The 491,824-nt window shown below is 43.9% G+C and overlaps 8 protein-coding genes and 2 pseudogenes across 15 annotated transcripts; 4 read left to right on the forward strand and 6 right to left on the reverse strand.

The window, feature by feature from the left end:
* Positions 1-48,014: 48,014 nt before the first annotated feature.
* BUD13 (BUD13 homolog) lies at positions 48,015-70,638 on the reverse strand. 2 transcript variants are annotated; one of them, XM_066245285.1, is made up of 10 exons: positions 70,471-70,638; positions 68,246-68,339; positions 66,922-67,006; positions 61,629-62,507; positions 58,903-59,198; positions 56,908-57,013; positions 56,411-56,549; positions 55,918-56,102; positions 55,634-55,715; positions 48,015-48,638 (listed from the first exon to the last, which is right to left on the reverse strand). In XM_066245285.1, the coding sequence occupies exons 1-10, from the start codon at positions 70,611-70,613 to the stop codon at positions 48,545-48,547; spliced, it is 2,103 nt and encodes a 700-aa protein (XP_066101382.1). In that variant the 5' UTR covers positions 70,614-70,638; the 3' UTR covers positions 48,015-48,544. The 2 variants fall into 2 exon arrangements, with proteins under 2 accessions (XP_066101382.1, XP_066101373.1); XM_066245276.1 differs by lacking the exon at positions 70,471-70,638 and having other exon boundaries at positions 66,922-67,077.
* A 7,982-nt stretch (positions 70,639-78,620) lies between these two features.
* ZPR1 (ZPR1 zinc finger) lies at positions 78,621-88,188 on the reverse strand. The gene is made up of 14 exons (XM_066245300.1): positions 87,952-88,188; positions 87,647-87,808; positions 87,157-87,247; positions 86,715-86,785; positions 86,014-86,100; positions 85,744-85,866; positions 85,369-85,416; positions 85,105-85,171; positions 84,637-84,707; positions 83,411-83,500; positions 82,821-82,931; positions 82,079-82,165; positions 79,936-80,001; positions 78,621-79,228 (listed from the first exon to the last, which is right to left on the reverse strand). The coding sequence occupies exons 1-14, from the start codon at positions 88,129-88,131 to the stop codon at positions 79,094-79,096; spliced, it is 1,389 nt and encodes a 462-aa protein (XP_066101397.1). The 5' UTR covers positions 88,132-88,188; the 3' UTR covers positions 78,621-79,093.
* Positions 88,189-89,888: 1,700 nt separating this feature from the next.
* Positions 89,889-92,416, reverse strand: APOA5 (apolipoprotein A5). Its single transcript, XM_066245314.1, has 3 exons — positions 92,336-92,416; positions 92,113-92,224; positions 89,889-91,606 (listed from the first exon to the last, which is right to left on the reverse strand). Exons 1-3 carry the CDS (start codon positions 92,382-92,384, stop codon positions 90,655-90,657), a joined length of 1,113 nt encoding a protein of 370 aa, XP_066101411.1. The 5' UTR covers positions 92,385-92,416; the 3' UTR covers positions 89,889-90,654.
* A 25,221-nt stretch (positions 92,417-117,637) lies between these two features.
* APOA4 (apolipoprotein A4) lies at positions 117,638-120,169 on the reverse strand. Its single transcript, XM_066245327.1, has 3 exons — positions 120,003-120,169; positions 119,546-119,672; positions 117,638-118,767 (listed from the first exon to the last, which is right to left on the reverse strand). Exons 1-3 carry the CDS (start codon positions 120,049-120,051, stop codon positions 117,795-117,797), a joined length of 1,149 nt encoding a protein of 382 aa, XP_066101424.1. The 5' UTR covers positions 120,052-120,169; the 3' UTR covers positions 117,638-117,794.
* A 6,408-nt stretch (positions 120,170-126,577) lies between these two features.
* On the forward strand, positions 126,578-128,980 carry APOC3 (apolipoprotein C3). Of its 2 annotated transcripts, XM_066245339.1 has the most exons (5): positions 126,578-126,704; positions 127,295-127,362; positions 127,518-127,641; positions 127,943-128,002; positions 128,667-128,980. In XM_066245339.1, the coding sequence occupies exons 2-5, from the start codon at positions 127,308-127,310 to the stop codon at positions 128,788-128,790; spliced, it is 363 nt and encodes a 120-aa protein (XP_066101436.1). In that variant the 5' UTR covers positions 126,578-126,704; positions 127,295-127,307; the 3' UTR covers positions 128,791-128,980. The 2 variants fall into 2 exon arrangements, with proteins under 2 accessions (XP_066101436.1, XP_066101445.1); XM_066245348.1 differs by lacking the exon at positions 127,943-128,002 and having other exon boundaries at positions 126,610-126,704.
* Positions 128,981-131,272: 2,292 nt separating this feature from the next.
* Positions 131,273-133,202, reverse strand: APOA1 (apolipoprotein A1). The gene is made up of 4 exons (XM_066245362.1): positions 133,112-133,202; positions 132,856-132,908; positions 132,508-132,661; positions 131,273-131,964 (listed from the first exon to the last, which is right to left on the reverse strand). The coding sequence occupies exons 2-4, from the start codon at positions 132,896-132,898 to the stop codon at positions 131,367-131,369; spliced, it is 795 nt and encodes a 264-aa protein (XP_066101459.1). The 5' UTR covers positions 132,899-132,908; positions 133,112-133,202; the 3' UTR covers positions 131,273-131,366.
* A 4,829-nt stretch (positions 133,203-138,031) lies between these two features.
* Positions 138,032-376,400, reverse strand: SIK3 (SIK family kinase 3). 6 transcript variants are annotated; one of them, XM_066245399.1, is made up of 25 exons: positions 376,103-376,400; positions 263,137-263,253; positions 257,598-257,661; positions 226,395-226,556; positions 197,648-197,772; positions 197,022-197,145; positions 171,081-171,199; positions 170,439-170,549; positions 169,780-169,923; positions 169,303-169,380; positions 169,083-169,192; positions 167,607-167,760; positions 167,188-167,343; positions 165,900-165,970; positions 163,598-163,741; positions 159,615-159,765; positions 158,130-158,255; positions 157,800-157,885; positions 157,235-157,344; positions 155,674-156,013; positions 154,160-154,881; positions 143,565-143,728; positions 142,510-142,642; positions 141,471-141,640; positions 138,032-140,243 (listed from the first exon to the last, which is right to left on the reverse strand). In XM_066245399.1, the coding sequence occupies exons 1-24, from the start codon at positions 376,373-376,375 to the stop codon at positions 141,483-141,485; spliced, it is 3,942 nt and encodes a 1,313-aa protein (XP_066101496.1). In that variant the 5' UTR covers positions 376,376-376,400; the 3' UTR covers positions 138,032-140,243; positions 141,471-141,482. The 6 variants fall into 6 exon arrangements, with proteins under 6 accessions (XP_066101496.1, XP_066101469.1, XP_066101502.1 ...); XM_066245372.1 differs by having other exon boundaries at positions 154,160-155,061; XM_066245405.1 differs by lacking the exon at positions 169,780-169,923.
* On the forward strand, positions 324,202-324,693 carry LOC136320457 (histone deacetylase complex subunit SAP18 pseudogene; annotated as a pseudogene).
* Positions 376,401-382,924: 6,524 nt separating the features above from the next.
* Positions 382,925-419,497, forward strand: LOC136319535 (eukaryotic peptide chain release factor subunit 1-like; annotated as a pseudogene).
* A 36,352-nt stretch (positions 419,498-455,849) lies between these two features.
* PAFAH1B2 (platelet activating factor acetylhydrolase 1b catalytic subunit 2) lies at positions 455,850-482,242 on the forward strand. Its single transcript, XM_066245431.1, has 6 exons — positions 455,850-455,999; positions 461,820-461,907; positions 471,000-471,089; positions 472,780-472,896; positions 475,441-475,563; positions 481,545-482,242. Exons 2-6 carry the CDS (start codon positions 461,827-461,829, stop codon positions 481,821-481,823), a joined length of 690 nt encoding a protein of 229 aa, XP_066101528.1. The 5' UTR covers positions 455,850-455,999; positions 461,820-461,826; the 3' UTR covers positions 481,824-482,242.
* The last annotated feature ends 9,582 nt before the right edge of the window (positions 482,243-491,824 follow it).

A 491,824-nucleotide genomic window follows, 5' to 3' on the forward strand; every position in this document is an offset into this window, starting at 1 on the left:
ACCTGGCAAGCACTCACACCTGAGGAAATGTGACACAGAAATTAAGGTGCAAGCTGGTGCTCACACAATCTGCATGAAGGCCTAGAAAGTGTCAGAGTTGAGGGAAGTTTTCCCTGTTCTTTTTACTTTATTATAGGGGAATATGGTCTTTAAAATACAGGGTAGGGGCAAACGTAGGTTTACAGTTGTTCAGATGAAAAATCATACAATGATTAATAAGTAATAACACAAGAATAAACTGTTTTTGCGTACTCACAACTGTGAACCTACCTTTGCCCCATCCTGTACTAACAGGAGGAAAAAAATTGTGTCTTTGCTTTACATTGGGGCCTTTACTCTTCCGGCTTAATCAGATGTAACTGCCGATCATGAAGATGGAAGAGCTGCCCTGGAGTGTGTATTGTCTGCTGGGCCCAGGCTGAGCGACCCTTCAGTGTTTATTCTTACAATAACCCTAGCAGGTAGTTATTATTATCCTCATTTTATGGAGAGGGAAACTGAGGCCTGGAGCTGTTATTTAACCTGCTCAAGTTCACCCAGTAATTAGATGGTGGGGCTAAGATTCCAACCAAGCATTCTGGTACCAAGGCCTGGTGACACTGGCCCCCAGCGGTGTGGTCTTCTACATAGCTTTTGAATGTTCACAATGCTTTGTTGTAAAAGGCACTAAATTAAGTATTGTGCATGTTAAATGTTTAAACAAGATGCCTTTTCCCCCATGGCTTCAAAAATTGTCAGAGATTTTTCTTCCTTACCTTGGGATTGAAGAGTTCAGGCACAGGGAGGCCCTCACTCAGAGAGGGTTTAGGATTGGCTCCTCATTCCCAGCCTGGACACCTGCGGGGCCAGGCCTCACCTGCTCTGCCCATGCCTGCTTGGAACCACTGCTTTCAGGATCGAAATGTGGGCTAGGGCTTCCCTCTAGTGGCTATGTTGATAACTGCAACCAATATATCCACACCCACCCAGGCCAGACGCAGAGCCGTTAGCCCAGGTCAGGCAAGAAACGGCCCCTGATGGGCACACCTACCGTCACAGCACCAGACCCCTGAACTTCGGAGACTTCACCCAGGTACAGGAGCTAAAAGTCCTGGATGCTACAGCCCCAAAAGTCCAAACCACACCAGACTCCCACTCGCCCTCTTCACTTGACCTGCCTCCCACCCTCCCCTGCTGATGGGGGCACTAGCACCAGCAGAAAGGCTCCCTGGCAGGCAGGTTTCTGGGCCCACGACCAGACCCTGGGTGATGTCCACAGCACTCCCAAACATGGCCTGAGCCCCACCTTCAAGGCTCTCACCCACCCCTGTGCTCGGGCAGACTCAGCTGCTCACTGAAGTGCTGCCCGTCCAAGAGCTGACAGGCTCCCTGCCCTCGCCTCCTGCAGTGAGCGCCATGAGGACCACTCTGCAGGCCCCGACGGCTCTCAGGACCACTAGTCTTCCCTCCTCCCCAGCTGTCCCACTGCCGACCGGGAGCCCCCGAGGGCAGCCGTGGAGTCATGTATATCTTCGGCACCCACCCGGGCCTGGGCAGAGGTGCCCACTCTGCCGGCTCATGGAGTTTGCCCGAGGACCCGGCTCAGGCACACACAGGAGGCCAGCGTGGCGGGCTTCCTCGGCTCCTCTCCACCCGCTCCATGACACACGCCGTGAGGGGCCCGCCAGGGGTGGGAGAGGAAGGTTCCGGGAACACGCAGGGGGAAGCTGGAGGAGTGAGGTGACACATAAACTCCTGAGAGGAAGGGCTGGCTCTCCGGTGACAGCAGCCTCGGGCGCTACCGACTTTCTCTCTGTACTGAGATGGGGGCAGCTGCACCTCAGAGGGGGCTGGCCCCTCACAGTTCCCCTCAGGTCAGGGGCAGGTGGGGGAGAAACCAGTGCCAGCCAGCCCTGCCCAGCCCGGCCGCAGGGACCTCCCGACCTCTGAGTCGGGCTGACCCCTGACTGGCCAGCGGGCCCCTCAGACACAACCAGTACCCCCCCACACCCCTCCCCAGGCCCGAATGCATAAGCAGCCTTCCGGAGTGAGGAGCGATTCCAAAGGCCCCGTCTAAATCCCCAAGGAGAGGACCTGTTGACAGGAGCCTGCTCTGGGGCAGGGGCGCTGCTGGGTGGGAGAGAGCCTCAGCCCAGCGCCAGGCTGAGACACCGCTCACTCACAGCCCAGTTGCCAGGGCCACCCTCCCAGCCGCCAGGCCTCAGCCGGTGCTGGACCACGGTGGCCTGAGTGCCCTTCTGGCTCCGAGAAGCTCTGGGGTAACGGGAGGTGGCAGAACAGTCAGTCCTGCCAGCAGCCCAGGGAGGGCCCAGCAAGAAAGGCGAAGGGGGCGCCCACCCCTGGCCCCACAGAGTAGACATGGGTGGTTAAACCCAAACATTTCCTTGGAACAGAACTCCTACCTCTGGTTCCGGTGAAAGAACCAAAGACCCGGAAGGCCACCAGGTTCACCTTGGGCTGCACCCAGGCTCTGCTTAAGGAAAGATGTCCAGTTGGGCCATTGGGCCGGCGGGGCCAAAGACAGCTCCTGCTCAGGTTCTGGCCTGGAGGGTGGGCGCTGTGCACAGGCCCACACACTCACACAGGGCACAGGCACATGTCACCAGCAGGGCTCAGCCAGCCGGGCGGGGGCTGCAGAGCGGTGGGCTTGGTGCCTGGGCCCAGGCAGCGTGGGTGTGCGGTTTGAGTAATGGCGGGCGTGGGATGCACCCGAATCCTGATAAGGGAGAATAATAACTTGTCAAAGATATATATGATATCTGTTTGCTTTCCCGACGGAATATCTATGGGGCTAATTCATCAAGCCAGCAGGCTGGCTGGAGACCCACGGAGGGAAGAGATGATCACATGACAGGGCAGCCCCAAAACTGTCCCAGTGGGGAGAGGAGTGTGGCCAGACTCGCTCCAGGGCCCTGGAAAGCTCTGAAACTGGGGGTCCCCCGGGGCTTCCAGGTCCCTGGTGCCAATGTGCACTTTGGGGTCTGTAATCCCCAGGTGTCGCTCCTACTTGGCAAGTCTCCTGTTCCCCCTGTGCACCTCTCCTGCTCTCCTCCTTCCTGCTGGGCAGGCTGGGTAAAGCCTCCAGTTTGAGAAGCTGAAAGACGGTCAGAAAATGTCTCCTTTTTAAAGAGAAGAAGATAAGAAGGAGAAGAGCAAACTAAAGGTGGGGGTTATACTTGGATCTCTGTGCTTTTCTCTTCCCCATCCCTCCCCCCTCACATGTGCTTCCACATTCCCTCCGACCTGCCTAAGCTCCAGGAGGAGGGTGGGAGAGGGAGAAAGAAGGAAAGAGGGCCTCTTCCCCGTACCCAGGTCATTTCAAGGAGTCTGAGGCAGGAAACGCACCTGGACACACGTGGCACCTCCCCCCCCCCCCCGAAGAAGCTCCACCTGCCACAGGTGCTCAGGGGCCCTCCTCACAGGATAACACTCTTCTACCTGTCAGTGCCTTCATGATCACCGGGAATCAGAGCTCCCTTTCCAGTCGGGGCCCTTCCTTCCTCCTCTCTTTGTCAGAGTGAGAAAAAAAGACTGAGTTGGTACATGTCATCCCCAGCCTCCCCAGAGCCTCCCTGGGGGTCTGCCTGTCCCTTGGTACCCACATCCTGAGCCCTACCAGCAGCCCGGGTGCAGCCAGAGTCCAACCTCCAGAAGGGGAACCCCAAAATCGAAGCTATTGAAAAACAGGTCCCCAATGTGGCCTCCCCAGGACCTTCATTCAGACCGTGCCTTCAGGTGTGCCCTGGGGGGGAATCTTCTGGCTCCCTCTCCGCTGTCACGGGGCACCGAACTCACCATCACTGTCTGCCACTGCCCACCGAACTCACCTCTCTCACCTGGGAGCTCCAGGCCGACATTCAGTCCTACCTGTATCCATTTATGCAACAAAGACTCGAGTCCCTACCATGCCCCCGGCCACTTCCTGGCACTTGGGACACGTCTGTGAGCGGAACAGACGAGGGGCCCTGGCACTGAGGAGCTCACATTGTTAAAATACTGAAATACTGCAGTCCAGCTGGCGAACGTTTCTCACCACCCACCGTCTCTCCCCATCTCCCCAGAACCCCGTAACCAAAGGGTCAACTTCTGGCACAGCCCAGGGGCTTCCAGAACCCTGCCTAGCCCCTGCCTGGCATCTATCCTGGTTAGGAAGGGCCAGCACTGCACCGTTGCTAAATGCTATGACTATCACCCTGTTAGGGCATCTGTAGCCACCTTGTGGGTTAAATGAGAGTGTCACCACTGCCTCCCTCCTGCCCGCCTCCTTCATTCGTTCCTTCCCTCCTTCCTTCCTCTTTTCCTCTCTCCTCTTCCTTCCTTCTTACCTGTTTGAGCCTTAAGGTCTCCCTCCCAGCACCACTACCCTCTCCTGGCCCTCAGCTGCAGGCACAGACCTAAGAGGCCGCCCACCAGGGCTCACAGCCTCCCACTCCAGGCCGTCCTGAAGAGGCGGGCATCTCCAGGAAACATCCCTGGGGAACTCATATCCCATCCCCTCTTTGCTCCTCTGCCCTCTCTCTGACACCCACACTGCGCTGTCCGCGGAGGGCAGGCGCGGGTCTGGAGACCGTGGCCTGGTCCTTCCCAGGGCTTGTGGAAGGGGAGAAGGAAAGGACCCATGCCCCTGCCAGGGCAACCTGCAACTGGAAAGCAATTAACGTGGAGTTCCCAAACAAGGGCAGAGGAAGCAGGAGACACAGCCTGAGTCAGCACATCAGAGAGCTGAGTGCGGAGCGGCTGGCTCAGCTCATTAGCAGGACAGGGCTGAGCCAATGAAAAACAAGGTCAGAGAGGAGGAGACAGGGACCCCTAAACAAAGATGGGAGGGCCCAGTCAGAAAGATAGTGACAGATCCTCCACCCCCACCCAGCCCCAGCCCCTGCTCTGGAGCCAGCTGGGCTCCTGTCCTGGCTGCTGAGGCCCTGAGACCAGCCCTCAGGCTCCCCGCTCCCCGAGACAGCCCCACCTACCACCACTGATCAGCAAACCTCCACCCACAGGGCCTCCTAGGCCAGTGGTCGGCACACTCATTAGTCAACAGAGCCAAATATCAACAGTACAATGACTGAAATTTCTTTTGAGAGCCACATTTTTTAAACTTAAACTATATAGGTAGGTACATTGTTATTAACTTAATTAGGGTACTCCTAAGCTGGCCACACTCAAGGGGCCAAAGGGCCGCATGTGGCTCACAAGCCGCGGTTCACTGACCACTGTCCTAGGCAGACATGGCCACACACCCGAGGCCTAGGAAGCAACATGGGACTGGAGAGGACAGAAGAGGAAGAAGGTTCTGGTGGTCTGGGAGACTTCTTGGAGGAGGCAGACTTTTAGTAGCTACCTTTAAAATGAGGTCTGCATACCATGTCTTTCCCAAAACGGAAACAAAGCCACTGAATCCACCCATCTGCTGAGTTCTTTGCCAGGGGCACAGGCACCACCGTGGAGTCTTCATAGCAGCCACCCAGGTTCCTCTCACCCAGGAAGAAGCCAGGGCCTGGGGTTATGTGAAAAGGGCAGAGCTGAGACTTACACTTGCTCCCTGACTTCAGAGCCTGGGTCCTTTCCATCTCAAGGGTTTCTGCAGGCAGGACCCAGCTAAGCTAACAGGGCCAGGCATTGTAGCAAAGGCCCAAATGAGAGAATGAATAACGTGAGTACTAGCTACCAGGCAGCCAGCCAGGCTGGAAGTGCGCTGGGCATGTGCAATGGTTAACTTCCCGTGTCCACTCACTGGGGGCTAACGGGTGTCCAGCTGGTAATCCCTTTCTGGGTGTGTCCGTGAGGGTATCTCCCAGAGAGATTCTCATCTGAATCAGCAGACTGAGCAAAAAAGACCACCCTCACCAGGGTGGGTGGGCATCACCCAACCCGTTGAGGTGTGATTAGAACAAGTACTTGGAGGAAGGGCGGGTTTGGATTTGTCTCTGCTAGAGCTGGGACATCCGCTTCTCCAGCCCTCAGACATTGGCTCCCAAGGTTCTCTCCCTACTGACAGGCTGAATTACACCACCGACTTTTGGGTGTCTGGCAGAGCACAGGAGTTCTTGGCCTCTATAACTGGCTGAGCCAATTCCTGTAATAAATCTATCTCCAACTGGTAGTTTCTCCAGGGAACACTGACTCAGACAGCAAGCCTCCACCACCCCAAAGACAGGGCTCTGCACTCAGGGTTGCTGACTTTGCCCTGTGGCTTTGTCACAGCTGGGAGGATCTCCTAAACCACCCAGTTAAGCATCCTTGCAGCTAGAAACCAAGAATTGACCAGCACACCATACTGGATCATATCATCATGACTGCCATTCTACTGGCCTTAATAGAAAGGGGCTAATTTCTAAGATACCCTCATAGTAGTCCCCTCTGGTCCAGGTGCTATTGCTCTTTACTGAGCAAGGAAGATTTAGGAGTAAAGTTTAGGGGCCACAGGCTGGGTGGGAAGGCTGGGGACAGACAAAAACTGGACAAAATCTGGAGCCAGCCAAGCCCCAGCCATGTTGGCCATGAGATGCAGGCGCCAGATGGACGAAAGGACAGGAGCAGGGAGAAAGGGAATCTATTGCTCGCTGAATTCCGGCTGCTGGAGTTCCCTTTCAGCACTGACCTGAGAAGCCCCCTCCTTCCAGGCCTTCCAGCCAGGTGTGGCTGCCCCTGCTAATGCCGCTGCCTCTTGTCTCATGATGCAACCTGCCCCACACCCTCATCTCTCCTGATCTAACTGTGGATGGATTTTGTTTCTTCGTAGTCTGCTGCTGTGAGGTTAGGATATTCTGAAAAGGACTTTTATTAGAAAGCACAGGAAAGATGACTACAAAAATTGTAAAATGGACAAGAGCTGCAAGCACGTTTGTTGAATGATAAAAGGATCCCCCTGGGTCCCACCAGAGGAAATTTCTTGAAGACAGTGGCTTTGACTTTTCGGATCCTGCCGTATCGCTGGTGCATAGGGCAGTGCTCCACATGCAATGGAAGCTTAGTACACATTTGTGTTGAGTGAGTAAGTGGATGAAGGAATCAATAGGTCAGCTGAATGTCCCGCTTGATGCAAAACATGGCATTCCCTTTACCAGAGATTATCTTTCTCCCCCTCGGCTGAACACATCACTGACCTGATGACCCTCACTGCCGCTCACCTGCCTGAGGAACTAGCCTCACCATGAACCCAGCTGCCTTCCTGCCTTCCCCTCCTCCACTCCAAATTGCACCCCTCCACTGCAATGACCACCATTGGCCATCTGCTGTTGTACTGAGCAACAGCTGGGCTACGCTCTAGGCCAGCGGTTCTCAACCTGTGGGTCATGACCCCGGCAGGGGTCGAACGACCAAAACACAGGGGTCGCCTACAGCCATCGGAAATACATATTTTATTTAAAAATGTATTGTATAATAAATATGTATTTTCTGATGGCTTTAGGCGACCCCTGTGTTTTGGTCATTCGACCCCCGCTGGGGTCGCAACCCACAGGTTGAGAACTGCTGCTCTAGGCGCAGTGCTAAACCCGCTTGTGTAAGCCTCATGTGCTGGACCTGGTGCTCAGTTTAGAGATAAAAATACTGCGGGTTAGAGAGGCTCAAGGTTACACAACTGGTGAACACGAGGAAAGCTAGGACACCGACGCTTAACTGTTTCCAAAACACATGTTCTCTGCTACTAAAAGTAGTGACGGTGGACCTCTGATGCCACTAGGCTACCTCCTACGACCCTCGCCAATCATCAAATTCAAGAATATCAATGACATTGGATGTCCCAAAGGCATTTATTCAACACTGGTGAGTGTTCTATGTGTTCAGTGGAAACGTGAATGACGGGCGCTAGACTCTTGGCCCAGACCATCATGGTCTTTGGGGTGAGCACCACCTTGCCCAGGTGACGTCCCTGACTGGGGCTCTTCCTTCTCCGACACCAGGTTCTGATCATCAGATAGTGTGGGTAAGCCCCCTCTTGTGGTCCTCCCAGCCCCACCAAAGACAGCCTTCAGTTCCCAGCTTGCTCACAGAGCTCGTCTGCCCAAGGGTTCCTGTGCTCCAACAACAACCAAGCACAGATGACCTTGCTTCCCAGGGGCTCTCCAGTGAGTCCTCACTCAAGCACCCTTCAGGAGCCCTGACACAATACTCTTGCAACATTAAAAACACTTTGTAGTGCGGTGTGTAGAGGGTGTTATATTGAGTGGTCACTTGAAGCCATGGCAACACAATAAATTAAAAATAAAACGTTTAGCCTGACCAGGTGGTGGGGCAGTGGATAGAGCATCAACCTGGGATGCTGAGGACCCAGGTTCAAAACCCCGAGGTGGCTAGCTTGAGTGCAGCACATCCAACTTGAGTGCAGGCTGGTTAGCTTGAGCATGGGGTCACTGGCTTGAGTGTGGGATCATAGACATGACCTCATGGTCGCTGGCTTGAGCCCAAGGTCGCTGTCTTGAGCAAGGGGTCACTGGCTTGGCTGGAGACCCCCAGGTCAAGGCACATGTGAGAAAGTAATCAATGAACAATTTAAAATGCCACAACTTCAAGGTGATTATTCTTCTCTCTCTCTCTCCCTTCCTATCTCTCTCTCTCCCTTCCTATCTGACAGCCCCATCTGTCTATCTCTCTCATGAGTGCACTAAAAATATATATATATTAATTATATATTTTTATATATTAATTAAATATATAAAATAATAATAAAAATTGTGAGTTAAAGAAAAAACACTTCACACACCACTGGTGAAAGACACCATCTCTACCAGACAAAGCAGTGAGTGTGGCCTCCTGAGAAAAGTGCCCAGCCAGCACAGGCCAGAGACAACAGGCATTCCCCCTGGGAGGGGCACGCATTCTACTTACACAGCTCCTTTGTGATTCTAGTCCATGGTCTTCCCTGAGCCCCATCAGAGGAGGCAGGACTTGTCCTACCTCTGAGGGAGGATGTGGACCCAGCTTCTCTGGTCCAAAATACACGCCTCTTTCCCTTGCTACCAAGTGTCCAAAGCTACAGGGAAAGATCAGCATGGGTGCTAGGGGCAGGGTGGCCAGCCAAAACATCCTGGCCAGTGTTGTCCTAGCCCCACAGATGTTCTCAGAGACTGTAGCTTCCACACACACCCGTCTGGCAGCTGGCTGGCATGGGTCTCGTACATGTGGCGGCAGAGGGTGGGGGCCTCATGCACACAGGGGCCTCAGGGATTCCATCTGAAGGAAGGGTCCTTTCCCACAACCTGGCCAACCTAGAGACCAGGGCGAGAACACCCAGACTGTCTCCTGGGGGACCACATGGTCACCTGCACCGAGGACAAGGGGGCTGGGCAACAGTATCTGCTGCCGTCCCCCTCCCTCTCCCCTAGCCCCACCTCCAACCGGCCTGCCAGCCCAGGTCTGGAGAGCTTCTCCTTTTAGTCCTGACAGGAGCTGCCTGATAACTAAGCCATGCCTGTCCTTCAAGTCCTCTGTCCCCAGACTGCATGGCCTCTGTGCTCTTCCCTAATTACCCTCTCACCCTTTGACAGCACTGAGACTTTACTTCCATCACTTCCTCTTTCCCTTCTCAACCACTTGAAATATGGCCCATCTTTTATGACCCAATTCAAAACTTGCCCCCTGCACTACGCCTGTGGATGTCTCTGGCCAGCTCTGACCTCCCCAGTGCCTCGGCCTGCCCATGCCCCTCCCAGCGTCCTCACAATGTTCTGTCACATGCCGCAGAAGCATTTGTACAGGACAGCTTTCCTAGCGCAGTGCCAAGCACACAAAGAAAGCTCAACACTAATTCCAAATTGAATCAATAGGCCCAGTGCACTCATCATGTTACAGGCAAAGAACCCGCAGCCGCTTTCGTAAGCTCACCAGGCTGGTCAGTACTGGAGTTAGCTCCAGACCTGTAAGAATGTGGTCCCCACCCCATTCTTTTTCCCTGACCCCATACCTCCTCTTATCATCCAAATCCAGTCAGGGGCCACAAGCTTAGGATGGGTGACTTTGTTACTGCCAAATGTGCCATACACACCACAGAGTACAGATACGCATGTGCAGTGAAAGGGGTGACAACACTGGAGTCGCCACCGCAGGGCTAAGACAAACTACATTATTAGTGCCTTACAAGCCCCAGAGCTCCCACCCTGACCCTCCCCTGTTAACCACTGGAGTTAACCACTATCCTAAGTTTTGTATGAGTCACCCCCTTGCTTTGCTTCCAGGCTGTGCCACATTTGGGCACCTCCCTAGCAACACACTGCCCTTTGCTCGTCCAGCTAGGTTTGTGCTTGCTACTCAGTTTTTCTAAACAAAAGAGGATCTGTGGTCTCTGCCAGGCTTAACACTGTTGTGTTCAAGTTATCCCTAGTGCGGGAGCTCAGAACAGACGCCCATTAAAAACCCAGGCCAGAAAGCAGGTCCAGAAATCTCCCACCAGATAGTACCAGCTCTCTCCTAAAAGCCACTTGCTTCTAGGCACTGGATTCAATGGCATGCACAGTAATGTGGAATTAGTATATGTCTTGGATTATTTTTTTATTGTTTGTTTGTTTGTTCGGGAGAGGATTTTTTATGTGTGTGGAAAAGCCAGCCACTCAGGCACTGTTTTGGTCCCAGCTGTCTGACAGTGAGGAGCCGCCCTGTGTTGAGAGGCAGAGAAGAGGCCCCAGGAGGGTCTGAGGAGAAGCAGGCGTGGCTGGTCCCTCAGGTTCCTCCTGTCCTCTCTCTGGCCAGCCCTCAGTACCATGGCTCTGGCCCACAGCTGCTCTAGCCCAGGGAGCGGTGGCAGACAGAGACGGACCTACTTTGGTTTCCGTAGCAACTGCAGGCATCAGAAGGCTGCGAGTGAGCCTCAGCCAATGAGGCAGCTGGTTTGAAGGGTGTTGGTCTCTCTATGGACCAGCAAGGCAGAACCACCAGGGACCAGCAGCAGCAACCAAGCCAAAAGGAGTCCTAGGAGCTGAGCAGACGACGTGTGCAGGGACCTCTCGCAGAGCTCGTGCATTTGCAGATGCACACACAGACGTGCACACTTACCCAGGACATTCTCCCACACATCCCCACCCAGGCAGAGACCCAGGCAGGGAAATGCACACTCATGCTCCCCTTTAAACTCACAGAGACCCATGTTCACAAACTCAAACATTTGTTCACACTAAATACAACCTGGTTTTACACCTTGCCCCATTTTCACACTCAAAAATATAGACATCTCTATATAAATGCAATTCATACATAATATAAGATGTACACCTAGAAAGACCCACATTCACCCCAATGTCTGCATTCTCTATACACATACCCACGTGCACAGACACTGCACGTGCAGAGAGGGTGTACACACCACATTAACCTTAGACACCACAGACCTACGTGTACAGGGAGAAATGCACACCCATACTCACCTGTTCACTCACAGGGACACTCACAGACAAATATAGAACAGACTAGAACATCTGAAAGCTGAAACTCAGAAGCTGAAGAGCCCGATCTTTCTGAAACAACTCAGAAAACAGGTTGTGGTTCCATTCAGTGCCGTGGCAGCATCAAAAACCCCAGAAATGATCCTCCTGACCTGTTTCATTAACGGTGCCCACCATATAGGTAGGTATGCCTTTAATCTTTTCTGTTTATTTACTCAGAGCAGGTGTGTGTGTGTGTGTGTGTGTGTCCTCCATAAATGCAAAAGGACAGGGATCCAACAATCTTTGTGTTGTTCAAACTTGAAATAAAAATGTTGATGATAGACTCACAGAGATGCACACTCCTCCTTAATACACCTGTGTGTGCCCCACTCCACAACAAGGCTGGACCTCCCTGGGAATGCTTAGGTAAGCTCACTGCTTGCTGCTCCTACAGGTCAAGAGGAGGCCTGCCGGTTCAGCATGTACGAAGGACGGACAAGTTCAGAAAACATGGAGTATCGTGCTGGGCCAGGGTTTATCTCCTGACCTGGCAAGGACACCTGCCAACCATGCATTCTACCCACCTGGGCCCTTGAGAACCTGTGGTCAGGAGTGAAGTACAGGGGATCATTTTGTTGAGAAATTCTTGAAGCACATTTAAGATTTGCAACATTATCTCAACATTGTCCTAAAGATCATTCATTAATGTGCAGAAACTGAAAGATGTGTGCACATGGGTCTATCCCTATTGTAACAATAATAACAGCTAATGCTTCCTAGGGACAAAACAGTAAGGTTGATAAATAGTAAGCTACTGTTAGTATTATGATTTTAGATGAATAATAAAATAATCTAGAATTTAAAAATAGGGGGTTATTGAGATGAACCTTCTTAATCCATAGAATTTTAACTCAATAAGCACTTTTCAATGTTAGCAGCAGCATTGTGTGAACTTTATAAAATAGTTTCACATACGCCATCTCATTTGTAACCCTGAGCAATCTCCTGGGTGCCCAGCACCATGCTGGGGGAATGAGGTGGCTCAGAAATTAGTGAGGCCAGACCTAGGCCTTAAAGAGCCCACAGTCAGGAAGTAAGGGTAGAGGAGCAGCATGGGAACTATACAACTCGCGGCCTCTTGTTATTGCAAAGGGCATTAAGCACAGGGAAGGGAATCATTCCCTGATGGGGAAGAATCAGGAATGAGTGAATATCAAAAAACAGCCACAGGGAGGAGTCACGCTGTGCTGGACCTGAAGCCACGTCTGCGGGCTGGAAAGGGACAGTGAAGTCCGGGCAGGCAGCGGAACTCTGAACGGCCAGCCTGTGTAGTGGACTGAGGATTGGCCAGGCATAGGGAAGAGAGAAGCTGCAAAGGTAGACTGAAGCCAGACTCACAAAGGCCCTGCACAAGCCCAGGAGCTTGGCACCAGTGAACCATGAGGTGTGTGAACAGGTCAAACCTGTGCTCAAGTAAAACACCTCGGGTAGCTGGGGTGGTCGACACTGCCATGGGGTACGACCAGTAGCCTTGGTGCCAAACAAATGTCAGCGTTAAAACAGCGACATTTCAGTGAGCAGAGCTGGGAGCCCGGTTGGCACCGGCACCAAGCCGGTGCCTGACCTCGGAAGGTCCTGCAAAAATGTTTGCTGGACTGCGCACCCCACAGGGGAATGCAAGGAAAATGGAATTAAGAGATCGGTGACCCAGGGGACCAGTTCAGGTCCACTATTGACTGGCTCCGGGACCCAGGGCCAGAGATTTAACCTCGCTGGTTCTCAATCTGCACGCTGGTAAACCGAATCCAATAGGCTCTGACCTTCCTGGCTTGGCTGTTCTGAGGCTCACCCGAGGAAACAGGCGAAAGGAGCAGGAAAGGAGCAGGGCGTTGGCTGGGGCCGGGACCACGTGGGCCGCTGCCGCAGGCTCCCGGGCCAGGTGCGGGAGAGCTGGCTCAGCGGTCAGCAGTTACCCGCGCCCCAAGCCGGACACCTGCGCTGCATTTCCGCACCTGCAGATGGTGAGACCTGGCTGCGCACCAGTGCATCTGCCCATCCGCCCTCCCCGGGACACTCACATGGTGCCCCTGCTGCCCACCGCGGTTGCAGGATAGACGCGAAGGGGAGGAGACCTGGGCCGCCCATGCGGATGGACACCGGCAGACGATGCAAAACGATCTCATTGGTGCCCAGACCGGCCAGACCGTGGAGGTGCCCAGGGCGCCCCTTCCCTTCCAAGAATAGCATCCCCCTCCCAAGACCATGGGAGCACAAGGTCAGCTTCTCTCCAAACCTCATACCCCTCTGACAGGTGAGCTGGGAAAGTATGGCTCTCTGCCTCCCACAGGGAGAACCTGCCGCTCAGGAACATTAGGTAACTTTCAGCTACACACAGATACTAAGAGACGGGGCCAGATGGAAACCTAAGTCTTCTCACGTCCAAGTCCGCCGTTCTTCCGTTGACTGGTGATGCTCTGATCCCACAGGTCACTCTGGCCAATATTGGCTAGGACAGGAATTCTTCCTTCACCCAAGACTAGCTGTGCCTCCTTCCAGCTTAAGCGCCTTACCACCCTGTGCCACCCTGCCCACTCCTGAACCCCCATGCCACCCCACAGACCCTAAGATTAGTGGAGATCTGAGCCAAGTATAAACCAGTAGAATTAAGTCATGAAATTCGCACAAAGAATGCCTTTTTGAAATAGATGTGTATATAAATGATTTGTTCCCAGTAAACTATGCAACTGGTCTTGTCCTCTGTGACTGAGAAGGACTGGGAGCAGGCCCTACTATCATTTTAGTCTCTGCTGCTTGGCAAGAACCTTGAACGAAATCTAATCTAAATGCCGACCCCCACCTCTGGCCAGCCATGTCCATAGGTACAACATCCTCACCGAGTGCTCATCCAAGCGCTTTAACTTGCGTATCTCCCAAAAACCGGAGCTCATGACTTTCTCTTTGCCCGACACCAAATGATTCGAAAGTTCTTGCTTCTCTTTAGCAGAATATGTCAGTCTCCTTAAGGATCCAATTGTCCCTGTTGGAGCCACACAGAGCAAACCAAATCCCCTTTCACAATCCAGCCTGTTAGGAGGCAGCCCTCTCTGCACCTGACTCAGCAGCCCAGGCTCCTGCAGCTAGTCCTCACATGTCATGCTTGTGAGTTCTTTCTCAGCCTCTGACACATTCCTGTCTGGTCCTCTCCTTCAGAGCTCAGCACAGATGCGCATCCTCACCATGTGTCAGACACTGTGCTGTGTCGCCTCATTTACTCAGGACAGCAACCCCAGAGGGTGGTTCGTAACCCCATTTTGCAGATGAGGAACCTAGGAACCTAACTTGATGAGGAACCCATCAAGTGGCAGAGCAGTCTCCGCTCCTGTCTGCTGTTCCTGTGGCCCCCAGAGGGGAAGAGGACTCGTATCTAGCAGGTCCAGCAGGGAGACAGCAGCACCAGCCTTGGGCTCAGGGCATCTGGCTTTACATCCCACTTCCCATTTCCTGTGTGGCCCAGGCAGGCCTCCTGCCTGGCTCTCCTGGTCTGTAAAATGGGGATCATTGCAGAGATGACAGCAAGGGAGAGGACATGCCACACCCTATGGCCCTGGGACCCTCTCCAGGAGGGAGCCAGGTTCAAGCTCCAGGTCCCCCACCCAGCCTGGAGTTTCTCTCTAAAATGATTTGTCAAGTGACAAGCAAAAATATATTACCAATTTAAGAGTGTGATTTGCCTGCAACTTTTTAATCCTCGGGCTGTTGTTGAATAGATTAAAGTGTCTGCTTTGATCCATGCATTTAGATGGAAACATAAATATAGCCATCACTTATTCTCTCAGCTGCCAGGATGGGTGTCACGCACATCATGCCGCTTCCGACCCAGCCAGAGTAATGCATGAGAATGACCTTTTTACCATTCAAATCTCTCTTGACTTTTCTGCAGCAGACAATGCCCAGTGCCCACTGGGGCTGCCGCCTAACCTGACTACAGTTCATGCTGGGAAGTAGTCACTGGAGACAGGGTGGGGCAGCAGCTGCCCAGTCCCGGTGCAGGTGCAGGAACCCCCCCCCCCCCCCCGGCTCGGCAGAGCCCTGCAAGAATACATCTCCAGAGAAATAGATTTTGAAGAGGAATTTGGTACATAGATCTTCTGTCAGCAGAGCAGACTCCAGCTCAGCCGTTTTTCAGGCTCGCTGCTTATCCAGAAATACATCTATTTTTACATAGATCTCCAGCAAGATTTCCTCTTCCCTCATGGGGTGGGAGACTGGGGAGGGAGCCAGAAGGGAGAGGAAGGGGAGGCGCTGGGAGGAGAGAGGGGGACAGGGCAGGCCCTGGGTGAACACAGCAGGTGGGCTTGGCAGCGGGTGCTGGAGCCCTGGGCCTCCAGGCCTTCCTGCCCCAGCCCTCCTCTGAGAATGGGCCCGGCCTCCCCAGTCTCTGTTACTGCACCGGCCCCTCTCTGCCTCATCTGCCCACCCAAAGCCCCAGCCTCCTCCTTGACCCCCAACCCTGAAGTCCCCAGAGGGCTGAGCTGAGGACACCCTTGTGCCCACAGCCTGCACAGACACTATGGATACACATGCATCAGGGGCTAGCATGGAGTGCCCAGTGGATTCTGGGCATGGATTGCCCGCAACACTCAGCTCCAGTGGATTCTGGGCATGGAGTGCCCGCAACACTCAGCTCCAGTGGATTCTGGGCATGGAGTGCCCGCAACACTCAGCTCCAGTGGATTCTGGGCATGGAGTGCCCGCAACACTCAGCTCCAGTGGATTCTGGGCCTGCCTGAGGCACCGGGTCATGGGGAACAGTGGGAGTGGCCTCTGAGCAGCCCCCTGAAGGCAAGTGAGAGGGCTGCTGGGGGCTCAAGCAGCTCGGTGCTGTAGGTAGTTAGGCCTGAACAATGGCTCTGGCAGAAAGGTCAAAGGTAGCAGAGAAGCTGGGTTCCAGGGCTCTGGGCATGTGGAGGGCCCTGGGGTTGACCACGTGCCAGTGGGGCCGGAGCCCGGAGACAGTGTTCACCTGCTGCCATAGGACCTTTAGGAAGGTGAGATGCTCCTATGCCTCCTTCCCTCAAACCCCTTGAATAAATTAACTCCTTTCACTCCAGGAGTTTTTGTGCTACTGAGACCCCGGCCCCCAAAATAATCAGGGGAGAGAAGATGGTCCGAGAATAGGAAGAACCCCACGTGGCTCCATGTGCTGGCCTGCCTGGCCCTGTCCTCTGTCCCTTCCCCAAAGGCTTGGGTTCTAAGAGGCCCTGTGGCCCATGCCCAGCCCCCCCCCCAGCCCCCCCACCCTACTGAGCAGCCAGGCCCTGGCTCAGGACCTCCAGCCCAGAAGCAGCACTGGCCTGGACTGTGAGTCTCCACCACATGGCAAGGTAGATGGCCCTTTGCGAGCTCAGCCCTGCCCACAAATGTTTGTGGATTCACCCTTGGTCTCTGCCCCTAAAACTTTTGATTCCATTCTCTGCCTCATCAGCCCCTGGCACTTTGAGAACCTTGTTCCCAAATCCTACCCTCCCCTTCCAGCAGTGCCCATCTCTTCCTCTGCTCCACCTTCATCTGCCGCTGGCCTTGCCCTGTCCTCTCCACACGCGGGCACACAGTGCCACAGGCAGGCTGACTGGGGGGCATTCTCATGCCCCCCCGCCCTCACCCCACTCAGTCTCTCCTCAGTTCCCATCACCACAGCAATCCATCAATGACCCATGGCCTTTGTCCCACTCTCCTGCCAGACCTCTATCCTTCCTAACCCTGCCACCAGCCCTGCCCAGCCTCATAGCTGGGACCCCTCCTTACAGTCTAGCTGCCCGGCTGCCCCTGGTCTCTCTCTCTCTCTCTCTCTAGTTCTTCCTCCTTCTCTCTCTTTTTAGTCATCCCAAGGATCTAGCCCAGGGGTCGGGAACCTATGGCTCACGAGCCAGATGTGGCTCTTTTGATGGCTGCATCTGGCTCACAGATAAGTCTTTAATAAAAAATAATAATAACGTTAAAAATATAAAACATTCTCGGTCCTGGCAGGTTGGCTCAGTGGTAGAGCGTCGGCCTGGCGTGCAGAAGTCCCGGGTTCGATTCCCGGCCAGGGCACACCGGAGGAGCGCCCATCTGCTTCTCCAGCCCTCCCCCTCTCCTTCCTCTCTGTCTCTCTCTTCCCCTCCCGCAGCTGAGGCTCCATTGGAGCAAAGATGGCCCAGGCGCTGGGGATGGCTCTTTGGCCTCTGCCCCAGGTGCTAGAGTGGCTCTGGTCGCAACAGAGCGACGCCCCGGAGGGGCAGAGCATCGCCCCCTGGTGGGCAGAGCGTCGCCCCCTGGTGGGCGTGCTGGGTGGATCCTGGTCGGGCGCATGCGGGTGTCTGTCTGTCTCTCCCCGTTTCCAGCTTCAGAAAAATACAAAAAACAAACAAACAAAAAATATATATATATAAAACATTCTCATGTATTACAATCCATTCATTTCCTACCACTCCTGTTCATGGTTGTAGGTGGCTGGAGCCAATCACAGCTGTCCTCTGGGACAACACCAAATTTTTATTGGATAATGCATAACACAGGTTGTTGTATGGCTCTCATGGAATTACATTTTTTTTTTTAATTTTTATTTATTTATTTTTTACAGAGACAGTGAGTCAGAGAGAGGGATAGACAGGGACAGACAGACAGGAACAGAGAGAGATGAGAAGCATCAATCATTAGTTTTTCGTTGCGCGTTGCAACACCTTAGTTGTTCATTGATTGCTTTCTCATATGTGCCTTGACTGCGGGCCTTCAGCAGACGGAGTGACCCCTTGCTGGAACCAGTGACCTTGGGTTCAAGCTGGTGGGCTTTTTGCTCAAACCATATGAGCCTGCGCTCAAGCTGGCAAGCTTGGGGTCTCGAACTTGGGTCCTCTGTATCCCAGTCCGACACTCTATCCACTGCGCCACCACCTGGTCAGGCTCATGGAATTACATTTTAAAATATATGGCGTTCATGGCTCTCTCAGCCAAAAAGGTTCCCGACCTGATCTAGCCCATCTCCTTACCCTGTCTCCCTTGGACACGATGACCCAGTGCCCTCCCAAGCCTTCAGCTAGTGCTTTCATGTGAATAGCTCACAGATTAGTATCACCAGTCTGACAGTTCTGCTGGGTGTTCCCAACTGCCCATAAGACAGTCCCAGGTTGGTAGGGTTGCTGCCAGAGGTCACCCCTAGGTCCTCCTGATTGAAACAAATGCATCATCTGCCTCCAGAAGTGGTGCCTACTTCTAGAGCAACCAATGAGTGACCAGCTTTCTCTCGTCTCCTAATCTGGATCCAAGGTGAAGTCCTTTCTCTTTAACCCTCCCTGCCCACCCACACACACATATGCAACCAATTATCAAGCACCCTCTAGTTTCCTTTGAAATGACTGGACACCTGCCCAGCAGGTCCATTCTCATTACACCCAGTCTCTAGCCCTCATTTCCATTCACCAGGACCTGGCAAGAACCACGTAATCTGTTTTGCCCCCTGTGGTAAGCAAATAATGCCTTTCCCCAAAAATGTCGAAACCTAATCCTTAGAACCTGGGACTACATTATATTATATGGCAAAATGGACTTTGTAGATGTTTAAAATAAAGTTTACAAACAAAATAGATTATCCTGGATTATCCAGATGGGTCCAATCTAATATGAGCCCTTAAAAGCAGAGACCTTTTGCCTGACCAGTGGTGGCACAGTGGATGAAGCATCCACCTGGGACGCTGAGGTCGCAGGCTTGAGCAAGCACAAGTTCACTAGCTTGAGCACAGGGTCGCTGGCTTGAGTGAGATCATAGACATGACCCCATAGTCGCTGTCTTGAGCCTTAAGGTTGCTGGCTTGAGCAAGGGGTCACTGGCTCAGCTTGAGCTCCCAGTCAAGGCACATATGAGAAACAATCAATAAACGACTAAGTGCCACAACTATGATTTTTGCTTTTCATCTCTTTCTCTTCCTGCCTGACTCTCTCTCTCTCTCTCTCTTTCTCTTCCTCTCTCTCTCTTTCAAAAAAAAAAAAAAGCAGAGAACTTTCTCCAGCTGAAGTCAGAGAAAGGCAGCAGCAGGGGATGTCAGGACATGAGAATAATTCTGTATCCTCTTGCTGGTTCTCAGATGTAGGGATCCACATGAGAGTATTAGAGAGGGCCCTGGTATACAGCCAGCAAGGGAATAGGAGCCTCAGTCCCACATCCACAAGCAACAGGATTCTGCCAACAACCTGAATGAGGCTGGAGGTAGATTCTTCCCATAACTTACCATAGGAGCTCAGTGCTAACATCTTGGTTTCAGTCTTATATAAACCAGACCAGAGAAACTGGTCAAGCCAACCTGGACATCTGGCCTGCAGAACTGTGAGGTAATAAATTTGTATTGTTTTAAGCCACTAATTTTGTGGTTCTTTGTTACAGTGGCAATGGAAAACTAATACACCCCATGTTATCCATTTAGCAAACCACTGCTATGAGATCACCTTATACCCTAATATCTTTCAGGATTCCTGACTGCATATGCTGTATGTCCCAAATCCTCAGCCTGACATCCAAGAGGGTTGGCCTCCAGTTTTCCTCTGTAACTCATCTCCCACAGAAACTCCCACTTAAGATATAGCAGCCTTGACTGACTGGGCAATGGCACAGTGGATAGAGCATCAGCCTGGGACGCTGAGGACCCAGTTTGAAACCCCAGGGTCACCAGCTTGAGAGCAGGCTCATCTAGCTTGAGTTTGGGCTCACCAGCTTGAGCACAGGGTTGCCAGCATGAGTGTAGGTTCATAGACATGATCCTATGGTTACTGGCTTGAGCCCAAGGTCACTGGCTTTAGCAAGGAGTCATTGGCTCAGCTGAAGCCCCCTAGTCAAGGCACATATGAGAAAACAATCAATGAACAACTAAGGTGCCAAAACTATTGGTTAATGCTTCTCATCTCTCTCTCCCTTCCTGTCTGTCTGTCTCTGTCCCTCTCATTCTCTCTCTCTCTAAAAAAAAAATATATATATGTATATATATGTGTGTGTGTGTGTGTGTATGTATGTGTGTGTGTGTGTGTGTGTGTGTGTGTGTGTGTGTATATATATATATATATATATATATATATATATATATATATATATATATATGGCGGCCACCTTCACGCCTCCAGAATCACCCCAAGTACTACCACCTCTGGGTTTCTGTTCACTTCACCCCTCAGCTGGAATTCCCTCTTCTGTCCGGAGCCCTTCCTCTAGCCTGAACCTCTAGCATGGAGACACCACCCTGCTCTCTCTGCCTCAGTTCCTGGACTCTCAGTGCACACTGCCTCCTGTTAGAGTCTGTCCTTCCTTCCCAGCTTGAGGGCAACACCCACACCTGCGCTTTGCCCTCTGTCCTGCACTAAGCCTGGTGCAGTTCTGGATACAGAGAAGGAATCAACATAAACCTGTTGAGTTACAAATGAAATGAAAATGTTTCTTGGATGGAGGCTCTAAGGAACCTTTCAGCCCAGACCTAGCTGCCAGGGACTAGAAGAGAGGAGCAGAAGCCCTTGGGCCAAGAGGCCCCTTGGCATATGGTAAGGTGGGAAGGGGGCAAGAACAATCCCAGAGCACGGAGCGGCTGAGAAGGCCTGGAGGAGGCTCTCGTCCAGGCCAGAAATGATCTGTCAGGAGAGGGTGAGCTAAAACCGGGGGGGGGGGGGGGGGGGCAAGGCACATCAGCCAGGACCAGTTGTCACCAAGTGCCATTCAGACACCCATGAGGACTCTGGAGAGGCTGAGGGAGAGGGAAAAGAGAAAAGAAGAAATTTAGAAGGCAGGGTGAAGGAGGGCTGGAGGGGTAGATGCATTGCGGGGAGAAGATGGAGAAAGGGTGTGAAGAGGAGAGAGAGAAGGGACGTGGAGGAGAGGCGGGGACTCACCCTCGCTGGCCACTGTCCCCAGCCCACCGGGGTCAAGGTGAGGCAAGGGGATGGCAACACCCACCCTTGGCCACCACAGCTAAGAACTGATGTAGAGTAATTAATCAAATGCTAATGAGAAATGTGTTTTCTCTCCCAGCCTAGCCCCACATCATATTCTTATTAGCCGAGGTTATTACAATAGTAATCATGCGTGCTCCAGACACAAATTGGGTTTTTTGCTCCACTGCCACCAATTTAGGAAACCATTAATGGCAAGATAAAGCCCATGGCTCACTCCAGGCCAAGTGGAGGCACCGGCTGCTGGTTCCCTGCTCCACCACCTCACCCCTGCCATCCAGAGACGGTGGTTTCCAGAGAAGCTCAGGGATTCGGACGCCCAGAAGGAGCCAACTATTGGTAGATTGGAAGGGGTGCTGGGACTAGGTGGGAGACCTTGGAGTTTACACACACACACACCCTCCAGTGTAATTGCAAGGGCAGGGACAGTCCTTATAAAATGCATCATAAAGCTGAGTTTGCCTCTGGGATCCAAGTCTTCTCACTTTCCTCTTGAGCCCTTCACCCCTGAGATCCTGTTCTCTTGTAAAGGTTGACTATGATTCTCAAACACAGGTAAGAAATCAGGTGCCAATTCTTGATGAACTTTCCTCTAGTAAAAAGAAGGATTGGGGGCCCTGGCTGGTTGGCTCAGTGGTAGAGCGTCGGCCTGGCGTGCAGAAGTCCCAGGTTCGATTCCCAGCCAGGGCACACAGGAGAAGCACCCATCTGCTTCTCCACCCCTCCCCCTCTCCTTCCTCTCTGTCTCTCTCTTCCCCTCCCGCAGCGAGGCTCCATTGGAGCAAAGATGGCCCAGGCGCTGGGGATGGCTCCTTGGCCTCTGCCCCAGGCGCTAGAGTGGCTCTGGTTGCAACACAGCGAAGCCCTGGAGGGGCAGAGCATCACCCCCTGGTGGGCAGAGCGTCGCCCCCTGGTGTGCGTGCCAGGTGGATCCGGTCGGGCGCATGCGGGAGTCTGTCTGACTGTCTCTCCCGTTTCTAGCTTCAGAAAAATACAAAAAAAAAAAAAAAAGAAGGATTGGGGGTAATGTAGTGAGCTTTCATAAAGCTACATATACTCAATTTTAAAGATGTTTTAGCCCTGGCCAGTTGGTTCAGTGAATAGAGCATCCAGCCCGGCATGCAGGCATCCCAGGTTTGATCCCTTGTCAGGACACACAGGAGAAGCGACCATCTGTTTCTCTCCCCCTCCCTCTCTCCCTTCTCTCTCTCTTCCCCCTTCATAGCCAGTGACTCAATCATCAGCCTCGGGAGCTAAAAATAGCTCAGTTGATTTGAGCATCAGCCCCAGAACAGGGTTGTTGGGTGGATCCGGTTTGGAGCACGTACAGGAGTCTGTCTTACTATCTTCCCTCCTATCACTTAAAAAGAAAAATAAATATCCCATATTTCTCCATGTATAAGACGATCCTATGTATAAAACACATCTTAGTTTTGGGGTCCAAAATTTGAAAAGAAATGTATTACATAAAGTTATTGAACTCAAGTTTTATTCATCATACAATTCATATCACTGTCAAAACTCCCATCCATTAGCTTGTCCTCATCTGTGTCTGATGACGAATCACTGTCTTCAGCAATGAGAGCAAAAACAAGTGCGAAAAAGTGGGAAATGCAAGTAAAAAAAAAAATCTATAACCACTGTATAAGTCACACCCAGTTTTTAGACTCCAAAATTTTTTTTAAAAGGTGTATCTTATACATGGGGAAATACAGTAAATACATAAATAAATAAAAAGATGCTTTAAATTCTGAAATTATCCTTTTTATTCCATCTGTGGTCTTACATACATATGTATGAGTGCGTCATGTATATAACCTACTTGTTGATAATTACTCAGGATCTTTCAGTTGCAAGGGGTAGACTTAAATGGGTACCACTGCACTGGAGGCATGTGGGTGATATAACTAGGAAGGACAGGGGTGCAAACAGAATGTCAGGTGGCACGGTCAGGTCTTGCTCCCTTCCACTATCTTTCTTGGCATTGCCCTGTTCTCTCTCACTAAATGTGAGCTTCCTTCTTGGGTTAGGGCCATGAGAAAAATGACCTCTATGTTGGCAAAGTCAAAGGCACTGTCTCTCAGCACCCCATGTGAGACCAGGCAGGGCTCTGATTGTCCCACCTTGGTTCATAGATTTATTTTAAGCCCAAGCTCTGTGGTCAGGGACTCCGTGCTGACCAGGCCTGAGAACCAGGGACCAGTACTATCCTGCAGCCACACTGGAACAGGGAACAGCCAGTGCCCCAGGGAACTAGGGGTGTGGTAACCAGAAAAGGGCAGCGGCTGCCACAAAGCCAAGGAAAGCAGACGTCACTACACCTGAAGTAAAAAATTATCTCAAAAGATGTGGCTTCCGCCTGACCAGATGGTGGCGCAGTGGATAGAGAGTCGGACTGGGATGCAGAGGACCCAGGTTTGAGACCCTGAGGTCACCAGCTTGAGCGCAGGTTCATCTGGTTTGAGCACAAAGCTCACCAGCTTGAACCCAAGGTCACTGGCTTAAGCAAGGAATCACTCAGTCTGCTATAGCCTCACGGTCAAGGCACAGATGAGAAAGCAATAAATGAACAACTTAAGTGTAGCAACAAAAAACTAATGATTGATGCTTCTCATCTCTTCGTTCCTGTCTGTCTGTCCCTATCTATCCCTGACTCTGACTGTCTGTCTCTGTTAAAAGAAAAAAAAATGTGTCTTCCACCCTCACCCAAAAATTCCTTTCTGAAAATCTTGGGAACTACTGAGTCAAACACTAAGCCACCAAAAAATGTCAACCACCCAGGAGTTTCTAACCACAGCAGTGAGGTGAAACTGGTGTGGGTTCTTAGCAAGCTCCCTGGTAAGGAGAGCCATTTCAGAAATATCAGAGAGCCTGCCTGTGACACCAGAGCATACTGTGGCATCCTCCACCCCATTCCAGGTATTCTGCCCTGTAAACCAAGCTGTAAGTCTAGACAGCGCTCACAGCCGCAGTGCTATGAGAGCAAAGTCAGCAGGCAGCAATTTCTCTTCAGAAGGACCTCCCCAGGGGCTCAAAGACCCATGGGAACCCAGTCAAGTCAGCTCAAACACATTTCCAGAACGCCAGGCCCCTGGGCACAACGGCCTCCCCTTCGCCCCACGGGCTTGCCCAGTTAATGGATCAGAACTCTGACCAGGATATATTTCCTTTAAGGCAGGGGTCCCCAAACTATGGCCCGTGGGCCGCATGCGGCCCCCTGAGGCCATTTATCCGGCCCCCGCTGCACTTCCGGAAGGGGCACCTCTTTCATTGGTGGTCAGTGAGAGGAGCATAGTTCCCATTGAAATACTGGTCAGTTTGTTGATTTAAATTTACTCGTTCTTTATTTTAAATATTGTATTTGTTCCCGTTTTGTTTTTTTACTTTAAAATAAGATATGTGCAATGTGCACAGGGATTTGTTCATATTTTTTTTATACTCTGGCCTTCCAACAGTCTGAGGGACAGTGAACTGGCCTCCTGTGTAAAAAGTTTGGGGACCCCTGCTTTAAGGGGTACTGGTTTGGTTTTTTCTTTCCCACTGATTTGAAAGAGAGTAGAGGGAGTGGGTAGGGAGGAGAGAGAGAGAAAGAAGCATCAATTCATTGTTTCATTTAGATGTTCCATTTAGTTGTGTACTCATTGATTGCTTCTCACCCGTGCCTGACCAGAGGTCAAACCTGCCACCTTGGTGTACCAGGATGATGCTTTCTCCACTGAGCCAGTCAGCCAGGGCCTGGTTATTTTCATTATTTATTATTTAGCTGTTGGAACCCACAGTCCATAGAAGTCTCCCAAAACAATAAACTGTCCCCAAACAGACCTGACTTTGAAGTCTGTCTCTATTTCCTACTGGCCATTTGGCTTTGAGCAAAACTCTTTGGCTTCTCTGATCCCGAGTTTCTTCCTCTATAAAGGGCGCCTTCAGAAATGGTCTGGGAGCACCTACCCGGCTCAGAGACATTCTCACATCTTTTGGTCAACTGTACTGAGTGCTTATTAACTGTCAGGCCCTGTGAAGTGCTGTGGATGAAGAAAGGGTTCACATGGAGGTCTCCCTGATAATGCCAGAGAGAGGAGACATGTACCTAACACGTGTGAGTCCAGAGGAACGGGACCCGTCGTTAGAGAGACGTGAAGCAAGTGCTCTGGGCATTTCGGAGGAAGAGGTACTGCTTCCAGCTGAGGGGAGGGCAGATTGAGTGGAGAAGAAGATAACTTCTCCGGTCTGAAAAGACAAAGAAATGTGGTGCTGAGGAAGGTAGGGCATCCCTGCAGAGGGGATGGCCCAACTGAGGTCTGGAGACAAGAACACCAAGAGCGGGTAGGCTCCCAGCCCTGAATCTGGAAAAGGCTGCAGGTGGAAGGGTCCTCACGTCCAGACCAGCTGCTTCCTCTTCTACCGCAGCTCCACCCTCTCCACTGAGCATTTGTGGTGATATTGGCTGGACCCAGCCAGGGATGGCATGAAAGAGGGGCTACTCAGGACCTGTCCCTGGGAATCTGACACCCTCAGCAGGACCATTCAAACATTGCCCCCTCCACCTCCCTGCATCTTCCTCCCCAACCTGGCCAAGGTTCAGTGTTGCTAATTAGCAGCAATCAGCTCGGTTCTGCCCAACACCTGCCAGGGCCCGGATGGGACCTCCTTCCCTCCTGCAGGGAAGAGACAGCAAGCCTCAGCACCGGGCAGGAGGGAGAGGAGAGGGGCTGGTGGAGGCGGGTAAGGCAGGTAAGAAGGAATAACGGAGGGTCTGGGAGACTAAACACTGACTCATGGGCTCAGTGAGCCAAAGGCTTCTCGGGCTCCAGCCTGAACAGAGCCCCTGTGACAGCAAGAATTTGCTTTAAAGCCTCAAGCCCTTTCCCACAGTGCCTCGCAGACTAGTGAGACTAGACTGAGTCTCCAAACAACCATGGGAAACGGGTATTATTTTTTCAATGTATTTTACCTTGGTCCATGCTAAGATCCACAGGGGAAGGGACCGTGTAAGCCTGTCACTGCCGTGTAACCTCAGTGCAGCACTCAGCACCCAGCACAGAGCGGGCACCCAGTAAATAGTAGCTGGGAGGGAGGCAGAGAGGGAGGAAGGGAGGGAGAGAGGGAGGGAGGGAAGGAAGAAGGAAGGGAGAGAGGGAGGGAGGGAAGGAGGAAGGAAGGGAGGGAGGGAGAGAGGGAAGGAGAGAGGGAGAGAGGGAGAGAGGGAGGGAGGGAGAGAGGGAGGGAGGGAAGGAGGAAGGAAGGGAGGGAGGGAGAGAGGGAAGGAGAGAGGAAAGGAGAGAGGGAGAGAGGGAGGGAGGAAGGAAGGAAGGAAGGGAGGGAGGGAGAGAGGGAAGGAGAGAGGGAGAGAGGGAGGGAGAGAGGGAGGGAGGGAGGGAGGGAGGAAGGAAGGAAGGAAGGAAGGAAGGAAGGAAGGAAGGAAGGAAGGAAGGAAGGAAGGAAGACAAGGCAGACCAATGGATGATGAATTGTCCCCTTCTACAGACTAAGAAACTGAGGCCTAGAGAGAAAAAGTGATTTACCCAAACCAATCAGACAGCTAGCAGCAAATCTGCATCAAGCCCCAGTTCACCAAGCCCCCATCTGGCATGCTTTCCAACACCAAAAATTGTCTTCTTTGGTTTCTTGAACATGCTCAGCTAAGAAAGGCCACTCTCCGTAAGCTCTGATTCCAGTCTTTCCCCTGGCAGTTAGAAACCAAGCTATTGCCAACTCCAATTCCACAAAAACAGCAAGGTCCCAAAGTCTAGTGACCATGGACTAAGATGGGGTGGGGACCTCTCTGACTGTCATTCTGGAAAAACCTGACTGTGGACTGGTGGGAGAAAGGTAGATGCTGCCTTCCAGAGCATAAACACCTGGGACTTGGAACCACATAGAACCACTCAGCTGCTTCCTCCACCAGCATCTGTTCATGTCTCCCCACCAGGCAGTGCCCCCGCCGTGGGCAACGCAGTCCCTCCTCTCCATCTCAGTGAAGCTGTCTCCTACCTCTCCCAGTCTGTCTCCCTATAAATGCCTATCACATGTTTTTCTGATGGTTAAATCAATGATGAGATGAAGTCCAGGCCTTATCTCAGTTCCCCGGCTTTGCCTAGGCCCCCTGCCCAGAGCCTGGAAGCCACGGCGTCAGGCCTTCCACATCTAGTCTGGAGGTCTTCCCACTGCAGCCTCACCCACCATCATGAGGGCCAGGCATTCTTCTGTCACACCTGACTCCATCCCCACCTCTGCCCACACCAGGCAGGGCCCTGTCACCTTCCGCTCCCATGTCTCAAGGTGGGACCGGAGTGCAAGCTTCTGAGCCCACTTGCACTTGGTCCCAGGGTCACTTCTTAGACTCCAGATAAAACCTCTCCTCAAGGTGAGTTCTGTCCCTTCCCAAAAGGACATGCAGACCCTGAGCTGACTCTCTGGCTACCACTGTACCTGGTCTCCCATCTTCCCCTCTGGTTTTCTAGAAACCCCAGACCAGGGGTTCTTTTCCTGAAGTCCAGGATCCCTCAAAAGGCCCTCAATATACTTTAGGGTTTATGGAAACACTTGCACGTTTCCTAGGCAAAGGATTCACGGCCCTGGCCGGTTGGTTCAGTGGTAGAGTGTTGGCCTGGCGTGCAGAAGTCCCAGGTTCGATTCCCGGCCAGGGCACACAGGAGAAGCACCCATCTGCTTCCCCACCCCTCCCCCTCTCCTTCCTCTCTGTCTCTCTCTTCCCCTCCTGCAGCCAGGGCTCCACTGGAGCAAAGTTGGCCCCGGCACTGAGGATGGCTCCATGGCCTCTGCCTCAGGCGCTAGAATGGCTCTGATTACAGCAGAGCGACGCCCCAGAGGGGCAGAGCATCGCCCCCTGGTGGGCATGCCGGGTGGATCCCAGTCGGGCGCATGCGGGAGTCTGTCTGACTGCCTCCCTGTTTACAACTTCAGAAAAATACAAAAAAAGAAAAAAGAAAAGGATTCACAACTAGAGGGTCCCCTGACACCAGAAAGCTTGAGATTCACTACCTGGGGGCCCCATCCTACCTTTCATCCTCTCAACAACAGACAGCTCAAGTTCAGTGCTTTGTGACTGACTCAGTGTGAACGTTACCCTTTCAAAGCCCACTTGGCAAGATTCCTTCAGGCCACTCCCCCCACACCTACATGAATTTCAGAGACACAGGGCTTTGCCACTGAAATCACCCCAATGTCACACACTTTTGGTCTCCTGCAGCCCTGGCCCCAGCACAAGGTATGGCCTCCTCGTTCTACCCGGGACTTACAGAGCAAACCACCAGCAGCCGCCATCCTGCCTGCCATTCCTTCCCAAACAGAGCCTCTGGTGTGTGGCCTGAAGGCTCTGGGGGTCTCCCTGATGAGGACAGGATTCTGTGCACAGGAGGTGCCACACTGACAGAGGTCAGAGGAGGGCCCTTGGTCACAGCAGCCGGAACTGGGAGCCCTGCTAAAAGTGGGGATGCCCTAGAATCCTGGCGCTAACACCTTAAAGAGACCCCAGGAGACTATTGGATATAGCCAATTATTCAAAAAACTACTTGAGTAGCACCTTCACTGTGTCTGACACTGGAGCTAGACAGACAGACATGGCCCACTGGGATGGCATGTGTGTCATCCTTACTCTACAGAAGAGGCAGCTCACACCAGAGTGGTTAAGGGCTTGTCTGAGGTCAAACAGTTGGTGACTCAAAGAGAAGAACCAGGTAAGACCCAAACACCCTTTCCTCTCAGGTTGGTTTAAGCACTCATGACACATGCCCGCGTCCAGTGGCCCCAAAAGAAACTCTGTGGCCAGCCTCTGCCTCCCGCTCTAGAGGTGGCGAGTGACCAGGAGGGCCGCCTGAGGGTGGGAAGACACTAGAGCTGGGAGGTCTCTGTCCTGCCCGAGGCACATGGAGGACTCTTGGCAGAGGAGGGTGGGAGAGAAGTTAGGAAGCCACAGCCTGTGCATGCAAATAAGGCAGCTGCATAATTAATCAACATCAAACAGTTTCATTAAGAGATGGAGCTTTGCGCTGTTTGTCTTGGGGAAAAAAAAAACCAACGAAACAGCAGGAAGGGGACAAGAGAAGGAAGGTTCAGACCGCTCAGGTCCACGCAGAAGCTGGTGATTCTGCCTGCTGGACCGGCAGGGGGTTGGGGGTGGGAGGCCGAGGGTCTGCAGATGAGGACAAGATCTGCAGGGACAGCAGGCTGATGCTATTAGACTTGGGCTCCCTAGAGGTCACCTTATCTCTCATGGATGTGGACGGTGCCTCTCAGCTGTCACCTCAGTAAGAGCCAGACCAGCCACCTCCACTTCCTGCCAGGAGCCAGTTTGGGGAAGGAAGGCGGGTATCGCCAGGCTGAGAGGAGGGACCACCCAGAGCACCAGGGTGTAGTGCTCCCTGGGAACGGCCCCATGGCTCCTGAGCAGGGGCTCCCCGGGGAACCGGCAAACACCTGCACACAGCCAGGAACTCGGCGCTCAGTCTCCAAAATGGTCTCCAAGCCTGGGGCATAAAGAGAGGCCACCTGGAGAAACCAAACCAGGGTTCCCTTACCCCAAAATCTCTACCCCTAGAGCCCCGCACCCTGTGCCCCCGCGTCTTTTCATTTACTCTAAAATAGAAAGAGGAGGGCGAGGAGGGCAGGGGGGAGCTCCCTACTGAGACTCCTGGGGCTAACACCACAGGGTCGGAGCCTCTCGAGGTACCTCGCCATGGGGCATGGCGCTAGATGCCCTGGCTAAGTTCCTGGGGGCCAGGGAGGTCACCTCTCAGATGGAATCCCACCAGCTCTTCACAACCTGGCTCTGCCTCTCTCTCCAGCTGCCTTCCTGTCCCTGTGTTCACCCCATGCTCCCTCAGATCACAGTGTGTCCCAGCCCCACAGCACCGCCACGCCGGTCCTCCACTGGAGTGGCCCTTGTCCCCTCTGTGTCACCTGCCTGGCGAGCTCCGCCTCATCAGTCAATGCCCAGTTTGCATATCCTGTCCTGGGAAAGCCTTCCCTGACTCCCACGTCCAATAAAGTCAGGTATGTTCTTCACTGAACTCAGCATAATGTGAACTGTAATTATTTATTTCCTTGACAGACTCTGGCCATGAAACAATGAGCTCCTGAGGGACCAAATCTTTCATCTTTGTATCACTAAGACCTGGGCTACATTTTAAAAGTTTGTCAGTCGAATAAATCTTTTGAACTAAAATAGATCGTGGATATTTACCTCATTCAGATGCCTGACTCTTGAAAAATGTCTAAGCCATCCAGAATGAGAAGCTTACTCTCTTCCCGAATAGATCTCAAACCCATCAGACTAGAACAGCGGTTCTCAACCTGTGGGTCGCGACCCCGGCGGGGGTCGAACGACCAAAACACAGGGGTTGCCTAAAGCCATCGGAAAATACAATACATTTTTAAGTAAAATATATATTTCCGATGGCTTTAAGCGACCCCTGTGTTTTGGTCGTTCGACCCCCGCCGGGGTCGCGACCCACAGGTTGAGAACCGCTGGACTAGAAGGACTGGAAGAAATGACCACTGTTCATCATCACTCAGGAGGCTGGGTTTCCAGGACAATGAGCCCCAGGACAAGCGACAGTCCCTAACAGGGAGGTGCCTTAGGCTGAGTGCCAGACCACAAGCAAGGCCAGTGTGCTGGGCCCGAGCCAAGCTCTCCCTTCCAAGCCAAGGGACTCCGTGTGACGCAGGGTGTTGCCTGGCAATGTGGTGGGGCTGACAGGACTCCAGCGCCTCCGCCCCTGCAGGGCCATGGGACACATCCCCGGCCAGGAGTTTCTTCTCAGGCCTGCAGCTCTGCCATCCCCCCAGGTCCTCTTAACCTCTCTGCTGCGCAGTCCCTGCCCCAACCTATTGTTCCTGTAGCTTAAGTCTTTCCTGAGATGGCCAGAAGGAAGAGGACTCACTTTAAATTAACAAAGATATTAGCAGTTCATCGCTGTACTTGAAAAGAAGACGAGAGAAGAGGCTCGTGAACATTCCCAGCCCTGCTCTCTCCACCACTGGGGAGGCCAGTGCTGCGGCCCTGCTCGTGGCCTGCTTCCACACACGCCTCCCATTCTCATGGGAAACCGAAAAGAGGAAGCTTCCTGCCCCTCAGACACTTCAAAGTTACCGAGAAACACTTAATGGAAGCCAGAAAGATGCGAGAAGGTCTGTTTCCCATTGAGGGGTGTGCAGGAAGGAGGAGAAAACCTGAGGCCCCAAGTCGATATTTTCAGTGATTTTATATCAGATTGTTTGTCTTCAGCTATTCTACAACTGCGGCGTATGTCGGCATTATTGATTTTCACTCCCAAAGTCACTGCCATCAGAGATACCACCGTGGTCTCTCTTCCCCTCCCCAGCCCCTGCCAGGGCTGAGGACTGCGGGCGAGGCAGGGGCCTAGGGAGGACCCAGGAGAAGCCTCTCCCTCACGCTAGCCGCCAACATCAGCACCCACCGATGAGAACCTAAGGCAAAGATACCGTACCCCACAGGTTCTAGGGAGAGGCTGCGTCTGCAGAAAACCCCTCAGAGGCCGTCCGTCCCCTGACACCTCACAGACAAGATGCAGCAGTACTCACAGCCTCCAAGAAGTGGGCCGCCCTAAGGTCAGCCACCTTTACAACAGGCTCCAATTCTCACCAAACTGTTCCCTGTTTAGAATAAACCGGTAGGAGGGGCAATAACCTGAGATAGCTAAAAATCCAAACATCACTCTTCTAGGGAGGGGAGCAAGCAGCAGAGGCAAACGAGGCCCAGCCTGGCCGCCAGCACAGCGAGCAGGTACCGGCGCTCGCGGGATGGCTGGCTGAGCCCAAGAGGGAGGGCAGTCCCTCAGCTGCTGCAAGCACCTGCTGCCCCGGGACACCGGGACTCCTCCACCCCAGCCAGCCTCCTGTCCCCCTTCCTTTCCTTCAGCAAGGCTCTGGCTCCCCCACCCCGGGCAAAGCCTGCTCTCCCCTGCACCTGGCTCTCCAGATCAGCACGCAGTCCCGCAGTAGCAGGAGAGGTCGGGAGCAGACCCTCACCTCCCACCCAGCCTTCCGAATGTGACAACAGCAAAGAGCAAAGGGGGGTGGGGGGCAGGCAGAGCACAAAGCCCACACAGAACCGCATGTGTGCACAGGATGATTGTATACAGTACAGTGCACACATAGAAAAGTGCATCTATCATTGGGGTTTTAAATTGAGCATTTACTATATGACATGTAAGTAACATTACCAGGCACATTGTATGAATGGAGAAATTAGGGTTCAGAGACCCTAAGTAATGTGTCTGAGGTCACACAGCTAGCACGTGATGGTGAGGAATAGGGACCTAGACAGTATGTCTCTAGACTGCCTAAACCCTAACCCCTCCATTCCAGGCCTGTCAATGATGTCTGCCATGGTTAGAGTGGGGTAGGAAGGAGACGGCTGGAGAGCCATGCTGCCCAACACAGGGCCAGAGTCCTCCTCTCCCCCCAACCCCAGGCAGAAGCAGGAGGTCAGTCCCTCGGCAGGGGCAAAGACTCTCCCCACCCAGTGCCCTCAATTGCTCTGCCACTCTCCCAAGGGCAAAGGGACCCCGCTGTGCCAGGGAGGGAACAGCCCAGCCCAGTCCCTGCTCCCTCACACATGCACCCCCCCCCTGCAGTGCTTCTTCCCTCCTGTACTGTCTGCACTGTCCTGATCACCTTTCCTTCAGTTGTAACACTGTTAGCAAATCGAGGATCCTTAAGGAAAAGATAAAGGCCTGCATAACCCTACTCCCCACTCCGATCTGCTTTTCCGAGCCTCGGGCCCTGGCCCTTCCCAGAAGCCTTCCCCAGTTCCAGCACCCGGCTCCTCGGAGTGGCAAGAGCTCCAGCAGGCCCTCACCTCCAGCGCCCCCCGGGGTCTTCTCTAGCTGTGGAGGGCCATCTCCTAAGACCCGGGGTGACTGCGCGAGAGCGGAGGGATGAGCCTGCCCCTCCCCTCAGACCTGCCCAGCCCTGTCTGTGCCCCAGCAGGCCCTCACCTCCAGCGCCCCCGGGGTCTTCTCTAGCTGTGGAGGGCCATCTCCTAAGACCCGGGGTGACTGCGCGAGAGCGGAGGGATGAGCCTGCCCCTCCCCTCAGACCTGCCCAGCCCTGTCTGTGCCCCAGCAGGTCTCCAGGGACTGGGGAGGCAGCTGTGCTCTAGCAGTGGGGATGTTTTGTAAGGAAAGTGCGTCAGCTGCTGCCCTACTTCGCAGATGGAGCTAGGATGGCGGCGTGCCCTGAAAAGCTCCCATGGTGCTGCCGGGCCAGAGGAGCTCGGCCACCTCTGCCCCAGCCTTCAGTAACCAAGTCAACTCAAGCAAAAGCAGTTCCTGCGCGTTCCCTCTCCAGGGGAGGCCAGGACTCAGGCTGGACATGGAGAGGTCAAGTCACTCGGCTCAGGACACTCACTTCGTTCCTTTGCATCACCCCCCACACACCCTGAACCAGGGAAACGTGGGCCCTTGTTAACCACAGGCCAACAACTTTTTTCTGCTTTTCCAAGTGATAGGAGAGGAGATAGACTCCCACATGCACCCTTACCAGGATCCATCCACCTGGCAACCCCCATCTGGGGCTAATGCTCTGCCCCCCTAGAGCCATCCTCAGCGCCCGGGGCTGGTGCACTTGAACCAATCCAGCCACAGCTGTGGAAGGGGAAAAGAGAGAGAGAGGGAGAGGGAGAAGGGGGAGGGATGAAGAAGCAGATGGTTGCTTCTTTGTGCCCTGACCAGGAATCGAACCTGGGACATCCACACGCTGGGCCGACGCTCTACCACTGAGCCAGCCAGAACAGGCCAACAACTTACAACTGTCCACCCTCACTGTGAACATCCAGCACGGCAGTGTGCTCCATGTGTCCCTTCACGAGACCCAAGGAATGAGTGGCTGAACGAGGGTGTGCCCACCCCTCCCCCCACCCAGAAGCCTCCTCCTCACCGCCCGTGGCCCAGACCTGAAGTAGCAGCTGGGATGAGCCAGTGGGAGGCAGCCCAGAAGCTCTGCACATCACCAGTCCCTTTGTGGGGCTGGCCTGCCCCCTCCACCCCCGCTCCCATCCTGCCCAGCCAGCCCCAGCCTGGCTACCCTCTCTACCCCTGCAGCACTGAGTCCTGTCCTCAGGTGCTAATTAAATCCCCCTAATGAGGAAGTAAGGATGCAGGAGCTGGCTGCACCATGGCCTCCCCGGCCCACCGCCCTCGCCTCTCCGTTGGACTTATCACTCGTCACAGGATGTTTACAATAATTTTTAATTTGTGCACTTATTAATCACTTTTCTATCTGCCTCATTTGCATAATAATTAGTCATCTCACTGTTTGGCATGCCTGTGAATGACAGTGTTTTAAATTAAATTAAGATTTTAATATTCTATTTTCCTGCTTTCTTCCCCCTCCACATGCTAATCAAAGTCAGATTTGGCAGCCAGAGGGAGGGTGTGGGGTGGGGGGATGGCAGGTGCCGGACATGGAACAGCTACAACACCCCTCACCCCACTCCTGGCTCCTGAGGGGTTAACCCAGCCTGGCGTAGAGTAGAGGTGAGGAGTGAGGAGGGGCAAAGAACTGGAGGGAGGTTACCACACTGGCTCAGTGGGCCAGAGATCAAGAAAAGCACTTCTGTTTTCTTTTCCAAGCAGCCTGCTTTTTGCCAGGGGAAGTTGCGAGGCACGTTACATACAAGCCAGCAACAGATCCCCGTTTACCAGTCTAGGTTAACTTGGATGGCTCAGTGTCCACCAGGTAAAGAACCAGGCTGACATAGTCAAAAGCCAGTGGCCACCATAGATGGACCAAGAAAACAAATCCGCCCCCTCCAAAGTCACACCTCCCCCGCCCACCAGCAGACCCTCTGCCCAGGCTGGGCTCCTGCAGACCAGGCCGGGAGTGTCTGATTTCTGCTGACAAGGAGTGACAAGGCGGGGCAGGCTGCCCTCCACCAGGACTGCAGCGGCTTTCTGTATCCCTCCTCTACCCTCAAGCGCCTCTCTGACCAGTGCAAGAATCAGCTCTAGCCTAGAAGAGGAGCTGCTCCAGCCCTGCCTCTCCACCACTCCTGCTTGCCTGTGTTGCCATGGTAACCCCAGTGGCTGCCTGGATACCCACAACTACTCCAGAATTCTCAGCTTAGGCAGGGTAGCTCCTCCCCGGTCCTCCCCCCCACCCCCTGCAGCCTACTGAGAACACCTCACCTGTTACCATCACTGGGGACAACAGGCATGATCATCAACACGTGGTCAGCAGAGTCAGATGCTGGCCTCGCCCTTCAGGTGGGTAGAGAGAGGAGTTGTGGAGGGAAGACAGGTGCGAGCCAGCAGCCCTGGGCCTGGCCATCACCGCTGGGGGTGAGGAGCCCAATGCCACTCAGCAACCCAGGGTCTCCCCAGGAAAGGACCCCGTCCTTCCAAGGAAATCCCTTCCTCCCACAGACAACAAGGCCTCCTCACTGTGCCTTAGGCATCCAGGAGGGAAGTCTCCTGGGCGGGGAATGGAGGATGTGGTCTTGCTGCCAGTTAGAGCTGGATGACAGGAAGCAGGGACGTTTCCCGGAGAGCCCTTCCTTCGCAGGACTCCATGGCTGCTCCTCATTCCCCATCTGCAGTCAGTCAGCAGGGTCAGGCACAGAAGGTTCCAAGATTCTGGTGTCCACTCTGGCCACAGGGTGTCCCTGGGCTGACCCATTAGCCCTACAGCCAAGTGCTAATCCAGCTAGGAAGGGACTGGCCTTGGGAGCTGGTGGGACCAGGAGTCCACATGCCAGCCTTTGCCTGAAGGGGCAGGACAAAGATTTCCAGGATTCAGGAAGGGCACCATCCAATCCAGGAATTACAGGAGCACTTGGAACACTGGGCCCCAGGGCCATGTCCCCAACCTCGTGGAGCCCACAGCCTTCTTCTCAGCTATAAACCAAGCCCAGAGGAGCCTAGACTTCACTGTCTGCTCCCCCTCATTCAGGGACCCCAGCCCTTACACACCTGCTTCAGCACAACCCCCAGCTCTTTGCTCCCAGCCGGGAACAGCAAAGGAGCCCTTCAGACCATGAGACCCACACACATAGCTAGTGTCACAGCAGCCTCTGCTGGCCACCTGAGCCTCCCACTCCTCACCTAGGGGTGAAAAGAGGGCCAGCAGATCCTCAGAACTAGGATCCCCAGGAGTCCTAGCAACTGACCTGGGCAGGCCTGGCTTACACCTGTGTCTCAGCATAGTTATAACAGCAAAGACACGTGGTGCACGCACCACTGTTCATTCTCAGAAGCATCCTGGTTTGAGATCGCAGAGAGACTAGGGAAAAGATGGAGAAACTTCCAACATGGAAACGAGTAACCTTCTCTCAAACCCCTAACGAGAGGTGCAGTTACTCCTTTTTAGTCCGCACAGGAGGAACTTCAGAGTCCTTGCCCTGAGCCAGAACAGAGGCATTTTGATGGTCCTGCTTGGGCAGAGAGGGAAAGTGGGTTTTCCCAGGGGGAGCATTTGACAGAGGAACAATTAGAAGATAGAGCCCACCCAGCAAAAGCGTGGGAAGCCTCAAGGGTTTAAGTAAAGCGCTATCTCTGCATATGTCCAGCAGATGGCAACACAGAGCACTCTGTATGGGTCATGCCTATTATGGGAAGGCAGCCCAGTCCCACAGGTTTACCTTGTATGGCTCTGGGGTGTGGTCTCTGTCCTTCTGCAAAGCCCACCTGGGCTGCAAAGCCTCACCCTCCCCTTTACTCCACCCTTCATCCATTTTCTTCCAGCTGTCTTCCTAGCACGAATTGCAAAATCAATACATTAAGACATTTCAAAAGCTCTCCCTTCCTCCCCATCTCCCACCCCACCTCGAGGCAGGGAAGAGAGGTCGGAACAATCGAACCCAGGGCAGTGGGGCTCCTGCATCCCTTCCTCTCACGCTGCTGCCTGGTTGATGCAAGGCTCTCAGGGAACCCCTTTATCCCCACCCCCCTGGGTTGGGATCCCTGAGTACAAAGGTATAGATAGGGACCACTATGTTTCTTTGTGCAGCGGAAATGAAGTCAGAGAAATCAGGGAACTTCTATATAGTCCGTCATTCGGAGAAGTTAATGCAAATCAGCTGCAACGTAATATACACATGCACACTGTCTACAGCAGATACCAACAACTGCGGCGTTTCGGGGAGGTGGACAGCAGCCACAGTCCAGCTCCACAGAGCCTAGTCAGATGAGCGGAGAGGAGAAATGGAGGGGATGCCTGCAGGCTTCCCCACATCCCTTCCTGCTCCCAAGCACCCCTCGCAGGTGAAGCGTGTGGCCAGGTCCTGCTGGAGTCAGAGGGGTCACACCCCACACTGAAGCAGCTGGGTGGGCGGGGCAGTCTAGCGGGTTGGCCCTTGGGCCTCATCCAATGTCTCCACCATGTTCCCTCCAGCCTAAAGCCGAGACTTCCCAGTGTGTGGTGGGGGCCAATCTGGGATCTGTATGCCCCTTTTTGCCCATGCAGGAGAGGATTCTTGAGAAAAGGAAAAAATAAGGACCACAAATGCTTAAGAAATTTCAAAGATGCCCTCCCTACATTTGCACGTCCCTTGCTGAATTCTGGAAATTCACACTTGCCTGGGTCTTACCCACAGTGGGATCTCAATTCGCATAGCATTTAGGTGAACTTGATAAATATTTGTCAAGTATCTCCCATAGGCCAGGCTTTGTGTTAGATGCTGGACACTGCGGTCTCTGCCTCTATTAAGCTCAGAGTTGGCCAGGGGTGCCTACACACCACAACTGACTGACTGTGATATAAAGAGACTTATAGTAGCCCTGGCCGGTTGGCTCAGCGGTAGAGCGTTGGCCTGGCGTGCAGGGGACCCGGGTTCGATTCCCGGCCAGGGCACATAGGAGAAGCGCCCATTTGCTTCTCCACCCCCACCCCCCTCCTTCCTCTCTGTCTCTCTCTTCCCCTCCCGCAGCAAAGGTTCCATTGGAGTAAAGATGGCCCAGGCGCTGGGGATGGCTCCTTGGCCTCTGCCCCAGGCGCTAGAGTGGCTCTGGTCTCGGCAGAGCGACCCCCCGGAGGGGCAGAGCATCGCCCCCTGGTGGGCAGAGCTTCGCCCCTGGTGGGCGTGCCGGGTGGATCCCGGTCGGGCGCATGCGGGAGTCTGTCTGACTGTCTCTCCTCGTTTCCAGCTTCAGAAAAATAAAAAAAAATAAAAAAGACTTATAGTAGGTCAGGTGTGTACGAGTATTATGGGAGCAAGCTCAAAGAGGAAGCATTTAATTCTACCGGCAGGGAGGGAGCCAGGGGAAACTCCACAAAGGGAACATTTGAGCTGGGCTGCGGAAGATGAATACAGTTCTTCCAGGAAGAGGAAGAACAGAGCAGAAGCAGTGTTTGGAAAGCACAGAAACCTGAACAAGTGGCATCTGACCAAGGGAAGTGAGAGGTCCTGAGAGCGCAGAAAAGGGGCACATTGGCCAGGTGGAAAGGGACCTGGAAAGAATGCTGAGGACACCTGACAACCTGCAGACAGGGCTTCTTCCTCCGTCTGCCTCCCACACGACCCTGGAGGGCATTCCTGTTCTCAGACTCTGTCACAGCCTTCCTGGGGACACCCAAGAGGTGGTCCATGTGCTCATTAAGCGTTCACTTCATTGCAGCCACTACAATCAGCTCAGCTGATTAGAGACTTACATCCAGCTGCTTTGGGGGACTCCTGAAGGCACTGTGTCCATGTGAGACTCCTCTCACCCAGAGTAACCCCCTCAAACATCATTCATCCGTTCATTTGGACAAAAAGCATAGGCATTGGTAGCTCAGTGGTCTTTAGCTGCAGTTTCCCCATCTGCAAAATGTAAGTACTAGCATCAGATTTGTTGGGGTTTTATGAGATTGATGTACAGAGAGTATGTGACCCATAGCAGCTCTCAGTAAATGACAGCTGCTAGTTCTGCTGTGTAAGGCCTTGGGTGAGAATCTGGGGGCTCGAAACTGAACGGGAGACCTGAATAAGAAAACTAGAGTCGGCCCTCGCTTTTGGCTCAGTGGTAGCACATCAGCCCGGTTTGTGAATGTCCGAGGTTCGATTCCCAGTCAGGGCACACAGAAGCACCCATCTGCTTCTCCACCCCTCCCTCTCTCACTTCTCTCTTTCTCTCTCTCTCTATTCCTCTCCTGCAGCAATGGCTCAATTGGAGCAAGTTGGCCCCAGGCACTGAGGATGGCTCTATAGCTTCAGCCTCAGGCACTGAGAAGAGCTCGGTTGCTGAGCAATGAAGCAACACCCCAGATGGGCAGAGCATCATCCCCTAGTGGACTTGCCAGGTGGATCGAGTCAAGGCAAGAGTCTGTCTCTGTCTCCCCTCCTCTCACTGAATGAAAAAAAGAAAAAGAAAAAAAAATAGAAAACGAGTCCTGGTCACAGGACCTCACAATCCACAAAAGAGCAGAATGCACGCTGGGTATAAAGCATCACGAAACACAGAGCAGGGCCACGCTGTGAACAGACTGGCACAGGGAGCAGCCGCACAGGTCTGCATTCTGAGTTCCCGAGTAGACCTGGGCAGATAGTGCCCTTCTAGCCCTGGCCACACACTGGGGGTCTCCCTGCACCTCTGGTGGCTGCTTGAGCTTGTCAACACTTGCTCTTTATTCCATATGAAAAGATTTTCCAAACTGTGACTCAGAACTGAGTCCTCTCTAGCATGAGACCTCTAATATGAAGTCCTAGAAGTGCCTGCTGGAAGTGTCAGTTTGGAACTTGGCTTTCAAGGCCCAGAGCATGCTAGAGGAGTACTTACCCTTGACTCTTTTTACCAGGGGTTTTAGAGGAGGCAGATAACACATCTGGCAAGAGAGGAATGCATGTCTGGGGGAAATAATACTGATCTTTAATTGCTATTTTTGTTATGTACTTACCATGTGTCAAAATACATTAAGTGTTTAGGCACCTCACCTCTGTGATCAGGGAAACATCAGTCTGCAAGTGGCTGCAGGTTCAGGAAAGCCAAACGTCTGGATTTCCCAAGAAAAGTGGGGTAGGGATGTCCTGGCATCCTGGCAGGGTAAACTCTTTCTCTTGGTCCTGCCTCCACCATTTGGGTTGAGGGAGTAACTAGGACCTTCATACTGATTAGTTCTTAACAGAGAGCTTGGGCACTTGATCCTGGTTACTGAGTCTCCATCAAACTTGGTGGTACTCCTCCTATCCCAGGATGGTCATCTGCTCCAGCCAGCTCCCACAGTGGGAGCTGGATTTCAACATCTGAATTTTGAAGGGGTACAACATTCAGTCCATAACTGCCTCTTAAAGTGAGTTGCTCCTAAAAAACAGTGTGGGGCCCACAAACATAAAGTTTAAACCTGCACCCATATGGTACAAAAGGTGTGACAAGAGGTATGACAACAGGCAGGAGTTGAACATGCTCACTGCCGCCTCTGGCCAAGGAAGAGGCTAGCTGACAATATATGCTTACAAAGCTATAAACTCAAAAGTCATAACTTAGAATAGGCCAGACAAGGCGGGGGCACAGTGGATAGAACATCAGCCTGGGATGCTGAAGAGCCAGGTTTTAAACCCCAAGGTTGCCAGCTTGAGCGTTGGCTCACCAGCTTGAGTGTGGGATCATAGACATGATCCCGTGGTCGCGGGCTTGAGCCCAAAGGTCACTGGCTTGAGCCCAAAGTCGCTAGCTTGAGCAAGGAGTCACTGGCTCACCTAGAGTTCCTTATCAAAGCACATATGAGAAAACAATCAATGAACAACTAAGGTGCCGCAACAAACTGATGTTTTCCACCTCTATTCCTTCCTGTTTGTCTGTCCTTGTCTGTCTCACTTAAAAGAAAAAGAAAAAAAAAAAAACTTTAGAGTAGGACCCAGTGTCCAGAGCCTATATTCCCTGGAGATACTTGTTTTAAACAAGCATTTTATTTTGGAAAAATTTTAGATCTACAGAAAGTCATGAAGACAATACAGGGAGTCTTGTTACTTTTCACCCGAACTCCCTGTTAACGTCTTACATAACTATGGTACATTTGTCAAAACTGAGGCATTAACATTAGCATATGTCTATAAACCAAACTCCACACTTTGTTCAAATTTCACCAGCTCGCCACTAGTGTTCTAACCTTGGGCCATTTTTAAAGTTTCCAGCGAGGAGCCAGAGGATGAGACAAGCAGCGTGGAACCCAGTAGCACACTAGGGTCAGTCCCAACTCTGCAACACGCTGCCGTAGCATCTGAGAATTTCTGTTCCGAGCTTGTTTCCTCCCAAGTACCTCCACCTCATGAACGCTGACTCTAGACATGATCCCAGTGTACCCATCATCTCTCCACCTGGGCTCCTCTCTGACAGCCACAGCGACAGTGACTCCAGCTCAGAATCTTCAGTTAGAGAATGGAGTATCTTTGGGAGTTTCAGATCTCAAAACTATTTCAAAATCCATGGCTCTCTAATGGCTGGGGGATGGGCAGCCTTTCTTTTGGAATCTAAGTGCATTCTGCAGCAGAGAGGTTAGTTGTCCAACCATGACCATTTCCCCCCTCTTCCTGGGTGTGCATTACATTTCGCAGGCTCCCCTGAATTAAGGGGCAGCCGTGCAACCAAGTTCTAGCCAACAGAGAGTAGAAGTGCCTCTTTTTAGAGCTGGCCCATAACATCTGCCAAGCAATCCTTCAAGCACTGCTCAACTCACTGAAATGGCAATGCCCAAAGCAACCTTGGAGGCCATGTTAACATTGACATCATCCTGGTCCCTACATGAGTGCATGGAGTAGTATCCCCCGCACCCTGCTGCTGCTCCAACATGAAACCACCCTGGACATGACATGTGTGAAGGAGATAAAAACCTGCTGTGATAACCAGTCCATTCGGAGGCTGTCATAGCAGCCTAGCCCACCCCAACTAATACAGGGACTAACTGTTAATTCCATGAGCATAAGACCCTGCTTCTGGAGCTATGCTGAGGCCTCCAGTGCTGAGAGCTGAGTCATCACATGCCTGAGTTCAGAACACACTATCGTGTTCATCCACGCAAGGTCACTCGCTTCCCTTCGTCCTTCACTCCTCATTCTAGTCCTATTCTGTTCCCTCCCACAGACCCGGAGTCTGGTGCATTAGAGAGATATATATATAATATATATACATACATATATTATTATGTATGTGTATTATGTATGCTCTCATTATTTACAATAGCCAAGATACAGAAACAACCAAAGTGCCCATCAATAGACAAGTGGCTTAAAAAGGCTATTATGCAGCCATAAAAAAGAATGAATGCTTACCATCTATGACAGCATGGATGGACCTGGAAGTATTATGCCAAGTGAAGTAAGTCAGTCAGAGAAAATACAAATACCGTATAATTTCACTTATATGTGGAACCTAATGAGCAAATAAATAAAATAGAAAGAGACCCATAAATACAGACCAGAATGACGGTTACCAGAGAGGAGAGGGGTTAGGGGGCTGGGTGAAGAAAAGTTGAAGGGATTAAGAACCATGAATTGGTAGTTGTAGAATAGTCATGGGGTTGTAAAGTACAGCACAGGGAATACAGTCAATAACATTGTAAGAACTATGTATGGTGCCAGGTGGGTACTAGAAATATCAGGGGGGACACTTTGCAGAGTTATATGATTGTCTAACCACTGTGCTGTACACCTGAAACTAATACAAAATAATATTGAATGTAAACTGTAATTGAGAAATAAAATTTAAAAAAAAAATGCTGCTATGTGCTCACTTGGCTGATTTTTGCTATAAATGTCATTGTTTCCTATCTTTCTCACCTGGAATCAACCCTGTTACTAAATCCCTAACTGCCTGCACCTGCCTGCTTTTTATAACATTCCACCATAGGCATGTATCACATTTTATTCATCATCTCCTGTAGGGACAGACAGCTAAGGTGCTTGCAATACCTTGCTGCCCAAACTCTACATAGATAAGGATCCTTGTATGTAACTCCTGTGGATTTGTGCAGACTCTCTTAAGGATCTTGCCGGCATGGAACTGCACTGAGGTGAGAAATCATGCCTGATAGGAGACTTGTAACTTAGAATGTAAAAAGAACTCAATGTAAGTGTATGTGTGTGTGTGTGTCTACATGTGTATATATACATATGCATGTGCATGTATGTGTACAACAACCCATTAAAAAAATGGGCAAGGAATTTGAATATTTCTCTAAAGAAAATACATAAAGATAGTGACCATCATTAGTCATCAGGAAAATGCAAATCCAAACACAATGAGACACCACTTCATACCCACTAGGATGGTAACAATCAATAAGAGATGAGAGCAAGTGTTAGCGGGGATGTGAAGAAACTGGTACTCACACACTGGTGTGGGAGTCTGGCAGTTCCTCACAGAGTCAAACACGGAGTCACCCTGTGACTCAGCGCCAATGCTACTCCAAGAAAAATGAAAACATATGTCCATACAAAAAACATGTGCATACAAGGGAAATAAAGGACAGGATAAACAAATGGGACTATACAAACTAAAAAGCTTTTGCACAGCTAAAGACAGTATCAACAAAATAAAAAGGCAAACCACACAATGGGAGAACATATTCAACAATACATCTGATAAGGAGTTAATAACCAAAATTTATAAAGAACTTGTAAAACTCAACACCAGGAAGACAAACAGACCAATCCAAAAACGGGCAAAAGAGATGAATAGACACTTCTCCAAAGAGGACATACAGATGGCCAATAGGCATATGAAAAAATGCTCAACATCACTAATCATTAGAGAAATGCAAATTAAAACCACAATGAGATATCACCTCACACCAGCCAGAATGGCGCTCATCAACAAAACAACACAGAATAAGTGCTGGCGAGGATGTGGAGAAAAGAGAACCCTCCTGCACTGCTGGTGGGAATGCAGACTGGTGCAGCCACTGTGGAAAACAGTATGGAGATTCCTCAAAAAATTAGAAATCGAACTGCCTTTTGACCCAGCCATCCCACTTTTAGGAATATACCACAGCACAGTTTGAAAAGGAGAAATGCACCCCCCATGTTTATGGCAGCATTGTTTACAATAGCCAAGATCTGGAAACAGCCCAGGTGTCCATCAGAGGATGAGTGGATTAAAAAGCTTTGGTACATATATACTATGGAATACTATGGGGCCATGAAAAAGAAGGAAATATATATTATTTTTTGGGACAACATGAACGGAACTGGAAACTATTATGTTAAGTGAAATAAGCCAGGCAGAGAGAGAAAAGTATCATATGACCTCACTCATATGAGGAATCCAACGAACAATATGAACTGAGGAGCAGAATAGAGACAGAGACGGGATCAAAGGATCCAGAAGGAAAGTGGACAGAGGGAAAGGAGATGATAGGGTGACAGGATGGGACAAGAGCAGAAAAGCAAATCCTGGAGGGGGGGGCGTTACGGGGAGGGAGGCAGGGGGGATATACTGGGGAACATGGGTGACATTAGAATATATGTAAACACAATAATTAAAAAAATAAAAATAAAAAAACATGCGCATAAATGTTCATAGCAGCATTATTGACAAGAACCAAAAGTGGAAACAACTCAAACACGCGTCAATGCATAAATAAAATGCGATGTATCCATCAAGGGAATATTATGCAGCCATAAAAAGGAAAAATGTACTGATACAACATGGATAAACCTAGAAGACATTAAGTAAAAGGAGTCAGACACAAAAGACCACATATTATATGAAATGTCTACAATACGTAAATCTATATAGCAGAAAGTAAATTAGTGGTTGCCAAGGACTGGGGGAATTGAGGATGGCTGGAGAGTGACCGCTAATGGATACAAAGTTTCTTGTATCCACAGGGTTACCAAAATGTCTTAAACTGTGATGGCTGCACAACTCTGTGATACCTCAAAACCACCAAATTGTACACTTTAAATGGGTAAACTATATATACTGATAGTATATGAATTATATCTCAATAAAGCTGCTTTTTTCCCCTACTTTTCCATTGATTTGAGAAAGAAAAAGGGGAAGAGAGGGAGAGAGAGAAGGGGAGAGGGGAGGAGGGAGGAGAAAGAGATGTATCAACTCATTCCTCTTAGCTGTTGCATTTATTGTTCTGAACTCATTGCTTCTCATATGTGCCCTGACCAGGGACTGAACCCACCACCTTGACATGCAAGGACCACGCTCTATCCACTGAACCATCTGGCCAGGATCTCAATAAAGATGTCAACAGGTTCTCAATAAAGATGTTAACAAGCCTGACCAGGTGGTGGTGCAGTGGATACAGCGTCAGACTGGGATGCGGAAGACCCAGGTTCAAGACCCCGAGGTCGCCAGCTTGAGCACAGGCTCATCTGGTTTGAGCAAAGCTCACCAGCTTGAGCGCAAGGTGGCTGGCTCGAGCAAGGGGGTCACTCGGTCTGCTGTAGCAACCCCCCTCCACACCATCAAGGCACATATGATAAAGCAATTAATGAACAATTAAGATGCCACAACGAAGAATTGATGCTTCTCATCTTTCTCCCTTTCTGTCTGTCCCTAACTGTCCCTTTCTCTGACTCTGTCACACACAAAAAAAGATGTTAACAGAAAAAAGAAACACCTATAATCTGTTTCTTTGGGTAAAGAACTTGGAGCTGAGTGTTTCTGGCGCAGAGCTTCCATGAGGCTGTGGTCACAGCGTTGATCAGAGCCACCGCATCTTAAGGCTGAATAGAGGTAGAAGATCCACTTCCAAGCGAGTTCTCTTACAGGCTGGTGACTTGGTGCTCCACTGCTGAGGCCTCCGTTCTGCTCCACATTGGCCTCTCCAGATTTGTGCAAGGGTCCTCAAGGTAGATGCTTTACCGTCTTTTATTATATAGACTCAGAAGTCACGCATGTCTCATACACCCTATCAGATGCACACCCTGTAGTGGAAGGGGACTACACAGCTTGAACATCAAGAGTTTGGGATCACTGGGGCTCACCTTGGAAACTGGGTATAGACACTTGATATGGAAGACAATGATAAAAACAATTAACGATTCTGTGACACATACTGTCTGCCAGCCACTGTTCTAAGCTCACAATAAACCTGAGTTAAATCTCCATTTCACAGAGGACAAAACTAAGGAACAGAGCGATTACGTGGCTTATCAATGTCACACATTTAGTAAAAGACAGAGCTGGGATTCAAACTCAGGCAGTATAGTGCCAAAGCACTCTTAGAAACGCTGCAAGACTACATCCCAGATGTTACTTATTTCAATTGTTGCCCATTTGTTCTGCAGAACGGATGAACCAGTTGAAACCACCATGAGTTTTTACTCTGTGAGAGTTCAATTTCTTGTTTATTTTTGGCAAACTAATGAAACTCATTAATGTTTTCACTTCCATTTCCCTAATTACTGATAAGATAACATACTTATTAGCCATTCTGGTTTTCCCTTTAGATTTTACCTATTCATATTCTTGCACATTTTTATTTTGTTTTTCTTCCCAATTTGCAGTAGTTATTTCTATATTTAATCCCTATGCAATGCAAACCCTTGTCAGTTTTAGACACTGCAAATGTTTTCTTCTGAACTACTCCCACCTATAACCTTGACTACAGGATTCTTTGACTAGAAATCTTTCACTATGAAGTAGTCAAAACTATCAAATTTTATGGATTATGCTTTGGGGATCCTAATAAATCTATCCTTACCCCAAGACCACAAACACATTCTCTTGTTTTTTCTTAATGGCTTTAGCATTTTAACTTTTAGTTAGGTCTTTAATCACTTTAGAATTTGTCTGTTTTAGCCCTGGCAGGTTGGCTCAGCGGTAGAGCGTCGGCCTGGCGTGCGGGGGACCCGGGTTCGATTCCCGGCCAGGGCACATAGGAGAAGCGCCCATTTGCTTCTCCACCCTCCCCCTCCTTCCTCTCTGTCTCTCTCTTCCCCTCCCGCAGCCAAGGCTCCATTGGAGCAAAGATGGCCCGGGCGCTGGGGATGGCTCCTTGGCCTCTGCCCCAGGCGCTAGAGAGGCTCTGGTTGCGGCAGAGCGACGCCCTGGAGGGGCAGAGCATCGCCCCTGGTGGGCATGCTGGGTGGATCCCGGTTGGGCGCATGCGGGAGTCTGTCTGACTGTCTCTCCCCATTTCCAGCTTCAGAAAAATACAAAAAAAAAAAGAAAAAGAATTTGTCTGTTTTATATGGTTTGAGGTAGGGAGCCAACTTTATTTTTGTCCATATAAGCCCATTTTCTGAGCACCATTATCCATCTCTTGCCCACTAATCTGTGTTATTACCTTTATTAGGTTTCTAAACAGCCATGCGTATTCCTAAATCCAGTCTAACACTAAGTCCTGTTTTCTGAGAGGACAGCTCTATCTCTGCGGGAGTTCTTACTGACAGTAGCCCCTCACCTGCAGGGGTGCATGCCAACGCCAGCAGATGCCTTAAGTCCTGGACAGGACTGAACCCTAGATGTATGTTTTCCCCACACACACACCTTTCCACTTAAAGGAAGTACTTTACAGCTTCTCTTGGGCATACCCAAACTACCAGCGTCACTACTCCTGTGCTTTGGGGCCATTAGTGAGTAAAATAAAGGTGACCTGAACACAGCTCTGCGACACTGTGAGAGCCAATCTGATGCTAAGTGACTAACAGGCAAGACATACACAGCACGGAGACGCCGGACAGAGGGGTGAGTCACATCCCGAGCAGGATGGAGCAGGACAGGGCAAGGTCTCATCACGTTACTCAAAACAAGTGGCAATTTTAAACATTATTTCTGCAATTCTCCATTTAATATTTTTGATTCTCCATTTAATATTTACGGTTGACCAAGCATAACTGAAACCACAGAAAGTAAACCCCAGCTAAGTGGGGGGACAGCTCTATGCTCTCTATATTAATAAAAACTCTGACCATTTCCCTCCATGATCCCTACGGGCTTCAATATTATTAGCTTATATTCTTCCAAAAACAGAATTCCCAGTTAAGAAAGTGACTTTAAAAAAATAAATGTATATTTATTAAAAAAAAACCTAACCAAGAACAAACCCTGGGACACTGAGAAATCAATGTTTCTTCTAAGAGCCAGCAGCAACCGCAGGGTTGGCACACCTGGGAAGTTTCAGATGCCTCAGTCCAAACATCAGGTCTCAGTATTCTTCTTTTCAAATGCTAGTGGACAAAACTAGCATTCAACAAGATGCTGGTCTGGGTGCGCCTTGGCTATTAGCATCAACAACTGTTACCGCTGGCTACTGGCTGCCCTGTGTCCACAACCACAGCCCACAGCCAGCCCACAGCCTCAGGAAAGTTACATGTCCTCAACACTCCACTTGTAGGCAAGTTCCTCCACCGCCTTCTTGCTGGCAAGCCTGGCAAAGCGCTTCTGTTCAAATCCATTGGATCTGCAATCAAGAGATAGTGATCAACCAGAATCCTGAACTGGGCATTTATTTTTGAACAAAGAGTTCACAATCTAATGAATAAGGGAGAATATATGGCAGGCAGTGAAAACAGTTAAGGTATATATATACAACAGAAACAAAAGGACCAAATATATCCTATTAGTTCTTGTCAGACCCTTTTCCCAGTCTTTGACAATCGTTTCAGTTACCAGTCTTTAAAAGCCCAACTCACTTTCCACTGATGTCTACATCTTATACCTTACCCATTCATTACATAAACATTTAGTGAATTCTCTCCATACGAGTCAACGTGCCACAAAAATGAGTATGACTCAGCATCTGTCCTGATGAGCTCACAGACTAGTGGAGGATACCAATTATTTAAACAAATAATTAAAATCAAAAGCATAAACTATGGTAGACATATACTGGGTATCACGAACACAGAATGGAGATCTCACCCAGCTTGGGAGGGAGGTGGACAAAAACAGTCAGAAAAGGCTTCTTGGAGGTGGCCCTTATGCTACATCTAGAAGACAGAATTAGCCAGAGGGCTGAAGGTGGGGAGAGCCAGAAGTGCTGGGAGGCCGTTTCCAGATGGAGCACAGCATGAGCCACAAGAACAAAGGCACGGAAATAAGAACAAGCCCGCTGCACACAAGGAAACAAAGCAAACTGGTGAGGCTAGAGTCTGAGGTACAACAGAGGGAGCAGCACAAGACAAAGTCAGAAATTATGCAAAGTCATAATGAGCTTTGTAGGCCACAGTAAAAAGCTGAGATTTCACCCAGTAAGGACAGATTTAAAGTGGAAGCATACCCTGCATTTCAAAGATTACACTGGAGACCAGAGGCAGGAAAGACACTGCAGTCAGTGGTAGAGACCAACAGATGACGGAAGCACTGATAAAGAAGGGGGAGAGAGAGGACATACTAGGACTAAGTGACTGACGTGGTATATAAAAGCAGAGGAGATAAAGGTACGTTTGATGCCCAGGTTAATAGTTTTAGTAACAAGATGAATGAGGCTACAAACCAGGACAGAATAGAAGAGCAGGTGCAGATCTAGAGTAGGGGAAGCTGAGGAGTTGTTCTGAACACATTGTATTTAAGGTGCCTTGAGTACATATCAATAGCAAAACATAATATAAAGCTAGATACACCAGAATAAGCTACAAATACAAACTGGGGAATCATGTATGTAATGAAGGTGTGATTAGAGAAGACTGACCAGAGAGAGACACGGGGAAGGAGACCAGCTAAGGGTAGGGATGGAGCCCCGAGAAACATTTAACCCTTTGAGTAGCACGAACGTTCATGTACGTCCTCATGCCTCCTGACCAGAGTACGATCATACATGTGTAAGGCAACATTAAAAAAGGCAAATGTATGTTCTTCTTGTTTCCATAGATTGGTTATCAAACAAACATGATTTTAAATGAATAAAACTGTAACTGGAATTAATTTCATTTTTTGAAAAGAAACTCACTCCCGGGGTCAGTGAGCATGAAAAAAACTCACTACTCAAAGGGTTAACGGAGGCACAGAGGAAAAGAAGCTCTTAAAGGCAGCCAATAAGAAATGATAAGAGGAAAGGAGGAGGAGTAAGGTGTCATAAAGACAATAAAGGAGTTTCAAGGAGTGGGCATCACTCCCTTTTAACACTACGCATCTGTCTCCTATGTAAACTTCTTAAAAGAGCCTGTCTCACCGTCTGTGCTCCCCCACTTTTCGTCCACTCCTGAATCATCGGAGCCTGGCTTTTGTTTCACTATGCCAAGAGCTAGCTCTCTCTCCAGTCATCCCCTAAACACTCCTCCACAACCTCCTCGTCTCCACTCTTAGTATCACCGTCACAGCACAGGCCTCATCCTACAGCCTAACCTACTGCAACAGCCTTCTGTCTCATGTCTCTGCTCTAGATTGTGCCTTTCAGATGTTTCAGATTACTGCCCTAATGAGTCATCTGCCTGAAAAGGAGAAATGTTGTGAATCCTTCCAACATTTGTCTCAAATGTGAGGCCCAAGCTCCTCAAAAATGTTCCCAAGGCCTTCAGTACCAGGCCCTGCTTACCTCTTGGTACATCTCATAAAACTACACTTCAGGCCTGACCAGATGGTGGTGCAGTGGATAGAACATCACACTGGGATGCGGAGGACCCAGGTTCGAGACTCCGAGGTCACCAGCTTGAGTGCGGGCTCATCTGGTTTGAGCAAAGCTCACCAGCTTGGACCCAAGGTCGCTGGCTTGAGCAAGGGGTTACTCGGTCTGCTGAAGGCCCACGGTCAAGGCACATATGAGAAAGCAATCAATGAATAACTAAGGTGTCACAACAAAAAACTGATGATTGATGCTTCTCATCTTTCTCCATTCCTGTCTGTTCCTATCTATCGCTCTCTCTGACTCTCTCTTTGTCTCTGAAAAAAAAAACAAAAAACAAAAAAACTCCACTTCACACTTAATGCTATCCCCCCATAACACTATGACATCCACAACCTTATGACTCTGTGTATCTATCATCCTCTTCCTTAACACCCTTCCTCTCCCTCGTATCTTGGCTGGTAACTGGCATCCCTGAAGACTCAGCTCATGTGTCACATCCTCCAGGAAGTATTCACTGGCCACACTCTCACAAGGCTGAATTTACTCTTCCTTTGTACTCCCAAAGCACCTTAACACTTACCAAGTAGCACTGAAATTATTTACTGTTTGTCTTCTCCTCTAGACAGAAAGTGAAGTCCTGGGCTCAGGGACTCTCTTTCACTAATTGTGAGACCCTGGCACCTAGAACGCAGCTACTTCAAGTTATAACATGTATGCTAAGTGTCAGTGAACAAATGAGATAACAGGCTTCCTCCCCCTTCCTACTGCCTTCCTGGAATGAGTAGAATGAGTACTGTAAGGCTTTTTTTTTTTTTTTTTTTTTACAGAGACAGAGAGAGAGTCAGAGAGAGGGATAGACAGGGACAGATAGACAGGAACAGAGAGAGATGAGAAGTAGCGACAGTTTAGTTGTTCAGTTTTTCGTAGCGACACCTTAGTCGTTCATTGATTGCTTTCTCATATATGCCTTGACCGCGAGTCTTCAGCAGACCAAGTAACCCCTTGCTCAAGCCAGCGACCTTGGGTCCAAGCTGGTGAGCTTTAGCTTCAAACCAGATGAGCCTGCACGCAAGCTGGCGATCTCGGGATCTCGAACCTGGGTCCTCCGCATCCCAGTCCGATGCTCTATCAACTGCACCACCACCTGATCAGGCTGTAAGGCTTTAGGAAGAAGGGAAGCTTACTATGAATGGCACCATCTCCATTCTTAGCTAGAGCACCAAGAAAACTACTGTTTTTGGTCTGGGGGGATAAGTACTTAAGAGAATCAACACCAATATGATCATACAGACAAGGGCCATACAAATAATAAACCGAACCCTAAACAAAATTAAAAAAAAAACAAAAAACAAATTACTGAGAACTCACAGTAAAAAAGAGCTTTAGACTAGAGAATTAGGAGCCCACGGTTCTAATTCCACTTATCAGCTAAGCTGTTAAATCATCTGGGTGTCAGTCTCTCTTTTAAATACTGGGAGTTAGGTTAATTAACCTTATAGATTTTTCTAACTGTAACATACTATAGATCTGTTCTTGTAATACTCATTTTCAGTGGGCCAAAAACAAAACTATAGTAGAAAAGATGGAAGAATAAATAATCAGAAAGATGAGAAAAGGAATTAAAAGGAAAACTCTAGAAGAAAAGAATGAGAAGTGGAGAAAAATGACTGGGAGAGATGGAGACAAATTTGACACCAGTAAAAAACTAGGTTCAGAAAGAGTTCTAAGTTCTGGGTCCAGAAATTTAAAAAAAAGAAAACAAAGAATAAACTCAGAATAGCAGGGAGCATCTTTAGGGTTGTGGCTATAAAATTTCTACTTATAGCTATATGGCAAATTAGCATTCTGGAAAATCCTCCTGCTATCAAACAAAAAGCCCACACTCAGTGAGCTTCAAATCAAAGCAGTAAGCTGGCCTGCAACCACAGCCACCCTGAGGACACCTATCAATCTGAGGAACCAGAGCCTTGAATGTTGATGGCAACTTCAGGGACAGAAGACGCCTTACGCCCATGTGAGGTATAGTGGCAGACTCCAGTCATAGCAGAGAAACTTGGGCAGACTAACCTACCCTCAGGTGGCAATTACAAAATGTACACAAAATATAAAAATACAAGTATTTGAAGGCATGGAAGAGTAACCAAAAACAGGCAGAATCAAGATGGGAGTCTATGTGTGAAAAGAGATTTGTGAGGCTTTTTCCCAGAGGGCACTTCCCAATCTGTATGGCTCCTGGAGGCAGAAAGCAACAGGCTTAGTGGTTTGAGGTGTCAGTACAAAGTGGACAGGGCATCTCAAAATCTAGAGGGAGGAGTTGCCAAAGGGAGGAAATGTAAAATCTGCATGCAAGCTGCCCCCAAATACTTGGCTAGCTGCTAAACTGTGCTTATGCAGAGGAAGCCCCACCTGACCCCATGCAGCAGCTAGAAATGAAAAGAGCTGAGCAGAAACTGTAGCTGCTGCCCACTGCAAAGGACACAGTGTTCAGAGTTCAAAAACTGCCCAGTTTACTGTCTGTTAGAATAAAACCCAACACACTTCAGGGGAATATAATAGAATTTCAAGTCTCTACAATGTACCATTCATAACATCCAGTGTATGTTAAAGAAAATGACCAAACATTCAAAAAAAACCCAGAAAATGTGATCAATCTCAAGAAAAAGCTATTAATAGAAACCAATTTTGAGGTGACTCAAATTTGCAATTAGCAGACAGGACTTCAAAACACTAATTATAAATATTAAGATGGGAAATCTTAGCAGAGAAATATAAACTATCAAATGGAAATTATAGAGTTGAAACTACAATGAACTAGCTTAAAGAAAAAATTCATTGTATAGGTCTAATAGATTATAGAGATAGCAGATGAAAAAGTCAATGAACTTGAAAATGGATCTACATCACCTGACCTGTGGTGGCACAGTGGGTCAAGCATTTTACCTGGAACGCTGAGGTCACCAGTTCAAAACCCTGGTCTTGCCCAGTCAAAGCACATATGGGAAGCAACTCCAAGTTGATGCTTCCCATTCCTCCCCATCTCCCTTTCTCTCTCTCCTCTCTCTAAAAACCAATAAATAAAATCTTAAACAGACAGAAAACAATGGATCAACAGAAATTGCCCGACCTGACCAGATGGTGGCACAGTGGATAGAGCATCAACCTGGGCAGCTGAGAAACCAGGTTCAAGACATCGAGGTGGCCAGCTTGAGCGCAGGCTCACCAGCTTGAGCATGGGGTTGCTGGCTTGAGCATGAGATCACTGACATGATCCCATGGTCACTGGCTTGAAGCTCAAGGTCACCAGCTTAAGCCCAAGGTCACTGGCTTGAACCCACAAGTGCTGGTTTGAGCAAGGGGTCACTGGCTCAGCTAGAGCCCAAGCGGGTCAAGGAACATAGGAGAAGCAATCAATGAACAAATGAGGTGCCGCAACTACAAGTGGATGCTTCTCATCTCTCTCCCTTCCTCTCTCTCTCTCTCTCTCACTAAAAAAAGAGAGAGAAACTGGAGTTTTTGTGTAGTATCAAAAAATATACTTTCCTTTTCTAATTACCTATGTATAAAGCTGAACTTTCCTCCTATTATTCAACTAAATATATTGCAACAGACTAAATGCAGAATCCTGTCTACTATTAAGCTAAACAATAATGAGACTTCCAAAAATGTAATCCAATTCTATTCTTCTATTTTTTGTTTGAAAAATATAATTATTTTTCTTTAAAAACATGGTAACTAGCCCTGGCCGGTTGGCTCAGCGGTAGAGCGTCGGCCTGGCATGTAGGAGTCCCAGGTTCGATTCCCGGCCAGGGCACACAGGAGAAGCGCCCATCTGCTTCTCCACCCCTCCTTCCTCTCTGTCTCTCTCTTCCCCTCCCGCAGCCGAGGCTCCACTGGAGCAAAGATGGCCCAGGCGCTGGGGATGGCTCCTTGGCCTCTGCCCCAGGCGCTAGAGTGGCTCTGGTCGCAACAGAGCGATGCCCCAGAGGGGCAGAGCATCGCCCCCTGGTGGGCGTGCCGGGTGGATCCCGGTCGGGCGCATGCGGGAGTCTGTCTGACTGTCTCTCCCCGTTTTCAGCTTCGGAAAAATACAAAAACAAAACAAACAAACAAACAAAAAAACATGGTAACTATACTAATCTAATAATGGCTTTATTATTTTTTAATAAATTAATAAATGATTTTTAAACTTATATAATTTCAAATATTAGAAATATTAATAGATATAACCAACACAAACAAAAGATTTTTGGGGTCCTCAAATAATTTTTAAGAGTGTAAAGGGGTCTTGAGATCAAAAAGTTTGAGCTCATTGTGTTAAATGCTAGAACAATGTCTTTCAGTGAGCAGGAGAGGGAATCTAGCACGTAAGCAGAGGGCCTGACCTGATAAGAGCACCCGGCTCATCCATGGTAGCAGACAGGAAGGGAGAGCGTGTGGGCACAGATGCAGGCAGGTGAAAAAATAAGGTGGTAGGGATCAGTAGGGTATTACAAGTACTCACTCCTAAAGCGGCGAAGAGATGGCTCAAGGGCTACCCTTTAGACACAACATACACAAGGCTCCAGGCTACCAGTCATCACTCATCCCCTACACCTTAGAAAATATCATACAAAGTGACCAAGGTCAAAAACAAAGGGTGTCCTACCTGGACCACCTGAGTTGTTTGTTCAAAGCTTTTTAAGCTTTGAAAAGGAAAAAAGGAGGAGTGTTCTAAGCATAGGAAATGGGATTTGAAGACCTCAGAAACAGAAGCAAGCAAACTGCAAATTATTAACTTCATCGTTAGAGCACAGAAAGAGACAGAATGAGGCGGAATATGGAGTGATTTACAGTTAGGGAAGGCCAGGGTCAGATGGAAGAAAAACAAAACTGTAGGAAATCCTCAGGCTTACCTGTCCACTCCATCCCAGCGATATCCAGGCCAGATATTGAACCTGTTGGGGGGAGGCGCTGGGCCACTGTAGCGAGGCCTTGCTAATGAGCAAAGGAAGAACAAACCAGTCAGTCAACTATACAATTAGTTCAATTCAGAGCTAGGTGGCAGGGAGTAATATTTTATATAGAAAGCTCTATTACACTGAACCTAAACTCTCAAACAGAAGTAATCTAAGACTGTATGAGACAGTCTTCTTTGCACACAGCTATGTACCATCACCCTAACGATGAGAAGATTCACCTTTCTTATTCTTGTTCTCCTTGGCCTTATTCTTCTTGATGAAGTTGGCCATGGGGTCCCCCTCTCTTTCCTGTTCTCGCAGCATCCGATCCAGATCTTCGTCATCAATATAGCGAGCCAGCGGTTTCTGCATCTCCTTTATCGCATCCTCCACATTCTGCTGCTGCTGCCGGCTCTGGACGAGCCTGGGAAAGAACCAAGAGCGTCTGCTGTGTACTGTTCAACATTTCTACCTCTACACTGACGGGGACCACACCGCTACATCTGGAGAACCTCCTCTTTCCAGCAGCCCAGGCCAGATACTGAACGCGGTAAAAGTCCTAGAACACCCCCTGAAGTGAGAACTGACCAGTATTCAGGAGGGAGACTGAACACAACAAATTTCCCATTCCCGAAAAGAGCTTTAGGGCAGAGCAGAAACTAGCTGGTGAGGAGAACAGACATCAGTCCCGCCAGTCACTGCAGGCTTGCTTACCAGTCAGTGTTCCCTTACCCTTTTCCCCACTGGGCGTACAGCTCGTTTCTCTTTGAGTCTTTCTCTGCTTTTCTCCTTTGCTCTAAACGTTCCAGTTTCAAATTCCTCTTACGACCAGACTTATCTCGAAATACAGTTTCAGCATATTGGAATTCAGCTGCAAAGAAAAATTATGCTTTTAAAGATAAACATCAAATATCAAAACCAGAAAGAATATTTTAATAGCTAAAATCAACCACTTGGGGTTATGATGCTAAATAAGAACTTTTGCCGCTAGACTACAAGTAGTTCCTATTAACACCTAAGTGCATATTGGTGATGATCCTGAAAACCATTACTTTTCAAGGAGGCAAAGAACCACTAAGATCAACTGAGAAGTTAAAATAATGTGTAAGACCAGAGCTGAAATTTGAAAGTGATTAAAAGCTTAAAATATCAGGTATAATAGTCCAGATTAGAAAAATTTTAAAAAGCAACATGAGCCTCAATTGATGTCTTCACTTCGATATCTTTACCTTCAAATGCCAAGGCCTCTTGGTCCCGTGTCTTGAGCTCCTGCTGCTCTCGCTGTATGCCAGTTAACACCAACCCAGCTCTAGCCCCAGAATACATGTGTGCAGCCTATGCAATGGAAAAGGAGCATCCACATTAATAAGACAATGCGGCGGAAGGCACTATGGGCATACAGCTCAGTGCATTTTCATCTGAGGGTCAGCAATAACCAAATCAAAAACTCTAACTTTATATCCTTAGTATCAGCCACAGGAGTCACAAATGAGAAAAGAAGAAATAAAACTGAATTTCATGGAAAATTAATAAAACTATCAAGTTAAAAGCAAATAAAAAACACAAACCAAGAAGATATTAAAGGGAAGGCTAAGCACCTATGTTTCTGATTTCTCAGCATATAACCTGCACACATGGAGACTCACTCTCCAGCCACCTGACCAGAAACCTGTGTCAAGCTCTAGTCTAAGCCCTCCCTATACAGACTCACATTGATGAAATTTGTACCATTTAAAATACAAACTCAAACCTAAGATCCTGATGTTGCAGCTATAGTTCAGGATAATGAAAAGATATGACCAAGTCAAAACTTCTTACTAAACTTCAACTTGTGTCAAGATAACAAACCAACAATCGGAACATACAGTATATACCGATATCCTTAACCACGTGCTAGGTTGAATCAATGTTAAATTGTTCATGGACTATACAGATACATAAAATGTCAAGAGGTTCAGCTGAAATATAGCCCTCACTTTGTGACCCAAAATAGTAGAATCCCACTTCCTGGGTTACAGATAGGCTAGTCTGCCCTCCCAGGAACACATGGGCTACAGAGGAAACTCATCTGAAGTCTGTGTTGGGGAGATGTGCCATTCTGTTTCTTACCAACTCAATGGAATAAGATTCCTTTACTAGTGCTGGTGTTCTTTACAACATAATTACTAAAAGTTCATGTGGACTTTTTTTTTTTTTTTTTGGCTAACTCAGGCTTCATCATAGATTTCAAATAAAACAAAACACTAACTTTCCAGGTGAAATGATTTCTAAAAGTAGTTTTATATTTCAAGTGCCTCTCTTTAAGCTCTGGGTACAGAGCACTACAATTTACAATAATAAATTGTTTACACTAAATGCTTACTTTGTCCCAGGCACTGTGCTAAAAGTTTTACTTACCTGAACTTATTTAATTTTCACAATAGCCTTATGAAGTACATTATCACATTTTACCAATGAAAAAGCTGAAGCTTGGGCCTGACCAGGCGGTGACACAGTGCATAGAGTGTCGGACTGGGATGCGGAAGGACCCAGGTTTGAGACCCCGAGGTCACCAGCTTGAGCGCAGGCTCATCTGGTTTGAGCAAAAGCTCACCAGCTTGGACCCAAGGTCGCTGGCTCCAGCAAGGGGTTACTCGGTCTGCTGAAGGCCCGCAGTCAAGGCACATATGAGAAAGCAATCAATGAACAACTAAGGTGTTGCAAAGCACAACGAAAAACTAATGATTGATGCTTATCTCTCCGTTCCTGTCTGTCTGTCCCTGTCTATCCCTTTCTCTGTCTCTGTTAAAAAAAAAAAAAAAAAGCTGAAGCTTGGAGATATTATTTATCTTGCTCAATTTTCACAAAAAGTGGAAAAAGTAGGTTCAAATATGCAATATGTTTGACACAAGGTTTGTGCTCTAACTCTACTCTGTAAACTATAGTTCTCAGTTTATTCCTAAGAAAATAAGAAGTTTCTCCAGACCTATTAAAAGAGATTTGTAGAATTAGAATATCAAGGCAGAAGCTACTTAGGAACTCAGGTGTTTGCAAGTTCATCTAGGCTGGGTTAGAGGCAGTCCTGCCTTCAAAGAGAAGGAAAAAGCTCTAGAGGCCTTTGAACTAGATTTACTATACCACCAAGATCTCCCTCCCCCTCCTCTGGCTTGGACCTCTGGGACTTGTATAAAACTAGAAGACAGAAGTCACTCTAAGAGAAAGACTCAGCTCCTGACAATTCCTACCTTCTTTCCCAGAGGCTGTCTTCGAGGTGGAGACAGGTCGGAATCAGAAGACTGGGCCCTCTGTTTCCTCCGTGGTGGAGAGAGGTCAGAGTCAGAGCTTCGGTGTCTACGTCTAGTTCGTGGAGGCGACAGATCTGAATCAGCATCCTGGTGCCCTGAACTTTGTTTATTCCGTGGAGGGGAAAGATCTGAATCAGAAGCTTTCCGACTACTGCTCGGGTAAGAAGAGTCCAATGTGTGCCTCTGTCTTCTAGGTGAAGAGCTTGTATGAAATTTCCTATGGCTGGGTGAAGAGCCTAGAAATTAAAGAATAAAAGTCTTTGATCCCACTGTCAGAATCTTAAAAATAGAACTTACCAGGTTAATGTTCTTTACTCATGGAGTCCTCCTGCATCACTAACCTAAACACCAGTACAGATGACTTCGGGGAAGAGCAAAGTCAGAGACAATTTTTAAAACCAAAATGTGGGCCCTGGCCGGTTGGCTCAGTGGTAGAGTGTCGGCCTGGCATGCAGGAGTCCCGGGTTCGATTCCCAGCCAGGGCACACAGGAGAAGCGCCCATCTGCTTCTCCACCCCTCCCCCTCTCCTTCCTCTCTGTCTCTCTCTTCCCCTCCCGCAGCCAAGGCTCCATTGGAGCAAAGTTGGCCCGGGCGCTGAAAATGGCTCTGTGGCCTCTGCCTCAGGTGCTAGAATGACTCTCAGGTGCTAGAATGCAACAGAGTGACGCCCCAGATGGGCAGAGCATCACCCCCTGGTGGGCATGCCGGGTGGATCCCAGTCGGGCGCATGTGGGAGTCTGTCTGTCTCCCCGTTTCCAACTTCAGAAAAATACAAAAAAATTAAAAAAAAAACACCCAAAAGGCGGGATGTAGGGTACCATTCCCAAATTCCTAGTGACAGTGATTAGTATGTGAGATCTCAACATACTCATCCATGTCACATTAATCCACACATAGAATGGGCAAAGTAAACTGCGCTCAGATCTCAGTGGTGTAGTAAAAGTTAAAACTACCGAGAATATATTCTGAAGTTCTCAGACTAACGGACAACAATGTACCATATTTGAATTTAAAAACTGAAATAGTAAGTAGGGACAATGATAGAATAAAAGAATTTTAGGCCCTGGCCGGTTGGCTCAGTGGTAGAGCGTCGGCCTGGCGTGCAGGAGTCCCGGGTTTGATTCCCGGCCAGGGCACACAGGAGAAGCGCCTATCTGCTTCTCCACCCCACCCCCTCTCCTTCCTCTCTGTCTCTCTCTTCCCCTCCCGCAGCCAAGGCTCCATTGGAGCAAAGATGGCCCGGGCGCTGGGGATGGCTCTGTGGCCTCTCCTCAGGCACTAGAATGGCTCTGGATGTAACAGAGCAACGCCCCAGAGGGGCAGAACATCGCCCCCTGGTGGGAATGCCGGGTGGATCCCAGTCGGGCGCATGCGGGAGTCTGTCTGACTGCCTCCCTGTTTCCAGCTTCGGAAAAATGAAAAAAAAAAAAAAAAAAAAGAAAAAAAATAAATAAATAAAAAGAATTTCAACACACAAGCCTGAATTGTAGACATAAGCATCATAAATTACCTACCAAAAAGGCAATCAGCAGGCAATATGTATCAATGACTTTTTTTTTTTTTTTTTTTGTATTTTTCTGAAGCTGGAAACGGGTAGAGACAGACAGACTCCCGCATGCGCCCAACCGGGATCCACCCGGCACGCCCACCAGGGGCGACGCTCTGCCCACGAGGGGGCAATTGGCTCTGCCCCTCTGGGGCGTTGCTCTGTTGCAACCAGAGCCACTCTAGCGCCTGGGGCAGAGGCCAACGAGCCATCCCCAGCGCCCGGGCCATCTTTGCTCCAATGGAGCCTTGGCTGCGGGAGGGGAAGAGAGAGACAGAGAGGAAGGAGAGGGGGAGGGGTGGAGAAGCAAATGGGCACTTCTCCTGTGTGCCCTGGCCGGGAATTGAACCCGGGACTCCTGCACGCCAGGCCAACGCTCTACCACTGAGTCAACCGGCCAGGGCCTATATCAATGACTTTTAAAACACACAATCCTCTAACCTTCTAAATAAATTTCTACTTAGCTTCCTAGGAAACATATCTAGAAGAACTTAATTTCCAGGAAATCTGTCTAGAAATAGAGAAGGGAATAATCCAGAATGGGCAAGTCATGTACATGGATGTTCATTATAGAATTATAAAAGCAAAATTTAGAAATAACCTAAAATATGCAGTATTAGGGAAATGGTTAAGTAAATTTATCTACCAACACCAATAAAAATTACATTAACAAAGAAATGATTTTTTATGACATGGGGAAGATAACAAGTGAAAAAAAATGGCAAGATAATACATGCAATATGTAGCGTAAGTAGAGAAAAGACTGACAGAACATTGGCTACAACACTAACAGTAACTGCCTCTGAATGACAGAAATTCGTATGACATTTTTTCTTCTTCTTTATGTATTTCTAGACATCTGAAGCTTCTACAATGAACAAAAATTACTTCACGTGGGGTGAGGAGAATATACGAGAGGATATATAAAAACTTCTTCCCTCCCACTGTAGATATTTAGTTCTCTACAGCCCAACCTCTCACCATTTCCCTAGTTTTTAAAATTTCTCCAAAAAAGCTCTATTCTCATTTCTAAAGACATAACTACCTACCAAAGCAAGTAACAGATTCAAAATAAAGCGCGTCAGGACAAAGTCTCTCTCATAAACAATCAGTGCTCACCTTTAGAATCATGCTGTTTATTTCCGAAATGAGATTTTGTTTGCTTTTTCCGTGGAGGAGAGAGGTCTGAGTCATACTCGTATTTGCTGCTCTTCGAGACTGTGGGCTGAGGGTGTCCTGGCTCTTTCCCAAGTGAAGAAGTTTTGCTAGAGGATCTTTCTAGGGCTTTACTACTTTTGGTTCTGGGTAGTGAATGAGGAACATTAGGAGCCAAATCCAGGGAGTCATGATGGGCCCTCCTGCGCTGCGATGTGTCCAAGGAGTCAACTGTCCTTCTAGATTGAGATGTGTCAGGGGAGGTGCTATGGGCCCTTCTACGGGGAGAGATATCTGAGGAACTGTGACAGGCCCTCCTAGGAGGAGATGGATCTGGTGTGTCATGACGGGCCCTCCTAGGAGATACACCTGAAGGACAATAATGCTTCCTGAGAGGAGAGGAATCCAGTGAATCATGACGGGCCCTCCTAGGGAGAGATGGATGCAGGGTGTCATGGCAGGCCCTCCTACGAGGTGGGTCCAGGGTGTCCTGACGGGCCCTCCTAGGCGGAGAAGGATCTGGGGTGTCATGGCGGGTCCTCCTAGGGGGAGATGGATGCAGGGTGTCATGGCGGGCCTTCCTACGGGGAGATGGATCTGGGGTATCATGACGGGCCCTCCTAGGGGGAGATGAATCCGGGGTGTCGTGGCGGACCCTTCTAGGGGGAGATGGATCTGGAGTGTCATGGCGAACCCTTCTGGGGGGAGATGGATCCGGGGTGTCGTGGTGACGGGCCCTCCTAGAGGGAGAAGGTTCCAGGGTGTCGTGGCGGACCCTCCTAGGAGATGAATCCAGGGAATTGTGATGGAAATGTCTATGTGAAGGTAGATCCTCACTGTGACCTAATCACAAATAGCAAAGAGTCAGATTTCCACAAATGCTATGTTCACCACCAGTACCTAAAGTTTACCCACAGCATACATCTCAAAACTACTCAGAAGAACCAAAACTATTCTGTACATCTCCTTTGCATAGGGGCAGCAAACCAGAATTCATGAACATCTTAAAAATAATCTTTTATTTGCCTGACCAGTCATAAATTTGCAAAGCATTTTAAATACATGTTTCACATTCTACCTTGTAAGGCAAGTCGAGCAAGGCATCTTGTTTTACAATCATGAAAACAGAGGCTCCAATGAGCTGAATAGATTCTTACCTAAGATCACAGCTCCAAGAAGAAGAGTCAGACTAGATAGAACCCAGTCCTCTAACTCCTAACCCAGTGCTCTACTCAAACCTTATTTGTGCCGAGTTCCCAGTCAGGGATCCCACTGAAACTCAGCCTAGATCATTTAGTTTGCACTCACTCTTCTTTCAAAAGGCAAGCTGACTAAACCTGTGCCGTGTCAAAATGAATGTGGTCAACTGTTTAATCCAAGCTCCTGTGCCCCTTACTAGAGGGGAGAGATCACCTACTACATGCCAATGTTTCACACAGATGAATTCATCTAATTCTTACAGCTCAGGATATAATCAGCATCCCTACTTTATAGATAAGAAAGTAGATACTCAGAAAGATGCAGTAATTTGCCAAAGTCATACTGCTAATAAGTGGTGGAGTGAACATGCAAACCCAGACCTATCAAACTGCAAAGTCCACGGGCAATCTTTAAGAATAGGTAGCTGGACATTCTAAGCACAGAGGCCGGGTGGCAAAAGCAGAGCATGACAGGGAGAAGGACAAAATGAGGTCACACTAGCAGGATTAGCAGGATGCCAAATCATATAGGACTTGGGGCATTGTGAGGACTTAGTGAGAGGGGAAGCCATTGTAGGTTTTGAGCGAAAAAGTAAGATGACTTGACTTCTATTTTTAAAGAGTCACTTTAGCTTCTTCTGTTTTGAGAATAGACTGTAGGGGGCAAGGGGGGGCAGCTGCAGTCTTCCAAGAGAGACAATGGTGGGTGGCTTGTCCAAGGTACCAGCAGCAGGTGAGGTAGCTACATGTATCAGGCAAGACGTACACAGCATTTGATGAATTAATTATTACAGGATGTGAGAAAAGGCGAAGAGTTCGGGGAACTCCAAGGTTTGGGTCTGAGCTATTTACAGAACAGAGTTGCCCTCTACCGAAATGAGAAAAACTGGAAAGAATGGGAGAAATAAATTTAATTTTGGAGATGTTGTTTAAAATGTCTATCACATTAACACATGGAAATATCAAGAAGGCAGATTTATGATCTGGAAGCAGGACAAAGGCCCGGGCTAGATATGTAAATTTGGGTCACATCAGCATGTACAGGGTATTTAAACCCATGAGGTCACCTAGATATTCAATGTAGACAGACATTTTAAAGTTATCTAAGGACCTCTGGAGCACTGAAGTATTTAGGGATAAAGGGGGTAGTGAAACCTGAGACAGAAAGAGCAGCCACTGTAATAAGAAGGAATCAGGAAGAACAACCAAGACAACTGCCAAGGGGCAACAACTGACCATTGGCTATAACACAGGAGCATGACGATGAAGCCTTTTCGGGATGGGTTTAAAAAGAATGGTGGGAACAGAACTGGAGAGGGGAAGAGAGGCAGTATGAAGTAATTAGGTTTTAAGAGTAGGTGGCATTAAAATGGGGTGATACTTCAAGGTCAAGAGAATAACTTAAATTACTTCATCCATAAATATAGTATTTCTAAAAGTAAAAATTCTTTTTTATAACTATAACCTCAATACACTATCTCATCTAAAAAATTAACAATAATTCTAAAACTCAAACAATAAATCATTATCTATCCCAGTGTTTTTCAACCACCGGGCCATGGACTGGTTTGCAAATTTTGTGCCAGTCCACAAAAGAGTTAACCACCCTGATAACGGATTAAGATTACACACCCAATGATCTTAGCTGAATTCACTTGTGCCCAGGGTGATTTCTGCCTTGGCAGTACCTGAAATAATTCTATTTTCACTGGTCCCCAAGTGTAAAAAGGTTCAAAAACACTGATATCCTGTCAATCTTCAGATTTTTTAAGCTACCTCATTTATTTTTGCTATTGGATTTATTGAGATATAATTCAAATACCATACTTCTTACTCAATAAATTTCTAGTATCATCAAAAAAATGAAGTTGAGCAAAGAGTTTGAAACTTTCCATTTTCAAAGGCACAATAGAAAGAAATGTTTATAGCAACTCAGAACATTTCCAAAATCCTTTTTCTCTTCTCCCTCTGTTTCTTATCATTGAGCTCCATGGCCCAAATACAAACAAAACCTGGCTAGGACCCAATGAATACTTGTTAAATGGATGAATTAATCAAATTCAACTCCTGTAGTTGGAGAATAGGCCTAATTGATTAGAACCTACCCCTCAGAGAAAAGTACTGATATCTGTGGAAGATCTGACAATAAATCTAACCCATGAGGTTGATAAATTCCATGATATTTATTAAAAAGAAAGTAAGGGTCAGAGATCAGTGAGGATATTTCTAACAAAGGAGAATGGAGCAGTGAGAATGAGGCAAAACAAAAAGCACTATTCGTGTGTTTGTGTGGGGGGGGGGAGAAAGAGGGAGAGAGAGAGAGATAGATCACTTCCTAGACTTACAGATAGGGAAACCAAGAGATGTCTCTGAATAAAAGGATCATAGACAAGATTGATACCCTACTACAGGAGAAGGCAGAAAAGAATGATTAAAACAGTCTAACCACTATGTTATACACCTGAAACTAATATAATACTGAATGTCAATTGTATTAAAAATCATTTCTTAATGTAAAGTATAAAATAGGGTCCTGATTTTAAAAATTACTAATAATAAAATTTTCATTCATAAAATATAAAAATGGCCTGACCAGGCAGTGGCACAGTGGATAGAGCGTTGGACTGGGATGTGGAAGGCCCCAGGTTCAAGACCCTGAGGTCGCTCAGCTTGAGCGCGGGCTCATCTGGTTTGAGCAAAAGCTCACCAGCTTGGACCCAAGGTCACTGGCTCGAGCAAGGGGTTACTCGGTCTGCTGAAGGCTCGTGGTCAAGGCACATATGAGAAAGCAATCAATGAACAACTAAGAAGTCGCAACACGCAACAAAAAACCAATGATTGATGCTTCTCATCTGTCTCCATTCCTGTCTGTCTGTCCCTGTCTATCCCTCTAACTCTCTCTCTGTCTCTGTAAAAAAATTAAAAATTAAAAAAATTTAAAAAAAATGCACTGAAAATTAACTGAGAAAATGGTAATCACTAACCTATAGCCAACTGTCACTTTTGCTATGCATTTTTTTTCTACTCAGAACTTCAGGATAATTAACCTATAGACACAGAGTATAACACAGGAAGAACAGATCCTGTGCAGGAGCTAACTCTTCAATCTTCCACGTAGCAAAAAAGCACAAGCATCAGGGGAAACTGGAGTTAAACAACTACCAAGCAGTAAGGTCCTCATTCATGAAGAAATGAACACAAGAAATGAAAAGCCAGCACATTTCCACTGGCCACAAGGAGCCCAAATGACGCTGGGGCCAGGACTAAGTATTTCTTAGTCTGTGTCCCTTAGTGAGCAGACCTACCTACCAAATTGCTGGAAAAGGGGAAATGGTTTCTAAGACTCAAGTGATGATTTACAAAGAGTAGTAGGCAACAAGAATCAAATTTTAACAATTCAACAAATATTTATTAATGACATCTCCTCATGCAAGGCTCAGGGAATAACAAAGTAAGTAAGACTCGGTCTCATCTCTGTTCAGACATGACAGACACATGCCCTTTGTCCAACTCCAAAATGCCAACATTTATGAAAAGAAAAATTACTATAGAGATAGGGTGAAGGCGGGCACTTCGAGGGTAATTCACTGTAAAATACCAATGTTCAAGAGAAAACAAGTAAGATTTACTAACACAAAAAAAGACAAGGTATTGGTCCTTGACCCACACATGAAGTGCATCATTCTGAGAGAGGACAGGAGTTGTTCCAGTCTCAACATTCTGTTCCTTAGATGCTTATAAACTTCTCCACGGTCCTGCCTGTGTACTACATGCTCACCTATTCTGGGCCAGAGAAGAATGCGTACTGAAAGGCCCCCAAATGAGTCACTTCCTGACCTCAGTAATCCTAATACCAAAATATAAGAAAAAGTGGGATGCCTGGTTTCTCATTTCCCATGTCTTACTACCCCTAAAGTTCTGACTTCTATTTCATATTGTATTTTTTAGGATCAATGATAAACTAAAACAAACTATGCATTCCTATAAAAAAAAAGTGTAGAAAAGAAAAAAAGTCTTTCCCTATAAATAGGAAACTTAAGTCTACTGTTGGAACTCACCTCCCAGAAGCTTCCATTTGGCACTGGAACGAAAGGTTTCCATCTGCTTTACCTCTTCTGGTCGTTCATCCACAAATTCAGCCACCTGCGGCAGTGAGGACACCATGCTGAGGAAATCCACAGGATCCAGCCAGGGAGCACTGTGGTCTCAAGAACCTGAAGTTATAACCATTCCCATTTCTAATACGCATGACACACAGAGACCCCAGACAGCCATGGAGAAACATGAAGCGGTCCTCAGCCATGTTGGCTCCCTCTCTCTCTGTCTCTGTCTCTGTCCCTTCTTCTCTCTCTAAAAAAATAAATAAATAAAAGTCTTTTTAAAAAATAAAGAAAACTTAATAAGAGGACCACATAAAAATTATACTTAAATGTCAAAACTATTATAAATGAAAAGGCAGACGATAAACTATACCTACGACATATAAAACAGATATATTCTTATTATATAAATATCAAATAAATCAATAAAAAATTAAAATCTCAATTTTCTAAAAATATGTACAGAATACCAAGAAATTCATTAAACAAAAATGTCTAACAAACATGAAAAATTATTCATTTCACTATTTTTTTTTTAAACTGGATACCACTGCTCACCTGCCAAATTGGCATAGGCTTGGCATGGGTTTTATTGTTACTAAAAATAATCAAGTACCACCGGACGTGTGGTGGCGCAGTGGGTAAAGTGTCAACCTGGAATGCTGAGGTTGGCCAGTTCAAAACCCTGGGCTTTCCTGATTAAGGCACATATGGGAGTTGATGCTTCCTGCTCCTCCCCTCTTCTCTCTATCTCTCCCTCTCTCTCCTCTAAAATGAATAAACAAAATCTTTTAAAATAAATAAATAAAAATAATCAAGCACTGAAGAAGAAATGGAAAATGGCATTCTCATAAACTTCTAGTGGGAATGTAAATTGGTACACTATGTTCTATTAATCCATATATCTCCAGTACTTACACAAGAGTATACAAATTTCAAAGATTCCTTGAATCAATGAATACAAGAAACAAAAAGAAAGTTTCCTAAAATTGAAACTGAACATTGTTTTTAAGGTAGCTTCCAACAAAGTGAACCTGGCTAATTCTAATCAAAGCTCTATCACTAATGAGAAGTCCTGCCTCTCTCTGTGATTAGTTCCCATTTCTAGCTTGATGGTCCCCTCCATAAACAAAGAAGGTAGTGTAGGAGCATCCTAACGATTATTTTAAAAGAGCTCTTTGGAAGTATCTCTGCCCTCAACTTTCCTCTCACAAATCTACCCTGTGGGAGTCAAGACTGAAAGGCTTGAATTTCAAAGTCCTCACAGCCTCAAGATACATACCACAGGCAAATCTCCATCATCTTCCTCTTCCTCCTTTTCTGGTTTAGTGGTAGAGATAGATGTCCAGCTCACATCATCATCCACAATCCGCATTCTTAATGGGGGAGGGGGGGAAAATGATCAAAAAGGAGAAACATTCTTGAATAACAGCCTATGAACAATTAATTATCTATTGGTTTCAGGATAAAGCTCAAAATCCTACAAGATCCTGCATAGTCAACCACATCAGTGTTCACATACCCAGTTCCTTCCCTCTGCCTAACCTACTCTCCTACTCTTCTCATTCTTTATTGGGAAACTCTTACTCATTCTTAAGTTCCTAGAATATATATATATATAAAGTTCCTAGAAGTTTATTTATATATATATATATATATATATATATATATAACTTCCTTGAGCATACCTTCTTAACTACTCTTCCTTAACTCCCCCATCTAAGAACCCTGTTACACATTATTGGGATATTTTCACTGCACTTATTACAAAGGAGATAAATCAATTAGCTGCATGATTAGTTGTTTAAAGCCTATAACCCCATTAAACTATAAGCTCCATCAGAACAGGGACTCCAACTTTCTCTGAGTGGTATCCTCAACACCAGGGGTCCTCAAACTATGGCCCGCGGGCCACATGAGGCCCCCTGAGGCCATTTATCCGGCCCCCGCCGCACTTCTGGAAGGGGCACCTCTTTCATTGGTGGTCAGTGAGAGGAGCACTGTATGTGGCGGCACCGCAAAGCGCAGCGTCGCTCACGTACAGCACTACTTCCAGTGACGCGGGATGGATGCCTCACGGCTCCAGAAGTGTGTCATATCACTTGTTACAGCTAGCAGTGACAAATATGGAATTGGACATTGACCATCTCATTAGCCGAAAACAGAACCATAGTTCCCATTGAAATACTGGTCAGTTTGTTGATTTAAATTTACTTGTTCTTTATTTTAAATATTGTATTTGTTCCCGTTTTGTTTTTTTACTTTAAAATATGTGCAGTGTGCATAGGGATTTGTTCATAGTTTTTTTTAATAGTCCGGCCCTCCAACAGTCTGAGGGACAGTGAACTGGCCCCCTGTGTAAAAAGATTGGGGACCCCTGCTCAACACCCGGCAGTTACTGGCATAAGAAGTAGTCATAAATGTTTGCTATACAGATAAACTATGAATGCCAAAATAACAATGATGTGAACAGTCATTATCTGAAAAGCCAAGATAACTTTATACATCTCTACTCACAACCACCATTTAATATAAGTGTTATCATTCAGGATTGCTCTCACTTTAAAAATAAAGAAACTGAGTCTTAGATGAAATATCTTGCCCAAAGCCACACAGCCCATAGGTGGAAGAGCTGGGACTCAAACTCTAATCAGTGTTGCTCCAAAGTGCAAGCTCCTTTCACTACAGGCACTGCTTCCAAAGAATCCACACAAGTCAATGAAGCAGGAAGACAGAAGGCAAAGGTAAATCAAGAACCAAGCCAGGGCAGAAAATGGAGCAGTTCTTTGGAATTATTTGACATTACTGGATATATTTAGTCTCCTAAGGCAAACTGGGTGGCTTAAAACAACAGGAATGTCTTCTGTCACAGTTTTGGGGGCTTGAAGTCTGCAATCCCGACCTATCTGCAAGGCAATGCCACTGAGAATCTTTCCTAGACTTCTCCGACTTCTGGTGGCCGCAGGCACACCTTGGCTCATGGCAGCCAGTCATCTCAGCCTCCGTCTCCACGGGGTCGTTTCCCTCCATACCTGCTTCTGTATCCAACTTCCTCTCTTCTTAGAGGATTTAGCACCCAGTCACATCGGATTTAGCGCCCGCCCTACTCTATGACCTCATCTGCTTACTTCACCGTAGTAAAGCTTAAAGAACTCATGCATGTCTAAAATACCCAGGACAGTGCCTGGCCCGTGACCAGACCTGTCTAAACATTAGTTGTTACTGTTCGCAGCAGTAGTAGTCTGAGTAACCGGAAGTGAGTACAGGTCTGTGACTCCAGACCGGAGTCCCTGGGATCGGAGAACCCCCCGGCAGGTTCCGGGCTCCAAAGCACCGAGGCTCTGCATTAGCTCCCCCATTGTTCTTGGGCACAGCACTCAGTGACTACGGGAGAGGACTAAAGGCCACAAAGGCGGGGAGAGAGTGTCGGAAGTCACAACGCACTGTCCCCAGGGGACCGAGCCGCACCAGCGAGGGCCGGAGAAGGCGCCGCCACGGCCAACTCACCCCTTGCCGCCGGCACCGCCAGGCTTGGGCCGCTTTTTGCGACGCTTGAGCGTGGACTCTGAGCCCCCGTGGACGCTGGCATCGGTCCCGGACAAATAACGCTTCAAGTACTCGGCCTTGGAGAGTGGCGGAGCTGCCGCCATGGCAGCGGCGAGGGCGGGGACGACGGCTCGGCGCTGGGAACAAAATTCCCGAACGCAAAACGGCGGCAGCAGCGGCGGAAAGGTGGGGCCAAAACCGGAAGTGGCGGGTGCGTTTGGCACTGCGAGGGCCAGGTAACGGGGCCCGTGAGGGCTGGGGAGGTCTTCTCTACGTCTGATGACGGAACAGTCACGTTACTTCCATCCATACATCAGACCACGCGCTGTCGTAGTCGTGAGGCTGCAGCCACGGCGGACAAGCGCTCTGTCCCGGCACCTTTGGGAGGATCGCGGTGTCGTGATTCAAAACAGAGGCTCTGGGGTTTCAGTGTCGCTGAGCTGACGTTCTGGTTCCATTACGTCCAACCTCTTCAACCTTAGCCAAGTTATTTAACAAATTGGGAATAAAAATGGCACCGAACTCAGTGATTGAGAGAACAGAGATAATGTGACTATGTAAAGTCTCTGGCGCGTAATTTTGTTATTTTTATTAGTGTAAGTATGTTTAAGAGGGGAGGAATGTGCCTTAATAGGCTCCCAGGTACCATTCAAGAGAAGAAATCAAGAATTCCAAACCACATGTAATAAAAGCAGAGGCTCCTAACCTGTGTAGACTTACCCCATTTGATATGGTAGACCCTAGCTTTTTTTGTTCCTCCAGAGAGGGGCAGACAAGGACAGACGGGAAGGGAGTGATGAGAAGCACCAACTGGTAGTTTCTGCACTTCGGTTGTTCATTCACTGATTGCTTTCTCCATATGTGCCATGGGGGGGTTCCAGCTGAGCCAGTGACCCCTGGCTCAAGCCAGCGACCTTTGGACTCAAAGCAACAACAATAGGGGCACTCAGGCTGGCAACCTTGGGGATTTGAACCTGGGTCTTCAGTGTCCCAGGTCCACACCCTATCCACCGTGCTACCACCTGGTCAGGCACCCAGCTATCTCTTATATGGAATATTTCCAATGAAAAGGACCTGAATCTATTTTCCACATAGCAGAAGAGGGTAAGCTAGAGATTGAACTCTAATACCTGTACTTGAGTTTGGGAGAAAAAGATTTCTCTTCTTGTGGGCATTAAAAGCTTTACTTGAATTATATCACTTAACCCTCACAAGCCTCGGATAGCTTTATTTATTAGCCTTATTTTACAGGTGAGGAAACTGAAGCTTGGAGAGGTTAAGGATGTTTACCAGAACATGACCAACCCTTGGGAACAAAAATTAGCAAAGTGGAATGCAACAGTAATCCAATATTTATGAAATAAAATATTAGATATCTTCGCCTGACCAGGTGGTGGCACAGTGGATAGAGTGTTGGACTGGGACACAGAGGACCCAGGTTTGAAACCCTGAGGTCGTTGGCTTGAGCACAGGCTCACCAGCTTTAGCATGGGGTCACTGGCTTGAGCATGGGATCATAGACAAGAGCCCATGGTCGCTGGTCTGAGCCCAAAGGTCGCTGGCTTGAGCCAGTGGTCACTCACTCTGCTTTAGCCCCCCAGTCAAGACACCTATGAGAAACCAATCAATGAACAACTAAGGAGCTGCAACAAAGAATTGATGTTTCTCATCTCTCTCCCTTCCTGTCTGTCCCTATCTCTCTCCCTCTCTCTCTCTCTCTCTCTCTCTCTCTCTCTCTCTCTCTCTTTTTCTTCCATCTTCAGTTCCAATGCTGCCCAGTACCCAGCCTTAGCTAGCCAAGACCCAAGCTGAAGTCCCAACCCTGTCTACCATACAGGGCAGTTCAAAAAGGATCAAATGAATTTATGTGCAGTGGCATGACATGGCCTTTGCCCTCTCTTCGCAGTTGCACCTAATAAAGCAAATACAGTAATTATAAACTTGACCTTCAAGTGCTCAGAGTTCAGGTTTCTGACTAGCATGGGTTTGAAGCCTCCATCTTAAAAGCTTTACTGCTTTCTACAAGTTACCTAACCTCTCTGAGGCTGTTTCTTCACCTGTAAAATGGGGATAATTTTATTTAGAGCCACTTTTTTCCCAGAAAGGGTTTAAAGCGGAAACAGATGCTTCAAAGTTTATGAGATATGAGAGGAAATACATCCAAAAGCACTTCACCATTACTAACTCACTAATCCTCACAAAGACCCTGCAAAGTATATGCTTTTATTATCCCCATTTTACAGACCAGGATACAAGCTTTAAAGGGCAAAGCACTAAAGGGTTTCCTAATTACTGTGAATATGCAGAACCAGCACTGGCTCTTTTCACATTTTCCTGTAAAGAGAAGGGTGCAATAATTTTTAAAATATGGAGAAAGCCAAGTGTGTTAAACACCACTGCCCTGAATTTGTTTTGTTTTTGTTTTTGGTGACAGAGACAGAGAGAAAGGGACAGATAGGAAGGGAGAAAGATGAGAAGCATCCGTTCTTCATTGCGGCACCTTGGTTGTTCATTGATTGCTTCCTCATATGTGCCTTGACCAGGGGGCTACAGCAGAGCAAGTGACCCGTTGCTCAAGCCAGTGACTTTGGGCTCAAGCCAGCGACCTTTGCATTCAACCTAGCAACCATGGGGTCATGTCTATGATCCCACACTCAAGCCAGTGACCCTGCACTCAAGGCAGTGAGCCTGCACTCAAGCCAGTGACCCCACACTCAAGCCAGATGAGCCCAGCTCAAGTGCAGCTCATTTGTAACATAGAGTTTCTAACCTGGGTCCTCTGCCTCCCAGTCTGATGCTGTATCCACTGCGCCACTGCCTGATCAGGCACTACTGCCCTGAATTCAGAGAGGAACCGTTCCCTGCAATGTGCTACAGGCAGCTGACATGCTGCAGGTGTAACAAAGGAACATCCTGACAGCATTAGAACAAGTCTTACTGAATCCTCCACTAACACTTCCAGATAGCAGTCAACTGCCCTTCACACTTACACCCAGTGTTCACCTCTTACAACACAGATGTACTCAAGACCTGTGTCCATAGCTCTCATGGCTAAATATGGCATATTGAGTATGCTTGACATGATGTAGTTCACAAATGAACTGTTTGCCCTTTTAATAAAATCAAAAACTTAAATTTTATTTTCATGGTTATTAAATAATCTACATGTTCTTGGGCTGGAGCTTTGACTGTTTTACCTCCCCTGGCCTTAGAGCAGGGGTCGGGAACCTTTTTGGCTGAGAGCCATGAACATCACATATTTTAAAATGTAACTCTGTGAGAGCCATACAATATGTTTAACACTAAATACAAGTAAATGTGTGCATTTTATGTAAGACCAACACTTTTAAAGTACAATAAGAATTCTTTTTAATAACGTTGTTATGCTGTTGCTAAACGTTGATGAATAAAGTACTTCTTCCCATTAATGCGACTTCTGGTGCTGCATGGTTTTGCTGATGGTTTTGTAGTCTGGTTGATATGTGGTGAGGTTAAGCTTCATGCAAGCGTTGAGACTTCCATCCGTTAAACGTGATCGTAGGTTGGTCTTAACGTTCTTTATTTATTTATTTTATTTATTTATTCATTTTAGAAAGGAGAGAGAGAGGGAGAGAAGAGAGAGACAGAGAGAGAGAAGGGGGAGGAGCAGGAAGCATCAACTCCCATATGTGCCTTGACCAGGCAAGCCCAGGGTTTTGAACCGGCGACCTCAGCATTTCCAGGTCGAGGCTTTATCCACTGCGCCACCACAGGTCAGGCTCTTAACGTTCTTTAGATGTAAGACTGCGCACATGCATATGTAGAGCCAAACATTGTCAGTACAGCAATACTCACACGCTGCAGTGTGTGGTATGTGACGGGAAGCGTGTTCCAAGTTTTGACAATCAGCTGGTCCTCAGGTTGAAGTTTTTTCATTTCTCCCCACTTGTGTTTGCTTGCCAACTCTGCTTGCTGTCGTGCAAGTCTTTCCAAATCTTCATTCAGTGACTTGAACTTATTCACCCACATGTCTGAGGCCTGTTCAGGTCAGAACTTGTTGCTCAAAATCTCTGACGGAAACACCAGGGATGTAACAGGTCAGCGCTGTCCACTGCACACTGGTGTGGATGGGTGATGAACTTAAAAAGACGAATGCACTCACGAAATTCTCCAAAGCATGCTTTGAATGACTGCAAATTAGATGTGAAGCCCGCTAGCTGCTGGAGATCAAGATGTTGAGCAGGGTTACTTGCTGTACATGCATCTTTAAACTCTCCCAGTTTTTCAAAGTGTAGTTAACGACCTGTTTCAATGTCAGCAATGAAGAGTTCCAGCTTGTTTTCAAATGCAAACACTGCTTGTTGAAGGGATAAGACTGTATTTCCAATGCCTTGCATTTTCACATTGAGCTGCTTCAGATGTTCAGTCATGTCCACGAGATAGTAGAACTTCAGTAGCCACTGTGTTAGCTAACGTTTTTCATTTCAAGAAAAGTCCGGATTTCACTGACAAGCCGCGAAACGGCTGAGCACCTTCCCTCTTGACAACCAGCACATTGCTGCGCAGAAGCAGACCAGGATAATCACTCCCAACTTCATCCAGCAGTGTTTTAAACTGGCGATCATTTAAAGCTCGGGCAACAAAAAAGTTGACCACCTGAATGACCAGCGACATCACCTCTCCAAGTTGCTCGCCACACATCTGAGCACAAAGCGCCTACTGATGTAGAATGCAGTGAAAGCTTAAGATGGGTCTCTTTTCATGTTCACGAAGAAGCGCTACGAATCCTCTGTTTTTCCCCACCATGCACGGAGCACCATCAGTACACACCGAAATAAGTTTAACCATTGGTAGATTTTTTTCTTTAGCAAACTCAATGAAAGACTTAAATAAATCCTCCCCTCTTGTTGTCTCTTTCATAGGCAAAACAGCAAGACTTTCCTCACGTAGTGTGTCACCGACAGCATACCTTGCAATCATTCTGAACTGGGATAAATGGCTTATGTCTGTTGACTCATCCAAAGCGAGAGAAAAGAATGGTGCTGCATTTATGTCCTTCACTTGTGTTGCCTCAATTTGATTTGCCATCATGATGGTACGATTGTGACAAGTTCTTGCCTACAGAAACATGTCTTTTATTCGTTTGATTATCTTGTCTTTATCCGAAAAGTCGTCAAAAAGTTCATTGGCAACATCAAGCATGAATGTTTTGGCATACTGCCCATCTGTGAATGGCTTTCTGTTTCTCACAATTGCTAAAGCAGCAGCAAAGCTAGCCGAATTCCAGTCACCTTGCTGGGTCCAAACACAGTTGCTGCTGACTAGCTTGCACTCTGCACAGAAGCTCTTGACATGCTCTCTTCCTGCTGTCCCCTGCTGGATATTTCAATGCAAATGTAGTATGGCGTGTGTCGTGTGCCGCTTTATATTTGACCGTTTCATTGATGCAATTTTATCATTGCATATTAGACATACTGCAGAACCTATTTTCTCCACAAAGGTGAATTCCCCTGTCCCATTCCTGCTGAAAAATATACTTTTTTTTTTTTAGCCATCTTCTTCATCAAAAGGGTTTCTGCAATTAGCTAGCTACTTGATTACTAGGAGGGAAGTTTACTTCCTGACCTCACGACCCGTGTACATTACACATTATCCAATAAAAATTTGGTGTTGTCCCAGAGTACAGCTGTGATTGGCTCCAGCCACCCAAAACCATGAACATGAATGAGCAGTAGGAAATGAAAGGATTGTAATACATGAGAATGTTTTATATTTTTAATGTTATTCTTTTTAATTAAAGATTTGTCTGTGAGCCAGATGCAGCCATCAAAAGAGCCACATCTGGCTTGCAAGCCATAGGTTCCTGACCCCTTAGAGCAAGACTCTTCCCATTCCTGTTACCTCCACTCTACCTCCAGTACCTTAACAAGGCTCAGTCCAGGATCATGTAACAGGTCTTATTAACTATATGCCATAGCTGGAGGCTGTGGAGTAGGACACTGATAGATGCCAGCACACAGCCCCATCCAGCTGCAGGAAGTGAAATTGGAGTTGAATACTGAAGGCTGCGAGGCACTGGCCCTGTTCAAGCAGAAAGTACTGTAGTTGGGGTATCGTAGTCTAGCGCCACCTCCTCAACCAGTCTTTGCGAGTTCAGAAATTCAGGTCATTTCCCAATAACTGGGTGGAATCTGGAAATCACCTCACCCGACTCACAAGACTGTTACAAACTGTGAAGTGCCTTTTTTTTTTTTCCCTTCACAATAGGAAACAAACCTGACATCGGGGCCCATGTTCCAAGCACAACCACCCCACAGGTCTGGTAAACTCATCCCCAAGTCAGTCGGAAATACAACTATGAGCAATCTATTAGGGAAAGGCACTTGCTTAGCTGTCTGTTCAAAGTGTTATACCTTTATATATAGTTTGTGAGTCATTGCAAACTTTAGTGTCCAAATTTTTTTTATTATTCATTTTAGGAGAGAAAGGGGGAAGAAGCAAGAAGTATAAACTCCCATATGTGCCTTGACTAAGCAAGCCCAGGGTTTTGAAACAGCAACCTCAGCATTCCAGGTCGACACTTTATCCACTGTGCCACCAAAGGTCAGGTTAGTCTTCAAATTCTTAATAATTAACACCTTATTCTTGCCCTCACAGAAATTAGAGATACAGGTGTAGGAGTTAATCCCACATGAAAGTAGTAAGATGCCAAATAATTCAATATAGACATATGTCTAAAACCAAAATCTCTGGAAACAAATACAAGACTTAAGAGGGAGGAGGCCTGACTATGCAATGGCGCAATCGATAGAGCATCAGCTTGGGATGCTGAGGACCCAGGTTTGAAGCCCCAAGGTCACCGGCTTGAGCACAGGATCAGACATGACCCCACGGTCACTGGCTCAGCTGGAGCCCCCTGATCAAGGCACATATGAGAAAGCAATCAATGAACAGCTAAGGTGTCACAACTAAGAGTTGATGTTTCTCATCCCTCTCCCTTCCTGTGTGTATCTCGCTCTCTAAAAAGAAAGAAAAAGAGGAATGATGCAGATTGCACATACAGAATGTTCAAAATAAAGGACAAGCACAGGTGGAGTTATCACAAGAGCCAAGAGAAGGGTTGAGAAAAGAAATGGTCCACTGTCAAATGAGCCAGAAATAAAATAGAAAATGAGGACTTTTTCCATGAGGAAAATCCCACTTGTGACTTTTGAGACTAATTTAAAAGAGCAGTTAGAGTAGATGTGTGATTACTAGGTCATCTCTAGACAATTCTTCAGTTTGCAGCATAATACACTAATGTTGGCTATAGTATCTAAATCAACAGGTCTTCATTGCAACAAATACCCTGCAGCCAACACTGCAGGAGTCATCATGGTTATTGTAGTGCAAAGAGCACTAGCTGGGGATTTCCAATTATGACCCTCTTTTTAAGATTTTCTCTGGCCCTGGCCAGTTAGCTCAGTGGATAGTGTCAGCCCAGTGTACATGTCACGGGTTTGATCCCCAGTCAGGGCACATTAGAAGCAACCACCTGCTTCTCTTCCCCCCCCTCCCTTCTCTCTTCCCCTCCTGCAGCCAGTGGCTCAACTGGTTCAAGCATCAGCTCCAGATGCTGAGGACTAGCTAGCTTGGTTGGTCCCAGTGCCAGCCTCAGACACTAAAAATAGCTTGGTTGATTCAAGCATCAGCCTAAGATAGGGGTTGCCGGGTAGATCCCAGTCAGGGTGCATGCAGGAGTCTATCTCCCCTCCTCTCACTTAAAAAAATAATGAAAATAAAAACTTTCCCGGAGCCCTCTATCTGAAGCACCCGCCTCCACCTTCCCTGGCACTATCTATACCCCTTCCCTGCTTTTACATCCCTAAGTAACACTACTCTCCACTTGACACACTGCTTTAATTACTGGCTGATTACCAATCCCACCCCGTCAATTTTCCCCACTAGACGTTAAGCTTCATGAAAGCAGGGCTCTGTTTGTTCACTGTTCAGTCATGTTCCTAACACAGAGTAAGCACTCAAACATCTGTGAGGACTGAATGAAACACCAGCTCCCATCTCCAAATTACAGGGGCCACAATGGAGAATTTTCTTCAGAAGGCTGAATTAGCATATCAAACAAGGACAGTGAATTCAAAGGCTGGTGCTGTTTGGAAGCCATCACTTTAATGAGAACTTCTTCACCTGTGCTGGACTGACTCCCTCCGTGTTGAAAGTCAGTATTTTATATACCCAAAACCAACACCTAAACTCCACCTGAGGCTGTCTTCCATCTTCCTCAAGTTCAGAGTTCCAACTCAGGAGCAGAGGGCATAGCGTGGACGGAGGATAAAGATTTGTTGGAAAAAAGTGATATTCCTCATTGGTTCACTTCCGGGTCTCTTCCCAAGCTGACTCAACCTCCAAAATAAGGTCAAATAGCCCAAATGGTTTGTATTTGCATCACAAACTGTTTAAAAAGTGTGCCAAGATCTCTGATTCAGGCCAGATGCCCTCCGAACATGGGCGAGGCCTGGGGGGGAGGACACTCCCAGCCTTCCCCAACAGTAATAAATAACCCTGCGGTCTGAGCAGTGTAGGAGGTTGGCCAGGAAACCATCTACTGCTACCGCTGTGGGGCCAGGCCTGTCTCAAAGCCCTCCGTCCTCATGTCATTGAGCCCTAGCTCCTCATTTTGGTCAAATGTGCGTTTATAACGTTCCACCTTCATCTCGGGATCATCTTCAGGTGCATACACATTCTGCAAGGACAAGTACAGATAATCAGTGCCTGTTCCATCCTACTATCCTCGCTGCCCCAGGAAGCTTCCAACTTCCATTTTCTCAAGAACTCAGTGAGTTTTTTACTCTCTAAGCACCACCAATGCCCCATGACTCAACTAGTGAAAGCAACAGAGCCCAGATGGGCTGGGCCCAAGACCAACCAGCCCCAGACTGAATTAGGGAACAGTCCACCTAAAACACTTTCTATGTGGACCTTTTTATGAAGAGTATGGCAGTGGTCTGAGTCATGGAAAGAACTTAGAACAGTTTTGCCTGACCCATAACTGCTCAATAAATGTTAATATTATTACCAATCACCAGAATATCTCCCAAGTAAACTTAAAACCTTTCAGTTTTCCTATCTTGGCTTTTGGACAAGTCCCCATTTCTCCTCACACCACAATCAGATTTACAGAATGAAAAATCCATTGCTAGACTTACAGCTGGGGACAAGCACTTGGCTATAGGAAGAAGGACCCTAGGAGTATCCTTTTCCCCTCTTACACACTCTTATAATCCTCCAATCGTCCCCTCTTTCTCCCTTATGTTCTCACTTCTGCTAAGAGGCTCCCCAATAAAGAGCAGTTCATTTAGAACTAAGTGTTAAGTTTCTGGAGAAATGATACATATTCAAAAAAGGTCAGAAAATCTATCCTCATGAAATATCCGGGAAGGTCTGCTGTACCTGCAAGTAGCTGTTTCCTGCTGGATCATCCATAATAAAGTGAGCTTTCATTTTACCCTCGATGATCTAAAGGAGAGAGAATATAGTATGTAAATTTTATACAGTAGAGAGAAGCTTTACCTGCCAGATGAGAGTCAAGCCCATTTACACTGTGGTATACCCAAGTTTCATGAACTGGTGAAGTGAGGTACCTCTAGAAGTAAAGTAGAGAAGGTCTAAAATAAGAAGTGTTTGAAATTATTTAAGAAACAACTTTACACCCCCAATTTCATCTCCCACTCCTCTATCCTAGCAGAAGACTGAAGTTGTCCATGAAGTTACCACAATACACTATGGGCTGGGACCAGTTAAGGATAAAGGAGAAAGGATTAAGACTGGAGTTAAATGAATGTAACCTTATTAGAAACAGACATATACACACGCCAGCCCCCTTCCCACATTCAGCTCTGACACCACCAGCTGGGCCTCCCAACTCGGGCCAGGGAATGGAATGCCCACTGACCAGCCTAAGAAGAAAGGCCTAACGACCCTGGCATTGGGGCTACTTCAACAAGATGGCCAGCTAAATCCTCCTACAATGAGCTCAATGACAAGACTCACCCCTACTCAGGGTTTTTAGTCTTCTACTTTTATTTATTTATTTTGGGGGGGAGGGCAGACAGACAGAGAAAGAGATGAGAAGCATCAATTCGTTGTTGTGGCATTTTAGTGCTTTATTGATTGCCTTCTCATATGTGCCTTGACCGGAGTGCTCCGGCTGAGTCAGTGACCCCTTGCTTAAGCCAGGGACGTTGGGGTTTTGACCCTGGGTCCTCAGTGTCCCAGGTCAATGCTCTATCCACTGTGCCACCACCAGGTCAAGCTAGTCTTCTACTTTTAAACAGACAAGGATTACCAGACATCTAAACAAAGTCCCTAACACTGAAAGACAGAAAATTACTTGGAATAAACAAAGAACAACTTAGAGGAAATGGAAACAATTCAAGATAAAAAGAAGTGCTGAAAAGACCCCAATATTAGTATCCTCAAGAAAAAAATGTATGACATCCTTCTAACAACAGGATGCTATTTTTTAAGAGAGGTAGAGGGAGAGTATTAAAAAAAAAAGGTCTTGGCAAATAAAAATGTTAGTGGAAATGAAAACCTCAGTTGAAGGGCTGGAAAATAAAGTTGAGGTAATCACCTAGAGTAGAGCAAACACAAGAAACTGAAAACTGGACAAAAGATAAGTAAGTCACACAAGAGCAGAAAGCCAGTCTAATATTTCAAAACACAGAGGTTTCAGAAAGAGAACAGAAAGGAAGCAATTCTCAACAGAATCATTTTAAAAAGCTTCCTACACCTGAGCCATGTGAGTTTCCAGATTCAAAGGACCCACCAAGTGCTTACTTAGCACAGTGGTTCAAAACTGACCCCACACCAAAGCACATCCTGAAATTTCACATCACAAGGGACAAAGAAACATCACCAGAATAAGTCACATACAAAAGGTCAGGAATCAGCCTTGGCCAGTTGGCTCAGTGGATAGAGCATCGCAATCTCCAGTCAGGGCACACAAGAGAAGCAACCTTCTGCTTCTCTTTTCCTCCCTCTCCCCCTTCTCTCTCTTTCCCCCTCCCATAGCCAGTGGTTCAAGCATTGTTCCTGGGCACTGAGGATAGCTCAGTTTGTCCAAGCATCAGCCCCAGACTGGGTTGCCAGGTAAATCCCAGTCAGGGCACATGAGGGTGTCTGTCTGTCTCCCCTCCTCTCACTTATAAAAAAGTCAGGTATCAAAATGGCTCAAGACTTCTTTCTCAATAACCAAACTGGAATGTGGAAGACATTATTGCAATGTCTTTGAAATTCTGATGAAAAATGTCCATCATAAAATTCTATTCCTAGCCTGAGGATAGAATAAAGAAACTCTGAGACATGGTAAGGTCCCAGAAATTTACTCCCCATGCACTTTCTCAGAAAGCTGGAGAAGATGCTCCAACAATGTGAGGGAGGAAACCAAGATGATGATGTGGGACATTGGAAACCATGAGAATCCCCGATGTGTCGGTTAAGTGTTTAAAAGGTGGCAAGAAAGCGTATGTAGCCTCTTGTTCACTAAAACCCCCAGGACCATTCAAGTACTGGCTAGCCAGATTCCTCTCACCTGGTCCAACTTCTGGCTAAACTCCTGCAGTTTGTCCATCTGCCCAGGACTGGAACTGTCACCCAGTGTGAAAGGGTTCTTGATCACCTGCAATCAATGTCATCCAAACTGCTAGTATACTGGCTCCATGTTTGATAGGTTTGACCATAAACCTGGCAAGGGTGGAAGTTAAGCCAACTTCTGGCTGAATTCCTGCGGTTGGTCTAGTCAGAGAAGCTCATCTTCATTTACCCCACCCACCTGTGACCTAGGCAGCCACTCCTGAGAGTACACAGATTAATCTGCCAACACAACAGCTGGTAATGTGAAACAATAGAAGTGTTCTTACAATAGGAACTCTAGATCTAATTTGAAGAAGAAATGCCAAGTATAGTTTACAAAGAAAAAATGCTTAACAAAAAAGAATTATGTGAAATGATGCATCAGGGATATACATACACATATATACATAGGAGCTAAGTGAGCACATATGTATGTATGCTGGGGAGTTTTCAGTGCTGAAAAGACACTCATCCCTCATTGTACAATGAAAATGAAAACCACAGAATCTCTACATTGTCTCAGCTGACACTGGGGAATTTCTACTCAGAATTTCCTATAAACTTATCTTCACAATCCAAAATAATATTTAAGTCTTTTAAGTCAAAGAAACTCCATTATCAGCTCCAAAATCTAGAACAGGTGAGGCTGTCTAACCCCTCCCCACAGCTGCACTGCTGAAGCAACAGTGCATGACACTCACCAGCTCTCGGATGTCTTTCAGCAGCCCCTCCAGTGTTGTGAACTTGCCCCCGAGGACAGCCATTCCCAGTTCAAATTCCAGTTCTGGGATTTCCACACTACACGTCTCAGACTGTGAGATGAGAGGTCAACTTAGGCTTTATATCAGGAGCTGCTAGAGAAAGCCAATCAGAGTCCTCCCACCAAATGAATACCACCAGTGACAGTTTGGGGACAAAGTCAACTATCTCAGTTTTCTGACCTTCCAGTTAAAGCTACATTCACACCTATCCATGTGAACCACAGGAACGGAACCAAACTAATAAAGGGACACTGAGTCGTGGCTCCAAGCTATCAGGTACCCTGTCATCGGAGGCCAGAGACAAGAGCCCATACAGACAGTGCAGGAAAAAGCTGCCATGTCATAAAGAGCTTATGGGTCGCCTTCAGAATCTGCACTTCCTACCATGGATTAACTAACTCTGCTCTGGGGTCCTCAAACCCACGGAAATAAAGGAGATACCACACAGTCCCAGTACATAATTTAAAGACAATTTCCCATAGAGGCAAGTCATGTGAGGATGACAGTCACCTTCCCAAGCAAGCTGTTACCTTGAGCAGGTCTCTGGTCATATCTGAGGGATCTGTGATATGGAGACTGATCCTGGTGCCCAAGGGCTCTACTGCTCCTCCAGACTTCACCTACAGACAACAGTAGCCACCATGAGCAGCAGAGACAACCTCAATCCTCCCCTAGTGCCCAGCAGACCTGAGGGTAGGCCTGGACCTCCAATCAGGCCCACTCATGGCTACCAAGCACAGAGCCTTCTAGTCAATAGTAGCAGCAGTCACCCAAACCTAAAACACCAAGAGCTGTCCAGGAGCAAAGTGCCCGGCACTGGAAGCCTGGCAAAACTTAGCCCAATCTGCCAAGAAACTCCAAATTTACCTTTTGTCTTTTTTAGATTTTACTGATTTTGAGAGAGGGAGAGAGAAGGGGGGGGGGCAGGAAGCATGAACTTGTAGCAGTTGCTTCCTGTATGTGCCTTGACCAGGCAAGCCCAGGGTTTTGAACCAGCAACCTCAGCACTCGAGGTCAATACTTTATCCTCTGTGCCACCACAGATCAGGCTAATTAACCTTTTAAAAAAATGATTATTGGGATTGAAAGAGACTTTCAACTACAACCAACATGTGGATCCCCTTTATAATATTCTTGTTTAAGAATTTAATAGCTTTTGCTTGAATACACTCAGAAAAGGGGAAATTTACAGTCCTCCAAGGCAACCCATTCTTTTTTTTTTTAAAGTGAGAGATTGACAGGAAAGAAGATGAGAAGCATCAACTCATAGTTACAGCACTTTAGTTAGTTGTTCATTGATTGCCTTCTCATATGTGCCTTGACCAGGAAGCTCCAGCTGGGCCAGTGACCCCTTGCTCAAGCCAGCAACCTTTGGGCTCAAGGCAGTGACCTCGGAGTTTCAAACCTGGGACCTCAGCGTCCCAGGTTGACACCCTATCCACTGTGCTACCACCAGTCAGGTATACCCATTCTATTTTGATGGACCTAAAAAATATTATTGAATCAAAACTTGCCTCCCACACTTCCAACCTTCTGAGGGGTAGGTAAAAAGTGGGTCTCTTTGTGCCTTAAAACCAAACTTTAAAATGTCTTTGAGTTATATTTTTAACTTTGCTTCTCTAAGCCAATTCCCAGTTCCTACAATGACTCCTCACCCTACACTAAGCCAAAAAGAAAGATCCAGCCCTCATCCCAAAGCAGATTCAGACGGAGGTCACCCTCAAGCTAGTCTTCCCAAACAAGGAAGCCCACTAACCTCATTGGTCCGGTGGCCGCAGTACTCACAGTTGGTAGCCATGATGATAACCTCCTTAAAGTGGGGGATTTCTGAAAGATGGAGCTAAGGGAATCTGCTTCCACAAAAGCAAGACCACCCTTTGGGAAGTACAAATCTAAACCCCAAACACAATTGCTGGTCCCAGGATTACAGGAAATAGATCACAAGCAGCAGCCTAACTTAGTCCTCCAGAAGAGGGCAAGGTCACAACCCCACAGTGATCCCTGTTCACAAATGTTGACAAGCATGGCTCAGGCCACACCCCACACCCCAGAGACAACAGCCCAATTCTCTCTGTAAACCCAAAAGCCAAGGTGCAGTCTCATCAAAGGCAACATCCTCTTATCACTCAATAAAGCACATATTTCCATGAAGAACTCTCCAGCCTAAAGATAACCTGCATGCCCGAGTCAGATGAGGTGTAGCCAAGAGCCTAACAAAAGATACGAACTAGCTTCATGTTGGTCTGAGCCGGAGCATTGCATTCTGGGCAGTTCGTGTTAAACTGTAGCACCTAGAACACAACAAAGGGGTTGCAGGGGTGAGCCCTACCAGGCAGGTGAGCTCTGTCAGGCAAAAGACATTCACTTGGCATGCTGTGGTCGCCTGTGTTGGTGGCGAGGAAGAGAGCCAATGAATAGCACCTGTGCCACAGTGCTGTCTAGGCCACAAATCTCTGCTCCTTCCTCCACAGTACCCAATGTGACTCACTTCATTTCTGAGATCTTCCTCTTCCGGCTTCTCTTCTGGCGCCTCTGCCTAAATAAAGGAGCAGAGATACAAATCATATGTTGGCAACATATATCTCAGCCTCCCAACACCCTGCCCAGGAGTGAGGGAAAATACTGTGGCTTGCTTTTGTCAGCTGCCAGCTCATGAGTTTAACAGAGAAGCTAGAAAGCAAAGCCCCAATCAAGGGAAGAACAGACCTTAAGATAACATCACAGCCACTGCCATCCTTTGCTGTCAGGTTTATCCTAAGTCGTTGACATGAGCATGACGAATATGCTAATATAGAGTACATAGGGCAGCAGCAGCAAAAGAAGTTTCTACTTCCTCCTCTCCTGGCTTCTTCAGCCCACTGACCTGGAGCCCCAGCATCTCCTCCTGCTGTAGAGTCCGGTTATAATGCGTGACCACCAGGGCATCATCTTTCCGGGGAGCGTGTGGGTTTTCAACAAAGCTGTTCCCTGAGGGATCATCAATGATCTAAAACAGATGGGTAAAGAGTACTTACAAATCATGTACAATCCTCCACCTACCATGAGACCAGTCAGGCACCACAGCAGAATAATCCTAGTCTTAATGGTTTCTCCTTCCCTAAGTCTAGGGCAACTAGACTCCCTCAATACTCACCAGAGTGAAAGGAGAGGCCATGCGCTTTAACTCTTTCAGTTTGACAATGAACTCATCGATTCTTTCAGCTATGGCTTCTTCATTTGCCTGACATGAACAGAGAGTAAAAGCATCAGGCCTGGTGACTGACCTTATGCCCCCACTCCCTATCATGCCTGAGTCACTTACATTAGGAAATCATCACCTTAGCATGAGTAGGAGCAGAGAGACTCAGACCTCACAATAAGATGTAGCATACAGTTTGAAGTTAATGGGTGAAGCTCATTTTCTCAATCAACCATTTAGCCCAGGCACTCATGCCAGGTTAAATATGGGTCCCTTCACAGGGCTCCCTGGCCAATTAGGAAGACAGATGACTATGCAATTAATTATATTACTTCTGTCATAATAAATGTAATAGATAATGAAATACTCAGAAGGCATAGATAAACCCAAGGGGATTAGGAAAGGATCTTCAGAGGTAATGTTACACTGTCTGTTGGAGATGAGGCCTGAACATACAGTAGAAAAAAGGAAGTGGCAAAGTCAGTGAGTGCTCTGTATGTAACGTCCTAGAAGCTAAAGCATCATCATACGCTTCCCCTAAAAGTCCTCCAACATCCAGTAAGGGACAGTTCAGTTACATGGAAAGCTAAACAGTCTATTCAGACGCATATAAGTAATTACTCCCTGAGCTGCAGCAATCAGAAATCATAGCTCACCCTTCGTGTGGGCTGATCCTGCTCCAGGCCAGAGATAGCACGGCTGATCAATCCTTCAACAGTGGTCAGAGCTGGTGAACGAGAACAAAAGACAGGTTAAGTCTTGGCTCTTCAATCAAGTGCCTGTATGACCCTGGGCAATTCACTTCAACTCTCTAGGCCTTGAATTCATCTGTAAAATGAGGCTGAAACAAGGTTCCATTCAGCTCTAATAACAGCAATGATCAAACTCCATAAATAAGCACACCACAATCTTATTCACACTATCCACTACCTCCAGCTGTTTTATCTAAGTTTTCTGCTTAGGTTAAACCAATGAAGATCACAATAATTCCATGGCCAAACCCACACACAGCCACTAGACACTGGCCCCAAGAGTTTCACAAGAAAGTAAGATTCCAGCTAGGCCTGAACAGCCAAAATACCCTGATCTTAAACGTACCTCCCTTCTGACTGAAGGCAGGAATTTCAAAATCTAACTCCGGGATCCTTGTGGTGGCAGAGTCAGTCTTCACGACTTCTCTGTTCATATCCTGGGCAGAAAGAAAAATACGCTGTCCAGAGAGGCTAACAGTACCACTTCCCATCAAGAAATACCAGCCTGTCCCCTCCATCAGACCCCAGCCCAGCTGTTTCTTCCCCTGTTCTCTTAGGGGGTTCCACCCGTGCAGAATAGTTTATGTGGTTTGAGCCAAGCTGCCCAATGGTGAGAGGACTCTTCCCACCAACTACTGCTCGTTGGATACCCTCTCACAAAATTTACAAAGCACTTTCACAGTCCCACCTCGGCAGCCGACAAAAACGCCACCATTTTATAAAGGGGAAATCAAATGAGGACTTTATCTCAAGTCCAACCGCCTGGACCAGAGCTCGGGCTCAGGTCCCCAGCCCTTCTCTAGGGCAGTAAGGTGCGCGCCGTGAGCTCCTCTCACCTCCGGGGCTCTGACAGTCAAGGTGTAGCACACTCCCTGGTCCTGGATCCTGCCTGCCGACTGGATCTCCGTGTTGTTCCAGCCACAGTGCTCGCAGGAGAAGGAACTGACGATGACTTCTCTGAAGAAGGGGATCTTGGTGAGCAAGAGGCGCGTCACACCCTGGGGAAGCAGAAATCAAAGTTTAAGAACCCATGAAACCCCGCTTCCTCGTCCAATGACCCCCGCCCAGGGGTCCTTCAACTCCGATCCCCAACCAGGCCCACTTAGAGGGTCGCTGCCCGCCGCACCCCGCCCCGCCTCACGTTGCGGTAACAGTTCATGCATAGCGACTCGATCTCGGTGGGCTGCTGCTCTTCGTCCTCAGCGCTGATCGGCCGGAACAAGCGTCCTGGAACCGGAGCTGGGGCCGGCGCGGGTGAGGGGGCGGCAGCAACCCCCGGGGGCCCCGGTTCCACAGCCCCGCTAGCCGACATAACCACCATGCGTAGTTCAGCCCGTGACTTCCGGCTTCCTCTCCTACTGTGGCCCCACCCCTTCCTCAGGCACTTCCGCCTGCTGCCGCCCCGCCCTTTTTTAAAGAGGCCGCAAAGTCTAGCGGCTTAAAGAACAGTACGTATAAGGTTTTCCTGTTGCCCGGATTGTATGAGCCAAATTTCCATGGTCGGATTCAGGCTTTGCCTCCACCTCAATTCAGGCGTCTCTTCCCCCAGGAAGTCCTCCCAGACTGGGGCAGTACTTTGTTCCTTCGCAATAGCTCCAAAGCACAGGGTTCTAACTAACTATTGGCCATAAGTCTGACTACAAGAGGCTTAAGAGCAAGAAGTCTGGCTTGTCCATCAGTGTCCCTGAGGAGGTGCGCTCTCACCTGGGCTTCCTTAGATCTACTGTTGGACCAGATGCTGCTTCGGCTCTAATTCCTCGGTCACTCACTCAATCACTCTCCCTTTATGTCTTTCTCACTCTCTATTTCTAGCCTCATAAACACCTGCCCAAATTATAGCCTCAAGTACACCACCTGCAGTTTGACTTCCACCGCTGAATCCCCAACACATCTAACCCCAGCTGACCCACCCTTCTCATTCTCCTAACAATAAAAACACCTTTTCGGAGTGGTGGTGTGTGTGTGGGGGGGGGGGGGGGCACAAGCTTTCCTTTCCAGCATCTCTTCTCCCTCAGTACCCTTTCCCAATTCTGTTGCTAAATCTAGGGTGTCAGGATAGACATCAGCCTGTGGGCATGAGGAAGCCAGGTTCATGTGGGACCTGTGTTAAGAGTGAGCATGGAGGTGCTGAAAACACTTCATGGTGGCCTGAGTTGGGAGGAAAGGGTGCTGGACAAGACATTCGCAAGGTGCTGGCAAGGGTGCACTTACTCTTCCCACTCCCACCTCACATCACTCACCCCCAATTTCAGAGTTCAGTGAGGAACTTTATTGCCCCCAAGTGAATCTGTATGTGGCGACTTGGGGGTTTAAGAATTTGGGGGTCCTGCCTGACCAGGCAGTGGCGCAGTGGATAGAGCATCAGCCTGGGATGCAGAGGACCCAGGTTCGAAACCTCAAGGTTGCCAGCTTGAGTGCGGGCTCATCAGGTTGAATGCAGGGTCTCTGGGTTGATCGTGTGATCGTAGACATTGACTCCATGGTCGCTGGCTTGAGCCCAAAGGCCACTGGCTGGAAGTCCAAGGTTGCTGGCTTGAGCAAGGGGTCACTGGCTCAGCTGGAGACCCTCAGTCAAGGCACATATGAGAAAGCAGCCAATGAACTACTAAGGTGCCACAATAAGGAATTGATGCTTCTCATCTCTCTCCCTTTCTGTCTGTTTGTCCCTATCTGTCCCTCGCTCTGTCTCTGTCTCGCTCACTAAGAAAACTTTGGGGGTACTAAGAACAGGGTCAATGTTATAAAAGGGGGCCATTCAAAATCTGGAACAGCAAGAACAAAGGGTAAAGGCCACCTCAGGAACCTGTACTTCATGCACACCATCCTGCGGTGAGCAAACCCATGAACCATGCAGACGCAGAGGAAGGGTCTCTAACCCATACCCACCCACAGGCAAGCATATGGCTCTCATCTAGAGCAGAACACAGCCAGAGCTATACCCCTCTGACAGACTTGGACTGGGAGGGAGACAATGAGAAGGTACCGCGAGAGACTGGAGTGGCTAATGGGCATGATTTGGGGATAGTGGTGAAGGCACTGCTTTCAGACATTATCCAAATGAGAGTCACACCAAGCAAATATGCTTCCACACAAGTATCTATTTCATTTGAATCAGAAGTCTAGACTTTAGCCTGAGAGTCAAGAGGGAGGGACTAGAGATAGGAGGACACATAGTATACTCCCCAGAGTGTTTAAAAAGCCCCCACAATTTGGAGGGCTCGGTCGGTTGTTTAGATGTAGAGCTACGTTAGAAAATACAGTACAGGCTCCCTCCCATTACAACTCCCACACCATTTGTACCCACCAGCATCAGAACCAACAGGGATACACACACACACACACACACACACACACACACACTCACTCATATTTTTCTCCTTTCTCCCTTCTCTTCCCCAACAGAAGCTGTCATGGCAGCCCTGGGGGAAAAAGCTCCTCTCTGAAAACCAGCTGTAGTAGTGGCCACCAGGGGGCCAGAAGTGATCACAGTCAAACCCCACCGCCTGAAGAGCGGCAGGCTTCCAGCACCATGGCAACAGGCTTGCACATAATTGCCCACTCAGAGTGCTTTCTCCCTTCCCACTCCCGCCATCACTGAATGGAGCAACTCATGAGGATTCCCAAAAGAGCACGGAAAGCCAGGTTTGCAAATCCTGGTGAGTGTAATGCATCCGGATTGGGGAATCGCAGGGGCCAACAGCCCCTTCTATGGCCTCACCTATCCTATGCAGAGCCCTCCACCCTCTGCCCAATAGGCCATAGTCAAGCACTGAACCACGTTTGGGTCTCAGGTCCTGGGCTCCGCAAAGAAGGATCTGGGAAATGGGCCTGGGCAAATAGACCCTCAGGGCTTTCCTAGATGGCCGAGATCATGGTCACGAAGGCTGTAGTTTATGTCTTCCCACAAGTCATCCAGACGGGCCTGCAGCTTGCTGCGGGCCTTACCGCTGTCCCCTTGAAAGAACTCTGGGGCGAAGGTGCTGTGGCTAGGTGGGGGCGGTGCCAGCTGCTGCTGGATCTCCTCGGTCTCCTGATCAATGGCACGGGTGAAGGCAGCGATCTGCTGGAAGGTGTCCTGGCGGAAAGCCTGGAGTCGCTGGCGCACCTCCTGGGACAGCACCTGGGGGTCCGGGACGGCCCCTTCCTCCGCACTGTCGGCGCCGGCTTGGGCAAAGAAACTGAGCTCTTCGCGCAGCTGGTCCAAGTTCTGCTGGATGCGCGTGTGCAGGGCCTCGGCCTTGAGCGTGAGCTTGCTCGAAAGCACCTGTACGCAGCGGCTCAGGCGCGCGGGGCTGACGACGGCATGTGGCGCCACGCTGCGGTGAAGCTCCCGCATGTGATGCCCGATGCCGCTCACGAGACGCTCGGCGTACGGATGGAATAATGCCTTCACGCGGCCAGTTTGGTGCACTACGCGGTCCTGCAGATCCTGCAGTAGCCCCCGCGCCTCGTCCACGCCCCCGATCAGCTGGGTCTTGGTGTCCTCTCCGACCACGCGTAACTGCTCCTGCAGCTCCTGTACGCGAAGGGCCACCTGCTCCATCAGGTCCGTGGTGTAGGGCTTCAGCTGCTGCCGCAGCCCCTCCAGAGTCCAGCCCACGCGCTGGTGCGCCTCTGCCATGTAAGGCTCCAAGCGCGCCCTCACCTGCTCCAGCTCTTCCTGCAGCTGCTGCCGCATGCTCTCCGGGTCCGGTGGGAGCCTGGAAGTCTCCCTCCCCTGCCCACTCAGAGGGCTCAGCTTTTCCAGGAATTTGTCCATATTGTTGAGGTCTTGCTCAAGGCTGTCTTTCAGGCTCCTGAGGAAGGGGTCAGACAGCCAGGCCGTGAGACTGCTAGCCCCATTGTCTGCTTTGCCACAAGAGACATTGCTCACTGATTTGGGGAAATCAAGGCTGTAGGGCAATGGTCCTAGACCTGGGGCTCTAGGCCTAGCCTCGGACCAACCGCACCCCCTTACACAAAAACCTGGTACAAGCAAATCCAGACCAACACCGCCCACAGAATAATAGATGCACCTGGACTCTCACACAATCTTTTTATTCTGGGGGACACAGTAGGGGTCCTCTCCACTGCTCCCAGATTCCACACCTCAGTAGGCAAGGGGGCAACAGCTGGGGGAGGGGTGTTGCTGCCACCAGAGGGCACAGAACAGCTGGGAAGACCAGGATAGTGGGCAAAAGTAGCCCCACTTGGACCCTCTGTCCAGTGCAGACCACGGAGATGGAGGGATCAGAGGCAGCTCATCATCCCATGACCTAGCGGTCTCCTCCCTTCTCCCGCACCCCTTGCCCCGGCCACTCACGCGGGCTCCCATGCCAGCTTCTGCTGCTGGGTCTGCTCCACCCTGCCTTTGTCCCTACTGCTCTGGCTGAGGTCATCCCAGAAGGCTTTCCGTGCCTGGGCAGTTGAAAACACTGTGGAAAGGGACAGGGTGATTACGCTCTGGGTTTCTCCCTCAGGGTGGGTAGCCGCTCAGTCTAGCCCCCACCCTCACCTCCACACTGAAGTCAGGTCTGGAGACCCACCTGAGAGGAGGACCAGAGCCCAGGTCAGCACTGCAGCCATGCTTGCCATCACCTGCTCAGAGAAGTAAGGCGAACGGAGGCCTGGTTCGGGTGAAGAAGCAAAGGAAAGGACATCATACAGTGGACTTGCCCCAGAGAACCCTGCTCCAGAAACAATCTGCCCAAATCAGTGCACACTTCCTGGGGCGTAGGGAGCTGACCTCGGTGACTGTGGCTGCGAAAAAAAAGGGGTATCCTCCTAGGGGCAGAGAGTGGGGGAGGAAGGGATTCCTTTTTCACCTCAATCACATAACACGGAGTATGGAGCTCAAACTGCTTTGTAAAGGTTCCCTCAACCACCACCCTTCCCAGACGGTGGAAGAGCTCCCTGGGCCACGTCTGCCCTCACTCCCTCATTCCCCTATCTTCCTGCCTCCCATTTCATGGCTGGGAAAACTGAGGTATGGCAAAAGGAAAGAAGCAACTCCCTGCCAACGTGCTCCATGAGGGTGTTCTGATGCGACCCCTGCAGACCCCTTCCCTCAGAACTCTGACCAAAATTCCTTTGTCCCAGTGGCTCACCTGCTCAGTTCTGGGCACAGAGAGCAGACATTCCGCTTTATACTCCAAGGGCCTGGGCCGCTGGCAACACTTGCTTTGAGTAAACACCACGTGGAGGTTCAAAGAAAGATGACCTCAGCTGCCTCCCAGAGCTCACCTCCTGCCTTTTGCTGGCACCCACAGGGTTAATGAGTGCCCTCATACCAGGGAGCTGCCCCAGTAGAAAAGGGATTCCTGGAAAGTTTTACAAGGAGAGGGGCTGATCTCCTCACCCAGTTCACCCCAAACCCCATGTCCTTCAACCATCCCACTCACTCATTTGCTGGCTGGCCCACCAGCAGCTATGAGCCTATTTGTCTGCTTGAAGGCCCCACTCTTACTCAACTGCCCAGAGGCACTGTGCCCAACCAGACAGGGCCTGTGGCCAGTGTGGCCAGCCTGACCCTGAGCAGCTGTTGACAGCCCCACTACAGGCTGCTCAGGCAGCATGAGAGAGCCAGCATTTACAGGGTTAAAGACCCTCCCACACCCCCTTCTTGAAACCATCCTGGGACCACCAAGAAGCTAGATGGCGGGAAGATGAGATGCTGAGAGACAGAATCTGGGTCAGGGTCTCCAGGCCCAAAGAATTGGGATAAGAATAGGAGTCTCCTCTCGGAGAAAGGCTAAAATTCACCTGCAGGGCCTCTGAGGAGAGAAAAACAAAAAGTCTGACCTTTCGCTGATGACATCTCTGCTCCATAGACTTAAACACACATTTAATGAACTCCTGACTTTTGCTCCTAAATGTAAATATTTTGCATCAATCCCCTTTTCGTATTTCCAGCACTGGTCACATCACAGGCCCATGTATCTCTCACCTTTTTCAGATTTAGTTTGTATTAGTTATGATTAGGCTCAGTTACAAGTGACCAAAAAAGAAAAAAAAAGCGGGCGCTGGGGGAGAAGAATAGCCAAAACAAAATGGAATATTACATCTCATGTAAACAGAAGCCAACCAGGGTTCCTTTGTCTTTTTTGCACTACCATCTTTAACAAGAGGCTCGTGTCCAGATTTCAGCTGTTCTGGCTCCAGCCATCAGGTCTACCTCCCAGCCAGCGGGGTGGGGGGGAGAAGGGCATGTTCACTCCAGTGGTGGGATTCAGCTGGTTCGCACCTGTTCAGCAGAACCAATACCTAATTTTTTGTTGAGTTCGGGGAACCGGTTGTTAAAATGGCACTTGTAATCAGGGTTCTCTCTAAGGTGAGGTTTTTAAAAAATGAACACACTATATTCAGAGAAGAGAAGTTGCCTGTTTCTAATATATCAAACACAGTGACTATTAGTCTAACCTGCCTACTTCTAAAGGAATGGAATCCTACTCCTACAGTGAAAAGATGGTTAAGGATAAGTCACACAGCTGATGATGCTCAGATAAAATGGAAGAAAATTGCAAGTGAGGACATCAATCAAGAAGCAATATGGAAATATCTTAAATAACAGTTTTATTGTTTTTTGTCAGGTATTATTTAATATTTTTTATTAATATTTTTAAACTGTTATAATCTAGTTTTGTATACCTCTTTTATTCTTATTTAAGAATTAAATGCATGAAATAATAAACTACCTTTTGGTATATTATTTTTTTATACTTAAAACGATCATTAGGGCAGAGAACTGGTTGTTAAATTATTTTAATCCCACCACTGGTTCACTCGCTTTAAAGGCACATCCCAGAAATTTTTCTTACTACTTTTACTGACATCCCTTTGGTCATATGGCTGCACTTAGCAGGAAAGGAGGCTGGAAAATGTAGTCTTTATACTGAATGAGTCTATTCCCAGCCTGAAAAGAGCCACGTTATTCCAGGAGAAGAGAAGAGAAGAACGGAAATGGGGAGGCAAATAGTGGGCTTTGCTGCACAGCTCCAGCATAACCTTACTGCCCTCTATTGCCTTCACCCTTCTCTGCTCTAAACACAGCCTGATTCCTTATTCATCACAGTCTTCTTTACAATTAGGTTTGGGGTCACATGGCTACAACAGTTATGGGAGCTTATTTGTATCCACTTACAGGTGAGCTTTTGAGACTCACTCCTTCCAGTACAAGCTGAGATGTCACTGCTCCAGCCCTTCCAACACTTTTATAAACCTTTCATTTTCTACATGAAAGCCTCTATATTTTATACTTGAAATGTGTAGAGAGGCTGCCGTGTTTCTGATCAAACCTAGATTAATACAATAGGTAGATGCAAGACACACTCATGCTTCCCTAGCTGATGACATTTTAAAATAGATTTTCAATTTCTCGCTCTTTCTCTCTTCTCCTTCTGGCACCTCCAAGATGTGAGTGTTGGTACACTTGAAGTTTGCCAGAGTTTCCTCACACTATCTTCTTTTTTGGATTCTTATTTTCTTTTTGCTGTTCTAACTGGGGTATTTTTGCATCCTTCTATTCCAAATTGCTGTTTTGAGTCTCAGCTTCATCACCTTTACCGTAGATTCCCTGTAAATCAGTGGTCCTCAACCTCTGGGCCACAGACTGGTACCAGTCCATGGGCCATTTGGTACCGGTCTGCAGAGAAAGAATAAATAACTTACATTATTTCCATTTTATTTATATTTAAGTCTGAACAATGTTTTATTTTTATAAAATGACCAGATTCCCTCTGTTACATCCGTCTAAGACTCACTCTTGACGCTTGTCTAGGTCACGTGATACATTTATCCGTCCCACCCTAAAGGCCGGTCCGTGAAAATATTTTTTGACATTAAACCGGTCCGTGGCCCAAAAAAGGTTGGAGACCACTGCTGTAAATTACTCATTTTAGTTAATGTATCCTTCATTTCTGACTGATTCTTGTTTATGATTTTCATATCCTTTTTCATGCCATTGAAGTTCTCTCCAAGTTCATCTACTCTTATCCTAAATTCACGCTACATCCTTATAACCAGCATTTTGAACTCTGTATCTAGTAGATTGATGGTCTTCATTTTGGTTAGTTTTTTTCTGGAGTTTTGTTCTGGTTTTTCATTTGGGACATCTTTCTTTGTCTCCTCATTTTGGCAGCTTCCCTGTGTTTGTTTCTATGTATTAGGTAGAGCTACTACATTTCCCATGCTTGGTAGAGTGGCCTAATGTAGTAAGTGTTCTGTAGGGTCCATTGGCTCAGCCTCCCCAGTCAACCAAGCTGGGCATTCCGGATGCACCCTGCTGTATGGGCTATATGCACCCTCCTGTTGTAATAGAGCTTTGATTGCGTAGGCATATCAGTGGAAGGGATTTACCCAAAGCCCATCAACTGTAAGGTCTATGATCCCACACTCAAGCCTGCGACACTACACTCAAGCTGGTGACCCTGCGCTCAAACTGGATGAGCCAGCACTCAAGCAAGCAACCTCAGGGTCTCAAACCTGGAACCTCAGTGTCCTAGGTTGATGATCTATCCACTGCACCAGCACTGGTCAGGCAATGTTCTTACTTTTTTTTTTTTTTTTTTCATTTTTCTGAAGCTGGAAACAGGGAGAGACAGTCAGACAGACTCCCGCATGCGCCCCACCGGGATCCACCCGGCACGCTCACCAGGGGCTACGCTCTGCCCACCAGGGGGCGATGCTCTGCCCATCCTGGGCGTCACCATGTTGCGACCAGAGCCACTCTAGCGCCTGGGGCAGAGGCCACGGAGCCATCCCCAGCGCCCGGGTCATCTTTGCTCCAATGGAGCCTTGGCTGCGGGAGGGGAAGAGAGAGACAGAGAGGGAAAGCGTGGCGGAGGGGTGGAGAAGCAAATGGGCGCTTCTCCTGTGTGCCCTGGCCGGGAATCGAACCTGGGTCCTCCGCACGCTAGGCCGACGCTCTACCGCTGAGCCAACCGGCCAGGGCTACTTTTTTTTAACGACATTAACTTTTTAAAAAAATTTTTATTTATTTCAGTGAGGAGAGAGAGAGAAGGAGGGAAAGAGTAGGAAGTGTCAACTCACATACGTGCCTTAACCAGGCAAGCCCAGGGTTTCAAACCGGTGACCTCAACATTCCAGGTCAAGGCTTTATCCACTGCACCACCACAGGTCAGGCAACATTAACTTTTTAAAAAGACCAAACCAGTTGTCTTGCACAATGTTCCAGAATTTGTCTGACTGTTTCTTTATAATTGTATTTCCCTTGTTTTGCTTGTCTTCTATGTTTCCCATAAACTAGAATCTAGATTTAAAGGCTCAATTATGTTCAGCTTATGTTTAAAGTATTTCTGGCAAAAATAAAGGTAAAGTAGGAATTTCATGTTATACCACATCAGGAGATGTGCAATGTCCAGTTTTCCCCTCTGAGTGAGTCTAAATGCCATCACTTTGCAAGATGGTAACCCACCAGATCTCTTCATTGTAAAGATATGTTATTTCCCTTTGTAAATAAACAAATTCCAAAAACCATAACCAAAAATGCATTTTCAGATACTACCATCTTTCTTAGTAAAATTAACCTAATCTTCCAGCATTGAGACTTTCCCTATGGAGAAGGGGTGCTGGACCTCGTAACACAAAAGCATGTCTCCCAGACTTCCCTTCTCCCTCACCACCCGAAGTTATACCAGCCTGGCAGTTATATTCCCAAGAGGTATTGATGAATGGAAACGGTGGGGGGAGGATTGTAAGGCGGCGAGCTGGCCAGATTTTACAAAGAGGACGGCAGGGGAAACAAGGGAGCCTCGTGCTGAGCAATGGCACGGTCCCAGTGACACTTAGGAGAAGAGGGAGTGCTCTAGGCAAGGCCGAAGACAGAGAACTTGGTTCCAAAGAGCAGAGGGAAAATTGTGAGGAAATAGAATTTTTAAGTGCTGAATAGGGAGAAAAATCAAAGAACGATACAGGAAAGTGGGAGAGTTCACTTTGGCAGAGAGCATCGCATTTTGGGCTGTGACCAGGAATGACAGCAATATGAGGAAGAGTGGGTTTAGAAGAGAAGTTAGCACTGCATCAAAAAATATCCAAAGCCTTACAGAGAACTGAGACTCGGAAAGATTCAGTAACTTGCTCAAAGTATTGCTCTGTGCCAGTCCTGAGTCAATCTGATAGGAGAGCCCTGCTTCTGGGACTGGAACCAACACAGCCTCTACACTCCTTACTGAGAGAAGCCAGGGGCCCAAAGTGCTCCGTAGAAAACAAATCCCATTACCCTCACCCCAAGGGGTTTATGATTTGGGAGAAAGAGGGCTGTTAAAGTGCAGGAAATCCAGCCTGACCTATGGTGGTACAGTGGAGAGAATATTGACCTGGTATGCTGTGATTGCCAGTTCGAGACCCTGGGCGTGCTCAGTTAAGGCACGTACAAGAAGCAACAACTACGAGTTGATGCTTCCAGTTCTTCCCCCCACTTTCTCTCTTTCACTCTCTAAAATCAATAAATAAAATCTTGATAAATTAAAAAGAAAAAACGAAAGGCAGGCAAGCCAGGGTTCATCTGGGCACAGAAACAGTAGCTCAGGGCCAGCCAGGGAAAGGACAGCCAAACCCAGGGACAGCTGCCAAAGTCATCATGGGGAATAGAGCCCACCTCTGCCTCCTTGTCCCCCACTTAGTTGTGAACCCCTCTGTTCTCCTCTCCTGTCCCCTACAGAGGTAGAACCAACTAAAACTATGACCAGCACACCAGGCCCTAAGGGCTTTAACCTTGCCATGATGGCTTGTTTGCCCTGCACAGACCATGATCCATCATGTCTGAGAAATGCCCCATAGCTAGATGTTTGTGTCAGCAACACCTGCTGTGGTGCAACAGCATGGTGGGACGTCACAGAGGCTCCAATACCACGAATGGACTAAGCACATTCTGAGTCAACACAGTGATGTTGTGCCAGCAAAGATAAGGATGTTAATTGTTTATTTGTTTGGATTTTCTTTACATAAACCAGTCACCATTGCCAAAGATTTGAGGCTACTGACAGTGAAAACTGAAAACTGAAATAATGATGTGATTGATGATGATGATGACAATGATGATAAGGAGAGAGAAAGAGGAGACCCTCAGGACCAACGAAAATAAAAAGAATAGCAGGAAATCATGACCTGTCAAAGAGCAAGACCTGAAGGACAAAAATCACAGAGGCCATAAGGGAAAACAAATTTGCAATAATTGACTCTCATGTTGGCTTTGGGTTTCCTGGAAGCCCATGAACAAGGAAATTCGGTCAGTTACATAATTGTCATAATCAGAAACAGAAAGCACGCCAGACTCACAGGGAAAATAAAGCTTTTCCAAACACTAAATTGCAAAATAAATATCTCTAGGAGTCTTTATATATAGGGGCCTTTGAATTGTATTAAAAGTCACTGAGGGACCAAAGGGAGGTAGCCCAAATATCTCAGTTTCTGGTGACCTGACAAGATCTATGGATAGAATTAAGAGTGCCTGACATTTTTGAGAAGAAAGTCCTGTCTATTAAAATATTAACTAACATTAGTAAATAGTTTTTATTTTGTTAATATTTAAAACAGTACAATGCACAAAAAGTATGAAATACAGGTAAACAAAAATTTATATATTTTTCCACCATCAGCATTTGTATATTCTTTCATATTTTTAAAATCTAAACATATATTTACATATTTCATGTGTTTTTTACAAACTTATTTTTATGTAATCAAGCTGTTTGTTTAACAACCTGATTTATCATTTAAAGAATGCATCTATGTATACATCTATGTCAATAAATGTGCATTTACTATAGTAGAAGGAAGGAAATAATAAAGATCAGAGCAGAAATAAATGACATAGAGGCTAAAGAAACAATACAGAGGATCAATGAAACTAGGAGCTGGTTCTTTGAAAAGGTAAACAAGATCGATGAACCTTTAACTAACTCACCAAGAAAAAGAGAGAGAGGACTCAAATAAATAAAATTAGAAATGAGAGTGGAGAAATAACAACTGACACAACAGAAATACAAAATATTGTAAGAAAATACTATGAAGAACTGTATGCCAAAAAGCTAGACAACCTAGATGAAATGGACAAATTTCTTGAAACATACAATCTTCCAAAAATCAATCTGGAAGAATCAGAAAACCTAAACAGACCGATTACACCAAATGAGATTGAAACAGATATCAAAAAACTCCCAACAAAGAAAAGTCCAGGGCCTGAAGGCTTCACAAGTGAATTCTACCAAATATTCAAAGAAGAACTAACTCCTATCCTACTCAAGCTATTTCAAAAAATTCAAGAGGAAGGAAGACTTCCAAGTCCTTTTATGAAGCGAGCATAATTCTGATTCCAAAACCAGGCAAAGACAACACAAAGAAAGAAAATTATAGGCCAATATCCCTGATAAATATAGAGCTAAAATCCTCAACAAAATATTAGCAAACCAGATCCAACAATATATGCAAAAAATCATACACCATGATCAAGTGGGATTTATTCTGGGGAGGCAAGGCTGGTACAATATTCACAAATCAATCAATGTGATTCATCACATAAAAAAAAGGAAGGAGAAAAACCACATGATAATTTCAATAGATGCAGAAAAAGCATTTGATAAAATCCAGCACCCATTCATGATCAAAACTCTCAGCAAAGTGGGAATACAGGGAACATACCTCAACATGATAAAGGCCATCTATGACAAACCCACAGCCAACATCATACTCAATGGGCAAAATTAAAAGCAATCCCCTTAAGATCAGGAACAAGGCAGGGGTGCCCCCTTTTACCACTCTTATTCAACATAGTCCTGGAAGTCCTAACCACAGCAGTCAGACAAGAAGAAGAAATAAAAGGCATTCAAGTTGGAAAAGAAGAAGTAAAACTATCATTATTTGCAGATGATATGATATTGTATATAGAAAACCCTAAAGTCTCAATCAAAAAACTACTGAACCTGATAAATGAATTCAGCAAAGTGGTAGGATATAAAATTAATACTCAGAAATCAGAGGCATTTTTATACGCTAACAATGACCAGTCAGAAAGAGAAATTAAGGAAACAATCCCCTTCACTATTACAACCAAAAAAATAAAGTACCTAGGAGTACATTTAACCAAGGAGAATAAAGACTTGTACTCGGAAAATTAGAAAACATTGATAAAAGAAATCAAGGAAGATACAAACAAGTGGAAGCATATACCATGCTCATGGTTAGGAAGAATAAACACCATTAAAATGTCTATATTACCCAAAGCAATCTATAAATTCAATGCAATACCAATTAAAATACCAATGACATACTTCAAAAATATAGATCACATATTCCAAAAATTTATATAGAACCAAAAGAGAACACAAATAGCCTCAGCAATTTTAAAAAAGAAGAATAAGGCCCTGGCCGGTTGGCTCAGTGGTAGAGCGTCGGCCTGGCGTGAAGGAGTCCTGGGCACACAGGAGAAGCACCCATCTGCTTCTCCATCCCTCCCCCTCTTCTTCCTCTCTGTCTTTCTCTTCCCCTCCCACAGCCAAGGCTCCATTGGAGCAAAGTTGGCCCAGGCGCTGAGGATGGCTCCATGGCCTCTGCCTCAGGTGCTAGAATGGCTCTGGTTACAGCAGAGCAACGCCTCAGATGGGCAGAGCATCGCCCCCTGGTGGGCATACCAGGTGGATCCTGGTTGGGTGCATGCGGGAGTCTGTCTGACTGCCTCCTCGTTTCCAGCTCTGGAAAAATACAAAAAAAAAAAAAGAAGAAGAAGAAGAAGAAAGTGGGAGGTATCACATTTCCTGATATCAAGTTATACTACAAGGCCATTGTACTCAAAACAGCCTGGTAATGGCATAAGAACAGGCATATAGATCAATGGAATAGAACAGAGAACCCAGAAATAAACCCACAGCTCTATGGACAACTGATATTTGACAAAGGAGGTAAGGAAATACAATGGAGTAAAGACAGCCTCTTTAATAAATGGTGTTGGGAAAATTGGACAACTACCTGCAAAAAAAATGAAACTAGACCACCAACTTACACCACTCACAAAAATAAACTCAAAATGGATAAAAGACTTAAATGTAAGTCGTGAAACCATAAGCATCTTAGAAGAAAACATAGGCAGTAAGCTCTCCGACCTCTCTCGCAGCGATATATTTGCTGATTTATCTCCAAGGGGAAGTGAAATAAAAGACAGGATAAACAAATGGCACTATATCAAACTAAAAAGCTTTTGCACAGCTAAAGACAATAAGAACAGAATAAAAAGACAAACTACACAATGGGAGAACATATTTAACAATAAATCTGATAAGGGGTTAATAACAAAAATTTATAAAGAACTTGTAAATCTCAACACCAGGAAGACAAACAATCCAATCAAAAAATGGGAAAAAGAAATGAATAGACACTTCTCCAAAGAGGACATACAGATGGCCAATAGGCATATGAAAAAGTGCTCAACATCACTAATCATTAGAGAAATGCAAATTAAAACCACAATGAGATACCACCTCACACCAGTCAGAATGGCACTCATCAACAAAACAACACAGAATAAGGGCTGGCGAGGATGTGGAGAAAAGGGAACCCTCCTGCACTGCTGGTGGGAATGCAGACTGGTGCAGCCTCTGTGGAAAACAGTATGGAGATCCCTCAAGAAATTAAAAATCGAACTGCCTTTTGACCCAGCTATCCCACTTTTAGGAGTATAACCCAAGAACACCATAGAACTGCTCCAAAAGGAGAAATGCACCCCATGTTTGTGGCAGCATTGTTCACAATAGCAAAGATCGGGAAACAACCCAAGTGTCCGTCAGAGGACAAGTGGATTAAAAAGCTTTGGTACATATATACCAGTGATTTTCAACCTTTTTTGAGCTGCGGCACATTTTTTACATTTACAAAATCTTGGGGCATACCACCTACCGAAATGACACAAAATGACACTCTAACACAGTACATATTATACATATAGTTAATAATATAGTTTCTAAGTGTATTTATACTCACTTAGTGTGAAACCTGGGCCTGTTTCGATGAACACAAAAGGGATATCCTGGCAGGAATGGTAGTAAGATACACACGAAGCTCTTCCTCAACAGTTCTCAGTCTCTCTCTGTTTTTAGTTTTTATCACAGTCAAGCTTGAGAAGCTCAGCTCACATAGATATCAAAATAGCTTTGTTGGCCAAAATGGGGAACTCCTTGGCAACAGATAACCAAAAACTGTCCAAAGGAAGATCAGCAAACTTTAGCTTTAAACCACGATCTTGTTTCAGTTCAATGAGTTCCTCTTGCTCTTTTAAAGTCATGTCCTTTCCAGCAACAGATACTGAGCTGTATGGGCCCCTAACCCAGTCAAGGCATTCTGTGAAGGCTGAAGAGAAATAAAATGACAACGCCTTCTTGCCTTCTCGAGAGTTTTCAAATGTCTGCCAATCACCTCGCACTTTGCAGCAGTGTTGCTATCATGCTGTTTCTCGGTGAGCGGGAACATCTCAAGGTTGCCACACTGCATATGTTGTTGTCAGAGCTGCACCTTTAAACGAAATCCGTTCATTTTATCAGTGCTTGTAAGCAGGTTTTCATTTCGGCCTTGCATCTGTGTGTTCATTTCATTCAGATAATGAAATATATCAGCCAGGTATGCCAGCTCTGCACACCACTCATCACTTGCAAGCAGCTTTGAGTAATCGGACCTCTCATTTGTCAGAAATACTTTAAGTTCCTCTCGCAACTCACACACACGGTCCAGCACTTTGCCGCGCGACAGCCACCGGACCTCCGTGTGGAGCAATAAGATTTTATGTTCCACTCCCATTTCTTTACACAAAGACGCAAATAAGCAACATCTCAAAGGTCATGTCTTCACAAAGTTCACTATGCTCACAACATCATCCAACACAGGAGCTAGATCTGCTGGTGAGGTCTTTGCAATGAGGGCCTCACGGTGCAAAAAACAGTGCATAACAATAACATCTGGGTTTCTTTCTTTGACCCTACTTAAGAAGCCTTTGATGCACCCGACCATGGCTGCGGCTCCATCAGTGCAGACACCTGTGCAGTTTTCCCATGTAAGCCCGCTTTTATCAAGATATTCTGACGTGACACGAAATATTTCCTCTCCTGTTGATTTTTCTGGCAGTGCCTTGCAAAATAGGAAGTTTTCTCTAATGGCTTCTCCATCCACAAAATGCACGCTGGCCAAGAGCTGACAATGTCCATTAATATCCATCAACTCATCAAGTTGCAAGGCAAATTTCTTACTGATGTGCACCTTTTCCAAAACAACAGTTTCAATGTCCGCAGACGTGTCATCAATAGGTCTGGCAATTGTGTTATCTGAGAGAGGCACTTTAGCTATCTCTTTGGCCGCGGTAGGGCCAAGCATCTCATTTACAATGGCTTTCCAAGCTGGCAGTATTAATGTTTCTGTCACAGTATGGGACTTTTTTGATTTGGCCTATGAGTTCAGCAACAAGGCAGCTAGCTTTGAGGGCTCTCTTGTTTACCTTTGTGGTTTTTCTCAAAAAAGTTGCCCGTTTCTCATTGTTTGTACATAAGCGTACAAAATAGTCCATTGGCTTATTTGGAATGGAAAGGTGTTTTGTTTGGAGAAGGCGTTTAAGCTTGCTTGGCACCATGGTGCTATTAAGCTTCTCACCACACACCAAGCACAGCAGAGACGGTGCTGTCTCATCCCCAGTGAAAGTAAATCCAAATGAAAGATAGCTTTCTCTGTATTGCCTCAAGCTCACTGTCTTGTCTTTTTTCTTTTGTCAACCACTCATACTAGGGCCTTCATCTGGGTCAGAATTTTGTCCAGGGCCCTGTTCGGCATTTGCATTTTCCCTTCTCAAAACTTCTCCATCACTGTCACTTGCTCATCTTGCTGAGATCCCAAACAGTCACAAGAGTGAAACATGCCTGGCAGAGGTCCTTTAAATAAATTACATTTATTAAAAAAAAGTTAAATAAAAAAGGATAACCCCCTCATATATACAGTCCCACGTAACATCCCCTCATATACAGTCCCACGTAACATCCCCTCATATACAGTCCCATGTAACCTCATATATACAGTCCCATGTAACCCCTCATATATACAGTCCCATGTATCCCCTCATATATACAGTCCTGCTAATAGATACTGGAGCTTTCATCAGGGTTGTGGGTTCAAATCAATTTGGCAAATACTCTATATAGAGACTGGACAAAATCAATTTTAGAAAATGTTGGGTACTTGTGTAACATCATAAGTCCTCAGAGCATCTCTACTGTCAGATTGAGAAGTTTGCTTTCTAGGTAAGGATTCTGATAAATACTAGAGTTCTCTCTGAGGTTGTGGGTTCAAATCCCATGGTCAGCTGGGTGCAGGGACCTTGGTTCTGTCTGTTTTTGAGCTCTTTAAGAAGATAACCCTTCAGGAGGCCATATACAATATAGATAACATTGTGATGCATTGTATATCACCCTCTGCGGGGCCTCTTTTAAAAAGAAAAAGGTCAAATATCTATATACACCATCAGGATAGACATAACCAGCTGAGGCTGAGGCTTCATCTAGTGGTGGCAACATTTATCTCCAGTCCTGACCAGGATTAGAAATCAGGACCATGGGGAGGAGTAGCAGCTTCAACTACTTGCCAGGGCCAAACAATGACAAGTGCGCGGCAGCCCCAGCGGGGACCTTCCTGGGTGTGGATGAGAGGTGGCCTACTATTGGTTCATCGCTAGTGGTCGGAATAAATCCTAGAAGGTGATTGGTCAGTGAGCCGTCCCTGTGCCTCCACTCTTCCTGTTGCTGATAGCTGGAGGGATTGTGAGGGAAGTGTTTATGTTCGGATGGAGGCAGCTGGCGGCGGACCGGATAAATAGCCTCCGCGGGCCGTATCCGGAATACGGGCTGTAGTTTGGGGACCCATGTTTAATTTCCCCACGGCACACATGACCATGTCTCACAGCACACTAGTGTGCCGTGGCACACTCTGGCTGAAAAACACTGATATATACTATGGAATACTACTCAGCCATATGAAGTGATGACATCGGATCATTTACAATAACATGGATGGACCTTGATAACATTATACGGAATGAAATAAATAAATCAGAAAAAACTAAGAACTATATGAATCCATACATAGATGGGACATAAAAATGAGACTCAGAGACACGGACAAGAATGTGATGGTAACAGGGGGTGGGGTGGGAGGGATGGGGTGAGGAAGGAGAGAGAGGGGGTGGGAGGGAGGGAGGGAGGGAGGGGCACAAAGAAAACCAGATAGAAGTTGGCAGAAGACAATTTGACTTTGGGTGAGGGGTATCCAGCATAATCAAATGTCAAAATAATCTGGAGATGTTTTCTCTCAACATATGTACCCTGATTTATCAATGTCACTGCATTAAGTTTAATAATAATAATTTTAAAATAAATAAATAAATGTGCATTTACAATATGACTTTTAATGGAGATTAATATACACATAACATAATTTAATAGTCTTTTCTTGTAAATTGGTCTTTTTATTTATTTATTTATTTTTATTTATTCATTTTAGAGAGGAGAGGGAGAGAGAAAGAGAGAGGAGAGACAAAGAGAGAGAAGAGGGGGAGGAGCTGGAAACATCAACTCCCATATGTGCCTTGACCAGGCAAGCCCAGGGTTTTTGAACCGGCGACCTCAGCATTTCCAGGTTGACACTTTATCCACTACACCACCACAGGTCAGGCCCACATTGGTCTTTTTAATTTTTAAAATTATAAACAGCACTGCAGCGAACATTTCTATAACTACATGTATGTATTCTATTGTAATTTCCTTAATAGAATTTTTTTTTTTTGCAAGAGAGAGGTGAGAAGCATCAATTCACAGTTGTAGCACTTTAGTTGTTCATTGTTTGTTTTCTCATATGAGCCTTGACCAGGGGGCTCCAGGTGAGGCAGTGACCCCTTGCTCAAGGCAGTGACCTTGGGCTTTAAGCCAGTGACCATGGGATCATGTCTATGATTCCACACTCAAGCCCAAGACCTCGGGGCCTTGAATATGAGTCCTCAGTGTCCCAGGCCGACATTCTATCCACTGCACCACCATCTACCTGGTCAGGTTACAACAGAAAATTTTAAATTAAAAAATATTTGTTAGACAGGTTCATTACTATTCACAAACCCCTTACAATAATACTGAAGACCTCCTGGGCCGGTCAGAACCGGTGGCCTAGGCTCTAGAGAAATGAGCGCACTACCAAGGCTTCAATCTGTGCTACTTTTGCAAACCTCCAGATACACATGGCAAATTGAGTGCATATATCTAATTTCTGAACTCTCTCAAACTGTAGTGAAGAGAGCTTTTTAGAAAAGATGTAGCCATATATGGACAAGAAGAATGGAAGAAAGACCACAGCAAAATTTTGAAAGCTAGAAAGCAGACAGACCAGTTGCAATGAATTCAGCAGGCCTGAGAAAGCTAGTCCTAAATTGGTAGTGGGGGAAAGATGAGCCCCAAGCTGATTTGTTGCACTGAAATTGTAAATGGCTAAGGACCTGTAGTACATCTGGGGCTAATTCACACTTCCCCCAGATGTGAGAAATAGCTTCCCCTTTCTCAAAACTCAACACCAGGAATTTGTTGTATATAACAGACAGTTCCATAGCACGCACAGTGTGAGAAAGGGGCCCTCAGAACTGTGCAGAGCGTGGCCTGTGCAGCCACAGTGCGGCAGCCCTGAACTGGAAGCGCCAGGGACTACGGAGAGTAGAGGTGAGTGAGGAGGCTGTTGTCTAATAGGAAGATTGGTTGAAACTATTTAAAAAGCCAGTAAAGCCTGACCAGGCAGTGGCGCAGTGGATAGAGCGTTGGACTGGGATGCGAGGACCCAGGTTCGAGACCCCGAGGTTGCCAGCTTGAACGCGGGCTCATCTTGCTTGAGCAAAATAAAAAATGCTCACCAGGCCCTGGCCGGTTGGCTCAGCGGTAGAGCATCGGCCTGGCGTGCAGGGGACCCGGGTTCAATTCCCGGCCAGGGCACATAGGAGAAGCGCCCATTTGCTTCTCCACCCCCCCCCCCCTTCCTCTCTGTCTCTCTCTTCCCCTCCCGCAGCCAAGGCTCCATTGGAGCAAAGATGGCCCGGGCACTGGGGATGGCTCCTTGGCCTCTGCCCCAGGCGCTAGAGTGGCTCTGGTTGCGGCAGAGCGACGCCCCGGAGGGGCAGAGCATCGCCCCCTGGTGGGCAGAGCTTCGCCCCTGGTGGGCGTGCCAGGTGGATCCCGGTCGGGCGCATGCGGGAGTCTGTCTGACTGTCTCTCCCCGTTTCTAGCTTCAGAAAAATACAAAAAAAAAAAAATGCTCACCAGCTTAGACCCAAGGTCACTGGCTCAAGCAAGGGGTTACTCGGTCTGCTGAAGGCCCATGGTCAAGGCACATATGAGAAAACAATCAATGAACAACTAAGGTGTCACAACGAAAAACTGATATTTGATGCTTCTCATCTCTCTTCGCTCCTCTCTGTCCCTATCTATCCCTCTCTCTGACTCTCTCTCTCTGTCCCTGTAAAGAAAAAATAAATAAAAAAGAACATATATGGGATGTATTTCTTTTAAAAAAAAAGCCAATAAAGCTTGAGCTCCTCTTCCTCACCATGGTGGAAAACTGAAAGTTTATTCTCTGAAAAGGGAAAGACCGAAGATCTGTGGAAGAAGGATGCCAAGCATGTTGAGGACAGAGATTCTGTCCTAGAGACAGAGAAATTAAATCAGAGTGCGCCCTCTGAATGCTGAGCTGAGCCCCACCCTGCTTCTCTACCCCACCCGAACACTGGTTTCCAGGCAGAAGAGGGAGGGAGAACTTCCTAGAGAAACATGACCGGCTGAAAATGAAAGGCCTAAATATTTTTTTCAGTAGGTGTACCCCAACTAAACATTCCAGTGGGTCACCCAGCAGTAAAGCTCATAATACTTGGAGCTTTAAATAGGCTTTAATGTCCACAGTCTTTAATTTAAGCAGACAAGCATAGATTACCAGTCATTTGAGGAAAGATCCTAACATGAAAGGGAGACCAAAACAAGCAAACACATTTTTAAAAGGAACTTGAAGAAAACTGAGACGATACAGGACGAACACTTAAAAACGTCATACTATCATCAGAGAGTTGAAAGAATATATAACACTGATGAAATAAGAACAGGATATGGTAAAGGAACGTTCACAGAATATTTTTTAAAAGCTCTTGCAAATTAAAAACATATTTTCAAAAGTTAAAACCTGAATAGCGGGTACAAAAAAATCTTCCAGAAAGGAAAGCAGAGATCGGAGAAATGAGAGAAAAGACCAGAAAAGTAGAAAACCTGCTCAGGAAGTTCCTATTCTTGAAAGAGATAAAGAAGAAACAATGAGATCACCTTGGAAAACAATTCAGCATTGCCTGGTAACGATGAACATACATATATTGTACAACTGGAAAAAAAAAAGGGAATGTCAAATTCATTCATTTTTTAAACAAATGCTTATTGAGCACCTACTAAGTTCTAGTCATTGTGCTAGGCACTGACTATACAAGAATAAACAAGATATGCAAGACCTTTGCATTCTCAGAAAGCACCAAGGTTCTACATCCCAAGGCTGCTGTGAAGTGAGGCACCCCCCGGCTCAATTTTGTCCATAAAGTTTGGGGTTCCATGCAAGGAGTCTCTGGGTAGGTTTCCTTTAGGTGGAAGGTATACGAAATGAATTATAGTTATTGTCTTGTTCAAAAGAGGAGTAAAACTAAGACCAAAGCTTTATGGAGAACCAGTATAATTAATTGTAATCTTTTTTTTTTTTTTTTTTTTTTTTTTTTTGTATTTTTTCGAAGCTGGAAATGGGAGAGACAGTCAGACAGACTCCCGCATGCACCCGACCAGGATCCACCCGGCACGCCCACCAGGGGCGGGACACTCTGCCTACCAGGGGGCGATGCTCTACCCCTCCGGGGGCGTCGCTCTGTTGCGACCAGAGCCACTCCAGCACCTGGGACAGAGGCCAAGGAGCCATCCCCAGCGCCCGGGCCATCTTTGCTCCAATGGAGCCTTGGCTGCGGGATGGGAAGAGAGAGACAGAGAGGAAGGAGAGGGGGAGGGAGAAGCAGATGGGCGCTTCTCCTGTGTGCCCTGGCCGGGAATCGAACCGGGACTTCTGCACGCCAGGCCGACACTCTACCACTGAGCCAACCGGCCAGGGCCTATAATTGTAATCTTTAACAGAATTATCTAAGGATAAAAGTCAGTTAATTGGAGAGATGGTAAATTATCTGTCAGTGGAGTGTTCAACACTAAGGATGATTCATTCAGTCAGCAATTGAGTGGTGATCATTTGCCAGGCACTGTTAGCTTTTGCTGCATAACAAACCACCCCCAAATTTAGTGTCATGTGAACTCTCACAATTTCTGTGGATTACTGGTTTGGCTACTTGGTTCTGAGTCTGTTGTGGGGTTGCAGACAGAATGTTGGCTGGGGGCTATAGTCATCTGAACACTTGACCAAAGCTGGAGAATCTGTTTCCAAAGTGGCTCACTGCTATGGCTGGCAAGTTGGTGCTGCAGTTTCTTTCTATGTAGACCCCTCCACAGGGCTGCTTGAGTGTCCTCAAAACATGGTGCTTGTCTTTCCTCAGCATCAGTGATCCAAGAGAAAGCAAGGTGGAAGCCTCAGTGTCCTAAAGATCTATCCGTGGAAGTCACATATTATGACTTCCAAAATAGCCTACAGATTACATAAGTCAGCCCTCTTACAAGAGGGATACAAGAAGGACCACACAAGGGTGTGAATACTAAAGATGAGGATCAGTCCTGGAGGCATCTTGGAGGCTGTTTACCACACTCTGTAAATACAGTGATGAATAAAAAAGTAGGGTGCCTGACCTCAAGGCTGTTAGTGTAGATTTATACTCATTTATTAGAGATGATGGCAAAGGAATTGGACTGAGACACGACAGTTCCTTCCAATCCCAATGTCCTGTGATTTTGTTTCTAGGCCCAGAATCACCTATTTCTTTAGGCACAGAATCACCAATCTACCATCTCAGAACGAGCAGCACAAATCCTCACTTCTCTGACATGGTCTCTAACTGTGTACCTCCATTATTAGCTGCCTGTCGTCACAGCAAGATAACCATGGTCCCGCCCTTCGGGCTCTCAGACACAGAAGTACTCAGAACACTCCACCTTTGTTTTTCTCTCCAGAGCCTTCGCTGCCTGTGCTCCCCCTCCTGGAAGCACAGGGTGTCCTAAGATAACACCAGAAGGACACAGCGTCCCAAAACACAGAGCTGTTTTGACCCAGCTGGGACCAAAGCTCAACAGCAGTGAGTCCCTGTGGGTACAAGAGAAGGGTGAGCCCCAGACCCCTCCTTTGGCCCTGTTGTGCTTTCTCTCCTCTCGCTAATCAGGCCATTCCTCAGAGGTAAATGACCCCTCTGACGTTCTCAGAGGACTCTGACCTTGAACCTTGGGGATGGGTGCCAGGGTGTGGTTAGTGGTTCAGCCTGGCCCACACTGGTGCTCGCTGAGACTCTCTTTGGGACACTAACCCAGCGGAGTTCATTATCGCCGGGTTACCTAGAAGCTAGAAGTAACTGGAGGAGCTTCAGACTTGAAATTGTGCTGAGCTCTGGAGGAACAGTTGGGAGGTATTGGTGTGGGCTGACCTGGAGTCCAGAAAATACCCTTCCCTGACAGCAAGGTGGACTCCAAGTGTGTGTTTTTCCTGCATGCGAGTACTCCAGTCTTGCCAGGTGGTAATGACTGGAGCTTGGAGAAACTCTGGTGAATGCTTATTTATTTATTTATTTATTTACTCATTTATTCATTCATTCATTCATTCATTTCTATGTGTTTTTGTTTTTTTACCAAGAGAGGAGGGGGGAAAGTGAGAAGTATTGACTCATAGTTGGTTCACTTTAGCTGTTCATTGTTTCTTTGTTGTATATGCCTTGACCAGGCAAGCCCAGGGTCCACCCACTGCGCCGCCATAGGCCAGTCTTATTTCTAGTAACACTATTAGAATGGCTATTATTAAAAGATAAAACAAAAACAAAAACAGAAAATAATAAGTATTGGAGAGGACAGGGAGAAATGAAACCTTGTGTACTGTTGGTGGGAATATAAACTTATGCATCTGAATATGGAGGTTCCTCACAAAATTAAAAGCTCTACCATGCAACCCAGTAATTCCACTTCTGAGTATATACACAGAAGAACTGAAAACAGGGACCTGAAGAGAGATCGCTACACCAACATGCATAGCGGCATTATTCAAGATAGCCAAAAGATGGAAGCAACCCCCCTCCCCAAGCATCCATGGACAGATGAATGGACAACCAAGAAGGAAGGGCATTCTGACACATGCTGCAACATGGCTAAACCTTAAAGACATGCTAAGTGAAAGAAACCAGACACAAAAAGACAAACCTTGTACGATTCCACTTACCTGAACCTTCTAGAAGAGGCAAATGCGTAGAGACGGAAAGTAGATTCGAGATGAACAGGGGCTGCAGTCAGTGGAGGAGTGGTAATGGAGAATCACTTAATGGGTATAGGGGGTCCTTGGGTTACAATAGTTGCAACCTATGAGGTTTCTAGTTTATGACAATCACTTCCATAAAAACTTAAAAGAAATTGAGATGTGAGTGTTTCAGCTTATGCTGTTAGTGTCATACTTACAGACTATGTGGGCAAAATTGGTTGTGCGTGATAAACGACCTCAGTAATGTGGCATATGAGTGAAGGAGTTGGTGTCCCCAGTAGCTTATCTACGCCATTTTGGACTGTTAAAAGTGCAAGTGTTCCATTTGTGTTAGGCTAGGGTGTGTTTCAACTTATGTTCACCAAAATTCGGGCTACATCACTGTCATAGGAACAGAACTGTGTCATACATAATCCAAGGAACCCCTGTATCATAGTTTTTTTGTTTTTGTTTTTGTTTTAAGTAAGAGGAGAGGAGATAGTGAGACAGACTCCCACATGCGCCCAGACTGAATCCACTCAGCAATTCCCATCTGGGGCTGATGCTTTGCCCATCTGGGGCCATGCTTGCAACCAAGCTACAGTGTGTCCGTAAAGTCATGGTGCACTTTTGACCGGTCACAGGAAAGCAACAAAAGATGATAGAAATGTGAAATCTGCACCAAATAAAAGGAAAACCCTCCCAGTTTCTGTAGGATGATGTGGCAGCATGTGTGCATGAGCAGATGATGACGTAACACCATGTATACAGCGGAGCAGCCCATTGCCATGCCAGTCGAGATGTGGACGGTACAGAGGAAAGTTCAGTGTGTTCTGTGGCTCACTAAATTCGAATCCGTGACCAAAGTGCAATGTGAATATCGGTGCATTTATAATGAAGTGCCACCACATAGAAACAACATTACTCGGTGGGATAAGCAGTTGAAGGAAACCGGCAGTTTGATGGAGAAACCCCGTTCTGGTAGGCCATCAGTCAGTGATGAGTCTGTAGAGGCTATACGGGATAGCTACCTAAGGAGCTCTAAAAAATTTGTGCATGAACCCACATCGAACTGCACTGAATAGGTATGAAACTGGGAGAGTTTTCCTTTTATTTGTGCAGATTTCACATTCCTATTGTCTTTTGTTGCTTTCCTGTGACCGGTCAAAAGTGCACCATGACTTTACAGACACACTGTATTTTTAGTGCCTGAGGCAGAGGCTCCATGGAGCCATCTTCAGTGCCCAGGACCAATGTACTTGAACCAATTGAGCCATGGCTGTGGGAGGAGAAGAGAGAAAAGGGGGAGAGCAGGAGGGGAGGAGCAGACGGTAGCTTTTCCTGTGTGCCTTGACCAGGAATTGAACCCAAGACTTTCACACGCTGGCCAATGCTCTACCGCTGAGCTATCTGGCCAGGGCTTACCATAGTTTTTTAAAGCACTTAGCACAAAGTGTCAGCTTTATTGCCTGCCGTGCATTTAAAAGTTCTACAACCTTCTACCACTAGACGTTTTTCATCGGCCATCATTTGGGAGGGGGTACTTTACCCTCCTATTTTATTTCTTGTTTTCCCTTCTGTGACCTCCCGTCATTTCCCACTCACTATTCACTACCACTCAGGGACAGTACAGAACAGTTAAAACCATCTCTGTTTCATGGACTCCTTCCAGATAGTCCTCTCAGGGTTCCCACTTCAGCAGCCAGCACGGACTGCCAAATACAACTCTCTCTCTAAGCGAAATTCTAGGTCTAGCTATTGAATTAACTGATTTTTTCATCCTTACACATTCACATACAAATATGCATGTGTGTTTCTTTTCTTTTCTTTTTTTAAGTGAAAGGTGGGGAGGCAGAGAGACAGACTCCTGCATGCACCCCTACTGAGATCCACCCAGCAAGCCCTCTTCAGGGATGATGCTCTGCCCATCTGGGGCCTCTGCTCCATTGCTCAGCAACCAAGTTATTTTAGTGCCTGAAGTGAGGCCATGGAACCATCCTCAGTGCCTGGAGCCAACTTTTGCTCAAACCATTCAAGCCATAGCTGCAGGACAGGGAGAGAGAAAGAGTGAGAAAGAGAGAAGGAGGAGGGGTGGAGAAGCAGATGGTCACTTCTCCTGTGTGCCCCGCCTGGGAATTGAACCCAGGACTTCCATATGCCGGGCTGACACTCTACCATTGAGCCAACCAGCCAGGGCCACATGCGTGTTTCTTAATGGGGTTCTATGGTGAATAATATTCAGGACCTGGCTTTTTTTTTTTTCTTAAAACATCTCAGATATTTCATAAATAAACAAATTCCCTGAACCAAATCAGGGTATTTTTCTTGAACTCAGGTCTTCAGGGGAGGCCTGGACACAGTGTCAAGCATGTCTGAGAAGGGTGACTAGAGCCAGCTGACCAAGCTGAGCACAACACAGCCATTTCCTGGCTTCAGCTGTCTGATTACCTTAGGTGCTAGAGATGTCCTTCCGCTGACTGAGGCTCAGGAGACACAGCCAAAAGACGAGCTTTGGGAAAAAAAAGGAAGACGGACTTCCCTGAAGGTAGAACCAGCCCTAATGAGGACTAGTAAGTGTATCTCAGACAAATCAATAGGACTGACTTCGGACAGGTCAGGGATGGGGTACAGCTTCCAAGGGCCCCAGCAGGAGAAGCCACCTCAAGAGAGAAAAGGCAAGTCAGGGTCTGAACTGCTAGCCACAGAAACTTATTCTGGAATGTAAAAGCAAAAATTAGTTTACTCGCCTGACCTGTGGTGGCGCAGTGGATAAAGTGTCCACCTGGAAATGCTGAGGTCGCCGGTTCGAAACCCTGGGCTTGCCTGGTCAGGGCACATGTGGGAGTTGATGCTTCCAGCTCCTCCCCACATTCTCTCTCTGTCTCTCTCTCCTCTCTCTCTCTTCCTTTCTCTCTCTCCTCTCTAAAATGAATAAATAAAATAAAATTTAAAAAAAATTAGTTTACTCAAACATTTCTGGAAATTATGAGGAAAGCTGCAGCAGTTGGTTTGAAAAATAGACAAGAATAAGGGAAAGGAAGGGAAAAGCATGGCCATGATCACTCCACAAAACCAGCCCTGCGGGGACAACACTGCTGCCACATTGAGCCAGGAGAACCCAGCATGCCTGGCAGCCACAGCAGTGCCACCCTGGCTGGGCCTCCTGCTTGCTGCAAACTGGCTGCTGCTGCCCCACTGCCCTGCCCATCCCGGAAAGAGTCCCCTATGCTCTCAGTTCCTGTACACCAGCTCCTCATTCAGAGACTGGGGTTTCTGAGCCCAGGCCCTATGCCACATCCTAGAGGTAGAGAGGCCAGGAGGCAAGAGGCTGGCATTGTTAGTGTCTCTCATGGGAGGCAGACTTTGACACTCAGCAAGACTCCTAAGTGGGAAATTCCCCACATAAACCAAGGGGGGTTCAGAGGCTGGGCAGCCAGGAGTGATGCCACTGCCAGCAAACATCGGCCAGGTCAGAGACCCAGGAGACTGAAGGCCACGTGAGGAATGTTGGTGTAGGAAAGAGAAGGTAGTCTCATCCAGTGGGACCAGGGCCATGGCAGGACCCTCAGAGACCAGCAAGAGGGCTCTGGGTGGGCAGTGGGGGAAACTATCAATGACTCACACTAAGGACCAGGCTCTGGGAGGCCCGGAGGCCTCAGAGATCCTGGAAGCAGTGCTCAACTGGGTGGTCCTCAGGTGAGAAGCTTTCAGACCCACTCAGAAATCTGCTCATCTTCTGTCCTACTTCCTTTTAGTGACTTATTCTCTTTGGCCCTTTCCTAAAACTAGCCAGTAAACCTCCAAGTGCCTGGTGGGTTGTCAAGGTGTTTTCACAGGTAGGTTCCTGCCCTGCAAGTGGGCCAGGTGTGCAGGTGGTGGCAGCAGTCTTACTAACCTGAAGTGTGGGAGTGATAGCCAGAGCTAGGAAGGTCTAGGGGTCTGCCTTGGCCAGTTCTGGTGGCCTCATGTTATAATAGAGCATGTGACTTGCCATCAGGGGGGGAGGGGGGGATAAGGGTGAGCGAGAAGAGGAAATCACATTGATTGGGCATCTGCTGGCTACAGTAGTGGCAGCATCAACATGGACATAGTTAGTGCATATTTATTCTGCCCAACACTGTGTTGAGTGACCACTGTGCACCATTTCACCAAACCCCCACAGCAACTCTGTGAGCTCAGCATTATCATTCCTATCTTCCAAAAGAGGTCAGATAATCTTCCCCAAAACCCAATAGTCAGCAGAAAGCCAGGATTCAAAGTCAGGTTTGCCTGGTTCCCAAATAGAATGCTTCCCAGCTGGCATCAGGTGCTCAGGCGGCACCCGGGCCAGAGCAGGGCAGGCTTGGACCAGACTGTGCCCATGGGGCCACTGTCCTGAGAGCAGGGAGAGATGGAGAGAGGAGACCTCAGAACACTCTCCCCAGGGCCCCCAGGGCATGTTCTCAGTGTCTATACGCAAAGCCCTGAAAGGCCTGAACCCACTCTGGGAAGGAAAGAGGTGTTAAGCTGGACTTGTAGACCTGGGGTCAGGGGTAACAGCCAGGATATAAGTCATTTAGGACAAAGCTTGGACTGATTCTTCTCCGAAGTTCAAGGCTCCCTCCTCAGGGAGTCTCTGCATCTCCAAGGACAGACAGAAAACCCGCTCCAGAGGCTGCTACTGCCTGGGCCCCAGCTCCTCCTCCCCTGCTCTCTACCCTAGTGGGCCACCCCGCCCCAGAGAGGAAGGGGAAGGCCGCTTTGCAGAAGGCACCTGGGCTGAGCATACAGCATGTGAGGGCGACTGCCCAGGATTCATCTGTGTCTCTAGGCCTCATTCCTCAGCTCTGGAGACCATGCTTTATCATTCAAGAGATTTCTGAAGTAAGCATGAGTCAATTTTGTCATGGGAGTGACAGTGGAGTGGACTAAAGCAAAACTTACATAAGTCAAGTTAAAGGCACAGAACTAATGCAAGGAGGGACAGTCTCCCCACACTGTACCATGAACTCTACAAAGTCAGGGACCATGTCTTGCTTACCTCAGTGGACCCCTCTGAGTGAAGCACGTTGTCAGACTCATGCTCCACAAAAGTTTTTTCTCATTGTCGGGTGCCTAGAACAGTGGCTGGCACAATGTGGGCCCTAAATCAATATTTGTTGGCTAAGTGAACATACGTGGATCGCCTATTTCATCTTTAGATAATGTGTGTCACCATTTTCTACTTTCCCCTCAGCACACTCCCACACCCGTCTCCGCACCCTGCCCTCAGCACACCCCATCCTCAGCCTCACCTCCCAGCCCTGGTGTCTCCTAAAGTGTCCCCTACTGCCGCCTGCTAAGCTTTGCCAAGCAGTGGTCTCCTTCCCACCTCAAGCCCAGCAACACCAAGAAGTCACTCAGCAACCAGACTGGGCTAGTTTCTTAGAAATTTTACTGAGTAGCGAGAGGTAGTATCACTTTCTACAGGACATGTGTCCTCAGGCACGTACCAGAGTTGCTTTGGGACAGACAAACAAACTGGTGGCAGGGCAGGGCAGGTGTCAGGGGTGGGGCGTGAGCACCAGGGGCAGCTCAGCTCTCCAGAGGGGCCTGTGTGGGCTCCTGCTCGGGGAGGGCCAGGGGCTGGTTCTGTTTCTCCTTCTCCTGGAGGGTTTTGAAGAAGGAGCTGACCTTGTCCCTCAGATCCTTCTCCAGGAAGCTCAAGTGGCCTTGCACGTCCCCCGAGTGGGGGCCCAGGGTTTGCTTGAGTTGCTCCACTTGCTGCACCAGGACTTTGTTGAAGGTCTCCCCATAGGGCTCCACGTTGCGGCGGAACTCCTCCACCTGACGGTCCAAGCGGCTGCTCAACTCCGACAGCGACTGCTGCAGTTCCTCCGCGTTTCCCTTCAGCTTGCCCCGCACATCCTCGGCCACAGGCGCCAGCCTCTGCCGCAGCTCCTCGGCGTTGGCTGAGAGCTTGGCCTTCAGCTCGTCGGCTCTCTTCTTCATCTGGAAGGCCAGCCCCTCCAGCTGGTGGTTGAGCTTCTCCTGCGCGTCCTGTGCATAGGGAGCCAGGCTGCGGCGCAGCTCCTCCACGTTCTGGTCGATCTTGACCTTGAGCTCGTCGGCATAGGGCGTAAGCCGGTCCTTGAGCTCCTCCACATTCTGGTCGATCTTGGCTTTGAGTTCGTCTGCGAAGGGTGTCAGCGAGTCCTGCAGGTTGTCCACATTCTCGCGCAGCACCTTCTCCATGCGCTGCGCGTACGGGGTCAGCTGGCTCCGCAGCTGCTCGGCCTGCGTGTTGACCTGGGTACGTAGCTCATCCGCGTAGGGCCCCAGGCGCTGCTGCAGCTCGCGCACGTTGTCCCCGATCTTCTGGCTCACTTCCTGGGCGTGGGGCAGCAGCCGGGCCCGCACCTCCTCCAGCTCCTTACGGATCTCCTCCTTCAGCTTCTCAGAGTCCTTGGTCAGGCGTTCATGAAGCTCTGTGGCAAAGGGCACCAGTTTCTTCTGCAGGTCACCCGCGTAGGTATTGACTTCCCCAAGTTTGTCCTGAAAGAGGGAGCTGCCAGGAAAGAGCACAAGGGGCCCGATGGTTACATTTGGCATCACACACCAGGACCTTGTTTCCCGATATAGCACTCACTTTCCACACACCTGCCTAGGACAGGCGAGTGTTCACAGTGCTGATTTACCCGTTTTTTTTTCCCCTGTGGCTTTCCCTACGATGGATCATGATTTGAGAGAAGGAGTGTAATAGACCAAGTTACTACACTGAATTTATATCTCTGGATCTCCTCCTGAGACTGAGTCTCAGAATCATGTGACCTCGAGCAGCCTGCTCTCCTCTCTCTGACTGTGAAGAGTAGACTCTGAGTCCTCCCCGGCGGATATAGACCACACTCTCTAATACAGTCTTATGTTCTGGACTTCTTCCAGTGTCTCCTAGTAACGCAAAGTGCTCCTTTCCCTGTCTGTACCCACGCTCACAGCTTCCCAAATATTCCACCTCCCTTTCTGTGACTTCCCAGGGGTCTGCCCTCTGGAATGTGTTAGAACCCAGCTCACACAACATTTCCCTCCCTCTCTTTCTTCCATGAGCCTCAGTGCCAAGATGTAGCCATTTGTCGCCCTCTGAAAGTGTAAGCAGGAAGACATCTTAGGGATTATTCAGTCCAACCTTCCCGTTTGCATGCGTGGACTCCAGCTCAGGAGACCTCAGGGTCACCTGGAGAGTCAGTGGCTATGCAGTGGGCATCAAGTCTTCTGCCTCCTAGCTCAGCATGACCAGTGTATTGCATGGCCTTTAAGTAGCCCTGCCCTGAAAGCTGTGGCCCTCTTACTTGATCTTCTGGGTAAGCTCAGACTTCTGGAGATGTTCCACAGCTTCCTTGGCATTGTTGCTCAGTTGACTGAAGTAGTCCCACACCACAGTGGCCACCTCTTCGGCTTTGACCTCAGCCTGAGCACCTGAGCAGGAGGGAAGCAGAGCAAGTCATAAGGGCCAATCTCCTTCCTCGTTCCTCAGCACCATCCCTGTGCTGCAGACCGGATTGGGGGGTGTGAGTTCCCTCCCAGCAGGGGCATGTGAAATTGACGTATCATCAATGCCAGTGGGCCTACAGCTGTGAATGGGCCAGCTCTCCTGTGAGCCAGGTAGCAACTGGGCTGCCCTGTGTCCAGCTAGGAATAGGCCCTCAGATTGTCCACCCCTCTTGGCCTCAGACTCTTCACCCTGCCCACTCAATGTAACAAATGGGTCCTGCCAGGGAGCCCCATTCAGTGGCAGCTCCTACTCACCAGTGACAGCCACCAGGGCCAGGGTCAGGACCACAGCCTTCAGGAACATCCTGGGCTCCTCACTGGGCAGGAGTCTCACACCACACTGGATCCTTCCTGGAATCAGAGCCAGAAGAGAGTTTCTCAGGTAGCTCACCTGTGCTGCTCTTCAAACTGACTGGAGCTTGGAGCCAGCCAGACATTTAAACCCCTGCCAGGCTGCCCTCCCCATGTCCCCTCCCAGAGTGGCTCCACGCTGGAAGGTGACACATTCCCAGGGAGGCCACTTGGACTTTTGTGACCCTAAGACAACGTGGAAGCTGACAGCAGACTGGGCTTGGGAGCGGTCAGAAGCACTTGTTCTCTGCGTGTGCCCCACCCAGTGCCAAAGAGAGGGTGAGGGAACTCTGAGCTATAGGAGAAATGAGGCCCAGGGAGCCCCTGAGCCCAGGACTGATGCCCCAGAGGCCTTGCTGGCAGCTCTGGGTCTGCGCCAGGCTTGGGGGGGACAAAGTTCACACCTCCTGTCTCTACCCCAGAGGAGAGAGCACTCCACCCGAACCCCCACCCCAATTCTCACTCCATCTCAGAGCACCAGCACTGGGCCGGGGCACTCAGGGCCACTGGAGCAGTGAGCTAAGATCCAGGGTTCTGGTTAAAGTACACCCAGGACGAAGGGCCCTTGAGAGCCTTTGGGCAGGACCCTAAATTGAAGGGACTAACTGTAAGTTTGCTTTATGTCCCACTATTGCCACGCTGTGTCACTTTGGTCTAGTAATTCAACTTGGCCTAACTCTGAGCCTGTTTCTCCTTTGAAAAATGGGATTGTTGGGTATATTAAATAAGTTATTTTTTGTGAAGTGAGTAGTACAGTGCATGGCACAGTATAAGCACTAAAAAATTGTTGTTGCTATTATTGTTATTAAAAACATTGTTGGCCCTGGTCAGTTGGCTCAGTGGTAGAGTGTTGGCCTGGCATGTGGATGTCCTCAGTTTAATTCCCAGTCAGGGCACACAGGAGAAGCGACCATCTGCTTCTCCACCAATCCCCCCTATCTCTCTCACTCTCTTTCCCCCTCCCACAGCCATGGCTTGAATGGTTCCAGCAAAGTTGGCCCCAGGCACTGAGGATGGCTCCATGGCCTCAGCCTCAGGTGCTAAAATAGCTTGGTTACAAAGCAACGAAGCTGCAGCCCAGCCAGGCAGAGCACCACCTAGTAGGGGCTTGCTAGGTGGATCCTGGTTAGGGCACATGCAAAAGTCTATCACTGCCTCCCAGCCTCTCACATAAAAAATAAAATAAATAAATAATAAACATAATTTTCCTGTTTTGGACCAAAGAAAGGAGTACAATAGAATGCTCACCCTTCCAGTTAGTGTGGCAGAGTTGGACTCAGCCCCCTACAGATTGCCAAGGGATTGTGATGCACAGTGATGGGTGGGGCAGCCCAAGGCCTGGACGGGGGTGGGGGGTGGGGGGGGGTGTCAGCTTGTGGGGAATCTCAGGACCTGAGGCTCTCAGTGGGGTGGTGGGATGGTATAAGTATCCAAGAGGTCTTCTACTTGGACTTCTAATGTTCTCTCCACATGGGGCCACATATACAATCACAAAAAGACATCCACCTTCTGCTGGACCATGCTGCCATGAGTGACTGTGAGAAAAAATCCATTGTATTACACTGTTGGCTTCCCTCTGTGAGCATAGTGCCGGATATGTAGGTGGCCCCAGGTTACCTGCCATTAGAATAGACCACACTGTGCTCACCATGATTAACCATGTCTCCATTTTTCGTATACTGGGAAGTGGCTTGATGTCTCCTAGGATGAAGACAGCTAAAAGGCCTCTGTTGCTTATACCCCTTCGACAGGGACCCCACAAAGTCAACTCCAGCATCGGGAGGCTTCTCCTCCCTGGAGCAGTCCATGCTATCTTACAGTAGTTGTTAAGGGTTCAGATTCTGGAGTCAGACTCCCTGGTTATATGTCTGGGCTCCCTGCTTACTGTCTATGTGACCTTGAGAAAGTCTCTGAGTCTCAGCTGCCCCTTGGGCTGTGAGGATGCCATGAGATAATCTGTGTGATGCTGGGAACAGTGCCTGTTGCATAATTAGTGCCCATTGAGCATCTACCACATGCCACCCCTGAAAGGCTGACTCCCTGCTACACTGACCCATCAGCCCTGGCCCTGCTCCCAAGTCAGGCACAGTGCAACTTGGGGTGGGCACGAAGGTCGGTGCTCAGTGCTTCCATGCCATCCCACCAACTCCCCCACAAGCCAGAGATGAGGAAAGCAGTGAGTCATAAGACACCTCAGTTGCAGTTTGACCTCCTGGACTTAACAGTCCAAGTAGCAGGTACTGCCAGCGTGTGACAGGTTCAGAGTTTGTTCTCCTTGCTCCCCTGGGTGCACACATGGGAGTGTCTGCACCGGTGTGGGCACGTCTGTGGGTGTCTTTCAGGACGTATGCAGACCCACCCAGTATGCAGATAGACCGGCTGCCTGTGGGCACACAGCTGAAGCCTGAGCAGGGGGGCTGGTGCAGACTAGCACGTGCTCCCCCCAACAGACGGGGGAGGCTGTGTGGCAGTGGGGGGCACCACTGATGCATGCTTCTCATAGTCTGCAGGCACATTTTATCTGTCTGTGAATGGAGTAGTGCTGGGGTAGTGCACAGTGAAAGCTCCATGCCCAATTTTATTTTATTTATTTTTATTTTTTTATTTTTTTTTTATTTTTCTGAAGCTGGAAACGGGGAGGCAGTCAGACAGACTCCCGCATGCGCCCGACCAGGATCCACCCGGCACGCCCACCAGGGGGCAATACTCTGCCCCTCCGGGGCGTCGCTCTGTCATGACCAGAGCCACTCTAGCGCCTGGGGCAGAGGCCAAGAAGCCATCCCCAGCGCCCGGGCCATCTTTTGCTCCAATGGAGCCTCGGCTGGGGGAGGGGAAGAGAGAGACAGAGAGGAAGGAGAGGGGGAGGGGTGGAGAAGCAGATGGGCGCTTCTCCTGTGTGCCCTGGCCGGAAATCGAACCCGGGACTTCTGCACGCCAGGCCGATGCTCTACCACTGAGCCAACCGGCCAGGGCCTCCATGCCCAATTTTAGAGGGTGCAAGTGCTGATGGAAGAGGCAGAGTCTGCCTGTGCCGAGCCTCTGGTTCTCTTTGGGCCTGGCCCTATGAGTCAGGGGACGGCCACCTTGGTGGGTACAAAGGGCCTATGTGATTTTGGGAGAGTCTCGTTCCTCTCTAAGCTTCACCCTTCTTGTCTATACAACAGACAAACCTAAAAGTTGGTGAGGTGATCAGGGTGATAGACTAGCCTTCCCTATAGCCACTTTCCTATCCACCCACTGGCGTCAAACCACGGGTCAGCCCAGAGATAGGAGTCAGAAGGGGATGGCTCAGGCCCAGCCAGGGATGGGCCCAGTTGAGAACAGGCATATCACAAGGACATGTGTCCCCATATATGCTCCACATTAGCCCTTGTCTCAGGGCAGAACCGAAGTGGGGTAGCTCCTGTTGTAATAGAAAGGATCTGGGTGAGATACTAGGAGGAACTTCCAGCATGGGGAGGTATAGTGAGCCAGGGCCTCTGGCTGGCAGATCAGATGAGGGAAGCCTGGTCCAGTCTAGTGGCAGGGGCAAGGGTCCCAGAGGCTCACCTACTAAGACTCACTCAGACACAAGTAGAAACAGCTAGCCCAGCACCAGAGGCCATGTAGCCCCAGGTGGTCAAGCCTCCTCCTCATCTTCCTCCCCACACAGTGGCTACTCCCCAGAGTTGGTCTGTGGGCAGGGGAGGAGGGAGAGGAAAAAGGAGAAAGAGAGGCAGCTTAAAAGGCTGGGCGCTGAGAGGGCCCCTAACGGGATAGCCCAGCCCCTACAGAGACCCAGGCTAGGAGGGGCACAGGCACTCACAGGCACCAAGCCCTCTGGCAGAGACAGGTCTCGGGCTTCAGGGCACGCTGTGCCGAGCTGTGTGCGCCCACACACCCCTCCTCTCTGCTCAGCTCAGTGCCACACCACTGGGTCTCTCTGCCTGCGTCTTCCCCCTGCCTGGGCTCGGTGGTCCCACTGCCACACAGGAAGGAGAAAGGTTTCTCCAGACCCCTCCACAGAGAGGAGTTGGCAGAACCAGGACTAAGGGGCCCCAGGCAACAGTTCTAGCATACCCAGGGGTGAATCTGTGCTCCAGCCCAGCCTGGACTCTGCATTCCCACTGTGCCCTTCACCTCTTGGGTTGAGGAAGAGGCCAGAACAGAAGAGAGAGGTGGGTAAAGTTGCCCTCTACATTCCCCAATGCCCAAATCCTTTAATGACCTAATCATCCTTCTTCTCTCCCTACTCCTACACCAAAGCCTGTGCTCAGAAAGAGATCTGAATGAACTTACTCTGAGGTTTGAGTGACGGATACATCTCAAGGGCCTCATCTCTCCAAGCTGGTTGGTACCAGGGTGGGTGTTTGAAACCCAGGATTCTGTTTCTCAGGTCTGTCACTCGTGGGCTGTGTGCACTTGGACATCTCTGCCGCTTTGAGCCCATACAATGGAGTTAGTGCTGTCTTCTTCATGGGAATCTGAATAATTGCAATTTAACAGAATATAAGGTCTAAGCCAAAAGAATGAGCCTCTAAGAGAGGAATTTCAAGCTTCTTCCATGGATAAAGAATTCTGAGGATAGGGCCAGGCTTCACATTTCACACTGTGGGGTTAGTTACTTCTTCCTGTGAGGATGGCTTTCTCTCAAAAGCCCATTTCTCTACTGGAAGCAGCCCTGCTTCTAGACTGTGCTGTCAGGGGAAGGGCGAAGTGTTTGGGAGGAAGGGCCACCTTCCTGGGCCAGCTGCTTTGTACGTGTTTCCTGTACTTCACTATAGCTCCGGCATATCAGCATTCTGTCCTCCTTTTACAGAAGGAACAATGGAGGCCCTGTGATGCTAGATCTCTGGCCCTGGGTCATCTGAGTAAATGTCAAAGGCATCATTTATTTATTTATTTAAAGATTTTATTTACTCATTTTTGGAGAGGAAGAAGGAGAGAAAGAGAGAAGCATCAATTCATAGTTGCTTCACTTTAGTTGTTCATTGATTATTTCTCGCATGTGCCTTGACTGGGTATATGCTGGGTTTTGAACCATGACTTCAGTGTCCCAGGTTGACACTCTATCCACTGTGCCACCAGTGGTCAGGCCAAAGGCATCATTTAAACCTAAGATTTCTTTTTTTTTTTTTTTTTTTTCCTGAAGCTGGAAACAGGGAGAGACAGTCAGACAGACTCCCGCATGCGCCCGACCGGGATCCACCCGGCACGCCCACCAGGGGCGATGCTCTGCCCACCAGGGGGCGATGCTCTGCCCATCCTGGGCGTCGCCATGTTGCAACCAGAGCCACTCTAGCGCCTGAGGCAGAGGCCACAGAGCCATCCCCAGCGCCCGGGCCATCTTTGCTCCAATGGAGCCTTGGCTGCGGGAGGGGAAGAGAGAGACAGAGAGGAAAGCGCGGCGGAGGGGTGGAGAAGCAAATGGGCGCTTCTCCTGTGTGCCCTGGCCGGGAATCGAACCCGGGTCCTCCGCACACTAGGCCGACGCTCTAAACCCAAGATTTCTTGGCTCCGAAATCTTAACATCCAGAACTCAAAGTCCCCTGATGTTGCCATCCAGGCCACAGCCCCCGCTGTGGGCGCAAGGGACACTCCCCCAAATAAGGGCCTGAGGTCTCCCTGGACAACCCACTGCCCCGCAGGGCTTCTCTGTGCCTCTTGCAACCTTGGTTTCCCCAGCCCACCAGCCAGTGCTGCTGTTTCCAAGCTGAGGAGCCCGTGGTGAGAGGAGCTCAGCCTGGGGATTGACCCCAGCTGCACAGTGTGGGGAGAACCCAGCCATGAGCCCAGCTCCAGTGTTATCAGTGGGTCTAGAGGGCAAGGTGAGGAGAAGGGAGGAGGGGTGGGACAAAGGCCTTGGGTTCAGAGTGGCCTTGGCTCTTCTCCCACCAACCTCTGCCCTGGGCCAGCTCAGGGAGGCTTCTGGGTAAGCAGCCCTGGAGCTTACTAGACAGCCAGAGATGGAGATTCTGAGGAGGGGTCTCTGTAAACTCGACTGTATCTTTTCTCCCCACATATGCCTCTGCCCATAAGTTTTCTGTGACTTCCTCTTGGCACCTCCATCCCAAGGCCTTGGACTGTTCCCAAGTCTAAAGAAGCCCATTACCCTCTCACCCCCACCCCACCCACTCATATGACCCAGGGCCAGAGATCTAGCGTCACAGAGCTCCATTGTTTCTTCTGTAAAGGAGGACAGGATGTTTTCCAGGCCTGGGAGTGGGGGAGGAAGGTACCATGTGTGAAGGGCTCAGGTGGGCCCAGAGGCCCAGCATATTCCCTTATCCCCTCTCCCACCTCACCAGCGCCCCTGGGGAGCCAGGCTGCTGGGAAGGAATGGGGTCTTTCCAGGTTCCGTACACCCTCAGTTCCTGAACCCATCTTGCCTATGGGGTGACAGGAGAGTGGCATGGGCACCCACAGCCTTCTAGAGATTTCCCAACTCTCCCAGCAGGCCTGGCTGCACCTGGCCACCCTGCCTTGAGCCCTGGTCTAGACTGATCAGCAGGTGACCTTTGCCCAGCTCACTGGATCCTCGGTGCCCGTAGCCCTGGGGACCATATAAAACAGGTCAGAACCTTCTTGTCCGCCTACTCAATTCCTCCCAAGAAGCAGCTGCTCCAGGTAATTCCCCTGGGGATGGGGGTGGGCAGGAGAGCAGGATGGAGAGGGACAGAGGAGGGCCCCTGCCGACCCAGCCTGCAAAGCCCGGAGAGGAGTTTGCTAGAGCCAAGGAAGGCTTAGGGCTTGATGAGCAGCCCCAGCTCTGACTGCACACTGGGGAAACGGAGGCCCCCAGAGTAGAAGTCACTTGCCCAAAGCTACAGAGAGTGTAGTGGCAGAGCTGAGACTGGAACTGGCCCCAGATCTATACACTCTCCCTCATTCTGCATGTTTAGGACTGGAAGAAGCCTCAAACACTCCAGTCCTATCCCAGACAGAAAAACCGAGGCCTAAAGAGGGGCAGAAATCCTCCCAATGTTTGTTAGTGACAGAAACCAGACCAGAGCCCAGGTGTCCAGGTTCCTAGTCTGGTGGTTTTCTGCTGCACCCCGCGCCTCCTCCCTCCGGGCCGCATCTCCCCAAGCCCCAGTCTCCCATAGTAACGCAGAAGCAGGCCCTCTCCACCTGGCCTGACCCAGCTCAGGTTCTGCCTTGGGGGCCACACCACTTCCCTATGGACGTGGACGACCCTCACAGACACTTCCCTGCAGGGACAGAGCTGCCATGCAGCCCCGGCTCGTCCTCATTGCTGCCCTCCTGGCGCTCCTGGCCTCTGCCCGTAAGCAGCTTGTGGGACTGGGCTGGGGACGTGTGGGGGCAGGTTTCGGCCCAGAGGACCTTTGGGAGGTGGCTTGGTGATCCTGGGTGCTGATGGGTGGCTGGCCAGGGCTCCCAGAGACTGACCCACCCCCCTCAACCCTGCTGTCCTCACAGGAGCGCAGGAGGCCGAGGACACCTCCCTTATGGACTTCATGCACGGCTATGTGCAGCACGCCAGCCAGACAGCCCAGGATGCCCTGACCAGTGTGAAGGAGTTCCCGGTGGCCCAACATGCCAGGTACACCCTCGATCCCCCTCCCTGGTGCCAGCACCCTCAGCCCCCACCTGCCCCGACTTAGCTACAGCCCTGGTGGAAGCCCTCCCGCCCCACCCAGGACCTGCACTTCTCTGAGCCTCCATGCCCTGGTCAACAAAACAGAGCTCCCTCACAGGGCTGTTTCAGGCCGCTGTGGAGAGACGAGGGAGACACCTATCTCCTCCTGGCTGCTCCCTTTGCTGTCCCTCTTTCTCTCTCAGGTGCCCTGCAGGGCTCTAAGGAGGCCGTGTGAGCCCTCACTTCCATTTCCCTTTTCTGATAGTCTGGCTAACGGTTTGGCTGGGAGCTTCCACCCAGACCAATTCCAGGCCCAGGCGTTTATGTATGTGTTTCTCTCTTGACCCACACCCCAGGCCCGATGTGAGCAGAAGTCTGCCCTCCCCACTACCGTACCCTGCCCACCAGCCCTCTCCTCCCCTACCTCCTCTCTGCAGGCATTGGCCGGCATATGTAGCAGAGGCATTCACAAACATTCTCACTCCTCTGAACAGGTTGTGGAGTATTATTCTCTCCATTTTGCAGATGAGACATTCGAGGCTCAGAGAGGTTAAGTGACCTGCCCTAGATCACATAGCTAAGAAATCCTATGATGACTTTCCAAATGAGAGACTGTTTCCATCTGCCCCATCCCACTCAGAGCCACCAGGTTAACTCTGGGGCGATGTCATTTACCTAGAACAGAGGGACAGACACGACCTGACACATCTTCCTGCCCAGTCAGTCCTCTCCAGCTCTCCTCAGAACAGTGGGGCACAAATATCTGCCCCAACTTGAAGAAACAAGCATTGGACTTGAGCTAGAGTCCCCATCTGTTCTTCCTGGGTGGAGCTGTAAGGGACCCTGTCTGAGGTCTCAGGGGTGTCACTGGGTGAGGTCGAGAGAGTGCATGGGAGTCAGTGGGATATGCGGAGCCCCATGGTGGCCGCTGCCTGCAGAGGAGGTCTCACCCTCACCTCATGGCTTCCCCTCACTGATTTACCCCCCAGGGACTGGATGACAGGTGGCTTCAATTCCCTGCAAGACTATTGGAGCACCTTTGCCGTCAAGCTCTCCGGGTTCTGGGGTCCAGTCCCTGAGGTCACACCAGCTCCACCCACTGAGGCTGACTGAGAACTCAACACCCCAAGTCTGCCGGCCTATCCATCTTGCCGGCATTTTGGGTGCTGCAGCTTCCAGGGCTGCCCCCGAAGTTTGCTTGAAAGGGACAGGATTCTCAGTATCCTCCCATCCCATCCCCCAGACCTGGCCCACCCCTAGATGTGCTGTCCTCCCAATAAAGCTGGACAAGAAGTTGCTGTGAGTGGGATGTCCCACACGTGCCATGTATGTTTGGGCTTGGGCATCGGTGGGCTGCTCTGTAGATGGGCACTGGACTTGTTCCAACTGGGGCAGGTCTGGGGCTGTGCTCTTCCCACCTCTTAGTGTCTGGCCCTGAGTTTCTTCATCTGTAAGGTAGAAATACTCTACTTACCCTGCCTGCCTTGGCAGATTCGTGTGGAGGTGCAAATGGGACAATTTGATAATACTTGGATAAACTGAAATGCTGTACAACCTGATTTGAATGTGTACTCTGTGCCAGCCATTGTGTCTGGCATTTTTTTTGTCATCATCAGAGTTGAGACTGTATGTGTTCTCCAAAATTATGGATCTGACTTGCATGACCTGGGCCACCTAGTCCTCTCAACCACACTCGAGGGAAGTGGGCCCCTGGGGTAGTGGCTGGACTAAAACGCAGCTAGGCTCTAATCTTGGCTCCATCAAGTTGTATCAGCCTTATTTTATTATCTGTAAAATGGGCAAAGTAATAGCCCCTCCACTGTAAGTGTGTTGAATGAATGAATGAACAAAATGAGATAGTGCTCATCACCTGGCACGTCGAAGGTACCTGGTAGATGGTTGTCATTGTTGCCATGGGCTGAGCTAATGGACCAGGATTAGAACGGGAGGGTCAATGTCCTGGGAACTGAGGAGGAACTCACGGTCACCCACAGAGGGTGCTTTGCTTGTGTCCCCACCACCCAACAGATGTTCACATCAGAGAGTTTCAGAACTACATTCTACTTGAGCAGTTTCCTGACTCTTCCAGTAAAAAAACTGAGGCAGAAGAAAGTGAAGGCACTTGCCCCATGTCACAATCAGCAAATGGCAGAGCCAGACCTCAAGCCCAGGTCAGCTGCCCATGTTCTGTTGAGCTGACACAGAAACAAAGCTCAGTTATTCCTATGCCAGGTGTTGGAGGGCTCCCTGACAAGTCTGAGTGGCATATGTCTATACATCCCGCTCCACTTGGAGACATCTGTCTCTTTGGAAATCTACCTGGGCTTCTCTTCTGGCCAAGCTGAGCCAGAGACCCTAGCACCCAGTAGCTGGGGAATGTTCTCACACAAACCTGGGCTTGATACCTGTTGTAGGTGGTTAGGAACCTTGTATCCAAGAGTTGTTAAGATATACTGGAGATGGAGGTGGGGTGATTATCCTAGTAGTGGGGGTGAGAAGGAATGGCACTGAGGGGAGAAAGTGGAAAAGGTTCCATGAAGGCACTGCCCAGATATCTGAAGATCTATGAATCCATGCGCATGCACACAGGGAGGGCTAAACGCACCTGAGTGTGAAGAGCGGCTAGCTGTGAAAGGGACGTACATGTGAGACTGCACACATGTGTGCCACACATTTACTTGTAGTTTTAAATAACCATGGCTTCCCGGGAGCAGATAGATGGCTCTAAAAAGGGCAACCTCACCCATCATGCGCTTCAACCTTGACACGTGACTTCCCATCTCCTAGCTTCAGCTCCCTCAGCTGTATGTACCATGAATTTAATGGCTGTCCACAAAGAACTTTGGGAAGGGTGCAGTGAGATAGTGAATATGAAAACATGTTAAAAATAAAAATGTGCTGATTCCCTGCAGAACGTGGTGACTCTTTTCCTGCCTCAGGCCAGGGCTGGCGGAAAGTAGGGGTGGCAGGGCTTGAAGCCCCGTTGGTGGGCTGGCTGGCTTGCATGGCTTTCCCCATAGGCTGGGAGTGTGAGGAGTGGCAGGCTGTCCTTGTGAAAAAATAAAAGGAAAGCGTTTGTTTAAATGTTTAATTAATGAGGGAGGCAGGAACAAGGGCCAGGCTCTTCATATGAACCTGCCCAAACCCTTCAAGTGCTCCTTGAGGCCCAGAGTCAGAGGGCTGGGAGAGGCTCCCAACCTCTGTCCAGGGGGACACTTCTGGGGACAGGGAAGCTCCTGTTACTGTTTGAGGCTCTTTCGGGGCCCTGAACATTGGGTTATCTGTGGCTTTGCGTGGTCCTCTCTTTCCTTTCTGCTTGACTCTCCCTAGAACAGGGACTCACAACCATCTCACTCCTAAGCAGCAAGTGCCCAGCAGCTCTTCCGACATGAAGGCCCCAGAGGCCAAGGTTCCGGGGTTGATGAACTCCACTGACCCTGACCGAGGGCTCCTGCCGGGGTTCCCCCGACATCCCTTCCAGGGACCCGCGCATCTTGTCTCCATTCTCCCAAGAGAGAATTTTTTTTGAGACTTTTTTTATTATTTAAAAACCATGATCAAAGCTTCAAAGACCATGACACCCAACACGCGCATCTCGCTTTATAAACGTTTATTCTAAGAAACCAAACGATGGGAAGGGGAGCCTGAACAGGGGACCAGGACGAGTCCAGGCAGCGACGGGCGTCTCACTAGGCTGTCAGCTTCTTGGTGGCCTCATCGATGGCGGCCAGCACGCTGACCTTCAAGTTCTCCCACACGGGCATCAGGCCCTGGCGGAGGTCCTCCAGCGCGGGCGTAGCCTTCTCGCCCAGCGCCCGCAGCTGCGCGCTGGCCTTGTTGTGGTACTCGGACAGGCTGGCGCCACTGTCCTTGAGCGCCTGCAGCCGGGTGGCCAGGCGCTGGCGCAGCTCGTCGCTGTAGGGTGTCAGCTTCTGGCGCAGCTCGTCCACGTGCGTGCGAGCGCGGTCGCGCAGCTCCTCGCCCAGCGGGCTCAGCTTCTCTTGCAGCTGTTGCAGCTTCTGGCGCGCGCCCTCTCGGATCTCCTCGCCCAGCGGCGCCACCTTCTGGCGGTAGATCTCTGCCTCCTCCTGCCACTTCTTCTGGAAGTCGTCCAGGTAGGGTTGCACCTTCTGTTTCATGTCCTGCAGGTCCTTGTTCATCTCCTGCGTCAGCACCTCCGTCTCCTTTTCCAGGACATTCCAGAACTCCTGGGTAACCGGACCGAGCTGTTCGCGCAGCTTGTTGGCTGTGGAGCTCAAGGAGTCCCAGTTGTCCAGGAGTTTCAGACTGGACAGGAGGAGAGGGAAGGTCTCAGAGGGAGACCTCCTAGTCCCCGGACACCCTCCATGGCCCAGCAGCAGGCCCAGCGCTCCAGCTTATCTGTGGTGAGACCTGGGCAACACCTGCCCCTGAACATACAGTAGCTCAGACCTGGGCCTGGCTTTTCCCACATAGTGTCTCACCTGTGCACCCCCTACCACCACCACCACATTTCATAGACAGAAGAGCTAGTGCGGGACGGAGCTGGGTTTGGTGTTCAGTCTTGTCTGTCCCCAAAGCTGGTTCATTTAAGAACCTCATCTCTACACTTGCAGACCGTTCTTCTCTCTGAAGGCAACCACCCCTGTTTCCCGGCAGAGCAGAAGAGGGACTTAAAAATAGCAAGGGGCTTGTGACCCTGTTTGGGGATCCCATTCCTGTTTCTCCATCCAGGTATGGAGCCCAGACATGAAATAGCTAGCAGGTGGAGACTGAGCCAGCCTGGCTACATCTTCCCACGGGCCTGGCACCTGCCCCTGCCCGACCCCAGACCTCAGACTGGGTCCTTACTTGAGCTGCTTTCCCAAGGCGGAGGCTTCAATCTGGGACACGTATTCTCTGCCGCCATCTTTGAGTGAGTCCACATACACGGTAGCCAAGTCCCTCACTCGGTCCCACTCTGACTGGGGTTCATCTTGCTGCCAGAAGTGCCGAGCCTGGCTCCCTGGGGGTGGCAGAGGGGGCTCACTCAGTCCAAGCCCACTCAGGGCTGGGGTCCGAGCTGAAAGGCCAGGCTTGGGGGCAGGAGAGAGGGGTCTTGTGAGAAATTCTTCTCCCTGTGCCCAGGATGGTGGACCATAGAGGTTTAGGGAGAAAAGCTACCCTGATAGTGGGCTTTTTAGATTGGGGGGCACTTACCAGTGAGGAAGAGCACGGCCAAGGTCAGTACCACTGCCTTCATCCTGGGTGATCTGGAGGAGAAGAGGGCCTGGCTGAGGGGGTGGGCCTGTGGCATAGAGGGGCTCTGTGCTCCTCCGCTCATTCCAGGCGGAGGAGGAGAGGAAGGCTCATGAGTGGGAGAAGGTCTCAGGGATCCAGAGCCCCAGTATGGGGCAGAGCCTAAGCCTCAGAGCTGGGGAGGCCCAGAGAACCTGGAGCAGGCCATGGTACTTACCTGAGCGAGCTCCTCAGCAGTCTCTGGGCAGCACCTTGCCCTAGGCCTATTTATGCCTCCAGCAGGGGCTGGACAGGGAGGCTGATAAGCCCAGCCCAGGCTTTGCTACTGCTCACTGGTCCCAGCTGCGATGTGGAACTTAGAGTTCAAGGATCAGCTCTGTCCCTGGGGCTGGGCAAATAGAGTGGGCAAACAGGAAGCTGGGGGGGGGGGGGCTGCAGGGCCAGAGATCAAGGGTTCAGGAGGGGGTGAGAGGGGGCAGTTGCAGGCTCACAGGTCCCCAGGGTCGGGGTCAGCTGTACCCATCCCCTTCTCATTGGTGGGAAATGTGTGTCCACCACAGTTGTCCATTGAGCCAGCACAGCAGGGGAGAGGAGGGAAGGATGAAAAATCCACAGTTGCTCAGGAGCAGCAGGCAGTCCCCTGGAATTCCGGAGAGATGACATCACCCCACCCCTCTCCCTCCCCGCGAGGGTGAGGCAGCCCTCCCACCAGCACTCCCACCCCAGCGGCTTCTGGCATGCCTCTCTCCAGGCCCTTGGAGACCTCCCAAATCCTTACCAAGGAGCCTGTGGTGCAGGGAGATGCCTGCGGAGCGGGCAGGAAGTGTTCTGCCTGCTCACCGACTGACATTTTAGAGACCTCCGATATTTCCAAACAAATTCCAGAGACCAACAATAGAGTTGCCGACTTTTAACTTTGTCATGTAAAAATCCTACCTACTGCCCCCCAAGCCAAACCCTACCATCTACCATGACCAGCACTTCGAAAAAGACTTTTGACACCAAAATCTCAGATTAAAGGACAGTCCCTTAAATTGAAAACATCTATCTTCGCATGCTTCATATCTATATTTGATCACTCGGAGGTGAGAACAGACGCTGGCCCCTGGGATCACTGGTGTGGGGGAGAGACCTCTGGTCCAGGTCGCAGAACTGCTTCTTTTCTTTCTTAAGATTTTATTTATTCATTTTAGAGAGGAGAGAGATAGAGATAGAGATAGAGATAGATAGAGAGAGAGAGAGAGAGAGAGAGAGAGAGAGAGAAAAGAAAGAGGGTGGGTGAGGAGGAAGCATCAACTCCCATATGTGCCTTGACCAGGGAAGCCAGCGTTTCAAACCTGTGCCCTCAGTGTTCCAGGTTGACACTTGATCCACTGCGCCACCACAGGCCAGCCAGAACTGCTTTCTCATTTCATTTTGCCTCTAATTTGCAATCCCCTGGAGAATGGCGAACTAGTTATGCAATCTCTGTGAGCCTGTCTCCAGCAGTAAAATGGAGACAAGATCGGTAGGGTTTGTTGGAGGCCCCTGGGAACCCTGAAAGTGTGAAGTGCTGTGTTCATTTGTAGCACCATTTTGTAAGGTTTCTCTTGGAAGGCCCCGACCTCCAACACCAGGTCACTGACAGGACCTGAGTCACAGAACCTCTGAATATCCAAGCTGAAGGGAACTTTGAGATCAACTACTCCGGTTTCCCCCTCCACCTCCCTCCCCTACCATCTTATAGACCAAGAACACTAAAGACAGTGGAAAGGTTTGCCCAATGACTCTGGTCTCCCAGGGAGTTGAAGGAAGGACTGGACTTAGAACCCACGTCTCCAGAATTGAAACTCCAGGCAAAAATGTGCCCTGCACCATCTGCCTAAGAAACTCCCTCATACCCTAGATACCAGCCTGGTGCTGCTCTGGGCCAGGTCCTGGAGGGGTGGGCTCTGGGCCTTTCCTACTGTAGCCAGTCTCATGCCTTTCACTGCAGGGAGGAAAGCCTTGGAGCAGGCAAACTTAGGTTTGAATCCCAGCTCTGCCACTTAGTATCTGTGTGATCCTGAGCAAATTACAGAACCTTTCCACAGATCAGTTTCTTATAGTAAGGGCGATACATTTGGCAGGCAAACCAATGGTCCCCCAAAGATGTCCATGTCCTGCTCCTTGAAACCTGTGACTGTTTCATGACAAAAGGAGCTCTGCAGAGGTAATGATAAGGACCTTGAGATGGTGTAGTGATCCAGGATTACCCAGGCGTGCCCAGTCATCACAAGCATCCTTAAGTATACAAAAGGGAGGCAGAAGAAGTGGAGTCAGTGAAGGAGACTGGAGGATGGAAGCAGAGGTTAGAGTGATGATTGCCAGAAGGGGCCATAAGCCAAGGAACAGGGGCAAAGAAACAGATGTCCCCCTAGAGTCTCCAGAAGAAATACAGTTCTGCTGACACTGTGATTTTAGCCTTATGTGACCCATTTTGGACCTTTGACCTGTAGAACTGTACTGTAAGATAATACATTTGTGTTGTTTAAGCACTAAATTTGAACATAAAACTGAAGGGTACCTGGCACTTAGTAAATAGTAACTCTTGTGTGTCCCAACTTCAGGCATTTTATCCCCTTGCTTACCACCCACCAGTCACACTTGCATGATCAGACCAGAGCTAAGACCTTGGCTTTAATGCAGCAGAAATGGAGGAAGAGAAGGAATCTCATTTTCTCTGCATGGTCCTGACTTGCAGGTGCTGAGATGAGGGGCCTCTGTTCCAGGACTGACCCCACCCACAGGCCTGTGGAAGCGCAGCCAATAGTCTCCATGGGCTGCCCGTGCCAGCCAGCTTTCTGCCTGTTTGGGATGGGGGAGAGTGCAGTCCCCTGCTGGGTCAGCTCACAGATAGGTGATTCAGGCTGAGAGGTTACTTTCTTTCTGGGGGTAGAGTTTGTCACAGCCAGCATTGGGGGGGGGGCTCTCAGAAGCTTACAGGTTGGACTCCAAGCTACCTTCCTTTTTGGTTTATTACTGAAACAATTATGGCTAAGCCCAGTACTTGACATTTGCACAGTTCTTCGGTGGCAAAGCACTTTCATGATAAACTTATCACATCCCTTTAAGGCTGGCAGGCCAGATGCCTTTCCTCGTTAGTCTGTGAGAAGGCCGCAGCTCAGGGCTGCCAGAACTGCCCTGCACCCTTCAGCCATTAGTCCTGATGTTGGCAGGACTGGGAGTGGAGGGGCCGGCTTCTAGTTCTTTGATGGGTGCCAGCTGGCCACTGGCACTGGGCTCCGGATTGCCACAGCCCTGTGCTCTGCTCAGGAATGTCAAGGCACTGGACTGGAGAGTGCTGTCTGACAGCATCTTCCCAAGCAGGGAGATTCCTTTATTAATTAATATATTCACTAGTGTGTCTACTCCATTTCACTGTAAGATATTTGGCTTAAACTAACCCAAACCTCTCATTACTTTTTGGAGAGGAAGGAAACTTGCTGGATAGAGAGGCCAATGGGAAACACCACCAAAAACAAAGGGGACCCATCTCAGATTCAGACTTGGGGTCCAGCCAGGCATTGCTAGAGACGCCAAGTGGGTTAGGCCAGCTGTGTATGGGGTACAGGGCCCACTGCACTGCCACTCCTACCTGGTCTTAGGAGCCTCCAGAGTGACCTTTTATGAAGCGGGTCACAGTGCTTGGCCCTGGGTCCTGACACAGGCGGGAGGGCTCCTAGCTGACTACAGGAGTGGATTTTGCTCCTCATTTCACAATTTGCGTCCCAGTGTCATTTGGGTCAGTCTACATTGGGAGGACTCTGTCCCCGGCTAGGCCTGGCACATAACAGACACTCAACAAATATTTGTTCAATGAATGTCACTGGCACATTAAAGGAAGGGTCACCAGGATGATGAAGCGTCATCTGAAGGTACAGGCCTTGGAAGGAGACTCAGGAGACTCTTGGGCACTCAGCCCCATATCATGGACCCTGTTTAGAACATTTACTCTGAGAGCACGTGGTGCATTGGTATGCGGATTGGAAGGTCTGGGCTGAGCAGGGGAAAGGGGCGTCCCTGCCAGCACTTCCTACTTGGCAATTTTGTTGCCTCTCTTGGTGATAGAGCCCAATTTAGACCCTAGGGCCAGGCACTATAACCAACCAAATGCAAGATTCTCAGGCCCTGCTGCTCAAGGGATAAGGGGATGACAGAATTCATCTGTGACCAGCGTGAGTGGGGGTCCCGCTCCTTGGGAGGCACACCAGCCTTCCCAATTTTTGATCTTTGCAGGTAGCGCAGGGCAGAGACTGCTGCCAGGACAGAAAGGTCAGTAAGGATTTGCCTGAGTGGCTTCTGCCTTCTAGAACTCAGACCTCGAGTCTACATCCAAGAGGCAATGCCCTGACTCCTGTGTTCATCCCAAAGGTACCCTGGTTGACTTCAGGAGGGAGTAGCACCTATTTCAAAAGGTTGTGACAGATTGTTGGAAAGCACTGTGTAAATCACTGGTCTGAGACTCTTGCCTAGCTTTCCTCGGCAGTGTGTATAGACTCGGTGGTTTCTGGAAGACCTTTATTGAGAAGGCTCTTTTCTCTTCTAAACAGTCCCATGGCGACTTGCCAGCCACCAGGGACTCAGGAGTTTCTCTAAGTTCCCTCCTTGCACCCCCTTCTGTAAACTCAGTAACTCCAGCACCAGGAACCTTCCTTCACAGGTGACCTTTAGTCAGCCGTCTCTTAGCCAGGCCTGGCACCTTGCTGGAGATGCTATCCTGTCCTAGGGAGTCCAGGTGTGGAAAGGGAACATTACAGGAAAAGCCCCCTTACCATCCTAACACTGGGCTGAGTGGGGTCACCTCGCAGAGGCCCAGCCTGAGCCCCCAGGGTTTTGAGGGCCTCCTTCTATTCCTTCAAAAGTACCCTCTCAAGGAGTCAGTTTTCCACCTGATTCAGCAAATTCAAATGTCCCCCTGTGAGGGAGCAGAGTCCAAACAGGGCACAGGGCCACAGTGCAGAGCTGAGTTTAGGCTTCTAGGGAATGCTAGGTTCACAGGCGGGGTGACATAAAGCATTGCTCCAAGCTCCACCTATACCCAGGAGACTCCTGCCTCCACCGGCCTGATGCTTCCCACAGTTAGACTCTGAACCACAAGGCAAATCATGTATCAACATAAGGTGGTAATCAGTTATTTTATTTCCACAATCCCCTACTGTCCAATTAAGTTACTAAGTTGTAAGTGCCCACAAAAAAGGGGCCAAAGGTCTTACTGCATGTTGGGTCTGGAGATTTTTTTAAATCCTTTTTTAGTTCAACAAAAATGAGAAAGAAAAAAAATACTTCTGACATTTTCAAAGAACAGAAATAAGAAAGTACATTAATATACATTCAACATATACTGCGCATATAGGTTACTACAATACAAAGCAATGATTTTTTAAAAGTGTAGGTCGCAAGATGGCACGGTTAGTAGGCTCACTGGCTTCCATCTGGGTGGTCACTGGACGGTGGCGGTCTGCTCTCCGGCCAGTTCAGTTCCATGTAAACAGAACAGGCTGGGGTGGGGAGGGCAGTCGGGGCACTGCGGCTGGAATGAGCCCAGAGAAGTCAGACAGTAGCTGTTTGGGCTTTCACGGTAGCTTCCTTCTGGTGAGTAGTTGGTCGCCCCATCAAGTTTTGAAGAGGTGGTTGGGGACCAGGAAACACGGGATGTATCCCGGGAAGGGTTCTTGCACTGCAGGAATCCATCAAGGGACACGGGGTCTGGGAGCTGAGCTGCCAGGATCAGTGAGAGGGACAAGCTGCACGGGGATCCTGTCAGCAACCCCAGGATGGCCATGCTGGGCACCTGCTTTCTTCTGTGCAAATTCAGGATGAAAGACTAATAGGGCACTAGGGACATTTACTCTCCTTTTCCAGAATATCTAGCCTCTTTTTTGTTTTGAACCTCAAAGGAGGACACCCCCCCAGACCCTTTGTCAGCCCTCAGCCAGCATAAAAGACTTTGGTTTCTAACAGTGAAGGAAAATAATGATAATGACACAAACAATAGCGGCTGCATATGCACTGCTTCAGAGGAGGGCGGCTGTCACTGGCACAGGGAAGAACTGTTCACAATAACAAGGTCTAAATAAGATACTTTGAACAAAAGGTGCAAGTCACAATTCAAATAGAACAGAAACTGGTTAAACATTTCTCTTTCAAACAAAAATTCCTTTTGTTTTTATTTATTAATAATAATAACAATAATATCAACATTTACCAAAACAATTACTACATGATCAAGAATTAAAATAGGGAATGAAGATACCCAGGGAGAAAGAGGTTAGGAGAGAGTCAGGGCCCAGGAGAGCCTCCTAGTCTTCTTGCCTGAGACAGAGGCTGAAAGGGAAAAGTGTGTGTGTGTGTGTGTGTGTGTGTACACACACACACATATACACATATATATACATATACATATATATATGGAATATGGAGAAACCATCCTTCTTAGAACACAATATAAAATGAGAATGTAAGCCAACACAAAAGCATAGGTACCACTGTAGAGTGTTTAGTCCATGGGTAGAACCAGCAGGATGGTAAAGGGAACCGACTTTCCAGGTTACAAGAAAGGAACTGAGTTACATAGCAAAGAAAAGGCTCACTCTGAGACATTCTAACCTGTATGTCATCAACACCAGGTCACTTCCAGCCTCCATGCTAATATTCTGATAGGATCTCGGCTGGGCCAGAGTGTTTTTCAGTGGATCCCAGCAGTAAAGATCTTCTCAGGTTCCAGGCTTAGGATTTCTCCTTCTGTTCTCCAAGTGCCAAAGGCCATCACACCTTCCTCTCTCCCTTTCCCCAGCCACTAAGTTTCCAGAAGATGCTACTCTTTAGCTTTTGCTCCTATGGAAAGCATCGCAGAGCACTGTAGATGCTCTGAGGATGGAGGCTGGGGAGGGGAGTGGCCCTGGGTTGCCTGGCCTCTGTACTCGGACTGCTTTGCTCTTCTGTCTCAAAAAAGAAAAAAGAAAGAGAAGCAAAGTGGAAAAAAAAAAGGAAAAAAAAAACGAAAAGAAAGGAAAAGAAAATCACTTCCAAAAGAAAATATGCCAAAAAACCAAAACCAAAACCAAACCAAACCACCAACTGAAATGCACCAAATACACTTTCACAAAAGGCTGCGAACATGGACTTCCTGTTTATTTCCTTGGTGACTTGCTCGTACAAGCGACCATGGCAACCCCCTCAGAACCTAGAAGAACAGCACACTGATGGACCAGAGGTGAGGAAAGGAGCCATGACATTTCTGGGTGGAGAGAAACAATGGAATTTGGCGCGATGCTGATAGATACTGTTGGCTTAAAGTCGATCTCTTCATTCTTGAGCTGTACACAAAGCTGCAATGGAGCAAACGGGAGAACTATTTTGAAAAGAGAAAGACTCAGATTTTCAGTAGAGAACTTTCTTTAAAAAATGCAGCTGTGTAGTGTGAGCAGGATTGTTTTTTTTCTTTTTGTAGTGAAAGTTCCTGACTTAAGCTTTGACTGCTGAGGCATCCGTTTCAAGGAGGCACCCAGGGCAAAGCCTATCTTGAATACCACCACTGCAGCCCCAGGCTAGCTAAGGAGCCAGGCCCCTCCCTGCACAGAGCCTTGTTTTTGAACTTGGTTGATTTAATTAACTGACCATTCAGGCTCCTTGTTTTTTTTCTTTTCCTGTACTTTAAATTCTTGCTCTTACAGGTCTTAAATTCATCAATGAAGAGTGTGCCCACAACACCCCAGGCCCCCACCCTGGACCCCAGTAAAAGCCAAGCACTAGGCCTGTTTCTTTCTCCCCCCTCAGCCCCCACAATTTCACTGTGTGGCCCCAGGTGTGCTGTGTAATTTCCAGGTCTTGTATGTAGTAAATAATAAACCTGCATCCTTGAAAGTTTCCTGATGGTTATTGCTGAAGGGTGTCTTGTAATAGTAATAATAGTAAGAACACAAGGACTATAGGCTGAGACCAGTAAAAAGACTGGCTCACTTTACCTCAGGCTTTTAAAGAGGTCTGCCATGTTGACGGCTCAACTCTCATCAAGTCTTTCCTGAGTTTTCATAGAACCAATACTACCTCCGATGTTTGGTTAGGCATTATTCCAGCCAGGCCAACGTATCCCTCCCTCCTCTACCACTGGCCTCTGATCATCTATTTCCCCCGTCTAGAATATTCTGCCACTTGTAGCACAGCCTTAAGAATTATGGCCAGATGTGTTTTCTTGCTGGGCTTCATCTTTCAGGACTGAGTTCAACGCCTACTTCCTTTCCTTACGGCCCTGGCGACAGGCGCTGCACCCTCCAAAGCTGCTGTTCTCTCCGTCCCTGTTTAGGCTGTTACAGCACCAATCACTACGATGCACGTGTCTCCTCCCCATAATTAAACCAAGGGACTGCCGCAGCCTTTCTGCTGTCTGCACCTGTTCACACCCCAAAGTAGCTAGCACAGTACTTGGTGACAGAGCTGAAAGAAGTGAAGACCATGAGGGAAGAGTGACATTGTGGGGTTCACGGGGAAGGACTCTCCTGATGGCATCAGGAGCTGGCTCTGGGCCAAAGAGCTAGTTGGGCCCGGGAGACACTCACTCTTGGTTCCTGTTACACTCCCGCCTGTTCCATGCTGAAGGAGACCTCGGGGTGCTTATAGCTGAGCAGTATGTCTGTTATACATGTTGATGGGTAGCAAGAAGAGTTCAAATGCTGGCTGCCATCAGTCAGGTCTAGGTGCTCGTGACCTCCTAGCCTCTCCCCGCATTCTAAAGACCAGAAAGAACAGGTGAGAGTTGCAGGGAGCTGGAGGGAAGGAGGGGCCAAGCGGGAGTGAGGAGGAAGAGAAGTCTGACTCCCAGCCCTGGACTCGAGCTCACTGCAGGCCCTCAGAGTGTTTAGTGACTGGGCTAGGGGCCAGGATTCTTCTAAGTGCTCTGTCTGTCCCCTTTCCTTTCGGTCTCCCTCCCTCCTGTCACAGCTGTAGTGTGGGAGGAGATGGAACGCTGCTCCTCTGAAAGACCTCCCTCTTTAAGGGAGAAGACAACTTGACTGCAAGCCGACACGTTACTTTACTGGGACCTCTCTATGCTCTAGGAATACTTCTAAGCACTCTATGCTCACTAGGACACTTGACACTCACAGGACAATCTAGGATACAGGCGGCTATAATGTTTCTACCACTTTACAGAGGAAGATGTTGGGGTCAGAAAGGCTAAATGCCCTGTCCGTGCAGCCTGTAAAGGGCAGAGTCAGGATTTACTGCAAACCTGTCCACTCCACAGCCTGTGCTTTACCTCTATTATGACACCCTCCTTGTACTGGTTCTAAGCATAGGCAGACCTATTCCATTTGGCACAGTGCCCTCAAATCAGAACCAGAAAAGTGTTATTAAAGGAGTTTCTTAAGAAAGTATTATAAACAAAAATGTGGTACCCCTCACTCAACCAGAAGGCATGCTCCTTTATATGCTCATGCTCGGTGAAGGGAAGAATGGGAGAGTTTTGTGTCCAGAACCCCTTTGGGGTGCTGTGGCATCCCATGAACTCTATACAGAAGAGGGAAGCGGTCACTGGTGAAAAGGGAAGGGGGAGCTCTCGGAACCTCTCTGGGACACCCCATGGGTAAGTCACCTTACCTTCGTTTTCCCCATCCTGGAACTGCTGGCTCCCCATGAGCGAGGACTGACTGAGGACGGCATCTGACATCCGGGCAGAACTAAGTACTTTCCCAGCCACAAGACTCATTCCTGGCAAGTTATCCAGCTGCACCTGCAGAAAATGATGAGGAAAAGGAGGATACCAGATTGCACACCACACGGGAGACCCTTAGAGAGGGTTGTTCCCTCTCAAAGATCTCAGGCAAGGGCAGCCTCAGGCGCCACTCCCGAGCAGTCACTCCTAGACTCCCCTCCTCTGCAGCGCCATCCAAGGGGGTGCCCCAACAGCACCACTAGGATGCCATGCAGGACTGCTGCAGCTGCACCCTCAGAGTGGGGGTGGGGGGCGTGGTGGCTCTCAGCTGATGGACAGATGCCCCTGACACCTACGTGGCCTTCCAAAACCAGGTTTCTGACCTATCCCCATCACCATGAGCAGTCTATCTCAGGACAGACTGTCCAGCAGACTCTCTGTGAGGGCAGAAATGCCCTGCTGTGCTGCCCAGGATGGAGCCACAGCCACAGTGACTTGAAATGTGACCAGAGTGACTCAGAAACGGAATTTTAAATTTCATTTTGTTTTAATTACAACTAAATTTGAATAACTACTTGTGGCTAGTTGCTATTAAACCTTGCTGCCCTAGGAGTCTGCCCCAGGAAGACAAAGCCTTGCTGAGCAAGGTTAGCTGCCTCCAAGTTCACTGGAGCCACCAGAAAGCCAACCAAGAGCCTAAGGGTTCATTTACTGGGACTTGAGTGTAGACTATCTGGGGAGAAGGCGAATAACTAAGACTAGAGGGAACAGATAGCAACTACTCTTGATTCCTCCATGAAAATCTGGAGCACAGATACTATGAGATCCTCCAGGAGGGCAGGGCTGGTCTGTTACGGCAATTTAGACACGCCTCCTCAGCGCACGGAGGTGCTGGGCTCTGGGTCGGAAGACTGGATGAGGAGATGCTACCCTACGCTACTCTGTTTTCAGAGTTGGGGTGGAAGGGTCCCCCTTCTGAGAGCACAAGGGGACAACATACATAAGCATCATCGCTGTTCTGGATTGTGTGGTGTCTCTGGAGGGTCCTGGGCCTGTGGTGCTCACTGACTGAGGGGCGTGCTGGGTACCCAAGTCCATTGTGATCTGACAGCTCCATTCCTTGTCCTGGAGAACTCCTATCCATGCAGTTCCCTATGACAGATTCTGGGGAGACAGAGCAAAATAGGGTCAGCAGACCTAGAGTTTCTCCCAACATGTCAAAGCCTAGCAGAGCAATGTCTTGCAAGGGACAATGAACAATGATGAGGACCACATGTGCACTATCTACTAATCCTCAGAGGCTGGTGATGGTGCTTAAAGGAGCCTGGACCAGCCTTCCAACCCCAAGTCCTACGGCAAACATGAGCCTCTTTATGGAGGCTCACACCCTTAGGAGAAAAAGCCCACATACTGGTGTTTGTCACAGTGAACTTTTTCTGTTTTCTCATTACTCTGTAGACTTGGCAGTGCTGTGTTCTCAAACCCAGATGCACATGAGAATCATTGCTGGAGTGCTCAGGAGCCTCAGAGAGGACGCCTCCGTGCCGTGGATGCCCTCTCTCTCTCTTCTTTCTGCACTCCCGCTCAGCGCACTCCTCATCCTCTCCTTCTCACACTGTTCCCGACTCTGCCTGCAGCAACTCCACTCCCTACATTTCCACCCTGGACCTTCTCTTTTTCCCCACTTATTTGGCAATATCATCCATCTTCGTGTTTTCAGCTATATTGCTTCTATGTAAAGAACTGACATGCTCTTTTAAGCTCCAGAGCATAGCTCCAACTATTTCCTAGATCTCCTTTTCTTTATATCTAATGAACATCTAACACTCAACATGTGTGAGAGGTAATTCCAAACTCACCACTCCCCTTACAACCTGCTCCTCTTTCAGAGATCCTTGTGGTTTTTTTGGTGTTTTTTTTATAAATAAATTTTTATTTTAATGGGGTGACATCAATAAATCAGGATACATATATTCAAAGAAAACATTTCCAGGTTATCTTGTCATTTAGTTCTGTTGCATACCCATCACCCAAAGAGAGATCGTCCTCCATCACCCTCTATCCAGTTTTCTTTGTACCCCTCCCCCTCCCCTTCCCCCTCTCCCCCCTTCCCTCCCCCCACCCCCCCTAACCACCACCAGAAATCCTTGTTTTGGTACCTATTTTCCTAATCTGGGTGCGAGCTGGCAGGGAACCTCACTCCTTACTTCCTTTATCCTGGTTCCACGTTGGCCGAAGTGGAAAGACTGCACCTCTGTGATGTTGGGCACTCTAGCCCCTTTCTGTTCAACCCCACTGCTTCCAGGGAGGCCTGACGGCCTCTTGCCTGGATTATTACAACAGCCTCTTAACCATCCCTCTACCACTGCCCTACAAAGATGAATCTTCCTACAAGGTAGCTCACACCTCTCGTTTTCCCAGCACTGGCCCAGCTCGAGTTAAGTGGAACCACTTAGCTATCCCTGCCCATTCACAATTCTGTGTACTTGCTCCCTCTGCTCCCTGCCCTGGAAAGGCCTGGTTCCTCCACTCCCAGTCCTGCCAATTCAAATCAGCTCAGCCTTCCAGGTCCATCTCAAATGTTAACATCTTTATGAAACTTTCCCTTTCAAACAAAAATAGATCTTTTCTTTCTTCAAGTGTCTTGAACTCTGAATACTCTAACATTATTCCTGGCACCATATTAAATTGTGTACTTGCCTTAATCATTCATATTAGACTACAAGTTCTTTGAGGAAAAAAAATTGTATTTTATGCATGTCTGTGAGCCTCCTATATTTCAGAACGTTGTCCTATACCCAGTAAGTCTTTTAATAATTCTCTCCTGAGCAATAGTAATAAATGTTCTCTTAATATGAGTTAGTATCCTATCAGAGTCATGCAACCCTGTGAAATAGATTTTGGAAAAAAAGAAGAGTTCAAGAGGAATGTATATTTCTTCTTGATAAAGGATGGTCAAGAACACCAGCACCACACTAAAGCTGACAGATCCTTATTGGTTGTACTTTTGGCTCTACTCCTTAAGAGCCTGGCACTTGAACATGTTTTGTTTGCTTGGTTGGTTTTTTTGGGTTAAGCCTCCTTGGCAAATATTGGGCCTATCTCTTGATGAACTGTACCTTGGTGAGACCAAGTTTTTAAAAAGTTTTTAATAGGAAACATAGCCCTAATGTTAACTGTACCACTCCAACAATTATTTGAATAATGAAAATGAAACGGACTGCTTTCATGTTAGGTAAAGGGTTTCAGGCCTCTATACTGAAATGGTACCCTGTGACAATCAAGGTTAAGCCTGGGCTTAGGGGCTGAGGCAGAATGGGAAGTAGAGGAACTGACATGCACACTGCTGGTAATGCAAAACATTCTAACAAAAAATGACGGGGAGGGGGGGGACCTTCCCAACTACCAAAGATGAAAAAGTGAGAAATCTTTTGAAAGTCCTGTGAGCCAAGAGGTCAAAGGAATAGTTAGAAATCAACTCTTCTGCCACTGAAAGCTACAAGCCAGCAGAGAGGAAGATAAAAGAATGCCTACTCCAGGACTTGCTCTGTGGGATTAGCTCACTTGGCTTACCCGCCCAGCCCAAAGCCTCTCAGTGGGCACAGCTCACATGCTAGCCCCACACCACACAGAGACCATGGACAGGAAGTGGTGCAATGGTTTTGTGAGTGGGGAACTGGCTCTCTGGCCTCTATTGCCAAAAAGCAACAGATAGTTGCTTCTTACTTTGTCAAAGTATTTTCTTTTTAAAAAATGAATTTTCTTTTATTAATTGACTTAAGAGAGGCAGAGCGAGGCAAGGAAGTTGGGAAGGAGGTAAGGAAGGAGGGGAGGGGAGAGAGAGAGAAGCATTCATTTGTTGTTGGACTTAGCTGTGCATTCGTTGTCCACTTCATGTGTGTGCCCTGACAGGGGATATTGGGTCTGTAACTTTGGTGTTTTGGGATGACGCTCTAACCAACTGAGCTACCCAGCCAGGCTGTCAAAATATTTTCTAATGCCTGTATGCTTTTTTTTTTTTTTTTTTTTGCTTTTTTTCAGGGGGGGGGGAATAGATAGGGACAGATTGGAACGGAGAGAGATGAGAAGCATCAATCATCAGTTTTTTGTTGCAACACCTTAGTTGTTCATTGATTGTATTCTCATTTGTGCCTTGACTGTGGGCCTTCAGCAGACCGAGTAACCCCTTGCTCAAGCCAGCGACCTTAGGTCCAAGCTGGTGAGATTTTGCTCAAACCAGATGAGCCCGTGCTGGTGACCTTGGGGTCTCGAACCTGGGTCCTCTGCATCCCAGTCCGACACTCTATCCACTGCGCTACCGACTGGTCAGGCTGTATCTCTTTTTTGATAGCTACCACTATCCATTTAATTCCTTGGCATTTTATCCCGATTATAGAAACAGATGTGAAGACAATCACAAGAGCTCTCCTTCTGATTTTTAAAGGGTCATTATCAAACACGAGGAAATGGTGCAGCTAGCAAAATGTGTCAGATCTGGTTCTTGATCTTAGTCCTCTCCCCACTCTTCTAGAGGCCTCACTCAGTCTGTGTATTTGATATGTATGCGAAGTCTCCTTTTCCCCCCTCCCTTTTTTTGAATTTATTTTTATTCCTGAACCCAAACACCCACTCTCTTTTTGGCTCCGCCTTTGGGAAGGTCACACAGACCCTGTCCCTTCCTTGTCTGCTCTCTTCCTAGCCTTCAGGTCTGGTGCCAACAAATCTGAGAGTGCCACCAAGATAGAGCAAGCTATTGCTTCACAAATCATGCAGTGAGCCTTCCTGACTCCCCAGCCTAAAGCTCACGAGCACAGGCTCTGCAATCAAGGAGATCTGGGCTTAAATTCTGGCTTCACTAGGATTCCTGAAGAGTTGGGCAAGTTCCCTGATGTCACTGGGTCTCAGTGCACCTGTAAAACAGGACTTACTACACAGGGATGTCAGTGCTTACCAGAGTTTGGCACACTGTAAGATCTCAGGAAAGGCTGGTATTATTTGGACTCATTTCAGAGATGTTACTTTTGAGGGCTTACTAAGCTGACAGAAACAGAGAAACTCATTTTATCAAAAATGCTGCTTCTAGAATTATGGAGACTATTTCCTGTATATAAGTGAACAAATGAGTTAGTGAAACTTTAATTTCCAGAGAAGAAGCCTCTGGTTTAGGAGAGACAAATATAAGTTAAAAACTAGACAAAAAAAGGAGCTGGTATTAAAGCAGGGCTTTGTCTACTCCAGTTTCAATATGACCCACAGGTCATTGACCTAGAAGGGCGAGCGTCTGCTGCTTGGCAGACAAGCTTGAAAGGTACAGAATGGATGGTGAGGAGGCATAAAGGGAAGAATATTATGCAAGGGGATCAGAAAATTTGATGTCAGAATCCAACTCCACCACCAATAGAATGTACAAATTGGGTAAGCCATTTAATCTCTTATTCTGTCTCAAAAATGACAGTTGTGTGGAGGCTCAAAAGATAACACACAGAAAGTCTTTAACAAATTATAAAGGATTACACAAGTAAAGTATGATTTTTAGTAAGACTGTTGGGTCCTGAGTCTAAAAGTCCTTTGTGACATTCTAAGATGAGACCTACTGACTAGCTGGGGGTAGGGTGAGGTGTACAAAGAGTAACCCACTGGCCAAGGGACATGAAATTTAGGCTCACATCTTTGGCATCCTTGATGCCAAAGGGGAAAGAGGCCTCTTGAGAGCAGCACTATCAGTATTACCAAAGTAAAGCTGAGAGTGCAGAGGGGAGGATGATCGTCTGACCACGCAAGGGGAAGCACACGGACAGAGAGTGCACACCACCCACCAGCTAAAGGGACTGCAGGCAGCTTGCACAACTCTCTATTGAATCTGTCAATGTTGACTTGTCCTTACTCATTTACTGGGTTTTAAGAAAAAAAAATGAGATAAATGACATGTGCATATTCTTAAAGGTTCTGAGGGGTATAACCTCTATCTGTTGCTCTACCCTCTATGAGGCCTGAAGTCCACAATTATTGCTGACACTGACTCAGCTCAGAGAAAAAGGATGTACTTTTCTTTGTGAAGTCATGTACCAACTTGTAAACTATGTAAACTGGTTATGCTGTTGTACTTATTTACTTTCAAAGTAAAAAGAAAATCAAGTATAGAAGATAAACCTTAATTCTCTTTCTAGAGTGGCAGATTATAGGCAGCATGGGGCATGCATAGCCCTGTAACTTCTACACCTTTTTTTTTTGTGTGTGTGGCAGAGACAGAGTCAGAGAGAAGGACAGACAGACAGGAAGGGAGATGAGAAACATCAATTCAATTCTTCGTTGCGGTTCCTTAGTTGTCCATTGACTGATTTCTCATGTGTGCCTTGACCTGGGGGCTACAGCAGACCAAGCGACCCCTTGCTCGAGTCAGTGACCTTGGGCTCAAGCTGGTGAGCCTTGCTCAAACCGGATGAGCCTGTGCTCAAGCTGGCGACCTAGGGGTCTCTGCGTCCTCTGCGTCCCAGTCCGACGCTCTATCCACTGTACCAGCGCCTGGTCAGGCACTTCTACACATTTCAAACAAACTTTAAAATGCTGGCTGCTCAGTGCATGGCACCACCTGGCTTCACAATAATTGGTAGCACACAGCCATAAAGGAACTAAGTGACCACAGACACTGATATAATGGCATTTAATTTTTCTTGACTAATACCAAAGATCCCTGTTTATCTACACTTAGAAAATTTTAGATCACACTAGACCTGTTTCTTATAATCGTAATCATGCATCATTTAACAATGGAAATGCATTCTAAATGTGTTGTTAGGCAATTTTGTCATTGTGTGAACATCACAGCATGCATTTACACAAACCTAGATGGTAGAGCCCACTACACACCTGGGCTTATGGAATAGCCTATTGCTGTAGGTTATAAACCTCTATAGCACGTTACCATACTGAATATTCTAGGCAATCATAATGCATTGTGCTAGAACATTATGGCAGCTGTAACATGACTAGGCAATAGGAGTTTTTCAGCTCTATTATATTATGGGACCACCATCACATATGCAGTCCATCATGGACCAAAAATGTCCTTATGTGGCCCATGACTGTATGCCTCTCATAGCACTCGTTAGACGGCACTTTATGTGAAAGCTGTTTATGAGCCTGTCTTCCTTTCCCCAGCAGGTATAAGCTCCCTGAGGGCAGGCTCCTTGGCTTTTCATCCCTGCATTCCACACAGAACCTACAACACAGTCTGTGCAACCTAGTCATTCAATAAATTGTTGAATTTGCTCTGCCATGGAAATAACAGGTGAAGTGCTTTGGGACTAGACTGGAACTGCACAGAGGTAAGGGAAACAGCAAGCACCTTCCCTGTCCAAACAGGTAAATAAGTCGTGTGAGCTTCCCCTACTTGCCTGCAGGGTAGTGGAGGTGGGGCATCATAACCCTTTCCTGACAAACGTAACAGCACATTATTTGATGATCTTGGTAAGGTAAAACTGCAAGCTTTCATGTCCTTAAAAGGATAGAAAGCATCATATCAGGCTGAAACAGGGAGATTGAGGAACCCCCGTTTCTACTGTAAAAGGGATCCTAACATATACATCCTAGGGTGGCTGGGAAAAGAAACGAGATGAGTACCGCACAGGAGGCAGACTAACTACAAACATCAACTCCATTCTCCTTTCCTTAGGGGGCATTTAGCATATCATCCCTAACGACACAGATGAAGAAAGGGAGGAGAGGTTACAGGCAGCCCTACTGTCAGGTCCATGGTCAGAGTAAGCTCATGTCCTTTAAGGTAAGGGCAATGGGGACTCTAAGGATAAGAAATCATCTCAAACACCTGGATATACATTTCTGAAGGAATTTTAACTTTTGAGTAGCATCGGGCTTCCTTAGACCATGTTTTTTTCTCTATTGCATTACTTCACCTATACTGGATCTTAAATACACATACTAATAATTTGTGGCTTTATTCATTAAAAGTAATTGTATATGTGGTTCCAAAAGTCACAAAGTAGGAGTGGATGTTAGAAAAAGGTAAATAGTATTCAAGTGAGAAAAGGCTGTACTAAGTTTAAGAGTAAGTTTAGAGTAAATTGGGGAGAAAGAAGGAAGAATAGTCTCTATATAATATGTTGGCAGGAGCTAGGACAACAGCTTCTAGAAAAGCTCATAGTAAAGATCAGGGGAAAAGTGTTTAAGAAAAAAGAGGTCTTTGGGGGGGAAGATATTGCAGAGCTGACAATGAGGCAGCATGGTCAGGGGGTGAGTTGAATCCTTTAGGAATATACTCACTCTGGCAGAAACCAGGAGACGTTTGTAGGGGACAATGGTGGCGATGGCAGTAGATGTAAGAAGATGGTGAAAAAAGAGGGAGGAGAGAGGTAATGACAGTAACTCAGCTAGGGAAAGAAGTAGGAAGTTTGTCAAAAGAATTATAACCACAAAGTTCTGGCCTGGACTGAAGGCCTTAGATTTATAATAAGGGGTGTGACTGCCTGACAGAATTGTGTATCACTTTAAACTGGCAGGAGAATTAATGTGCCACTCTTCTCCTGGGGCATTGCAGCTGGATCTAGATCATACTCTGGATTTCAGAAAGCCCCTGCCCTTAGCTTCTAATAATTCCTTCATGGGTCCTATACTTCAACCAAGCCTGCTTGTCATCCCCCCAAAACATCCCTAAGGCATTCTTACCTACTGGTCTTTCCTCATGTTTCTCTCTGAATACAAATGGCAAAATCATCTTCATTCTTCACACTTAACTGAAATGCCACTTACTGTTGATTGAGAACTAATCTCTTGGCCCTGGCTAGTGGCTCAGTGGATAGTTGGCCCAGCATGCTGATGTCCCAGGTTCAATCCCCAGTCAGGGCACACGTGAGAAGCAACATCTACTTCTCTCTCCCTCCCTCTCCCCCTTCTCTCCCCTTTTCCCTCCTACAGCCAGTGACTCACATGGTCGGAGCATCGGCCCCAGGCACTGAGGATAGCTTGGCTGGTCCAAGCATTGACCCCAGACGGGGGTTGCTGGGTGGATCCTGGTCAGGGTGCATGCAGGAGTCTGTCTCACTGTCTCCCCTCCTCTCACTTAAAAGAGAACTAATTTGCCCTGGCCGGTTGGCTCAGCGGTAGAGCGTCGGCCTAGCATGCGGAGGACCCGGGTTCGATTCCCGGCCAGGGCACACAGGAGAAGCGCCCATTTGCTTCTCCACCCCTCCGCCGCGCTTTCCTCTCTGTCTCTCTCTTCCCCTCCCGCAGCCAGGGCTCCATTGGAGCAGAGATGGCCCGGGCGCTGGGCATGGCTCTGTGGCCTCTGCCTCAGGCGCTAGAGTGGCTCTGGTCGCAATATGGCGACACCCAGGATGGGCAGAGCATCGCCCCCTGGGGGGCAGAGTGCCGCCCCTGGTGGGCGTGCCGGGTGGATCCCGGTCGGGCGCATGCGGGACTGTCTGACTGTCTCTCCCTGTTTCCAGCTTCAGAAAAATGAAAAAAAAAAAAAAAAAAAAGAAAGAAGAGAACTAATTTCTCCCTCTTCCAGTACTCTCACACTGGTACCAAACCATCCTGTCTTACTTTAGGTACTAAATGGATCAGCAAACTGCTGAAAGGGCAGTTCCTCTGGCGATCTTGGGACACAGGTGAATTCTAGCCCTTCAGCCTTTCTGTACAGAGGAGTCAGACCAAAGGGAAAAATGAAGAGAGATTAAAGAAAATAATTTTTGAACAAAAACATTTCAAAAGGCGTTTTAATGCATGGTAATCCAAGATGGGGGAAAAGGGGAGTGCACACTATTTGTTCCCACTTTGCTCTTTCCTCAGTGCTTGCACACCAAAGACATGCTCAGGAAGCAGCTGCTTAGGTGAACTAAATGACCCTTGGGTTCACATGCTACTCACTAGCTGTTGGCCTTGGGGCAAATTATTCAATCTGTGCCTCAGTTGTGTCATTGATAAAATGGGGATGGTAAGAGTTGTCATATAGGGTTGTTGTGAGGATTAAATACATTTATATATGAATAGCATTTGGTGTCTGGTACATAGAAAACCCTATAGAAAAATTAGTTTGTTACAACTATAGTATCCTAACTTCATGAAAGCTTTCTTCCACAGCATCCCTAATACCATCATCCTGTCTCGGCTTCAACACTCCAGCCACAGGGAGTTCCCATGCTGCTGAGGCAGCCTGTGCTAGAACCTTCTTATAAAATCTTCTATAGGGAGTTGACATTTACTGCAACTTCTCTTCCAGTCTTGCTTCTGCCCCATAATATGAACCCAGAGAAGTCAAATCCGTTTTTCCACCTAGGAGGTATGACAGTTCTCCTTATTTTACTTCCCCCAATACTAAACATCCCTAGGTCTGTCAGCCATTCCTCATATGACCTGGTTCTGAAACTTCCCACCATCCTAAAGGTATCGCAGCCACAAGGGAGCAGCACAGCCCCCACCCCCCGTACACCTCTAAGCAGGCTGTTATCCAGCCCGCTCATGAGCCGAGGATGTAATGCTGTTCTATGCAGCCATATGCCCCCTCCCGTCAGTGCAGAGGGAGTATGACCTGCAGGCACCAAATCTTTGTCACATACATCAACTCAGAGCAAGGTCTGGGGTCCTGCTCTGTGCTACGGGATCTAGTTCCCCTAGGAGCTGAGTTCTGTGTGTTGACTTGAGAAGACAGAGCAGGAGATGCATGTAGCTCCAAGGGAAGGATTTAAGACATGCTCAGTTTTGGGGTTGCATATTTTATGGATAAACTAGTATTTCACGAGTTATGATGATGGAATGGGTATCAGTCCAGATTGTGTTTAGGATGAATGTTATAATGGTAATGGAACAAAGATTTTCTAAGTATAACCTACGGAAGGTAACATTACTCTCCCTCAGAACGAAAATAAAAGCACTCATTCGTTATGAAGTGAGACAAGAATGGAACAGCATGGGGCCCCTTATGATGCTGTAATGGTCTGTGCTTAGTTTATTAATGAAATGACCACAGTAATAACAATACCTAACATTTACAGCATACTTTCAGACTACATTTCTTTCACTCTGGTGCGCACACACGCACATTATATGTAAACACAAACACACAGATGTTTTAATGTTCCCAGATACTCTGCAAAACACCATTGCTCCTCCTGCCTCTTTGACACAGGTGAGGAAAATAAGAGCCTGAGGGTTTATTTAAGTGACAGCCTATTGCATTCATGATAGAGGCAAGTCCAAAAGTGAGATGCTTTGACGTTTGGTCAAGTGCTCCATGACACATTTCCTTACCATTGCTTGACTTTTTTTCTATTGCAGAGGTTAACCTTTGCTATTTTGATGACAATCAAGAAATTCTGGATTCCCAAAACATGATATGAATATGGGAAATAATTTATCTTACTGACTACACTATGTGTTAATTTCCTAACACTATTGTTTAATTTTGAAAAATAGACCCCTGACCCCCCTACATGCTTCTCCCTTAATGGTCCTGAAGGTCCTCTCCGAAATTCTTTTTCTCTTAGGAACGAACACAAGAGTACTTGCTGGAAAAACACAACTAAGTTAATTGAATTGGGGTGGACTGGCCCACGACTTGAACTTTGAAGGAACTCTTACCTCGGCTGGACACATTATTTCTACTGAGTGCCGCAGCTGGCTGGTGTTGGTATGGATGTATCCCCAATTCCTGTGCGTGACTCACAGTTCCCAGTAAAGATTCAGGGTCCCCAGGTCCGCCAGTACTCAAGAGTAGGGGGCTGTCATGGCAACCTTTGGTCAATGTGTTTGAACTCTTCCTGTCTGGAAAGCCATCCTTGGCCCCCTCACACGAGCACTCCTCTTCCATGCTCTCTGAATGCAGGAGTGCCGGCTGGTGTGCATAGCCATGGGTCGGGCTGGGTGAGGGAACCTGGGGGCTACATTCTTGCGCTCTAATCTGCAGCAGATGCTGGGGGCTGGTGTGGTGGTGGTGATAGGAGTCTGCATTTTGATACGGTAAAGCCTGGTGCTCTGTCATACTTTGTCCCCCAAGACTGGGAGCCAGACTCCCAGCATCCCCCTGGTTCATATGCCTAAACAACTCTTGGTACTCTTGCTGCTGCTGCTGCTGTTGTTGCTGCTGCTGCTGCTGCTGCTGCCGCTGCTGCCTTTTAATGAGCTGTGCAAACTCTGCTGGGGGCAGCCGGATGTCCGAGTGGCCGGTGAGCGAATGCCGTGGAGAGAGCAGTCCTTGAAGAATGTGGGGTACCTGCTGGTGTCTTGTGTAGTCTGGCGGCGTGGGGGACAGCAGGGCCTGCTGTAGTGCGGACGTGGTATAGTGAGGTGACTGCTGATGTGCACTGGGAGGGAAGGTGGGGAACTGGTCAAGTGGAGGGACTTTCAGGGCTTGGGCTGGAGGGAACCCCATTCCTGCTGAAGGGCTGTAGCTGCTGGGGGAACCCTGGGACTGGTCCGAAAACAGATGGGGGTGTATATGCGCCTGGTCGTAGTTAGCAGGGGAGAACCGATTCACGTTCAAGCTGCAGACACAAAAGGGAGTGAGTACCAGGCATCCATGTAACAAGTGCATTATACTCCCCTGGAGAATGGCTACTACTCTGGCTCAGCAGGGAGCTCCCTGGTGAAGGGAACTGTGGTGTGACAGGCGAGACCAGGAGGTGCGCACCATCCCCGCTTGGCCCTGCACTCACTCGCCCGGGACTGTCCCAGGGACTCAGGGCACTGCTGTAACAGACCCAGTACTAGGTTTAAGGTAGCAACGATCTTATAACATCGCCTGAGCTACTAAGAAGCACCAATCTCAGAATATGAGTGACTGAGAGGGAAAGAACCCTCAAAGAACAGACAAGGGAAACTGGCATTTTTAGAAACTTCTCTAACAGGACACTCTCTTCTTTGCAGACAAATAGTAAGATAACTTGGTGATATTCCTCCCATCTCTTTAGCATTTTGATCCCCTTTTGGCCAACAAATAAGCTTCAAGTTCACCCAAACCCACACCTTGATAAGGGCAAAATGAGCACAGCCCAGCCAGTCTCGTTCTTTCCTCCTCCTCCTTTCCTGCCCTGTAAGGGGCTTCCTCCCTCCTGGATTACCTGGCTGGCTGGCTGCATGACTTCAGGTCACCTTACCTGTGGGCCTCTGCACTGTCGGCACTCAGCTGCTTGGACAAGGGCCGGTGGCCATAGCTGAAGGTGGCCATCAGGTTGGCACGGTGCTGCATCTGAATCTGACTGGCACTGGGGCTGATGGAGATGCCCCGCCCAGCAGAGCTTGCAGCTGTCCCTGGCATGCTGCTGAGCATGTCAACAGGCTCCTGTACTTGGATGGTCACCTGCTGGGACTGGGCAGGCTGCTGTATGCCCAGGCAAGTCAGTGCCATGTTGGAAGGAGGAGAACAGTTCTCAGGCTGCTGCTGGAAGACTGTACTACGGGAGGGTAAGCCTTGAAACTGGGCAGGAGGTGCAGCACCTGCAGAGAAAGGGACCTCAGTGTGACCAAATGTCCTGCTTACCTGCCAGCTGCAAGTGACAGGTGCCAATGAAAATTCCAAACCAAATGCCACCTACAGCAGTGCTCAAACTTGAGTGTGCTGAGATTCATCCAGAGGACTTGTTAAACACAGATTCCTGGGCCCTAACCAGGAAGTCCAATTCAGGAGGTTGGGGTGGGGTCCCATGGACTTGTATTTCTAATAAATCACCCTGAAAGTGGGCCCATGGATTGATTATTCTTTTGAATCAGTCTGACCAGGCGGTGGCGCAGTGGACAGAGCGTCGGACTGGGATACGAAAGGACCCAGGTTCGAGACCCCAAGGTCGCCAGCTTGAGCATGGGCTCATCTGGCTTGAGAAAAAAAAAAAAAAAAGAAGCTCACCAGCCTGGACCCAAGGTCGCTGGCTTGAGCAAGGGGTTACTCGGTCTGCTGAAGGCCTGCGGTCAAGGCACATATGAGAAAGCAATCAGTGAACAACTAAGGTGTCACAATGAATCGCTCTGATTTAGAGCAGTGCTCAAACTCTAATGTGCACACAGATGGCCTCGGAAATCTTGACAAAATGAAGATTCTGATTTAGCAGGTCAGGGATGGGACCTGAGAGTCTAATCTTCCTGCGACATTGTTGGTCAGGGAACCCTGCTTTGAGTAGGAAGAATATAGAGACCAATTCAGACCCTTCAGGGGATCTAGACTATGTGTGTTACTTAAGGGAGGACCCGTTTTGGGAATACTAAATCCTCACCGTGCTGGTCCCTACAGACCCAGACTAATCAGAGTAATCTCATCTGCACTCCATCTGGACACCCATGACAATAAGGAAGGTTCTGGCAGCAGCTTTTTATTTGGTAGAGTTGGAGAGTGTTTTATTAAAAATATCAATAGTTAACCTTTATTGAGAACTATTTATTTTGTGCCAGAGACTGTCCCAAGTGCAGATATCTATTCATCAAGTACTATTATTATTCCTATTTTACATTTGGGAGAGCTGAGGTAAACTGCAATAAACTTACTTGAGATTCCACAGCTAAGGGGTTGGCAAGAACAGGCTTCAAATCAAGGAGACTGGCTCTGGAGCCCACACCCTTAAATCCTGCATTATTCCTGCCATTCAAATCAACTGCTTGTGGCATTCAAACTAGGACTCATTTTTTCCACGTGGCATACTATGATTCAGTCTAAATCTTTCCACTCACCGTGAGGCTGGATCATGGCACTGTTCATGGGAGGAGGACTATTACTGGGTTGTCTGAAGAGATGGTTGTTAGGGTGGCTGGGGGGTGGACTTGAAGGCTGAATCCTTAACCTTGAAAAACAAAACCAGATAAATAAATGTCACAAGCTGACTGTATAACCTTGAAGTTAGCTTCAGCCATATGATACACATAAGCAGAAACTATTTTTTTGGTTTTGATAAGCCTCCAGGCTAGAAAAACATACATAAACCACCCACCAGTCTACTTAAAACCTACCCACACATTATTTTACCAGGCTTCCCAGACAAAGAGGCAGAGGTGGCTGTGGGCCTGGGTCTGGCCTCCCATGTTAATGTCAGATTCCTCTGTCATATGATGAGAAAATGAAGAGACATAGGAAGTCAGGATTTCAGGGAGGATGCTGACACTTCAAACTGGGTCCTCTGCTTTGTAATAGGTTTTTCCAAGATGCAAGCTAAAGTCAGCCCATGTCTCTCATTAGTCAGGCCAAGGACACCAAGCTACAGAGACAATAGCTTAGGCATAAAACAGAATGATTCATTACCTCTGCAGCTGGTGGGTGAGGAGGGCTGGCTGGTTTTCACATGCAGCCTGAAGAGGTGGAGAAGGCTGAGGAGGACAGATAGAATCCTAAAACATATGGGGGAAAGGAGAAAAATAACCGTGAGCTTAAAGGTTAACACGAGCTATTCCTAGGATGGATAGAAACGAACTGTCACTGAGATTTATGCTTTTGCTCACTGAAAAGTTTGATTACCTTTCCACACACACATCAACCATAAACAGAACTCAGCTATTTTGCCCTGCACAATCTCATCTGAAATTCACAGGCTCATCAGCCTGAAAGCAAACTCCCAACAAACTGAAGGCCTACCTGAATCTGCTGCTGCAGAATCTGATGGTGCTGCTCCTGCTGGTATAACATATGCTGCTGCTGGGTCTTCTCCAGGGCTCGCTCGTCAATCTGCCCCCCGTACATCTTCTGCAGCTGCTCACACTCCTGCAGGGAAAGTGGTTACTGCAGATGGGATGCAACCAGGCCCTCCCCCTGCAGGGATGGCAGCAGGTGCAGATCTGCCCCAAGGCCTCATGGGCAGAAAGAGCCACAATAGAACAGTGTCCTTGAAGAGCAGCTCACCATTTATATAGGTATTTATACCTATATACCAAATATAGATTCACACTCTGTTCTGTATGAACTAATGGAAAACACCAAGGATGATTTGTGTATAAGTAAAAGTGTCCAGTGTGAAATCTGTGTACAAAGAACATGCCACTCTGCCCTGGCCAGATAGCTCAGCTGGTTAGAGCATCATCCCGAAGCGCAGAGGTTGCCGGTTCAATCCCTGGTCAGGGTAATACAGGAACAGATTGATGTTCCTATCCCTGTCTCTCTCCCTCTCTCACTAAAATCAATAATAAAAATTTGAAAGAACAAAACAAACAAACAAACAAAAAACATGCCACTGGAAGCTTGGTCAAGAGGAAGGCATAAAGGAAACTGGCCCTTTTAGAAGTCTGGAGGACACGCTGGTGGAATAGCTCAGTTAGTTGGTCAGCGTCATCCCGATACGCCAAGGTTGCAGGTTCGATTCGCAGTAAGGGCACGTAAAAGAATCAACCAATGAATGCATAAATAAGCGGAACATCAAAATGATGTTTCTCTCAAATCAATTAAAAAAAAAAGTCTGGTGGTTCAGTGAATAATGTGTCAACCTGGGATGCTGAGGTCCCAGGTTCGAAACCCTGAGGTTGCTGACTTGAGCACAGGATCATCAACATGATCCCATGGTTGCTTTTAGCCCAAGGTCACTGGTTTGAGCAAGGGGTCACATGCTTGGCTTGAAACCCCTCTCCTCACTCTGGTCAAGGCACGTATGAGAAGCAATCGATGAACAACTACAAATTGATCCTTCTTATTTCTCTCCCTTCCTGCCTCTTATGCGTGCACACGCAAAAAGAAATAAAAGCCTGTAGGTTCATTTCCTTCCTCTCCGAGCACCATTCCATACCAACTGGAGCATATGCCAGATGCTAACAATGCAGAGCAAGCTCCCACAAGATTCAGTGCCCGTTCTGAGGAATGCCCAGGTTGTTTACAAGTACCTTCCCTGGTGCTTCCCACCAAACTCCAACCTCAGGAGTTCCTCTAATGAACTACAGAGACAGGAGAAAGTGTAGTCCCTTCAAAGGGTGAGCAAGTCTGACCCTGGGGAAAGTTTTCCCTAACAAGCGAGCAAAGGGCATCAGAAGGCTACATGGTTCTGAACCTATAAAATTGCAGTGGTGATGACACTAAGGGGTACAAGGGGTCTCTGGTACCCAAGCTTCTACAGATGTCCACCGGCTCTTCCATTACCTGCTGCAACTGTTTGATGCTGCTGTTGTTGCTCATTTTCTCCAGGTGAGCTTTGAAGGCCTGGATGCTCGCAGCCCCGTCCGAGAACCGGCGCACAGGGGAGAAACGCTCCGTGGGGAGGTGCAGTGTGTTGGAGTCCTTGTAGGTAGAGCTGAATGCAGGGAAGAGAAGGTTGGGGCTACTGAGCAACCCCCCTGAGCCTGATGCTCCAGATGAACAGAGACGGCTGGCCACTCTGTGGCCCATGAAATTCCTGTGCCATCTCCCGAAGCCAGTCATTTTCCTAGGCAGCCTTCCTTTGAGAGGGTTCCAGGTACACATTTCTCATTTCCACTTACCTTAGGTTAGCTTCATTTCCAAGCCCAGTGAAGTCCAGTCCTGGGATCAAATCCACCCAGTTCTCAGAAATATACCACCAAGTCAGGGAGGAGAGCCTTTAGAGAACCCCTCAGGCCCAGCTACATAGGAACCCTTTACCATCATGTCTTTACCTAGTGCCTTTACAAACCTAAGCATCACTGTCTCAGGCCCTGGTCAGGTAACTCAGTCAGAGTGTCTTCCAAATGCCAAGGTTGCAGGTTCAACCCCTGATCAGGGCACATATGAGAAGCAATCAATGAGTGCACAGCTACATGGAACAAATAAAGACTTCTCTCTCAACCTTCCTCTTTCTCTCTCTCACTCTCTAAAAAAAAAAATCTATAAAAATATAAATTTACTGTTTGACCCAAAGTTTTCCCTGAGCAGGAAGTTTCATATGACCAAAAGGAAACTATAGTCAGCTCTGTCCTCAATGGTCTGGCCTGGAATCCATAGGTTCTGTGCTAGCAAATGGTGGGCAATGAAACTCCTGATCCCCAGCTGGAGGAAGCACGCTCTTAAGGCACATGGGCCTTGGGAGCCTGCTCCTGGCCAATGCAAATAAGGTTATCTACTGTGAAGACTAATTTCTCGAACCTCCTAATAAAAGAGTAGTCATGTGGATTACCTTCAAAACCCCACTGGTCAATCAGAACACAGCTAGTATCTGACAGAAAGAATGAGCTATTGATAAGAATGCCTGAGACAGCATCAGGGTTAGAAGCTAACACCTACACCTGTTGCCTAATCAGAACGAGACGTTTATGGGTTAAGCAGATAACAGACAGCCAGAGCAGCATTCCAGAAGCTGGTGGGGAGGGCCAGGGCTCCACGTCCAGGGCACTGAGGGCACTACAGTGACCTATGGGTGAAACGATGCACCACCTTTCCAGTTACTGGTTCTGGACTGAAGTAGAACCAAGGCTGAGCAGGTTCACAAGTGAGTCCACACAGTGCAGACAGTGAGGGACAAGGACAGTCTAATGGCTGTGCAGAGAGCTCCAGAGAGTTCTGGCAGCAGGTGAAAGCCCTCATCCATTCTTTCTAGTGATGACTTGTGTTTCAGACTTTACCTGAAGCTTCCCACAGAAGTGAGCTCACGAAATGAGCACGACAGTATATTTATTTCAGTAACACAAAAGACAAATGGCTTTGGCAGACACACTCCAGAAACCGTGGTCCTGAAAGCTACTTTCAGGGGCATTTCCTCAGTACTTCTTAGCTCTGTTTACTTCAGGTGTTTGGAATGAGAGCAAGCAAATACTACTTTCTCCTAAAATTTGATTCTTACACTTTCAGTATTTTCTGATAATGGACATATTTCTGATTCATTATCGGAAAATTATAGTTAATACAGTCTATCTGCACAAAACCCCTTCCCTCCCATCAGGGCAATACTCCCATGTTCAGTATTTCACAGCTTTTCTCAGGTATGACCAGCCCAGCGTACAGATCAGACCAGCACAGTGACTGCCGGGAACAACTGTGATGCAGTTGCTCATTTGGAAGCACTGATATTATCAGCTATGTTTTATTTTTCTTAGCAATCACATTCAAACCCAAGGCAGCCTCATATTAGGCTGACATTTCCACTCTACTTTTCAAACAGGGATTGGTTCCCCACCAAGATAAAATCTATCTTGTGTTCTTTTTTTTAAATTACACTAAAAGATTTAAAAATTTTTAAATTGCCCACTTCCAAAACTGAAAAGGACGCTCAGACTCCTCTTTTGTCTCGATGCTGATTTTCATTTGTTATATCCCAGAGGGACAGACAGGTATATTCTTGAGTCATTTCCTCTGGAAAAGAATATAAATTCAATTATTTATCTAGGCCACCTGTTTTCAGGGTTTTACAGCCTTGGAAAGTTTCTCTTTTTCCCTCAAGACTAAATTCAGTCTCTCGTGTTGTCATATTTTCATAGTAACCCCAGCAAGATATGCATATTTTGAATAAACGTCCTACCTACGCAATTTATGTGTCTTTTGGACCTATTTACCAAGTACCTGCAATAGCAGGAGCACATTTCACATAATGCATTTATTTTTATTCAAATTGGCTTGACCAGGAGAACAGACAGCAGACAGAGTCCTAGCAGCCAGGCCTGGACAGGGACTACAGGCAGGAGGGACCCACACCGTGAGCTACGGCGGACACAGTCTTCCTTTAGTCACAAGTGTAAACACGATACAGAGTCTGAAACAAAGGCTAACCATGGAGATGTGCTGGTCTTCATGTTTCTCTACCAACACCACCTCCTGAGCAACACTCTGACTTCAGCTGAACAACAGATGAGAAGAGATTTAAAGTGGAATGTCAGGCTGCAGAAGAGGGAAAGACAGAAACAAGCAGAAGCAAAGTGGTAAAGGGCCTATTAGTAGATAGAGCTCAGAGTTATTAGGAAATCATAGAAAATCTATGGGGTAGAAAGGCAGCTCTCCAATATTCTCTAAAGTACCCTTTGATGTAGTAACCTAACAGTGCACGCAGGTCCTCGGGGATTTTCCTTAGGAAAATACTATCTTTCCGTACCACCAGAATTTTGAGAATTGTCAATCCTGCTACTCCTAACAGATCATTTTCCACTAAGTTATTCACAGCCACTTATAAAAGTTTATCTTCTTTCAGAGTTCCACCGTGGCACTAATTCTGTCTCAGTCTGCTCAGAGTTCACCTGTCTCTGCTGATAACACTGATGTCCAATGAGTGACTTGTCACAATAAAAACACTGTCAAGCTTGCCAGTGTGAACAGGTTGCAAGATTTAATTACATGTTTATAAAGTTAATTTCCTTGAAATATGACTGCTTTCAACCTTCCCAAGTAAGAATGCTTTCCACTGTACTCCTAAAAAGATGAAACTAAAATAAGCTCTAGCAATTAGGGGTGACTTTGAAAGTATGACCCATGAGTTTGGGGATGTTTTCAGGATGGGCATTCCTAATATTTTTAGTCATCAAGGTATTCATAGAAGATCACCATCTTAGTCCAGCAAAGTGTCATTTCTTTTTGCTTCCAGGCTTACTTGGATTCAATTTTCTGAAATTTTCTTGGACAGGTATGGTTAAATTTCTTTTAATTTAAGAGTATGAAGTATAAAATACTAGGACAGAGCCCTAGTAAAAGAATTTGCCATCAGGATCTTGCAAGAATGACTCCTTAAAGCACAACATTCAAGAGGATGCAGTATCTCTGTTCTTCCCTTCACAAAGGGATGGATCTTCCTCTATACCCTAGCTCAACTGTTTAGTGATAACATAAGAAATACTCATTCTTTTGAAGGTGATGGGTTATTAAAGATCAAGTCAATTAACATGGTTATGAATCCTCTTTATTTCAGTTGGCCTTTGAGAGCTTCACCTCCTTGCAGGTCTCAAGTTCAATTTCATCTGAATCAATATCTAGAATCAGGAGAATCAACTGCAGAATAAACATGTCTACAAGGTAATGGGAAAAAGGAATCCCATGTTGCTCTGAGCACTGCTTAGTGCTAGGAGCTGAGAAGATGTGAGCTCAGATGCTATCTGAAGCCTCGATGCTATTCGTCATTCCTGCTAAGACTAGCCAGAAGGTGCCTGTTCGATGAGCCTCAAGGAGCTCACATAGCTCATGTGGCTACTCACCGATGCTGCTCAGGTACCAGGTGGGGGGGCCAGACCCGGGAACGGAAAGGTTGCTGTCCTAGCTGCCGCTGTAGGTCCGGTGGAATCTCGGCTGTAGGGTTGGTCATGGCCAGTGTGTGTCTTTTGGACCTATTTGCCAAGTATCTGCAACAGCAGGAGCACATTTCACAGTAAAAAAGACAGACAGGAATATTCCTCAGCAAGAAGCATCAGAAGTTAACCTAAAGCACTCAGAATGAAATTGTGCCACCGCTCAAAAGGCTCCATGGCACACAGACTCTGACTAGGTGAAAGTGAGAATGTCCAACTGGCCAGCAAAAGCTGGCTGACCACTGAAGTGATTGGAGAGAAGAGAGAAAGCAGATGCAGCTCACAAAGAAGAATGATTATTCTTATTTCATTCTAGAAGAATTTATTTCCTACTTGTTAATGTTATTTCTCTTTACCCTCCAAATTTAGAAAAATAGAAGAGAAAAAGAGCCCTAAGGATTGTTCCTAGAGATGAGCCGAGGGAGACACTGAGAAAGGTCCACATGTATCTCCGAACCCCACTGCTCCCAGGCGTTGAGACTGTCGTCACTACAAGTCTCAGAAAACAGACTCTCCATTTAGGAAAGCAAACCCCACAACCGCCCTTTCCCTCATGTCCGAGCTGTAATGCACTCATCAGAGAAGACAAACTGACACTGTCCCCTCGGAACCAACTTCACCAGAGGATGAAGAAATGAAACCACATGAAATGTTTAGAATTGATTTGGGGGGCAGGGGGAAGGCAAGGCAAGAAAACAGAAGTTTCCAAAGCTGAAGAGTTCCTGGTGCCTTTCCTGAGGCTCTTTCAGATCTATGACTTGGTCAATGCCACTGAGAAGATAATGGTGCCCCTTCCTCTGGTTGACGCCTTCCTCCACCACTACTGCCCCTCTTAGGCATGCATAAAAGAAGCACTATTCCTTGTCATTGCCTCAAAACTAAAGGACATTTTATGCCTTAAATGTTGATCTAAAGAAGAATGAAGTGGAGCTCGGAGAAGGAAAGTTCACGACAAAGAAGATAAAACGAAATATCGCTATCTAGTAGGGAGGCAGGTACATATTCCCTCAGTTCTCTTCATGACACCATCAGGACCCATCTGCAACTTATATACCCTGTTACCAATAAACTGTAGAAACAAATTACAACAAATTTTCTTCTATTGGCTAAGCTGCAGAAGAAGCTGACCCACCTGCCCACACCCCTGTTCTCCGCTCCTCTGTCCACTGAACAGCAGCTCTCGCACAGAGCTCCTGGGGTAGGAAGACAATGCTGGCCATCAGCCACCAGGTTCTTAAAAAGTGGTCTTGTGTCATTCCCAACTACTTTGCCCATTTAAGCTAAAAACAGTTAACAGACTACACAAAGTAATTAATGGAGTAAAGTACAGAGAGTAAAAAATAATGTAATCAAAAAGCATAAGCCATTAGTGGTTTAATACCCATTTGATAAACACACCCAAAGTTTCTCCAAGAGCTCATGAAAACCATTTTATTTCAATTTCCCTCAAGGAAAAAACATATCATCTTTAAGAACACCTATATTTCTGAGGAAATCCATGGTGGATTCTGGTCAAAGCACCCTCCCCAGAAAATAAGAATGACAACTCCCACAAGGGAGCATGCATGGAGCTAAGGACCATGGCTAATGACTGAGGCAGAATGCAGGACAGCAGTCTGATGGTCACTGCCAGTTTCTGTGAATTAGGCACCACTCAACAAGGTTCTGCAAACCATGGATATCTGCATCTGTCCCCAGTCTGAAGCCCATATTCTTTTATCAATACTCCATTGCTGGTACAAGGAGATGGAAGAAGCACACAACAAACCATACAAGAGGTTTTTGTTCTCCTGGCAAATAAGAGTCTATACCAGAGGTCCACAGCCAGACTAGCTAAGATCACTGTCATCCCAAATCTCCAATTCCTTTTCAGGAAACAAGTCTTGGCAGGTAGGAGCACGCTTTGTGCCTTGTAAATACTATCAGAGTTGCAATACAAAGACAGGGCAAGGAGGTTAGGAGGGAGAAAATAAAAAGTTCTTATGGTTACTGCTGTCACTTAGGGGACTTCCAATGGCACGTACAGAAATGAAATTTTCTGGATAGGTTTCTCTTACTTCCATGTGGGGAAAACATGCCACCTGGCTTGAGCAAAGAGACCACACAAATGTTGAAGCTGCACTGTACCACCTCCGTGGGCAGAAGTGAACTTTGCTGGTTGCAGGGCAGCCTGCCCAAGGACGTCTGCAAGCACGGCCAGGTGCCACATTACCTCTGCACAGCCTCCTGGTCTGGCTCCCCGTCTGAGCTCTCCTCGTCTACAGGGGTCACGGCTGGCACTGCCTGGAGAGAGACAGAGAGGAAAAGCTCATGGCGGTGCTTCTCCTGTAATAGCTCTTATTCTGGAAATGGGACTTGGGCAAGTCTTTCTGTTAATTTTCTTATTAACAACACCTTTCTTAGGATCCCTGTGCTATATGGGACTTTCATATACCTTTCTATTTTCCCACTTTTACCATGTGATTATTTAATTTGGATTTCTTCCTCTGATTTATCTTCATTCATTCATTTATTTAAATAAAAAAATTTTTAGAAAGACAGGAAGGGAGAGTGGAGGGGGGATGAGAGAGGTGAGAAGCATCAACTCATAGTTGCATCACTTTTGTTCATTGATTGCTTCACATACATGGCTTGACTGGGAGTGGGAGGGCTCAAGCCAAGCCAGTGACCCCTTGCTCAAGCCAGTGACCTTGGGATATTGATGACCCCCGAAGTCAAGCCAGTAACCTCGGGGTTTTGAACTGGGCCCTCAGTGTCCCGGGCTGACACTCAATCTACTGCATCTCCACCAGTCAGGCCATTCCTTTATTTATCCAACAAACAGCTGAATACCTACTATGTCCCACTCTTCCCCTCCTTTTACACTGTGCAGCACAGACACAAGTAAACAGAAAATTTCAAAGCAGCATGACCAAGTCCTCCATGGGCACTTGGGAATTGAGGAGAGCATCTTGCAGGAGGTGACACCTAACCCGAGACCTGGTCAGGGAGCACCATAATATTAGAGAAAGATAAATTTCAGACATTCAGTCTAAAGATCCTGGTTTGCCAACCTTAAGCCTTCAACCTCTTTATTAAAAGTTTCTGAGGCCCTGGCCGATTGGCTCAGCAGTAGACCATCGGCCTGGTATATGGAAGTCCCAGGTTCTATTCCTGGCCAGGGCACACAGGAGAAGCACCCATCTGCTTCTCCACCCTTCCCCCTCTCCTTCCTCTCTGTCTCTCTTCTCTCGCAGCCAAGGCTCCATTGGAGCAAAGTTGGCCCAGGTGCTGAGGACGGCTCCATGGCTTCCACCTCAGGCACTAGAATGGCTCTGGCCACAATGGAGCAACGCCCCAGATGGGCTGAGCATCACCCCCTGGTGGGCATGCCACGTGAATCCCGGTCAGGCACATGCGGGAGTCTGTCTGACTGCTTCCCCGCTTCTAACTTCAAAAAAATACAAAAACAAACAAACAAAAAAGTTTCTGAGTAAATTGGGCTCTGTGCTGCTACTCACTGGTGTCATGGTAACGAGTGGGGAGGGTCCCCGTGGGCGCTTCAGCAGCTGCTGGGCATGCAGTTGGATATTGGCTCCTCCGTCTGATGCCCTCCGGCCAAGGGGGCCCATTCCATTAAGCAGCTGCAGGGGGGGCGGCTGTAGTAGGGACTGCTCCTGTCGGGAGTAGAGTGGAAAAGAGACTGGTGAGGTGGGGGAAAGAAGGAGAGAAAATAGCAGTACTCTAATCTACTGGAATTAAGGGATCCTTTGATTGTGATAAAGACTAGAGAAATCTTCCCTCTCACCCAAGATGTTTTGCAAGAGAAATCATCCTTCTCCACAAGAAAACCCTTAATTCCTGGGAAAGGTCTCTCAGTCTTTCAAAGTAAGTTGGAATGTGTTTCTCCTGGGGCAAGCCCTTTCCCATATCCAGGTACCTTGTACTCAAGCTGCCCAGTTGGCTGCAAAGTTTGCATGGGCAACAGGTTGTGCACGAAGTTCACATTAGGGGTCACTGGCAGGAACGGGGCCTGCGGGCTGACTCCAGGAAAGCCAGGTAGAAGCTTCTGCAGATCGTCCATAACTTCAGTGCTGGTAAGAAACAAGTGACAGAAGTTTGGTTAATATTCTTACTCAAAAGGGTTATATCCCAAACTGATGAAACCAATATGTTCTGTACCATTTATTTTATTAAATATTTTTTACTTGCTTCCTAAATGTGTATTTCTCTCTAAGATTCCAAAGCAAGTGGAATCTGGATCTCTGCCACTCCGCTGTTTGGAACTGGGATTGCTATTCTTTACTAACTACTCATGTGAAACCAATAGCTCGGAGCCAACAGGAAACCCTGGCACCAGGCCAGCTCAGGTCTGCAAAGTCTGGAGGTGAACAGCAGTTTCTGGAAGACACAGGCCAACCACTAAAACAATGGCTGCCTGAAGTAGCAACTGATTTAGCAGGGAAAGAATACAATTACCCCTGTCAGTGCCAACAGGACAGATAAGAAGTGATGTGCGGGGCTGTCGTGCTCCAACAGCAGCATTTACAGCATACTTTCAAATAAGAGATCTTTCCACTAGCAAAGCAACACTGCTGACAGTCTCAGGAGTCAAATGTTCCCTTATTGCCTGCTTGAACGCTGGCCAAGAATAAGAAACATAAAGCAAGCACATCAGCAGGACTAGGGATGTTTTTTGGGAAATCACTCAGAAAAAAGAGGTATTTATAAGAAAACTAGTTTTGCCCCTAGTTGAACTTTCAGAAAATTCTTGACACAGACTTCTCTTCTCTACTCAGTAAAGGAAATATCCAGAAAAGAGGCAATGATTTTTAATGTTGAGAATCTTCAACTGTAGAACAAAAAGGAGAAAGCCAGCCTTCACATTTCCAGTGTGAGGGCATGAGGAACATAATGAAGGGCTATTTTGGGAAAACACTTTGGGAAACATAGTACTTAGTGTGTTTTTCAATTCTGTTTACTTAATTTGTAACAACATCAATCACATCATATCGTTTGTCCTCACTTCCTAGATGAGTCTTGCATTAGATGCAGCAAACATCTCTAGAACCTGTCAAAGTCAGATGAATTTTAACAGATACTTTCACATGACTTGGATCTGAAGACCTCAATTGTTAGCCAAGAGACTATTACACTTTTCACCAAAGTACTGTAATTAACTGTCATGATGGTGGCTACTGGCCCACCATCCAATAGGGACAGCTCAGTAATTTTTTTAGCAAATCAAGTCTGATCTACTAGGAACCCTAAACTGGGTTAAAACTGGTTTGGCCACTGGATTAGATTTCATCTGAGATATACAAAAGAGTTGGAAAAATACACCATGGTAGGAACTCATAGTCAGGCGGGAATTCTTTGCCCGGTTGTTAATCAGGGCTGTTGACCAGATACTCACCGAGGGTCAGCCACACCCACTGTGTGCCTCCTCATTGACAAATAGCGAACCAATGCTTCAGGGGAAGGTTCTTCACCCTCATCACTGTCCAAGTTCACTGCCCCATCGGGCTGAGGCGCAAGAAAACACAATCAGATTAGAAATGAGAAGTAATTAGAAATAAGAAGTAAGGGAAGGAAAGAGTGATTTCAGCTGACAACTATCAGAGGTTGCTACTTGCCTCCACAATCTGGTTCTCTGGGTTGATGAGCTGCACCTGCGGCACGCTGATGTTTACGGCGGTGCCCGCCTGCTCCGCCTGGAAAGCAGTACATAGACACACGCAGTCTTACACACTAGAGAAAAGTGATGGTCTATGTCTCTGCCTCTGAGTCTTTGGTTCCTCTGCCCTCAGAAGCTACATTAAGAAAGCAATTTTTAGAGATGATAGTCTCTTTCAATGATCTGCTGTTAGAAAAAAAAAAAAAAGAGACTGCAACTATTGTCCACCTCGAGTACTAGAATACTCTTCCATCCTCTCTAAGGAAGGTTCAGCTCTTTGCTTGTTCTCTGACAAAAGAAAACATGACAGATGGATGGGCCAGAGGTAAAGAAGAACAGAAAACTCTCTTGACTTAAGAATGAGTGAGCAATGGCTAACCCCCTCTGCCCACCCCCATGTTTCTGTCCTGGGTCAGGCCCCTGGGTTACTGCCCACCTGGATATTGACTGGTGCTTGCAAGGCCATGGCTCGGGGCATGCTAGGAGGAGCGCCGACACGCAGGGTTTTATGTCTCCTATGGCGATCACACAGCAGGCTATAGATTGCACTGTAGTGATCATAGGCATCTGATCTTAATGACTACCAAGAAAGAAAGGAAAAGAATAAAAAACCCTGGTGAAATGGCATGTCAATGACCAAACCCTTTCCACTGTAACATATCAGAGGACCAAACCATCTTCTTTTCAAGGCCCAGAGAGCGGCAGAGGAAGAATAGGAGGAAAACAAAAAGACCCAATTCCTGATGGTGGCAGGATGGGAAGGGGTTGGGGAGATGACTGAGAAAGTACAAAATGGCAGACAGAAAATAGTCACAGGGATGTAAAGTGTAGCAAAGGGAATAGACTCAAAACACTATAATAGCTATGCATGGTGTCAGAGGAGTACTAGACTTATTGGGGTGACCACTTTGTAAGTTATAGAAATGTCTAATCACACCTGAAACTAATATAATATTGAATGTCAACTACAATTGAAAGCTTGAAAAATTACTTAAATAAAAAAAGACCGAAGTTCCCAGGCAGAGGAAAAGTGAAAACAGGCAGGACAGAGGGAGTGCAGCTGCATCTCACTTTGTTCTCCATTCCTTTAGATACCTGTAGTGTCCGCTCTTTGTCCAGTCCCATGTCCTCCATGGCCAAGAGGACATCCTCATTAAAAGGGTCCATCTTTCTTTCTTCCTTTAGTTGTTGGCATTCAGCTATTAACTGTAACATTAAAAAAAGGTACGCTATCAAAGCCCCAATCAACTTTGTTAAGATGACATACCACACAGGCATGTCATCCCATACCAGGCTGTTCCACGCCCCCCAGCTGGGGATATTTTGGCCTCAGATAAAGCCTAAGCAACAAAGCCCTGGGTGCTCAACTGTAACCAGACAAGATCCCCATGTTCCTGAGTGACTCTGGGCACCTGGGATGGCCATACGGCTTAAATAAAGGTATGCTATAGGAGTCCTGAACTTAAGCACATTGAGACAAGAGGAAGGAGACAGTCCCAGGGTGGGTAAGCTGCGAAACTGTGGGCTGCACTGTCTCAAAGGTCAAGAAGAGACTGATTTGGGGACAAGCAGTAGGGAGTGGCATCACTATTCTCCAATAACTCTCCAATATTCTCCACTTTCACTCCTTGCTTAAATATTACACAATAGTTTCTTCCCTGGCCTGATTATAATCTCATGCACAGGAGAGTCCAGGAGTTCTGAGAAGAGTTCCCTAAGGCAAGTGGTGCCCCTTACCCTGTCAAAGTTGGGATCTGTGTCCCCTAGCTTCATCCACTTGTGCTTGCAGATCTGCTCCATCGAGAGGCGCTTGTTCGGGTCCAACACCAGCATGTGGCGGATCAAGTGCTCACATTCTGCAATAGAGAGCTTTCCTTTAATCTCAGTGAGGGAGGCATCAGTGGTGCCTCTAGTGAGGCAAGCTGAGCAGGAAGGTTTCCAGGCTCTTTGCTTCTCATTAGTCTCTTGTTCTCATTGTTTATTCCAGAAGGGAATGGGCAAAGGCAGAAAGAAGAGAAATTCAAATCAGGTAATCTAGTTAATACCTTCACTAAAAGTCTGATTAGAAAAAGTCTGGGACCCTGGCCAGATAGCTCAGCTGGTTAGAGCATTATCCCAAGACTCAGAGGGTGCCAGTTCAATCCCCGGTCAGGGCACATACAGGATCAAATCAACATTCCTGTTTCTCTCTCTAAAATCAATACAATAAACAAGCAAACAAACAAAAAGTCTAGGGATAACCCATGGATTTCATTTGTTTACATTATTTATGGCCCCATTTAACACAACTGATGAAGAATTGAATGTCCTCAAAGAAAGTATCTTATAAGGTCTTCAAAATAGTGAGTTCTTTCCTCCTATATGCATTACTATGTGCACACTAATGCTTCTGGCTTAGGTGACCAAAAGCTCTCTTCAAACCTCAGGGAGTGGCCCTGGCCAGTTGGCTCAGTGGTAGAGCGTCGGCCTGGCGTGCAGAAGTCCCGGGTCTGATTCTCGGCCAGGGCACACAGGAGAAGCGTCCATCTGCTTCTCCACTCCTCCCCCTCTCCTTCCTCTCTGTCTCTCTCTTCCCCTCCTGCAGCCAAGGCTCCAATGGAGCAAAGTTTGCCCAGGTACTGAGGATGGCTCTGTGGCCTCTGACTCAGGTGCTAGAATGGCTCTGGTTGCAGCAGAGCGATGCCCCAAGATGGGCAGAGCATCGCCCCCTGGTGGGCATGCCGGGTGGATCTGGTCAGGCGCATGCGGGAGTCTGTCTGACTGCCTCCCCGTTTCCAACTTCGGAAAAAAAAAAAAAAAACAAAACCAGAAATCCTCAGGGAGTTAAAAACTGTAATGGTTCCAGGTTGGAAGAGAGAGGTAGAGGCACAGGACACCTCCCTGGCACGCACTGGGACTCTCTGATAACCTTTTCTATCCTGTTCTCATGTTGTTTAAATATTCACAGGTGTATACAGCTGGACTCTGAGCTACAGATTCTGATCTGTAGATATTCTTTCTGGGACCTCATACTACAGAATATATTGCTGAAAGAATAATGAATTCTAAATCAAAAAGTTTATATTTTGATTTCAAAACCACCCTCTAGGTTTTCTTATCTGTTAATCGAGATTATTGAGGATGATATGGGAGTAGTGACAGTGATAAAGATGGTAGTGGTGGTGACGATGATACAAACAGCCTTATTAACACTCTTCTGAGCATTTTACAATTATGATAATCTCATTTAATCCTGATGGCAATCATAGCAGGAAGGTACTATCATCATTCCCATTTCAGAGATGTTAAAATTAGCCACACAGAAATTAAGAAACTTGTCCAAGGTCACATGGTAAATCAGATTTCAAACCAGAACATCTGACTCTGGCTGGTGCTCTTAAGCACATGCCATACTGCCTCTGTACTACACAGAGCTGCGGGCAGTATCCCGACTCCTGAGCCATTCCTTCAACATCTTCACCCAAGCCATCATCACTTCTCAATCTACTGCAAAAGTCTTCTAAATGGATTTCCTGCTTCTATTCTTGCTCCGTAGAGAAGCAAAGGGGCTACTTCTAAAACTAAGTCTGAGCCTTTACTTCCTTGCCTACAATTCTCCAAACTCTTCCCATAACCCGCAGAATAAACTCCAAGGTGCTGAGCCTACAGCCTCGGGCCTCTGTCCTGACCCCTTCCCCTCGGCTCGCCAAGCTCCATGCAGCTGCACTAGTAGTCTTCCTTGCCTGCGCACATGCTTCACACACTCCCAGCCAAGGCCTTCACACTTGCTGCTTTCTTTAGCTGCAATAGCTGCTTCTCTGCTCTTCACATGGCTGGCGCCCTATCATTTGGTTAAGAGCTTAAATGTCACTTCTTCAGAAAGCTCTATCCAGGCCACCTAAAGTAGGTCTCCAGTCAATCTCTATTACATTATACTACCCGTATTCCCCCATGTGTAAGACACTCCCATGTAGAAGATGCACCTTAATTTTGGGGCCCAAAATTTGAAGAAAAAAAAAAGCATTACAGCCCTGGCCGGTTGGCTCAGCGGTAGAGCGTCGGCCTAGCGTGCGGAGGACCCGGGTTCGATTCCCGGCCAGGGCACACTGGAGAAGCGCCCATTTGCTTCTCCACCCCTCCGCCGCGCTTTCCTCTCTGTCTCTCTCTTCCCCTCCCGCAGCCAAGGCTCCATTGGAGCAAAGATGGCCCGGGTGCTGGGGATGGCTCCTTGGCCTCTGCCTCAGGCGCTAGAGTGGCTCTGGTCGCAATATGGCGACACCCAGGATGGGTAGAGCATCGCCCCCTGGTGGGCAGAGCGTCGCCCCTGGTGGGCGTGCCGGGTGGATCCCGGTCGGGCGCATGCGGGAGTCTGTCTGACTGTCTCTCCCTGTTTCCAGCTTCAGAAAAAATGAAAAAAAAAAAAAAAAAAAAAGCATTACATAAAGTTATTGAACTCATATTATCCCAGGATCTTTTCACCTGGGTACAAACTTCTCCTATAGTTGCTTTCTTCACTCTTCCTGCTTGTGTCAAATTGTCCCCAGAAGGCTTCATCCATTGGTTCCATTCATCTCTCATGGCAGCTTTGAAGGGTTTATTAATGCTGACATCAAGTGGGTGGAGCTAGGATGTCAAGCCTCCAGGTATGATGGCAAGTTTTGTTTTTTTCTCTGCAGCAATCTTTGTGTTTTTGTTATGTGTGCCCTGCACTGATCAAGCACCAATAGGGCAGGTTTGCATAAGGGCCCGTGTGGTCTCCTTCTCCAAACTTTCTCAAACCAGATATTCATCCCATCCTGATCCATCCAACCCTTGTCATGAACGTGGACAATCACTCCTCAAGGAATGTCTTCTTTAGGCATTGTTTTGTGTTTGAAAATCAGTATAGGAGGCAGCTTGGTTTCATAGGCATACCAAGATAGAACAACTGTATAATGGCTCATTTCATGTCCACTTGTCTTCACAGTTAACAGTTTTCACCCCTTCTTATCAAGTTCTGTTACTTGGGACATCAAATTGAAGGGGGACTTTGTTCATATTTGCAATCTGTCCCAACTCAAACTGATGTGTCTTCTGCCATTGAATGACAAAACGATGAAATTCAAGGACCTTCTGCTCATAGCTTTCAGGCATCTTTTGGGCAAGTCTGGTGCATGTACGCACGCTTAGTCCTTCTGTTTAATGAACCTGAAGCACCAACTGTGTGTGTCCTCCTTTGAAATCAGTAACTTTTTTTTCATCAGCAATTCTTCTTGCCTCATGCTGAACCATCTTTGTGGACACAGGAATTCCAATTGCCCTTTGCTCCTCAATCCGTATCTTCAGTTCCCTCTCTAAATCAGGCCATTTTGCTGACTTGCCTCTCATGGCCTTCTTCTATCATGGTGTTTTCAGTAGGGTTTCTTCTTCCCACAACCAGTCTCAGATTGATTTCTCAGTTAGAGGAGGACCAAACTTACATTCAGCAGCACGATTTCCATTCACTTTTGCAAAGTGGATCACTTTTAACTTGAATTCAGCACTGTAAAAAAATATTTTCTGAGCCGTTTCTGGGCAGAACCTGGCAAAGCGTAACCCACCATAATATACTGGTAACAAGTGTGGAACAATGAGTGCAAAGACAAGTGCAAAGAAGCGGGAAATGCAAGTTTAAAAAACCTACAACCACTGTATAAGATGTGCCCAATTTTTAGACCCCAAATTTTTGAAAAGGGTGTGTCTTACACATGGGGAAATATGATAGTTTTCTTCACACTAATGACCTCTTTGAAAAATCATCTTATTTGTTTAGTTATTTATTGTCTAACTCTCCCACCACATGTGAGGTCCATGCCTTTCCTACTGCTGTTCTAGTACCAAACTTCCAATACAAAAGGTGGTTGTTACACCTACAGGAGCTAAGAAATAGCTACTGAATATTTACTCAAACTAAACTAGATTGTACTTGGGAAAATAATTTTTAAAACTATAAAATTCTGTAAGATATAGGTTTAAAATTTTTGTTCATATTTCATCACAGCTGTCCTAAAAACAAAACTGGCCATGATAACAACAGTAAATTACTGCTAGTTTTAAAAAAACTTTGTATATACCACACTATGATTACCAATATTATTTCACTTAATGTTCACAACAACTTCAAACTGGATACTATTATCAGCACCATTTATACAAGAAGAAGGAACAAGTTAACAAACAATATTGCAAAGTAATGGCAGAGATGGGACTTGAGAGCTATGCTCTCCTACCCTGTTATATATCTGAACATAGATATAAATTTTGCTTGATCTATTTTCCAGAATGAATTCAACTCTGCAATTCCACAATTTCTGAACCATTCGACAAACACTTTAATACATCACCATTTTTCAGAATGCAAGGAATAATTAAGGTAAATTACTTTTCATTTTTAATTTATTCTAACTTAGAAATATACAACAAAGCAAAGTCCCTCTATTAAAATGGTTTTTAGCATGCATTAATTTGTTCTTGATTTGTGACTAAAAGTATATACTCAAATGCAGTGTAGACCCCAAAGCCTGAAGTTCCTACATCCCTTAAAAAAAAAGAGAGAAAATGTTATCTTATAATATTAAGCTTCTTATAAAATTATGTTTCCAGAGTAGCAAGAAGAGACCCCACAATTGTAGCATCTGAATAGGTTATAAATATCAGCAACACACACATTTTGGTATGCAATACCTGAGGAAGAAAATGTTCTTAATTTAGGAAGTTACTAAAGCTAAAGACCCCTCCTATGTAGGGAGAAGGCCAGGCCTGAAATCAAAGAAGTGAGATTGTTGTTAGGACCTCTAGATGGCACCCTTCTCTCTCCTTTTGGTTTCCATTCAGCATTTAAACCTGATTCAAATAACCAAGGCAAAATGACATTCAGTTACAGACCTGATTTAAAACAGAGATTTTTAAAGGTAATTTCCTTAAATACAAAATAAATCAGAATATAACCCTAGTAGCATTTATGCAAGCAAAATAGGAGCACCTAAATATGTAAAGAAATCTTTTTTTTCTTTTTGAGGAGGGGAAATAGATTCCTGCATGTGCCCTGACCAGGATCCACGCCACAACCCCTGTCTGGGGCTGATGGTCTGTCTGCCCATATGGGGCCATGCTCGTAACTGAGATATTTTTAGTGCCTGAGGCTGGCCTGCTCAGACCAACTGAGCTATCCTCGGTGCTTGGGCAGATGCTCAAACCAATCGAGCCACTGGCTGTGGGAGGGAAAGAGAAAGAGAAGGGGGGCGGGGGAGAAGCAGATGTTCATTTCTCTTGTGTGCCCAGACCAGGAATCAAACCTGAGACATTCATAGGCTGGGCTGACACTCTATCCACTGAGCTAACTGACCAGAGCCAAACAAATCGTTTTTAAAAAAGATTTTATGTACTGATTTTACAAAGGAGAAGGGAGCGAGAAGTATCAACTCATAGTTGCTTCACTTTAGTTGTTTACTGATTGTTTGTCAGATGTGCCTTGACAGGGCAAGCCCAGGGTTTTAAACCAGCGACTTCAGCATTCCAGGTCAACACTTTATTCAGTGTGCCACCACAGGCCAGGCAGTAAAGCAAATCTTGATAAACTGAAAGGAAGAGGTTGAAAGTAATAGTCATAGTAGGGGTCTTTAACACCCCACTGATATCCACGAACAGATCTTCCAGACAGAAAATCAACAAAGAAACAGTGCTCTTAAATGACACACTAGATCAGATGAATTTAACTGATATCTTTAGAGTATTTCACCTCAAAGCAGCAGAATATACACTCTTTTCAGGTGCACATGAAACATTTTCTATGATAGGCCACATGTTAGGATACAAAAGAAGTCTCAATAAATTTAAGAAAATTGAAATCATGTCAAGCATCTTCCTGACCATAATGGTATTCAACTAGAAATCAATCACAAGAGAAAAAAAAAAAAAAACGGAAAAAAACACAAAACACATGGAGGCTAAATAACATGTTATGAAATAGTGAATGGGTTTTAACAACAAGATCAAGGAAGAAATCAAAAGATATCTTGAAACAAATGAAAAGTGAGAACATACAACCAAAATCCACAGGACCCAGTGAAAGCAGTCCTAAGAGGGAAATTCACAGCATTACAGGCCTATCTTAAGAAACAAGAAAAATCTCAAATTAACAATCTAATTTTACACTTAAAGAAACTTGAAAAAGAACAACAAACAAAGCCCAAATGCGTAAAAGGGATAATAAAGATCAGAGCAGAAATAAACAATATAGAGTCTAAAAAACAAAAAAGGCCAATAAAACCAAGAGCTGGTTCTTTGAAAAGATAAACAAACCTTTAACTAGACTAATCAAGAAAAAAAAGAGAGGGCCCAAATAAAATGAAATAAAAGAGAAGTAACAACTGACTCCAAAGAAATACAAAGGTTTATAAGAAAATATTACAAATAACTATATATATGATATATATATGTCAACAAACTGGATAGTATGGATGAAACGGATCAATTTCTAGAAATATACATGGCCATATATGACAACCCCACAGCCAACATCATATACAATCGGCAAAATTATAAGTGCTTCCCTTAAGATCAGAAACAGAACAAGTATGTCCACTTTAACACTTTTATTTAACATAGTACTAGGAAGTCCTAGTCATAGCAATCAGACAAGAAGAAATAAAAGGCATACAAATTAAAAGGAAGAAGTAAAACTGTCATTATTTGCAGATGACATGATACTATATAGAGAACCCTATGGAGTCTGCCAAAAACTACGAGAACTAATCCAATTAATTCAGTAAAATAGCAAGATACAAAATAAATATCCAAAAAAATCAGGTGCATTTTTATACACCAATAATGAACTATCAGAAAAGGAAACCAAGAAAACAATCCCATTTATAATTCTTCAAAAAGAATGAAATACGTAGGAATAAATTTAACAAAGAATGTAAAAGACTTGTACTTGTAAAATTATAAGACACCGAAGGAAGAAACCGAAAAAGCTACAAATAAGTAGAAGTGTGTACCGTGCTCATGGAGAGGAAGAATTGGCATCATTAAATTGTCCATACTACCCAGAGCAATCTATAGATTCAACGCAATTCTTACCAAAATACCAATGGTGTATTTCACAGAACTAGAACAAATAATCTAAACATTTATATGCAATTGCTAAAGGCCCCAGACAGCATCAGCAATCTGAACAAAGAACAGAGAACAAAGAACAAAGTTGAAGGTATCATGCTATGTAATATCAAACTACAATACAAGTCTATAGTAATCAAAACAACATGGTACTGGCATAAAAATAGACATATGGGTCAATGGAACAGAACAGAAAACCCAGAAATAAACCTGCACCTTTGTGGTCAATTAATATTTGACAAAGAAGGTAAAAACATACAATGGGGTAAAAGCACTATATTCAATACACACTTTTTACTGGAATAAATACTTTGCACATATATGTCCAGTTAGAAATACTGAATACATTACATGGCAAAAAATGAACCTAGACCACCTTCTTACACCATATCCAAGTATAAACTCAAAGTGAATTAAAGACTTAATGTTAGACCCAAACTATAAAACCCTAGATAAAAACATAGCAAGTAAAATCTCAGACATTTATTGTAGAAATATTTTTTTCTGATGTATCTCCTCAGGTAAGGGAAACAAAATTAAAAAATGGGACTACATCAGACTAAATGCTGTTGCTGTTCCTATAGTTTGTGGGTCACAGGGTATATAAAGGTACAAACGGGTCCTGATGAAGAGAGAAAAGGAGACCACCAACAAAATGAAAAAAAAGACAACCCACTGAATGGGAGTGACACACCTGATAAGGGTTAATATCCAAAATTTATAAAGAACTTCTAATGCTCAACACATACAAACAATCCAATTAAAAAATGGGCAAAGGACCTGAATAGACATTTTTCCAAAGAGGATATGCAGATAACCAATAGACATATGAAAAGATACTCAACACCAGTAATCAACAGAAAAAAGCAAATTAAAACCACAATGAGATATCACCTCATACCTGTGAGAACGGCTATCATCAATAAATCCACAAACAATAAGTGTGGAGAAAAGGGAACCCTTGGATGGTGGGAATGCAGACTGGTGCAGCCATCGTGGAAAGCAGTACAGAGTTACCACAAAAAATTAAAAATGGAACTGCCTTATGACCCAGGTATCCCACTTCTGGGAATAGATCCAAAGAAACCTGAAACACTGATTTGAAAGAATATGTGCACCCCTATGTTCACTGCAGTCTTATTTATAATAGCCAAGTGCCCATCAGTGAATGAGATGATAAAAAAAAGCCGTGGTACATTTACACAAGGGAATACTACTACTCAGCCATAAAAAAAAAGAAGAAAATATTATCCTTTCCAACAGCATGGATGGACCTGGAGAACATTATACTAAGTAAAATAAACCAGTCAGAGAAATACAAGTACCAATAGTTTCACTCATATGTGGAAACTAATGAACAAAATGAACTAACAAGCAAAATAGGGACAGACTCATAGATAGAGAGCAGGCTGACAGCTGTCAGGGGGAGGGATGGTGAAGGGATTGAACAAAAGAGAAAAAAGAAAGAAAAAGGGGGTGTGAGGAGGGTAAGATGGGGGGATAAATGGTGATGGACAGAGATATTTGACTAGGGGTCGCAAACACATAATATAGTGTACAGATGATGTGTTGTAGAATTTTGCACCTGAAACGTGTACAATTTTAACTAGTGTCACTTCAATAAAGGGGGAGGGGAACAAAAACAAATACCTCTTTCCTAAAATGTCAAAGTAGCAGGTAACTAGATTAATAAACCTAACTCATGAAAAAATAAATCAATATCCCCATAATAGGTCCTGATTTAGAAGACATATCTAGTTCAATTTCAGGATGTTGAGATCTCTAGTCATCTGTAACCATTTTCTGGTCCCAGATGCTTAAAAAAATCTACATAAAAATGTAAATAAGAATTTATACCCAAAAATTTGCATATAATTTTAGGCTGTTCAAGGGGCCCCCAAAGCATGCCATGGATTCCCAAGGTGTCGACAGGCCCAGGTTAGGAATTCTTGGTTGTAGTGTCCATACCTAGAAACGACTTTTCCCTGTATGCCCTACGTAATGTCCAGCACACACAGGAACAGAAACCTAACACCTTTCATATGCTGCACAGATGGTAAAACACAGCAAAACACAGAAGGCCAGATTATTATCACCTACTCTTACTTCCTAAGTATCATATATAGATCATGAAATTCAAACTAAATGTGAATGTACATAAAATACAGAAAGGGGGTGAAGACAAAGGGAACAAAATGCTCTCAAACCCACAGAATCACTACAGAACAGTCAATTAAAATGAACAGAATGAAGGTGGGGCTTCAGATCAACTTCTCCAGATGCCAGGAAATACTCCACTTTAATGACAAATATAGCTCTATCACCTGTTGGTAATGATACAACGGGAGCACCAGACAGGCAGCTCCCTCCGGGGCTGCGTTGATGTGCTCTGCACTAGGCGCCAGGGGTCTCCAGCCTCTGCAGCAGGGGTCACTGTGGGCCCAGGTGTTGGCAGGGTTCTAAAACTGGAATGAAGCTGACATCGCCAGTATGATTCCGTCCAAGAAGGCCGAACCTTTAACATCTTTTTTTCTTTTCTGACCTTGATAATAAAGAACTTTTCTAAGAGGTTGAAAGTATTTGGACTGAGGGGGCAAAAAATTAAAGGATGGGGAAGGGGAATTAAAGGTCAACTTCAAAGTCACAGAATATAGAAGTTCTGTTTCCAGTTTCCAGGCTAGAAGAAGAAATAAAGTAACTTAAGAAAACATTTTCTGACTAAAACTTTAAAATATGCCCCTGAAGAAAGGTTACAGGCAACAAGGCAGATTCACCTTGGAGAAGAGAGGTGCAGCAGGAAGGAGCACACTGGTTACTCAACCATCTGAAGTTGTTTTATACGAGAAGATAAAGTAGATGTACACTGTGCTGCTGCCCCAGAGGCCTGAATCTAGAATAGTTAGGAAACAACACGTTCATTTAGGAAAAGTCTTTCATTAGAGTTGACCCAAATTACTAGGCCAGGGTCCTGAGGATCTGAGTGGGGCCTCTTAAAGAAGGAGAGGGGTAGTCAAGTGGGCAGGGCCATATCTGAAGCACAGCTAATTTTACCTTTTAAAGATTAGTGTTCTGAGCAAGATTTCACATGACAAAACAGTCCAAAAACAACTGGAGCAAGAATGAACTCCTTGGTCCCCTCCAACTCCATAAACCATGTAAAAAGGAAAGGATATGTGCCGTGACACAGTGCACTTATCATCACTAGAAATGTTTAATCAGAGGCTGGCACATGTCACTAGAGGGGCTCCCAGCATCAGGTGTGAGGGGAGCTGGGAGTCCGAAAGAATGGAGGCAGTTTCGCTGAGCTTGTGCCCCCAGTGCCCACTGTCACATCTGACAGGTAGCACGTCCCCAATGACGCTGCTGAAAGACACACTGGACCCAACAACTGCTACAGTTCTTTCAGACAGCTTTAATCACCAATTCTACAGATCCACACCTGAGCAAGCATTTGACATCTTCAAGCCAGAGAAACCAGACAACTACCATCTTACAAAAGACTGAGATGTAGCACTGTTTGGGGACAAAAGCCTCGACCAGAGATTTCTGAGGCTCCCAGTGAAGCTTTGGAACCATCTCACACAGAGGTACTTTTTTACTGACCATCCTCACTTCTGAGGCTGCACAAAATAACCCGTAAGCCGGGCGACCACTTGAGGAAACATCAGCATGTGGGCATACCCACAGCCTCAAGGTTATGCTGTAACAAACCAAAACAACTTTTGGCAGGTAAGTATTCTCCATAAAGCCTGTGAATTTAACTGAAGGTGTTGATGAAATAGCTTTAGCATGTTAACAGAATAAAAGACACAAAACAGAATAAAAAGCAACAGCCTGACCAGGCGGTGGTGCAGTGATAGAGCATCAAACTGGGATGCAGAGGACCCGGGTTTGAGAGACCCCAGGTCGCCAGCTTGAGCGCAGGCTCATCTGGTTTGAGCAAAAGCTTACCAGCTTGGACGCCAGGTCACTGGCTCGAACAAGGGATTACTCTGTCTGCTGAAGGCCCACGGTCAAGGCATATATGAGAAATCAATCAATGAACAACTAAGGTGTCACAATGTGCAACGAAAAACTAATGATTGATGCTTCTCATCTCTCTCCGTTCCTATCTGTCTGTCCCTATCTATCCCTCTCTCTGACTCTCTCTGTCTCTGTGTAAAAAAAATAAAAAAATAAAAAGCAACATAGGGAAGGAGAGAATGAAAGATTTAAAGAACAATTCTTCAAAAAAGTTATTTAATAATAATTACTAATATTTATTGAGCACTTACATGCTAGACAGAGTGCTAAACTCTTTTATTTCATTTAAGCATTTAATTCATACATCAACTCCTATAATTTATCATATCAATTTTATAGAAAAATAAATTAAAAATCAGAGAATGAAGAAAACTGACCAGATAATAAAAGAGGCAGAGCCAGGACACAAATTCTGATCCATCTTACTCCAAAGCCAGAGTTCCTAACCCATATCATACCTAAAATAAATTAATTATTGATGTCTTAAGTGGTAGCCAACATAATCTTTTTTTATTTTATTTTTTAAGTGAGAGAAGGGGAGTGAGACAGACTCCCACGTGCACCCCAACCATGACCCACCTGACAACCCTGTCTGGGAACAATGTGTTAATCAACAGCTATTTTTAGTGCCTAAGGCTGACGCTGGAACCAACCAAGCCACTGGCTGTGGGAAGGGAAGACAGAAAGAAGGGAAGAGGAAGGGGAGAGAAGCAGATGGTTACTTCTCCTGTGTGCCCTGACTGGTGATCAAACCTGGGACATCCATATATGCTGGCCGATGCTCTATCCACTGAGTCAACTGCAGATAAACAGCTCTTGGGATAAGTGCTTTGAATATTACCTTTGCACAGATAGTATTTGTTAAGTGTTTTCTTAATAAAAACAAGTCGAATCAATTTCATTCTTCTTCTGACAGATCAAATGCCATGTAATCTCCATAGATTTCCTAATAATAAAGTCATCTACAAGCCAAATTAAAAAGGGAGGGGCAAGGTAAGTTCAGGGTTAGAAGATTGCGAACTAGCTGGAAAATAGTATTAGGGAAGAATGCAAGTTGGATTAAGATGAATTGAGAAGGCAGGAACATAGTGGTGAGGATGAAATGCACTACAGACGAGAGAACTTAGTTTTTTTATACTCTGCTTGCTGCATGGTCATGAAGGCTGTGACAGAAAGCTAAGAAGGGACTAAAAATTTTAAAAACTGGATCATCAGAATCTTCAGGCTGATCCTATAATGGAGGGGATGCCAATTGTCACTTAAACCCTTCATGTGATGTCAAAGTATGGGACATGTCAAAGCAGTCATTTTCAGCTTTGAAGGCAGAGGAGTGGTCTGAAAGAAATTGAGTGACAGATTCTTTCTAACCACATAAAACTGCTGGAGAAGCAGAAGACATGTATGTGCCCGGAGACTTGGGAAGAACACTGGGGTGAAGCAATTACCCAGGAAATTCATGTTTCTTATAGGTGCTTGGAGGAATAGCGTGGTCTAGTTTCTCGTGTATGCATTTTAACAAATACTAGCCATGCAAAGGTAATCCCAAAGCACTTATCCCAAGAGCTGTTTATCTGCAGTAATTTTAACAAACTTAATAATGTTAAATCTCCAGAGCAATTCAAATTTCAAAGAGGGCTCTATTTTTCTCAAATCTCAAAATCCAAAAACAAAAATAAATTGGGTATTAAATCTCTAAAACGTGTCCCTGGAAAATGAATATATACCATACACACACACACACACACACACACATGTATGTATGTATGTATGTATGTTTGTTTGTTTTTTAATTGAGAGGAAGGGAGACAGAGAGACAGACTCTTTCATGCATCCTGAGGATCCACCTGGAAAGTCCCTACTGGGCAATGCTCTGCTTATTTGGGATCATTACTCTGCTGCTCAGCACTGAGCTATTTTAGCTCCTAAGGCAAGGCCATGGAGCCATCCTCAGTGCTCAGGACCAACTTCCTTGACCATTTGAGCCATGGCTGCAGGAAGGGAAGAGAGAGAGAGAGAGAGAGAGAGAGAGAGACAGGAGAGAGAGGGAGGGAGGGAGAAAGGGAAGGGGAAAGAGTGAAGCAGATGGTCATTGCTTCTGTGTGCCCTGACTGGGAATCAAACCTGAAACTTCCACACGCTGGGCTGATGTTCTACTGCTGAGCCAACTGGCCAGGGCCAATGAATATATATATATATACATATATATATGTTTTTTGGGTTTTTTAAAATTTTTATTTATTTATTCATTTTAGAGAGGAGAGGGAGAGACAGAGAGAGAGAGAGAGAGGAGAGAGAGAGAGAGAGAGAGAGAGAGAGAGAGAGAGAGAGAAGGGGGGAGGAGCTGGAAGCATCAACTCCCATATGTGCCTTGACCAGGCAAGCCCAGGGTTTCAAACCGGCGACCTCAGCATTTCCATGTCGATGCTTTATCTACTGCGCCACCACAGGTCAGGCTGTTTGTTTGTTTTTTAACAGAGACAGAGAGAGGGACAGAGAGAAAGAAAGAGAGGGATGAGAAGCATCAATTCATCATTGCGGCACCTTAGTTGTTCATCAATTGCTTTCTCATATGTGTCCTGACGGGGGTGGGGGGGGTGCTACAGCAGACCAAGTGACCCCTTGCTCAAGCCAACAACCTTGGATTCAAGCTGGTGAGCTGTGCTCAAACCAGATGAACCCGTGCTCAAGCTGGCAACCTCAGGGTTTCGAACCTGGGTCCTCTGCGTCTCAGTCCGACATTCTATCCACTGCACCACTGCCTGGTCAGGCCCAGTGAATATATTTTTTAAAAAGTAAAATGGCACAAAAGTCATAAGCTTCTCAGAACAAGGATATGGTGTAAAAATACTTCCTGGATCTGTTATCCACTCGCTTTGTCCAGCTCAGGTACCCATCTGGAGGAGAACTGATATTGGTCCGGCAGACAAGTAGAACAAGATGGAGACATGCCCTCAATGGCAGTCTCTGGACTGAGCACAGCTCTGTAGCGTCTGCGCCTCACTCTTTACATTCTGGACTTGGAAATATTTGTGATCCAGGGTTCTTCTTCAGTGCTAGCTACCTTTTCCAAAAAGAGAAAATTATGCAAAAAACATGCTGCTTTTCCTTAAAGAAAAAAAAAATAAAGCCTGTCAATGTTCTGATCCTGTCATAAATAGTTAAAATAGTATAATTCTCTTGCTGTGTTGTGATTCCCTACAGAAATAGGTAAAAAGTAAATCAATAAGAAATCGTAGATGTTCCTGCCAAGATACCTTCTTTTGGTAAGAAGCTGGCCAGTTAGAGATCCTCACTCTGCTTGTGGACTAAGCCCTGGAAATCGTATTTTTTAATATACCCAAGAAAACCTTGTCACTGTCAACTATCAGCTATGGCAAAATCTATTTTACATAGTGATTATTTTGAAATCTAAACAATGAAGATGAAAAGTCTTGAGATAAGACACTTCCATGTATCATATATATACTGGGGTTTCTTTTCTTTTTGTTGTTGCAATGAAATTTTGTTATATTAGATATTATTAGAACAATAGTGCTGTGGAGATTGGAAAACTTTTACTCTATAAATTAAATTTTGATACATTACTGTCACAACAGAATTATATAAGCAGCCCTAACTTGCAAATAAAGGGACTTTATTTGCAGTAACAGTCAATACCACAGCTTCACCCAACTAAAGAAAAAACATAATCTTGAAATAACTAGAATGGAACTTAAATCAATAATAGTATTTGTTATAATAAGATTTGACTCATAACGATTAAGCACTAAGATCAGCCCCTTTAATAAAATGGCACTGAGAAATAAAATGCCTTATTTTAAAACCATTTGCTTTCAGTTCTTTAGGGGGGAAAAAATGGGAGTCCCAGGACTGTAGTATTCAGTAAAATTCCTAGGGATAATCTCAGAGCAAGAGATCAGACAAGAAAATGGAGAATTCTTGGTTTAAATACAAATCCCAACACCACCGTTTTCTGCAAATTACTATCAAATTACTGGAATAGAAATAAAGCTCCTTATAACTACATTCTGTGAGATATTTTCTGTGGCTGAACACATAGGCCAAAGGGAGATGGCTTGGCACAATTTACAACAAAGAGGGAGCCAGTAAGGAAAGTCCTATTAGGAATCAATACATAGGCTGAAGGGCTTTCCATTTATTGGAAAAAAACACACATTTCTTGAACTTTCCTTATTTTCAACAGTTTTTCTAGATGGCTATGATGCTGTCAGAATTAAGATTCAGAATTAGGAGATGCTTAAAGGCTGCTTAGCTCCAAGCTACACTGTTACATTAGAGGCTCTCTCCACTTTATGGCTCACTTAAATTTTTTCCTGTTTTTAAAAAGAGAGAGAGAGAGAGATTGAGAGAGAAAAAAAAGGGGGAGGAGCGTGAAGCATCAACTCTTTGTTTGCTTCTCATATGTGTCTTGACCGGGCAAGCCCAGGGTTTTGCATCGGCAACCTCAGTGTTCCAGGCCAACACTTTATTCACTGTGCCTGACCTGCACTTCTCATTTTCAAAATAAAATTTTTTGCTTATACTGTCATATCATTATTCAAATATATTTTTAAGTCCTAATATCAATCACTACAGAACAAAATTCTCACTCAGTTTTACTTGATACTCTATTTTCAATAAATAATCCAGCTGTAGATAAAAATGTCTATCCCAGGACTCATTTTCTTTTTAAGCAAGAGACATACAGGTAGGAAGGGAGAGAGATGAGAAGCATCAGCTCATAGTTGTGTCACTTTAGTTGTTCGTTGATTGCTTCTCATATGTGCTTTTACAGGGTTGAGAGTGGGGGTGAGGAGGGGCGGGGAGGGGGGAGGCTCCCGCTGAGCCAGTGATCTCTTGCTCAAGCCAGTGACATTAGGCTTCAAGCCAGTGACCATGAGGTCATGTTGATGATCTCATACTCTAGGCCAGCAACCCCATGGTCAAGCTGGTGAGCCTGTGCTCAAGTCAGTGACCTTGGGATTTCGAACTTGGGTCCTCAGCATCCCAGGTCAACACTAACCACTGTGCAATCATCTGGTCATGCTATTCTAGGACTCTCTCTCTCTCTCTCTTTTTTTTTTTTTTTTTTGTATTTTTCTGAAGCTGGAAACGGGGAGAGACAGTCAGACAGACTCCCACATGCTCCCGACCAGGATCCACCCGGCACGCCCACCAGGGGCAACGCTCTGCCCACCAGGGGGCAATGCGATGCCCCAGAGGGGCATCGCTCTGCCACAACCAGAGCCACTCTAGCGCCTGGGGCAGAGGCCAAGGAGCCAACCCCAGCGCCCGGGCCATCTTTGCTCCAATGGAGCCTCGGCTGAGGGAGGGGAAGAGAGAGACAGAGAGGAAGGGGGGGGTGGAGAAACTAATGGGCGCTTCTCCTATGTGCCCTGGCTGGGAATCGAACCCGGGTCCCCCGCACGCCAGGCCGACGCTCCACCGCTGAGCCAACCGGCCAGGGCCTCTCTCTTTTTTTTTAACAGGGACAGAGAGAGAGTCAGAGAGAGGGATAGTAGGGACAGGCAGGAACAGAGAGAGATGAGAAGCATCAATCATCAGTTTTTCGTTGCAACACCTTAGTTGTTCATTGATTGCTTTCTCATATGTGCCTTGACCACGAGCCTTCAGCAGACTGAGTAACCCCTTGCTAGAGCCAGCGACATTGGGTCCAAGCTGGTGAGTTTGTTTTTTTGCTCAAGCCGGATGAGCCCGCACTCAAGCTGGCATCCTCGGGGTCTCGAACCTGGGTCCTCAGCATCCTAGTCCAACGCTTTATCCACTTTGCCACTGCCTGGTCAGGCTATTCCAAGACTCTTGGTACCTGGAATAATCTGACAGATACATATTTATTGAGAATTAAATTATAATCAAGGATAGTATAAGTTGACTGCCAGGATTCAAATCTCAGTTCTGCCTATTTAATTTAACCATGCCTAAATATTTTTGTCTATCAAGTGACAATAGTAGCCTAACTCACAGGGTTGCTTTAGATATTAAATAAGTTAATGCAACAGTGTCAGGTACATAGAAAGTGTTCAATGAAGTGAGCTATTATCCAAATCTCTGCAGCCCTTCCACTCAGAACTTCCTTCTTTCCTCCATTTTTCTCTATAAACTAGGAGACAGCCTGCTTAAAAAGGGTAATCGTAAGTAGGGCAGCACCAGTATTTACCCACTGGTTTTCTGTTATGTAAGGTACAATCCTGGAGATGGTCAGGGAAGGCCTGCTTACTCTGCACTGTGCAGATCCAGCCTCTCTGCTGACATCATCATTTGACTTCTGCACTAACATGAAAGCACTACCCAGACTTCTCCCTTGTGGTGCAGTACGCCTCAGAAAGGCATGAGAGAAATGCTCGGAGGACTCTGAGCCTCTTAGTATCAGAGACTGATGGGGGAGCTATTTTAATCTCCTGTCCCATTCCCTCTAAACAAAATGCTTTTAGCCAAGCAAGGTGCTGTGAGGTTCTTGATGAGTAAGCCAATCGGGCAGAGCTGTGTGAGTCTAAGCAGCAGCTTTTGGCAGGAGCTGCACAGTAACGACTCCATTGGGAGCATTAGGTAAGTCTGGGTCTTCTATTCCCAGCGATAAAATGCTTATGCAGTATTACAATTAATTAAGTCACAATGAAGTCTAATCAATAAAGACTCAAAAATATTGTCCACAAGAGATCTCTATGCACCCGCTTTCACTGTAAATTAATTTTCCTTCAGTTAAATAAATGACTGATCTTAATACATTCACTAGCAGTTAGCATGATTGGTGAATAAGACAAAGTAGGCTTTAAGAAACAGACCTCTGATGGTTTTTAAAACCATATTAGTAGTGAACAAGTCCAGTGCTCAAAAAATTTAAGCAGTTGGCTTCCCTCAGTGGGAGGGGAGTTACAGAAAGCATCTGCTAACACATGCGGGCAGGCTGGGTCTCATCTTCTGCAATAGCTCAAAAAAAAAAAAGTACGTTTTAACTTTTAATCCTTCTATAGGCCTTGGCTGGTTCACTCAGTGGATAGAGTGTCGGCCCAGCATGCAGACGTCCAGGGTTCAATTACCGGTCAGGACATACAGGAGACCATCTGCTTCTCTCCTCTACCCTCTCTTGCTCTCTCATAGCCAGTGGCTCAATTAGTTTGAGTGTCAACCCAGGTGCTGAGGATAGCTGGTCTGAGCATCAGCCCACAGGGGTTGCTGGGTGAACCCTGGTCAGGATGCATGCAGAAGCCTGTCTCTATCTCCCATCCTCTCACTTAAAAAAAAATTATTCTATAATACAGGCTCAGGATTTTACCTAACTGTTCTTTGGCATGCTTTGAGAAATTTAATCCAAAAATACTGATCTACACCAAACTTACTTTACTTGAGTCATGACTTAAAGTAGGTTTATAGTAGATCAGAGAAAGTCTATAATAGATCAAAGCCTTTTTTAAAACTAGAAGTCACTTGACCTGCTTATTTACATAACCACCTACATAACAAACGCACATAAAACAAATTAGTAATTTAGATAATCAAGCAGTTGCCCAACACTACAGTAAATCTGTAGGTAATTGATGAAGATTCAGTTTGTCAGTAAAAAATATTTACTGACTGTTTACAGCACATAGGTGCTGTTAGGTTTTATATAAGACAATGATGTATGAGACACAGTTCTGATACAGAGTTACATTCTAGGGAGAAAGGAGGAAGACATAAACATAATTATAAAACTGGCTGATAGAAAATCAATTTAGCCTCAAATAAATCCTTCTTTAAAGTTATACCACTGTCATTACAACTTGAAAGTATGTCTTTAGTATATGTCAGGATGCCTATGAAGAGAAGTTTGTGTCAAAACAAGAACCAGGCACAAAAATACCCATGAGTGTGAGGATACTTCACTTCACATATTACTGATAATAACTTAGAATTACTGAACTAACCGTATCTATTTGCATTGCCTGGCCTCCTACACAGGCATAGGCACTCTGGAATTCAGCTTGGCTAGAAGAAGCTAGACCAGGGGTTGGGAACCTATGGCTTGAGAGCCAGATGTGGCTCTTTTGATGGCTGCATCTGGCTCGCAGACAAATCTTTAATAAAAAAAATAAGAATGTTAAAAATATAAAACATTCTCATGTATTACAATCCATTCATTTCCTACTGCTCATGTTCATGGTTGCGGGTGGCTGGAGCCAATCAAAGCTGTCTTCCAGGACAACACCAAATTTTTATTGGATAATGCATAATGTATACAGGTCGTTGTATGGCTCTCAAGGAATTACATTTTAAAATATGTGGCGTTCATGGCTCTCTCCGCCAAAAAGTTTCCCGACCCCTGAGCTAGACTATGGGCCTTCCCCACTTTGCCTCCCAAGTGTTAATTCAGAAACAATGCCAGTTCTGCTGGAGTTTCTAGATCCTTTTGGAAGAAAAATAGATAGACTCAGCTCAAGTCCAGGATAAGAGCCTAAGGAAGGAATGGATCTTGTTCTTTAGGACTTTCTTCACCAGCATTCCCTTCTGTAGTAGTGATAGTGGACCTTAGAGCCTGGAAAGCATTTTATAAAGGATAACCTCCAAGTCTAGTGAGGTGCAACTGTGCCCTGAAACTAGAGGTATATGCAGAAAATGTCTCAAAGACAGACTCTTAAGTTTCCTTCACATGAACCCGAAACTTTATGTACTTGAAGGATGTCTAAACTAAGAAAAGACTAAACAAACTTATTAATCAATTTTCTTCTATGCATCATCCTCTGGACAGCATTGTGGGATGGTCCTTTGGGATTCAGGCCCACTGTCAGGCATGGCCGAGCCGCATCCACTCCTGAGGGCAGGAGATGGCACACTGGTAACAGCAGTTACATACTCACTTCCTAGCCTGGGTTCTCATTTTCTGTACTTAATTTTGTTTTTTCTTCAAAGATAGAGAGAGAGTCAGAGAGAGGGATAGACAGGGACAGATAGACAGGAATGGAAAGATGAGAAGCATCATTCATTAGTTTTTCGTTGCACATTGCGACACCTTGGTTGTTCATTGATTGCTTTCTCATATGTGCCTTGACCGCGGGCCTTCAGCAGACTAAGTAACCCTTTGCTGGAGCCAGTGACCTTGGGTCCAAGCTGGTGAGCTCTGCTCAAACCAGATGAGCCTGTGCTCAAGCTGGCGACCTCGGGGTCTCGAACCTGGGTCCTCTGCATCCCAGTCCGATGCTCTATCCACTGCGCCACTGCTTGGTCAGGCTGTACTTAATTTTACAAGAATTTTATTCCTATTTTAGGAATTACTTGTCTAGGATTAAAAAATGACCATATTTAGGATAATTATGTCGGTGCTCTCTGAGTTTTTAAACTTTCATGTTAGCTTATATTACTTTACAAATATTAGTTTTTTTCTAAGTAGTTAAATGCTGCAGAGTTTATTTGCAAGCACTAAAGACAATGTAGCTGACAGCATGGTTGGCTATTTTACCAGCACCTCTGCCTGAAGCCAGCAGGATGACAGGTGGAAGGGACCCACACTGCTCACAGGGGAAAGTGTGGACACTGGACAAGCAGAAATGGGCTGACTGTCACACCCTTCCTGCTCCATAGTGGTGTTGCAGAATGGACACAAAAATGAACGCTGGCTTTGTCATTTATTACCTGTGTGGCTTTTAACTGCGTAATTTCTATAAACTTCAGTTTTTATTTTTTGTTTTTTGGGAGTTTTTTGGTGACAGAGACAGAGAGTCAGAGAGAGGGACAGGTAGGGACAGACAGACAAAAAGGAGAGAGATGAGAAGCATCAATTCTTCATTGCAGCACCTTAGTTGTTCATCGATTGCTTTCTCATATGTGCCTTGACCTGGGGGCTACAGCAGACTGAGTGACCCCTTACTCGAGCCAGTAACCTTGGGCTCAAGCTGGTGAGTCTTGCTCAAAGCAGATGAACCCACGCTCAAGCTGGTGACCTCGGGGTCTCGAACCTGGGTCCTGCGCATCCCAGTCCGAAGCTCTATCTACTACACCACCACCTGGTCAGGCTAAACTTCAGCTTCTTAAAGTTCACTGACAAAAGGATAAAATAATAGGTGTCAATACCAATTCCACAGTACATGTTTGCAGCTCACATCAGATCAAGTATAAGAAACACTGTGTAAACTTGAAAGCCATAAAGAAATGTTATTAACATTATTATCTGAATATGAGTGCACACTCATATTTGGTGGAGTTTTAACAAACCTGTTCCTGCATACATGCATGTATTTAACAGATCCTTTGTCCTAAGCCCTGGTAATATAGCATTAAACAAAACCAAAAGTATACAACAGTAAAGAGACAGTTGGGGGTTGGGTGTGAGGACACAATAAACAAATAATGTCAGTAGTGGAAGGTGCTATGAAAAAAATAAAGTTGAGTTATAGAAAAAGAATGTGGGGTAGTCAGGAAAGGTCTAAGGGGACACTTAACCTGAAACCCCAAGCGAAGAAGCAAGCCATGCAAATACTTGAGAGAACAGGAACATGTGTGCTTGGCAAGTTGGGAGAGAGCAAGGACACCTGTGTGGGTGGAACTCGGAACCTAAAATGAAAAGCAGGAAGCAATGAGGTTACGGGTGGTAGGTCGGGGAATCATGGTAGTTAAGGCCGTAGTGATAATAACTTTTTGAATTTTATTCTAAGTGCAAATGAAAGCCCCTGGAAGATTTAAAGCAGGATTCTACTTACTCTATACTTACCATTTACTAAGACCCACCACATGCATACACGGTGCTAGGCTACTGACAGCTGTGGAGAAAGCAAGCCTCTCTCTACTTTCTCTAAGCTCACAGTCTAGCATGGAAGACAGATAATGAAAGGCGTGATTTCAATAAAAAGGTTGGTAAATCCCATCAGAGAACTTGAGACCTGAAGAATAGTAGAAATTATCTAAATTCTTCTATTAATTCTAATTTCTTTCTTTCTTTCTTTTTAGTGAGAGAGAGAGAGAGAGAGAGATAAGAAGCATCATTTTATAGTTGTGTCACTTTAGTTGTTCACTGATTGCTTCTCATACATGCCTTGACCAGGAGACTCCAGCTGAGCCAGGGACCCCTTGCTCAAGCCAGCGACCTTGGGCTTCAAGCCAGTGGATCATGGATTAACCGTGCTCAAGCTGGTGACCTCAGGGTTTCGAACCTGGGACTTCAGTGTCCCAGGTCGACACTCTACCCACTGCACCAGCACTGGTTAGGCTATCACATCTCATTTCTCATTCTAGAATATAGCAGTGGGTGGGATAGGACGGGGTAGGAAGAAGTATTCTAGGCAGAGGGAATTATTCCAAAGAATATCCCTGGTTCAGGGAATCAGAAGGAAATTAGGGTGACTAGAAGGAAACTGGGAGTTGGGGCCGAAGACATAGATAGGAACCAGACCATAAAGGTATTTTTCTGTCGTTTTTTTTAAAAAGCAATCAGGAGGTCAATTTAGTAAGTTAAAATCAGCCTTTTTAATATACTTTGCTTTTTAAAAAACTTTCGTTCAATTTTATGTATTTGTGTGTATGCAGGGAATGTCCTAGGTTGCAGTATAAAGCATATTTTACTATGATCATGATAAAAAAAATGTTTGAAAAGTTTAAGCTGGAAAATGATACGATCAGATTATGTGTGTGTGTGTGTGTGTGTGTGTGTGTGTGTGTGTGTGTTATTTTTAGGTAGGTGTTCTAGAAAGCCCACTCATGAGCAGTGTGGAGGACAGACTAGAGAAGTGGTGACAAGACTGGAATCAAGGATCCAATAGCTGGGTAAAATTTAATCTAGGCCAGAGCATGACAGAAGGTGCTGCAGAGACAGAGGGCTGGGTCTAGAGGATTTGGTAACAGGCTAACTGTGGCAACAGTGAGAGAGGAAGAGAATTCAAGGCTAGTTTCTGCCTTGAGAGATAGATGGTGACATCATTCACTAAAATAGGGAACACAGAATAGAGCAAATTTGAGAGGCAGGGGGAGTTAAATTCAGTCTTGAAAATGTTTCCATTAAAAAAAAAAAGTTTCCCAGATAGCCAACTAAATGGGAGATGATATTTTCAAACCACAGCACAGATAAGGGCCTAATATCCAAAATATACAAAGAACTCATAAAACTCAACAGACATGTAAACAATCCAATATAAAAATGGGAAGAGGTCATGAACAGACACTTCTCCCAAGAAGAAATACAAATGGCCAACAGATATATGAAAAGATGCTCATCTTCATTAGCTATTAGAGAAATGCAAATCAAAACTACAATGAGATACCACCTCACACATGTTAGATTAGCTGTTATCAACAAGACAGGTAATAACAAGTGTTGGAGAGGCTGTGGAGAAAAAGGAACCCTCATTCACTGTTGGTGGGAATGTAAAGGAGTACAATCATTATGGAAGAAAGTATGGTGGTTCCTCAAAAAATTAAAAATAGAACTACCATATGACCCAGCAATCCCTCTACTGGGTATATACCCCCAAAACTAAAAAACACTGGTACGTAAAGACACATGCAGCCCCATGTTCATTGCAGCATTGTTCACAGTGGCCAAGACATCGAAACAACCAAAAAGCCCTTCAATAGATGACTAGATAAAGAAGACGTGGTACATATATACTATGGAATACTACTCAGCCATAAGAAATGATGATATAGGATCATTTACAACATGGATGGACCTTGATAACATTATACTGAGTGAAATAAGTAAATCAGAAAAAACTAAGAACTATATGATTCCATACATAGATGCAACACAAAAATGAGACTCATGGACATAGACAAGAGTGTGGTGGTTGGGGTGGGGGGATAGTGGGAGGGGTTGAGGGAGGGGTGGGGCACAAAGAAAACCAAGTAGAAGGTGACAGAAGACAATTTGACTTTGAGTGATGGGTATGCAACATAATCAAATGTCAAAATGACCTGGAGATGTTTTCTCTGAATCTATGTACCTAATTAATCAATGTCATCCTGTTAAATTGTCTAAATAAAAAATAAATTTTAAATAGTTTCCATTAAAACAAATTCAAGGCATGAAAGTGAGGCTGACCAGTAGCAACTGGGTGAATACAAGGCCCTTCATCCTGAAGAGAGGTCTGGGCCAGGACTGAGTGCTCACGGGGACTGGTCACAGAAATCTCTGAAGCCATGGCAGGGAGTGAGATGCCTCAGAAAGATGGTAAGAAAAAAAGAGTAAGAAAAAAGGAGTTAGAAGATAAACAGAGAAAGAGAAATCTGGTGGAGAACAGGGAGATGGTGCACCCACAGAGATAGGAGGGAAACTGGTGTCTGAGTAGCAACAAGAAGAAAAATGTTTCAAAAGTAAAAAGCAATTTTTTTTTGCTGACTCCTCAGAAAAAACAACAACGTGATTAAAAATGGCCAAAACACAGGGACAGACACCTCACTAAAAGTATATATACAGATGGTAATGTCTATAAAATACTCATCCTCATCATATGTCATTACAGAATTGCAAATTAAATAAGATACCACTACGTATCTATTAAAATGGCAAAAATCCAAAGTACCAGTAACATCACCTGCTGGTGAGGATGTGGAACAGGAAGCCTCATTCACTGCTGGTGAGAATGTTGCTTTCTCAGTAAAAGGGTTTCCTGACCATACTTTTTCAAATAACCTTCACCCACCATCCTTACACCTCCTTCCCTATTTATTTTTCTCTCAGCACTTATCATTATCTGACATACTATTCATTAAGTCATTGACTCTAAGAAGACTTCCAGTTTGTTATTCTAAAATGCAAGTCCCAGGTGCCTACACCTTGTTGCCAACCCAAGTGGACTTACACTCTGCATGTTGCTCCTTAAAATGAAAACATGATTAAGCAAAACAAAACAAACTGCTTACTATGCTGTCTCGGCCATCTATAGTGTTCTTATGTGCATACTGACAGTGATAAAACACTGCAGATTCTCAATATCTGGGATCTCTTTTCAGTGTTAAATTTTTCTAAGAGCTATTTACCCTACTACTAACCACTCATTTAAAAAACTTTTTTTTTTTAATTTGTGTCTGGTGGATAAAAGTTATAGAAGTAGAAAAGGTAGCAGCAGCAAGACAAAAAGATGAAAAGTCTGTTTTATCCTTGACATTTTTTACCACATTTAGTGGGATCCTGGTCAATAGAAATGCTATCCTGAAAAGGGTGGGCTAGGGGGTGAAGAACAGGGTGAAACAACAATATTTATTGCCTTGCTACTATGTGATGTGTCTACTGACTCTTTACATATGTTATTTAATTTATTCCACATAGTAATAATCCTCACAAAGAGACAAAAGCTCAGGTACACTTAGTAATCTGCCACACAACACTAGTTGTTATGTGCAGAGCCCAGAACTAAACTCAGGCAAACCGAGCAGGGCTGACGCCTACACACTTGTTCCTATATAACCTTGCCTCCAAAGGTACCAATTCAGCAAGCTGGAGCTAAGAAAGGTTGTTAAATGGGCCATTTATACTCTACATTCAATTCCTAGGATAACTGCATGCCTCACTTCCCGTGAACCCCGTCAGAACCATGTGCTGGCAACTGCCTTCCTTACCTGTGGACATAAAGAACGGGATGCGGAACTTCCCACTCAGCACCCGGGCACGCAGATTCTGCAGTGTGCTCCCATCAAACGGCAGGGCCCCGCACACAAGCACATAGAGGACGACGCCAAGGCTCTGCATCCCAAACAAAGAGTATGTACAATTAGTCACATCAGAGGAAACAAACAAGACCATTAAAGCCTGCGTCTGAAGATGATCTGAGTCGTGCACAAGATCATGAAAGAACCTTTTTCTTTTTCTTAATAAGAAATGATATGGGGACTGTCAAGGCCAATCGTCTTTAGAATAGTTCACATTCTTCTCTGCTTCCAGATGCCAATTTTGGGTAGTACATTTAGAATTTCTCTCGTATCCATCTTCTAGGAAGAAGGCAAGAGGCAACAACAGAATCTCTGTTCTTCACAAGGGCACCCATCCAGGCTTGGGGGGTTGAAATCTGCAGCTCAACCCATAAGACAACTGCCAGGGGAAGGACTGCCCAAAGAATCAGGAATTCAAAAAGCAGGTAAGCAAGACTGCAGTTCACGTGCAGCATTCTGTGTCTTCCAGGATGGAGACAGCTGTCATTACTCAAGAGTACTAATGTTATGGGGCATAAGAGAAGGGAGTCACATACCCAGATGTCCACTTTGGGCCCATCATATTCCTTTCCTTCAAAGAGCTCAGGGGCAGCGTATGGGGGACTGCCACACCAGGTCTTCAGCAACTGCCCAGGAGTGAAATGATTACTGAAGCCAAAATCTAGGAAAACAAATGGATATAATTTGTGTTATCTTAACCTAGCAAATACTAGTTTTTAGTCAATAGAATAAAGGTTCTGGGTCATTAAATTTGAATATCCAATGTGAAAACAACATTTAGAAATTATGAAACCAGCCACTCAAATTTAAAATAACAGTTAAATAGAGATATAGATGAGCTGGAATGCAAAAGATATCTGGTTAACTAGAAGTATATGTGATTGGTTTACACCAGCAAAGTAAACACTGTTCCCTTCAAAAACTTAGGCCAAGTAAGCAAGTGGTTCTTCATCCTTTAAGAACAAAAATGAAATTGGATGACTAACGTTAAGACCACATCAAAATCACATATACAAGTAAGCCTACTCAACTGGACTGGACCTAAAACTTTCATATAAATTTGACTTCTTATGGTGTTAGGAAAACAGCTGTGTTAGGCTTGCTCACTTGTACTTTGATTAGTGCACGAGCCAGTGGCAGCGCCATGTGTGTAGCCTGTGTAAGGCTACGGGTGCTTGTGCTCAGGGTGGTTGTGGACCGCTTGCTCGCCACTGCAAGGGATCATTTTGCTGTTCATTTGCCTGCTGCCATGAGAAGCGGTTTTCCCCTGCCCCTGTGCTCGTCCGCCGCTGTTACAAGACTATTAAACAGGAATGGGCCAACACTTTCCAGCTCCACAGTTCCTCCACCATCTGCCAAACCCAATGTGAACCTGCCTGGCCTCGGCCACTGGCATTAATATGGCAAACACATTTATGACACTGACTTAAAAATTCAGACAAAGTGACATTATTAAGGTTGCTTATTCAAAATAATGTGAAACTTACAAATTAAACAAAGAATGATTACATTCCACTTCAACTTCCTTTGTGCTTCAATTTCCCTCCTTTTCAAAGAGGGGTGAGATTTGGGGAAGAATATTAATAAAAAGAGCAAGGATGACAGGCCAAAGCACAGAGAGTCTCTGACTTATGGGCACTTTTCTGTGTATAAACATTTACACTAACAACTCAATGCACGACAGGCCAGGCTCCCTCCTGCCACAGATTTAACACATTCCTTGTGGTCAGAGCATCCAAAAATGCTCAGCACCTCCTCTCTGACATTCTTCCCTACCTTTCCTAGTTTTACTCTCACTGAAATGCTGTGCCCTGTCGCTACTTGCTCTTCTTACTACCTTTTTCAGGTGTTTTCTAATAAGCCATGTGCTGGTTCTGACTGTCTCCTTGCTCTACATTTTTCTCAGAGCTAACTCTCTTGGTCTCACAGTTCTCACTATTGTTTAGTAATAATTCTCCAAATCTGTATCTGACTCTCGTATCTGAAGTTCTTGACATGAATTTCTAATACTTGCCTAGAAAGAAACACACAAACTCACTATTTTCCAAAATTAAATCTGCTCTTCCAGTGATTTTCCCAAGGTCACTGATGCCATTACTAGCCCAGTTACCACAATACTGGAGTTGTCTTTCCTTTCTCCCTTTGTTTTAAAAAATATTTATTGATTGATTTTTAGAGATAGAGGAGGGGGAGGAGAAGAGGGAGAGAAGAGAGAGAGAGAGAGAGAGATACATCAACTTGGGGCTCCAGGTACCTAGTCATGCCGTCTTTGGTTGATTCTTGTATGTCCCCTGACTGGGGATTGAATGTTAGGACCACACTCCACCAACCAAGTGAGCCACCTAGCAAGGCCCTTTCCTTTCTTCCTTACTTCCCATTTAAAACTGTTGTAAAACCTCACTGCTCCTACCCTGTAAGTGTACCTTGATCCATCTCCTCCTTTCTTTTTACGCTCCTATCATCTCAGTTCATGCTCTTAACCATCTCTGACAAAGACTGATGCTACTGCTTATTGCCTGTACCTTTTACTTCCCTCCCAGGGGTCCCCAAACTTTTTACACAGGGGGCCAGTTCACTGTCCCTCAGACCGTTGGAGGGCCGCCACATACAATGCTCCTCTCACTGACCACCAATGAAAGAGGTGCCCCTTCCGGAAGTGCGGCAGGGGGCTGGATAAATGGCCTCAGGGGGCCGCATGCGGGCCCGCAGGCCGTAGTTTGGGGATGCCTGTGAAACCATCCATTCATTGAACAGTTTACATTACACAAATCACATTATGTTACCTCCGTGCTCAAAAATATTTAGTGGCCCCCTTCTGCTTACAGAATAGTCTAAACCCCTTAGCATTGTCATTGAAATCCTTCAAACCAACTCCTCCCTACCTTCCCAACTCGTGCCTTCCCAGCTGGCTCTGCCATTCTAATGTTAACAGCCTACTTCACACCCTCGTTTCTGTGCCTTACCTACTTACTCTGTTTCCTCTCTATGCCATGACTTTTCCTTTCCTTTCCACATTTGAAATATCACTCTGTTCCAAGGTTCAGTCAAGTATTACTTCCTGTTTGAAGCCTTAACTGATCTCCACCACAAAATGCTATGTCAATGGTTTCCTCCTCTGTGCTTCCAGTCCTCTGTTTATACCTCCACATCTCAATCACACCTTTTACATAATACTTAATGTGTTTATTCCCTCTATTATTAAGTAAACGGCAGTGATATAATTTCATTTATTTTAACTCCACACAGTGTTTCCACACATAGCAGGGACTCAAGAAAGGGTCACTAAGTTAAACTGTAATAAAATCACTGGTCCAATCCTTTCATCACCTCCTGGCTCCCCTAGGATTCTCATACTGATGATGGCAGCTGACTAGCAGTAGAGCCTCTACCTCCTAGCTCTCTCTCCTAAGGTTCTAAAATTAACTTACTGATCACAGGGGGCTTTTAGGTCAGAGTCATCATTAGAATCTCATTATAGTGACTTCTTTGAGAAAGCAAGTGTTCTCATTCCTCAATGTAAAATAAATGCCTCTTCTGCCAAAAAGAGGCCAAGCAATGAATTAAAACCAGTTGACTTTAAATTTTCCTAAGAAGCCAGTTAAAATACATAGGAGATTTCTCATTTTGAATCCCAAAAGCTCTATCTACAATTAATAACCTTTCTACTGTTTTACTCTGCTGGGGAGGGGAAGCACAAAGTTAATGGCACTAGTGTGTTTATTATATCTACCAAACAGGAAATCTTGACAAAGGGAGCTACCCTCTGCTGCGGACATAGGCTTAGATTGCATTAGGTGTTTGTATGAGAAATGAGTGTGCAAGAATGAACGGTAAGCTTTAGGGCCTGACAATTAAAGAGGGCCACAGTGGGGAAAGTACCTGCTTTCACCGTACATCACAGCCAGACAACTGGTCTCCACAGCTAGATCCAATGACCAGCAGCAAGACTTCAATTTCGGTAAGATTCAACAACAAAACCCCACTTTTGCTTTTATTCCCTATTACATACCAAGCACAAACCTTCTACTCCTGTAAACCTGTCCAGAGGTCTCCTATAACTATTTCATGTACTGTTGTTACACCTCACTCTAAAAATGTTGCTAACAGGAGCAAAATTTGCTCCTCCCTGCCTACGACACTCCCCCTCCCCCCCATGAAAGGCCAGCTTCCTCCAATGAATGATCCTGGATTATCCCAGTTCATTCTTTAATGTACAAAAACCTAACAGGATCTGACCCACCCTCCGGCTTCAATATACATATGTACCATAATTGACAGTTTTATTGAAAGCACACTGCTCTCTTATCCTCCTCACCAGTGCCTCTTCACAAGTATTTCACACTAATTTTCAACATTGTTCTGCAACTTGTTTTGTTAACATTCTGGCTAGATCATTGTCAGTTCAACTATACTGTAACTTATTTCCTCAAAATTTAAATTATGATGTGGGAGAAACCTCAAATTATTAACATATACTAAATCTGGAACTCATTTTTAATGTTCAGTTCTTTCTAATCAACACTTCAGGGACTGAGTAACTGGGATAGGAAGAATACCTCCTTTTCATTCTCTAAACTGCTTGCATTTGGGAGCATTTTGTACATATTTCAGGAAGACTGGAAGGAAAAATACAAGCAATTAAAAGTCAAACCAGTATATTTTGGAATTTGGTGGTGGTTGAGGGAAGTACCAGCAGAATTCTGCCCAGATGTGTGGCAGGAAAGGAAGGTGGGCTGGGGTCGCTGGAGAAAGACAGACATGGGACAGAACTGCTAAGATTTTTTATGGTTTTTAGTGATCTGAACATATAGACAACTGAAGAAACAGCAAGATGACCCAACTTAGATGAGAAAGTGATCACAACAAAATTTAAAGCAAAGTAAAATGGAAAAGGAAGAATTCTTGTTGGCTTAAATCAGAAATGCTGAAGCAGGGAAACAAAAGCTTTTAGAACTTAAGTTTGCTCAGTTACCTCGAACCTAGAAAACCCTATTTCCATTCATCTTATTTTGACTCTGGAGCTGTTCTTATGCATAATATCCTTCATTATTTACTAAAGGCTCCTCTTCTTTATGTCTCTTTCGGAATCTCTAAATAGGCTCCTCCATTTCCTTCACTCATCTATACAATGTGTATTATGTGGAAGCCTTCCAGTGGACATAGCAATGTGTTGGCTCCTATAAAAGACCCAAAGGCAGAAAAGGTATGTTCTCATGGAAGGACTCAAAAAGGAAGAACTTAGCTGAATGGCTAGAATGTGAGGAGGCAGAGGGGGAATGCTGAACAGTGGCTGGGGGGAGAGAGCATAGCAAAGGTGATCACTTAGAACTAGTGTACTGAGTTCAAGCAACAATAGAGACTGCCCAGGGTATGATGTAGGGTTTGAAGAAGTATGTGTATGGCAAGAAATAAAATTACATAGGAGCATCAGGCCAGACCAAAGTGTATGCAGCACTTCACATCCCCACCAACAATGTACAATGGCTCCAGTTTTCTCCATGTCCTCATAGCTTCAAATGACAGAACAAGGATTTTAGACCTCATCCTACGAACCAGTGTTTTCTTTCATTTTCCTCAAAAAATTAAAAATTTTATTAGACTTCAGATACAAAAAATTGATTATGAATTACCATCTTTGGTTCATGATGCAGTCTCACTGTTACCCCATCCGTGGCCTTTTATTGAGATACATTTCACATCCCATAAATTCAACCATTTAAAGTGGTTTTTAGTCATCCCTTGCCATATCACGGTTCACTTTTCACGGTCTATATCGTGGATTTTTATATTATTGTATATATCTAATTTTGTATCATGGTTTTTCATTATATTGCGGGATTTTATTGTATATAGGTATTTTTATATATTTATTATTTTAATTATTTTGTGGTAAAATAAGCATTTTCTAGCCTAAAAAATTGAAAGCATTTATAAGAGTGTGGGATAAGTTAATAACACTGTGGGAAAGGTTTTTATAAGAGTGTGGGGAGGGTTTATAAAGCCTTAAAATCTATATAAATAATGAAATAAATATAAGGTCACTACTTTGCGAATTTTTGCCTACCGTGGGGGGTTCTGAAACCCAACCCCTGTGATAAAGGAGGGACCACTGTATATTCATAGAGTTCTACAACCATCACCTCAATCAATTTTAGAACATTTTCATCACCCCAGAAAGGATCTCCAAACTAATCACAGTTAATCTGCATTTCCTTCCTTAGCTCTTGCATAAATGCCTGGCCCTGGGCAGTCACTATCAACCTCTCGTCTCTCTGGATTTCTCTATTCTGAACATTTCACATAAAAGTGATCACATAGCATATGACTTTGTGTGACTGGCTTCTCTCACTTAACATGTTCTCATCATGTTCTGGCATATACCAGCAGTTCCTCCTTTATTAATAAATAATATTCCATAGTATGGATATATCACTTTTTATTTATCAGTTTAGCACTTGATGAATATTCAGACTGTTTCCAATTTTTGGTATTATGAATAATGCTGCTATGAAAATTCATGTAAGTATTTTTGTGGATGTATGTTTTCTCAGGTATGTACCTGGGAGTGGAATTGCTAGGTCATATAGTAGGGTAATTCCATGTTTAATCTTTTGAGTAACTGTCCAAACTGTTAGTCAAAGTGTATATACCACTTCACATTCCCACCAACTATGTACAATGGTTCCAGTTTCTCCACATCCTCATTGTGGGTTTTTTTAAACACAGCACTTCTTACCATGTTGATGAAAACCAGTAAAGTAATGATGCTGAAGTACTAGTAAACTCACTCGGGTCATTAGAAACGCATCATGGTCACACAGCTAGATGGCCAGCACCATGGGGGAGCTGGGTCTCCTGGGAGAACCAAGAGCTAGACCAGCTTGGACTCACCACCCTCCATGCAGCAATTCCCCCCTTTGCGCAGCACTTGGAATTATATGAAACAAGGAGATATTTTTTAAAGAACATTCTGTTGAGTGCTATGTTGTTGTACCGCTTATGTATTACCTCACTAAGATGAGCATTATTTTTGTTTTAAGCCTGGAAAAGTGAAGTTTATTAAGTAATATGCTCAGATTTGAAATTATAAAAAAATCACTAAGAACAAGGCCCAGCTCATGATGTCATCCTGGATGCCCTGAAAGCCACACCAACCAGTGGCTTTAGCATCATGCACATGTTTACCAGGAGGGAGGTGGACACCCCATAACTCAATTTATACAACTTCCAAATTCCTTGATTATTATAGAACACTGTTTTTCATTTTGCTCTTGCCTGTCAACTCTCTGTTCTGTTTATATAATCCCCAAAGGTCTATGGTGTTTGAGGAACAGTACTATGTGTTTACAAGTTTCTCTAAAGGCAGGGCATTGAAAAGAATGGTAGGCACTGTATATCAGTGAAAAAATACATTTTTCAATCAATGGCACAGAACAATTGGTTTTCCAAATGGAAAAAATTAAGCTGGACATATTCCTCAAACTATATCCTAAAATCAATTCAAGGTAGATCACAGACTTAATGTAAAGACAAAACTATAAAGTTTTCATAAAACAGTAAAGGAGAATATCTTTATAGACTCGGGGAAATGAAAAGATTTTTAAAACAAGAAATGCGAAGCACTAATCATAAAGAGTAGTGGTAAATTTGAGTAAATTAAAATTACACTGAAATATATACTCATTTAAAGACATTAAAGGAGTGAAATCAGAAACCACAAATAAAAATGTTTATACACATAAAATAAGATTTGTGTCTTCATTACTGAAACAAAACTCCTAGAAATTAATAAGATATACAACCCAGTAGAAAAAAAGGCAAAAGACACTAAACCAAAAAATAAATAAATAACAGCCATGAAAAGAAGTTCAACTTTGTTATTAAAGAGAAACACTGAAGAACTAAACCACTAAAGATAACTATTACAAACTCACCAGATTAACAAAAATCACAAAGTATAAGAATGGCCAGCAACTGCAGGAACGGGATGCTCCCACCACCAGCACCTGGTTTGGCATTCTCAAATGAAAGCTGAAAACAGGCTGCATGACCGCAAATTCACTTCTAGGTTTACACTCTTAAATGCTTAAGAATCAACATTAAAGTTCAAGACTGTAACAGGATAAATGTTTAAGAATATTTTGCATCTGTTAGAGGTCCAAACTGAAAGCAATCCAAACAGCCATCAACAGATACAATAAAAAACAACATATGGTATATTCATATCACAGAATACTACATAGAAATAAAAGTGAACACATTACAGATAAACAAATATGGATAAATCTCAAAAACAGTGCTGTGTGAAATAAGGCATAAAATAATATATTCAGTATGATTCCATTCATATAGTTCAAAAACAAGCAAACTATATTAAATATGGACCATTCCACATTGTATTCAATATAAATGGCAACCCTTGGAGCAAAACTCCTGAGGGATGCGGTAGACAGGTGGTCTTAAATAGAGCAAGTGAGTAATTAACACGGAAACCAAGACAGTGATTACCTCTTGGGGGAAGGCTGAAGCTGTGATGGAGGAGTGCTGTCTGGGCTGATGAAATTGCTACCTATATCCTGATAGAAGTGGTGACTGCACAGGTGTTTACTTCCTAGTAATTCACTAAAGTGTACATATATGGTTAGGAAACATTTCTGTATCCACACATAATATCTCATAATAAGTGATTGAAGAAAAGAATCGGCTCCTTTTCCTCCCCTACCCCTTCTATTTCTGGCTGTTAAGTCATCTCACTGGGATCTAAGCTCATTATCACAGGGATTGGGAGGGCAGAGGTAAGGCTGGCTCACTCACCATTCATTTCCTAGTGCCTACAACAGTGCTTTGCAGAAGAGAAGGATTCAATAAATGTCGTTCAAGTGATTCACTAACTAGAAACAAAGATGGAGAGAAAAAAAGAGAAAAAGAGAGGAAAGTATAAAAAAGGAAAGAAATGTACAAGTACTCAGAGCAGCCCTCAGTGAACAATTAAGAGAGTAGGAACTGGGAGCTTCTTGCTAAATAAGGGATCCCACTGAAGTTTTTGCTGGAAACAGCAATAATCCTATATGAAGAACAGCAAACTAAAGATTTTACATACAATGATAAAGTCTGTACCTGTAATTAAGTACAATTTAAAAGAAGTAAATATTTAAATGATATGTATAATTACTGTCATAACAGCAATTAGGTATAGTCCACAGCATTAAAAATATTAGTACTGCTCTTATTAATAAAATAACTATTTCTCAATAACTCATGTTAAGAACAAAGACATTCCATATTATGTTATGGAATGTTTATGTCCCCCCTAATTCTTATGTTGAATTCTAACGCCCAATATTATAGAAGGTGGAACCTTTTGGAGGTGCTAAGGTCACCAGGGTGGAGGCTTCACAAACAGGACTAGTTCCTTCATAAAAGAGACTCTAGAGAGATCTCTAGCCATTTCCACTGTACTAGGGCACGGCAAGCAGATGCTGGCTATGAACCAAGAAGATGGCCCTTATCAGAAGGCAACTTTACTGGAGTCATGATCTTGAAATTCTTACCTTCCAGAACTGTGAGCAACAAATTTCTGTTGTTTATAAGTTATCCAGTCTGTGGTATTTTATTATAGCAGCCCAAATGGACTAAGACACATTACTTTAAATAATACAAAAACTCATTTTTGTGTATAATGTCACTGTCTCCCCTAACTGGACAAGAGCTGCTAACAAAGAGATTTAAATTTCCCTTCTTTACTATGTCCAATTAATGTAAACAGGCTTGATAAATCAAAAACCATAGATGGCCAGAAGAAAGAGGAGGAAAACTACCCAAATCTTGGACAGTATTTCAAAAGAATACCACATCCCCTGTTCACTGCAGCGTCATTTACCAATATTTGGAAGCAACCAAAGTGCCCATCAGTATGCAAGTGGATAAAAAAGCTGTGGTACATTTACACAATGAAATACTACTCAGCCATAAAAAAGAAGGAAATCTTACCTTTTGCAACAGCATGGATGGACTTAGAGGGTATTATGCTAAGTGAAATAAGTCAGAAAAAAACAAATACCATGTGATTTCATTTATATGTGGAACTGAACAAAATGAACAAACAAAACAGACACATATTCATAGATTCAGAGAACAAAACGATGGTTGTCAAAGGGGTGGGGTTAAAAAAAAGGGATTGAGAAGTACAGATTGGTAGTCCCAAAATAGTCACAGGATGTAAATACAGTACAAGGAATATAGTCAATAATATTGTAATATCCATGCAAACACAATAAATTAAAATTAATAAATATTTTTAAAAATATTGTATTAACTAGATATGGTATCAGATTGGTATTACATTTATCAGGGTAGTCACTTCAAACGATATATAATGTCTAATTACTATGCTGTACACCTGGAACATATAATACTGTATGTAAAGTCTATATGAAAAATAAATTTTAAGAGAAACAATGGGATAGAGTAAGTAAATTATGTCGTATCTATTTGATATGCAATCATTAAAAAATATCATATGGGCCTGACCAGGCAATGGCACAGTGGATAGAGCAGGGGTCGGGAACCTATGGCTCATGAGCCAGATATGGGTCTTTTGATAGAGCTGCGTCTGGCTCACAGACAAATCTTTAATAAAAAAAAAAATAACGTTAAAAATATAAAACATTCTCATGTATTACAATCCATTCATTTCCTACCGCTCATGTTCATGGTTGCAGGTGGCTGGAGCCAATCACAGCTGTCCTCTGGGACAACACCAAATTTTTACTGGATAATGTGTAATGCACACGGGTCATTGTGAGGTCAGGAAGTAAACTTTCCTCCTTTTAATCAAGTAGTCAGCTAGCTAATTGCAGAAACCCTTTTGACGAAGATGGCTAAAAGAAAAAAAGATGAGGAGTATCGTACTTTTCAGCAGGAATGGACAGAGGAATTCGCCTTTGTGGAGAGAGCAGGTTTTGCAGTGTGTCTAATAATACAATGATAAAATTGAATCAATGATACGGTAAATTTAAAGCGGCACTTTGATACACGCCATACTACATTTGCATAGAAATATCCAGCAGGGGACAGCAGGAAGAAAGCATGTCAAGAGCTACTGTGCAGAGTGCAAGCTAGTCAGTAGCAACTCCGTGTTTGGACCCAACAAGGTGACTGGAATTCAGCTAGCTTTGCTGGTGCTTTAGCAATTGTGAGAAACGGAAAGCCATTCACAGATGGGGAGTATGCCAAAACATTCATGCTTGATGTTGCCAATGAACTTTTTGATGACTTTTCGGATAAAGACAAGATAATCAAATGAATAAAAGACATGCCTCTGTCAGCAAGAACTGTTCATGATCGTACCATCATGATGGCAAATCAAATTGAGGCAACTCAAGTGAAGGACATAAATGCAGCACCATTCTTTTCTCTCGCTTTGGATGAGTCAACAGACGTAAGCCATTCATCCCAGTTCAGCGTGATTGCAAGGTATGCTGTCGGTGACACACTACGTGAGGAAAGTCTTGCTGTTTTGCCTATGAAAGAGACAACAAGAGGGGAGGATTTATTCACGTCTTTCATTGAGTTCGCTAAAGAAAAAAATCTACCAATAGATAAACTTATTTCGGTCTGTACTGATGGTGCTCTGTGCATGGTGGGGAAAAATAGAGGATTTGTAGCGCTTCTTCGTGAACATGAAAAAAGACCCATTCTAAGTTTTCACTGCACTCTACATCAGGAGGCGCTTTGTGCTCAGATGTGTGGCGAGCAGCTTGGTGAGGTGATGACGCTGGTCATTCAGGTGGTCAACTTTACTGTTGCCCGAGCTTTAAATGATCGCCAGTTTAAAACACTGCTGGATGAAGTTGGGAATAATTATCCTGGTCTGCTTCTGCACAGCAATGTGCTGGTTGTCAAGAGGGAAGGTGCTCAGCCGTTTCGCGGCTTGTCTGAGTGAAATCCGGACTTTTCTTGAAATGAAAAATGTTAGCTAATACTGAGTGGCTTCTGAAGTTCTACTATCTTGTGAACATGACTGAACATCTGAACCAGCTCAGTGTGAAAATGCAAGGCGTTGGAAATACAGTCTTCAACAAGCAGTGTTTGCAATTGAAAACATGCTGCAACTCTTCATTGCTGACATTGAAACAGGTTGTTAACTACACTTTGAAAAACTGGAAGAGTTTAAAGATGCATGCACAGCAAGTGACCCTGCTCAACATCTTGATCTCCAGCAGCTAGCGGGCTTCACATCTCATCTCCTGCAGTCATTCAAAGCGCACTTTGGAGAATTTTGTGAGCGTACTCATCTTTTGAAGTTCATCACCCATCCACACAAGTGTGCAGTGGACAGCGCCGATCTGAGTTATATCCCCAGTGTCTCCGTCAGAGATATTGAGCTACAGGCTGCTGACCTGAAGGCCTCAGACATGTGGGTGAATAAGTTCAAGTCACTGAATGAAGATCTGGAAAGACTTGCACGACAGCAAGCAGAGTTGGCGAGCAAACACAAGTGGGGAGAAATGAAAAAACTTCAACCTGAGGACCAGCTGATTGTCAAAACTTGGACCATGCTTCCTGTCACATACCACACACTGCAGCATGTGAGTATTGCTGTACTGACAATGTTTGGCTCTATGTATGCATGTGAGCAGTCTTTCTCACATCTAAAGAACGTTATGACCAACCTACCTACGATCACATTTAACGGATGGAAGTCTCAACGCCTGCATGAAACTTAACCTCACCACGTATCAACCAGACTACAAAGCCACCAGCAAAACCATGCAGCACCAGAAGTCGCATTAATGGTAAGAAGTACTTTATTCATCATTGGTGAGCAACAGCATAACAATGTTATTAAAAAGAATTCAGAGACTTATTATACTTTAAAAATGTTGGTCTTACATAAAATGCACGCATTTACTTGTATTTAGTGTTAAACATATTGTATGGCTCTCACGGAATTACATTTTAAAATATGTCGCATTCATGGCTCTCTCAGTCAAAAAGGTCCTGACCCCTGGGATAGAGCATTGGACTGGAATGCGGAGGACCCAGGGTCAAAATCCCACAGTTGCCAGCTTGAGCAGGGGCTCATCTGGTTTGAGCAAGGCTCACCAGCTTGAGCCCAAAGTCACTGGCTTGAGGAAGGGGTCCCTCATTCTGCTGTAGCACCTTGGTCACAGCACGTATGAGAAAGCAATCAAGTAACTAAGGTGCTGCAACAAAGAATTGATGCTTCTCATCTCTCACCCTTCTTGTCTGTCTGTCCCTATCTGTCCTTCTCTGTCTCTGTCACACAATAAATAAATAAATAAATAAATAAATAAATAAATAAATAAATAAATAAATAAAGTAAAAATTATCATATGGAGCATCATGTGGAAAATATGTGATATAATATAAAGTATTAAAAACTGGTGCTGGCCAGTGGCTCGAATGTTGGCCTGGCATATGGATGACCAACCTGGGTTCAATTCTAGGTTAGAGCACACAGGAGAAGTGACTATCTGCTTCCCTCCCCCTCCCTCCTATAGTAGTGGCTTAACTGGTTTGAGTGTTGGCCCCAGGCGCTGAGAATAGCTCAGTTGGTCTGAGTGTGTCAGCTTTCAGGCACTAAAAATAGCTCAGTACAGCTTGGTACTCAAGCATCAGCCCCAGATGGGGTTGCAGGGTGGATGCCCCTTGGGGTGCGTGCAGGAGTCTGCCTCACTATCTCCCCTCCTTTCACCTATTAAAAAACATTATATAATACATTGACTATAATTATGGAAAATACATAGAAAAAAAACAAAAAAATATTCAAAATGTTAAATTTTAGAATTCTTGTTTAAATATTTAAAAGTATTTTGTTTAACTTTCCTATAGTATGCTTATATTATTCTAGAATTAAAATTTTAATTGAAAGACTTCAAAATATCATCTTAAATAAAAAGAACTAAAATATTGAGCAGTTAGTTTCAGAAAATTCTCAGGTAGGAAGATACCTGAAAAGATACTTCTATCCCTTACTGTCAATAAATAGGAAAGATTTATGAACCACAGATTCAACACTAAAATGATGAATATTCTAAAGTTACAGAAGAAAAGAGAAATTCAACAGAAGAAACTGGTTAAGATGGATACTCACACCCATACAACAGAAGCCACATGAGTGGAGTTGTTCTCTTCAATGTGGCCTATAGTTATTTATTTCTCCACTCATAAATGGCTCCTAACATAATTTGTTAAGTCTCTTTTCGAACCCCCACTACTCTGGTTGGTCGGTTAGCATTTGTCTGCAGGCTGAAATGGTATCTTATATCTCTTTCTCTTAATATCAAGCAGCAGACTCTAATTTGAGCCACATGTCTTTCTTCTAGGATGGGTTAAATACCAGAGCTTTACTATCAATTCTGAGACTTAAAATTCTTTGTTCTAGGCAAGATCAGGAGCCCGGGGCTATAAAGAGTAGTACTATGGTATCCTTGAAAATATGTATATCATCAACTGGGAATGTGTATGTGGTCACAGGAAAGAGGGAAGAATGGGTGGCACTGATTTAATCAGTATAATGGCGACAGGAAATTTTTTTATTTGGTCCACCACTTCAGAGAGATACCCTTGACTTTTTTTTGGCTTGACCAAAGAGTAATACAAAACAGATGGAAACATTAGGCACAGCCTGAAGCCAGTTCCAATGTTCATAGTCTCTGTTAAGGTAATATGGTACAGATAACAATTGATGGTCAATCCCTCCAAGAGTAATCTGTGCTTCACTTCATTGTTGTTACACGTAAACAGCTTGGAGGTAGAAGGCAAAGGAAAAAAGTGAAGTGGGGAAATAGTTAATCTTAAGTAAACAATCTCACTAGAAAACACTGTGACAGCATCTTTCATACTTTACAACCTGAAAACTTCTGAAGACTCATAATCTCAATATTGCACTTGCAATTGAGACAAAAACCAAACAAATAATTTTAGCCCTTGATTAACTTCTCAGTGGATCTGGGGAGGAGTACGGGGGGGACAAGCTGTCAGGTGTTCTTGCTAGAAATAACTCAAAGATCAACATTCAAGTAAGAACACTATATAAATAGGATTTAAACTATTATAGAGATTGTTAAAATAGAACATGACACAGATAAGGAACAATTCTTCCTTTTCCTGTGCAATATTACTAGTCTAGAAATCATGTAACCCAACAGCTTTATTTGGAATTGAACAAAACAAGAGTCTACTCTGTGGACTCAGAATTAACACTGGTGATGAAGAACAAGGTCTCAGAAGTCACTGTATTAGTTAACTCTTTAAAAATGGGTCTTGGGAAGTCCTCAGTGTTTAGCAATCATTGCAACCCCTGGCTGAACTTCCTGACTAGGAGCTAATAGAGAAGTAGTGTAATGTCAAAAATTACTGATTCACAGTTTTAAGAAACCAGGGGAAGTCAGACTGGAGGAAGGGAGAGAGCATTATTCAAGGGATTGAAAGAATGTATTTACATTTCTGGAAAGGTATTTGGAGAAGTATCAAACTATTTTGTTGCAGCTGCTGCATATACCATATACCCGGCTCCATATCTGTCACTTAATCTTAGCAATCTCCTGACCCTCTCCCACCCTTAGCACTGTATCTCTATGTAGTGTGATCACTATCTCTGTGAAAAATGAGTTTAAAAATGAAAATGCTGGACCAGCACCACACTGGCATTTTCAACAAATGATATACTTTCTTCCAAAGCTTTAAAATACTTTAGCAGTTAGGATCATTAAGCTCAGCTATTTTAAAATTAGGTAATAAATCAATCCCCTCCACTCTGTTATATATAGATAGCATTACTCCAACCCTTCTCACAAAAAAACAAAAAGTTCTCCCCAACACAGGATCTTTTCATCAAATTTACTGTTGAGTAGATGTATAGGGAAAGGGTTGTAATGACACATTTTCTGTAACACACCTGCAAACAACATTCATTGGAATCCTTGAAAACATTAATATATATACTATTATAGTCATGATTCTAAACTGTATCAGTTAGAATAAAAATTCAATCACGTAAGTTTTTGATACTGACAGGGAACAATACTATGCAAAAATTTTAAGTGCCCCTAGATCATGATTGTAAAGCCAGTAGCCATGGCCACCATCACAGCCGCCTGGCCCATGCAGGTTCACATTTGATTTGGACAGACGGTAATGAAACAACAGAGCCAAGAACTGGTGGGCCATTAGCTTTAATCCTAGCTTGCACCCAGCGGGCAAGAAATACACACAGTAGGAAAACATTTCCCTTTTCATTCAGGGCTCTCAAAGCCACTGACTTATCCAAATTTCCTAGAATCAAAGGTTCTTACTTCACCAGCCTTATTCAGCTCTGCTCCCCATCTCCTTCTCTCTACACAAACTCTGCACAAATTGGCTCTGCTTCAGCACTCCGCCATCTTGGCTGCTTCTCCTCTCCTCCATGTGGCCTTTCTCTGCTCTCCTCTAGCATGGGCTCCTCTGCCCCATTTTATAGTGTAGAAATCAAAACCTTTAATCCGATATACAAACAAGGAAGTCTCTGATACACAGTCACTTATCTGAGGCATAATGAGATTCCTCATGAGAGTGCACTACCTCCTATTATGCAACAGTCAAGGATGTGGGGAAAAGCTTAGTCTTAAAACTAAGCCTTAGGCTATAACGACCCTGCCCACTTACAGCCTGTCCCTCACACCCAATGCAAACTATAAGGGAGCAAACATATATACATATATATTATATTTACAAACTTATTTGACCAACAATGATAAATCAAAGTCCCCTTAAATTCTCAATAGAAACTGAGATAACAAATGGAGATATGGTATATATGTATAATGAAAATAGTTTCCAAATTAAAAATTAAGACTTATGGTCTTAAGACATGGTCTGCTTACCAAAAAGTGAGCAGAAGCCTATTTGGAATAAAGAAGGTATGATGATCATATATGAAATTCTAAGGTATCACCAAGAAATTAAAAGCAGGTAAGAAAACATCCTCTTAGGTTAAAGCTAATAGAATAAACATAACTCCAATGAGAGCAAACACTGAAAAGTTATACATTTAAAAGATAACATATAAATATGGTAATAGGAGCAGGTACTCCTCAAGTTTTTGAGGGATAATTAATGCATTCTTAGCACAAGGTGAACTAGACACACATGGTCCCTACCCCCACGGAGCAGATGAGCCCCAGAGGGGAGGCACACACGACACAATCACATATCTAACTATATAATTATAACTATCAAAGGAGTTTCGGGGAAGTTCAGGAGCAATTGGTATATAATAGAAAAGAGGAGTTTCCTCAAACAGTCTACCAAGAGAGCAGAGAATTTCTCTACCAAGGCTCTATGCGGACTAGAGTATAGAAAAACTGTAACCTGCGTTAATTGTACAGGAACATTGTATTTCCACCTTTGACTCACAACCTTCTTTCAGAGGAACAGTTTATCTTAACCTCCTGAAAAAGAAATTTTAAAAGTAATTTTATTTTGCCTGACCAGGCGGTGGCACAGTGGATAGAGCGTCGGACTGGAAAACAGAGGATCCAGGTTTGAGGCCCCAAAGTCGCCAGCTTGAGCATGGGGTCATCTGGTTTGAGCAATGCTCAGCAGCATTAGTCCAGGGTCACTGGCTTGAGCAAGGGGTCACTCAGTCTGCTGTCGGCCCCCGGTCAAGGCACGTATGAGAAAGCAATCAATGAACAGCTAAGGTGCCTCAATGAGGAATTGATGCTCCTCATCTCTCTCCCTTCCTATCTGTCTGCCCCTATCTGTCCCTCTCTCTGTCTCTGTCATAAAAAATAATTTTATTTTTGCATGATTTATAATAAAGCAACTTTAAGATTTTACATTAGTATACTATTAAAGATTAACTTAAAAGTTATATTAAGAAAAATTCATTTTCCTTTAAAATATGTCAGAAAGGTATTAATTTAAAATTGATATGTCATGTTTAGTTTGGAAGTCACATATATATTAAGATAATATCCAAAATAGCCAAAAAACTTTTTATGACCTGGTATTTGGAATGCTTACAATTTTAAATCTAAAAACCAAAAATGTTTATCTGAATTATTTTTCATGTTTTGTTTTTAAATGATGCATAGATAAACAAGTTCAACACTTTGTAGATATTACACTACGAATGTATACAGTCTTTATTCCCAATAAAGCAAACTGATTTTGTATGTATGTATGTATGTATGTATGTATAAAATTTTGGTGAAGTCCTAGAAACATCTTGATGTAAACAAATAATTCATAAATATGGTAAAATTTGTTTTGAAGCATTGTAGAATTATCACTTTTATCTTCATAAACTTGAATTTTAACATCAGTTTTCCTTATGCTTTATGTTGTCCAATGGTCCACTAATGATGAAAATTTAACAAGAGATATTGAAAAGCTGCTTGACACTCTCATGGCAACCAGCTACTTCCACAGAGCAGCATCCAGGGTGGCTGAGGGCTAAGCATGCTCATTACTTTCTGTTAGCAGGTACTCCCTTGCGCGATTTACACTCCGAGGTCTCAAACTACTCCATTCAAGGGAGGCTGGGGACCAAATTCATTACTTTATTGGCTTCTAAAAAATAGGAAAGGCAAGCAGAGTCGTTATCACTTTTTATCACATCAATCTCCTGACAACCTCTAAGGGTTTAGAAATCGTTGGCTGAGAAAGGATACTGTAAATCGGGGGTCTCAAACTCGTGGCCCGCCGAACAATTTTGTGCGGCCCGCATACTAATCCACGAAGTTCAAAATATTTTGGATAAAATTAAGTAAGCCTAGGGGTCTACTTGTATTTTTCATTTCTCTAGCATCCTAGCTAGATATTAGCTTAACAGCAGTTGTGATGCGAACTACAGTTTCTGGTCGTTTTGTGACACTGAGTAAACTGCATGTACGATTGTGCTTGTTGTACTGATTTTTTTTTTGTTTTCAACTGCAGTGAGAAAAGTGTTGCGTAACAGTTGCCTTTTGTAGACATAGTACGGCCTAACGGCTGTGATCTTGCTCTGCGGCCCACATGCTGAGTTGAGTTTGAGACCCCTGCTGTAAATTATGTAAGGTGTTCAATTAAGAGTGGTCTGTGTACAGCCAGGGCAAGGAGTAGTCAAAGACCACACACATCAGGGTGTTTTCTAAAGACTAAGTGAAATACTTCTCAGGATCTTGCAACTCCTTTTGTTTTGAATCTCTGCCTACCACTAGCTGAATTTTTCTCTTGAGACCTTAAGAGAATTGAAAAGTAAGTCTTGGGATTTATAAAAATGAAAACTAAATTCTAGACTACTGGGGATTCTTACTAATAATCTGTCACTCAGAGAAGGCTTGCCTAAAAAAATCATTTTGCAATATATACAAATACCAAATCATTATACCATATGCCTGAAAATAATATGTTATATGTCAATTATATCTGGAAATCCAAAAAAAGAAAAAAAGCAATTTTGGATACACTCAGAAATCAGTCTCATCCTTTTTGACTACTACATTTTAACAGTTTCTATCACACTGTGTACAACACAACAGACACTTCTAGAGTCTGAGTGAAAAACTACTCCAGATGATGTGTCAATTCCTCCCCAACATCAACTTACAACTGAGGAGCCATAAGACCTTGTAAGAAAATTAGAGCTGGGGAAATATAGTCTTAGGTATATTTATGAAAGTTCTTGTAATTTTTATACATCTATTAATAAAATTAAAACACTCTAAAATAAGTAGGATATCAATGTTCTTTGAAAAATCTTAAAATAGAAACTACAGGTAAGTCAGCATCTGATTTCCTTCAATAATCATTACCCCATACTTGCTAGAGATCTTTCAAAACTGTCATTTTTTGCAACTTCAATAAGATTCTGGTAGGTTAATTTTTATTTGTTCCAGATAATATGTAGATTAAGATGAAGCTTTTGATTTCACTCGTCACTTATCTACATTTTATCAAATGCTTTGCCCAAGACAGTCCCAAAGACAAGGAGCAATGTGGAATTTTGAGATGTTCTGGCAGGTCTGAAACACATGCCACCCAGCTCTTCCTCACTCAGCCCAGCTACCCTCTCCCCACGCAAGGTGGAAGACGGGCCCTGGGGCTCAGTCTTCCTTCCCCCAGCTTCTCTTTTCCCCAAGACCTTGAAGCAAAAAGGCTTCTTTTCTGCCTCCTGCTTCCCTCTTCTATTGTCCCCCCCATTACCTCCTAAATAAATGATCTGTAATGATACAGGCTGGCATGGAAATCCCTGAGGTTGGGAAAAAGTAATAGAGAATTTTGTGTAAGAGGAACCTACGGTTGGAGGAATAAATTCCTCATCCCAGTCTTTCTAATTGATGTATGTTTATATACCCTCAGGCACAATGCTGCAGTGTGCCAAGAGTTATGTGAAACTGCAGGCTAAATAACACATCTTCTTGAAACACATTTTTTTCTACATTATATAAAACTAATAATTTTAATATTAAACAAATAAAATAGACATGACATTGAAGAGAACATCAAATGTGCATGAATTTGAAAGACACAGAATGTGATTAGAAATGTGTTTGAAGTGAGCCATTCCAGACTATGTTATCGAACCTCCCCTTCCCGGTCCTCCGTGAGTCTATCCCCTGTGTCAAGGAAACTGTAGAGGGAAAGTCTGGGAAGCAATCCTTCTGCATTAGTAGCACAGCTATTACTGCAAGCAAAATCCTAAAACAGAAAATTATCCTAGCAGGTACAACCGCCTTTCAAAATGAGTAAGACCTCACTTATAACCTGGAATCATGAATGACAATAAATCTGCTCATTTGAATACTAGCTTTAAATTTTTTCATACAAAATAATTCAACTATGAAATGCCTATTGAATTAAGTAAGGTACATTAATTTTTCATTTGTAAAACTCAAGTCTCAGGAATAGAATTCAAGAATGAATTTTATACATTTTATTTTCCCTGGGGTCAACATACATTAAATTTGCTTAGTGCCTCCTAGTTGAAAGTCATTTAACATTTCAGGGTGAGAATGCATGTTGATGCATTATGATTCCAAGGCTCTACTATGACCTGAATACAGGAAAGCCACATGGCCCTCAGGAAAGCTCTGTGGGTCTCAATTTATTGACCTGTCAACCAGAGAGGCATATTGGTTACCTAAAAGAAAGATGTTGGGGGGAAAATGGTGTCAGGATTGTGACATAAAATTTGGGATTGAACCTGACTAGGCCGTGGTGCAGTGAATAGAGCATTGGCTTGGGACGCAGAGGACTCAGGTTCAAAAACCCAAGGTCGCCAGCTTGAGTGCGGGTTCATCTGGCTTGAGTGCAATGGTCACTGGCTTGAAGCCCAAGGTCACTGGCTTGAGTCCAAGATCGCTGGCTTGAGCAAGGGGTCACTCACTCTGCTGTAGCCCCCCAAGCCCCTAATCAAGGCACATATGAAAAAGCAATCAATGAATAACTAAGGTGCTACAACAACGAATTGATGCTTCTCATCTCTCTCCCTTCTCGTCTGTCCCTATCTGTCCCTCCCTCTGTTTTCTTTTGCAAAAAAAAAAGGGGGGGGGATTGATATGAATGTTGTATAACTACTTTCTATGACCAGTCAGGGACATTCTCACTTATCACACTTTGGAAGAGTTCTCAGAAATACAAAGTTTTCAACCATTTTTTTCTTTATAAGTGTATCTCAGTATATTTATATGGTGGTCAATGGACTTACAAAATATTTTAGTTTCTCACTTTGAAAAAATGAAATAGTCTAGATCTCACCATATTAAGGTCAAAAATTTCCACAGTACCTTAAATATATGCACTCTGGAAATTCTTTCCAAAATATTGGCTTCACTGTAGTTGTAGTTCAGATCTTTGCTGTCTACTGACTGCCAACTAAAACAATAACACTGGAGTGGAAACTAGCTCATGGAGACCATTCTGGGAGCCGACATTTAAAGAGAAAAGTTTCCAACTTCCTTAAGTTGAAAAACAAAAGTTTCCACAATTTTCAAAACATTCTCATAACATCTTAGTATTTCAAATAACTTTGCTTCAGGGAGTAAGCCAACTACATTTAAGTTTTCTCTTGAGCAATCTTTTTTTCAATATAGGAATTTCTCTACTGGGGATAAGAATTAAAATTACTTTCAAATAGCAGGGCATCAACAATTTAAAATAAGACACTACCATTTTTCTTATATAGCTTAATATTTCATCAAGTAAAATCTGGAGCTATCACCTCACACCAGTCAGAATGGTGCTCATCAACAAAACAACACAGAGTAAGTGCTGGCGAGGATGTGGAGAAAAGGGAACCCTCCTGCACTGCTGGTGGGAATGCAGACTGGTGCAGCCACTATGGAAACAGTATGGAGATTCCTCAAAAAATTAAAAATCGAACTGCCTTTTGACCCAGCTATCCCATTTTTAGGAATATACCCCAAGAACACCATAGCACTGTTTCAAAAGGAGAAATGCACCCTCATGTTTATGGCAGCATTGTTCACAATAGCAAAGATCTGGAATCAGCCCAAGTGTCCGTCAGTAGACGAGTGAATTAAAAAGCTATGGTACATATATACAATGGAATACTACGGGGCTATGAAAAAGAAGGAAATCTTACCTTTTGCAACAACATGGATAGACCTGGAAATTATTATGTTGAGTGAAATAAGCCAGGCAGAAGAAGAAAAATATCACATGACCTCACTCATTTGAGGAATCCAATTAACAATGTGAACTGAGGAACAGAATTGAGACAGAGGAGAGATCAAAGAGACCAGAGGAAAAGAGAACAGAGGGAAGGGGGATGATAGGATGGGATCAAGCTGAAGGTAAGGAGGGAGGGTGCTATAGGGAGGAGGGCAAAGGAGATGTTGAGGGGAATATGGGAGGGGGGATGCATTCAGGGCAACACTAGAATCTATGTAAACACAATAAATTAAAATCAATAAAAAAATAAAATAAAAATTTTTTAAAAATCTGACTTCTCTATTGCTAAACATATCTCTAACTAGAAGTCCTTCTCTCTCCTTGCCCTTTCCTTCCTCCTCATGCCTAATATTGTTCTCTGATGTGGGGTTTTACCACTTCACAGCCTTTTACCTGATCTTCCTATCGCCGTCCTTCTGCTATGTCCACCATTTTTTCTTATCCATCTGTATTTGATTTATTAAGCCTTGTATTCAAATAATTTCATAATCCAGTGTCACTACATACCTCTCCCACCTTCTCAGGCAGGACTCCCTCGTTAAGCCCCCTCTCCAGCCACGCGGCTTAACCTCTTCTGCAAACATGCTGCCATATGCATTCTGCTGCTGCTCAGGCTTCTCCAGCTCCCTGCCCATTGTAATCAAAATAAAACCCCAAATCCTCACCACATAAAAAGGATCCCCATAAACTGGCCCTTGCCGGCTCTCTTGTCCCATCTCCTTCCACTTTCCCGTTTATTATATCCAGCTGTGCTAATCTTTTTCTGACCACACCAAATATGCTACTAAATCCATCTGTCAGGCCTTTCCAGTGCTCTTCCTTCTCAGAAGGCTCTGACTGTCCCGGTTAAAAGTAGTACCTCTCCCACAAATCCTTCTATCACTTGACTCAATTTTATCATTTTTGCAGCCCTTATGAGAGCTTATTTGTTTATGTGTTTATTGTCTATCTCACCCCACCATCAGAATGTTAGTTCCAAGGTACCATTTTAGCTGTGGCTGTGTCCTCAGTGTCTAGATCAGTGGTTGCACATAGCAAATTCTTTAACATTTGCTGGCTGACTACTCCTACTGGAACTCTCCCTCTTCTACAGCTGCACCTTAGAGCAATGGTTCTCAAAGTGTGCACCAGGGCGCACTGCTGCACCCTAGAAGATTTCCAGGTATGCCCTATGGTATTCCAGAGAAATATGTACCTGTTGGGAACCAAAAAACAAACAGGGTTTTTGGAGTTTAAATTTTTGGGAGACAGAGGTGTGGGGAATTGGCTGTAAGCTGACAGTCTACCCAACTCCCCACCTCACTTGCCTGATTAGCTTGCAAAAGGCTGTTAAGCTGTGGTGCTGGATTGTTTACACTACCCCCATGTTCCGCGGAAAGACTGGAGGCAAGTTTCTCCTATCCTTTGTTTGGTGTAAAGTTAAGATGATATGTATAGTGGGGGTTTTCTACACTCAACACAATTAAGAGTAAAAAGAGAGGGATTCTTCAATGTATTAACAAGGAAATGAGAGTTTGCCTTTCAAATATATGCCCAAACATTGAAGAAATCGCTAGGACACATGAGGCTCATGTTTCTCATAAATACGAGAATGAAAAAAACAACACATTTGTGCTGGGACCTGCTGAATTTACTAAATCTTACTAAGAATGTATCTCTATATATAAAAAGATAACTTTTTTGTCTTCTTTTAATTTTTTAACCCCTTTTTTACAAATTCTAAAAAGTATAACTCAAAAAATGTAACATAAAAATGTTTTTTAATGTCAGAATAAATTTACTTTTGTCATATTTATTTTAATTACCATAAAAGCATGCTTGGACTTTTTTTTCTTTAATATTTGACTTAATTATTATAACATATTTCTCAGAAATTTGTATATAGTGCGCCTACAATTATTTGTAGGATTTTAAATGCGCCCCGACTTCAAAAAGTTTGAGAATCACTGTCTTAGAGAATCCTTTAAAACTCACCTCCAACATTATGTCAATAGGGTGCTTATGTCTTTATCACCACTGATAAGGTTCAGATCAATGAAGTTACTGAGCACCTACTATGGAACCGGGTATATGCTAGGCAGTAGTGGTAAAACAATCACCAGGGTACAGTGATAGTCCCTGAGGCACTGACCATCTAATGGAACTTTATCAATTGAAGTGGTCTCTTCCTTCTCTGAACTCCTGTGGTAATGACACTGTAAAATTAATGTGATAATGAATCAGCATGTGCCTTGTAGCAAACCATAATTTGTTGGCTGTTGAACATGCTGACCCCAGGAATGCAGAGTACAAGCACACAGAGCCATGTTGTGCCATCTGCTCCTCTGTGGATCCTCATACATCTCAGGCATGAAAAGTAAAAGTTAGAGGCCAAGAATCCTGCTCTTTTCCCAGAGTTGGACTCTATATGAAAGAAATTTACATGCATGCTCTTTATAAAAAATTTCGCAAAGTAAAAGGTGTATGTTTTGACAACTCTAATGTTTTCTGAATAAGCTATAATTTTGTGTGAAATATGATAAAATTTAATATATGTGAAAATGCAAAGTACTTTACATATGTAAAACATGACTTCAGTGTTATTTAACTTCTCAAACGTCTAAGCATTTGCTGCCCAAATAAACTACATTTTGGAGAGTAGGAGTCACATCTTATACTTACTTCCTTTTTCTCTTCCATAACACCTAAGCAAAGAACCTCTGTTAATAACAGTTAAGATTTCAGATAGCCACTATAAATTTTTAGTTCTAGACTTGGTAACTTTGCCTTTCAGAAACAAAAATTCTTATTCTGCAAATGATCAATGCTTATTCAGGATTACTAATGCTAGAAACATCTTTTAAATAATTCTATAGAAGACAGGTTTGCTATTACTATCAAGAAAAAATAATTTTATTCTAAAACCAGAAAGGAGAAAGTTATTTACCTAGGTTTAATTCTCTGCAGAAATAGCAATAGAACAAAGATACATAAATAAGAATTTACGCACAAAACCTCTTAAGCCACAGGATGCTAGTGAACCCTAAATATCTGTGACTGAAGCTTACTTCTCATGCCCAGAAAACACATTTTCTCTTGAAGAGCGCTAGCATGGGCTTTCATAATAGCTAGATTTTTTTTATAAAATCAAGTATTAAATGTAAAATGCCATATTAACTCATACAAAATATAAAAACTATATTAATGTAAACAGAGACATCCCCAGAGCACCTACGCATCTTCTACATTTGAGCAGGATGCATGACCTGTTCACCAGACAATTAGGCAAATATTGACATAAGGACAACACGAATTTCTTAAATTTCCTAATTGGTATTTTTACTAATTCCACATTAATTTGCCACTATGAAATATATGATTTTTTAAAAATGAGGTGCGTAAGACTAGTAATATTTTAAACAAAACAAAAATGTCTTCTCTCGTGTTTCTTTAGTAGGTAGTAAGTAGTGCCGTCTTACTAAGATTTATAATAATTCATCAGTAAGCTCACTGAAAAGATCAGGAATCTGAAAGCTACTTACAGCTTTCAGAATAAAAGTTGATCACATTATTTACCTGACCTTAACCTGTCAGACCATCCACCCTAGCTCTCCAAAATTAGTCATGCCGCAGTCACCTTCAATTAGAAGTGTTTCTCCCACTGGTTCATTAAGTTCAAAGAAGACTTGGCAGATGACAATGGGAATTCTTTCTAATTTATGTGTAAGAAAGGAAGATCAGGCCATGATTTAAAAATTGAATAATGGTGGTATGTAGGAAAGAATGCATAAGCAAAGACAATGCTAGATATTATAGCAGAGCACAAAACAAAACAAAGAATAAAAACACAGACTTTGGATTACTGAATTTAAAAATATTGCCAAAGTATATGTGTTAACACAGAGAGTCCAAAGCTGGCTGCCAGCACCCCCAGCAGTCTGTAATTACAGATCAGCAGGCAGAAACTTATTGTGACTGCATGGGTTTGTTTCAACTACTAACAAAGAAAAGCATTTTAAAATCTCCTGCCTGACCAGGAGGTGACGCAGTGGATAGAGCATCAGACTGGGACGCAGAGGACCCAGGTTCAAGACTCCGAGGTCGCCAGCTTGAGTGCGGGCTCATCTAGTTTGAGTAAAAGCTCACCAGCTTGGACCCAAGGTCACTGACTAGAGCAAGGCATTACTCAATCTGCTGAAGGCCCATGGTCAAGGCACAAATGAGAAAGCAATCAATGAACTTAGGTGTTGCAACGAAAAACTGATGATTGATCCTTCTCATCTCTCTCCGTTCCTGTCTGTCTGTCCCTATCTATCCCTCTTTCTGATTCTCTGTCTCTGTAAAAAAAAAAAAAAAAAAAAAAAAAAAAAAAAAAAAGAAAACACAAACATACACACAAAAAAACTCTTTACTCAAATATTTGTCAGTAAAGTTTCTAAGTTCAGCTACCACTGATCAGTGCTTTCACATTTGCTTTATCAACGCAAAAACTAAAAGTTATAAATTGCTCTACCTAAGTCAAAATGGTTCTACATTCAAAATCAAGGACCAAGAAAGCATTAAAAAAATTTTAACCTTTGGTCATTGGATGTAGAATAAAATTGTAGGATAAAGTGAAGGCTTTCTTCTAACCAATAATCCAAAGAACCTTATGATAACATCTGCAGTAGGGCTAAATAGCCCCCCAAAAGACATCCATGTCCTAATCCATGGAACTTGTACATGAACGTGTTACCTAAGTAGTAAAAGGGACTTCGGCAGATATGATTAGGTCAAGGACCCTGGGACAGGGAGACAGCCCAGGATTATTCAGGTGGGCCCAAGGTAATCATGAGACCTTAGGGAGAAAAGTAGAAGGACCAGATCAGGAGTGGGAGAGGTGAGCCTGGAAACCAGAGATGGAGTAATGTGAGGAAGAAGCAAAAGTCAAAGAATGCAGGGGCCTCTAAGAGCTGAAAAAGCAAGACGATGGATTCTCCAGAGCCTCCAGAACAAACCAGTCCAACAGTACCTTGATTTTAGCCTCATTAAGATTCATTTCAGGTTTCTGACCTCCAGAACTGTAAGATAATAAATTTATGTTGTTTCAAGCCATGAAGTTTGTGGTAATGTGGCATAGCAACACTAGGAAATTACAACAAATAATTACAAAAAAGGTTTGAAATTGCCAGGCCTTTCCAAGCTACCCATCTCTGTAGGAAATGCGAGCACCTAGAGTTTGGGAGAATATCAAACAGACATAAGAGCAAAGGAAAAACATGACTTTATATAAGATAAAGAAAACATCGATTCCTACCTACTATACACTGAACAAGTGCAGGACTCAAAGAGCTTAGAACTGTGTGAAAGTTTTAGACAAGAGTGCTTCCATCAGCCTGACTTAAAGAAAAAGTGAGACGTTCCAAAGGTGTAGAATAGAGCCTGGAATGGGAACAGACTTATATACACAAAAGACACTGTCAGAAGAATCACCAACCTGCAAGGGCACACACAGGTACTTGGACCTAGAGTATAGTACAAATCTGACCTATTAAGAAGGGAAATTTTTAGAACTGTTTCTTACCTTGGCTGATCAAGGCAATTACATTCTAGTTATACCTCAGTATTCAATATGAAACTCCTCCCTTTTATCTGGGACATGGGGGACATACAATGCAAAACTAAAAACCACCAAAAAAAACAAAAATGGTTTATTTTCATATTTTAGTTTCTGTATTATCTGCAGTCACTTCCTAATATCAACAGGTGGTAGGCTTGTATTGGTTTGGCAAATGCTGGGAGCTTACTAAAACTAAAGAAGCGTGAGGCAGTGAGAGGTGCTTTTTAGGCTTTACCAGCTGAGCAAATGAATGAAATTTGAGGAAACAGAGATGGATTACCTTTAAACTACTATAAGATCTATTCTTCTTAAATTATCATAAAATGCAGTTTTTAGAACAAGCATGTTTACATTAGCAGTGACATAAATCAATGTTCTCAAGTGAAGCTGAAAGGGTATACAATTTTAGCAGTTTTTTTAGTACTTTTTCTATATTTTATATTCTGCAGCAGCAGCAGCAGCAGCAGTAGTAGTAGTAGTAGTAGTAGTAGTATTTTTAGTAGTAATATTAATATAGTAGTAGTATTTTTAAGTGAGAGTAGGAGAGATAAACAGATTCCCGCATGCGCCCCAACCAAGATCCACCCAGCAACCCTCGTCTGGGGCTGATGCTCAGATCAACCGAGCCACTGGCTGCGGGAGGGAAAGAGAGAGAGAAGGAAGAGAGAGGGGTGGAGAAGCAGATGGTTGCTTCTCCTGTGTGCCCTGAATGGAATTTGAACCCAGGATGTCCATACTCCCGGCAGACACTCTATCCACTGAGCAAACCAGCCTTATTATTTAAAAGGAACCTGTCAACTAAAATAATAGAACTTTAAAATATCACCCTTTTCCTTCTTTCCTCCTAGCAAATAACATAAATGTATTTTAAAAACTTATCAGTTTCCAAGCCACACACACAAAACCCCTTTATTTTCACAATACTTTCTGAATAGATGGAAATAGACAATCCTTTACTTTAAGACCCTTGAAGGAAAAGCTTCTTTATTCTTATGTCACATCCTCAACATGCCTCTCACCTGCTATTTTGATATTCAGATTGGCGTCCAGAAGCAAATTTTCAGCTTTTAGATCACGATGAACAATGTTCCGACAGTGACAGAAAAAGACTGCTGCAACGATCTGTTTGAATTTCCGACGGGCCTCCTTTTCTGCCATTCTACCGTGAGCCACCAGGTGGTCTGTGTTGAAGAAGAACATCGTCAGTTCTCATTTCAGGCATTGGTATAATTTCAAAAGGTAGCAAGGGGCCCCACCAAATGAACGGGTTAAAAGAAGTGAGATAAATATAGAAAAAAACACAGAGTCCTGCCTGTACCTATAAAAATTCATTATGCCTGGCCTGTGGTAGTGCAGTGGATAGAGCACTGACCTGGAATGCTAAGGTTGCCAGTTCGAAACCCTGGGCATGCCTGGTCATGGCACATATGTGAGCAACCAATGAACAACTAGAGTGAAGTAACCACTTCTTGTTCCCTGCCCCACCCGTGCAAAATCAATAAATAAAATCTTTTTAAAAAATTCATTAGTAATTAGTGCCCAAACTATTTTAAATCCAAATCCTGTCGTATGCATAAGAATAAACTTGCCCTACCACAAGAAAAAAGAGTTCTGAGGAACATCATGGTATTTTTCAAGGATCATAACACTGAACACCTTCCTTTTCGTATCTCCATTGCACAAGTTTCCACACACAGCAAACATACACTTTAAGGTAAGTATCAGCAAATTTCCTGTGCTACAGATCAGGAAATTTCCTGTGCTACAGGGTGAGTCAAAAAGCAGACTCTTTAGGCTAATATCTCTTTAGGCTAAATATCTCTTCTGCTCTCAAAATTTTATAATTTGACATAAAATATATTGGTATCTCTTCTCTGAAATGTATAATAATACTCCTGCATCTTTACACCTGCGTTTACTGTGCTTACCAAATAGGTTTAAAACTATATTACTAATTTTTACAGATAACATTACAAGAAAACCAAATGAACTGTCTCCTACTTTAAATGAAATTAATTCATTGGTTATATTGCTAAGGTATATAGCAAAAAAAAAATTGTTATAAATTTTGTAATACTATAAATCAGTTTATCTTCTGTATTTAAAAATGAAATGATTGATCCATATTCAATACCATAAATTCAGTCAGTTTTTTTCCTGATAGTAACAAGTTTTCTTTATTGATTTTAATTTGTTTACACAGATTCAAGTGTCCCACTGAATACATCCTGCCACCCCCGTGTTTCCAACATCCCCCTTGCCTCCCTCCCCAATGCCCTCCCCGCTTCCCTCCAGGATTTGCTTTCCTGCTCTCTATAAAGCTGTGTTATACATATATAATTTCACCAATCTCTTTCCCTTCTTTGATCCCATCCTCTCATCCCCTTTCCCTCTGGTCCCTTTGATCCCGCCTCTGCCTCTATTCCGCTCCTCAGTTCACAATGTTCATTAGATTCCTCAAATGAGTGAGGTCATATAATATATGATCTTTTTCTTTCTCTGCCTGGCTTATTTCACTTAGCATAATAGTTTCCAAGTCCATCCATGTTGCCATAAAAGGTAAGATTTCCTTCTTTTTCATGGTCACATTGTATTCCATTGTGTACATGAACCACTGCTTTTTAATCCACTTGTCCACTGATGGACACTTGGGCAGTTTCCAGATCTTCGCTATTATAAACAACAGTGCCATAAACATGGGGGTGCATTTCTTCTTTCGAATCAGTGATTTGGTATTCTTAGGATATATTCTTAAAAGTGGGATATCTGGGTCAAAAGGCAGTTCCATTTTTAATTTTTGAGGAAACTCCATACTGTTCTCCACAGTGGCTGCACCAGTCTGCATTCCCACCAGCAGTGCAGGAGGGTTCCCTTTTCTCCACATCGCCAGCACTTATTCTGTATTGTTTTGTTAATGGGCACCATTCTGACTGGTGTGAGGTGATATCTCATTGTGGTTTTAATTTGCATTTCTCTAATGATTAGTGATGTTGAAATTTTTTCATCTGCCTATTGGCCATCTGTATGTACTCTTTGGAGAAGTGTCTATCACTTCTTTTGCCCGTTTTTTGACTGGATTATTTAACTTCCTGGTGTGAGTTTTACAAATTCTTTATAAATTTTGGTTATTAACCCCTTATCAGACATATAGTGACAATAGTTTTATATCAAAGCAATGACAGCCTATCTTTAACTCAGTTCTTCATATAATTAATAACATATATGATATGACAGCTCATGAAATTTAAAATGTCAATAATGATACAATTTGACGTGTTTGAAATTTCTAAGTTTCATCAGCACTATCCTTAAACCAGCTGATGTGTCTGGGAAAGGGACATATTTGCCATCATAAGGATCCCAAGATAGTGGAAAAGTGAAAAATTAGACACTATAAATAAATGTAATATTGTTTATCAATAACTGTTTTAGTAAAAGTATTCCGTTGTTTTGGTACCATCTCAATCACCATTGGACCAGTCAGGTATATCTTTTCTTCATCACAAAAAGAAAGTTTGGGAAAAAACATATGTACTAGTGATGACTGCTAAGACTAAAAGTTTAGGACAAGAAATTGGAGGGGGCCTTGAAGAAGAGGGGCAAAATGACTATCTACATAGCATACTTTCAAGTAATTTAACCTAAATTCTGATCACAAAGAACATAAAATTTTGAAGATCAAAAATATAGTACTTTTAATAACAATGTATTATAAGAAAATTTTAAATTATTAAGAAAACCCCTTGCCTGACCAGGCGGTGGCGTAGTGGATAGAGCGTCGGACTGGGATGTGCAGGACCCAGGTTTGAAACCCGAAGTCACTGGTTTTAGCACGGGCTCATCTGGTTTGAGCAAGGCTCACCAGCTTGAGCCCAAGGTTGCTGGCTTGAGCAAGAGATCACTCACTCTGCTATAGCCCCCCAGTCAAGGCACATAGGAGAAAGCAATCGATGAACAACTAAGAAGCCACATGAAGAATTGGTGCTTCTCATCTCTCTCCCTTCCTGTCTGTCCCTATCTGGCCCTCCCTCTCTCTCTATTTCTGTCACACACAAAAAAAGAAAACCCCTTAAAAAAAACTGTTCTGATTGTCAGAGTTATCAATGATCCACACACAAGATCTCTGAAGCACTTCCCCCGTAAATCCCTGTTACAGCCCAGATTACCAATTTAGTAAAGAAAGAATATCAAAAGTCCTCAGCTCAGCAGCTAAGAGGACCAGAATATGGCTTCCTATAGGAGTTCAGAGGTGGTGTTAAATGAGCTCACACTCGAGTGTGTTTAGGCTTTTGCTGAGACCTGTCATATGAGTTTCAAACAACACAAAGTCCCCAACTAAGGGGGACTAACTTACTATTAGCTGTTGAAGAACTGGACATCCATCAGATGTACAACATTATATTTTATTTCAAAAGGCCCCTCTCTAACAGTACTTGCTCCTTTAACTACTCCTCATTTCTCTTAACTCAAGGCCTAATTATTCTAATAATATGTTTTAGCTGCTAAATTTTGTCTAATTAAAGAGCTTTGAAGAGACAGCTATTCTTGAGAAACATAAAAATAAACCCTTATGAAGGTTTACCATCAGAAGCTCATTTGGCCAAGCCAACCATTAATTAAAATGCCCAAGAGACATTCATCTGGCAGTAAATACTAATTACCAGAACGCATCAAAGAGCTTCTTTAATACAACAGAATGATTAATTTAGTAATTTCCAAAATAAGTGATTTTCTCTTATTTAAAAAAAAAACCTCTTTATATTTTCTAAGTACTTTGTTTTCTTAGAATGATTAGAAAGCTCATAATTGTACACAGGCCAGGAGCTGGTGGAATGTAACCTAATTCTATCTCTACAATGACACACTGGTTGTCCTTGAACAAATCAATATCTCTACCTCTTGATCTGCCAAATAGAAATAAATTGTTATATGCTATGGTTAATGAAAGGATACTGTATCTGGGCATAAACTTGCACTGTGACTAAGAATTATCATACATGATGTCATTTTAAAGGCATTTAAAAAGCTATTTTTTTAAAGGTCTACTTAGCACTATACAGAGACATTTAAGAATTTGGTTAATACATCATAATAAAGTTCTTCAAGATTCTGTAGAAGATGATTATTATGTACATCATTTGTCACTCTTATATGGTTCTGGTTAAATGATATTTATCATAGTACAGTGGGTCAAACAGCTTAAACTATACAGTATTTTTCCTAAAGGTACCTAAAAGATCCCTATAGTTTTAAATATAAAGAAAATATACAATTCACTTTTTTAAAATGTATGTTGCCTGCTAACATCCTACCATTGTACTTGATGGTCAAGTTTTCTCCTCCTTGGGAGCATTACTCTTTTCCAAACACAGGACCATCTTAATGGTTTGATGCCATTTCGACTTTAGCCTCCACTTTTGTTTTTGCCCATCTCATTACCACCCCCATTCAAGCCTATCCCGTTAGTGTGCTTTCAGTATAAACCTGCAGGGCCTTGTGGGTGTGCCAGGAAGCCAGCCGCCTGCCGTGGTTTTTAGTCCCTGCTAAAACTGCCTTTCAGCTGCCCGTACACAAGTGGCTGCTTTATGTTCATGTGTGCTTTATAGACAGAAAGCAAAAATTCTTCAAGCTCAAATGTGATGTGATATTCTTCCACAAAGAAACCCAGAGCAGTAGCCCAGACTGAACTTAACACAACGTCCAGCCTTTGAATAAATATTGGGGTAACTTCAGAAAGGCAAGTGAAACAAACTGACTCCTGAACCACTCAATATTTAAAGAAAAATATATTCTGAATCTTATCAGGATAAACCCCAGGTGCAAGGAACTCTTAAAGAGTTGCTCTGCTTCTGAGAGGCAGCTCAGTGAGCTAGCTCTCCTAAACACTGTGCAAAATGCCACCCACATCTCAGGCCCAAACACCTCCCCCCTGCAGCCATGCCCCAAGCTTCCTGCATTCCTACACCCCCACCCCGGTCTAGACAATCTCCAACTACACCTGCCGCACACGCTCCCTCACAGTAAGTTCTTTTGCACTCTCAATTAACTACTTATTTAGTTGCCACTATATGTCTCGGGCAAATTTCAAGCTTTTCTCTATCACAATTTTCTCCAACTATTTCATCTCCGACAAGGATCAGGTAACCCTCAGTTAAAAGAAAACGATTCTGTTTCAAGCTCTTATCAAAAGTAAGGCGTCTAAGTTCTCTTTCTCACTTTACAGTCACCATAAGCCACTTGACACTAGATTTCTTTAATCTTTTTTTTTATCTCTTCTTCCTCACAAAGTAAAAAGAAGCTGGTGACACTAAGGGATTTCTCTATCTCATGAGGATATTATTAGAAGTAGAGAAAATGAATTCTGAAGTTTCAAAAGTATTAGGGCCCCAGCATGTATAAAATTTGCTTCAGAATTCACTGCTTGCCATTTTGTCCCAGTCTGGTTCAAGAGACACTTTTGGTATATTTGGAGTCTATCCTCTGAGAGCAGAGTACACACACATGGCCGGCTTCACCACCCAAGCCAGTTCTGTGGAGTGTCAGAGGCATGCCACTACTGGGAGAGTGGTGGGGGCAACGTTACTGTAACTCACTTTTTCACTATAAACACATAGTGTATCCATTTGTCTGCTAAGTCTTCAAGTCACAACTAATCCAAAAAACTAGCTTAAAATGAAAACTCTCTGACAGAAGTCAAGCAACCATAGCTAGTAGTCTTTGCTTTCTACTCTGTTCTATCATTTCTTCTTTCTACACCCACTGAGACAAATTCCTGTTTATCACTTCTTTCCAAAAGAGCCCTGGTGAGGCCAAGATAACTAGGCTACCGGGAGCAGGTTAGAGTGCTCTCACTCTAATATCTCAGTCCCTAACTCCTGCAGGCCCCAAGATGCCACTGACTGGATGAGAGGCTTTGTAATTTTGTTTTCCTTACCAAGAATCCAGCTACCTCCCATCAGGCTTCTATGTGTGGCTGTTTCTTGTCATTCTTCCAGCCATCCATCACTCCTTCTCCCACACCACACATTCAATCCTTCAGCAAATTTTATTAACTTTACCTTCGAAAACAGGTCCAGATTTCAATTATGCGTCAACCCTATTTCCACGCCACTACAGTACCCCCCCCCAAGTCTAGTCCAAGAACCATTATCTTCCTCCTGGATTATTGTAATAGCCTCTTAATATTACTAACTAGTATCCCTGTTTCTGCCCTTGGCCCCCTGCAATCTACTTTCAAAACAGCAGCCATAGAAATAATCCTTTTTTTAAAACCTTTTATTCTGAAATAATTGCAGATTCATAGGAAGTGTCAAATCTAATACAAAGAGGTCCCATTTACCCTTCACCCAGTTTCCCTCAATGGTTAAATCTTTTTTTTTTAACAGGGACAGAGAGAGAGAGTCAGAGAGAGGGATAGACAGGGACAGACAGGAATGGAGTGAGATGAGAAGCATCAATCATCAGTTTTTCATTGCAACACCTTAGTTGTTCATTGATTGCTTTCTCACAGGTGCCTTGACCGCGGGCCTTCAGCAGACCAAGTAACCCCTTGCTCAAGCCAGCGACCTTGGGTCTAAGCTGGTGAGCTTTGCTCAAGCCAGATGAGCCTGCGCTCAAGCTGGCAACCTCGGGGTCTTGAACCTGGGTTCTCTGCATCCCAGTCCGACGCTCTATCCACTGTGCCACCGCTTGGTCAGGCCAATGGTTAAATCTTAAACATATTTCTCAAACAGTATCAAAAACAGGAATCCGATATGGCTACAATATGTGAATACTTCTGTCATTTTATCACACGTATACATCTGTGGAACTACCGCTGCAATCATGATACAGAATTATTTGGAGTTGCTCATTACTGAAAATTCAGATAGATAGATAGATAGATAGATAGATAGATAGATAGATAGATATCACACTATATTTTTTTGTCTATTAAAAAGAAATTAGGCCCTGGCCAGTTGGCTCAGTGATAGTGTCGGCCCAGCATATGTATGTCCTGGGTTCAATTTCCAGTCAGGACACACAGGAAAAGCAACCATCTGCTTCTCTGTTTCTCCAACCCTCCCCTTCCCCCTTCTCTCCCCCCCCCCCCCTTTGCTTCTGCAGCCATTGCTCCTCAGTTGGAGTGAGTTGGAGCTAGTTGGCCCTAGGCACTAAGGATGGCTCCATGGCTCCATGGCCTAGCCTCAGGCACTAAAATAGCTCGGTTACTAAGCAACAAAGCAAAGCCCAAAGATGGGCTGAGCATCGCCCCACAAGGGGCTTACAGGTGGATCCCAATAGGGGTGCATGTAGGAATCTGTCTCTCCACCTCCCTGCTTCTCACTTAACAAAAAAAAATTAAGCTTTTTCCTTAAGGGTTTTGAGAAAACACAATTTCTTTGCAAAACACGGTCACAAAATATGCTTTAATTCTGAAAGTTTTAAACTGGAAGTATCACTATTTCTACTATGTCTCTTACAACATACAAAAGAGAGCTCTGCATATGATGGAGGTTTAATAATTACAGATTAACTCAAGAAATAGCAATTAGAGAAAAGATTATAAACTTCTACAGAATCATTTTTATCCATTTTGCCACTAAACAAGTTGTATAAACTAAGCACTGTTTATGTTGTCTTTATTAAAAGCCATGCTATTCTTTTTATACAGAATTCCTTCACATAGCATTAATGTATAAAGGAGGATGTGTTTTCTTACAGCTTCTTTAAAAAATAATTCTAGACCAAGCAGCAGCCCAGGCAGCCTACAAAACAGGCTTCCACATATTTCAAAGGCCTTTCAGGAATGTTGTTCAGGCTTTACTGTACTGCAAATGTTTCTCATGCTACATGAATATACTAGTAGCACAGGTGAGTTGAGTTGTCTAATTTTGTTATACAGAGGGTCTTTCCCAATTCCTAGCTAGCATAATCCCCAGGCTCTAATAGAGCTCATTCTTTTTTCTGTTTGTTTTTGCCTCATGCCTAATTTTTTTATGGAATGTAAAGCTCTTTTTAAAGTATAGTTGACATACATTAGAGTAGGTTTGGGTATGCAACATAATGAGATTTCACTTATGTACCTTACAAAGTGATCAACACAAAAAGTCCACTATCCATCTGTCACTGTGCAAAGTTATTGTGATATTACTGACTTTGTTCCCTATGTGCTCCTTTACACCCCTGTAACTTAAGGTACAACTATAAATTTGTACCTCTTAATTCTCTTCACCTTTCTGCCCATACCCCAACTGCTCAACCTTCTAGAAACTATCAATTCTTCTGTATCTATGAGTCTGTCTGTTCATTTGTTTAATTTATTAGATTCCACAAAGTGAAATGATACAGTGTTTGTCTTTCTCTGACTTATTCCACTTAGTACAGTACTCTCTAGGTGTATCCATATTGTTACAAATGGCAAGGTTTAAGTCTTTTTCGTTGCTGAGTAATGTTCTGCTCTCTGTGTGTGTTTGTGTGTGTCTGTGTTCACTTCTTTATCCATTCTTCTATTTTTTTTTTTTTTTTGTATTTTTTCTGAAGCTGGAAACAGGGAGAGACAGTCAGACAGACTCCTGCATGCGCCCGACCGGGATCCACCCGGCACATCCACCAGGGGCGACACTCTGCCCACCAGGGGGCGATGCTCTGCCCCTCCGGGGCATCGCTCTGCCGCGACCAGAGCCACTCTAGCGCCTGGGGCAGAGGCCAAGGAGCCATCCCCAGCGCCCGGGCCATCTTTGCTCCAATGGAGCCTTGGCTGCGGGAGAGGAAGAGAGAGAGAGGAAGGAGGGGGTGGGGGTTGGAGAAGCAAATGGGTGCTTCTCCTATGTGCCCTGGCCGGGAATCGAACCCGGGTCCCCCGCACGCCAGGGCAAGACTCTACTGCTGAGCCAACCGGCCAGGGCCCCATTCTTCTATTAATTAACATCTAGGTTGCTTCCATATCTTGGTCTTTTGTAAATATTGCAGCAGTGAATATAGGGGTGCATATATCTTTTCAAATTAATGTTTTGTTTTCTTTAGATAAACACCCAGAAGTGAAATTGCTGGGTCCTTTGTCTCTTGTTATAGATTTTGTTTTAAAATCTATTTTGTCTAAGTATTGCTATCCTAGCTCCTTTTTTGTTTGTTTCCATTTTCATGAAATATCTTTTCCAGCCCTTTACTTTCAGTCTGTGTGTGTCTTTCAATCTGGAGTCTCATGTAGGCAGCATGTGTAAAGGTCTTTTTTTTTAATCCATTCAGTCACCCTATGTTTTTTCAGTGGAACTCTTAGTCAATTTACATTTCAGTAATTACAAATAGGCATGTACTTATTGCCATTTTAATTGTTCTCATATTGGATTTATAAGTGATTGGTTTACTACTATCTTTACTATGTTTGCCTTGACTATTAAGATGTTTTCTTCTTTCATATGTATATATGAAAGAATAAAATGTATATATATTTTAGTGAGAGAGAGAGAGAGGCAGAGACATGGATAGACAGGAAGAGAGAGATGAGAAGCATCAACTTGTAGTTGTGGCACTTTAGTTCTTCATTGATTGCTTTCTCATATGTGCCTTGACAGGGGGGAGGGGCTCCAGCTGAGCCAGTGACACCCTTGCAAAAGCCAGAAACCTTGGGCTTCAAGCCAGTGACCCTACACTCAAGCTGGTAAACCTATGCTCAAGCTGGCAACTTCAGGGTTTCAAACCTGGGTCCTCAATATTCCAGGTCGATGGGTCGCGACCCCGGCGGGGGTCGAACGACCAAAACACAGGGGCTGCCTAAAGCCATCGGAAATACATATTTTATTTAAAAATGTATTGTATAATAAATATGTATTTTCCGATGGCTTTAGGCGACCCCTGTGTTTTGGTCATTCGACCCCCGCCGGGATCGCGACCCACAGGTTGAGAACCACTGCTCTATAAACTGTGCCACCACCTGATCATGCTCATATATTTCCATATTTCTAGTTTTAACCTTTTCTTTTCCACTTAAAAGTATTCCTGTCAACATTCCTTGTAATGCTGGTTTACTGGTGATGAACTCTATTAGCTTTTGCTTGTCTGGGAAAATCTTGATCTCTCCTTCAATTCTGAATAACTTTGCTGGGTAAAGTATTCATGGTTTAAAGCAGGGGTCAGGAACCTATGGCTCGCGAGCCAGATGTTGCTCTTTTGATGGCTGCATCTGGCTTGCAGACAAATCTTTAATAAAAAATAATAATGTTAAAAATATAAAACATTCTCATGTATTACAATCCATTCATTTCCTACTGCTCATGTTCATGGTTGCAGGTGGCTGGAGCCAATCACAGCTGTCCTCCAGGACATCAAATTTTTATTGGGTAATGCGTAACATACACGGGTTGTAGTATGGCTCTCATGGAATTACATTTTAAAATATGTGGCGTTCATGGCTCTCTCAGCCAAAAAAGTTCCCAATCCCTGGTTTAAAGTTTTCCCCTCATAATGTTGAATATATCATGCCACTCCATTCTGGCCTGCAAAGTTTCTGTTGAAAACTCAGTTGATAGTCTTATGGGCATTCCTTTGTATGTAACTAGTTGTTTTTCTCTTGCTGCCTTTTTTTAAAAATTTTATTTATTTATTTACTTACTTACTTACTTACTTACTTACAGGGACAGAGAGAGAGTCAGAGAGAAGGACAGACAGGGACAGACAGACAGGAATGGAGAGAGATGAGAAGCATCAATCATCAGTTTTTCGTTGCGACATCTTAATTGTTCAATGATTGCTCTCTCATATGTGCCTTGACCGCGGGCCTTCAACAGACCGAGTAACCCCTTGCTGGAGCCAGTGACCTTGGGTCCAAGCTGGTGAGATTAGCTCAAGCCAGATGAGCCCGCGCTCAAGCTGGCGACCTCGGAGTCTCAAACCTGGGTCCTCTGCATCCCAGTCCGATGCTCTATCCACTTCGCCACCACCTGGTCAAGCCCCTTGCTGCTTTTAAAATTCTCTCTTTAACTTTTAAAAATTTAATTATAATGTGTCTTGTTGTGGGTCTCTTTGGTTCATCTTGTTTGATACTCTTTGTGCTTCCTGGACTTGGTTATCTGTTGTCTTTACCAGGTTAGGGAAGTTATCAGCAATTATTTCTTCAAATACTATAAGTTTTCCATCCCTTTTTTCTCTTCTCCTCTGGGACCCCTATTATTCTTTTTTTTTTAAATAATTTTATTTTTTTAATGGGGCGACATCAATAAATCAGGATACATATATTCAAAGATAACAAGTCCAGGTTATCTTGTTGTTCAATTATGTTATATATCCATCACCCAAAGTCAGATTATCCTCTGTCACCTTCTATCTAGTTTTCTTTGTGCCCCTCCCCCTCCCCCTTTCCCTCTCCCTCTTCCCCCTCCCCCCGTAACCACCACTCTTATCAGTGTCTCTTAGTTTCACTTTTATGTCCCATCTACATATGGAATAATGCAGTTCCTGGTTTTTTCTGATTTACTTATTTCACTTCGTATAATGTTATCAAGATCCCACCAATGTCATCATTTCTTATGGCTGAGTAGTATTCCATAGTGTACATGTGCCACATCTTCTTTATCCAGTCATCTATTGACGGGCTTTTTGGTTGTTTCCATGTCCTGGCCACTGTGAACAATGCAGCAATGAACATAGGGCTGCATGTGTCTTTACATATCAACGTTTTTGAGTTTTTGGAGGACCCATATTATTCTAATGTAATTATGCCTGATGTTTTCCTAAAGGGTCCTTACATTATTCTCATTCTTTTTAATTCTTTTTTTTCTTTCTGATCTTCCAACTGGGTATCTTCTACTATTCTGTCTTCCTGGTTACTGATCCATTCTTCTGTGCCATCTGATTTGATGCTGATTTCCCCCAGCGTATTTTTCTATCAGTTGTTATATTCTTCAGTTCTCATAGGCCCATTTTTATAATTTTGATCTTTGTTGAAGGTCTCACTGAGTTTATTCCTTTGTTCATGGAGTTTAATCTTTATGACTACTGTTTTAAACTCTTCATCTAGTAGACAGCTTATTTCAGTTTCATTTAGTTCTTTTTCTGAGGTTTTGTCCTTTTTGTTTGTTTGGGACATATTCTTTTCTCTAGTTTTAACTGTTTGTTTCTAGGTATTAGGTAGGTCAGCTAAATCTCCTGGTCTTGAAAAGTGGCCTTATTTAGAAGGTGTCCTGTGGGGCCCAGTGGTGGAGTCCCCCTTGTCACCACAGCCAGGTGTTCCAGAGGTGTACCCTGGGTAGACTAGTGTGTCCTTCTGTTGCTCTGGGCCACAACCTCTATAGACACACTGGCAGGTGAGACTGGTTCCTAGCCTGCTGGGTGTGAGCCCCGGACACAACTGTCACAGACTCACTAGTGTGCGGGGCAGGCTTTTGGTGTGGTTGGTGCGGACTGAGGCTGCCCACTCAGTACGGCAAAACAAGAGTCACTTTGGAGGGGTGTTACCCTGGGTGGGTCCTTAGGAAAACACCAGGGTGAGGTGAGCAGTGTTAGCAAGGCTAATGAAGAGTGTCAGAAATGGTGCCTGCCAGTGTCAGACCAGCTAGATTATAGGAAGAGGGAAGAAAATGGCAGATGCCAGCACTTCTCAGGAGAAAGTTCCAACAAATCCCTGTCCCTCCAGCACAGACTCTAAAATTAGTCCGTGTATCTCCTTCATGTATGATCTAGGTGCTTTTTAAACTGCTGACTCTGTCCTAGGACTCAGAAAAAATCCTGGGCTTCCTACAGCCTTCTGCCTCTCCCAGATGTAAGCCCCACTGGTTTTCAAAGCCAGGTGTTATGGGTGCTCCTCTTCCTGATGCAGGTCTCCCAGGCTAGGGCCCAGACCCCTCACTCTTTTTTTTTTTTTAAATACACAATTCATACCTTTTATTTATTTTGTTATTTTATTTTTTTACAGAGAGAGAGACAGGGACAGACAGGAACGGAGAGATGAGAAGCATCAATCATTAGTTTTTCGTTGCGTGTTGCGACACCTTAGTTGTTCATTGATTGCTCTCTCATATGTGCCTTGACCGTGGGGCCACAGCAGACCAAGTAAGCCCTTGCTCGAGCCAGCGACCTTGGGTTCAAGCTGATGAGCTTTGCTCAAACCAGATGAGCCCGCGCTCAAGCTGGCAACCTCGGGGTCTCAAACCTGAGTCCTCTGCATCCCAGTCTGACGCCCTATCCACTGCGCCACCGCCTGGTCAGGCCTTTTTTTTTTTTTTTTTTGACAGAGAGAGAGAGAGGGGTACAGATAGAGACAGACAGGAAGGGAGAGAAATGAGAAGCATCAATTCTTCGTTGTAGCACCTTGGTTGTTCATTGATTGCTTTCTCATATGTGCCTTGACTGAGGGGCTACAGCAGACCGAGTGACCCCTTGCTCAAGCCAGTGACCTTGGGCTCAAGCTGGCAAGCTGTGCTCAAACCAGATGAGCCCGCGCTCAAGCTGGTGACCTCGGGGTTTCAAACCGGGGTCCTGCAAGCTGGCAAGCTGTACTCAGACCAGATGAGCCTGCGCTCAAGCTGGCGACCTCAGGGTTTCAACCCGGGGTCCTACAAGCTGGCAAGCTGTGCTCAAACCAGATGAGCCCGCTCTCAAGCTGGCAACCTTGGGGTTTTGAACCAGGATCCCACGCGTCCCAGTCCAATGCTCTATCTACCGTACCATTGCCTGGTCAGGCTCGAACCCCTCACTCTTCATTGAGAGAGCCCACAGATGTGATATTCCTCCCACTTGAGAGTCACCACATGGGGAGTATGGGTTAGCATAGGTCATAACTAGACTTAGACTCTACCCCTCCTACCCATGTCAATGTGTGTGTGTGGTTTTTAATATCCCTAGTTGCAGAAAATCTGTTCTGCTAGTAGTCAGGTTGTTCTGAGATAGCTGTTCTATATGTAGTAGTGGTTTTGGTGTCAATGAGAGGAGGTGAGCTCAGGACCTTCCTACTTCACAGTCTTGAACTTAAAGCCAGGGGCCTTGCTGTGGAATGCCAATTTAGCTGGTCCATGAAATGCTGTTCCTCCTGGTTGGTGCGTGGCCCCTGCAGAAACATGTCTAGGGATGGGATCACTGAGTCACTCGAGCTCGTTTGTTAAAATCCAGTTCAAAGGTCATTTCTTTGAAACTTTCCCTAATCTACTCATCTACCTAGAACAACTCCATAGCTGTGTCTGATGGCATTTAGTCTACAAACCTCTACACCATCAGTGAACAACTGTATTACAATGATATCTTAACATGTGTGCCTTTCCTTCTAGACCAGGGAGTCTTGGCTCATGGATGGGTTTCTGTCCATGAACCCCCTGCAAGGCATAGAAAATATGCTCAGTGTGCTTCTGTTTATATGGGAAAGAGGAGAAAATACAAATATGCATGTGTGCATTTACTTATTTTTATCTTCTAAAAGGAGTACTATTAAGTGAAAAACTTTTTAAAATGGTTACTTATGGGGGATAAAAAAGGGATAGAAGCTAGACTTTTCTGAAGGCACTGTTTTATATCTTTAACCTTGAAAACATGTAAGGTTTTAAAAAACGCAAGTAATTCAGAATTGAAAGAAAAAGTAATTTCTAAAAATGGAAAGCAAACTGGTAAAAAGGAATCTATGTTGTTATGACATAACCAATCAGAATAATTTTGTTTGTTTTCTTTTAAAATTGAATTTATTGAGGTGACAATGGTTAATAAAATTATATAGGTTGGGAATAATTTTTTTTTTTTTTTCATTTTTTTCTGAAGCTGGAAATGGGGAGAGACAGTCAGACAGACTCCCGCATGCGCCCGACCGGGATCCACCCGTCACGCCCACCAGGGGCGACGCTCTGCCCACCAGGGGGCGATAATCTGCCCATCCTGGGCGTCGCCATGTTGCGACCAGAGCCACTCTAGCGCCTGGGGCAGAGGCCACAGAGCCATCCCCAGCGCCCGGGCCATCTTTGCTCCAATGGAGCCTTGGCTGCGGGAGGGGAAGAGAGAGACAAGAGAGGAAAGCGCGGCGGAGGGGTGGAGAAGCAAATGGGCGCTTCTCCTGTGTGCCCTGGCCGGGAATCAAACCCGGGTCCTCCGCACGCTAGGCCGACGCTCTACCGCTGAGCCAACCGGTCAGGGCCGGGAATAATTTTTTTAAGTAACAGCAAAACACAGTAAGTTTCCTATGTATCCTTAATAGGATATAGCCTAAGGTCAAAGAGAGCCAATTGTCTCCTAAATATTAGTCCTGCTTTGAACCAATCTTGCCTTCTCTTTCTCATATCAAGTATGTAATTATGTTAATGTCATTTGGAACAACATTGAAATTTTCAGCTAGAAGAAAAGGACATAAATACAGGGTGAGGCAAAAGTAGGTTTATAGTTGTGAGTATACAAAACAAAATTTATTCTTGTGTCATTATTTATTTGTGTATTATTTTCCATTTGAACAACTGTAAGCCTATTTTTGCCCTATCCTGTACATATATAATTTAGCAAAGGTAAGTGAAAGCACTGGAATCTTAAATTTCAAATAGAATGTTAATACGAACTCATCTTTTATTCTTCTCTATGTAAAAAGTACATATTTCCTGTATTTCCTACCTCTCTGCCCTGAAAACACCTTGAAGCAATGACAACACAGCAGCATCAATGAACATCCATAGACTTCTAAATGCTGTTTTCCACTCGGAGAAAACGGAACTCCCATGAGAAATGTTTCAGGTCTGGGACAGGAAATGTTCAAGATATGCCTGGAACATCTTACCTAAAAGCAAGTATGCTGTCAAAGACTTGGGACCATGAGGCAAGGACACAGGAGTCAACTTGGAAAGGCTGCCACTAGCTAAGTGGAATAATTTGATCATAAAAGAATAATGACTCAATGGACTGAAACACAGCAAATGTATTAATATTCATAAGTTCATAATAATATTACAAAACAAAATCAATTCATTGGTCACCATGAAGACTGACAGGGTACCAATTTATTATTCTGAGTTTTAATAAATAAAGGAAAATAAGCATTTATTTTTCCTTTACTATAGTTACTAAATAGTAGTTTATAGGCAAAGTTCTTCACTGAAAAAATTATAGCTAATTAATGTAGAAAAAATGAGAGAATTAAAAATCACCATTTTGAGTAGGTAAAAAAGTGAAGGGATTAAGCAAAACAAAAAAACCTCACAGATACAGAAAACAGTATGGGAATTACAACAGGAAAAGAAGATGAAGGGAGGTAGAATAGGGTAAAGGGGGAATAAATGGTGATAAAAAAAAGACTTGACTTGGGGTGGTGAACACACAACAAAATATAAAGATGATGTATTAAAGAACTGTACACCTGAAACCCATATAACTTTATTAACCAATGTTACAATAAATTGAATAAAAAAGAAAAGAGAGAGAGGGAAAGAAAAAAAAAGAAAATCATCATTTTTGCAACTTCTAATGAAATGATATATCTAGGCAACTAAATAATAAGAGTGGCTAAAACATCAGGTCACAGTTTGATGGGAAACATCCTTTACACATCCCTAGCAGTGGAGAAACCAGACAACCCTGCCTGAAGTCATGTGATGGAAAGACTGTGTAGTGTTCCTATGCCTGCCCTCACCAAACTGACCTGTATTTACCCAAACCACTTCACAAGAAACAGTGAGCTAGAAAAACATGTTAGATGACACAGTAAGGGTCTAAGTCTAGATTGTAAGAAATTTATAAGATGGTACAGTTTCTAAAACAAATAAATGGCATAGGAAAAAAGTGTTTGCAGAAGGAAGGAGTTGTTACAAATTATAAAAAAAAATTTAAGCCATTTATTAACTCAGTGGAACTATGCACTTTGTAGCATTATAATTTAAACAAACTATATAAAAATGTTTTTAGACAACTGGCGAAAGCTAAACATGCCCTATCTTTTAGTAAAAAAAAAAAAATACTGTTAATTTTGTGGGGTGTAAGAATGGTACTATAGGCTTTCATTTTAATTATGAAACGGTAACTGATACAGGATTTACTCTCCCCCTTTAACCAATTATAAAGTTGAACAGTTTGCAAACATTATACAATAACCAACAAAAGACTGCAATTCCTCAGAGAAGGAAAGTGTAAGAGAGAAGCCCCATATTCACCCCAACCACAACCTGGGGAAACAGAGCCCCAGCAAACAGAAGTAGGTCAGGGTGAAGAACAGATCAAACTTAGGGGTCACAAAAGGAAGCTAGAATTTGGGTGGCAGGATAGCAGAGAAGGAACATTAAAAATTAGCAGAGAAATTCCACTAAGGTCCTTGGCCAACTCCAACACTGAAATGTACAAAGCAGGACAATGGGAGGCTTGGAAGAGAAGATTTCCAGGAGGATAAAAGCTAAAAAGATGCTGAAGTTCATATTCATCTTACAAGAGAAGACCCTGGTGAATATTCCAGGCACTCAGTTGAGATTCTGGAAGTTAAGACACTAGGAGTGAGGGCTGGGCCATTGGAGTAAAGGCAAAATTAAAAGAGAACCACCCTAACAAAACCTAACATCAAGCCTCACTATGGGCCCTGGCTGGTTGGCTCAGTAGTAGAGCATTGGCCCAACATGTGGAAGTCTTGGGTTCGATTCCCGGCCAGGGCACACAGGAGAAGCGCCCGTCTGCTTCTCCACCCCTCCCCCTCTCCTTCCTCTCTGTCTCTCTCTTCGCCTCCCACAGTCAAGGCTCCACTGGAGCAAAGTTGGCTTGGGCGCTGAGGATGGCTCCATGTCCTCTGCCTCAGGCACTAGAATGGCTCCTGCCGCAACAGAGCAATGCCCAGATGGGCAGAGCATTGCCCCCTAGTGGGCATGCCAGGTGGATCCAGTTGGGCACATGCGGGAGTCTGTCTTTCTGCCAGCTTCTCACTTCAGAAAAATACAAAAAAAAAAAGCACCTCACTATGATCAAGTTGATCCAGAATAATTTCAACACTGCAGAGGATAGAATAATCCAGTGCCTCAACAACATGTCACCCTTAATATCTATCATACAATAAAAAATTACTAGATGTAAAAGGAGTAAAAGTGACCCACAATCTAGAGATTAATGTCAACAGAAATAGAACCAGACATGACTCAGATATTAGGGTTAGCTAGCATGGACTTCAAAACGACTATGATAATATGGAAAAGAAAACACATGAAAAGATGTACAAAAAGGATGAAAAGACAGAATATGCCAAAGAACAATCAGAAACTCTAAAATACATATGGCCTAAAATGTATGTTCTAAAATGGCAACATACCTGAAATTGAAAATTTACTGGATTGGTTTAACAGCTGACATAGCAAGAGACCAGGCTAATGACCTTGAGGTAGGTCATTATGGTTAAATGTTTAAAAATCTTTATGTATGAGAGAAGATATTAAGTATGGATAAATGAAATAATTTCTTGAATTTGCTTTAAAATCCTTTAAAAAAAAGAAAACTGGAGAGAAGAGGAGGCAATTCTCAGAGCTAGCATGTCAGAGGTACATTCGGCTGGTTTGTGAGACATTCTGGAAAAGGAAAAGAAGAAAAAAGAAAGAAAACTGGGGGAAAGATAAAACAAAACAGCAATAGTTGATAACTGTTAAAACTGGGTAATGAATATCATCAGAGTTTATTATGCTATCCTCTTTCCTCCTACATATTTGAAAATATAAAACATTTTAAAAATGGAATCTGTCATTTGTACATCTAACTCACAACAGCATTATGTGCAATAGCCAAAATGTGGAAACAATCCATGTGTCCATCTCTGGATGAACAGATAAACAAAATGTAGCATATACATGAAATGAGCTGTTTTTCAGCCTTAAATGGGAAGAAAAATTTGACACATGCAACAACTTGGACAAACATGGAGGACTTTATGCTAAGTGCAATAAGCCAGGCACAAAAGGACAAATGCTATATACAATTCCACTTATATGAAGTACCTAGAGTAGTCAAATTCATAGAGACAAAATGCAGAATGGTGGTTGCCAAGTTCTAGGAGAGGGGGTAAATGCAGAGTTAATATTTAATACCTACAGAGTTTGTTTTGCAAGATGAAAAGAGATCTGTGGATGGATGGTAATGATGGTAGCACAATAATGTGAACGTAATCAATGTCACTAGACTATATACTTAAAAGTGATTAAACGCTAAATTTTATGCTATGTATATTTTTTAATTAAGTGAGAGGCAGGGAGGCAGAGAGACAGACTCCTGCATGCACCCCATCAGGATCTACCTGGCAAGCCCCCTAAGGACAATGCTCTGTCCATCTGGGGCCTCTGTTCCGTTGTTCAGCAATGAGGTATTTTAGTGCATAAGGTGAGGCCATGGAGCCATCCTCAGCACCCAGGGCCAACTTGCTCAAATCATTTAAGCCATAACTGCAGGAAGAGAAGAGAGAGAGAGAGAGAGAGGAGAGGAGAGGAGAGGAGAGGAGAGGAGAGGAGAGGAGAGGAGAGGAGAGGAGAGGAGAGGAGAGGAGAGGAGAGAGAGAGAGAGAGAGAGAGAGAGAGAAGGGGAAAGGCTGGAGAAGCATACGGTTGCTCTACCACTGAGCCAATCAGCCAGGGCCCATATTTTTTAATGGAATATCTCTCTTTCTCTCTCTCTCTCTCACACACACACACACACACACACACACACCAACACCAGTCCAGAAAATATCTTCAGGACATAAAAGTTTGAAGGCATACTAAAATAAAATGTACAAATTCCAAATACGAGCAAAAATCTATTTATATAAGTCAAATATTTCTAAATATTATGATTCAAGTATATTTTTTTAGTAGTTGCACTTTGTCAGAGAAACTATGTTTTCCAAAGAGGGTAAAAAAAAATTTCAGGAAAAATATTACTATAGATGTAGGGCAGAAATATCTTTTTAGGCCTAATATACTCAAAGCAGCAAAAATATTCTCCTCTTTGCCTGACCTGTGGTGGCGCAGTGGATAAAGCGTCGACCTGGAAATGCTGAGGTCGCCGGTTCGAAACCCTGGGCTTGCCTGGTCACGGCACATATGGGAGTTGATGCTTCTAGCTCCTCCCCGCTTCTCTCTCTCTGTCTCTCTCTCCTCTCCCTCTCTCTCCTTTCTATAAATGAATAAATAAAATAATAAAATAAGTTAAAAAATATTAAAAAAAATATATTCTCCTCTTTGTCTGACGCATTTGTATTTATATCATGATAGAACTAGTAGGATGGTCAGACAACCATGAATGGATATTTAGTAATTAAGTGAGGTCATCAAACTATATGTTTTTAAGCACTCAGCACAGGTGGCCTCCTCATACATCTTGAGCAGATTGCAAATATAAATATTCAAGTCATACATGACGTTAAGAAAATAAAACAAAGGAATGAAGAATAATGAATGGGAAATTAATCAGGGAAGGAGACAGAAGTTAACTTTGATTTTGTGTCAACAAATGAAGTTCAGTGGTGAGGTTATTTGTTTCTGCTAGTAAAGCCTTAGGAAACAGCTAGTTTTTATGTAAGTAAAAGTAAATAATTTAGTCAGAAAACAGTACTTTCGTTATAAAGATATACAGTATAAGATGTTAAAAGGACTTAAATAAGAAAATGATGGCCTGACTAGGCGGTGGTAAAGTGGATAGAGCATCAAACTAGGACACAGAGAACCCACATTCAAAATCCCAAGGTCACCAGCTGGAGTGCAGGCTCACCAGCTTGTGCACAGGATCATAAACAAGACCCCATGGTTGCTGGCCTGAGCCCAAAGGTCGCTGGCTTAAAGCCCAAGGTCACTGGCTTGAGCAAGCTGTCACTTGCTCTGCTGTAGCCTCCTGGTCAAGGCACATTTGAGAAAGCAATCAATAAACAACTAAGGAACCACAACAAAGAATTGATGCTTCTCATCTCTCTCCTTTCCTGTCTGTCCCTCTCTCTGTCACTCTCGCTTTAAAAAAAATTTTTTTTAAAAAGATCCCAGCACATAGTAGTATGTTCAAATTAACAAACATGATAGTGTTCTTAAACATCTAGGAAGATGCAAGATAATAAAAAAAAAAATTCTGGGCCCTGGCCAGTTGGCTCAGCGGTGGAGCATCAGCCTGGCGTGCGGGGGACCTGGGTTCGATTCCCGGCCAGGGCTCATAGGAGAGGCGCCCATTTGCTCCTCCAACCCCCACCCCCTCCCTCCTTTCTGTCTCTCTCTTCCCCTACCGCAGCCAAGGCTCCATTGGGGCAAGGATGGCCCGGGCGCTGGGGATGGCTCCTTGGCCTCTGCCCCAGGCGCTAGAGTGGCTCTGGTCATGCAGGGTGACGCCTCAGAGGGGCAGAGCATCACCCCCTGGTGGGCAGAGCGTCGCCCCTGGTGGGCGTGCTGGGTGGATCCCGGTCGGGTGCATGAGGGAGTCTGGCTGTCTCTCCCCGTTTCCAGCTTCAGGGAAATACAAAAATAAATAAATAAATAAATAAATAAATTAAAATAAAATAAAATAAATTCTGAACACTGAGCCACCAAGAGTAAGAGAAACATTAAGCATGACTCTATTGGAGTTCTTGGTGTGAGCAACAGTATCAATGGAATTGCCACAATTGAGATAGGGAAGACAAGTGAAGAAAGCTGGTAAGTGGAAGTCAAGACTCCAGTTTGCTACGAAATAGAGATATCAAGTAAACAGCTGAAAATGTACATCGAGAGTTCAGGTGACAGATGGGACTTAAAATTTGGAAACCAAGAGCTTAAGGTATGACATATAATCAACTAGGGAGCAGATGTGCACAGAAAGGAAAAGAGATCCAAGTACTAAGCTGAGGAGCGATACAGAATTTAGATATCAGGAAGATAAGGATGATCTGGCCAAAGAACCACCAGAAGACAAGTGATAGGTCAGCAGGCTACTGTCTAAATCATCTGGTCTACTAACAGTAAATGACAAAAAAATACAAATAAAGAAAGAAAGAAGAAAATACTACAATGGTGCTCAAAGAAAGAAGGAAAAAGGCTATTTATTAACTCTTTGGCAGAATCAGGGCACAGTTCACAGAAAGCATAACATTTGAGAAGGGTCATGGAAGTTTAACAACAACTAATAGGGCAAAGGAGGATAGCAGGGCTTGTGTATCTTGTATCCTGATACTGTATTCAACCGCCCAACCAACTCCTCTGAGACTAACAACTATTTTACTATTTATTTTATATTTTATTTATTTTTCTAGTCAGTGAGAGGAGGGAGACAGAGAGACAGACTCCCACATGCATCCAGACTGGGATTCATCCAGCAAGCCCACTAGAGGTCGATGCTCTGCCCATCTGGGGTGCTGCTCTGTTGCTCAGCAACCAAGCTCTTCCTAATGCCTGAGGTGAAGGCCACAGAGCTATCCTCAACACCCAGAACCAACTCACTCCAATCAAGCCATGGCTGCAGGAAGAGAGGGGGAAGAGAAAAGAGGAGGAGGAGTGGAGATGCAGATGGGCGCTTCTCCTGTGTGCCCTGAGTGGGAAATGAACCCGGGACATGAACACGCCAGGCCAATGCTCTACCACTCAGCAAACTGGCCAAGGCTAATAGCTCCTTTTTAAGCCTCTTCAAGAATAACAGGCCAATATTCCACAAGGGATTCAAAAGTAACGTAAACCCTACTAAATCCCCAGTAGCTTCACACTACAACAGTATATGCTAGAAAATCTGGTAAACCCCTTCCTGCCTTTCTTGCCTTCATACTTACCAAAGACACTGAAATGCAGTTCACAGCCTACTGCTCCAGCCAGATTCTGCCAGTCACTTAGGCAATAGCAACATCCATAAAGATAATCTATTCAATTTAACCTCCTAATTCCTTGAACTTTCTTTACCTCCACTGAGTGACCTACAAACCACCAAAGTTCAGCAGCTATTCCCTTGGCCACATCTTGGACTTACTTTTGCTTAATATTTTAAAGTTTAGAATTTCAAAGGCAGAAAGAGTATACTCTCCTCTTTCTTAACATAGTCTTTTAGATCAGCAGTATTAAACAGAAATAAAATGCAAGCCATTTTATATAATTTAATATTCTCTAGTAGTCATATACAAAAAAAAAGAAAGAAAACCCCATACAGAGAACATTTTGACTGTTGCTACATAGGAGGAAGGCGGGGGGATGGATAAAAAAGGGGAAGGGACTAAGAAGTACAAATGGGAAGTTATATAAACAGTCATGGGGATGTAAAGAACAGTATAAAGAACATAGTCAAAAATATTGTGATAGCTACATATGGTGTCAGATGGGTACTAGACTTACTGGGTGACTGCTTCTAAGTTACATAACTGTCTAATCACTGTTGTACACAAGAAACTAAGGTAATATTGTATGTCAATTGTAATTAAAAAATAAATAAAGCCTTTGAGGAGGAAAAATAAAGAAAAAATACCATTTATTTTTAAAATTAATTTTATTTTTTGCTGAAAAAAAGAATGTTTTATTATTGTGACTTGACCATAAATTATAATTTTCATTTATTAAAGTTAGCCAAATGTATGCTATAATCTTGAAAGTCTCAAAAAGCCAAATATAAGTAAAACAAAGAGGATAAATTCCATTGAAAAAAGTATTGACATAATTCTTCTACATATTATATGAAATTCTAGAAAAAAATCACTGCAATTATTCAAAGTAATATTAAAGGTAACACAAGAGATATTTGGTCTTAAATGTAAATTTAAATGTATAGTGTCTAGACAATATATCAGAGCAAAAGTATAACTGCAATTTCTAACAGAAAAAATAAGTTAGTTTGCAAATATTCTGTACTCTTTGCTGAAAAAAGAAAGCAGATGAAGAATAAAATGTTGGATAGTCTTATCAACTGGGCCACCTTTTAAATATAATTTTTCAGGGCAGCTAACATGAGCAACAATAAAGCTCTACACATATAACTAAGCTGATTGTTATACTAGAGCCAGTGCAGCTGATCCCTGAACAACATGGGTTACGGGTGCCAACTCCCTGAGCTGTCAAAAATCCAATTATAACTTTAGTCAGCCTTTCACACTCATAGATTCCCAACCTCTGAAATTAATTTTATTAATATATTCATGTAACCCAATACATCACGAATATAATAAATGAAATATGCAATCAACATAAATATTAACAATGACATAGTTTCTTTTTTCCATACTAAGCCTTCAAACTGCAGAGTATATTTTATATGTATAGCACACCATATTTCACACACTAAATTGTCTGCAGTCAAGGTAAAATATAATTTTACCAAAATAAGTGTTGTGTTTAATGGAAAAATATTTTACACTGCATGTAGTAAAGAATTTGGTTTTGCCCAAAGTGAGGGTCTGGCCTTTCCCTTGGCTTCTGGGAGGTAATCTCTGGCCCCTTGGAATATTATGCCTACAAGGAGTGTTTACATGGAAGTTCTGGGTCATGCTCGATAAGCTAAATGATATGATTTAGCATGGGACTGGCCAGACCTACAGTCTTAGGATCAGGTCTGGCCACACTAGAAAGATCAATAATGTGACTTAGGGTGAGAGCTTTGGGTCATATAGTATCAACTGACCTGGAAACAGAGATCAACCATGTGGACAATCAACCAATAAAGACTATGTACAATAATAAGTCTGGACACGGGGTCTCAGCTGAGGTCCCCTATAGCAATACTCTGTGCATATTGTCACACATCAATACCAGGAGAGTAACATATCCTAATTCCACAGGGATTAGCAAATAAAAACTCTTTTTGGTACTTTTCATAACTCCGAGCTTACTCCCTTGGCTGATTTTAACCTGCTTCCTTTTCCTGTATTAAAGTGTAACTGGGCCCTGGCCGGTTGGCTCAGTGGTAGAGCATCGGCCTGGCATGCAGGAGTCCCGGGTTCGATTCCCAGCCAGGGCACACAGGAGAAGCGCCCATCTGCTTCTCCACCCCTCCCCCTCTCCTTCCTCTCTGTCTCTCTCTTCCCCTCCCTCAGCCAAGACTCCATTGGAGCAAAGCTGGCCCAGGCGCTGAAGATGGCTCTGTGGCCTCTGCCTCAGGCGCTAGAATGGCTCTGGTTGCAACAGAGCAACACCCCAGATGGGCAGAGCATCGTCCCCTGGTGGGCATGCCGGGTGGATCCCAGTGGGGCGCATGCGGGAGTCTGTCTGACTGCCTCCCCATTTCCAACTTCAGAATAAATAAATAAATAAATATAAATAAATAAATAAAGTGTGACTGGCCTGACCAGTGGTAGCACAATGGATAGAACATCAATCTGGGATAGTGAGGTGCCAGGTTTGAAACTTTGAGGTCGACGGCCTGAGCACTGGTGTACCAGCTTCAGTGCAGGGTTGCTGGCTTGAGTACAGGATCATCGACGTGAGCCTAAAGATCGCTGGCTTGAGCAAGGGGTCACTCTCTTGGCTGGAGACCTCTAGTCAAGGCATGTATGAGAAAGCAATCAATGAACAACTAAAGTAAAACAACTACAAGATGATGTTTCTCATCTCTCTCCCTCTCTTGGGAAAAAAGAAAAGATTCTCTTTGTTTTTAACCTCTGTATTTTAATTATAATGTGTCTTCATATGGAGCTCTTTGGGTTCATCTGTTTAAGACTCTCTGTGCTTCCTGGACTTGTATGTCTCTTTCCAGTCACCAGGTTGAAGAACTTTTCTGTCATGTTTTCAACTAGGTTTTCAATTTCTTACTCTCTCTTCTTTGAGTACCCACATGATGTAAATGTCAGTATGCTTAAAGTTGTTCCAGAGGCTCTTTACACTATCCTCATTTATGGTATTCTTTTTTCTTTTTGCCGTTCTGATTGGGTGTTTTTGCTTTATATTCTAAATCGCTGATTTGATTTGCAGCTTCATCTACTCTACTGTTGATTCCCTGTAAATTATTTTTCATTTCAATCAGTGTACCGTTCTGAGAGGTCCTTTTTTACACTGTTGTGATTCTCACTAAGTTCATTAAATACCCATATAACCAGTGTTTTGAACTTTGCGTCTAGTAGATTGTCTTCATTTTGTTTAGACTGTTTTCTGGTATTTCGTTCTATGCTTTCATTTGGGGCATTTTTCTTTGTCCCCTCATTTTGGCAGCCTCTCTGTGTTTGCTTCTATGTATTACATAGAGCTGCTACATCTCACAGGCGTGGTAGAGTGGTCTAACATAGTAGGTGTTCTATAGGGTCCTGTGGTACAGCCTCCCTGGTCACCCAAGCCTGGACACTTGAGGTGTGCATCCCATATAGGCTGAATACACCCACTCTTATAGTTGAACTTTGATTGCTGTTGATACAACAGGAGGGATTTACCCTCAGCCCAATTACTGCAAGGACTGGCTGCAATCACAGACCTCTGATGTCTGACCACCCTGGAGGATTTCCTGTGCAGGGGCCAACTACATGGAAAACTTACTTCAGAGGGGCTCTTGTGCCTACAAAGTCTACCCCTTGAGAGTATTGCTTGTGGAGATTGTTGGATGGTGCTTCGACATGGTCTGAACTTGTCCCCTTAGTGTGCTGACTCTGGGGCCTTCCAGGAGGTGCAGGCCAACGCCAGCCATTGCCTGTATTCTGCCCAGGACCACCCAACATGAGCTACAAAGCAATCTACAGATAGCTGCTACTTGTGCAGGGCTTGGAGATGCCCAGAAGACAAGCTGTGAACCAAGGCCCGCTGTTACTTGTGCCAGGCCTGGGGCCACTTAGCGAGAGATATGAGGCATGCTGAGGTCAGATACTGCTGGTTTGAGAGTTTTTAGAAAAGTCCAAAGAATGAGTCAAGACAGGCCATTCTTATGGAAACGCTACTGGAAACCCCTTGGGTGGGCCTCAAAGCTGGGTGGGGTAGGGACTCAGGGAATCACCAGGGCAAAGCAAACAGTGTGAGCCAGGTTAATGGAGTTTCAGATATGGCGCCAGCCTGCTCACTCTGTGGGGGGACGTCTTATCAAAGGAACAATGGCCTTTGCCAGAACTTTTGTCTGGGAGAAAGCTATAATGTTCCCCTACACACACACACCCTGATGCCAGACAATCTTGTTCCTCTCCACATGTCTCTGGTGCTTTCTGAACTACTGCCCCAGTTTTGGAGCTCGGAGCAAGTGAGTCCAGGTAAGTACATATACAGGCTCTTTAAGAGGAATTGCCGATGATTCCAGCAGCCTCTGTCTCCCCCAACCACAATCCTCACTGGCTTTATAGCCAGAAGTTATAGGCACTTCTCTTCCTGGCTTTGGGACACTGGGCTAGGAAACCGGGTATGGGGCTGGGACACCTCACTCACTCCTCCAGGGGGACCATCGGGATATCCATCCCTCCTGATATTTATCTGCCACACACATCAATGTCTGTGCCTCCTACCAGTCTCAATGTAGCTTCCACTCAGGTAGGTTTCAGGGGGTTCTGAATAATGGCTCTTCTGTAGTTTAGCTATAGTTTTAATGTGGTTGTGGGAGGCAAGTACCACGTGTACCTATGCTGCCATTTTGACTGAAGTTCGCATTTTAACTTCTTTAATGATTTAATGATTTTTTACATTACAATTTTTGAGGGATTTTTTTTAAAGTAACTGCTCAGCCCTGGCCAGCTGGCTCAGTGGTAGAGCGTCAGCCTGGCCTGTGGAAGTTCCGGGTTCAATTCCCAGTCAGGGCATACAGGAGAGGCATTCATCTGCTTCTTCACCCCTCCCCCTCTCATTTCTCTCTCTCTCTCTCTCCTCCTCCTGAAGCCATGGCTCAAATGGTTTGAGCAAGCTGGCCCCAGGCACTGAGGATGATGGTACCATGGTTTGCCTCAGGTACTAAAATAGCTCGGTTGCCCAGCAACAAAGCAGCAGCCCCAGATGGGCAGAGCATCACCTGATACAGGGCTTACCAGATGGATCCCAGTCGGGGTGTGTGCAGGAGTCTGTCTCTCTTCCTCCTCACCACTCTCTTAATTAATAAATAAATAAAATCTGTTTTGCTAAAGAGCAAAGTAAATCTGAGGTGCACTATGATTGATTTTTTTATTATTATGAGCATTTTAAAAAAGGACTCACACTTATCCTAAAGAGTCTTAGACACAAAATCATAAGATGTTTGGGGAAAGTTTAACACACCAAAAAGTCCATACAGTAACAACTGATCCGTCATCTATAAGAAGAGTCCACTTTAAAAGTGACTTCAACTTTGTACCGATGACTTGACTCTAATATAGAAAACCCCAAAGACTCTACCAAAAAACTATTAGAAACAATAAACAAACAAACAAAAAAAAAACAAAAAAAAGAAACAATAAACAAATACAGTTAAGTTGCAGGACACAAAATCAATATAGAAATGTCTATTCCTTTCCTGTATACCAACAATGAAACCTCAGAAAATTAATTGAAAAAAAAAATCCTTTTACAATTGCAACAAAAATATAAAACAAAATACCTAGAAATAAACTTAATAAAAGATATGAAGGACCTATAAACTGAAAACTACAAAACATTACGAGACTGAAAGACAATGAAAAGAAAAGATATTCCATGTTTGTGGATTAGAAGAAGCAACATAGTTAAAATGGCCATATCACCCAAAGCAATATACAGATTTAATGCAGTCCCATTAAACTCCTAATGCCATTGTTTAAATATACAGAGCAAGATATCATCAGATTTGTATGGAAGCAAAAAAGACCCTGAATAGCCAAAGCAATCCTACAAAAAAAAGAATGAAGCTGAAGGTATCACACTACCTGACTTCAAATTATACTACAGAGCCATGATAATCAAAACAGCATGGTACTGGCAGAAAAACGGACACACAGACCAATGGAACAGAAATGAAAGCCTAGAAATAAAACCACATGGACATGGACAAATAATCTTTGACAAAGGAGCCAAAAACATACAAGAAAGCCTCTTCAATAAATGCTGCTGGGAAAACTGGAAAATCAGATGCAAAAGAATGAAACTTTACTAAAGTTTGTACCCCTGCACAAAAATTAATTCAAAATGGATCAAAGACCTAAATATAAGATCTAAAACAATAAATTTCATAAAAGAAAACAGAAGTACCAAACTTAACGACCTTGGCCATAGAGAACATTTTATAAATCTGAAGTAAAGGCAAAAATCAATGAACAGGACTATATCAAATTAAAAAGCACCTGCAAAGCAAAAGAAACCGACAACAAAACTAAAAGGAAACCAATCAAAAGGGAGATAATATTAAAAAACAACAGCTCCCACAGGGGTTAATATTCTACATATATAAAGAATTCACAAAGCTCAGCAACAAACAAGCCAATTAAACAATGGGGAGAGGACCCAAACAAACACTCTCCCAAGAAGACATACAAATGGCAAGGAAATAAATGAAAAATGCTCATATTCACTAGCTATTAGAGAAATGCAAATCAGAACTACATGAGATACCACCTCACACGTTATATTGGCTGTTATCAACAAGACAGAGAGGTAATAACAAGTGTTTAAGAGAGGTTGTGGAGAAAAAGGAACCCTCATTCACTGCTGGTGGGAATGTAAACTGGTACAGCCACTGTGAAAGACAGTGTGGCGGTTCCTGAAAAAATTAAGAATGAAGTTACCATATGACCCAGCAATTCCTATACTGGATATCTACCTGAAAAACTCAAAAACATTGGTATGAAAAGAAACATGCACTCCCATTATTCAGTGTCCAAGACATGGAAACAATCAAAGTGTCCCTCAACAGAGGATTGGATAAAGAAGATGTGATAGATATATACAATGGAATACTATTCAGCCATAAGAAATGATAAAATATAGCAATTTGTGACAAGAGAGGGATCTTGGGAATATTATGCTAAGCAAAATATGTTACTCAGAAAAAGCTAAGAACTATATAATTACACACATAGGTGGGCTATAAATCTGAGACTCATGGACAAAGACAAAAGTAAAGTTGGTTACCAGGGGAAAGGGGTTGGAGGAAGGAAATAAAGGAGGTCAAATATATGGTGACAGAAGGTGTTTTAACTTCGGGTGATGGGCACACAACACAATGAATAGTACACATGTTGTGGACCTGTACACCTGAAACCTATGTGTTCCTATGGACCAGTGTCACTCCATTAAATTTAATTTATAAATAAATAAATAAATGTGGTTTCATGCTTTTAAATTAGCAAGTGCCAATATTTTTAAAGTTTTTAAATTCTGCCTGACCAGGTGGTGGCGCAGTGGATACAGCATCGGACTGGGATGCAGAGGACCCAGGTTCAAAACCCAGAGGTCACCAGCTTGAGCACAGACTCATCTGATTTGAACACAGCTCACCAGTTTGAACCCAAGGTCACTGGCTTGAGCAAGGGGTCACTCGGTCTGCTCTAGCCCCTCACTCCCACCTTACCCCACCCCCCGGTCAAAGCACATATGAGAGAGCAATCAATGAACAACTAAGGTGCCTCAACGAGGAGTTGATACTTCTCATCACTCTTCCTTCCTGTCTGTCTGCCCCTATCTGTCCCTCTCTCTCTGTCTCTGTCACCAAAAAAATTTTAATTCTTACTATCCATATTTAAATCAAAACAAAATCAGAAAAAAAATAAAAACTAGGTAAACCTGATTATATAAAAAGAATCTTTCCCTATAGCTACTTGCCAAAAGGAAAAAAATTAAAAATAAAAGGACATGTTAATCTAGCCTTGAAAGTTTAGCTTTCACCTCTACATGGCTCCATTTATCACTGTTGTAAAAAAAAAAAAAATTTTTTCTGGCCAGTTTTTACTATCTTGAAAAGTCAGATTTCCTGGTAACAAAATCTCCTGCTTAATTCTGATGTTGTGCTAAGTGTTAAGGAAAAAAATAGCTACTGAAAATATAACCTCCAAAATTATAAGAATCATCAAGGGCTCTATTAAACATATGGTAAGGAATTATTTTATTATATTTAAACGAAGTTTAAAGAACACAATCAGGTAAGATTGCTTGCTACAAGTGGCTCTTTCTCACACAACAGAGGCCACACACTTGCCGGAGCTCTGTCACCCTTGGGAACCCCAGTTAGAACCTGGCAATAGGAAAGACCCTCAGTCACATGTTCAGAAGGAATGTTTGTTCTTAGAGATCTTTAGTCTGAATTGTCCACACCTGATTGAAATAAACAAAACACCTTTACTAAGGAAATTAAAATGATGAAGAGACATAAATGGGTGCATAAAAATAATTAAAATAACTTTGTTGATAGAAAATGACAGCACTCAAGGACAGCACAAGTGACAGCTGCTCAAGTGACAAAGGCATCGGACGGCTATTTTAGGTTTGCCACAGTGTGCTCAATAGCTGTTTAAAGAATGCAATAAATGTACTTACCGAATATTTCCCCTCCACTAGCATATTCTGTCACCAGATAAATCATCCGTTCTGTCTCCATAACCTGGTCAAAGGCAGGAAAGGAACAGACAATGACACAAATGACAGGCTGACATCATAGGAGAGAAACTAATGACTCTTCTATTGTCTTTTGAGATAAAAATAATGATTACTGCTTAAAGAAAACTTAAAACATTGGTAAGAGTGGACAAATATAAATGTTATTAAAAAGAAAGAGGGGGAAATAGGCATTCCTCCAAGTTCTTAAAAATAGGAAATGTTGCCTGACCAGGCGGTGGCGCAGTGGATAGAGCGTCGGACTGGGATGCGGAAGTACCCAGGTTCGAGACCCCAGAGGTCGCGCGCGGGCTCATCTGGCTTGAGCAAAGAGCTCGCCAGCTTGGACCCAAGGTCGCTGGCTCCAGCAGGGGGTTACTCGGTCTGCTGAAGGCCCGCGGTCAAGGCACGTGTGAGAAAGCAATCAATGAACAACTAAGAAGTTGCAAGGCGCAACGAGAAACTGATGATTGATGCTTCTCATCTCTCTCTGTTCCTGTCTGTCTGTCCCTGTCTATCTCTGCCTCTGTAAAAAAAACAAAAACAAAAACAAAAACAAAAAAAAACAAAAAAAAAAAAAAGGAAATGTTCACTACTTGAGAGAGATAGTCCTTCTGTTGTTCTGCGAGGCCTTGGTAAACTCTTAAAACTCCACAGCACTGAGAGGCAAAGAAGCTGACAAGAACTTGAAGTTCAAACACTGATCGCTTGAAGCTCAAGTGCTCCTCAAAGAATCTAACCAAAACAAAAAACATAACTGGAACTACTCTAACACTGCCCAGAAATCATATGGCTGTGTTGTTTTTAAAAACAGAAATAGGCCCTGGCCGGTTTGCTCAGTGGTAGAGTGTCAGCCTGGCGTGCGGAAATCCCGGGTTCGATTCCCGGCCACGGCACACAGGAGAAGTGCACATCTGCTTCTCCACCCCTCCTCCTCTCCTTCCTCTCTGTCTCTCTCTTCCCCTCCTGCAGCAAAGGCTCCATTGGAGCAAGGTTGGCCTGGGCGCTGAGGATGGCTCTGTGGCCTCTGCCTCAGGCGCTAGGATGGCTCTGGTTGCGGCAGAGCGATGCCCCAGCTGGGCAGAGCATCACCCCCTGGTGGGCATGCCAGATGGATCCCGGTCAGGCGCATGCGGGAGTCTGTCTGACTGCCTCCATTTCCAGCTTCAGAAAAATACAAAAAGGGGGAAAAAAATAGAAATAACCTGCCTGACCAGGCAGTGGCACAGTGGATAGAGCGTCGGACTGGGATGCAGAGGACCCAGGTTCAAGACCCCGAGGTAGCCAGCTTGAGTGCGGGCTCATCTGGCTTAAGCAAATAGCTCACCAGCTTGGACCCAAGGTCTCTGGCTCAAGCAAGGGGTCACTCGGTCTGCTGAACATCCATGGTCAAGGCACATATGAGAAAGCAATCAATGAACAACTAAGATGTCTTAACCAGAAACTGATGTTTGATATGATTGATGCTTCTCATCTCTCTCCGTTCCTGTCTGTCTGTCCCTATCTATCCCTCTCTCTGACTTTCTCTGTCCCTGAAAAAAAAGGAAAAAAAAAAAGAATTAACTTTCCATTACCCTTTTATCAAAACTGGGGACAATAATGTCAATATTCAACACTTCAAGTAACAGAAACTACTCGTTTGCATTTTGTCCTGGTCTCTATTTTGCTAATATATTTTTATATATATTTGTTACACATTTATATATTTAATATAGTAGAATTATAATTATATAAACATGTAATATCTAAATATAAGAATTATGATTATATATGTTGCTAATATTTGGTATGTTAAAAAATTTCAGTGTTATGAGTTTCTTCCTTTTGATCTTTTCATTAAATATTTTAAAAATAATATATGAGTATATATGCTCTTTATAAATATTTTAAATACTCAGTATATAAACAAAGACCAAAGGCTTTCTTTTCCTATCCCAGGCCCCTCTTTTGTATTCCCCAGAGGAAACACTACTAATAGCTTATTCTAGATCATTCTAGATGCCCAACAGAATATAATATGAACCTTACATATGATTTAACTTTTTTAGTAACCACATGAAAAGTTTTTTTAAAAGGTGAAATTTATTCTAATATTTTATTTACCCCAATATATCCAAAATCACTTCAACAGAGTTTTTAAACTGTAAACTGCTTCAGTTTCTACATTCAAATTAATGTAAAATTCAGTTCCTCATTTGTTCTAGCCACATCTTAATACTCAATAGCCATGTGTGGCCAGTGGTTATCATTTTGGGGTATTCCAGACTTTCACTATACTTCATAGTTAATTATTTTGTTAAATTATCTCCCAGTTACTTTATCTCTGACATCTTCATACATTAACATAACAGTATTATGCATTATAATTCTTTTTATTGATTGATTTGAGACAGAGACACAGAGAAAGAAAGAGGGGGGTGGGGGGAGAGAGAAAGAGAGAGAGAAATATCAATTTCATGTTCCACTTATTTATGCATTCATTGCTTGACTCTTGTTTTTGCCCTGAGAGAGGATTAACCCACAACCTTGTAGTACTGGGATGACACTCTAACCAACTGAGTTACCTGGCCAAAGCTTGCATTATAATAGATTTATCTCTTCTTTTTCAATGGTTTCATGGTACTCCATTGCATAAGTGCGTATTAATTGAATTTTCTAATCTAATAACTGTGTCATTCTTTTTTCTCTTTAATTTAAAAAAACTCTATACTGGTGGCCTGAACTGTGGTGGTGCAATGGATAAAGCGTTGACCTGGAATGCTGAGGTTACCAGTTCGAAACCCTGCATTTGTCCACTCAAGGCACATATGGGAGTTGGTGCTTCCTGCTCCTTCTCTCTCTCTCTTTCTCTCTCTCTCTCACTTTCTCTCCTCTCTAAAATGAATAAAATTTTTTTAAAAAGGCAGAAATGCAGCTAACAAAATTAAAAAAAAAAAAAAACCAACTCTATACTGGTGAGATAGCCCTTTGCTTAGTATAGGTATTGCTTGCAAGCTCTCTCTATATGTTGATTTATATAACAAAAAGTGCTCTAAATAAATGCAGGTATTCAGAAAAAATTAAATGTCATATTGTAAGGTACCCCTTTAGCCCCCAGGCCTTTTACTGCCTGCAAATGTTTTTTTATTATTAAACTGTTCAAGAGCTCATTTGTATTTGACCCATTCTATAAACCTGAGGAGATTGAAGCTTTGGCAAATGACCTGAAAACTCCCTTGATACTATAGGAAGACAATCTGATAGCCCTTCACCCTGGCAGCTCAGAATCCCTATTAATAATACTAGCTGCCAGTCCTGGCTGGTTGGCTCAGTGGCAGAGCATCAGCCCAGCATGTGGAAATCCTGGGTTCAATTCTTGGTCAGGGCACACAGAAGAGTTTATCTGCTTCTCCACCCTTCCCTTCTCCTTTCTTTCTATCTCTCTCTTCCCTTCCTTCAACCAAGGCTCCACTAGAGCAATGCTGGCCCAGGCACTGAGGACGGCTCCATGGCCTCCGACTCAGGCGCTAGAATGGCTCTGGTTACAACGAAGCAACGCCCCAGATCACCATGTGGTGGGCATGCCAGGTGGATCCAAGTCGGGCACATGCAGGAATCTGTCTGACTGCCTCCTCTCTTCTAACTTCGGAAAAATATAAATAAATAAAGTAGAAATAATAATAATATCTGCCAGAGAGCAAACTTAAAGCTTAAAAGCGAGCATTGTTCAATGTCAGGGCTGAAAGTATGGAAATTTTTATAGGCTAATGAAATCCTGGGTAAGAAAGGAAAACTTGCAGAATTCAGTTGTAAGATTAATACCTGTAAGTTAACTTCTTGAGGAAGGTCAACCCTATAATTATATAAAGATGAATTATTTTAAAAAGTAAGGTCAAGAAGTTTAATCAGTCTATCAGGATAGGAAGGAAGTAGAGGTTAGACATCTCTGAGTCTGCAGATACCAATGTTCAGATAATACCAGTAAGCTTTTCTAGCTTTGCTTCTGGACACAATGTAGGTGTGGTTCAACATAATTTAGTCTGGTAAATTTCAACAAGTCTGCTCTGCTGATCTAGTTCTTTTCATTACGTGAGTCGCTGAAGCCAGAGAAGGGCCCTATAGCTGTAGACTTAATCACACATACTAACATCACAACGCTATTTCTTCTAGGCCAGTAAGCATTTACTTCAGACTAACAGCAGCAAATGAAGCGGGTGGGTGGCCACTTCCTGAAGAATTAGGTAATGGCTGTTCTAGAAAGCAGTGAGCTCTATGCAGAAGCAGAGCTTGAGCTTGTGGCTGCCAATACAATGCAATTTGAGAAGCACACCAAAGCCCCGCCTCTTCCAAAATATCACTTCCACCAGCCTGCTAAACCAAGATCCTCCCTCCCTTCCTATCTGGCTTGAAATCCCAGCAATGATATTTACTGCTGCAGCAAGCCTAGGGAATCATTTCTGGTGATGATATGAAACACACGTTTTGGGGAAGGTAAGAAAACTAAATTACAAGTCTTTGTAATTTATACAGACTCAATCTCTTGGTTACCAAAATAATCAAATGTTACCTTGGAAAACTAAAAATTAAGTCAGGACCCTACTAGAATAAAAAAGAGGTAGGTTCTGACTGATACAATAAGCCATACTTAAAATAGCTTTTGCCATCATAATTCATAACATTATCATAGAAATTAGTATTTAAATTATGTTATTAAAATGTTATATTCATCTCTAACTTTTCATCTCTCAAAATTCTCTGTTCCTTTTGAGTTACCCATTCTGTTTTAGAATTCTGATCTAAATAAGTAAGTTCTCATCATCTTCTGAATGATCTTTTTGTGTCATTTTTACTAAGAATGGCATCTAAGCCCTGGCCGGTTGGCTCAGCAGTAGAGCGTCGGCCTAGCGTGCGGAGGACCCGGGTTCGATTCCCAGCCAGGGCACACAGGAGAAGCGCCCATTTGCTTCTCCACCCCTCCGCCGCGCCTTCTTCTCTGTCTCTCTCTTCCCCTCCCGCAGCCAAGGCTCCATTGGAGCAAAGATGGCCCGGGCGCTGGGGATGGCTCTGTGGCCTCTGCCTCAGGCGCTAGAGTGGCTCTGGTGGCAACATGGAGACGCCCAGGATGGGCAGAGCATCGCCCCCTGGTGGGCAGAGCATCGCCCCTGGTGGGCGTGCCGGGTGGATCCCGGTCGGGCGCATGCAGGAGTCTGTCTGTCTCTCCCTGTTTCCAGCTTCAGAAAAATGCAAAAAAAAAAAAAAAAAAAAAAAAAGAATGGCATCTAAATTTTAAAGAACAAATTTAAAAGATCTATCTCAGTAGGGTGAGCTTAGTAGGAAACAGCCAGAGGACACATGAGCACTGAAGAGGGGATGAAAGGAAAGGGAAAGTAGTAGGATGAACCGACAAACAGACAAAAAAAAGTTGTAGTAGATGTTAACCCGCTCACATTTTTTTTCAAAAGCTAGTTTTTGTTGCCACACAATAAGCCACAATGGTTCCCACCTGGTAAAGCCTGATAATGTGGGGGTGGCAGAGCAGCTTCATAATTTGAACTTCCCGGAAAATCTTCTTTAAGTTTTCCTCATCAAGCTGGGTCTTATCTATGATCTTGATAGCAACCTGATAACAAAGGAAGAAAATTTACTCTGATGCATAATTAAAGCCAGTTTTATTAAGGAAAAATTAATTCGCATTTTAAAACATTATAGTCCACAAAACACAAGCTGCCAGAATTTTATTTACAGACTGTCAATGAAGAAAATGCATTTCACTCTTTTTAAAAAGACAGGAGCCTGAGCAGGTGGTGGTGCAGTGGATAGAGCATCGGATTGGGATGCAGAGGGCCCAGGTTCGAAACCCCGAGGTCGCTGGCTTGAGCGCAGGGTCGCTGGCTTGAGCGTGGGTTCATAGATATGACCCCATGGTCGCTGGCTTAAGCCCAAAGGTCACTGACTTGAGCCCAAGGTTGCTGGCAAGGGGTCACTTACTCTGCCGTAGCCCCCGGCCAAGGCACATATGAGAGAGCACTCATTGAACTAAGGTGCCACAACGAAGAATTGATGCTTCTCATCTCTCTCCCTGTCTGTCCCTCTCTCTGACTCTCTCTCTCTCTGTCAAAAAAAAAAAAAAAAAAAAAAAAGACAGCAAGTGGATTTTTAGCAAGTTTGTCTCAGAGGAACAAAAAGCTGATGAGTCTTCAGCCGCTTCTTAAATTGCTTCTCCAGTAAAACCTAATAACAAAGCACTTCATTACTTATAGATGTGGTTGCAGTATGGGCAAATCAGGCTTTGGGGCAGAGAATGGCACATAGGGCCTCTTATTAAGACAATAAACATATTATAAGTACAGATCATTTAATAAGGTTCAACCAGAAATTCCAAAGATGTGTTCTACATCTTAACAGGTGCTTGAGTAACTCAGTAACAGTAGAGATGATGGTGGTGGTGGTAGTGACCATACACTGAACATTTTCTGTGTGTCAGGAATAATTCTTGGTGCTCTGCAAGTACTAACTCATTGAAAAGTCACAACCCTCCATATTATTATTAACCTTGGGAAACTGAGAAATGAAAAGCATCAATTCATAGTTGCAGCACCTTAGTTATTCATTGATTGCTTTCTCCTATGTGCCTTGATGGTGTGGGGGGTGGGGGGGGGCGGCTCCAGCTGAGTTAGTGACCCCTTGCTCAAGCCAGCAGCCTTGGGATCATGTCAATGATCCCATGCTCAAGCCAGTGCCCCCACGTTCAAGCTGGTGCACCTGTACTCAAGCCTCAGGGTTTCAAACCTGGGTCATCAATATATTTATACTAAAGATAAATGTAATAAGAAAAGCTAAAATAAACTGAGCACTTTGTATGTGCCAAAAGCATTGCTACTTTTTACTTTTTATTATGAAACTTTCAAATATACATCATGTGTAAATATACCTTTGGATACTTCTAAAAGAATTCACTATTTTTAACACATAAGCATGAAACCATAATCACCCTTGAAAAAATGAACAATAATTATAAGCACTCTTAATCCTCACAATAATCTTATGAAATAGATATTATTATTCCCATTTAAAACTGTTACACACCCCAACAAAGAAATCCGCTAAGGTCATACTGTATTAAATAGTGGAGGCGGCAGATAAACTGTAGGGCCTGAGCCTTGACTACACTATATTTCTGCTGCCTCTGAAAACTAGATTTAATAGTGATGTGTTATTAAATATAAACATAGAAAACTCACTAATAAAAGAATAAATGACAGATAACTTCAGAACAGGGAAAATATATTACAGCCTGATCTGTGTTGGTGTCATGGATAGACTGTCAACCTGGAAACTAAGACCGCCAGTTTGAAACCCCGGGCTTGCCTGGTCAAGGCACATATGGAAGTTGATGCTTCCTGCTCCTCCCCCCTTCTCTCTCTCTCTCTCTCTCTCTCCCTCCCTCTCCTCTCCAACTTCTTCACCTTCTGCTGATTTACTCCATGAACACATATACATTCTTTCATTTAAAATAATGTAAATTATTATAGGTTTATTCTTTTCACTACAACAAACTCTACAGGTAAAACTGGTATTTGGTATGTACTCCATAGCTAACTTTCACCAAAACAGAGTTACGGAATACAGTCCTACTAAGAATGAAATATTCTTTACAGAAGCCATGTAAGTTATGCAGCAGACAACCCCTAAAGTGACCAATCTCCAATGATTCCACTCACACATAATGATACACATATTCAAGGAATATAGACAACTTCTCTAAAACCTGAGGACAGCCTCCACACAACAGTCAGTCATAAAGCCACAAGAAAATAATTTCTACCAACAGCCTGAACCATCTTAGCAATGAGTTCTTTCCCACTTGAACCTCCAGATGAGTAGCAATCCACCTAATACCTTGAATGTGCCTGTAGGCGGCCTGAGCAGAAGACGTGGCTGAGCTGCACCGGACTCCTGACCCACAGACACAGGTAGATGCGTGCTGTTTTAAAAAGTTAAGCTGTAGCAAGTCGTTACACAGCAATTGGAAACCAAAACCTTAACGGTTCATTAGGAAGTAGGTAACTCTCATCTAAAAGAAATTCTAGGCCAAGGAAATCACTTTCACAACGTATAGTACAGTTTCACAATTTATTGAAACATAGGAGTTTCAAAAACAAAGTTCAAGCATGAGAACAGAACTGAAGCTTTCCTGAGAATAAGCTGTGGCACTATTTATAGGTAGACCAGCAGATCCTTCTATGTAAACTACCTCAGCTCTCCACTGGAGACAGTGAGCATACCCGACTCAACAGTACTCAGTTACTTTTGTCAACTACAAAAAATGGCATCAAAAGCATGTGCCTCTAGTGCTGTCCTTCCAAAGAGAACAACATGGGAGGGGGGATGTAATTCTACAGTGGAAAAAACTGACCAGCAGGACCTCTAAGGCAGGTTGGTGGATTGAAATGCTGGGATAAGCCTGACCTGTGGTGGCGCAGTGGATAAAGCGTCGACCTGGAAATGCTGAGGTCGCCGGTTCGAAACCCTGGACTTGCCTGGTCAAGGCACATATGGGAGTTGATGCTTCCAGCTCCTCCCCCCTTCTCTCTCCCTGTCTCTCTCTCCTCTCTCTCCCTCTCTCTCTCCTCTCTAAAATGAATAAATAAAAAATAAAAAAAAGAAATGCTGGGATAGCCTGACCAGGCGGTGGCACAGTGGATAGAGCGACGGATTGGGACGCGGAGGACCCAGGTTCAAAATCCCGAGGTCGCCGGCTTGAGCATGGGTTCATCTGGCTTGAACAAAGCTCATCAGCTTAAGACCAAGGTCGCCGGCTTGAGCAAGGGGTCACTCAGTCTGCTATAGCCTCCGGTCAAGGCACATATGAGAAAGCAATCAATGAACAACTAAGGCAGCGGTTCTCAACCTGTGGGTCGCAACCCCTGATCAATTAAAAATAAACCATCAGATTCTTTTATCCTTACTTTCTCAAAGGCATATAGTCAGCAGACATGCAAAGGATTCGCCAGCATCAAGTCCATTAGTCTACAAGCAACATACACATATACATGAGAAAAAATACTTTTAATTTTATTTATTGGTTTTAGAGAGAAAGAGAAACATAGACTTTTTTTTCCACTTATTTATGCATTCATTGGTTGTTTCTTGTATGTTCCCTGACCAGGAATCAACCCACAATCTGCAACCTTGATGTATCAGGACGACGTTCTAAACTACTGAGTGACCCAGCCAGGGCTACATGAGGAAATTTCTAATATATGGGATAGGAATAAAATGTGTTAGTCTTCAAAGAAAAATAAATATAGGAAGTTTTGACCCTCACCTCCCTAAATCTCTGCTTTTTAACCAAAAAAGCATGAAGAAAGTAGAATTTCTTTGTCCTTTGGTTTCCCCAAAGTAGGTCAGGTCTGTGTATAATTACTGGGTTTCACATTTCTTCAGAAAAGGAAGAGATGTCAATGCATGGAGATTTTTAATAAATAGCAGGCTGAGGTTAGGGATACAGGCAAAAGAGTGCCTCTACTGCTGACCAAAACAAAACAAAAACAAAGAAACAGTCTTTTGTTTTTAATAATAGTAAAGCTAATTTCAACACAGATAAGAGACGTGACTTCTTAATCTAAAGCTATATATAACCACGACTTAAACTTGTAGATAAATCTTCCAAGTTTCATCTTTTCTTTTCTTTTTGTGTGTGACAGAGACAGGGAGAGACAGAGAGAGAGATAGAAAGAGGGACAGACAGGCAAGAAGGGAGAGAGATGAGGCATCAATTCTTCATTGTGGCGGCGGGGGGGCGCTACAGCAGAGTGAATGACCCCTTGTTCAAGCCAGCGACCATGGGTCATGCCTATGATTCCACACTCAAGCCAGCAACCGTGCACTCAAGCTGGTAAGCCTCCACTCAAGCTGGATGAGATCGCGCTCAAGCCGGTGACCTCGGGGTTTCGGATATGGGTCCTCTGCATCCCTGACGCTCTCTATCCACTGTGTCACCGTCTGGTCAGGCCTTTTTTTTTTTTTTTATGATTTTATTTACTGATTTTATTAAGATGAGAGAGAGAAAGGGGTGTGGGAGGATTGAGAAGCATCAACTCATGGTAGTTGCTTGTCATATGTGCCTTGAGTGGGCAAGCCCAGGGTTTCGAACCGGCGACTTCTACCCACTGTGCCACCACAGACCAGGCTCATCTTCTTCTTAGGCATGCTCCCTACTTAACAAGACTGACATAAAGAAACTGTGAATTGAATTCAAAAATATATCTTCTGGAGGATTTCAAGTGCAATAACACCTACCAAAAGATTAATTAAGAACATATACATTACCAAAATTCTTTCTTTAGAATCACGGCAGGGTTCAAAAACACATTCATCAAAATTTTTACTATGAAATATGTCACATAAACCATAGTTCCTATGTGATTCTCCATTTTACCTCCACCTCAAGATATCCACTATCCTAAAATTTGTTATCACTCCTTTGCCTTTATTTACAATCTTACCATGTATCATAAAAAACATACCATTTAGATTTGCCTATTCTTAAAGTTTATGAAAATAGAGTTCTAATTATTATGCTGAACTGTCTTTTTATCCTTATAATATTACAACATAAAGAAGAACGGAGTGGTACCTAATTTGCTTTTTGCTAAATAGTAATCCTTTTATAAATATACCAAACTTATTTATTGCTTTACAGTTGCTAAGACATTTGAGTTGTTCATATTTTTAGCTATTAAGAACGGTACTTTCAATATTTTTACACGTCTCCTGGGCCGTGAGTGCAAGAGTTTAACTAGGGTTACTTAGGAGTCAGGGAGTAAAGCCAAATCACTTCTGATATCCAACTACGAAGACTGTTCCCACTGCTCCACGTCATCTCCAACAACTGTTATTTTTTATTTTTCTCAGTCTGGCAGGGGTGAGGGATAAATACTTACTTTTAATTTGTATTTCCTTCATTACTAAAAAGGTTCAGGGTCTTCTATGCTCAAGGATCATTTATTTCTGCTTCTGTGAAATAAACATTTTTCTTTTTTGAATTCTTTTATATTTTGGATAACAAATTTTGTCGGTACATCGTCTCATGTTTGGCTTATCTTTTCACTGTCTTTATGGAGTCATCTCCTTTTTAAAAAAAATTTTTATTGAACTATAACATAAATACAGAAATGTGAACAAATTATAAGTGTAACCCAAATAAAAGTAACTAGGGTTTTCAATAATTTTGAAGAATGTAAGATCAAAAAGTCTAGGAACCGCTAAATCAGCAGTATGTGGTATTTTGTCATCCTTTATGTCACCAAACCTCGTATGTCCCATCTCTTCTTTCTCCGTACTAAATTCTGGAAATTTTCCTCAGATTTATTTTCCAGTTCATCCTTCAATTCTATCCAATCGTAGCATCTTTTCATTGTATTTTTCATTTATGATTTTTTTTATTTCTAGAAGCTCTACTCAGATTGAGATCTTCTTTAATGTCTTCATCAATTTTGATGTTCTCTTTATCATATATTTTAATCCCCTCCTTTATTTCTTTAAAACCTATAGTTTTTACAAGATTGATTGCTATTGCTGATATTTGAGTTATTTACCACTGTGTCACACACCACCCCCAAAACTTGGTGGATTAAAACAACAATGATCACTTACTTTGCTCATAAGTTTGCAATTTGTCCAGGGCTCAGAAAGGACAGCTCTGGGGCAGCTTGACATGAGGTTGGAGAACCCCCTTTCAAGATGGCTTACTCACAAGGATGGTAAGCTAGTAAAGGCTGTCAGCTGGGGGCTTTCTTCGTACTATGGGGCTAAGGTCTTTGATCCTCTCCATGTGATTTCTTGATGAACTGTATGTGGTTATTCACAGCATAGTAATGGGCTCCAAGAACAAGCAGCCCAGGAAAATATGGAAGAAATGTGTGGCATCTATGTGACTTAGCCTCACAATCACATAATACCACTTCTGTCATACTCTTGATCAAAGCAGTCACTAAGGCCTGCTGGGCTTAATGGACCAGAACAGAGACTCTATTTCTTTTTTTTTTTTTTTTTTTTTTTTTTATTTCATTTTTTAGAGAGGAGAGGAAGAGACAGAGAGAGAGAGAGAGAAGAGACAGAGAGAGAAGGGGGGAGGAGCTGGAAGCATCAACTCCCATATGTGCCTTGACCAGGCAAGCCCAGGGTTTCGAACCGGCGACCTCAGCATTTCCAGGTCGACGCTTTATCCACTGCGCCACCACAGGTCAGGCCAGAGAATCTATTTCTTTTCTTTTCTTTTTTGAGAAAAAAAAACACAACATGTTTATGTGGCTGTTATATAGACTTTTAAGACCTATATGATTTATAATAAAAGCATAATCTCACTAATTTAAATGGGAATAATACCCTGCCATTCTCCAAAAACATCACCTCATTTCATTTTGAATTAATTTTCTTAAATAGAGACTCTATTTCTTTTTTTTATTAGTTTTACTAGGGTGACATCAATAAATCAGGGTACATATGTTCAAAGAAAACATGTCCAGGTTATCTTGTCGATCAATTATGTTGCATACCCATCACCCAAAGTCAGATTGTCCTCCGTCACCTTCTATCTAGTTTTCTTTGTGCCCCCTCTCCCCCCCCCATAACTAACACACTCTTGTCAATGTCTCTTAGTCTCGTTTTTATGTCCCACCTTCGTATGGAATAATGCAGTTCTTGGTTTTTTCTGATTTACTTATTTCACTCCGTATAATGTTATCAAGATCCCACCATTTTGTTGTAAATGGTCCGATTTCATCATTTCTTATGGCTGAGTAGTATTCCATAGTGTATATGTGCCACATCTTCTTTATCCAGTCTTCTATTGACGGGTTTTTTGGATGTTTCCATGTCTTGGCCACTGTGAACAATGCTGCAGTGAACATGGGGCTGCATGTGTCTTTATGTATCAATGTTTCTGAGTTTTGAGGGTATATACCCAGTAGAGAGATTGCTGGGTCATAAGGTAGTTCTATTTTCAGTTTTTTGAGGAACCACCATTCTTTCTTCCATAATGGTTGTACTACTTTACATTACCACCAACAGTGAATGAGGGTTCCTTTTTCTCCACAGCCTCTCCAACATTTGCTATTACCTCTCGTTAATAATAGCTAATCTAACAGGTGTGAGGTGGTATATCATTGCAGTTTTGATTTGCATTTCTCTAATAACTAATGAAGATGAGCATCTTTTCATATATCTGTTGGCCATTTGTGTTTCTTCCTGGGAGAAGTGTCTGTTCATGTCCTCTTCCCATTTTTTTATTGGATTGTTTGTTTGTTGTTGAGTTTTATGAGTTCTTTGTATATTTTGGATATTAGGCTCATATCTGAGCTGTTGTTTGAAAATATCATTTCCCATTTAGTTGGCTGTCTGTTTATTTTGTTATCAGTTTCTCTTGCTGAGCAAAAACTTTTTAGTCTGATGTAGTCCCATTCATTTATTTTTGCCTTCACTTCCCTTGCCTTTGGAGTCAAATTCATAAAATGCTCTTTAAGGTCCATGAGACTCTATTTCTTGATGGTAGAATAGCAAGGTTCTGAAAGAGCACATGGGTGAGGAAATATTGTTGCAGCCATCTTTGGTACAATCTGCCATATCTAACTCAGCTGCTTATTTTCTTATGCAAATTCACGTCTTGCAGCTTTATCTACAGAAATTGTCAGGCCTGTCTATACAGTGTGTTTCAAATCAGAGATTTAAATTTGATTCTCCCAGACACTGAGGATCACAATCAACTGGCAGGACTTTCAGCTAAGCTATCAATTCAGATACTTCCAAACCTCACAGGTAAAATCGTGTGAGCGCTGACATCTGCTTAGGCAGCTGCATGGGAGACTTCCCCCACCTCTCCATGCAAATCCAAGACATCAACAAACAAGTGTCTGTGGGCAGGGCCTCTTTTATTCACCCACTGAGCAGTCACCTTTCTGGGGCCTGTCAGACATGGGTAGTCAACAGTACGACTTCCCACTCTGCTTGGACACTATTCTTTTATTCCTGCCCTTCCTTCTGCTCTTAGCTGTGTAAGAAACCACCAGGATAAATACCACCTGCAGTGCTTCCTCTACCTCATGAAATCCAGCTTCCTAAGCCTTTCAGGGCTTTCAACTGCTTTCCTTACACGAGCTCCAGCATTTCACATATATTTTATATGTATTCACATATTTTTTCTTCAGTTAAAAATATTCTAACATGGGCCTGGCCGATAGCTCAGTTGGTTAGAACATCGTTCCGAAGCACAGAGGTTGCTGGTTCAATCCCTGGTCCGGGCACATACAGGAACAGACTAATGTTCCTATCTCTGTCTCTCTCTCTTCCTTCCTCTCTCTCTAAAATCAATAAAATAAACATTTAAAAAATATTCTAACATGAAGGGGCTTCTCTGCACATCTAATCCACCATACTACTGAAGAAGAAATTATTCATCATTCATTTTTCTATTTTTTCCAAGTGAGAGGAGAGGAGATAGTGAGAATCCCACATGCACCCCGACTGGGATCTACCTGGCAACCCCCATCTGGGGTTGATGCTCGGACCAACTAAGTCACTGGCTATGAGAGGAGAGAGAGAGAAGGGGGAGGGGAGAGAAGCAGATGGTTGCTTCTTATGTGTGCGCTGACTGGGAATCTAACCTGGGACGTCAGCACACCAGGCAGACACTCTATCCACTGAGCCAAATGGCCAGGACTTCATTCATTTTAAGCTATTTCTCTTATTAAAAAAATAATAATTTATATATTACATCTTTACTTTATAAAGGAAGCTATGTAAAATAGCATATATTACTTGGCTGGAAAATATCTACAATTAACACACTTCCTGTAAAGCAAATAATCTGAGACTTAAATTTATTAGACATACAGTACTAATTTCTGCCCTAGATTATTCATATCATTTAAATCCTTTTAAGGTCTATACCCCATACATATTTTAAACATAGTTCAAAACTGTACCACAACCTATGAAAAAGGAAGTTTTATTGATTTAAAGGAAAAACAAAGGGGGAAAAAAAATAAACTACAGTGTGTCCGTAAAGTCATGGTGCACTTTTGACCAGTCACAGGAAAGCAACAAAAGACAATAGAAATGTGAAATCTGCACCAAATAAACGAAAATCTCTCCCAGTTTCAAACCTATTCAGTGCAGTTCGATGTGGGCTCACGCACAGATTTTTTAGGGCTCCTTAGGGAGCTATCCCGTATAGCCTCTACAGACTCGTCACTGACTGATGACCTACCAGAATGGGGTTTCTCCACCAAACTGCCGGTTTCCTTCAACTGCTTATTCCACTGAGTAATGTTATTTCTATGTGGTGGCGCTTCATTATAAACGCACCAATATTCACGTTGCACTTTGGTCACGGATTCGAATTTAACGAGCCACAGAACACACTGAACACTGTACCGTCCACATCTTGACTGGCATGGCCGTGGGCTGCTCCGCTGTATACATGGTGTTATGTCATCAGCTGTGCATGCGCACATGCTGCCACATCATCCTACAGAAACTGGGAGGGTTTTCCTTTTATTTGGTGCAGATTTCACATTTCTATCGTCTTTTGTTGCTTTCCTGTGACCAGTCAAAAGCGCACCATGACTTTACAGACACACTGTATTTCTAAAACCAACATCTTAAGGTTTAAAAAAAAAAGATGAGGCCAGTGTCACTCTTATAAGAAGAGATAAATTCAAGTTCTCGTCAACAAAACGGAAACGAATTAACCAGATTTAATATTCATATGCATTTTTTGAAACAGATGCCCCTCACTGTAAATTAGAGTCTGGGCTCAAAAGCAGCAGCAGCAGCTCATGAACAAAAAAGAGCAGGAAGCCACTGGAATAAGAGCCTTTAAATAAAAAGAGCGGGAAGCCAATGGGATAAGAGCATTTAAATGTTAGATCTCCCCAACATGCTGAGAGCAACGGCTACAAATTACCATATTCTCAAAAAGATGACAGCAAATCTCATATCCTGAGGAAGAATGGCTATTACAGCTATTAGTCGCATGGATAGGAGACTTATGAGCAAGTCACTCAACAGACCATTTATTGTTCTTCATCTTATGCAGCATGACCATTCCAGCACAGCCTGCTGAACATCACAGAGGTCCATGAAGAGAAAGGCCACATGGAAGCAAATTCCCAAAGTTAATTTACCCTATAAACAGCATGCATTTCCAAATTCTTCATCTTTGCTCAACTCCTCTCTGGGTCATAACAGAACTTGACAGAGGTTAGAATTTGTTATGTATAAACTTTGGAGCACAGATTAGAAAGCTAAACAAAATATGCTTTTGGCACTGGCAAAAATGGGTGCTTTATGCCCTGATTTGGGTTTGCTACTTTAGGATATCTACAGTTTCAAAAATGTGTCGAAGATTGTTGAGATTAAAAAAATCAGAAAAAAGGCACAAGTCACACACATCCCACTACAGGCTTACAAATCTTCTGAGATCATCTCTTCACACCAACAAAATACCAAGGCCATTATGCAATCTGTGGTTTCTTTTCATAATTAAAGAAATTAATAGTTTTGGATACTAAATTTAGATAGCTTAACTCTGAGGTATTCTCCTAGCCTGGCTCTCTGTAAGCAGAATCCAAAAGTACCAGTTTCAAGACTCTCAAATCAGGCCATCTCTCTTCATGGCAGAACTTCAAAAATATCCTTTGTAAGCATTTTCTACTTAGGAAAGGAGTGCAACAAATCCAATCCATATTGTATAGTACTGTGCATACACTGTGTCGATAGAATTCATCTATACTGTATTTTATCTCATACCTTATTGACAGTTCTTTTCCTAATATTAAAATCAAAGAATTAGGCATCATAGCAAGGTAGAGAGTGAGTACACAGGATACATTTAAGATATGCAATATTATGAAGTTTAAAATGGTTAAACCTGGAAGGACATGCTCCATTTGGATTATAGATAATCTAAGACATGCAAATGTGTGGGGAAAAGTTACATTCTATCATTTTAAGGAATGTCAATATAATCCATAAAACAGTGGCAAATTTTCCCATCTGAGGAAAAAAGGTATTGATATGAATTAATTACAGCCAAAAATTAAATACTAGATGAGTTTACCCTTATAAATTAATAAGTGTTTGCTTGTCCATCTAGACATTAAAATTCTTGTTGGGCAGTGGTGCAGTCCATAACTTAATCTGTTCTGGTTTCTTTACATCAAACTCTTTTGGCCTCCTTCCATTTGCTCACCTATATCTTTGAAAGTATCTTCATATATGTCAAATAGAAATGAACAAGAAACAAGTTATCCTAAGAAAAATGGGATTTCCTTTCTATAAAAATCTGCATATTTAGAATAATAAACATACTTTTGTTTTTTGCATTTTTCTGAAGCTGGAAACAGGGAGAGACAGTCAGACAGACTCCCGCATGCGCCCGACCGGGATCCACCCGGCACGCCCACCAGGGGCGACGCTCTGCCCACCAGGGGGCGACGCTCTGCCCATCCTCTGTTCAGTTTTGGTTTTTTACGTTGGTGGTTACCATTAGGTTATTGAGAAGTTTCATATACATACAATAAATAAATAAATAATTTTTAACTTTCTAGTATATCAACCCTAATATTGTAATATAAGAAGATGTAACTTTCTAAAATACCAACATTAATAAGAAGATGTGATAATAACGATTTTTAAAAGAAAACATTCACAGTAGCCACAAACAACCAGAAACCTTGGGGGTAAAATTATAAAAGTGTGAAATTTTTATGGAGTAAACTACAAAACATCAGTGAAAAACCTAAAAGACGACATATGCCTTGTCCATAGATAGGAACACCTAATATTGAAAATATCTCAATTCTGCCTCTTTGCCCCTAAATAATCTACATTCTAGTCTCTCTTCCAAATAAAACTAAAATTTAATAAAAAAAAGGACAATCATCTATATTGTGAGTGATAATGGCAGAGACATGATTCCAAGGAGGGTATGGGGATGGGGGGGGGGGCAGATATAAGGATAAACCAGGAAAATATGTCATCTTGCCCTAGTAGTTTAACATTTAAATGCAGCTTTCTAGTCCATAACGCCCAGCCAGAAGCTACTTTCCTTCCATGTTCATTATTTTTGCAAGTTCAACTGTCCCTCAGAATATCTGTGTTTCCATGTAATTCTCTTATATTTACTTTTAAAATCAGTAAGAGCTTCTAAAATGCAAAGTGAACTCTGGAAACAATGTGGACAGGCCAGAAACTAATTTAACATTATATATAATTTCATAGCTCATATACACTTACTTAAAGGCCGCACAAACCTGCAAGTCAGTATTCTCCCACTATGCTTCTTGAAAATAAGCAAGGTGTGGGTGTGGCTGGTTCAATACCAAAACAAACTATCCTTCTAAGTCCCGAAAGATCAGAAAAAAAAAAAGTCAGTCCCCTGAGACCTCAAGGACCAAAATGACAGTATCATAAAACTCTAATAAAAGTTTTAAGTTAGGCCCTGGCCGGTTGGCTCAGTGGTAGAGCATTGGCCTGGCGTGCAGAAGTCCCGGGTTCGATTCTCAGCCAGGGCACATAGGAGAGGCGCCCATCTGCTTCTCCACCCCTCCCCCTCTCCTTCCTCTCTGTCTCTCTCTTCCCCTCCCACAACCAGGGCTCCATTGGAGCAGAGATGGCCCGGGCGCTGGGGATGGCTCCATGGCCTCTGCTTCAGGCATTAGAGTGGCTCTGGTCACAACAGAGCGAAGCCCCGGATGGGCAGAGCATCGCCCCCTGGTGGGCATGCCAGGTGGATCCCAGTCGGGCGCATGCGGGAGTCTGTCTGACTGCCTCCCCGTTTCCAGCTTCAGAAAAATACAATAAATAAATAAATAAGTTTTAAGTTAAAACTAAAGGCAATCGAAGTTATTTTCAACTAGTATCCTGGGGAAGGAACTGAGTAAATTAAAATGAAAAATAGACTGGACCCTGTGGAATTGTTAAATTTCTATTATTGTTGTCTTCCAAATTAAAATTCCATGTATTTTGACACATGAAGTAGGATACAGCAGGACAATTAACAACTGTAAATCTTTAACCTAAGTAAGATCATTTCTGACAGTTTAGCTCTAAAAACACACATAGGGCTTAAGATTTAACCTATTATAAACTGAGAAGTAAGCAATCAAAATTTACAAAAGTAATTTCTGAGTCTGTTAATATTTTATTACATCAGATCCAAAGTTACTGAAAATTTAAATTTAGTTTGAAGGCAGTGGCAAAAATAGTTTTCCTCTCTCACTCAGAAGAAAGCATTGGAGAAGTAGATGTTCTATGAGGAGGCAGTAAGATAGTGTAAATTCTAATAATGCAGCAACAGAAAGAAAATGCAATGACTGACAACACATTAACTCTGCAGCTTCGTGCAGCAACACCACACAGTATTTACCAATATGAATACTGTAGTATTCCTGACTAGCTAATTCCCTGCAAATCTGCTCAAAGTCTACAATTCTGAAGTGAGAACATTCCTGAATAAAAACCTACTATAGAGGCCAAGTGTCTAGACCTGAGAAGGAGGCAATCTTACCAACATCAGAAAGCTTCCCAAATTCAAAGAATGAATGCCAGCCCCCCAACCTATGAGAGAGAAAATGCTATGAAAGAGGCCCACCTTGGGGAGACTGCCCAAAATTGCATAAATCCAATACTCATTAATGAGTAAAACAACAAATAAATCTAAACCAAATATAAACCACAGGCCTTCAGAATACACAGTCTAATACCTTAGTGTAATACTATAAACTTTCTATTGTCAGTATATAAAAAAGTACATTTTAAAATGTATATATTAACTTCCCTTAGTCCTCAGTTTCTTTGAGAATATAGGAAAAAGACTAGTGAACTATACCCCTAGAGTCAAACAGGGACAATCTCTTTGACAAGTTCTCAATTCTTCAACATTCATTTTTCCTTAAGGTTCTCTCTGTTCAGTCCATTACTCAGACATGTTTCCCAAACCAGGTGTGTCCAATCAGACGGCAAGACATCCATATATGCATCTCTAGGCTTCACATCTCCAACCACCACCTCCTGATCATCACCTCCATGTGCTCCAATACTTTCAGGTCGGCCCATCCACAATTAAACTGAATACATTTTCTCTGACCCTTCCTTCTACCCTACATGTACCTGTCAACTGAAACCATTTTTTGAATAAAGCAGTAATTAATCTATTTCCTAATTAATCTACTTACCAAAGATGACCCATTCCACCTCCCAAAACCATTAATCCCTCACATTCCAAAATTATTCTTCTATAATAAAAGCAGTATTACTACTGTTCATTAGATAACTTTTCTGTATGAAGTGCTGGGCTTTACATATATCTCATCCAACCCAATCCTCAAAGCAGTTCTTTGAGGTAGACAGTATTATGCCCACTTTACATATGAATTAAACCAAGCTAAGGCTTATCCAGTCAAAGGGACAGCTAGTAAGTGGGATATTAATTCAATATCAGATACTAACTCTTAATGGCTATATAAAATTGCCTCATTACAGAATACTTTTTTAAAAATTGAGGGAAGGTGGAAACCAGGCATAATTTTATCACCCTAATAACTAAGTCATTAATTCATTCTTTATCATACAGTTTCAGTCATGAAGTACACATAATTTTATTATTTGTTTGTTTATTTTTGGTGAGAGAAGGGGAGGCAGAGACACACTCCCAAATGTGTACTGACTGGGATCCATCCAGCAAGCTCCCACTAGGGGGAGATGGGAGATGTTCTGCCCATCTGAGGCCCTTGCTCCATTGCAACCGGAGCCATTTTTTAGCGCCTAAGGCGGAGACCATGGAGCCATCCTAAGCACCTGTGACCAACTCACTCTAATAAAGCCCTGGCTGCAGGAGGGGAGAGTAGAGAGAGAGAGAGAGAAAGAGAAAGAGAGAGAGAGATATGAAAGGGGGAGGGGTGAAGAAGCAAATGGTCACTTCTCCTGTGTGCCCTGACTAGGAATCAAACCCGGAACATACACACACCGGGCTGACACTCTACCACGGAGCAAACCGGCCAGGGCCATAATGTTATTTTTTTAGAGATACTCTCAAAACACTGATCTGATGTAAAAGACCAAATCAAAAATATATTTTGGTGGTTGCCTACTGCTTAAATGACAAAGTCAAATAGTATTCCTGCCTACCTTTCAACTGCACCTTCCAATATAGCCCATGCTTTTTGATACTAACTACTGTGCACACTCACCATTCTCAATCTCTTAAGGTCAGGTCTTGGTCAATTTTTTTATTGTAGCTTTCCCTGACATCTTCAGCTAAATTAATTCCTCCATCTTCTTGCTTCTACAGTAGGTTTTGCATTCCTAACTTACAGCACATCTATGTGCAAGTATACATATACTCTCAAACAAATAAATCATAAAATTTATAATAAAACCTAAAAGGGGAGTCATCTTATATTCTCATATATAGATGGTCCCCAACTTAATGGTTCAACATATGATTTTTTTTTACCTTACGATGGAATGAAAGCATTGCACATTTGGTAGAAATCATACTTAAAATTTTTAATTTTGAGCTTTTCCTGGACTAGCAACACACAGTACTATGCTCTCTCAGGATGCTGGGCAGAGGTGGTGAGCCACTGCTCCCAGTCAGCACCAATCATGACAGTAAACAAGCAATTCTCTATGGCCTACTATGTTGTCAGTGTTTATTGGATATTGTGTTCTGAACGTGCTCAAGGCTATGCTATGACGTTCAGTAGGTTAAGTGTATCAACCACATTTTCAACTTAGGACATTTTCATCTGATCATGGGTTTATTAGGTTCTACCCCCATCATAAGTTAAGGAATATCTGTACTTAGAGACACACATACAGAAACCTCACATATCTGTACCCAAAGGGAAAGGCATTTATGTAGCAATTATTACTATTTCTGTTCCTAGCTCTTTCTTTCTTACCTACTCTAGTAGTAACTACACCCCAAAGTAAATATTTCCAAATATAAAATAGCATGGCAATTGGCCATGGCTGGTTGGTTCAACGATAGAGTCTTGGCCCGACATATGGAAGTCTCGGGTTCGATTCCCAGTCAGGGCACCCAGGAGAAGCGCCCATCTGCTTCTCCACCCCTCCCCCTCTCCTTTCTCTCTATCTCTCTCTTCCCCTCCCACAGTGAAGGCTCCATTGGAGCAAAGTTGGCCTGGGCGCTGAGGGCGGCTCCATGGCCTCTGCCTCGGGCGCTAAAATGGCTCCAGCCAGAGCAGAGCAACGGCCCAGATAAGCAGAGCATCGCCCCCTGGTAGGCATGTGGGTGGATCCCGGTCGGGCACATGCGGGAGTCTGTCTGACTGCCTCCCCACTTCTAACCAGAAAAATACAAAAAAGAAAAAAAAAATGGCATGGCAGCTACACTACGTTAGGATCAACCATGTGGAACCCTATATATAGGTATAAAATAACAGTTTATATATATATATATACACATACACTGTATATAAACTGTTTCATTTGTACTTCAAGAAACAAAGCTTTCCACTGGTTTAGGTAGTTAAAAAATGGCCACCTCTACACAGGACAGTGAAGCTAATAGGATCAAAGAACTGAGATTCAAAAGGTATCACTAAATGACCAAATGTGAACAATAGGTAGATTTTTTTTAGACGTTTACCTTACAACCCTTTTCACAGTAAAAAAAAATGCTTTTCCTAGACATATTGATTTTTTAAAATTACAAACACAGCATAATTGCATAACCAAACTATGCACATCATTTTTAAATTGTCTTTCTCTGCAACACCATACATTCCTAAGATGTTTTAATTACAAAATGTCTGGTTTACCTGGAAAACATTTTTGTTATTACTGTTTAACCAAAAATTTAAAAAAAACACTGCAGACATCAGAATAAATTTAGCCTTTTATGCTGAAACCCTGGACCCAAAACTACAGGTTACTTAGCTTCTAAAAGTAATTTATTTTTCTTTATTCTTTTAATATAGTCTGAGACACATATGGGAACAGAGATTTAAGAAAACATGATTATTCTTCTAGTGCAGTCCTAAAACAGGAAGAGAAAAAACCTCAGGGTAGTGGAGAGAAAGAGGGGCTATAAAGACGTCAGCAGGGTGCTAGGGGAAGCCAGGTTGCCAAAGAAACCAAACAGTAAATAATAAGAGGAAAAATCATTAGTGGGAAAACCTCTGAAATGTGTTTATAAGAGCTCAATCCTTTGACCTAAAAGACATGCAGCAAAGAGATCACCAACTGTCACAAATGACAAAGGGAACCTGGAGTACGCTCACTGCCTTTTGTAAATTACGCAGTATGCCTGCATCAATTATAATGACCTCGTGCCTAACCTGTGGTGGCACAGTGGATAAAGCGTTGACCTGGAACACTGAGGTTGTCAGTTTGAAATCCCAGGCTTGCCTGGTCAAGGCACATTTGGGAGTCCATGCTTCCTGCTCCTTCCCCCCTTTCTCTCTCTCTTTCTCTCTCCTAAAATTAATAAATAAAATCTTTTTAAAATGACCTTGCATGAAGTAGAAATTGGTTATGAATCTTTTGACTCCTAAAACCCCAAATCCATATGTGTATACTATATTATTTTTAAGAGAGCTTCTGTCAGCTTAGCATTTAAGATATACTGCTCACAAAAATTAGGGAGGTTTTTTTTGTTTTGTTTTGTTTTTTTCCTGAAGCTGGAAACGGGGAGAGACAATCAGACAGACTCCTACATGCGCCCGACCGGGATCCACCCGGCATGCCCACCAGGGGCGAAGCTCTGCCCACCAGGGGGCGATGCTCTGCCGCTACCAGAGCCACTCTAGCGCTTGGGGCAGAGGCCAAGGAGCCATCCCCAGCGCCCGGGGCCATCTTTGCTCCAATGCAGCCTTGGTTGCAGGAGGGGAAGAGAGAGACAGAGAGGAAGGGGGGGGGTGGAGAAGCAAATGGGCGCTTCTCCTGTGTGCCCTGGCCGGGAATCGAACCCAGGTCCCCTGCATGCCAGGCCGACGCTCTACCACTGAGCCAACCGGCCGGAGCCAAAAATTAGGGAATTTTTTATCACTTCATATTCATTTTGAAATATCCCTTAATTTTTGTGAGCAGTGTATAAATGGTATATTTAACCAGATAGAAATTTTTGAAAAGCCCACAACTGTTTATAATAGGATGTAGGTAAAGAAATTCAGCGAACCAAAAACATTTATGAAATTAGCTAGCCTCCCTTCCTCTAGTCTGTGTGTGTGTGTATGTGTGTGTGTGTGTGTGTGTGTGTGTGTGTGTGTGAGAGAGAGAGAGAGAGAGAGAGAGAGAGAGAGAGAGAGAGAGAGAGAAGGGCAAAGACACAGAGACAGAGAGAGACAGGAAGGAAGATGAGAAGCATTAATTCTTCATTATGGCACTTCAGTTGTTCATCGATTGTTTTCTCATATACCTAGTGGGGGGGGGGCTACAGCAAACTGAGTAACCCCTTGCTAAAGCCAGCAACCTTGGGCTCAAGCTGGTGAGCTTTTGCTCAAACCAGATGAGCCCACGCCCAAGCTGGCAACCTCGGGGTTTCGAACCTGGGTCTTCCACGGCCCAGTCCGATACTCTATCCACTGTGCCACCGCCTGGTCAGGCACCCCTTCCTCTAGTCTTAAAGTCAAGCCTACAGTTATTTTGATTTATCACAGTTGAAAAAAAAGGTGAAATTACAAAATATTTTTTACAAGTAATCAGTAGTCACCAGTTCTGAAAAGAGTTTGAAATGAGCAAGCGTATTTGAAATCCCCAAGCCAAATCGTCATTCTAAGGCCACTAAACCAAGCTTTAGGTAAGGAGATAAGGAATTAATAAGGAAAAAAAACTACACAGAAGAAATGTTTATTTTACTTTCTCTGGAAAACAACATTTTAGACCAGGGGTCCGGAACCTTTTTGGCTGAGAGAGCCATGAACGCCACATATTTTAAAATGTAATTCCGTGAGAGCCATACAATATGTTTAACACTAAATACAAGTAAATGTGTTCATTTTATGTAAGACCAACACTTTTATTTTTTTTAATTTATTTATTTTTTTACAGAGACAGAGAGAGAGTCAGCGAGAGGGATAGACAGGGACAGACAGACAGGATGGAGAGATGAGAAGCATCAATCATTAGTTTCTCATTGCGACACCTTAGTTGTTCATTGATTGCTTTCTCATATGTGCCTTGACCGCGGGCCTTCAGCAGACCGAGTAACTCCTTGCTTGAGCCAGCGACCTTGGGTTCAAGCTGGTGAGCTTTTTGCTCAAACCAGAAGACCAACATTTTTAAAGTACAATAAGTCTCTGAATTCTTTTTAATAAGTTATGCTGTTGCTAACCAACAATGAATAAAGTACTTCTTACCATTAATGTGACTTCTGGTGCTGCATGGTTTTGCTGATGGCTTTGTAGTCTGGTTGATATGTGGTGAGGTTAAGCTTCATGCAGGTGTTGAGACTTCCATCCATTAAATGTGATTATAGGTTGGTCATAACGTTCTTTAGATGTGAGAAAGACTGCTCACATGCATACATAGAGCCAAACATTGTCAGTGCAGCAATACTCACACGTGCAGTGTGTGGTATGTGACGGGAAGTGCGTTCCAAGTTTTGACAATCAGCTGGTCCACAGGTTGAAGTTTTTTCATTTCTCCCCATTTGTGTTTGCTCGCCAACTCTGCTTACTGTCATGCAAGTCTTTCCAAATCTTCATTCAGTGACTTGAATTTATTCACCCACATGTCTGAGGCCTTCAGGTCAGCAGCTTGTAGCTCAAAATCTCTGACGGAGACACTGGGGATATAACTCAGGTCGGCACTGTCCACTGCCAACTTGTGTGGATGGGTGATGAACTTCAAAAGATGAGTGCACTCACGAAATTCTCCAAAGCGTGCTTTGAATGACTGCAGGAGATTAGATGTGAAGCCCGCTAGCTGCTGGAGATCAAGATGTTGAGCGGGGTCACTTGCTGTGCATGCATCTTTAAACTCTTCCAGTTTTTCAAAGTGTAGTAAATGACCTGTTTCAATGTCTGCGATGAAGAGTTCCAGCTTGTTTTCAAATGCAAACACTGCTTGTTGAAGGGATAAGACTGTATTTCCAATGCCTTGCATTTTCACACTGAGCTGGTTCAGATGTTCAGTCATGTCCAAGAGATAGTAGAACTTCAGGAGCCACTCAGTGTTAACTCAGGATGCTCGATGTTTTTCATTTCAAGAAAAGCCCGGATTTTGCTCAGACAAGCCGCAAAACAGCTGAGCACCTTCCCTCTTGACAACCAGCACATTGCTGTGCAGAAGCAGACCAGGATAGTTATTCCCAACTTCATCCAGCAGTGTTTTAAACTGGCAATCATTTAAAGCTTGGGCAACAATAAAGTTGACCACCTGAATGATCAGCGACATTACCTCACCAAGCTGCTCGCCACACATCTGTGCACAAAGCACCTCCTGATGTAGGATGCAGTGAAAACTTAGGATGGGTCTCTTTTCATGTTCACGAAGAAGCGCTACAAATCCTCTGTTTTTCCCCACCATGCACGGAGCACCATCAGTACACACCGAAAGTTTATCCATCGGTAGACTTTTTTCTTTAGCGAACTCAGTGAAAGATGTGAATAAATCCTCCCCTCTTGTCTCTTTCATAGGCAAAACAGCAAGACTTTCCTCACGTAGTGTGTCACTGACAGCATACCTTGCAATCACGCTGAACTGGGATGAATGGCTTACGTCTGTTGACTCATCCAAAGCGAGAGAAAAGAATGGTGCTGCATTTATGTCCTTCATTTGTGTTGCCACAATTTGATTTGCCATCATGATGGTACAATCATGAACAGTTCTTGCTGACAGAGGCATGTCTTTTATTTGTTTGATTATCTTGTCTTTATCCGAAAAGTCATCAAAAAGTTCATTGGCAACATCAAGCATGAATGTTTTGGCATACTCCCCATCTGTGAATGGCTTTCCGTTTTTCACAATTGCTAAAGCACCAGCAAAGCTAGCTGATTTCCAGTCACCTTGTTGGGTCCAAACACAGAGTTGTTGCTGACTAGCTTGCACTCTGCACAGTAGCTCTTGACATGCTTTCTTCCTGCTGGATATTTCGATGCAAATGTAATATGGCATGTGTCGAAGTGCCACTTTATATTTGACCGTTTCATCGATGCAATTTTATCATTGCTTATTAGACACACTGCAGAACCTATTCTATCCACAGAGGCGAGAATGCCTCTGTCCATTCCTGCTGAAAAGTACAATACGCCTCATCTTTTTTTCTTTTAGCCATCTTCTTTGTCAAAAGTTTCTGCAATTAGCTAGCTAATTACTTGATTAAAAGGAGGGAAGTTTACTTCCTGACCTCACAACGACCCCTGTACATTATGCACTATCCAATAAAAATTTGTTGTTGTCCCAGAGGACAGCTGTGATTGGCTCTAGCCACTCGCAACAATGAACATGAGCGGTAGGAAATGAATGGATTATAATACATGAGAATGTTTTACATTTTTAACGTTATTACTATTTTTATTAAAGATTTGTCTGTGAGCCAGATGCAGTCATCAGAAGAGCCACATCTGGCTCGTGAGCTATAGGTTCCCAACCCCTGTTTTAGAGCATAGTGCTTAAGACCCTAGCTTCTGAAGCCAGACTGATTGCTCTGTGGCTCATTAGCTTTGTGACCTAAAGAAAGTTACTTAACTTTCCTGTGCTTCAGTTTCTTTACAAAGAACTTAGAACAAACAGAGTTTGGTAGGGATTGTATAAATTATCACAGAATCCTCTGAGATTATCTAATTTACCTCCACATCTTGACCATTGCAAACCATCTCCTATAATATCACTGTCAGACAGAACTTCCTAAAAGACTCCTTTCACAGCGCATCAGGAACCTGTGTTCTTCACACCAAACTCAAACTACAGGTCTGGCTTTCAAGATCCTCTAACCACTGTCCCCATACATTCTCTCCAATTACTACCCCCGAAGATTCTGTTTTAATCCTGCTACATTTCACTCACCTTCACACAAAACATACTTTTTTGTTTCTGCCTCTATAGAAACTCCAGTCTTTCTTAAAGTCCCTCTTTCTACATACCTCTTGCCCCTAACTTTCTACCTGTGCAAATATTACTCACCTTTCCAGAAAACAGCTCAGATTAACAAATCTCCAATAATTTGATCCCCTAGTGATCGCTCCTAATCCTCTCAACAACCTAGCTCCAAGGACAAAAATATACTGTTCTCTAGTTGTGCTAGTTCCAACTATACAAGGTAATAATCTCCTTCAGGCAGAGACTGTATCTTCCCAAACATCCTCCACAGAACCTAGCAAAATGCTGTGCATTCTGATAGGCCTTTTACTCGTGTGTTTTCAAAGGTAAAAATAAGGAACAAATTTTTATACAATCAACACAATAAATTACAAATGGTTTAATTCTGTACTATAGCTTACCTCAGTCAGGAGAGTGGAAACAAGAAAATATTCTCTTAAATACAGTTTAAATTTTATGACCAAAACAACATCATAAACATAAAATCATGTCCAAATCCAGTGACACAAGACAGAGCAGATCTAACAGGATGAAAATATGGCATTTCACTCTCCTTGGCATAAAAAGAATAAACAGTGAGCTATTTTACTATTCTTCATTAAGTTGTTATAGAAACATGCAGTCTTCAAACTGGCAGGTTTATGTTCTCCAACCAGTATCATATTCATCCACACCACCACCAGAGCGGACCTTTGCACTTCATTCCATTACCAAAAAAGAATTCCCAAATCTACTTTTAATGCAAGCAACTTTGCATGTCTCTGAAGTTAACAACATGAAGAAACAAGAGAGGAACTTCTGGCCATTATTATTAGATTAGCTCTTTTCAAATATCTCCACTGCCAGTCTTCCTTCATTTGCCATGCATTTGACTCCATGGCAACTGGTCTGGGAGGAGGCATGAATCCATGCTCACAAGCATAAGTATGCTGAACAAAACACTGGTTATATACTCATCCAGTTTGTTGGGATTGAAAGGGTTAGGTAGTCTGCTAGACAGGCAAATTAGATGCAGGTAAATAGAAGATTCTAAACAGCAGATTTGTACATACAACAATCATTCAATCCACAAACATGCAAGGCACTAAATGCATATCTACATCAATGCGCTATATACCAAATGCAAGGCACTTTGCTCAGTATTGTAGGATAAAAAGTAGTTATATCATACTCATTCTTAGGTGGCTTAAATTTTAATAAAAGGCATAAGAAGGCAAATATATCATTTATATATATTTGCTTTGATTAAAAATATGTTTATATTTTGCTTAGATTAAAAATACATAAATACACACTGTGTTAAAATATAAAATAATAAAGAAAATGCAATTAGGAAGATTTATTTATTTTTATTCGTTTTAAAGAGGTAAAGGGGGGGAGAGAGAGAGAGAGAAGGGGGAGGAGCAGGAAGCCTCAACTTCCATATGTGCCTTGACCAGGAAAAGCCTAGGGTTTTGAACTGGTGGCCTCAGCGTTCCAGGTCGACGCTTGATACACTCTGCACCATCATAGGTCAGGCCAAGACTGAGATTTTTTAAAAGGTGGTTAGTATACTAAAATAAGACATTAAAATCTTCAACATTTTTTCCCAGATATGACCCTATAGTTTATAATGTAAGCCCAATTCTGGAATCAAGTTCAAGTCCAAAATGTAAAGCATTCTTATGTTTGTTTGTTTGTTTGTTTGTTTGTTTGTTTTTGGTAGGTACAGTTTACTTTTAGGTCCATGATAGCAAGTATTTGATAATTAAGCCATAGGTAAGATGTTTGTACTCAATTATAGTTCCAAAACTTAAATGTCTGTGACTTTTCTGAAACCACAACTTCAATTCCTCTAAAATTCTTTGAAATCTGCCCTGGACAGATAGCTCAGTTGGTTACAGTGTTGCCTCAAACACAAAGATTGTGGGTTGGATCCCCAGTCAGGGCACACAGAGGAATACTATGTTTCTCTCTCTCTCTCTCTCTCTCTCTCTGTGTGTGTGTGTGAGAGAGAGAGAGAGAGAGGCAGATAGGGATAGACAGACCCGAAGGGAGAGAGATGAGAAGAAACATCAATTCTTCATTGTGGCACCTTAGTTTCTCATTGATTGCTTTTTCATATATGCCTGGACCAGGGGGCTACAGAAGACCGAAGACCCCTTGTTCAATCAAGCGAGCAATCTTGGGCTCAAGCTGGTGAGCCTTGCCCAAACCAGATGAGCCTGCACTCAGGCCAGTGACCTCGAGGTTTCGAACCTGGGTCCTCTGGGTCCCAGTCCAACGCTCTACCCACTGCACCACCACCTGGTCAGGCAGGAATACTATGTTTCTGTCTCACGCTCTCTCTCCCTTCCACTCTCTCTAAAATCAATCAATAAATTTAAAAAGAAAAAAAAATTTTTTAATTCTTTTAAAGTTAAAAACCTTTATGAATCTTTCATTTCTTTAAAACTCAGGATAAACCAGTAATGGCAAATAAAATACAACCCTCACTGCTATCAATCCAGATGAATACCCATTTTGCATCAGTTTGAAGTTCAACAAATTTGTATGTCTTATCAGAGCAGTAAGAGTAATCCTGTGAGATACATGAGGCAGCTAGATCTCTAAGAAGGTCTTTCCCTAAAATACATTCTTGATCTGAAGAAGCAACTCAATAAAATGCTTCCATTTTCTATGATCCAGCAATCTGACTTTAAATACAAATCACCTTTCCCTATTTTCTTTTCATTTGATACCTTCTCAAAAGAACTCCATAACTGGCCATGGCTAAGGGTACAAAGTTAAGGAAAACTGATCATCATTTTTATCACCATCACATCATATGCAATCAACTAACCTTCTTGCTAATTAAGTTCCCAAAATAAACCTTTCTGATACTTTGTGAAAGCAGAGCACCCAATTACTTTTTGTTTTTTAAAATAAAGTATTTTAATTACAAAGTGATATGTGTTTATTGTAGACAATTTAGAATATACAGATCAAAAACAAAAAAAGTCACTACTCTTACCACTCATGGAATGCAACTACTGACATTTTAGTGAACATTAGTGTATCTTTTCACCTGACAATGTTTCTACCTCAAACTCAGCTCTATCACTATTGAAACCTCTCTCAGATGCACCGGGTTTAACTTCACCATAAATTCCTTGAATATATCTGTTTTCCTATGTATATATCAAAACAAAAATGAAACTACATTGGGCACACAGACCATATGAAATGTTTTTTCCATGCAGGAACACAAACTGTTCTATCAATGTCTTTAAATAGTTTTCTACAGCCTTATGAAAATGTGTCATAATTTAAAATTGACCTCCCAGGTTGGAATTTCAGGGTTTTTGGGTGTTTATTTTTGTTTTGTTTTGGGGGTTTTTTTTGAGGTTTTTGTTTCTAAACACTGCTATAGTAAATATTATTATGCTACATTCTTTTTTTGACCTATGATTATTTCTATAAGACAAACTCCTTAAACTGCAACTGCTACAGTAAACAATATACACTTTTAGGCTATTGACACATACCGCTAAAGCTGTCCTACCTAGTCCCCCACCACCTACAGCAACACTGAGTCTAGTCCTTTTATTTTCTTTAAAAAACAAAAACAAAAACAAGAAGCTTTGTCCTTCTGGCAAATAAAAAAGAATGTCATTGTAATTAGTATTTCTTTCATTGTGGATAATATGTATATATTTCTAATATTGGGTATGTATATTATTGTCTTTTTTTCATTATTGCTAAAAGTTCCTATGAGCTAACTTTTGGCTCAAAAGCCTCTTGTCCAATCTCTGAGTTTTAGCAGACTTATATGAGGGAAAATAGCATAAAATAACAGCATTAAAAAACACTATTCTGCTATCCCTGTCTTAGAAAGTACTTCCTCAAACTTAACGTTGGGCAAGATAACATTTCCATTACTTAGGCTCCAATATAGAAGGTATACACAGGCCAACATAATACCTTGATTAATAACATCTACCTACAATTAGCTGCATTGTTAGAGTTTATAAGTCAGATCAACCCACTTAGGATTTGTCTTTTAACTACCTTCTTAGACATCCCTTTTAAAATCTTAAGTGCATTTTAATACTTAGCTTTGTCATGGAACCAAGAAATAATAAAATGGGGAACATTAGTTCTCTGTAATGCTGTCAGATTACTAAAACATCAATGACAAAGAATCATATTAAAGTGATAGATCTTATAAAAGTAATATCTGATCCCACTAAATTACAGCTCATTCATCTCCTACTACCTTGCCCAAACTAACCTGGAAGTCGAAGTATCTTTCAGGCTCAAGATTTTCTCTAACTTGTCCAACTTACTCAGACATTGCCAAGGCCAGCTCCAAAGTGATTACCTAGTTTTTTATGAATGCGATTCTTAAAGACTATTAATGTACCTACTGATACCAGCATAGCTGGAGGGGAGATAATGAGCCCAACAAGTACATTAGTCATTGACACCAGATTACAGTAACATTAGGAAATGACAAGAGGTTGCTTAGCAGCAATTTTCCAGATGTATTCATATGAGAGAAAAAAAACACTGACAATCTTCTCCACAGAGAATCATAGACAATCTAGTCATAAAATAGTACTCTCAGCAAAGGAGCACCACTAAAGAAGTCAACCCTCTTGGAAAATTTTCTTCATCTACAGGAACTAGAATATGTGATCACTATTCCCTCTGCCCTAAGTTCTCCCACCTTCAAATGGCTGGAGGGATGGCAGGGAAACCTTCCTCTCCTCAGAGGCTCAAGTCACTCAACTCTACTATGACCTAAATCAACATCATAACTCATTTCCAGAACACATTTCAATGTTCAGAGAATACCTTGATGTCTGGTTCATTCTTCATCCTAATTACAGTCATCATTCTAAACAACTTCCCATAACTGTGGCCTTACTGCCAAGGATCTTTATCTCCAGTTCACTGTGTTACCCCAATCCCACTCCTGGTTAGTCACGATCCCTATCTACTCCAGTTCTGAAGCGCTAAAGTCCAATAACTGCACTAAGCTGGGCCGATTTTTCCTATTTCCAATACCTGTCCTGCAAAACTACGAGAAACAACAAGTATTCAAATAACATTCAAAAGAATGTTAATTATCCTCCCCCAATTCATTGTTCCCCTCTCAGCAAACACATCAGCAGATAACACACACCTCGTTAGAACCTTCCATAGCTTGACCTTTCCCCTGCCTTTCCTCACAGATGCTCTGCATCTCCTCAGTCAAGTTTCTATGAGTAGTCTTGAACCACTAGTGCCCCTCCTTAAGTAACACTCCTCAACCCTCTGGAACTTGCCTCCCAGTCCTACTATTCCACTTAGTGAAACTCTTCCCACTAAAACCATCAATTGATCCACTAAAACTAAATTCAGGAGGTAGTTCCCAATCTATCTTAATGACTTCCCAGCAAACTTTGACAGAACTGACCACTCCTTTTTTCAAACTCTTTCTTCTGCTTTCCAAAAAATCCCTCCCCCACTGTAAGGCCAGGAGCCGTCATCGTGACCATTCACATGCAGGTTCCCATTGGATTCGGGCAGACGATAAAGAAATGGCGGAGTCAGAGGATGGGGGGCCATCCTATTTATTGGTGTCTCACCAAGACAGGAAAACCACAAAAGAAGACAAGGGAAAAGCAGAAAACCAGCTCTTCCCATGAAGGGCAAGGGATCAGGGGAGCCCCTGCAATTGTGATAGCAGGAACTGTGTGTCTGAGCTCCTGGTCTGTCCCACTTTATAGTGTAGCAAACCAAAATCCCTTAATCCAATATACAAACAAGGAAGTCTCCGATACAAAGTCACTTATCCAAGGCATAATTGGATTTCTCATGATAGTGCACCACCCAGATCATACAATCAGTCAAGGGTGTGGGGAAAAGCTTAGTCCCAAAACCAAACCCCAGGCTACAACAACCTGGCCTGCTTATAGCCTGTCCCCCACACCCAATATAAGTCACAAGCGAGCAAACATATATATCATGTTTACAAACTTATTTGACCAACACCCACCTTTCCCCGCAACTCCTATCATCTGCTATATTCCTCCTCCTCTCCCAAGCCTCCACAGAGCAGCCAGAGAGGTTTTCCCAAAGGCCCAACTGGATCATGCATGACACTCTTCACCTTAAAACAATTCAATTGCTCTTAAGCAAACTCCTTTGAGTGGTTACTAGGTAATTAACACCCTGGCCTAGCTTCTCTCAACCCATTTCCTTGCTCCCCACAGTCCAGCCACACTAAAAGATTTGTAGTTCCTTCAACAAATCCGAGTTTTCCTCTCACCTTCTCTAGCCAAATTCAGGTATTGTTTTCTCAATTGAAACACTTGTCCTTCCAACACTCCAAGCCCCACCCCTACCTTCACAGTGCACATCTTGCATTCTACTTGACTTGTATTTACACTCTCCTAAAAGTTTCCTGTCCTGCGATTGGGTTAAGGTCTATATGTTATCATAAATGACATTACAGTACTTAACAACTGTAATTGTCTGTTATTTGTCAAACCTCCCACTAGACTATAAGTTCCCTGAAGGCAATAACTGTATTTCGTTCACCTTGTTAACCCAATGTGAAACTGACAAATAACAGGAACTTAATATTTCTCAAATAACTAATGAATGACATGTACCCTTTTTCTGCACCCCTAAAACAATTCCCTAACTCAAGTCAATATTTCTTGCTTAAATGATTATAGTAGTCTCCTAATAATGAATGTAATGAATAAAACTGTCTCCCTATCTTCAATCCACATTGCCACATGAGTATATAAAAGCAAACTTGATTCTCTCTGGTCCCTTCTGAAAAGATATTGAAATACAGAAAAGAAAGGCTCTTAGCATAAATAATTTTTAGCAGAACTTACTTTCTCTAAAACAGAGACTTTTAGCAGAACTTACTTTTTCTAAAAAGACTCCCTACCCCAGCCTTGAGGCTGGTCTCCCAGACTGTGACCTTGGGCTAGCTTTGCAAGGTTGCAGGTGTTCTCAGAATGTTTCTCTCTGAATTAACCCTATAGATAAACATTGTAAGAAAGCTTGTTTCACTGCTTTGTTTTACTGCTATGCTAACTCTCCTCCCCATTCCTCAATCAGTATGTGATTTTGTATTTAAAAGCTAGCCCCAAACTGTTCGCAGCCACATTGAAGTCTCTATGAGGTCATGCCCACGTTAATTAAAGACCCCTTAATTTGGCTTCTTGATTGTGTGGCAGGACATCTGTTTCTCGCTGTTTCTACACAACAATATTACAAGTTTCCCAATTACTTAAAACAAATCTAGACTTCTTAGCATAAAATACAAAGCATCTTCATAGTCTGGTCTCTTACTAACCTACCCTTTCTCATCTCCTGCCACTTCCTTACACTATAACTGTGCTTTGGCCTTTACACCATTGACAGTTTCCTGAACTTACTACACTTTTTAATCTTGTCTTTGTACCTACCCTAAATGATCTTCTCCACTTTCTAAAGCCTCCATTTTGAAGATTGTAGTAGCATCTCTAAAATGTTCTGTTCTGGAGTAGACTAACCTTAAGTTGTAATAGAATAAAGTATAAGTTTGGGGGGGGGGCATCCATCATAGATAACTTTCCCAAATAGAAACAGAATCTATTTACATACTCAAGTTACTTTCACTGGTGTCCATCTGGGCAGTAACTTCTCCCTCTTCACAACACACTTGCATCTTAGTCCATTACTGAGGAAAAAAGTACCACATTCCAGAAGAAGAAGAAAAAAAAACATTTCACAATACTGGCTTCACAATAAATACACTTTAACCTAAAACTGTATCAAGCAGAATTCTCACTATAATAAAATGCTTGTCACTAGCAATTCTTTTTTGGAGAAGAACATGTAGGAAGAAGGCTTGTCACCTGACAGTATTGACCAGGTTAGTATTATGCAAGTATCAAAAATCACAAGCAGAAAGTAACAGTTACTGTCATAAAAAAAAGTCTGTATCCCTAAGTGAACTCCACTGTGAAATGAGGGGGAAGTTGTGCTTTTCCTGTTCTAAAATCCAGCATGCGCACATTCCTCACAGGTAGCCAGTGCTGGTGCAGCAGGGCTTGCCAGCATGAAAAGCAGCCAGTGTTCTGCCTTAAGTATACACAACTTATCCAGTAAATGCTGCCTTTGTAGTAGTTTCTAAGCAATAACCAACCACTGCCACCAAAGGGGAAAAAGTTAGTCTGCCTACCATGTTAACATCTCCTTTCCTATAATATTGATTTCTGCTACACTGAGTCTCCTGTAATGAGAAATTGACAATGACTTTGTCAAGTCTACACTGTTCAGAATCTGACTGAATTTATATAGAATTAATCAAGAAGCGTGTGTCAGTGCTTACTCATTTCTGTTCAATGAAACTTTAGTGAATAAATACATAAAGAAAGGCTTAACTCAAGCAGATCTGTTTTAGAATTTAAGCTCCATGACTTAACAGTTTTGCACTTTATACAATTTGCTAAACCTTTAAGCACACCTTCTAATGTAAAATGGTAATAACAAAAGTATCTATAGCTCTTGGGGTTGTTTTCAGGATTAAATAATATGTTACAACCCAATGCCAAGTACAGAGTAAACACTCTATAACAAAAGCTATCCTTTCTGTTATTTTGATTTTGCTACTGAAGCTATTCTATTTGCTTTACGTAGAGTCAATATCACAAAGGATTATAAATTCCATATACAAAAATAAACAAATCAACCTCGCCTGTGGTGGTGCAGTGGATCAAGCATTGAACTAAAATGCTGAGGTCGCCAGTTCGAAACCTCAGACTTACCTGGTCAAGACATATACGGGAAGCATCTACTATGAGTTGATGCCCCATTTCTCTCTCTAAAATCAATTTTAAAATTTTTAAAATAAATAACAAATCAAGATGAGAATTTAAAGGCAGAGCTACATACTTATTGACAGACTAAGATATAAATGAGGAATACAGATGAGTTCCCTTTGAGATGCAAGGCATTGCTGAAAATTAACTTTAGCAAAACATGCTCAAAATTATAAACCCTTGATCATCTGTGTGCTGTTTCCTTCATCTGGGCATCTACAGAAATTGTAGAGAAGGAAAGAAGAAGAGGTAAGAATTTAGACTAAGTTATTTATTAAACAGCAAAACACCATCAACCGGAATTGTATATATTTAAAACCCTCTCCAAATAACACCCAAAATTGATAGAATACAACCCTGAATTTAACTAGTCTGAACTAAGATTGGAGCCTGTCCTTTTTTTTTTTTTTTTTTTTTTTTTTTTTTTTAATGGAGCCTGTCCTTAATTAAACTTACACAGGAAAGTTCACTGAATCTGCCTTTAAGGAAATATGTTGATAAAAGTTAAATAATAGTATTATTTGAAAACACAAACAATAACCCTGAAAATATTTGGGTAATGCATTGTGCTAATCAATTATGACAAAAGATAATAAAAGAGGAGGAAGAAAATGACACTATTAATTAAGACCTGACTCAATCTTCTCTTCTAATATATATATATATTGTATTTTCCTGAAGCTGGAAATGGGGAGAGACAGACAGACTCCCGCATGCGCCCGACCGGGATCCACCCGGCACGCCCACCAGGGGGCGACGCTCCGCCCACCAGGGGACGATGCTCTGCCCCTACCAGAGCCACTCTAACTCTAGCGCCTGGAGCAGAGGCCAAGCAGCCATCCCGACCGCCCCGGGCCATCTTTGCTCCAGTGGAGCCTCGGCTGCGGGAGGGGAAGAGAGAGACAGAGAGGAAGGAGTGGGGGAGGGGTGGAGAAGCAGATGGGCGCTTCTCCTGTGTGCCTTGGCCGGGAATCGAACCCAGGACTTCTGCACGCCAGGCCGATGCTCTACCACTGAGCCAACCAGCCAGGGCCCCCTTCTAATATTTCTTATTGAATTTATTAAGGTGACATTGGTTAATAAAATTACATAGGTTTCAGGCCCTAGCCGATTGGCTCAGCAGTAGAGTGCCTGCCCGGTGTGTAGAAGTCCTGGGTTTGATTTCTGACCAGGGCACACAGGAGAAGTGCCCATCTGCTTCTTCACCCTTCCCTCTCTCCTTTCTCTCTGTCTCTCTCTTCCCCTCCCGCAGCCAAGGCTCCATTGGAGCAAAGTTGGCCTGGGCGCTGAGGATGGCTCCATGGCCTCCACCTCAAGCACTAAAATGGCTCCAGTTACAACAGAATGCAGCCCAGATGGGCAGAGCATCGCCCCTGGTGGGCATGCCGGATCCCCGTCAGGCACATACGAGAGTCTATCTGCCTCCCCACTTCACACTTCAAAAAAATACCAAAAAAAAATTACATAGGTTTCAGGGGTACAATTCTATAATACATATATCATCTGTATATTATAGCATATGTTCATCACCCCAAGTCTCCTTTCATCACCATGTATTCCTCCCTTAACCTCTTTTATCTCCCCTATCTCCCCCTATTTCCCTGTTTCCTTCTAATCTTATATAAGTTTAAACAACCAGAGTTGCAAGAACACTTCTTCCTGCCTGCCAATAACTTTATTCTACCTGTGGTGAAACTCCTACCTCCACTCTCCATCCTAGCTTCCACACCAACACTGGTCCAATTCCTACTGGGCAAGGAAAAGAAAAACAAGCTTAAAGCTATGGGATAATAAGGAGGTCCCAAAACCAAAGATTTCTAATTAAAGTTTGTGACAGTCACAAAACTTGAGCACTGCAAAATATGTTAAAGACTTCTAGCCTGACCAGGCAGTGATGCAATGGATAAAGCATCAGACTGGGATGCAGAGAACCCAGGCTTGAAACCCCAAAGTCGCCAGCTTCAACATGGGCTCATCCGGCTTGAGCACGGGCTCACCAGCTTGAGCGCAGGGTTGCTGGCTTGAGCAAGGGATCATAGACATGACCCCATGGTTGCTGGCTTGAGCCCAAAAGTCGCTGGCTTGAAGCCCAAGCTTGCTGGCTTGAGCAAGGGATCACTGGCTTGGCTCTAGCCCCCCAGTCAAGGCCCATATGAGAAAGCAATCAATGAATAACTAAGGAGACAAAGGAGCCACAATGAAGAATTGATGCTTCTCATCTCTCTCCCTTCCTGTCTGGCCCTCTCTCTTTCTACCTATCTCTGTCACCAAAAATAAAAACAAAGACATCTAGCCTAGCTCCCTCAATTAATTGATAAGAAAATTGTAAGAGCTGCTCAATCTCCTGCAAATAGTTCATGTAAAAGCCAGGATTAGAACCCAAAATTCCTATCTCCCAATCCAATGTTTTTTCTACTAAATCTTTGATAAGTTTTTAGAAGACCATATCAGTGACCTGTATTTTAATTCTATTTAATACTCAGAATGTATATGTGTGCACTTGTGTGTATACACAAAGAATAAAGCATGGGAAACAAAAAATACTGACAGATAACATTTAGAGCTTATGTGCCAAGCACTCTATTAAGTACTTAGATGTGTTTTCTCCTTTAATCCTCGTAACAACCGTACAGGTAGGTGCAATTATTAGCATCCTTTTACGGATAAGGAAAGTGAGGCACGTAGAGGTTAAATGACTTGCCCAGGGTCACACAGGTAGTAAATGGTGGATCTAGAATTTGAGCTTAGGCTGACTCTAGAATCTATGCACAAATAGCAAAGAAAAAACAATTTTTTAAAAAATGACATCACCAGAAGAACAATTCATCTAGTGATATCCACAAAATTTCCTTCCAAAGACACTATTTTGACCTTAAGAGGTTTCTGTACAGGATTCAGTGCTTCCTACAACCCTACAAAATCTAGTAAATCTACATCTGGTCTATATTTGGCTTTGATAGAGCTGCAATGATTAAAAAGATAGCAAGAGCAGAGTACTGCTTTGTGGTCAGGCTACTGGCCCTATTTTAATTTCAAGAACAAAGCCCAAAAGAGGATTTTCCTTATTAAAAAAAAAATACTACACACTATTATATACTCCACATTTTCTTTTTCTTACTTTCCCCCATTCTATTTGCCTTTCTTTCATCAGTATGTTCCCTGAACCACAAATATATGACTGGGAAAAAGTACAATGAACAAGATCATTTAAAAATGATCGCGAGCCACATGCAGCTCCTTGGCCCCTTGAGTGTGGCTCTTCCACAAAATATCACGTGCGGGTGCTACCTCAATAAGGAATATACCTACCTATATAGTTTAAGTTTAAAAAATTTGGCTCTCAAAAGAAATTTCAATCGTTGTACTGCTGATATTTGGCTCTGTTGAGTAATGAGTTTGCCGACCACTGTCTTCAACTCAACAGGAGTGTGCCTGTTCCTCTCAGCAAAATCTCCTTTAGAAGTGGAAATTTTGGCCCTGGCCGGTTGGCTCAGCGGTAGAACGTCGGCCTGGCGTGTGGGGGACCCAGGTTCGATTCCTGGCCAGGGCACATAGGAGAAGCGCTCATTTGCTTCTCCACCCCCCTCCCTCCTTCCTCTCTGTCTCTCTCTTCCCCTCCCGCAGCCAAGGCTCCATTGGAGCAAAGATGGCCGGGGCGCTGGGGATGGCTCCTTGGCCTCTGCCCCAGGCCCTAGAGTGGCTCTGGTCGCGGCAGAGCATCGTCCCCTGGTGGGCAGAGCGTCGCCCCTGGTGGGCATGCCGGGTGGATCCCGGTCGGGCGCATGTGGGAGTCTGTCTGACTGTCTCTCCCCGTTTCCAGCTTCAGAAAAATAAAAAAAGAAGTGGAAATTTTCAGAATGGCAGCCATGGCCACAGTCCAACTATAAGGTATGAGCCCTCTACATTCATCGGCCAAGCTATACAATGAAGTGGGTTTCAAACCTAAAATGCTCTTTAAAATAAGATGCAAGTAGGCCCTGGTCAGCTAGCTGGTAGAGCATTGGCCCAGCGTATGGAAGTCCCAGGTTCAATTCCCAGCCAGGGCACACAGGAGAAGCACCCATTTGCTTCTCCACCTTTACCCTCTAGTTTCTCTCTTTCTCACTCTCTCTTCCTCTCTCTCTTCCCCTCCTGCAACCCTAGCTCAACTGGAGTGAGTTGGACCCTGGCGCTGAGTATGGCTCCATAGCCTCCTTCTCGGGCACTAAGAAAAGCTCGGTTGCTGATCAATGGAGCAACACCCCAGATGGGCAAAGCATCTCCCCCTAGTGGGCTTGCTAGGTAGGTCCCAGTTGGGGACATGCAGGAGTCTGCCTCTCTTCCTCTCACTGAATTAAAAAGAAAAAAAAAGGCATCATCAAAAAAGCTATAGATATCACCTAGGTATGTCCTCTGGGGCAGACTAAGAGAAGGAGAAATTAACTTAAATGTCATTGATAACCACATGGTCCAAATTAGTCTCATGTAATTGTCAGTGAGATGCTGATGAGATTGTGGAGGGCAAGTGAAGAATGCAAAGTGGTAGAAATGTAAATATTGTATGTCACAAGTAAAAACTGGCACTCTCACCTGCAAGGAGCTAGATGAATGTTTTATTAGGGTTACGGTTTGGCTTAAGGTTCAGGTAAGGGCTAAGGCAAGGTTTACGGTTAGAGTTATAATTAGGGATAGGGTTAGAGTTAGATTTAAGTCTACTGTTTGAGTTTAAATTAAGTTTAAGGATAGGGTTAGAGTTAGGGCAAGAGCTAGGGTTAGGTTTAGGTTAGGTTTTTCTTTTTTAATTAAATTTATTGAGGTGACATTGGTTAACGAAATTATGTAAATTTAAAGTGTATAACTGTGATACATCAATTGTACATTGCATTGTGTATTTACTACCCGAAGTCAAATCTCTTTCTATTAGAAAAGCTAGAAGAATACCTTAGCCAAAATGCCAGGCCTATTTTGTTCAGCAGTAAACACTAAAATGAATATATAAATATAAGTAGATCTCTATTTCAAAAGTAAATAAATACACTGGGGGTAAAATTGAAAGGAGCTCCTTTTTGATAGAAATGCCAGGTTTAACTACTGGAAGATTGTAGAAACACAAATAACACTCAAGATAACTAGTACAGGTAAAGGTACAACATACTACTTATTTTTTTCTCTTTTTTTTTTTAATTAATTTTAATGGGGTGACATTGATAAATCAGGGTACACATGTTCAGAGAAAACATCTCTAGGTTATTTTGACAATTGATTATGCTGCATTCCCATCATCCAAAGTCCAATTGTCTTCCGTCACCTTCTAACTGGTTCATACTACTTTTCTTTTTATTTTTATGTTAGTGAGAGAGAGAGAGAGAGAGAGAAAGAAGGTGGGGAGGAGCAGGAAGCATCAACTCCCATATGTGCCTTGACCAGGCAGGCCCAGGTTTTGAACCGGCGACCTCAGCATTCCAGGCCAACACTTTACCCAGTGAGCCACCACAGGTCAGGCCATACTACTTATTTTTTAAAGTAACTCCACTGCAACTCCAAAGTCAGTCATTTTTACTAGCAGTCTTAAAAAATATGCATTACCAATTGGCCACATAAACATGCTCATTTCTGACATGTTGCTTCTTTTTCCTAAAGACTGCTGAATATAGCCACTTTAGCACATAAGAACAGACTATCTTTGAAGATTAAGTAGGGCTTCAACAGAAATCTTCTAACACCAAACTGACGTTAAGGTTGTAATGTCTATAAAGTCCCCACAGGCCCATATGTTAATATTATCAAAGTTAAGGTTGCAATATTTTTCAGAATGCTAGGGTGAAATATGGCCTTGGAAATCTTATAATGTGGTGCTTTTCAAACTTTTTAAATAAGTTATGGAATCCTTCTTCCTTTTAAAAGAACAAAAGTTTGTAGCACATGTTTATCCACTTCTTTCAGTCCCATCACACTAAAGAGACACAAAATCATCCATAATAATAAATGCAAAAAAGAGATCCGCAGATCATTTGGAAATGTGCAACATCACCTCAAACCCATCTGTCTAACAGCCTTTTCCATATTTCTATCTTTATTCACAAACAGACCTAGAGGCTACTCTACTGAATTCTAGGACTCTGAGTATATGTAGCTTGAAAATCATTGATCTTGTCCATCCCCTCATTTTACAATTAAAAGTAAATATGAGGCAACAGCCCAATGAGGCGCTGGCGCAGCAGATCAAGCTTTGAACTGGGATGCAGAGGACCCGGTTTGAAACCCCGAGGTCACTGGCCTGAGCATGGGCTCATCTGACTTGAGCACGGGCTCACCAGCTTGAGCACAGGGTCACAGGCTTGAGTGTGGGATCATAGACATGACCCCATGGTCGCTGGCTTGAACCTAAAGGTTGCTGGCTTGAGCAACGTGTCACTCGTTCTGCTGTAGCCCCCCTCCCCAGTCAAGGCACATATATGAAAGCAACTGATGAACAACTAAGGTGCTGAAACGAAGAACTGATGTTTCTCATCTCTCTCCCTTCCTGTCTATCTATCCGTATCTGTCCCTCTCCCCTATCTCTGTCACACACATACAAAGATAATGACATGGTGAGTTAATTGAACAGTTAGACCTAGAACTCAAGTCTCCTGACTGCCTCTCCAAGGCTTTTGCTACTACTTTATACAATACTTGTGTTCACTGCTAAGCAATTGTTATCAACTTCTCAAACTTCAGTTTTATAATAACCACTTTTATCAGGGAAAAAATACGGCAATGCACAAATCAAAGTCTGCAAAAATTACATAAATATAAATGCCAGGAATTTAGTTTATGTAAGCTAAAAATGGGGGCTATAGACAAAGTATATGCATTCTATAAGATGACATGTTGTGAATACACATTAAGGTACTAATGAAACAGTTTTGAACCGAGTTGCCACATGCTGTTGAAGGGCTGAAGAAACCAGAAAAACCTACAATGTAGCTAGATGATCACTACAGGGTATGCACACAGATCAGAAGCCAACTGTGATTTTTAACAATTAAACATATCTCAAAGCAACACATGGCTAAATGTAAACACAATTTGATGAAGTCATCTAACCCACAAATTATAAATAGATAAAAGACTGAATTGGTACATCTCTGCTTCAAGCCTTGCATGGACAATAAGAAGAGTGGACTGGATGCTGGCATTCACTGCTCCTGTGACTCCAGCTCTCCAGCCACTGAACGCCCCCTAGTCTAAAATGAGTCACCATTTCACCTGTATGAGGCATGAGAAAAATAACTGCAATTAAGAAAACAACGCCAGAGATGGCATTAAAATGGAAAGCTTCCTCCCATAACAGAACATGGAAAATACCACCAATGTAATTTATTTCAGAACACAAGATTCTTTTGAAAAGGTGTGTTTATAAGCTCATGCATATTCATAACGTGATTCATTTTAGAACACACAATCATTCGAAAGTAGTGAAAGGGCTACTGCTTTAAACACTCAATCTAGTTATCTAGACTTAAAGGTTATAGTGCCATTTCTTGAAAACATATTACTCATCACTGTTCTAATTATACATCTTTGCACAGAAAACATGGAAAACAGGGTGTACTAGTAGTACACAAGTGTGTCACTGACAATAGAAACCTGAGACCACATTAGAACTCTGTTAGCATCTGTGTACTTCATCTTAATGGAAATTTCCTGTCCCACACCATGAGCATATGGACGACTTTCAGGGAAGGCTGTTTTATGAAACTGACTCACCCTTATCCATCTTCAGTGTCTAAGCATGTGATGACACAATGTAAGAATAAAGCAATGGGTCAATAATGCAACCAAATTACAGCTAAGCAAGGTAGACCAATCTTGTAATTGATAGGTATGCCTACCCAAAGCTCTGAGTAACTCCCTTACTTCAGTGAAGACTGCATTACATATGTGCGGCCTGAACATGCAGTGTGCTTTTTATTACTGTAACATTATTAACTAGAATTCACAGAGTAGGTATTGTTTTAAAAGCACTTATATTCCTATTACTACTAACATTACTACCTCCTTTTTGCAAAAGAACTGAAGCTAAAGAAGGGATATGACTTGCCTAAAATTACAGACACTAAGAGATGATGATAGACTCGATTCTCTTGACTCCAAATTCTGTAATTTGCCTTACGGTTAAAACTTTCTTCATTGGTCAGCATACAACTCTTCATTTTTTTTTTTTTTTCTGAAGCTGGAAACGGGGAGAGACAGTCAGACAGACTCCCGCATGCGCCCGACCGGGATCCACCCCGCACGCCCACCAGGGGCGATGCTCTGCCCCTCCGGGTTGTCGCTCTGCCGAGACCAGAGCCACTCTAGCACCTGGGGCAGCGGCCAAGGAGCCATCCCCAGCGCCCGGGCCATCTTTGCTCCAATGGAGCCTTGGCTGCGGGAGGGGAAGAGAGAGACAGAGAGGAAGGAGGGGGGTGGGTGTAGAAGCAAATGGGCGCTTCTCCTATGTGCCCTGGCCGGGAATCGAACCCGGGTCCCCCGCACGCCAGGCCGACGCTCTACTGCTGAGCCAACCGGCCAGGGCCTACAACTCTTCATTTATGAAAACTTCCATCCATTCATTTCTTTATCTAGTCAAGAAATATTTATTAAATATTTATTAAATATCTTTCATTCTCTTGCCTTATGAAAAAACAAAAGGGTGCACAATTCCAGCTTCAGGTGGTTGAGGGTATATTACAATCGAGTATAATGGTCTGGGAAAGATCAACAACAACAAAGTACACCCACGTAGGGAGTGGGAACAGAAATGAGTGAGTTGCACATGAGAAAGAATGAAGAAGCTGTTAACTCTAACTGTGGAGGCCAAGAAAGCTTCCCATAGGTTATAATGTTACCTGAATCTTGGAACATGGAAGAAATCAGGCAAGTGAATAGGATATAAAGGAATATGTCAGAAATAAAAAGAAAAAAAACCCAAAAAGATGGAGAAAGGCATAAAGGCCAGAAAAAAACATGTAACACTGAGGAAAGTAACTCAGCAGACTGGCAGCCACCTTGGACAGAAAGCTGGACAACAGGCGGGGGACACAGTGATCAAGACCAGACTCATCAGTGTCTGGTAAGGAGAACGGGCTTTAATAGGAGACAGAAGACAATAAAGGTGAGGAACATTATGAAAATTATGCTTTAAACAGACCAAACTGGTGTTGGTGTGGAGAATGGAAGAATGGGTACAGGCCAGAAGTAGGTGTATCAGCTAAGACTCTACTGAAGCAGGACAAAACTTTGAGTGCCTAAATGAAGGCCGTGAAAAAGAGAATAAAGAGCAGGTGACAGACTGGGAAGCTACTGTGGAAGAAGAATCTTAAAATATAGGGTCTGACAAGCAGTGGTAGGCAATATTCAAGTAATCTATCTCTCAGACTTCTGGCTTATTCCACTGCGTGAAGATGGAGAAGCTGTTTTGGTTAGATAACTAATGAGTTCAGTTTTAGATATAAAGTTTGTGAGATGTGGCGTAAGGTAAAGATGTCCAATATGCAGTTAGAAACTGGGTCCTAAAACTCAGAAGAGCATAGGATTTATATTCATCAGGGTGTAAGCTGTAGTAGAAGACATAATCCCAGTTCTGGTTCTTCCAGGAAGAACATAACTAAAGAAAGGAGCCTGAGAATAGAATCTTAGGGATGCTAAATATTTATGGAGTAAAAAGGAGCAATGTCAGAAGACTGAGAAGAAGGCAGCATTGTAGACAAGAGCCAAGATAATGTGTTTGGAAACCTAGAGAAAAGAGAAAGTCAAGAAAATGCAAAAGATACAATTTAAAAAAAAAGTTTTAAAGACTGAGGAGAATATTTCTGTAAAGTATTCTGCATTTGGAGTTTTCCAAGCCCTCCAAGGTGTTCACTCAGTTGGTTAGAGCAGTGATTTTCAACCTTTTTACACCTAGGGACCAGTGAAAATAGGAAAATTATTTCAGGGACCACTAAGGAAGAAATAAAAAAAACATTATTAGTATTTTGTGCATTATCTTTTCACTATAATACTATAAACTTAGAATCCTCTAAAATAACCAGACAAACAGTAATATTTATATTATTATATTATATTATTATAAATATAATAATATAATTCTATGTTATTATTATTATTATAATTATTATTCTATATTATTATTCTATATTATTCTATATTAATGTATATATTTAGATTTTATTTACTCATTTTAGAGGAAAGAGAGAGAGAGAGAAGGGGGGAGGAGCAGGAAGCATCAACTCCTCATATGTGCCTTGACTGGGCAAGCCCAGGGTTCAAACTAGCGACCTCAGCATTCCAGGTCAACGCTTTATCCACTGTGCCACCACAGGTCAGGCCATAAAATATATTTTTAATAGAATACAACTGAAATTTCTAGAGAGCAATATTTAATTCAAGTAAAACTAGTGCGAAATCTGTTGTTTCTTTGCAAGAACACTTGATAACCCAGGCAGCAGTTCTGTTTCTGAGACATGAAGTGCTGCACTGACATCCATTCGGTTTCTCTGTCTGGTTTCTATTAGAGATAGGGCTGAGAAAGTCTTCTCACACACATAGGTAGTAGAAAATACGATTAAAAACTCAATAGCTTTGTAACTGGAAGATGGATATTCTTCTAGTGATATCCAAAATTATGACAATGATTGCGGTTTATGTTTAGATACCAGAGTGACATCAAAAGATAACTATCAGTTTTTCTTTTTCACAATGATTAAGGGAGCAGGAGTTGATACCTTCCATGAACAGGTTATTGATCTGAGGTAACCTTTAAAGGGATGCTCATTTTCAGGATAGAAACAAAGTTTTGAACTAACGCTCTTAAATGTTGACTTACTATGTTAAATATGAATTTAGGATTGATGTCTGCAGCAATCAGAAAGTCTTGGAAAAGTGGAAACATTTCTACATCTTCTATGTAGCATTCTATGTCTGAATGCTACATAAGTTTCTCTGAATGTTTTTGGTTTATTGTGCATAATTGGTATATGTTCTGCACAGTGCAAAAGGTTGTTCAAAGAATCCTACAGGTTCCAAAGATATCTAAGACAAGCTAACAATATGTTTTTTAAGATTTTATTTATTGATTTTTAGAGGGGCAAGGGGAGAGAAACTCCAAAGCCTGGATTCGGCACTATTCTCTCAAAAAAGAAAGCAGCAGTTTCAGGCATGGCAACAAACCGTCTTGACAATACACAACATACTGCACTGCTTCACACACTCCCCTCCAATATACCCACAACCCCCCTGAACTCTTGCTAACTGTTCTTAGTCATTTAGAACTTACTACATGGAGAGATCAGTGTCAGCTTAAAAAGGTGAAAGGGTCCTGGACAGATGGCTCAGCTGGTTAAAAGCACTGTCCCACAGTGCAGAGGTTGCTTGTTCAATCCCTGGCCAGGGCACAGACAGGAACAGATTGAAGTTCCTCTCTCTCTCTCCCTTCCTTGCTCTCTAAAATCAATCAAATAAACATTAAAAGAAAAAGGTAAAAGGGCCTAAACGGTGGTGGCACAGTGGATAGAGCATCAACCTGGGACACTGAGGTTTCAGGTTCAAAAACCCGAGATTGCCAGCTTGAGCATGGTCACTGGCTCGAACAAGGGGTCACTGGCTCGGCTTGAGAACTGCCCCCCAACTCCCAGTCAAGGCATGCATAAGAAGCAATCAATGAACAACTAAAGTAACACAACTATGAGTTGATGCTTCTCATCTCTCTCCCTTCAGGTCTCTGTCTCTGTCTTTGTCTCTATCTATCTCTCCATCTCTCTCTCTCTCTCAAAATAAATAAATATAAGAAATAATTTCTATTTTAAACTGGTCAACTATATAGCTTGGACAATCAGATCATTAAACACAGTAATGGCAAAGACTGTGCCATACATTGCTTATACTCCTGTGCCTTTCAATAAATAAAGCTGTTGATTTAAGTTACTATTTCATGTCATTATTATACAGTTGGGATTTTTTTTTTAAAGTATAAGCCAAAGCTTCTGCCCCTTCAATATGAATTAGAATAGACTACATCAACATTTGAGCATGATGAATATTTACAACCTGTTTAGGAACATAGTTTTTCCCACTTTCCAAATGTCTCATCCTAGACCCACACTAACTAGCTAAAACAACAATGGACCTACTGTTTTAGTTGTTAATAATCACACACACAATAAAAAGGTAGGAGAAAGAGGAACCAGGGGAGAAAAAGCCGTTAGAGTAGCAATAAAGGAAGAGGCAGAATTATTACAAAACAATGCAACAGAAAATTTAGTTCATTCAATTCATGGGAATGAACCCTATACACTGGCCCTGGCCGGTTGGCTAAGTGGACAAGAGCATCAGTGCAGCATGCAGACGTCCTGGGTTCAATCCCAGGTCACGGCACACAGGAGAAGGAACCATCTGCTTCTCTTCCCCTTTTTTCCCCCTTCTCTCTCTCTCTCTTCCCCTCCTTCTCCCCTTCTCTCTCTCTCTCTCTCTCTCTCTCTCTCTCTTCCCCTCTGATAGCCAGCGGTTCAATTGGTTCCAGCATCAGCTCCTAACAGTATTAATAAAGAAAGCACTAATATATTAATATATAAAACATATACATTTCAAAGCCTGTAGAGGACCTTTTAATCATTAAATAGTCCATTCTTCTCACACATCAATCAATATATAATCGAGATTGCAACTACACATGAAGCAATCTTTTATCATATCTGATGAATACTTTTAATTGAAGATAAAGAAAATCCTCAAAACTACAAATAAATTAAAATCCTGTAGTTAAACAGGAGGAAGTTCCTGTGCCAACATCACTCAGGTTCACTTGTTTCATGGAAAACTTCAGCTTAACACTCTTATATGATATTCAAGCTCCCAAAACAGATGCTAAAAGATTTTCTACCTAAAGGAGAACAGTTCCCATCCATGCCCAGTATTACTGAGTGCAGCCATGTATAGTATTTTGGCCAATGTCTTTTAATGCTGGTTTACAGGACAGAGCGCTATTTCATGGGATAAGAAATAATAAACAAGTTTAAAGATCAAAAGCCATGCTCTGGCAGATGATAATGCAACTTCTCTCAAGACAAATACATGCTAAGTCAAGCTAACTCAGGGCAGAGATTCTATTCTGCCTCATGAGTGAAGAACATTCTCCTGGAATCTAGACCATGACTGGTTTTGGAATTAGCTTTCTAGGGACAATGGTTTTCAAACTAGGTTCAAAAAACATCAAGACTTTTACTAATATTTGTTACTTTCAATTTTTTGAATTAACTTTTTCAATAACAAAGTTATACAAAGGCGTGTTACACACCAATTTTAACAAAATGGAAACAGACGAGCTCCATGCAGTTATGCCTACCGAGTTAATTTGCTTTTGTACAGCCATTTATGTCCATCTGCTAAATGTGAAATTCTTTTTTTTTTTTTTTTTTTTTTTGCATTTTTCTGAAGCTGGAAACAGGGAGAGACAGTCAGACAGACTCCCGCATGCGCCCGACCGGGATCCACCTGGCATGCCCACCAGGGGCGACGCTCTGCCCATCCTAGGCGTTGACATGTTGCGACCAGAGCCACTCTAGCGCCTGAGGCAGAGGCCAAGGAGCCATCCACAGCTCCCGGGCCATCTCTGCTCCAATGGAGCCTTGGCTGCGGGAGGGGAAGAGAGAGACAGAGAGGAAGGCGCGGCGGAGGGGTAGAGAAGCAAATGGGCGCTTCTCCTGTGTGCCCTGGCCGGGAATCAAACCCGAGTCCTCCGCATGCTAGGTGAATGTGAAATTCTTTAAAATGTGTAGCTGTTCACTGGTGTTTCTCCTTTTTCTTCTTACTCAGAACCGTCTTTCTCCACTCACAGAAAATGATACAAACACACACAGATGCTGCACTCCACTAAGTGTCAAGCTCCTTGCCTTGGCACATGCTCTAGCAGTGGTTTTCAACCACCAGTCAGTGGAAAACATGGCTCTACACAACATGTCATCACTGTCAGCATGACTATCTCAAATAGGAAGGTTTGGGTCCTTCTTGACCTACTTTTATAAAAGCATTATCATAAGATTTCAATACTTCAATAATTTACATGTTTCTGTAAGGTAAAATGAACCTCAATGAACTGTATTAAAATTTCTTTAAAATTCTGAAATTCAAGAAAACTATCTGATAATGGATATAACAATGTTAATCAGTCTCAAGGCAAGTTAACAATTAGTATTAGAAACTAACACCATGCAGTTCTTCTATCATTATCAAACACGCTGATAATAGCATATGAAACGAAATCTTATATAAATAAGCAAAGTAATAGCTATTTGCAACTGAAGGTCACTTTTTATGGCAAAGAAAAAAATATAACTCAACTTTCTGAATATGTTTAATGAAGTTAAATCTTGCAAAATTTTATGAGCCCTGTCACATTATAAAATTATTTGGGGAGGAGGACAGTAAGCATTAAAAAAAAAAACAAAAAATCAAAGGTTATGGGAGGAGAGAAGAATATTTCAACATAATTTAAATCTCACAATAAAAATTCCATACCTGCCTGACCAGGCAGTGGCACAGTGGATAGAACTTCGGACTGGGACATGAAGGACCCAGGTCCGAAATCCCGAGGTCGCTGGCTTGAGTGCGGGTTCATCACTTGAGCAAGGGCTCACCAGCTTGAGCGAGAGGTCGCTGGATTGAGTTTGGGACCACAGACATGACCCCAAGGTCACTGGCTTGAGCCCAAGGTCGCTGGCTTGAGCAAGGAGTCACTCGCTCTGCTGTAGCCACCCTCCCCCCACCAAGGCACATGAGAGAAAGCAATCACGGAACAACTAAAGAGCTACAACAAAGAACTGATGCTTCTCATCTCTCTCCCTTCCTGTCTGTCTGTCCCTATCTGTCCCTCTCTCTGATTCTCGGACCTGTCCATGAATGAATGAATGAATGAATGAATGAATGAATGAATGAATGCATGCCATGTTCAAGGTAAGTTACTACATATAACATAAAAAACTAGTATATATTGGCCCTGGCCGGTTGGCTCAGCAGTAGAGCGTCGGCCTGGCGTGCGGGGGACCGGGGTTCGATTCCCGGCCAGGGCACATAGGAGAAGCGCCCATTTACTTCTCCCTCCCCCACCCCCTCCTTCCTCTCTGTCTCTCTCTTCCCCTCCCGCAGCCAAGGCTCCATTGGAGCAAAGATGGCCCGGGCGCTGGGGATGGCTCCTTGGCCTCTGCCCCAGGTGCTAGAGTGGCTCTCCTCGCGGCAGAGCATCGCCCCAGAGGGGCAGAGCATCGCCCCCTGGTGGGCAGAGCGTCGTCCCCTGGTGGGCGTGCCGGATGGATCCCAGTCGGGCGCATGCGGGAGTCTGTCTGACTGTCTCTCCCCGTTTCCAGCTTCAGAAAAATACAAAAAAAAACTAGTATATATTCTGGACAAGGCCCTGGCCCGTTGGCTCAGCGGTAGAGCGTCGGCTTGGCGTGCGGGGGACCCGAGTTCAATTCCCGGCCAGGGCACATAGGAGAAGCGCCCATTTGCTTCTCCACCCCCCCCCCTCTCTGTCTCTCTCTTCCCCTCCCGCAGCCAAGGCTCCATTGGAGCAAAGATGGCCCGGGCGCTGGGGATGGCTCCTTGGCCTCTGCCCCAGGTGCTAGAGTGGCTCTCGTCGCGGCAGAGCATCGCCCCGGAGGGGCAGAGCATCGCCCCCTAGTGGGCAGAGCGTCGTCCCCTGGTGGGCGTGCCGGATGGATCCCAGTCGGGCGCATGCGGGAGTCTGTCTGACTGTCTCTCCCCGTTTCCAGCTTCAGAAAAATACAAAAAAAAAACTAGTATATATTCTGGACAAGGCCCTGGCCCGTTGGCTCAGCGGTAGAGCGTCGGCTTGGCGTGCGGGGGACCCGAGTTCAATTCCCGGCCAGGGCACATAGGAGAAGCGCCCATTTGCTTCTCCACCCCCCCCCTCCCTCTCTGTCTCTCTCTTCCCCTCCCGCAGCCAAGGCTCCATTGGAGCAAAGATGGCCCGGGCGCTGGGGATGGCTCCTTGGCCTCTGCCCCAGGTGCTAGAGTGGCTCTTGTCGCGGCAGAGCGACGCCCCAGAGGGGCAGAGCATCGTCCCCTGGTGGGCAGAGCATCGCCCCTGGTGGGCGTGCCGGGTGGATCCCGGTCGGGCGCATGTGGGAGTCTGTCTGTCTCTCCCCGTTTCCAGCTTCAGAAAAATACAAAAAAAAAAAAAAAAAAAGCTTATTGTAAACAAATTTATTGGATGCATACACTACTGCTTAAATATATTCAATAATTAGAAAAAAGAAACTAGGAAAAAACATCTAAAATTATGTGAAATCTTTACCCTTTAGGCCCTGGCCAGTTTGCTCAGTGTTAGAGTGTCAGCCTAGCAAGTGGTTGTCCTGGGTTTGATTCCCAGTCAGGGCATACAGGAAAAATGCCCATCTGCTTCTCTATCCCTCCCCCACTGATATCTCTCTCTCTCTCTCTCTCTTTCTCTCTTTTCCTCCTTCCCTCCCTCCCTCTCCTTCGGCCATAGCTCAAATGGAGCAAGTTGGCCCCAGGTGCTGAGGGTGGCTCCATGGCCTTTGCCTCAGGCACTAAAAAGAGCTTGGTCGCTGCCAGAGGGGCAAAGAGCATCACCCCCTAGTGGGCTTCCTGAGTGGATCCCAGTCCTGGCACATGTGGGAGTCTGTCTCTGTCTATGCCTCCCCTCCTCTCACTGAGTAAAAAAAGAAATCTTTACACTTTAGGCAATATCATAAATGTTGGAGATCTCACTTTTTTTTTTTCTTTTTTTGAAGCTGGAAACGGGGAGAGACAGTCAGACAGACTCCCGCATGCGCCCAACCGGGATCCACCCGGCACGCCCACCAGGGGTGAAGCTCTGCCCACCAGGGGACAATGCTCTGCTGCGACCAGAGCCACTCTAGCGCCTGGGGCAGAGGCCAAGGAGCCATCCCCAGCGCCCCGGCCATCTTTGCTCCAATGGAGCCTTGGCTGCGGGAGGGGAAGAGAGAGACAGAGAAGAAGGGGGGGGGGTGGAGAAGCAAATGGGCGCTTCTCCTATGTGCCCTGGCCGGGAATCGAACCCGGGTCCCCCGCACGCCAGGCCGACACTCTTACCACTGAGCCAACCGGCCAGGGCCCTTTTTTTTTTCTTTTATTGTATTTTTCTTAAGCAGGGAGGCAGAGAAGACATACTCCCGCATGCACCCAACCAGAATCCACCTGGCTAGCCCACTAGGCGGTGTTGCTCTGCCCATCTGGGGCTGTTGCTTCACTGTAATTGGAGCCATTTTAGTGCCTGAGGTGAGGCCATGATGCCATCCTCAGTGCCCGGGCCAACTTGCTCCATTGGAGCCTTGGCTGAGGAAGGGGAAGAGAGAGACAGAGAGAAGGGACAGGGGAGGGATGGAGAAGCCAGATGGTCACTTCTCTTTTGTGCCCTGACCAGGAATTAAACCTGAGACATCTGCACGCCAGGCTGATGCTCTACCACTGAGCCAACTGGCCAGGGCTCACATTTTTTTAATGATATATTTATTCCTGCAAGGATGTTTATTTGTAAAACATCATGCACAACAGGAGGGGGGGACATTTAAGTACATACAGATTACTTTTTAGTACGCCCTCAAATAAGTTGGTCAAAACATGAGATCTGCACTAGTGGTTATAAAATGACAAAAAGAACTGCAGAAGTAATGGTCTTACAAAATTTTTTATCTAAATGTAGTATAAGTAAGAATGGCAGCCCTGGTTGGTTGGCTCAGCAGTAGAGCATTGGCCCCGAGTGTGGAAGTCCTGAGTTCAATTCCCAGCCAGGGCACACAGGAGAAGCGCCCATCTGCTTCTCCACCCCTCCCCCTCTTCTTTCTCTCTCTCTCTCTTCTCCTCCCACAGCCAAGGCTCCATTGGAGCAAAGTTAGCCCGGGCGCTGGGGATGGCTCCATGGCCTCCGCCTCAGGCGCTAGAATGGCTCAGGCCACAACAGAGCAACACCCCAGATGGGTAGAGCATCGCCCTCTGGTGGGCATGCCGGGTGGATCCCAGTCAGGTGTATGCGAGAGTCTGTCTGACTGCCTCCCCGCTTCTAACTTTGGGGGGGGGGGGAATGGCATGCTCCATAGATAAGCATGAGCTATTAAGTAGATGCCAGCATGATTCAAATGGTCGATTTTATTAAGGTACAGTTAAATTTCAGACTTCACAGTTATCTGTAACTATGTATATGAGGAGTTCCAGAATCCCCTCTCCTTTGTGAAACTGTTGACTGTCTATAGCACGTTCTATTATAAATAGTTCAAATAAAACAAAAACAAAAAAAGTAGCCTGGCTTTTTTGGTTATCATGAAACTCCTTTAGTATCTCTTAATTACACCATATATTCACCAGCTGGTGCACTGCCAGTATTTTAAACAATTTTACAGGGTAAGGTTTTATACTTTTTGCTACTATGCTTTACAGCTCAAAATAATGTTACTGACAAAATTAAAACAATATTTGAATTAAATGTGCAAAACAAAATGTTTTATCTGTTTTAAACTTCTAATTATTTTTTAAACGACACTGATGTTTATACACACACAACAAAGATTGAATTAGTCATGAAACTTATTCAACAATCACTCCAAATTGAACAGGTACAAATTAAGGAACATTAGATTCCACTTGAAAATTAAAATCTCCTGCTACTCTTGTTTTAAAACTTCCAGATCAGAATAACTGAAGCACTCTCAAAGCAGTCCATACACAGCACAGAGGTTACGGGAAGCACTCTCAAAGCAGTCCATACACAGCACAGAGGTTACGGGAAGCACTCTCAAAGCAGTCCATACACAGCACAGAGGTTACGGGAAGCACTCTCAAAGCAGTCCATACACAGCACAGAGGTTACGGCACCAGATATGAGCCTAGGGATGCCACCGACTCACTGCCTCAATTTTTTACATCTGTAAAATGGAGATAAAAATAACTACCTACATGTTTGAGTAGTTGTGTAAATAATACATATGAAACCCTTATTAAGAGCCTAGCACTTGGTGCTAAAAAATGTTAGATGCCTTTATTATTGTTAGACAAGGTGTTTTTAAAAACTATTGGCATTTACAAGAACTTTCCTATGTAAACCAGATTTTTTTTTCTTTTTTTTTCCTGAAGCTGGAAACGGGGAGAGACAGTCAGACAGACTCCCGCATGCGCCCAATAGGGATCCACCCAGCACGCCCACCAGGGGCGATGCTCTGCCCTTCTGGGGCGTCGCTCTGCTACAACGAGAGCCACTCTAGCGCCTGGGGCAGAGGCCAAGGAGCCATCCCCAGCGCCCGGGCCATCTTTGCTCCAACGGAGCCTCAGCTGCGGGAGGGAAAGAGAGAGACAGAGAGGAAGGAGGGGGGGTGGTGGAGAAGCAAATGGGTGCTTCTCCTATGTGCCCTGGCCGGGAATCGAACCCGGGTCCCCCGCACGCCAGACCGACGCTCTACCGCTGAGCCAACCAGCCAGGGCAAAACCAGATTTTTTTTGATACTGTACAACCAAAACACAAAAATAACCTAGAGCTTCCTAAAGCTTATCAAACTGACTGACTTCCTTAAAAATTTGATAAACTTATAAAATAAATTAATACTAAAATTCCACTTTTACAGTTATTAGGGCTCTAGATAAAATTTCATTAGTGCTTGACCAGATGGTGGCACAGTGAATAGAACATCAACCTGGGACACTGAGGTCCCAGGTTCAAAAACTGAAGTAGATCAGCTTGAGTGGGTTCATCTGGCTTTAGCACAGGCTCACCAGCTTGAACACAGGGTACCCAGCTTGAGTGGTGGGATCACAGGCACAACCCCATGGTCACTGACTTGAGTGCAAGGTCACTGGCTTGAGCAAAGGGTCACTGGCTCGGCTGGAGCTCCCCAGCTAAGTCATGTATGAGAAGCAATCAATGAACAACTAAGGTGCCGCAACTACAAGTTGATGGTTCTCATCTCTCTCTCTTCCTGTCTCTCTTACTCTTAAAATAATTTCTCATTAACAAAACCTCAGACTAGGTCAAAGAGTTCAGGAAACAAATTTTGGCTATAAAATGTTATTTCGGGAACCAACTTAATCAGAAGTGATCTTACCTTCAATATTTAAAATATCTAATTCAGATAATAGTGCAAATTCACCCAAGCTCAAAACTGGATGCTTCCAGGTGAGCTTGTTTTCAAGAATAAAAATATTTCGAAATGTTTTGAAAAAGACAATGAATTCTTTTCCTTTTGCCATAACAAGATAATCCCAGGGAGAAAATCTGTGAGGCTCAGAAATAACTGTTTTCAGTTCAAGAATTGAAATAGTAAAGAAAAAAAGCAGGTAAAAAATAGTAAAGAATTAAAAGGAAAAAAAATAAAACTATTTTACCACAATTTTTTTAATTATTAAATTAAAACAAAATAAATTATTTTCCATGACCCCATGCATAGACTATAACTGTACTTCCCCAAAATCCAATATCCATTCTTTTTGGACAAGATAAAAATATGAAATAAAATTTTTTAAAGCAATAAATTGTTTCACATAATAAAGAATATGTAAGTCTGTTTTTCTGAAAGTTGAGATATTATGGTATGAAGATATTTTGCAAAAGGTCCTCAGGGAAAAATAACTGTTAACTATAGGAAATAAGGAAATGTGGATGCTACGGGGACAATTAACGGGCTCATGCACAATTTCAGCAGGCTGTCGTTTCCCTGCGTAGCAGTTATCACGTTCGCCTCACAATTTCAGCAGGCCCGCTCTGCCTCTGCCTAAAGAAGTCAGCATTCTGACAGTGGTTAAGAAAAGTCAGGGCTCCTGAAAAAAGAAGCTTTAAAAGCTAAGGTATAAATATTTCATGGGAAATATTTTAGGAGCTAAGTCAAGGTTTGTATTTTCCCCACAATTTGTTAGTGGGGGGGGGGGATGAAAATCTAAAAATATCCCCTCAAGAGCTCAGAATAGCTCCTCTAAAATAGAATTCTAGATTTTACCCCCAAAACAAAAACTGACATATTTATTGTCATTATTGCAACACAGGCTACTTTTATTAACACATCATTAGTTACACCAGAATTGTTACATGCCACCAAGCCAAAGTCAGTGTGGAAAATATATTAGACAACTCTTTGGCAAAACAGGGCTTGCAACAAGGCAATGAAAACCATAAAGTAACTCTGATGAAAGCTGGGGTATAATACAAATATTCAGGTTCCTTTTAAATGTGAAAGCCTAATTCATTAAGAAAGAAAACCCTCAAGGAAACTCAGCACTGGATCGTAAGTCACTCACCTCTCATGTTACGGAGTGAGTGCAGCAGAACTAGGATGTGTCTCATACAGTATTAACTAGCAAAGCAAGATATTAATGTTAAATGTTTGCTTGTTCGCCAGCCCTCTCCTACTGCTAAGTACTATACGTTATTTGTCTTCAAATTATTTTTTTTAAAAATAAGTTTTAATGAAAACTAAGCCTAAGTAAAAGCACACTTATTCTCTCTCAAAAATACCCATAGGCAAACAAAAGCCTGGTCTGAAAAGTCTAAAAAATGCTGAGAGTTCTTATGAATCTCTAAAGGATTCTCCTTTCATTTGAAAGACAAGAAAAGTCCCCCCCAAAAAAAGAAAGAAGTTGCTGAAAAATGTATAGGGAATGATAAATTAGCAACAGCCCTTGTCCTCAAGCAGCTTAATATTAACAATAAATGTCAGCTACAAAAGATATCACACAAAACAAAACAAGATTAACTGTCATATGACACACACACCCCCCTCAGACAATTAGGCTATCTAAGTTCAAAGGAGGGAATGATCACCTGGGCCGGGTAAACTGAGAGAGCCCCCTACTGCTGAGAAGCAGGGGAGGCTGTCAGGAATGTGTGGCAGTAACTGAAATGAACAGCATTCAATCCCTAGACTTGGGTTCTCATCATCACAGTTCTTACTTGGCTTAAGAAAGCTACTTTGGAATAAAGATGTGGACCTGACACCTTTTATCAGCATTAACCAATTAATATGGATAAGAAGGGAAAAAAGATATATAACCAAATTCCAGGTTTCTGCCACTCCCGAATAATTAAGCAAGCAAGCAAGCAAGCAAGCAAGCATCAAGACCTAAACTGGGTAAAACAAACATCTGTGACTCAGCTTAGGACCAGGTGTAAATGCAAGTTCTGGTTAAACAAAACAACTGCTTACTTTGATTTCCCTCCTGTGTAAGTAGGTTAATTGCCCAAGATGAAATGACATCTTCAAAAGCAGAAATTTTAAGAGATGACAATCAAGCAGAAGGGGAAAAAAAAAATGCACAGAAAACAACAGAACCACCACAGAGCTGGTAGTTCAAATGCTGCTTGGTTTCTTTGCCAAAAAAAGTTAATTTCTATGTTTAACACCTTTCCTCTGTTTTGCCATGGTTTTTCAAATGCTGAATGCTGATCAAGAAATCATATCACTTAAGAAATTCTGGCCCTGGCTGATTGGCTCAGTAGTAGAGTGCTGGCCCAGCGTGGTCGACCAGTTTATTCCCAGTCAGAGCACACAGAAGCACCCATCTGCTTCTATATCCTTCCCCCTCTCACTTTTCTCTCTCTCTCTTCCCCTCCTGCAGCCATGACTCAGTTGGAGTGAGCTGGCCCTGGGTACGGAAGATGCCTCCATGCCCTCCACCTCAGGCACTAAGACAAGCTCGGTTTCTGAGCAATGGAGCAACATCCTAAGTGGGCAGAGCATCGCTCCCAGTGGGCTTCCTGGGTAGATCCGAGTCAGGGCAATGCAGGAGTTTGTCTCTGTCTCTGTCTCTGCCTCCCCTTCTCTCACTGAATAAAAGAACCAAAATTTTTTTTAAAAAAGCAGCAGCAGTTCTTGGGCCCTGGCCAGTTTGCTCAGCAGTAGAGGATTGGCCCAGTGTGTGGAAGTCCTGGGTTCGATTCCAGGTCAGGGAACACAGGTGAAGGGACTATCTGCTGCTCCACCCCGTCCCCTCCCTCTTCTTTCCCTCTCTCACTCTCTCTTTCTTCTCCCATAGCTATGGCTTGAATAGTTCAAGTAAGTTGGTCCCAAGTGCTGAGGATGGCTCCATGGCCTTGCCTCAGGCACTGAAATAGCTCGCAAGGAGCAACAGAGCAGCGTCCCCAGATGAGTACAGCATCACCCAGTAGGGGGCTTACTGGGTGGATCCCCATCAGGGTACAAGCAGGGGTCTGTCTGCCTGTCTCGGTGCCTCTAAATAATTTTTTTTTTTAATTCTGGAAAGTCATATTTCTCTTTTCTGTTGTGTGTTCTGGAGCAGAGATAGATCTGTTTTGTCTTATTTCTGAATCAAAACAAAGCAGAAACCTTAGCCAGAATCATTTACATCAGAAATGTGAATTTATGTATCAGACAATACTGTTAAGAGGAGAAAAGAGGAGAAATATTCTGTCTGGGGACTTGTCTTATAAGACTTTTGACCTGTCTGGACCTAAAAACAATCTTCTCCCCTTCCAAGCAGAGTTAAATAACAAGTTGTGTTTATTGCTTACCAGGTGCCAGGCACTGTTCTAAGTTCTCTACATGATTACTCTTCACTACCATAGTATGGGTGTCCCTGTTTTACAGATGAGGAAACAAAGGCAGTACACCATATTCTTCAATGTATAAGACACACTCTTTTCTGAAAATTTTGGGGTCTAAAAACTGGGTGTGTCTTATATAGTGGTTGTAGATTTTTTTACTTGCATTTTCTGCTTTTTCACACTTGTTTTTGCACTCACGGTTAGTTTTTTTACTTGCATTTCCTGTTTTGCACTTGTTGTCTTTGCGCACATTGTTTCACACTTGTTACCAGTATATTACAGTAGGTTACATTTTGCCACCTTCTGCCCGGAAGTGGCTCAGAAAAGATTTTCGTACAGTGCTGAATTCAAGTTAAAAGTGATCCAGTTTGCAAAAGTGAATGGAAATCATGTTGCTGAACATAAGTTTGGTCCTCCTCCAACTGAGAAATCAATCGGAGACTGGCTACGGGAAGAAGAAACCCTACTGAAAACACCACAGCAGAAGAAGGCCATGAGATGCAAGTCAACAAAATGGCCTGATTTAGAGAGGGAACTGCAGCTAGGGATTGAAGAGCAAAGGGCAACTGGAATTTTTTGTGTCCACAAAGATGGTTCAGCATGAGGCAAGAAGAATTGCTGATGAAAAAGAAGTTACTGATTTCAAAGGAGGACACAATTGGTGCTTCAGGTTCATGAAACAGAATGCACTAAGCATGCGTACATGCACCAGACTTGCCCAAAAGATGACTGAAAGCTATGAGCAGAGGTCCTTGAATTTCATCATTTTGTCATTCAGTGTCAGAAGACACATCAGTTTGAATTGGGTCAGATTGCAAATATGGACAAAGTCCCCTTTAATTTGATGTCCCAAATAATAGAACTGTTGATAAGAAGGGAGTGAAAACTGTCACTGTGAAGACAAATGGACATGGAAAGAGCCATTATCCAGTTGTTCTAGCTTGTTGTGCTGACGGAACCAAGCTGCCTCCTATGCTGATTTTCAAACACAAAACAATGCCAAAGGAAGACATTCCTCGAGGATTGTCCATGTTCATGGGTCAGGATGGGATGAATATCTGGTTTGAGAAAGTTTGGAGAAGGAGACCAGATGGGCTCTTACACAAACCTCCCCTATTGGTGCTTGATCAGTTCAGGGCACACAACAAAAAACACAAAGAAGATTGCTGCAGAGAAAAAAACAAAACTTGCCATCATACTTGTAGGCTTGACATCCCAGCTCCAACCGCTTGATGTCAGCATTAACAAATCCTTCAAAGCTGCCATGAGAGATGAATAGAACCAACAGATGAAGTCTTCTGGGGACAATGTGACACCAGCAGGAAGAGTGAAGAAACCAACTATAGCAGAAGATTGTCCTTGGATGAAAAGATCCTGGGATAATATCAAGATTGATATCACTGTCAAGTCATTTAAGTGTGGCATTTCAACTGCCACAGATGAAACTGAGGACAAGGAAAGATATGAAGACAGTGATTCATCATCAGACACAGATGAGGACAAGCTAATGGATGAGAGTTTTAACACTGATGAGTTGTATGAATTTTATGATGAATAAAACTTGAGTTCAATAACTTTATATAACACATTTTTTTCCAAATTTCGGGCCCCCAAATTAAGGTGCATCTTATACGTGGGAGCGCCTTATACATGGGGAAATATGAGATTTATATATATATATATGTATATAATATATTTAAAAGGATATAATGGTAAAAAAAAAAAAAACTGAGTTCAAATGAAGAATTATGGGAGAGTAGTAGTGAATAAACCTGAAAATGTAGGCAATATTAGGGGTCAGGTGATCAAGAAATATGAAGGTTCAAATAAAGAGTTTGTCTGAAGGTTCAAACAAAGAGTTCAGATAAACATTACAATCATATCATTTTTTAATTGATATTAAAGAGCAAGAGAGACAGGAAGGGAGAGAGAGGAAGGAGGAGATGAGAAGCATCAACTCTTGGTTGCTTCACTTTAGCTGTTCACAGATTGCTATTCATATGTGCCTTAATGGAGGGACCTTGGACTCAAGCCAGCAAGCTTGGGCTTCAAGCCAGTGACCTCTGGGCTCAAGCCAGTGACATGGAATCATGAAGACAATCCCATGCTCAAGCCAGTGACCTTGTACTCAAACTGGATGAGCCTGCACTCAAGCCAGTGAATTTGGGGTTTTAAACCAGGGACCTCTCAGCATACCAGGTCAATGCTCTATCCACTGTTCCACCACCAGTCAGGCAATCACATCTTATTTTAAAATGTAAACTAGTATTACTATTCTCTGCAAGTTGGATACCTATAGAAATGAGAGGACAGATCATTTCCCCCAACTTGGGGGCAAGGGATAGAAAAGAATAGCAAAGAACTGAATTTGAGAAAAGTTACAGGCTCCACCTCCATTAAGCTCTTCAAGGATTCACAAGGCACACTGGCTTTAAGAGAACCCATTTGCCCTTTAGTAAAGAAATTGATTAATTTTATTTACTATTCTATAATTTTGTTTTGGAATTCTAACAGTTCCCAAACTTACTTCCCTTTCCTCCTAGAACATTTATTTAAATACTGAGGGACACTACAGTTCTACAGAGCTCATTCTGGGAAACTTTGATACCAAAATACCTGAAAAATGGGTTGTGATCTCACATGAGGGAAAGGAAATCTTTTAGCCCTATAATCATGTGTCAGAAAGACTTGCCTAAGATTATGACTACTCTGGAAATCTCCATTATATTTTTACCCTAAGTGGCAAATAAAACCAACTATAGAAATACAATGGGTACCATACATTGTTTTCTACTTTGAAAACAACAAAAATTTTAAGACTACGCTCTGACAACAATACAACTTGAATTAACTTCTGATTTCCTTTCCCAGAGTGGCCCAAGTATTACACAGATGTATTATTCTTTCCTAAGAAAAAAGAAAAGGTAGAGCTTGTTTATCTTGACTCTATTTTCCATGTCTTTTTCATCTTTTTTCTTTCTAAATCACCATTCTCTATTCCTCTATCTATATGTGGTTTCTCTTGTATTGGCCCACTTTTGTTCTGTGTACGTACCTCTTGTCCTCTTTATTTCTCCCACCACACTGTTCCAATTATTACCCTGAGCCTGTAGAGTCTATTATGACCAGAGAACATGTTCAACTGCTAATAAGTGATGCAGGGAGGACATGCAGTGCCCCCATTCTGACCCACAGGAGATACTGCCCATCCACCAAAGCACTCCTTACCACTAAAACCAGTGCTCTCAGCAGCTAGTTTCAGTCTCCTGAAATCTATTTACAGGCATGTTCTCTGTGATCCCATGCGCAAGTTTTAGATTCCGCAGGCTGAAATGTGAATACACGAGCAAATACAACATATAGGCTAGAAAAGAAACACGGATTGTCTTGGAGGCTAGAGTAGTGTCTTGTTGCATACCTAAAAGTGTCTGGTTTCTAAAAGTTAGTACCTGCATCAGAAGTGCTTGAGGCATAAAACAAGCCCTTGCCAAAGTGGCTGTACCACACAGGAAACCCTGGACAGGTAGAACCACTATACAGGTAGCACACATGAGAATGAATAAAAACAATAAGGATAAACTTTAAAACAACCCTAAAGTATTTACCTTCTATGTTGCTTTCCTCCAGACTGACTACCTAACGTTTTCAGTAAGGATTTCATTGTGCTGTCTTCCTGAGTTGGAGTTCAAATCAACATTTGCAACCATCCTGATTAATGAAAGTCAAATTGGTTAAAATGCTGTAAAAACACGCCTTCTTTCACAATAGTTATTCTCTTTCTGTAGACTGCAGCAGCAGGAAGAAAAATATGACTTCATTTAATGATGGCACATAACTAAAAGCTAATTAAGATAAGTAAAAATTGTTTACTTAGTAACCACCAAATTCTGTAAGAAAATAGTTGTTGGTGTAATTATGCAGTTTTGTATCTCATTAAGTACTCTAGTACAAGATTATGTATTGTGCAACAATAGTATTTGCAGAACCAGTAAAAATCTAAAGCTATTGCCATAAAGTTGTTTACATATTGCCTTAGAATAAGTCACTTTTTCCCTTTTAAAAGTAAAACATGTTCACAAGAGTCCCCCAAACCAGCCACCTCTATATTGAAATTACAAATTATTTACTTGATCAGTATCCTAAATTGAAAATCTGAAGAAATAGTACTTTTTGAAGCATGACTCCCTGCCCCCACCCAGATACCAGGAAACAACTCAAGAAACCAAGGAGAGGGAAAGTTTAATAACTAAAAGGAAAACAGAAGAAAAACAGAAAACAGTTTCTAAACTCCACTTCTACTTCTATCTCAGCATTAATCTGTATCTAACCTGTAAATGTAAAACCATATAAAGATTTTTTTAAAAGTGAAACTCAGCCTGACCAGGCAGTGGCGCAGTGGATAGAGCATTGGACTGGGAAGCAGAGGACCCAGGTTTGAAACCCCGAGGTCGCCCGGCTTGAGTCCAAGGTCACAAGCTTGAGCAAGGTCTACTGTAGCCCCTCCGGTCAAGACACATATGAGAAAGCAATCAATGAATAATGAAGGTTCTGCAATGAAGAACTGATGCTTCTCATCTCTCTCCCTTCCTGTCTGTCAGTCCCTCTTTCTATCTTTGTCTCCATCACCAAAAAATAAAATAAAATAAAATTATACTTGATCAGACTAATATAAAAAAAAGTGAAATTCAGTCATCAGTTCCTCGTGCTGAGGACTTAGATAGTTCTGAAATCCATACTGAAATCTATACTGATATCCAACTCTATGTATAAAATGTATCTATGTATCTATGTCCAGTCTAAGTATCTTCCTAAATAATACTGAAATAATACTGAAATCCATCTGATATCCAACTCACATAAATCAGCAGCAAACACACTACCACTCACAAAACCAACTTTAGATGACATTTTCGTAAGAGTTCCCCCAAAATGCCCTCATAATTCCACTAACTGTATTAACCATGCCTTAACATAGCTTGAATATAGCCAAGCTTGCCTTCTGTATCATGCCACTACTAGGGTGACCAACAAACTGAGCTGTCTCCAAATAGGGCCCGTGTTTCATTATTCAACCATATCTTGGCCTCCAAATCTAATTTCTGTTTTCCCTTGGTCTGAACCGTGTATACAGTGTGTCCGTAAAGTCATGGTGCACTTTTGACCAGTCACAGGAAAGCAACAGAAGACAATAGAAATGTGAAATCTGCACCAAATAAAAGGAAAACCCTCCCAGTTTCATACCTATTCAGTGCAGTTCGATGTGAGCTCATGCACAGATTTTTTTAGGGCTCCTTAGGTAGCTATCCTGTATAGCCTCTACAGACTCGTCACTGACTGATAGCCTACCAGAATGGGGTTTCTCCACCAAACTGCCGGTTTCCTTCAACTGCTTATCCCACCAAGTAATGTTATTCCTATGTGATGGCGCTTCGTTATAAACGCACCAATATTCACATTGCACTTTGGTCACGGATTTGAATTTAACGAGCCACAGAACACACTGAACACTGTACCGTCCACATCTTGACTGGCATGGCTGTGGGCTGCTCTGCTGTATACACGGTGTTACGTCATCATCTGCGCATGCGCACATGCTGCCACATCATCCTACAGAAACTGGGAGGGTTTTCCTTTTATTTGGTGCAGACTTCACATTTCTATCGTCTTTTGTTGCTTTCCTGTGACTAGTCAAAAGTGCACCATGACTTTACGGACACACTGTATTTTACAGTATTATTACATTTACTTCCTGTCAGCCACTTCAAATCATTTATGGAACAAAAACACACTATAAACAATGTTTTATTCACCTTTGTGTCCTCAAAATTGAGTGCGATGCCTGACACGTAAGTTCTTAGTTCATGTTTACTGCCTTAATGGCTACAGTCCCTGTTCAGTTCTAGCTCAAAAAATACTTATGTCAAATGCCATAAATAATTAGCTATATTAATTATTGACATGAACCAGAAACCATAAATCGGTATTCCTGACAATATTTTTGTCAATGATAAAGCTATACCAAAACTATTTTTAGAACTGTTCTATTCCTTAAATCCTTTTTTTTTTTTAATTTTTAAAATATTTTTGGTTCATTCGCTCGCTGCCAGGGTTGGAGGTTATAGCTAGGGTCTCGCGCACCAGTGGACTAGTGGAGAAAGATGGCTGTGAAGTCTCGCGTCACCCAGGAGGAAATTAAGAAGGAGCAGGAGAAACCAATCCACCGGAAAAGACATGCCCACTGCTGATGAGCGTCTTCACCAACAACGGGCGCCATCACCGCAAGGGCGAGTTCTCCGGGGGGTAACATGCTATCCAGCGAACTGCAGATCTACACCTGGATGGATGCGACCTTGAAAGAACTGACTAGTTTAGTAAAAGAAGTCTACCCAGAAGCTAGAAAGAAAAGCACACACTTTAATTTTGCAATTGTTTTTATGGATATAAAAGACCTGTTTATCGCGTCAAGGAGATTGGCAGCACCATATCCGGGAGGAAGGGCACTGACGATTCCATGACCCTGCAGTCACAGAAGTTTCAGATAGGAGATTATCTGGACATAGCCATCACCCCTCCGAATCGGGCACCACCTTCTTCAGGGTGCATGAGGCCATTTTAAATTTTATTGACTATTTCATGAGTTTATTTTTCATTCAGTTACATAAAACAAATTTACGCTTTTTCCTCCCCCTCGTTATTGCCATTAAGCCTTTAAACTAAACAAATTGTAATACTTTTATTTATGAGTTAGGTTTGGCGGTGCTGTGGTATGAATATTAACAGAAAGCCCATGTTTCAAGTCATTCTGTAAAATATGAAGTGCTCTTAGCATGCTGTGTAAAACTGCTGTTAAATATAAGTGTGCAATCAAAAAATATTTTTTTTTTATTAATTTGAGAGAGGGAGGATAAAGGGAGAGGAGGGAAAGAGAAACATTGATTTGTTCCACTTACTCATGCATTCATCGGCTGACTCGTGTATGTGCCCTGACTGCAACCTTGCTGTATTGGGATGATGCACTAGCCAACCGAGCTACCTGGCCAGGGCTATTCCTTAAATCTCTTCAAAGAAAACAAAGTACTGTAATCATTTCATTTTAACATAATAAATATAAAAGTCAAGTAGATGAAAGGGATTTTTAGATTTCTTTTTTACTTACTTCTCTGTTTATTTTCACTTTCTAGACTTTGTGGGGGACAGATGATAAAGCAACCTATGAAAATTATTGTAAGTTCATTATTTACAAAAACCTATCTCACTGACCACAGTAGACCTGCATCATTCTAATTCTATACACAGCCAGGCACAATATCTCTATACTACTATAATTCTTGTTTAGACAAGATTGTGAGTCCCAGTGACTATATTTTAAGTATGACTCATTCAGACAAGCCAAGACATACTACAAAACAAAATATGAACTGCTGTCTTAGAGATTTGATGATACAAAACACAATAAAGTCAACCAGGAAACGGTGTTTCCCTCTTCAGCATCAAGGACACCACACCTGGTCACTTTAAAGACAGACCTCTTTATTCCACATTTTGTAGTTCAAAAAAAAAAAAAAAGAAAAGCTAAAGACTTTAGGGTACAGTCTAAGTATCTTTCTAAAACAGTCAAATCAGTCAAACTATCCAATATTGAGGATAATAAAAAAAGGACAATAACATCTGCAAATCAGCCATAAGAATTTATTCAGGCCCTGGCCAGTTGGCTCAGCAGTAGAGTGTTGGCCTAGCATATGGAAGTCTGGGGTTCAATTCCCAGTCAGAGCATACAGGAGAAGCTACCATCTGCTTCTCCACCCCTCCCCCTTCCCATTCTCTATCTCTCTCTCTCTATCTCTCTATCTCTCCTCCTCCTCTTCCTCCTCCTCTTCCTCCTCCTTCTTCTCCCTCCACAGCCATGGCTGGAATGGTTAGAGCAAGTTGGCCCCAGGTGCTGAGGATGGCTCCATGGCCTCACCTCAGGCACTAAAATAGTTCGATTGCCGAGCAATGGAGCAGTGGTCCAAGATGGGCAGAGCATCAGCCCCAGACGAGGGTTGCCAGGTGGATCTCAGTTGGGGTGTATGCAGGAGTCTTTCTCTCTGCCTCCCTGCCTCTGAGTTAAAAAATAAAATAAAATAAGAATTTATTCAATTATCTTAGCTACAAATAATGGAATCAATGTTCAAGAACAAACACAGAAATGAAGACAGGTGACAGGAGTTAAATAGACAGTATCTGTATATGTTAAACTACCACAAGCTAATTCTGCACACTTCAGTATTATTCTTAGCCTCCAAAGGCATAAAACAGAAGCAGGGTCTTCTAAAAGTTGGTTAGAGAGGCTTTGTCAGCATATGTGCAAATATCTGCTTACTGATAAATCTGATTGCTGGTGAATGTTCACCAGCCAGGAGACTTGGAAAAACGAGAGCTGCATATGGTACCTCTTTACGGCCTCCTAATTCCACATCAGTTTGTAGTTATTCTTGTACTACAAGAGTATCGGTTTCAGAATGTAAGCCTTACACGCCCCCAGGAAAGCCATTCTGGTGGAACTGTTCCAAAGAGTTTCACTGTAGCTCCATCTAGAGCGGGGTAGTCAACCTTTTTATACTTACCGCCCACTTTTGTATCTCTGTTAGTAGTAAAATTTTCTAACCGCCCACCGGTTCCACAGTAAACTGGTGATTTATAAAGTAGGGAAGTAACTTTACTTTATAAAATTTATAAAGCAGAGTTACAGCAAGTTAAAGCATATAATAATAATTACTTACCAAGTACTTTATGTCAGATTTTCGCTGTTTGGCAGAATAAATCTTTATAAAACAACTTACTATAGTTAAATCTATCTTTTTATTTATACTTTGGTTGCTCCGCTACCGCCCACCATGAAAGCTGGAATGCCCACTAGTGGGTGGTAGGGACCAGGTTGACTACCACTGATCTAGAGCCTAAAGAAGAGGCCCAATTCATGACCAGAGTGAACAGTGCTCTTACAGCTTCCACCTCCAACCTATAAAACACAAAGCCTGGAACTGTCTGTAATCTATAAACCACTTTAATATTCTGCTAGGACATTGCAAAAATGTGGGTTTCATTGAAGGCACTGGGATGAAGCTAAAACCGGGATTCTCGCATACTAAGCCTGTATAGAATTTGTTCTAATTCTCAAGAAAGTAGGGGAAAATCTACCCCCCACTCCAGTTTTTTGTTTTGTTTTGTTTTAATAAAAAGGGCAGTGGTGATAAGAACCACAGCACCGACAAGCTGTATAACATATTGTCAATCACACTTCGGATAAAGAAAGTAGTAAGCTATTCTTCTCCACAGCATTACAGTAAGCAAACAATCTGTTATTTAGGCATCTATTTCTCAAAGTTTGCTATGGCTATTACTTCTAAAACTAATTAACTGTGTAAAAATGTATGAATTCAATTGATAGATTCTAAATTTCAAAGCTAGAAGATAAAAAAAAAAGCTAGAAGATCATTCAGTTTAAATTGTTTTTTATATGAGGAAAACAAGAGTTTAAATGTGTTGAGTGATTTGGCTAAGGTTGCCTGGCCTGTGCCAGAATCAAAACAAGAACTAGAGTCTCCTGACTCCCAGTCTCGTGTTCCTTACAACCACAGGAACCAGACAACCAGAGAAAGCCCTACTATTCATCTGTGGTGAGTGCAGTGGGCATTTTTCCTATCCATCTGTCTTTTTAAAGATACAATCCCTCTCTGTTCTGCACAATTAGCCAATGTGGAAACAGCACACATGAGCTAAGTCACTATTCAACGGCCATTTGAACAAGCATGACACAACACTGAGGCACAATGCCCACGTTAAATAAGCAGAAAATGTGACCCAATAAAGGCTTGATTTAAGTCAAAGTATGTGTCTATATCCCCGCTCCATCACTCAACTATGAGGATTCTTGAGGGCAAAAACTGATTCTTCTTAAGTTCTATATCCTTCAAGAATTATTCTTTAAAAAGCTTTGCTCATACATCTCCTAAAACAAAACTGGGAGGAGAAAAGTACTTCCATAAATATTTTTAAGTTGATAGCTAAAAATCTCCATCAAAAGTTACTTCAAAGGTTGTCAATAAATGTCTATTTAAAACTGACATCTACACAAACAAAATAATTATATCACTAATTTAAATGCACTCAATAAAATCTAAATGCCTGAGCAAGTTGATACCCACCATCCTTCATTTTAAAACTATAAGAATATAGACCTGTGGTGGCGCAGTGGATAAAGCATCAACCTGGAAATGCTGAGGTCACCAGTTTGAAACCCTGGGCTTGCCTGGTCAAGGCACATATGGGAGTTGATGCTTCCAGCTCCCCCCCCCTTCTCTCTCTCTCTCTCTCTCTCCTCTCTCTCTCTGTCTCTCCTCTCTAAAAAAATAAATAAATAAATAAAAATAATAAAAATAAAAAAACTATAAGAATATAATCTTCATTTCCTATATGAAATGTTCTATTTCTTTTTTCTTTGGAATTATATTTTTCTTTCACAGTATTTTATTTTAATGTATTTTTATGACATTTTAACAAAATATACACATCAATTACTTTTTATTTATTTAAAGTATTTCTTTTGGGTTGAATTCCTATAACTGTTATTTATAATATTCAATTAATTAAAACAATACAAATATATACATTACAAATTTTGATAACTAAACGTAAGTAATTTCTGCTTTTGGAGATGCAGAAATATAAGATAAATATTACTTTAATAAATATTACAGAAATATAAGAAATATTACTTTAATAAAGGAAAGCTTCATACTTGACACCAGAATTCTGAATTTCCATTTGTTGAAACCCTGGAGGATTTTATACCACAGAGAAACATGTGCAAAGATGAGTGAAAGGTACGGCTTTTTCTTTTATAAACTGTAAGAAGAACAAGCAGTAAAGAGAGGGTAGGAAGATCCAGCATCAAGCCAGTGTTGTCTTCAGACAAACCAGTTTCAGGAAAGTATAAATGAATGTTTAGAACCAGGAAATTGATTGTCTTAACACTAGCCAATCTATACACACTTAGACATGTAATTGATTTTTTATTTTTGGTCAAATTTTATGTCTGTTTGAGAATTAGGTGAGATGATGGATACAAAGCATGTAGAACAGTGCCTAGTAAACAGTGTCCTCAGGAATGTCACTTGCCAGGGGACCAACCTTATTATTTATTCAATAATATTAAAGTCTTATTCTGATAAGACAAGAACAATATATTTTTAAAACATACATATAACTCAGTCTGCCAAAGAATGAATGAATAAGGTTCAGGACTACTGCCATCTTGGCACTATTTCTTTTCTTTTCTTTTTTTTTTTTTTTTTTTGAGACAGAGACAGAGACAGACAGGAAGGGAGAAAGAGATGAAAAGCATCAACTCATAGTTGCTTCACTTCAGTTGTTCATTGACTGCTTCCCACATGTGCCTTGATGGGGTTGGGGGGACCTGGCTCACACCAGTAACCTTGGGCTCAAGCCAGCAACCTTGGGATGTCGATGATCCCATGCTCAAGTTGACCAGCCCGTGTTCAAGCTGGCAACCTCAAGGTTTCGAACAGGGGACCTCAGTGTTCCAGGTTGATGCTCTATCCACTGTGCCACCACTAGTCAGGCTCTTGGTACCATTTATATATCTACAATGACTTTTATACCACAGATTAATTTGAGAAAAATTGGAAAGTTTTTTATGCAAATCTAGAGAAAAGTGAAAGTTTCAGTTTTGAAAATCATATTTTTGACACTTAGATGAAAACCTAGACTGATTTACCTTTAAAAAATTAATAAAATTAGATTCTCAGTCAAGGCACACAGGAGAAGCGCCCCTCTGCTTCTTCACCCTTCCCTCTCTCCTTTCTACCTCTCTCTTCCCCTCCCACACCCAAGGCTCCATTGGAGCAAAGTTGGCCCGGGTGCTGAAGATGGCTCCATGGCATCGCCCCCTGGTGGGCATGCTGGGTGGATCCCAGTCAGGCACATGCAGTAACTGTCTGTCTCTGTCTCCCTGCCTCTCACTTCAGAAAAATACAAAATAATAATAATAATAATAATAATAAACACATATAATTCTACAGATATGAGGTCTATTAAAACCTCATTTATAATTCATTATGAAGCCCTGGCCAGTTGGCTAGTGATAGAGAATCGGCCTGGCATGTGGACATCCCAGGTTTGATTCCTGGTCAGGGCAAACAAGAGAAGTGAACATCTGCTTCTCTCGCTCTTCCTCTCTGCCTTCTCTTCCTCTTCCCCTCCCACAGCCAGTGGCTCAATTGGCTGAGGATAGCCTGGTTGATTCAAGCATCAGCCCTTGATGGAGATTACCAAATGGATCCTGGTCAGGGTGCATGCGGGGAGTCTGTCTCTGCCTCCCCTCCTCTCACTGAATTAAAAAAAAAATGAGAAGAAGGGATGTAGAGAGACTCCCCACATGCTCCCCAACTGGGACACACTCAGCAAGCCCACTAGTGGGAGATGCTCTGCCCATCTGGGGCATTGCTCCATTGCTCAGCAACTGAACTCTTCTTAGCATTTGAGGTGGAGGCTATGGAGCCATGCTCAGCGCCTGGGGCAAACTTGCTTCAATCGAGCCATGGCTTCAGGAGAAGAGAGACAAAGAGAAAGAGAGAGAGTCAGAAGCAAGATGGGGAGGGATGGAGAAGCAGATGGGCACTTCTCCTGTATACCTTGACCGGAAATCAAACCTGGAACATCTACATGGCAGGCCAACACTCTACCACTGAGCCAACTGGCCAGGAACTCCTCCTCTCACTTAAAAAAAAAAAAGAGAAATAATAATAATAATATCTTTATATTTCTTAAACTGTTATGATATACTACACTATGCCAAAAACTTTTACAAAAATTCTCATATTAATTACTTAATATTAAAAAGTTCTATTATATCACCCTTTCAGGAATGGAGACATTGAGGCTTAAAGAAAATCAGTAATTTATTTGAAGTCACAGTCATTAGGCACTGAAGTCACAGAAATACTGAGACCCAGGTAGAGTTTAAGGTACCTGGGAGGTACACAAATGTAGGTCTCTAGTAAGTAGCTGAGTATCTGTGTGGACTTTAGAAAGGCTGTGAGTCCTACAGATACAGAGTTATATCAACATGACTATTACTTCTATTACTATTCCTGCTACTACTATTTATGAAGTACTTGCTATAACTGGGACACTGTGTAAATATTTTACACATATTAGTTCATCTCCTCCACACAATCTTGAGGTAGGTACCACTAGTCTCACTCTTACACAGGAAGAAACAGACGAAGTAACTCTTTCAAATCCTTAGACAGAAAATAATGACATCGCATTATTTTTGAAGTGCAGGAAGGAAGAGAAAGTGAGGCTGAGGGTGGGCTGGGAGATAAAGTTCCAAGGACTGAATTCAGATGAATAAAATCAATTACAAAGCAGGCAGAGAAACAGAAGCGAAGGTGTTTAAGTAGTAGTATGTCAGTGAAGTAAGAAAAAATTCAGAATGTACAAACAGAAGAAACAGGTAATTAGCATTAAATGATATAAAGAACTCGGATGCAATGAGGTTAAATGAGGTAACTAGGACAGATACAGGGTATGGCAAAAATAGGTTCACAGTTGTGAGTACAGGAAAGAGTTTATTCTTGTATTTTATTAATTATTGTATTATATTCAATACAAACAACTGTAACCCTACTTTTGCCTGGCTCTGTAAAAGATTACCACGGATGTAGGAAAAAAAAGGAGGTGAAGAAGTGAAAGTCTGGTGGTAAAAGAAGAAAAGTTACTAGCAGGGGTCAGTGAACTTTGTCTCTAGGTTTTGTGGGTCATACATTGTCCCATAATTTGTCTCTTAATTTCTTTTTTTTTTTAATTTTTTTTTTTTCTTAAGAGAGAAGCAGGGAGGCAGAGAGACAGACTTCCGCATGCATCCCAACCAGGATCCACTTGGCAAGCCCTCTATGGGGTGATGCTCTGCCCATCTGGGGCACCGCTCCATTGCTCAGCAACCACACTATTTTAGCACCACACTATATTAGGCAAGGCCATGGAGCCATGCTCAGTACCTGGGGACATCCACACATCAGGTTGACGCTCTACCAATCAGCCAACCGGCCAGAGCCTTAAGAACACTTCATAGATGTAAAAAAGCATTTTAGTTGGGTTATACAAAAATCAGGAGCCCTGGCTAGCTGGCTCAGTGGTAGAGTGTCAGCCGGCATGTGGAAGTCCCAGGTTCGATTCCCAGTCAGGGCACCCAGGAGAAGTGCCCATCTGCTTCTCCACCCTTCCCTTCTCCTTCCTCTCTATCTCTCTCTTCTCTTCCCGCAGCCAAGGCTCCATTGGATAAAAGTTGGCCTGGGCGCTGAGGATGGCTCCATGACCTCTGCCTCAGGCGCTAGAGTGGCTCCGGCCGCAATGGAGCAATGCCCCAGATGGGCAGAGCATCGCCCTCTGGTGGGCATGCCAGGTGGATCCCGGTCGGGCGCATGCGGGAGTCTATCTGACTGCCTCCCCACATCTAACTTTGGGAAAACACAAAAAAGAATAAAAAAATCAAGCCACAGGACAGATCTGAATAGCTGGCAGTAGCTTCTCATCCCCTTCTCGGTATACAGTGGACAAGAGCACAGACTGAATAGATGAATATTCACCTACTCACTATCTAGGTGCCCTTGTGTAAGTCATTTAACTTCCTTGTCTCAGTTCCCTTAACTGTAAAAGGGGGATAATAACCGGAACTACCCCATAGGTTGTTGTAAGAAGTAAACACAAGTAAAGCACTTAGCTACTAGAGAAAAGCCTTATCAATTGGGAGGATTTATTAGAAGATGGGCAGACAAAAAGACAGCCTTCAAAGGAAATACAGTAAATGAAAAAAAGAAGTAATTAATTTTTAGAGAGACAAAGGAAGGCTGAAAGATACAAGACAGAAACGCTGATTTGTTGCTCCATTTATTTATGCATTCATCAGTTGATGAATGCATAGAAATGCACAGTAACTTGCATGTGCCCTGACCGGGCACAAACCTGCAGCCTTGGCATGTCAGAACAATGCTCTAACCAACTGAACTACCTGGGAAGGACCATTTAATTTCTTTTTTTAATTCCAAAGAAGAAATTAAGGAATTGGGTCAGAACAAGGAAGGTAAGTCCAGAGAGAAAACGCTCTCTCCCAACCACTGATGAAAGGATCAAATGGCTGAAGATCAGCCTGCCAACTTTTATCAAAGTTTCAACGTGCACATTTTTTAAGCCTTTCGCCTCTTCTAAAATTTGACTGTGTATATATACCCACATAAGTGTAAAGCTATGAATGCAGCGTTGGCAAAAACAGGGAGAAAATGTAAAGTTAAAAGTCCACTGATAGGAGAAAGGTGAAATAAAGTAACGCACGTCTATACAATGGGATCTTATGCAGCCATTCAGAAGAAAGATAAACATGCTGACATGGAAAGATTTCTTTAATTTTATAATTAAACTCTTTTAAAAGATTTTATCAATTTTCAGAGGAAAGGGAGAGAGAGAAAGAAATGGGGGGAGGAGCGGGAAGCATCAACTCGCAGCAGTTGCTTCTCATATGTGCTTCAACAGGACAAACCTGGGGCTTCAAACCTGAGACCTCAGCGCTCCAGGTTGACGCCCCATCCACTGCACCACCCTAAGCCAGGCTGGCATTAAACTTTTCTTTTCTATACTGAGATAATTGTGGAGTCATATATAGTTGAAAGAAATAAAACAGATGCCACATACCCTTTACCTAGTTTCCCTCAATGGTGACATCTTGCAAAACTATAGTTCAATATCATAAATTAATTTTTAATATAAAAAATAGAATGCATATTACACACGCCATATTGTTTCTTAAGTGTCCATACAATTTGTACATGTACACAAGATAAACATTTAACTGCTAGTATAGTAGTTGATACCACTAGAAAGTGAGAAAGGTTAAGGAAGAAAATGGAGGAAGACATTTACTGTTACTTTATGTACAGTTACACTTATTTTCTTTCAAAATGCATATATTATTTTTAGAATATTTTTATAAGGTAAACAGGTAGAGGAGTTAAATTTTGAAATAAATAGAAGCAACTATTCTTTCAACAAGAGGATCTAATGTTTAGAAGCAGAAGGGAAGATGGAAGGTCACACTGAAAGCTTCTATTCACTCAATTAAGGATGGCAGACCGTGATTTATTCTGCCACAGCCCACAACTCACTGCCAGGCTCTGTTCTATGCACTGGAAAATCAAAAATTAACCAGACAGGTGTGATCTCTGAACTCAAGGGACTTTGAGCCTACCAAGGAAGGTGAACATTAACCAAAAATTATACAATTAAAAAAATTTTTTTTCAGAGAAAGAGAGACGGAGAAGGAACAGATGAGAAGCATCAACTCGTAGTTGCTTCACTTAATAGTTCATTAATTGCTTCTCATACATGCCTTGACCAGGGGGCTCCAGTCAAGCCAGTGACCCCCTGCTCAAGCCAGCAACCATGGGCTTCAAGTCAGTTACCTTGGGCTTCAAGCCAGCAATCATGGATGGGGTCATGTCGATTATCCTGCCCTCCAGGCAGACCCTGCCCTCACAGTGGTGACCTCAGGGTTACGAATCATGTACCTCAGTGTTCTGGGTTGATGCTCTATCTTCTGTGCCACCACCATCAAGCTACACAATTAAAATTACCATTACAGAATAGCACAGCAGTTCAGAAACTGACTGCCTAGGTTCAAATCCCAACATTGCTATCAAATGGCTATGTGACTTTGGACAAGTGACTTAACATTCTTTTCAGTTTCCTTATCTATGAAATGAGAATAATGATAGGTCCTATTTACTACCCATCTATCTAACCCACAGGGTTGCTGTGAAGACTTGAACATCTGTATAAATAAATTACATAAAACACTGCTTGGCACACAATGAACGTTCAGATGTTTGCTGCTTTCGTTACTCTCATTACTATTCATTATTTCAGGGGGAATCTAATCTATCTTCAGGCAAGAGAAAAAACTTTTTTTTAATTTTTTTATTTTTCTGAAGTGAGAAGCAGGGAGGCAGAGACAGACTTTTGCATGCGCCCAACTAGGATCCACCCAGCATGCTCACTAGGGGGCGATGCTCTGCCTATCTGGGCCGTTGCTCCATTGCAACCAGAGCCTTTCTAGTACCTGAGGCAGAGGCCATGAAGCAATCCTCAGCGCCCAAGCTAACTTTGCTCTAACGGAGCCTTGGCTGCAGGAGGGGAAGAGAGAGGGAGGGAGGGAGGGAGGGAGGGAGGGAGGGAGGGAGGGAGGGAGGGAGAGAGAGAGAGAGAGAAAAGGGAGAGGGGGAAGGGTGGAGAGGCAGAGGGGTACCTCTCCTGTGTGCCCTGACTGGGAATCGAACCCAGGACAACTTTATCTCTGAGTAAGTTACATACAGGTTATATCCCCAAAGTGGATACAAATTAAACACCAAAAGAGAAAAGCTGGGCCCTGGCCAGTTGGCTCAGTGGTAGAGCGTCGGCCTGGCATGCAGGGGTCCCGGGTTTGATTCCCGGCCAGGGCACATAGGAGAAGTGCCCATCTGCTTCTTCACCCCTCCCCCTCTCCTTCCTCTCTGTCTCTCTTTTCCCCTCCTGCAGCCGAGGCTCCATTGGAGCAAAGATGGCCCGGGTACTGGGGATGGCTCCTTGGCCACTGCCCCAGGCGCTAGAGTGGCTCTGGTCGCAACAGAGCGACGCCCCAGAGGGGCAGAGCATCGCCTCCTGGTGGGCATGCCGGGTGGATCCCGGTCGGGCGCATGCGGGAGTCTGTCTGTCTCTCCCCATTTCCAGCTTCAGAAAAAAAAAAAGAGAGAAAAGCTGTCTGACATAGATGAGAATAAAACCAAAGAATATACACTAAGAATGAGCTCCACATAGTAAGGACCCGAAAAAAGGTCAGCAAAGCTCGAAGGGGAGAGAGACAAAGCTGGGAAACCACCAAGGGCACGTTCAACTTCTGGATTTTATTTCTGAGTAACAAAAGGTATGACACAGGAAATAATGCAAGGAATTTGTTAGTTGGTGGTTGTTGTTGTTTTTGAATATTACTTTCCTGCAGTATGGGCTCTTTTGTGATGAAGGGAGATGAACCTGAGCTTATCAAAACTGGGTAAAGATTTATAAAGAAGAGTCATTCTGGTGAAGGAGAAAAGAAATCCCCTGCCAACAAGGAAGAAGACTACTAAAGAGAATGACAAGCACAGATGAGAGTAGAACTTGTGAATCAGTAACAGAATGAGGATGGTCCAATCATTTCTTCAGGCCCTTGGGCAGAAACACAGAAAACAGGCAGTGTTAACCCACAGCTGGAGACCTACATGGCATGTGGGACAAAAGAACAAAGGTGCAGGACAACTGAGGATACTGACTTGTTGACAGTGACCAACTATGGTGTCCATACGGCAGAAAGTGATGCCAGGAAGCATGTCACAAATTTGAGGGCAGGGAAAATTTAAGGTGCTGGAAGCTTCAGTGAGATCTGGGAATAAGTTCAGCAAATGGCCAAACTGGAAAGACAGAATATTGTGTTCAGAATGCAAAATTTCCAAATCTATGATTTCAGAGGTGGAAGTCTGAATGGCCACAGGAATAGACTGCTACAGACAAGTGGAGGGACAGATACTAAAAATAATATGTTTTTAAGTACCTGGTCTAAAAAACAGAGAGACCTTGCTAAAAACAAATCTTATCCTATTCATTTAGCCAAATAATTTCCAAGAACTTCCCTGAAGCCATTCCTAACAAAAGCTCTTAGACAAATAGAGAAGGAAATTTTCTTAACTTGATTATTTGTCAGAACTGGAGAGCAAGCATCATGGTGATGGCAAAAACTAAAGCACAGAAGAAGCCAAAACTGAAAGAAAATCTTTGCAAAACATATATCTGATGAAGGACTGGTATCCAAATATACAAGGAACTGTTAAAACTCAACAATAAGAAAACAAAAATACCCAATTTAAAAAAGGGTCAAAAATATGTCACCAAAGAAAACACACAGATAGCAAATAAGCTTATGAAAAGATGCTCAGCATTATGTCACTAGGGAATTACAAATTAAAACAAGAAGGCCCTGGCCGGTTGGCTCAGTGGTAAAGCGTCGGCCTGGCGTGCAGAAGTCCCGGGTTCGATTCCCAGTCAAGGCACACAGGAGAAGCGCCCATCTGCTTCTCCACCCCTCCCCCTCTCCTTCCTCTCAGTCTCTCTCTTCCTCTTCCGCAGCCGAGGCTCTATTGGAGCAAAGATGGCCCGGGCGCTGAGGATGGCTCTGTGGGCTCTGCCTCAGGCACTAGAGTGGCTCTGGTTGCAACAGAGCGACGCCCGGGATGGGCAGAGCATCGCCCCTGGTGGATCCCGGTCGGGCGCATGCAGGAGTCTGTCTGACTGTCTCCCCGTTTCCAGCTTCAGAAAAATACGAAGAAAAAAAAACAAACAAGATACATGCCCTGGCCAGGTGACTCAACAGATAAAGTCATCCCAGCATGGAGAGACAAAATTACGAAGGCAATAACAAGAGCAGTATTTGACAGTTTAGGGGAGGGTGAGGTGAATAGGTTGGCATGGGAAATTTTTAAGACAATGAAACCATTCTGCATGACCCTATAATGGTAGATACATGACATCATGCATTTGTTCAAACCAATATAACTGTACAAGATAAAATGTGGACCTCAATGTAGGACCCCAATATAAACTATGGACTTAATTAATGATAATGTATCAATATTGGCTTATCAATTATAACAAATATACCACACTAATGCAAGATGTTATTACTAAGGGGAAAATGGGGAGAGAGAGGGAGGTAAGGAGGTATATGTGAATTCTCTGTACTCTCTGATTAATCTTTTTGTAAACCTAAAACTTCTCCAAAAAATAAAGTCTATTAATTTAAAACAAAAACTAAAGGCATTACCATTGGAGCCACACCAAGAAAATAACACCCACTACTGGTGAGGAGATATATACATTCAAAAGGTAGTTGCAAACTCTGGCTCTTCCATTTATTGGTTGTGTCACTTTGGACAAAATATAAACTTTATTAAATCTCAGTTTCATCACTGGTAAATTAGGGGTAGTGATCATCATGGAGTTAAGATTAAATGAGTTCATACATGTAAAAGCACTTTGAACAGTGATTAGAACAAATTAGGTATTTAATTAACATTCACTTCCTGTTACTCAGAATAAGGTATGTCAGCCTATAAATCAACATTACCTGGGGGCTTGTCAGAAATGCAGATTCTTAGGGCTACCTGCAGAATCTGCATTTTAGTAAGATCCCCTAGGTCATTTCTGTGCATATAGAGCTGAGAAACACTGTATCAGGTGGTATTAATATCAAAGCTATTCTTTAACATTGTCACTAGAAAAGGAGCTTAAATACTACTGGAAGAGTCCAAACTATTATTTGCTGATGATTATAATAGTATACAGTACTTTATAAAAGAGAATCAGGCTCTGGCCAGTTAGCTCAGTTGGTTAGGGTCTCATCCCGAAATACCAAGGTTGTGGGTTCAATCCCCGGTCAGGGCACATACAGAAACCGACTGATGAACACACAACTAAGTGGAACAACAAATGAATACTTCTTTCACTCTCCCTCCCTGTCTCTTAAAATCAATAAATAAAAATAAAAAAGAGAATCAATTATAACAATGAAATTTTGAAACACATTCTAAAGTGACAAAACAAGTAGAACAGGTACACAAGTTAAGTACCCCTTATGGAGTATATGTTATAAGATCATTTCAAGTAAGTAGGTAAATGATAAATTATTAAGACAATTGGCCATTAAATTTTTAAAATCAGGTTCTTACCTCACGTTATACTGAAAATATATTCCAAGTGGATTAAAAACCAAAATATTAAAAACAAATTTACAAAATACTAGAAGGAAATAAAGAAATGCTTTGGTGGGGACCTACCTTACTAAGCATACCATTTTTAAAATTGTTTTTAAAAGTCACACTGAACAATGGTTCTAAAGAAAAAAATCAAACCTTTTATATGACAACAGATACCACAAAAATTAAAAGCTAAGACAAATGGTATGTGGAAACTACTTATACCATAGGTAACAAAGGATTATGACCATAACATGTTTTTGAAGGTCCTCTACATGGATAAGAAGACAAAGTAGATTAATATACTCAGACGCAAGAGACTAAAAGCTGCAAGAGAACAAAACAAAACCCCACCCAAAATACACCTACAAAAATCTGCATGTGCACAGAAAAAGGTAGGAAAGAACTGTTAAAAAAGACTTTCATTTTTTTCTTTACAATTTCCTATATAAACTGAACTTTTCACAATGAACACATTTTTTCCTCTTTACTTACCTTTGATTATAAAAGAAAAAATACTGAATGATAGTTTCAGCTTAAAAGTTTAATACTTTCAATAAGAATCACATGCTTCCTGGTTTTCCCAACAATTAACCTCAAAATCGAATGACATTTGGAAAATATATGTTCACATTATCAAAATTCTCTTAAAAATTCTTTAAGTAAAAATATGAATATGTCAACCTTTGTCCTCCCCAAATGGACCACTATATTCAATTTTCAGTGACCCTCCGTTCAAAGCCAGTTTCAACTTAATTTCAAAAGTAAAATGTCTAAACCAGTCAAGACATTTAGCAACATAATATAAAACACTGAACTAGAGCCCACATATACTGAATATGCCTACCAGTAACAAACAGCAACTGTTTAAGAATCTCTATAAGTAATTCCATATTCACTTCAGTTTCAATTCTGAAATCATTTCTAGGTCACTAAGATGGAAAAAAAAAAATGCCACCTCTGACTAAGCGCAAGCTTCAGCCCTCAAATTGCAAAATGTGGAAAAAGTGCAGGCCCTCAAGAACTGCTAATGGAAGGATTTTCCCAAAAAAGTGGTTCGCAAACACAGCAGGAAAATCTTGTAGAGGTACTAGGCTGCCACTTTAATTCTCTCACCCACTTTGGAAACTACTGGAAGTAAATGACTAAAAAGTAAAACATATAAGAAAAGAATTTTTTTTAAATGTTATGTATTGAAAACACACTAGCCCTGGCCGGTTGGCTCAGCGGTAGAGCGTCGGCCTAGCGTGCGGAGGACCCGGGTTCGATTCCCGGCCAGGGCACATAGGAGAAGCGCCCATTTGCTTCTCCACCCCTCCGCCGCACCTTCCTCTCTGTCTCTCTCTTCCCCTCCCGCAGCCAAGGCTCCATTGGAGCAAAGATGGCCCGGGCGCTGGGGATGGCTCTGTGGCCTCTGCCCCAGGCGCTAGAGTGGCTCTGGTCGCAACATGGCGACACCCAGGAGGGTCGCAACATGGCGACGCCCAGGATGGGCAGAGCGTCGCCCCCTGGTGGGCGTGCCGGGTGGATCCCGGTCGGGCGCATGCGGGAGTCTGTCTGACTGTCTCTCCCTGTTTCCAGCTTCAGAAAAATGCAAAAAAAAAAAAAAGAAAAGAAAAAGAAAACACACTAAGTGGTCCAAGTCTGTTTGGTTTTTAGTTGTCTTTTGCTGATGTAAGAAGATTAAATTATTTTCCCTGAATGAAATGGAAATTAGTTTTACTGGCTTCATATATAATGCACTTAGAAATTATCAGCTGCTACAATGAATTATATGACTACTTAAAGGGTTTATTTATTACTTACACATAATAAAATGCATTACATATTTGCCAAATAGTAACTTACTTTCTCATCATTAGACTGAATTTATTAAAGTGATAAAAACTGCCAGCTGGCCCAGGCCAGTCGGCTCAGTGGATAAAACACTGGCCCAGCACACGGATGTTCAGATTAGACAGTCAGGGCACCCAGAAGCAGCAACCATCTGCTTCTCTTCCCTCCCTCTCTCCCTTCTCTTTCTCTTCCCCTCCTGCAGTCAGTGGCTTGACTGGTTTGAGTGTCAGCCGTGGGTGCTGAGGATAGCTTGGTTGGTCCAAGCACTGGTCTCAGGCACTGAGGATAGCTCAGTTGATTTGAGCATTGGCCCCAGACAGGGTTTGCTGGGTGGATCCAGGCTTATGTGGGAATCTATCCCCCTTCTTCTCACATTTTTTAAAAAAAAAGGCCCTGGCCAGTTTGCTCAGTGGTAGAGCCTCAGCACAGCATGTGGATGTCCTAGGTTCAATTACCAATCAGGAGAAGAGCCCATCTGCTTCTTTCTTTTTCTTTCTTTCTTTCTTTTTCTTTCTTTCTTTCTTTCTCTTTCTCTTTCTTTCCTTTCTTTCTTTCTTCTCTCTCTCTCTCTCTCTCTCTCTCTCTCTCTCTCCTCCCCCTTCCCTCCCTCCCTCCCTCCTGCAGCCATAGCTCGATTGGAGTAAGTTGGCCCTGGGCCTTCTCACTCCACAGCCTTCACCTCAGGTGCAAAGAAGAGCTCAGGTGCTGAGCAATGGAGCAACACCCCAGACGGGTACGGCATCACCCCCATGGGCTTGCCAGGTGGATCCCAGTGGGGCACATGTGGAAGTCTGTCTCTGCCTCCCTTCCTCTCACTGAATAAAAGAAAAAAAAGAGATACATTATGGCTGGTAAGATTAGACTAAAATACTTCAACAATTAAGCCCAGAGTATAAGATACATCAATAAGCACTACACTCTGTAAGTCAGATTTAAAGTAGAAGGAATGGGTCCACAAGGGCTAAAGAAATCAAAGAGAACCATGAGAAGGTCAGAAAAGCTGAACCTTGATGGGAGGGCAATAACTCTAGGATAGACTGTCAGTTCATGAGGGCACAGACTATGTTTCTTTCTTTTTATTTTTTATTTTATTCATTTTTAGAGAGGTGAGAGAGGGAAAGAGAGAGACGGGGGGGGGGGGGGGGGCTGGAGGCATCAACTCCCATATGTGCCTTGACCAGGCAAGCCCAGGGTTTCGAACCGGCAACCTCAGCATTTCCAGGTCGAGGCTTTATCCACTGCGCCACCACAGGTCAGGCCTATGTTTCTTTCTTGTTCACCACTCTATCCCAATGCCAGACATAGTGTCTGGAACATAGTACTCAAATATTTATGGATGAATAGAAGGAGAAAGAGAAGGAGGGAAAAAAGAAATGAAAGAAGAGAGGGAAAAAAAGAATAGGCATTCCAGAAACAGATTTTTTTAAATGAAAGATTAAACATGGCAATTTTGTGGAACTGTAAGGAAATACAGAATGGTGAGAAACTAGGTGAAACAGGCAGAATGAACCCAAACCATCTAAGGTTTTAAAAGTCAGCCAAGGCCCTGGCCGGTTGGCTCAGCGGTAGAGCGTCGGCCTGGTGTGGGGGACCCGGGTTCGATTCCCAGCCAGGGCACATAGGAGAAGCGCCCATTTGCTTCTCCACCCCCCCTCCTTCCTCTCTGTCTCTCTCTTCCCCTCCTGCAGCCAAGGCTCCATTGGAGCATGGCCCGGGCGCTGGGGATGGCTCCTTGGCCTCTGCCCCAGGCGCTAGAGTGGCTCTGGTCCCGCAGAGCGACGCCCCGGAGGGGCAGAGCGTCACCCCTGGTGGGCGTGCCGGGTGGATCCTGGTCGGGCACATGCGGGAGTCTGTCTTACTGTCTCTCCCCGTTTCCAGCTTCAGAAAAAATGCAAAAAAAAAAGTCAGCCAAAATAAGCCGTGGCCGGTTGGCTCAGTGGTAGAGCATAGGCCTGGCGTGCAGGAGTCCCGGGTTCGATTCCCAGCCAGGGCACACAGGAGAAGCGCCCATCTGCTTCTCTACCCCTCCCCCTCTCCTTCCTCTCTGTCTCTCTCTTCCCCTCCTGCAGCCAAGGCTCCATTGGAGCAGAGTTGGCCCGGGCGCTGAGGATGGCTCTATGGCCTCTGCCTCAGGCACTAGAATGGCTCTGGTTGCAACACAGCAACACCCCAGATGGGCAGAGCATCACCCCCTGGTGGGCATGCCGGGTGGATCCCAGTCAGGCTCATGCGGGAGTCTGTCGGAAAATTAAATGCCTGAGACTCACAACAATTAAGGCAAGAGACAGGTGAGTGTAACCTAGCAAAAAAGACAGTGACTAATGTTGAATCATAACTTATAAATCATTATTTCACCAAAATGTCAATGTCCCATATTAACAGTCCCCTACAATGGTCGTTGGAAGTACATCAAAAGTATTATCTAGCCTGACCAGGCGGTGGTGCAGTGGATAGAGTGTCGGACTGGGATGCGGAGGACCCAGGTTCGAGACCCCGAGGTCGCCAGCTTGAGCACGGGCTCATCTGGTTTGAGCAAAAGCTCACCAACTTGGACCCAAAGTCGCTGGCTCGAGCAAGGGTTTACTCAGTCTGCTGCAGCCCCACGGTCAAGGCACATATGATAAGGCAATCAATGAACAACTAAGGTGTCGCAACGAAAAACTAATGATTGATGCTTCTCATCTCTCTCTGTTCCTGTCTATCTATCCCTATATGTCCCTCTCTCTGACTCTCTCTGTCACTGTAAAAAAAAAAAAAAGAAAAAGAAAAAAGTATTATCTAATTAATATTTTCCAATATTTTGCAGGATTATTTTAAAGGATTGGGGGCAGTAAAATCTAGTTGGGTCTCAAGTTTATGGACAACTTCACAATGGGAGAATTCATGATTATGGCGGTCTCAGTGTATAAGAATTCCCCAAACATTTTCCCCAAAAAAGTTCCAGGTTCTGGCTACCACCAGCTATGATCTTCAGTGACAGCTAGATAAACTTTATATAGAAGGACTTTAGGAACTGCAATCTAACAGGAGTAGGGGACACTGGAGAATTGTCTTAAAGCTACATATGTGTGGCATAACTTTAATTTAAATTATATACATATTCAGAGAGTTTAGCAGCTCCTAGCATATCCAATGGTCATTTTCCTTAGCATTCCTCCTACAAATTGTCTGGTTATGTATTAACACTATTACAATGACAGTGATAAATTCTGGTTATTTAGAATCCCACGGTTCAATTTTGGTGCCTAATAACTGGTATGTGGAAAGAACAAGAGCCTTGCAGTCATACTGACCTATTTATAAATTTCAGCTCTACCACTTAAAGGTCTATGACCTTGGACAAGTTACCTAACTGAACTTCAGTTTCCTCAAAGGAAACCAGGTATAACAATGGTTACATGACAAAACTGTTGAGAGGTTAACACTGAGGTAGGATAGAAAGAAGTTAGGGAAAGTTCCCAACAAATGAAATGAGGAAGTAGGACATCATAGGCCTATAAAGCCACTAGGTCCTCTCACCAGGCCCCACCTCCAGTCATGATGAAAGGGAAACAGTTTATGGCAGGAAATTATTGTGGTGGTCAGAGAAGTCAACAACAACTGGTTAAAGCCAAGATAAAGGAAAAATTGACCAGAATACAACCCCAAAGCTCATTATACTGAAAACTGACACCACAAGTAAAAGCATCATTTGAACAGGATGAAAGCCACACACTCCCAAACAGACCATACTAGGAACAAGACCCCTTCCAACCAGAAAGCAGAGACAGAATTTGGCACCACAAAGTTCAGAAACAACTCATGGAAACCCATAAGTTGGAAACTCATGGAAACACATAAAATCCCAAGAACTGACTGACCACGGGGAACAACTCACTTGTGAGTTGCCTGCATTCACTGGTGTGCTTTTGTTTCTTTCACACCTGTGCCCTGTGAGACCTGCACCTGGGGGGGGGGGGGGGCAGTGGGCAGCAGCAGCTCCTCCCAAGTTCATCCCAATCCTGTCTCCAGGAACCCATCCCCTGGCCTCTTTCACTCAACCGAAACAAAACTTGCTTTCACTTTCAAATTCAATTTTTAATTCTTTTCTGCGTGAAGGTCAGAGTGCTTAGGGGCTCCATTTTAAGTCTGCCTCCAGTGACAGCATGAATTACATAAAACAAAGTAAGCGCTTAGCATGTGGTAATTATTATGGAAGACTGGTAACCAGGCCTACACTCAGGTTTCCAAATAGTACATGATATTAACTATATAATAAAAGCATGTCTTGCCCTGGCCGGTTAGCTTAGTGGTAGAGCATCAGCCCTGAATGTGGAAGTTGCAGGTTCGATTCCCAGCCAGGACACACAGGAGAAGCGCCCATGTGCTTCTCCACCCTTCCTCTCTCCTTTCTCTCCTTCTCTCTTCCTCTCCCACAGCCAAGACTCCATTGGAGCAAAGTTGGCCCAGGGGCTGAGGATGGTTCCATAGCCTCTGTCTTAGGTGCTAGAATGGCTCCTGTTGCAACAGAGCAACACCTCAGATGGGCAGAGCATCACCCCCTAGTGGGCATGCCGGGTAGATCCCAGTTGGGTGCATGTGGGAGTCTGTCTCTCTGCCTCCCCATTTCTCACTTCAGAAAAATACAGAAATAAATTAAATAAATAAATAAATAAAAGCATGTCTCAGGCTCTCTCTAGTCTAGTTATGAGATGACTTACCTATCCTTTTAAGAGTTTTACTTGGTCTCTAGAGGAAGAAAGCAATTTCCCAATACTCAGACTTTGGGCCAAAATCAACACTGCTGTCATATCTTTGTCATTAGCATGTTATCATCTTCTCCCTGACTCTGGGGCCTCTATAAAATCCAATGTTTTCATTATTGCCTGTTTCTGTTTTATAGCCTAAGCCAAATGCATTCCCTTAACAGAGCTTGACCACTATTTAGCCCCCAATCAGTTCTAGGGGAACTCTGAAAGTCTCCAGTTTTTCAAGAACCATGCCTTGGCTTACCATACATACTACTACAGGAAACAGATAAACTACTGTACTCCAAGATGGCAGTCACCAATGCCTATTTGCTTTCATGTCTCTGTCATAGGCTGATTGCCAGCTCTTCTGTACCCTGGCAAACAGATCCTAGTTTCCAGAATGACAGGTCTACCCCTTTCTTCCCCAAGCTTGCCTTACCCAGGTTTACTTCATCTTACTCTCCCACCACCACTTCCCTACATCCCCACAACAGTCTTTGCATTTTGGGTCAAGTACAAAGATATTTACATAAGACTTAGAAATCCTTGGATTTTCTACCTCTATCTCTACCTCTGCCACTCAAACTAGTTCTGAAGGGCTATCTCCTTCCTTCTGTATGAAATACTGTGCTCGCCTTCCAGGACTACAGCAAGACACAAATAAATACCTGTGTGCCTGCTATACAGATCTAAGATATTCTTATAACTATAACAACTTTCTATTATGACTTGACATTTACTTCTGAATATAAAATCCTAACATATCTTTTTAAATCCTCTAGCATTATTTATATTAGCAAAAGACTGAAAATAGCCACCTATAAGAGGGCTAATTTTTTTTTAAGACTTTATTTATTCATTTTAAAGAGGAGAGAGAAAGAGAGAGAGAGAGAGAAGAGAGGAGCAGGAAGCATCAACCCCCATATGTGCCTTGACCAGGCAAGCCCAGGGTTTTGAACCAGCGACCTCAGCGTTTCAGGTTGATGCTTTATCCACTGCGCCACCACAGGTCAGGCCAGGCTAATTTTTTTTAATATGATAAATTATTTCATGGAAATACTATATGGCATTTTTTTAAATTAGAAAGCTCCTTCTACAGTTACATGTAACAATTCTCAAGATATTATAATGAAAAATGACGCAGACTATTGTGTAAAATTTACATTTGTGCCCTGGCCGGCTGGCTCAGTGGTAGAGGGTCGGCCTGGCATGTGGGTGTCCCAGGTTCAATTCCTGGTCAGGGCACACAGAAGAAACGCTCATCTGCTCTCCTTGTTCACTTTTCTCTCTCTCTCCCCCCCCCCCCCTCCTGCAGCCATGGCTTGATTGGAGCGAGTTGGTCCCAGGTGCTAGGGATAGCTCCATGGCCTCCGTCTCAGGTGGTAAAGAAGAGCTGGACTGCTGAGCAACAGAGCAAGGCCCCAGATGGTCAGAGATCACCCCCTAGTGGGCTTGCCAGGTGGGTCCCGGTCTGGGCACACATGGCAGTCTGTCTCTCTGCCTACCCTCCTCTCGCTGAAGAAAAAAAAATTTACCATATGTTTGAAAAGAGGAATTACAATAAACAAATATACACCTTTACTTGACACATACATACACTATTTCAGGATATATAAGACACTGATAATACCAACTGCCCATGGAAACAGGTTCTGGGTGGCAACGTGGTTTGTGTGGGAAGGAAATCTTTTGTCTGTATCTCACTCTTTTGTAGCTTTTAAAATTTTGAAACCTTAGTCCCCTACATGGGGTAGGAAAATACTCTCTTCATACACCTATAACGTGAATATAATATGAACTGTGATTGACAATGACAGCATTATCTGAAAACTCATTTCCGCAGCCAGCCTCAATGTCATGATTACACTACCTAAAGCAAACTACATTCCCTTCTATGATCTCATTCTATCAAATAACTATTTTTTCCTTCTAGTCAAACTTTCTGACTTGCTATTTGTATGTCTGTCTACATCAGTGGTCCCCAACCTTTTTTGGGCCACGAACCGGTTTAAAGTCAGAAAATATTTTCACGGACTGGCCTTTAGGGTGGGACGGACAAATGTATCACGTGACCAAGACAAGCATCAAGAGTGATCTTAGACAGCTGTAACAGTGGGAATCTGGTCATTTTTTAAAATAAAACATCGTTCAGACTTAAATATAAATAAAACGGAAATAACATAAGTTATTTATTCTTTCTCTGCAGACCGGTACCAAATGGCCCACAGACCAGTACCGGTCCACAGCCCAGGGGTTGGGGACCACTGGTCTACATGATATACATTTCACATTCAATGTTATTTGTAAAGTCTTGAAACTTAATTGTCTTTAGGGTTCTACTGTAAGCCTTCAGCAGGGCCCTCTGAACCATAACATTCCCTACTTTCAGGGCTGGTCAGGGACCCATTCCAATGTTAACTTGTCCAAACCAAAGACTGACTGCTGCCTCTCAACCACACAAGATTCACCACAGACTCCAAGCAAATCACTAATTTGACTGTCAATGATTAGATAGCTATAATGCAGACCCCCATCTCCATTTTTAGATTAAACTATGTTAATTTCCCCCAATCTGGCAGAAAAGTACCTCATCTGAACCTTAAACCTTGCAAAAGAACTCTTTCATAGGAGTAAGTAAAATTTACCAGAGCAACATTCTCCCAAACCTACATGTTAAATGATACAGCCTTCAACATACATGACTTCAATCATGCTGAAATGATATAACAGGACCTAAAACACACTCAGAACAGGTAGTGCTGAAACACGTCCCCTCCATTCTTGATCTCTGTGGTAAGAAGGTTATTTCTGGACCAACCCTATGAAGTAGTACTCTGTTGACTGTGTGCTTCACCCTCTGAATATTCCTTTCACATTCAACTTTGGTTCTTGCTTTCTGGCACAAAGCTCCAGAACCTCAATGGAATACATAATGAGATGCTGCTGGGTTACTTTAGTGCAAAAAGGTCAAGCCTTCAAAAGCTTTCTAATTGGGAAATCTCTTCAATGAAAGCATATAGAAATTTGCTGACTCATTTTACCTTTTTTCTTTTTCCAATAGCTATTTGCTTTCTTTGGAGCAAATCCTCAGTTAAACACAAAAGCCAACCACCTAGCAAAGCTCAAATACAGAAAGGTGTTTTGCAAGCGCAATAAATCTCAAGAGTAACTAATCAACACTAGATAACATCTACTAACAGTGCTTACTGGTGTGCTGGGGCAGTCAGCTGCCTAAAAATCTCTCTGTTAAGACTAGCTTTGAGAAAAAGAAAGAATACAACTAAAAGAAAAGTAAGCCCATTTTCCACCAACAGAAAACTTACAAAGAGTCATGTAAGTCCACTAGTCCTGCCACACAAAAACCCTTTATTCCAGGGTTATTTTCAGTGGTACTTAATTCCAGGGTGGCGAAGAGGAGTCCCAAACAAACCTACATGCGTATTTTTCTACTTTAATCCTTCTAAAATCCAGTTAGGTTTATTAAGGAAAATCCAAAATAGCTTGACAAAACTGTTGCTTTTTTTTTTTTTTTAAAGAAAATGAGTAATCATCTGAAAATACACTTGTAAATTAGCAGTTGTTTAGAAACACTCTAATGTTTCAATTGAAAAGAAAGCATTTTATCACAACAGGTCTGCCTTGCTCCATTAGCTCTATTCTTGGTATTATATTTCTCTCCTTTAAACTTCTCTCACACTTATAAGACCCTAAAGTTGGTTCCTGCATAAGAAAGACATGACAGAAAACCCCAAGAAAAGGTTCTATTTCAAATATAAGAATTTCTAATGTCTTACAGGACACATGTACAGGAAAAGGAGGATGCACTAAAAGAAAAATGATTATTTAGCAAAGTTACCTGAACTTCACCCAAGTCATATCTAATGAACTGCTGTAACATGCATGCCACAGGAAGGAAACATGGCATGCACAAGGTTAGAAATCAAGATCACTAAACTGAATTCTGTAAACCACTTTTAAGTAATATCTTTTCCACTATCCGTTTTGATGTCAGCTGGGTGCCAACACAATTTCTTGATGCCTTTTTTACCACCTACCCTCTGTGTATTCTGCATTAAAACACTGTGATAAAAATGTTTTTCTACAGATATCAAGATTATAAAATGAGAGTTTTTAAAAAGACACTTATGATGTCAAAACAGAACTAAGTATGTCATATCCTAGGAAAGCTTTCTGGCAAGTAACACCTTAAAATTATTTCTACTTTGCTTGCAGGCTGACTCTCAGAAAGAATTAAATGTTTAATCAGTAAGTTAAATGAGTGTTTTCTAAGGAACAGCAAGTTTTACTAAAGGAGATTACAATGCTTCCCAAACTGGTATAATATACTTAGGAATGTTTGAGACTAGCCTTCCAAATATACGTTAAGTATATAGTATAGAGCTATAATAATTAAAACTATACAATCAATGAATTAAGAGTTCAAAAATGTATCCAGAAGCCTGACCTGTAGTGGCGCAGTGGATAAAGTGTCAACCTGGAATGTTGGGGTTGCTGGTTCAAAACCCCAGGTTTGCCTGGTCAAGGCACATTCAAGAAGCACTTACTAAAAAAAAAAGGCAATTACTATGAGTTGATGTTTCCCGCTCCTCTACCCTTCTCTCTCTCTCTCTCTCTCTCTCTCTCTCTCCTCTCTCTTTAATGTCAATTTAAAAAGAATAAAAAGGGAAAGAAAACATTCAACTATCCAGAGAATTTGTAGACAAAGTAGCTTTCTAAATCAAGAGGGAAAATATGGATTATTCAATAAATTGTATTAGGACAACAAGGGAGACTGCTGAAGAAAAAGATTCATTCATTCATTAATGAAGGGCTTGCAGGCTTCCCCAAACTACGGCCCCCATGCGGCCCCCTGAGGCCATTTATCCGGCCCTGCCACACTTCCAGAAGGGACACCTCTTTCATTGGTGGTCGGTGAGAGGAGCACTGTATGCGGCGGCCCTCCAATGGTCTGAGGGACAGTGAACTAGTCCCCTGTGTAAAAAGTTTGGGGATCCCTGCGCTAGACACTGCAAATAAGACAAGGAAAAAAATACACAATCCAGTATCCTCAAGGAGTTACAGTCAAGTGGGAGAAGAAAGCCATTAATAACCACAAAAACAAATGTAAATTTACGGCTCCAATAAATTCCACAATTGATCCCTTTCTCATACAGCTTAAACCAAAACCAAAGTGCATTCTACAGAAAGCAAAGATCTAAATTTAAAACAAAACCACAAAAGTACTTTAAGAAAACATAGGTAAATATTTTTATAAGATTAGAATGAAGGAGGAAATACGATAAGCCATAGCCTGACCAGGTGGTGGCGCAGTGGATAGAGTGTCAAACTGGGACGCAGAGGATCCAAGTTTAAAACCCCAAGGTCCCCTGGCTTGAGGCGAGCTCACCAGCTTGAGCACAGGATCATACACATGACCCCATGGTTGCTGGCTTGAGCAAGGGGTCACTGGCTCAGAGAGAGCCCCCTGTCAAGGCATATATGAGAAAGTAATCAATGAACAACTAAGGTGCCACAACAAACAACTAATGCTTCTCATCTCTCTCCCTTCCTGTCTATCCCTCTTTCTGTCTCTTTCTGTCACAAAAAAAAAGAAGCCATAAAGTAAAAAAGAAAAAAATCTGACTATATAAAAATGTTTACATTTTATTTATCTTTTAAAATATAAACACACAAAGTCAAAAGACAAAAGAGCCCTGGCTGATTGGCTCAGTGGTAGAGCGTCAGCCCAGCGTATGCAAGTTCCGGGTTTGATTCCTGGGCAGGGCACAAAGGAGAAACACTCATCTGCTTCTTCACCCTTCCCCCTCTCCTTTCTCTTTGCCTCCCACAGCCAAGGCTCCATTGGAACTAAAGTTGGCCCAAGTGCTGAGGATGACTCCATGGCCTCCACCTCAGGCACTAGAATGGCTCTGGTTGCAACGAAGCAATGCCCCAAATGGGCAGAGCATCGCCCCCTAGTGGGCATGCCAGGTGGATCCTGGTCAGGCGCATGCAGGAATCTGTCTCTGCCTCCCCACTTCTCACTTCAGGAAAAAAAAAAAAAAAGACAAAAGAAACATTTGTAGTATTTTAAACAGAACCTAATTTCCCTACTATTTAAAAACTTGTTACATATTTTTAAAAAGCCTAACAAAAAAAAGTAGACAAAGAACACAGGCAATTCCAAGACAAAACACAAATAGCTAATAGACAAATTAAATTATACTCAATTAACTAATATAGAACTATAAACTAAAATGACTTTTTACCTGTCAGATCTACTCACTTAAAAGCCATCCATTGGAGAAGAGAACAAGTGTTCTTACACATGCCTGTGTAAACCACTGGCCTTTATCTGGAGAGCATTCGGGCAACATCTGTAAAACTGTCAGCACTCATACTTTGACTCAGACATTCTACTTCTAGTGAATTGTTATAGTAAATGTAATGCCCATGGCTGAGGCCAGACAGGCCACATTGGATTAGAGCAGACAGTAGAAAAACCGGCCCAATGCTTTCTGGCTCCGCATTCTGTTTAACAGTCTCACAACAGTGAACGAGCACACAGGCAGGGGAAAACCACTTCTCAGGCAAAGAAACAGCAAAAATGGCCCCTCACAGTGGCAGACAGGCAATCCGCCATCTGCAATCCCCAGAGTGCAAGCACCCATAGCCTTACATAGGCCATGCACACGTGGTACAGCCACGCACTCATGCACCAATCAGGCAAGAGGCTTACAGGCAGTAAACCAGTGAGCAAGGCTAACACAGCTGCCCCACATTGCACCCCTTTAGAGTTGCTTGTTTCACAATCTACATGGCAGGAAACAGAGACTATAGTAACAGCAAAAGTAACACAGTAATTACAAAGGTGCCCTTCACCGTGTCTCCCTGAGCACTTTGCCCAGGATGTCAACTGGAGACCCACCTCTAACTCCCTACCTGTATAGTCCAAGGTAGGTGGGAAGGCCTGTATAGTCCAAGACTACATCCACTGAAGAAAATGTCCTTAGTGCATCTCTGCAACTGAATGAGAGCAGCCTCCCGGTGCAGAAGGGCCTCAATACATGCCACAGCCCCTCCATCAGGGTCTCTCACAAGCAACATGTCCACAAGCGGCATGTCCATCCAGCAAGGGAGGCTGTGCCACCCTCTGGCCACAGTCCAAGAGTCCATTACACTGCTCAATGATCAGTCCATGATAGACAGGCCAGCTGTCTGTGCAATTCACCAAGGTAAAAGTCCATTACAGGCAACTAGCCATACAGCTCTTTATTAATGGACCTCAGCACCTTTCCACAGTGTGCTGCCCGTTGCCACAAGCCCCATCCAAACCTCTCAGCAAGCTCACACTCACAGGGCCTGGGCCTGGTGGGCTCAAACACATTCAAGGCCTGTGTCACCTTAAAAGTTCTCTTAGGCCCGGGCCGGTTGGCTCAGTGGTAGAGCGTCGGCCTGGCGTGCGGAAGTCCTGGGTTCAATTCCCGGCCAGGGCACACAGGAGAAGTGCCCATCTGCTTCTCCACCCCTCCCCCTCTCCTCCCCCTCTCTGTCTCTCTCTTCCCCTCCCGCAGCCAAGGCTCCATTGGAGCAAAGATGGCCCAGGCGCTGAAGATGGCTCCATGGCCTCTGCCTCAGGCGCTATAATGGCTCTGGTCGCAACAGAGCGACGCCCCAGATGGGCAGAGCATCGCCCCCTGGTGGGCGTGCCAGGTGGATCCCGGTCGGGAGCATGCAGGAGTCTGTCTGATTGCCTCCCGTTTCCAGCTTCAGAAAAATAAAAAAAATTTAAAAATTAAAAAATAAAAATTCTCTTAGTTGCTACTGCTGTTTAAATAAATAAATATATATATATATCCGAACATTGTATATATGATAATAGAAAAGAATATAACTTTTGGTAAATTTATTCTAGGTTGGATTTAATAAAACTCTAGTATTTTAAAAAATCAATTCTGAGACTTAAGAGTCTTTAGAGGCCCTGGCCAGTGGCTTAGTGAATAGAGCATTGGCCCAGCATATAAACGTCCCTGGCCTCTGCCCCAGGCGCTAGAGTGGCTCTGGTCGCAACATGGCGACGCCCAGGATGGGCAGAGCGTCGCCCCTGGTGGGCGTGCCGGGTGGATCCCGGTCGGGCGCATGCGGGAGTCTGTCTCTCCCTGTTTCCAGCTTCAGAAAAATGCAAAAAAAATAAAAATAAAAAAAATAAATAAACGTCCCGGGTTCAATTTTTTGTAAGGGCACACAGGAGAAGCAACCAGCTGCTTCCCTCCCCCTTCCTCTCCTCTTTTCTTTCCCTCTTCCCTTCCTGCAGCCAGTGGCTCAACTGGCTTAAGCGTAGGCCTCCCCAGGCACTGAGGATAGCTGGATTGGTCCCAGCTTGTTGGCCTCAGGAACTAAAATAGCTCTGACTTGAGCATCAGCCCCAGATGGTGTTGCCAGGTGGATCCCAGTCAGGGTACATATGGGAGTCTATCTCCCCTCCTCTCACTTAAAAAAAATAAAAGTTAGCCTGACCCGGCGATGGCGCAGTGGATAGTGCGTCGGACTGGGACACAGATGACCCGGGTTCGAAACCCTGAGGTCACCAGTTTGAGCACAGGCTCATCTGGTTCAAGCAAAGCTCACCAGCTCAAGCCCAAGGTCGCTGGCTAGAGCAAGGAGTCACTCAATCTGCTGAAGCTCCCCAGTCAAGGCACATATGAGAAAGCAATCAATGAACAACTAAGGTGCCGCAACAAAGAATTGATGCTTCTCATCTCTCCCCCTTCCTGTTTGTCTGTCCCTATCTGTTCCTCTCTCTGTCAGGGAGGGAGGAAGGGAGGGAAGGGAGGGAAAGGAGGGATGGGAGGGAGAGGAGGGAGGAAGCGGAGGGAGGGAGGAAGCGGAGGGAGGAAAGAAGGAAAAGTTAGCCTGACCAGGTGGTGGCACAGTGGATAGTGTGTCAGGACTGAGATGTGGAGGACCCAGGTTCAAAACCCCGAGGTCGCCAGCTTGAGCGCGGGCTCATCTGGTTTGAGTAAGGCTCATCAGCTTAAGCCCAAGGTCACTGGCTTGAACAAGGGGTCACTCAGTCTGCTGTAGCCCCCTGGTCAAGGTACATATGAGAAAGCAATGAACAACTAAGGTGTCACAATGAAGACTTGATGCTTCTCATCTCTCTCCCTTTCTGTCTGTCCCTCTCTGTCCCTCTCTGTCTCACTCTGTCTCTGTTACAAAATAAAAAAAAATTTTTTAATTTAAAAAGCAATGAAATTGTAACACATGCTACAACACAGATGAACCTAGAAGACATATGCTAAGTGAAAGAAGCCAGACACAAAAGGCCATGAACTTTATGATCTTACTGATGTGTAATCTACAGAACAGGAAAATCTGTAAAGACTTATTAGTGGTTGCTTAGGGCTAGGAGAGGGAGGTTGGGAAATGAACAGTGACTGCTAATGGGTATGCATTTCTTTTAAGGGGAATGAAAATGTTCTAGAATTGATTGTGGTGATGGCTGCAAAACTCTGTGGACATACTGAACTCATTGAATTGGGTGAACTGTAGAATATATAAATTATACCTCAATAAAGCTGACGTAAAAAATATAGTAAGTAAAAAAGAAACTGAACACTCCATGATGTTAAGTGATCTACCCCAAGAAAACTGACAGACGAGTCAATCTAGAACTGGAACGTGTGGCCTGACCCCCACAGAAGTGTTCCCTCATCACTACAGACTGCTCAGACCAGTGTGGTGGGCCAGAGAGGCTACCCAAGAGTGGGGAAAGCAGAAAACAGTGGTACTAGCATAAGAAAAGGAAGAGAAATTTAGGTAACACAACCCAAAGTGTGGCTTTCAAAATTTAATATGACTCCAAAATGAATTCTTAGCCTAAAAAATCTAACAACCACTGACATAAGACATGGTGACTAGTACAACAGTGCCCCTTTTCAAAGAGCTCAATTAGAGGCGGGCACTGGATGCAGCTGCTGAATGACAAGGAAGAAAGCAAGCCATCAGCAGGGCCACAGCTGAGCTCACCAGCCATTCTTCTGTGAGGGTCACAAGCATGATTCTCAAGGACTAGAAACTCCTTTAAAGAGATCAGAAATGTTATCCCAAGACGGTACTGCCTCCCAGAATGACTATAGACATATAAGATATTTAGATATATGAAAAAGGTGTTTCTGCAGCTGATGTGGACAGCAAGATTGCTGCTGGAACACAGCTGTCCTATTTGACTAAAATAACAATATCACTGTTGATGTAGAAATAGACAGCCAAGAGCAGACAATCACTAAAGACATTATTTTGAGTTTAAAAAAATAAACTACTAAAAAAACTTGTCCATTAGAACAAAGATTATGCAACATTAGAATATTCTGACTGAAGCAAAGGACAACAAGAAGGAAGAAATCCTGTAGGTGCCCAACTTACCCTGCTAAAAACACACCACTCTACCCATCTTCCACAGTAAACACAATTCTGCTTCTTGCAGCCTATGAACAAACATTTCTTTAGCCTGGAACAGAAAACAACTTACTACATGAAAATGTCAATTTATTCTACAGAACACTACACTGGCAGTGAGCAGAGAGAAACCTTTTAAACAACAGAGTTTTAGCTGTTTCCTCATCAAGTATTCTTTTAATTATTTTTATTCATTTTAGAGAAGAGAGAGAGAAGGGGGGGAAGAGCAGGAAGCGTCAACACCCATATGTGCCTTGACCTGGCAAGCCCAAGGTTTTGAACCAGCAACCTCAGCGTTCCAGGTCAGGCCTCCTCATCAAGTTTTTAACATCGCTAGCCCTTTATCAAGTGCAGTTCAGTTCATGCAAACTTTAACACAGTGGACAAAAATACCACCCAGAAGTATAAACCACAAATACAAGATTATATAAAACACCTCGTCCTTGAATTTCTAACAATTTTGGCTTATTTATCATTTTAAATTAATGCAGAAGCTCTCCTAACCCATCCCCCTCAACCAACCTGCATAAATAATCAATACTTCCCCTTCTCTCTTTAAAACAAGGGGTGCATGCAAACTGACCCCAATTAATAGCTTCTCTCTTATTCCTAGATATTTCTGCTTCCATACATTCAGTTGCATACTGACCATGAATTGTTTATTGCCCACACTATTTACCAGTTGCTCTTGTTATTACAGCTATATAACTTAATTAGGTAGGTAAATTGGTAAGAAGTCAGGGAGAACAGAAAAATATGTTTTATGAAAACTAAGTTGAGCCTGGCCTGTGGTGGCGGAGTGGACAAGGCACCGACCTGGAACGCTGATATCGCCAGTTCGAAACCCTGGGCTTGCCTGGTCAAGGCACATATATGACAAGCAGCAACAAGCAAGCAATGAACAACTAAAGTGAAGCAACTAAGAGTCGATAGTTCTCGCTCTCCTCTTCCTTTCTCTGTAAAGTCAATAAATAAAATCTTAGAGAGAGAGAGAACTAACGCTTAAGAAGATGTGCTAAAGTCAAATTAGATGTGGGTGGGACAAGTGTGAAAGATTGGGGGAAAACATGAAACTCAAGGGATTCTGTACTCGTTTTGCTTTAAAAATGCATTTAAAGTCCTCCTCTTCTTTAAAACAGCAAAACAAAACTGGATATCTTAGATGATAAGCTATGGGTATGTTGAAGGAACTCCACTCAGTTCATAAAGAAAGGCCTTGGACCTACATCAAAAAATTAGCAAATTTGTTTCTTAAACAAATTGCAAAGAAAAAGAGGAGAAATCTAGAAAGCTAAAAAAAAAAAAGACTTAGTGGATACCAACCAATTATATGACTTTAGACCATGATACAAACAAATAAATGGTTTTTATATCAATGTAGGTATCAATCAAGGAACTTTTAATAGGAACTCGATATTTAATGACATTAGGAATTCTTTTTAACTGTTTTAGGCAGAATGATGGTACTGTGGTTATGTATTTTTGAAAAAAAAATATTATCTATTTAGCGATACATGCCAAAATATGTACGAACAAAATGACAGGATTCTGGGGTATGCTTCAGAATAGACCAGAAAGAAAAGAGACACAGGATGGAGTACAGATGCAAGTTTGACCATTAGGTGATAACTGTTTAAACTAGGTGGCAGATCTGTGGGTGCTTCATTATACTCTTCCATTTACTTTTGTTTATGTCTTATGTTTTCCATAATAAACAACTTTTATAAAGATTACTGAATGAATGCATATATATTTTTTAAATTAAAATAAAGTAGCCCTGACCAGGTGGTGGTGCAGTGAATACAGCATCAACTTGGGACCGCTGAGGACACAGGTTCAAAACTCTGAGGTCACCAGAGTTGCAGTACTTTATTTTTTCAAATAAAAATAAAGTTGCGTGGGCTCACCAGCTTGAGTGCAGGGTCACCGGCTTGAGCTTGGGATCTTCAGCATGATCCTCTGGTTGCTGGCTTGAACAAGGGGTAGCTGGCTTGAGCAAGGGGTCACTGACTTGGCTGGAGCACCACCCTCACCCCAGTCAAGGCACATATCAGAAAGCAATCAATGAACAACTAAAAGTGCCACAACTCCCTGAGCGGTGGTGGCGCAGTGGATACAGCCTTGACCAGGAATGCTGAAGTCGCAGGCCCTGGTCAAGGCACATATGGGGAGTTGATGCTTTCTGTTCCTCCCCCCCTTCCCTCTCTCTCTCTCTCTCTCTCTGCTACTTCCTCTCTCTGTCTTTCTAAAATCAATCAATGAATAATAAAAAATTTAAAAATAAATAAATAAAAATAAAGTGCCGCGCCTGACCAGGCGGTGGCGCAGTGGATAGAGCAACGGAATGGGATGCAGAGGAACCAGGTTTGAGACCCCGAGGTCGCCAGCTTGAGCCCAAGGTCGTTGGCTTGAGCAAGGGGTCACTCGGTCTGCTATAGACCCCCAGTCAAGGCACATGTGAGAGAGCAATCAATGAACAGCGAAGATGCTGCAATGAAGAATTGATGCTTCTCATCTCTCTCCCTTCCTGTCTGTCTGTCCGTCCCTCTCTCTGACTCTGTCATAAATAAATAAATAAATATAAATTGCCGCAACTATGAGTTGATACTTATCTCTCTCCCTTCCTCTCCTGCTAAAAAATAAATAAAAATAAAATATTAAAAGTATATAGGCAGCAGTAGTTCTGATTTCCAGGCTTCATTTCCCCTCCCCAATTTAATAAGCAAATCATAACTCAAACTTATTGTATAAGAGGACTTCTACTGGAATAAAGAAAAGAGCATATTATTAGATGCCCAAAATACAACAGTAGTAACTCCGAAACCTTCTAAAAACAGTATCCCCATATGGCCCAATTACTCTTGAAAATCCCTTAAGTGATGTGTATGGTGCAGAAGACAAATCAAAACACAACAGGGCTGTGGCATCACCATACTTATTACATAATTATGTCCCTTACAGTCTCCTTCACCATCTTCTCATCATTAAAAAGTGGGAGGAGTTCTTTATCTTCTCTCCTTCCTCAGCAATCTTGAAAATGAAGAACAATGTAGGAGATATCACATTTCCTGATATGAAGCTATATACTACAAGGCCATTATAATCAAAACAGCCTGGTACTGGCATAAGAACAGGCATACAGATCAATGGAACAGAACAGAGAACCCAGAAATAAACGCACCCCTTTACGGTCAATTAACATTTGACAAAGGAGGCAAGAACACAATGAAGCAAAGACAATCTCTTTAATATATAAATAATGTTGGGAAAATTGGACAGGTACATATAAAAAAAAATGAAACTAAACCACCAACTTACACCATTCACAAAATTAAACTCAAAATGAATAAAAGACTTACACGTAAGTTGTGAAACCATAAAAATCCTAGAAGAAAACATAGGCAGTAGATACTCGGACATCTCTCAAAGAAATCTTGCCAATATATCTCCTCGGGCAAGTGAAATAAAGGACAGAATAAACAAATGGGACTATATCAAACTGAAAAGCTTTTGCCAGCAAAAGACACTATGAACAAAATAAAAAGACAACCTACTCAATGGGAGAATATATTCACTGATACATCTGATAAGGAATTAACCAAAATTTATAAAGAATTTCTAGCCTGACCAGGCAGTGGCACAGTGGATCAAGCATCGACCTGGGACACTAAAGACCCAGGTTCAAAACTTCGAGGTCACCAGCTTGAGCACAGGCTCACCAGCTTGAGCACAGGGTCATCAGCTTGAGCATGGGGTTGCCGGCCTGAGAGTGAAGTCACAGACATGAACCCATGTCGCTGGCTTGAACCCAAAGTTGCTGGCTTGAGCAAGGGGTCATTGGCTCAACTGCAGCTCCCACCCTGTCAAGACACGTATGAGAAAGCAATCAATGAACAACTAAAGTATTGCAACAACGAGTTGATACTTCTCATCTCTCCCCCTTCCTGTCTGTCTGTCCCTGCCTCTCTGTCTCTCTCTCTCTTTCTCTCTCTGAAAAAAAATATTTTTATTAAACTCAACACCGAGCCTGACCAGGTGGTGGCGCAGTGGATAGAGCATCGGATTGGGATGAGGAAGACTCAGGTTCGAGACCTCAAGGTCGCCAGCTTGAGCGTGGGCTCATCTGGTTTGAGCAAAAATTCACCAGCTTGGACCCAAGGTTGCTGGCTCAAGCAAGGGGTTGCTCGGTCTGCTGAAGGCCCATGGTCAAGGCACATATGAGAAAGCAGTCAATGAACAACTAAGGTGTCGCAATGCACAACGAAAAACTAATGATTGATGCTTCTCATCTCTCCGTTCCTGTCTGTCTGTCCCTGTCTATCCCTCACTCTGACTCTCTGTCTCTGTAAGAAAAATAAATAAATAGAGTCTTATAAACTCAACACCGAACACCAGGAAGGTAAACAATCCAATTAAAAAATGGGCAAAGAATCTGAAAAGACACTTCTCCAAAAAGGACATATAGATGGCCAAAATGCATATGAAAAAATTCTCAGCATCACCAATCATTAGAGAACTGCAAATTAAAACCACAATGAAATATCACCTCAAACCTGCCAGAATCACTTTCATTAACAAATCAGCAAACAAGTGCTGGCTAGGGTGTAGAGAAAAAGGAACCCTCCTGAACTACTGGTGGGAATGCAGACTACTCCAGTCACTGTGGGAAATAGTATGGCATTTCCTCAAAAAATTAAAAATGGAATTGCCTTATGACGCAGCTATCCCACTTCTAGGAATATATCCTAAGAATCCCAAAACACTAATTCAAAAGAAGATACGCGCGCCCTGCCCGGCTGGCTCAGTGGTAGAGCGTTAGCCCCGTGTGTGGAGGTCCTGGGTTTGATTCCCAGCCAGGGCACACAGAAGAAGCACCCATCTATTTCTCCACCCTTCCCCCTCTCCTTTCTCTCCATCTCTCTATTACCGTCCTGCAGACAAGTCTCCATTGGAGCAAAGTTGGCCCAGGCACTGAGGACGGCTCCATGGCCTTCGCCTAAGACACTAGAATGGCTCTGGTTGCAATGGAGCATTGCCCCCTGGTGGGCATGCTGGGTGGACCCCGGTCGGCCCATGCGGGAGTCTCTCTGCCTCCCTGCTTCTTACTTCAGAAAAATACAAAAAATAAAATAAAAATGTGCACCCCGATGTTCATTGCAGCATTGTTTGCAATAGCCAAGATCTAAAAACAGCCCAAGTGCCCATCAGTAGATGAGTGGATAAAAAAAGCTGTACATTTACACAGTGGAATACTACATGGCCGGAAAAAAAAAAAAGGAAATCTTACCTTTTGTGACAGGATGGACCTGAAAATTATTATGCTAAGTGAAATAAGCCAGGCAGAGAAATACAAATATTATATGCTCTCACTTATATGTGGAATCTAATGAACGTGGTAAACTGAGGAATGGAACAGAGGCAGAGGTGGGGTCACAGGGAGCAGAGGGACAGCTGTAGAGGGAAGGGGGAAGAGGTAATAGGCTCAAAGAAGGTGAAGGGAATAGCCAAAATCATATATACATAAATCATATATACAAACAACAGGGTAGCAATAAGCCAGCTGGGGGTGGGGGTGGGGGTAGGGGGAGAGTGGGCAATGGGGGGGATGTGTGTGGGGGAAGAGACTTAGTATGGGGCATAGGAGGAACAATACAATGTGTATAGGGTGTTATACTGAGGGGGGGGAAGAGGAACGAGTAATTTACAAGCTTCATTCATATCTGAAATTCTCACTCAAGTTTATAAAAAAATAATTACTTAAAAATCAAAGGTTCATGTAATCCGAGTCTAAGCTTTCTTATTTCCTTCATCAATTTCTCCAATATAAGTTTATGTCTCTTTGTGAAGGATCAGTAGAGAATAATGAGTTATAAAGAACAATTGAAAGGTTAGATTCATAGTTACTCTTCTTTCCTCTTCCAGGTTTGGGGAAAGAAGGATTAGGCAACTACTCTAACCCACTTTGACCTGTCCTTTACCATCACCCTAGACCAGTGGTCCCCAACCTTTTTTGGGCCATGGACCAGTTTAATGTCAGAAAATATTTTCATAGACAGGCCTTTAGGGTGGGACGGATAAATGTATCACGTGACCGAGACAAGCGTCAAGACTGAGTCTTAGATGTAACAGAGGGAATCTAGTCATTTTTAAAAAATAAAACATCGTTCAGACTTAAATATAAGTAAAACGGAAATAATGTAAGTTATTTATTCTTTCTCTGCAGACCGGTACCAAATGGCCCACAGACCGGTACCTGTCCACGGCCCAGGGGTTGGGGACCACTGCCCTAGATGGACAAGTGAGGCCAAGATTTAAAAGCTCCATACTCCCAAGTCAAGAGAAGCAGGAGGGGAGACAAAATAAAGGAAAAACCTATCTCACACTGCTGAGGAGCTAACCCTGGCAAAACCTTTCTGGAAAGCAATGTAACATATGTATCAGGTGTCTTAAAAACGTGTGTCCTTGGCCCAGTAATTTCCCTTCCAACAATCTATTCTGAGAAGAAAATCAGAATGCATCAAAGATTTGTGGACAAAAATGGTCACAGCAAATCTCTAATAGTAGAAAAACTGGAAGGAACCTTAAATCAAGAGAAAGCTTCAAAAAAATAACAGTAGTCATATAATGAAAAACTATATATTCATTAAAAACTGATATTTACAAACAGTTTCTAGTGATGGAAAAATGTTTTTAATGAATGTTAAGGGAAGAAAAAGACTAAAACAGTATATCGACCTGATTCCAACTACATATGTACTTTAAATATTAACAACTGCTGCCTCTGGGTAGCAGGATTAGAGGCGATTTTTATTCCTTACGATTCTTGATAATTTTCTGAATTTTCCCAAATTTCTTTCATGAGCACAAATTATTTATATAATGAGAAAAAACTAGGGCAAGGTAGAAGTCAGCCAGTAATCATGAGCCATTGGTGTGAAGTAAGGGAATTTATCCTTATAATACCTTCCTCTATCACATTCAAGCTGGAAGCATTCAACTGCTCCTTCAACTTAATCCTTTTTTTACCCTGACAAGAATAAAATTATCTTCTTGTCTTCTAGGACCATTAGTTGCTATTTTTTGAACATAGATAATACAACAAAAACCAGCTTAATGAATCCATTAAAGGTATGAATCATTAAAGTAACTATTAAAACTTAAAGGTCAGTGACAAGAAAGTTGTTTTTTGGTTGTTTTAAATCGGCTCACTTGGCATTAGGAACAGAACAAGAGGTAACTCAATAAACAGTCTGACGTTAGTTCAGGAAGTACCAGCCGCCCAAGACCTGCTGGTGGATATGCAGAGGAAGAGAGGCTCCCAGGCCACTGAGGGAAAAGGAAGCACGGTCGACTACCTGTGAAGTGTGGATATGAAAGAACCCTCTATTTTTCAAGTAAGGGACTTGGACTTAAATTGCAGGTTTACTTCAGATATACTGAACTTCTTAATAATAGAAGTTTGAGATACGTATACCAAAAATAAATTACTCGCCCAGAAAGGTTGTGAAATCTCCTTGGCTGGAGATTTGTGAGAAAAAGGAAGAAAATCACTTTTTTATAACATCTTAACTAAAAATAGGAAATTTCAATAGTAAAACACTAAGCTGTATTAAGAGTATAAAAACAAACCCGGCTCCTATTTTTTAATCTTTATATTCATTCATTTATAAGCATTGTAGTAGGCACTAGAAACATAGCGGCAAACAACAGATTAAAATCCCTGCCCCCTTGCCTGACCAGGTGGTGGCAAAGTGGATAGAGTGTCGGACTGGGATGCAGAGGACCCAGGTTTGAGATCCCGAGGTCGCCAGCTTGAGCGCGGGCTCATCTGGTTTGAGCAAAAGCCCACCAGCTTGGACCCAAGGTCACTGGCTCCAGCAAGGGGTTACTCAGTCTGCTGAAGGCCCGCAGTCAAGGCACAGATGAGAGGGCAATCAATGAACAACTAAGGTGTTGCAACGCGCAATGAAAAACTAATGATTGATGCTTCTCATCTCTCTACATTCCTGTCTGTCTGTCCCTGTCTATCCCTCTCTCTGACTCACTCTCTGTCTCTGTAAAAAATGAATAAATAAAATTAAAATCCCTGCCCTCATGGAATTTACATTAATTTATCACACTGTGCCTCCTAACAAGCATTAAAAGTTAGATATTTACTTTTTTTTTTTTTAAGTATAATCATGTTTAGAAATGTCAAGCACGTCAAAGCACGGCCAGTAAATAAACAGCATCTAGCATCTGAACTATGCCAGAGAGCCCTAAATAAGTATCTGTGCAACAAAACTAAAAACTGTGTGGTTGAGGTAATGGGGTGGCAGGCACACAATTTCACTACATACAATTCTGCACTTACTAAATTTTGTGTCATATATCAATTCCTAGTTTTTGATAAATATTTTTTCAAGTTGGATGGATGGATGGATAGAATAAATAATTTCTTCTTCAAACATTTCAGTCCCAAGAAGTTTGGTTAGCTAACTTAAAATCTCAGATTCAATTCTTCTGGAAGAACCAATGAGAAGCAAAACATGTCGCTGGTAAGCATGTACAGGAGCTGAAACTAGTCAGAAATCTGGTAATTTCTCAGACCCTCCTAATCAAAACCTAAATATAGTTTAAGATAGCGTGCCAAAAGTATCCAACTGAATGAGCCCAGCCTATACAGACAAGCTTCAACAGGTGATGGGTTTGCTTCTCCTTTCTTCTCAGCTTCTGGGAAGTAAGGCCGAGTGTTCACAATCTGGCTCCCACCTCTCTGACAACCCACATTCTGAGATGAAATATATACTGCTCGATGACCAGAGGAACCTCGTCTGCAGTGAACTACACTCCTCCTAAATAAATACAGGGTGGGGCAAAAAGTAGGTTTACAGTTGTGAGTGAACAAAACACAATTTATTCTTGTATAATTAGTTATTAATTACTATATTACCTTTCATAGGAACAATTGTAAACCTACTTTTGTCCCAGCCTATATGTCCCTAACATAACTTCACAATAGCTCATCCAACAGTTTTGTACTAATTGATGGAACTTTGTGAACAGACCCAAAAGAAGCTCTTTGCATCTAATTCATCCAAGACAGTCGAGTCCTCTCAAAGACATTACCTCGACCATTTATTTAACAATTATGAATTACATTAGGACAAAAGTCCACAAGTATATATACACAAGTTTCATCCTCTGGATGTCTTTTTTTTTCTTTTTTTCTTTTTTTTTTTTAGAGACAGAGAGAGAGTCAGAGAGAGGGATATACAGGAACAGACAGGAACAGAAAGAGATGAGAAGCATCAATCATTAGTTTTTCGTTGCGCATTGCGACACCTTAGTTGTTCATTGATTGCTTTCTCATATGTGCCTTGACCGTGGGCCTTCAGCACACTGAGTGACCCCTTGCACAAGCCAGCGACCTTGGGCTCAAGCTGGTGAGCTTTTTTCTCAAACCAGATGAGCCTGTGCTCAAGCTGGCAACCTCGGGGTCTCAAACCCAGGTCCTCTGCATCCCAGTCCAATGCTCTATCCACTGTGCCACCGCCTGGTCAGGCTAATAACATTATTGAGTTAAAGTAAAGAAAATTCAAATAAATGTTCAAGTGTTAGAGGACTCATTATTGTAAAGATGTTCTCCCAAATAATCTACAGATTCCGTGCAGTCCCAATCAAGTTCCAAGAAACTGGTCAACTAGTTCTAAAATGCAAAAAATCCAAGAATGGCCAAGATGATCTTGAAGAAGGACTAAATTGGAAAACTTGTGCAAGTGGTTATTGAAATTTATTTTAAAGCTACAGTAATTAAAACAGTATGGTATGGAGCTAACACAGATACTTGATTACTACAAAAGTGGCAATGCAGACTAGTGAAGAAAAGGCATCATTTTTAAAATCATGCTGGATCATTTATGTATTCATATCAGGAAAAAAGGAACCTTAATAACTACATAACACCATCCACAAAAGCTAATTCTAAGTGTACTCTAGGTTTAAATATGACAGGTAAAACAACACAGCAGCTAGAAGAAGTAAAATAATCTTCATTATTTGGAATAGGTGAATACTTCTTTAATAAGACACAAAAGTATTAACTTTAAAGCAAAACATTGATAAATTAGACTGCTCTGAAATGGAAAACTTTTTAAAATCAAAAGACACCATTAAAGGAGCTGGCGACCTCGGAGTCTCGGACCTGGGAGACACTCCAGTCTGACACTCTATCCACTGCGCCACCTCCTGGTCAGGCTGGATGTCATCTTATCAGTCATCTGCAGGACAAACTGACTGTCCTGTATTATGTATTACACCAGAAGGGACCAAGTTACTCACTATTAGAAGGGGTCAGGGACTCACCTGATGGGTGAGGTCATCCATCAGGAAAACAGGTGTAACTCTTACACCAGAAAGTAGACCCACATAAGGGAAGCCCTATAAATAGTTCTCTTGATCCTCACCTGTGTCATCAAAGTATGTATCTTAATGAGTTACAAGATGGCACCCTGGAAACTGGTAATGACCTGGTAAATGAGGAGTCCGTCTAAGAAAGGTACCTTCAAAGACAGACCAGACCAGCCCAAAAGCAGAAGTATAATTACACATATTCCCTGGGAGTAAGCTAGGTTTAGTGGCAAAAGAAAATTATATAAGGCAGACTGTGTTTATGGTCATTGCCTTTTCTGTTTCTTTCCCTTTTTACTTCCTTAGTATTTTGAAAGGCTTTTTTGACATCTTAGTTATTTCAAGGGGGCACCAACGGGGATATCTGAGTAGGAGATTTAAAGGAGGAACAATGGCAAAGCAATAACAAAGTAATGGATCCAATGAGGGACTGCTAGTAAGTGTCAGGGGTGACAGTGAAACAATGAAACCCTGGCTGGTGTTTCAGTGGATAGAGTGTCAGCCCAGCGTATAGATGTCCCGGGTTCGATCCCCAGTCAGAGCATAAAGGAGAAGTGACCATCTATTTCTCTCCCCCTGTCTCCCCGCTTCTCTCTCTCTTCTGCTCCCGCAACCAGTGGCTTGATTAGTTTGAACGTTGGCACCAGGCACTGAGGATAGCTTGGTTGGTCCAAGCGTCAGCCTCAGGTGCTAAAAATAGCTCAGTTGATTCACACATTAACCCCAGATAGGTGTTGCTAGGTGGATCCTGGTTGGGGCGCCTGTGGGAGTCTCTCTCACTGTCTCTGCTCCTCTCACTTAAAAAATGAATGAATGAATGAATGAATGAATGAATGAATGAATGAATGAATGAAATAATGCCAAAGGACAGGTGAGATACAATGTTGGTATTGGCTCTTCCTTCTACTTGGAAATTTTTCCTCTCATCACCACATCTCACTTTTAAAGTTTCGTTTAATAGAGAGGATAACTGTCTTAGACTTTAACTGGTAGCTATATCTTGTTTCTCTAACAAAAGATCAAGTGCTCAGAAGGCAAAGGCAATGTTTTCTATGACTGGAGGAGTCAGAGGAGAGTTAAGTAAAAATAGGAATGCCTGGATTCTAATTCCAGCTCCCACACTCACTATAGGATTCTGGGCAAATGGAGGGAGTGAGGGAAGATACCAAAGGGAGTCATGAATCTAATGGGTAATTGGTCTAAACTACTTTAATGGCCCCTGAAGGCCTGAGATTCTAAACTCCATTAAGTTCATCTTTCTAGACTCTGGAAAGGAAAGCACTAGAATAAAAGATCTCTAAGATCACTTTTGTATCCAAACATCAACAAATATTTGTTGGCTGATCATGTTTAATTTATGTGCAAAACATATGCCATTCTCATTGAGTGAAAGAATGTAAGTTGTTAAAATTGAACTCCTCCCCTACTTGAAGAAATGTGTCAGAAAAAACTTTTTTTATCCCTACCCATAAAATAATCAGCATGAGTTTTTAAAAACACAAATGATAGCAGTATCTGCTTTGATAGCCTCTGATGTCAATGCTCTGCTTTATACCCAATTACACAAACGACAAACCTGTATGATCGGGCCTCGGTCTACCTATCTGATTTCATTCCTTACCAGTCTCCCCCTTGCTCACTAAGCTGCAGGCACCATGACTTGGGTCTAATTTTTGGATAAACCAAGCTCTTTTCTACCCCAAGACCTCTGCACTTGCCATTCCTTCTGCAGCTGGAACACTACTCTCTTCCCAATCTTCCCAGGCTGACGCTCTTTCCCATCATTCAGGTGTCAGCACAAATATCACATTGGAAAGGCTTCCCCAAGCACTCCATCTGAGGCAGTGTCCCTGCCCAGACATACTCTAACCTAGGCCATTTATTTTCTTCATAGTACTCATCACTATTATGTAGTTACTTACTTACATGTTTCTTAACTGTATCTGTCTCTTCCCATTAGAAAGTAAGCTTCAAGAAGGCAAAACCTTTTATTTTTCTTGTTTATCAGTGCACAAGAGAGTCCAGAATAGAACCTGACACAAAATTTGGATTCAATAAATTTTTTTTTTCTTTTTTGTATTTTTCTGAGTGAGAAGCAGGAAGGCAGAGAGACAGACTCCCGCACGTGCCCGACTGGGATCCACCCGGCATGCCCACCAGGGGGCAATGTTCTATCCATCTGGGGCGCTGCTCCATTGCAATCGGAACCATTCTAGCACCTGAGGCGGAGGCCATGGAGCCATCCTCAGTGCCCGGGGCCAACTTTGCTCCAATGGAGTCATGGCTGTGGGAGGGGAAGAAAGAGAGAGAAAAGAGAGAATAGAACCCAGGACTTCCACATCCAAGCCGATGCTCTACCACTGAGTCAAGCGTCCAGGGCCTCAATAAATATTTATGTTGAATGAATGAATAGATGAGAAAAGGATTCCATCTCTGTGCAGAGATGTTTTAAATGTTTCTTAGAATTACAGCAGCTCTACTGAAGACAGAGAACTTCTTTTTCTTTTCAAAGCATCCATTTTGTTCTCTTTTATGCCACGAACTTGAGAACATTAGCCAGATTGATGCCTGGAAAATGAAAACAGCACTCCTGGCACAGAAATAACTAGTCTGGGCACCTCTGCCTTAAGCCAGATCTATGACTTTCTAGGGAACTGGCACCAAAATCAGAATGTTAAAATAAACAGCTCTGATGTTGAAAGTAGAATACTGGTATCTTGATTCTGGAGAGACCAGTCCAAACCTTAGCTTTTCACCAAGTTTCAACCAAGTCAGTAACCCCATCAAAAATGAAGGATCATTTGTGTCAAAATGAAGTTAGTCATCTTTCAGCAGGCATTTCTGTATTATCTAAGGGTGGAACTGTCCCCTCAAAGGTAATGTAAATCTTGCTTTCAATTCCTTTTTGACATAATTCTCTTTTCTATTTATCAATGAATCTTGTTTTCAGCCTTCTGATGAGCACAAGCATCATCTCATCTGCTTCATTCAAGTCCTCCTTAGAAGTGAATATAGGCCCTGGCTAGTTGGCTCAGTGGTAGAGTGTCAGCCTGGCATGTGGAAGTCCCAGATATGATTCCTAGTCAAGGCACACAGAAGAATTGACCATCTGCTTCTCCACCCCTCCACCTTCTCTCTCTCTCTCTCTCTCTCTCTCTCTCTCTCTTCCATTCCTGCAGCCATGGCTCAAATAGTTTGAGCAAGTTGGCCCCAGGCACTGAGGAGCCTCACCTCAGGTGCTAAAAATGGCTCGGTTGCTGAGCAACAAAGCTGCAGCCCCAGATGGACACAGCATCACCCCACAGGAGGCTTGCCAGATGGATCATGGTTAGGGTGCATGCAGGAGTCTGTCTGTGCCTACCCACCTCTCACTTAACAACAAAAAAGAAGTGAATATAATACTATTAGCCCACTCTGAGTTTTTCTCCGCATGGAAATGAGTTTGCACTAAACCACACAGTTCACAGATGTGTCCTGGCTGGTCAACATTTGAAATGGGGTCATGAGCCAAAATGTTTTCTCTGTGTAATATCTAAATTTAAGAAACCTGACCTTGGCCTTCTAAGTAGCACCCAAACGCAAATGTGTTCTTAAGTCTCTCAGACTATTTCTTCACATTCTCCACCAAACTTAAGGGACTCTCTTGAGAAAAGACTGCACTCAGCAGTGTTCCAATGTGACAAGGAGTAGTAACACAAACACATGGAATATCCAAGCAGCCCAAATGAAAGCCAGCATTAGTCACAGTTTTCATTAGACAAGTCTCACAACTATTTAAAAAGTTTAAATAATGAAAAATCATGTTTTAAAATGCCAATTTTAGACGCTGACTGGTTGGCTCAGCGGTAGAGCATCGGCCCAGCATGTGGAAGTCCTGGGTTTGATTCCCAGCCAGGGCACACAGGAGAAGCGCCCATCTGCTTCTCTACACTTCCCCCTCTCCTTTCTCTCTATCTCTCTCTTCCCCCCTTCTGCAGCCAAGGCTCCATTAGAACAAAGTTTGCCCCAGGTGCTGAGGATGGCTCCATGGCTTCCATGGCCACCCCCGCCTCAGGCACTAGAATGGCTTCGGTTGCAATGGAGCAACGCCATTATAGATGGGCAGAGCATCGCCTCCTGGTGGGCATGCCGGGTGGATTCCGGTTGGGTACATGCAGGAGTCTGTCTGTCTGCCTCCCTCTCCTCCCTACTTCTCATTTCAGAAAAATACAAAAAATAATAAAATTCCAATTTTATGAAATTGACCCATAGACCATAGGAGTTAAAACCAATTCTCTCAAAGTGGCACCTGACATAATAGCAAATGACTTTTTTACCCTGAAAGCATCAGGGTAAAAACAAATGACATGTGCATTCATGAACTGTTCTAAAGGGATAACAGCTCTAAAGGGGGTACCACATCTTACTCATCTTTGTTACTACAGCATCTGATGATGATGACAATAACGATGATGATGCCTACTCTGTACCTAGAATAGTGCCAGGTACATATATTATTCACATATATCATTTAATATTCACAATACCCAAACTTGAGAGGTAAATACTATTGTCATCTCACTTTATAGATGGGGCAATCCAAACACAGAGAAGTTAAATAATTTACCCAAGATCACCCAGCGATTAAGCAGCAGAGGATCCAAACCCAGACAGCCTTATCCAAAGCTCAAGCTCTCACCACAAACCAGTAATGGGTAAGGGATATACAGCTGTTAAAATACACATTAAGCCCTGACCAGGCAGTGGCGCAGTGGATAGAGCATTGGACTGGGATGCAGAAGACCCAGGTTCGAGACCCCGAGGTTGCCAGCTTGAGCATGGGCTCATCTGGTTTGAGCAAAAATTCACCAGCTTGGACCCAAGGTTGTTGGCTCAAGCAAGGGGTTACTCGGTCTGCTGAAGGCCCATGGTCAAGGCACATATGAGAAAGCAATCAATGAACAACTAAGGTGTCGCAAAGAAAAACTAATGATTGATGCTTCTCATCTCTCCATTCCTGTCTGTCCCTGTCTATCCCTCACTCTGACTCTCTCTCTGTCTCTGTTAAAAAAAAAAAAAAAAACACATTAAAAGTACCTGACCAGGCCCTGGCCAGTTGGCTCAGTGGTAGAGCGTCAGCCTGGCATGCAGAGGTCCCAGGTTCGATTCCCGGCCAGGGCACACAGGAGAAGCGCCCATCTGCTTCTCCACCCCTCCCCCTCCCCTTCCTCTCCGTCTCTCTCTTCCCCTCCCACAGCTGAGGCTCCATTGGAGCAAAGATGGCCCGGGCGCTGGGGATGGCTCCTTGGCCTCTGCCCCAGGCGCTAGAGTGGCTCTGGTCGCAACAGAGCAACGCCCCGGAGGGGCAGAGCATTGCCCCCTGGTGGGCAGAGCTCCGCCCCTGGTGGGCGTGCCGGGTGGATCCCGGTCGGGCGCATGCGGGAGTCTGTCTGTCTGTCTCTCCCCATTTCCAGCTTCAGGAAAAAAAAAAAACAGTACCTGAACAGCCCTGGCTGGGTAGTTCAGGTGGTTAAAGTGTCAACGCGACATGCCAAGGTTGCAGGTTCAGTCCCCAGTAAGGGTACATACATACAAGAATCAACCAATGAATAAATAAGTGAAACAATAAATTAATGTTTCTTTCTTTCTTTCTCTCTCTCTCTCTCTCTCTCTCACTCTTCCTCTCTCTCTAAAAGTCAGTAAAATAAAGAGTATTTGACCAATGGCTTTTATAGTCATGTATACAAACTACATACAAAGACAAAATGAAGATAAACAGTGACACCCATTTATAAACAAGTCTATGCTTAAAAATGTATATAAAATATATCTACTCTTTGTTCTTACTCATCCAGTCAGTCAGTGAAAGTATAATTAGGCACAAACAACAGACTATAAGCAATTGAAAGCAGAAAATTATTTTTTTAATCTCTTTAATACGACATAGTGTCTTATCAAAAGAATAGAGCCAGGCTCTGGCCGGTTGGCTCAGCGGTAGAGCGTCGGCCTAGCGTGCGGAGGACCCGGGTTCGATTCCCGGCCAGGGCACATAGGAGAAGCGCCCATTTGCTTCTCCACCCCTCCGCCGCGCTTTCCTCTCTGTCTCTCTCTTCCCCTCCTGCAGCCAAGGCTCCATTGGAGCAAAGATGGCCCGGGCGCTGGGCATGGCTCTGTGGCCTCTGCCTCAGGCGCTAGAGTGGCTCTGGTCGCAATATGGCGACGCCCAGGATGGGCAGAGCATCGCCCCCTGGGGGGCAGAGCACCGCCCCTGGTGGGCGTGCCGGGTGGATCCCGGTCGGGCGCATGCGGGAGTCTGACTGTCTCTCCCTGTTTCCAGCTTCAGAAAAATGAAAAAAAAAAAAAAAGAATAGAGCCAAAGACTCTCTGATTTCAGATCCTCCAAAAAATAAAAATAAAAATGGAACTCAAAGATGGCAGGACAAAGACAGCCAGGATGAGCAACTGACCAGAATGTGTCCGAGATGAAGATTCTCTCCTGCTGGCAGTTCTGCAGTGACGCTTTAAGCACTGCAGTGCTGCCAACATTACCTCGGAGCTTCATGAATGCCATGATGCAAAAGTCACCAGTGTTCAAATAGGAAAACAGCTCCTTTTCTCTACTGATTTTATCCACTCCAGAGTCCTTCTCCAGGACATGTAAGAGTTAACAAAATCAGGGAAAGGGCCAGCTTCACCACTTATTGTTGGACAAAGTGCAGTAGCTTAGTCAATAAATGAAGTTTACTTTTAGCCTCTTAGTCCTTGGAATGGGTAGTACACATAAGAAAAGGTGATCATAAATATTTCTTTTATGTTCAGAAACACCTACTACCTAACCTCCTTCAGCCAACCCAAATATCATCTAAATCACCTGAGTCTGGTTGCTATATGGTTATAAGGAAAAAAAAAGACCATTCACCGGCCTAAAGGGATAAAAAGCGAAAGAAGAAATCATATAACTTCTAGAAGATGAAATGAAAACATAATACATTCTGGAAAGAGATGGGGAAAACATAGTTCTTTTTGGTTCCAAGTGACCTGACTGCAGGAATCAGGTAAATGCTGCAGTGCACAGGAGGAAAAAATCTATCTACCTGGGTAACTGAAACAGCAGCTCCAGCACTGCTGGTAACCCAGGCACCCTCCTCACCATTATATAACCAAGCCATAGCCTTAATAGAACATCATACTGTATGTCAACAGCTGTTAGGCACATCTAAGCTGTCAGCATTTAAGAAACCCTCCCAGAGTGGATTCAAAATTAAGAATGGGGCAGGCCAAAATATGCTTATCCTGCACCCAGAGCACATGACCACTCCTTGTGAATTAAGCTTCACTCATGTGCTCGGAGTAATTTAAGCAGCAAAAGATAGGGCACTTGTAACTGTAACTAGGAAATTGCACAATGCTACAGAAATACAAATTAGTGCTGGTGTGGTCCCATCACACATGCAATTCATTGAATTCATTGTCCAAGCCATTTCAGTCTCATTCAAGATTCTGAATATTTCCATATATAGGAATTACATTAACTCCACACAAATGATCAAAGTCAAAACCAACATAAACAGTGACACCCCTTTATAAACAAGCCCATGCTTAAAATACTGCAGTCCTAAAGGATACCAAGGCCTCAGAGAAAACACACACACACACACACACACACACACACAGAGGAAAATTAGAAAGTGGGCAGACCAGTCGTAATTAGCTACTAGCTTTGCTGACTACTGAAGACAGAAATGTCTCTTTTACATATAAGGCCAAGAATCAACTGTTTGCAATTACATTTCCAAAAGCATTCAACCCTGTCACAAAAATATTTAATCAATATTTTAGTGTATCCAAGGGCTGGAAGATATTAAATTCTTTAAGTCTTAATAGATACCATAAACCAAGTGACCAATTAAGTTCATGGAGTCTATCCCCCAAAGATCAGAGCAAAATAATCACAAGAGTGCAATGTATTACTCACAAAAGGAGGGGGCAAAAAAGGAAATACCAAAACAAGGAACAAAGCTCCTACAACTAATTGTTGTTTGTAAACATAAGTTCCAGTAAACAGAACTGGAAACCCGGTTGGTGGAGGGGTGGGGAGGCATGGGGGGTGGAGATGCACTAGAGCCTTGGCTCAGTCTACTCCCCCCCCCCCCCTCCGGTCAGGATTGGACGGTAACAGTGTAACATGGGGAACCTTGGACCTTGTTATGGCCTGCAGCTCAGGCCTGCAGACTTGGGGCCCTCTGATAAAAACTGACAGAAAGGCTGGAGAGCCCCCCCTCCCCAGAGGAAGTGAAACTGACCAATCAATTTTCTGCAGGCACCCACCCTGCCACACTACAAGGGCCCCTTGTAGTGTTTGACAGAAACGAGGGTTAAAAAGAACTTCGGCCTATAAGTGAGCAGGAGAAAAGGCCTAGATAAGTCGCTGGCTTCTGAAAACAAGCATTGCCATGCAAGCAGAAACAAGGTAGGTGATGACAACCATAGGCCAGGCTGAGGAGGTGAGGGGAACTGATGTGGCTTCTGTAGGAAGCGGCAATTGCTGTTATAAGGGTTTTTCATTAGTAGGGTTGAGGGAAACTGCAGTTTTAAATACTACATGGCTACATCGAAAGTGTTCATTCAAGTGAGAGATTGAACAAAGAAAAAATGTGGAGTACAAATGGGCTTTGTGGGTCCAAGTGAAACCAAAAGATTCTGCCTGATGTCTTAGATTCCAGTTCTCCCAACAGAGGCTACAAGTAAGTGCTACCCACATTTCTTCAAAATGTAAAAATGTCTATGTATACATACATGGCTTCCTAATTGACCTTGGCCAATTTCACTACTACAGCTCCACAAACCCCTTGAGAACCAAGGGCCCCATGAGTGTAATCCTGCAGTGTCGGGCTCCTCAACCTTCCTCAGTCACCAGCACTTTCCTCACCACTGAGAGCCCAACCTGGGTTCTACAAAACCCACAATTCCAGACCCTCCAACAACTAGCTCTAACCACGCAATCCAGCTCTCCCAAAGCGTTTAACCCGTGATAACCTTACTGTCACCATAAAGCTGCCCCCCAACTCTGTTTCTCGAGCCTATTCTTGCCGAAAAGCAAAGTAACTTTCCCCCGTACTTCCCCATTTCCTTCATCTCCTCCTCCAATGATTCTGTCCTCAGGCTTCCATTCCCACCAACTGTCGTATTAGACGATGAAATGTTGATTGGCATCTCTACTAAGGTACCAGCTCCCTCCGACCTCCCGGTACCCTGTACCCACCACACACGCCTGAAACGTACCCAGCCGTCCTTGTTGCCCTCAGAAGCCCCCACTTGCCAGTATACCCCCGTCTTCCCCCATCCTCCTAGTCCACGTTTCCTATGCGCCTGCCCTCGTTCCCGCAGGATTTCCTAATTGCTGGTTCCAGAGTCTTCTCAGTTCAGTCTCATGGTTGGGTCCGAGTTCCAAACCTCCTTCCAACCATCCCTTCTCCTACTCCGCAAAGCGCTGGGAAGCCCCTCCGCATTTCGGCGCCCGCTCGGCCGCGGAGTTTCCCTCTCCGGGTCCGCGGCGGCCCCCGCCTCCCCGCGCTCTCCCCGCCACCCCGACAGCCCCGGCCCGCCACCCCGGTCCTCGCTGCTCTCCGCCAGCCTGGGCTCCGCTCGCGGCGCCGACCCGCACCTCGGCGCCACGGGTCCTTCCTGCCCCGGCCACGGTGGGACGGCGGCCCGAGGTCGCGCCGCCACGCAGCCGCCCTGTCCCCCCAGCCACTACCTTGGCCTTGGTGACGAGGTGCGTGGCCCGCTTGACCACAGCGAAGTTGCCCTTGCCGATGGTGCGGTCGATCTCGTAGTAGCCGATGCGGGCGGGCATCGGCCCGCGGGAGGCCGGGGCGGGGGGACGCGGCGAGCCCGCCGCCGGGGGCACAGCAGCGGGGGACGCCGAGGGTCCCGGCGCGGGCGGAGGCAGCAGGCGGCCCGCCGGCCCGGCTACTCCAGCCCCGGCCCCGGCCGCCCCGCCAGCTCCGCTTGCCGCCGCCGCCGCCATCTTGTTGTGCAGTGAAACCTCCGGGGCCGCGGGGAGCCGGCGGGGGGAGGGGGCGGGGGGCGGGAGGAGGAGGAGGGGGGCTCTCAGACGTCACCCCGGGGGCGGAGCATCCGCGCCGCCAGGGCCCGGCGCCATGGCAACCGCTCGTCACGTGCTGACGCGCGTCACTGCCCGAAGCCATAGCAACCGTGACCTCACCCGGGAGCTCGACCTTCCTGCGTGGGCCTGGTTCCTCTGACGCTGGCTCCCGAGTGCCCCCCTCCGGGGATGAGACTAGGCACCGCAAAGGTGCAGCCAGGTCCAGACTGCTGCGGCGCTCTGGAGTCTGGGGAGCTGTAAGCCGACCCTAGCCCGTGTACCTGGAATCGCTCAAGTGACCCTTACTGTGACCGCTATACCAGTTTCAGCAATCACCCAGCTTCCCGTAAAACAAAATATTGCCTCATCACCAAAAATACCAGCCTTGTCCCACTTTAGCCCTTGAGGCCCCCAGGCAGGAATAGCTACAGTATTAAAGCAACTGTAACCAAGTTGGTGGCAAGGCAAGGGAATTCTTCAGTAAAATCCTTCCTCTTGCAAAAGCCAACTCACAGGGTACAACCAATCAAATCCTCACCAAATATAGGGGAATACGGAAACCAAGATTTGCGTGTACGCAGGCGGGGAAACCAGACTAAATACGCATTCCAGTTATTGGGTGGGTGAGGGCTGGAGAAGGCACGTCATTTTCCTTCCTCCCACCTGGTCTCTGAACAATTCTATAGCTACATGACTGTCCTATTTCTGTCTCTTGTATAACCCTGATGAAGCAGTGGTGCACATTGTCCTGTGAGCCACATCCCAGTTAAAGGAGAACGGTCTGTTAGGCAAAATAAATAATAATAAAAAAATTTTAATTTTATATTTTTAGAGAGAGAGATTGTCAGAGAGAGGGATAGATAGGGACAGACAGACAGGAATGGAGAGAGATGAGAAGCATCAATCATCAGCCTTTCGTTGTGACACCTTAGTTCAGGGGTCAGAAAACTTTTTGGCTGAAAGAGCCATGAACGCCACATATTTTAAAATGTAATTCCGTGAGAGCCTATAACAACCCGTGTACGTTATGCATTATCCAATAAAAATTTGGTGTTGTCCCAGAGGACAGCTGTGATGGGCTCCAGCCACCCACAACCATGAACATGAGCAGTAGGAAATTAATGGATTGTAATACATAAGAATGTTTTATATTTTTAACATTATTATTTTTTTATTAAAGATTTGTCTGCGAGCCAGATGCAGCCATCAAAAGAGCCACATCTGGCTCACAAGCCATAGGTTCCTGACCCCTGCCTTAGTTGTTCATTGATTGCTTTCTCATATGTGCCTTGACCGTGGGCCTTCAGCAGACCGAGTAACCCCTTGCTCGAGCCAGCAACCTTGGGTTTAAGCTGGTGAGCTTTGATCAAACCAGATGACCCCGCGTTCAAACTGGCGACCTCGGGGTCTCGAACCTGCGTCCTCCGCATCCCAGTCTGACGCTCCATCCACTGCTCCACCGCCTGGTCAGGCCAAAATAAATAATAAAATAAAAATTCCATCCTGGCCCTGGCCAGTTGGCTCAGTGGTAGAGCATCGGCCTGGCGTGCGGAAGTCCCAGGTTCAATTCCCGGCCAGGGCACACAGGAGAGGCGTCCATCTGCTTCTCCACCCTTCCCCCTTTCCTTCCTCTCTGTCTCTCTCTTCCCCTCCCGCAACCAAGGCTCCATTGGAGCAAAAGATGGCCCGGGCGCTGGGGATGGCTCCTTGGCCTCTGTCCCAGGCGCTAGAGTGGCTCTGGTCACGACAGAGCAATGCCCCGGATGGGCAGAGCATTGCCCCCTGGTGGGCATGCCGGGTGGATCCCGGTCGGGCGCATGCGCGAGTCTGTCTGACTGCCTCCCGGTTTCCAGCTTCAGAAAAATACAAAAAAATAAAAATAAAAAAATTCCATCCTTACTAGTGTCTGTTCAAGGACACTGAAGATTATGAAATTTATCTTTTCCTTCCCTCCTCTTTTATCTGGCATTTCACACAACCCCAGAGCTCCTCACTAGCCCTCAAGTCCCCCCCACACCCTTTATTAAGTAAATTAACTTAACTGCTTTAGGTGGGGATGGAGAGGAGTAGGCAATCGGGCCATCAATAATAACAAGATGGCAAAGGAGGGAAGATTTTGAACATTTCTGTTGAAATGTATTCCTTCAGTCCAGTCCCAACCCATTCACACTTGTCTCTGTCAATGGCAGAACTGGGTCACAGATCACTGCATGTACCATATTAAAAACTGACATCCAGGGCACTGTAAATGTGTGAGAAGGAGAGTGCATGTTTACTCTCTCTGACCAAAATATACTTACAAGCGCTCTGATTCCCCATCTAACTGTGAGTAATGGCTGTGTATTGCAGTAATATAATGTTATAGTAATTAAATATTAGAAATATAGAAAAATATGGAAGATATATAGAAATAATTAGGATATAATATTAAAAGCAATTAAGGAAAGTAAATAAAGTTATGCCGTCTGGATAGGAATTAATATAATGTGTACAGATATGATAAACATACTCTGCCTTTTGCACAGGGCCCAGTTAGTGTGTGTGTAAAGTTATATATATATAAGAAGTGGCTTGTTGTCATAACTCTGTAGGTTAACATAAACAAGAAGCTTCCCTAGGAACACCTTAAAAGTGGCTTGATGTGACATTTCAGTAGATTAACATAAAAAGAGCTCCCTGCCAGGAACTCCCAAGAAGGTGGTTTGAGGTGATAATCCTGTAGATTGACACCTGTTAGAAGGCATAGGCCAGAAAAGGTACTAAAGCTAAGGGGTCCCCCTGCTGCGGTAGTTGCCCAGACTCCAACGTTGAACGTGGACTGTCTGTCTCCACGCCACTCTGACCAAGGACAGTCAAGAGGAGCGCACTGACGGGGCCCCCTTAAGCATTACCCAGGCACGCCAAAAGAATTTGTGAGTAATAAATTGCCTGTGTGATTCTTGCAACTAACTTGTTTGTCGGTCATGTCTTTCCTCTGGTGGCAACTGGTCTCAGTACCAATAAGTAGAATCCTCATAGCTGCCTCAAGAGTAGTCTCGAAAAGGCTTCCAGCCCTGCTGTTAAGCAGGAGTGTCCCACTGTGCGGGGAAGTTGAATCAGGGACGCCTGATTGATGTAGAGCTCGGGCTTTACTGGGACACCGGGGCTAGAATGGGACAGAGAGGTCACTCTGCAATTGTCTTGAATTAATTCCCTGGTGGCTGTTTCAAATTGCCAACACAATTAACACTAACTGGCTCCTTTACTAGCAAATAAGGATAAAAATTAAGTACTGTAGACCTGGGCTTCTGTAGCCAATTTCTCTTACCATGTCCTGACCCCACTCACTTGTCTTTAGCAGGGATTGTACATTAACTTTGGTTTTGAGCCCAAGGTCCCAGTATTACCACCTCCCTAAGAAGAGAGAGGAAGGGAGGGGAGAGGTATGGGGATCTCAACCGAAACTTTAGCTGGCTGATAAGGCAAGGAAAAACATCTTTTACTCTGGGGGCAGGAGCAGCACTGAAACCATTCTCATATTAACTTTATAGCCTCTCCTCTGCTCATGGACATCATTGGAACACCAGGCATGGGGACTGCTGCTGTTCTCTGGAGGGTGTCAGAAACACGGAAGCTTCTGGAGAGAGCACTGGTCTAACCTCCACAGAAAAGAGGCACATCACTCTCATCCCCAGTAATGTCCAGAATGTGTAGGCTGTATGTTATGTCATCTAAAATCCTTGCCTCTATGGATTGAGGCCTGTAGATGGTGTATCCTTTTGAGGCTCTGACAAGGACTTACTGGAGATCTCCCTGAAGAGTTCTCTTTGGCAAGAAGAATATAGAAAATTGGGGAGGTTATTGATTAACAAAGACCTACGGAGGAAAAGGAAAAACAATTTAGATATATATGTCTTTAATAAGGATGTTTTGAATACCAAGGACTCACAATTAGAGAACTTAAAGTCAAAAATAACAATTTGCCAGGCTTTATGCTAATCTAAGCAGTTGACAGAAATTAATTCAGTGCTCAACAACCCTGTGGAGGGATCATATTATCCCCATTTTCCAGATATGGCAAAGGAGGCACAGAGGGATTAAGATAATTGGCCACAGCCATAGCGCTAGAAAGTGATAGAGCTAAGATGCAAACAAACCCAGGCAGTTTACTCACCTCTGGAGCCTGAGATCTACCCCCATGGGATTATAAACCCTGTCAAAGTAGAAGCTAATAGGAAGAGTTGTTTCTCCAGAAGCACAAGGTGACTGAGCTCACTGTGGACGAGGGAAGAGGACTTGGACAGTTCTTGAGAGCAGGACAGAGCAGACCTAAGCACATATATAAAGAGCAACAGACTACAAAACTGATTGAAGTACCTGTGATGGCTTCCCTTATAAATAGCGCCACAAAGAGACTCGCTGCCTTTTGCTGGCCTGAGAAAACAGGAGGCAGGTGCATTCCCACCCTGCCACAGACTCAGAAATGGGATGTAAGGGCTGAATTCTCAGAGCTGCAGCAGTCCACAGTGCACGCAGAGAGCTAGCCACCACCCAGCTCCTAATGATGCCTCCATAACCAACTAACCCTTTCCAAAAAAGCAAAAGATAAATCCAAAGATGAGAAATGAGACATTTTCCTATGTACGGTAATGTCATTGTGTCTTGTTTCTAGAATTTTAAAAGGACAAAATAAGGCACTCTTTTTTTTTTTTTTTTTTTGTATTTTTCTGAAGTTGAAAGTGGGGAGGCAGTCAGACAGACTCCTGCATGCGCCCAACCGGGATCCACCCGGCACGCCCACCAGGGGGCGATGCTCTGCCCATCTGGGTCATTGTTCTGTCCCAACCAGAGCCATTCTAGTGCCTGAGGCAGAGGCCATGGAGCCATTCTCAGCACTCAGGCCAACTTTGCTCCAATGGAACCTTGGATGCAGGAGGGGAAGAGAGAGACAGAGAGGAAAGAGAGAGAGAGGGGTGGAGAAGCAGACGAGCGCTTCTCCTGTGTGCCCTGCCTGGGAATCAAACCTGGGACTCCTGCATGCCAGGCCAACGCTCCACCACTGAGCAAACCGGCCAGGGCCATGAAATAAGGCACTCTTGATGGAAACTTCTAAAAGTAATACAAAACCTCTGAGGACCTGTGGTCTGACCAGAACGTGATATAAGTAGTGGGAGGTAATACATTAACTCTTGTATAATTTTAAAGGCCTGCCCTGCACAGCCCACCTGCAGGGCAGTCTACCAGCAAACTGAAAGAAACCTGTGGCCGTGTAATATAGCTCCACAGATTCTCAGAGCCTGAAGATTCTCAGGACCCTGAAGAAAGTCCAACCCCTCGCTTTACATTCACCCAACGCATTACTGCTTGGAAAAAAAGCTTAACATTAGAGGAGCATTCAGTTGCTACAGATAAATTCTTTATGCTCAAAAGCAACATTATAGAATGTTTACATGACACTCATTCCCAAACAAGGAAGTTAGGAGCCACTGGTAAGTTCTGCCATCACATAGGAATCAGGACACTGTTGGATGCACACATTGTCTGATCACTCAACGTGCCCTGGTTCTCCAGGTGAGCTGAGTTTGTGTCTTCTCTTTGTTAGGGCTGCATTCTGCATGACCCCCTCAGCTGTGTGACTGTTGCTTTTCCTCTTCCTTTCCCAGACCAACCTAGTCATATCCAAAAGCTTCCCCTGGCTAACAAGAAATGAGTCTGAGCAGTCAAAGTAAATACATAGTCTTCTGCTATAAAGTATTCTGAGGAGGGGGCTAAATAAGTGTTCAGTCAAAGAATTTCTTTCCAGCTTGCCCACACATTTGTTTTTAACGAAACCATTCAAGCTATTACACAAAATATAAAAGTTACCCTTACTGCTTTGCATATGTTCTAGAATATCATTACACTTTAAATCATCCAAAACATATTTAAATATGTTTTTCTTAAAAGTCTTCTAGCCTGACCTGTGGTGGCGCAGTGGATAAAGCGTTGATCTGGAATGCTGAGGTTGCCGGTTCAAAACCCTGGGCTTGCACGGTCAAGGCACATATGGGAGTTGAAGCTTCCTGCTCCTCCCCCCCTTCTCTCTCTGTGTGTGTGTGTGTGTGTGTGTCTCAATCTCTTTCTCTCTCCTCTAAAATGAATAAATAAAAGTAAAAGTTTTCTGCATTCTTAGATGTGACTATATTATCATTTGGGATCACTGTTTTTCTCAAGCAAATACACCTTTGATTTTATATGGAAAGTCAATGGGAAAATACATTTAGTAGAGAAAAAGAAAAATTCATCCAGGGAAACTTTGTTCACAAAAGTATATGCTCTTAAGATGAGGTATACTTAGTTACCCTGTGACCAACTCCCTAATATTTCCAGGGGTCCCCAAACTACGGCCTGGGCCCGCAGGCCGCATGCGGCCCCCTGAGGCCATTTATCCGCCCCCGCTGCACTTACGGAAGCGACACCTCTTTCATTGGTGGTCAGTGAAAGGAGCACAGGATGCAGATGCTCCTGGAGTACCGTATGTGGCAGCGCCGCAAAGCGCAGCGTCGCACAGGTACAGTACTACTTCCGGTGACGCCGGACGCACGTGTCACAGCTGTGGAAGCGTGTCATATCACTTGTTACGGCTAGCAGTGACAAACATGGAACTGGACATTGACCATCTCATTAGCCAAAAGCAGGCCCATAGTTCCCATTGAAATACTGGTCAGTTTGTTGATTTAAATTTACTTGTTCTTTATTTTAAAAATTGTATTTGTTCCCGTTTTGGTTTTTTTACTTTAAAATAAGATATGTGCAGTGTGCATAGGGATTTATTTGTTCATAGTTTTTTTTATAGTCCGGCCCTCCAACGGTCTGAGGGACAGTGAACTGGCCCCCTGTGTAAAAAGTTTGGGGACCCCTGATTTACACTAATAAAATTTTTTTTCTTATACTCTGCCTTTTTCTTCTAAATAAAAAGCCTGATACTCAACAAATATTAATTCTGGTATATTTGGAAGCTTTTCTTTCCCTCGAATATACAAGTGTATGTAAAATTCTAGACTCTATAACTCTTCATAAAAAATAAAGGCCGGTTGGCTCGGTGGTGGAGCGTCAGCCTGGCGTGCGAGGGTCCCGGGTTCAATTCCCGGCCAGGGCACACAGGAGAGGCGCCCATCTGCTTCTCCACCCCTCCCCCTCTCCTTCCTCTCTATCTCTCTCTTCCCCTCCCGCAGCCGAGGCTCCACTGGAGCAAAGATGGCCCGGGCGCTGGGGATGGCTCCTTGGCCTCTGCCCCAGGCGCTGGGGTGGCTCTGGTCGCAACAGAGTGACTACCCGGAGGGGCAGAGCATCGCCCCCTGGTAGGCAGAGCTTCGCCCCCTGATGGGCGTTCCGGGTGGATCCCAGTCAGGCGCATGCGGGAGTCTGTCTGACTGTCTCTCCCCGTTTCCAGCTTCAGAAAAATAAAAATAAAATAAAAATAAAAATAAAGGCACACTAAAAAGGTCAACCTCAAATGGAAGTTCTTCATTTCCCTGGTTCAAAACCTACAGAAAGGTAGCTTTCCAGCTTTTCCAGCTGTTCACTAAGAAAACTTGATGCTATCGGGATTGATTTGTGTAGGTAACTGACCTATAATAGTTGTTTGTTGAAAAATTGTTTGCTTCATTTCCGCCACAATTTTCCCCAACTATTTAGAAAACACATCTTCTAACTTGGAGCCAAAAGGAATCTTCTTCCTTTGTCTGCAGAGGCACCTGCTGGTCAAAATTGGTGACTACATGATGTAGCTCTACATACTCCTTTTTCCATTCCACTAAGACCTTCTAGTCCTTTCTATTTTAAAGTTCAGTCAGTTGAAAACCACAAACCCACATCAGGAGCCAGAAAGCTAGAGTTCAAATGGAGCGTGGCTCCAGGAACCTGGATTTCCTTGTGACCGAATAAAAAGTACAGCGAGCTAAAATTATCACGGTCGTTTAGGCTTTAGGTAACAGTCTATAACTGGTTATGCGCTGCCCTGGGTATCTTCAGTGATCGCCATTATTGTGGCATTTAAAGAAAATCCTTTTTTTTTTTAAATTTTATTTATTTATTTATTTTTTACAGACACAGTGAGTCAGAAAGAGGGATAGACAGGGACAGACAGACAGCAACGGAGAGAGATGAGAAGCATCAATCATTAGTTTTTTGTTGCGACACCTTAGTTGTTCGTTGATTGCTTTCTCATATGTGCCTTGACCGTGGGGCTACAACAGACCAAGTAACCCCTTGCTTGAGCTAGCAACCTTGGGTCCAAGCTGGTGAGCTTTGCTCAAACCAGATGAGCCCACACTCAAGCTGGCGACCTCGGGGTCTCGAACCTGGGTCCTCTGCATCCCAGTCCGACGTTCCACTGTGCCACCGCCTGGTCAGGTGTAGACTTTTCCATTTAAAAGCTTCTCTCCAAGTTTCAGTTTTCTTTTCTAGAAAATCTCTGCTACCTCATGGGGCCATGAGAAAAATAAACTGAAAATCTGTAGAGGGACCTAGATTACGGTCTAGTACAGGGGTCCCCAAACTTTTTACACAGGGGACCAGTTCACTGTCCCTCAGACCGTTGGAGGGCCGGACTATAAAAAAAACTATGAACAAATCCCTATGCACACTGCACATATCTTATTTTAAAGTAAAAAACCAAAACGGGAACAAATACAATATTTAAAATAAAGAACAAGTAAATTTAAATAAACAAACTGACCAGTATTTCAATGGGAACTATGGGCCTGCTTTTGGCTAATGAGATGGTCAATGTGCTCCTCTCACTGACCACCAGTGAAAGTGGTGCCCCTTCCAGAAGTGCGGTGGGGGCCGGATAAATGGCCTCAGGGGGCCGCATGTGGCCCGCGGGCCGTAGTTTGGGGACCCCTGGTCTAGTACATAGTGCCTACCGAAGCTTTCATTTCCTCCTTCTAAATTCCAAAGGCATGTCGACAATAGCATGCCGCTTTCAAAATCACTTTCAGAAGATAAGGAATGAGAATAGAGTCATTCTATTCTCAATAGGGCTGTGACATTAGATTAACTTCAGAGTTAAAGAGAGAAAATGGTAGTTTTGGTTTGATTTACTAAACACGTTTGTTCAATCTTTGGAAGTTGGGCATTTTCTTTTCTTTTTTTTTTTTGTATTTTTCTGAAGCTGGAAACGGGGAGAGACAGTCAGACAGACTCCCGCATGCGCCTGACGGGGATCCACCCGGCACGCCCACCAGGGGCGGAGCTCTGCCCACCAGGGGGCGATGCTCTGCCCCTGGGGGGGGGTCGCTCTGCCCAGACCAGAGCCACTCTAGCGCCTGGGGCAGAGGCCAAGGAGCCATCCCCAGCGCCCGGGCCATCTTTGCTCCAATGGAGCCTTGGCTGCGGGAGGGGAAGAGAGAGACAGAGAGGAAGGAGGGGGGAGGTGGAGAAACAAATGGGCGCTTCTCCTATGTGCCCTGGCCAGGAATCGAACCCGGGTCCCCCGCACGCCAGGCCGACGCTCTACCGCTGAGCCAACCAGCCAGGGCCGGGCATTTTCATGATGCAACTCTACGTGTCCAATGAAAAAATTCTTACCCTCACAACTTTTATAAAGTACTTATTATTTCCACTTTACATATGGTCAAGTTAGTGGATCTATCTGATGATTGGCTCACAGTAAAGTGGTAAATTTGAGAAACAAATCCAGGGCTTTCAATATCCAAAATCAGTTATCTTTCCAAACTTTAGTATATACCAATGTTTGTGGTCTGCTAAAAAAAATAAAAATAAATAAATAAATAATAATAATAAAAGGATACCACTGAGGTTTTTTCCCTAAAATTTATTTAAAGTAGATATGTAAGAAAAAATAGTAAACTCTGGCCAGTTAAGATCATTGTCCAGGGCCTGACCTGTGGTGGCACAGTGGATAAAGTGTCGACCTGGAATGCTGAGGTTACTAGTTCAAAACCCTAGGCTTACCCAGTCAAGGCACATACAGGAAGCAACTACTATGAGTTGATGCTTCCTGCTTCTCCCCCCCACTTTCTCTTTCTCTCTCCCCTTTCTCTAAAAATAAATAAATTTTTTAAAAAAGATCATCAGCCCAAAACAAGGTTGCAGGTTCGATCACTGCTTAGGGCACACATGGAAAGCAACTAAAAAGTGGAACAACAAATGCCTCCCTTCCTCCCCACCCCTTCCTTCCTCTCTCTTCCTTTAAAACAAAATGAAATATTAAGCCCTGGCCAGTAGCTCAGTTGGTTGGAGCGTCATCCTGGAGTGCAGCGGTTGCCCGTTCAGCTCAGGGCACTTACAGGAGCAACTCAAGTGTTTTCTGTCTTTCTCTCCCTCCCTGACTTTCTAAAAAAAAAAAAATGCTAAAATATTTATATCATTTCTGTGTAACAGTTTGCTTAAGAAATGTGTGCATTCCCAGACTGTCTACAGAACTTATAGAAGCTCAGTAGAAAGAAAAACAATCAATCCTGGTGTATTTTCTTCTAAAACAAATTCAAAATCATATATGTAAAAAAGTACTAATTATATTTACACTAATGTCTTCATTTTATGCAATAATCTGTTTGTTTGTTTTGTTTTTTTTCACAGAGACAGAGAGTGAGTTAGAGAGAGGGATAGACAGGGACAGACAGACAGGAACAGAGAGAGATGAGAAGCACCAATCATTAGTTTTTCATTGCGCGTTGCAATACCTTAGTTTGCTTTCTCATTGATTGCTTTCTCATACGTGCCTTGACTGCAGGCCTTCAGCAGACTGAGTAACCCCTTGCTGGAGCCAGCGACCTTGGGTTCAAGCTGGTGAGCTTTTGCTCAAACCAGATGAGCCTGCGCTCAAGCTGGCGATTTCAGGGTCTAAAACCTGGGTCCTCTGCATCCCAGTCCGACGCTCTATCCATTGCGCCACTGCCTGGTCAAGCTGCAATAATCTGTTTTTAAGAAAGCATATACCCATATGTAATCTTTATATTTTTCAAAATAAAATTAAAATTTTCTAATTTCTTTTTAGTCTTAATTAAGATTATAACATTGAATTAAAAATTTTTAAGTAAATTTGTTTAATGCCAATACGTGTATGACAAAATACAGTTTGAAAACCAAAGGTCTTTTTCAGCTTGACAGAGAAAGAAACATTTTTTTTATAAATTTTTATTAATTTTAATGGGGTGACATCAATAAATCAGGGTACATATGTTCAAAGAAAACATCTCCAGGTTATCTTGTCATTCAATGATGTTGCATACCCATCACCCAAAGTCAGATTGTCCTCTGTCACCTTCTATCTGGTTTTCTTTGTGCCCCCGTAACTACCACACTCTTGTCCATGTCTCAATCTCGTTTTTATGTCCCACCTATGTATGGAATCATGCAGTTCTTAGTTTTTTCTGATTTACTTATTTCACTCTGTATAATGTTATCAAGATCCAACCATTTTGTTGTAAATTATCTGGTGTCATCATTTCTTATGGCTGAGTAGTATTCCATAGTGTATATGTGCCACATCTTCTTTATCCAGTCATCTATTGAAGGGCTTTTGGTTGTTTCCATGTCTTGGCCACTGTGAACAATGCTGCAATGAACATGGGGCTACATGTGTGTCTTTACATATCAGTGTCTCTGAGTTTTGGGGTTATATACCCAGTAGAGGGATTGCTAGTTCATAAGGTAGTTCTATTTTCAGTTTTTTGAGGAACCACCATTCTTTCTTCCATAATGGTTGTACTACTTTACAGTCCCACCAAAAGTGGATGAGGGTTCCTTTTTCTCCACAACCTCTCCAACACTTGGTACTCCTTGGTTTGGTGCATATATAGTAAGAATTGTTATGTCTTCTTGATTCAGTGTCCCCTTAATCATTATGAAATGACCCTTTTTGTCTCAATTACTTTTGCAGTCTTGTAGTCAGCATTATTAGATATGAGTATTGCTACACCTGCTTTTTTTTGGATGTAATTTGCTTGGAGTATTGTTTTCCAGCCTTTCACTTTGAATTTGTTTTTATCCTTGTTGCTTAGATGTGTTTCTTGTAGGCAGCATACAGTTGGATTTTCTTTTTTAATCCATTCTGCTACTCTGTGTCTTTTTATTGGTGAGTTTAATCCATTTACATTTAGTGTAATTATTGACACATGTGGGTTACCTATTGCCATTTTATAAATTGCTTTCTGTTAGTTTTGTATCTTGTTTGATTCTTCTCTTTTGTTTTTCTATCATTTGTTTTTGTTTGGTTATAATCCATACTTCTTTCCTCTGTTGCTACCTTTTTTTAAGTCATGTGCTTCTGTGGTGGTTTTTTCAGGGGTGGTTACCATTAAGTAATGAAAAGGGTACCTACCATATTCATTGTAGTACACTATCATATGAGTGCTTCTGCACTCCTCCATCATCCTTTGCTACTGTTAATCTCCATCCTCTCCTCTTTTTTTGTTTTTGTTGTCACAGTTTAAATTTGGTTTTATTGTGTTCTTGGTGGAGCTTTTACTTGTGGTTTTGTTTTGTTCTTTGTATCTGGTTGGAAAACCCCCTTTAGTATTTCCTGGAGTGGGGGTTTTCTGATGATAAATTCCCTCATCTTTTCTGTATCTGTGAATGTTTTTATTTCTCCTTTTCATATGGGGTTGACGCTTCCTGCTCCTTCCCCCTTTCCTCTCTCTTTAAAAATGAATAAATTTAAAAAAAATTAAAAAAAATTGGCCTGACCTGTGGTGGTGCAGTGGATAAAGTGTCGACCTGGAATGCTGAGGTTGCTGGTTCAAAATCCCGGGCTTGCCCGGTCAAGGCACATATGGAAGTTGATGCTTCCTTCCCCCTTCCCCCTTCTCTCTCTCCACTCTCCCTAAAAATGAATAAATAAAAAAAAATTTTTTTAAAGAATTAAATTTTAAGTTAAATGTAGGGAACAAGATACAGTGAGGTTGTGTAATAAGGTTTGAACTCTGCCAGACCCACCCCAACTGTAAACTCTGAGACCACTTCCCAGGAAAAGCTGGATGTGGAAATCAAAGTATGTAGATCTCCAAGAGTCTACCCTTTCACTTTATACCAACTTTAATAAACAGTTTTGATTTTTCTAGAGATTTTTTTTTATAACTACCAAGCACCATGTATTTATTGATTCCCTGTTATATAAGTCCAAGATTTCAGAGCAGAGTACCCAAGCTCCTTTGCAACCAAACCCTACTCTTCTTCAGTGCCTCAAGTTTCATTTATTTTCCCGCCCCACCACTCCCCACTCAAAACTACTGCAGGCTTCTTTAATGTCAAAATAAATTCTGTACTTCCTCTTTAACATTTTATGCTTTTCCTTGTATCTGGAATATTATTAAAGCTCACTCATCTGTTATCTGAAATTCTATTACCCCTTTAGGTACAGCTCAGTTCAGGGTTTTTACAATCCCTGTAAAAATCAGTCACAGTTTTTTTTCTGGGTCTCCCAAATGTTTTCTCTATTTAGAGCATGGGTTTTGGAGCCAGATTATCTAGGTTCAGATCCTGGCTCCAAAATTTATTAGTTGTGTGTTTTTGAGAAAATTAGTTAACCTCTTTGGATCTCAGTTCTTCAAGTATAAAATAGGTGTTATCATAACATCTATTTCACAATAGTTTAAAGAGGATTGAAAAAATTTATTACAGGCTCCTAGTCAAGATGGTACAGTAAGAAAATGCTATGCTCACCTTCACCCACAACCACACCAAAATACAACTAAATTATAAAACAACCACTCTTAGGAACCACCTGAAAACTAACTGAACAAAACTCCTATAATAGAAGACATAAAGAAGAAGCCCCCTCAAGGTTGGTAGGAGGGGCAGAGACATGAAATGGGCTGGCCCCACACCCATGTGTGGTGGTAAAGAATCAGAGGAATATCTCAGTCATGGAGGTCTCACCTTAGGAGCAAGGGTTCCTAGCCCCATACCAGGTTCCCTAGCCCAGAGCCTTATGATCCAGTGATTCCACTTCTGAGAACAATCTGAAGAAATCCAAAACACTAATTCTAAAGAATAAATGCACCCCCATGTCCATTGCAGCATTATTTATGATAGCCAAGATTTGGAAGCAGACCAAGTGCCCATCAGTACAGAAGTGAATTAAAAAGCTGTGGTACACTGACCAGGCAGTGGCGCAGTGGATAGAGCGTTGGACTGGGATGCGGAAGGACCCAGGTTCGAGACCCCGAGGTCACCAGCTTGAGCGCGGGATCATCGGGTTTGAGCAAAAGCTCACCAGCTTGGACCCAAGGTTGCTGTCTCAAGCAAGGGTTTACTCAGTCTGCTGAAGGCCCGCGGTCAAGGCACATATGAGAAAGCAATCAATGAACAACTAAGGTGTCACAACGAAAAACTAATGATTGATGTTTCTCATCTCTCTGTTTCTGTCTGTCTGTCCCTGTCTATCCCTCTCTCTGACTCTCTCTCTGTCTCTGTAAAAAAAAAATTAAAATTAGAATTAAAAAAATAAAAGCTGTGGTACATTTATACAATGTAATACTGTGCGGCCATAGAAAGGAAAGAAATCTTATACTTTCTGACAGCATGGAGAGCATTATGCTAAGTGAAATAAGTCAGACAGAGAAAGACAAATACGATATGAATTCAAAATATGTAGAATGTAAAAATAAAAACAAGCTTGACCTGTTGTAGCACAGTGAATAAAGCATTTACGTGAAACACTGAGGTTGCCAGTTTGAAACCCCAGGCTTGACTGGTCAAGGCACATATGGGAGTTGATGCTTCCTGCTCCTCCCCCTTCTCTCTCTCTCCCCTCTCTAAAGTGGATAAAGAAAGTCTTTAAATTTTTAAAAGAAAATTAAAAATAAAAACAAAATAAATGATCAAATAAAACAGAATCAAATTTATAGATACAGAGAACAAACTAATGGTTACCAGATGCAAGGGGGATTGGGGAACTAGGTAAAAAAAGTGAAGGGATTAAGAAGTACAAATCAGACCTGACTGATGGTAGTGCAGTGGATAGATCATCAACCCCAAGGTTGCCAGCTTGAGTGTGGGATCATCAACCTGATTCCATGATTCCTGGCTTGAGCCCAAGGTCGCTAGCTTGAGTCCAAGATCACTGGCTTGAGTAAGGTGGTCACTGGCTCAGCTGGAGTCCCCCAGTCAAGGCACATATGAGAAGCAATCAATGAACAACTAAGGTGCCACAACGAAGAATTGATGCTTCTCATCTCTCTCCCTTCCTGTCTGTCTGTCTGTCTCTCTCTCGCAAAATCAAAAATGTACAAATCGGCAGCTACAAAATAGTCACAAGGATATAAAGTACTGCATAGGGAATTGAGTCAATAATATTGTAATAACTATGTATGGTTCCAGGTGGGTACTAGATTTATTTGGAGGATTATTTTGTAAGTTATATAGATGTCTAACCACTATATGATATATCTGAAGTGAATATAATATTGAATGCCAACTATAAATCAAACAATTAAAACAATTTTAAATAAAGAATTATTGGCCCTGGCTGGGTAGTTCAGTTGGTTAGAACATGGTCCCGATAAGCCAAGGTCGTGGGTTCTGTCACTGGTTAAGATACTTATAAGAATTGGTCAGGCCCTGGCCAGTTGGCTCAGCGGTAGAGCGTTGGCCTGGCGTGCGGGGGACCTGGGTTCAATTCCCGGCCAGGGCACATAGGAGAGGCGCCCATTTGCTTCTCTACCCCCCCCCTCCTTCCTCTCTGTCTCTCTCTTCCCCTCCCGCAGCCGAGGCTCCATTGGAGCAAAGATGACCCGGGCGCTGGGGATGGCTCCTTGGCCTCTGCCCCAGGCGCTAGAGTGGCTCTGGTCGCGGCAGAGCGACGCCCCGGAGGGGCAGAGCATCGCCCCCTGGTGGGCAGAGCATCGCCCCTGGTGGGCGCACCGGGTGGATCCCGGTCGGGCGCATGCAGGAGTCTGTCTGACTGTCTCTCAGTTTCCAGCTTCAGAAGAAAAAAAAAAGAACTGGCCAGGCCCTGGCCAGGTGGCTCAGTGAATAGAGGCTCGTCCCAGCATGCAGAGGTCGCAGGTTCCATCCCTGGCAGGGCACATGTGAGACGCAACCACTGAATGCACAACTAAATGGAACAACTTAAGTGGAATAAGTGGATGCTTTTCTCTGTCTCTCTCTCTCTCTCCCATTCCCTCTCTTTCTCTCAAATCAATGAGTATTAAAAAAAAGAATAAACCAATGAATGCATAAATAAGTAGTTCAACAAATTGATATTTTTCTCTCTCTCCTCTCTTCCTCTCCTTTTAAAACCAATCAATAAAATTTTTTTAATAAAATAAAAATTATTACATATAAAGTACTTACAATTGTGCCTGCATATAATTGATACTCTATAAATGATTGCCAAAATTATTATTAATAATAATCTATTGTAGAGCAACACATGTAGCTCACACATGTAGAAACACATGGAGAAAGGAAGCCAATGTTTCAGGTCAGAACCTCCAGAGCCAGTGCTGGGAGAGGGACAGCTGCGGTGGCCCAGGACTAGCTGGGACTTTAGAAAGGAGAAGGTGAGAAGATGGTGTGGGACCCCTCAATGCAGTGAAAAAGACCATTACGATCTGGAAGATCAAGAAGCTCAATTAAGAGCTTGGAGGCAGCCCTGTCAATGGCACAGTTGATTATTCCTCCCAAAGAGCAGATTTCATGAGTGGTACCAATGCTAGCAGATGAATTTAAAACTGCATCAAACATTGTTGGCCATGGCCAGTTAGCTCAGTGGTAGAGCATTCACTGGGCATGTGTTTATTCTGGGTTCGATTCCCAGTCAGGGCACACAGGAGAAGAGACCATCTGCTTCTCCCCCCTCCCCATTCTCACTCTCTTTCTTTTTCCCTCTTTTTCTCTCCCACTCCCACAGCCATGGCTCAAATGATTCAAGCGAGTTGGCCCTGGGCTCTAAGAATGGGTCCGTGGCCTCCACCTCAGGTGCTAAAAACAGCAAACATGGTTGCAAACATGGCCCCAGATGGGCAGAACATCGGCCCATAGGGTGCTTACTGGGTGGATCCAGTTGGGGTGCATGTGTCTTTGCTTTCCCTGCTCTCACTTAATTAATAAAAAACAAAAACAAAACGAAACAATAAAAATATTGTCAAGAGTAAACCACTCTTCAGTCCTGGGAACCTTTATATCTGCACAACAGAGATTCGAACATTGAAACAAAGTACCTCCAAATGGCCTGGTTGTTTACTGTGGTACAATTGTAACAGAGAAAGGGGGAAAAAGGAAAGTCTTGATTGACTTTGATACTTTCAATCCAATTAATAGGTCATTGTATTTGTGTGACAACAATTTCCATACAGAGGCTCTTATAGCACTACTGGCCTGACCTGTGTTGGTGTAGTAGAAAAAGCATCAATCTGGAACACTGAGGTCACTGGTTGGAAACCCTGGGCTTTCTCGGTCAAGGCATATATGGGAGTTGATGCTTCCTGTTCCTCCCCCTCCTCTTGCTCTCTCTCTTTCCTCTCTAAAATGAATAAATACAAAAAAAGAAAAACAGAGGCTCTGACTGCACTATTATTAAATGATAGCAAGTTTGTCTTCATTATAGCAGATGGTAGTGGTGTACTTTTTGGCACGCTTCAAGGAAACACAAGAGAAGTCCTGCACAATTCACTGTGGATCCTCCAAATAAACATGGTGGAGGAGGCCAGTCAGCCTTGCTTTTGTCCCTTTGAGAATGGAAAAGTGACATAACTATCTTTGGACAGCAGCTGAGACTGCTGTGCAGCTGTTTATTACTGGGGACAAAGTGAGTATGGCTGATCTCATTTTAGCTGAATCAGCTGTCTTTAAAACAGAATTAGTCAATCTGACATGTTTGCTTAGAGGTTGCAATCAAAAGTTTTAAAATTAGTTGACATATCCTAATGTCATGAAAATGGATTCATCCAAGCTGTTGAGTTATCTACCAAAGTCTTCTCGAACAATGTGAAATTCATTCAAGAGAAGTAATTAATGAGATGATACTTTAATGAAATCAGCCAGGACATGGGCAACTACTCTTTTGGAGTTGAAGATACACTAAAGGCTTTAGAAATAGGAGCTGCAGAGATTCTAATAGTCTATGAAAATCTGGATATAATGAGATATGTTCTTCATTGCCAAAGCACAGAAAAGGAAAAAATTTTCTAACTCCAGAACAAGAGAAGAATAAATCTCATCTCACAGACAAAGAGACAGGACAATAACATACACTAATTGAGGGCATACCCCTGCTGGAATGGTTTGCTAACAACTATAAAAAATTTGAAGCTACATTGGAAATGATCATAGATAAGTCTCAAGAAAGATCCCAGTTTGTGAAAGGATTTGAGGATTTGGTGGAAATGGAGGGATCTTGAGATACTGAGTAGATTTCCAGAGAATGGAATACCAAGGAGGAGATGATGAAATTTTTACCTTGATGACAATGAGGTAGTTGACATGGCTCTGATAAAATGTGCCTCACCCTCCAGGATCCAACCCAAGGAGCATCCTGTGGTGGAATCCAATTGGAACATTTCCAGACCTTAATCCATGAGCATTGGATATGGAAAAGAAAACTGAAACAAAACCAGACTGAATCCTACACTTTGGTTTGTCATGGTGTCTGTGCAGCAGCCAATAGCTAAGTTCCTAAATGCCACATTGGACTACTTTAAACAAGAATCCCAGTTTTTACTTTTACTCTATGGTGAAATTGGTTGCTCTTGTATCTTATGAAAAAAATATGTTTTTAACCTTCATACATAGAAGCAAAAATATTTTAACTACTGTAAACCTTCAAAGTTAATATGAAATGGGAAAATCTATTGTAGAATTTTTTGGTTTTTTTAAAGATTTTATTTATTGATTTTAGAAAGAGAGGAGAGAGAGAGAGAGAGAGAGAAAAGGGGGGAGGAGGAGGAAGCATCAACTCATAGTAGTTGCTTCCTATATGTGCAGGAACTATATTTGTTTAGTACGCTAATCCAGCAGCCAACATTGTACTTGGTATATAATTAATACTCAATAAATATTTCTTAAATAAATGAATGTCTCCTGATAAAATTGTGATTATCTTGAGGCCAAAATTGATTTCTGTGTGCTCAGAAGCTAATGCGGCAGGCAGCTTGTATCACTCAGTGTACACTGGCAAACATAAAATAAGAGGAAGATGGAAAAGTTGTATCCTAATGTGTGTATTCTCTCTTCTAAAGTTTCAGGCTGACATGACTGGTGCTCTGGAGCTGCCATCCAAAGTCAAACTTTGTGAATGACATAAACACTAATTTAAAAAATCAGTGAAACTGAAAACAAAAACAAACAAAACAAAATCTATCTTTGGTTTGAGCACTTTATCTTGCAGAAATGTGGGGATCCCAAAGCATTTCTAGAAAAGCCAAGAAAAAGGTGAAGAGTTTTCTAGGTAGTCAGCACCCTTCAGAAAATTGAGCATATGACCCAGCCTGAGACTCTGATCCTTTAAGGAAACAGAGGGCTGGGAGAAGGAATTGTTCACACAAAGATCCTGTTCTGACTCAAATATAAAGGAAAGGAAAGGAAATGTCTTTCTAGTTACTGTTAATACATGACCCCAAAGATGTATAAGAACTTAAAAATAGTTTCTTTAGAAGGGAGAGTGGAATCTCATTCTGTCCCTGGAAAATTAGGAAGCCATTGTAGTCTTCACTACCATTATTTATTAGACTCTTACTAACCAGATCTGCAGTAAAATAAAGCCTTTAAATTTTTATCTGTTCACTCTTGCCACTTCTATTTAATATCATGCTGGAAGCTGTAGAAAATAAAAGGCACCTAAATTGGAAAGGAAGAAGTAAAACCATCTCTATTTGCAGATGACATAATTTGTACATAAAAAAATTTAAGGAGTCCACTAAAAAAACCATTTAAATCAATAATAAGTGAGTTCAGCAAGGTTACAAGATATAAGACCAATTAACAAAAATCAATTCTATTTCTATGCACTAGCAATGAAAATTCTAAAAATAAAATTAAGAAAATAATTCTGTTTATAATAACATCCAAAGGAATCAAATACCTAACTATACATTTAATTAAAGAAATTAAATACTTGTACATTGGAAACAACAAAACATTTTTGAAAGAAGATCTACATAAATGGAAAGATATCCCATGTTCATGGATTGAAAGGCATATAGTATTGTTAAGATGGCAGTACTCCTTAAATTAATCTGCAGATTCAATGCAATACTTATCAAAATCCTAGTTGACATCCTTTGCAGAAATTGACAAGTTGTTTCTAAAATTTATATGCAAATATAAGGGATCTAGAATAGTTAAAACAACCTTTAAAAAGAAAGAAGTTGGATGACTTACTCATCCCTATTTCAAAACTTAACTACAAAGCTACAGTAAACAAGACAGTGTGATACTGGCAAATGGTACATATGAACAGAATAGAAGTGAGAATCTGGAAATAAGCCCTTACATTTATGATCAAATGTTTTTAAACAAAAATACCAAGACAATTAAATGGGAAAAGAATAGTCATTTCTACAAATGGAGCTGAGACAACTGGATATCCACATTGCAAAAGAAAAAAGTTGGGCTTTTTCTTCATACCATACAAAAAATTAATTCAAAATGGATTATAAACCTAAATGTAGAGCTAAAACTATAAAACTGTTAAAAAATATAGGAATATCAGCGGTAGAGCGTTGGCCTAGCGTGCGGAGGACCCGGGTTCGATTCCCGGCCAGGGCACACAGGAGAAGCGCCCATTTGCTTCTCCACCCCTCCGCCGCGCTTTCCTCTCTGTCTCTCTCTTCCCCTCCCGCAGCCAAGGCTCCATTGGAGCAAAGATGGCCCGGGCGCTGGGGATGGCTCTGTGGCCTCTGCCTCAGGTGCTAGAGTGGCTCTGGTAGCAACATGGCGACGCCCAGGATGGGCAGAGCATCGTCCCCTGGTGGGCAGAGCATCGCCCCATGGTGGGCGTGCCGGGTGGATCCCGGTCGGGCGCATGCGGGAGTCTGTCTGACTGTCTCTCCCTGTTTCCAGCTTCAGAAAAATGCAAAAAAAAAAAAAAAAAAAAAAAAATATATATATATATATATATATATATATATATACATATAGGAATAAATCTTCATGATTTTGAGCTGGGCAAATGGTTTCTTTTTAGAATGGTTTCTTTTTAGAATATTTTAAAATTTATTTATTCATTTTAGAAAGAGGGAGAGAAAGAGGGGGGGAAGATGGGGGCAGAATAGGAAGAATCAACTCCCATATGTGCCTTGACCAAGTAAGCCCAGGGTTTCAAACTGACAACCTCAAAGTTCCAGGTGGACACTTTATCCACTTCGCCACCACAGGTCAGGCAAACCACTGTATCCTCAACTTCTGTCGTTGTTACTTTCATCTTTTTTTTTTTCACAGAGACAGAAAGAGTCAGACAGAGTGACAGGGACAGACAGACAGGAAGGAAGAGAGATGAGAAGCATCAATTCTTTGTTGTGGCACCTTAGTTATTCGCTGATTGCTTTCTAATATGTACCTTGACCTGGGGGCTACAGCAGAGCAAGTAAACCCTTACTCACGTCAGCGACCTTGGGCTTCAAACCAGCAACCTTGGGCTTCAAGCCAACGACCTTTGGGCTCAAGCTAGTGACCATTGGGTCATGTCTATGATCCCACACTCAAGCCAGCAACCTTACACTCAAGCTCACGAGCCCATGCTCAAGCCGGATGAACCTGCGCTTAAGCTGGTGACCTCCAGGTTTCAAAGCTGGGTCCTCCTCGACCCAGTCCAGTGTTCTATCCACTGGGCCACTGCCTGGTCAGGCTCATATTTTTTTAATTAAGATTTTATTTATTTATTTTAGAGAGGAGAGAGAGAAAGAGAGGGAGAGAGAAGAGGGGGAGGAGCAGGAAGCATCAACTCCCATATGTGCCTTGACGAGGGAAGCCAGGTTTTGAACTGGCGACCTCAGCATTCCAGGTTGATGCTTTATCCACTGCACGACTACAGGTCAGTATGGTTTCTTAACTATGACACCAAGAGCGCAACAAACTAAATAAATAATATATAATTTGTATATCAAAATAATAATACTACTCAATAATCAATAATTTTCTGCTTCAAATGATACCATCAAGAAAATGAAAAAACAACTTACCAAATGGGAGAAAATATTTACAAACCATATATCTGATAAAGACTTGCATCCAGAATATATAAAGAGCTCTTATAGCCTGACCAGGCGGTGGCGCAGTGGATAGAGCGTCAGACTGGGATACAGAGGACCCAGGTTCAAGACCCCAAGGTGGCCAACTTGAGCGCGGGCTCATCTGGTTTGAGCAAAAGCTCACCAGCTTGGACCCAAGGTCGCTGGCTCAATCAAGGGATTACTCGGTCTGCTGAAGGCCCATGGTCAAGGCACATATGAGAAAGCAATTAATGAACAACGAAGATCTCGCAATGAAAAACTAATGATTGATGCTTCTCATCTCTCTCCATTCCTATCTATCTGTCCCTGTCTATCCCTCTCTCTGACTCTCTCTCTTTCCCTGTAAAAATAAAACAAAAAACAAAAACAAAATAAATAAAAATAAAGAGCTCTTATAACTCAACAATAAAAAGACAAATATCCAATTCAAAAGTAGGCAAAAGATGTGAATAGACATTTCTTTAAAGAAAATATACAAATGACCAATCAGTACATGAAAATAACTTAACACCATTAGTCATTAGGATAATGCAAATCAAAATTACAATGAGAGTCTACTTCACACCCACTAGGATGGCTAAAATAAAAAAGACAAACAATAATAACAGTTAGTGAGGATGTGGAGAAGTTAGAACCTATATACATTGCTGATGAGAATGTAAAATGATATAGTCACTTTGAGAAAACAGATTGGCAGTTCCTCAAAAGCCATATATGAAGTTACCATATGACTCAGCAATTATACTCCTAAGTACTATATATCTAAAGTAAAATAAAAACATTTTCATCCAAAAATTTGTACATGAATAGGCATAGCAGCATTATTCATAGCAACCAAAAAGCAAAAAACAACCCAAATGTATATCAACTTATGAATGGAAAAATAAAATGAGGTACATCCCATTCAAGTACTAACTAGCCCTGACCCTGCTTAGCTTCTGAGATCAGACAAGATCAGGTGCATTCAGGGTGGTATGGCGGTAGACAAAATGTGGTACATCCATGCAATGGATTATTGTGTAGCTATAAAAGGAATGAAGTACTGATAAATGCTACAGCATAGATGAAACAGGAAAACATTATGCTAGGTCAGGGGTCCCCAAACTTTTTTACACAGGGGGCCAGTTCACTGTCCCTCAGACCATTGGAGGGCTGGACTATAAAAGAACTATGAACAAATCCCTATGCACGCTGCACATATCTTATTTTAAAGTAAAAAAACAAAACGGGAACAAATACAATATTTAAAATAAGGAACAAGTAAATTTAAATCAACAAACTGACCAGTATTTCAATGGGAACTATGCTTCTCTCACTGACCACCAATGAAAGAGGTGCCCCTTCCAGAAGTGCGGCGGGGGCCGGATAAATGGCCTCAGGGGGCCGCATGCAGCCCACAGGCCATAGTTTGGGGAGCCCTGTGCTAGGTGAAAGAAGCCAGATACAAGTAATATATTGTATGATTCATTTATAGGAAATGTCCAGAACAGGCAAATCCATAGACACAGAAAGTAGATTAGTAGTTGCCTAGGGTGGGTGAGGGTGGGAGTAAAAAGAATAGGATGTGATTACTAATGGATACAGTGTTTCTCTCTAGGGAAAGGGTAATGATTGCCCAAGTCTGGGAATAGAGTAAAACCATTAAATTATACACTTTAAATGGTGAATTTTATGGTATCTGAATTATGTCTCAATAAAGGTAATATTTATTGAAAAAGGTTAAACTATTTTTTCATGAAAAAAACTTATTAGAAAAGAATTCTCTACTATACCAATGGCGAGAAAGCTAAAAAGAATTCAAGAGAGGGCAAAAGTATTGATATATATTATCAACAGCCCTGGTCAGCTGGCTCAGTAGTTGGTCCGGTGTGTGGAAGTCTCGGGTTTGACCCAACGGTCAGGATACACATGAAAAGTGACCATATGCTTCTCCTCCCCTCCCTCTTCCCCTTCTCTTTCTTTTCCCCTTCTGCAGCCAGTGGCTCAATTGGTTCAAGCAATGACCCTGGGTGCTGAGGATAGCTCAATGAATTTGAGCATCAGCTCCAGAAAGAGTGGATCCCAGTCGGGGAGCATGTTAGAGTCTGTTTCTCTATCTTCTCTCCTCTTACTTCAAAAAAGAAAAAAAAAGTATATATTATCAAATGTTTTATCTAAGGACTGAAGGTCTTTGTAAGAAGAGATCCTTTCAGGGAAACCTGTGGGGAAGGATAAAGTCTGCATTACTTTTTAATCTGTAGACTCCAGAATAAGAGTCAGTTTTATTTGCGTGAAGAACACATGCAGCAGGGAAGGAGTGTATGAGAGAAATCTCAGGGAGGGAGATCTTCACAGGAGGAGGAAATAAACTTTCTCCTAGAAATAAAATTTCTAGCCCTGGCCAGCTTGCTCAGTGGTAGAGCATCAGCCTGGCATGTGGAAGTCCTGGGTTCAATTCCTGGACAGGGCACACAGGAGAAGCTCTCATCTGTGTCTCCACCCTTCCCCCTCTCCTTTCTCTCTATCTCTCTCTTCCCCTCCCGCAGCCAAGACTTCATTAGAGCAGAGTTGGCCTGGGCGCTGAGGATAGCTACATGGAGCTAGAATGGCTCCAGTTGCAACGGAGCAATGCCCCAGATGGGCCGAACATCGCCCCCTAGTGGGCTTTCTGGGTGGATCCCAATCGGGTACATGTGGGAGTCTGTCTCTCTGCCTTCCAGCTTCTCACTTCAGAAAAATACAAAAAAAAAAAGAAAAGAAATAAAATTTCTAGTCCTTAATATTACTGAACAAGTGCTTGCAAAGATACAAAGTCCACTCCATATGTAATGATTTAAATAGGTCATACAGCTGATCCCACTGATTACCGAGGAAGCCAGCAACCTCGCCCTAGAGTCCCTGAACAATCCTTGTGGTTATAAAGAGCTCAGCTGGTTTGGTAGCAGAGGCAATGTCTGCTCATTTCTTGTCTGTCCCTTGTTGATAGACCTCAAGCATTGTCCATTGCAGTCTCATTTTGGAGACAGTCTCAGGGGCTGAGTTATTTTCAGCTACAGTGTATTTACTTCCATCCTGTTGAGTGAAGGAATAAAAGCTGAATATGTATATGGCTAGAGTCACCGTTTCACAGGGAAAGAGATGCAACTACTAGATCAGCTGTTTAAAGTATCTGACAGTCCTAAGAAAAGATGATGAATTATATCTTCTCCATAGTGGGGTTTTAAGTATAAATTGGGAAAAGATATCCTCTTGCTTACATCCTCACCCTTGATGGAACCAAGCTGGAAAAATTATGTAAGGTGGTTAGCAGGGTTTCTACAGAAGATGGTACAATAGAGCTTTGCACACTGTATCAGAAGTCTTAGGAAAAAGAAAATACCTAAAACAAAACAAAACAAAACAGACCACTTGACATCAAGTTATATAAACCAAGAAGCTACAAACACCTACTTTGTGTACATGAACTAGATTCACTGACATACTCTCTGTGTTTGAGAAAATGGTCTTAAAAACTGAAAAACAAACAAAATTTATAAAGAATATTATACTGAGTTGATTCTGTAGCAAAAATTCTCTTTCCTGGGGAACTAAACATAGGGTCATTTTAGGTTGCCTAGCATTGCATCTGATAACATGAACTATATGGTCAGCACTTGTGAAGAGGGTGGACTGAATGTATGAATTGGTAGCAGATAAAGAGGAATGCTAGGTAGTCAGGAACTGAAAGCAACAGAGAAGGAACCCAGGGCATCCATTCAAATTGATAAAATCGGAACATTTTATACCAGGGAAGGTCCTGGATCTTGTTTTTCAATCCTCTTCTGTTGTAGATGGGAAAGCAGGCTGCAAGAAATTGAAGCCACCTGTCCAGGAACTAGAGATGCTAAAGAGCTTATCAGAACTCACACTTGGGTTGGAATCCAAAGTTACACCTGACACTCTTCTCATGAAGCCAGTATTCTTGGTTTTACTTCACACTATTCCCTCCCATTAGCAAGTGAAGAAAAACCTGGAAACCAAAGGACCAAAGCAGCAACAAGGAATTCTCTCCTTTCAACGAATATGAAAAGCCAGACACCTGGGAGCCAAAGAGAAAGAAAGACTGGGCAGAGGTCAGCTCTGTACTGGGGGGCTTAAGCAACAGGAATTTATTTGTCAGAGACCTGGAGGCTGAGAAGTCCAAAATCAAGGTGCCAGCCAATTCACTCCCAGGAAGAGAGGTTTCCTCCTGGCTTACAGAGAGCTGCCATCTCACTGTGTCCTCACCTCAGAGTAAGACCTCTGAACTCCTTTCTTCTTCTTCCCCTCTCCTTCTCCTTCTCCTTCTCCTTCTTCTTCTCCTCTGTCGCTGCCTCCCCCCTTCCTCCTTCCACTTCCTCCTCCTTCTCCTTTTCCTCTCCCTCTTCCTCCTCCTTCCTTTTCTTCCTCCTCCTCCTCTTCTTCTTCTCCTTCTCCTCTTCCTCCTTCTCCTCCTCCTCCTCCTCCTCCTCCTCCTTCTTCTTCTTCTTTTCCAAGAGAAATCAGGGGAGATAGTGAGACACACTCCCACATGTGCCCCAACCAGGATCCACCCCACAACCCTGTCTGGGGCCAGTCCTCTACCCATCTGGGGCCATGTTCGCAACTGAGCTATTTTCAGCACCTAAGGCAGAGGTTCCATGGAGCCAACATCAACATCTGGGGCTGAACCAATCAAGCCATGGCTGTGGGAAGGAAAGAGGTAGAGAGAAAGAGAAAAAGGGGGAGGGGGTTAGAGAAGCAGATGGTCGCTTCTTCTGTGTGCCCTGACCAGGAATCCAACCCAGGACACCCATATGCCAGCCGATGCTCTACCACTGAGCCAGCTGGCCAGGGCCCCTCTTCTTCTTATAAGGACACTAATCCCATCATAAGGGCCCTATTCTTAGGGCCTGTTCTAAACCTAATTACCTCCCAAAGGCCCCACCTCCAAATACCATCACAGTGACAGGTTGGGATTTCAACATATGAATTTAGGAAGGACAGAACCATTCAGTCCATAACAAGGTCTCAGATGTCCAAGCAATAAAAAATCACGAAGGTAATGGATGCTAACTAGATTTACTGAGGTGATCGTTTTGCAGTATATACAAATTTCAAATCATTATGTTATATACCTGAAACTAATATGTTACATGTCAATTATATCTCAATTTAAAAAAAAAGCCTCACTATAGCTAAAGAACAAAATCCAAAAATAAGTTCTCTATAAATATATTAATAAATACCAAAATAACATTACAGTGGTACCTTGAGATACGAGCAGACCAACATATGGATTTTTGAGATACGAGCTGTGACTCTGTCTGTATTTTTGTTCGAGATCCAAGGGAAATTTCAAGATACGAGTGATTCGGGAAGCTGCCGCTAGTTGGCACGTTGGTGCACAGGTCCAGTATCAGCAGCACAACACTAGCATCTTGTTCTTTCTCATGTTACCCACAGAATCAAGTCGAATCTTGTGTGCTGTACTCATTCTTGCATCATTTTTGCATTTCTTTTTTTAAATAAACTTCTTTTTTTATAATTATTTTTTATTTATTTATTTTTAGATTTTATTTATTCATTTCAGAGAGAAGAGACAGAGAGAGAAGGGAGGGAGAAGCAGAAAGCATCAACTCCCATATGTGCCTTGACCAGGGAAGCTCGAGGTTTCGAACCGGCGACCTCAGTGTTCCAGGTTGATGCTTTTACCCACTGTGCTACCGCAGGTCAGGCCATTTTTGCATTTCTTACTAACATTTTTGTGTGCTATCATGAGACCGAAGAAAGAGAGTGTAAAGGACAGTGGTGAGAAGAAGAAGAGAATGATGTCGATAGAAGTAAAGCAAGAAATAATAAAAAACCTGAGCATGGTGTACGAGTGGTTGAACTGGCAAAGCTGTACGACTGCAATACAACTACAATTTGTACCATCCTTAAACAAAAGGATGCCACCAAAAGCACAAATCTAGTGAAAGGAACTACAATTTTGTCCCAATTAAGGACAAATATCTATGAAGAAATGGAGAAGCTTCTGCTGGTGTGGGTGAAAGAGAAAGAGCTGGCAGGAGATACAGTGACAGAGACTGTAATATGCAAAAAGGCACGTATTATTTACGGTGACTTGAAGAAGAAAGAACCATCAACCTCAAAACAGGCAGCAGAAGATACGTTTAAGGCAAGTCATGGCTGGTTTGAAAATTTCAAGAAGAGATCTGGCATCCACTCAGTGGTGAGGCATGGTGGAGCTGCGAGTGCTGACGTTAAGGCAGCTGAGGAGTACATCACACGTTTTGCTGTGTTTATCGCAAAGGAAGGCTACATCCCCCAACAAGTGTTCAACTGTGATGAAACAGGATTGTTTTGGGAAAAAATGCCCCGGATGACTGTCATCACTGCAGAGGAGAAGAAGCTGCCAAGCCATAAATCCATGAAGGACCGTCCAACCCTTGCATTGTGTGCAAATGCTAGCGGTGACTGTAAAGTAAAGCCACTGCTAGTGTATCATTCCGAAAATCCTCGAGCCTTTAAGACTCAGAAGATTCTTAAAGAAAAACTGCAGGTTATGTGGCGTGCCAATCCTAGGGCATGGGTTACTCGGCAGTTTTTTATTGAATGGGTAAATCTTCATCTTTGGTCCTGCAGTGAAGAAATATCTTCAAGAAAATAAACTCCCAATGAAAGCATTACTAATCCTTGAAAATGCTCCAGCCTACCCACCTGGTCTTGAAGATGACATTCTCAATTAGATCAAATTTGTGAAAGTCCTCTACCTCCCACCCAACACGACTTCAATCTTGCAACCTATGGGTCAGCAGGTCATTTCCAGCTTTAAAAAGCTTTACACAAAGCACTTGTTCCGCTGCTGCTTTGAGGTGACTGAGAATAGAAATCTAACCCTTCGAGAGTTTCAGAAAGATCACTACAACATCGTGATATGTTTACGCATTATTTACTTGGCATGGCAAAAGGTTACAAGAAGAACCTTGAACTCGGCATGGAAAAAGTTATGGCCTGATGTTGCAGACAGGGACTTCGAAGGATTCGAACCAGAGACCAAGACTGAGGTAGAAGCGTTGGAGGAGATTGTGTCCCTTGGAAAGTCGAGGAACTCTCAACCCATTTTGTTGCATGTATATCTGAAATAAATTGAAGGCAGAAAAGTTCAAAAAATTTTAAGGAAAAAAAAACTCCAAATATAGTGGTACCTTGAGATACGAGTTTAAAATGCACTTTCTTAACTTTAAACTTAACCTAAGCTTAACATTACATATTTTTCATTTAATCATCACCTGTTTCACTTGCAGGACTTATGAATAAAAATCTGTCCAAAGAGGTTTGCTTTTGCCTGCCTTTTAAAATGTTACGGAAATGTGACAAACAAGTGTCATTAAAAAGTGCTGAAGGCCCTGGCCGGTTGGCTCAGCAGTAGAGCGTCAGCCTAGCGTGCGGAGGACCCGGGTTCGATTCCCGGCCAGGGCACACAGGAGAAGCGCCCATTTGCTTCTCCACCCCTCCGACGCGCTTTCCTCTCTGTCTCTCTCGTCCCCTCCCGCAGCCAAGGCTCCATTGGAGCAAAGATGGCCCGGGCGCTGGGGATGGCTTTGTGGCCTCTGCCCCAGGCGCTAGAGTGGCTCTGGTCGCAACATGGCGACGTCCAGGATGGGCAGAGCATCGCCCCCTGGTGGGCAGAGCGTCGCCCCATGGTGGGCGTGCCGGGTGGATCCCGGTCGGGCGCATGCGGGAGTCTGTCTGACTGTCTCTCCCCGTTTCCAGCTTCAGAAAAATGCAAAAAAAAAAAAAAAAGTGCTGAAGCAAGACCAGTTGAAACTTTTTCTGGGTGTTTCTTTTCAATGAAACTTGAAAGCTTCTCCCACATTGCTAGCAGGTCTTTAATTTCACTTGTAGAAATCACTTCCTCCTCCTCAACCTCCTCCTCACTGCTAATCTCTTGCAGAAGCTCCGTATGTTGCATCATCTGTACCTCCTTCAACTCCTCAGTTCAGAGTTCCCCCTCATGTTCCTCAACGAGCTCGTTTATGTCACCCTCATCTACCTCCAGACCCATCGACTTTCTGAGGGACACAATCTCCTCCAACGCTTCTACCTCAGTCTTGGTCTCTGGTTCGAATCCTTCGAAGTTCCTGTCGCAACACAGGCCATAACTTTTTCCATGCCGAGTTCAAGGTTCTTCTTGTAACCTTTTGTCATGCCAAGTCAATAATGCAAAAACATATCACGATGTTGTAGTGATCTTTTCGAAACTCTCGAAGGGTTAGATTTCTATTCACAGTCACCTCAAAGCAACGGCGGAACAAGTGCTTTGTGTAAAGCTTTTTTTTTTTTCTTTTTACTTTTTATTTATTTATTTATTCATTTTAGAGAGGAGAGAGAGAGAGACGGGGGAGGAGCTGGAAGCATCAACTCCCATATGTGCCTGACCAGGCAAGCCCAAGGTTTCGAACCGGCGACCTCAGCATTTCCAGGTCGACGCTTTATCCACTGCGCCACCACAGGTCAGGCTGTGTAAAGCTTTTTAAAGCTGGAAATGACCTGCTGACCCATAGGTTGCAAGATTGAAGTCGTGTTGGGTGGGAGGTAGAGGACTTTCACAAATTTGATCTAATTGAGAATGTCATCTTCAAGACCAGGTGGGTAGGCTGGAGCATTTTCAAGGATTAGTAATGCTTCCATTGGGAGTTTATTTTCTTGAAGATATATATATATATATATATATATATATTTGTATTTTTCTAAAGCTGGAAACAGGGAGGCAGTCAGACAGACTCCCGCATGCGCCCGACTGGGATCCACCCGGCACGTCCACCATGGGGCGATGCTCTGCCCATCCGGGCGTTTCATCACAGTTGAACACTTGTTGGGGGATGTAGCCTTCCTTTGCAATAAACACAGCAAAACGTGTGATGTACTCCTCAGCTGCCTTAACGTCAGCACTCGCAGCTCCACCATGCCTCACCACTGAGTGGATGCCAGATCTCTTCTTGAAATTTTCAAACCAGCCATGACTTGCCTTAAACGTATCTTCTGCTGCCTGTTTTGAGGTTGATGGTTCTTTCTTCTTCAAGTCACCGTAAATAATACGTGCCTTTTCGCATATTACAGTCTCTGTCACTGTATCTCCTGCCAGCTCTTTCTCTTTCACCCACACCAGCAGAAGCTTCTCTATTTCTTCATAGATATTTGTCCTTAATTGGGACAAAATTGTAGTTCCTTTCACTAGATTTGTGCTTTTGGTGGCATCCTTTTGTTTAAGGATGGTACAAATTGTAGTTGTATTGCAGTCGTACAGCTTTGCCAGTTCAACCACTCGTACACCATGCTCAGGTTTTTTATTATTTCTTGCTTTACTTCTATCGACATCATTCTCTTCTTCTTCTCACCACTGTCCTTTACACTCTCTTTCTTCGGTCGCATGATAGCACACAAAAATGTTAGTAAGAAAAAAAATGTTAGTAAGAAATGCAAAAATGAGTACAGCGCACAAGATTCGACTTGATTCTGTGGGTTACACGTGAGAAAGAATGAGATGCTGGTGTTGTGCTGCCGATACTGGACCCGTGCACCAACGCACCAACTAGCGGCAGCTTCCCAAATCACAACTCGTATCTCGAAATTTTGCTCGGATCTCGATTAAAAATACAGACAGAATCACAGCTCATATCTTAAAAATTTGTATGTTTGTCTGCTCGTATCTCAAGGTACCACTATATAAGAGGGCATGTTGGAAAAAGGAAGAAAGAGCATAAAGTAAAAATGGTTTGTCCTCAGTCATCTTGCATGCTTCCTGCTGAGATCTGGAGGGTGAGGAATGATCAAACAGAGGGGAGACTGCCTCTGAGGTGAGAATATATGCAATGTAGCTGGTCCTGATATGCTGGTAGTGGAGTAACAAACAGATACCTCCACTTGAGTGAGTTCATAGCAGTCTAAGACTTAGTTCCACTGCAGAGTACCTTGGTGACCTTGGACAGCTTGAGAGATCTCATATGCAAAATGGAGAGAGAAATAACCAACAGGGCTGTTGGAAAAGCTAAACATGTACAAAAGTACTTTGTAAATTATAAAAGGTTATATAAGTTTGTTTTTCTTAATGTCACGATAGGTCTGAGGCTGTGCTAAAATTACAGATACAGAAGAAGTGGAAAACAAGGTCTGTGATCTCAAGTATCTTGTGACTGTATATGTATAAATAAGGCTTACAAACATGAAAACTCTTCAGGATAGCACATAGCTATCCAGGGTTGATCAGGGATCTCATCTTCTCCACTGAAGATGACACAGGTATAGTTGGATGTGTCTGGCTAGCTGATAGGGTGTCCTTGAGAAAGTTTATTTGCAAGGAGGTTGCAGTGCCTCATTTGAGAGAGATCCTTGTAGGGGAATATGGAGCCAGGCATTATAGGCTCACCAAGAGACAGTACCTTGGTCATCAGAATGAAGTGTAGTCATTTTTATGCAAATGCAACATGGTCCCAATCACTTAGCTGAAGATCCAAGACTTCATAGAAAAGACAAGTCTTATGTAGACATTGAAAGAGCTGTTTCAGCCCTGGCCGGTTGGCTCAGCGGTACAGCATCGGCCTGGCATGCAGGGGACCCGGGTTCAATTCCCGGCCAGGGCACATAGGAGAAGCGCCCATTTGCTTCTCCACCCCCCCCTTTCCTCTCTGTCTCTCTCTTCCCCTCCCGCAGCCAAGGCTCCATTGGAGCAAAGATGGCCTGGGCGCTGGGGATGGCTCCTTGGCCTCTGCCCCAGGCGCTAGAGTGGCTCTGGTCGTGGCAGAGCAATGCCCCAGAGGGGCAGAGCATCGCCCCCTGGTGGGCAGAGCGTCGCCCCTGGTGGGCGTGCCGGGTGGATCCTGGTCGGGCGCAGGCGGGAGTCTGTCTGATTGTCTCTCCCCGTTTCCAGCTTCAGAAAAATACAAAAAAAAAAAAAAAAAAAAAAAGAAAGAGCTGTTTCAGTATTTCTGTAGCACACTGGGACTCAAACAACATGTTTTGGTACCCCTCTCTGGGTGTGTAACACAAAAAGGGAGAGAAATTATTCCCTACCTTACTACAGACCATGTGTTCCTTTACCCAGTAGGCTCTGGGTGGAACAGTGAGGAAGATCTAGAGTACCCAGGAGAAAGAGGGGAGTTAGCAGTGCCAGTCTGCAAAGCTGTCTGTCTCCAGCCAGGACCACAGCACAATAACTGAATGCAGCAGTGTGTATTGTTCCCATCAGAGCAGTAACAATCTCTAGCAGAAACTGCCTTGCCAGGCAGCACGCATGATAGGAAGTAGTTTAACAGATCAGATCAGAGCAGCAGCAGAGATGGTGATAGACCACTGTGGATATTTAGTAAATGAAGACTACTAGACTGTGAAGCTGCTGGGAATGCTGAGGGAAGGGGATTTTCAGAGGGCTGGAGTCCCTCTGTTAGCAGGTGAGCCCTGAAGAGCCAACAAAAACTCCTGTAATGCAGAATCATTTCAGATAACAAAACAATCAGTAGAGTGAAGTCACTGACATCACAAAGCTGGTGGCCTCTGGACCTTGAAGTTGTGTGCTTGTTGCTCACCATGCATGTTTACCATATTTTAAAAGTCATTTTAGAGAGGGGAGAGAGAGAAAGAGAGAGAGAGAGAGAGAGAGAGAGAGAGAGAAGAGGGGAGGAGCAGGAAGCATCAACTCCCATATGTGCCTTGACCAGGCAAGCCCAGAGTTTTGAACCAGCGACCTCAGTGTTCCAGGTTGACGCTTTATCCACTGTGCCACCATAGGTCAGGCCTCAGCATGCATGTTTAATGTTGAAAGGTACTTACTTCATAAGTCATAGAGCAAACATTCAACTACTAGTTCCCCAACACCCTGCCAACAGTTTGAACAGAGCCATTTTTAATACCACTGTGCCCGGCTGGAAGCTGGACAGCATGCCTCTTTGGCAGGTAGTCCTGCCTCTTGCCTGTACCCAGAGCAGCTGCTGCCTCTGCATTTTCTAAAGAAAGCCTTCTCTGTGTTCTCCCTTGCCCCAGGGACCCAAAGGAGACAGAGAACACTTAGCCCCCTTCCACCGGCAAATAGGTTGTTCAGAGTCCCTTATGATTTCCAAGAAAAATTAGGCACAGGTAGCAGCTGTGGATGGGATGGTTCTAGATTCCCCATAGCCCTTTGCCCACTGGAGAGCCCTTGCAAAGATGGTCACCGGGGTTACTTAGAGAACTGGCAGCAGTAAATCTCAAGCGGTTTCTTGCCATAGGCAACACTCTATCTTCCAAAAAACAAGAGGCAGGCACTCTCTTTACATCTTTAGTACATAGAGGATGAAGCTATGGGGGTGGGAAGAGAGAAAAAAAAATGTCCCTAATCCTGAATTCACTTTAAAGATGACTATTCAATGATTTGGAAGCTGAATCCTTTAGTATTTCCCAAGGTGGGAAAGAGTTTTCAGTCCCTTGATCTGGGGGAGAGAATATAACCAGCAAACTAGCTAAGTGAGAAGTAAATCAAATGAAATTTAAAGAAGGTAAGTTTCAAGATTTATAAGCTTGCTGTCTGAAGATAACAAAAAAAAAGAAAATTGTCAGTTGGTAGTGTTTAAACTTTAATGTCTATAATATTCACCTAGGGAATTTGCCCCAGTAATTCGAATTCATTATAATTCTGAGTTAAGGCAGAGTCCATGGCTTATTTACTCTTCTTCCACAACAGTCAAGAGTCTGCAAGCAACTTAATCAACTACAACTATGGAGCCTTCATCCGACTTGTTGAGATTTATTGTGAGAAAGCTAAGAAATTTCTAAAACAAAGGAGCTTGAAAACTTGATTTTCTCCTTGGATGCTGATCCTTTCACTGATAAACTCCTTCTTTATTTCAAAATAGCACCTATCCACCATTTTGGAGATGGGGGGAGACCTAGAGCTCTAAGAATGGTGAAGCAGCTATTGGCAGGATTTACCAATGCATTCTTCCTGTTCCTGTGGTATAGCTACACTCTGGGCCACAGTTACTAGAACCAGTGAAGAGGGGAAAATCAGAGTCTGGTCAGGGCTTTAGGTACCGATCTTTCTCTCAGCCTGTAAAGGTGATTTTCAGGCTTCTGAGGGCTGTAGATACTGTCTTGATCACCCTCTAATTACAACAGAGGCAGATTTAATGGTAGGCGCATTGGGTGTACGCCCTGACTTCTAAAGGGCCCTGCAAAACCCCAACTTCATACTTTTTTCTAATGACATCAAGTTTGGTTTCATAGGTGCAATTTTAACATTAATAGTACATAATATTTTATTTATTTGAAAATATGGTTAGCCTGACCTGTGGTGGCACAGTGGATCATGCATCGACCTGGAATGCTGAGGTCGCCGGTTCAAAACCCTGGGCTTGCCTGGTCAAGGCACATATGGGAGTTGATGCTTCCTGCTCCTCACCCCCCTTCTCTCTCTCTCTCTCTCTCTCTCTCTCTCTGTTGTTCTACTCTAAAATGAATAAATAAATAAAAATAATTTTTAAAAAATGGGTTATCTAGAGTAGATGAGATAAGGTGGGGTAAGGGAGAGTTACCTCCCCTTTCCCCAAACCTCAATACCCCCTCCCACTGGCTTCCCTTTAAAAAAAATAAAATAAAAAATAAATTAATTAAATTAAAATATGGTTAACATGTATTTCTATTTTCCTTGTCTCTCTCTCTTTTTTAAGGGGCTCAATATTTTCTTCTGTGCCCGGAGCCTCAACCTACCTTAATTGGCCTCTGAATCACAAAGCTCATGATCTAATTATATGGTAAATTCTGACCGCATCTTCTTCTTAGTTCTGGTTACTGGTTGTCTTAGCTTGGACTACCATTAAAAAAATACAATATGTTGGGTGGCTTAAACAACAGAAAGTTATATCTTACAATTCTTGAAGCTAGAAGTCCAAGATCAGGGTGCCAGAATGGTCAGGCTCAGGTGAGGACTCTCTTCCTGGTTTGCAGAAGGCTGCCTTCTGGCTGTGTCCTCAGCACACAGCGTGAATTCTGCTCTCTTCTTCTATACACTGTCATGACTTCATTTAAACCCAATTACCTCCCAAAGTCTCAGCGTCCAAATACTATCACATTGAGGGGTTAGGGCTTCAACAATGACTTTGGTGGGTCGGGGGAGAACAAATATTTAGTCCATACCACTGGTTTATTGCCATATCAGTGTTTTAAAAAATTTCTTAGCAAGCCCTAGCTGGATAACTTGGTTGTTTGGAGCATCATCCCAAAGCGCAGAGGTTCTTGGTTTGATCCCTGGTCAGGGCACCTACAGAAACAGATAGATGTTCCTGTCTCTATGTCCTTCTCCCTTTCTCTCTCATTAAAATTAACAAATGAAATAAACTTTTAAAAAAAATAAAAATTTCTCAGTGAGTCCCATTCTGCCCAGGACACTTTCCTCCTTTTCTATCTTCCTAAATGTTTTATTATGAAAGTATTCAAACACAGAAATGTAGAGAGAATAGCACAATGATCTCCTATTTGCCTATCACACAACTCAGTCACTGACTCTGCCACTCTTCTTCCATTGATCCCAGCCTCCAACACAAGGCAAGTAGTTTCTATGAAGGCAGAAACAATGTTTGATATCCCTAGCACCAAGTAAAATGTCTGGTATGTGTGCACTTAATAAATGGTTGCTGAGCTAATTAATTCACTACAAGGATGACACTGTGCTTCCATGCTAGACATTACTGGAGATTCCAAAATAAATTGGACTCTGATCCTTTCCCCAGGGAGTTTAGATTCCAGAGGAATGTAGCCAATGTAGGAATGGCTACATTCCTAATGTAGCCACCTCACAGTGGGCAGGGAACACCTGGCATCGGCAAGTATGCTAACTGCTTTTATGCAGAAAGTATGTAGGTGTCTATTCACTAGGGTGTTGGGGACCACAAGCTGACAGTGTCCTTACGGTTTAAATTTTGGGGAGACAGAGGTGTGGCTGACTGGCAGTAAGCTGACAGTCTGCTCAACTCCCCACCTCACTTGCTTAGTGAAGTTGCTAAAGGCTAAGTTTTTCTCCACACCTCCATGTTAGCTGCGATGCCTTATTGCTTTTACTCATCCTATCCCCCATGTCCCTTGGAGAGACTGGAGGCAGTTTTCTTTTTATCCTTTGTTTTGTGAAGTTAAGATGTTATGTATGGTGAGGGTTTTCTGCACTTGGAAGAGTTCTTGGGTTGCCTTGGAGATAATGACTGTTTTAATGATCTCTTTGATTTACTAATGACTTTACCCTATAAACAAAGCGGCTTTGGGGACGGAGAGTCTCTCTTGCAAGCTATCTTGGTGTTGCAGAGGCCTCTCGATCCCATCCTGTTTCTCTTTATTTCCTCATTCTTCATCATTCTCACTCAGGACCTGGAATTACTGGCCATGCTGGTCTGTGGCAGGTGGTACCCAAACAGGGACCTGAGGAAGGAAAGACGAAACTAAAGGCAGGTGATGGAACTCCCCAAGTGTGCACAGTGAGTAAAGTTTTGGGGAAAAGTATAGTTAGGAGTAATAAATTATGGGACAATTAGGAGCAAGAGTTAGGAACCTTGCCTGAATGAGTGGTGGCGCAGTGGATAGAGTGTTGGACTGGGATGCAGAGGACCCAGGTTCGAGACCCCGAGGTCACCAGCTTGAGCGTGGGTTCATCTGGTTTGAGCAAAAGTTCACCAGCTTGAGCCCAAGGTTACTGGCTTGAGCAAGGGGTCACTCAGTCTGCTGTAGCCCCTCAGTCAAGGCACATATGAGAAAGCAATCAATGAATAACTAAGGTGCTGCAACAAAGAATTGATGCTTCTCAGCTCTCTCCCTTCCTGTCTGTCCCTCTCTCTGACTCTTTCTGTCTCTGTCACAAAATAAATAAATAAATAAAATTAAAATGCTATAAAAAAAAGAGTTAGGGACCTTTTCTTTTTTGTACAAATGTTTTTATTTATTTTTTTGTGGCAGAGACAGAGAGAGAGAGACAGAAAGAGGAACAGACAGACAGGAAGGGAGAAAGATGAGAAACATCACATTTTTGTTGCGGTTCCTTAGTAGTTTATTGATTGATTTCTCATATGTGCCTTGACATATGAGCTACAGCAGACCGAGTGACCCCTTGCTTGAGCCAGTGATCTTGGACTCAAGCTGGTGAACCTTGCTCAAACCAGATGAGCCTGAATGCAAGCTGGCGACCTTGGGGTTTCAAACCTGGGTCCTCCATATCCCAGTCTGACGCTCTATCCACTGTGCCACTGCCTGGTCAGGCTACAAATATTTTTATTTGAGAAGACCTTGGAGTCTGAGGATGACTCAAGAGACAATGAGGGTGTCACAGGTATGGCCGCCTTAACCTTTGTGCCTCTGCCACCCTCTGCTCCTTCTTATGCTCAACCTTCTGCTCCTCCTTACACTTATTGGATTGCTCCCAGGTTCTTTGTCTCAGACCTTTGGAGATTCCTGCTTCCACAAGCTTTAGATCAGGCTCAAGATATAGGGGATTACATCAGAATATGCGTTGATATTGAGCCTTCATACATGCGAGGTCTGGCTATTGCCACAGCGCTTTAGGGGAGGACTCCAGGACAATACTTTGATAAACAGCAGAACAAACAATAAAAGGGAGGCCAGGGAAGTACTTCTGCCAGTAGATCTTGTTTCCAATGTGGGGGTCTAGGATATTTTGCTAGAAAATGCCCTACTCCCTCCAAATATCAGTCTCAGCCTCCCCTTCAAGGGCAGCCAGCTCTTAAAGCTCCAGACCTCTGCCCACATTGCAGGAGAAGGAAACATTGGGTGAATTAATGTAAATCTATGTATACTGCTGAAGGGCAGGTGATTCAGGGAAATGGACAATGGGGCCCTCCCAGGCCCTGTCAAATAGTAGAGGCAATTTCAGTGTTTCCTCAGCAAATTCTAATTCCAGCAGGCCAAACATTGCCCAATTATCCTGAGCAATGGCAGGGCAGCTGCTCCTAGTTCTCTCTGGCTGCTTAGTCTGCCACTCAGCTAAAATTGAGGTAGAGAAATCTCAGTATAGTCAGCCTGAACTTTCAGTTACAGCAGCTATGGAATTTGAGAATGGATAGTAGAAGAGTCAGGTATTATGAAAGTTACAGCTTTTCCTGTTATTGTCTGATTTTCTTTAATGTTTAAGCTACAATCCTCTGAACTATCATTTTGTTTCTTTCCTATTCTTTGCCTGGAAAGTAAGGCTGGGGGCCCCTGGTGGATGTGACTACAAAATTTCCTGCCTGACCAGGTGGTGGCACAATGGATAGAGCATCGGACTGGGATGCAGAGGATCCAGTTTTGAGACCCCCAAGGTCTCCAGCTTGAGCGTGGGCTCATCTGGTTTGAGTAAAGCTCACCAGCTTGAGCCCAAGGTTGCTGGCTTGAGCAAAGGGTTACTTGGTCTGCTGTAGCCCCCCAGGCATGGTACATATGAGAAAGCAATCTATGAACAACTAAAGTGTCACAACGAAAAATTGATGATTGATGTTTCTCATCTCTCTCGTTCTTGTCTATCTGTTCCTATCTATCCCTCTCTCTCTCTGACTCTCTCTCTGTCTCTGGGGAAAAAAAATTTCCCAGCAGCTGCCAAGAAAATTTTTTTCTTGGGGAAGTTTTATTTAGTCCCATCCATCATCAATCCCTCTGTCAGAAATGCCCTAAGATCAGGCAGGCATCTTTCTAGTCTGATTGTACTCTGAAATCCCAGGTTTCTCTCTGGTTTGTCTGATTCTAGTTTCTGTTTAATTTTTGTCTGATGTTGTCTGAAATGCGATTTTTAGGTCTGAATTAAGTTCTTGCATGCAAAAATTGGAAATGCCGGCTCTAATATTGAACAAGAAAAAAATAAAATAGTTTCATTCCTACATTTTTGCTTAAAAATTGGAACTTATAAGGAGTGCTTATTTAAATGTAAATAGAATGGAATGTGGATCCTAAAGACTTGCTAATTTGGTTAATGCTTTGAAAGGTGAGTTCTGAGTTAGGAGCCAAAAAGCAACTCAGGGTTTAGGACTAATCAAATTTATATGTTATACTTGTGTTTCTGTACTGTAAATTGTTTTGTTTGCATGTAATCTATACTCAGGTCTTTGAAACAAAGGAATTGAGCAAAATTAAGCAGAGCCCTGATAAGTCATTTCAAGGATATGTCACAAGCTGCTTCAGGCAGTTGGAAGAATAGTATAAAAATGCTAATTCTGCTTGTCAGACCACATCCTGCAAAAGGGCCCTGAAGAAATCAACAATTTGGCTCCTCTGATGCCCTGAAATGGAGTTAACAGTACAAAAGCATAAATTCAGAGAACTCTTAGACATATGGGCTGATGCATCTGTTATTGCTAAGTAACATTGGCTTTTTTCTTAGCGCACTCATGAAGCAGTCACAGAGCTTCGAGGCTTAAGGCAAGGGAAATTTCCCTAACAAAGCTATAAGTTTTTGTTTTTTTTACAGTAGGTAGATAAAGAAGGTCATACTGAATTTTTTCAGCCTTATGTGCTCCCTGGATTGCCTGTTAATCTATAGGATAGAGATGTTTTGAAAAATGTGGGAGCATTACTTGTCAGTCCTAATAATTTAATCAAGGCTCAAATGGTTGATCAAGGAATTTTGCCCACTAAGGGATTAGAGAAAGATCAGCAGGGGATTCTTATCCCCATAGAAATGATACCCAATACCAGGATGCATGGATTAGGGTATCAAATTTTAACATAGGAGCCTTGGTAGCTCCTGCTACCCCAATAATGCATTGTGCAGACCCAATAACTTTGAAATGATCCTGTTTGGGTAGACCAATGGCCACTCTCTCAGGAGAAACTTAAGGCAGCTGCTTGATTGGTACAAGAGCAGCTTGGGCACATTGAACCTTCTAATAGCCCATGGAATACCCCTATATTTGTCATTAAAAAGAAATCAGGAAACTGGAGGCTATTACAGGATTTGAGGGCAATAAATAAGACTACGGAAATTATGGGTTCTCTCCAGCCAGGACTCCCCTCTTCTACTGCCATTCCATGGGATTTTCACCTTATAATTATTGATTTGAAGAATTGCTTTTCCCCCACATGATTGCAAGGGTTTTGCGTTCAGTGTTCCTTTACTTAATTTTCAGGCTCCCATGAAGCAATACCAGTGGAAAGTTTTGCCTCAAGATATGGCTAACAGTCCTACCTTGTGCCAGAAATATGTTGCTCAAGCCATTTTTCCGGTACAAAGGCAGCACCCTAAGGCATACATAATTCATTATATAGATGATATTCTTATTGCTCATCCAGATAAAGACACTGTGCTGACCATTTTGCAACAATTAGAATATTCTTTGAAAGAATCAGGATGGATCACTTGCAAGCTTTAAATGATTTCCAGAAATTGTTAAGGGACATTAATTGGCTTAGACTTTCCTTAAAATTAACTACAGGGGAACTAAGACAACTTTTTTACATTCTTAGAGGTTCTGCTGAACCAATTTTCCCTTGTTTGGAGTTAACCCACAAGGACTCCTACCAGAACAACTTTGGCAAATGAATGTTACTCATATACCTTCATTTGGCAAACAATCCTTTGTCCACATTACAGTGGACACTTATTCTGGATTTATGATAGCCTCTGCCAGAACAGGTGAGGCTGCTAAGCATGTTATAGCTCATTGTTTATATACATTTTTTTATCTTAGGACTTCCTAAGGTAATTAAAACTAACAATGCTCTGGTGTATGTAGGAAAAGCATTTACTACATTTTTTTTTTTACAGAGACATAGAGAGGGACAGACAGACAGGAATGGAGAGAGATGAGAAGCATCAATCATCAGTTTTTCGTTGTGGCACTTTAGTTGTTCATTCATTGCTTTCTCATATGTGCCTTGACCTTGGGCCTTCAGCAGACCGAGTAACCCCTTGCTCAAGCCAGTGACCTTGGGTCCAAGCTGGTGAGCTTTGCTCAAACCAGATGAGCCTGTGCTCAAGCTGGCAACCTCAGGGTCTCGAACCTGGGTCCTTTGCATCCCAGTCCAACACTCCATCTGCTGCACCACTGCCTGGTCAGGTGCATTTACTACATTTTGTCAGACTTTTGGAATTGACCTGAGGACAGGTATTTCTTACAATTCTCACGATCAAGGCATTGTAGAGCATGCCCATCAAACACTTAAAAATCAATTTAGAAAAAAATTTAAAAAGGGGAGTCATGCCCTGGAACTCCTGAAAATCTTATCATGCTTTTTACTTAAAAATTTTTTTTGAATACTGATATAGGGCCATTCAGTGGACAAGATACTCTGGAATCCAACAAGGAAAGCCTTCTCTGAAGTGAGATGGAGGGACCTGCTCACAGGAATCTGGCAAGGGCCAGACCCAGTTCTCTTGTGGGACCAAGGATATGTGTATGTTTTTCCTAGGTCTGCAGAGGCTCCTTGGTTGGTTCCTGAATGTTTGGTGACACACCATGAGCCAGGAAGAGAGAATCACTTCACAAGAGCAATTGTATAAGGCTTATTTTACTCTGCTCTCATCCCTCTCTCTCTGTCAAACCTGTTCTACCTACCAAATCCTCTTAGCACACTCCAAGCCTCCTCCTCCTGCAAATTCTGACTCTCCTTCATTTGATCCAGCTGATCATACTGTTCTTCTGTCTTTTTCCAGTCAGCCCCAGATATACAGGAAATGCTTAATAAGGCAGAGGAGGGCCCTCAAACCCCTCAACAAGATCTCGTGAGCATGGCTTTTAAGGTCTATAATGACCAAGAGGGACAGGAGAAAGCAGACGGAGCCCAAAGAGATCAGGCAAAATACCAGCTCTTGGCAGACGCCCTTAAAGGCTCCAACACCCCTAAAGGGCCTCATAGAACTCCATCAGGGTCCTGCTTCAAGTGTGGAAAGGAAGGGCATTGGGCTTAAGCCTGTCTGGGCTCCTCAACTGCCACCAGGGCCATGCCCTTAGTGCAGGAAAAAGGGACACTGGAAGGTAGACTGCCCCCTCGCTCCTCTATGGGAGGGTTCAATCTCTTCTATCCCTACCACCTCAGACCTAACTTTGCCCAAACTGCTCAGACTTGCCAGTGAAGACTGAAGGTGCCCATGGCTGTCGACCCCATCTCACATCACCGTGGACAAGCCTTAGGGTAACCATCCAAGTAGCAGGCAAACTGATCTCATTTCTTATAGACACGGGGGCCACTTACTCTGCCTTGCCCGAATATTTGGATCCTGCTTATCCCTTAAAGATTTCTGTTGTGGGTGTTGATGGTCTTATTTCCCTCCACACTTGCCACATATCTACTGCCTTGTCTAATAGCCTCTCTCTCCTTTCACCTCCCATCCTTGGAGTCAGCCTTGTTGCTACTCTTGGCCAGCCAGATTTGCCCACTTCTGTTACAAATTTACCTCTACCACCCAGCATAGTGAATCCCAAGGTTCTCCTCACCACCCCATGGCTACAAAACTCCAAGAAAAGATCCCTTAGTTTCATCTCTCCAGGTTAAAGAAAACAGAATCTCCATGTCCACACATGCCTACATACAGCCCTTCCAGTCTACCTGAATCATCACCAGAAATCCAGCACTGACATTAAACTTGAGACAAAAAATTAATGTACTAGAGTGGTCTTTGGGATTTGAATGCTAGCTGCAGAGTGTGGAAATGCAACAACAGTTCCTGTGCTATGTGGACTTTTCCTGAGTGTGACTACTGCTCCTCGTGATAGTTCTCAATGGGACTGAAGTGGGGTTGGGTTGCATCTACAGAGAATGTGGAAGGGTGATAGTGTCAGCATGGACTTAGTGAAATTACATTAACATATTAAGGACATTCAAAACTGCAAAAACTCTATTATAGATCCTGCTGTATTGACTAAGAATTTGCTTGATAATCTAAAAGGCTTTAATGCCTTCAATGTGTTAAGACACTTGTTTTGGTATCTGTTAGCATTGGCTATATTAATCTTGTGTGTATGTTGTATTTTTCCAGTCTGCCTCCAAATCGGAACATGGGCAATGAGATGAGTGTAAATCACAGCACATGAATTGATGTTAAAAAATTAAAAAGGGGGATATGTTGGGGACTGCAAGATGACAGGGTCCTTGTGGTTTAGAGTTTTGGGGGACAGAGGTGTGGGGGACTGGCAGTAAGCTGACAGTCTGCCCAACCCTCCACCTCACTTGCTTAGTGAGTTGCCACAGGCTAAGTTTTTCTCCCCACCTCCATGTTAGCTGTGATGCTGGATTGTTTTTATTTCTCCTATCCTCCATGTCCCTTGGAGAGACTGGAGGCAGTTTTCTTTTTATCCTTTGTTTTGTGAAGTTACGATGTTATGGATGTTATATACGGTGGGGGTTTTCTGCACTTGGAAGAATTCTTGGGTTGCCTTGGAGATGTGACTTTGTTTTAATGATCTCTTTGATTTGCTAATGACTTTACTCTGCCCTATAAATAAAGCAGCTTTGGGGGTGGAGAATCTCTCTTGCAAGCTACCTTGGCATTGCAGAGGCCTTCTGATCCCATCTTTTTTCTCTTTGAGTTCATTTCTTCATTCTGCATTGTTCTCACTCAAGACCTGGAATTACTAGCCGAGCTGGTCCATGGCACTGGGGCACAATCAGACTCTAATCAAGGAGTTACTCTTTCTACAAAAGGAAAAGACCTTCAATCTCCTAATCTCTACCAGACAGTTTTCTGGAACTCAAAAGCCTTAGATAGGAGATAAGAACAGAAAGCTTCAGGATCACAGAAAAGGGAAGATAACCCATTCCTGAGAAAATAGGCATTTCACAAGAAGTGTTAATGTGTTAAGTGTTAATATGTCTAAAACCTCTTTAGACGGGTGATTAGCAGTTGAGCACTTACAGGGAATGTTGAGCAATTGCAGATAAGGAGCTGGAGAATTGCCCGTTAATAATTAGGGCCCTGATACAAGAAGTCACATCGTAACCTAGCCTAATTGGATGGGGCAGGAATAACAAGGTCACAGAAGAAGTGAAACAGTAGAACCTAAAAAAAAAGACAGGCAGGCCCTGGCCGGTGGGCTCAGTGGTAGAGCGTCGGCCTGGCGTGCGAAGTCCCGGGTTCGATTCCTGGCCAGGGCACACAGGAGAGGCGCCCATCTGCTTCTCCACTCCTCCCCCTCTCCTTCCTCTCTTTCTCTTCACTCCCGCAGCTGAGGCTCCATTGGAACAAAGATGGCCCGGGCGCTGGGGATGGCTCTGTGGCCTTTGCCTCAGGCGCTAGAGTGGCTCTGGTTGCAACAGAGCAACACCCCAGATGGACAGAGCATCGCCCCCTGGTGGGCATGCCGGTTAGATCCCGGTCGGGTGCATGCGGGAGTCTGTCTGACTGCCTCCCCGTTTCCAGCTTCAGAAAAATACAAAAAAAAAAAAAAAAAAAAGCAAACAAACAGGCAAAGGACCAGAAGTTCTTAAGTTAGATATATTTTAAAGATCCCAGTAAGATATTACAAATTACTTTAAGAACTCTTCTCTAAACTAGCTTTTAGTCTGTTAAAAACAATTTTAAGTAAATTCTATGGTAAAAGTATATGTTTCTCATGCCAGGTTGTGAGCTCGTTCTCAATGAATTCTTACCAAATTTGTCTTTAAGAAGGCTTATTTTAGCCTGACCAGTCAGTGGCACAGTGGATAGAGCGTTGGACTGGGATGCAGAGGACCCAGGTTTGAGACCCCGAGGTCGCCAGCTTGAGCGCGGGCTCATCTGGTTTGAGCAAAAGCCCACCAGCTTGAACCCACGGTCACTGGCTCCAGCAAGGGGTTACCCAGTCCGCTGAAGGCCCGCGGTCAAGGCACATATGAGAAAGCAATCAATGAACAACTAAGGTGTTGCAATGCACAATGAAAAACTAATGACTGATGCTTCTCATCTCTCTCCATTCCTGTCTGTCTGTCCCTGTCTATCTCTCTCTCTGACTCACTCTCTGTCTCTGTAAAAAATAAATAAATAAAATTTTAAAAAAAGAAGGCTTATTTTAGTCAAGGAGTGTTCCACATAGTCGTCAGACTTATATATATACAGATACAATATAAGATGGTGCCCACACAAGAAGTTTTATGGAGGCTCAGAGCAAGGAGAAAGTTTTCTTTCATCTGGTAGAATCAAGAAGGCTTTATGGAAATAGACATTTCAACCAGGTCTTGAGAGATCGGCAAGATTTGGGCACAGATGGGAGATCAGAACAGGGCATTTCTTAATAAAAGCCATTTTTTTTTGTTTGATTGTTTGCTTGGTTGGTTTATTACTTTGGTTTTAATACAAACTATATGTCATTTACAAATTTAGAAACTGGTAATAACCCCTAACCAGTGTGGCTGAGGAACTAGTTTGGACACAGTTCCAGAGCAATGCCCACTCTGAGCTTGTTTCCACTCTGCTGAGTTGGAATGTTTTCTTGGCTTGGAATTCATGCCAAATAATGTCCCATTGTCTGAATGTACTACAGTTTATTTATGCACACACCTACTAAAGGACATTTTGGTTGCTTGCAAGTTTTGACAATTATGAGTAAAGCTGCTATAAACATTCACATGGACCTAAGTTTTCAACTCATTGGGTAAATACCAAACAGCAGGATTGTTGATGTTTAGATTATATGGTAAAACTATATTTCATTTTGTATGAAATGACAAATTGTCTTCCAAAGTGGCTGAGCCATTTTTGCATTGCCACCAGTAATGAATGAGAGGTCCTGTTGTTACAAATCCTTGCCAACATTTTGTGTTGTCAGTGTTCTTTTAAATTTTGACAATTCTAAATGGTGTATAATGATAGCTCATTGTTTTTATTTGTAATTTCCTACTGATATATTATCTGGAGCATCTTCTCATATGCTTATTTGACATCCATATATATATATATATATATATATATATATATATATTTTTTTTTTTTTTTTTTTTTTTTTTTTTTTTTTCCTGAAGCTGGAAACGGGGAGAGACAGTCAGACAGACTCCCGCATGCGCCCGACCAGGATCCACCCGGCACGCCCACCAGGGGCGATGCTCTGCCCCTCTGGGGCGTCGCTCTGCCATGACCAGAGCCACTCTAGCGCCTGGGGCAGAGGCCAAGGAGCCATCCCCAGCGCCCGGGCCATCTTTGCTCCAATGGAGCCTTGGCTGCGGGAGGGGAAGAGAGAGACAGAGAGGAAGGAGAGGGGGGTGGAGAAGCAAATGGGCACTTCTCCTATGTGCCCTGGCCGGGAATCGAACCCGGGTCCCCCGCACGCCAGGCCGACGCTCTACCACTGAGCCAACCGGCCAGGGCTGACATCCATATATTTTATGTGGCAAAGTATCTGTTCAGATCTTGGCCCATTTTTTAACTGGGCCAAGATCTGTTGAGAGGGGGGATTTTTGTTTCACAAAAAAATGAGACTATATTATGTGTTTCTCTGTATCTTGTGTTCTTGTTTAGTACATTGTGGAAATCCCTCCAGATCAACTGGTATAGATCTAATTCATTCTTTTTTTATGGTGGTATAATATTTCATGGTATGAATGGTCCACAACTTTTTTAAACATTTCTTGTTTTGGGGAGGCAGGGAGGAGGGTATTGTTAAATCTGTTCTTTTTACCACAACCATATCAAAATTGTAACTAAACCACAGAACAATCATTATTCGGAAACATCTGAAATGTAGCTGACTGGAAGTCCTACAACTAGGGATACAAAACAAGAAGTCCCATTGAGACTGATTGAGGGGCAGAGACACAGAACAGGCTGGTCCCACAGTCACCTGTGGCAGATAAAAAATCAAGATGTCTATCCTGGCTGTGGAAGTTCCTTCTTAAGAAGTGAGTGGTTCCAGCTCCACACCAGGCCCCCCCCCCTGCCAGCCCAGTCCAGAGCCAGGAAAATAAGTGTCCACAGCTTCTGGCTGTAAAAACCAGCAGGGATTGAGGCTGAGAGAAAAAGAGCTGCTGGAGTCCCAGGCATTCCTCTCAAAGGGCCCAGGCATAGACTTACCAGATTCACTCACTCAGAGCTCCAGCCCTAGGGCAGCAGTTTATTTTAATTTTTATTTTATTTTTCTGAAGTTGGAAACGGAGGCAGTCAGACAGACTTCCTCATGCGCCCAACTGGGATCCACCTGGCACGCCCACCAGGGGGCAATGCTCTGCCCATCTGGGGCGTTGCTCTGTTGCGACCAAAGCCATTCTAGTGCCTGAGGCAGAGGCCATGGAGCCATCCTCAGCGTCCAGGCCAACTTTGCTCCAATGGATCTTTGGCTGCGGGAGGGGAAGAGAGAGACAGAGAGGAAGGAGAGGGGGAGGGGTGGAGAAGCAGATGGGCGCTTCTCCTGTGTGCCCTGGCCGGGAATCAAACCCGGGACTCCTGCATGCCAGGCCGACGCTCTACCACTGAGCCAACCAGCTAGGGCCCAGGGGCAACAGTTTAAAAGGCACCAAGGGCATACAGGGAGGAACTGAATTATCTGGCATAAGAACGAGAACTGGGATGGCAGCATTCTAACAGACGAAAGTGCTAGCAGAAGCCATTGTTCCTTCTCTGAGACCCACATATCCCCACAGACCATGCAGGCAGGTGCCATATCTGAGTTTCCATCAGCCTGGCTATCAATGTTCACCCCTGCCCTGGTGATTCCCTGAGACCTCACCCCATCTAACTTGCAGGCCCACCCAAACCATATCCAATGGTTTTTCCATACAAATGGCCTCTCTTGCTTCATGCTTCAGACTTTTCTAAAAATCTGTCAAACAAGAAGCATCTGGCCTGTGTACCCCATACCTCTTGCTAAGTGGCCCCAGGCCTGGCACTAGCAGCAGCCAGGCTTGGTTTGTAGCTTGGCCTCTCCTGGGTACCTCCAAACCTAGCAAAAGTAGTATCCATCTACAGATCACTCTCTAACTCATGCCAGGTAGCCCCAGGAAGGATAGAGGTGGAGGCTGAACTTGTACCTCCTGAGAGGCCCCAGAGCCAATGCACCCAGTAGACAGCTTCAAATTATGCCAGATTACAACTCTACCACCTCCCTGAGTGACACACTCAAGGGTGAACTTGGCAAGCATCAAAGCCCCAGTGAGGCAAGTCTTGCTCAATAGGGTTGACTGCTACACAGGAAGTCATCTGCTGCAGTCCCAGCCAGGTCTCACAACTATGGTAATTGGCCTGGCGGTCAATCCCTCTCAGTGATGCCAATAGCATTCAAGGCTCAATTACAAGAGGACTGTGCACACAAACTACACAGGGGTACACCTGGAGCTCCCAACTAAAGGGACTGGGGAAGCTGTGCCACTGTGTCTTATAAGACACCTACTATATAAGGCTACTCTGCCAAATCTGGGAGATATAGCAGTTCTTGGCAGTTTGTTCATAGAAACAAACATAAGGAAGCAGACAAAATGCAGAGACAGCCTGACCTGTGGTGACACAGTGGATAAAGCATCGACCTAAAACGCTGAGGTCGCTGGTTCAAAACCCTGGGCTTGCCTGGTTAAGGCACATATAGGAGTTGATGCTTCCTGCTCCTCCCCCCCTTCTCTCTCTCTCCTCTCTCCCTCTTCTCTCTAAAATGAATAAATAAAATCTTTAAAAAAATAAAAAACATTTTCCAGTCTACCTGAATCATTACCAGCTAGAAGCAGCGGTCACTGGGACTTGGACATGAGCTGCAAAGTATAGAATGGTGACAACAATTCCAGTGCCATGAGGACTTTTCCTGGATGTGGGTTTTTCTGGACTCCTGCTCCCTGTGACAGCTCCTAACAGACTGAACTGTGGTTGGGTTGCATTTTTCAGGGATTTGGCATGGTGATGGGGTCAACTTGGACTTGGTGAACATGTTAAAGACACTACTCTTTTATGGATTCTTGCTGTATTGGCCAAGAGTTTGCTTAAAGGCTTTTAATCACTGTAAAAAAAAAAATAGAAGACTGGATAAAGAAGATGGGGCACATATACACCATGGTATACTATTCAGCTAAAAGAAATGATGACATCGGATCACTTACAGGAAAATGGTGGAATCTTGATAACAGTATGCGGAGTGAAATAAGTGAATCAGAAAAAAACAAGAACTGCAGGATTCCATACATTGGTGGGACATAAAAACGAGACTAAGAGACATGGACAGGAGTAGGGTGGTTACGGGGGGTGGAGGGAGGAAAGGAGGGGGAGGGGGAGGGGGAGGGGTACAAAGAAAACTGGATAGAGGGTGACAGAGGACGATCTCTCTTTGGGTGATGGGTATGCAACAGAACTAAATGACAAGATAACCTGGAAATGTTTTCTTTGAATATATGTACCCTGATTTATTGATGTCACCCTATTATAATAAAAATTTATTTATAAAAGAAAATGAAGAGACAAAGAAGTAGGTCCAAAATGAAAAGACAGGAGAAATTTCCAGAAAAAGAACTAAATGAAATGAAGCCAAGCAAATTACCAGATATAGAATTCAAAACAATGGTTATAGGAACACTCAAAAAAACTTAGTGAGGCCTGACCAGGTGGTGGCGCAGTGGATAGAGCGTTGGACTGGGATGCAGAGGATCCAGGTTCGAGACCCCAAGGTCACCAGTTTGAGTGTGGACTCATCTGGTTTGAGGAAAAGCCCACCAGCTTGAACCCAAGGTCACTGGCTCGAGCAAGGGGTTACTCGGTCTGCTGAAGGCCCAAGGTCAAGGCACATATAAGAAGGCAATCAATGAACAACTAAGGTGTTGCAATATGCAACGAAAAACTGATGATTGATGCTTCTCATCTCTCTCTGTTCCTGTCTGTCTGTTCCTGTCTGTCCCTCTCTCTGATTCACTGTCTCTGTAAAAAATAAATAAATAAAATTAAAAAAAACAAAACAAAACAAAAAAACTTAGTGAGAACTTCAGGAAGCTTCGTAACAACTGTAACAGCATGAAAAGAGACATTAAAAACGATAAAAAGGCCCTGGCCGGTTGGCTCAGCGGTAGAGCGTCGGCCTAGCGTGCGGAGGACCCGGGTTCGATTCCCGGCCAGGGCACACAGGAGAAGCGCCCATTTGCTTCTCCACCCCTCCGCCGCGCTTTCCTCTCTGTCTCTCTCTTCCCCTCCCGCAGCCAAGGCTCCATTGGAGCAGAGATGGCCCGGGTGCTGGGCATGGCTCTGTGGCCTCTGCCTCAGGCGCTAGAGTGGCTCTGGTCGCAATATGGCGACGCCCAGGATGGGCAGAGCATCGCCCCCTGGGGAGCAGAGCACCGCCCCTGGTGGGCGGGCCGGGTGGATCCCGGTCGGGCGCATGCGGGAGTCTGTCTGACTGTCTCTCCCTGTTTCCAGCTTCAGAAAAATGAAAAAAAAAAAAAAAAAAAAAACGATAAAAAGGAACCAGTCAGAAATGAAGGCTACCCTGAAACCTATTATAATTTTATTAACCAATGTCACCCTAATAAATTCAATAAAAAAAGAAAGGCCTGATTGGGTGGTGGCGCAGTGGATAGAGCGTCGGACTGGGATGCGAAAGACCCAGGTTCGAGACCCTGAGGTCGCCAGCTTGAGCAAGGGCTCATCTGGTTTGAGCAAAAAAAAAAAAGCTCACCAGCTTGAGCCCAAGGTTGCTGGCTCGAGCAAGGGGTTACTCAGTCTGCTGAAGGCCTGTGGTCAAGGCACATATAAGAAAGCAATCAATGAACAATTAAGGTGTTGCAACATGCAAAGAAAAACTAATGATTGATGCTTTTCATCTCTCTGTTCCTGTCTGTCTGTCCCTGTCTATCCCTCTCTCTGACTCTCTCTGTCTCTGTAAAAAAAAAAAAAAGAAAGAAAGAAAGATACACTAACTGAAATGAAGAATAATTTACAGGGAATCAGCAGTAAAGCAGATGAAGCTGCAAATCAAATCAGCAATTTGGAATATAAGGAAGCAAAAAACACGCAATCAGAACAGCAAAAAGAAAAAAGAATACAAAAAAAATGAGGACAGTGTAAGGGGTGTGTGGGACAACTTCAAACATACCAATATTCACATCTTGGGGGTGCTGCAAGGAGAAGAGAGAGAGCAAGAAGTTGAAAACTTATTTGAAAAATAGTGCCTGACCTGTGGTGGCGCAGTGGGTAAAAGCCTTGACCTGGAGCACTGAGGTCACTGGTTCAAAACCCCGGGCTTCCCTGCTCAGGGCACATATGGGAGTTGATGCTTTCTGCTCCTCCCTCCCTTCTCTCTCTCTCTCTCTGTCTCCTCTCTCTAAAATGAATAAATAAAATCTTAAAAAAAAATCTCTTAAAAAAAAAAAAGAAAAATAGTGACAGAAAACCTCTTTAACTTGGCAAAGGAAATAGACATACAAGTCCCGGAAGCACAGAGAGTCCCAAACAAGGTGAATCCAAAGAGCCCCACACCAAGACACATCATAATTAAAATACAAAGAGAGAATCTTAAAAGCAGTTAGTTACCTAAAAGGGAGCTCCTGTAAGACCATCAGCTGATTTCTCAACAGAAACTTTGCAGGCCAGAAGGGAGTCGCAAGAAATATTCAAAGTGATGAAAACAAAGACCCACAACCAAGATTACCCTACCCAGCAAAGTTATCATTTAGAATTGAAGGGCATATAAAGAGCTTCCCACACAAGAAAAAGCTAAAGGAGTTCATTGCCACCAAATGAGTACAATATGAAATGTTAAAGGTTCTTATTTAAGAAGAAGGAAAAAAAAGATAAAAAATATGAACAAATTGCCTTGGCCAAATAGCTCGGTTGGTTAGAGCATTGTCCCAGGTGCAGAGGTTCAAGTTTGATCCCTGGTCAGGGCACATATAGGAACAGATCTATATTTCTCTTTCTCTCTCTTTTTCTCCCTTCCTCTCTCTCTAAAATCAACAAAAAATATGAACACTAAAATGGCAATAAATGCATATATGTCAACAATAGAATCTATAAAACAAAATAAATTAACAAGCAGAAGAGAAACAGACTCATAGATACAAAGAGTATGTTGATGATTGCCTTATAGGAGGAGGGTGTTTTGGGGATGGGTGAAAAAGGTGAAGGGATTGAAAAGTACAAATTAATTGTTACAGAATAGTCATGAGGATATAAAGCACAGCATAGGGAATATAGTGACTAATAACTATATTAATAACTATGTATGGTGTCAGATGGGTACAAGATTTATCAGGATGATCATTTAGTAAGTTATATACTGTCTAATGATTACCAGGTGTCCCCAAACTACGGCCCATGGGCCACATGCGGCCCCCTGAGGCCATTTACCTGGCCCCCCACCACACTTCCAAAAGGGGCACCCCTTTCATTGGTAGTCAGTGAAAGGAGCACTGTATGTGGTGGCCCTCCAACGGTCTGAGAGTCAGTGAACTGGCCCCCTGTGTAAAAAGTTTGGGGACCCCAGGCACTGGGTTGTACACCTGAAATGAATATATTGGATGTCAACTGTAAATGAAAAAATAAACATTATTATAAAAATTATTTTTAAATTTTGTTCTTTTATAGCTTCTGAGTCTCCTGTCTTGATTTAAAGACTATATAACATTTAGCTTGTGTATGTGAGTGTGTGTGTGTATATATAAATTTTCTTCTATAATTTTTATTATTGTTCAGGTTTAAGTTCTTAATCACTTAAAGTGATTTTTTTGCATACCATGTGAGGTAATAATCAATGGCCCCAGCCCCGGGACCGGTCCGTGGGCCATTTGGTACCGGTCCGCAGAGAAAGAATAAATAACTTACATTATTTCCATTTTATTTATATTTAAGTATGAACGATGTTTTATTTTATTTTATTTTATTTTTTTTTCATTTTTCTGAAGCTGGAAACAGGGAGAGACAGTCAGACAGACTCCCGCATGCGCCCGACCGGGATCCACCCGGCACGCCCACCATGGGGCAACGCTCTGCCCACCAGGGGGCGATGCTCTGCCCATCCTGGGCGTCGCCATGTTGGCGACCAGAGCCACTCTAGCGCCTGAGGCAGAGGCCACAGAGTCATCCCCAGCGCCCGGGCCATCTTTGCTCCAATGGAGCCTTGGCTGCGGGAGGGGAAGAGAGAGACAGAGAGGAAAGCGCGGCGGAGGGGTGGAGAAGCAAATGGGCGCTTCTCCTGTGTGCCCTGGCCGGGAATCGAACCTGGGTCCTCCGCACGCTAGGCCGACGCTCTACCGCTGAGCCAACCGGCCAGGGCCGATGTTTTATTTTTTAAAAATGACCAGATTCCCTCTGTTACATTTGTCCAAGACTCACTCTTGACGCTTGTCTCGGTCACATGATACATTTGTCCGTCCCACCCTAAAGGCCAGTCCATGAAAATATTTTCTGACATTAAACTGGTCCGTGGCCCAAAAAAGTTTGGGGACCACAGCTCTAGACCATTTATTAAATAACCACCTTTGTCGAATAAATTCAAATAGCATTTTAGTATATAAATTATCATATGTATTTGGATCTTTTTCTGGACACTCTATTCCATTCTCATATGTTTTTATTACAGAGTCTTTATAATATAAATATCTGTTAAGGCTAGTTTGTCCCTATTGCTTTTTTCCATTATTTTCTTGTCTAGTCTTGAATATTTTTCCTCCCCATAAGCTTTAAGACTATTTAATAAAAATGAAAAGTATACAGTGATTCCCCTAATCCAGTGGTCCCCAACCTTTTTTGGGCCACAGACCGGCGTTTAGGGTGGGACACATAAATGTATCACGTGACCAAGAGAAGCGTCAAGAGTGAGTCCTAGATGGATGTAACAGAGGGAATCTGGTCATTTTTTAAAAATAAAACATCGTTCATACTTAAATATAAATAAAACGGAAATAATGTAAGTTATTTACTCTTTCTCTGCGGACCAGTACCAAATGGCCCACGGACCGGTGTTCTAAAAACCCCAGTGATGTTGAAATTGCAGATACTACCAAACTTTATATATACAGTATTGTGTTTTTCCTATACATACATACCTTGTCAATTGTTTAACTTACAAATTATAGACAGTAAGAAATTAATATCAATAACTAATAGTAAAATAAAACTATTATAACTATTTACTATAATAAAAGCCACGTGAATGTGGTATCTCTCTCTCTCAAAATATCTTATTGTGCAGTGGATAAAGCATGGACCTAGGATGCTGAGATTGCCAGTTCAAAGCCTTGGGCTTACCCGTACAAAGCACATATGACAAGCAATCAATGAACAACTAGAGTGAAGCAACTGTGAGTTGATACTTCTTGCTCCCCAGTCCCTCTCATTCCTCTCTCTGTAAAATCAATAATTAAAGTCTTTAAAAATGTATCTCTTATTGTACTATACTCTTCACTTAAAAGAAATACTTTACAGATTCTTTTTTAAAATTTATTTTTTAATTAATTTTAATGAGATGACATTGATAAATCACGGTACATATGTTCAGAGAAAACATCTCAAGGTTATTTTGACATTTGATTATGCTGCATTCCCGTCACCCAAAGTCCAATTATCTTCTGTCACCTTCTAACTGGTTTTCTTTGTGACCCTTTCTCCCTCAACCTTCTCCCTCTCCTCCCTTCCACCCCATAACCCCCACACTCTTGTCCATGTCTCTGAGTCTCATTTTTATGTCCCACCTATGTATGGAATCATATAGTTCTTAGTTTGTTCTGATTTACTTATTTCGCTCAATATGTTATCAAGTTCCATCCATGTTGTTGTAAATGATCCGATGTCATCGTTTCTTATGGCTGAGTAGTATTCCATAGTATATATGTATCAAAACTTTTTAATCCACTCGTCCACAGATGGACACTTGGGCTGTTTCCAGATCTTTGCTATTGTGAACAATGCTGCCATAAACATGGGGGTGCATTTCTTCTTATCAAACAGTGCTATGGTGTTCTTGGGGTATACTCCTAAAAGAGGGATAGCTGGGTCAAAAGGCAGTTCGATTTTTATTTTTTTGAGGAATCTCCATACTGTTTTCCAGAGTGGCTGCACCAGTCTGCATTCCCACCAGCAGTGCAGGAGGGTTCCCTTTTCTCCACATCCTCGCCAGTACTTATTATGTGTTGTTTTGTTGATGAGCGCCATTCTGACTGGTGTGAGGTGGTATCTCATTGTGGTTTTAATTTGCATTTCTCTAATGATTAGTGATGTTGAGCATTTTTTCATCTGCCTATTGGCCATCTGTATGTCCTCTTTGGAGAAATGTCTATTCATTTCTTTTGCCCATTTTTGATTGGATTGTTTGTCTTCCTGGTATTGAGTTTTACAAGTTCTTTATAAATTTTGGTTATTAACCCCTTAACAGATGTATTGTCAAATATGTTCTCCCATTGTGTAGTTTGTCTTTTTATTCTGTTCTTATTGTCTTTAGCTGTGCAGAAGCTTTTTAGTTTGATATAGTACCATATGTTTATCCTGTCTTTTATTTCACTTGCCTGTGGAGACAAATCGGCAAATATATTGCTGCGAGAGATGTCAGAGAGCTTACTGCCTATGTTTTCTCCTAAGATGCTTATGGTTTCATGGCTTACATTTAAGTCTTTTATCCATTTTGAGTTTATTATTGTGAATGGTGTAAGTTGGTGGTCTAGTTTCATTCTTTTGCAGGTAGCTGTTAAATTTTTCCAACATCATTTCTTGAAGAGGCTGTCTTTACTCCAATGTATGCTCTTACCTCCTTTGTCAAATATCAGTTGTCCATAAAGGTGTGGGTTAATTTCTGGGTTCTCAGTTTTGTTCCATTGATCTATATACCTGTTCTTATGCCAGTACCAGGCTGTTTTGAGTACAATGGCCTTATAGTATAACTTGATATCCAGAAGTATGATACCTCCCACTTTATTCTTCCTTTTCAAGATTGCTGAGGCTATTCGTGTTCTCTTTTGGTTCCATATAAATTTTTGGAATATGTCTTCTATATCTTTGAAGTAAGTCATTGGTATTCTAATCGGTATTGCATTGAATTTATAAATTGGATAATATAGACATTTTAATGATGTTTATTCTTCCTAACCATAAGCACGGTATATGCGTCCACTTGTTTGTATCTTCCCTGATTTCTTTTATCAATGTCTTATAATTTTTTGAGTACAAGTCTTTAATCTCCCTGGTTGAGTTTATTTCTAGGTACTTTATTTTTTTAGTTGCAATGTGAAGGAAATTGCTTCCTTAATTTCTCTTTCTGACAGTTCATTGTTAGTGTATAAAAATGCCTCTGGTTTCTGAGTATTAATTTTATATCCTGCCACCTTGCTGAATTCATTTATCAGGTCTAGTAGTTTTTTGACTGCGACTTTAGGGTTTTCTATATACAATATCATATCATCTGAAAATAATGATAGTTTTACTTCTTCTTTTCCAATTTGGATGTCTTTTATTTCTTTTTCTTGTCTGTTTGCTGTGGCTAGGACTTCCAGAACTATGCTGAATAAGAGTGGTGAAAGGGGGCACCCCTGCCTTGTTCCTGATCTTAAGGGGATTGCTTTTAATTTTTGCCCATTGTGTATGATGTTGGCTGTGGGTTTGTCATAGATGGCCTTTATCATGTTGAGGTATGTTCCTTGTATTCCAACTTTGCTGAGAGTTTTGATCATGAATGGGTGCTGAATTTTATTAAATGCTTTTTCTGCATCTGTTAAAATTATCATGTGGTTTTTCTCCTTCCTTTTGTTTATGTGATGAATCACATTGATTGATTTACAAATATTGTACCAGCCTTGCCACCCCAAAATAAATCCCACTTGATCATGGTGTATGATTTTTTTCATATATTGCTGGATAAGGTTTGCTAATATTTTGTTGAGAATTGTAGCATCTAAATTCATCAGGGATATTGGCCTATAATTTTCTTTCTTTGTGTTCTCTTTCCCTCGTTTTGGAATCAGAATTATGCTCGTCTCATAAAAGGAGCTTGGAAGTCTTCCTTCCTCTTGAATTTTTTGAAATAGCTTGAGAAGGATAGGAGTTAGTTCTTCTTTGAATATTTGGTAGAATTCACTTGTGAAGCCATCAGGCCCAGCACTTTTCTTTTTGGGTTTTTTTTATAACTGTTGCAATCTCATTTGTTGTAATTGGTCTGTTCAGGTTCTCTGATTCTTCCAGATTAATTTTTGGAAGATTATATGTTTCAAGAAATTTGTCCATTTCATCTAGGTTGTCTAGATTTTTGGCATACAGTTCTTCATAGTATTTTCTTACAATATTTTGTATTTCTGTTCTGTCAGTTGTTATTTCTCCACTCTCATTTCTATTTTTATTTATTTGAGTCCTCTCTCTTTTTTTCTTCGTGAGTCTGGTTAAAGGTTCATCAATCTTGTTTACCTGTTCAAAGAACCAGCTCCTGGTTTCATTGATCCTCTGTATTGTCTCTTTAGCCTCTATGTCATTTATTTCTGCTCTGATCTTTATTATTTCCTTCCTTCTGCTAGCTCTGGGCTTTACTTGCTGTTCTTTTTCTAGTTCTTTTAGATGCAGAGTCAAGTTGTTTATTTGAGCTTTTTCTAGCTTCTTGAGGTATGCCTATAATGCTATGAACTTCCCTCTCAGGACTGCTTTTGCTGTGTCCCATAAATTTTGAGTTGATGTACACTTCGTTTTCGTTCATTTCTAGAAATTTTTTATTTATTCTTTGATCTCATTGTTAACCCATTTGTTATTTAATAACATGCTATTTAGTTTCCAAGTGTTTGAGTATTTTTCAGTTTTTCTGTTGTGGTTGATTTCTAGTTTCATGCCATTGTGATCAGAGAAAGTGCTTGATATGATTTCAATCTTCTTAAGTTTTATGAGACTGCTTTTGTGCCCTAACATGTGGTCTATTCTAGAGAATGTACCATGAGCACTTGAAAAGAAGGTATATTCTGCTGCTTTAGGGCGAAAGGTTCTGAAGATATCTAGTAAATCAAGTTGATCTAGTATGTCCTTTAAGTCTGCTGTTTCTTTGTTAATTTCTTTCTTGAGGATCTATCTAGTGATGTTAGTGAGGTATTGAAATCCCCTACTATTATAGTATTGCTGTTGATCTCGCCCTTTAAATCCATCAAAGTCTGCTTTATATATTTAGGTGCACTTATATTAAGTGCATAGATATTTATAATGGTTATATCTTCCTATTGGATTGCTCCCTTTATAATTATGTAGTGACCTTCTTTGTCTCTTACTATACTCTTTGTTTTAAAGTCCATTTTGTATGATATAAGTATTGCTACCCCAGCTTTTTTTTCATTTCCATTTGCGTAAAATATTTTTTCCATCCTTTTATCTTCAGTCTATGTGCATCTTTTGTTTTACGGTGTGTCTCTTGTAGACAGCATATGTATGGGTCCTGTTTTCTTATTCACACAGCTACCCTATGTCTTTTGATTGGATCATTTAATCCATTTACATTTAAGGTTATTATTGATATGTAATTGTTTATTGCCATTTTATTCTTTAAAACTGTATTCCTCTTTTGATATATTCTTTTTCTCCTTTGATCTGTTTACAACAGGCCCCTTAGCATTTCTTGCAGCCTTAGTTTGGTTGTAGTGAATTCCTTGAGTTTTTTTTTTTTTTTTTGTCTGGGAAGCTTTTTATTTCTCCTTCAATTTTAAACGATAGCCTTGCTGGATAAAATAGTCTTGGTTGTAGGCTCTTGTTCTGCATTACTTTGAATATTTCTTGCCATTCCCTTCTAGCCTCAAGTATTTCTGTTGAGAAGTCGGAAGTCATCCTTATGGGAGCTCCTTTGTAGGTGATAGTCTTTTTTTCTCTAGCAGCTTTTAATATTTTCTCTTTATCACTTAGCTTTGGTATTTTAATTATGATGTGCCTTGGTGTTGATTTCTTTGGGTTTCTCTTTAATGGAGTTCTCTGTGCTTCTTGAACTTGTGAGATGTTTTCTTTTTTTTAATTTATTTTATTTTATTTATTCATTTCTAGAGAGGAGAGAGAGACAGAGAGAGAGAAGGGGAAGGAGCTGGAAGCATCAACTCCCATATGTGCCTTGACCAGGCAAGCCCAGGGTTTTAAACCAGCAACCTCAGCATTTCCAGTTCGACGCTTTATCCACTGCGCCACCACAGGTCAAGCGTAAGATGTTCTCCTGCCTTAATTGAGGAAAGTTTTCAGCTATGATATGCTTGAACAAAGTCTCTATCCCTTGTTCTTTCTCTTCTTCTTCAGGAACCCCTATGATGCGGATGTTATTTCTCTTCATGTTGTCACAGAGCTCTCTTAGAGTTTCCTCAGACTTTTTGAGTCTCTTTTCTTTTTTCTGCTCTGCTTCCATGCCTTTATTTATCATGTCCTCTAACTCACTGATTCGATTCTCAGCTTCATCCATCCTGCTTTTAATTCCTTCCATTGTGTTCTTCATTTCTGATATTGTATTTGTCATTTCTGACTGATTCTTTTTTATTATTTCAATGTCCTTGTTTATATTTGCTATCTCTTTATTTAGGTGTTTGTAATGACAATCTATTGTTGTTCTAATATCTTTGAGCATCCTAACAATCGTTATTTTAAACTCTGCATCTGGTAATTTGGTTATATCTGACTCATTCAGGTCCTTTTCTGGGGATTTCTCTTGATTCATTTGTGTTGCATTTCTCTGCCTTCTCATTTTTTCTGTGTAAAAGAAGGTCTTGGCCACTGAAGTCCACTGGGTGTGGGCTCTGTGTTTCCTAGGTATGGTCTGTCTGCAGGCCCGCCACCCCCTCTGCTGTTGCTGCCTAGGGCATTCAGGTATGGGCGTTGCCAGTGCCTGCCCACTGGGGTTGTTGCTGAGGTTTCCACCTCTCCTTGACTGGGGTGGCTGTGATCACTTGCTCGGGAGTACAAGCTTCGGTGGCCTTGGCCTTCACCCCACCCCTGTGGGTGGTGTTATGCTCGGCTCTGAGGGCAGGGTTGAGCGCCTTAACTCAGCTGCGGGTCTACGCCTGAATCTGGGCCTTCACCCCACCCTTGCAGGAGGAGCCCGCTCATGGGACAAACCTTGGCTCCTTGCAGGAGGAGCCCACTGCAAACCTTGGCTCCACAGGCCGGGCAGGACTGCGTGCCCACACTCAGTAGTGGGATTCCACCTGTTCTGGGCTTTGGCTTCACCCCTGCAGGAGGAGCCAGTTCCCAATTCAGGCCACAAGTGCCAGTTCCCTGGACGGGGCAAGGCTGTGCTCCTGCACCCTTGCTCAAGGGCAGGTCTCTGCCCCTTCAGGGCTCCTGCCCTTCTCCCGCAGACTGGATTGCAGGCGGCCCGCAGCTGGGCTTGACCATTTTCGCATGTTTCCTCCTCCACAGCCATGCAAGACTGAGCTCACACCTGGTCCCAGTGGTGGTCAGCCGGCTTCCGCCCTTGCCGACATAACCGCGCTTCCGTGTCCTGGTGCCACCTGCCCTCGGGCGAGCCCTCAGCCGTGTGGGTGGGGATGCTGCAGTTCATACCCTAACATTCACTACTGTAGTCCCAAAAGCTCCCTCCTTCTAAGCAACTTTGCTCTGAGTGCCGCCAGAGAGCTTTTTTGGCTGGTGTCCTGCTTCCCAATGCTGGTATTGCTGTTTCCAGGGGAAATATTTACTTCATATTTGTGGAGGGACTTGTCCCAGAGGTTAGGGTGGCTGTCTCTCAAAATGTTTCTCCCTGTGCCTCCTAGATTACACTCTCTTCCTGCTACTCCGGTCCTCTCCTCTCTCCCCTTCCCCTGGAGCTCCAGGTGAGTGGTTGTGAGGGAGATTTTCTGTGCAGTCACTTTAAGAAGAATCCTGGGTCTGAGAAATCAGTTTCTTTCTCACAAACAGTATCCTGTCTTGTTTCCAGCTAAATACTGTCCATACGCCTCTTCTAGGCTCTGGGGCTGCAGGCTGGGGAGCAGGGGTTTGTTCCTGGGACTCAAGACCCTCCCCTCTCTGCTAAACTCACCTCCCACCACGTGAGTCTCTCCTGGCTGCCGTTTGCTCCAGGGAGCTGGGCATTCCTCTCTGCATTTCTGTGTTTCCTACCAGTCTCAGTGTGGCTTCTTCAGTGTTCCTTGGTTGAAGAGTCCTCTTAGTTTAGTCCAAAGTTGGTTTTTCCAGATGACGGTTCTTAAAATTAGTTTGTAATCCACTTTGGTTCTTGAAGATGGGTTTTGGTATGTCCACCTACTCCATCGCTATCTTGTCTTCTCCTTTACAGATTCTTTTGACATCTTTGAATTGCCAGCATCCCTACTATTGTGTTTTGAGGCCACTATTTAGCAAAAATAAGGACTACTTGAACACAAGCACTGTGATACTGTGATAATCAATCTGATAGCTGAGATGGCTAGTTAGTGACTAATGGGCAGGGAACGTATACAGTGTGGATATGCTGGACAAGGGAATGAGTCATGTCCCAGGGGGGATGGAGCAAGATAACTCGAGGTTTTATCAAGCTCTTCTGAACAGCATGCCATTCAAAACTTCTGAATATTTTATTTCTGGAACTTAGCATTTAATATTTTTGTACCATGGTGACCCCAGGTAACTGAAACCATGGAAAACAAAACCACAGCTAAGCAGGGGGTGAGGAGGACCTCTGTACATATTCAAAATATATACTATCTTCCAAAAAATACACACATGGTCTGACCAGGCAGTGGCACAGTGGATAGAGAGTGGGCCTGGGACGCTGAGGACCCAGGTTTGAAATTCTGAGGTCACCAGCTTGAACACAGGCTCATCTGGCTTGAGCACAGGCTCATCAACTTGAGCGAAGGGTTGCAGCTTGAGCGTGGGATCATAGACATGACCCCATGTTTTCTGGCTTGAACCCAATAATCGCTGGCTTGAAGCTCATGAATGCTGGCTTGAGACCCAAGGTTGCTGGCTTCAGCAAAAGGTCACTGGCTTGGCTCTAACCCCCAATCAAGGCACATATGAGAAAGCAATCAATGAACAACTAAGGTGCTGCAACTATGAGTCGATGGTTCTCATCTTTCTCCCTTCCTGTCTGTCTGTCCTTGTCTGTCCTGTCTGTCCTTCTCTCTCTCTCTCCCTCTCTTTCTCAAAAAAATTATATACATTATATATATCCACTGGCCAGTTGGCTCAGCAGTAGAGTGTTGGCCCAGCACGTGGAAGTCCCAGGTTTGATTCCCAGCCAGGGCACACAAGAGAAGTGCCCATCTGCTTCTCCACCCTTCCCCCTCTCCTTCCTCTCTATCTCTTTCTTCCCCTCCTACAGTCAAGACTCCATTGGAGCAAAGTTGGCCTGGGCGCTGAAGATGGCTCCATGGCGTCCACCTCAGGCACTAGAATGGCTCAGGCCACAATGGAACAATTCCCTAGATGAGCAGAGCATTGCCCCTTGGTGGGCATGCCAGGTGGATCCCAGTCGGGGGCATGCGGGAGTCTGACTGCCTCTCCATTGCTAACTTCGAAAAAATACAAATATATATATATAATATATACAACATTATATATATTATATATACACATAGTACTTTTCAATGCACAATTCATACTTTTCAATGCACAATTTGCAGTGTACATCTTTGTGCATATATATATATATTTTTTCCGTATTTTTCTGAAGCTGGAAACGGGGAGAGACAGTCAGACAGACTCCCGCATGCGCCCGACCGGGATCCACCCGGCACGCCCACCAGGGGCTACGCTCTGCCCATCAGGGGGCGATGCTCTGCCCATCCTGGGTGTCGCCATGTTGCGAGCAGAGCCACTCTAGCGCCTGAGGCAGAGGCCACAGAGCCATCCCCAGGGCCCGGGCCATCTTTGCTCCAATGGAGCCTTGGCTGCGGGAGGGGAAGAGAGAGACAGAGAGGAAAGCGCGGCGGAGGGGTGGAGAAGCAAATGGGCACTTCTCCTATGTGCCCTGGCCGGGAATCGAACCCGGGTCCTCCGCACGCTAGACCGACGCTCTACCGCTGAGCCAACCGGCCAGGGCTGTGCATATATTTTAATGCACAGGTAATTTTATTTCTACATGAAAGGCAGAAAGGATAGAATATATTTATTTTAATATGCAAAAATGAAAAATAAAGAATTGGTGTTTGTTTGCTTGAATTATTCTTGCACTTTTCTGTAAGTTTAAATTCTAAATAAACACTTCAAAGAAATAAAAATGACGAATCTTCTGGGAGTCTAGATTGGGGGATAAGGCAGAAAAAATAGTCGTAGTTGATAATTAAGCTGGGTTATGGAAAAATAAACTTATTGTATTACTTTCTTTATTTTCTGTATTTTAAGAATAAAGAAGTTAATTTTTTAATTGAAATCTGATTTTAATTAGAATCCATTTAATTTGTGTAAGGTGGTGAGATCTTAATTGTATTATCTTCCCATCCAAGAGCATGGTAGATCTTTCTTTTTAATCCAATCTAGTTTATATCCTTTGATAATATTTCTGTTAAGTTTCAAGCTCAGTCACACTGGCCAGTTGGCTCAGTGGTAGAGCATTGGCCAAGCATGTGGACTTCCAGATTCCTGGTCAGGGCACACAAGAGAAGATACCATTTGCTTCTCCACCCCTCTCCCATGTCTCTCTCTTCCCCTCCCGCAGCCATGATTCGAATGGTTCAAGTCAGTAGGCCTCAGGCTCTGAGGATGGCTCTATGGCCTCTGCCTCAGGCAATAAAATAGCTTGGTTGCCAAGTAATGGAGCAATAGCCACAGATGGGCAGAGCATTGTCTGGTAGGGGGCAGATCCTGGTAGGGGTGCATGCAGAAGTCTGTCTCTCTGCCTCCTGGCTTCTTTTTCTTTTTCATTTAAAAAAATTTTTTTTTCAGAGACAGAGAGAATCAGAGAGAGAGAGGTAGATAGGGACAGATAAACAGGAACGGAGAAGATGAGAAGCATCAATCATCAGTTTTTCATTGCAACACCTTAGTTGTTCATTGATTGCTTTCTCATATGTGCCTTGACTGGGGGCCTTCAGCAGACCAAGTAACCCCTTGCTCGAGCCAGTGACCTTGGGTCCAAGCTGGTGAGCTTTTGCTCAAACCAGATGAACTCGCGCTCAAGCTGGCGACCTCGGGGTCTCAAACCTGGGTCTTCCGCATCCCATTTCAACGCTCTATCCACTGCGCCACTGCCTGGTCAGGCCCTCCTGGCTTCTTAAGAAAAAAAAAAGAAGTTGCAGGTTCAGTGATTCATTATTCCAACAAATATATGCTGAGGTTTTTACTATAAGTCAGTTGCTGTTCTGCAGACTTGGGATGCATCAGTGAGGAAAACAAAGATCTCTGCCCTTATGAAGATTAATACTAGTGAGGGAAATCTGACAAGAACTATAAAAATAATAAAGAACTAAGCTATATCACTTGTTAAAACGTGATAAATGTGATGAATAAAAAGCAAAAGTCCAGCAGGATAAAGGATTTAGTAGTATAGGGTATGGGTGGTCAGCAAAACTTTATTGTGGAGCGGACATTGACTAGAGACCTGAAAAAGTTGTAGGAATTAGCCAATCAGAAACTAGAAGAACGATATCTGCAGAAGAGGAAAAATGTATGCTAAAGAGAATTATCTGATAAAAAATGAACAAAAAAAAAGTTGAAATTTAGGAAAGAAAAGGGATAATAGATGACGTGATGTTTTTTATCAGATGACAGGTCCTCTGAAATCTCCCAATTTTATTAATGTAAGTAATGAAATACCAGGTAGTCTCCTCAAATCCAAGCCACTTGGGTAGGATGTTGACACTATCATTCCCAAAGTGTTAGGTTTATTCTACTCCATTTGATAACTCCAATCAGTCCACAGGCATTTTGTCAGGGCTTGTATATTCCCTTCCTTTAGGTTATCATTTAATCCCAAAGGAAACCAGACTAAAGCATCTGGGTGAATTCACAATACCTATCATCATTAATGGAAAAACAACTTGAAGGGCAAGCTCTCCTGGTAATCTTGCCTTGTAGTCAAAAAACAGTTTCTTTTCTACCAACTAGGATTGTATGAAAAATACAAACTCTGAATGGGGTCCCAGGGTAAGGGAGGCTGTGTGTGGGAAGTGAGGAAGAGAAAGGATGTGTATGTGCCATCAGAATTATGTTCCCACATGTAATTGAGAAAAGAGTGGACGTTTAAAGCTATAAAGGACCTTAGCAATGATCCAGTCCATCATTTTTTATCTTGCAGGCTAAAATACAAAGGCTGGAAGTCATTAAAGGAGCGGTAGATCTCAGACAAGAACCCAGGGCACCCTGAAGCTTAGTTTAGAATCCTTATCACTATACCACCTGCATATTTATTTAGAAAGCTAAAGTAGAAAAATCAGGAGACAGGCTCTGAATACATTTCAGGGTTAAGTGACCACTGAGATTTTTTCCAAAACACTAAAAACTGCCAAAGCCATAAAGGTATTTAAATATTTACAGAGGCTAGCTTAGCTAGGTCTAGTATTTCCTAGGGGCACACGTCCCTTATGTATGTTTCTCAATTTATAAGTTGAAAGAACAAGAAAGGCCCTGGCCAGTAGCTCAATGGATAGAGCATAGGGGGTGGCATATGGATGTCCTGGGTTTGTCTCCGGGTCAGGGCACGTAGGAGAAGCAGACCATATGCTTCTCCCTCCCTCCCCCTTCTACCTCACTTCTACTCCTACAGCCAGTGGCTCTATTGGTTCTAGTATTGGCCCAAAAACTGAGGATGGCTCCCTCCTAGAGAGACAGCCTCAGGTGCTAAAAATTGAATACTCAGCATAGCCTTAGATGGGGTTGCCAGGTGGATCCCAGCTGGTGTGGGAGTTTGCCTCTCCATCTCCCCTCCTCTCATCCCCCAAAAACAACAAGAAAAAATATAGGCCATGAGTTACACACAGGCACACATTCAATCCATGATCATTTCATTCCTCATCCAGCAGTATTTAATGAGTGTCTACTATGGATCAGGCATCATGCCAGGTACTAGGAATTCACAGGTCAAGGTCTCTGCTAGCTCAGAACTTACAAGGGAAGACACTATGTTAAAGTAGTAATTACGTTAAAGTGTATTGAGTATTAAAATTGGGGAAATGCCAGCTTGTATAGATTTAACCTTGAAGAATAATTCAAGATGTTTCTCTTTTGTTATTAACATATTTCTGGGTGCCTCTTCATACCATCATTTGAGTCCCTCAAATACGAGTTCTTTTCAGTAAAATACTTTTAAAAATCAGTCATTTCCTACTGGTGTGCCATATATGTACTGTGAACTTCTGCAAGAGAATTCCAAGGTAAACTAGCAATGTAAAAAACATTTTATATGAGAGAGGAAGACAAGATGGCAATGGAGTAGGCAGACATACCAAATCCCACCTCCCAGAACCAAAGCAGATTACAAACTAATTTTAAGAACTATCATCTGGAAAAACCAACTTTGGACTAAACTAGGAGGACTCTTCAACCAAGGAACACTGAAGAAGCCACACCAACACTTGTAGGAAAAGCAGAAACGTGGAGAAGGCTGCCCAGCTCCCCGGAGCAAACGGCAGCCAGGAGAGACTCACATGGCGGTGAGTTTAGCAAAGAGGGGATGGTCCTGAATCCCAGGAACAAAGCCCCAGCCTGCAGCCCCAGAGCCTAGAAGAGGCGTATGGACAGTATTTAGCTGGAAACAAGACAGGATACTGTTTGTGAGAAAGAAACTGATTTCTCAGACCCAGGATTCATCTTTATTTATTTATTTATTTATTTTCATTTTTCCGAAGCTGGAAATGGGGAGGCAGTAAGACAGACTCCCGCATGCGCCCAACCAGGATCCACCCAGCATGCCCACCAGGGGGCGAAGCTCCGCCCCTCCAGGGCGATGCTCTGTTGCATCCAGAGTCACCCTAGCGCCTGAGGCTGAGGCCACGGAGCCATCCCCAGCGCCCGGGCCATCCTTGCTCCAATGGAACCTCGGCTGCAGGAAAGGAAGAGACAGAGAGGAAGGAGAGGGAGAAGGGTGGAGAAGCAGATGGGCACCTCCCCTGTGTGCCCTGGCCGGGAATCGAACCCGGGACTCCTGCACGCCAGGACAATGCTCTACCACTGAGCCAACCGGCCAGGGCCCAGGATTCTTCTTAAAGGGACCGCGCAGAACACCTCTCTCACAACCACTCACCCGGGGCTCCAAGGGTCAGGGAGAGAGGAGAGGACCAGAGTAGAAGGAAGAGAGTGTAATCTAGGAGGCACAGGGAGAAACATTTTGGGAGACAGCCACCCTAAACCCTGTGATGAGTCACTCCCCAAATCTGAAGTGAATATTTCCCTGGGAAACAGCAAAAGGAAGCAGGACACCAGCCGAACAAGCTCTCCGGCAGCACTCAGAGCAGAGTCGCTTAGAAGGAGGAAGCTTTCGGGGCTACAGTAGTGAATGTTAGGGTCTGAGCTGCAGCTCCCCCACCACACGGCTGAGGGCTCGCCCAAGGGCAGGCGGCGGCGGGACACAGAAGCACGGTTCTGTTGGTAAGGGAGCATGCCAGCTGGGCACCACTGGGACCAGGTGTGAGCTCAGTCTTGCCCAGCTGGGGAGGAGGCAGCCTGCAAAAGTGGTCTAGCCCAGCTGCCGGCCGTCTGTATTCCAGCCTGCAGGGGAAGGGCGGGAACCCCAGAAAGGGTGGAGACCGGCCCTTGAGCAAGGGCACAGGAGCACAGCCTTGCCCCGCCCATGGAACTGGCACTTGTGGCCTTACTTGGGAACTGGCTCCTCCTGTGGGGGTGGAACCAAAAGCCCAGAACAGGCAGAGTCCCGCTACTTAGCGTGGGCACGCAGTCCTGCCTGGCCTGTGGAGCCAAGGCTTGCAGCCGTCCCACGAGCGGGCTCCTCCTGCAAGGGCGAGGCGGAAGCCTGGAAACAGTCGGAGACCCACAGCTGAGCAAAGGTGCTTGCCACTGTCCTCAGGACCGAGCATAACGCCACCCATGGGGCAGGGCAAAGACCAAGGCCACCAAGGCTTGTACACCTGAGCATGTGATCACAGCCACTCCTGTGAAGGAGAGGCGGAAACCACAGCAGCGCTGAGATCTGAACACCCTAGGCAGCAACAGCAGAGGGTGTGGTGGGCCTGCAGATAGACCATACCTAGGGAACAGAGGCCACACCCAGTGGACTTCAGTGGCCAAGACCTTCTTTTACACAGAAAAAATGAGAAGGCAGAGAAATGCAACACAAATGAATCAAGAGAAATCCCCAGAAAAGGACCTGAATGAGTCAGATACAACCAAATTACCAGATGCAGAGTTTAAAATAACGATTGTTAGGATGCTCAAAGATATTAGAACAACAATAGATGGTCATTACAAACACCTAAATAAAGAGATAGCAAATATAAACAAGGACATTGAAATAATAAAAAAGAATCAGTCAGAAATGACAAATACAATATCAGAAATGAAGAACACAATGGAAGGAATTAAAAGCAGGATGGATGAAGCTGAGAATCGAATCAGTGAGTTAGAGGACATGATAAATAAAGGCATGGAAGCAGAGCAGAAAAAAGAAAAGAGACTCAAAAAGTCTGAGGAAACTCTAAGAGAGCTCTGTGACAACATGAAGAGAAATAACATCCGCATCATAGGGGTTCCTGAAGAAGAAGAGAAAGAACAAGGGATAGAGACTTTGTTCAAGCATATCATAGCTGAAAACTTTCCTCAATTAAGGCAGGAGAACATCTTACGCTTGACCTGTGGTGGCACAGTGGATAAAGCGTTGAACTGGAAATGCTGAGGTTGCTGGTTTGAAACCCTGGGCTTGCCTGGTCAAGGCACATATGGGAGTTGATGCTTCCAGCTCCTTCCCCTTCTCTCTCTCTGTCTCTCTCTCCTCTCTAAAAATGAATAAATAAAATAAAATAAATTAAAAAAAAAGAAAACATCTCACAAGTTCAAGAAGCACAGAGAACTCCATTAAAGAGAAACCCAAAGAAATCAACACCAAGGCACATCATAATTAAAATACCAAAGCTAAGTGATAAAGAGAAAATATTAAAAGCTGCTAGAGAAAAAAAGACTATCACCTACAAAGGAGCCCCCATAAGGATGACTTCCGACTTCTCAACAGAAACACTTGAGGCCAGAAGGGAATGGCAAGAAATATTCAAAGTAATGCAGAACAAGAGCCTACAACCAAGACTACTTTATCCAGCAAGGCTATCGTTTAAAATTGAAGGAGAAATAAAAAGCTTTCCAGACAAAAAAAAAAAAAACTCAAGGAATTCACTACAACCAAACTAAGGCTGCAAGAAATGCTAAGGGGCCTGTTGTAAACAGATCAAAGGAGAAAAAGAATATATCAAAAGAGGAATACAGTTTTAAAGAATAAAATGGCAATAAACAATTACATATCAATAATAACCTTAAATGTAAATGGATTAAATGATCCAATCAAAAGACATAGGGTAGCTGTGTGAATAAGAAAACAGGACCCATACATATGCTGTCTACAAGAGACACACCGTAAAACAAAAGATGCACATAGACTGAAGATAAAAGGATGGAAAAAATATTTTACGCAAATGGAAATGAAAAAAAAGCTGGGGTAGCAATACTTATATCATACAAAATGGACTTTAAAACAAAGAGTATAGTAAGAGACAAAGAAGGTCACTACATAATTATAAAGGGAGCAATCCAATAGGAAGATATAACCATTATAAATATCTACACACCTAATATAGGAGCACCTACAAATGGTGTTGGAAAAATTGAACAGCTACCTGCAAAAGAATGAAACTAGACCACCAACTTACACCATTCACAATAATAAACTCAAAATGGATAAAAGACTTAAATGTAAGCCATGAAACCATAAGCATCTTAGAAGAAAACATAGGCAGTAAGCTCTCTGACATCTCTCGCAGCAATATATTTGCCGATTTGTCTCCACAGGCAAGTGAAATAAAAGACAGGATAAACATATGGTACTATATCAAACTAAAAAGCTTCTGCACAGCTAAAGACAATAAGAACAGAATAAAAAGACAAACTACACAATGGGAGAATATATTTGACAATGCGTCTGATAAGTGGTTAATAACCAAAATTTATAAAGAACTTGTAAAATTTAATACCAGGAAGACAAACAATCCAATCAAAAAATGGGCGAAAGAAATGAATAGATACTTCTCCAAAGAGGACATACAGATGGCCAATGGGCAGATGAAAAAATGCTCAACATCACTAATCATTAGGGAAATGCAAATTAAAACCACAATGAGATATCACCTCACACCAGTCAGAATGGCGCTCATCAACAAAACAACACATAATAAGTACTGGCGAGGATGTGGAGAAAAGGGAACCCTCCTGCACTGCTGGTGGGAATGCAGACTGGTGCAGCCACTCTGGAAAACAGTATGAAGATTCCTCAAAAAATTAAAAATCGAACTGCCTTTTGACCCAGCTATCCCACTGTTAGGAATATAGCCCAAGAACACCATAGCACTGTTTGATAAGAAGAAATGCACCCCCATGTTTATGGCAGCATTGTTCACAATAGCAAATATCTGGAAACAGCCCAAATGTCCATCAAAGGACGACTGGATTAAAAAGCTTTGGTACATATATACTACGGAATACTACTCAGCCATATGAAATGATGACATCGGATCATTTACAACAACATAGATGAACCCTGATAACATTATACTTAGAGAAATAAGTAAATCAGAACAAACTAAGAACTATATGATTCCATACATAGGTGGGACATAAAAATGAGACTCAGAGACATGGACAAGGGTGTGGGGGTTATGGGGTGAGGGGGAGGAGAGGGTGGGGGTTGGGGGAGGGGAGGGGCACAAAGAAAACCAGTTAGAAGGTGACGGAAGACAATTGGACTTTGGGTGATGGGAATGCAGCATAAGCAAATGTCAAAATAACCTAGAACTATTTTCTCTGAACATATGTACCCTGATTTATCAATGTCACCACATTAAAATTAATCAAAAAACAAACAAATCTCATAAACACAAGGGGAAAAAAGCTGGATTTCAACATGCTCTGTCATTTTCCTATATTATATAGTTTTAAAAAATGAATCCATCTTCTCCTTAAAACTCTGAGTGGCCATGGCTTTATTGAAACAAAGCTTTGTTCTTCCACAGCTGCTGTCAGTCAGTATACAAAGTAAACTCGACGCAAAAGTTACTGGCCTGTTTCAAAGTATAGTCAAGTGACTGACATTTATTTTATTAAAAAAAGTTATTCCTCAAAAATAAAAAATTTATTGTAAAAAAACACAACATTTTATATGAGAACAAAAGTATTTTGGATTATATATGCCTGATAAATTTAGTATCACATAACAAGCACAGGTGATCTGAAACATAATTTGCTATAACTTGAAACTGGATGCTCCCATGTTTTTATAGGATAGTATTCATAACAAGTTTTGTTAGCAAAATCAATAGCCCCAGTCATTTTCTGAGCATTTGAAAGATCTACTGGATTCTGGGCACAGGTCTGAATGAATCCCATCCATCCTTAAAAGGCCAGCTAAGAGAGCTACTCTACAAACATTTCTCATAGCCCCCTTCTCTACTGAGGAAGGAGGGGCAGGCCCCCCCTTCCCTGAGAAGAAAGAAATGAGAAGAATGTAAGAGAGAGGAGCCTGCAGGGGCAACTGAGTCAGCTAGTCATAGTTTAACTCAGGGGTCAGAAATCTTTTTGGCTGAGAGAGCCATGAACGCCACATATTTTAAAATGTAATTCTTTGAGAGCCATACAATATGTTTAACACTAAATACAAGTAAATGTGTGCATTTTATGTAAGACCAACACTTTTAAACTGCAATAAGTCTTTAAATTATTTTTAATAATGTTGTTATGCTGTTGCTAACCAATAATGAATAAAGTACTTCTTACCATTAATGCGACTTCTGGTGCTGCATGGTTTTGCTGATAGCTTTGTAGTCTGGTTGATACATGGTGAGGTTAAGCTTCATGTAGGCGTTGAGACTTCCATCTGTTAAACGTAATCATAGGTTGGTCTTAACGTTCTTTAGATGTGAGAAAGACTGTTCACATACATACGTAGAGCCAAACATTGTCAGTACAGCAATACTCATATACTGCAGTGTGTGGTATGTGACAGGAAGTGCGTTCCAGGTTTTGACTATCAGCTGGTCTGTGGGTTGAAGTTTTTTCATTTCTCCCCACTTGTGTTTGCTCACCAACTCTGCTTGCTGTTGTGCAAGTCTTTCCAAATCTTCATTCAGTGACTTGAACTTATTCACCCATATGTCTGAGGCCTTCAGGTCAGCAGCCTGTAGCTCAAAATCTCTGACAGAGGCCTGACCTGTGGTGGCGCAGTGGGATAAAGCGTCGACCTGGAACACTGAGGTCGCCGGTTCGAAACCTTCGGCTTGCCTGGTCAAGGCACATATGGGAGTTGATGCTTCCTGCTCCTCCCCCTTTTCTCTCTCTCTCTGTCTCTCTCTCTCACTCCTCTCTCTCTAAAAAATCAATAAATAAAATATTTTAAAAAAAATCTCTGACAGAGACATGGGGGATGTAACTCAGGTCGGCGCTGTGCACTGCACACTCGTGTGGATGGATGATGAACTTAAAAAGACAAGTGCACTTATGAAATTCTCCAAAGCGCGCTTTGAATGACTGCAGGAGATTAGAGGTGAAGCCCGCTAGCTGCTGGAGATCAAAATGTTGAGCAGGGTCACTTGCTGTGCATGCATCTTTAAACTCTCCCAGTTTTTCAAAGTGTAGTAAACGACCTATTTTAATGTCTGCTATGAAGAGTTCCAGCTTATTTTCAAATGCAAACACTGTTTGTTGAAAGGATAAGAATGTATTTCCAACACCTTGCATTTTCACATTGAGCTGGTTCAGATATTCAGTCATGTCCATGAGATAGTAGAACTTCAGGAGCCACTTAGTGTTAGTTAACTCAGGATGCTCGACGTTTTTCATTTCAAGAAAAGTCTGGATTTCACTCAGACAAGCCATGAAAAGGCTGAGCACCTTCCCTCTTGACAACCAAAGCACATTGCTGTGCAGAAGCAGACCAGGATAATTATTCCCAACTTCATCCAGCAGTGTTTTAAACTGGCAATCACATAGAGCTCGGGCAACAATAAAGTTGACCACCTGAATGACCAGCGACATCACCTCACCAAGCTGCTCACCACACATCTGAGCACAAAGATGTAGGATGCAGTGAAAACTTAGAATGGGTCTCTCTCTTTTCATGTTCATGAAGAAGCGCTACAAATCCTCTGTTTTTCCCCACTATGCACGGACCACCATCAGTACACACCAAAATAAGTTTATCCATAGGTAGATTTTTTTCTTTAGCAAACTCAGTGAAAGATTTGAATAAATCCTTCCCTCTTATTGTCTTTCATAGGCAAAACAGCAAGACTTTCCTTACATAGTGTGTCACCGACAGCATACCTTGCAATCACGCTGAACTGGGATAAATGGCTTATGTCTCTTGACTCATCCAAAGCGAGAGAAAAGAATGGTGCTGCATTTATGTCCTTCACTTGTGTTGCCTCAATTTGATTTGCCATCATGATGGTACGATTGTAAACAGATCTTGCCTACAGAGGCATATCTTTTATTCGTTTGATTATCTTGTCTTTATCTGAAAAGTTGTCAAAAAGTTCATTGGCAGCCCTGGCCAGTTGGCTCAGTGGTAGAGCGTCGGCCTGGCATGCAGGAGTCCCGTGTAGTAAATGATTCCTGGCCAGGACACACAGGAGAAGTGCCCATCTGCTTCTCCACCCCTCCCCCTCTCTTTCCTCTCTGTCTCTCTCTTCCCCTCCTGCAGCCAGGGCTCCATTGGAGCAAAGTTGGCCCGGGCGCTGAGGATGGCTCCATGGCCTCTGCCTCATGTGCTAGAATGGCTCTGGTTGCAACAGAGTGACGCCCCAGATGGGCAGAGCATTGCCCCCTGGTGGGCATGCTGGGTGGATCCCAGTTGGGCGCATGTGGGAGTCTGTCCGACTGCCTCCCCGTTTCCAACTTCAGAAAAATACAAAAAAAAAAAAGTTCATTGGCAACATCAAGCACGAATGTTTTTGCATACTCCCCATCTGTGAATAGTTTTCCATTTCTCACAATTGCTAAACCACCAGCAAAGCTAGCCAAATTCCAGTCACCTTGTTGGGTCCAAACACGGAGTTGCTGCTGACTAGCTTGCACTCTGCACAGTAGCTCTTGACATGCTTTCTTCCTGCTGTCCCCCGCTGAATATTTCGATGCAAATGTAGTATGGTGTGTGTCGAAGTGCCGCTTTATATTTGACTGTTTCATCGATGCAATTTTATCATTGCATATTAGACACACTACAGAACCTGCTCTCTCCACAAAGACGAATTCCTCTGTCCATTCCTGCTGAAAAGTACAATACTCCTCATCTTTTTTTCTTTTAGCCATCTTCTTTGTCAATAGGGTTTCTGCAATTAGCTAGCTGACTAGTTTATTAAAAGGAGGGAAGTTTACTTCCTGACCTCACAATGACCCGTGTACATTACGCATTATCCAATAAAAATTTGGTGTTGTCCTGGAGGACAGCTGAGATTGGCTCCAGCCACCCACAACCATGAACATGAGCAATAGGAAATGAGTAGATTGTAATACATGAGAATGTTTTATATTTTTAATGTTATTATTTTTTTTATTAAAGATTTGTCTGCAAGCCAGATGCAGCCATCAAAAGAGCCACATCTGGCTGACAAGCCATAGGTTCCTGACCTCTGGTTTAACTACTTCCTATAGTTCTCTGGAAAGACTGGTGCCACTTGGTACACAGAGCTAAGAAGATAGAACTTATCTGAAAACCCCTTCCTATTCTCTTTTCTTAAAAGCCTTTAAGAGTCTGACCAGGCGGTGGCGCGGTGGAGAGAGCATCGGACTGGGACTCAGAGGACCCAGGTTTGAAACTCCGAAGTTGCTGGCTTGAGCACAGGCTCATCTGGTTTGAGCAAGGCTCACCAGCTTGAGCCCAAGGTCGCTGGCTTGAGCACAGGGTCACTCGCTCTGCTGTAGTCTCCTTGTCAAGGCACATATGAGAAAGCAATCAATGAACAACTAAGGTGTCGCAACAAATAATTGATGCTTCTCATCTCTCTTCCTTCCTGTCTGTCTGTCCCTATCTGTCCCTTTCTCTGTCTCTGTCACCAAAAAAAAAAAAGAAGCCTTTAAGAGATGATGTTTACATACCTTAATTAAAAATTCCAACCCTTATCCTTTGAACCCACCTAAACTCACCCTACCATCCTGAAGCCATGAGAGTGACACACACCTCTAGACAAAGGGATCACAAGCCCTTTGCATGAAAACCTGTATTCTCTAAAAGGTATATATATAAGGTGACCAGCTTTTTTACAGTGAAAAGAACAAAAATAAATTGAAGAAAACAATAATTGAAATAAAAGAAACATTTCATTCATTGCAACAATACATTATAATATGATAAATACATAATAAAAACATTTGTAATATTTCTATTATAACTATGCTTACATGCCTATTAATTTTTAATAATAATTGTAAGAAAAAAGTACTCATTTAGTAAAACTAAATATCAAACAAAACCACTAATTGGAGTGATATTCAGGTGTACTTATCATTTTCTAATTTAAAAACGTCTGTTTTATGCAACTATTTAATCAAAATGCATTACTAGATATGGTTTGAGGTTAGACTTCCACTTTAAGACTCGAATTTCAGGAAAATACTTGTAAATAAAATTATATGTATTTGGAAGTTATTAAATAGATAATGAATTAATAAAATGTGAATTGTACTTACCTATGATTGAATATTAACTGAGAAAGAAATTACCATGAGTCTACAATGTCGTATGTGCCATATTGTTTTTTAGTAAGAAATACACAAAGCCACTTGCTCCCTCGGTATATTGCGCTCTCTCTCAATGTCTCCCGTGCGGAGTGCATGCGTCTCATAATCGCCTCTCGCCACACTGTACTGATCCTTGATGAATCATGTCAAATATAAATACGTCAATCACATGCAATGGATCAACCCTGCATCGATTAAATACGGACATTTACAGATTAGTCTTCCAATATCAAAAAGGAGGACATGTAGGAGAACACTTTTCAAGGGAGGATGAAACTTACAAAAGAAAGACTGGGCCCTGGCCGGTTGGCTCAGTGGTAGAGCGTCGGCCTGGCGTGCAGGAGTCCCGGGTTCGATTCCCGGCCAGGGCACACAGGAGAAGCGCCCATCTGCTTCTCCACCCCTCCCCCTCTCCTTCCTCTCTGTCTCTCTCTTCCCTTCCAGCAGCCAAGGCTCCATTGGAGCAAAGTTTGCCCAGGCGCTGAGGAAGGCTTTGTGGCCTCCGCCTCAGGTGCTAGAATGGCTCTGATTGAGGCAGAGCGACGCCCCAGATGGGCAGAGCATCACCCCCTGTTGGGCGTGCCAGGTGGATCCCGGTCAGGTGCATGCGGGAGTCTGTCTTACTGCCTCCCCGTTTCCAACTTCAGAAAATACCAAAAAAAAAAAAAGAAAAAAGAAAAAAGAAATCTAACTTTGGGGAGCACATGCTTGGTTCCCTCTTTTGAGGGTCACGCTGCTCCACTGGCAAAGTAAATCCTACTTCCTTCATCACGTTGTCTGGGCATTTTGTCCTCCTTTGGTTCCTGGTATACTACCTACCCTTAATAGATTCCGCATTTGTATAGAATTTAGCATATGCTCTTTTGAATATTGACTTTGTATATGTATGTCTTCCCCTAAACTGGATGGATCATTAAGGAAAAGACTGTGACTTGCCATTCCCTTATGGCAGGGGTTGGGAACCTTTTTGGCTGAGAGAGCCATGAATGCCACATTTTTTATTTATTTATTGACTTTTTGCATTTTCTTTTGCATTTTTCTGAAGCTGGAAACAGGGAGAGACAGTCAGACAGACTCCCGCATGCGCCCGACCGGGATCCACCAGGCAAGCCCACCATGGGGCGACGCTCTGCCCACCAGGGTGCGATGCTCTGCCCATCCTGGGCGTCGCCATGTTGCGACCAGAGCCACTCTAGCGCCTGAGGCAGAGGCCACAGAGCCATCCCCAGCGCCCGGGCCATTTTTGCTCCAATGGAGCCTTGGCTGCAGGAGGGGAAGAGAGAGACAGAGAGGAAGGTGCGGTAGAGGGGTGGAGAAGCAAATGGGCGCTTCTCCTGTGTTCCCTGGCCAGGAATCGAACCCGGGTCCTCCGCACACTAGGCCGACGCTCTACCACTGAGCCAACTGGCCAGGGCCTGAATGCCACATATTTTAAAATGTAATTCCGTGAGTGCCACACAACAACCCGTGTACGTTATGCATTATCCAATAAAAATTTGGTGTTATCCCAGAGGACAGCTGTGATTGGCTCCAGCCACCTGCAACCATGAACAGGGGCAGTAAGAAATGAATGGATTGTAATACATGAGAATGTTTTATATATATATATATATATATATATATATATATATATATATATATATATTTTGGGGGGGAGAGTTGGGTTTTTTTGGTATTTTTCTGAAGTTGGAAATGGGGAGGCAGTCAGAATCCCTCATGGCCCGACTGGGATCCACCTGGCATGCCCACCAGGGGGCAATGTTCTGCCCATCTGGGGTGTCGCTCTGTTGCAACCAAAGCCATTCTAGCACCTGAGGCAGGGGCTATGGAGCCATCCTCAGCGCCTGGGCCAACTTTGCTCTAATGGAGCCTTGGCTGCAGGAGGGGAAGAGAGAGACAGAGAGGAAGGAGAAGGGGAGTGGTGGAGAAGCAGATGGGCGCTTCTCCTGTGTGCCCTGGCCGGGAATCGAACCCAGGACTCCTGCACGCCAGGCCGAAGCTCTACCATTGAGCCAACCGGCCAGGGCTGTTTTATATTTTTAACGTTATTATTTTTTAAATTAAATATTTGCGAGCCAGATGCCGCCATCAAAAGAGCCACATCTGGCTCCCGGGCCATAGGTTCCTGACCTGTTATGGTATCATTAGAACAGGCAGTTCCCAGAAATCCATCCATTTATCATAGAAACATAAATTCCAATCGTAAATGTACGGAATTGCCTCATTCTATCCTGGAACCCTACTTCACTCCCACTTGCAGCAATCTGGTTTATTCCACGGGGTGGAGAAGGAAGCCAGGTTGGCTGGATGTGCAAGGATTGGCGTCAGCGTGAGGTCACTCCACAGTGTACCGAATGCCATCATCCCACTGCGGTGACTTGAATGTAGGGTTGAGGGATGCAGCTGGAGGAAAGATAAGCGACCCAAATCGCGCAACCTACAAGCAAAAAGTGAGCAGAAGAGAGGACAAAGCGAGGAACCTCCTGGGGCGTGGCAAACCACCTGGGTGCCAACAAAAAGGGAAAACGGTGGCGGAGAACCATACTGAGTCCGCGCGGACCGGGGCGGGACTTCCGGAATCTATCTGCCTGAATGGCAGGGGAACCGGAAGTGGGAGCGCTGCTGCTGGTGCTCTGGCCGAGGAGGGAGGTACCGGAGTGGGGCCGCCGGGACTGAGCGAGCGACAGACGCTCCACCCGCCGACGCCGCAGCCGCTTGGGGCCCGCACGGACCCTCCGTCTGAGTGAGTGCATCCAGGGTCGCGGGTGGCCTGTGGCTTAGAGGTGGGGGTGGGAAGGGGCTGCAATTTGTTATTGTGAGAGGCCCACGGCCGCCCCTCCCCCACGCTGCGGGCCCCTCCCCCCGCCGCCCCGTGGGGGCCGTGCGCGCGCGCTTTCTGCGCGGGCCCGGCGTTTGTTCCCAGCTGCCCTCGCTATCCGTGGACTTTCCCGCCGCTGGCCAGCCCCGTTAGAGCCATTCCCTCGCAAGCACGCCATCCCCAAACCTGTCCACTTTCCTGGGCCTGGCCGCTTCCTCCACCCCGCCTTTCCGCGTGGACACGGCGAGGTCACCGCCCTTTCCCTGCCCACCTCCTGGGGGAGGCCTCGTCGCGGCGAGCGCCGTTTAGAGTGACTGTTTTGCCTCCCGCTCAGCTGTTGCCGTTTCCCTCTATCCCCGGCGTTGCCCCCTGACCCTCCTCTCCCCTACACTCTCTCTGGTCTCAGAAGCCTTGCACGCGGCCACTTAGATACGCTTTTGGTTTTTTTGATTGGGCACCTTTTCCTCCCCCTTTTTGTTGAAAATTCTCAACTCTTTAGAAACTTCTCCATTTCCTCCTCTAATAGATTTTGGAAATACACAGACCGTCACGACCTAGAGGGGATTATTTCTTAGAGGGCTGTGCAGTCCAGCATCTCATTTGGGGGGGGGGGGGGCAGCGAGGCTGTTTTTTCCCAAGGTCAGTCGGCTGGTGAAACCTACCAGTGAGCAGGTTTTCGTGGGAGTGCTTTTTTACCTGGTTCTAGTCCATTGACCAGATCAGTATTTCAGTGGTCCACAGGCTTGCGATACACCGAATGCACGGTGACACAGTTCTTCCTGCTTTCTGTAGCTCCCACCATCCCTGCATTGCTTTTCATAATTTATATACAAAATTTAAGAAAACCATACGCTTGAAATGTGGGCTCTTCGTAGAGCTTACTCATGAGAAAAGAAAGGTCACCTGGATTCTCCCTAGGACTTCATTTTGTACAACTTTAAGTTGGGGGAATGGAGGTATAGGGTTGGTCAAAGAACAAGGAGAAAATTCAGAGGATTATCTTCCCCTGAACTTGTGAGTCGCCTTAGCCTTGAATAGGCCTGTGTCACTAGATTCTTCTCCTGGGCACATTGTTCTGATGTAAAAGTTGCCTTCTTGTTGGGGAGCAGAGGAAGAGTCGGAGATCGTTGCCTTTAATTTGTTGGCTTGGGCATTTGATAATGAATTATGGATGTGCTGGAACCCCTGGGGCCCACTTGCCAGCCCCTGATGCAGGGTATTCAGGATGAGACCTTGCCTTCCCTTTCAGAATAACCCTGCCAGCTGCCCCTGAAACAGAATGAAGAGTCTTAGGCCAGAGTGGAAACATTCTGAATCCATCTGTTTCCTGGTGAAACTAAAGAAACATCCAGCTCGGCTTGAGAATTTATAATTTTTTGTTGTTGGAACTGGTTTCTGATTAGACCCACTACACGGTGCTAGCATAAGCATTTGGAAATTCTGGTGTTGTGCAGTCATAGTTCCAAGTTGAGTAGAGAGGAGAGAAAATGCAGGAAAATTGGGAAATGCTGTGCAGAAACTCATTTTAATGAACAATTAAACTTCCTTGGAGTACTCTTTCCTGGTCAGTTAACAAAACTTATGTACTTCAGGCCTTTATCTCCACTGTGCTGGATTTTTCTTCTTGTTTTTTGTTTGTTTGTTGTTGTTTTTTAGTGAAAGACTGAGACAGGAACAGAGAGATAAGGATCATCCCTTTTGTGGCCCCATAGTTGTACGTTGATTGCTTTCTAATGTGGGGGGCGGCTCCATCCTAGCTAGCGACCTTGGGCTTCAAGCCAGTGACCATAGGGTCATGTCTATGATCCCATGCTCAAGCCAGCAACCTCGGGGGTTCGAACCTGGGTCCTCAGCATCCCAGGCCAATGGCACTATCCACTGTGTCATCACTTGGTCAGGCAAGGCTAGGCTGGGTTTTTTTTGTTTGTTTGTTTTGTTTTTTACAGAGACAGAGAGATGAGAAGCATCAATCATCAGTTTTTCGTTGGACACCTTAGTTGTTCATTGATTGCTTTCTCATATGTACCTTGACCATGGGGCTACAGCTGACAGAGCAACCCCTTGCTCCAGCCAGCGACCTTGGGCTCAATCCGGTGAGCTTTTTCGCTCAAACCAGACAAGCCTGCGCTCAAGCTGGCGACCTCGGGATCTCGAACCTGGATCCTCCGCATCCCATTCCGACGCTCTATCCAATGTGCTACCGCCTGGTCAAGCTAGGCTGGGTTTTTCTAACTGAGCCTGCTGTCTATAATCTCAGAAGTTAATGCTGCACCGAAGAGATGATTATGAATCAGTAAGGTGAGATAGGAGTCAGAGCCTTCCCAGTTGGTATCTTTTCTGGTGTGTTACTGAATACAGCTTGACCATCCTGAATACCAGTGGGTTAAAATATTGCTCTCTACCTGTGGGAAAAACCCACAATCACTCAGATTTTTATGGCCTTCCACAGAGTATTCTCTTCATTAATACTTCATATTTATTGTAAAAAAACAACGGTTTATTTTCTCTAACTCCCAAATTATTTGAGTTTTCTAAATGCATAGTCCCTTAGGTTGTAAATTTCCAGCCTGGTTCTTAACCAGCCTTTGTGGCTGTTTTTTCTTTACCTACTGTTTAAAAATGTTACCAAGCTGTGGGCATCTGTAAAACTGAAAGCTACTTTGTATTGTAAGATTTTGATTTGTCAAAATAATACAAAATCCAGTGTTTGAAGGCACAAAGAAACAAGTGTTCAGATGCTTTGCCCTTGTAGAAGAAGGATGAACTTGTATTCATAGTTAAAATAAAAAGACCAACTAATTGAGAATATTATGTGATCTTCTCCCAGTTCTACCTGCCTGGTAGCTTCAAATATATGGCATTTTGTTCCTTAGCTCTATTTTTTGCCCATGGAGAAGTTTAGGGCCAAGATGAAAGTATTTTGTAGTAACAGAAGATATAAGATTGATTTAGTACATTAGAATTTGTGACTGTACCATATACTCTTTTCTAAAGTCTGTGTGTGTGTGTGTTTGTGTGTGTGTGTGTGTGTGTGTGTGTGTGTGTCAGAGAGAGAGAGGGACAGCATATAGGGTCAGACAGACAAGAAAGGAGAGAGATGAGAAGCATCAATTCTTCATTGTGGCACCTTAGTTGTTCATAGATTACTTTCTCCTATGTGCCTTGACCAGGGCTACAGCAGACTGAATGACCCCTTGCTCAAGCCAGCGACCTCGGGCTCAGGCTGATGAGTCTTGCTTAAACCAGACGAGCCCACACTCAAGCTGGTGACCTTGGGGTTTTGAACCTGGGTCCTCCGTGACCCAGTCTGACACTATCCACTGTGCCACCGGCTGGTCAGAGTCTTTTCTAACATCCTTTATGCAAGAAGAGCCCTTCCCCTTCTCTCTCTCTCTTTCTCTATCCCTCCCTCCCTAGCTCTCTCCCTCTCCCCCTGCAACTGGTGGTTAGAGCAAGTTGCCTCGGGCATTGAGGATGGCACCATGGCCTTAACTCATGTGCTAAAATAGCTTAGGTTGTTGAACAACAGAGCAGCAGCCCCAGATGGGCAGAACATTGCCAGGTGGGGGCTTGCCAGGCGGATCCCAGTTGGGGAGCACATAGGCGTCTCTCTGCCTTTGCCTCTCACTTAATAAAAAAAGAAAAAAATGAATCACCCAATGAAAGAATGCATTAGCCTTACCAGGCAGTAGTGCAGTGGATAGCATCGGACTGGTATGCGGAGGACCCAGGTTTGAAAACCAAGGTCACCAGCTTGAGCGCGGGCTTATCTGGTTGAAGCAGGGATCACCAGCTTGAACCTAAGGTCGCTGGCTTGAGGAAGGGGGTCACTCGCTCTCCTGTAGCACCTCCCTCTTCAAGGCACATATGAGAAAGCAATCAGTGAACAACTAAGGAGCTGCAATGGAGAATTGATGCTTCTGGTCTCTCTCCCTTCCTGTCTGTCTGTCCTTATCTGTCTCTCTCTCTGACTCTTGTCTCTCTCAAAAAATTTTTTTAAAAAGTAGAGTATGTGCGCATCCTGGGATATATAAGATGATACATTGTAATACCAAAGAAAATTTAGAATTTTTATCATTTATATTTTATTTTAAAAGGAAAACAATAAACTATATTAATATATGTATTATATATTATGATACATAGATTAACAATATCTTTTTTTTTTTTCTAAGTGAGAAGATAGGACATAGCAAGACAGGCTCTCACATGCACCCTGGCCGGGATTCACCCGGCAACGCCTGTCTGGGGCCGATGCTTGAATTAACTGAGCCATTTTTAGTACGTGAGGCCTATGCTTGAACAAATTAAGCCACTGACTGTGGAAGGGAAAGAGAAGCAGACGGTTGCTTCTCATATGTGCCCTTACTGGGAATTGAACCCCGGATGTTTATACACTGAGCCAACGCTCTATCCACTGAGTCAGAAGGCCAGGGCCAGAATTTCTAATTATTCTGAATTTCACGTATTCTCCAGTATCAGAATCTGTATTTGTTTTTATTGTTAAGATTTTCTTATTGAAGACCTGTAAAAGTAAAAATACCTAGTAAATGTTTGTCAAAAGCCAGGGCCAATGGTCAATTTTTTCATAATATTTAGTACAGTTATTTGTGTGGTGCTAGTAACCAGTGGCTTCTAGTCATTGCTGTAGTAACTCTTAAATGTGTAGCTAGCAGCCTAAAAGGCTCTAATGTAGATTTCATTGAACTAATTCCTTGTGTCATTTGGTAGTAAGAGTAATAAGTAATGAATAATTATAGCTGTAAAGTAGATACTTGAAACAGATTTTAAAAATGTAATGCACTGTTTTTAACTGATAGTCAAATCTGTCTGGAAGCTTAGTGGTGCTAGATATTTGTAGGACTTAAGCAGTTGTGTTCTGGAATTTAGTCTCTGTGAAAATAAAGTCCAGTTGGTTTTTTTTTGTTGTTGTTGTTGTTTTGTTTTGTTTTTTTTACAGGGACAGAGAGTCAGAGAGAGGGATAGATAGGGACAGACAGACAGGAACGGAGAGATGAAAAGCATCAATCATCAGTTTTTCCTTATGACACCTTAGTTGTTCATTGATTGCTTGCTCATATGTGCCTTGACTGCGGGCCTTCAGCAGGTTAGTAACCCCTTGCTCGAGCCAGCGACCTTGGGTCCAAGCTGGTGAGCTTTTTCCCTCAAGCCGGATGAGCCCGCACTCAAGCTGGCAACCTCCGGGTCTCGAACCTGGGTCCTCCGCATCCTAGTCCAACACTCTGTCCACTGCGCCACCGGCTGGTCAGGCTAAAGTCCAGTTGTTTTGTTCCTAGGTAAAACCAAAATGAAACTATCTATCTATCTATTTATTGAGTTAGTGCGAGAGGCAGAGATACAGGTTCCTGCATGCATTCTGACTGGGATCCACCAAACAATCCCTTTATAGAGCAATGTTCTTCTGCCCATCTGGGGCAGCTGCTTCGTTGCTTGGCAGCTGAGCTATTTTAGCGCCTGACGTGAGGCCATGGAGCCATTCTCAGTGCCTGGGGCCCACTTGCTCAAACCATTGGAGCCATAGCTGCAGAAGGGGTGGGGTGGAGAAGCAGATGGTATCCTGACCAGGAATTGAACCCAGACTTCCACATGCCAGGCTGATGCTCTACTGCTGACCAACCGGCCAGAGCCACAAATTATTATTTAAAGCCTTGTGTGTAGTATTTAAGTAAGTGGTAACAAATATTCCTGTTAATGAATAAAACATGACAGACATTTTTTCCTCAGGTGTAGAATGAGCCAAGGAGACTCGAACCCAGCAGCCATTCCACATGCAGCAGAAGATATTCAAGGAGACAACAGATGGATGTCTCAGGTAAAAGGAAGTGTACATGTATTATTCACATGAAATGAATCTTTTTTTTTTTTTTTTTTTTTTTTTTTACAGAGACAGAGTCAGAGAGAGGGATAGATAGGGACAGATAGACAGGAACGGAGAGGATGAGAAGCATCAATCATCAGTTTTTCGTTGTGACACCTTAGTTGTTCATTGATTGCTTTCTCATATGTGCCTTGACTGTGGGCCTTCAGCAGATTGAGCAACCCCTCGCTCAAGCCAGCAACCTTGGGTCCAAGCTGGTAAGCTTTGCTCAAACCAGATGAGCCTGCACTCAAGCTGGCGACCTCGGGATCTCGAACCTGGGTCCTCCACAATCCACTCCAGCACTCCATCCACTACACCACCACCTGGTCAGGCACATGAGGTGAATCTTGTCCATATTTGGGAGTTTGGGGGTTTTTTTTAGCAAGAGAGAGGGGCAGATAGGGATAGAGAGACAGAAAGGGAGAGATGAGAAGCATCACTTCTTCATTGCTTCACCTTAGTTGTTCATTGATTGCTTTCTTATATGTGCCTGAACTGGGGGGCTCCATCTTAGCCAGTGCTTATTCAAGCCAGTAATCCCATTCTCAAGCTGGTGAGGATATATTCAAGCTGGCAACCTCTGTGTTTTGAATCTGGGTCCTCTGCATCCCAGGCCAACACACTATCCACTATGCTACTGCCTGGTCAGGCGTATTTGGGAGTCTTTTGACCAAAGCTGCGTTGTGGTATATTTAATGGTTAACAGGAATTTATTACTGTGAATAAAAATCTAACATTAGAAATCTCATGCCTAATATCATCTGAAGTTGGAACCAAGCACTATTTTGCCCTCTTGTTAATTTTAAGACATAACAATATCGCTACAGTATTTTAAAGCTTTAAACAATTTTTAAAATAGTTTTAAAATTATATAAATATTACACAAATTTTGTAAAGAAATCCTTATAACCTTCATCTAAACTTGCCAGGTAATATTTTGCCACATATGCATAGTTATGGTGTCTACATCTATTTTTATATATACTCAAAATAATGTTTTTTCTAAACCATTTGAGAATAAGTTACAGTCATTATGTCCCCTTTACCCCTAAATATTTCAGTGTTTTCTAAGAACAATGATATTTTCTCACGTAATTATAGTATAGTTATTTAAAATTAGGAAATTTAACATTGATATTATACTATTACCTAATTTCAAAACCATATTCAGACTTTTCCAATTACCCCAATATTGTTCTTTATATCAATTTATTTCCCATTCTGGAATCACATTGCATTTATTTGTCATATCTGTTTATTCTTTAATCTGAAACATTTCTTAGACCCTTTTTTATGACATTTACAGTTTGAAATAGTTTAGGCAATTCATGTTGTAGAGTCCCTCAATTTTGAATTTTTCTTTTTCCTCATAATCAAGATCCAGAATGTGCATTTTTGGCCAGAATGTCAGTGAAGTGATGTCTTCAGTACATTACAAATAAGGCACATGAGGTTGGTTTGTTTCATTGGTGATAACAGTAAGTCCTCACTTATCATCAGTTGGTTCTGTGACTTTAAGCAAAATGCTGCATAATGAAACCAGTTTTACTATAAATTAATTGATAAAAACAACAATTAAGTTCCTAGAACATTTTATCAACTTTATAATAAAACAACATTGAACAGCCTGACCAGGTGGTGGTGCAATGGATAGAACGTTGACCTGGGAATCTGAGGACCCAGGTTTGAAACCCTGAGGTCACTGGCTTGAGCATAGGCTCACCAGCTTGAGCGCAGGGTCACTAGTTTAAGCATGATATCATAGACATGACCCCATCATGGTCTCTGACTTGAGTCCATAGGTCACTGGCTTGAGCCCAAGGTTGCTGGCTTGAGCAAGGGGTCACTGGCCCCTCTGGAGCCCCCAGTCAAGGCACATACGAGAAAGCAATCAGTGAACAACTAAAATGCTACAGTGGCATATTGATGCTTCTCATCTCTCTTCCTGTCTGTCTCTGTCTGTCTCCCTCCCTCTTTCCCTCTCTCCCTCCCTCTTTCCCTCTCTCCCTCCCTCTCCCTCATGCTAAATTTAAAAAAATAAAAATCAATGAAAAACTGAAGTACCGGAACTATGGAGTTGGTGCTTCTCATTTCTCTCCCTGCCTGTCTTTCTCAAAAAGAAAAGTGTTACTGGAAAGTCTATCAATAGGAAAAAGAGCTTAAAAAATGATGTGTCAGTAGGTGCATTCAGAAGGATATTATGTGGCTATTATAAATTATGGTTTTAAGCCCTGGCCAGTGGTTCAGTGGATAGAGCCTCAGCCTGGTATATGGACATCCTGGGTTCAGTTCCTAGTCAGAGCACACAGGAGAAGCTACCATATGCTTCTCTCCCCACTCTCTCCCCCCTCTTTCCCGCTTACACTTCCACAGCCAGTGGCTCAATTGGTTTGAGTGTGGACCCAGGCACTGATGATAGCTCAGTGGGTCCGGGTGTGTAATCCTTGGGTGCTAAAAAGAGCTCATTGGGCCCTGGCCGGTTGGCTCAGCGGTAGAGCGTCAGCCTGGTGTGCAGGAGACCCATGTTCGACTCCCGGCCAAGGCACACAGGAGAGGCGCCCATCTGCTTCTCCACTCCTCCCCCTCTCCTTCCTCTCTGTCTCTCTCTTACCCTCCCGCAGCCGAGGCTCCATTGGAGCAAAGTTGGCCCGGGCGCTGAGGATGGCTCTGTGGCCTCTGTCTCAGGCATTAGAATGGCTCTGGTTGCAACAGAGCAACACCCCAGATGGGCAGAGCATCACCCCCTGGTGGGCATGCTGGGTGGATCCCAGTCGGGCGCATGCAGGAGTCTGTCTGACTGCCTCCCGGTTTTCAATTTCAGAAAAATACCCCCCAAAAAAGAGCCCATTGGCCCCAGACAGGGGTTGCTGGGTGGATCCTGGTGCAAGCGGGAGTCTGCCTCACTATCTCCCCTCCTCGCACTTAAAAAGAAAAAATAATTATGGTTTTGACCTAAAGACTCCAAAAAACGATTAGAAACAGTAAATAACAGTAAAGTTGCAGGATACAAAATCACAGTGTACAAAAATTCACTACTTTCTTATAAATACCAATGAGATTTCAGATTTGCAATTGCAAAAGAATAAAATACTTAGGGATAAACATAACAAAGGATGTGGAAGACCTACATACTGAAAACTGCAAAACATTATTAAAAGAAATAGAAAAAGGTACAAGGAAATGGAAAGATTCTGTCTTCATGGACTGGAAGAATTAACATAGTTAAAATGGCCAGATTACCCAAAGCAATATACCAGCGCTTAAAGCCCAAGGTCGCTGGCTTGAGCACAAGGTTGCTGGCTCGAGCAAGGGGTTACTCGATCTGCTGGCGCATGGTCAAGGCACATATGAGAAAGCAATCAATGAACAACTAAGGTGTCACAGCGAAAAACTGATGATTGATGCTTCTCATCTTCTTCATTCCTGTCTGTCTCTATCTCTCTCTCTCTCTCTGACTCTCTCTCTGTCTCTGTAAAAATAAAAAAGAAAAGAAATAAAAGATAAAAGAAACATGTAATAAATGTTATCTCAATTAAAAAAAAGAAAAACTGATAATTGATGCTTCTTATCTCTCTCTCCATTCCTGTCTGTCTATCCCTCTCTTTGACTCTCCCTCTGTCACTGTAAAAAAAAAATTAAAAAATGGGCAGAGGGCGTGAACATACACTTCTCCCAAGAGGACATACGAATGACCAACAGATATATATATGTGAAAAGATGGTCAACTTCACTAGCTATTAGGGAAATGCAAATCAAAATTACAGTGAGATACCACCTCACACCTGTTAGATTGGCTATTATCAACAAGACAGGTAATAAGTATTGGAGAGGCTGTGGAGAAAAAGGAGATCTGTTCACTGCTGGTGGGAATGTAAGCTGGTACAGACATTATGGAAGAAAGTGTGGTGGTTCCTTAAAAAATTAAGAATAGAGTTACTACATAACCCAGTGATCCCTCTTCTGGGTATCTACTCAAAAAATTCAAAAACATTTATTTGCAAATATATATGCAAATATATATGTTCATTACAGCATTATTCACAGTAGCCAAGACATAGAGACAACCAGAGTGTCCTTCAGTAGAGGATTGGATACAGAAGGTGTGGTACAGCCCTGGCCAGATAGCTCGGTTGGTAGAGCATTGTCCTGAAGCGCAAAGGTTGCCATTTTAATCCCCAGTCAGGGCATATATAGGAACAGCTCAATGTCCTGTCTGTCTCCCCTTTCCTCTTACACAAATCAATAAATTTTTTTAAAAAAGAAAGAAAATGAGTCTGGCCTGTGGTGGCGCAGTGGATAAAGCGTTGACCTGGAATGCTGAGGTCACCAGTTCAAAACCCTGGGCTTGCCTGGTCAAGGCATATATGGGAGTTGATGCTTCCTGCTCCTCCCCCCTTTCTTTCTCTCTCTCTCTTTCTCTCTCTTTCTAACTCTCTCTCCTCTCTAAAATGAATAAATAAATAAATAAAATTTAAAAAGGAAGGAAGGAAGGAAGGAAAGGGGAGGGGAGGGGAGGGAGGGAGGGAGGGAGGGAGGGAGGGAGGGAGGGAGGGAGGGAGGAATAATGCCTGACCAGGCGGTGACACAGTGGCACAGTGGATAGAGTGTCAAACTGGGACGTGGAGGACCCAGGTTTGAAACCCTGAGGTTACCAACTTGAGCGTGGGCTCATCTGGTTTGAGCAAGGCTTACCAGCTTGAGCTTAAGGTCACTGGCTTGAGCAAGGGGTTACTCGGTCTGCTGTGGCCCCCAAGTCAAGGCACATATGCGGAAGCAATCAGTGAACAACTAAGGTGCTACACCAAAAATTGAAGCTTCTCACCTCTCCTTCCTGCCCGTCTGTCCCTATCTGTCCCTCTCTCTGTCACTGTCACAAGAAAAAAAGAATGAAATGATGTGGTACATATATACAATGGGATACTACTCAGCCATAAGAAATGATGAAATACTGCCAATTTGCGACTTTGTGAGTGGACCTCAAGATTATGCTAAGTGAAATAAGTCAGGAAAAGTTAAGAACCATATGATTTCTCTTAGATGTGGGATATAAAACTGAAACTGATAGACATATACAATAGTATGATTGTTACCAGAGAGAAGCAGGTGAGGTGCTGTTAAAGGTGGCCAAATATATGGTGACAGAAAATGATTTGACTTTGGTTGGTAGGCACACATTGCAATATACAGATCATGTATAATAGAAATGTACACTTGAAACCTATATGATCCCATTAACTGTTGTCACCCCAGTAAACTTAATTTTAAAAGTTATGGTTTTAAGAATCACATAGCTACATAGAAAAGTAATTCTAATACTTGTAGTATATTGTTAAGTACAGTTATAGTGCTGTTATTTATTGAGTGCCTACTGGGTGCCAGCCAAAGGTGAGCCCTTTTCATATAACTCTCATCTTCTCAACTCAAAAAGAGAGTTGCCAGCAGATGTGAAAAATAATACTCAGATTATGTATTTGCTTAAAGCTACTAGACAAGAAACTAGAATTTGAATATAGGTTTTTCTGTTCTCAATCCATGGTGCCAGAAAGAAGTGTACATGATGGTCAACTATGTAAAGGCAAGGTAGTTATGTGAAAAAATGGTGAGAAGAAAATACACCAAAATGGTAATAGTTACCAGTGGGTTGAGATGGTAGGATTATAGGGGTTTTGTTTTGTTTGGTCTTTTATATTTTTATTTTATTGTTTTTAGTGTGTGAGAGAGAGAGGGACAGATAGGAGGGGAGAGAGATGAGACACATCACTTCTTCATTGCAGCACCTTAGTAGTTCATTGATTGCTTTCTCATATGTGCCTTACCCAGGGGGCTCCAGCTGAGCCGGTGCGTGCTCAAGCCAGCGACCTTTGGGCTCGAGCAAAAGACCATGGGGTCATGTCTATGATCCCGTGCTCAAGCCTACGTCCTTGGGATTTTGAACATGGGTCCTCTGCATCCCAGGCTGATGCTCTATCCACTGTGCCACTGCCTGGTCAGGCTTGTTTGGTCTTTTAGAAATAATACTACTAGCAATTATTTTTTATACAGTCCTAGAGTTCTTTTTTCTTTTCTTTAATTGATTGATTGATATTTAGAGAGACAGAGATGATGGGGAAGACAAAGAGAAGCTTTCATTTGTTCCACTTAGTTGTATATTCACTGGTTGTTTCCCCTATGTAACCTCACCAGGGATCAAACTCACAACTTGGTGTCTTGGGACAATGCTCTAAACCAGCTGAGCTACCTGGCCAGGGCCTGTTTGATTTTTATATTTTTCTAAACTTACTGCATCTACCTTTGTACTTAAAAAAAGAAAATGTGGAGTACTACATCCTTTTTGGTAACAGTCTAAATTCTATGACATGCTGTAAACAAGTTTTTTTTATTGGAATTAAAAAGTAATTGGTAATATATATAGGGCAAGCATTAAGAGAGTTGACATGATGTGAAAATGCACCTGCTCACTAGCTAAGTTTTATTCTTGCTTGTCTGTCCCTTTAGTTTACACTTACTGTGCTCAGCCTGTAGGTCACCAGTTCAGTCCCTGGGAAGGGCATGTATGAGAGGCAATCAGTGAGTGCACAATTAAGTGGAACGAGTTGATGTTTCTCTCTTTCCCCCTCCCTATCTCTCTCTTTCTCTCTCTCTCGCTCTCTCTCTCTCTCTCAAAAATAAATAAATAAAAACTTATTGAAACAGTAATTTTTAAAAATTTATTTACATGGCCTGACCTGTGGTGGCGCAGTGGATAAAGCATCGACCTGGAAATGCTGAGGTTGCCGGTTCGAAACCCTGGGCTTGCCTGGTCAGGGCACATATGGGAGTTGATGCTTCCTGCTCCTCCCCCCTTCTCTCTCTCTGTCTCTCCTTCTCCTCTCTAAAATGAATAAATAAAAAAAATTAAAAAAAAAAAAATTGAAAAGAATTTATTTACACATTAAATTTTGGGTTTTTTGTTTGTTTTGTTTTTTTCATAGAGAGAGAGTAAGAGAGAGAGAGATAGGGACAGACAGGAACAAAGAGAGATGAGAAGCATCAGTCATCAGTTTTTCGTTGCGAAACCTTAGTTGTTCATTGATTGCTTTCTCATATGTCCCTTAACTGTGGGCCTTCAGCAGACCAAGTAACCCCTTGCTTGAGCCAGCAACCTTAGGTCCAAGCTGGTGAGCTTTTGCTCAAACCAGATGAGTCCGCACTCAAGCTGGCAACCTCGCGGTCTCGAACCTGAGTTCTCCGCATCCCAGTCCGATGCTCTATCCCCTGTGCCACTGCCTGGTCAGGCTACACAATAAATTTTGGATGAGAAAATAGAAAATACTAGCCCAAATCCTGTCATCCTAGAAGAAAAATATTTTAATAAATTGTCGTATTATTTCCAAAAAGATTTTTTTTTTTTTTTAATTTTTTTTCATTTTTCTGAAGCTGGAAACAGGGAGAGACAGTCAGACAGACTCCCGCATGCGCCCGACCGGGATCCACCCGGCACGCCCACCAGGGGCGGTGCTCTGCCCCCCAGGGGGCGATGCTCTGCCCATCCTGGGCGTCGCCATATTGCGACCAGAGCCACTCTAGCGCCTGAGGCAGAGGCCACAGAGCCATGCCCAGCGCCCGGGCCATCTTTGCTCCAATGGAGCCTTGGCTGCGGGAGGGGAAGAGAGAGACAGAGAGGAAAGCGCGGCGGAGGGGTGGAGAAGCAAATGGGCGCTTCTCCTATGTGCCCTGGCCAGGAATCGAACCCGGGTCCTCCGCACGCTAGGCCGACGCTCTACCGCTGAGCCAACCGGCCAGGGCCCAAAAAGATTTTTGTATTTTTACCTATAGTAGATGTGTCTCTGTCTCACCCCAGTGTCATCTGCCGCTGGTATTATCTGCAGATATACTTAAGTCATAACCCTACCTTAATTCCCAGTAGGAACATGATTAAAGGTAGTTTGAGAAAAAACATTCAGACCTTTCCCTGGGACTAGGTTAGAGGCTTGTTACCTAAAGCATCATGTAGTGTGTTTTAGGGACAGATATAAACATTTGAACTATGTTCTATAGCATTGATAGGTAAGATCCATTTTTAAAAGTGTTTTGTACCTTTAGAGCAAAGAGAAGCATTCCAGGACTAAGTCATCACAGCTTATAAACTTGCATTAGATTGAAGGAGACTTGAGTCCTAGTTTGCCAGTATCTCACCTTTGGAGTTAACAGATAAGGCCTGACCTGTGGTGGCACAATGGTTGGAGCCTTGACATGAAGTGCTGAGGTCACTGGGTCAGGGCCTGGATTTACCTGGTTGGGGCACATATGGTGGGTAACTGTTGTGGGTTGATGCTTCCTGCTTCTACCCCCACCTTTCTCTCTATCCTTTCTCTGAAACTAATAAATAAGATCTTTAAAAAAAAAAACAAAACAGACATTTTTAAGGTCATATTAAAACCATCCAAGTAAATTACATGGCTCTTGATTGGATAGATAGAAATTCAACTCTTACAACAATTGGAAAGATTGACTATGGATTGAATGTTAGATATTATGGGATTATTGTTCATTTTCTTAGATGTGGAAAGAGTTTTCAGTTTTATAGGGAACTGTCCTTATACGTAGGAGATGTATGCTGAAATATTTAAGTGTGAAGAATCACAATGTTTGCAGCTTACCTTTGAATGGTTCAGCAAACATACAGATAAATAGGGGGAAATGTTATTGTTGATTAGAGGTGGAAGATATATAGATATTCATTGTGTTACTTCAGTTTTTCTGCATATATATCTGAAATTTTCTTGAAAAAGCTTGAGGAAAAGATAAAGTTTTTAAAAACATGTTCAATGTATTTTTCTATTTTGGTTTCAGTAAAATAGCAGTTTTCTATAACATACTAGAATGATCAGTATAGTAAGGATGGAAAGGAAGTTCCAGCAGTTTATTGCCAATCAAGAGGAATCAGCTTTAGGGACAGACATTTAATAACAGAGTAACTGGTTGGACAACTGTTCTATCTAGGTCAAGAAATCTCACGGGGAAAGTAATGCCCATTTCTAATTTTTCTTTCTTCTTCAAACCAGCACAACAGATTTGTCCTGGACTGTAAGGACAAAGAGCCCGATGTGCTCTTTGTGGGGGACTCCATGGTGCAGTTGATGCAGCAGTATGAGGTAAAGTGGAAGGGGGCAGAGGTGCTCAGCTGGTGATGGAAGGCCTTCATCACAACAGATTTGCATTCTGGGTGGAGCCTGTAGGTTTAGGCATGACACTTTAGAAAAGCTCTAATTCAGAGTGTAAGGGAAATCAGATATACATGATAGAATTTTGTGCCACTAAGCATAACTAAACAAGAAAAGTTACCATTGTTTATAACTAAACCTCTTTTTTTTGCCTTGGCTTACAAGAAGCTTCACATTACGTTTATTATATTTGTCCTGGTCTTTGCCCTCATTTCTTACTACTTGTGTTTTATCATTCTCTTATTTTATGTATTTTTGTAGCAAGCTGTTTCCTTTCTTTTTTGAGAGAGAGAGAGATTGGTTCCACTTATTTATGCATTCATTGGTTGATTCTTTTATGTGCCCTTACTGGGGATCAAACCCCACAACCTTGGTGTATCAATGATGCTTTAACCAACTGAGCTACCTGGCCAGGGCCCCAAATTTTCTTTTTAAGGTTAGCATTCTTCCAAGGGAAATTTGAAAGAAAAGATACCTCTATTTATTTTGGCTGCAGCACTCTTAACATTCTTTTTTTTTTTTTTTTTTTTTTTTTTCATTTTTCTGAAGCTGGAAACAGGGAGAGACAGACAGACTCCCGCATGCGCCCGACCGGGATCCACCCGGCACGCCCACCAGGGGCGGTGCTCTGCCCCCCAGGGGGCGATGCTCTGCCCATCCTGGGCGTTGCCATATTGCGACCAGAGCCACTCTAGCGCCTGAGGCAGAGGCCACAGAGCCATGCCCAGCGCCCGGGCCAACTCTGCTCCAATGGAGCCTTGGCTGCGGGAGGGGAAGAGAGAGACAGAGAGGAAAGCGCGGCGGAGGGGTGGAGAAGGAGAAGCAAATGGGCGCTTCTCCTGTGTGCCCTGGCCGGGAATCGAACCCGGGTCCTCCGCACGCTAGGCCGACGCTCTACCTCTGAGCCAACCGGCCAGGGCTACTCTTAACATTCTTTATCTCATGTTTCTACTACACCGTATTCCTCTAAATCAGGGGTCTCAAACTCGTGGCCCGCAGACTAATCCACGAAGTTCAAAATATTTTGGATAAAATTAAGTAAGCCTAGGGGCCTACTTGTATTTTTCATTTCTCTAGCATCCTAGCTAGATATTAGCTTAGTTAACAGCAGTTGTGATGCGAACTACAGTTTCTGGTCGTTTTGTGACACTGAGTAAACTGCATGTACGATTGTGCTTGTTGTACTGATTTTTTTTTTGTTTTCAACTGCAGTGAGAAAAGTGTTGCGTAACAGTTGCCTTTTGTAGACCTAGTGCGGCCCGCCGAACGGCTGTGATCTTGCTCTGCGGCCCACATGCTGAGTTGAGTTTGAGACCCCTGCTCTAAATGGTTGAATAAAGGGAAGGGAGAGTTTATTGAGTTGGCAACTTAATTTTAAATGTTGCTAACTGTTAAGGGGCCAAAGGTTGAGCCAGGACTCAGTTCTTGAGTTAGAAAAAATGCTGTATGAAGAACTGAGTTATACATTGATATCTTCAAAGTCCTTCCAACAGCGAACTTGCAGTGTTACATTTGAATACAGAAGATAAAAATTGTTATTTTAGTTGCCTCGTGACACATTGCAGTTGAGAGATTTCATTTCCAATTAATGTTAGTTTAAGCCAAATTTTTCTCTTTTTAGATATGGCGTGAGCTTTTTTCCCCACTCCATGCACTGAACTTTGGAATTGGGGGGGATACAACGAGACATGTTTTGTGGAGGCTAAAGAACGGAGAGCTGGAGAACATTAAACCGAAGGTGAGATGAAGCTTATTTTTTAAGAATGTTATTAATCTTGGGTCTTTTCAGGTAGTTAAGCTCTGAACTGGTAATAAAAAAGCATCTTCATGAAAGCATTGTTTTGCTGTTGTTCTTTGCTTCATGCCCCTTTAAGATAAATGATTCTGTCCTTTCTTATGAACATTTCAAATACTCATTTAATTAAGAAATCTGTGTACTGCCTGACCAGGCGGTGATGCAGTGGATAGAGCGTCGGACTGGGACGTGGAGGACCCAGGTTCGAGACCCCAAGGTCACCACCTTGAGCACAGGCTCATCTGGTTTGAGCAAGGCTCACCAGTTTGAGCCCAAGGTCACTGGCTCGAGCAAGGGTTCACTCAGTCTGTTGTAGCCCCCCCATCAAAGCACATATGAGAAAGCAGTCAATGAACAACTGAGGTGCTACAATAAAGAATTGATGCGTCTCATCTCTCGCCCTTCCTGTCTGTCCCTATCTGACCCTCTCTCTGACTCTCTGTCTCTCTCACAAAACAAGGAAATCTGTGTACTGCCTGACTAGGTGGTGGCGCAGTAGATACAGTGTCGTACTGGGACACAGAGGACTCACGTTCGAAAACCCAAGGTCGCCAGCTTGAGTGCAGGCTTATCCGGTTTGAGCGTGGGCTCACCAGCTTGAGTGTGGGGTTGCTTGCTTGAGCATGGGATCATAGACATGACCCCATGGTCACTGGCTTAAGCCCAAAGGTCGCTGGCTTGAGCAAGGAGTCAATCACTCTGCTGTAGCCCCCCGGTCAAGGCACATGTGAGAAAGCAATCAATGAACAATTAAGATGTCGCAACGAAAAATTGATGTTTCTCACATCTCCCTTCCTGTCAAGTCTGTCCCTATCTGTCCCTCTCTCTGCTTCTCTCTCCTGTCTCTCTCTCTCTCTCTCTCTCTCTCTCACACACACACACACACACAGAAATCTGTGTACTGCTTGCTTGACTCGTATTTGTGATGTTACAGTTTTCTTGCTCATCTATAGAAAGAGATGTGTTGCTGATGAGGTGTGCAGTGGAATGAACCTGAGGGCTGTGTGAGGGGTAATTTGCTTGGAGTGCACTGTGGGAATGGGCCATAGGAGCAGGGCTGGTATTCACTTCAGGAAGGGATTTCTTATCTGTAATTAACCGTACAAACAGTCTCCCAAGGTCTTCTGAAGGAAATTTGAAGTAGATGTGAACAAGGTCCACCACAAACGTGTACCTGGTCCCTTACCACATTATAAACATCCTACACATACTTTTCCAGCCCAAACAAAGAAGACAAAGCTGAGCTCCTGATAACAGCTACTTCAGTTCATTTGCTCTTTGCCTTTCTCATAGAATATCCCACCCCTGTTCCTATCTTCTGTAATAGTGTAGAAAATAACTTTGTTGAGTCATCAGTAAGATGTATGTCTAGGTGACAACCACATTGTAAGATTACCATATTTACCCATTTATAAGACATAACCTTTTCTGAAAAATTTGGGGTCTAAAAACAGTGCATCTTATACAGTGATTATATATTTTTTTACTGGCATTTCCCGTTTTTTTTCATGAGTTTTTGCACTCATTGTTGAAGACAGTGATTCGTCATCAGACACAGATGAAGACAAGCTAATGGACGGGAGTTTTTGTTTGTTTGTTTGTTTTTGTATTTTTCTGAAGCTGGAAACGGGGAGGCAGTCAGACAAGACTCCCGCATGCACCCGACTGGAATCCACCCGGCACGCCCACCAGGGGGTAATGCTCTGCCCATCCGGGGCGTTGCTCCGTCGAGACCAGAGCCACTCTAGTGCCTGGGGCAGAGGCCAAGGAGCCATCCCCAGCGCCCGGGCCATCTTTTGCTCCAGTGGAGCCTCGGCTGCAGGAAGGGAAGAGAGAGACAGAGAGGAAGAAGAGGGGGAGGGGCGGAGAAGCAGATGGGCGCTTCTTCTGTGTGCCCTGGCTGGGAATCGAACCTGGACTCCTACACGCCAGGCTGACGCTCTACCACTGAGCCAACCAGCCAGGGCCTGGACAGGAGTTTTGACAGTGATGAGTTATGAAATTTGTGATGAATAAAACTTGAATTCGGTAACTTTATGTAATACTTTTTTTTTTAATTTTGGGCCCCAGAATTAAGGTGTGTCTTATACGTTGGAGCACCTTATACAGGGGAAGTACAGTATGTTTTTAAAGAGAAAAATCTGTTAAAGCTGAACTATTTATATCTATTGGATATTTTTGCTGTTTTCCTCCTAGTCAGGGAGACTGTGATGCAGGTAGTAAATTTCCTCCCAAGTGTCTTAGATTTCACTAATTTTTTTAACTTGCACGGTTTTATTTTTAGACTTTGGATTTTTTTAAATATAGTTTCTAGATTTTAAGAGATTAGCTTCTCACTCAGTGGTGATTAAAGAATCCTCTTCTAGTAAAATTTTAACACTTAAGGATTTATCTTCTGGGAATTTATTCTGATATATGTGAGGTATGAATCAGTGTTCCTGGGTATTTATCACCCCTCTCCCCCTTTTTTCCTTCCCTAAATTATAGGTCATTGTTGTCTGGGTAGGAACAAACAACCATGAAAATACGGCAGAAGAAGTAGCAGGTGGAATTGAGGCCATCGTACAACTTATCAACACAAGGCAGCCACAGGCCAAGATCATTGTATTGGTATGTAGTCTTTGGTGGGGTAGAGACCTTGATGTCATTAGATCAGATGAGGAATCTTTTTAAATGCCATGGTTCATGAATATAAAGAATCTTCAGCCCTGGCTGGTGGTGGCATAGTGGGTAGAGCGTCAACTTGGGATGCTGAGGTTCAGGTTCAAGGTCGCCAGCTTGAGTACGGGATCATTGCCATGGTCCTGAGGTTGCTGGCTTGAGCAAGAGGTCACTGGCTCTGCTTGAGCCCCCTGGTCAAGGCACATACAAGAAGCAATCGGTTACCTGACCTGTGATGGTACAGTGGATAACACATCAACCTGGAATGTTAAGGTAACCAGTTCAGAAACCTGGTCTTGCCTGACCAGGCGGTGGCACAGTGGATAGAGCGTCGGACTGGGATGCCAAGGACCCAGGTTCGAGACCTCGAGGTTGCCAGCTTGAGCGTGGGCTCATCTGGTTTGAGCAAAGCTCACCAGCTTGGACCGAAGGTTGCTGGCTCGAGCAAGGGGTTACTCGGTCTGCTGAAAGCCCGCGGTCAAGGCACATATGAGAAAGCAATCAATGAACAACTAAGGTGTCGCAACAAAAAACTGATGGTTGATGCTTCTCATCTCTCTCCATTCCTGTCTGTCTGTCTGTCTGTATCTGTCCCTCTCTCTGACTCTCTCTCTGTCCATGTAAAAAAAAAGAGCAATCAGTGGACAACTAAAGTGATGTAACTACAAGTTGATGCTTCTCATCTCCCTGTCTCTCCTTTCTTCTCTCTCTCAAAGAAAAAGTAGGTATATATGCAATTGAAAAAGACAACAATTAGCCTGACCTATGGTGGCGCAGTGGATAAAGTGTCAACCTGGAAATGCTGAAGTCGCCGGTTCAAAACCCTGGGCTTGCCTGGTCAAGGCACATATGGGAGTTGATGCTTCCAGCTCCTCCCCCCTTTCTCTCTCTCTCTCTCTCTCTCTCTCTCTCTCTCTCTCCTCTCTAAAAATGAATAAAAAAAAGAAAGAATTAAAATAGTTGTTATATGGTAAAAGGATTAGGAATATAATATATATTTCTTTTTAAAGAGAGAGACAGACAGAAAGGAGAGAGATGAGAAGGATCAGTCTCATAGTTGCATCACTTTGGTTGTTCATTGATTGCTTTCTCATACGTGCCTTGACCAGGAGGCTCCAGCCAAGCCAGTGACTTTGGGATCTCGAACCTAGGACCTTAGGATCCCAGATTAATGCTTTATCCCTTGCATTACAACAGTATTTTAGCAGTTACTTGAGACCATTATACTAAGAGAAATAAGTAAATCAGAAAAAGTTAAAAGTATATGATTTTATACCTAGGTAGAATATGAAACAGACTCATGTACATAAACAAAAGTGAAGTGGTTGCGGGGGTGGGAGGTGGAGTTACGAGGGACAGATATATGGTGACGGAAAATGATTTGTATTTGGGTGATGGGCACACAATACAATCAACAGTTTAAATGCTATAGAGACATCTACCTGAAACATACATATTCTTATTAATCAATGTCACCATATTAAATTTAATTTCTAAACAAAAAAATAAAATAAATATTTTAGCAGTTACTAATTATTTTAGGGGGAAAATCCCATGGGGATACTCCTTTTGTAAGGAATATATATGCAAATAAATACATAGCTGTTTTTCTCATTCTTTAAAATTCCAGTAAGTATTGTACCCTATTCTTGAGGCTTCATCATTCCTTTAAAGAAATCTAGCCCTGGCCGGTTGGCTCAGCGGTAGAGCGTCGGCCTGGCGTGCGGGGGACCCGGGTTCGATTCCCGGCCAGGGCACATAGGAGAAGCGCCCATTTGCTTCTCCATCCCCCCCTCCTTCCTCTCTGTCTCTCTCTTCCCCTCCCGCAGCCAAGGCTCTATTGGAGCAAAGATGACCCGGGCGCTGGGGATGGCTCCTTGGCCTCTGCCCCAGGCGCTAGAGTGGCTCTGGTCGCGGCAGAGCGACGCCCCGGAGGGGCAGAGCATCGCCCCCTGGTAGGCAGAGCCTCGCCCCTTGTGGGCGTGCCGGGTGGATCCCGGTCGGGCGCATGCAGGAGTCTGTCTGACTGTCTCTCCACGTTTCCAGCTTCAGAAAAATACAAAAAAAAAAAAGAACTCTAGATATCTTTGCAGTGATATCTGTTTGTTGAACTATATACTACATTGCATCATTGAAACTGAACCATGTGCGGTTCCTCATAGGGGCCTCATAGGGGTCCTAGAGGAGGCTTAATCATTCTGTATAGCTTTGACTGCTATGGTATTATTTGAAAGTTGTAACAGTTTTTTTGTCTTACTGGCCATCCTTCCTGGTGGTTCATTCTGTCTCAGCCAGACTTTGATATATCAGCACTGAGGGTGCTCTTCGGTAACTATTAGCTGTAAGCCTTATGCTTTTAACAATTATATATATAGCCTGACCAGGTGGTGGCGCAGTGGATAGAGAGTCGGACTGGGATGCGTAGGACCCAGGTTCGAGACCCCGAGGTCGCCAGTTTGAGCGAGGACTCATCTGGTTTGAGCAGAGCTCACCAACTTGGACCCAAGGTCGCTGGCTTGAGCAAGGCGTTACTCGGTCTGCTGAAGGCCCACAGTCAAGGCACATATGAGAGAGCAATCAATGAACAACTAAGGTGTCGCAATGAAAAACTGATGATTGATGCTTCTCATCTCTCTTTGTTCCTGTCTGTCCCTCTCTCTGACTCTCCTTCTGTCTCTGTAAATAAAAAAAATAAATAAATAAACCAATTATATATAAACTAGGGTTTAGGATGACCTACCTCATCTGTGACATTTTGAGGCACTTAACAAGGATAGAAAGAGATGGACTAGGCTTGCAGAGTTATAATTCTCTTTTGGAACTATATAATGACACAATAAGTTGGTAATCAAGGGCCCAGTTTTGCTGAAAAAATTAAAATGGATATGAACAAGTACTTTGGGCATTAAAAAAATCATTTTCTTTTCATAGAATATCCACAGAAAATCTACTTTTTGTGAAGTAAGACAGCTTTCCATATTCTGTATTAGAAATAGTTCGATTTTCTTGCCTAACTGGTGATGTCTCAGTGAATAGAGCATTGACCTGGGATGCTGAGGTCCTAAGTTTGAAACCTGAGGGTGCAGCTTGAGCACAGTATCACTGGCTGGAGCCCCCTGGTTAAGGTACATATGAGAAGCAGTCAGTGAATAACTAAAGTGATGCAGCTACGAATTGATCTTCTCATATCTCCCTTCCTCTCTCCTTTCTCTCAAAAAAAAAAAAAAAAAAAGGGAAAAAAAAGAAATAGATGGCACTGTTAGGTATAAACCAACTAAAAGGTTGGGAATGTTGGACAGTAATTTTATAATAGGTTTGCTTGTCTGTAAAGGCCATTTATAGTTTGAGATGATAAAACTTTGGTCTTAACCATATAAGACCAGGCTTTTATTTCCTGTAGAAAGACAGATACTTGATTTATTTAAAAGTTATAATAGATCATTAACAGTTAAAAACAAATATAGGCCTGACTGGTGTGGCGCAATGGATAGAGAATTGACCCAAGACGTTTAAGGGCCCTGGTTCAAGACCCCCAGTCGCCTTCTAGAGCATGGGCTCACTGGCTTGATCATGGGATCATCAACATCATCCCGGGGTCACTGCCTTGAGCCTAAAGGTTGCTGGCTTGAGCCCAAGGTCACTGGCTCGAGGAAGGGGTCACTGGCTCAGCTGGAATCCCCTGGTCAAGGCGCGTAATAGAAGCAATCAATACACAACTAAAGTGACGCAACTACGAGTTGATATTTCTCATTTCTTTCTTCCCCCTCTCTCTCCCTTTCAGTCTCAATTTTTTTTGTGTGTGTGGCAGAGACAGAGTCAGAGAGAGGGATAGACAGAAAGGGAGAGAGATGAGAAATATCAATTCTTCGTTATGGTTCCTTAGTTGTCCATTGATTGATTTCTTATACGTGCCTTGACCGGGGGGCTACAGCAGACCAAATGACCCCTTACTTGAGCCAGTGACCTTGGGCTAAAGCTGGTGAGCCCGTGCTAAAGCTGGTGACCTCAAGGTCTCGAACCCAGGTCCTCCGCGTCCCAGTCTGACGCTCTACCCACTGTGCCACCGCCTGGTCAGGCTCTCTCAAAATAATAATTAAAAAAAATTTAGGCCACATCTCTGTTTTAACCTACCATTATACTCTTTGTCTCTGATTCATCAAGACAGCATTTGTTCCAGCTCTATTTCTCACGTGTAGTAGGGTAGGTTGCATATGGCATTAATAAATAGATATGTATTTGAGCTAGATTATTCTAGTGACTGTTGAGAAGGATGTGAAGGAAAAACAACACTGGACATAAAAAATCCAATCAGGAAATTTTACATTTTTTGAGGTGAGAATGTGATAAGTTCCCTAGCCATATCAGTGTATATAATCAGAATGGAGAATAAAGAATGTTTACGCCTGACCAGGCAGTGGCGCAGTAGATAGAGCGTCGGCCTGGGACCCTGAGGACCCAGGTTCGAAACCCCAAGGTCGCTGGCTTGAGCTCAAGGTCGCTGGCTTGAGCTCAAGGTCACTGGCTTGAGCAAGGGGTCACTGGCTAGGCTTTAGCCCCCTGGTCAAGGCACATATGAGAAAGCAATCAGTGAACAACTAAGGTGCTGCAACAAAGAATTGATGTTTCTCTCTCCCTTCTTTTCTGTCTCTCCCTATCTGTCCCTTTCTCTGTCTCTCTTGCTTTAAAAAAGGAAAGAAAGGAAAAAAATGTTTAGGATGCAGAAGTTGAGTAATTGAGTGATAAATAGATAAGGAATGTGGGATGAAAGACTCAGGAGTGTTGGGATGACCAGTTGATACAGAGAATGCAGAAGGACATGGTTTGAGGGAAGGTGATGAATTGCTTTTAGACATTTTAATTTAGGAATGCCTCGGGAACCTTCAAGTCTGCTTCTGTAGCTGATGTTCAGTGTAACTTCTGAAGCTCTCGGAAGAGATCTGGGCCAGTGTTTAGAGTGGAAAGAGTAGTGTGCCAAGGAGAAGACCTTCAAGAATGCCAACAGGCCCTGGCTGGTTGGCACAGTGGTAGAGCGTCGGCCTGGCATGCGAAAGTCCTGGGTTCGATTCCCGGCCAGGGCACACAGGAGAAGCGCCCATCTGCTTCTCCACCCCTCCCCTTCTTCCTCTCTGTCTCTCTCTTCCCCTCCCATAGCTGAGGCTCCATTGGAGCAAAGATGGCCTGGGTGCTGGGGATGGCTCAGGCGTTAGAGTGACTCTGGTTGCAACAGAGCAGTGCTCCAGATGGGCAGAGCATCGCCCCCTGGTGGGTGTGCCGGGTGGATCCCGGTTGGGCGCATACAGGAGTTTCTCTGACTGCCTCCCCGTTTCCAGCTTCAGAAAAATACAAAAAAAAAAAACACAACAAAAACAAACAAAAAAAAGAATGCCAACAGTTCAGGGACAGGAGGAGGAAGAGGAACTCATGAAGAAACTGATAAGGAATGATCAGAGGACTTTGATTAAAACCATGGGTAGTCAACCTTTTTATACCTATCACCCACTTTTGTATCTCTGTTAGTAGTAAAATTTTCTAACAGGCCACTGGTTCCACAGTAATGGTGATTTATAAAGTAGGGAAGTAACTTTACTTTATAAAATTTATAAAGCAGAGTTACAGCAAATTAAAGCATATAATAATAATTACTTACCAAGTACTTTATGTCGGATTTTCCCTAAGTTTGGCAGAATAAATCTTTATAAAACAATTTACTATAGTTAAATCTATCTTTTTATTTATACTTTGGTTGCTCCACTACCGCCCACCATGAAAGCTGGAATACCCACTAGTGGGCGGGAGGGACCAGATTGACTACCACTGATTAAAACCAATAGAGTGCAGTGTTTCAGAGATCAAAGGTTTAGCAAGTGCCAAATATGTAGAGAAAAGCAAGTGACTCTTTTCATCTTAATTTCTTCTCTGCTCTGCCCCAGGGTTTGTTACCTCGAGGTGAGAAGCCCAACCCTTTGAGGCAAAAAAATGCCAAGGTGAACCAACTCCTCAAGGTCTCCCTGCCGAAGCTTGCCAATGTTCAGCTCTTGGATATAGATGGGGGTTTCGTGCACTCGGACGGTGCCATCTCCTGCCACGACATGTTTGATTTTCTGCATCTCACAGGAGGGGGCTACGCCAAGATCTGCAAACCCCTCCATGAACTGATCATGCAGTTATTGGAGGAAACACCCGAGGAGAAACAAACCACCATTGCGTGACTGGCTCCTATCAGTGTTCACTGCATCCTGGCTTCCTCAGATCAGTTATGTCACTGGCACTACAGAATCCTTCTCTTTCCTAAGGCACTTTGCATTGTAGAATATTCCTGGATGTTTATATCTAGTGTTTGAAAGGGAAGAGGGATTTAAACTGGTCCTGTACATAGGTTTGTTTGACACAGGAGAAAAACTAGTCAAGGAAGAGTGTTGTTGAAATTCATTTGAAACCAGAGGGGACTTTTTAGTTGTATGTGTGACACATTCATTGACTTATCACTGTTTTTCCTAGGACAACATCAAGCCTAAGTACTGAACAAAATGAAGATTTCTTTCTTAGCCTTTCTATGGATTATGTCATATATAACAATGATCAGAATCATACCTACTTGGCTTTAAAACATGTTTGCAGTTTGAAAGGATATTTTAGTCTTTTATTTTTATTTTCCTTTACTCATATATTCTCAATGTTTTAATATATGGCATCAAATTGGACATACTTGTCACTCAAATATGGGAGATGCTGTAGTTACAAGTGAATTTGTTCCACTCTCTTAATCTTTCCCAGGCTTAGCAATGAAAAATAGGTTTTGCCACATTTGGGGAACTCTGTGGAGGGTTTTATGTTTATGCTGCTGAGTATCATGTCTATAATTGACCCATATATGCAACATTTCTCTGTCCCCACCCCCCTTTTTTTTTTTCTTTTTTTTTTTTTTATCCTGTTGACATTACACATTTTTGACCTAGGAGCTCTGCTGTTGGAAGTATGTCTCCAGCAGCTCCTCTCACAATATTTCCGATGTGTGACTCCTTCTGTGTGGTGGTGTGTGCTGTAGAGACTGTTGTGCCGTCCACATGCAGACTCCTGCTCTGCACTCTCGGTCCCTTAAAGCCTGTTACAGAATTAGAACTCTTAATTTCCATCCCCTAAGCCTGACCTTATTTCAAGTTTTATAGTCTTAAGATGTACATTTTGTTTTTTATTGTCTTAGTTTTTAAATTATATCAGTCCAGAAAATTTTGGTCTTTTAGGGAAATAAGTGAAGCTGATCTTCAGAATAGACATCCTACTTGATCCCACCATTTTAGTGATAAAGAACTGGATTTGTCTAACTTTCAGGATTTCTCCTTAATGTATTTTCATCTGAGAATTTCTTTCACGAGAGCGTTTTATAACCTTAATGGTTGGTTTGGGCTACAAGAACTGCCATTTTAAAAATAATGGGCAGTAGTTGGTTTGTTGCTCAATATACCTATGAAATGTGTACAAACTGGATCTACAGACAGATATTTTAAACTGGACCAGGTGGATGTTGCAGTGACCCATCCAGATGTGCTCTGCAGTGATCCTGCTTACCGTTCAAGTTCCATAACTGAGGCTCGGGTTTATGTTCTACCTTCGAGGGAATGCAGTGCGTGTGTGTGTCGAGGGGCATTGCTAGTTGTGCTAACAGCCGCTTCTGATTGAGAGAGATAGAACTTGGGCCAATTTTTTTTTTTCTTGTCAAGCCTCCTTCTAGGAATTACATCGTTTTTGTTTGTCTTTTTTTTTAAATGCATACTTTTCTGAATGTATCATGTCTTCATTAACAAAAGAAAATACACATGGTGTTTACTAAACTTAAGTTTACTATATTAAAAGTTTCCTTTTTTTATTTTTAGTAGCCCAGGTTCTTGAATTTTTCAAGACAGATAAATATTTTTTTCTCAGCTGGGGTTTAGTTCTAGGGAGGATAATTCAGCCAGGCCTCTTGTCTGTCAGGGTGGGAGGGTGGGAAGGTGGCCCAAACGAACCCCTGAGGTCACTCCAGCAGTGTCTGGGCTTTGAGCTGCTCCTGAGGATTCAGTCCCTTTGTGAGCTGGCCTTCAGCTCCTTCTCTTGTATGTATAGACCTGAGATGTTACTACATTTTCTATCTACCAGAGCTATTTCGAGCAATAGTATTTGAACCACTAGCCTTTTAAATAAAAGTCTGGCCCATTGCTAATGTGCAGATACTGAGTCCGCTCTCATTTCCTGCCAGCTTTCTTTGCACTGCTTTAGGCAGACATAGTCATCCATTTTTCTTTCATTGACATCCAGTTTGGTACAGTAACAGAGCTTAACGCTTAATCTTTGGATTTTTCTCTCTCTCTCTACACACACACATATATATATGTACATACATATATATATGATATATATATGTATATGTATGTATGTTAACTTAAATGTACTGTCCAAGTAAAAGTCCTAGTTGTCATTGTGATTAAGGGGCCAACTTCCCAGGAAGCAGAGGTCTTACTCTGTTACTCTCCCAGCAAATTTTAATTAAGTAGCAGCTGGTGATGGCACTGTAGAGATTTCTGTGTTCGCATCTTGAATGTGGCAGGTGACAGATGTATTGCTGGGGTGACCTGAGGCTGTCGTTTTGCTGCCCACTGTATTCTAGACCGCCACAGGCCTATTTTGACTGTCTTTCGTCAGAAACATGAACCCACCAAAAACTAATCTGGAGCAGTTTACAGCCTGCTGTTAAGAATACTGCCTCTTGTTAAAGTCCAACTTTCTTTCTTATTTCTTGACCTAGTCACTGTTTACAGTTGTATGCTAAAGCCTGAAATATTGTCTGTGCTATGGTGTATGAGCATTGCCAAGTTTATATTTATTGCAGTGAGAAACTAAAAACATGAAACTGGAGCACGTCCACGCTCCTGAGTCTGTGTGGGTGCACGTGGGAGGAGTGCGCTGGGGTTTCTTGGAAGGAGGCTTTTTGGAATGGGGTCTCCCAGGCTTCTCTCCTCGGTGTTCCTGCTTGGGGATTGCTGCTGCTTAGCTGACTGGACCTCCCTGACAGAAGTTTGTGATTCTGCTCTGGCAAAGTTTCATTGACTAGTAGAACTCATTCTGTTTTAGTGCATATTTCAATATAAATGTAAACATTTCACTTAAACTTGCTGTCCTTCTGCCTCCTTTGTCAGAGTTCGCATTCCAGTGGAGAAAAGGGATGGGTTTCTTTTCTACCATATTACAGCAGATTGGATACTTAGATCATCCTGCTTCTTTTCAGCAGAACTGAATGTACCAAGGCGATCCTCATTACTTAATCTCCTTAGCAGTGTAGGATGGTAGGGTGGGACGGACGGTTACAAGGAACCCCAAGTATACTGCTCACAAAAATTAGGGGATATTTCAAAATGAGTATGAAATGATAAAAAGAAGCATTTGATTTTTTTTTATTAACATCAGAAAAGCAAACAAGTCAAAGAAAGTTGTTTGATTATGCAAATGAGATGCAAAACCAACTTTTATTTCATTGATGAAAATGCACTATACAAAAGGCTGAAAGGACTGGAGTATCTGCACATTCTCTGATCCCGTAATTTTTGTGGCAGTGTAGATGTGTGGGGAAATTGTCAAAGAAAATGTTTCATATGGGTAAGAATACCTGGCATTTAAAACAATTCAAACCATTAAATTGACCTTTTGACTTTTTTAAATTTCAATCTTTAGAATTTATTCACATTGTGTTCCAGTGTGCACTGTTTCTTTATTTCTCACACTATTACTCATTTTCTTTTTACACTTTGGGATATCTCTACTGTTGCTCCCGTATTGAACTTAAGGCCTTCAAATTAATTGGGTTATTCTGAGTTCCTGTACCATCTAGGAAGATAAGCCTTAGGATATTGCCCGTTTTATTAACCACTTGAAAACTTCATGTAGGTGCCACCTCCATTTTAGTTTTGGCTGAGGGGCCCAGGGAAGTTTTGTACCTTGTTCAAGGTGAGTCATGTAGTTTAAATGGGTGTGCTGGGGGATTTGATCCCAGTTTTACTTGACTTCAAAGTCCTTGCCCTCACCACTGCTTCTTCCACCTGGGCATTTTATCTGTAGATTGACTCACTGTGTTGATGACAGATGCATCCCTAAGTTTTCACCCATTAGAAAGTCCTGGGGCCTGACCAGGTGGTGGCTCAGTGTATAGAGTGTCGGACTGGGATGCGGAAGGACCCAGGTTTGAGACCCCGAGGTTGCCAGCTTGAGCACGGGCTCATCTGGTTTGAGCAAAAGCTCACCAGCTTGAACCCAGGTCGCTGACTCGAGCAAGGGGTTACTTGGTCTGCTGAAGGCCCACGGTCAAGGCACATATGAGAGAGCAATCAATGAACAACTAAGGTGTCTTAACGAAAAACTGATGATTGATGCTTCTCGTCTTTCTCCATTCCTGTCTGTCCCTATCTGTCCCTCTCTCTGACTCACCTTTGTCTCTGTTAAAAAAAAAAAAAAAAAGAAAAGAAAAAGAAAGTCCTGGGAAGGAAATGGCGATCTTGTCTGGACCAAGGTAATGGTTCCCTTCAGTTTTTTTGCAGCCAGTGCATTCCCTTTTATTCCCATCCTCATGATCGTGGAATTGTCACCTAGCCCACTTGTTTCTCACCTTAAAATGAGCAGTTAAGAATTGGATTGTGGCCCTGGCCGGTTGGCTCAGCGGTAGAGTGTTGGCCTAGCGTGCGGAGGACCCGGGTTCGATTCCCGGCCAGGGCACACAGGAGAAGCCCCCATTTGCTTCTCCACCCCTCCGCCGCGCTTTCCTCCCTGTCTCTCTCTTCCCCTCCCGCAGCCAAGGCTCCATTGGAGCAAAGATGGCCCGGGCGCTGGGGATGGCTCTGTGGCCTCTGCCTCAGGCGCTAGAGTGGCTCTGGTCGCAACATGGCGACGCCCAGGATGGGCAGAGCATCACCCCCTGGTGGGCAGAGCGTCGCCCCATGGTGGGCGTGCCAGGTGGATCCCGGTCGGGCGCATGTGGGAGTCTGTCTGACTGTCTCTCCCTGTTTCCAGCTTCAGAAAAATGGAAAAAAAAAAAGAAGAAAAAAAAAAAAGAATTGGATTGTGATGTTTAAGAAGCAAGTTTCTGATGGTACACGTGAAAGACTGCCTGGCTACTGTATTAACATGTCAATAACTTCAGATTGACATTACTTGGGTAAATAAGATTTAAAATCTAAAGGGAAGCAGGCCTGACCTGTGGTGGCACAGTGGATAAAGCTTTGACCTGGAATACTGAGGTTGCTGGTTTGAAACCCTGGGCTTGCCTAGTCAAGGCACATTATGAGAAGCAACTGTATGTGTTGCTCCTCCCCCCTTTCTCTCTCTCTCTCTCTCTCTCTCTTTGTCTCTCCCCTTTCTCAAATCAATAAATAAAATTTTAATTAAAAATTTAAGGGCAACAGGAATGTGTAAGTATAATCAAATAGCATAAAGATAATTTTAAAATAGGATTTGCCAGCTTCCATATGCTGAGGAGTGGAGCTGGGGATCACAACTGCATATGAAAATGTTGAAATGGTTCATAGCAAACTGTCTCCCTTGAAGTTGACTCTTACACATTGGGTCCAGAACAGTCTTGCAATAGGTTGGTCTGGGTGGAATGCTGTGGGCTCCTGCAACTGACCCGAGTGAGTAGCATCAGTCTCCACATAACATAATGTAATGGAAGTCCAGGACAGGAACCTTGCACAGGGACCCAGTTCCTCATTTATCTTCACCTCTCCACGCTAAGCCGACAGCCTGCCCCAGGTGCAGCCTCTTAGATCTATGTGACTAGACTAGAACAAGGGTCAGTTACTCAACTTACCATCAGGGCCTACCCTGATGACTAGTGCCACAACCACCCCCAGCAAAAATATAGCAAATTGCTATGTCAGGATAATGTTAGCAGCTAGAACTTGCTACAGTTTTTGTAGCATCAACTTTTGTCACTCTTCACTGCAGTGATGCTATTGGATTACAGTGGTTTACTCCTGGAAGAGGATAAAATGTGGAGATACTAAAGCTGGAGTGTTTGTTTTTCTCATTGCCTTCCCCCCATATATAATCACACCAAGTTCCTCCTGACCACCACAGTCTCTGCCTTTTCGAGGTACTTGCAGATTCTTCTCATCACAGCAGCTGCAAAAGCAGCCTGGGTTCTGAGGCTTTGTTGACTGTGCCCAAACTACCCCACATGGACCTCTTCCACAGCCAGTGGAAGAGGAGAGACAGTATGGTAGAAGGGAAGGCTTCCTTCACTGCCTTTATGGGAAAAACTGGCAAAACCAACAGGAGAATTCATTGACTTGTCCAGCCACGACAGGTGAAATCTTAACTCATTTTATTTTTACATAGCCATGAAGCAAAGATCTTAGTGTTTTTGCTAAACACAGTCTTTCTTTGGTCTGACTTTATGCCATACCTCTTGCTTTTTGCTTATTTGGTGGCTTTAATTTGGCATAACTCATCACATCAAAATACAGGGTGGGTGGGACAAAAGTGGGTTTACAGTTGATCATATGGAAAATAAGACAATAAATGCTGCTTCGCATACAACTGTAAGCCTACTTTTGCCTCACCCTGTATATATCAAAAAATGCTATATATCGCCTGACCAGGCAGTGGCGCAGTGGATACAGCGTCGGACTGGGATGCAGAGGACCCAAGTTCAAGACCCCGAGGTCGCCAGCTTGAGCGCAGGCTCACCTGGTTTGAGGAAAAGCCCACCAGCTTGAACCCAAGGTCGCTGGCTCCAGCAAGGGGTTCCTTGGTCTGCTGAAGGCCCGTGGTCAAGGCACATATGAGAAAGCAATCAATGAACAACTAAGGTGTTGCAACACGCAATAAAAAACTAATGATTGATGCTTCTCATCTCTCTCCATTCCTGTCTGTCTGTCCCTGTCTATCCCTTTCTCTGACTCACTGTCTCTGGGAAAAATAAATAAATAAAAATATTTTTAAAATGCTATATAAAAGTATATTATTTCAGCCTGACCAGGCAGTGGCACAGTGGATAGAGTGTTGGACGGGGATGCAGAGGACCCAAGGTCTCTGGCTTGAGCAAGGGGTTACTTGGTCTGCTTAAGGTCCACAGTCAAGGTATATAGGAGAAAGCAATCAATGAACAACTAAGGTGTTACAACGAAAAACTGATGATTGATGCTTCTCATCTCTCTCCGTTCCTGTCTGTCCCTCTCTCTCTCTCTCTGTCTGTAAAAATTAAATAAATAAATAATGTCAAATACTGATCAAACTTTGACAGCACACCTGTAAAGAATTCATGACACATTATATTGCAGCATGCTTACTGATAACCACTGATAGTCCAAAGTATTAAATACAATGTCCTCTTTGTGACCTGGCCCTCTTCAGTCATATCCTCACACCCCTTGCTTTGAACTTTCATGCCAGTAGTACTGATCTTTGTGCCTTTGCTCAAGCTGAGCCCTCCTGTCTGGAATACACTCCTGCTCCTACTCATCTTTTATTTTTAATTTTTTTTAAATTTTTTGTATTTCTCTGAAGTTGGAAATGGGGGAGGCAGTCAGACTCCCACATGTGCCCGACCGGGATCCACCCAGCACGCCCACCAGGGGGCGATGGCTCTGCCACAATCAGAGCCATTCTAGCGCCTGAGGCAGAGGCCACGGAGCCATCCTCAGCGCCCGGGCAAATGCTGCTCCAATGGAGCCTTGGCTGCGGGAGGGGAAGAGAGAGACAGAGAGGAAGTAGAAGGGAAGGGGTGGAGAAGCAGATGGGCACTTCTCCTGTGTGCCCTGGCCAGGAATTGAACCCGGGACTCCCGCACGCCAGGCTGACGCTCTATCACTGAGCCAACCAGCCAGGGTCCCTACTCATCTTTTAAGAACCCCTCGGGGGGCCCTGGCCGGTTGGCTCAGCGGTAGAGCATCGGCCTGGCGTGTGGGGGACCCGGGTTCGATTCCCGGCCAGGGCACATAGAAGCGCCCATTTGCTTCTCCACCCCCCCCCTCCTTCCTCTCTCTCTCTCTCTTCCCCTCCCACAGCCAAGGCTCCATTGGAGCAAAGATGGTCCGGACGCTGGGGATGGCTCCTTGGCCTCTGCCCCAGGTGCTAGAGTGGCTCTGGTCGCGGCAGAGCATTGCCCCCTGGTGGGCAGAGCATCGCCTCTGGTGGGCGTGCTGGGTGGATCCCGGTCGGGCGCATGCGGGAGTCTGTCTGACTGTCTCTCCCCGTTTCCAGCTTCAGGAAAAAAAAAAAAAAAAGAACCCCTCGGGGGACACCAGCAGTGTGTTCTGATTTCTGTTTCCAGCTCTGGTCCCTACTAGGTCTCATCTCTGAGATACTACCTTGTATAAACTTTTTGTCATTGCACTTATCACTCTGTATTATATATACACTTACCTATTTGTCTACACTGCTAGGTTATGATTTCCTTCAGAACACAGAATGTTTTAAGCATCTTTGCATTCCGAGAACTTAGCTTAGTAACGGGTACAAACTGGGCATTGAATAAATGAAGGAATAAACGAACTGGAGGTTGACTTGTTCATGTTCTTCCAGATAGTAACTGTCAGAACAAAAACGAATGCAAATCTTTTGAAGACAAGTCCTGCTCTTGCCATCAGACTGGGATGTGGAAGGACCCAGGTTTGAGACCCCGAGGTCGCCAGCTTGAGCACAGGCTCATCTGGTTTGAGCAAAGCTCACCAGTTTGGACTCAAGGTCGATGGCTTGAGAAGGGTTACTCAGTCTGCTGTAGCCCCACGGTCAAAGCCCATATGAGAAAGCAATCAATGAACAACTAAGGTGTCGCAACGAAAAACTGATGATTGATGCTTCTCATCTCTCTCCATTCCTGTCTGCCTGTCCCTATCTATCCCTCTCTCTGACTCTCTCTCTCTCTGTCCTTGTAAAAAAAAAAAAAAAAGTCCTGCTCTTGCAATGGTGCTATGCTTCTGATTGTAAGAAACGATAGTGTGCCTGACCTGTGGTGGTGCAGTGGATAAAGCGGCGACCTAGAAATGCTGAGTTCACCGGTTCGAAACCCTGGGCTTGCCTGGTCAAGGCACATATGGGAGTTAATGCTTCCAGCTCCTCCCTTCTCTCTTTCTGTCTCTCTCTCCTCTCTCTCTCTCTCTCTCTCTCTCTCTCTCTCTCTCTCTCTCTCCTCTCTAAAAATGAATAAATAAAATAAAAAGAAAAAAAAGGAAAAAAAAGAAACAATAGTGTTAAAGTAATGTTAAAGTAAGCATATAGAAATATAGGAAAATATAGAAGATATGTAGAAATAAATTAGGATATAATATTAAAAGTTATTAAGGCAAGTGAATAAGGATACGCCCTCTGGGTGGGAACTAATCTAGTGTTTACAGATATGATAGGCAGACTATCCCTTTTGTGCAAGGCCCAGTTAATGTGTGTGTGTGAAGTTATATATAGATAAAAAATGTCTTGTTGTGAAAACTCTGTAGATTAATTTAAAAAAGGGCTTCCTGCTAGGAACTACCAAAAAAGTGGTTTGATGTGATAATTCCGTAGATTGACTCCTGTTAGAAGGCATAGGCCAGAAAAGGTACTAAAGCTGAGGGGCTTCCCTACTGAAATTTGCAGTTAGTTGCCCAGACTCCAACACTGAACTTGGACTGCTCCATACCACTCTGACCAAGAACAGCCAACAGCTGAGAGGAGCACGCTGATGGGGCTCCATTAAGCTGTACCCAGGCCTGCCATAAGGATTTATGAGTAATAAACTGCCTGTGTGATTCTTGCAACTAACTTGTGTGTCAGTTGTGTCTTTCCTCTGGTGGCAATTGGTCTCAGGACCAATAAGTAGAATCCTCAAAGCTGCCTCAAGGGTAGTTTCTTTTCTTTTCTTTTTTTTTATAGAGGGATAGACAGCAATAGAGAGCAATGAGAAGCATCAATCATTAGTTTTTTGTTGCGACACCTTAGTTGCTCATTGATTGCCTTATCATATGTGCCTTGACCGTGGGCCTTCAGCAGACTGAGTAAACCCTTGCTTGAGCCAGCGACCTTGGGTTCAAGCTGGTGAGCTTTTGCTCAAACCAGATGAGCCCGTGCTCAAGCTGGTGACCTCAGGGTCTTGAACCTGGGTCCTCTGCATCCCAGACCGACGCTCTTTCCACTGCACCACTGCCTGGTCAGGCCCTCAAGGGTAGTTTCAAAGAGGCTGCCAGCCCTGCTGTTAAGCAGGAGTGTCCCACTG

This window comes from Saccopteryx bilineata, chromosome 1 (assembly GCF_036850765.1).
Source record: "Saccopteryx bilineata isolate mSacBil1 chromosome 1, mSacBil1_pri_phased_curated, whole genome shotgun sequence".
Classification (NCBI taxonomy): Eukaryota; Metazoa; Chordata; class Mammalia; order Chiroptera; family Emballonuridae; genus Saccopteryx; species Saccopteryx bilineata.

What these genes read in the sequence shown, in the direction of transcription:
- BUD13 (XM_066245285.1), bottom strand. Translation starts at nt 70,613, where the DNA reads ATGGCGGCAGCTCCGCCACTCTCCAAGGCCGAGTACTTGAAGCGTTAT. An exon ending in GGCGGTGCCGGCGGCAAGGG is followed by an intron (nt 68,340 to 70,470) that starts GTGAGTTGGCCG and finishes TCCCCCATTAAG; the next exon opens with AATGCGGATTGTGGATGATG. An exon ending in ATGATGGAGATTTGCCTGTG is followed by an intron (nt 67,007 to 68,245) that starts GTATGTATCTTG and finishes TCACTGCCGCAG; the next exon opens with GTGGCTGAATTTGTGGATGA.
- ZPR1 (XM_066245300.1), bottom strand. Translation starts at nt 88,131, where the DNA reads ATGGTGGTTATGTCGGCTAGCGGGGCTGTGGAACCGGGGCCCCCGGGG. An exon ending in TGCCTTCAGTCAGAAGGGAG is followed by an intron (nt 86,786 to 87,156) that starts GTACGTTTAAGA and finishes CTCGTTCACCAG; the next exon opens with CTCTGACCACTGTTGAAGGA. An exon ending in AGGAAGATCTCAGAAATGAA is followed by an intron (nt 85,172 to 85,368) that starts GTGAGTCACATT and finishes GTTGTGTTCTAG; the next exon opens with GTGCTACAGTTTAACACGAA.
- APOA5 (XM_066245314.1), bottom strand. Translation starts at nt 92,384, where the DNA reads ATGGCAAGCATGGCTGCAGTGCTGACCTGGGCTCTGGTCCTCCTCTCA. An exon ending in GGCTCTGGTCCTCCTCTCAG is followed by an intron (nt 92,225 to 92,335) that starts GTGGGTCTCCAG and finishes CCCTTTCCACAG; the next exon opens with TGTTTTCAACTGCCCAGGCA. An exon ending in AAGCTGGCATGGGAGCCCGC is followed by an intron (nt 91,607 to 92,112) that starts GTGAGTGGCCGG and finishes CCCCTTCCTCAG; the next exon opens with GAGCCTGAAAGACAGCCTTG.
- APOA4 (XM_066245327.1), bottom strand. Translation starts at nt 120,051, where the DNA reads ATGTTCCTGAAGGCTGTGGTCCTGACCCTGGCCCTGGTGGCTGTCACT. An exon ending in GGCCCTGGTGGCTGTCACTG is followed by an intron (nt 119,673 to 120,002) that starts GTGAGTAGGAGC and finishes CCTCCTGCTCAG; the next exon opens with GTGCTCAGGCTGAGGTCAAA. An exon ending in GAGCTTACCCAGAAGATCAA is followed by an intron (nt 118,768 to 119,545) that starts GTAAGAGGGCCA and finishes CTTTCCTGGCAG; the next exon opens with CTCCCTCTTTCAGGACAAAC.
- APOC3 (XM_066245339.1), top strand. Translation starts at nt 127,308, where the DNA reads ATGCAGCCCCGGCTCGTCCTCATTGCTGCCCTCCTGGCGCTCCTGGCC. An exon ending in GGCGCTCCTGGCCTCTGCCC is followed by an intron (nt 127,363 to 127,517) that starts GTAAGCAGCTTG and finishes CTGTCCTCACAG; the next exon opens with GAGCGCAGGAGGCCGAGGAC. An exon ending in CCGGTGGCCCAACATGCCAG is followed by an intron (nt 127,642 to 127,942) that starts GTACACCCTCGA and finishes CTTTTCTGATAG; the next exon opens with TCTGGCTAACGGTTTGGCTG.
- APOA1 (XM_066245362.1), bottom strand. Translation starts at nt 132,898, where the DNA reads ATGAAGGCAGTGGTACTGACCTTGGCCGTGCTCTTCCTCACTG. An exon ending in GGCCGTGCTCTTCCTCACTG is followed by an intron (nt 132,662 to 132,855) that starts GTAAGTGCCCCC and finishes TGCCACCCCCAG; the next exon opens with GGAGCCAGGCTCGGCACTTC. An exon ending in GCCTTGGGAAAGCAGCTCAA is followed by an intron (nt 131,965 to 132,507) that starts GTAAGGACCCAG and finishes CCTCCTGTCCAG; the next exon opens with TCTGAAACTCCTGGACAACT.
- SIK3 (XM_066245372.1), bottom strand. Translation starts at nt 376,375, where the DNA reads ATGGCGGCGGCGGCGGCAAGCGGAGCTGGCGGGGCGGCCGGGGCCGGG. An exon ending in ACATTATCAGGCTTTACCAG is followed by an intron (nt 257,662 to 263,136) that starts GTGGGAACCATT and finishes GCCTTTGACCAG; the next exon opens with GTTATGGAGACAGAACGGAT. An exon ending in CTCACCCACCAGCTGCAGAG is followed by an intron (nt 157,345 to 157,799) that starts GTAATGAATCAT and finishes TTGTTTTTCAAG; the next exon opens with GTTAAGGATTCAGCCTTCAA.
- PAFAH1B2 (XM_066245431.1), top strand. Translation starts at nt 461,827, where the DNA reads ATGAGCCAAGGAGACTCGAACCCAGCAGCCATTCCACATGCAGCAGAA. An exon ending in AGTTGATGCAGCAGTATGAG is followed by an intron (nt 471,090 to 472,779) that starts GTAAAGTGGAAG and finishes TTCTCTTTTTAG; the next exon opens with ATATGGCGTGAGCTTTTTTC. An exon ending in AGGCCAAGATCATTGTATTG is followed by an intron (nt 475,564 to 481,544) that starts GTATGTAGTCTT and finishes GCTCTGCCCCAG; the next exon opens with GGTTTGTTACCTCGAGGTGA.